The 490,068-nt window shown below is 35.3% G+C and overlaps 21 protein-coding genes, 2 long non-coding RNA genes and 1 other non-coding gene across 55 annotated transcripts; 14 read left to right on the top strand and 10 right to left on the bottom strand.

Annotated features, from left to right (window-relative positions):
• Positions 1 to 54,449: 54,449 nt before the first annotated feature.
• On the top strand, positions 54,450 to 277,902 carry PH4alphaEFB (prolyl 4-hydroxylase subunit alpha-1). 7 transcript variants are annotated; one of them, XM_069123709.1, is made up of 13 exons: positions 54,450 to 54,725; positions 92,914 to 92,972; positions 148,029 to 148,070; positions 181,517 to 181,585; positions 221,924 to 222,143; positions 265,736 to 266,058; positions 272,448 to 272,615; positions 274,250 to 274,422; positions 274,826 to 275,092; positions 275,298 to 275,522; positions 275,618 to 275,683; positions 275,820 to 275,985; positions 276,715 to 277,902. In XM_069123709.1, the coding sequence occupies exons 5-13, from the start codon at positions 221,953 to 221,955 to the stop codon at positions 276,807 to 276,809; spliced, it is 1,674 nt and encodes a 557-aa protein (XP_068979810.1). In that variant the 5' UTR covers positions 54,450 to 54,725; positions 92,914 to 92,972; positions 148,029 to 148,070; positions 181,517 to 181,585; positions 221,924 to 221,952; the 3' UTR covers positions 276,810 to 277,902. The 7 variants fall into 7 exon arrangements, with proteins under 7 accessions (XP_068979810.1, XP_068979809.1, XP_068979812.1 ...); XM_069123708.1 differs by lacking the exon at positions 181,517 to 181,585 and adding an exon at positions 98,022 to 98,157; XM_069123711.1 differs by lacking the exon at positions 92,914 to 92,972.
• On the bottom strand, positions 165,153 to 172,455 carry LOC138184976 (uncharacterized). Its single transcript, XR_011174486.1, has 3 exons — positions 172,106 to 172,455; positions 171,917 to 172,032; positions 165,153 to 165,245 (listed from the first exon to the last, which is right to left on the bottom strand). It is a non-coding gene; the product is annotated as an uncharacterized LOC138184976 (long non-coding RNA).
• On the bottom strand, positions 245,593 to 250,175 carry LOC138185071 (probable helicase with zinc finger domain). The gene is made up of 5 exons (XM_069123700.1): positions 249,760 to 250,175; positions 248,805 to 249,490; positions 247,941 to 248,612; positions 247,341 to 247,868; positions 245,593 to 246,841 (listed from the first exon to the last, which is right to left on the bottom strand). The coding sequence occupies exons 1-5, from the start codon at positions 249,980 to 249,982 to the stop codon at positions 246,209 to 246,211; spliced, it is 2,742 nt and encodes a 913-aa protein (XP_068979801.1). The 5' UTR covers positions 249,983 to 250,175; the 3' UTR covers positions 245,593 to 246,208.
• Positions 277,903 to 279,475: 1,573 nt separating the features above from the next.
• Positions 279,476 to 301,633, bottom strand: jdp (DnaJ domain-containing protein). 3 transcript variants are annotated; one of them, XM_069123739.1, is made up of 6 exons: positions 301,380 to 301,630; positions 299,631 to 300,256; positions 296,126 to 296,227; positions 295,530 to 295,646; positions 294,319 to 294,545; positions 279,476 to 281,161 (listed from the first exon to the last, which is right to left on the bottom strand). In XM_069123739.1, the coding sequence occupies exons 2-5, from the start codon at positions 299,712 to 299,714 to the stop codon at positions 294,321 to 294,323; spliced, it is 528 nt and encodes a 175-aa protein (XP_068979840.1). In that variant the 5' UTR covers positions 299,715 to 300,256; positions 301,380 to 301,630; the 3' UTR covers positions 279,476 to 281,161; positions 294,319 to 294,320. The 3 variants fall into 3 exon arrangements, with proteins under 3 accessions (XP_068979840.1, XP_068979841.1, XP_068979839.1); XM_069123740.1 differs by lacking the exon at positions 279,476 to 281,161 and having other exon boundaries at positions 289,450 to 294,500; positions 301,380 to 301,633; XM_069123738.1 differs by lacking the exon at positions 279,476 to 281,161 and having other exon boundaries at positions 289,450 to 294,545; positions 301,380 to 301,628.
• Positions 301,634 to 307,568: 5,935 nt separating this feature from the next.
• Positions 307,569 to 354,978, top strand: stumps (DBB domain-containing protein stumps). 4 transcript variants are annotated; one of them, XM_069123695.1, is made up of 20 exons: positions 308,777 to 310,369; positions 310,426 to 310,644; positions 320,114 to 320,164; positions 323,240 to 323,696; positions 324,120 to 324,320; positions 324,440 to 324,717; positions 347,610 to 347,769; positions 348,030 to 348,417; positions 348,699 to 348,995; positions 349,090 to 349,225; positions 349,329 to 349,340; positions 349,506 to 349,696; positions 350,210 to 350,282; positions 350,487 to 350,795; positions 351,004 to 351,429; positions 351,509 to 351,628; positions 351,697 to 351,791; positions 351,914 to 352,133; positions 352,365 to 352,952; positions 353,679 to 354,978. In XM_069123695.1, the coding sequence occupies exons 3-20, from the start codon at positions 320,155 to 320,157 to the stop codon at positions 353,693 to 353,695; spliced, it is 3,978 nt and encodes a 1,325-aa protein (XP_068979796.1). In that variant the 5' UTR covers positions 308,777 to 310,369; positions 310,426 to 310,644; positions 320,114 to 320,154; the 3' UTR covers positions 353,696 to 354,978. The 4 variants fall into 4 exon arrangements, with proteins under 4 accessions (XP_068979798.1, XP_068979796.1, XP_068979797.1 ...); XM_069123696.1 differs by adding an exon at positions 317,268 to 317,532 and having other exon boundaries at positions 308,777 to 310,644; XM_069123697.1 differs by lacking the exons at positions 308,777 to 310,369; positions 310,426 to 310,644 and adding an exon at positions 307,569 to 307,646.
• A 650-nt stretch (positions 354,979 to 355,628) lies between these two features.
• Positions 355,629 to 358,105, top strand: LOC138185094 (waprin-Phi1). 4 transcript variants are annotated; one of them, XM_069123743.1, is made up of 4 exons: positions 355,629 to 355,781; positions 356,945 to 357,044; positions 357,327 to 357,502; positions 357,671 to 358,105. In XM_069123743.1, exons 2-4 carry the CDS (start codon positions 356,980 to 356,982, stop codon positions 357,916 to 357,918), a joined length of 489 nt encoding a protein of 162 aa, XP_068979844.1. In that variant the 5' UTR covers positions 355,629 to 355,781; positions 356,945 to 356,979; the 3' UTR covers positions 357,919 to 358,105. The 4 variants fall into 4 exon arrangements, with proteins under 4 accessions (XP_068979844.1, XP_068979845.1, XP_068979846.1 ...); XM_069123744.1 differs by lacking the exon at positions 355,629 to 355,781 and adding an exon at positions 356,615 to 356,729; XM_069123745.1 differs by lacking the exon at positions 355,629 to 355,781 and adding an exon at positions 356,618 to 356,721.
• Positions 358,106 to 359,226: 1,121 nt separating this feature from the next.
• On the top strand, positions 359,227 to 360,699 carry LOC138185097 (waprin-Thr1). The gene is made up of 4 exons (XM_069123748.1): positions 359,227 to 359,361; positions 359,598 to 359,663; positions 360,298 to 360,471; positions 360,540 to 360,699. The coding sequence occupies exons 1-4, from the start codon at positions 359,355 to 359,357 to the stop codon at positions 360,629 to 360,631; spliced, it is 339 nt and encodes a 112-aa protein (XP_068979849.1). The 5' UTR covers positions 359,227 to 359,354; the 3' UTR covers positions 360,632 to 360,699.
• Positions 360,700 to 360,837: 138 nt separating this feature from the next.
• On the top strand, positions 360,838 to 362,764 carry LOC138185089 (receptor-binding cancer antigen expressed on SiSo cells). Its single transcript, XM_069123735.1, has 4 exons — positions 360,838 to 361,340; positions 361,470 to 361,618; positions 361,684 to 361,797; positions 361,872 to 362,764. Exons 1-4 carry the CDS (start codon positions 361,166 to 361,168, stop codon positions 362,061 to 362,063), a joined length of 630 nt encoding a protein of 209 aa, XP_068979836.1. The 5' UTR covers positions 360,838 to 361,165; the 3' UTR covers positions 362,064 to 362,764.
• Positions 362,765 to 364,038: 1,274 nt separating this feature from the next.
• LOC138185067 (protein DOP1 homolog) lies at positions 364,039 to 379,547 on the top strand. Of its 8 annotated transcripts, none has more exons than XM_069123687.1 (27): positions 364,039 to 364,397; positions 365,172 to 365,409; positions 365,604 to 365,881; positions 365,972 to 366,137; positions 366,219 to 366,408; positions 366,500 to 366,675; positions 366,759 to 367,031; positions 367,110 to 368,661; positions 368,751 to 369,013; positions 369,089 to 370,226; positions 370,306 to 370,731; positions 370,811 to 371,121; positions 371,191 to 371,392; positions 371,488 to 371,889; positions 371,971 to 372,107; positions 372,210 to 372,363; positions 372,452 to 372,823; positions 372,894 to 373,032; positions 373,193 to 373,364; positions 373,440 to 373,651; positions 373,730 to 373,882; positions 373,964 to 374,159; positions 374,613 to 374,624; positions 374,936 to 375,103; positions 375,182 to 375,293; positions 377,307 to 377,506; positions 378,748 to 379,546. In XM_069123687.1, exons 2-27 carry the CDS (start codon positions 365,354 to 365,356, stop codon positions 378,761 to 378,763), a joined length of 7,476 nt encoding a protein of 2,491 aa, XP_068979788.1. In that variant the 5' UTR covers positions 364,039 to 364,397; positions 365,172 to 365,353; the 3' UTR covers positions 378,764 to 379,546. The 8 variants fall into 8 exon arrangements, with proteins under 8 accessions (XP_068979788.1, XP_068979793.1, XP_068979794.1 ...); XM_069123692.1 differs by lacking the exon at positions 364,039 to 364,397 and adding an exon at positions 364,406 to 364,628 and having other exon boundaries at positions 371,971 to 372,089; positions 378,748 to 379,547; XM_069123693.1 differs by lacking the exon at positions 364,039 to 364,397 and adding an exon at positions 364,406 to 364,628 and having other exon boundaries at positions 372,894 to 373,008; positions 378,748 to 379,547.
• LOC138185090 (uncharacterized) lies at positions 375,311 to 376,982 on the bottom strand. Of its 2 annotated transcripts, none has more exons than XM_069123736.1 (2): positions 376,472 to 376,982; positions 375,311 to 375,970 (listed from the first exon to the last, which is right to left on the bottom strand). In XM_069123736.1, the coding sequence occupies exons 1-2, from the start codon at positions 376,557 to 376,559 to the stop codon at positions 375,441 to 375,443; spliced, it is 618 nt and encodes a 205-aa protein (XP_068979837.1). In that variant the 5' UTR covers positions 376,560 to 376,982; the 3' UTR covers positions 375,311 to 375,440. The 2 variants fall into 2 exon arrangements, with proteins under 2 accessions (XP_068979837.1, XP_068979838.1); XM_069123737.1 differs by having other exon boundaries at positions 376,493 to 376,982.
• Positions 379,548 to 380,157: 610 nt separating the features above from the next.
• On the top strand, positions 380,158 to 385,339 carry LOC138185073 (zinc finger protein 54). Its single transcript, XM_069123703.1, has 9 exons — positions 380,158 to 381,274; positions 381,360 to 381,823; positions 381,889 to 382,167; positions 382,251 to 382,446; positions 382,530 to 382,787; positions 382,874 to 383,113; positions 383,194 to 383,544; positions 383,628 to 383,797; positions 383,871 to 385,339. The coding sequence occupies exons 1-9, from the start codon at positions 380,948 to 380,950 to the stop codon at positions 384,046 to 384,048; spliced, it is 2,463 nt and encodes an 820-aa protein (XP_068979804.1). The 5' UTR covers positions 380,158 to 380,947; the 3' UTR covers positions 384,049 to 385,339.
• Positions 385,340 to 386,719: 1,380 nt separating this feature from the next.
• On the top strand, positions 386,720 to 395,867 carry LOC138185093 (UPAR/Ly6 domain-containing protein crok). Of its 2 annotated transcripts, XM_069123742.1 has the most exons (4): positions 386,720 to 386,859; positions 387,057 to 387,232; positions 391,673 to 391,834; positions 392,966 to 395,867. In XM_069123742.1, exons 2-4 carry the CDS (start codon positions 387,163 to 387,165, stop codon positions 393,235 to 393,237), a joined length of 504 nt encoding a protein of 167 aa, XP_068979843.1. In that variant the 5' UTR covers positions 386,720 to 386,859; positions 387,057 to 387,162; the 3' UTR covers positions 393,238 to 395,867. The 2 variants fall into 2 exon arrangements, with proteins under 2 accessions (XP_068979843.1, XP_068979842.1); XM_069123741.1 differs by lacking the exons at positions 386,720 to 386,859; positions 387,057 to 387,232 and adding an exon at positions 390,717 to 391,062.
• Positions 395,868 to 397,532: 1,665 nt separating this feature from the next.
• Positions 397,533 to 400,262, bottom strand: gcl (germ cell-less). The gene is made up of 8 exons (XM_069123721.1): positions 399,921 to 400,262; positions 399,566 to 399,689; positions 399,386 to 399,482; positions 398,928 to 399,297; positions 398,586 to 398,855; positions 398,097 to 398,315; positions 397,938 to 398,028; positions 397,533 to 397,852 (listed from the first exon to the last, which is right to left on the bottom strand). The coding sequence occupies exons 1-8, from the start codon at positions 400,064 to 400,066 to the stop codon at positions 397,721 to 397,723; spliced, it is 1,449 nt and encodes a 482-aa protein (XP_068979822.1). The 5' UTR covers positions 400,067 to 400,262; the 3' UTR covers positions 397,533 to 397,720.
• A 548-nt stretch (positions 400,263 to 400,810) lies between these two features.
• On the top strand, positions 400,811 to 409,176 carry LOC138185069 (serine-rich adhesin for platelets). The gene is made up of 4 exons (XM_069123694.1): positions 400,811 to 401,717; positions 401,787 to 402,236; positions 402,328 to 408,446; positions 408,815 to 409,176. The coding sequence occupies exons 3-4, from the start codon at positions 402,330 to 402,332 to the stop codon at positions 409,046 to 409,048; spliced, it is 6,351 nt and encodes a 2,116-aa protein (XP_068979795.1). The 5' UTR covers positions 400,811 to 401,717; positions 401,787 to 402,236; positions 402,328 to 402,329; the 3' UTR covers positions 409,049 to 409,176.
• Positions 409,177 to 415,127: 5,951 nt separating this feature from the next.
• Positions 415,128 to 435,495, bottom strand: LOC138185072 (high-affinity choline transporter 1). 2 transcript variants are annotated; one of them, XM_069123701.1, is made up of 14 exons: positions 435,079 to 435,495; positions 429,660 to 429,786; positions 427,491 to 427,715; positions 425,086 to 425,193; positions 422,339 to 422,567; positions 421,713 to 421,941; positions 421,098 to 421,332; positions 420,246 to 420,352; positions 419,817 to 419,920; positions 419,581 to 419,711; positions 418,926 to 419,203; positions 418,026 to 418,676; positions 416,948 to 417,144; positions 415,128 to 416,178 (listed from the first exon to the last, which is right to left on the bottom strand). In XM_069123701.1, exons 3-14 carry the CDS (start codon positions 427,660 to 427,662, stop codon positions 415,902 to 415,904), a joined length of 2,718 nt encoding a protein of 905 aa, XP_068979802.1. In that variant the 5' UTR covers positions 427,663 to 427,715; positions 429,660 to 429,786; positions 435,079 to 435,495; the 3' UTR covers positions 415,128 to 415,901. The 2 variants fall into 2 exon arrangements, with proteins under 2 accessions (XP_068979802.1, XP_068979803.1); XM_069123702.1 differs by lacking the exon at positions 415,128 to 416,178 and having other exon boundaries at positions 417,031 to 417,208; positions 435,079 to 435,493.
• Positions 435,496 to 443,087: 7,592 nt separating this feature from the next.
• On the bottom strand, positions 443,088 to 447,808 carry LOC138184650 (caspase-3). 2 transcript variants are annotated; one of them, XR_011174367.1, is made up of 6 exons: positions 447,342 to 447,808; positions 446,754 to 447,057; positions 445,890 to 446,068; positions 445,289 to 445,409; positions 444,146 to 444,955; positions 443,088 to 444,070 (listed from the first exon to the last, which is right to left on the bottom strand). XR_011174367.1 is itself a non-coding variant. In XM_069122772.1 (5 exons), the coding sequence occupies exons 1-5, from the start codon at positions 447,471 to 447,473 to the stop codon at positions 444,717 to 444,719; spliced, it is 975 nt and encodes a 324-aa protein (XP_068978873.1). In that variant the 5' UTR covers positions 447,474 to 447,808; the 3' UTR covers positions 443,088 to 444,716. The 2 variants fall into 2 exon arrangements, 1 of the variants encoding a protein (XP_068978873.1); XM_069122772.1 differs by having other exon boundaries at positions 443,088 to 444,955.
• Positions 446,029 to 453,338, top strand: LOC138184649 (WD repeat domain phosphoinositide-interacting protein 4). 3 transcript variants are annotated; one of them, XM_069122768.1, is made up of 9 exons: positions 446,029 to 446,253; positions 449,474 to 449,720; positions 449,912 to 450,820; positions 451,176 to 451,443; positions 451,524 to 451,764; positions 451,870 to 452,018; positions 452,112 to 452,213; positions 452,274 to 452,392; positions 452,467 to 452,950. In XM_069122768.1, the coding sequence occupies exons 3-9, from the start codon at positions 450,772 to 450,774 to the stop codon at positions 452,514 to 452,516; spliced, it is 978 nt and encodes a 325-aa protein (XP_068978869.1). In that variant the 5' UTR covers positions 446,029 to 446,253; positions 449,474 to 449,720; positions 449,912 to 450,771; the 3' UTR covers positions 452,517 to 452,950. The 3 variants fall into 3 exon arrangements, with proteins under 3 accessions (XP_068978869.1, XP_068978868.1, XP_068978872.1); XM_069122767.1 differs by lacking the exon at positions 452,467 to 452,950 and adding an exon at positions 452,963 to 453,338 and having other exon boundaries at positions 446,041 to 446,253; XM_069122771.1 differs by lacking the exons at positions 449,474 to 449,720; positions 449,912 to 450,820; positions 452,467 to 452,950 and adding an exon at positions 452,963 to 453,338 and having other exon boundaries at positions 446,043 to 446,253.
• LOC138184651 (uncharacterized) lies at positions 447,842 to 448,384 on the bottom strand. Its single transcript, XR_011174368.1, has 2 exons — positions 448,108 to 448,384; positions 447,842 to 448,063 (listed from the first exon to the last, which is right to left on the bottom strand). It is a non-coding gene; the product is annotated as an uncharacterized LOC138184651 (long non-coding RNA).
• A 1,581-nt stretch (positions 453,339 to 454,919) lies between the features above and the next one.
• On the top strand, positions 454,920 to 455,026 carry LOC138185332 (U6 spliceosomal RNA). The gene has a single exon (XR_011174583.1). It is a non-coding gene; the product is annotated as a U6 spliceosomal RNA (small nuclear RNA).
• A 5-nt stretch (positions 455,027 to 455,031) lies between these two features.
• PIG-U (phosphatidylinositol glycan anchor biosynthesis class U) lies at positions 455,032 to 457,292 on the top strand. 5 transcript variants are annotated; one of them, XM_069122765.1, is made up of 5 exons: positions 455,032 to 455,115; positions 455,687 to 455,782; positions 455,982 to 456,184; positions 456,258 to 456,960; positions 457,039 to 457,292. In XM_069122765.1, the coding sequence occupies exons 2-5, from the start codon at positions 455,710 to 455,712 to the stop codon at positions 457,290 to 457,292; spliced, it is 1,233 nt and encodes a 410-aa protein (XP_068978866.1). In that variant the 5' UTR covers positions 455,032 to 455,115; positions 455,687 to 455,709. The 5 variants fall into 5 exon arrangements, with proteins under 5 accessions (XP_068978866.1, XP_068978867.1, XP_068978865.1 ...); XM_069122766.1 differs by lacking the exon at positions 455,032 to 455,115 and adding an exon at positions 455,381 to 455,539 and having other exon boundaries at positions 456,030 to 456,184; XM_069122764.1 differs by lacking the exon at positions 455,032 to 455,115 and adding an exon at positions 455,382 to 455,539.
• An 85-nt stretch (positions 457,293 to 457,377) lies between these two features.
• LOC138184647 (putative helicase mov-10-B.1) lies at positions 457,378 to 460,628 on the bottom strand. Its single transcript, XM_069122761.1, has 10 exons — positions 460,416 to 460,628; positions 459,888 to 460,319; positions 459,650 to 459,814; positions 459,415 to 459,571; positions 459,194 to 459,330; positions 459,008 to 459,130; positions 458,729 to 458,937; positions 458,378 to 458,654; positions 457,978 to 458,272; positions 457,378 to 457,884 (listed from the first exon to the last, which is right to left on the bottom strand). Exons 1-10 carry the CDS (start codon positions 460,463 to 460,465, stop codon positions 457,735 to 457,737), a joined length of 1,995 nt encoding a protein of 664 aa, XP_068978862.1. The 5' UTR covers positions 460,466 to 460,628; the 3' UTR covers positions 457,378 to 457,734.
• Positions 460,629 to 462,611: 1,983 nt separating this feature from the next.
• LOC138185258 (LMBR1 domain-containing protein 2 homolog) lies at positions 462,612 to 467,372 on the top strand. Its single transcript, XM_069124095.1, has 10 exons — positions 462,612 to 462,918; positions 462,992 to 463,329; positions 463,396 to 463,606; positions 463,678 to 463,854; positions 464,788 to 464,965; positions 465,043 to 465,224; positions 465,323 to 465,562; positions 465,632 to 465,833; positions 465,936 to 466,055; positions 466,810 to 467,372. The coding sequence occupies exons 1-10, from the start codon at positions 462,745 to 462,747 to the stop codon at positions 467,052 to 467,054; spliced, it is 2,067 nt and encodes a 688-aa protein (XP_068980196.1). The 5' UTR covers positions 462,612 to 462,744; the 3' UTR covers positions 467,055 to 467,372.
• A 1,507-nt stretch (positions 467,373 to 468,879) lies between these two features.
• LOC138185257 (glycogen debranching enzyme) lies at positions 468,880 to 478,843 on the bottom strand. Its single transcript, XM_069124094.1, has 26 exons — positions 478,578 to 478,843; positions 477,727 to 477,976; positions 476,744 to 476,867; positions 476,484 to 476,673; positions 476,202 to 476,409; positions 475,998 to 476,132; positions 475,691 to 475,909; positions 475,378 to 475,613; positions 475,066 to 475,278; positions 474,796 to 474,990; positions 474,585 to 474,714; positions 474,380 to 474,503; positions 474,001 to 474,266; positions 473,732 to 473,890; positions 473,444 to 473,652; positions 473,166 to 473,369; positions 472,851 to 473,083; positions 472,683 to 472,772; positions 472,400 to 472,577; positions 471,972 to 472,328; positions 471,737 to 471,884; positions 471,289 to 471,652; positions 471,008 to 471,216; positions 470,743 to 470,928; positions 470,428 to 470,664; positions 468,880 to 470,345 (listed from the first exon to the last, which is right to left on the bottom strand). The coding sequence occupies exons 2-26, from the start codon at positions 477,847 to 477,849 to the stop codon at positions 470,280 to 470,282; spliced, it is 4,803 nt and encodes a 1,600-aa protein (XP_068980195.1). The 5' UTR covers positions 477,850 to 477,976; positions 478,578 to 478,843; the 3' UTR covers positions 468,880 to 470,279.
• Positions 478,844 to 479,432: 589 nt separating this feature from the next.
• Positions 479,433 to 488,300, top strand: LOC138185256 (proteasome adapter and scaffold protein ECM29). Its single transcript, XM_069124093.1, has 28 exons — positions 479,433 to 479,717; positions 480,386 to 480,633; positions 480,710 to 480,828; positions 480,895 to 481,044; positions 481,154 to 481,432; positions 481,516 to 481,711; positions 481,780 to 481,874; positions 481,982 to 482,174; positions 482,270 to 482,410; positions 482,488 to 482,799; positions 482,881 to 483,067; positions 483,158 to 483,514; positions 483,584 to 483,759; positions 483,830 to 483,931; positions 484,003 to 484,209; positions 484,282 to 484,396; positions 484,475 to 484,658; positions 484,739 to 485,027; positions 485,230 to 485,463; positions 485,568 to 485,912; positions 485,980 to 486,136; positions 486,223 to 486,378; positions 486,469 to 486,600; positions 486,666 to 486,975; positions 487,077 to 487,260; positions 487,332 to 487,461; positions 487,553 to 487,762; positions 487,853 to 488,300. The coding sequence occupies exons 1-28, from the start codon at positions 479,693 to 479,695 to the stop codon at positions 488,050 to 488,052; spliced, it is 5,433 nt and encodes a 1,810-aa protein (XP_068980194.1). The 5' UTR covers positions 479,433 to 479,692; the 3' UTR covers positions 488,053 to 488,300.
• The last annotated feature ends 1,768 nt before the right edge of the window (positions 488,301 to 490,068 follow it).

Raw genomic sequence — 490,068 nt, 5'->3', positions numbered from 1 at the left:
TTGTATTATGCCCACTATTTGAATATCGCCGCTTTTAAATTTGATCGATGATGGATCGTTTATCGTTTATACACGACATCAAACAAAAAGCTTTTTTCATCCTTTTCGAACTAATGAAATTTTTGGCAATAGAAGAGACCGCGATTAGATAGAAAATAATTCAACGAACGCAGTAGAGTTAAACGTAGAAAATATTAAAAACGTTGAAAATACAGTGTATCGCTGTTTGAGTTCTTTGACGTTTATCGTTTAATTCTTATCGTGCATTGTTATACACGTTGCACGTCGAAATTTCGTTTAACTCTGTTCGAAGCGCAAAGAAAATTAAAACATTCCACGTGATTTCTGATATAATCGATAAACTATCCGCTTCGGTAATTGTCTTCCTCTTTTCTTTTATTTCTCTTCGTTGATTACATTAATCAATAAACCGCAAGTAATTAAAGTCTGATAAATGTAATTCTGAATTAATTGCGAGATTAAAAACGATCTGCGTTTGGTAGATTAATTAAAAGTAGGCTCTCGGGGGAACAAATATTTTACTCGTTTCCTGCGCAACTCATTTTTATCAATTTTACAATTTGATAACAGTTTCATACATATAATTAGTCTACGGTCGAATGTTACTATTATAGTATCGATTAATCGTGGTTATTAGTAAGTTTAATTTAAGGTACATAAAGGAGCGAACTGTTGCTCCCGTAGAGATAGTCATTCATATTTTTCATATCCTATATTTTCGTAATGAAATCTCCTAAACATTCGCTGGTGTTCTATCGGTGGAAATGTTGCTACTTTTTAAGAGACTCCCTTGTGATAAGGGACATTGCGGTAATCTTTTATTAACTCGATGTAAATTACCTGACTTGTAAGTATTTTTATTCGTGAATACTTTTAAGGTGATTAAACGGCATGAGAAAAAATAGTGATTTATTGTTTCCTCGATGAACCTATCCATCGTTCTCTCCTTTCGTTTTTAAGCTTCATTTTCCCATTGGTTGCGGACCAGATGATTTACGATTATCAGGAAAATTGTCCGATAAAACGTAGATGTAGGGGAAATCACTTGGATAAAAAAACATTTAATTCTGTTTAAAAATCTTCGCCATTGGACAATTTATGTATTTCTATTCTGCTATCGTTTCAACGTCGATTCGACGGTTATGGGGTAAAACCGAACATCCAGGGCGAAGAAGAAACATCCACGATAAACGCTTCGAACGACGAATCCAAATGAACAATTAAAATATAGAATCTTCCGAAGTATGATTTTAATGAATGATTATTTTAAAGGAAGGGGTGTGTTTCATCGCCGAAATTTTGTAAATTTTATCTTGTATGGATGAAACAGCTACAAGATAAAATCAAGCATATCGGAGAAAAGCAAAGAGTGAAACTTTGAATGTGAAATATCGTTCTTCGATTTCTCTAAAAGCATAGTTAGTAGTCGTTTCTACCAGAAACTTAAAACCTAGATTTTCTGTCATTGAAAAAATTATTCCTTTGCCGTACCTGGAAAAAAGAGTTACCTTAATCCATGTAATAGTCACTTGGTCTCTAATTAATCCCACCGACAAACAGAGAGAGAGAGAGAGAGAGAGAGAGAGAGAGAGAGAGAGTAGAACATCGACAATCTCGGGTATCTATTCAATACCGAACTATCAGCATCATAAAAATTCCTGGTCTTCGATTTATCACTGTTTCGAACTTTTCTCGCTTCCTTCGATATAAAGGAACAAGGCGAAAATAGAAGAATGGGTTTGAAAAATATCCCAACTCCTCGAACAAAAGGAGAACGCTTCGTCTTCTTGTCCATCGATCGAGTTCGAGTTTCTCGAGCTTCCACTCTTTCGTAGAAAGTGTCGAAAATTTCCACGAACGAGGCGAGGCAGAAAAAGTGAGAGGGGAGAGAGGAAGGAAGAGAGAGAGAAGAAGAGAACGAGAGAGAGATAGACGATTTCTTCGTGAAAATCGCAGCCAAGCAGTTGGTAATCCGGCCTCGTTTCCGCAATTCGTAAGTAGAGTTACGAAGTTATTAAACCGGTTCCTCGTCCTCCGTCTGCCTGTAATCAAGCATACGATCCGCTCTGACTATCCCCGAGAACTTTCCTTCGGGATGTTTCCGTCTGCTGAAGTGCATACGTGCGTTGATTAACCATTAGCCGAGTTAAATATACCCTGGCTCGAAACACACCGCGATAATGCGCGCTCATTGCGGCGAATAATAGGAAGATCCGCGTCTCTATAGCTCGCGCCGATTATGTCGAAACCTCAAGACCGCTTCCCCCACTTGGAGTCAAGTTAACGGTAGTGGTGGGGGGTGGTTGTGACTAGGAAGTTACGCGAGGAAGTATGGTTGTTGAAGATGGCTCGCTTCGTCATGGAAAAGCTTTACTATGTATAGACGAAAGAAAGCTTGACGAAAGCTGAACAGTACAAAGAAGCAATTTTAGAAAACAACATTACAATTGGCATTAATGGCAAAACCAAGCTGTGTTCAAGCAGCGAAGTATTTTCATTTTCGCATTAAACAATACCGTAAACATTCTCTTACGATATCCTCGAATCTAATTGTGAATCAAATCTTCACTTCGAGAAAGCTTTCCTCGCGAAACAAAAGCAAAGAACAGGCTTTCAAGAATAAAGCACTCCTTCAAATTGACGGAACAACGGCGAGGTATGGTTTAAAGAATTTCCGAAGCGCAGACTGTCGTCTTGGTCTCGATCCTTTCGCCGTACATTGTACGGTCGACAATGGACCAGGAAGCGTCGCGAAGAGAATTGGTGATGATGATTCAGGCTGGTCTGCGGCCATTCGCAGGGACTACGGTCAATTAAATGCGCTGCAAATGGACTCTGGTTACTACCTCGTTAATCTGGCCCGATCCTAATGGATCTTAAACGCACCGCGAAATGTCACAGAGTGGCGGAAATCTAATGAGCCACCTGCCGGAAGTCTTACGACCGTGACGTTCGGACCACGCCGTGTTCAACTTCCTACCAATGGGATATTTCTTTCGGAATGGCCGCTGTTTTACGAGTGGAACGTTTTAAATTAAAATCTTGCTGAAAGAGTTTCTTTTCTTTTTATTAATGCTATTAGGTTGATGGCATTTAAGTTTCAGGCAGTTAAAGGAACACGGTACTTTCAGAGTCAACGGGCTTTCATTTTTCTGCGAGTTTCAAGAAACGTGGTTCTGTGCAAAAAATTAAATTCGCGTTGAAACATTGTCGACCGGCCACGAGCAAACTCGTGTTTTCATATGTAAGGTTACGTCGCCAGATTTTACGTAAAAGAGTAAAGGTGACGCACGTTAATTCCTGCATAAAATTAACGGTTAACAATATGTTAATAAGTACGATTCTTTATATGCTTAGGTGTAACGCGAATTGTCGAAGCATAACTCTTAGTTTCTTATTGTCGTATATAGTATGTTTCTTGATTTTAATTCATCTGAAGGATAAGGTAAAATTGCGTCCAATGCCTTTGGTTTTTAAATATCGAATAAGGCAGTGTTACGTCAAGGAATTATGGTAGGTACATACATAGAATAATATTATCAAAGTAGTATGAGTGGAGCGTGAAAAATTAATACATGTAAAGAATGTAAGATCAAGGACTTGAAACTTTGAAGAGTTAATAATACCATGTCGGTCACATGCTAAAGAATATTTTATGATCTGTAAACCTGGAAGGATCATTAAGAAATCTTCCACCTTGTCGCACGTTGAACAGATGGTTAAAACGAACCTTCGATAAGCTTTCGAATCTCAATGCAACCTTAACGAGCTTTTGAGTTAGTTCGTTCCCAATTTCTGCCAACTTGCGATTACTACTACTAAACCAGAAGTAATTTTCTCGGTACTATTTCACGAAATGCGCAAAACTTTTAACGGAGCAGTCATCCAAATTCATCGCAATTTTAATCCACTCCTCGTTTGAAATCATACCTCGATTCTAGCACACGAATAAAATACCAAAATGTATAAAAAGAGAAAACCTGGAAAATCCAATTTTCTTCAAGAAACACGAAACTCTTACCAGGCAGGCTATCAAAAGTAAAATCTATTCCCCACAATATTTCCAATCTTCGTTATCGTCGCTCATAACTGGATTGCGGCTGTTTACGTATTTCTGAGAAACTTAAAGATGTAGAAATCTACAGAATGTTGATAATATGCACAAATATGTGATATATTTAGGGTAACTATTGTTAGTAATGTTTGGTAGCTAAAGCTTTCTATATGAATTTCATTCTTTTTAGTTACGTTCATAGAGATATAAAATTACACAAACATCCGCAATCTACTAACAACCACCCATATATGTGCGGTTGATGCAACGTTAAGAACTTGTATAAAAATATAAAAACGGATAAGTAAAAATAGAAGAAGAGTGCGAAAGAAAATTTGCATTCCTGGTTACGTTGCTGGAAACAAGAGGATAAGGAAACGTCGCTGAAGAATTCCCTGTTTCCGTTATTCAAACACTCATCGGTTTCGCATTGGACCGGCGCATTGACTCGGTCTCAACGTTTATTTGCACGCGAAGATACGCTTCGTGACTGTTGTCTCTGCGTCGTGACTCGAAGTCGCGGCTACGGAGCAGAGGAGAAGAGAAAACGCGGAAAATCTGCGGAATCGGGGTCGAGCCGATGTAAATCTCGTTGCGATTCTTCTTCGACAAAAGAGAAGTCACGAGCCTCTAGAGACGAGTATTGCGAAACTAATTGCGAATATTACGAAACAATTTTGTCATTGACAGCATAGCCAATAAATTGAAAGTTTCTTTGTTTCTGTAAATCATTTAAATAAATATATATATATTTAATCTATATATATGATATTGGTAATCGCCAGAGAATTTCAATATTCGGAAGTTTGACCAGCTGATAGTTTAATATTCCACATCTTTTTCCTTCTCTCGTTTTGTCAATCATTTAAATATACGTACGTATAGAGTTGTTAGTAATTTCCAAGGAATTCTAAAGGGAGCTTTACACGTTGAAACATGTAGCGACGCGTGCATGCACATGTGAGTTTCATGATACATGTTACAATGTGTGTAGATGTATATCAGCGAATGAGTATTAAAACCAATTTGTATCGATGCAGGAATCATATCGAATATGATTTTGTAGAAAGTGAATCCCCTTCCGAAAGAAATCTTTTTTAGTTTTTTATTTTTTATAATCAACATACCTCCAAATAATAATAATAATAATAATAATAATACCGGAGTTGGGAAATAACCAGACACGTTGAAACACGTGTTTCAACGTCGGTATCACACTACAAGCAAAATGTTGCCTTGAAACTGATGCAAATTTCATGAAACCTAAGAGTCGACGTATACATCGTAGCATGTTTCAACCTGTAGAACGTGCTTGATACTTGGTAGTCTAGCGAGACAATAGCTTCGTGTTTCTTTATCTTTTACCATACAATAAAGGTCACTAAAACTTTTTTCCGTACGAACGTTTTCGCTCTTGAACCATAAGTCTGCATTTTCTTCCTCGTACAATGAATAAGAAGAAAAATATCCTATCTTTTTCGTGACCTAAGATTACCAGCGTGTAATTTAGTATACCAAGCCCTTTCCCTTACAAAACAACGATTAAATTAAACACCCGCCATCCACGTTCTCATAGAAAAGCCTCCGCGACCTACATTCCCTTTAATTTCCTTCTCCACCGGAAATACCACTATACTACGACCCTCTAAACGGTGCACAGCCTGAGAAAGCCATGCCTGAATTTCTGTTTTTCTTTCGAAGACGTGATCCTACTCTCTTATTAAAGGCCGCGTTTCAGAAAATGTATGTCACTGCGTTTTAACGCGAAGCAGACGATCTCGGCGACGAAAATGGCGATGATGTTCGAAAGCAAAATCATGGTTGCTCGTTATTCCTGTGTATCGACGCGCATTTTTAAATGAATTAGATTGCTCATTGGCATCGTCAACATTGGCAACGCGTTATTCGGACGTTCGAGACTTTTGCGCTCGTGCGAAGGAAACGTTAGATCGAGTTATAAGTTGGTTCGACTGTTGTTACAAGAGCACATGGACATGTTATTTATTATTTTCCTATGAAATTTACTTAATCAAGGAGTCATTTTTCTATAGATATATGTACTTCTATATTATGATCACATAGCTAAAATCTTAAACACACGTACTTACGAGTACAACATGATAATGCGTAACATTTGGATTAAACGAAGTTCTATTACAGTAACAAGCATATTATTGTAAAGGTGTGTACCTAATATAAACACAAATATAATGATATACAGTGTACATGATAGCATGTGATATAAATAACGTAGTATAACAAGAAAAACGTATAAAATGGTATAATACTACGTTCTTTGTTTTGAGCCATAATAAACTTTCAAGAATGTAACAATTACTGGGATTGGCGATTCGATTTCATTCGAGTCACACCACGCGGCAAATAAAATCGAGATTCGAAGGCCGTGCCAGGGAACGAACATTATCACCGTTGGCGATCCATTCCGCTCGCGACCATCTGTTACGAGCCTCGCATATTCGCCGCCATATCCCTATTTGCGTTTTCATGAATTCAATGGACGCTTAAAGACGCAACCACCTCCGTTATAACGGAAGTTTCGAGCGCTCGTCGACTTAAGCGCCGACTCTGCACCGCGGTCACGTTGCACTGCGAAATGCCTGCATCGAGAATCATCGAACCAGGTTAACACGCACTACTGTCGAGTTTGTTTCGTCGGATGTAATTTCACACGGCAATCGTTCGTGCAAATGAAAAACGTCTCCCTTTCGCTAAATTAAACCATTGTTAAAATGGGAAAATTTTTGGAAAAGATTACTCGGTAAATTTTCTATCAGATCTAGTTTGTGTTTTATAGCTGCTTCATGGCAGAGTTTCGTGAAGTCTTCTTTTTCATAGACGTGTAGGTATTGCAATCAAAATGAAAAAATTTCAGTACCATCGAATGCGTGTTTATATCTCGTTTGTGGAAATAAAAAGTGTATACATAATTCAGTGGTTTTATATATTTTTATTTCGTCACTGATATAGGTAAAATTGAGAAATACACAGAATTTGTAGTTGGAGATCGTTATTTATAAGATTATAATATGTATAGGACTGGAGAATTCTCTTTCTTTGAAGAGCATCGTTTGGTACGACTGATTCTATTGACACATTGTTACACGTGTTTTACGAAAGCAAAAGACGAATGTTCGTAGGTTGAAAATTTTATCGTCCGGCCTCCCACAGCGAGCATCCCACAACAAATTTTTAACCGGACTGATACTTCGGTATACTATATCACTTGTTAGTAGCATGTACTAACAAGGATATTAATAAGACGTATCTTTCAAGCAAACTTCTTAACGTACCAAGTTATTAAAGCCAAACCCGCAAGTTCAACCATTCTTGTCAAGTTCCCTAATCCAAACAGCATTACAAATTTCGTTATTCGAGTCCAACTAAACTTTTCCCTAGGATTTGTCTTCACTACACGAGTTCGTCTTTCAAAGTTGGCAGCAATTATCGCGCTTATTAATTCCGGCTTACTTTCAACGTATTATTAATTTCCACCGTAGTCAGCTGCCAACTACGTAACAGTCTAACATTTCCACCATCTATCCGCTATGGTTTATCGAACGTTTTACCAAATCACAGTCTTCTCCAGGAACTGTGAAGAAAAGACAAAAACACACAAAGACAAAAATAGGATGAATAAAGAAAATCAATGCTGGAGAAAATGGAAAAATTGGAAAGAGGGGCAGTAGGATTAAGGATGGGAATCGCATAATTGGTAATTAACGTTTATTAGGCGTCCCATTGAGAGCATACCGGCCGCGTAATTTACCTTTTGCTCCCGTGTGATTGCATTATTTATGCGGGAACACGCGATAACGGCTTGTACCCGCCGTGCAACTAATTACGATAGAACGTTCACGCTCGTTTTGCAACAATTTGGAACGGAAGCATCGGGGCGATCGTTGCGAGTAACGTGGTCGGGGGTCAAAAGGAAGATCCGTGGTCGATGTCGAAATATCGCGTCAAAGAGTGGAACCCATTGGCTTTTCGTTCTCTGCAATTATAGCGCGCATTAAAACGGATGCGCCGGATAAACAATGGCCGGGAGCGTTTTGCGAGCGGCATTTCCTGCGGTGCCACAGACCCATCTCTCTCTCTCTCTCTCTCTCTCTCTCTCTTCTCTCTTCCCTTTCTCGTTCTATTTTCCCTTGAATTTCTCCTCGTTCACCGATTCAAATCGATCCACCGTGTTTTCATTCATTCCGACTCTTTTCCTATTCAACCTCCCATCGTCCGCGTGTATCGAGTGTCGTTATGCAATTACCAGGCTGACGATAAAAAGAAAAGACCGAGAGATTGTTGTTTTACGATCGCGCTCTATTTACTCTATTTAGTTAGTCATTTTCATAGTATTTGCTAGTATATTTGTGTATCAGTTTTATTTTCGTCTCTGTTCGATTATAATTACGAGCGGGTTTACGACTGTTCGTTTATTTCTTTTTCGACAAAAGTAGCGTTTCGTCGAATATTTTTGTCGAATAAGGGACTCATCAAACCATTCGATGTTTAATTAAATGAAATTGTCAAAGAAGCTTCTTGCTTCAGCTGTTTCTCATTTTGTATTAATTACACGCGAATGGATGTGATCATCGCTGGATTTGCGTTCGCGTATTCGGTTCTCGCAGTTGTGAGCCGCGTGCCGAATTTCGGGACTTTTCATCGGTTCCTTGTCTTTCTTTTGTAAAATGAAATTATCAATTTCCGATACTGATTAAAACTGCAGAGGTACGTTTATGATTGTTGAACAACGTTGTAAACGAGGAATTTTGCGTTTCTTCGTATAAAAGGGTTGTAGAAAATTCTAGCAATAAAGGAAATATGTATAAGACTACTAGGGAAACAATTTTTGCGACGAAAGAAGATTATTTTGAGGACATTACAGACAATAGCTTAATGAAATTTAAAAAAAGATTCCAATGATTGCTTCGGAATATGAGAACGATAGTTATGGAATAAATCTACTCACATCTTGTTTATATTTATTTCTTCTAATTATAGTTTACAATCGTATCAACTATTGTAATAAGTTATTATCGATTCAGTTGAAATTATACGTTGAACTTTATTATTTTTTTAAATAATTGATCTCTTTTCAAGAATGTCATGTGAACGTGATATAAAAAGAGAAAAGACTCGGCTAGGAAGAAAAGAAGGCTGTTAATCTGCAATGAAATTTTGTATATTTTGTAACGATCGAAGGACAACTAAAGCGTAAGTGTGAGGTACAGCACTCGAGAGATATCCTTCCTCGAAGCATCGTTTAAATCATCCGCGTCGCATTCCTAGACAGCAGCGGATGCAATTTGCCAGAGAGCACGATTTATGCGCATAAATGTTTGTAAATACATTTACCTGTCGGTTTATTGAAAATTGATTGTCGTGGGCTTTGCGCGCACAGGTTGTTCCATTTCATCTCCTCCTCTTTGTCCTCCTCCATCATCTGATTCATTTCATTTAGGTCGGTTTACCCAGCGGGACACCTAATGTGATAAATAAACCGGGATAGATATCCCCGTCAAATTGTTAATCATTCTATGCCAACATTCATTTGTCCATCTCACAATTAGTTACTGGAATTCGAGTATATTTGTTGAAATTCAAATTTTGATAGAGTTGCAACTGGTGCGAAGTTTCATAGGTGCCAAAGGTTACCGTTCAAACAACTGATAAACTGATAAACAACTGATAAAACAACTGGTCAAGCTGTTAAAACAAGTGATATTTTAATATTGCGATAGGTAACATTTTTAAAGTTACACACAGTGTGTACTTGAAAGTTATGACGCTTCGATCGGTGCGTTGTTTGTTGCGTAAAATTCTAAAAATTTTACTATTACAAATTTAATATTACGAGTAATATTCTGAATATTAGAAATGTTAAATATTCTGTACTATTTCTATAAAAGACTACATCGACGAAAATGGAAAATCTTTGTGCAATCGAACAGCAACTATCGATACTACTTTCTCGCCACTTGCTAATAACGATTCTCTCCTGGCAAATAAATTATTAAATAACATCCTAGATTAACAGAGAATGATTTTAGAGCTTCCGTGTAGCAAATAGTTTGACAATTACGCGATACGAGTCTAGTAACAATCGTAGCTGCAATCAAGACACGCGTACACAAGGACCGATCTGCATCGGTGCTTGCAAGCGATACCGCGACACAAACGTTCTAGCCACGCTGCCCCAATTAGCGTGCCAATTAATTAGCAATCGGCAAGTAGTAGGGAGCATAGCTGAGCACAGAGGGATGTTGCATCGTCGGGAACGCGGTCGTCGAAATCTCATTAGAAGAACAATCGACAACTACCACACCACCGTTTTCTTCCAGTTACTTGTAATTAGCATCTATTTGCACTTGCTAATTGCCCTGCTTCATGGTCGTTCGGTCCCATTCCAACGACGAATTAGCCGCCCTTCGATTGTTCGTTGCAAATAACGTTCAGCAAATTAGGAGGTGAAATGACGTGGGAGTGAGAAAGTAGATTTATTCGACGAGAGAAATTACGTTCGTTTACCCAGCTCGCTTCGTACTCCGTTAGATGATACGATGATTCTGATACGGTACTTGTACACGCCAGAATGTTGTTCGTGAAGAATTTAATAAAATGTTATTATTGTAAATAGTAGAATTATTGCACGCTACCGTCTTTATAAAATATTGTAAGGGATAAAGAATCAAATGATAGAGATATCATTTGCGCTTGTACGCTTAGATTTGATATGTTTCTATCTATAGATCTACTTAAAGATAGACATATGCATGTTGTAAGTAACACGAAAGCCAACTGGGGATCAGCTTCGTTGAGATAGAGTTGTAGAATCATTTCTTTCTTCTTGAGAGGTTCATAATAAAATAACTAGAAAATAAAAGCTGTGACAATATTCAAGTTACACTAAACTTCAATGTCTTCGTATTTATGGTCGTCAGTGTATCTTAAATTTACGATCTGAAATCAATTTCTTGGAAAATTTTCTTTTTCTACTTGCGTTATTCTTTCAACAAATCCGATGATAACCGACTGCCTCAAATGCATTCGATATGAAGCGATAAATATCTATCAAAATTTCTAATTTGAAGAAACGTCCTACGGTCAACGTGAAATCACTTGAAAGTAGTAGCGTCAGATTTGATTCTCGATTCAGCCAAATTTCTAGGGCAAAAGTCGAGGAAACTGTTAGGCGAATTGTAGCTCGAATCTGTAAATCGATACGCGCGTTATCACAATAATATTATCGCAGTCAATATGGCACCGCGTATTTAATTGATCAGAGTGTTCGGTACGGCGCACGCGAAACGATACAAACACGGTAACTAAGTCGTTTCCATTAAAGCAGAGGTTAATTATCCGTGGCTGGATCTTGCTGCGGTTCCACTGTATGTCGAGAATCTCTGTTTCGAGTGTCCTGTTTTGTGCTCTGAACGAAGTCGAGGCATCGATGCACTACGCGTAATTCGTGAACGATACGCTGGTCCGATCATTCTCGAATAAAGTTTAATTAAATGGTTAATACGCGATAATGGGGACGTGCTAGGAACCGATGAAAATATATGCTGCGTAGCGTGTCAGTTTCCGCACGAAATGCATTTGATCACTCAAGAATTATTGATCGTCATCGAAAAGCCGAACAAATATCAATCGTCGCGACACGTAATCCTTGGAACTAATTCCATTCGGTCTAGTTCCATTTCGCGCATATTTTTCACGCCAATTAATCCAAATTCGAGAACAGTTGCTATCACTGAGTCGTCCTGTCTCTGTCATGTGGAGATTGCTGTCAAAAACGACGCTGCTGGAACAGCGTATCGTAATTAACGTATTAATTAATCACCAACCGTTAATTTGTAACGCGAGCTGTTGACCATTTATAATATTTCTGCACCGATAATAAAATTCCGTAACTATGAGAGAATTAACAACGTGCAATTAACGAGCTCGTGTTTTCATCTCTTCGCATCCTTCGACATTTTCTTCCGCTTTTAAACACGTATGAATTATGGCGGTATTGAATTTTGGCTACAATTTGGCGAAAAAAAGCTTTCTGAGTTTGTAACTGATATTTTAGAATTTAATAGAACGGTTTGACACGTTAGATGATGCGAATTTCGATACAATTAGAGCGTTATTCTGGTGTAGATGACGAAAATGTAGATGTAAAGGATCGTCGAATGTTAGAATATTTATTATATGCAAATGAGTATTGGAATAGTTGAAGTAAACAAGAAATTCCTATAATGTTAACTGTTTATAACATTACCTTATAATACAAAAAGATTAACTTGTAATATTATAAACAAATAACACGTTACTGTAACAATACTAATTTGATTAATATACACATAGTTGATAAAAAATATATATAATATAAAGTAGAAGAAAACTGATGAAATTATATTGCAAGTTATGCAAGTACATGAACACTTCCCAAAAATAAAAAAAAGTGAAGTTAATTATTACTTTGGCCTATGATCACCTATCATCTGAATATCTAGATTTCACTTTCGAGCCACGTATACATCGAATTTCGCTTTCCAGGCTGTTCCATCGCTTTTTTCCCTCCTTCTGATCGAGCTACGTTCGACTCTTAACCGGTAATTAATTAATCGCAGCATCCCTCTTCCAGGGATCGATTCTCGTTAGCGCGTCTAAAGCTGGAAGGAGCGGCCGCTTGCTAACTATCCGCCGCAAATTGCAACCTCTGATCTCTTTGCCCGTTGGAATTCCTCCCTCCACGAGTCGACGAGATTCCGCGGGGGAAGTTTTTCGGATTTCGAAGCTGTACGAAGTGTTTCGTAACGTGGCTGTTAGCGTAGCGTCGGAGTTCGAGTTGATTGAGAAGAGGAAACAAGCTGAAAGGAGACTCCGAGCCTCGTTTTAGAACTCGTTTGCGGAAATGCTTTACGACCCGGTTGTAAAATGAAGTTCTTTCTGAGACTTAAGTGCCTTTTGGTTTATGGTACGTACATGTATATATGTATATATGTATAGGATTGATCGGGTATATGACGTTTGCGTACGATGTAGGGACAACTGATATTCTTCTCTTCTAGTTCGATTTCCTTGTGAGTTTGATGTAATAGCCGAATTTGTAGCTTTGATCGCCAATCATTCAGGATCGGGCCTGAGGATATTTGTGGAAAAGGGGCGATTGTGTACGTATAGGATTGTCCATTAGACATTCTGTGTCGTATCGGATGATTATCCGATGCCTGATTAGGCCGTGATACAATTTCGTGTAGATAATACGCCCTGTACTAATATCGTTAGTCTCAAGAAACATACGTTCGTCGCGTTATCTGATTCCTATGAGGCTTACGCCACTTCTTTTGGAAATTAAATTTTTGCAACAGATATAAAATACCTTGAAGAATCTATTCAAGAACCTTACAAAAGGATTCCAACGAAAGTTTACACCGTTGACCAACGTAGCGAATCGGATTCATCCCTCTTTATATCACGCAGAAAAAGATCAAAGCGGACGATGTTGGCGGGTCTCGGCATAAAACTCCGCCGGTGAAACGTCTTCGAAACTGAATTTTTCAATTCTTGACCGTTGCTATAAAACATGTTGGAAAACTTGCTTCAACCCATCTTCACCCTCTCGAAACAACGAACCAACGAAACTTTAGCCCGTTGGCCAACGCAAAGAATCAAATTCTTCCTTCTTTACACTTTCTATCAAAAAATCGAGCGACGTGCGACCTCGGCATAAAATATCCAGGGCTTATTCGTCGCTTGGTACCGAAACCCTCGACACTGTTCGATGTGTGCACACGCGCTCGGCCCGTGGAATACTTTATCGCGCATGAATAATGTATCCAACGACGCTGATAGCGCGCACGGTCCAACATTTAGGCAACCTGGGCCAATATTGATACACGCTCTCGACGTGTTTCCTCTCCGTCGCGTTTTCTCTTCTACGTGGTCGCGTGCATACGCGTGTATACGCGCCACCCCGTCACAGGATTTTGGTCTACGCAATCGGCCAGTTTGTAACTGTTGACGGGTTACAAGCTGCTCCGCGATCGTATCCCGTCGGGAAACGGACAGCTCGCGTTTACATTGTCCGACTGAACACGCGGATGACGCGTGTTTCCCAGAGACATTCGCAGATTTGCGAATTTGTCGCAACCTGTGGATACCTCGACTCTCCGCACTGCATTCGAATAGTCAGACGCGTTCTAATTCTCTTTCAAGTGGAAGTTTCTGGATATACGTCGCTACAGTATCGAAATGGGAGTATTTACACTTGGTGACATTTCGTTACGGATAGTTCAGTCTTTTAGAAACAATTGATATCAGTGATTGATTGATATCACTTGTTACATACGACATACACTCAGATATGAGTTAATATATATCATTATGTTGCAAGTAGAAGTTTTTGGATGTGCGTCAGATGGGATTGAAAGGAAAGTGTGTGTGTTTGATATTGGAGAAATTTTGCTAGGGGCGAATTGATATTAAAGTTAAAGTTACTCCACAGATACGAACTAAATTTGTTTAAACAGTTAATTTTCGAATTCTTACTCTTCTTTATGTAGTAATTAAACGTAAAATTACGACGTTCAATCAAGATTACTATGATACGAGTGTTCTATTAAAATTATAATTCGTATAAATTAAAAATACCATTGGCTAGAGCTAAAATTGAGAAGCTAAAACAAAAGAAAAAATGTAAATGTAATAAAAATAATAAAAAGTGGATGCGGATAAAGATAAATAGTTGATAGTCTTTGTTTCGTTTAGTCTTTGACGAAGAAATTTCTAAAATTATTTTCGACCAGTAAAAGGACCGTGGAGGTACATGGTCGTCTAGTTAAATAATAAAGCACGATGACACGGAGCTTAAAGCTTCCAAAGCAACCAGCGGAAGACTCAAAGTAGTCGACTCCAGGCAGGGGTAAAATAATCCGGCGAATTACTTTCCCACCATTAAAAGTAACTGACCCTAATGAACATCAAGTGGATTGGATTCCGGCTTCCATTCACTTTGCTCTTGGCCCTCGGTGATTAACATTTCGTAATTTAATGTCCTTAACAGAGCTCTATCTGTGGACATGTCAATCCTAATCTTATAAACAATTATCCCTCCATCTTTTTTAACGTTACAATGTTTTCCAATGTTCACTTTCTAGCTTCATGGGAACTTTTGGTCAATGAAATTTGGGAATTAATCAAATCATTTATTTCGTATACATCTGGATGTTTTTTTACACGATGGATGTGTGCTGTGTAAAAAAAAAGTGAGTCGTGAAACAATTGATTTGTCAAAAAAAAAAAAAAATACAAACCCTGTGTTAAACTAAATCAAACAATAGAGAGAGAAAGCAATCTAAAATGTAGAACTGCGTTCGATAACAATATTTTATTGAATAAACGCAGGAAGGAGAAGGTAGTGTGAAAATGAAGAAAATATTTTTTTCAAAAATCCATATTTTACTCATCGTTTTCTTATTACTGGAGAAAAATCATTTTCGTCGCCGGAAATATCCTTCGTCTGGTCGTTTTGTATCATTTGTGACGACAAGTATTTTGTTTTCTCTTTTAATGATTCTTTATAACAAGTCGTACACGTTCTCAAATCTCTTCAGAATCATGTAAAACGTCGGAGACTGGTATCATTTACAAAGACACGATAAAACATGGTAAAAAAGTCGCGTAACCAGAACGTGTTAAATAAACCGTATAAAAATTAATAACACGTGTTAAAAGAACCGTGTAAAATTGAATAAACCGTGCACAAAACTATGTAATAGAGAATCCTGTAAAAAGTGTTCTGTGTAAAAAGAAGGTCAGATGTATTTATTTATATTTATATTATATTATATGTTACATATTACGCATTATACGTACTTTTTATATTATATATAACTGCATTTATAATTATAATATATTTTTATATTTATTACTAATTATAATTACAAAGTAACAAACGAATAACAAGAATAAACGAATGAAAAGAATTTTCAAAAAAATTATCTTCGAGGAGCCTTACGCTAATACCGAAGTATAATCTACTTATTTGAATTGGAAACAAGTTGCTATCTTTGACACGTGTTTTCCGCAGAAGTTATTGCCGGTAGTAAGTCGAAACGAGGGAGAACCTCGAGACCCGTGGAACTTCGATTCGACTTCTCGAAGCCGCGGAACACGCGTAATTAGCGCGTGTTTGATATGCAGGGCGTAATACGCGGCATGATTGACTGCGATGTTTATCGTGTCGTTTGTAACGACGCAATGGGTAAAGGGTGCACGAGGAACGCCTCCGCTTTCATGCGTTTCACCCTTTACACGGACTTCACAGGATTATTATTTAGTTTCGGACTACCGTTTCGTTTCGAGTTTGCGTGGAACTCTGTATCCGTGTGCGGAGTTATTTCAGTGAATTTTTCAACTCTTTCTACCTCCGCCAGGATGTTTAACTGTAACGAATCGTGCACGAGTTTTCTAATTTCTCTTTACGACACTCTGTACGTTTGCGCACGAAACCACAAAAGAAACAGTTGAAATAAAAATGCTGAAATGAAGAAGAACCAAACAACACAGATTTGAAAGAGCCAAAAGAAGCCTTCAAAGATCCTCGAGTGAAGCGAATAGGAAAAAAGGTGATAGAGCAGCGAAAGCGTTTAACATAGAAAATCAAAGAAACTTCCGAGCTGAGTGTTAAAGGAATCGGACGCTGAGAATAGTGGCGAACGAAAAAACCAAAAAGCGGGGAATAAATCTGTAAGACGAAAGCTGGAAAAGCGGTGTGCCAGCTAATGGGAGTCGAGAAGTCCCAGCGAGATTCGTATTTGACATTAAACAAACACACGCTGGCTCGCGTAAACGAAGAGCCGTAACTTTGACAGGCTAAGGGTAGAACGGAGTGAAAGAGGGGTGAAAGAGGGGAAGATAGCGCGCGAGAAAAGGAGAAAATATTCTGCGGGGATTACTTGGCTCCCCATTAAAAGTAACTGACCCTAATGAACGCTCGCAATCGAGCTTCACTCGTCTTCTCTCTTCTACCGTTTCGCCCCCTCCCTTCCTCCTTACTCTCAACGTTTACGCTTTACCCCCACCCTCTGTTATTTTTTTTTCTACCTTTTCATACCTACGTTCCACGTTCCCCTTTCCCATTTTCTTTTTTCCTTCAATTTCGTACGTTTTCCTTCTCTGCCGGGTTAATAAAACGTTTCACTATACGCGTCGAATCGTTTAACGTCACTCCGGCCGGTATTTGCATAAGTGACTCTCGACCATTTCCAACCACGCGAACACTTTCCCAGCCACGCGAACACTTTCCCAGCGCGCCCTTTTCCACGTACCGGGATCCGGTTAATTCGAGATCGTTCCACGAATGCCGTTTAATAGCCGATACACGAGCGGGAAATAAAGGTGGACCATTTAGCGGAATCTTTTAGGGCAACGCGTCACAGATTCTTGCCCCCATCCCGATGAACCGCGTGTATTTGTTTCTGGCCGGGCTGGTGTTTGGAGATAGGAGTCGAATGGTTCTTGTTTCAGAGCTTTCAGAGCCACGGTTTCACAGCTTTACAGCGGTTATAATGGAATCGAGGATTTATTTTCGAAGCACATTTGGAACAGGAATTCATATGGATTTTTATTTTATTTGATGCGAAAGCTGTGTAGAGTAAAGGTGTTAAGCGTGAGCTATGATAGGTGAAAGTGATTGATCCGAACGTGAATCGAGGATATCGAGATTTTGCATACAGCGATACGACAGAAAACGCAATCGTATTAAATTGCGGTGTGCTTATCGGAGATTAACTTTCATCGTAAATCTCTTATCCTAATTCATTGTCCGATATTTTAATCGTAATATAATCATTCTCCATTCGTCGAATTTAGTAAATTCTTCGAGTAATTCTTCGTTACTCTTTGTCAAGTTACGTACTACGCTGTATTTTATTCAGCTTTTTACAATGTATAGATTAACTGTAGAATCTAGTTGACACATTGATCGCGGATTATGCGAACAGTTCCCGATAGTTGCCTGTCTACTTATTATTCACGAACGATATTTGCTTCGTGAAAGGAGAAAGAGCAAGAAAATTCGTTTAGTCTTTTACATTATAAAACACTCGTAACGCGAACGAAATAATACGTTTGTACTAAAAATACCTAAAAAGTGAAGGCAGTGAACAGCATCCGGTATTAAATATTGAGAGTTTTTTTAGTTCTCATACCCGATAATCAGTTTCTGTCTATGTACAGTAGGAATATTGTCAAATGTATCTGTGCAGCAGTTAAAGTGTTGGGGGAGGGAGAGAGAGAGAGGGGGGGAGAATGGCACAGGAACGGAACAGGCTAAATTAATTTGTCGACTGTGACATATTGAAAAATGCACTGGTCGCTAAATATCTTTCGGTCTGCTCGCACGCGGCTGCAAAGGGGGTAGCGAAAGGGGTGGAAAAGTAGCCTTTGGGGACACGAGTTCCTCGTTTCATCGGAAGTAACTGACCGTAACAAATGCCCGGAGCAATCGAGCCTCGGACACACCAGCGGTCCCAAAGGAAATATATTGCTTTGCGGTTTCTTTATCGCCGTGAATGTTTCTCCTTTCTCCTGACACTTTGGAAAATGATGCACTCCCGCGGAAAATTTTCTCGATTGCTCTCCACGCCGGCGAAGTTTCAACACAATGATGAGTGGCTCGAGCGGCTGCGAACATGAAAGGATCACATAGATCGCTTCATAAACGTTGATCCAATGATTAATCGTGAATTTGGACCTTGAATCTGATTTGGGAAGATTATAGAAGTTTGATGAGAAAGAAGTCCCTTTGGGAAATAGCTTTTGGAAGGTTTAGTAATTTTATTGTCGTTTTAGTTCTTTCGAGGTTTCTCTTCGATAAGTGTTTTAGATTTGATATTTTATCTCGTAATTAGTATAATTTTTAAGCCTGTACAGCTGGATTTTTCTTTTGTCTCGTGAAAGGAGACTTCGTGGAATGGTTGATCGTGGATGAAACTACTAGCTAGTGCAAAAAGATGAAAATAAAATAGTACAAGATATGTAGATGGTAATAAGTAAACAATCGAATTAATTGCTGAAGACTAAACAATTAGACGCGTAGACGGAGCAATTACGTTTCAAGATCCCCTTCAATTGAGCGTTTCCGGATCTCGTTTCTTGGTATTGTTTTCACCAGGAATTGATGTTCGCCAAGTTTCCTTCTAGCAGTTCTCGAATCTCTGCCGAAAATGCTATTTCCTTCAACTCGCTGTTGTCGCTGCTTTATCCCGAAACAGGCGTACAGGATCCAGCTTTATTCGTGCGAAGTGATTCTCTCCTACAAATCCTTGGAGATTCTCTTCGCAAACACAGTCGAACGTATTTACTGTATTTAGTAATGACGTAGAAGAACCGATATAGAAGATATAAAAAGATCAAGCCATTGTCACCTAGATGCATTAATTATTTTTTCTGTCTATCATTGATGTATAATTACAACGATACTGCATTAGCAACTTTTAAATTTTTATCGTACAACAGCGAAAGATTTCTATTTTTAAAAGACGTCCATCTCCTTCAATTTACTTACAAAAGAAGATTCTTAAGAAAGACATAATCTGTGGATATGTCAATCCTAATCTTATAAACAATTACACCTCCATTTTCTTTAACGTTATAATGTTTTCCAATGTCCACTTTTTAGCTTCATGGGAACTTTTGGTCAATGAAATTTGGGAATACGTACACGAATAAGCTTCCACCGCTATTAGAAGTCTCGCGTGTATTTTTTCAATTCAATTCCATCACTACGATCGCAATTATTTCCCTCAATTTCTCCCCATCGTACAAACCAATCGTATTGCCTTTGCACGTTGTTCCTCTATCAACACCATTGAAATCTTCTATGTTCTCCAATTTCATTCTAATAAAATGTTATCGCTGACATCTACAACCATTCCATACGACTATTCTTGAAAAATACCTCAAGATCGGGAATCCACATTGCCAATCATCCTGCCCATTCCCAGGCTTTTTAATAAAATTCCTGAACCAACAATCGCGATCATTCCGTGTTCGTCAAGAACACGTCTTGAAGGTTGCTCCAGGGACAAACGACGCGTTGCTTGAGCGGCAGTCGCTTTCAGCCGTGTGTTGTCGTCCAGGTGAAGACGTCACGGCAACCGGTAAGAAGCTTTGCAAGACGTCACTGCTGGGTTTGCGTTGTCGCAAGAGCGGCGCGCACGCCTGCTCCAGAATCCGCGTCGTGTTCTTCCTGGCTGGGCGCACGCGAGCGTGCATTGTTCCTGCACGACCGCCATTGTCGTGCATAACAATAACGCGATGCGAAGGATCCCCTTGCGAACCCTGACGGGAATGTCGCATTCGTTAGCAGGCCGCAAATTGCAGTTTTCCCTCCCACTTCTCCTTGGCTGCTGTTGCGCGTTCTTCTTTAAGCCAACCGGAGATGCACGGCTGTGTCTCGGGAGAAATGTTGCTCGAATGCCGTAGTAGTTCTCAGTCGGCGAGCTGGGTTGTTTCTTCATCGGGATTCAGGATGATAAGGATTAACATCCTCCTTTATTTTCGCTTGCAATTTCATTCTTAGTCTTTCGACTCTTCCGTTTAGTATTCTGGGCTACTGTTTGCTTGGTATAAACGAGGCTTCGTTGGATTAAAGTTTGTGCTTTGGTTCGTTCCTTTTTGGAGGACGTACAGTGGCTGTAGAAAGTGTTCGTACACATTTGTTATTGGATTTATGTAGAAGTTAATTGCATGCGAATATAATAAAGTTCGTATTATTTAGTAGTACTTCCGTGTGATATTATGGGAATGGAACGTAGAATTTAATAAAAAAAGAACGCTTCACTGGAAAATTTTATGGAGTATTCTCGTGGCCACTGTTAAGATTTCTGTTAAGAAGGCCATCCGCTATTTTTCCATCTAAGTCTCAAATATCCGGTTCTTCTTTTCGCTGTTCGTAGATTTCGAACTGAAAATCTAATCTTATTTGCAACAAATAATCACGCCAAAACCTGTTTTTATAATATAACGAGTGAACGCTAACTTTCATTAAACGAGTATAAACGTTTCTTTTTCGCCTGCCATTTAATCAGTTCGCGTAGGCTGCAAGACGTTGAGAGAAAATATCAGCGCGTCGCACGATGTCCGCGAAAGAAACAAAGAAGACATACGTGTTACAGTGAGATTATCGCACATCGTTCTTTTCCGTAATAAATTTTTCAGTTAATCCAGTGAACGTTACGGTACCGTGCGTCAACCAGGAACCGAGATTTTCTCTTTCTGAAATGAAAAAGAAGTGGGAGAAAGATGGAACAAAAAGAAAGGTTGTGTTGTTCGTTTGCAGTTGATGAGGGAAATCCGCGAGCGAAATTCATGGAGGCGCGGCCAACTCGAGAATAATTTTTCAAGGAAACAGTACGCGCATAAATCCGTTTAATCCGCGCGTGCGTGAAGGGAAACACGCTAGGAAATTGCTTGTCTCTGTCGCTGGTCCCCGACGTTGCTGAATTTCCTCCTTTTATTTATTTTTTTTTTTTTTTTTTTACAAGAAACATTCACCAGACCAGCGGTATCCTCTTTTCACTTCATTTTTGTTAAATATTTCTCTTCCTTTTTCTTCAGATTCTTCTTGTTCCGAGTTTCATTTCCTTTTGCTCTGCGGAAGAAAAACTTGCAGAAGTACGAGCTTCTTTTTCTGTTTTGGCGCTCTCGCAGGCACGGGGATTCGATTACGGTTTCTTAGAAGACACGTCGGCCTCTTTGAACGTTCTGGACTTCGCAGCTTTTTAAAAGAGATTTCTTTGCCTTTCAGGCAATCGTTAATCCTGTGCTTCGGAGCTCTTTGCCACGCCCCCGTCGTAATTAACACGACTTTTGCTTTTTCATGCTTCGCGCCATCGCCATCAAGCAACGGTTCCTCTCGGCGCCTTGCTCCAGATCGATTTTCACTGAATTCCCGGTACCTCGTTTACGTAATTGATCGTGAAAAATGAGAATTGTTGCAAGGATTGGTACAGAGAAGTACTTTATGGCTGAAGCTCGTACAGTGCGATACTCGTATAATGCGGACAGAAAATTATTATCACACCCTCGTATAACACAAATTGCAGAATTGTTTAAAGGGAAACGAAATATACGGATAATTGAAATAAATAAGACACAAGACAATTTCAGAAATTCGCAATAGTATTTAAGTTGCCTAATCATGGAAATACCAGAATATTTTCGATGAAGTTCTTTGTTTCAATGACTGGTGATGGATTGGACTGTGTGACACGGTGCAGTAATATAGGTACGTTCGTGAAAATGTCGGTGAACTACACATACGTACGTTGTTACAATTTGCAACTTGACATATCTGTGGTTTCTCGAGCTTTTATCGCGTTTTTAATAGCGCGCTTCGCTTCTTCACGCAGCCTTGAAACTTTCAATCAACGCGCTATTAAAATCAGGACGGAAATTCGAAGAATCAGAAATCTTAGCAATCCTTGCGAAAGTTTAAAATCTGAAATCTGTAATTTGTTAATTCACTGATATTATTAGTCGATCACCGAGCAAGATATATCGCATATATTATTATTGTATGAGACGTCCATATTATTTCGTTACAACATCGCTATTCGATGACGAGTAAGCTAGAATTTGAAAAACATGGAAAATTCGTAATTTCTAAGTCAGTAGGAAATTTTGCAAGACTCGGTCCTTCGAAAGTTCTTCGGGCGATAAATTCCTCTTTGTTTCACCGCTTAGCCCATCTTGCTACAGACCGAGGCTACACGAATTTCGTTCTCCGCGCCATTCGTCCACCGGAACGCGATAGCGCCGGTGAATTTCCGCGAGGCACGGAAATTATGCGAGGAAACTGCGAGGTGCACTGGTTTCGATGTACTTTGCCACTTAGCGGCCACGAATAAACCACGAGGAACGAGTAACGACCAACGCAGCTGCTAACGCGACCGACATGAGCAACAGCCCGTGCTTTAGACCCGCTTTTGCCTCGCTCCGTTTCCAACCGGCACTTCCACGACGATTCTCGGCTGACTCTTTTTCCTCTTTTCCACTGAGAATTTTCTTCCAGGGTCTTGTTCTCTCGGTGCTCGTGAAAGATCCTTGCTTTTCCTTTCTGCGCGGTCGGATTCAGGATCTATATGGACCTCGTTTATTAACCTGTTAACGCTACAACTATCAGCGATTAGAGCGTAAGACTTCGACTTCGAGAAAATGGAAAGGTGAAATGTTACGTGGGAGAAATATTTAATGTAAGACAGAAAATCTGTAGATCTTTTTTAGTATAACTATTTGTGTACGAAGTATCGGAAGTTTAATTTGCACTTGAAAAATAGGAAATGTTTTACGATTCTGTCTTTGAGTGATTTATTGCAATTAGCAAGGTATCAATCGGGCGAGAAAGATTCCTCTAAAATGAGCGAATTATTAAATTATAAAGTACATTAACGAATCTGGTGTTTAATTCACCAGTGATGTTTAATTCACAGGTGGTGTTTATTGTTAATAGACAATATTAATAGCAGTTTTATAATAATACGATATTGAAGTTTCTAATAAATAATTCCAATTTGCTGTATTATTTATTATATTGTCTCCGTTGACTATAATCATTAATTTATTATTCATTTACATTTTTCGGCAACGCTACAGCGTCATATTGTATAGTGGCAGTACGAATCGATTAAACCGTCTGGTTATTTATAAGCTGTAACGTATAATAGAAATGTTACGGTACAGATCCCTGAGTAAATGAATTATTGTACCTAAGGTATTGACAAACCGACGAGTACCAGATGACGAGTTAACTCGATTTTCCCCGTTTACGAATGAAATTGTTTATCGTGTTGAGTTAGAATATAGCTAGGGATTTCGAGATAAGTTTGATAGTCTGGCGAATTGTTTAGTGTTACGTGATCCATATAATAGAAGTGCTGGAGTTGAAGATACGAGCGAATACGTCTGAATTTAGATGCATCCAAAATGTAACAGAAATTGCATCGTATTCTCTACGGAATCATTTTTCAGCTAAGTATAAAAAACGAGAAATATAATAAGCTTTCAAATCTTGATAAAAATTACTCTCCTTAGAGATAGATAAAATGGCTACATGAAGTTCAATCTTGTTAAGGATGAATTTCTTAGGACTGTGAGATAATTACTTCCTTTTCTTTTATTTACATTATTTTCCTGAAAAAATTCACTGAATCCATGCATATCCATTTATCGTTGGTACGTCTGATAGAATTACAAATGAATATACGTAATTGCAAAATGAAATTAATACTCGCTAACTGATCTTAATGTAATTTCTATAGGTCTCCATTTGTTGAAACGAAGCTTCAATTAGTATCTAATTAAATGGACTCCGTTGATCGATGGACTCCTGTTGATCGTTATCCGAACAAGAACTTCCATTAGGTATAGTATATAACGAAAAATCATATATATCATACACACAAAAATCATTCATAATATAGCACATAACGGAGAAAGATCACTGAACCTCTATCACATAAACTAGTCGTCCCTTGATGGGTCCAAACCAATGAACTTGTACCATATGTGTATTTTAAAAATTCTATTATAAAACGATTTTTAAACGTACGAGTAAATAAAAATTATGAATACAGCTATTACGTGGCATTTATGTATGTGTGTATGAGTGTATTAAAGTTAACTACATACTCATGAAATAATTTCATATAATCAGAAGAAACGATATTTCTTCGCAATAATATTCATTGTACCTTTTGAAAGATCATCAATCTCGAATCAAAGGAAAGAGGTTAATCGTCGTACTCCTATACGCTGTTTCTCGCGTGTCCTTTCTCCAACCATTTCCAACCCTCAGCTTAAACATCGTTATAAATCACACGTATAATACCTCTTGCATTAGGTACTATAATCGAATGCAGGACTATCTATACATCGTTGCATTCTATGTACTCCACACTCGAAACTTTCAGCAACACTGTACGATCCGTGGTTTATTATTAACCACGTTTATTATTAACGGCACAACAGTGCGCGTTCCTCGTTGAAATACCCGCTGAACTTTCTCTATTCCGCGGTTGTTGATTTACCGCAAAATAAAGAGAATGAGAGAGATAGAGGATATATACAAAGCGTTGCACTTACCATGGCACAATCGCCAAAGGGATGACTTTACGTTAAAAAGTAAATGGAAAATGTAGAATGGAATCTTTTTTTACGATGCTTTATATATTCGAAAGAAAATCCAATCGAAATTTCGTTAAAAATATCAGATAAAATCTCTTGGTTTAAGATCTCGTTTTCTGGAAAATGAAGTTTAGATATAACGGTACTTACATATCGTCAGTCAAAGATTAGATCACGCACGCTCGTAAAATTTTCAAATTTGTTCGGTCGAGTATTTGCCTAGCTGGACATTTTTCTAACAGCAACTTTGTTTAAATTTAGGAATTTGTCCAGTTGGAAGATTTTCCAAATTCAAGAAAATAAATTTTTATCTCACGTGTATTTGACAACTTTTTCAAACTTGTTCTCTTCGAAAGCAAAGCGTCGTACAAAAGGGTTGCATTCCATATTTTCTGTACACTACTTCTCTTGGCTTAGGATTACCGCTTTCCTAATTATACCCTTATTATTGAAACACTCTCTATATATAAATAAAGAGATAGCTGTAAATTGTTACTCAAGTTGTAGCGAAGATCGCCGCAACGGGCAAAGGGCAGCAATTTCGAAAGCTAGACGATTATTGACACGCCTGCGGCGATAGATCGTCTGTCTGGCACGCGTTCCTCTTCAGGAACAATCCCCTTCACCTGTGCTCTCCTGCTATAACTGTCTTCGAGTCCTCGTGACTACTCTCGTAAGATTGCTTCACGTAACACGCCTGTCGACGTCGTGTCTTGCATGCTTGCATGTGATATTATACGGAATCCGCAATATTATTGCAATGACGCGACGCGTGGAGCTATCAATTATTTGCAGGTCCGTGTGCGGATTACGCGACTCTTTGATGTCGAGTTCGCAGCTCTGCTTACGTGTTGCGTATGAATCGTGCGAGAAGAATATTTGTTACCGGAGGGTTTCGGTTTGAGTGTGCCACGAGGTGATGAAAGGTTCGTTGCAATTAGTGCCGCGGCTGGAACTGTGAAGGAGTTCGTTTTTGAAATTCTTTTACCTTTTTTCTTCAAAGAGAAGAAAACCTCTCCGTCTGAGTCTCTTTTTGCTCCTTGGAGAGACGTTTGACGAAGATAGTTGTGTTAGATCGCATGTGTGGTGTGTATGAAATATCGTTTCCCTTTTCATGATCCAAGTGAAACTCCACCTTTGAATTTGTTTACTTGGAATTTGTTATTTTTACTGAATATACTTTCGATTATTTAATTTAACGAACAGTTCACGTATTGATAAGTGTCTGGTGACTTTCTCAGATTTTTTAAGGAGTCGAAGCAGTATAAAATTTCAGGGATATTGGTTACGATGAAGATACTATTTGTAATTGATTATTCATACGTATATCGAATACATTTTATTTTTAGAATTATTACGTCAATAATTATTATGTCAATTATCGTATCATAATTATTACCAAAAGCACGTGTCTCGTCAATCAATTACATAAGTCAATTACATTGTTAATGGCTCTTCGAGAAACTCTTGTTTTATCTTCTTAATATCTTCCCTCGCCAAACATCACTCCTTGCTATTCTTATATTCGAGATCGATACCTATCTTTTACCTATAGCTATAGTATTATTTTAAATATTCCTCGGTGGAGATCGATTGGTATTAGAACTATTGTATAAGATTATTAATTAAGTTAGGAAAAGGGAATGAGAAAAAATAAATATTATTTCTCCAAATTCGTCCGCTATAAATTATTATTTCCTTTATTTGTTGGAGAGAAAAGAGGATGCAAGAGAAAATGGTGTTTGTTCGCATGTTCGAGAGATAGACGACGAAATCCGTAGTCGAGACGCGGGAAAGTCGTCGTATTTTCGTTGTGTCAGAGCGTCGGGTCGCGGTGTCGGCCTCGAAAAATCCGTCGTTGGAAATTTATGCCGCTGTGCATCCGCGGCTTACCGGGGTCGTCTGTCGCGGCGAGTGAATGGCAACACGTTTCGCAAACTAAGACGACCTCGCGCGGTCAGAAAAGGTCTGCCATTCCCCTCCGTGCGATACACGTTCCTCTCTGTCAAGTGAAGACGGAAGCCGATCGTTGGAACGTGCGCAAACTATTACCAAACCGTCTCATTTATTCTAAAGTTCTTACTTATTCTATCGCTATACAGCAATTAATCATGAATGATAACTAATTATGGAAGAATTACATTTCTTATCGGCGATTATACTTTTCTCATAAGGGAACAATGTTAAAAAGTTTTTATGGATGTTGTTCAAATTCAATTTTTTTGCTTCCGACGTGGATACTTTTCCTTGTAAGCAAGAAAGAATTTCGTCTCATAGAAATAAGTAGAATTTTGAAATTATTCATGATCATTGTCATTATTTAAAATTAATTATTAATTATTAATTAGTTCGTGATACCAATGAATTATAAATTATATTATTTTTGCAAATAGTAGAATTGTTCGTAGAAATTACGTTTCTATAATTAATTCTATTAATTGCTATTTTTTTGGTATTTTGTTTCGTCTAAAAATATTGTTACAGTCTCACAATATCTCTTGTTATTTTCATTCCTCTGTGTGTGTTTGCGGGTAAATTTATAATAGAATTTTCTATCAGCCTGTCTCGTAAATACGTTTCTTTCCTGATTTGTAATGGGAATAATGCTTGAGAGATGTCACGTTAGGTGATGCTCTCGCAATTTGCTGTCTCGCTTGTTTTTTACTCGGCTAAGGTAAAGGCCATTAGGGTATTAGGATTAGGTCTAGTTAGCTGAATTGGCTACGGTGATCTGGATAATGTAACGACTCTTGTTAAGTGAAGTTTCCTTTCCTACAGTCGCATGGCATTGTTGTTACAGGTGTGCTCTACTATTTCTTGTCATATAGAATAGTATTACATACATGCTTTACAGAAAATACCGAATAATCCCGTAATTAAATTCCTTTCAATTAATTAAATTCTATGAGATAGGAAAATTCATATTTTCCGAACCAACTACATATCCATATTTTACAAACTAATTACGATGACAAACCGACCATTGCACCAAACAAGCATGCATATTTTATAGAAATCCATGCGATTCTCTGCAATACATAATCCTAAGTCTTGGTTGTTTATGCAAATTCATACTTTCACAAATACGCTAAATTATTTTGTTTCGTCGCTTAAATATCATAACGACTACATAGTTGAATATTTTATATATTTTCGCATATCATGTGCATTCTGTCTACTTTTAATAATAAACTTATACAAATGCGCAAACATCCTACTGTCTGTCTACACGAGAGAAGGAAACTGTATAAAAGTATTAGTAATTTAAACCTTTACGATCGATCCAGCATTTGTCACTTAATTTCAACAAGTTCTCCACCGATGAGATATTTTCAAACGCTACTCGAAACTTCGATACATTTTTATATATACGCGACCAATTAGCCTGTGAAATTAACGCACGATACAAAAGAATATATCATAATCATTAAAACCGAAAATATACGAGTGAAATAAAATGTCGAGGCCAGGTTCGACTCGGACTGCAAAGGATTAATTACTAAGCCAGTCACACAGAACCTAAAATCGTTAAAAAAAAAAAAAAAAGGAAAAAGAGGAAAACGTTTCGTTCGTCGCGCAAAGAGGCCAGGGAATGGATCGTGAAATCCTATATATAAAGGTACAGATCGGTTATAATATCGTTACGCCATTTGTGATTCGTTGAATTCGTCCTACCTTGAAACGAACGACGTACTGTTCACGTAAATTCCGTCCAACGAACGTACATATATATTTTTTCGGCGAACGTAGCTGGAATAACAAAAGGATCGAAACAGAGCCATTGGAAATTGATTTGTATTTGATCGATCGTCCCCATCCCTCTTTCGCCCACGCAGAGACGATCCTTTTTGCCTTTGGCCGAGGTTCGGATGAAAGCTTCAATTAAATCGAAGCGGTAATTCAAAAAACGGAACGAGAACAATAAGTCAGTAATAAGAGCACTAGGAAGCCTGAAAGACGCGAGGTGAAAATGACGGAACCGTATGCGCGGCGGAACGCCTCTTAAGTAGCTCGTTAATAAAATTATAGGAGATCGATACACGAGTGCACTATCGACTGTGCTTTCTTCTTTGAACGAACCTATTTTATACCCCTACATCGACTTTTCTGTGATTCACATTTGTTCAATCGTTTGTTCGATCGTGGACTACAAGTAGACGAAATTATATTCTTGTTCTACGAAATGGAATTTTCTCTATTTATTCTGTATCATTGACCTTGAAGATTATATTTAAGGAAGAGGAATGGTTGTCATATCAACTTAGAAATTGTCCTTGGAATTCTTTTTACTCTTCGGCTACAAGATTCCCTCGCACACATTAAATTAATATTATTAGGGAAGTTTTACAAGAATTACTAATATTAATAAATATCTTCGTAGAATAATTACAAGTTTGATAATACATATAAATAATACAAATGAAACTTTATTCTTTTTTCACAAATTATCTGATCATTCTATTTAACAAGGAAATTATGAAGTTGTAAAAGAAACGTTTACAGCTTAGGACTTATAACTTGTCAATTTGCTTCAAGTCGTTGCTTAATTGATCGATCACGTGGATATTCGGTTAACCCTTTCGAGATGGATTTCTCAGAACATTGAGCGCAGTTGGAAAGAAAACGTTTATAACCTGAGACTTTTAACTTGTCAATTTGCTCGGTATCTATGTTTTGATCGATTAGCTATCTGAGTATTCAGTTAACCTTTCGAGATGAATTCTTTCAAACAGCGATCATAGTAATTCGATTATGCAAGAGAGTTCAGTTCGACAATCCTTAGCAACGATGAAACGAACGCGTTTGCTGTCTTGTTCGCGTAACAAGATATCCTCGTGGAATTTCACGGAATCGTCAGGGAGAAAGAAGAAGGAAAAGAGAAGGAAAGGAGAAAAATGGCTATGTGTTTGATTACAGCTGATTTTTAAATATCCAACGCGTTTGTCCAGTTTTTTCTCTGTCCCCGCTCGAAAATACTTCTCTCCATTTGTAATCATTATCGCGACCATAGAAAAATCGTGCCATTAGAGGTCACGTAAACTCAAGGACAGGGCCCTTAGGGTTAATGCTGTTTGTAGGTACGGCCCGTAGAGCGGTTCGTATTTTTCTTTCCTCAATGGCGGCGGCATTTGTCAGCGTCCCTGATAGACCTAGCCAGCGGGCCAAGAAAAAGTCCGCGAACGCGAATCACATATTTCTACTTTCCATCCGTTCTTGCGCTTTGTACTCGCAGTGAGCTGTTCCTTCAAGATCTACGGGCCCATGTTGCTCTTCTATTCTTCGCTAATGCGCTCAAAGAAAACGAAAATTAACCCTTTCTTTATGGCACTCGTGTCCGTGAGTATGGTTTCTTTGTTTTATAGGGAAGATGGCTCGTCGCGAATATTCATTTTGCGCTAAAAGAGCGTTGAATGAACGTGTGACATCAGACGATTAAGTACTTAACAAATATACCAATACCTGGATATCCTGTTTGCATAAAAAACGAGTTGAATAAAAATGTAACGAAGAAATTAACCAGACATGCCGATAATTAGGTACATCAATTAACAAGATATGCCAGTAGCTGATTTCTTCGAATTTCGATATATTTTGTTTATTATTTATGTATATCGTACTGAGTTGTTCAGTATAGTTTTTATGTATATGTAGGTATGGGTAAATCCTGGTCATTAAATCGCGACATGTAAAACATGAAATTGTTATTCTTTAATTAGAAAATAATAATAATAATGGCAAAAAATTGTCAAATATTGTAATTGAAACAAAATATACTAATTATATTTGTCGAGAAAAGTGAAGTTCGCGCTCAGCACATTAGCATCACCCAGAAGACCGATAAGGAGGTTTGGCCCAAAATTTTCGATACAATATAAACTGTATTTAAAAAGGTGGAATTCGCGCGTTCTGATGTGTGTAGATGAGATATAATTCACCTACGCGAAGTAAACTTGTCGAATTCGATCTACCTAAGGTAAGGAGAACAAACGAGGCTCGAGTTATTCAGAGGGCAGCTAGGTAAATGATCTTCGAATCGTTGAATGACAAATGTAACGAATTGCAGGAAAGATCAACGGAAAATGTAAGGAATGTCATTGACAAACGTGATAAAACATTCTGGTTAGCAGCCACAGGTTCGGTCCTTCTCAGATTGTTCTCTTACAATGCTAAATTAATATACCGATCACTATCTTAACGTACAAAAAATTGTGCAAAGAAACACAGTGGATTTGAGCGGATAGAGTCATGTAAGCCACTTTATGTCGTAATTCCACACATTCTACACGCGAGTCCTGGTACAGTGCCAGGAAGAAGAGACGCTCGCAAGAAGGAAACAAAGAACAAAACTGCCTGACAGAGAAGTTTCTCTCGTAAGCTAGCAAGAGTTTCTATAGCTAAATCAACATACCAGCCGGTAGCTTAATATACAAAAAGTTGCTCAAAGAAGCACAGTGCACGCTACATTTCACTCGAAAGATTCACGTAAGCCACCTCATTTCGTAATTCCACGCGTTCTACACACGAGTCCTGGCGCAGTGCCAACGATTGCCTCGCAAAGAAGAGATCAAGCAGGGAAACTCCGCCGCACAGATGTTCCTCTTAAAAGTTAGCAACTTTTCTATACGAGGAATCGTTCGTCGCGTCCAGGCATCCCTTGATTCTCTCGGATTATTATAATCTCCGTTGAAACGACGGTGGAGGCTTCGGGGAATGAAGGGTCTGTGTTAGAGCGGGTGCATGGCCTTCCATCTAATGGAAGATAACGCAAATCCCATCGTAATTTCGACGAGAATCCAACAATGAACCGAAGCGCCCTGAGGACCTGACGACGACCATCGTCCCTAACCGAGGATGTGGCTGAGTTGTACAACACTGTACACCAGCTAGTTGATATAGAGACTACAGGATAGATGGCGGACAGCTTGGCTATAGATGAAAAGCGAGATGGGTAAGCAATGGCCGACTTAAGCTCATCTACGTTTACAGGATCGAGGCGAGTGGCGGTCAGCTCGTTAACAGGCTACGTCGCTTTCGCTACAACTTTTCACTGGTGTACACCATGTAAATTTTATGTACCTAGTTGGCGAAAGGTTGACGAGCTTTGCCTTAGTTTGTAGAGGCTGTTGCTGGAGGCTTGGTCAATCAACGGACGACGGAGTTGGGCTAATGAAAGGAATATTTTTGAGCTAATCAACGTGTTCTTGATCCTGCTGTAGTTTTTAGTAGATTAATTTTTCCAAATTCATGTTTTACAGGCTTCATGAATAATACGTACGCATTAATCTTTGTTCCTGGATATTTGAACAGTTGGTGGTCTTTCGCGAAATTAAACGTTGGTGGCAGGTGTATTAAGGTGTGTATTGACCAAAGGAATATTTTCAACTTTAGAAACTCAAGGTTTAGATTTTTGACTGTAATTTGTATATACAGATCTGTTGATAAAAATTAGGAAACTTGATTTATGTTCCTATATAAAGTTAGACAATGATGACAAGGCTGTTAAGAGGTGATGAAAGGAATAATTAAATTCACGTAAACGTATTGCTGTATCTGTATCTCGTCCTCTAGGAAGAGAATAGAATTTTAGCTTTACAACCTGAAGTTTGTCGAGGTGGAACGTCGCGGGAGAAAACGTGCTTTTAAAAACGCGCCCGAAACCCAAAGAATCGCAAATATGTCAGAATAGAATCCGTTCAATTTGCAATCGATACTCACCTCGGACATGGATTCGTTGATCAGAGATCAGCAGAGTTTTTCCAGAGTTCCGTGAATACGGTTTGGTTCAGCTCGTTAACCAAGTTCGCTTCCTGGAATTCTCGGCTAAAACTGAAGGAATTTCATCCGGGATTTCCAGTCGTTCTTGCTCGAAGGATTTTAAACTAGTCCGGTTCCTACCCTTCCCTCTTGCCAACGAAAGAATTTTTTAGGAAATTCGTGGCCCGACGTGACGGTGAGTCTGTTGGGATTAATTTCGGCTCTTCGGGATTTTATCGTACCGAGCCAGAGTTTCCACTGGATACGAAAGCTTGGCTCAGTCAGATTGAAAACTCGGCTGGAGAGGAGTTTAGAACTTGAAAACACCGACGATGAGATCTCATTAAAATTTCACCTATCTTACATTAAATATTCACAACCATCTTGAAAATTATCTTTTGATTTTTGTACGCGAACAAGATGCTAAAAATTTAAGTAGAATGAATCAAGCATAGAATTTATCTTCTCCTATGTTCGACTACTTTGTCTCCTTACGCTCAGTTTTTTAAGCTGTTTTTTTAGCTATTAACTAATTAAATTATAAAACTTTATTTATCGTATCTACTTTTGATAATGCGCCCTGTGGAATTAGTTTTAGTGCGTTATATCTTCCTCACAAGAACATCGGACAGAATGAATCGTTGAATTTGAACAACATCGTTAATAATCTTTACTTTATATACCACATATTTATGTGATTACGTACGGTGAAAAGAAGTTTGACGATTTATAAATCTGTGAAATCTCACCTCGATATCTATCCGAGTGAAGCTGCGTTTAATTCAGCGCGAGAAGATAACGGGGTTGGAAAATCGCACTCTATTTTTTTTCAACTTTTTACGTGAAAAGGATCGCTTATTAAATTACCAATTGCTTCCAACAAAAAAGCTCTCGTAATTAAACAGCTCTGCCACCATCATGAACTGGCGATTACCTGGAATTTTACTCGTTTAAAATCTCTCCGATACCAAAAACAGGAAAAAAGAACTACTTATCCTCATTTACAGCGTTCTTGAACAGATTAAAAAGATCATTCGCGCTCTCGAACCTAATAACGAGATATTAAAAATCCACAATGTGCAACGAAGGCAAATCCCCCCCCCTTTTTTTTAAAGAAAAAAGAAAAGATGAAAAAAAGACACCGAGGAAAAACCAATTAGGGGGGAAAAGGGAGAGGGGAGAAAATAGGAGAAATAAAAAGGAAAGGTAAGTGAGTATGCTCGTCCATTACAGCGTCATTATTGCGACGGATTAATTAAAATCCGTGGAAATCCTCTTGAGGCTGATACGTCTGCCTTTCGCGGAATCTTCGTCTAATGAACTAACCATTATCGAGCGAGCAAGACGCGATTTTACCTGACCATTATCGTCCCACTGTTCCCAGCTATTTGCTATCTCGCACATGATTATTCATCGTTCCACGGATACCGCCATGCCACCCTCACCTTTGTCCACTTTGATTTATCTTTTATCGATTTTGCCGTTGGCTACAGAAGGATAATTTATCGCCAGCCCTTTCGCCACACATGTTCATACAGTGGCTTGCGGAAGTATAATATTTGAACAGCCGACATACAAAACTTTTATGTCTATATTATATATGCGTATTGTGTGCATATAATTTTGGAATTTTATTAACACTGTAACGAGATCGCGAACTGATGATGATGATTTTCAGAGATATGTGAATAGTTATTTACCTTTCTCTTTTCGTTGTCGGAGTTACATAAATCGTGAGTCGACGGTTGCATTTTGCGAAAGGGATGAAAGTTTCGTAATTTGTTTCCCTCATCAGCTGGTGGAAGACTCGCTTGCATCAAAAGCTCAACAACGAGAGTAAAAGTTACCAACATCGTGGCTTCGTTTATCGAACTTTCTTGGTTTTATTTTAAGGCTTTAGTCGACGTCCGAGTCCCGCCACGAAGTTCTTCATTTTATATCGACCAACCGTTCGCCGCGTTAACCAACAATTGAGATTACCGCAACTAAAAACCATTTCTACTAAAGCTGTGTTGTCTTTCGGTAAACGGCCATCAGAAACCGAAGAATTAACGCGTTAGGGGATTTTCCGGCGCTGTAATCCGTACGATAAAATATGATTTATCAGCATCAGAGAAACGTCGTTGGTTCGACCCGTAAAAAACGTAACGATCACAATTATTGCAAAAATTCGACCAAGCCGAACGACCGTGCTACGAAAAATCATTCCACCAGCCAATTAATTTTGAATTGTTACACGGCAAGGGAGCTGCGATTCTATGAAAATGTAATCTGCACGCTACTGCTCTGTTTCATTTTTACTTTATCCCTCGTCTCATCCCTTCAGACCTTTTTCTTTCCTTTTTTTCTGTTTCACAGCGACTAAGATAGTGAAAAAGCGAAGCGACGGTGTTTTAAACGAAGATTATCCCTCGTCTCGCTTTCGCGTTTATTGCTCGATGCGGCGCATTTCTCAAAAAAGGAAGGAAAAATGATCGTCTTGAAAGCAAGTATTTGTCTTTCCAACTAAAATATGAAGGTTAATTCTTTCTTCTCTTATTTCTCGATGACAATAGTATCCCTATTTCCTACGATTCTGCGTTCCACGTTTCAAGATTCGAAAGTTTATAAGCTTTTGATGTATCAAATATATCGACATGGTGTATCGTCGAAGATTTCGAAATTGTAGAATTTCCAGAATTTTTGTAATACGCGTAAGCTTCATAAATTCGTTATCATTGAAAAACGTAACAAAAGATTTATCGAAAGAACAGATGTTAAAATAAATATTTTTTTTCTATAGGAATAACGATCAGCAATGGCAAAAAAATTTGACAATTTTCTCCTCGCACGAATACTTTAATATTATAAATGTAAAACAGACGTAAATCTGATGTTTCCTTCCTATATTTCGTGTTTTACATTTTTAATAACTGCGAAAGTACGTTTATTACTTTTTTACACTGTCTGAACAGTTTTAATACCAACGTATAACTGTTGGGAAATAAGAATTTTACGAAAATTACTACTATTCTCGGGAAAGTTAAGCCATTAAACGGAACGTTGCGTTAATATGATGTTTCATTTGTAGTCCACTTTTAGTTAATTTCTATTACTACGTTTCAACAGAAAATTCCAAAGATCTGCTTAATTTCGGTTACTAATTTCTTTTTCTACTACAATCTATTTTCTACTACTTAAGGTCCGTTACATTTTATAAATCGTATAATCGTAACAAAAGATTTAAATTACTTTAGTCTCATTTTTCGATAACTTTGCGTTTACGGAAACTTTCATATGCAATTTCATTATCAAATGTTGAACTAAAATCCTGAAAATTCTAAAATCTCCGACGACACATTTCTCGGAAATGTTTGAAGTTTCAGAAATACAAAAAAATTCCTAATCTTGCAACGTGGAATAGTGGATCGTAGTAGATTCTAGAATTCCCTGGAATATTCCGTTCAACGTTACGAAACTTCAATCCATAATTTCATTATCAAACGTTGAACTAAAATTCAGAAAATTCCGCAATGTTCTAAAATCTTCGACGAAACATTTGTCGGAAATGTTTGAAGTTTCAAAAGTAGAAAAAATTCCTAATCTTGCAACGTGGAATAGTGGATCGTAGTATATTCTAGAATTCCCTAGAATATTCCGTTCATCGTTACGAAATTTCAATCCATAATTTCATTATCAAACGTTGAACTAAAATCTAGAAAATTCCGCAATGTTCTAAAATCTTCGACGAAACATTTGTCGGAAATGTTTGAAGTTTCAAAAGTAGAAAAAATTCCTAATCTTGCAACGTGGAATAGTGGATCGTAGTATATTCTAGAATTCCCTAGAATATTTTGTTCAACGTTACGAAATTTCAATCCAGGATTAAGTTCTCAGCTGTCGAATATTTCCCGCTTCATACTGATAATTTCCGTGGTGAAACGATGCTGTAATGCGATGGAAAACGGATTTTTCTTCCCTGCCCTCCTCCCTACGGTTGGATCTTGTTAACGTCGTGATCGACGGCCCATGAAAACTTGTTCATCCCCCGGGTGTCGAGGCGTTAAGTAGCAACCCGTAAAATTTAATGATCGCGCCTGCCTGGTCGGTGCGCGATTTCCATTTACTATGCACGATCGCGATACACACTCAATAAATAATAAGTTTGATGGTGTAACGGCCGTGCTGTAACCGTGTTTCTCAAATATTCATACGCATCGATGATTACAAAACGAATCGAATGATTCTCCGTTTGGTAATGTTCGTATATAAAACGATTAAAAAATTGTCGAAATCGAAATAACGATGGATGGAAATATGTTGTGCGTCCGTGAGAAAATCGAGACAAGTGGAGCATGTTACTTTCTTTATGAATTTCGTATTTTTACACGTAGCGTTGTATATCCTTCGAACTACTCTTTTTTCTTTTCCGAGAAATGTAGTCGTTAGTTGTTTGTGCAGGTGTTCTGAATAATTTAATGATTACTGTTTTCCTGAACTACGATTAACATCGTAATCGATATTCCAAGAAAAATTACCAATCATGCGACAGTCAACGAGGAAAAAAGATAATAACATGATTAGCGGATGTGATTAAATTTAGCGACGTCGAGGTGACTTTAAATTGATACAATTATATTCGCGAATGTTCTAGGAATATTCTGTATTTGTTGTTTAACATGTGAATTGTAAATTACAGATATCAATAGAGGTTCAGCGAATCTCTTTCCAAAGAAACTGAATCAACCAATTCCTTGTCGCAATCACGTTTGAATTTAATCATTATTTAATTATTAATCCATATTTACTTATGGAATAATTATTTGGAGATTTTAAGTATAACTGAGAAGTAGGAATACTGAGCTTAAGTGAATGGTTAAAGAATTGCGAGAATATCGAAGTTCAGAGTTCGAAGAATTGTATTGTATTGAACGAGAATTATTCTAGAATTTAATTATCGCTATTTTATTTCGCTATTTCGTTACATATCTCTTAACAATTCAGGAAATCCGTCCAAATATGTCTATTTGTTTTCTTTTTTTTTGTAAATTGGTTGCGTATCTCATTTTAAGATCAGAAAAGTAGATAAAAAGACGATCAAATAAAAATGACAGGAACCAGATGTAAATGCATAGTAGTACAAGGAATTTCGTAAACAGCTGTGAAAAATTTCTTTTTCCCTCATTATCCTCATTGGCTGTCACGTGATAGACAATTTTCGAACCTGTAGTCGAAATGTAAAAACGTGTTTCCCGCATAAAGTTCCACGATGAAAAGGTAATAGCTGGGAGCGATGAGAGAATTTTGTTTGCGGAATTCGAGCCGCGGTTGCGGTTGATTAAATTTCAAAGGGAACTTTTTTCCCACCCTCTTCAGCCTCTCGCGGCTGTGCGCGTTAAATGAAATTCCTGCTCGTTAAGGTCAAATAATTGCGACGAACGACGGAATCATTGCGTTGTTTCCTCGAAACATGAAAATTCATTCTCCGACGGAAACCTGGACAGAGTTTGCATCTAGTTCCTTTGCCCAGAGGAGATTTTCCTTTTCTCTACTCTTCTTCTTTTTCTTCTTCTTCCTTTTATTCTGTTGGATATCTCGATCTGCTTAAGGAAGAAGAAAACAATTCATCGAGAACCTCGACTGTAACGTAACTGTATTTCAAATTGTTAGACTTGCAATTTGCCAGCTAGTTGCTTCATTCTTCGATTATGGGAGCGACCTTCTCAACGATATTGTCTTCGGTTTTGTCTTTTGCTCTACCTGAATTCGAATTATTTCTTGTCTGGACAGATCGCCGATACGTTAATTGGGATGAATTGGACCGATACAGAAGACATTTATTCTTATTTAAGTAATTCGGAATGTTAATTATTTTCACGAAGAGAGAGCACAGACTTTACAACGTTATTCTCGTCTCTAATTGCTTCTCGTATTTTTAAACGCGACTGACGGTTGTAATAAAACACGAAATTACTTCAAAATTATTGTAGTTGTAAACAGGAAGGAGGAGAGCAGCGAAACTCACTTTAATATCATTTTACTCCTCCGTAGGTAAACATATTTTTCCACACTGCGCGTAGACAAGCTGCGTTGTTCGTGTCAAAGTCTAATTTCTTTACTGGTCTGGGCTTTTAAAAAACCCGAAAGAAATTCTGAAATTTCTTTCTACAATTCAGTGAATATACTTTTAGAAGAATTAACTTAATCTTTAGATTTTCCCCCCAATATATCTACATAAATTTTAATACGAAATTACTCGAATCGACCTATTCTCCACCAGAAGATTAATACCACACTGTCTTAACGTTATACTGCCCTTATAATAACATACGCTTGGTACACACCTTATAGTAATGCATATACTTTAACATTACACCACCTTGCTTCTATTATTTCAACGTCACCTACATTCCCCTTTAAATCCACCTCTTCTTCATCCCTCTAGCTACGCTCCCAATTTTCCACAGACTGTCGACTCATCCTTTTCCAAACATACTCCCCCAAAGCCTACACCATTTCATCCCTGCACTCCGGTCGTGTTCGTTAACGTTCCCGTAGGAGTATAATTTTTCTCGCGATCCACCTTTCCGTGATCGTGGCTCGATGTAAATCGACCACCTTCCTTACGCTGCCGAATGTACAGCCGAGGCCAGGGCTAATTGAATGCTCGTTGCTGCATCTGATTACCGTGGCCCGAGTGTGTATACCGTCGTCGAGAACGAAGAGGACGCGCGTATATATGTCACCGCAGCGACATGCATGCACGTCGTCGAATGGCCCGCAGCGAGATCCGTTTAGCCGTTCATTGTCCCGCACGAGAACGCTCGCGGAAATGAACCTCCCAACCTGATTGGAATGTAACGCAAATTTCTTGCGCCGATCGATGCACCCTGTGCATCGAAGAATTCGGTCGAGCTGATATACAGGGTGCGTCTGAAAGTTGCAGTGACGACGGAAAAGAAAGTTTAACATTTTGACTGTTACATTGGTTGTATAAGACAGGCCACAGTTTCTCCTGTGACGCTACTACGGTGGTCATTGGTGACCGGAGATCTTGAACTTCTTACAAAATTGACAGTTAGGGCATTTTGAATATAACCGATAAATAGCAGATATTTTGAAATAAAAAGTGCCCCATTGAATAATTAAACATTTTTATTAGAACATCAATAAATAACAAATTAGAACAAATCTTGCATCTAACAGTGGACTGTATGAAAACACTGTGGCGTCTTGAGCGAAACATGTGATTTCGGCGTGGCAGTCAAAGTGTGAAAGAATAAAATTGAGGAAGAAGTTGTGATTTTATCGAAATCGAATTATAGCTGACAGGAAAAATGAACTGTACGTGTGATATAACATGTTTCGTAATAGACGACGGATCGGTACGGGCAAAATGTTTGACGGAAAAGTCACTCACGCTCGTATACGGTGGTTTTTAATTAATTTTTAATTCGAAACACTTTTTCTATTTTCCTTATTGAGACGAGGAGGAGAGAATTGTTAAAACGCGGTGTAGTTTACGACGATACAACATCATTCGAAACATCTTGCTTTAGTATTTCAAAGAATCAAGATTTCCATCAGACTGATATCCTTCCGATCGTTTCCACTGTACGCACTCTAACAAGAAGGAATGTATTCAGGTAAACGTATGTGTCGCCCTTTGAAATAGTACGCTGTCAGCAAGAATTCCTTTTTCCATTGCGAATGGAGTAAAAATGCACACAAAGTCGGTCCCAATGCACGTTTCCTTAACAGTGTATTTCACACTGTCATACCTTTACAAGAAGGTTCTCATAAAGATTTCGGCAAATGAAATTAATCTAATTTTTTTTGTCGCTATAGCTTTATTTTTAATTGTGTATTTTAATCACGTAGAACTTTTCCTATAAAGATTCTAACGTGTAAAATATTACTAAAATATCTGCGCGAACTAGATCAATCTGTCTATCCGAATGATTTTCACGGTCTTTATCCTGTGGCGTTTCTTTTTTTTTTCTTCTCTTTTCTGTTTTTTTTTTTTTTTTTTCTATGTGTCGCTATAATTTCGTTCTCGTCGTAATTTGTTATACATATACAGGATGACCCATTTGAAGCGATACGCGCAATCTCTGAAACTTGCGAGCACTGGCTGTTCTGGCATCGTTGTAAATATCCTCACCGAGCACGAATTTCACACCTTCGAATCGCCACATTATTCGGCTGCCGACGGTCTGGAAATTTCTCGCGGCACAACCGTGCAGCGGCTTTATAATTCCCTCGACATTCTCGCAAAACCCAAATCATATCAGCAATTTCGTTGAGCGTATAATGAATCATCGTAAATTGAATTGATATCGAAACGAAGAACGCGTACTGCAGGGCAACGATATTATTGACCGATTCGAAGCGAATAAAGCGAAATCTAGAGAACGTTTAACGAAAATAGAATTTGCAGGGTATTTGATAAATGTCCTTGAACGCCAACGTATTGTAAGTCGACGAATTCATCGCGAAACGGACTACGCGTCTCTCTGGATAAAAACATACAGCTTCGTATAGAAAAGCAATGGTCAGCTTGAAATCTGAGAGGGACGACCACCTACGTGAGATTTGTGATCGTCGCAAGATGTCACACTTCGAAATGAAGTAAGTTTTTTTTTCTTACTATTTTTTTACATAACGAATTGCATAGGAGATAATTGCGCGTATCGCTTCAAATGGTCCACTCCGTATATTACAGTATTAAACGAAACAGACTTTGTTTTCAAAATCAAGACTTTTTCAAAAAATGTTACAATTGGGTGCCGCGCTAATGGACGCGGTTAACGCTAATATAATTTTAAATAGAACTTCTAGAATAGAATTTCTCATAAAACAATAACAAATAACGTCTGGTTGCGAAAGAACGAGAAGACTTGGCTGAAATGTTACAAGTACGAAAATATAGCATTCCCGTAAAACTGGAAAACTCGTTAACAGAAATGTATTCATTGCATCGGATCGGAATAGAGAAATGAGCGGGCGAGTTCACGTGAATCGCGAAATATCAACATTGAATAACAGTATCGGCGATTATTAATACGATAGCATTTACGGGACCAGCCACCCTCGATTCGTTGAAATATTCATCGTCGCATACATTACGGAACATTACGACGGAAACCCCCGTTCGCTAAATAATTCATTATCTTATAATATTCGTACCGAGCATGTAGGTACATACAGTCAGCCGTAAAAGTCTACGTACATCCCTCAGATAAGAAATATTATAATAAAAACGTCAGCTTTACGAACTTTGTCGATACATCAAGACACGTATTATTTAAATCTAACACAATTTATTCAGTTTCGCATTTATTAAGAAAGAAGAAATAAAACAATATAAAATAGGTTTGATATTATATTAATAGCTTGTTCATCTTCTTCAACGTAAGTATCAATTACGTTCTACTATCTTGTTGGCGTTGAAAAAATTACAAATTTTTGTAATTTTTGATGTACAATAATTCTATCCCAAGATATTTGTCAGTTAAATGCTTCAATTTTTCTACTTCAAAAATATATTGATAATAATTGCATTGATATGCAAGTATAAATAATTTTGTGATAAAGTGCGTTTTTTTTGTTTCTTTGACAAATCAGATACACAAAATACAATAGGCGTAGACTTTCGCGGCTGACTGTATATCGCATTAACCGTCGCGTTTACAGGCCAATGTTTATTCAAACCTCGTCCCGAATAGCGGCACGGATCCGCGTTCCCGCTTTCACGGGGAAGAAACAATCCGCCATTCTCTTTTGTGCGACGAACGCGCGCGTATTTCCGCGATATGGATCGATCGGAGTGCATCAATCCCATTGCGCGGCTTCGATAAATTTCACAGATATAGAACGCTTCAAAATTACAACGATGTTTAAAATCGCACAGCTTATGGATGATAAAAATCAGAGATGATAAGGAATACTAAGAGGAATATATTATGGGTTGGCAACTAAGTGATTGCGGATTTTGTCATTAGGTGGTATTGACAAAATCCGCAATCACTTAGTTGCCAACCCAATAATATCACAATAATTTCTTCGATATCACTAGACGTCTTAGAATTATAGCTCACTCGCACACGCAAGTTAAAAGATTTCGAAAGAAAAATTCTAGATATATTAGGTTGTCCGGAAAGTTTCTTTCTTTTCATAAGATGATAGTAGATGAACAAGAATTTCTGTTTTATATTATTTCATTGAATTAGGTAAAATCCATTTCGTTATATTTCTATTATTATGTTCGTGCATAATTCAATAAATTAATATAAAACAAAAAAGCATTGTGCGTCTATTATTTCCTTATAAAACGAAAGAAACATTTCAGACAACCTATATTGCAGCTATATTTCGCTGTACATTAAAAATGTGATGCTTCAAGAAGTTCAAGTTTATAACAGCTGACATGGATCAACCTATCTTGGATCGATATTTTATGATGGTTCTTTCTCATCAGGTTTCAAACTCAAAGATTGTGAAGATAAATACGGAACAAAGAAAGAAGAAAATCATATATGGCGCAATCTTGACAACAAGGTTAACTCGAAATTCTTTATAAAAATTTCACGGAAATGATTGGCGTATGTTACCAGAGTTTAAAACCTTTTATTATCGAAACACGAACATTTTTTACTTAAGCGGCCAGTATTTTTGTAACATCCTGTAGTTCTAGAATATTTTCCTTTTTGTCGACCGCGTCAAGGTGGATAAATGGAAGGTGGTGACGAGGAACGATCGGAGACGCAGCGTTTCCGTATTATTTACAGTGAAGGAGGGTTCGTTGCACCGCGCTTGAATCACGTATCCGTCGCGCAAGTGTTCGATGCATGATATTTACCGTGATCCGATGAGATTGTCTCCGGGAATATAACTCTCGTTAAAGATTCACCACGTCCCGCCGAAATCGCTATCTTTAATCAGTTTTGAAACGTTCTCGCGGTGCAACGATATCGATCGATCCAGAGACGAACGCTCAGCGTCCGCGAACAATATGAAATTAATGTCTGCGAAAATAATGCAGCAGTTGCTTGCTGTCGCCTCTCGTTCCCTCGATTTATGCGATTCCTCCCTGCATTCTTTATTTCGTGTCGTAGAATGAACAATGACATTTTTATTATTGTACGCGGTGGATTTATTCACTTTGAATGAATGTTGAATCACGAAGAAATTCATTTGTAACTGCTTTACTTTTTCATTACACGCATTTCCTCAATCATAGCCTGAATTATACGTACGATAAAGATTTATTAAAAATAATAGTTGAATAATCCTTTGTATACTTTATATATGTATATCGTATATACGATTTCAGAAATATACATATGTTATAAATAAAAAGTAACGATTGACGTGTAATAAAGCGAAAATAAATAATAAAACGTAATTACGAGTTCTTAAACGAATTTCCGAGGTCCATTAATTTTATACCAGCTAGGTCAAACTTTTTCTATTTAAAATTCAAGCAAACGAAAGCAAACGGATAAATATATAACGGTATTAATATTACAAACGCTATCTATATATATACATTAGCTTTGAAAATTATTCTTAAGAAAATAATTTCAAATTGATTGTTCCAAAGTTCCGTCTAGGAACGAGCGATTTACTTGCACGCAGTTGGATAATTGTAGAGTAATTGAGAGAGGTCAAACGTTGCTCACTCGAAAATTTCAGATTGCTCGCGTTTCGAGAACAAGTAAGAGACCGATGAAAATTGCTTCCAGAATCGATCCGCAAAGTATTTGTGTTTCCTGCCGGAACAAACGGTAACCTTCGCAGCCGAACCTTCAAATGGTCTAATTAAACGCCGCAAACGGTTCTCTTCGCCAGGAATTCCACGACTAAAAGGGAACGGAAATGAACAAACACCGATACAAACATCTGGGACCGAAGTAAACTACCATTATTTAAATAATGATCTTTGGCGTGCAACAAATACTTCAAATATCATATAATTCAGGATCTGATTCCTTTCTGGAAGAAATTATGTTTTACTCTACGTCTTCCTTTCGATTTATTCTGTCTTCATTGTAGATCCGACTTATTTCCTTTCGATTTATCTTGTACTGATGTTCGTGAAAGATCCGGGAGAGAATATAAAATGTCAAATTGAAAATTTCTCTCGGAAAGGAATTATATTTTATTCTACGTTCTCATTTCCATTTGTTCTTCGCTGATAAATGTCTGTGCAAGCTTTAAAAATAAAGTAGGTTTATTTAAACAATTATATTTTGATGCGTATATATCAAATACATTAGAATCACTTCTTTTCCCTTAAAATTATATTTTATTCCATGTACTACTTTTACTTTGTTTTACATCAATGTCAGAATGTAACGAAAATAATTCTTACCTCGAGATCATCATGATATTCGTCGAGACAAATGTGTTAAATCAACCATTCGATCTTATACGCATTCCACGTTTACCTATCAACGCTTTTAACTATGAATCTTCAACTTAAAATTTCCTCTGCCGCTTACAATTTCGTTTTATTCGTCTCTCTACTTCCTTTTTTCGTCGTATCGCGTAAATAAATGGCCCTTTGAAAAAACGGTGAGACTCGTTTCTTTTGTAAACGTGACGAAATAAAAGTCGCTTCCCATGGTCCCTGGCCGTTTGTTCCGAGCAAAATATTCGCGGCTACTCGTTGTTGCACCAACCTGGAGTGCATATGAAATTCAATGAAATATTTATGCGTTCGAGAAAACAGCCTCTGACCCGAGAATATGTTCACGGTGCTGGCATTCTAATTCAAAGGAGATACCCGACCATCTGAAAACGCGATAATTTAAGGAAATAGACTTGGAAACGTACCATCAAACATGAGCTAAACATCCCTAACCACACGTGTTACATATGTACAATATTAAGTTATAAAATATAAATTATTCTGATTGTAATTTCTCCATCTTCTCCTTACTTATATTCGTACTTACCTAAGCACGTGTATAGATAAAGAATTGTTTCATAATAAAATATTATAACATTGTACATCTTCTATACATATTTCTTTATAGTATATGGGTACTACAGGATGTTGTAGCAAATCATTGTGCACACATTTCTGCACTTTTCCACACATGTATATTATTTTCCACATTTTTTCCAGTCACAGTAATAATATCCTATTATTAATATAAATATTCTATAACAATTGAATTGTAATTAATCAGCATGAATGGAAGCATTTTTTAAATACTGGATATTCATTTAAATCAAATAACTAATCTACGTGAACGCAACGTCGATCGTTTCCGCTAAAAGTGTATCTGGATTTATCGACTAACAATAAGCTGATTGCTTACGCTGAACGCATATATGGGTTCATTGTTCGCAGAGTGTTAATATAGAAAACCCATTTAATCTCCGATTAATATTGTACACATACTACATGTTATACCATAAATGCGATCAATAATTTAGATTAGTATTGAATTAGATTATTGTTGGTTAATTTCCACTTTATCCTGTCTGAAAGTCGATGAAAATGCAAATAACGTATCGACGATTTCTATTTTTCTTCCTATTGTCTATTCGTTCCTATTACTTTAGTAGTAACTACTGCGCGAAACAGACGAAGAAAAACGAATCCATTAAGTCATAAGTATCTGCCTTGAAAGCTAGTACAAATGCAAATAACGTGTCACCGATTAGAAGATTATCAACTCGACGAGATCATTAGCGAAGGTGACGCGTATCAAGCCGCGTTCTTCGTTCCATCGCCCCACCCGCTGGTTCCTCATCGGTGCTCGCATAATTATCTCTAATTACACGTCTCGCCGACAATTTTCGCCAAAGCTGCTCGCTTTCCCTTTCTCCTTGCCCTCTGTTTAATAATCGTGAATTACAAGTAATAAATTAAAGCCCCGCTTAATTACGGGCTCGCGTGTCATAGCGCGACCATACCTGTAACCTGTGTATTCTGTATGCAACAATTTCCGCGCGTGTAGCTGCGGAAACGTGGAGCGTGCGAGCAAGACGGAAGGAGACCGCTGCTTGTGCAGACACAGAGAGCGGAAATAGAGAAAATGAAAGAGGACGAAGTAGGAGAAAGAAGATAGGGAAACCAGGCGAGTTCCGTGTAAAAGGGGGCGACGAAATAAAGCGTGCACGGGTTACGTTGAAACGTTGTTTGCGCGGGTTTTTTTTCATCCGGCAGGATTAATGCGTAAACCGAGTAGCTCGGAAAGAAAAGGTGGACCGTCCAGGTGACAAATCGCCGTTACCCTCGACGTTCATTCAACGGGACGCGCCTTTTTCCCTTTTGGGATTGCTCGAAGAAATCGTGTGCGTATATTAAGGAGAATGACGTAATGTTCGGTTTAAGTAGAAAAATTGGAGTGGACAAAAGCTGGGAGCGAGGGAATGTTATTCGCTGATAATAGGAAACGATAGTTCTAAATCTAAAGCGTTTCAGATTTTACGATGGCACAATGCATATAATTAGGTGCAAGGATTTTTGATGATTTAATTGAAATAGATTCTTGTTTCTATATTTCGGATCTATTTTTGTTTAACATGTTACGTATTTGTTGAATGTGTATTAAAATATTCCTATTTACAGTTACTATAAAGAGTATTTATACATCATCGTATTATTATAACGTTACGTACGTTAGTACAATTAAACTTTGTAACATGTAGTAGCGTTTTCGTACGGGTACAAAAATTTGATGTTGCGAAAATGAAATGTAGAAGCCGATAAACAGAACTCGTCGTTGTCATTGCTAAGAAGATCGTTACTACGGAACAGTTCTATTAATTTGCACCAATCGAGCGAAAAAGTGAAGAGATTCTATGGACTTGGTAGATTTGCATGCCATAGTTATATGATACTATAATAAAGAATAACCGTAAAACAATTGCCTTTTAAAATGTAATATATCTATTTATATCGTCTTTTTAGAATTTGTAATACACAGTTAGGAATGTAAGTATCGTAGAAAGGAGATTCTTGTCGGCGATATAAATAACTCGATTGATCTTAATCCTTTACGGTCCAAATCGCAATAAGCGTTTGGTCCATGTTATCAAAGGTGTATACAGAGAACGATCTATTTTAATCTATCAATCCTTCTACTTTGAGAATTACATGTTGTAATAGAGGATACTCGATCGTAATATCAGTGAATATCAATTGAAATATTTCTGTGAATAATTCGCTACAAATGTCAGAGACTCCGAGCGAAACCGACGTGCGTAATTCGATATATTACGAAGGCGAAAAATTAATAAGCCAATTCAGAGAGTTAATTTCATTTTCCTGCGATAATTCGCTGCGTTCGTATGCTTGCGTGTTCGTAACCATTGCAAATCGAATCATCATTCTTCTCATCGGTTGGTACGCTGTACCAACTATTTGTATTCCCAGTAGACGTAAACTACAACGTATCACGCCTTGCAGTTTCACAATCGTAATTCCACGTTTTTAATCTCGGCCTCCATGCCAGCCGGATCTTTATCATATCCTGCATTTGCTCGGCTCCGTTTCTACGCCGGCACGTTGCAATTATCGTAGCCGGCTGCTTGGTCAGGTACAACCATAATCTTCCGCTTTTTATCGGAGACGTCTCTACGGGCACGAGCAGGATAGGACGATTCTCAACTAGGTTTAGCTCATGCGCAGCTTATTTGATATATGTGCGTTTATGCATATTTATGCGCCTTTCTCACTCGTCGAATTTCGTGAGAAATAGTCCTTACGATGACGTTGTTACAAACATGCTTGCAAGCATTCGACTTTTTCTCTCCTCTATCGCGTGTACGGTGTACACTTTTTTCGCGTACTGTTTGTTCTTCGATTTTTACGGTTCAGCCTGTGACATAATTTTCATGCATAATTTTCCGATTGATTACGAATACGTAGTTTATTTTCCCTTTTTGTCGGGTAACATGTGAACAGAACAATTCATCATCTGGCGATCGTTCTTATTCGCTGATAGCGTTTTATCGGAATGAGCTGATTTTTTATTTCTGAAATGTCTCGAAAATAGTTTTCAAATATATCAGCTGCGACACTTTAACTGTGCAGAGTAGAAGAAAATATTTCGAGTAAATGTTAGTAGATTTGGATGATGATTATCCAAAGAACAGTAAAATTAATATATTTTATTTAAAAAGATATTTACAGATCTGTCACGAAAAAGACTAAGATCCCTAAAAGGAAAGGTTGCGTCTCTTTCTCCATTCTTCAGACACGCTTTCTCGCACAATTTCCGTTGCGTATATCGTTGCAATTGCCTGGATGCGGAAAAATGGAGATTTCTTCCTCGAAGGACGATGAAACGCACGAACGGGACCGAACTTTTTAAGCGAACGTAGAACAAAGGAAATATCGTTCAACTTTCAGTGACTTAGATCTCGATGCAGGTGCAATCATGTATTCACGAGATGTCTTTTATTGCGTGTGAATCGATTCTGTTGTTCAATCAGGTAAAGGCCTGTTCGTTCTACGTTTCCTCTCGACAGTAACCGTATTCTCCACTTTGTCTTACGACATCAAAGAGCAAGAAGGAGGAGCTAAGGAAATTACCGATGATTGTTCATTGGTAGTCTTTGGATAATTTGCGCAAGTTACTACTTTTTCGATAGACTGTTACGAGTGTTGTAAAGTTCCTTCATCAGTGAATAATATTCTGTTATTGAGCGTTTGACGATATCTTATGAAGTTTCTCCTTTTTAATTGTTATTATAATTAATCCTTTAAGACCGAATATTTTTTTAATGTATGAAGAAGATTGTTTTTTTTTTAATTATTAATAATAGAAACATGACAATACAACACAGATGGCTGTATAAAGAAGATAGAATGTACTAAAATTTGAGATTAACTTTACTGAAAATAAATATATTTATCATTTAGTTTATTAATAACTTAGTAAAAGTACGATGTCGTACATTAGATATAGTTATAGTAATTAAATAACAGCTATGGAAGCTAGTGATGAAAATGATAAGATTAATTTCCTCTCTTAAATGAACGCTCTTTAAACCGTACCGTTCCATTTGGTTATATCTACCATTCAACTACTTCGTCATTCATAAATTCTGCATCCATTCATGAATACATCTTCGTTCATAAAAGCTTCAATCTTGAATATTTTATTGCACAAAATTCGTTCATAAACACAGCCAGAGCTTCCGATTCCAATCAATTTTTCATACGCTCCTTCAAAAAATAGAGGTAACCTTAAAATCTTTCGAATCCCATCACTTTCGGACTGAATATGTGTATATTGAAGAATCCAATCCTGTTCTATCTTCTATCATCTCGGAGTTTGTCCCAGTCGCGCGGGACATCCTATACTCTATTCCAACTATACATTGTTTCGCCATTTCGAGCCTGAAAACATGCTTCGCCCTTATCTTCGAGTTCCATTTTTCACTACCTCATCGATCACCCGCGTAGGAAAGTAACCGAGTTTCGAATTTTCTATGGACAAAGTAGCAACGTTATTGGTTATGTTCTTTGAGCGGAAACTTGCAAAAATTCCGTTCATACGAAAAATCTGTTTTTTCCTATACATTTTATTTCCTTTCGCTCTTAATATGAAGCGATGGTCATCGTAGTGGCGTTGAAAAGAGAACATTCTAATACTGTCCATAAGAAAGTGGCTCACTAGCCACTAATAGCCGTCGGTTGACTGTAAATTGAACAGCGTCCACGTCTATTTACTCAATCAAAATGTATTCATTCTTGACAGAGTAGAGGGTTTCGCGGACATTTTATAATAGTAATAATCACAAAAATTGGTTTCTGAATATTCACGAAAAATCCACTGTCACTGATTTTTTCTATTACTACGTCAGTTTAATTCGCTGCATACATCGGTAGATCGGTCGATTTATTTTCTGACAATATCCCTTGCGTGGGGCTTGGACTTTCGGTAGCTAGATACAGCATAGCACATCGTGAAGTAAACGACCAAGACGACGACGCCGGCGACGACGATGCAGAAGGACTTGCGGTGGAGTTCCACGAAGAAACTTTAATTTCTTACAAGTTCGCAAAAGTCTTCCCAGCCACGGCGCCGTTCTTACCACCTGCCTGGGGAAAATGCAGACGAAACCGAAAAGTTTCAGCGAGCCCGCGCATATATATAAACGCACAGGACAGGATGTTTCATTATCCGAACACTGCTGGAAGTGGTTCATTGTTTTAAATATCGAAAGATTGATCAGGAACGATAGAGTTTTTAATTCATTAAAAAGTGCTTCAGGTGTGAAGTGCTATATTTTCAAGAAGTTGGTATCGTTATGACGTCTAAGGAGGTATCTACCTGTCATTCTTATGAAATAAATATGTTATTATAATTTCAACCTGTTTATAAAGATATTCTGTCTTTCAACAATCTTTCACATTCAAAAGACATAATCCACAAATTAGCGAATGCACAATATCCAGTCCAGTTTAACATACACAAATTTAAATTTGTATAAAAGAAGATTTATCTCAGCCGGAATTGTCCTTCCAACATTTATGTTACAAACACGATCATCGTAAACCTTGCTTATCGCATTCTGCTAAGTAGGAGATTCAGTTCAATTGCAGTATTCAACAAGAATGAAAGAACCTATACGTTGCGCGTGTATCGGGTCGGAACGAAGAAAGGGGTTGGACGAAGAATTAGCGAGGAGGGGGTGGAAAAAGCAAGATTGGAAAGAAACAGAACGGGGCAAGAAGGGAGGAAAGATGGTCGCTTAACGGGAAGTTCCTGACAAAGGGGTCTCTTTGTTGCTAATCTTTCGGAACGTGCTCCCCTTCTACCTGTTTTGTTAAATCCCGGCGCTTTCTCTGGCGCGGCCGTGAACGTGTATTTACGATTTTATCGAGCTGGATGAACAGAAGAGCATCGCGTAATCCCGTAAGCAACGCAGTATTTCCATGGAACCAACGTAGTTTTTCCGTGGAATACCACGCGACCGGTAATTGCGCGTGGATGTTCACTCCCGCCGTTCAGCTCTTCCGAATTGAATATATAATTGAATATATAATTGAATATATAATTGAATAACTGCGATTCGTACTTTCTGTTCAAATAATGTGTTTCAAATAATGTGATTCACGCTCCAAAGCAATCGATGAGATTTGTAAAAAAAAAAACGTATAAATTTATAAATTTGGGTATTTGGAAAATGTGGCATCGCATATACTTTTAAATAATGATAAATGTACTATATGTGTACAAAAAATCATTCAAGTATCCAAAAATTTATCCTGATATGCTTGTAAAATTTTTGCAAAGAATTATGAACTTTAAGGAACTGCCTGAAACATGGGCCCGTGGAATGTAGTACTTTCTCGTCGAAGAGTATACTTAAATAATGGTAAATATACGTATTGCATATACTTTATGTATGTATAATGTATGTACTAATATATGTACAAAAATCAATTGAAATATCCACACAAATACCGCGGTATATTTATAAAATTATGGAAAGTTATGACTTTTGAGGAATTTTCTAAAAAATGGGTCTATAGAATGTAGTATTTATAATGAAATGGTGGGACTATTTTATGAAATTTGTATTTATTTTGTAAATATAAAAAAACAAATTTCCTTCAGAAACATTACAATTACCAATCCAAGCGTAAGATGCACTAAGCAAATTATGCTTTTTTCCAAAGATTACTTTCAATCTCCTCAAGAAGAAGAAACAAGAAAGCTCCTCAACTTACGTTACTGGCAAGTATCGATCAAAAGTATCCAGACACTGCTTTATTATTAAAATCCTGTGTTTTAAATAATTTGTATAGTATTCTAGACTAATGAGCGTATGTATGGCTGGCCTATTTAATATTAACACGTCACTCACGGGTTTTTAGTTCATTAAAATTTGCAATTTGTGTGTGTGTATATTAATTTTATAGGAAAAAGACACGTACTGCTTTCAATCATGAATTTGCTATTAACTTATATAAATATCACAGTGACGATTAACATGTATTATTACGAATCAATCAAGCTGTTATCTCCTCTTAGTTTTTGTGCATCACGTATAATTCATCCAAACCTTTTCACACAAAATAAAAAAATGTAAAAAATTGCAATTCCAAAAAATAAACAAGACAAGAAAACAACCATTGTTACAAGGATCGTTAAACTGGAAATCGATTCGATACAGCGCGGAATGTTCAAATTTTCCTTTACTCTTTCGCTCTGAAAAAGAGAACAGTGATGAAACTGGCTAGACAACGAGTGTTACGTCTATAACTTTGTCGCCGTGTTTCCTGCGAAAGCGTCTACAAGCGGAATTTTTGATACTTAAAGGGCGTACGAAGGGCTTTATGCTAATGGAACGACGAGAACGTAACGTCCGGACGCGGGTGTAAATGCACGCTATCTTGTTGCCGACAAGACTGGCAAGAATAGGATGCTAACGCCATCAATGAGCGCGACAGAGACCAAGCAAGTCGAAAAAGGGTGATGATGGAACGAAAGGAGCGCGCTGGCGAAATGAAACGAATCGGTAAGAGAGACGTTTACGATGGTGCATGGAAAAGCAAACCGCGTAGGAGGCTATTATACGAGCAACCGGAAAAAGCGAAACGATTAAGAAGAAAATGAGGCGTCGCATCGTGAGAAACGCGGACGAAATGAGTCGAATGGCGAAAGAAGACGACGCGGAGCATGTCCACTGTTTACGAGAGAAAGAACATCGGAGCGAGAAAAATGGAACGACCACCGACCGAGGGGAGAAGGATAAAGAAGCGACAGGAACGCGCGATAGAGAAAGACACAATGACGAACGCGTGGTGTGATGTTACAAAACTCGAAGAAATAAAGGAAGCGACGACACCAGGTGAAGGCTCGAGCATAAAATACAGATTCAAAGAGAATTCGTGCGAACCGTCTAGAACTTCGATTGTTTGATTTGATTTTTCGAAGCGTGAATTCATGGTGGAATGATCTCGAAGGTAGACGCTTGGACTTGTAAGTAGATGTATCTTTTTTCGTGAATACTGTGTATGTTTTGAATCAAGTGGATTTTCCGTTATCGTCCCTTTTCTGTTTGAATATTTTCTGTGGAACGAATATTTCGCTCAGAGCTAAGGAAATACGGAGAATAGGTTAAGGTTAAGGGAACGTATATGCAATCTTATTTCCAAGATATCTCACTTTGAAATATTCCCATCCGATGTAGCCTGAAGTAAGAAATTCTACGTTTGTGAATGATCATGGAGCCAAATAATTGTTCGATATTCAGTTAAGATCCAATTCTTGTGTTTGATAAAATTCAAGCGACACGGAGACAAGTTGAATGCTGCTCGCACGTGCAGAAACGGGAACCCTAGAAAGAGAAAGAGCTAGGGAAGTTTGAGTGCGAGCGAGCGAGACGGAAAGTGCAGAGTGGTGGGGATGTGCGCGTCGTGTGGCAGGGGACGCGTGGCAACACGCTCGCCGCAGCATCCGCGTGAAGTCAGTCGGCTGTCGGATCTCGTGCCGTGCAGGTCGTCTAGGAAGTTTTTGTGGTTCATGTTCGGTCGCAAAAGAGCACGCTACGAACCGCGTGGTTATCAATCGAAGTTTCTCATGTGCTTTGTTCAGTGTTACTCAATGTTGCCACTCGTCACCGTTGCCTGAACGTTTCATCGAAGGTTTCAAGAAACGAAGAACGGTGAATTGGAATACTTGGATGAGCTGTGCAACGTGACAGACAGGAGTATCGTCGGATAAGAAGACTACCGGTGAGTCAGCATCTCAATTTCATATGCTGTCATTAAAGCGTATAACTAATTTCGATATGAAATACGATATCTATACTGAGTCTTTTCGCGCCAGATAATCAAATCCTCGGTTCATTTTACCTCTCGTCGTCGTGTCGTTTGTGCGAAATCGAATGCAAGGACATTTTGATCGTGCTCTTCAAGGGAAGCGTAAAGTGCAGTAGGAAGGATAGGTTAACCGTGCCTAGTTTCGACTTTCGAGTCGGTTGACGGACGAGCGAGTCACGAACGAGGGCATGAAGTCACGAGTTCTCCTCTGCCGGCTGAAAGAGGACCGAACGAGCGTAAAGCTGCGATCGAACGTAACATGTGTGTCACAGGCGTATATATACTACACTGAAACTTCAAGACAGGGAGACAGTAGACGATATGCAAGTAGGTGGAGATCTGACGAGAGTAGGATACACACTGCCAACCATAAGTACTAGAACACTTAATCGTTATATTTATTGAAAAATTTTAACAGACTTCGCTTTCTTCAATATTTTACGGTATAAGACACATATGTTTCCGGTGAATTAACAGGTTTGTAACAAAATAATTATAAAACAAATAGAAAGCATTCAATTTACATTAACATCGTAAAGTGTCTAAATATTACGGCAGCAGTATGTTGAAAAAATCGCAATATTTGTTTTCTCTATTAAGTACGAGCGAGATACGGATCTGTGCCACATTTGTTTACGTACTCCATATCAAACACTCGCCCCCATAAAGTCGATTCTAAGAACCAGTAACGATAACGTGTCAGTTATTTAAGAGGTCAGCGTCGCGTTGTTTTCGCTTGACATTCCACTCAAACCACATGTACTCCGATGATGCACTCGTTTCACGTGCTCTGAAAGCATCCGTGACTCACTAATATGGAGATATTAAGAGTAGTAAAACCATGTTCTTTGCACCTGGTATTTTGTTAAAATTCACATTGCAGACGTTTACCCCTGTGACACGCGCGCGTTTTGGGTTCAAAGAAATATCCGATGCTTCGTCGAATCCATGGCGAAGTATGACTTAATAAACGCGACAGTGACAGCCGGCATTGCAATTGCGTTGTGTCACTGGTCGCGTCATACCAGATACGTCCCACGTATTTCAACGTTCGTCGTCACTGGCTCCCTCGTTGCACAGTGATATAACGCGCAGCGTTCAACAGGGACCGAAACACGCCGTTGCACTTTGTCTCCTCTGTGTGCATGCTTGCGCCGTGTTTTTATGCAGTTCCGGTGACGCGTCTTAAAATATGGAGTTACAGCGCGTTACGGTAGGGCTGGATGATGTATTTTTGGAGTCGCCGGCTCGTTCGTCGTACGAAAACCTTCGTGTAAACACGTTTTTACTTGGAATTTTTCGGAACGTATTTATCGTACGTAACCGTGCTTCGTGAACACGCATAAATTCCTGGAGACCCCACGTCGTTTTAGATAAAACAGTCGACAGTTTAGATGTGCGTATTCTTGTTAGTATTTTAAGGGAATTAGGTCCAAATTTTGGTACTTCGACTTTTTAGTGTTTCAATTTTTCGATTACTAGAATCGTTCAAGTTTTTAAATAAAGATAATTAATAATAACTTAAACTGCGTGTATTTTTGGTTAGCATTGTAGTGGAGAAAATCGAGTCGCAACATTTAAGCTTTGACTTTTTAGTATTTCAACTTTTCGGTTATAAAATTATTCGATTTTTATTCGAACCATTTCCAATTATTTTTATTCTCCGATTTTTTATTTGCTATTCGTGTATTCCAGTTTCCAGTTGCTCGACTTTATCGTTGTTCGAGTTTATCCATTTATCGACGTTTCGATGCTTTCAATTACTTCGATTCGACGATCGCGCGATACGCCGAATTTTCTAATCTTTCGATCTCTTACTTCCTTTACCAATCAATTCCTCCGGTTCTCAGCCCCCTTCTTCGATTCTGTTCTTATTCAGCTCATCGAAGAACCTCCGAACTTCCCATCCACTTTTTCGAGTCCTCGAACGCCCCTCGAAACTTGTGAAATAGTTGGCGCGCGAAATTTATATCCATCCAGCTCGGTCGGTAATTAGATTCTTATATCACGAGAAGTTTTTGACCAGACGTCATCCTATTAAGTTCGTCGAAACGTTTCTCGTTTCTCGTGTCGTTGACACTCACGAATGATTGAAGAATCTACTACTTTTCTCTCCTTTTCCTTTCCTTCCTCTCTTTCTTCCTTTCTTCTCTTTTCTTTCCTCCCTTTTTCCTAGTCTCCAACTTTGACTGTACATGCATTGTTCGCTTTATTTTCACCTTCCTTATTTTTATAAGAACGATAACGTCTCGTGTTAGGTTTTTTTTCAAAATAGTTCCTAGTCACGGGACTTTCATGTTTCGTTATCCGGCATTTTTTGCCCCAGTTCGCTTTGATGTTGCATTACGATTGTTCCCTCGAGAAGTTAGAAACTCGCTACGCCAGAGAAAAGTGCGATTTCCGCGTGACGATTGTGAATGTTAGTCGCTTGAGTCGTTCACGTTTACGACACTTCCTAGCCCTGTTCACCCTCTTGAATGTTCTGAGCACGAACTTATTCTCTGTCGGTCATGTGTGATTCAGTTCATTATCAATCATTAGAGCGCGGACATTTATGGACATTTATATTTTCACGAATATAACTCAAAAAGTCAAACCAAGATTGGCATCCTGTGTATTCTTGGCCAGATTTGCCATAAATGTATAGAAATATGCAGTCTAACTATCATTAAGAACGTAAGATTTTGCATACTATGCACAATGGTTTTTTCTTCCTACTATTTCTTCCTATTTTTTTCTCTGAAAATAATTATTTCTAAACAGTTTGATCATTAACATCGAAACTACCCGTGACGCAGTACTGAGAATGATTCAATTTATGGCATTTGTTAAGCTGATATTAATGAAATAATTTGTTTGAACATTAGATTCTATATGAAGTGTTAATTTTGATGCTTTCGCGGAACAAACTGATAATAAAAGAGCGTTATTTTTGTAAATAAAAGAAGCGGAAGAGCTTTTGGTTGGTAAATGTAACACGTGTAGCTCGGTATACATATATATAGGAAAATCAAAGGTCTGCAGGTGGAGTTGTTTGGAGGAAACTGATACTTTGGGAAAAGTTGCGTTTTGGGGTAACGCGTTTAGCTAGTTTACGCGAGTCTACAGCGTAACTTGCACTGAAATCAAAGTTTTGCAACTGCAGAACCTGCGCAGCGATGGAAGATAATTCTAAAAGTCCTGGTAAAATGCAGTTGAACTGTACTTCAAAGGATAATGATAGAATATCGGATTTCTTTATCGTGAGATTGATTCGATGACCTCGATTCGAAGCTTCTTTGTGAAATTTTTAGATCCTCCTATCTTTGTCTCTTCCTTTGCTTCTCGAATTTCACTTCGTAACTTCCAAGCGTCGTTGTCTCGAGACGTTGCATTCTCAGATATTGTACTCAGCTCTGCCGATCTTTTTCTGAACGTTCCGAACTCTATTCTTCGAGATCTCTGTTCTTCGTTGTATAAAATTTGGATTTCTTCGTTTCTTCGATAACAAATTTTCAATTGCCGTCATGATCGACCCGAATCTAAGATTTTCTATTTCAGATCTACCATCTCATCCACGCGATATTCACCAAACTTCGTATCGATCGGCCACTGATAACGTATGGTGACACAGCCATGTTTTCCACCATTCTTCGATTCTTTAAATTCTTTTCGAAACGAAAATCAAACGATAAGCATTGGGGGCACTTTGAAAAAAGCTTGGCGAAAAGGCGAGTTGAACGTTCGAGCAATCTCGTCCGAGTTAGAATCTTTGAAACGATAAAGATAAATCGCGTCAGGGGGCAAAGGGGACACGGTGGCCATTGGACGGTCCGTTTCCAGGGCATCTCGCGATGCTTGCATACGGTTACGTCACTGCTCGGAGAAATGTCGACCCACGCGGGTCTGCTATCGCTGTCGCTTCGCCACGTTCATTGTATTTAAGCTGTGCGTCGGCTTTTACGGGGTCGAATTGCGCCATCGAACAGCGTCGTTGCTTCGCCAATTTATGACTCGTAAATTTCGTTAGATAGCGCTCGAAATCTTCGCACACAGCGATCCATGACTATGGGATTGGCAACTAAGTGATTGCGGATTTTATCAGTACTACCTATTGACAAAATCCGCAATCACTTAGTTGCCAACCCAATACTTCGCCGACTACTTTTTACTTCCTCTTTAAGGAGACTATAATGTTGACGATTCTGTTAATGTCGTAGCTGGAAAGCGCGGAATTTTATGCAAATTCGTACCTTTAATGGAACGAAACTTAAACATAAACCTGTTTTATACGCTAAGTACCGTAACGACCACTATAGTTTGGATATTTGATATATTTCTGTATATCATTCGCATTCTGTGTATTTCTTCGCCGTTAAGGGGTGACTGCAACGTAAACTTTATATGTTTTAGCTGCAATACATTGAAATATATTAGATTGTACGAAAAGTTTCTTTCATTTTATAAGGAAATAATAGACGCTTTAATGTGTTTCTGTATATCATTCGCATTCTGTGTATTTCTTCACCGTTAAGGGGTGACTGCAACGTAAACTTTATATGTTTTAGCTGCAATAGATTGAAATATGTTAGATTGTACGAAAAGTTTCTTTCGTTTTATAAGGAAATAATAGACGCATAATGTATTTTGTTTTATATTAGTTTATTGAATTATGCACGAACATAATTGTTTTATCGACCAGTGGCGGGGAGACGCAACGGGCGGAGTCAACGGGAGTCGTAAATTCCCGTTACGACTAGAATAATCGACGCCACGAACAGATCGATCCCCTATTTCGATTAGGATAATAGAGGTGGTTTTAATGAGTAGCACTTGAGTAACTGTTCAAAGATGTTATATACTTCCAACAACTTGTAGACACGATGATTACGCTCGTTGCGTATATATATGTTAATTAATATATGTTGATTGAGTTAAAGTAGTGAACCCAGTGCAGAGCTGTCGACTGATCTGTAGTCGTAGATCCAGTCTAGATATGTTGACTGATCTGTAGTCATAAATCGAGTCTAGAGATGATGACTGATCCATAGGCGGAGATGGAGTCTAGAGATGTGGTGACTGTTCTGTAGTCCATGAACCAGTAAAGTCCAGTGACGATTTTGTCGCTAAGGAAAACTCTTGTTCGGTGGAGATCGCCCCATCACTGATCGCTTGCGGGTGGAATCTCGGGAAACATGGGAAAACCCACGTTTCCCCAATTTTTACCTTATCGATAATTCAAGAAGCCTCGTTTTATGGCCGTTCCTTAGGATTATTGCGACCCGCTTAATTATATGTGCACAGCTCATGGACGCCTGGACCGCAGGGAGTCACCGGACGTAACAATAATAATAGAAATATAATGAAATGGATCATACCTAATTCAATGAAATAATAAAAAACAGAAATTGCTGTTCATCTATTATCATCTTATGAAACAAAAGAAACTTTTCGGACAACCTAATACTACGTCATAATTTATATTAGTATATAATATGTATTAATATGTATTAATTGGTATGTATATAATATATAATACGTATATAATATGTATTGGTTTAAAAAATGTCCGCGTTGTTGAAATTCTTTTCGTGCGTACAATTTGTCTTATTTGAATCGTTGTAAAAAATGTAATAGCGACGAGAAATGTATGGAAGAAACATTATGGGTGCTGAAATATTTCTTCGTTTTCTTGGAGAAGGATAAACGTGGACAACGTTTGCGTTTGTTACGAAATGGTCCAATGTGAATCGTTGTTGGTACTTTTGGTTGTATCGATGTTTGAAATTTGAATTAGATTTGCGAACTTCTGTTTCGCCTCGGTTTTTTCGAGAAATTTCCCTGAGGATTTGGGGAATAAGGTGGCATGAATTCAGAGATAGGATCGGTCTATCTATCATCCTTGCTTTTATCTTTGCCCCTATAACTTCGTCTTTCGCGACTATTGCTCCTTGGAGGGTATGTCCGTAGGAAGTGTAGTTGTCTGCTTTAGATTATTCCTAGCGTACGCGTTATGGGGATGCCTGCTATGAAGATAAACAAATGTGGCTTGACTTATGGCGACAATATCTGAAAAAGTATAATACACAAATCTTCTCGGTGTATCTGCAAAACGATATATTTTTCAGAATTTGTATGATGGTGAAAATTTTTCAGGATAGAAAGATCTATCTCAAGATTAAACAGATTTGCATCCAGTGTTGAATTTATAATTTTCAACTTTGTAGCTTCGGCAGCTCTAATTGCTTGGTGAGGTATTTCGATGAAAAACCGACGTTAACAATTTTACATAAAAACAGAGAGAATTGGGAAGTAGAACATCAAGCGTTTAAACACAAAATATCTTATGTAAAGCTTAAAAATCAAACGAGCAAAGGATAGCGATATAATGCGCTTGACATTTATAGTCGCCAATTTTATACAGCGTACGTTAATCATTAAAAATAAATTTTTTCGTCTCATAATATCTTATTACAGCTCTAACAAGAAAATAAGATCATCCTAGGTCTTTCCATTTGAAATTTTCCAGTTAAATTATATTTTATCAAAAGTAGCTGAGTTCATAAACTGCTAACTGTACACCCACTGCCTACATCGAAATCATGTCAAATAGATTTAAGCAACCTCCAGAGTACGCCACGCGTTCAATTATATCCCCGACCAATAGTCAACACAACGCTAAATCGTCGCCATATAACAATTACCCAACTCTCACCCTATTCACCCAGCTAAAGGCCAATTACCACAACTTCAATCCTCGCTGTATACGCCATAAGAGCGGCCTGCTACTTTTCCCGGGGAACGAAGATGTCGCTTAGCGTACGACAAACGAAACTTTGGCTCCTATCGTACGATAAAAAGAGAAACAGGGTAACTTCCATCCTCCGTAAGTATTCCGGCTTTTCGCGAGCGGCTGCCACGTTTCTCATAATCGTAAACACAGCCACGTTGGAAAGCGAACTTCTCCCGTAGCATCAGTCCTGATAACGCGTTTAAGCTCGGCTTAATCCGGATTGTTATTTCTTTCGCCGGTTATTGCGGAAGTGAGCCACGCCAGAAGTTACTCTGTTCTACGCCTCGACGTAACTGGCAAATGCCTGTAACGTTGGCTTCTGGTTTACCGTGCAGGTTTACGAAGACTCCGGTTGAAAATTGTAAAGGGTGCGTTTTTATTGTTCGCGTTACTTTGCTACGCCCGGGGGCAGAGTTTAACGACTTCGTTTAGGGAGCATTGGACGGTATGTAAGGATTGATAAGTTGTTGATCTTTGTTTCATAACTTGTATTAAAGGAAATGGCTGGTTGTTTTTGGAACGAAGCAAGCGATGGAAAGAGCTATAGTTGGTTTTAAGTACATTTTAGGATAGTATATAGATTAGAGGGCTGGTTCTAGAAACGCTTATTTTTTAAACAGATGTGATAGAGTTTTATTCTTTGAAAGTTGAATATTGTTTCGTATGAGAATTGCTATATATCTTTTTTAATTCTTAACGCTCCAAGTGTGCCTCTCAAGCACCACCGATATGCGGCGCTCTACTCCAAGTGTACCGCATATTATTCAATTATAATTAATATAAATATTGTAATCAAAATTATATTACTTCTGAGATGAATAAAGATTGTTTTGAATGACTTTAATATTATTATCATTATGTCATTGTAGCATTTAAAATCTGACACTTAAAAACTTGTAAGTCGAAGTATGATAAGAATAAGTTGGAATTGCCGGTTGATATTCACAATTAAAAGTCGGAGCGCTAAGGGTTAATCAATTTTCATAAGAATCATTCGTCTTAAGACGAGTATCCACGATATTTTTCTTCCTCTTAACTACATCTGCCTTGAAACATTTATACGAATATTAAGATGCTGGCCTTCGATGATCACTTTGTACAATATCCAAATTATTTACTTTTTCACTCCGTAGGCAGGTAACGTAACTTTTGAAACCGTGGCCACTAATTTCTGTAGTATCCTATATAGATCTTAAAACACTTCTGTTGAATCACCCTGTATAATATTCAAATTAACAATTCAAATCGATATAACTAACGTTTACTGTACCAACACTCACTTTTGTACCATTCTGTACTTACATATATTCCATTGTACAAATACCTCTTGTAGCCACTGTACACTATATATTTCAACTGCAAGCAGAATAGACTTCTCTATTTCGATCATTCATTTTTTGGCCACTCTGTATCCATATACATACATTCCACTATCACCATCTATCTTTCCGGAAAAATACTCCACGAGATTGCTACCATCGTTTCATCTACAATACTACCACGCATACTACAGTTTCATACAACATACCGACAGTTGGCAGAATTCCGGATTATCAGGGAGATGTTTAACCTTGAACGATATGCTAGCGCCGGAATTACGCGAACCACCATCTCCAGGTAATGGAGAAGATCGCAACGTCGACGCATCTTCTCCATTGTGGTCCACGCAATTCGAAGAAGCAAGTCTTCGCGTTACGGCGATTCTCGCGCTTTTAGATAAGGCGAAGCGCTCTTGCAGCTCTGAGAAACGTTTGTGCGCTGTTCTATAATATAACCTCTGGCGAAATTCTTGTCACTTCCCATTCAGAATTAATAGGATACTCGTGCAAAATCTCGCAGATTTCACATTTTGTTTCCGGCTATCTCGGATATTAGAAGCGTTTAAAAGTTGCAAATCGCGCGTTAAAGAATTCACGATACGAACGTCTGAACAACTATTTTACGTTTCGAGATTTTCGAATATCTTCGCCAGTTTGATCGTTCAGTTCGTTAAAATTTGTCGGAATTTTGTCTTTTCAACTACGTTGGATCTTAAAGGCCATTGAGAATTCGAAATCGTGTGTCAGAGGGAATGAAATACAGAAATGTAGAAATTGCTCGATATTTTCAGATTTTCAATTTACTTATGAATTTTGTTAATTTAGTTAAAATTCTGTTGAATTTATCACGCGTGCTACTTCGATATTCACGATTCCAGAGATCGATTCGTTCGAATAAACACACGATTCTCGCGTTGTTTACGAGTAGCGTGAGAATTTAATTTCGCCATGTGTTGTTTAAAAAGCAGAGCCGCAAGTTATTTTTGCAGCATAACTGGCCAATTATATACGTTCTTTGGCTGCGTGGTTCTAAAAACGACGTTCATTAATTCAATGAAATTGTAACATGAATTGCGATGGAAATTGTTGCCAGTTACGTGAATAGGACACGAAACTGTAACGAACCTTACGAACGCAATTGAAGCGAATGATATATCAGAACATTAATTCACCACGTTTGATCAACGATATTTCTCCTTTTTACTCTTCAGAATGTATTGTTCTTTCGCTGTAACCTTCTCAAGTCGATTCCTTAAGCGTTTAATAATTAGAACTTCTGTTAAAGCAAAAATGATGTGTGTATGTACGAACAGGCTGAACGGTTTCAATCTACGAATGCAAATTGATCGTACACTATGCGTTGTATAAGAAAAGTAATTTAGATAAGAAGCGAATGTAAGTTAAGCAGTTTCTTATAGATGGGCGCGTAATGGTCATACGAAGGTAACATACGTCTTCCTAAATAGAATTGTATATTTTTAAATGTAAAATGTAATTACCATACAGCTCTACGATGCAGCTCGTTATTCTCTACAAAACTGTATTAACCTATTTATATCGAAAAACCATTAGTTTGGCAGGTATTTTAACTTCAATCTGTCGAGCTTAGCGTATGAAGCGTAAGAAAAGGCGCGAAGCGGTATTCCTCTCTTTACATTGTCTTTGTTTTGACAAATTAATGTTAAAACCCAAACTAATTTTCGATAGAAATAAGTTAATACTTTTTTTTGTAGAAAATGCCCAGTTGTATCGATTAATGTTACAAAATATATAGAGTGTCACTTAAGGAACTTAAAGTCACTTTGACATTTCTGGAAATGTAAGATATAAAAGAACATAATTGCATCCATCCGACGAGTCCCTTGAAATGTAACGTAATTCGTTTAAAATCTTTTTCGATAAAAGAAAAGATCGGTAACGAATTATTTTAGATGGTACTTCTTGTTGGTCCATCCTGTATAAGAATATCACATTCTTCGGCATCAGAAGTTACAAAATAATAAAGCCGAGACAGTCAATTTGCGAGGGCATCGCCAATTAAACGGTCGTCGAATTATCGAGGCAAAGCGGCATCCTAACGCGTAACAGGCCAACACCGAATTAATTAACAACGTCGTGAAAATTCATTTGCGTGGAATTGCCCGATCGTAACGAGGCAGCCTTCATTCCGCTCTAATGATACTCGCGATCGAACCAACTTTCAAACCCCTTTCGCCCCCTTCGTTTTCTCTTTCATCGGGCGTCGTTAAGGGCCGCGCTGGTTCCGTTGAAACGAATTTCAAGACCGCGACAGAGAGAACGTTCCACGTGCCCACTAGACTCGATTCGTAACGCCATCATGGACGATTGTTTGCCAGCACGGCGAAACCCCTTCGTTCGAGAGATCGTCTGAAAATTACCATCGACCGAGACACCGGTCGTTCAACACGGTTCAGACCGTTTTCTTTTATGTTAAAGCCCGACGATACGGGCGGAAACGAGCCACTGAACTCTGCCACTTTGCTTCCCTTATCCCGTTCAAGAACTTGCTTACCCCCGTCATTTTATTCCTCTCGCTTCCTATGCTACTTTACGCACTTCTAATTTACCTCCGCTACATTTACATTCTTATTGCACTGCTGTTACATTTTCCCTAGTTTAATTTTAATTTTTTGCTCGCTACATTTTGATTATTCTCATGTTAAGTACCTGGTTAATCGATCTTCTTTATTCGACTGGATGCTTCTCTGTATATTACTCAAAATAATTAGAGCGTCGTTTTATGTTTCACTTTAATCCTTACATCTATTTCTTGCACCTGTACATTCTTTTTTAAAGCCAATTCGTACTTGTACATTATTCAACATGTTAATTATTTGCACGTATGTGTAATGTGTTCATATCTTCATGAGCACAGCTGGAGAAATTTCTTTCACTCCTTAAGTATTGTAATTTTGGGTACTTTTACCCATATTTTATCGATACTGACATTCGTACATATTATGTACATTCTCCGTGCATTTCTTTCAAACATTTAAATTGTCTGTAAATGCATAAATATTTAGGTTCGTACACGATACGATCAATCTATCAAGCCTGTAGGGTTACTTTGCTTCTGTTTGCGTCGTCAATGCGATTAAACTATTCAATAACTGTCATAATCCACATAACGATATGGCCACATGATAATAGCTCACAGGGTGGTATCTATCTCGTAACTGTTAAAAACAATGCATATTAAACTGTATCTGGCATTTTGTACATTCTTTCCCTTTCCTCTTCATGTACATTCTTTCCTCCATTTTTCCTTTTCTGTAATATCTTTTCGTTTCCTCCCTTTCCGTTTCACAACCTTAACTGTTTTCTCTCCCACCCTCTTCTACCCTTCCGCACTATCTTTTTCTCTTTTTCTATTTTTCCGCGGTACAATCACAATCAGTCCATTTCCCCTCTTCATCTCGCGCCGCTACGTTTCTCCGCTTTCTATCTTCCTCTCTTTCATTGCATATCACTTTTCTCCACCCTCGAGTCCCCCTTTTCACCCTGTTCGGATGCAGCCTGAACACTCGAGAGTCTGCCAAGTCCTCATTCGTCCAACAGGCAATCGTCGAGGCCACGTTCTCGCCCGCGTGTCGTCCTTGATTCCCCTCATTGCTCCTTGCTTCCCTTTAACCAAGGTGCCCGTGAATTTTGTCGAGCCTCGAGTGCGAAATAAAGGCACTCTCGTTAAAACGAACCTCCTTGTCGGAATTCAAATAGACCGTCCTTCGTTCCGGTGCCTCCTAGTTTCGTTTCTTCGGTTTCATTTAGCGCTTGTTCTCCACCTTTTCGAGCCGTAGCCTGCTGCTTCTCCTTTGAGCTGCTCTTTGTATTAGAATGTCTATATCAGAATGAGAGAGTTTAATTTCCGTTTTCGTGTCGTCTTTCAGTCGGACGCTACTGGGATTTTTGGCTCCTCTCTAATAAAAGTGAAAACGCTTTGTAACGTTGATCTATCTTGTTACTGTCTTCTCGTTAGTAAAAAATGTTCATCGTTATTTTATTCTGTTGCGAGGTAAAGGGTAATTAGCGTGAGAAGATCACGCTTAGAGTGATTTATAGGGAAGACATTGGGTTGCCAGTTTCTTGCGCGCCAAGCTATAAGTAAAAGCGCGCCGAGAGGAGACCGTTTTCGCCTCGATTTATCAACGTTCACACACCAGTTTCACCGCGAACATTAACCGAAATCAAGATCGCAGTCGACCTTGAAAGATCAAGTACGATAAGCCACGTTGAAATTTAGATGTACTTCTAAGAACATTCTTTCACTTTTAAATATCATAAAACCATTCGTAGTAGTTACTATTGGTTATGTTTTAGGTGGAAAAGCACACAGATCAAAGTAGTGAAATTTCTATTAATTTCTTATTATTTGTAATATGTAAATTATAATTATCACGGAATGTCGAATTGCGTGAAGAACTAATTTTTGGTCATTCTCTTTGAATCGAGAAAGAATTTCAAGACTATTAAGTGACTAATTAATTATTAGACTAATTAAGTATTTTCTTCGTTTTAAATATTTCCAGCTGGTTCCTCTTATCGCGAAGAATCATCCTTGCAGCTCTTTGTTCTTTCGCCATTGTGAGCATTGACCGTGCAATTACACGTGTTTCTAACGAACGTCGAGAGACGATCGAGATTACTTAATTTCCAAAATTGCTTGGCTGCTTCGTACGAACAAACACAATGCAACGAATGAAAATAAAAACCTTTTAGTACGTCGACGAGAGACGTTCGTCCTACTGAAACTACCCTTCTTATTAGTAACCCTACAAAAAATATTTTCCCAGACTATACTATACTTATCATGGCATTTTATATTAATTGATTTTTACTAATTAACTAATTGCAAGTTTATTAAATTTTATTTCGCTTAGTAATATTTTAAACTCTATATATAGACAAGAAAAGCGCTTCAGTAGAAAATGAGAATATTTGCCTCTAGCAGCACCTTTTGTACAGCCACTGTATGTATTTTCTCATGAAATTAACACGTTTCGATTTCATTATACATACGTAGCAATTAAGGACTAAAAAAACCAAAGAATTTTCGTTTTATTTAAACAATGAAATTTAGTCGTTTTTAGGAATAAAATACTCGTAATCTTTTCCGGCGCACGATTAATTTACCTTCAAATTTAAGTCGCTTTTTACTGGAATTTCCTCTGCTACACCTATTATTTGCGAATAATACCGGATGGACGTCGTTTGCTCAGATTGGTCCAGCCAGCAAACAATATTTCCTCGGCGTCGTTGAGACGAGTTCGCAAAAACGATGTAGAGCCAGATGTCGTAACTGGATCTCGGGGCTTGCTACTCGAAAACGCTTAAATTTCAACTGTAACCCTTGTATTTCGTTCGAGCTGGATTTCGATATATATCTAGCCGATAAAATGAGAAAACGCGATGCCTGGGAGAATTTAACCCGACGATTCCTAATGTGTTCTATGAAATATTACGAATCCGGGTTCTCGTATTTTTCTCAGAAACTAAATGAGAAGGTAAACTGGGTCGAGTAATAAATCCATTTTTCGACGGTGTATGCTTACCCTGGAATATTACAAAAATCTTACTTATTCTGACTTACGGTAAACGAACATAGAGGGAGATTGCTGGATTGTCGAATAAATCTTAAAAGTAAATTTCTTCTAAAAGACGAAGGATGTATGTGTAATCTTTAAAATTCCAGATTAATTTCAATGAAGGGAATTCCATGGATAAAATCTCCTTTTCTCAGGTGTATGAAAAATTAAAGAAAGCTTGTTGAATTTCCGGAGGGAAAAGATATTTTTTAATTTGTGATATTTGAGAATATTAAGATACATTCAATGAAACCAGTACTGTCTAACTTTCGTATTATTCGGTAGATCATCGATCAATTTAATGGGAAAAAGAAATTTTGTAGAGATAAAGTGCATGTGTAATTTAATAAACTTCTAGAAGATAATTGTACAAACTGATAAAATGAATAAGATTTTATGTCATAGTTATATAATATTAGATAAAAAGATGAAACTCAAGATATAGATATATCTATAATTCTCCTAGAAATTTTGATCAAGTAGACCTTATAATTATCTATGTTTAATATTTTGTATTTTTTGGAATTTTTTATGGCGACTCGGTAAAATAAAAAATGTAACACGATTGGCGATGACAGAATCGTGGCACTTCCACGGCATTTGCCGACCATTCTTTCTAAACGATCACTGTGGACACCCTTTTGAGGCTCTCTTGGACACGATATAATACTATACTCAGCTACCACAATGCAGTGATCGCACTTAAAGCCACTCCTGGGGCCGAGTACGCGAGTGCACACAGTTCAGTACATAGTTCACGTGATCTTGAAACTCGTACTTTTTCATGTTTCGATTATCCCTTTATCTTTCGTAGAATTATTTTCCACGTTACACGTCGTGTTAAATAAATTTGAATTGAAAGCAGAGATTTTTCTGCAAAGCTCGAATTATTAATGTGTATAAATAATGAAGTAAATTACTGAGTAAACAGCGAAGCAGAGGAAGACGACTTTGATCGATACTTGGTGTTTGGAGCATTTCGTACTTTCGTAACTGGTACAGCATTCTATTTCCATAATTTATTCCGCAGAGTCTATTTCTCCCTTGTAGAAATTCCGTAAAATATTTTTAACGCGGTAGAACTTCGATGTATTTTTGTTTCGATATCGTTTTCAGCTTTTTGTGCATAAGCTATTACAAAGCAGATTTTCCTTTAGGATATTATTAAATATTAGATTGAATAATATTAAATATTGAAATTTTCAAAATTCTCAAAATATACATTGGTCTGTAAAGGTTTCCCCTTAATCCCTTCATATTCAAAGTAAATTAATTAAATACATTTATAAGATAAATGTATTTATGTATATCGTTGAAATTGCTGAAATTTTTGTGCATTATTTTCTCTTCTATAAAATCATTAGGAAAAATGTATTCTTAGTATCTATTACGAATGAAGGTAATTTTTAGTATACGAACGAGTTTCTCACAGCTTAAAAAATTCAGTCCTAGCAGGGTATTCTTAAACATCTATTGCACAGTTTTTTGAGTAAATACATTTATAACGGTGGCATATTTTTATTTACTTATGTGCAAAATTGAAAGATGTATATAATATACAAATGTTTTATGCAAAATAAAAATAATCTCTAATATGTAGGAGGAATTTTCATTTAACTTTTATTTTTTTAAATATGCATATAAAAATACAAATTTGTATTAAAACACGCACAATCTGATAATTAGTATCTAATAATCTTTTTTCTTTTACAGAACATGCTTCTGTACTTAGAAGAATTAATCAAAACTCCTCTAACTCTATTTCTCGAATAAAAAGGTATAAAATCTGTGGCGTGTATAGTCGAATAAAATTCCGCTAATTAATTCTCGGTCGATAAGTTTTCGGCAGTCCACTAGTTAGTTTGTAGAAAACCTCGAATATCAGGGTGCATTAAAATATTTCCAATTTTTCGTCAGAAGTAACAGCGGTTCGTTAAATATTTCTCAAATTTAACGAAATTTTTTATGTGGAAATATCTCCGTGCTGAAGGCGTATCATAGACATACACAGACATTTTTATACGTATTTCCAGAATTCAGGTATATATATTGAAATTACGCATTATATATATATATATATATATATATATATATATATATATATATATATATATATATATATATATATATATAATTGAATGCGTAATTTCAATCAATGATTGTTAATTACACGCTGACGTGTAATATTTACTTCGGGAAACCATTAATTTGCGGTTTCCTTATTAATATTCATGGATTTTCAGAGTGTTAAAGTATTTATCCGTGATGACTGGATAATACACAGCGTCATATTATTTGGAATAGTCGGACGTCATCGAGAATGTATGTAATTTCGACTTAATAGCAGATAATTTGTATCTATGAATACGAAACGTGTAAACGTGCAAATGTTTTATTATTTATTTTATACGTGGATATATATTTCAGAAGTTTTGTTTTTAATAACTGTATCTAATCTAATGTAATATCGTGTGCGTTAAATTTTTTAAAAAGTTACCTTCCTTCAATGGTAAATAGTATCCTTTATCATATTTTTATTCAAAATTGTTTCATTTTTATTCCTAGATAATTTATTTTAGATACTTTTTCTAACGACTCTGCAATATTTAATCTAACATATTTTCACGTTTTAACTTAAATGAATTTAATTTCAATTTTTTATTTTTATGTATTAGAATTGTTGTATTCTTAAATGATTGCCTTCGTTAAAAGTGGATATGAAAAATATTTCCATATAGTATATTTATTCGGAATTCTTCTATTTTTGTCGAATTTTAGTGTGACATATTTTATTTAGACAATTTTATCTCTTGAGTACGAAATAGCGTTTCGTGTTCCATGTTGTGTAACCCATCTTGTACATGCAGGATACTAAACGACATTTCCTCGCAAAATGTCCGAGTACCATACCCTGACATCTTGTAAATTACTATCCACGGATGAGCACCTTCTATATGTACAATTAGTATAAAGTTATAATACTTATTCGAGTATCACGTAGTTTCTTAACGAAGTAACAACTTCATTGTTATCCAGCGAGCCGTACAGCAGATTATAGATCGCCGTTTTATACCGAAACTCAGGTAAGATGGGTAGCCAAAATATTACGCAACACGAGTCCACTATTTAAATTATAATTCCAAAATAAAATCACCTTTTTATAATTTCATCATTCTCATGCACACTACCTATTACTATCATAATTATTTGGATCGTATGAATAACCGCTGGTCACTTTGCAGATAGTTTAATAATTTAAGACGTACGAAACGAAGTTCATGATTGTCTGAATTGTGACTTATTTTTGCCCAAAGATTACCAGCACTAATGAAATATTCTATCGGAATTGTATTCCTCATTTCCAATGAAAATATCGTTCTAGGAAGGATATGACAATTCAGGCCGTATAGATCATTTTTACAATATCTATTCCACCGCACATCTTGTGAAAGTCTTGCTTCTGACTAGTAGAATGAATTATCCATTTGAGTAGTCGATGAGCCACGTAAATAAACTAGAGTCGCTACAATCGAAGATACTGAGAACAATAGTCAACGCCGTATGGTATGTCAGAAACGAGGATATACGTAAAGACTTAAAACCAACGTTCAAAGAAGAAATCAAGTACGCAGAAAAATACAAGGAAAGAACGGCAATACATTCAAACCAGCTGACTGCTGAAGCGAGCAAAACTCTCATAGAAAGAAGACTAAAAAGAAAACATCCCACTGACCTCGCTAAAGAAATAAAATATTCAAACTCGAAGATGGTATCCCGCTGGGAGTAGCCATCCACATGTTATTTAGCAATTAAGTTAGAAAAATTTTACCAAATGACCAGCTGGAAAAATTGTAAAGTACAAATTAAATAAAAAGAAAAAAAAGAAATGTGAGTAGTCGAAGAACGTAACGCACATAATACGTCGTTTTTGTCATTTGCCTCGCAATTTCTTTAAGAATAATCTCCCGAATCTCCATGCATTTCGCCCGTCCCACCTTTCACGACTCTATGATAAACTCCAGGAAGATAAAGAAAAATTCCAAACTGTCGCTTAAACTTGCCGGATTTCGGTTTGTTTCGCGGAAAAGTCAATTATCGGTTGGCAGACGGAAGCGTGTAGCCATCTAGACGAACGGACTCTCGATTCGATTTCGGTTTTTCATCTTGCCCTTGTTCGCTTTCTGTTCCGCATTTAAAGCAGGAAATTAAGCGCTCCCCCTCTCATTCTCTTTCTCTCATCGTCTCTTTCGGTTGAAGCCACCTTCTGCTCGCGAAGTTACGCGCCGGTTCGACGAATAGACTGTTGCTCGAAAACGTAATTCAACGGGGCTTTGTGCCGTAAAATGCCCGCCGTCGACGGCCCTCCGACGGTTAATATGGCGGCTGCATTGTTTCACGAAACACGCTATCGGGCTAGTAATACGCTCTCGTTTCGTGCTTTCGCCTGGGTTTTGACTTCTAGCTCTCCCTCTCTCCGTTTTCGAGAAAGAAAGGCAGAGAGAGAGAGAGAGAGATATCTTTCGTTCCGCTGCGTGTTCCTGATGAATGCAAACGGAACTTCTAGCATGCTCATAAACGTGAAACACGTGGTTTTAGTTTGATCACGATGGTTTTCAGTTACGACATTGTGGTTAGAGTGTTTATCGTGCTGGGAAGGATTGCCGGCTTTAAGTGAATGGGGATTTCAGTGGTAGCGTTCAACGAACCTCCTATTCGAAGGTGTTTGTTTAACCTTAATCCCTATCATCCTTTAACCGAAGGTGTTTCTACAATTGTGAAGTTCAATGTTTATAAAGAGAAATTAATGTTAGATGTGTACATTGATTTTAATGTTTTCTTCAACTACGAATATGATGTACGTTCATTGAAATTCCTGTCCGAAATATGTTTAAATATGTATAGCATAGAAGCAGGACGAAGATGATTAAAGGGTTTAAAATATGTTCCTATGAAAAATTCCAAAAATTCTTCTAGTAATTTGACGTGAGCTAAACGTTGTTCATTAAACGTGCCAATCTTTCTTATTCTAAAAATGATTAAAACGTGTAAAATATATTCCTAGAAAAGATGAGATAAAAATTCTTTTAGTAATTTGACGTGAACTGGACATTGTTCATTGAACGTTCCAATATTTTCTGTCCTAAGCACAGCTCGTTCCTCGATATTATATCATAACTTATTCTATCATTATATTGTCACTTAATCAATATAAAAATAAATACCAGAAAAGATACCATCCGTAGTTGTCCAATATAATCGATAAATTTTAATCGTCTCAATTATTTCATTCCTTTTTATTTAATTTAATGATAATAATAATTTCTATTTAATACTTACCTTTATCTTACTATCTCGATGTCAGTCTTTCAGTTTCGCAAAAATGCAGTCGGAATGTCATAAACCATCCTGTAGATCAGGAAATCACAGGATCAAACGTAGTTTCCGGATCCGCCCTCTGTAATGAACACAAAGGGACTACCCGTTCCATCGTCCATCGTTCTATCTCTCATTCGTTGCTCCGGCCACTCTGGATGCATAATCAGACTGGGAAATGCGTGTCAGAACACGGAACGCTCATTAAGTTTTCTCATTAAAATTTGGCCTAGAGCTGCGAGGCCAATATCTGATGATAGACTAGTCTGGAAGGAAGCGGCTTCCGCGAACAGAAAAGGGATTTTCGGAGGCTTGATTAAGAATCCCATTCCCCGTCTGTCCGAAATTAAACCTTACCGACCGTATGAATCGGAATTATAGATAACGTTCGCATAATCAAAATACTGCCGGTTAAGGGAACGTTTTATCGCTCAAACACGAGAAATCCTTGTTTGTTCCTGCGAATGCAAGCGGATAATTAATTCTCCTGAAAAATTTATGCTTTTAAGAATTAAAATTTTACCAGCAATTTACACAGTAAATTTTCTCTCGGATCATATTTCTGAAAAATTTCGTTCGAAATAATTACGTTTGAAATAATACAAGCTTCTAATCGTCGTATTTTCAAGAATTAATTCGATATAGGGAAAAATTGCTAGTACTTTCTTTTTACATTGTACATTTTTTCTTATACTATATTTGTAAAGTTTGATACAAAATATGGTTAAACTCAGACTTGTTTAAGCCTATAGCCTGAGATTCGAGCGAGCTATCAAACGTACAGGTTTTAAAATAAATCTCTCTGGAGATTCTAGATAGTCAGAGGAAAATAGCGATTATTATGCATTCTCTGGTCTGATAAGAATTTTTAACAAAACATAATCTGTTAATGGCAAAAATCCATGGACCATTTGTTATCGTAATTATCAGTAAATAATAATTTCAATTCTAATATTACGCAAATTACATCGGACACTGTTTCTATCAGAAATTAAATGAATTATTAGGTTCGTGTATCCAAAATTTTCACTGTCTTAACAAATTGTGGAACATTTTGAGAACATTTGAGATTACACAGCTACATTACAAGGAGTTGAAGCTACATTACAAGAAGTGGTGTACAGCAGGATTCGAAGCAGGGTGGTTGCGAATACAATTGCACAGGGTAGGTATGAATTCCTCTGGGTGTTTCGCTGGCGTCAAATTTACATCAAAGAGCAACCAGGCCAATTTAAACAACGGCCAGCGCACAATGGAATTGAAAATTCACGAGCGTGCGAAACGCAGCTGCAAGCTCGGTTGCTCGTCGGGAATATCGACTGTGCAAGTTTGTCGATATTTCAAGAAGCTGTGATTTTGAAAGAGACCCTGCAAATAATTATTTCGCAAATAAATAATTGTCACAATAATTTTGCCAAGATTTAAGATCTGTGATCTTTCTCATTAAAGAACGCATTAATCACAAATTATACGATTCTGCCAAAAATGTTCCGTAAAACTTCAGGAATGCATAACAATATCCACTCTTCGTTAATTATTTAAAAACAGTATTTTTAATATTTCGAGAGGATGATTTCATTGAAACGTGAGAATTCTGATTTCTTTTCCGCTAAAGAACGCGTAAATCGGAAATTATATTATTATACAAAATATACTTCCTAAAATCCAAGGAACGTACAGCAATCGCTATTCCTTTCCGAGTATCCAGAGAAAGAATTATTTTAGTATCTCGCGAAATCTGAGGATTCTAATTTCTCTGCCATTAAAAACCGCGTTAATCACATATTATATGATTAAAGGTATTAAAACCGGTCGTAAAAATTGGAACGCGTTATCTGTATCCTCCAAACCGAAACCTCCGAACAAGGATCTACGGTACCCGCGTTAATCGCCTGATCTACGACTCGAAGGGTGGAATCACGAAGGTTGTTCCCCCATTCCACGTTAATTGTTCTTAATTCCGAAAAGAAGAACGAACGCCAGGAATAAGTAGAAACTAGTACAGTGAAAGTAACACATCTACAAGAGGACATGGATGAAGCGAACTGGAGAAGGGATTACGAACAACGGTAAAACAGAAATTGTCAACGAATTCGTCTGGAATATCAGCGTTGTTGTTTAAAACGTTGGTTGTTAGGACGCGAAGCAGCAGTTCGGAACTAAAACTACATCCTTCCAGCAGCTAGTGCAACTTTCGCTAAGAAATCTCGAGATTTCGTTGGCATCATCTCTCCTTCTCTTTCTACGGCGAGACGTACCTGCTTCCTCGCAACTTAATGTTTAAAAGGTTGACTGGCTGCTAGGGGATGGTGCTAGTAGAGAGACCTTATAAGCGGAAGTTTGATTTCAAATATTAAGACCTTAATATCACTCGCGTGCATTCGATGGCTGCTCCAGGCTTACTTGATTAAGATTATCGAAGCTGAAATCCATTAGCCCGATCAGGGCGAAAGTGAGTATTACCGTGTTTCTCTGGAAGCACTAGGTTGCGTTTGGGAAAATTCTACGGAAAATCTTCTGTTTTTCGTTTGATGTTTGACAGCTGCGAGAGGGAGAAGTTTCAGCTAGATCCTTCTGATGATGAACATTATCCTCTTAGAGAGGAGATTAGTTGGAGCAGTAGTTCTGTGGTATTTGAATTAGTTAATTCTAAATTATATTATCTATTATAAATTATTAGACGACATACTTACAGTTCTTCGAGTTTCGATCTTGTCTCTACTAGTATATTTTGTTCAAAAATTCCAAGAACCACAAATATTGGGTATATGGAAACCATATACAGGGTGGTTGGTAACTGGTGGTACAAGCGGAAAGGGGGTGATTCTACGCGAAAAAAGAAGTCGAAAATATAGAATAAAAATTAAAAAAAAATTTTTTTTTTAATTTTTCCACCAAGACAACGATCTACAGTGAGATCCGTTATAACGTACCGCACGCGTACCGAGCGAAAATTCAAAGTCGATTTTCTCGAAAACAAAGCCTCAAACGAAAAATTTTTATTCTATATTTTCGCGTAGAATCACCCCCTTTCCGCTTGTACCACCAGTTACCAACCACTCTGTATATTCGAATTAAGTTTTGAATTGAATTGGTTTTAACGCGTCAATTAAAAGGAATATTTTAAAGTCTGCTACATGTGCTTCAGACCCGTATTTGACACTTCCACTCAATTATTTCTGCTTCTGCAAAATTAAACACACCACGAAACATGGCTGGGCCACTGTTACCAATTACCTGGTCCTTTATCCTAGTTCCTTATCCAGGACGCAATATCTAAATGGTTGAAGCCCGAGTCTCGGTGTACACTGGGGTTCGATTAAAATCAAGCTAACCGTAATCCATTAGCGTGATCATTGAACATTCCGCAATTCGTCTGAGAAGCACAAAGACAGAGACTGGATGTACGCGTGGATGTATAGGTCGGGATACACGTAGCACGTGTCTTCCCCTCAAAATTCCACGAGTTTTCCTCGTACGTTCGCCTAGAAGAGTCCTCGAAATTGTACGAGAGCAAAGGGGAGGCGTTCCACTCGCAACTCGTCGAGGAATTCGATCCTCGAAATCGCAACACACGCTTTTCATCCCATGCGCGAGCCGACATTCGTTCAAACGCTCTTCTTCCTCCCTTTTCCGAGATAAGAGGCAGAGAGACATTCTGGTTTCTGGAATCGAGAGATCGATCGTTAAAGAATGGGTTCTTTTGTTTACGCGTGTTCTTTTTTCGAGGGAAATCGATGGGCCATAGGATTCCTTTTATCTCCCGTTATTTTTCTCATATCTTCAGGTCGTAAAGTAGATTAGTGGTTTCGTGTTTTTGGATTTTGGGAGGAGGGGGAGATTGTTTTGTATGGAAAATTTTGTTTAAATGTTTAAAAGTGAGATATGAAATTTTATTTGGTGTTCGTTTCACTTGGAAATCTTGGGTTGCTTCTCGTGAAGATTTTTCTCGAACGTTGAAAGATTAGGTTTAAAGGTACGTTTGGATGTGGAAGAGTTAGGTAAGAAGTTATGTTCGAATGTTAAAAAATTGAGAATAAAGTAATCTTTGGAATTTTTCGAGGTCTCTTCGATTATCTTCTCTGACGAATTTTATTTAAACGTTAAATGTTAATTGTCTTTGGAATCTTTTTTAAAGTCCTTTAAATTGTCACCCAATAACTCGCGTAAAAAATTTCTGTTTGAATACCAAAATGTTGGATGTAAAGTTGTAATCAGCTCTTGTATCTCCGCAGTGGAAAAATTAAATTGACCGAAAGTTGTATAGTTAAAAAATGTTTTCTTTCGGTTTACATGGATTTCTAAATATTTTCCCGTTGCTTGGTTTCTCTCATATGGTAAGCTTTCATGTTTTCGCTTGTTTTCTACCTCTGGCTCTTTGCAGATTTCTGTAGCTTCAGAAAAGGCTCCATAAGGGAGCGTAATAACGTGACTATAAAAGACAATGTCTCGCGTTATTCGCAAAAGTTCCCTGTAGGAAAAGAACAGCTGCTATTACACGTTAATAGAGCGACTATGCCTTGAGAATTACGCACGTATAAAATTGTAGAAAATGTAAAAGTCTTTAAAAAAGAATACGTTAAGTATAACGACTAATGAGTAATAAATAATAAAATATCAACAGAAAAAGTATTATCTAAAAATATAGGAAATGAATAGTAACGCAAGAAGAAGTAGTGAAACCGCATGTAGAAGTACAGTCCTTAAATAGGTCCTCTCTCGCTAGTAGTAAAGTAGAAGACTACGAGTACCGAGGAACCAGTAGCGAGAATGGCTTAGATACTCGGACTTCCACCGCTATGGTCTACGTACAATTCTCTCCTGGTTCTTGGCACTTTCTCTCAATTTTCTGAATTCCACGTGCAACTAATAGACCAAATTAGTTAAACACATTGATACTAAAAATGGATAAAATGAGAACTGTAAATAAGTAATTCGATTGGAAAGTAAATCGATACCCGAAAGAGTCAATACAATATAGAAATGTAAAATTTCAGGATTTGGAAGAAATAAAAATAGAAAACGAAATGAGAAACGGAAGGAGAGATCTAAGCTGGAAGCAAATAGCAAATGAGTTTGATATTAATCGTCAAAAGGCTGAAATTGAATGAAAAATTTGTTCTATATAATTATAGTTAAAAACAAAGAAGTGTATGCCCATGAATGAAAAAGGAAAGGTCATAAGAAACATTAAAAAAGATGAAATATGAAAGAGTTACTCCGGAACAATCGCCGCTGTTCCCCCTTCAAAATCGAAAAGAGAACAAAAGTGGCCGAAAAAGAGAAACATCTAGCGCATAGATGAAAAAACAGAAGCAGAAGAAACGCATCAACCGTTCACAACTGCAGGCTCAACAAATCGATTTCCATTCAGACGACAATAACCCACATTCTGCTTTCCACTCACGCCCCAACACTCGAAACGCATCGCGAAAAACACACACCGGGTATACGATCTCTGCCTGTTGTTTCCCACGTTACGTAACGTCGCCGTCGCTGTATCGAGCGACGTATGCAATATTCAAACACGAGTGTATAGCCATCCCCGCGCGTGTAACACGCCTCGGAAACCACCATATCCATTCTATCTTTACGAGGTCAGGCGAAATTCTCAAAATCTCTGTTATACGTATACTATCATTCGCAAGTATCTAGACATTTCCGTAGATTTATAATGGCTACTAAATATCTAGTAATTTATGTACATGTAACAATGTGCCAAGCATCGTCACTGGGACAAGCTATAACTCTAAGACGGTAGAAGACAATTAAATCGAGTAATAAGTTTATTCGTCTTTTTGTTAAAAGAACCACATGAACGCGTTATTTCGTAAAATTTATTTAACGAAGGGATAATTTATTTATCTCGTTTTTCCATAATTATATGCGTATCATTTATTTAAAAAAAATTCAAATATATTTGTCTTTATATTTAATACAAGTATACGTTTCACAGAGATCACGGAAGTATTTAAACAGTCGATTATCTGTCTTTTCGAAATCATATAGCAAAATTGAACAACATACGTATGTGTATAATTCAGATTCGTTTGAAACTTTGCTGATATCGTAATTTGGATATTTGCCAATATCATAATCGGATCTCATCACAGCACCTCGACACTTTGAAATTTCAAAATGTTTCGTGTAACACGCGTAATACAATATATGCGTAGAGGAGAAAGTTTACAAGTGTTCCGAGTACCTTCGTGAACTGCTATGTCTCGGGCGTAATTCGCGGTGTTAAACGATGTTGAAAGAGAGGACGAACGCCGTGGATCCATAACGAATCTCCCGCAATAACCGCGTTTTAACAAGTTACAGAGGCACGTTATTTCATCGATCTCTGGGTAGTAGCGGTGCATCGAAATCTCGCGCATAGACGACGACCGCCGCGAGTTTGCGTGCGCGTAATCGTTTATGGTTTGTCGATAGCCGAGCGAAATAAAACCCCCGCGAGTCTCTTTCTCGTCGTGGAAAGTCGTTGCCCGGAAATTTCCTCGTTATCCGATTTTTCCTCCAATGAAATCGGGTTGTGCGCGTCAACGTGGGTCCAAAGCGTAGACGTGTGCAGTCGCGTTCGAGTTCCGTGCGCCTTCATCTAATTATCGAGTTACGCGCGTGTTTCCCGGATTCGATGGGGTTCGCTGTAATTATAGTCGTTTTCCGGCCGATTAGAATCATTAAGTTATGGGGCTGATTCGAGTCTCGCATGACAATGTACAGTTTACAGCGTGTAGTGTTGATCGAAAATTAGTTTCACATTTCATTCGCACGAATGTTTTTGCATATTTTTATGAAAGGGTGGCGTATATGGAATTTATTTAAAAACACTCTTTAATTTCATCTTTATCGTATCTTTGATCTTATCTTTGACAGTTATGTACAACTGTACATCTACTAATTAGTATAACAGATACTGATGGGGAAATAGATAATGTGTCAGTCATAAATAATTATTTGAAAATTGATTCTGCGTGAACAGGTGAGTTTAGTGACTTTAAGCGGACTAATTATCCGTCAGCTCTACGGTGGAGCCTTACAGAGATTGAAATACCTGTTGCCAAATGTCTTCGTCTTTATATGATATATGTAAGTTAATAAAGTAGATCTTTACAATGGAAATTCTCGACTTTTAAGAGTTAACAATTGTGTATTGATATTAGCAGACGTTTTAGGATTACATCACGTTATTTTAATTATTCTCTTTGGTGTCTTGTCTTCTTAATGCACATCACGAAATTGAATTTATAGCTGAAGCTAAAAGCATCGGGTACAAAGCCACGTCCTCAAAAGAGAATATTATATTGTATGTTTCCTCTATTTTATGAGACATAAAGACACAATGAACTATTTTTACCACTTGCTTTCAATTTTAATTGCCTTTCCTTGTATTTAATCCATGTATAATATAATAGATATTTTCGAGGAGAATATAAACTATTTATATTCCATGTAAATTCTAACGATAATTAAAAGGTACAAAGGACCGAGAAAAGAAGAAAATGAAGGAAATCAAAAGATACCTAGTTAACGTACATGACTGTGGCGTATACAGACATCCTTTGATTCTGGCGAATTTAAGCCACGTTTTATGAATTGATCTACGAATCTTACGAAAAATATATTACGCACACGTTCGCATTTCTAATCGTCTTTTATCGCAAAATAAAGTATATTTATCTCCATCAACGTATGAAGAAAAATTTAATTTAAGAGATGAAAATGCTCGAGTAAAATTGAAGAAATCGAAATACCTGAATAAAGATTTGGAAAATCCACAGAAAGGATGGAAAATGCCTCGTGGAGAAATTCGAACGGGTACAGAGGAGAATAGAGCCATTGGAATTAATATTTATCAGTGATCATACAACACTCATTTTCAATACCAAAATGGATTTTCAACGTTTCTCGTTTTTCTTGTTGTTGCTATACTACCGGCCTCGTGCTCCAGAACGTTCGCGGCCATTTGTCACGCCATTCGGGTTCTCCATCTGGGATAGTGTCGAACCCGACGCATTGCGGCCGTTTCGATACCACGCTGCAATATTTCGACACGTAACAAGCAACCCGTGAGGCGCATGATTTTTGCTTTAGGGAATTTACTCTGTGCTATCCTCTGGCCTCGAATGGGCAACTTCTGCAGCAACATATCCGTTGGTTCATCTTCTTTCTGTTTCTTTCTCTCGTTCTTCTAGTATCATGGGAGAGAATTTCTATTTTCTGAGATCAAGAGCATTTTTCTTTCACTTCGATGGCTTCCTGTTGGATATATTTACTTTACGAGGGTTCGTTGGAACTCGAGGAAGACTCGTTTAATTTAAATTTACTTGGTCGAGGTTCATTTCACTGCTTTCTATAATTAATGCATTATTCTGTCCGGTGGATAGAGGAAATTTTAAATTATTTTTAGTCGCAAGGTTTGCTCGTCAAGAGTTATGATAGACGAATAATTTAAGGTGGAGAATCTAATTATCGGTTTACATTATGGGTACAATTTTCCATAGTGCAAGCGGAAGTTTTGATTTATTTTAGGTGGCAGATATTGAAAGTTACGATAGGAATCTGGGGTAGAAAGTATAGAATATAGAAGAGAATCTATTGCGTTGGTTTTTGTTGTGGGTACAACTTTTTTTTATTTACGAGTATTTATTTTAAATCACGATTATGAAATATTATTGAAGATAGTATTATAACAATGCACTTATATGCTGCGGATTTTTATGAATATAATTAAACGAATTACATACGTGTGTAAAGAAATTAGGAGCTTGTTTTATTTATTAAATATTGTAAAGCGTATTTGTTTTTACAATTTTCATATTTTAACATTCGTTTATTCTTCGTTTCTCATTTTACGTATTTTTGAATATTACATATATGTTCTTTAAATACTTTTTATTTTTAATCTTTCCATAAATACGCAAATATTGGTAATTCGCAGTTAGTAAATTTGATTCCGTAAGAATTTTTAGTATTGTTCTGTATTTTACCTGAAGCGATAAAGTACAGGAAACGAAATGAAATTGGCCAAATAATCCTATTTAACGTTAATTTAGATACGGTTAAGGTTCAGTTGCAGAAGGGTTTTGAAAATTTCATTCGTTGGTCCGATAATTTATTTAGAGTATTGTAAACGTCCAATTTAATATCGATATTCCGTGTGTTTGCTTAATTGGTATTATTTTATTCAGGTAATTTAATTATTGATACTTTGGCAGCGAATCTCTTAACGAGATGGCCCAAATTGGGCTGCATTAAATAATCAATATTAAAATCGACGTTTACGAAACCGAATTAAATCGAATAATCCATTTACGTATTTTGCAAATATCATCGATAATATATTAGAATTCGTCACGAATGTTATCGAATTTCCCATAGAATGGAATGTTAAAAATATACAATGTTATAATTTATTCAAATCAAATATTTAATATCACATCGTACTTCTATGGTAAAAGTTTAATCGAATATATTTATTAACATATCAAACAGAAACCGAATTGAAATTGTGAAGAGATAATATTTAATTTCATAGATCATTTAATGTTGTTTTCCATGGAATTTAAATGACAATATGTATAACTATAAAACTCGGACGTCACAAAATTGAATTATCTTCACACTGTTTTGATGATTACATATTATTAAATGTTAATAATTTACGAGTTACTTGTAAATATTATTTCATATTTCTAAAATTGATTACAACCAATGTGAGAAGTACTAATTAATTTTCTATTCTCTGCTTTACCTTTAACATAAAATTCATTGGTACCAACTTTCCAATTATTTCAACTATTTTCTAATTAAATTCCATCGCATGTAGAATTAATTTCACGATGCAGACAAATAATTCCAAAACATATAAAGCTGCTACTCTCTTTTATATCTCGTGCTGCACATTTTATTATCACCACGACTAAAATAAATAAGAATATACCTGTCGCGCAACGTTGCTGGGACGCGAAACGTTGAAAGTAGCGCGTCGATAAAGACGAAACACGAAATGCCATTGGAAGGCGCGCCATAAATTCGTATTACCGCAAATGGTGGCCGAAAAGAAGCTTTCCTCCTGATGCCAGCTTTTAATTCACCGTGTCGCGTCGTTTCGTTTCGTTTCCTGCCCGGAGCAAGAAATTCGATCGCGTTTCCGTAGCTCTGGAAGTGACTGGCCACCAACGATATTCCTTGCTCCGGTTGGAACCTCTCGTTTCCGAGTCGTGAAACTTTCGATTCGCTGGTCATACGATGGTAGAACGAGGAACTTCAAACATTTCACTCGTTCATGAATGTAGGATTCGGATTAATTTGATCCGGTAGAAGCTGCTGGCGGTATCATACAGAATATTCTCAGAGAAGAAGGCTTTTTTCATATTTTTCCAGATTTTCAAACGTAATAGCGGATTTAAGTATAGAAGAATTATATAATGTACGTGACCGTTTTACGAAACAAAAATTCGTTCTATTGCATCTATCGATCGGAAATGCATTTATTTTGTCACCAATTTTCTCATTATACAACCATAACTATATATAAAAGAAATTTTTAAGTAGCGAAAAAGGGAATGCTAGAATATGTTCAATTGGTATCCGAATGAAATTCATTAAAACGTATTACGCCGTTCTGTGTCAAACTTTTATCTTTTAATATACATCGTGCATCTATGGAAAGTTGAAAAGCTCAAGAATATAGAAAATGCGCGTAATATATAAGACTGTAAGAAATATCGAAAGCGAAGTAGTTGTTACAATGTTTTATGGAATAGAATAGATATAAATGTTTGCGTAGTCTCGTTGTTTCGCTAATGTTCGTAAAAGTTGTATAAAAATCTTCGGTCTACTCTAATCGCAATTTTATTCCCACATAAACTTTACATCCCCTTCTTTCCAAGTTTGTCAGGTATAGTGCGATAAAAATTCCTATAAAATAATCAAACAGGCTACGTCCGCTTACTAAATCGAATCACCACTTTCAACCTTTGTAGCTGCATATTCTTGGCCCGGCCTATCTGGAGGGTTCACCTGGTTCCACAAGACACAGTCCAGACCTCGTGGTCGCGAGCCAGTGGAAGAGGTGAAGCAGGCCGGGTAAAAAAGCGCGTGGATAGGTCGGAGGGATGAAAAACGCGTTTGCGTAGGGGTTGGTTGGCGCGCGTTCTCTCATCGCATATTCAACGCGATGGCACGTAGGTACACGTGTGTACCTGACGCTGCAAATGTAGAAAAAGGGGCGCTCCTCCGGCTGATGTACGAGCTGGAAAATAGGGTGGTGGCTATATATATAGAGCTGGTGCGCACCACCGGAAGTGTGATTAAATGCCTACACGTGGTATGTATAAAGCGCTCGGTTCCCGATGCTTGCCTTGCCCCCTGCAACCGTTTTTTAAACCAACTGTTTGTTCGTTATCGTTCCTAGTTTTTATTATTGACCTCGTTCCGCCGCGTTAAATTATGCAATTTTAATTGGAGACCTGCCAACCGGAAGTTTCCATGCTGGTCGAACAAACCATTTCGATGAAATTTTAGCACCACTGTAATTCTTGAAATTGCATTTCACTTGTTTCTTGGTATTAATTGGACGTTTCGTACTTTAAGTTTAAGGGCTTCTTCCCTTATATTGTACGGGGTTAGTTAAGTGGCGAATGATCGTAAACGTTGCGTGATTGAAGCGCGTTCGAGTGCTCGGAATATTTTCCCCCTGACTCTTTGATGTAGTTTCTTTAAGAAACTAGAAATACGCGGGATTTTGGACAAGAGTAGCAAGCAACTGATTATTCGAATTTTTTTTTTTATTGGATTGTGCTTAGGTTGGGCTTAGGTATTAGATTATGCAATTTTAATTGGAGACCTGCCAACCGGAGGCTGGTCAAACAAACAATTTCGATGAAATTTTGGCACCATTGTAATTCTTGAAATTGCATTTCACTTGTTTCTTATTATTAAGTGGACGTTTCGTACTTTAAGTTTAAGGGCTTCTTCCCTTATATTGTACGGGGTTAGTTAAGTGGCGAATGATCGTAAACGTTGCGTGATTGAAGCGCGTTCGAGTGCTCGGAATATTTTCCCCCTGACTCTTTGATGTAGTTTCTTTAAGAAACTAGAAATACGTGGGATTTTGGACAAGAGTAGCAAGCAACTGATTATTCGAATTTTTTTTTTATTGGATTGTGCTTAGGTTGGGCTTAGGTATTAGATTGCAGGTAATATCTTTTCCATAGAATAGCACATATATTTCTTTTTAATAGAATTGTTATCGCTATTGGTATTGGAAGAAATTGTTTAGGTATTTTCAGATACAAGAAATGATTCGTATTTTCCTGGAACGAATAACGGAATGGTGGTACAACTCGTCGTATGCAAAGATTTACAACAACACAGACTTACGCACCTTTGGCGACAACTCTGCCACCAGACGCATTGCTCTTTTATATCGTTCGATAAATACTCGCAACGTACGCACGGCCAGTAAACTCGCCAGTGCAAGAAACACCAGGGTTGTAACCGGAATCGTGGTTGATATACGAGTTGGGTAAAAGTCGCCGCGAGGTTCGAGAGGGTTTGTCCGCGACACTGCATATGCAAACATCGGGTTAAACGGGATGGCGTGCGCTGCCAGAGGGGGCAGAATGTCGAGGGATGTCGACAAATTAAAAGTGATTCATTTTATTTTGCCGGAACTCGACATTAATCTTGCCGCGTACAGGTTGAAAGAAGTTGCCAACACACGGTAAGCAGATTTCCCTCCTGGCAGCTTTTATCGTTCGAATGGTATTAACTTAAAACCATGAAAAATTTCTATTTTCACTGGAATTTCGGCTGCAATTTTTGTTCGCCGCGCGCGTCACACAGTTATTATTTGTTCAATTAAATTTCCTTGCGTTCTCTTGCATTTGCGTGTTATTTTGCTTCGAATTTTGTACGCGAATTGATCTGCACGAATTACTTTTGGAAGCATTTCGGGTTTGTTGCAACAGATAAAGAAGTCGTGTTCATATTGTCGTGTTCGCGCGATAGTTGTTTCATAGGGGTATGAAATTGATTTATGAAAAAATAGCTATGTGTACGTGTATGTATGTATATTATGATTGATCAGATTGTATGATTCGATAAAAAAGTTCCAAGTTTTGTGGTTGAAGATTCTCAACGGTAGAACCTACAAACCCGTCAAAATGACGGACTTGAGATTTTATTTCTTGCAGGTATTTTCTCCAGAAGTAATATTGAATTATCTTCAAATACAATTTACATTTAAATTTATGTTTAGTTTATGTATATAATTAAGTTTTTTAAAGAAATGATATTAATAATTTATACAAATTTCCGGCTTTTTATCGTAGGGTATTTTTAAAACGAATTAATGCTTCGTGCATTGAAATAGGTTTCATTTTGCAGTCCCGTACAATCGAATTAAGTCACCGTATCGATTAATCGACAAATTACAGCCATTGTGAATATTTCAGAAAATACTCGGTCGCTGAAACCGTCGTTAAATAATTCGACTGACATATTTTTCGATTATAACATTGTTCTTTTCAAAATGAAGCAAATCGATCGGTCGGGCATTAAAAATCCAACTGATTCGACAAAAGCGTCCTTCAAAATTCTCCAACGCGCCAATTCTCCCGTTAAAAATGCACCGAACCGTTGTGTCAGTCGAGACAATGAACGAAGCTGAACGATCGGTCGGAGACAAAAACGAGGGGGCGTTTTCAATTAATTAAGCCCGTTCGTTTGAAAAATCCATCGTCAAGGGGGCGGAGCGGTGTCAAACGAGCGCGTTATGGGATCGTTTATTCGCGTTCGACAAAAAGAGAAAAAATAGAAAAAAGATTTTTTTAATTAGAAAGAGGAAAAAGAGTGACAGAACGGCGAAGCGAACAAAATCGAAATAAAGTTGGCTAATTTGTCGTCCGTCCGGCTCACGCACCACCCGTTAAGCGTCGCTTTTCTCGCGCGCCCGTGCACGATGCATCGCCAGCGTCCGCCATCTCCGTTTCGGCTCGTATATCAGCCAAGACAGCGGGTGAATTTAACACAACGGTAAATAGAACGATAAACAAAAATAAGAACGACATAGCGGCTACGTCGGCCGCTTAATTTTACTGCCTCCAATTTATTCTGACGACTTTTATTCCCCTCTTCTCCTCACCCTTCTCTTCCATCTACTATTTCGCTTCTTTTTTTTTTCCATGCTGGATTTTAACGCCTCGCCCGAAACGCGTGTCGCGATTTTCACGCTCCACACTAGCGATTTATTCGTTTTTATTATTCCGTTATTTATATTTTTTTCTCTTCCTCTCGATTTCCTAAATTGTTGTTTGTCACTTTTGTGGATTACGGTCTATGTGGCAGAATTTTTTAGATTTTTAAACCTGAAATGATATTACTCAGGTCTTTCGTGGGCGCAGGATATTAGTTATTGTATTGCAAAATAATTTTGCGAACAAAAGGATTCTTCTTTCTTTTATGACCAGTTGAATTTTATGAGCTGAAGCTACGTGCTTGAAAGTGCTTTAACGTGCTTTAACAAATTTTTGCAGAATTCCAAGTGTACGAAAATTTAGCCAGTGTGACGGGTGGTGGTCCAATGAAGCAACTGCCAATCCAGGATTAAGATTACTATGTGTTTTTAGAGGCTTATACGGTTTTAGAGTATCTTAGATGGTTCTGAAACTTTGAGAATTGATGGAATTATTTTTCCATTGTCGCAGTGCAATTGATGTCATACACGATATTGCATGACAGTATTATTCGCGATATAATAGATGCTACGATGTTGTAAACTGTGTAATATTACAGTAGCGTCATTATATGATGTTAAATTGCTGTATATGAAATGTTTCCAAAATCGTTTCTAAAGTTTCAATTTGACGAATAACGCGCAATAAATTTTCTTGTATGGATAATTGTTGTTAGTTACGTTCAAAAGGAAGAGTAATAAGGTTTATTAATACAAATATCAGAAGCTTAATTATCTATTACAAATAATCAGAATATTCTCGTGACTTTTTATACATATGTGTAAGTATGAAATCTCTCTCTTCTCTCTCTGTTTAATCATAAAGTAACATTAAAATCAGAAAATCAGCAAAAACGTATTAATCGAGGTTCCCAGCTGATTATAATATAATTTTATATATTATATATGAATATCTGATCTTTGGTCAATAAATCAATATATATATTTAATGATCAACGATCAAACATTATTTCTCTTGTTATAAATAAATACTTTCATCATATATATAGAGGAAAAGTTAAATAGAATAAAATAAAATCAAATAACGAGGGTTAAATAAAAATTACAGACATTTACTTCAAAAATATCGTCCAGAATTACATGTTCCATTTCCATCAAACGATACGAAAAACATTTTATCTCCCAAACCCTTGTAAACTTCTCGATTCTCCAGGCTCCTCGAGTCACAGGAGATTCCATCTTCGATAGAAACAGGCGGACAGAAACAGCGTTCAAAATACAAGCGAGATGAAAGTGTACCGAATCGCGAAGCAAACAATCGCGTTCGGTCAAGGTAAATAAACCGAACTCCCCAGAGGATTTCCTCTCGTCCCTCCCGCCCACCCTCTTTGTCAAAAAAGCAGTCAAAGAAAGGGAGCGAAGAAGAATGAAATATCAAAGGGAAGCAGGAAACAGAAGAGGAAACAGAAGAGGAAACAGCTCGAAGTAATTCAAGAATACGTTGCGACCAAAATCCTCCCTCGAAACTTTACGATCTTCTTTTCTCTTTTTTCTTTGCCGCGAACAAAACCACCGACTGGCTGGCATTCCTTGCACGTTGTTTCGCTAATTGTAACTCCGTCGCCGCCCTTTGTTTCCACCATATTTTCACAGAGAATGAGAATTTTTGCTCGGCCTCTACTTCTTCTTTTCCAGCCTCTTCTCCGTCAACCCTTTTCTCGTCCCTGTTCCTTTGCTTTCCCTGTTTCTTGCTTTGTCTTCGCGGAGGCGCGCGCGAAATTGGGGACATTTTCCGCGCCACCGTGAACACTCGCGAAATTAAAGTGGCCACACGCCTCCTTCCTTTCTCTTGTCCTTTCTTCCCTCCTGATGCTCTTCCTCTCTTTAGGAAACGTGGCCTCCGCGATAGCAACGTCCCCGCGTGACGGAAATTTATGACGGAAGATGCTCGGCGAAAATACGCGCGTACGACGTTCAGCGAGGTTTTCTTTTCTTTATTCTTGTCGGCCGTGCACCGAGCACCGCAGAGAAATAATTTTGGAATGCTAGGAGGTGTAGCGAGACCGTTCTTGACGATGTTGCACGTTGGAATTTATGTTAGGCTCGCGTCCTGCTTCCTTCTTTTTCTTGTTATTGCGTTTTACAATTTAACCAGAGGAACTTGTTCCAGCTTTGTTCGTGTCTCTCAGCCTGAAAGCTTCGCGTAATATGTTGTAATAAAATACAGGTGGTGGTACGATATGATGATGGAATGATCTGCTGCTATGTAAGCGAAGAATACGAGGAAAGCCTCCGTGGAGTGATCTTGAACCTTCTTCCTTCGATTTGCATTATACTAAACGAATAATACACTGGTGTACCGAATGCATCAAGTTTGGTATTACATTTTCTCTGAGCATGAGCTTGCTCTCTTACACGATATTCTGAGGTACTATGATGTACATCGAGGTATAATGCAATTAAAATGTAACGCTTGAAACCAATTCTAATATATTATACTATTTTCCAAAACTCTTAGGTGGATTTAATATAATTCAAATTTTGCGCGATCTTTAACAATTTCTTCTTTGTCGAACAATTTCTTAACAGATTCATTTAGTACTGGACAACTGCTCTGTTTATAATACTTTAGGAAACCTAATTTATGTTATTCATTTCTTTCTTATACTCTTTAAAGTAAAGTTTAGATTGAGAATTTTTTATTTTTACTTGCCTGGTCATTTCCAAAAATTAACGAACGAAGGAAAAACCACGGATGAGTAACGACGAGAGTATCATCTTTAAATATCGTCCATGAAATGACAGGTGAAAACATTGTCTACCAAACAAATTTCAATATTATCGCAAATACTAATAACGCAAATGGCCTGAAACCTTCGCGCACCACCGTATTTGATTACGCGAAAGCAAACGGAAAATATCATTGAGTTATCGTCGTTCCGTTAACAACAAACTCCCATTGTACAGGGATCGTTGGTGAAATTTATATATGGCTCTCCTGACGTTTGCGGAGCCGCAAGTTAGCCTCAGAAGGGACCAGATGCACTCGCGTTTCCAAGAGGAACTTGATTCTCTTTTTCGCGCTTCTGGAAATTAATAAAATTAGTTTCTCGAATACACGACACTCTCGAACAGCCTGAGTGGATAACGAGTTTCTCGTGTCGGATTCGGACACTATATAAATATATATGGAGTACATATTCAATGGAAATATTCATATGATTTTCAATGGAAATACAATTATTAAATAATAATTCAATTCAATTAATAAATATATTTTTTCGGGACCAGCCAATAAAACGTAACGAAGAAAACTGGAAGGAAAAAGGAGCGAGTCGTACAGGGAAGGAAGATATTCACGATGGTGAATTCGTAATTGTACTTCTATTGAATTTACCGACGATGAAGTAATTAAATGCCATTTCTTGCCAGCGGAAATGCGGTTAACACAGCTGACTCGCGAGAAGAGATATCAAGTTTCGGAATGATATGACGTTATTTCGAGGCTAATGTAGGTCGTGAAAAAGTTGCGGAAGTTCTCGACAGATTATTATGTTCTCTTATGGTATGCAGTTGATATAGATGAGCTTTGTATGAGTTGTATTTATGTTAGGTTTTGATCGATCGAGCTGATATTTATTTAGCGCTTCGTTGATTAGTAATATTTGTTAGGAGAATAAGTTTTCTTTGAAATAGATAGGTTTGGGAAGTTTCATCGAGGTTCGTCTGTAGAGAATTTGCGATACAAAATGAAGCACAGTGCGATGAGAATTAATTTGGAAAATATTCCCTTTGCTTCGGTGTTTTCGTTCTTTCGTTTCTTATTTTCCATTCTAATGTTTCTACGTATAAAATATGCACGTTAAGACTAAAATTGAAATCAGTATGCATTATTGGATGGATTTTATTTATCCCTTTCGAATTGACACTTTTGGGCGATTATAGGAGAAATTTCAATTGAAAACACATTTTCCTAGTGTTTTTATTTTTTATCTCATTGAAATGCAAGGGCTATTTTACTTTAAAATAAATATAGTTATTAATTATAACTACATACTAGCTGCTCTTACTCTTATTAATTCCGATAACAACAGCAAGTAATGTTTGGGTAGCTGAAATTGAACAACATTTTCGATCGAAATTCTGTTAAATTATATATCAATTTAGACAAAACACACGGCCCTGTGTAACTTCAGAAACGCGTTCGTATAACCGAAAGCACACCCTAACAACGTAATTCGGATAATGGAGGCTCACTTATGAGTTCATAGTGACTGACGCTAAACAAAATGTGGTTCGTATAAACGAGCCGAGGATAAGCGAAGTTCCGCTGTACTTACTCAATTTTATGAATTAAATTTTCTTAAAAGTGGCGCATGTGTGTGGAATAATGGTTGAATAATGGCATAAAGCGCGAAAGAAGCCATGAACCTAGAAAAGCGGCATCGAACTAATTCCTATCAGCGGAGCACGGCGTAGCCAAAGCAATTTCCTGAAACTTCCCTCTGGAGAAATGCCTCTAGAGCTTCTTAAGTTTCCCAAGAGGAAATACCTAGTAATTTTCACGTTGCCGGCAAATTTCGTTTCCCGTTTCTCGTTATCGTCTCGTTTAAGCTTTTCGTTTCGCGCGCCGTTCAATATCCTATAGCATCAATGATAACCGTCTTTCGTAGGTACAATGGAACGCGTATCTTACTGTTCCACGTTAGCATCCTTTTAGTCGAGAAGAAAGAAAAAAAAGGAAAGAGGAGACATAATTTTTACGGCTCGTTCTGATCGGAATTTGACAGGACACTAATTGACCTTGCGATAATTCTTTCTGTTACAGGTTCCCGACCTGCTCTGATATTATACCTAACTTTCATTACCAATCGTTGGACAGTACAGGTATGCTGTTTCGAAAATTATAATTAGTATTCTAGATAATGAAACGTGAAATAATGATAATAATTAAATGTATATAGAATTGGTGAATATTTAGCGAAATATTTGAAAAGGATATTATTCTTATATCGTACAAAATATGAACGTGCTGCTTTGCGTCTCTTCTTGTTCCTGATACGAAAAATATCTTTCAAATTAGTCGTCTTAAGACACAAATATTTTAATCCTTTGCACTCCTATGTCGAGTCGACATCAGTTTTTATCTCACGAGCTCCTTTGTCGAGTCCCACTCGACATTCCTTCAGTACCACCTTTTTTGTGAAACGTGCGAAAGAAAACCAGGATTGCATCCTGGAAATTGTTTCAAGATATATCAAACACTTAAAAATTACAAAATACAACAATAGTGTGAATAAAATTGGTATTTAAGTGAATTTGTTTCTTCCTTTATTTATTTAAACTGTCTTATTTTTTGATTAAAGTAAAGTTCAAATAAAACACTTAAAAGCGTTGGGAGTTGCTGCTAACGAAATTGAAATAAAATTCGGAGTACAAAGAGTTTTAAAGAGTGTACCTTACGAAGAAAGGTACGTGTACAACGTGTGAGAAAATATTTAATTTCATTTTAAAAAACCGTCAATCTTCGAAACTTGAAAAAAAGACCATCGGGGGAGAAAATTATAAATCACAATGTTGGCCATTACTTTGTCATAATTTTTTCCTACCGACAAGAGTAACTACGATATTTAGATTCATTAAAAATAGAAGAGATTATGTATGCAAGAAATTTCTAAGAAATTACCAAGAAGTCACTAGTAACATAGAAAAAATCCCTACACGCGAGAAATCAGGGAAAAGCAAAAAATTCTTTACCACAGTAAATCACTCGCTGCGTAGAAAATCCGTCGCGATAAAAAATTACAAAGAACAACCAACACCGCGGAAAGTCTCGATTTCTGTAAAGCACAATACATTTTATTGGATTTTTCAACGAAAGTCCTTTGATCGTTCACGCAGACTCCACATTTACTACTGTAGATATGGAAAATATTAATTCCACGTATAAAACAGCAACGAATCGTCGTGTCGGGACGAAACGATTCTTCGAACACACGATCGAATCTCATTTCTCGCGGCGACCGGGTAAAGAGGATTTATCGAATTTCACGTTTCACGAGAAATTTATTCGGAGCCAACGACCACGGTCGCGAGCTGCTGGAGTTACGGTGGTTGGCTGTCGTCGATTATTAAGTACAGCAAAAAGCTTTGTGCTCCCTTTTCCATCGCAAATCGTAGGAATACCAATGACACAGCCTCGTGGCTACGGGATTCTAAACGAAGAAAATCACCGTGGCACGCACAAAAAGCGTTGTTACGTTTGATTGTTTGTAGTGGAAAAAATGGGCGATACTTTATCTTTATGGCATTACCCATCATTAAAGAATATGTGATGTCATGAATATTATCTATCGAGTCGATTTTACATGTTAAACGGCGAAGAAGGTTCCTGTAGAAAAATATCGTTTGAGATTTATTTTCTAAATTATAAACAGTTTCATTTGACGCTGGAGATAATATCGATCAACTGAATTGAAATCAATGAATCTTTTTTTCTATTTTACTCATATTTCTCATTTTAATATGACAGTCGAAATCTCACGCATGTCACAAAAATTACAACACAAATAATACGAGACAATTCTTAATAAACGTAGAATAAGTTGTAGCCATTTTTATCGATTAATAATTTTTACCTATTTTTATAGATCACGATAGAATCGACTGTGAATAAGGTTACAAATTTTCCAAACCGTACAATACTCGTACTTTCAAAATATCCCGCGAAACAAAGGCTGAAACCAGCTGATGGCTGATAAAAGAGCTCGCCGGGTATGCAGGATAAAAGGATGGCTAGGGAAACTAGATCGATATTTCGAGACTCGATATTTCGACCGTCTGCCTCTGCGTGAAAAACTTTTCATATTGAGACGAATGATCGGTAACGTTTCTTTCCAAGCAGCAGACAAAGTTATCTGCGGAATGTGATGAATGTCTGAAATGTCATTTTTGCTAGTTTCTTTTCTGAAATGTGCCGGGTTGAATTGGTTGAATTTTTGAACCAGCCTTCAGATGAAACGTTTTTCTTACGTTCGATTTTCCTTACGATCGCGATCAGTAGATTTTTCAATATTCCGATGTAAAAGGCCGTGCTTTTACGTACCGCCGAGAGTTTTGACGCATCGTTTTGCGCTCCATTATAGTTCGTTCGATCAGCTGTTTATCTTCTTTACCCAGAAGAATGTGACGATACGTTTTAACAGCTTCTAGTTGTGAAACGTGATGCTATATCGATATTAATTTTGACCTCCTATAGTTTTTAACTTCCCATAGCGTGACGTATTTTATTCGGTCATCGATAAATTGCGAATTTTTATGCAAATTTATATTTTTTAGGATGCAATTTAAAAAGTAGTATTTAGATGAATATTCGTTTTACTGGTTAAAAATGATAAAGAGTATTTCATTTTAACGCTACATCGATACCTTTTTAATCTTCTATAATGTGACGTATTTTAATCGGTGATCGTTAGATTGCGAATTTTTATGCAAATTTATATTTTTCAGAATGTAATTTCAAAAGTAGTATTTAGATGGATATTCGTTTTACTGGTTAAAAATGATAAAGAGCACTTCATTTTGACGCTACAGCGATACCTTTTTAATCTTTTATTATGTGACGTATTTTAATCGGTGATCGTTAGATTGCGAGTTTTTATGCAAATCTATACTTTTCAGGATACAATTTAAAATATAGGATTTGGATGGTATATTCATTTTATTGATTAAATATGATAACGAATACGTTATTTTGGATACTTTATGCGCGTACATAATATATCATATACATTCTATGCATTTTTACATTTTTACATTTTTCACAAGTCCATAAAAATTCGCGGTCTGATTGTCAAATTCTATGCAAATCCAGCGAGTGTTCCATGTAATGTCGTTTCCGATGGTCGAGCAACCTGTAGACTATATGTCAAATTTTATAAGGCAAAACAGAATAAATCCGTATTTATCGTCTATCGCGAGATTAAAGCAACTTGTCAGAGTCGACGAAAGCCACGCTGATGTAATTTAGAAGGAGCACCATAACCGACGGTAATAAACAGAAGATGAAGTTGTTGGAAGAACAGATCAGCGTGGTGAACCACCTCTTTCGACCTAACGTTTTCAAAGATCCGGAAACCGAGCGGGTTAACCAGTGAAATTCGAGGATGATAAAGATAACGAGGAAAGAGAAGAAAGCAAGATGCTTCGACTAGTTGTAATTTGTTTCTTTGCGTCCCATAGCGCGGCAATTTGGCTTCGAATTAACGGAAATCCTCGGATCGAGAATGAAAGAAGGAACGCGCGGTTGGATGTCATAAAGGTAGGAGAGAAGAAAAAGAGCAGAGACGTGGAAAAAGTTGCCTTTGAAAGGAATAGATAGCTACTAGAAGACTTTTACTGGCTTTAATCCTTTGTCATTTTATATCGAATCGAATTCGATATCAATTTCGTTCCCTTTGTCGTTTGGAGTTGACGCGACCAGCTCGTTATTTCATTTTACGATTGCAATTTTCCAAATTGATTAATCCTTTGAGAATTGATCGTATTAATGTGTTATTAGTGCGTGTATACGTGTAGTTTCTTGCTTAAATTTGTCGATATTGTTCCCTGAGAATCGAGAGGTTTTCCAATATACGTGGCGAATACAACTTTCACGAATGTCAACTATTTTATTAAATATTAAGTTGTCCGAAAAGTTTCTTTCGTTTTATAAAGAAATAATAGACGCACAATGTTTTTTATCTTATATTAGTTTATTGAATTATGCACGAATATAATAATAGAAATAGAACGAAATGAATCATACCTAATTCAATAAAATAATATAAAACAGAAATTATTGTTCATCTATTATCACCTTATGAAATGAAAGAAATTTTTCGGACAACCTAATAGTTGGTCATGTGGTATAACACATAAAAATTGGAGATGAACGCGACTGTATATTGTAAAGAGCATATTTGCATGTTCTTAACATACGATCGCTCGGTATTTAAGGACGTATATCGTAACGTTCCTTACAATAATAACAAAATATTTCTTCCGTATTAATTTGTTGCTAATCCGTGACTAATCGAATCTGTCGTATGATTTTATATAATATATTACATGTTACATATATTATATACGAAATTTATATAGTGATTTAGTTAGATTAGAAGAATCGGACATTAAGAGACGATCGATTTCAAAAGCTAGTTAAGTCTAAAAAGTAAAGCGCACACTAATTAATCCTTTGTAACGTGTAACTTCAAAGTTACATACTGATATATCCTCCGGGATAGCACAGAATTGTACACGGAGCATATTACTGAAACGTCGAACACGGCCGTATGATATTTTAACATGGCGATCGATATTTCGCTGTTTTATACTTCGCTGAATAATGCACTATCATAGAAGCGCAGTATTTCTTAACTGTCGTACAACTCCTACCAATCAAGTATAACACTGCCATTTAACGTGTTAACTCAGTGGCTCTTTAGCCAGGGAACTTTTGACACGAAATGAAAAATGAATAAGGGGAATGAATCGTCGGTAGCAGATGGGATTTGCCGGGACGTAATGGGACGGATACATTGCAGTATGTGCGGTAGAATTAATAAAAGATTAATCGATAAAAAATTAAAATAGGACACACGCGATCGTTCGTATAAATTTTTCTCTTGTAGACTTTTTTCCCTATTTAACATTTATACAATTTCAACGAACTGTTTAAAACGTATGGGTAATTGCGACATTTAAAGAATAAAACACATGTAATGGAGCCTTTTAATATCGAACCTTTCTCCTTATTCAACCAACTTAATTTAAGAAAGAACGAGACTTTTGTAATGCATAGCAAATTTGAAAATCTCCTTTCCACCCAATATTTTATACATATAAAACAGAAAAAGGTCGAATTTTAAAAATCAACAGGCTATCGTGTTTGCTTAGGATGAAAACTGAACTCTCTGGATTTGGATTACGTAAGATTTCACGAGGATCGAGTGTAACTATGGAATGTATATTGAAATATGCGTGCAACAGCAATTCGAAGAGTCAGAAATCGTGAAATATGAAGGAGTGAGAGGTATGGAATAACTTGGAATTGGGAGACAAAAGCGGAATATGAAACGAGGACGGACGATATAGACGCGGAAAGGTGAAATCTATCGAGTTCCGGAGTTATTTCGTTATTTCCGTTGGTGGAGCTTTCGAAGTGGACCGGCAGGAAGTTTATGGGATTACTTTTTGAATGGCGCCATCGGGCACCGTGGAGTGGGGCGGTGAAAACGAGATTCACGTGACGACTGGATATGCGAGATTATTTCATTTCATCCTATAACAGTCCCATTCTGCCGTTTAAATCTATCGATGCTGCTTAAGGTCCATCTTGCTTTACGCTCTTATTCTGTTTTTCTTACAGCTCGCGGAACATCGAAATTTAAAATCCCTTTTCCAACTGTATCACGAATTAACTGTTTCTAATTTACTAAACTTTCTAACTTAACTGTTACGAAAATTAATAGACGACCAAAAAATTATAAAAAGTCTGGGATGTTGTATATACATTGGCCAATAAAATTCTTATTTCCGAATATTTTTAATATTTATATTCGACATTTTTTTTAATAGTTTCTAACTATATCTTTCAAAAATATGTAATTTTCCAATTCACATATGTCTCATTCATATCTACAATATGTCTCATATATATAAGAAAAAATACAGATTACGACGGGGTTTCTGTTTAGAGAGCAGCAAATATTCGTTTCTCGTAAATCCTAACTCCGCACGTTATTATTAAACTTCGTCAACTCAGTTTTGTCAGTTTACCGGTGGAGATGGAATAGTTAAGAATTAGGGCGACAATGTGTGGACTATGGGTGTTCATGCGTTTAATTGGAAAGCGCGAAACTGCATAGAATTCACATGATAAAGGAAAATTATAAAATATTCAAAACGAAGAGTACGGGAGAAGGACAGGATAGCTGACATTCCTCGTTTTTTTTACGGGAGAGCAATTGTATAGTTTTGTAGCGGCATATGCGTCTTAAGACGTTTCGATACGAAAATACCTCACATAGTTGTTGTGCCACAAAGGATTAACACTGTACGACGCACAAAATGTAATAAACAAACTCTGGACAAAGCAATTTCGCTACGTGCAACCTACAACCGACGACAAGTTCAAACCTTCCGGTACCCCCTCGAACAGTATAAATAGACGACCATGTCCTCCAAAAGTCAGTCAGTCGAGCCAATAAGTATAATAAATCAGTCTAGCGAATCAGCATAACAATTAGTATCAGTACCGTAGTATCGCGCAATCTTCTAACGAATATCATCAAGCGAGCAACGCTTGCGATTAACTTTGTATTCTACATTTTAAAATATCTGTAAACATAGTTAATTAAATTAACTCGTCTCGTTATTAATTTAACCAACAACACGTCTCACCTCCCACCACAGTTTGATATGTTGTCGCGTATTCGATATACGTGTTACCAGAATTACTTGTGCATTTAGTTTCGGAGTCCAACACGTATGGTTCGATCTTCTTCGTAATTTTAAAAATATTGAATTTTCAACAAATTTTAAATGTCACTTGTCTTAACACGTTGACTGCCACAACACCCGTATTCGGGTGGCGCTTATTTGACTACTTGCGAAGGATCGTCGTAGGTATTTGAAAAGATATTCTAGAGGAAATAATAAAACTATTGAATTGTTATAAAAATAATACGAAAATGGTCTATTAAAAAAATTATTTACTCGCATTACTAAAATATCGATGGGCGTACTTAGCAGAGAAGGATTGGTACTGCAGCACGCGTGGCCTGACGGAGATTTCAGTGAAAATACGCGTGGCAGTCAACGTGTTAACCCTTTGCATATGAAACGTGCGAAGGAAAACCAGGATTGCATCCTGGAAATTGTTTCAAGATATATCATACACTTAAGAATTACAAAATACTACAATATTGTGAATAAAACTGGTATTTAAATGAATTTGTTTCTTCCTTTATTTATTTAAATTGTCTTATTTTTTAGTTAAAGTAAAGTTCAAATAAAACACATACAAGCGTTGGGAGTTGCTGCTAACGAAATTGAAATAAAATTCGAAGTGCAAAGAGTTAATGATTGTACCTTTGATTTTTACGAAATAACGTCAACTTACAAGCCATCCTTAAACTTATATCTATAAAGGTTGTTCTCATTTCTCCTTCGTTATAGAAAAAGAAAACTATCAGTCAATAAATTAGTAAAACTGAAACAACAAATTAATAGACTATCAAAAAATTCTAAAAAGTCTGGGATGTTGTATATATATTGGTCAATAAAATTCTCATTTCCGAATATTTGTAATAATTATATTCGACATTTTTTGTAATAGCCCGTAATCAAGCAAAAGTCGTGCAGTTATCAGTTTCCTTGATCATTTATATTCTAACGATTGAAATGGACCGGCTAAAGGTAGATGAGAATTCGGCGAATAGAGTCGGTTTCGTGAAAGTTCGTTAGAATATTTTCACGATGGTTAACTGCATCTCCGCGGTATCGTTCGGACTCTATTCGACGTCCATTCTTATGTTAATTTATCGCCCGCCAACTAATACGCGGCATAATGGAACATGGATTTATTGCCCGCAATTTATCACGATGAAAAGGGAGATATTATTGGAGGAATTGCGGGGGTTAGCGTTGCGGAAGAACGGGATCGGGAATTTCAATGGAAATACCGAATTCGCGGGTTTACATAAAAATAGGGGACCAGTTCTTGGACAATTATGGGAGGATAATAGCGATGGAAAGAAATTTTCTAGAGAAAATCGTTGAATGAGAATACAAATTGAGGAGAATTTCGCGAAATCGAGATAACGAAGAAAAATGGTGAAGGAGGAAGTTGAAGGAGAAAAAGAGAGAAAGAAGGTTTAATAAAATTAGAAGAAATAAAGTTAGGGAAGTTAAATAAAGTTTGGAAAAAAAATTGCGTAAAATCATGACGGCCCGGTTTAAGAACTTTTCAGAAGTAGAAGAAGTTGAAGAAACACAAGACGAGAGAAAGCGGGGGGCCGACTCGATAAGGCTGCGAACATTTTGCGAAATCGAGAGTAGTAGTTTCAGAAAGCTTAGAAAACTCGGGAGAATTTCAGAAAAAAGAGGACCATGAATCTGATCAGAACCAGAAACCAAGCAAAGTCAGGGGAAACAGTTAACATAAGAAAGAAGTAAAGAACAGATCGATGAACCTAAGATATATTTATTGTTAGCAAATTTAAAAGCGTGTGGTTCCGAGCTTCTTGTGCGTGGCAAACGCGATCGAAAGGTGGGCTAGGAAAATTCGAAGATTCTGAGAAACTGAGGGAAGACAGTTTTGTCTTGTCATAGAATGTGCAGAAATACAATTGACAAATAGGAAATGATAAAATCTTTAGAAATACAAAATAGGAAATGTTAGTGAACTTAAAAAATAAAATGTAAAACTATGATATCGTAAAAGGAATTGCTTCAAGGAAAAAGAAATAACTACTCAGAAAATGAAAAGAGTCTGAAGAACTTGGTACTATAATTTACAGAATGTAATTAAATCTAATCCAAAACTTGGAAATCGAAAACTGTAATTTAAAACTATGCAATTACTTAGAATAATTTTTTTAGAAACTATACAAAACTATTCAACAACTTATGATTATAATTTACAAAAAAAAAGAAAAAGATAAATAAATTAAAGTCAGAATTATAAAATAAAAATGTTGAAGTATACGATAGATATACTTAACGTAGGAGGAAAATTGGACAGCAATTAGTATCTGGAACAAAGATTACTTTGAAATATTGGATGAACGATGATCAAGGCTGATTACTCGAGAGGTTGGTCACTTGTTAAGTAATCGCTGCGCGTGGAAGCAGTTTTCGCTGGTTTGAAATTTACAGGAAGGACCTCCTGGTGTTCTGGCTAATCGGTCGCGTTAAGATCTATTTACAAAATCACGGATATTTATAGTTGCACCGATTCTAATGCAAATGAAGAAACCGTCCAGGCCCGTGACTCGTCTTCTGATAAAGTCATTTGTCCCGTTTACCGTCTGTGTTCTACTTGAAATTATCTTGCACGCTCTTCCTGCGCCCGATAAGCCCACGTACAGAGAAAGAAAGATTGCTGTCTGACATTTCATTGGAATCTTCTTCGCGGAATCTTGGCAGAGAAATGGAACCTACGCATAATATTAGCGTTTATTTCTTTCTTGTGTCATGATGAACTTTGTAAAAAGTATTTGTGAATGTTTTGAACTATTTCGTATAACTTGTACAAATTAGTCGTATAATCTTAATTTTAATCTGTTTTTCTATCATTTGTAAACTTTAAAACATCTTTGCACGTGGAGATTGATGTCTTTAAATCGAAATACATATTATCAATTTTTATATATACTTCATTTACTATTTGTAATTTAGTATTTCTCTTCGTTTATTAAATATGTTATGCACGCGGAGAAAATCACAATTGAGTATTGGAAATAATTAAATGAACAAACAAAAAGTGGCTTTAAAGAAGGCAGATCTCCTCGTTGCTATACTTATTTACATATTTGTGAACGAAAAGCTATGTATATTCTATTTAATTATCGTGAAAGTTTGAGGCCTAAAATTTCAATTTAATAAACGGCTCGATAAAGATTTAAAATCGTCACCGAGGATAATTAGCGTGTTTATTCCCGATATCTGTTCGCGTAAATATCGTCCCCCTGTTTTTCGGATTGTCGTCGAAATCCTCGTCATTTATCAGCGTGCCGTTTTTTCGGTCGAGTAACGCGCGACGCTGGATAATTGTGCGGAATCGCGTAATCCGTTTAAGGGGCGCAATTTTGTCGCGTCGAATTCGAGCTTCTGATTGCGTTTACTCGTTCGGATACATCGCCGTGTCTGTTTATCGAACGATAGCGATGGCTCGCGCGTGCAAAATTACCACGATTCGTAACGCATCTGGACTCTGGTAACGACTACGAATAATTTTTCGTCTCTTCTATCTCTAGCTAACGGGATATCTCTGTTCGCGAACTGAACCAGAAGTTGGATGCAAGAAGAATCTTAGTACCAAAAGTAGGTTTCGAAAAAATTGTTTCTACTTGACTTAATTGAAATTAGGTACTTTTTATATGTAGCAATGTCTTTTTATTCTTCTTCTTTTTTTTTTTTTATTAATATTTAAGACTCAACTAGAGGTCTTCCTTTTAGAGGATTTCCTCTTTTTTAACTTATCTACAAATGTTTGGAAATTTAGTATTTCTCTTTTGTAGTTTCGTTGGTTTAATGACAATTGTGGATTGAGTTGACGAATAGAATTAATTTAAATTATTCCTACTCTTCTCAGGCATTTTTGGTGTAACAGAGACAACTATAAAAAACGAATTGAAAAAGATCGTTTTTTAATATCTACATTGTATGTGTATGTAATATTTGAGAAGAATATATATGTATCGGATTGGGTAATGCGGTTCGTTCGATTTTTATTGTATAGAGGAGTGTTGTAAAAATTGTTTAACCCCTTAACCTACAACTACGGGCATAGCCCGTAGTACGATGATCGGGCCAAATATAATATATAATAGCTTGTTTACGTTTTCGACCCAAAATTCTCGAACGTAAATCATAGGGTAAGGGGTTAAAGACAGTAGTATCTAGATACATGTATTTTTATCGAAAAATATAAAAGAGAAATAGGATTTTAGACCAAATAATAGTTTTAGACTAAAAACTGTTGGTGTGCTTTTTTGAAGAAAATCGTAGATGAACTTTTTGGTCAATTTAATAATGTAAATAAAATCTAGTTTATATATGAAGATGCAAATAAAATTTCGTCAATTAATCGTCGACTAAGAAAATTTCTCGTAACTTCGTCAATTTTAAAGACACGCGGATGAAATTTGTATAGAACGATGAAGAATCTATCTATATATTTTATGTAGAAGAAAAGTCAAATAACTCATACATCCAGCAGCACGATTATTAATAGCCATGATACGTGTAAAAATAAAAATAAAAAGATAACGAATCGGTAAACGAAAGTGGAAAAAACGTGTTGGCGTCGGACCAACGTTTTTCGCGCGTTTATCTCCAATATTTGTATTCCTGTTTATGGTACTTCGCGATGAAAACTGCTCCCCAACTCTATGGTACCAGTATACACATACACTTTCGTTCATTCGCACTCTCACCCTCGATAATTTCAACTCAATTTTCGCTAGCTCTCTCATTTCTACTCTTTCTCTCACTTTTGTCCGTGTGTTTGCTTATGAAAATTTCCTTCACACGCCATATTTTTTTATGAGCACGAGTGTGAAAGTTTTTCTCAGTTTTCTTTCTCCTTTCATTCGTCAGTATCTTTTTTCAGTTTTCTTCTTTTTAACGCAGACTTTCCAGACTTCTTCATCCTTTCCCTTTCTTTTTCTTTTTTTCATTTTTTTTTTTTTTTTTTATTCGTAGTAGTCAGAGATTTTCTGTCGTTTATTTCCTTTTTTCACCTCGACTATTTTCCTACTAGGCACATTTTTCTCTCCTCTGTTTGCTGCACGGTTAGCTTAAATCCGCTTCAATTTTCCCTTTCCGTTGAAGTTACCTTTTTTCCGCGCGTCTTTTCTGTCATTTTAGCCTTTGTTACTACATTTTATCAGATTTTATATGGAAACTTTTTATCATCCAATACAGTGCATAATCGTTGAAGAGTGTCGGAAAAGTCAATTTTCTTGGTTGTTACGCATTCTATTGGCGAACGATGTTTAACTTTGAATGAACGTTAACCCTGGTTTCTCAACTCCCACGTTTTCGACGTATGTCAATTTCTGCCTTCGGCATTTAACGTTTCACTTAAAATTAATTATATGTTCAGAAATTTATCTTCAATTTATCTTTCACTCTTCTCATTCTACTTAACGTTATATCATATTTCCTCTTTCATTTCTATCTGCGACATAATTATCATTAATATTCTACATCAATTCTATATTTCACGATATTATTTTTTAATTTCCTTTTCAAATTTTCCTTGCACTGTCTCTCCACCTCTTTTCCATTCTAATGGTACGTATATCACATTCGCTCTTGCATTTTTAATTCCAATGTATCATTAATATTTTACATTAATCCTACATCGCGCAATATTAATTTCTATGCAACTACATAAGTAAAAGTTTACAAATTCAACTCGTCACAACTTTCAAACGTTTAAGGGTTACAGCACACAAATTCAACTCTCTACAATTTTCCAACGTTTATCAGTTTACTCTCCGTTTCTCATCCTGTTTCCTCATGTTATTCTACATTTATTCTTTCACTCTTCGTACAATACGATGATTATTTCTACCCTTCTGCATTAATATTTATTCACCGTGTAATTTTTCTTTTTCGTAATGTTGCTTCCCAGTATTATTTTCCTCTACATTTTTCCATCGCTCCTATACTTGAACTTTTATTCCATTTATTTCAACGCGAAGGTGTATTCATTTTTCCCGCACGTTCTCTCGCCTTTTCCGGTATCATTTCTCACTTCCCCATTACCTCACATTCAAACTCGCGTTTCTCTTCTTTTTCTCTTTAATCAGTTGCGTTAACTTCTCTCCCTCTCTCTCTCTCTCTCTCTCCCTTCTCAGTGTCCACGACCGCTGTCGCTGCAAATTACGTGGACGGTATAATATAAAATGCTCGGCTTATCCTTCCGGAAGTTCGAGCCTCTCTTTGTACTTTCATATGATACAATTCTCTCGTTGTGCTCTCTATCTTCTTCTAGTTTCCTACCTTTTTGTACTTTCTATCTTTTTGTTGTTTTCACTCTCAGTTGCACGGCGATCCAATTATCGGATGAAACGTAGGAGCAAGAACGCGTCACAAGGGCTGAAAAGCATGACGACAATAATGTTATCAGTGCTAACTGAGATCGCTTCTGTTTCGATTACGATCGTTAATATCGGTTTATCGAGTTCTACGTAGGAGACAAATGTGATTTTTGTTTTCGATGTCCGTGCTGCTTGGTGTACAAAAAACAGTATATATTTTGATCCCATGTGATTAAAAAGAGAAGTGATTTTCAGATCGAAGGATATTTTAAACATACATAGTTGATAAACTTAATTGTACATGTTCACATTTTACAAGTTTTATGAAAGAATCGGTAGTATAATTAGTAGTAGTAAAGTAATTTAATTTGCACGTTTAATCCAAACTGAACTTAATAAATAACCTAATAAAAGACAACCTTATTGATTTCTGGCAACTCGAACGAAATTTCATCCTCGAACCTTTCTTTTCCAAATTTTTATTTTTATTAAGGAAAATTCGTAATACATTTGACTTAACAAACGATTGTATAATGTAAATTAATAATCATCCGGAATTTTTAATGATCTTAAAAGAAAAACATATTAACTTGTTATCACTGCCTTCGATTTAGTATTCGTTGTTTGTTGTTCAAAAAATATGTTTGCCTAATGAGAAGCTAAAAATGCGCCTTTAAATCACCAAACAGTAGCTTATTCAATTTTTCCTGTGATTTTTTTACTCTTTTCTCTGTTTTCATGTGGCATCGTGCTAGTTTACCTAAACGGTAAACGTGACGTGGGTGTGACGCGTGGGTGCGAGGTCGTTCGCACGAATGAATCGCGGAATTTCTTCTTAGCTGCTAGTTTTATTGCCGTTCAAAAGGGAATGCGTGATGTAAGGATGAATAACGAGTTATTTTTGAATCAAGAGATTTTTTCGAATTACGGTCAGTGTTAGGATTGACGTTCGCCTGAAAAATCCTTATTCTTTACGATTTGAGTACTGGATAAAGGATTGTAACATATTTTTATAGCGGAATATCTTTTAGTTTTTAAACCAGTGTTCGAAAAAGAAGCAGAAATATAGGCGTTAAAGACGTTAAATAATATATCTTGCTCTCAAGAAAGACACGTCGGTCTGTCTGTTAAAAAATGCAACAGACATTCGTATGAGCGAGCTCGTAACATTCGTAATATCTTTCTTGATATGTATTTCGCTGAGCTGCCCATCAGAATTCAATTCTCATGCTTTTCTATATAAAACGTGTTTTTTTTCCACATCGACTTCCCGTCATTCATATTACATCTATTTAGCGTACAGTGAATTGAACTATTCTTATCTACTGTTTCGTGCAAGAACATCATAATAAAATAATTTATATTGAAATTTTCTATATTTTTGCATACTATGTGTTTTCTCTGCATAATTTAATTTCTCCATAAATGCATAAATATCCATCATACAATTTATTAACACTCCACTGAACTCACTAAAGAAATAAAATAGTCAAACTCGAAGATGGTATCCCGCTGGGGGTAGCCATCCACATGTCATTTAACAATTAAGTTAAAAAAATTTACCAAATGTCCAGCTGTACAAATTGTAAAGTACAAATTAAATAATAAAAATATATATATATATTTATTTTATTAATTATATAATTAATTATTTATTTGTTATATATATAACTTATTATTGAATCATCCTTACCAATACATCTACCGAAGACAAATTTCTCTGTTGAAATATTAGAAATTCCATAATTATTTTTAATGTTATACGTAAGCCTCTATTATATCGAATCGATAACGTTGGAAACGACATAAAGATGATAAAAAATATCTAGATTCTCCGTGTTGTAGGACACAAGACTGCACTGCATAAATACATACTAAGTCTATACTGACTACTCTATTCTGCGCATAGTCTGTGGTTCTATTTTCAAAAGATTATGGCAGTTACATCACTGTCGTCGCGTCCCTCCTGAAGAGATCCTCTTCTGCTCCTTTTCTCAAACTTTCTTCGAATTCCAGATTCCTGGAGACATTTTCAGCCGCCGCCTGTTCCTTTTGTTTCTTTATTCTCGAGAACGTTCGTCGCGTAGCTCTCGAACAGCACACGTGGTATGCAGACTCGTGCGAACGCCAACGCATCCTGTTTCCTTGCACATTTTCCTTTCCAAGTATTTCCTCTACGTTTGTCCATTTCTATTCTCTTTCTAATCCCTATTTAAATTCAACAGTTTCCCAACCAAACTCCCAGGGGTCTTTTATGACCCCTATATCTTGGGATTTTTCTGAATATATTTCATCTGCTGTAAGTGAATTTTAACAAATTTCATTTTATTTAGTACATTCTTTTCGTATTTAAAATGTTCCTTTCTCGGGTAAAGATTCGGTCAAGTGTATAGTTAATTGATATAATTTACGGACGCGAGTCTGTGTTTATGCTTTTCCTAATGATCAAGTAAATTTTGTTGTTTCAGGTACGTAGAGAATTATAATTAAATTTTAGAAAACATAAGTTACTTGAATATTCGATATGTATAGTTCCCTCAATTACAATAATATTCGGTAACAACTGTTGGTGCATAGAAAAATGAAAATCCATGGCTGCAAGATGCAATGGATTCGCGATGGATCGGAGAAGGTGCGCGATGGAAATTTTACATCTTGACGAATAGTCTTCCAGAAACTCACTCACATTATCATGTTACAACGTATCTTTCCACGTATCCATCAAGACAGATTGTATAACCACGTCACAATTGACTTTTTCTGCAGTGTTATTAAACCATGGTTAAATTAAATTGGGAAAGCAAGAGAAACAAATAAAGAAATCCGGAGCTCCATTCCTGAGCACAGATCGTTTCCCTATTAATTCACAATCTTAATTAAGTAACTTTAGCGTGCAGCAACAAATTACGAAAAAAAAAAAAGAATTAAGTAGCACGCAAGAAATAGGAATATTTTCTGCGCCATTAAATACACCGTAAACCGTATCACAATTCAGTTCTTCTGCAGTATTATTAAATCAACGTTACATTAAATTGAGAAAACAGGAGGAAGAAATAAAGGAACACAGAACTTCATTCGCCGAAATTCTACAGAACAATCGAACGGACACGTGTCGTGGATAAAATTCAAACGACGTTTTCTTTTATCCTACCAGCGGCATCTGTCCCCCTTTTTCATCCGTTCTTTGTCGAGTTTTTCCTACCCTTTTTTTACTCGGAAAGCGCCGCTCTCCAACGACCAGTCATAATTCAAGCGGCGCAATTTCCTCGCGTACAAGCCAACCCTCTCGATCGCCAACTTTTTGACGCGCGACTGTTCCCAGCGATTCTTTTTAATTGAAGCGGCCTTCCGGCGTGGGGGACGGAGGCGGATTCAAGCAGAGTTGAACGCGGAAGCACCGGAATAACCGCAACTTCGTGGACGCGTCTACTTCCTCTTCCTCTTTTTCTATTTTGCCCTCTGTGCGCTCGTTATCGTGGCCGTTGATTCATCGGAAGCCGTTTCGAGATCGCTCTAAGGGCTGTTTGATTGCTGCAGAGTTGCCTACGTGTTGTTGATTGTTGGATGAGCCAAGGGGTGGTTTTAGATCGTTGCTTCTTTTGGAACATCCCTTGCGAGGATTTTTACGAGGAGAGGTTCATTGTTTTTGGATCGATTAGGCTTGTGAAACGTCGAAGATAGCGATTGTTAACGAAATCGTGGATCTTGTGATAGGCAAACGAAGGTCCTTGGATCAGCGACGAGGATGGTTTTTCGGTGTTTTTACTTCGGGAAGACTTGTAAGTAGGATTTATAGGTGAATAGCTGTAGCGTGTAAATTCATGAAAACAGCGATTGTTCATGAATTTTCGATCTTTGTAACAGGGGGATGAAGATATTACTCGGATGAGCGATGGGGGTGGATTTCGGGTGTTGCTTTTCTGGAGGCTGTTTTGCGAGGATTTATGGGCGTGGAGGACAGCTATTTTGGACTGATTAGGACGTGAAATGTTAAAAACCGTGATTCTTAATGAATTATAAATCTTGTAATAGGGAAAGCAGGATCGCAATATACAACGAGGGTGCTGGGTTTTTCACGTTTTTTCTTTTTTCTGCAAGACTTTCTCCAAAGATTTATGGTCGAACAGGTTTTTTTTTATTTAGTTGTTTACATTCACAATTTGTCCAATTTGGACATTTGGTAGAATTTTTTGGCTGTTTGATTATCATCGGACAGGTGATTGCTTTGGAATGGTTACGTAGTGAAATGTTGATTAAAATAGTGATTGTCAATGAATAATAGATTTCCGAATAATAGCGAAATAATGATCGTGAAAATAAAGGAAACAAGTGAGCCTACATTTTTTAAGAATACAAAAATATTCAGTAATTATAACATATCAAATAATTTGGAATATTTATTTACTCCTTATCATTTCTATAGTCGTTTCGCTATTACATACAAAAGAAAAGTAACGAGAAATCTCTGTACGACTCTATATTATCATTCAGAAGCGTAACCAGCGGCTCATGGACGAAACGAAGCGTATTTGTTAACGATATCGACATCACCGACACAATACGGCATTGTTCGAAATAGCGTAATAACTCGGGCCGGCATAATGACGTAATCGCAGCGCGATACAGTTCGCGGCCACGTCACGCGCATTATTCGCGATTAATTTACACGGCCGCGTATTACCACGGTTACGATAGTTTATACGCTCGTAGGGGCGAGAATATCGCGGAACCGTGATGTCCGCGATTCTCCTGTTCTCTGCCATCACATGACATATCATATGTGGACACAGTGGTATACATTCATGGTATCAAGGCGTGTGCTCGGTTCCGGAAAATTCTATCCCGGTGATAACGTTTTACCATATCTTTTTTTTTTTTTTTTTCGAAATGACACACGGCTTTGAATGGCAGAGATTTATTATTATTTCGATACTCTTTTTGCGTTTTATTCTGTCTGTGGTTATTTTGAAGATTTAATCCTTGTAGGATTATGAATTCACACGTGAGGATGGAACAGTCATATATTTTATTTGTTATTTTATTTATTCGTTTAGGATTACGAATATACATGCGAGGTTTTGAAATGTTGTGTTGCGCTATTGTTACGCTATGTTACGCTATGTTACGCTATGTGGACGGACCAGAACCGTATATTTTATTTGCTTATTAGCAATTCAGAAAATATTTCAATGATTTAAGCAGCGTGAAATACTTTGACTGCCGCGCCGAAATCACATGTTTTGCTCAGGACGCCACGGGAGTATGTTTATTATTCAAAGCATATAATGGCAAAATAATAATAAATTGATGATGTAAGACAACATTCTTCCTGAATGGGCCGTTTATCTTATTGGTGGTCACGGGTGACCACCGTGGCGCCTTGGTAACAGTCGATAGCGACATATTATAACAAGGCTTCGTTTATTTCAACAAACCACTCGCATTTATTATTTCGTCTAAGCAAAACGTGCAGAATATATTGTTGAAACGTGTAGAAGATATTAGTAAACAGTTTGCTGATTCTATATATAATAGTAAGGTATGTGCACATTCCTAACTTCAATTATATGATTATAAAGCAGCATTTACGATTATTTTCTAAGGTGTGTTTATAATAATATTCGTAGATTACCCCTCAAAGATGTGGATGCAAACACAGTGCACAGTTAAGTGCAAGATTTGTTCTCATTCTTTTTATTGTTGCTCTAATAAAAATGTTTAATTGTTCAATGGGGCACTTTTTATTTCAAAGTATCTTCTATTTATCGGTTATATTGAAAATGTCCTAACTGTCAATTTTCATACAATTTTTACAATTGTAAGAAGTTGAAGCGCTCCGGTCACCAATGACCCACCGTGGCAGTCAAAGTGTTAATAATCGCTCTTAGATCGTAATATCATTGTTTAAGAAATGCGTTAAAAATTCGTTAGGTATATAGCAAATTCTGAAAAGTGCAAATCTTGCTGAAAGACTTATCTGTCAGAGAATTAACGTTTGAAGACGTCGGCCTCGTAGGGACTGCTGAATCTCATTTTGATATGTTGATTTTACGATACTGTGTATGGATGTTGGAAGAAGTTGGGCGAAGGTAACTCTGAAAGCAAAGAGAAGAGCGGAGAAAAGTTGGAAAAAGTAAAGTATGGAGACGAAGGAACTTTTGTAACGTCATTAATCATTCGAAGGCTACGGCTGTCGTAAACCACCGATGTCCTCGTGGTTATTATAGCTTCGGATACTTGCATTTAATGAAACCAAATTATCCTCGACATCTAATAGAAAAGTGCATCTTTGAATCAGTCAACTTAGACACAGTACATCGTTGCTTAAGGCATCGTCTTCAATTGAATCGACCGACATCGCAAATTTTAGATTAGATTAATTTAATAGTTTAAATTATACGAATAAATAATTACCAATTGAAATTGTTACATTTGAAGAAAAGAGGGTACAATTTGCGCAATTACAAATAACATATTGTATTATCAATATTTAAATCAAATTGAAAGACTCTACCGTGTACGTATAATTATTAGAAAAATAACTATAAATTGATTAATCAAGCCTTCTGTTCTGTTTAAATCTACGTAGTCCAATGTGTATTCAAATTAACATAACATTTTTGTATGAAACTGAGATGAAATCTTTTAATTGCTTCTGTATTTTCATTTATAATTTGCGACATAGTAAGCCAGTTACGAAGTTTTTCTTTAAAAATGTACATCGTACATAGACCACGGACGTCTATGCAAATTCGTATTTTCATTAGAATGATTAAAAAACTGGAACCTAAAGAGAGATGTATTTCACCTGCTGAATATTATGATGTACGTTGTACACTTTGAACATGTTATACATTTCTTCGTATTACGTGCATTCTGTAGATTTTCGCGTTTAGAATTTTTCCATAAATGCACGAAAATCTACAGTCTAATCTCATAGATATTACAAACTGGTTAAAGGTACAGTCACGATGATTTAGGGAATTGAAATAAACCTTTACGAGCATAATCAGACGAAACGCTTACAGGAAATATCACGCGGAAAGTAGATAAAATAGAGGAACGAAAAAATAGAAAAATCAATATGAAAGTCATTTCGACAGGTTTAATAAGACTGAGAGGCGCGATGGTGGTCATCTGGTGTGTGGAATTTCGTTCGATCATGGATTATTAATTAAATTCTTAGGATCGTTATTCTCCTGGACGTTTGTTTCCAGTCCAATTACCAGATCTCCAGTTGGATCGATGCGGGCACCACATATCCATGAGATTCTCTGGGCAATCGTGGAAATCGCGGAGAAAATTACGAATAATTCATCAGGTCTATCCGGTTCTCCAAAATACCATCGTGAACTTCTCGTTCCTTTGTCATTCTGATAATAATTTCCGACTTTTTTTTAACCCTTCTTCAACTTACTTTTATGTATTTTACTATCGTAAGTACAAATTATTTTTATTTGGACTTCTTTTTTTCATAGTCGGCATTATTGGCGTGGCCATTAATTTACCTTTCCATCTTTTGAAGACCGCAATTTGTAATTTATTCCCTTTTAAGCTTCTTAAAATTCTTCTTTACTGGATTACTTCTACGGTATATCCTATTTTAACACTAACCTTACGGTCAAACGACCGATTGCGATATTTAATTTAAAATTGTACATTCGTCCTTATTTCTTTCGTTCATCTAACTTTTTTATGTAAATCCCTATTTCATCTGATTAATCAATTTCTCAATTTTTTTGTATATTAACGAAAATATAAGAATTTACAGAAAGTTGGATAAACGAAATAAATAACAATGAATGTACAATTTTTAGATTAAATTTTGTAACCGATCATTTCGCGGGGCCTGGTAAGGGTAGGTAGTGTTATTTAGAACTTTTTCTAGAAATTTCATTTAGAAATTATTATATTTAGAACATTTATCGATTTAAAAAATTTTAAACGTGCTACTTTTCTTCCTCCTATTATACAACAAACTGTCAATTTTCTTTTTCGATTTTTCTCTGTTCCTTTTTGTCAATTATTTCACCTACGTATCGTTGCTGGAAACGGTGGCGATCGTGGAGACGGTGGTAACGGTGATCCTTAATGGCCAATGGGAAGGCGATAATGGTTGAAATCGAGGAATGATAATGACAGACAGTAAAGAAGCAACGGCGAGTTGGAGCATCTCTTGATACAGAGACACTTTGGAGTTTCTCGGCAAAGTTTAATTAGAAACTCTTTTAATCCTTCAAACTTCGATTCTGTCGGTTTTACGAAGTTTACGAAGAAAATAGCTTATTACTCTTATGAAATTCCAAAGAGAATTCTCTTATGAAATTTGAGAGAACAGAACGATAAATAGGAAAAGTACTCGTCCTTGGTAGATGCCACGAAAATTTGAAACGTTTTGAGGGCGGTCGTCGGTCGGAAATGCGACAACAGACAAAATAATCATGAGGAGGGAAGCCGGTGGCGGAAACCCGAAAATGGGTGGAAACGAGGAAATCGGAATAACAGAGACACGGGACGACGAAAGGGTAAATAGCGGGAAATGTGGTGAAGTGGGAATAAGAGGGATGTATAAATAACAGATATAGCTAAATGTAGTCAAAGAAACGTGCCGACCAAAAGAATAACACGACGCGAGAAAATATGGACGTAAATTAAGCACGAAATTAGGAAATCGTGTAAAACGTTAACATTAAGCGACGAAATACTTTATCATAAATCGTTCAGAAGCAAAACGTACGATATATCTGTTTTCGCGATTTTCTACATATTTCTAATGATTTTTGTATCGCCAGAAAGATTAATTATTATCAAATACTATTTTATATTATCGAAAATAATTCTACGATAATATACGACAATTCTTCTGTTTAAGCGAAGCTTAAAGAATTGGATACAAGAATAAGACAAATCAAAGATACGTTAGATTTAAACATTAGATTCAACTAGAATCAAGCATACGATAAACACTTATTATTCAAGTTATAGTAGCACGCCAGAATAATTTACTTTTAATTCTCAATGAGAATTGATTGTAAAATTTTTCCAAATAAAAAAAAAAAAAAAAGAAAAGAAGATACGTAGCGATAAAACAGTACCAGAACTGTATAAGAAATTAAGTACATACTTCAAAAAGTATAAGAATCCCAAAGTGTAAGAATTCTGGAATTTAGGATAAAATGTAGACGTATGAATGTATTAGGTCGTCCGAAAAGTTTCTTTCGCTTTATAAGGAAATAATGGATGCACAACATTGTTTGTTTTACATTATTTTATCGAATTTTATATGATACACTTTGTTACATTACTACAAAATGAATTGTACATCATTGAATAAAATAATTGTTCTACTATTGTAAAATGGATCATACATAATTCAATGAAATAATATAAAACAAAAAGTGTTGTGTGTATTAGTTTGTTGCAAAAGTTCCTTTCGTTTTATAAGGAAAAAATGGATGCACAATATTTTCCGTTTTATATTAATTTATCGAATTACGTATGATCCATTTTGTTCTATCAAAATAAAGATCACAATGTTCGATAGATTAGGTTTCATGTTTGTATGAAGATGCGTCGTTGTAAAAGACGTGTCAGTAAAAGAAAGACACTTTTCGGATAACCTAATATTATTTCCTTATAAAACGAATGGAACTTTTAATTTATATAAAAGTTCCAAAAATTTATCATTTAACGCTCAACGTGTCAGGAAAAGAAGTTGATGAAAAAGTTCTAGAGTTTCTGAAAAATATTGATGTATACTATTTATTATAGATACGTTCTGTCCTACTGAGCATTCTCATCGGTCGCTATTAATCTTAGAAGCTGCATATAACCTTAAAGGCAATAAAAGAAAAAGAAGGTTTGCCCTAGAAATTAATCTTATTATAAGAAGAATATATAATACTAACAAATTGAAATTATAAATTTGTACAATTTAAGCTGTCGCTAATAATCTTGCAGTTGACGCGACTCTAAATAACAATTTCAACGACAATAACAATAATGTACAAATTTTAATAAAGCTCAATAAACAAATAGTACGATAACTTTAGAACAATGTGATAATTTCGACAAGGCAGAAGATTCTCGTAATCCACGATATCCGGATAATTCCACAGTAATATGCCAATTTTGACGAAGCGGTAAATTTTTATAATCCATAATAACTGTAAATCCACGACAGTTTCACAATAGTCTGTCAATTACGACAAAGAAGGACATTTGAAAAAATGGAAACGAAAATAGACGTACGTATCATGCGTGTATTAAATCGTAAAATTCAATTTATCATTCGATGTAATTCCTCCCTTAATCCGACGTGCAACGTTAAAAAACCAGATTAGCGACCTTTTTTCCTCGTATCGTGAAAGGGTTGAGCCGAAGAAAAGGGGTAGCAGGTTTGCAGAAATGTTTAATCCGTGGCAAGGGTTGCCAGATGGGGTTGGCGACCCATCCCGAAGGGAGGGTTAATCGATTTATCCTGGGGTCGATGAAGCATGGAAGAAGATACAGTAAAGGGTGGGCGGATTAAATCTAATTTCGAAGGTGGCTTGACATAGAAAAAAAGAAGAGAAAGGTTGGGAACCCCTGGTTTCGAGGGTACTAATGTAGTTAACAAGTTCTTGATACTTCTTGCGCTGAGAAACACGTTGGTAAATGTTTGAACAGCGTGTTAGAAACCCATTAAATTGATTCGGGATATCTTAAGTGTTATTTAAAAAGGAGAATTTTTACCACTTAACTTTGCTTTTAAGATTAGATATAAAGAATATTATACGAGATGAGATAAAAATCTGGGTCAGGCTGTAGATCTATTTCTAATCGCGCAAAGTTAGAAGAATGATCGTAGAGAAAATTTTTGCAGAATTGAAAACATGCAATGTTAATGATAAAATCCAAATGAACATTGAAGATTTGAGATTCGAGCATCTAGAAACTCAAAAGTTCAAAATAGAAATTAAATTTGAAAATTAAATTCCACAATTTACAGGTTCACACATTAAAGAATTCAGGATTGAAGGTTCCAAGATTTTACGATCTAGAAACTCAAAAGTTCAAAATAGAAATTAAATTTGAAAATTAAATTCCACAATTTACAGGTTCAAACATTAAAGAATTCAGGATTGAAAATTCTACGATACAAACACCTAAAACTCTAACGTTGAAAATATTCTAACTTGGCAACTCAAACGTCCGAAATTCAAGATCTACATGTTCAAAAGTTACTTTCTCAGTGATGTATTAATCGACACTGTTCACACTCGACACTACCCTTCTGCCTTCTTAAACGTGTCATAAATCTACTAATGAAAAAAAAAAGAAAAAAAAAAAAAGATGTTGAAAATGACAACGTGAGTTCGTGCTCGCCATCCATATGCAGATGCGTTAGTTATAAGAAATAGTAACTAGAGGATGATCCTAGTTACAATCCATAGATTTAATCGATAGGCTTAAGATGCCTTTTTGTTTTTATCCCTAGTTTTTTGTAAGCGCGTGCAATAAAAGCTTTTTTTTTGCTCAGAACGGTGTGATAGATTTATCCATTCAATAAAATAATAACTATTCCGATCATACCTCTGAGTATAGAAATAACAACAAAAGATCCGTACGTCATTGTAGCTACCTGCGGTATAACCGTAATTGAAAAAATAAAAGACCAACCATCAACAACGTAACGTATAAAGGAAAACCTTGAAACAGCAGGTTTGCATAGAAAAAAGGGCGACAAGTCGTTACAAACGAACACGAACAAGAGGAATAACAAGGCGACGTATAAAAGGATAACGATTACGAAACAGAAAGAAGCGATTCATCCTGACTAGCGGCCACGAGAGAACACGTGCTTCGTTTTCCTCTTTTTTTGTTTTGTCGCTTTTTTTTCTCCTTTTGCCATTTCGATAGGATGTTTTTCTCTCGTTAGTAATCGAACAACGACGTCGATCAAATTCGAATTAAATCGTGCAAGTGGCCGGACTGGGGATGGAAAACGTAATCAGCCGTGTCGAAACGCGAAAGATTCGGCGAATCGATCCCGTTGCGTGACACTGTGTCCATCCTGGTTGACGAAATTCGTATCTACGCCGTTCTCGTTGTTCGGCTGCGAACGAGTCCGCTGATCAGTGGTCGAGATCGATAGGAAACGAGAGAAAAATTGTCGGTAAATATTTTCCTGTATTTTTCTCGTTTCTTTTTTGCTCGTGTTATCCCGCTTTGTTTGGAATGGTTTCCTGTAACGGTAATATTGTTTTGCTGGTTTTGATGGAAAGAGTGTTTGTAATAGTGGATTTTTCACCGACGTTTTGAGACGTGATATGTTTTTGTAACATTTAGACAATAAATGTTTGATGTGAAACGATTTTGGGTCGTTTTATTAGATGTGAAATATTTTTTCCAAACACGGATCATTCGAATTTTTCTTTTCTGTTTTTTCTTTTTTCTTTTACAAGTAACGTACGAATGCTTGTTGCTAAGGTATTGTTCAACGAACACGAATATTTAAACATTATTTTAACGAAAAGCGTTTGTAAAACTGAAGAAGAATAGATTTGTACGAAATTAACTTTATTTTCCTATAGCTGATAATTTTCGAAAAAATCTCAATCGTCAAACAAATCGAACAATCACCTGAGAAATAACCAAACCACAAATCCCTTTGTTCAATTTACCTCAAAAACCAAATATCGGGAATCCTCTCACCTAGTTCGACCGCTAACCTCAAAACCGTTCACCAATCGACTGTAACTTAATCCGTGAACGCATGAAACCCGATGAAAACCTCCTGAACAATCATCGAAACGCAGAAAATCGGAACGAATGCCGTAAAAGTAGAGTAAAATTATACAAGAGCGAACTACCAACGAACGTCTAATTTAGAGACGGAGCAATCAATTGCTTCTCAGAGATAACGAAACCACGGTTTAATCACAATACAATTTTGTTCTTTTGAGCAGTAATTTACTAACTAATGATATTAATAAATTGACAAATTAGAGATCGTAGTTTGTGGACTTTTCTTTTATAATTCTAGAATTTTATATTATTAATCAACTGACTGGTAACCGGTAAAATTCGTTTGTGAAATTTAATTAATCTTATTATTAAATTTACGATTGCTGTAGATTTGTAAAAAAAAGCTCCACTAATAATTCCACAAATTTATATTATTCAGAATAATCAAGTGACTGACTGGTAACTCGTAAAATTCATTCATAAACTTTCGTTTCTTTTGTTAGTAAATTTAGTGTTTCTTTTCTTCTTTCCCTAATCTAATTTTGCAAGAAGATACAGGAATTCTTTCTCTCTCTCTTTCTAGTTCGATCATTATCCTCAACACCATTTATCAATCGACTGTAACTTAATCTATAAATACACGTAAACGTGGCGGACAATCATTGAAATACAAGACAAAGGAACAAATCAGTGGCTTGTAGTTAAAATAAAATAAAACAAAAGCGAGCCACGAATGAAGGTAACGCGAAAAAAAAAGGAAAAAGTGGTCTGATTTAGAGACGAAGCAATCAGTCGGTCCATTCAGAATGGCGCGGCACTGGCTCACGTGTGACGAACGAAACGAACCAACGACTCCTCCGCGTTACTTGCAGAGAGAGAGAGAGAGAAAGAGAGAGAGAGAGAGAGAGAGAGAGAGAGAAGAGAATCGATGCCAGCGGTCACAGCCGCATCAGGCGTTGCGCAATTTGATCATCTCTCATTAAACTTCGAAGGACCAGCGTCGCGTCGACACGGGGTATCCGTGCGGAAGATAGTCCGAGGATGACCAATCTGTTGAAACTTTCCAAGTCTGGCTCCCTACATGGACCCTGTGCTACGTATGCGTACACACATATATCTGTTAGCACGCACGAACAAATACGTACGTAGAACGTAGACTGAAAAAAATGAATTATGCGAATAAAGGGGTTAGGTCTGTATATTAATTTTGTCGTTAAAGTTTCATGTTGAGTGAAATTAGAAATTTTTGTCAATAGACCGGGTATATTGGTTGCGTATTAAGATGGAAAGTATATCGATTGATCGTTGTATTGAAATATTAGATGAAAACGGGATAAATTGTAATTGGATAAGTTTGATACCTGAAGCGTTAAACAGAATTGCAATAATGGTAATTGGATAGATTTGGTGTACAAAGCGTTATGATGTCTAAAGCATCTCTTTCATCGACGTAGGGTGGAGGAAAAGCGGAGGCAGATTCTGTCTGGTATTAGGTTGTCCGAAAAGTTTCTTTCGTTTCATAAGGTGATAATAGATGAACAATTTCTGTTTTATATTATTTTATTGAATTAGGTATGATCCATTTCGTTATATTTCTATTATTATGTTCATGCATAATTCAATAAACTAATATAAAACAAAAAACATTGTGCGTCTATTATTTGCTTATAAAACGAAAGAAACTTTTCGTACAATCTAATATATGGAAAACATGAGACATAGAACATAGAAAATAACATAATATCTACTTATAAAAGAGAACGTATATCTAAACCAAAGAATATTTATTCATAGTGTAAGTTAGAATTAAATTAGCACTATTTACGTATATAACGTGCCCTAGATCTGGACCAACAAACTTTCCTAACATGTTTCAGAGGTCATCTTGTGGAAAAAATATTATACACGCTATGAGTCGATTCGAGTTCGTTTTCCAGATATGAAAGGGAAAATAGCATAAATTATAAACCACTAATAATCAGCTGCATTCAAGCTACTTAATTTTTAACGATAATCATTTATTTCGCATTATCGATGAGGTCAGTGTTTTCCTCCTATCAATGAAACCTAACATCACAGAAACCTACAACTTGTTTCCGAACTCGGCAACTATCGGTGTTTCTGCCGATATCTGGAAAACGAAGACCAATCGATCCATGATGTATATAACATCTTTCGCTGAAAATCACCTGGCAAACGTGTTGGCAAAATTTCATATCAGGGGAACACCCTGTATATTTGTCGAATATATCTATGAACGACCCTATACAGGTATATTTGTACACAGAAGGCGGAATGTAACAAACAGAAAGTCTGCTGCGTGGCCTGCAAGCCAGTTTCATTTGTAACATATCCTGGCCGTTTGGGGAACGAGGTCGTTCCTCTGACGAGCTGCGTGATTTCGAGTCGAGTTTCGCTCTTTTCGATGGTCACGGATGTGTGTGTCCGTCGGTTGGTAATATCATGACTGACTGAGCTTGCCAAGTTGCACGTTATGTATCTTTTTCCTCCTTTCTTTTTTCTCTCTCTTTTTATGTTTCGTATTTTTTGTCCCTCTTTTTTTTTTTTTTTTTTAGGGAGTAGTTTGAAGTTTTTGGGGCCTTTGCTTTTGATGGTTCACGAATATAGAGATTCGCAGGACACGTGACTCTTGTCAGTGGTTTGGATTTTGCGGGGATTCCTATGTTTTACTGGCGAGTTTCTGTGGATGCTGGGAACGGAGTTGAAAGTTGCAATGACTACGGTTGTTAGGAACCGAGAGTTTCAAAGTATAATTACCTCTCAGGAATTGAACAACTTCATTTTTTATCTTAATTATATTACCTCGTTACACGATTAATATCCAGCATTTCAAAGAGTAAGTAACGCGCCTGTATAAATTTGTTTCTTGGGAGAGGATGGCGCAGAGATGGTTGTAAATTTCAAAGTAATAAGAAAAAGACGATTTTAATAAGAAAAGACGAAGGCCATTGCTCTTCTCTTCTTTTGGACCTATGCGTTGACGAATGTAATCTCTGTAATTTCTGATAAAATTCATATTTAGATGGACATAAATAGAGCAATGGAAACTAAGCAGAGTTTTTCTTCTCATCTAGTGAATATTACAACGAGTTATTGTATAATATAATATCGTATGATATTAGATATTACAATGAATTCTTCGCGTAATATGTGTATTTTGTACGTTTTCAAATTTCCATAAATGCATAAATATCCAAAGTCTACCTACTGTGTTTATCCTTTCCATTGGAAACTCGTAACTTACCGAGTTTTATGTCGATACGGTTTCGTATTAATCCCGAACGCAAGAAATCTATTTTTCTACGTTATTTGTTAGCTTCGTTAAATCCAAGTTAAAATACATATATTTCCTGGCGCGAGCAGCAGCGTCGAACGATTCGAGCAATTTATCGAAGGCGACAAATTAAACTCGTGTGTCGTCTGTCCGTTTCATTGTTGTTGTTCTGTCATTTTTTCAACATTACGTCCGCCCCGTTAACGAATGAAACTGAAGTTATCGACGTTTACGCGTTAATCGTCTAATCTATATGCAAGCGTCACACGTGTCCGTAAAACGTCCAAGCGTAGACAATAATAGCTAGAAAATAAATATAACCTGGTTGCTGGTAATTTATCAACGTATTTTCCCAGTGAAACAGCTTTCCCTCCCTCCCTTTGCCTGCTTATACATGAGATTAATGAAACGCGTAAATTTTTCAAAAATATTCCGTATCACAAAATCTTTTTTCACGGTTAAACGTACAAATTTATTTCATCTCCGTTAAAACGTGGACCCGGGCCCGTTTAAATTAGCGCATCCTGGTTATTAATAACTCTTTTGGTTTATTCAGAAGAAATATTCTTTTATATTCATAAACGGGGAAATTTATTTCGTTTTTGTTAAATGCAAGATGAAAATCTGTAGGTTAAAACAAGCGCTAGGGATATTCTTTCACGATTTTCTTCTGCAGTTCCTCGGAGATTCGTAGTAATTTAGATGAAATTACTTATTTCCTAAGCAATTCGCATTAATCCCGAAATACTATCCTCTTTGGACTCTTATTGCGAAAATGATATTTTTTCACGGCGTTTTATCTGTCCAAAGTAATATTTTCCACGACATAAATAAAATATAAATGGAAGTTTATATTAAAATAAGTTTATCAACGTTTGTCCTTTGCTCCCTCAATCGCAAAATATGTAATATAGTATTCTCATTAATATACGTAAAATAGTACTTCTTAATAGTATCTCATTTCGATCTCTTTAACACAATATTTCACATTATAAAAACTGATACCAGTGGCGTTCATTGCATTATAAAATTAAGATTTAAATTACATAAATACCCTGATTGAATAATTTCACTCATCACAAACTATCGCAGTTACCTGTGATACAACGATAATTAATACAAGTCTAACAAAATCTTTTGTTCCTTGTTAAAATTTCTAATATTTGTAATAGTCCAATAATAATAACATTTTCATCTTGGGATAATATCATAGAAATTTATTAATTTTGAACATTTTCCTTTCACTGTTCTGATATTACTCTTCGAATAAATCTACCAACCTTCGTCTTTTCCTCTCCATTTCATTCTCTCTATTTAGTAATCCTTGTTCCGTTCTGTTTGATCGTTTGCAATGCAAAATCATTTACATATATAAATGAAATTCGGTGTAAACGAAAGACAGAGAATTACACGGCCGAAAGAAAAATTATCTGACGGTGCGTTTCGAGTTTAATTACGTTTCGATCCCCGCGGAAGCTTGTTGCCACGTGCAACATTTTTTGAAAACTGATTTCGCTTGTTTCCATGGGAGACAAAGAGTGATAGAGAGAGAAACCATCAACGGTGTACGGACGTTGGTGTTCGATTTTAATTAGAGAATTCCGCGGTACGAGTCGAACCAGGCAAAATAAAACCATAAGCTGTACCTATATACAGTATAGTCGAAACGCGGACGCGAAATTCCATGGAAATTAAGGGGGGGAGGATCGAGCCATCGACCGTTCAATCTTGTTAAGTTAGAAATGTTTTCTCCTGTAAACGCACAAGGCTTTTAATTTTTCAAACAGTGAACTCGAATTGTGAACGTTCGAAAGATCTCGAAACGTGTCAGTGTAGAATATTTCAGATTTTGCAAGCATTTTGAGCCACTTCGATTTCAAAATATATCCAAAAAAGTAGAACGTTTTAAATTTGTGATTCGTCCTGGATTCGAAATATTCTACATTGCAGAATCATCACAAATTCATAATATTCCATATAGACGCGTACTCGAAATATTTCAAATTCCACGTTCTCTATGCAGAACGAAACTTAAATAATTCTACTTGACATTCTACGAATAGAATATTTCAGTTGTGAGAGCATCTTTGCGAATACTCGCTTTCTTTCCTTATTTCAAGTATAATCCTCGTACAAAAAAATGAACAATAAATAACTATTTTAATATGCAATGGGGAATCGTAGATATTTCATCCATGTGCTCACATTTGTCCTGGTTAATTAATAACGCGTTATCAGCGGCCCGCAAATGCTTCCAGCGAGATATTAATATCAGAAAAACAACAGAGGAAAGGACAAAGGGCCATAAAGAATGTTTAGAAATCGGGAGTAATAAATAAAGAAGAAAGCTTATCAAAAAGTTGCAATTAATGGGCGAACGAACGATGGCAATAAATATGACGTAGGAAAAGTTGCTGGTGGACGAAAAATGTCTTGTAGCAGCAAAGCGGCTATCGATTCCGCATAAATTACCAGGAACCAAAGCAGCCGACCGCCAGTTTTCCGTGGATTGTGCGTGAACAAACATAGATAAACGGCCCGATGATTTTCTGCGAGGAAAATCGGCTGGTTATTTATTACAGTACCGCAGCGTGTTACCGTTCGCGGTTATAATTCCGCTGAAAACGCTGAATTATTCGGTTGCGACCGATAACGAACCTGGATACTTGATCGTACTCAAAACAGAGCGAAATTTGGAAAAGTAATAACGGGGGCTTGGAATGTTGTCCTTTCCTTGAAATTTCATTAACTTTAAACAGGGCTCGTTAAATTTCAATTAGATCATATTAATTCGTACTATTTATTATTTCATGATTAAAGATTATAAATAATATTTATCGTGTAAAATGTGAAATTCAATTTAAATTAAACGTGAAATATTAAATTTAAATTATCTATTTTAATTTATGTGACCCAAGTGAAATCTAATCCAATAACGATACCTATCAATGATTAATGATTGTATAAAATATAGAATGTACGTTAAAATTCAGCACCTCAATTGGTAATTATAATGGATTATAAGATTAGTATGGTAAATTATTGTATAATTGATAAATAATGTAATAAAGTAGTTCAAAGCATCGTGATTTTTTGATCCAACGACACTACATCAAGATCATATTGATCTTTTTACTTAATATTAATCCTACATGTATAGAAGAGCGAAAGATCTCCGAAAAAAAGTAACGATCCGTGTTTGGAATACGAACTACTATATCTAGTAATACTAATTCAGCACCACAGTCGACGCCATCTTCTTTCATCTCATTCCATTCTTCCATCTAAGTTCATTGTTGTTCTCTCTCTCTCTCTCTTTCTCTCTCTGTCTGTCTTTCCGCTCTTACACTTGAACAAAAGGATTACAGGATTTAAAGCTTTCTTGAGTTAACCAGTTAGTTACAGAAGCTTTCAGAGTTAGGGATGGTCGAAAGGGTTTTTGAACGTGTTCGAAACATTTCCTAAGGATTATAAATCGCTTGACTAGAACTTGCTCCAATGTAATTTACATAACCTATTCCTACTTCACGAGCCACCTGACCAGCCATAAACCAAATTATCCCGTCCATTCTTAACGCAAGCTAACATTCCACCTGAATCCACCATTACCGCCCCCTCTAAACCATCTTACATCATTTCCATATCCACTCCACCTTCGACCCTATTAATCCGCTATTAAATACCCAACAAGCACATTTCAGGGTCCAATCCGACGAACATACTCTCAAACATAGACGCCTCGTCATTTCCCTACTCAATCCTCGTTCGCAAACATCCTTCCGGATATACATACATATGTACATACATATATGAATATGTGCTGTATAACCAGCTATTACGAGACCTGCTGTCAAACAAGCATCGACAACTTGAGAAAATAAAATGCACAGTCAAGTAAATACATCGAAATGTTCATATTGTAAGATCCTTACAATTGACTGATACGTGATCATCAAACAAATAGACTGTTTCTGTATTGGATTGGATTGGCAACTAAATGATTGCGGATTTTGTCATTAGGTGGTATTGACAAAATCCGCAATCACTTAGTTGTCAACCCAATAATACGTATTATGACCATTTTAATTCATTTCTGTCTATCCATTTCTCCTGTTATTGTATCGATTCTAAGGATTAAATTAGTTATCTATTACAGATATTCCTGGAGTAATTTCCGAAAAAACTATGGTCTAGATATTTAGAAGAAACGTAAATGAGCATGGAAAATGAACTTTGGCTAGTCAGATAGATGTATGGTGAAATCTATCTATCATCGTTTTAGATATCTACACGACATAAGCCTCTCCGTCGGGAAAGATTTAACTCAACATTCATTCTTATCATCTACCAAATTACCCTATATTAATCACTAACACAGTAACGTAGCTTAAAATTCATCATTCAAAGATTAAAATCGTCGCGATCGAAAATTTACAAATGTGTCTTGATTAATAATTCTGATACACCTGTCGAATCTTTACGTGCCAATCTCATTGTCAGTTTCAGCAGACTGAAAGACATAAAAATAGTTTAAGAAATTCTTGAGAAGTTTTGGGAGATTGAAACAAAAATTTATTCATATTTCCTGTAAATTTAAGGAATCTTTTAGTAATAGAAAAACGTGATTGACCAGGAGAAATAGCCAATACGCGAATTAAAGAAATTATGAAACTTTAGAGATATGAAAAGATGTGAAATTGAAAAGCCGGTTATTTTTCGGTTTTACGTGCTAACTCGCGAATGATAAAAGATATCTATAAAAATTTTCAGACAGAAGTTACTTCTTTCGATCAAGAACTATCATTTGGTAAAAAATTAACCAACGTTATAGCGGCTTCTAACGCAAAATCGCAAAATAGCTGAATTATCGGTGACCAATTTCACTCCCCTCCCCCTCTTCATTTGCAGTGAAATTTGCGCAGCAAAGTAAATTGCATAATTCTTCCCTATATGACCCTAAAAAGTTTCATAATTTCTTGAATTTCCCGGTTGAAGATCTTCCCTCGTGAGTTAAAAAAATGATTCGAAGAACGCAGCAAGTAAAATCTCATCGTGAGAAAATTCGATGTTTCCTTGGGTCTCCGCTAAACAACCGAAGGATAAATTCGTCCCGCAGGAAACACCATCGGAATAAAGGGTGGGGGCAGGAGATCTCGGGTATCGAGATCGGCTTTGAGAATAGATTTACGGTGCGAGAGAGATAGTTCGCGCAAACTCGAGGCGCGGAGTTCTCGAGGTTCGTCCGTGTGACGAAGAGCGGTCCGGAGCTCGATTCTGAGGATTACCTCGGGTCTGGCTAGCCCTTTCGAGCATCGGTAACGGGTTAGGATTACAGAAGAGCTCGGGGTTAAGCCTCGTCCATACGTTTGATTTTTCCGTCTCTTGTTTCCTTCTCGAAAAATCTTCTCGCAGTAGGAGTTTATTTGGAAACCGTTCGATTATCTGATTTCGGTGCAACCTCCTTCTCTGCGTGTTTGAACATCAGATTACTTGATAAAGGTGATAAAAAGAGGTAAAGAGTCGGTGATAATAAATTTGCTCTCCTAAAATGAAGTTCCCAGTTCGTAGATTCCGTACTATTTCTCGGAAAGAAGTTAAACTGGCGGAAAATTGTCGTCGAAGATGTAAATTATTCGTTTCGATCGATTGTTCTCGATGTTTTAACAGTACGCCACGACCGTGGATAAAAATAAGCGAACAGACAGCGGAAGTAGCTATCAATGGAGTTGAATTTTTAAACTAGCAATATCGTCGTGCATCTAAGTTCTCTCTGTTATGTCCTTACACTATAGAATATCCATTACGTGGTAAATAATTGAAATTGGTATTTTTATCATCGCGCAAACAAGTCGTGTTTAACGAAACTTCATCGATGCCTATTCCCTCTACCTGTCCACTTATTTCTGTCCCCGACGGTATACGCTACTAGTTTTTTCCAACTCCTACCTTGTGCCAACACGGAGCGTAGTACGTCGGTAGGGAAGAAAAGGGAGAAAACAAAAAGAAAATAAAAAAAAATAAAAAAAGCCAGGGGGACAGGTCGTTTCGGGCGATCGAAACGGTGGCTGCAGGGACATTTGTCAAGTTGCTGGCGGGCAAGGATGCCCTCACGGTCGCAGGGCCACCATCGGTACACGTAGTTCGCGCGTGCTCGTACACAGGCGCTTTTCAACAGGGTTTCTCTTCCCCGTTTGAAATATGGCAGTCGCTGGACAAAGCGACCCTCTCCCAAGGGAGCCGCTGATAACCCTCGAAAGTGAATGTAGTCTGGCGCGGGGGCTACGCGCAAAACACCGTTTCTAGAAACCCGTGGGGTACCAGTCGACCAAGGAACCACCGAGATACATATATCCTCGTGGCTTCTATACGTTCCTATACTTTATGCACGTAATACATTCGAACGAACGTGTCGCGATTTCTCACTGGCTACCACCTGGACCTCGCTCGCTATCTTTTGCGCTCGTTTCGTCCCGCGGGAGAATTCCTTTGTCGATGGTGGATCGACGACACGCGGATACACAACGTTAAGTGATAACGGCTATCAGTGCCAGCGGTGATAGCGAAGCGAGAGCGCGATGATCTTTGCGTTACTCTTGCGATAAGATTTTAAATCTTCGTAAATCCACTGCTTTTAGTTTGGAAAATGTAAACTGATCGAAATATTTTATATCAGAGCGGACGCGTTATTAGCTATGAAAGTTTGTTGGAATATAATTGGATATAACGACGTGAAATTTTAGGCTAGTGGAGTATTGTAAAGTCGACTTACGATCGGTACGAATAAAAATGTATCTTGTTGAACTTCGTGATGCTATTAGATTTACTGGGGAACGATGGAGTTTCTAGTAGAGATTATATGGTAATAAAAAATTACCGGGAAATGAATAATTCGCGAGGCATGAATAATTCTTGGTACAAAGCGAGGTTCAAAACACCAGTGACTTTTGTGTAGGAAAATTTACATACGTATTATTGAAATATCAAGAATTATGGAAGGAAATAAATTTGTTCCTTTTCAGAAAAGATACAGGTGTCTTTGTTGGAGGAATGTAGATCGATGAAATGAGTAAATCCGTGCAGTAAGCTACGTGTCTCTGACAAAAAGAAAGTCTTTGATATTGGAATCCTGGATGAATCCGCTGTATCAAGGATCGTTTTATTTCGTCCCAAGAGACAGATATTCGTAATTTTATTCGTCGACCCTTATTATACGCTCAAGCTCTTCTATTCACGTTCTTTTCACATTTAATTTAAAGAATATCTTTCATATGATTTTATTAAGCATTATCGAGCACTTACACGCATCGAATAATTACATAAATCAAATAATCCTAAGTTGAATAATTCTAGTTTCTACATTTTATTCACAATTGCAGATAATACTAATCGAACTCACATTTGCAAGTTAATATATTCTATTCAAATCCAGCTGAATATTTTTCTATTCAAAAATTATTCTCCGCGATCCTTCCTTACGATCTTTTCATTCATGACTTAAACAATCGCGTTTTTAAAAACCGCTCTTTGCTATAAATGGTTCCACTGAGCATCGTCAAATGCTCAAAATTTAGGCAAAACGTTAAACAAATTTAACATTTAAATTTAATTACGTAATGCTCAAATCAGACATGGAATTCCCAATTCCAAGTAATATCAATCGATTTTCAACTAATATGTTCAGCTTTCCCATTTTCCTCACAAATCCCTCCTTCTCCCTACGCTTATCACTGATGTCCTTCTTTCTTCGAATCTGTGATTCAAAGAATTATATTTTTCAAATTATTCTTGACTAATAGATAATTCCACTAAGCACTATTAAACATGCATTAGGTTGTCCGGAAAGTGTCTTTCTTTCACAAACGTGTTTTTTACAACAGTGCCCCTTCGTACAAAAGTGAAACTAGGTCTGTGAAATGTCGCGGTGTTTATCTCAACAGAACAAAATAGATGGTACGTAATTCGACAAAATAATATAAAACAAAAAACGTTGTGCATCTATTATTTCCTCGTAAAACGAAAGAAACTTTTCGAACAACTTTACACGTAAAGAACTTGAATAAAATTGAGATAACCGTAAAGTCAAATTCGCAAATCCACGTAACTAACGCCGATCGATTTCCAATTAACATTTCGATGTCTGCTATTCTTCTTGCAAATCATCTCGCTGAACACCTAGCGGCTATTTCAATTTCAAGAAGCTAAAGGAAGATAAAGGGGCTGCAGAGTTAAAAAAGAAATAGACGAAAAAAAGAAGCGGAGGGGAAACGTGGAAAAGTTCGGTCAGATTTTCGTCGTCGGTTTGGTTAGCGAGAGTTAATCCGAGATTACTGCGACTAATTGTCCGTAAGCCGATATCGGAGTTTACCGGTTTTCCAGCGCGTTGAAACAGCGCGAAAGACGCCGGAAATGAGGAGGTTGGAAAAAAGGGGAGACTGGAAAGAGTTTGCGAACTCTACGAGGGACGATTGAATCGTCGAAGGTCTCTCGTCTAATGATTCGCGTCCGATTTCTGGAAAATAATTTTCTCGCGTCTGAAGAGCTCGTTGTCGCTCCCCCAGGAAGGTTCCTACTCTCCTGTCGAGGGTAGCCACCAGTATTCAGCCTTCTTCCTGTGCGATCTCTCTCTCTCTCTCTCTCTCTCTCTCTTTATCTATCTACCTATCTCTTTCGATTCGTGAAGCAATCGATAGCTTCGCCGTGAAATTGAGCCTCGTCGAAAAATGAGCAGACGGTCTCGTTCTCTTCCTCCCTTTTTCATTTCGTTTCCTGGTTCGGTTTCGTTGCTTAAAAATTAACCGAGCAGATGCCCGGGGATTGGAATAATTCTTGAGAGACGGATGTTGGAAATTCTGTAGGGTGCCAGCGATATTTGCCGATGTGATGCCGATCGTTAGTGTACGTCTTGGTAGGTTTCCTTTTCGAGGCAAGAAAAAATTGGATTCTGGATCTTGTAATTAATTTTTGTCATATATGATTAATTAAATTTGTAGATGGAAGAGTTTACAACTATAGAGGAGAATATACGTTGTGAAATATTTTCAGGCTTAACTCTTTGCAATATGAATAATATTTGATACCGGATGTAGCCAGTGATTCATATTGAACCATATTCGACGTAGGTACTTTTGATATAAATAATAATTTCATAGGATTTTCATATTTTCGTAAACAATTATATTTTCATATATTTGTATCGATAATTAATTTTGAACAAAGTAGTATGTGGACTTTTCTTTGAGATTGCAGAGGGAGATGAAGACGTCAAGTACTCGGTTTTCTATCGTTCTAGGTGCTAGAAAAATCGAAAGAAATTTTCAAGTAGTTATTTATCAATACTCCATTATACAATATAATCAAGTAGTTAATATTCTATTCTAATATTTGGAACTTTTTCCGTTAAATATAAGAAACTCCGTTGGTTTCATTATTATTTTATTGGTTGGATTGTGTGGAAATATTTCCAATCGATTCTTTCAATCAAAATTTCAATGCTAGATTCTGGATAATAGTTTTACAATGCTCCGTTTCTCATTCCATATTTTCTTCTCTAACTCGCATTATAGTTCGTATAATTTTTCTTCACTCCAAGCGCAAGAATCGCTCGAATGCACGCAGAAGGGAGAGTCGAGTGGTTTTCTTCGCCATTTACGAGCCAGGAAAAAGCGGTCTCTCGATAGATCTGTGACTCTTTTATCTGACTAGTCGAATTTTTCTAAATCCTAGAACCCGTAAGCGAACGTATCCTCGTTTTCGAAGCCTGTGAACGCCGATTGTCGATAGTGGAAATTTCTATCTAAATGGCGAGACTCAGAAGACAGATTAGATTGAGACAGACTAATTCTAGCGTGGATTGAAAGAGTTTCAAACATATTAAAACGGTTCTATAATAAAATAATTAAGGTTTCGAATTATTTAACAACCAAGATTCCTGTTATTCTCTGAAATAATCACAGAAGAACCTAAGGAGCATAAGAAAAATTAAAAGCAATCGAAAGCGTAATGGCAGAAACAGTCAAACTAGAGGAAACAACGAAAATGACAACGAAGCTGTACGTAAAAAAAGAAGAGGTAAAGAAAATCAAAAGAGACGACAGCAAACATCAGCAACATACTTAACCAGAGGAACACATGGTACAGAATTTCTTACGGCGCGTTAAAAATTAACAACGGATAGTCTGGAGACCGTTGGAAAGGAGATAGCCAACAGCTGCAGCGACGCTCGTCGATGTCACCGACGATTTTCCAGCAATCCAGCCAGTAAACTCCTCGAGTTTTCACCACTCGTCTCTCACTCCCTTCTCATCCTCTCGTCTCTGTTTACCCTACAGTCGCCAATTCGCTCTCGAACGTCGTAAATCTTGCAACGAATCGCCTTTTCTCGTTTTTCATTCTCACTCTGTCCCTTTGTGCTTTTTCTACGTTCTTTCACATTCGCACCTTCTTCACGAAAAATAGAGAGAAAACTGGCGAAAAAAAGGAGGAAAAGAGGGAATAAAATTAGTGAAAATGCCTGGACAGTCCATAGATGACATCGAGTGCTTGATTCCTAGGATAAATGTTCCAGTGGCTGTTCAGTTTTACAGCATCATCTACGGTGAAATTTCCTTTTCAAAAAGATTAAATAAAAAATTGAAATTGAAATTCTCCGGAGAACCTGGTCTCTGCTAATAATTTTGTTCATCGCCTATTCTGTTAATTAAATGTTCTGCCGAAGATTCGATCCATTCTGTGCCGTGTTTAATCTGATTATTATCTATGGTGTTTCTGGTCGTTTTGGAACGCGACAAAGTTTGGTTTAATCGGTTGGTTAGAGAGAGTAAAGGGTTGATTCAGCGCAGTAAGAGTGCAACAGGTCCGTGTAGTGGAACTTGCGTAAGCGGCGAGCCAATTGTTTTATGACTTTTATTCTACGACCTTACTTCCGAAGAAACATCAGCAAAATCATCCTTTCGATAGTGAGAGGGCTAATTGGCTGTTGATTAAATCATAGCTTAATCTACTTGCTTCTTAACTTATGACATTTTACTGTACTCATAATTATTATTTTATCTTTTCACTATGTTGAATGCCTTCTTAGTAGACGATATTTTTATGTTAGAGATACAGTTCATCAAATAGATACCCGACATTTTCCCAAGGGCAAATTACCGGGGAAATGCTGTGGGATGGTTGGAGGGTTAAAAAAAAAGAAGAAAAAGAAAAAGGTTACTCTACGGGATGTAAAAGAATGTGGTACAAAGAAAAAGCGTGATTTTACGTTTGTGAAGTAGAATACAATAATTGTGTTACACGCGATGACACTTAAAATGTAAAATCTGTAGTAAATGTGACAACTTGCTCGAATCTCCTTTATGCTACAATATGAGCAAGTAAGTGCTCAATTACTCGCTGAAAAGTATTCCCCAAAAAATAAACCACTTATTTTACAAGAAATCTGTCTAAAGAAATAAATTGAAATTAATATAAAACAAATATTAAATCCAAATGAAAGTAAATAAAAATGAATATAATCCAAATGTAAATTTGGATGTAAACTGTTTATAAATCAAATTGAATATAAACTAAAATTTAAATCAAACATTTCTATCACCAAGGTCCGCAATCAGAGTCCAGGACTCCGAAAAGCAACATCCAAGGGAATTTGAAAATTACCCTAACAGCGATGGCAATGGCCGATCTATGCAGCGTCCGGAATATACTTTTTGCCGACAAGGCTGACGTGACTGGAAACTGGAGGAACGATTACTTTATGCCGTCGACAAGCGCCGTGGCGATACGTTCAGAAAGCAGATTACGATAACCCGAGTGCCGAGATATCCCTCTCTCTCTCTTTCTCTCTCTCTCTCTTTCCTCCTTTCCCTCTTTCTCTCGGTATTTCATGAAACGTCGTTCGCAACGAGGATGACGCGATACAACGACCAACATGAAGAGAAGGACAGCGATATAGAATGGGCGAAGCATCCGGAGACGAGAGTGACCCGAAAAGACAGCAGTTGAATTCGCAAGCGAGGCGTATTCGAGTCTGAAACCGGCCGAGAATCGAAATCGGTCGAGTAGCCTCGCTGTTGGCTGTTTCTTGAGCATTTTTGATAAGTCGCTGAATCAGCGATCCATCACTGAGCTTCGAGAATATTAATTCGATTATGACACCCTGTTATTGGGAATTTGTTCAATTCTCCGTAGATTTCTGCCAGTTCTCTTAGATTTGATTGTTCTAGGACTCTGAAATTGATCTTTGGAACACTCATTCGTAAGATAAAGAATTTTTAATTAGAATGTGGAGCCTTGTTATTGGAAGCGTTGAAATTGATGCTTGAAAGATTCATTTCTAAGATAGCGAATGTTAATTTGATCATGAACCTTCAGTTTGGAGGGTTTGTTGAACATTGTCAGAATTTTTCATAATTTTTATAGGCACTCAAAGAATTTTTCTGGTTATTATTATTACTGATATTCATTGACAATATAAACAAATTTAATTACAAAACTTTTATATTTTATTAAGCAAAAAACCGTGTGATAGTATATGAAACAAAGAATACGATAAAACATATTGTATTGCGTTATTTTTATTAATATTTGTATTAATATTGCACTACAATATCTTTAATCGTATTCTTTTCATACCGATCTTTTGCCAAATAAAGTATATAAAATTTATAGTCAAGATTTTTTATATTGTCAATGAATATGTACTGATTATAAGTAATGATAACAATAGTTAATAATAGCCGAATGTAATCATAAAGAATTTTTGCCGTTGATAATGGTTATCGGTAACCAAAATAAAATTCGGGTCATCGATAGTGGCTACTAGTAACCAAAAAAGATTCGGGCCATATATATTATAACTAAAATTGAATTTCCGTCATCAATAATGGTTACTGATAACCAAACGGAATTATAATCGGGATCATAACAAGTAAAAGTTAATATTTTGTAATTATTTTATTTTTTGAGAAATTTCTTCTGGATTTACTAATAACTGAGTTCTACATAAATAAAAGTAAATTTCTATTCAATAATCTGTTCGCAATTAAATATCTAAAACAAAATATTACTTTGGATCTCCGGTTATATTCAAATTTCATTGAATTGAACTAGATTTTTGTTAACTTGTAATCTATGTGTCTCTTCTGAAAGACAATACAAATTAATCGCTGTTTATTATCGTAGTAAAAGGTAACTAGTAACAGATTAAAATCAACTATTTGACGTTTGAGTTACAGCAATGAAATATTAAATCACATTTAGTATCCTAAAATGTATCTTGTCACGGATTTTGAGTTTTGTGTAAATAGCTTATGCAGTTGAATTTATTTCTGATCCGCTTAGAAAATATCAGTTGAATGAACGAATCAAGCAGTCATGTACAAATAAAATTTCCCTTGCTCGTTCATTTCGCTAAGTTCCGTGTTCTCTGATGGTTAGCTGCTCGTTATGCCCTTGCCTCTGAAGATTTCCTTCGTAACTGCTGCTTCAAGCACTGATGTTTAATCCTTGCACGTACATATCCTCGCACAATACATAAATCAACCGAATTTTCCTTGAATTCCCTCGACCACCCCAACGTTTCTTTAAAGTTTGTCGCATTTGCTCTTACTCTTGTCCTGAAATTTCCAGTATTTCCCAGTGTTATTAGGTACTAATATTCCGATATACTGTCGGAATGAGCAATAGATGGATTAGGTTAATAGAATATGATTGGGTAGAATATGAATAAATGCTGGTAACGAGGCGCATTTTCTTGAGTATAAAAATTATACGATTCGAAGAAAGAAGAGTGTGACGTAGACGCTGTTATATGATTAAATCTAATTTCTAACATAATTTATGTAACAAAATACCAATTTTTCCCAAATATATAATTTATTAAAGAACATAAGATTGATAGAAATATTTACGAAATAATATGAACCACCACGTTACACATTATTTCTTCAACTTTGTACAATAAATGTTATCTGATCGAACGATATTTTCTATCATATTTTTCCCAAAAATTCGTCACGCTTCAATCATCTCCTTTGCAAATAATTGTATAAATTTTGTTGTGTTATTTTTTACTCTATTGTATATTTTTCGGTCTGTTATATAGATTTATAATATATTGTATATATTTATTATTAATATTGTATAGATTTGAGTTCAAAGATTTTTGGGAGTTATGTAGGCGATTGAAGGAAGAAGGCGCGTGTCTAGAAACTTTCCGACTAAATGGAATCGCGTCGCGGCGTTTTCTCCGAGCGTGATTCGATTCGTAGGTGGATTATACGTAAAGTAACACTTGATATGTGGAGCAATGAAACAGTTAGAAACTGCGTCGCAGCAATTCAGTTCGAGGAAGAAGCCTCCGGATGACGTTTCCACACGATAAATTAATTCAATCGTCCATCCTACGCGTCACTCTCTTGCTGCAACTTCCGCTTCGCCTTCTTCACATGGCTCCCTTTCTATATGTATTTTCATCCTTTATCTTCGTGGAATTTATCTCTTTCGGTTCCGGATTCTTCTTCCAGTGTCTCTATCGTATCTTGCATTCTTTGTATTTTTGTGTATTGTCACAATTACGTAATGTTAAAAGCTTGAAATCAGATTCTTGCGCTTTGTCTTATAACGTAGCAGTGATTTTCAATCTTTTTCATCGCTCAGTACACATACACTGCACGAGGAAACGTAACTCAAGATTAATCCGCAAAATGTATACTGCAAATATACAATATCGTTGCGTTATAGTATTTCTCATCAATCAAGTTTCTTTTTCAATAAAAAAGCGTTTACATTTCAAGTTATTAAACTACATGCTACGAATATCGAATATTACTATAGCGATATTTTCAATCTGTCAAGTGCGATTCGTGATAATGACATATCGATAATTTGTATCTTTATCGTTTGCAAGAGATTCGATCTTTAAATAAACAACACTCTGTATTATTAATAATACGATATCGATAATACGTACAAACCTCCATACATCGCTCATATGCGCAGTTATTTGTCTAATTACAAATATGTACTAATTAATTGAAGCAGGAAACAAATTCTCTCGCAATCGACTCAGCACACGCAAAATTAAGAGTAGAATTAAAAATTCGGATTAAAACCTTTTTTCTCTACAATTAACGAGCATACAGAAAATGAACATTTTGCGAGAAACTCGACGAACGGAGGGCCAAATTATAAATTATAATTAATATCTCTCTCTCTCTCTCTTTCTTCCACAAAGTCAGGTCGATCCTCTGACCAAACTTACCGATCGGAAAAATACCTGAACCTCCAGAGAAGACCGAAAGAAGCGTTTATCCCTGGGTCGGGGAGGAAGCAGGAAACGGAAACATCGTACAAAGAAATTCTCCAAACTAGAAATAGGAAGCCCCGGCCCGGAAACGCCTTAAGAGAAGCGCGGGCCAAGTAACCAGAATAACGTACCAACAAAGTTGCCCGAATAAATCTAAACTTGCCGCAGAACCTGCCTTCCTAGAATCTTTCCAACAAAAGACTTTTTCATGAAATGCAGATCGTCGCCGTCGTTCCGCTTATTCCCGGCAAATTTCGAGCAGACCGGGCTGATTCATCGAGTCGTTTGGATCCGGCAAAGTGCCCGGATAATACCCGTTATGTTATTTCTTTGTGACGGTACATCCATAAGTTGGCAATTTCTAGAGACGCGAGAAGAAGAAAAAGCAAAGTCGCGTGAAGGGAAGTCCATTAACATTATACTTGTGCTATTACTTGTCGTTATTCGGTTCCACGTATGCTACAAGTAATTTTACAATTCAGATTTAGATTTTCCACGGACTTCTTGCAATTTCCCATTTGGTTTAATTTTTGAATAGGATTTTGTACAGCTTCAAAGATTGCGAGTGCCAACAAATGACTGTTTAATTTATTACGAGAGTTAATCGAACGTAAACCGGACTTGGTTCATGAAACTTTACATTTCAATAAAATGTTTCCAAAAAAAAAAAAAAAATTCCATTTATTATTTATTATTTTCCATTTTTCTCTATACACGTTCGTCAGCGGATTGCGTAATTTTTTTATTCCAGTTTCGTAGAAAGTACAGGGTTGGGTTAGAAGTCAATTGCACGCTATTTGCTCTGCTTCCTCGTTGCTGTTGAAACGTTGTCCTCTTTAAGTGATCATGATTTCTTTTAGAACTTTAACTTCTGCCGGATGATGGAAACCACATTTCGTAATCTATGTAAAATTTCTGTGGCTTTTGTGCCTCCAATGGTTACAAACTTAGTAATCAAGCGTTGTGCAATGGAAGATGGTAGAAGTTTCTTTAAATTCTTCTAAAATTCTTTCTACAGTTGCGTGTGTCCCTTAAAATAGTTTAACTTTGTCCTTTTTTATATAATCGTAAATAAGGTAGATATTTAGATAATCTCATCTGACTGAGACATCTTGCATAGTTTAGGGTTATAGGTTCCTCGAGAAAGGAAGAATAAAAAGTGAATATAGAAGAAAGTTGCGTCGAAAAAAGTCGATTAAGAGTGGACTACTGGAAGGAGGAGGATGGGGTTGAATATTTCGGGGCGCAATATTTCGATGGCAGAACATTCGGCAGCCGATATTCTGGAGTTGTCCAACGCAATTTCATTGGTATTCCGGACTCCTAGGAAACTTTGCGATAATTCGATGTCTCGACGGCTGCTGCGAGCAGCAACAGCAGTGTGGACTCCGTCATCATCGTCGGACCAAAGCGATCTACGTGACTTTTTCACTCGTCCTATCTCCCTCGTTCTTCAGAGGATCATTTAGCGTTTCTGTCTCTCCCACTCTCTGAATAGCTGCACCATCTTCGGGTCTTTTGATCCTTCTTTTCTCCGTTTTACGATCAGGCCTGGTTTGTGTACCCATTTTGACTTTCTTCTTTCTCGTTTTACTTCAGTCTATTACTTTTTATATTTTCATTTTATTTTATTTTATTCTGTTTTGTCTCATTTTTTTTTTATTTTGCTTTGCTTTGCGGTTGGTCTGATTTTAGCGGGATTCTTTAAGATTCTGTAGATTTCAAATATCTAAAGGATTCTCAGATCTCTAAATCCATTTACAGTTTCATATTATTTCCTCACATTTTTCTGCCATCGTCTAAATTCTTGTAATTTCACGCTAGCGACAATCAGCTACAACTTGTAAAAAAAGTGTAACAGATACCGAAGACTACGAACGTGTTAAAGTAACAAATGCGAGAAACGAGATAAAAAGACATATATGTACAATATTGTAAACGAATAATTACAATGTAACAGTTAATTATAGTAATAATAATTGGAAAGGGCGTTAGGAGGATGGAAAAAGTTCATTTTCACCGAGTAATGAATTAATACATTCCTTGATTAAATTAAGCTTTCCATTATGAAATAATCATCGTGATGGTTACGAAATTAAAAAAGAGGGACGAGAGACGTACACGCTGTTCTAGAATTTTTCGTTCAAACTTTGTTACACGATATTTGAAATCGCGAATCTCAGATGATTATACAATTAGTATAATGAAATTCATTATTATCTATTATACTACTCTCTATGATAAGCGAACTTATTTCAATAACTCATATTATTTTTTTTTTTCAAAAGTTCAACAATTATCACAAAATAGATTACATGGCGTTAATTATCGAGGACCTCGTATGTTCGATATCGCATAATACGTATTTGTATTGTTTCCCACGTAAAATTATTATACTCTAGAAAATTAATTTTTCACGTGTCTCGTTTATCCAATTAAAAAATGCTCTTCTATTCAAATAAGTCGTAAACACGGTAGATTACTTAGTTCTCATAAAACGAGATCATAATTTCAAACTCTTTGAAAAATACTGCTTTTACTGTTTCTCCTTGCCCGACCATTTTAACTCCCTTCTTATTTACCCTGTTTCCATCATCCTTATATTCCTTTGCTTTTAACTCCGCTGTATTCCCTTCTGCGTTAAATCACCAGCCAGTCCCAACTGCTTTTATCGTTCCATATTTCAGTAACTGTTCCTCCATCCCTGCTCCGCGGATTCATCACGCCGCCAGAAGCGATCGCAATTTGTCAGCGCGATATCGTCGATGCGTACTCCTTACTGCGTCCTACATTCCATATTTCTCCATCTCGATATACCCCTTCCAATGCAACCTAATTCTATCGTTCGTGCAACGTGTCAGCTTCATCGTTGCATCGCTTTTACTTACAACGTCGAAGATCGTAATCGATCAATTACATCGAATCGATTGTATCGGTGTGCGGTGACGCGCAGCGATCTATAAACGAAATTTAGTAGTCAATGATATAAAAAAATGATGGCTTACCCGGTTTATAGATTCTTTACGACTGATTTCCGATGAATTTATGTAATTTCAAGGGTGATACAGCTTTTAGAAGTCTTCAAGATTCAGAAAAGAAGATTCAGCAAAACTAGACAAGAAGTTTACAACATTCTCGGGAGTAAAATATTTTTAGGAAATACTTCCGTCGTTGCACGGAGACTCATAATGGTCCATAAACGAAATTTTGTAGCGCAGTAATATGAAAAATAAAGACTTGCTAGTTTATAGATCTTTTACGTTTATTTTATGGATGCATTTAAGAGTAGTTTCACGGGTGATATATCTTTAAAATCGTTAAAAATGTTTCGGAATTTAATTATTCCTGTTACGTTCTCGAAGTTAATTATTCCTAACGAAAAGAAATATTATTGTTGTTTTTGTTATTGAAATTTGTTGCTAAAATAATGTAGACACGGATAAGTATAGATTGAAATAATGAATTTGCTATTCCATGGTCTGGTTTCAACATTCCAAAATTTATCAGTAGTTCTTAGTAGTTAGCTAGTAGTTATCGGTAATTCTTAAATATTTCAGCTATTTAAAGTCCTCAGCCAATAAATCTTGACCCTCAATCGCATGTTACATCGCCTTCCTCCTATTTTTTCTCCCTTTATCTTTCTTGAAAACATTCTAGTCGTCTTCAAAGCGTTGATACACCACTAGAACCCTTCCAAGTGGAATTTTCAAGCGGAATTCGCCTGGTTCTTGACAAATTCTTTTTCGCGACACGAGTCGAAGCACAGTGTTGAAATTATCGGGTGTAAATTGAATCGCGCGTAATTTAATCTTCACCGTTTCCGGCCCCGGCGTCGTCGTTGACGTTCGAGCGCCTTTGGCGAAGCCAACACAGTAAAACGTTGAAAATACTAAATACGTTAAATCCACGTGATACGTAATTTTGTGATGCTCGGAACTCTCGCGAATTATATTCTGAGGACTCTCGATGTCTGGACTTTTTATTATATCTAGTGTTAGCGGATAGATGCCTTCACGAACTGTATGGTAACTTCAACGATTTTATGTTTGCTTGCTTTATGAATATTATCTAACATTAAAGAAGAAGCAAAATTTTTCAACAAAAGCGTGATAATTTCTCCCGTTTCGTTAATCCACGTTCCAGTAATCGGCTTTGATCGAGAATGTTCCGACAAATTCTTCTTGTACTTCGTTATCATCGCGATAGCGAAGGTCGCGACGGTGATTTTACAGTTGAAATTCATCTTCTCAGGAGTTTTCGTTGCCAAATGATCGTTGTGAATGGCAACTGCGATCTTTGCTCCGGTTTTATCGAGGTCAGTGATAGCGGCGAAATATAATTAGCCGAGTTGTTTCGCGGGTCGTGGAACTTTGGTTGTAACGAAATTAGACCAGAGGAATCGCCGGAGATTCAGATGCTGTTGGTAACTCGTTGGTTAAGTGGAAACCGTAGTATAACGTGATTCCCTCTCATGGTATGTTAGAATCTGGTGGAAAACGCGATGTTTCGTCGTGAAAACTGGACGATGTTATACGTCCATATGTAGATTTATGTAGAGTAGCTGTTCTAAGTGGAAATGTTGGCATATCTTACAAGTAGACAGAGAACGTTAATGTTGATTCATATTTTTAAAAATATTAATATCTTGACCAGAAGTATGTTAGTAACACTGATAACTGGAATAAAAGTATGTCTTATCTTGTAAACGTAACACGCTCTGTATTTTTCTATTGATATTTGATATATTTCTGCGTTTTCTTCATAGTTGTAGAATTTCACATATTCGTTTATAAATGAACTGCGAAGAATTTATTTATTTATTGACGACAGAAATCATAGTAAAAACCGGACGAAAGAGAATCATACGTGTATAAGATATAATGTATAGAATAAGACAGTGAGAGTGGACAAATAGGAAAAAGACAAATATTTAATGCCAGGTACGAGCTTGCAAGAATACAAAGTGGAAAGTGTCGATAAAATTGTGTAATGTAGAAAAATATTGTAATATTAATATTTTGCACGAAAATGTATTATTTTTACTTTTAACATTAGAACGTATATCGAGACGAATTTAACACTGTGCAACGTTAAATCAGTCTATTTTATGAATGGTCGATTTATGAAGTAAGAATAAATCATAAAAATCATAAAAAACAAGGCAGTTTGTTCGATACATGTCACATGAATCATACCAGATTTTCATCTAAACGAATAATTCTCTTTTCGTTTTCAAATAATAATTTACATATTACCTATATTACTAATTAACAAAAAGTATATCCTACATGTTTTATTCCTTTAAAAAAAAAACTCTTAAAACACCAATCTCATATTACACACGAATTTAAAAATTATTAACTACATTTTAATTAATTGTTGTTTACCAAAATCACTACTGTCGCATATTTTCCACATTCATCGTTGAAAATGAACTAAAAATAGAATTATCCTGTCTATCACAGCCAACTACTCGAGTAATGGAATAACCGATTTAACTATTGCTTTGCCATAAAATATACCGTGTGTTTTGAATATTACAGCACGATTCTCTTGTACAGGAAAAATCTCGCAATTCGGTTTTTTACGAGAAAATAAATGTCCGCTAACGCAGAACAAAATCGTATAAAACCGTAAATGGAACAAAGTGGTTCTCTATTCTACCGAACCAGTAGAATGTTCGGTAAACATTAACCGACAAAATTATACCTGTTGACAGTAGAATACTCGGCACTTTTACCAACGAGGTCCGCGTCATTTATCTCGATAATAACTAAACGGAATAACGAGGTTACGAGAACGTTGCTGTAACTTTGACTGAAAAAGTGTATGGTGTAAATTTATCGGGTGTCGTTTGATTCGTAACGCGATATCGTTACTACGTGTAATAAAGGCGATAGAACAATGAGGTCGTGTACAAAGTACCACAACGAAGCAATTTAATAACGCGATAGTTGTACCATGGTTGCATTTCGTTCGCCGCGAAACGTTCGTAAGTGAAATTTCACGAGCTCGTTCACCGTTGTAAGAGTTGGAAAAAACGAAGAGCAAAGACTTGTTAACCGAATAACGTTCTACGGTTGCATTTTATTTTCCACGGAACTTTTGTAAGCCGAACCATCTTCGAATTTCCTCAACTTGATCACAATCGTGCAAGTTTGCAAAAGAAATAAAAATTCGTCGACGATACTTTGTACGAAAAAAATTCCATCGAGTGGCGAACACTCAGTTTTCACCAAGTTCGTTAATTAAGAACACCGATTCGTTTATCCGGAATCGAGTTTCATGACACAGGGAACGAAAGAAAAATAGAGAGAGAATGATAGGAGAAGAGGGAATTCTGCGAATGAAGCGGTTCATTTATTCTCAGTCGAATTGCACGAATTTCCCATCGAACGAATCAAAGCTCTGCAGTAATTGTATATAATACAATTATCGATGAAATCTCGAGCTTTGATAAAGTCGAACGCCAATGATTTTTTCCATTCACTCCCCTTTCGATAATCGGATCATTCGCGACAAGAGGATTCATTTGTTTTTACACTGTGTACGATCGGTCGATTTTCCAGCTCGATCTTGTCCCATTTCACCGTGCGAATTTTTCGGGGCTGTAATTCGATTGCTGGCGATACTTCCAAAACAGAATGACACGAGCGAGCGTTTTTCAATGAAAAATGTCGAATTTTGAATCTAAATTCAATAGCGCGAACCGATCGTCTCGTTTCGTAGCCTGTTACACCGTGTAAACTGATATTTGCAAAACGAAGGAGAATTATTTAATAATGTAGAATCGAATTTCACGTCATGGCCAAGAATTCGATAGCCGCGTATTCCCAACTTGTAATTTAATGTTTCGACACGAATTTGTCGGTCAACCGTCGAACGCGGCCAGCCTTTAATATTAAAACTTGGTAAATATTTCTCGAACTGTCGGCAAACGGGTTTAATATCGAATTTTTTGAATATTACAACTCGAACACGTTTCATGCGACGAATCAATCAATAGCGTTAAGCATTAAAACCTTTACACGTATCTCATTGGAAATATAAATCTAAGAATACTCCTGCTCGAATAAAGACTATATATTTAATTTCTTCAGCAACATTGACACATGTATCTGTTTTGAAAAATAAAAATCACCGTGATTTCATTTATCCGTCTAATTCCTTAATTAAACTAACTCCTTAATTAATTGAAAACTAAACGAAGTCGAATTACAAGTTTTTCTTTAAAAATAGCTAAGTGTCCGCATACTTTCTTGCACATTCTTCGTCGATTTTTCAACACACCCCATAATCGATGTTTCCCTCCCTCGACGCTTTGACATTTCACGAGAAGATTCCTGAAACTTTGTTATTTCGAAAGTTTTAACGCTCGCCATTCTTTCTTCCACGACGACTATTCTTTTCTTTCTTCTCTTTTTCCTTCATTCGCTTTTTTTTTCTCGTTCGTAGACAGTGTCACTAGCCCGACGATAATACGTACAGCGGCATTCTTTGTCGAACAGGGAGGATCGTATGTTTGCCGACTTTTCCAGGTCGAATCGCGAATATCCAGTGGAACTTCCGGTAGCGTAGAAACTCATTTTCCGCATCGACGGCCGGCAAAATTGTCGCGATTTGCTTGCTGGAAAACGGCCCGTAAAAATCTATGGCCGGTGCTATTTTCCCTCTACGTTCGGTCGCCCCTTCGTGTGCCGATTCGAGAAATGTTTTAGAACCGAGTGGTCGATCGCACTTCTTGCCGGGAACCATTTTTAATCGTGAATTATGAACAAGACAACGGCCGATCTGTCTCGTTTTACCAAGGAAAGAAAATGCCTAACTATACACTGGATAGATGTTATTTAAATGTTTCGTAGTGATAAGAAAAATAAAAGAACAAAAGAAGAATAGATGTCTGGTCCAGTAATATTCATAAGCGTAGGTGAAATTTCTACGGTAATTTGTGATATTAATGAGTGAAAAAAATACTAAATGTTATTTAAGCGTTTTGTAGGAACGTTAAATGTCAGAGAAGAGAATAAATATCGTTTAATTCTTTTTAGCATGGCAATATATATTATTTATTTATTGCTATTATTTATTGCTGCTAATGATTTAGCTTAGAGCACTAAATTATTTGAGCTGTCCGGAGTTGATAGATGAATGTTGCACGTGTCTGTTTGGTAATATTTAGCGATACAATTTATCGATTAATGTTTTATCTTCCGTGTGTCAAAGCAAATATGCTTGGATTTCGTTTCTACGGTGCACTGCAAAATAATTTTCCAACTGTGGGAAATTCAAAGGTACACTTTTACTGTATTTAATCTCTATTTAGAGCTCAATCTTCTCTATCATTTTGCTAAATAAACACGAATTTGTGTAAACACTCTCAGTTTAACAGTAGAATTTTAATACGCTTGGTCATAAACTTTTGTTTGGTATCCAAACTATTTCACGCATCTACCTTCTCACCCTTCGTCAAATAAGTTAGAAACAGTATAGTAAAGAAATTCCTACAGCGGAAATCGCAAGAGGGAGCGAGGATCAACAATAACGAGAACAGTGTTCCACGTAACATGGACAAGAAGGTAGAAAATACAGAACTTTAGAAATAGGTTTTGGGAGATAGCGTGCGTTGTTTGGAATGGTCACGATGCTCCAGGTGCATAATAACAGTGCCGTACGATAATCAATCGATGCAAATTTCTGAATTGCACGGCGCATGGACGAAATGAATATCGGAGACCACCCGGCTTTGCATATCGATTCGATCCGACTGGGAACTCATCAAACGAAGATCGGTCGAGGAGAAGATGAAAAACCTCGGAGAACAATTGATAAAAGAGAAGGAAGATGGGGGTTGGAGGAGGGTTGAAGCTAACGCGGGATGGCCGAAGAAATGGGGAAGAACGGGATAATAAATTGGCCGTGTGAAATGTGCCGGTTCAGCGTTTTATAAGTTTCCAATGGGGAATAGAGAAGCCCTTCGGGCCACCCTTCGCGAGAAGGATCGTCCTTGATACGCGCTCCGCTCCTCCAACAGAGGTAATTTTCAAGTAATGCCTCTTCTTTGACTTTGCCGACATGTGTCGCTCATCTGCTACCTTCCAACTGGGCGATATTTCAAAAGGGCCATGTGATATTAGCTTGTTAACTTTTTTTGAAGATTTCCTGGTAAATTATATAGTCTCGTTGCATCGGTGACTTGTCTACATCGGCTCACGAAAGTATTTGAACACTTTCCATAGGAAGCTTTTATGTATACGTGTATCGTGCGTGTCATATGAAACATTTTGAAATTTCATAGCGTAATGAGACACCGTAATGGAGAAATATAACAAGACACGGGCTGTTATGATTATATTGGTAAAATTTGAAACCTCAAGTCTGGAAATGTATACACAGATTACAAGATATTTGTCGCACGTATGTATCTTGGTAAAGAATTAGCGTATAGCACGAGTTGCTATTTTAATTATATAATAAATGTTAAATATGGTCCTAAAAATATTAAGGTCTATTAACCTAATGAATAATTGAACTGTTTATGTAGGTATTTCCCTGATCTCTGCGAGATATACAGGGTGTCCCAGCTTTTCCCGCAAAACTTTGCCAGCATATTCTATAAAAAGATAAGAGAAAGATATTACATAAACGTGGGCTCTGAAATGTTTCATTGAAAAATTATAACAAAAATACGAAATGACTGGTTTCTTGCTCGACACCATATAGGAATAACTTGTCGAATCACAATATGATTCCATTTCAAAATATTAAATACGTAGGATTGGTATCTACGTAGAATAGAGAGATTTTCCATAATTGTGGCAAATACGTCACAAATCTTTTGCATTAACACCTGCCGCGTAATAATTTATATTTGATAAATTAATATTTCCACGGTTCCCCGCGATTAACAATCCATTGACGTGATATCTGATGATCTTGGAGGCCAAGGAATTGCTATTCATCGTTCAGGGTAATGATAATCTAACTATTGCCAGACTGATTGACCAGATCAGCGAACTCATAAAGTAAACATTAGGGTTTGTGTAAACATATCAAACAGATATTGGCAATGTGTTCTAATGCAGTGTTAACGAGACACCAGTTCCTTATCATCTTGTATTTTTGTCATAATTCTTTAATGTCGCATTTGCTTATGTAACATTTTTTTTCTTAATTTTTCTTACAGAATATACTGGTAAGGATTTGCAAGAAGAAGCTGGGACATCCTGTTGCATATTTATATTAAATGTCTCGAAATTTCTCGGTATGCTTTCAAATTAAACTTAGAACGTAGTATTACGCGACAAACAACATTGTTGAAGCTGAACAGAAAGCACAACATCGTTCAACTTGAACAATTAGAATCAACGAAATTCCGAAGTTACCAACGAGCAGAGAACAAAACGTTAGCATCTATATACCAGGTTGCGCCCGATTCCCGCGAGAATGAAACAAAAGTGAACTTGTCTGTTCGGATTTAAGTGGACACTGCCTCGAACGTTCCGCTGGCACAGTCCATCCGCTTTGATCCGATTTGTTTTGTCGTTAACTGTGCGTTTGTTGCAGGACAGAGCATTGAAATTCTATTAGTTGGAAATACTTTCAGTTGGGTCTTTTAAATCGAATGATTCCAGTTTCACGTTCTCTCTTTACTCGGACCATTCATCGCGATAATGCTAACAATTCCACCTTCGTATTTCCAAAATTCGCGTGGTTATATCACGTTTTGATCGCTTTATCCGATGTTAAATGGCATTCATCCGATAAACACCGATGATAAACTCTTCTTCTTTTTCTCTTTTCAGATTTATCGCCAGCGTTCGTTCGATTCTCGCCGTTTAATTTCGGTGAGTATTTAAATCAAGCCCGAAAATAACAGAAATATTAGTTTCATCTCGAAATCATATAGATTTATGCAAAGCTGTGTATGACTCGATGACATTGTCCAGATTAGTTGAATAATGTGAATTCAGGTGGATTCAAATAAGGTATAAAAGAGAGCACAAAATTTTAATTATAGCATGCAACACATTTATTTACACGCGCATAAATTAATCAGAAACAGATTCAAATTAATTGGAAATTGTTCGTGCGCAAGGACCACCTGTGTCGAAGCTCGTGTGTATCATAATCGATCAGTAGAATGAATAAACTTTCCTATCGTTAGCGAGAAACAGAAGTATCAAACTAAAAAAATATAACGAGGTAGTCTTTGTTAATATTATCAATAAGTTCGTATTACTAATAAAACTCTTATTATTGAAACTATTATGTTCGTACATTTTCTCCTGAAAATATTATCAGTATCATTCACGTTGTTGGGAACTTGTTCGTTCGCGAACTCTATCTTATTTGAAGCATTTTAAACGATTTAACGTGGGTCACCGATGACCACGATGCCAGTCAGCGTGTTAAAATGACTCGAATTCAAACAGCTGAAAGACAGATAATTGGAACGATCGGGACGAGGGTTTATCCGCGTCAATAACAAGTAAAGAGAACGACTTCTGGCGTGACAGAAATCGATTGGGTGTAACTCGCGGTTCTTGTTCCGCGGACCAGAAATTCCCCGGAAATGATTGTTCCTCGTGTATGTTCCGCCAGTCAGCCACGAGATTTATCGCGCATTTTCGTGCTTCGATCCCGAAACCTACCAACGAACCGGTCGCAAGCTTCTGGCGTGAGACCTCTCGTCGATGCAGTTCCGTGCGTCGCCGCTGCGATTCGATAGACTCGAACGATAAAGTCTAAACCTCGCTTCGAATAATTCATACGCGGTTTCGAACCGCGAGAACTTCCTTTACCACCGACGTATAAGAAACTCTTTCGTTTTCGTGGCACGAACTTTGCTCGTTTCGTCTATTTCTTTTTTCTTTTCTCTTGTCTGCGTTGCTATTTCCCTCGGTTCCTTCCAAAATACCGCTACTGCACTTTGCACCCGTAAACGGAGCATCGCTTATTTTAAAAATGCGTCAATTTATTTAACAATTAACCATGCTGCGTTCTTTCGGTTATTTTCGATCCAGTTAAGTTTTTTTAAAGCTAAACAATATCTTCGCGCTGTTTGGATAAAATACGAGAAGAGTGTCATTGGTGTGGATTGACGTCGTTTCAATTGGAAATTGAGACGAAGCGGACAAAAACGTTGTGGGTTTGTTTTTAGAAACGTTTGTCTTCTGAAACGGTAAAGAATAGATTCAGCGGTATTTTTCACGCGACTTAGCAATCCACAGGGTTTCTAAACTTTGCCCAATATCCTTCCTTTTAGTGTCTCGCGTGATTTATCGCCGATACAAGCATCGATGAAAATGGATATTCCGGAGCCAATAAAATCAACTCTGATCCAAAGTAACACTAGATAATGCCACTTTTTTAAAGTCTATGTTCGTGAACTCTGGTATTATTCATTCTCGTGTCAAGCATGATATACGAGGTATTTTTATTATTAAATTCATCCTGAGACCACCTTATCACGATAAACCAAGGAACAAGGAAGACAAGCAAGAAGAAGAAAAAAAACCAAGAGTGTAAAAGCGGAGAAAAAACTCGCGAAAATTGTGCTTAAACGTATCAGATTAAGAGTCTAACTGTAAAAAAGTTTCCTAAGAACGTAGCTCGTGGCACGTAAAGGAAATAAAACTGGCGCTCTGTTTCTGAAGTGGCCGATGAATTCTTGGCTTCTGTCGAAGGGTGCAGTTTACGACACATTTCTGTCTCGGCGTTTTATTATTTATTAGCGAGAGAGAAGCGAAGACGAGGGTCAAATCTCGTCGAAAATATCCAACGGGGTTGAAGAGCACTGCAGTAAACGCAAAGGGTGCGCGCCCCCTTCTTTTCCTTTCCTCCTTTCTTTCTCTATTCTTCGCTCTTCTTTCTCGTTTTCGCTCCTCCCTAACCAAAGCTACATTATCTTTCCTTCGTCCCTCTACCACCCTTTATCCAACGTCGTATTGTGCGTGTCCCATTGTGCCGAGTCCGCAAGGGTGGGATCCCTCCTTTCTTCGTCCTTTCTCCCTTCTTCCGGCTCTTTTCTCTTTTTCTCATTCTATTTTTTCATGACTCTTCGTTTTTCCGTCTTTCATTTTGCACGTTTTTTCTTTTAGCTTGTTACGATCACATTTTTTCTCTTCTTTCGTTTTCTTTCGAGATCGCCCTTTGTGCAACATCTTTCTGGTTGTCTTAGCTTGTCTCTGTACCGAGTTCCCGTTTATTTATCTTTCTACGCGAGGTTTTTCCAATTTTCTTCTCTTTTTTCTCGCAGGTTTTTCTTCACTCGTCTTCAGTCCATGAAGTTTCTCGCAGTTTTATCCGATTGCAAAGCGTTCCTTTTCCCGGTTTTCTCACGTCAACCGTATTTCGTTAATTAGTCGTGTTTTTATAGAATTTCATTTTACTTTTCGCGGCTAACTCTGTTCACGCTTTATCTCTTTATGTTTCTGTTTCTTTTTTTCCTACGTTCTTACATTCTTTCCTATGTTCTTTCCTTACGTTCAAGATTTCGTTGCACTTTTCTATTTCTTCTCGCATCTCCCTCCACTCATATTTTACATTACAACGTATCTAGCCTATACCAATGTTTGCTCTTTTCTTTCTTTCTCTCTCCGGTGTTTTGCTTGTTCCCATCCATTTTTCATTCCACAGGATCTCTTCTTTGCAGCTTTTCTTCTTCTTTCTTTCGTCTTTGTCTTTTTATTTCTCGTTATTCCATAGTTTGTTCATTGTTCAGCAGCATTTATCTTTCCCTGTTTTCCTTTTTGCTCTACGTCTTTCACACTTTTGATGTTCGGTATTTCGTTATCTTTTGCCGCATTCTCTTTTTCGCGTGATATATTCAGTCCTCTTCGTTCGTCATACATTTTTCGTCATTTCCTGTTTTACGATCTTTCGCAATCCTCCGGTATCCCTTTCTATGTGCCAAGAAACTGCTATTATCGTCTGTCTCCTCTAACATTGCTCGTTAATTTCTGAAAACCACTCTCTACCATATCTTCTCCTATCAAAATACAAAACCATCTCAAACCCTTTAAATCCCCTAGAACCACCAAGAACCGCGATTTCGATTTGTATTCTCTAGCAGCAATTTCAAATTACCCGAAAACCGAGTTCCAGTCTATCTTCTCTTACACCCTCCATTAAACAGAAAAATAGCAGTAGCTGTACAAAATAAAAAACCGTGCGAAACTTCTTCAAATCCATCAAGAATCGCGATTTTGATTTGCACCTACTCGCAGCAAGCTCGAATTATTTAAAAATTCAACCCAATCCATCTTCCCCTAATGTTCGTCATCGACTTCTGAAAACCACCCTCTATAGTATCCTCTCCTGTCAATACGTAAAATCAAGCCAAACCCTTAAAAACCCCCAAGAACCGCGACTTCGATTTTCCCCGAGCCCTGCTGCATGTTGATTTCCAAGCACGATGGTCCGCGGTGCATAAAGTATGACGCAATCACACGCGCGCCATGCTAATAATAATAAAAAGGGGTGGCTTGGCTAGCAACAGCCCAGACACAATGCAACTTGCTGCGGGAACGGCATCGGAGAAACAAAAGATTCAATTTTACAGACGCGCTGCGTGTTCTCGCGCAAGAGGGTAGCTCCGCTTGCTAACGAGCCACCCCCTTGGCGCTGCGTGAACGCGAAACACGGCCACCCCATTTTCAGTGCACAGTGGCACCCCATCGTCCTCGTTTTTCGGCGGTAACGCGCGTTTCCCCTCTTCTGTGCGCGCTGGGTCGAAGACGGAACTTGGGGGATGTTCCTGGGGTTAGACAGGGATTCAAGGGATGAACCGGCTGAAAGAAGGGGACTGTTAGGTCTGGCTGGCGTCGGGCGAGTGTGTGAGAAGAGCAGGGCTGCTGTGCGAGGTTTGGGAAGAGGATGCGAAGAAGACATAAAAGATTAAGTGAGGAAACAGACGGTTAAGCTGTAAGAACGAGGGGCGAGAATGGATGGAAATTTTTTAGTTAAAATATGCAAGGAATTATGCGCGTCAGGAGAAACAAGACGTAGCGAAAACTGATGCATTGACCGAGGATGTTTACTTATTTATAGAAAATTTGTAGGTGAATAAAAAGTGCACGAAATCCATGTGAGATGAATTCGTTCCAACATTTGAATACAGGCGGAATATTGTCGCAAAAGGAATGAAAATAAATCAATCGTCGAGATAATTTCCGAATCGAGCTGATTTCCAAACTTCTTTTAAGTTTCATCTGCGTTCTGGACCAGTAGTTGCTGTGATTTTTCGTCTTCACATTTCTAGAGACTATCAGAACATGGTTTTTAAATCGCTGGTATATTTTTTCCGAGATTAATCAGGAGTGATATAACAGTGTGGAATGTGTTGTTTACGCGGCGTCATTGTAAAGCATCGTATGTTTTAATTAATAGAGGAAATTGAGAAATTATAAGGAGTACCATTAGTGGTGGTACCTTCATATGACTAGAAAAATTCCATACTAGGAAAATGAAACGTAGAACCGTACAAAAAATACTTCATCGGAGACCGTGGATATGTAAAAGTACTTTCTGTAGCCACTGTAGATTCTTCCTGGCGCCATCAGATATTCCCCTCGGCCGTGTTTCCTGTCGAAATAATATCGTCCCCACGTTTCCCTGTTTCTGCTAAATAAATTTCGCTGTTGACATGCGTTCCTCCGTGGCTGACGTTCTCGATACAAAAGTCTCTTTGTCCGTACGACCCTTTTCGCGCACGTAACACGCAAGGGATGAAGCGCGAGGATAGTTTCCAGTAATTAAAATTTGAGACCAGACAACCGTTTGACCATCGCGAGCTCGACGAAATAAAACGGCAGGGAGATTATGCCGGGACGTTTACGTTAAACGCATTTATGAGGCGACGAAGAAATTCACTGAATGCCCGGCTGAATCCTCTGATGAAAAGGTAGAAAGAAATTTTACTTCGTGGACATACATAAATAGACTGTTAAAAAACAAGGACAGGACATACAGTATTCGCCGAGAGGAATAAAGAGTGTCTAATGGAAATAAATTCTAAAAAATTAATATATACATATATATACGTCTTATCTTTGATTGGTAATTTAATGCGTTATTTGGTGAATAATCGATAATAAAACATATTTCTGTCTATGGGTGTTTCCTCGGTCATTTAAATTTACGAACGTTTTCTTTGCTGGCTTAAGGAGATAACGAAGATACTTGTCAGGCACTTTTATCGTATTCGATATATTAGGTTGTCCGAAAAGTGTCTTTCTTTTACAGACACGTATTTTACATCGATGCATCTTTATACAAACATGAAACCTAATCTTTCAAACGTTTTGATCTTTATCTTGATAGAACAAAATGAATCATACGTAATTCGATAAAATAATATAAAACAAAAAATGTTGTGCATCCATTATTTCCTTATAAAACGAAAGAAACTTTTCCGACGACTTAATATGTACACGTAAAGCGAGAAAGAATAGATTCTAACGTTAATCCTGAATCGAATAAAGCATTGAATATTATTCATAATTTATTATCGTGTTGAATTTCGTCAAGAAACAGAAATAAATTAATATAAACGATCGATTTCTTATTAACTTAGAAAAGTATTTTGTTGTTCAACATTAATTTTTCAACTTTTTATCGAAAATCTGGTTGACCAAACTTTCAGAGTGCGGAATAATCGATTTTTTCGTAATCGTACATCGATCGTTAAAGCTGTTGTTTTGGGACGAACAGGCAAGTCATAGCCGGATCGTCTATCTCGTCGGATAAATGGAATTGGGTAGTTCGGCCAACTTCGTTCCAGTCGATGGCAACTTCGATGGCGACCTGTTCTTAGCGAAAACTCTCAAAAACGGAAGTTGAATTGCTCCCTGAGGGAATCTACACGGTCATCTCACTCTGGAACCAATGACTATAAACAGTCCGTTAAAGAATTTCGATCTTTCGTCGTCTCAGGTTCCGTTTCGTCGAATGGAACGAGTTGTTTCGATTATGGCTGGCATGGTCGCAGTCGTTATACGTTGATAATGGCACTTTGGTCTCTTCTATCGTTTGCTCCGGATGTACCTCGTTCGCTTTCTTCGTTTCGCAGTGATATCCTCGCAAGGACGAAAGGGTAGAGGTACAAAATCGTTTCAATTTCGGACGAAAGCTAGAATTCTGTAGGTTGTACGAAACATATCCAGAAAATGAATCCCTAGTTAAGCTATTAAAGAAAAGCAGAAATTGATTTCCATAACCTTTGACGTTCATTGTATTCTTCATAGCTTCAACTACTTTTCTACGTACCTTTTACCATTATCGAAGCAGTTGTCATATAACGGAGCACCCGTTTTTGTGTCCCGGTGTGAGTATAACTTCCGAAAACCCAGACGATGTGACACAATTTCGTGGAGCCACGACCGTGAAATTCGCGAGAAACGAATGAAAAACGACGAAGCTGCGAATCGTCTGTTGCTACGAACTTCTTTCCCGCCGCTTCGTTCATCGTCATGCGCATCCTCCCGGTCGTCATTCAAGTTTCTAACCCATCTTCTTGCCATTGAATCGCTTATGGCACGTTTTTCATACGTCTCGCAAAATCGACGATCAACGTCAGCCGGTTCCACATTTCTCCCATTCAAGAAACAGACAGCAGAGCGCATTTCGCAGACTGTCTTGAATGCGTTAAGAACGAACAAGTACTCCCAAAGACGATCAGCTTGTTTCGAATTGACATTTGTCAGTAAATAAAGGAAATTAGTATGCTTGCGCACAATAAAGCTTGAGCAGCGTCGCAGTAGTAATTTTCTTGAAGTAACTTAATTTATGGACACGTCTAGTACTGACCCTGTGCAAACGAATTTTTCATATTGTTGGCACATTATCTGTAGCAGAAGGTTCCAAGACCTTAACACTTTGACTGCCACGCCGAAATCACATGTTTCGCTCAGGACATCATGGGAGTATTTTTATTATTCGAAGCATATAATGGCAAAATAATAATAAATTGATGATGTAAGACAACATTCTTCCTGAATGGGCCGTTTATCTTATTGGTGGTCACGAGTGACCACCGTGGCGCCTTGGTAACAGTTGATAACGACATATTATAACAAGGCTTCGTTTATTTCAACAAACCACTCGCATTTATTATTTCGTCTAAGCAAAACGTGCAGAATATATTGTTGTAGCGTGTAGAAGATATTAGTAAACAGTTTGCTGTTTCTATATATAATAGTAAGGTATGTGCACATTCCTAACTTCAATTATATGATTATAAAGCAGCATTTACGATTATTTTCTGAGGTGTGTTTATAATAATATTCGTAGATTACCCCTCAAAGATGTGGATGCAAACACAGTGCACCGTTAGATGCAAGATTTGTTCTCATTCTTTTTATTGATGTTCTAATAAAAATGTTTAATTGTTCAATGGGGCACTTTTTATTTCAAAGTATCTTCTATTTATCGGTTATATTGAAAATGTCCTAACTGTCAATTTTCATACAATTTTTACAATTGTAAGAAGTTCAAGCGCTCCGGTCACCAATGACCAACGTGGCAGTCAAAGTGTTAAACTAGAAGAGGTGTAGGTAACATGTAGGTAATACATGTAGGTAGAAGGTGTTAATTTTCTACTATCATCGCTTGGATGTTTCTTGACGATTAAACAGGAACGCCAGAGGAATCTGGCCGTTTCCAATGGAAGTTGTAGAATTATGGGCCTACGATGGAACATGGAGGAAAATATGTGGATTATTTGCGGCACGATGGCCCGCCTATTAGGAAAAGTTTATCAGAGAGGTGTTGGGAATTCTGATTGCTTCGGAAATTTGGTGCTGGTGGTTCGAGGAACAATTTCGGTGCCGATAAAAGGCACGGTGACGATCGGGGTATTTCATTGAAATTGTTTGCTGGAACACATTGTCGCATTGTCTACCATTTTTAATTAACAATATTTCGTTCTTCATCTATGAACCAGACGATATTTCATTTTTGAATTTAGTCAAAAAGGGTCTGTTGTAATTTTTATTCAGATTCAAATTTTTCTATTTAATAGGAATATCTATTAGCAATTTTACTTCAGAGGTAAAAAAACAAAGGAGTTTAAAATATTTTGGAACATTCTAACATCTTCACGGCGAGTACGAGCAACTTTGGTTGTCAGAGATTATAACACTGCACAAGTTGTACAGAAATTATTGGGAAATAAAACAGGTAATCGTGGAATGCAGAGAAAAAGTAGGGGGCAAAAATGTATTGAAAATGTAAATTTATAGGGACACGTAACAGAATTCCGCAGAAAGAATAACAAACTTTTATAGAAAAATCGCGTGTCCGCTAATAACGAAACATATAAATAATTCCGTGAAAAATGGCCAACTAAATTATTTTTCATATAAAATCTACAGATGACATTAATCGGCCAGCTTGTTACGCAATTAACGTTAGAACACGTGCGAGTACTAATATTTGTGAAAAACAAGAGAAAATGTATGTAATTGGCTCAAGGAAAGCAAAGAAATCTAATATTCTCATCGCGTACCTATGAACATCTTCACCGATGATTTCGGGAAACATAGTCAATTCAAGGATTTAAAAAACGTATTGATATGTTATGTTTTCTTATTCATAAATCTAATTTTCGTTGACTATCTAGTGAGACAACAAGTAAGAGTGAGTGTTTAATAAACAAATTAATTTTGCTGTTTCAAACATTTTCCATTTAAATTCGTTCAAAAAAAAAAAAAAAAAAGAAAAAAACAAAACTAAGGCCGTCTATCCTGGAATTACCCTAATCCAAAACGTGCCGACGTAAAGGCGTTAGAAAAACGGAAAAAATGCCAGATAGGTCGTTTTATCTAAGTAGAGCAGAATAGACGAGTTGGAACGATGGAATTGGCTGCGAATAAGTTCGCCGAGAACCGAGCAAACAACTATTCTACCTTTCGCGTGGGGCTAAGAATCCAAAGGTTCCTGGGGATGGTGGAAAAAGGGTGATCTGATTTCCACCTGAACGGATCCGCGTGATCGCGTGCTCACGATTCCGTTACGTTTATGGAAAGGATAAAAGAAACAGAATGGTTTTGTATTCGATCGAGCTTTCCAAGCTTTATGTAGAGACGGTAAATCCATCGTGCTCTCTCCGATTCGCTGATCCCACGCTTGTTCTATGAGATAGTGCGCTAGACTGTATTGGCATTCAGGAGGTGGGATGGATGGGATATATTTGTTGCGGGGCAAGTGCGAGTTGTTTGGTTGATTCTTGGGGCTGAGACGATGGAGAGATTCGCATTCAATGGTTCTGTCGGCTGGATTTTACGTTTGGAGGTGTAAGGTGCCTGCTGTCGGAGATAATATTCTATGAGAACTACATATACGTTAGAAAATATTATTATATCGATATAAATTCTTCTAAGATATTCTTTTCAGACGATATAAACGATATTTACACGTACAGTCAGTCAGGAGAATCTACGTACATCTATTGAATTTTGAGAAACTGATTTACCGAAGGAACTAATAAACCACTTTGTCACGAAATTGAGTACATTTAGTATTAACATATTTTTCAAAGGAATTTTTAGAAGGAAAATCGAGGTTTATGACTTACAAAAGTCTTGGACAAAGTTACATAAACTACGAGACCTTGTTCTACGTTAAGGGAATAGCAAAATATTATTACAATATATTAATATTATATAATATCGAGCTCACTATTTTTATGATTTCACTTAAATATAATTGATGTTTGTAATACTGTGTTTTATATCTTTCTACTTCATTTTTCTAATTTTACCAGCTTCATGTTTTACCAATATGTGCCTTAGTACACCCAGAAAATGTACAGATATAATATTTTATATTCAAGGGACGTACGTAGGTGTGTAGAGGTTTTTACTATGTTTTATATTTAAGGAGTAGGCTTTTGTAATTGTATAGGTACCGTGACTGAATAAAATACAATTTTCGGTACACATTGCTCGTGGCAAACTAACGAAGAAATAACGGAGGCAAACAAGACCGTAACGTTCCTTGGACGACAATATCGTCTCTCTTTCTTTTCATCTCCTCCTTTCTCCCTCTGCTTGTCCCGCTTCATCAGCGCGATAAAGAGCCTACCAAGCGATTCAGCGTTTTACTCGCTGCAACGTAAGAAAACACCGCACGAGGGCAGACAGTGGAGGAGGAGAGCATCATCGATATCTCGAAGCGGGTAGCTTTATCCGATTGCCTGGTATCGCATCGGTGGAGAATTAAGCTTCGTAAGAGGTTCTTGTTCCCGGGACCAATTCGGCGAACGTAGGCAATATTTGTGGAAATGATTCGACCGATATTAGGCACCAATAGAAAAGTATGTCTGTCCATTCTTTGCTTTTGCCTTTTCCTCGTGTCCTCTGAATCCGTATTAATTTCTACGAACGTAGGCGATAAACCGGGAAGAATGACGCTCGACGATTCGAAGGAAACTCGAGAACCGAGGAAATAGCACGCTTTTGTGAGGAAACGATTGGAAAGAAATCTCCCGAGGGACGAAGAATTTGTTCCTAACTGGTCGGTTACGATCGCGTCTTTCGTCAATGGGTGAACATTGAAAGGTATCACAGAATAGACTATTGTTACTAGATGTGTTTCTATGTATTTCTCGCTTTGAATAATACGAATACTATTAGTATTCATATTGCTTGTTAGTGTGGTAGCTTGGTAGTATTAGGTACAATAGTTATCGTATGACCATTATATCGATCTCTATTATACGTTATCGCGTGAATCGTTCTGAAGCTATGTTGATCAACTTGACAAATTAACATTCATAAAACCGTGACAATTATTATCACAATCTTATTATCATCAGGAATTTATCAAATTTATCATGTATCGAGTTATACGATTTTCTAGCAAACCGTCATAAAGTGATCATATTACCGTCGCACGTATAAATTTATCTCTTAGTCAGGCAACCAACTCTGCTTAACTATCATCAAATTACAAACACCACAAACTGTACACATTCGTGTACTCCAAACTTCGAGCACCTTAAACCAAGCAGAAAACCTACTATACTGGTTTTACCATCGCGAAACTTGAACATTCTCCAGACGCGAACCGTAAACTCGTAGTATTTCCGACTTAGCACGAGCAAGCAAAGAACCAACGAAAGAAGAAAGGAAGAGAAAGAAAGCAAAAGTTCGCCGAAGCTCGTATCCGCGCATAAATCATGCGAATGTGTCCTACGCGGCGAATAATTCACGCGGGTGTCGCCGATCTTGGCCAAATCGGCGGTAATGCAAAGTGACACGCGACGAAGATCACGCGAGGATTGTGTATTAGCGAGAAAGAAGCCTGTGAAACATGAACATGCACTATCGGCCACGAATACTACGATACATATTGAACATATGATAAGTTACATTTATTAGGAAAGTCCAACGAATTTTATTTTATTAATTTTGTTACATATCATCGGTATTATCATACCACAGAATCGATTTGAATCTTCATTCCTTGCATATTCTTACACATTGAGTTTTATGCAAAAGTTTCAGGTATTGAGATTTAATGTTACACTTTTAATTAACATGTCAATTAACATGTATTTTAATGAGCAGAACCAAATTATATTAAGAAAATTAACGAATTGTATTAAATAAAATTTCTAACGCTAGAAAATGAAAGCAATAAAAAATATTAAATTTGTATTAAATATTATAAAACGTGCAAATACCTTGACCGACAGCGTACGTAAGAACACTGGTTCGCGAAAGTATTTGAATGTTTACCATAGAAAACTCTTCTGACCATATTTTACGTGTTGTATATAGAACTTTTTGACATCTGCTTAGCATCTCAATGAGACACGACTTTCTATTTAGCAACAACTGGGTATAAAGCGTAAATAGCCATCTTAAGCTGTAACTTTGCACAATAAGTGTCAAATATGATCTCACTGAATATCGAAGTGTATTGATACAATCGATAATTGACTATTTACATGCTTTTGAAATTTCTTTTTGCGAAATATATACTTGTACCGAATATCTCATGACTTCTGTTTCAAGCTCTATCAATATAATCACAATAACAGAGTGTTATTACAGTACTAGCGAAATTTCAAAATGTTTCAAACAATGCACGTAACGCATTGATAAAAAGAGTCTACAAATGTTCAAATACTTTGATAAGCAAATACACACAAGATATAATACACACACACACACACATTATTCTATTACTGCAAAATGGATCACACATGATTCAATAAAATAATATTAAACAAAAAATGTTGTGCATCTGTTATTTCCTAATAAACCAAAAGGAACTTTTGAGACAACCTAATATACAGATATATCTCCAGGAAAGTGTCTCCGTGGTGGAACGTTGTTTTCCGATTTTCCTCGAGGTTTCACGCTTATCCGAATCCGCTTTCAACGGCCGCGACGCTTTCTACAGGAAGAAAAGCCAGCCCGGAGCCATTCCCTGTTTTCCGCTCGAACGTCGCCGGCCAACGAGGACCAGCGGCAGTTTCTCCGTCGAGAGAACAGCCCGCATGTCCTCGCCTCTGCTTTTCCCTGTTTGCTCTTGCACGTTCCCTGATACGTCACCGTCCTTTTCCGTTCGCCTGCCGACAGAAGATTTTCCATCTTTCTTTCTCTCTCTCTCTCTCTTTGTCTTTCCGTATTTCGTGTGTCTATCTGGCTGTGCCTCTGCGATTCTCTGTCTCCGTTTAGGAGCACAAAGAGGAGGCCTGGCGAAGAGCGACCGGGAACGGGACTGTAGTAGGAGGAAAGGGAATAACTGTTGGGCGACAGCCGCCTGGCAACGTGTTCTCTGAATAGATTAGAACGTGGTAGGAAGTTTGAAAGTTTACGTTTGCTCGTGAACGGGATAAAAGTGGAAGGCTCGGGCTTTTTGACGTTTCAGGTCTTTCGGTTCAGTCGATTTTTGGTTTACATTCTCGTTTCGGATGTATTAGCGTTTCAGTTCTTTTGATTCGGTCGATTTCTAGTTTTAATTCTCATCTGGCAGATCGTTTTCTCAGTGTTTTTAAAATTCGCCCCAGAATCTTGAGACATTTATTTACTCTTAATGAAACTTTGCTATTCGATGTGAATTTCGTGAATTTCTAAATGCACCTATGTTTGAACAGAATCGCTGATATAATCGAATGTTCTCGATGTCTTTGTTACGTAAAACTCTATACATCGGAAAGCAGAGAAAGATGATGTTACGAACGCTATTTTCAAAATTCCACTCTTTATTCGCGTCATGTTCCTGCAATAAATGAACTTACAGAAATAGATCATGCAATAAAACTAACAAAATAATTAAAAAATAAAGTATTCCTATATAAATTTATATCTCGGTTTCCTAAAAATCTCTTCGTTCACATCCAGAAGAAAAAGAATTTTCGTAAACGTCCTCCATCTATTCATAATACAATCACGTGCTACCGTTAACAAATTTGCAATACGAAATCGACTTTATCCTTTTGCAAAATGTTTCGCCCCTTAACGTTTTATCTGTACATTTAATTTCCTAACTCCTCTTCGTGCTTATTCCAAGTCTCGTTCGCATGGTATGTACATCACGAAAGACTCTAATCGTTTCAATTTCCATTTCCGTGGATCTGAACGGTGGTGGCAGCGAAGAAACTCGAAGCACGTTTACGGGGCGAGCTAGCTACCCCATAGAAGCAAAGGGAAATTTTTTCCCCGGTCAGGCGGATGGTTAGGTGCAATTTCGACGGCCGACTTCCGCAACTCTCGTTCTCCTCGTACACACGTTTCGTTGGCAGCGTCGTTACTGCCGCGATATTTCTCCAGTCCGAATTCAAAGGAGCAGTCTCGTTCTGCCTCGATTACGAATAAACGAGGAATTTGTCGTAGCCGTGGTAACGAGCAGCAAACGGAAGGGATGAATAAACATGGCGAGAGGTAACAGAAGACGCACGGGACCGGGAGGAAATAAAGATTAAACCGGTGGGGTCACAGTGAAAAAAAAACAAAGGAAAAGAACACCGCGATTCACGATGAAACACTTCAGGGAACAAGAGGAGAGAAGTATTGTATAAGTTGATGGATATTGAATTGGAGCTATGTGCAGAAATTTCAGTCGTGTAAGTAGAATATGTTGCACAGTGGCTTACAATACTGTTGATAATACGGATATATTAGGCGTATTATGTGAAACTACTTGTTGTATCATTAGCACTGTAACGTGCCACGATTATCATATTATATTATATAGAATAGTGAAATTTAAAAAATATATATGAAAAATGTTTGTAATAAGCGTATTCGAAGAAAATTGATACAGTATGACCAGTTGTTTGAAAGTAAATATTGTCTCAGTAAATGTTGCGATTTACTTGCTAATAATATAACAAATGATCGAGTATTGAAATACGTTCATAGGCTTTCTGAACTATATTTCTGATACTTTTATATACATTTCCAAGTTTGTTTCAAATTTTACCGATATAATCGTGATGATCTGGTCTTGTCGCAGTGCTAATAGAATTTCCAAATGTTTCGTACGACACGTGCACTATATTTTTAAGAGTTTCCCAATGTCGAAAATTCAAATACCTTTGTGAATCATTCTTTGTATCAAAGCATCTTTGTAATTAATAGATTTCTTTATCAGAATTCGCTTTTTCTACTCTCAATTTTACTAGAAAAGTGACAAATACTGACAATTTTTAGTGGTTCTAATTAATTCGATGGCCATTATAGAAAAGGGAAAGGAAAGGAAAAGAGTAGAGAAACGTATTCGTTTCCGGTGTAATCGTAAAGGCTGACTCGTAGCACCGGACTAATGGAATATCCTTGTAGAACGTACGGGCTAGAAGCCGCTGGCAAAGTCACCGGAGGGATACCGTGAATTCGAGAATGCTAATACGCGAGAAAAACCCGATCAACTCCGATGTTTCGCGTTAATCCGGAATTTATGTGACGTCCTCTTCGCCCGATAAACTCGCGCTGAACGTGGATTACTTGAAAAATGAAGTAGATGGAATTAGGAAGTAAAGCGAAGGAGTTCTACTTCTCGTTTTGGAAGACTTTAAGAGAGAAAGTTTTAAATGGTGTTCCACAATGTGCGAAATTTTACGTCCTTACAATGTTTGAGCGATATATAACATATGAAATGTTTCGTAGTTGATGATAAAACGGTAAAACAATCAAAAGTAAAAATATCGAAAACCGATAAATCTTCCAACGATACTTCAATCTGAATTAGTCTCAAATATCAACTATTCCTGTCAAACAGAAATTCAAATATTTCCATCCAAAGACTCACGCATTTTTTTAAATGCTTTGCAAAAGCTAACAATACTCTTCATTCGTAAAGTCTGAACACATAGTTATCAATTATTCTTCTGAAATGGGTAGGAAAATATATAAACAGGATTTCCCTCTAGAAACTTACATGCTTTCCCTTAAATCCATTACAAAACCCCTCAAAATATGCGGTGTCTTCGCGGAAGCTAGAAATATCGAGGAAACCCGGAAATCCCGGGACGACTGTGAATATCTCTGTCGAATTTCCAGCGAATTCCTCGGCGTCTCATAACGGTAAGACGCGGTGAACCGGCTGTTATGGCGACGTACAGCTTCTATTCTCGTGTTCTCCGCGAGGAAGACGCACGGCAGGCCGTTCGAGAAATCCGGCAGACGCGTTTTTCGCCAACCGTTTATGCGCGATTGCTTTCGCATAAATTCGTCGAGACTAGGGAAGAAAGGCACGTGTGTATGTACGTATAAAGCCTAGAGAAGAGAAGAGAAAAGAAAGGGAGAGGAAAGAGATGGAACGAGAATAGAGGGTGGACTTTTTCCCTCGTGGCGCGCGCGCCACTTGCGGCTTTTCCCTTCGCCCCCTTTCCGAGCCAGTGGTTTCCGATATTCGAGGAGTTGCCAGCGGCGATAAGGGGAATCGTATTGTTTCGTTCGCGAAAGGAATCGACGGGTCCCTGTTTATTCGACTCGCTGCCGAAGCAACCGACTGCATCCTGTAAACGCATTATCGTCTCGTCGAGTGTAACGCCACCATGCTCCCGTAATTGAAAGGTTTTAATGCACGTAGGAATGTTACCGTAGGGGATGCTGCGCTCGAGGTGAAAGGGTGACGGAAATATTACCGATGCCGATGGTTTCGATTAAATTTATAACGCGAAGAATGCGCTTCACCGTGTATTCGTTCGCTTTACGTGTCTCATGATATCGATTTGTAAATTGTAGTGTAAATTGTAATGTAGAAAATGTACTTTTTACAATTTTTATAACTTTTAAGATCCTTCCACTGTAGATTAACAAGCGAAGGTGTGTGTTTGTCTGCGTGTGTGTGTGTGTGTGGCAGTAACATTAAAAAACAATCATTTCGAGTGGATTTTGGACATACTATAAATAGTTTCCTGATAGTTCTTGTACGGTACTTGATATTGCACTGTTAGATTCTATACTAGAAAATACGTAATGACCCTCGTAACAATTACTAATCTTAAGAATGCATTTTTCTTGGTGTGCTCGTACGGTGTTCAGGTGCCACATAGGTTGATAATACAAAGAGATTCGAAAACTTGTGTATATATTTTCGGATACACGTTAGAAATCGATGGTTTCACTGTTGAGTAATTCAAAACAGACAAAACACCCTGTATACACGTTATTTCAGACTTCACAGTGTATTCTGTAAGAACCTCTGTCTCTTCAAACTCTTTTTCTCTATTAGAGAAAAGGAGGAAAGTAAAAAAAAAAAGAAGAAGAGAACGGAGAGTAACAGGTTCGACTGTTTGCACGGATAATCAGATTACGATGGCCATGTGCTCATCGCGTTCCACCATGAAGACAACGGTTGGCCTTTAGAAATCATCACGGTCGTAATAGGATTGGACTAATTAAAAATCGATATTTACGCTGCGCCTTTTCGTATCACGCGGCTAGAACGACACCCTCGTTTATGGTCCACCGGTCTGTCAAAGTAACGATCCTAATAAACTCTTGCTCGTCGATGTTATCCCTCTGTTGTACCACCATCCAGGAATTTGTTGCTGCGCCACGCTGTAAATTGCAGTTAATTGCCACTATCATTTACCGACGTGAAATACGTTCAACAACCAGAAGAGTTTTTACTTTTTCATGTCCACGAATTTTTTTACTACGTATAATGCTTCGAGTAAATACCTCGTACCTTCTATAAAGACACAATTGATTATTTAAATATTTTTGTGGTTTGTGTAAAATACGTGTTTGTACTAAATATCTGATAATTTTTTGTATATTTTCTTTCCTTCAAGCTTTACCAATATGATCTAAATAGTCGATTCTCATAACAGCGTTAATGAAATTTTAAAATATCTTATATAACACACTCAATATATAACTAAAAATTTCCCACGGTCAGTTATCTAAATATAATACTTTCGTAAGCCAGTGTACACCAAATGTGCCACCTATGTGCCTTGCCTCCTATCTCTTCCACCGAATAGTATCAGAAGATCCCATTGTGAACTCACCAAGTACGCATTCTCGAACAAAATTGAAACCTATCGAACTTCGAATCTTTCCACGACGATTCCACTCGTGTGAACCAGGCCTAAAGCGTAATTTCCACATGTCATCGGCCTCTCTGACCAGTCCTCCGTTCTAGCACAGTCGCGTAGAAGAGAGAGAAGAAAATTAGAAAGAAAAAGAAGAAGAAGAAAAAAATAATCGAACGGAAACTCTGTCCTTTGCCCCTGTGAGAGGCTCGACTGTTCACAACGCTTCGTGATCCTCGACGGGGTCAAAGGTTATCCGGCGGGTTCGTATGCATCCCGCAGCGCGTGCAACGCCAGGGAACGTGACCTTCGATACCTTTCGAAAGATGATTGCATCCGACGAGGATCGTTGAATACACCGGACGACGAAAGTATCGAGCCGATACGATGACAGAGAGGGGAGGAGAAAAAAAAATGGAGAAGAGATGAGAGACTTGTCGTGGGATGACGACGGGGCCACCACGTTGATTGCTTCATCGCGGTCCACGGATCAAACGGATCGGGAATTGAAACGCAGCTTGGCGTTACTTAGATTAGCTTTGTGGGCGCGGAGAAACACAGCGACGCTCGGATAGCCGATGTGATTGGACTCGTTCGCCCGAATTTCGATGAAAATGAGATCTTCGGATTTATTGCGCTTTGCTGGATTTTTCGATAATTATCGGGTCTCCAGTAAACGCGGTCATATTGTTCCAGTTTGTTCGTATCCCTGCAGATATTTTACAAGTGACACTGAGATCTTGTTACTGAAGCAGCCGTGCACGCGTGGTTATCCAAAGCTAAACTAGAACGAAGGAAACATTCTCGAAAATAGAGGAGCAAGGAGAAACGGGAGATTGAAAATGTCTAGGGACATCTGAGTGAAGTGCAGTCTGATAAAGGAAAAATTTCTCAAGTGGAATGTGGCTGAATGTGGTGCGGCAACGTTGACATAACTGCAACGGTGTCAGGTTTTATTTCATTTGGGGTGTCTTGCTAAATGAGAGAGTAGTACAAGTGTATTTTTCTCGAACACGTACTTTCACATTGCAGTGACTATTATAATGAACAGAAGTATGCAAATCGTCACCATAGCTTTTTTTTTTAAGATCAACGATACCCATCGTTTATCGTATTCCATTTCCCCTGTGCTCTTCATTCATACGATAATAAAATTCGGGACATCGTGAATTTCACTGTTCATTTCTTCAGAAATGTTCTGTCTCGTTCATCCCTCGTTTATCCATAGTCTACGAATGTTTATGAAAATTTAAATGTGTTTTCTATGTCTATAAAAAATTTCAACGAACAAAAATAATCGCATAATGGATACATAAAATATCCAAGGTGACACGGACATATCAAAATCTAATATAAAAATCCCCAGTCTAGTCATCAAAGAGCTAAAATTATCAGTAACAACTACGTGTTTGGTCAAATTAGGAAAAAACTAAAAAATGTTACTTACAACTACTTGCAACTATCGCTCTTTAAAATCGCCAACCATTCTTCCTAACTCTTTGCTTCTTCAACACTCTCTGTATGTTTTCCCCCGTTTTACTGTGATACGAGGGTATAAAAGATTCCGATTCGATGTAACACTCCGTAGACACCATAACGTTATACCCTTGGAAGTTTTATTTCCGAAACGTTCTGTATCCTCCGGCATCGTGTTCTATACGTAGTATCTCAAGGCAATCCCGTATCTCCGGTCGTACTCTCTGACACTCCGCAGCACGTTTCTCTGCACTCCGTTACTCTTTGCCAGCCTCCCCGAAACTCCATGTGCTTGTCTGATACTCCGCAGCAGGCTACACTCGTGCAAACTTTCCCATTCCCTCTCTTTCTAACCGTATCGCTTTACACCCTCTTCCCTCATCCCCTTATCACTCGTCTGCAACACTTCGATTTCAACCATTCGCGCAACGTCTCTGTTCATCGATCGCAGCATTCCACGCGCTATTCCGATTCAGAGAACAGAAGGTCGAAAGTTTAGTTTTTATTCTGAGGGATGATGTAGATTTTGGTAGATTTTGATAGAAAGATTTTGATCGATAGCTGCTGTCTTAGGTTCAAAGATCCAAAGAATTGGACTTTTCTTCCCTCCAAGGAAGACTTTTATGCGATAAATAGAAATTTTCGTCCAGATAAGATATAGAGGAACAGTCGTCAAAGAGTACGTGATACAATTTTTTCCTATGCAATTGCTATTATATATGTTGAGAATTGTGGATCTTAGTCGCCGAAATAAATGTGTGGGAACACTAACATTACATGTAGAAATGATATTAAAATAGTTTCAGATTTATTTAATATGTGATTTACAAGATATTCGTAGATACACATTGCACGCGTCTCAGTAGTCTTTCCCATCATACGTACAGTTGCATTCTTCTGTTTTACGAGACGCTGCGCACGCACATACTCCCACACACGCTCATACTCATATATGTGTGCCACTACTACGCAGCTAATCCAGTGTAGCACACAAAATTACACATATCTCAATAACATATTACCCATTTTCAATAAAAAGTTGACATTAATTAATTAATAGATTGTAATTGATTAAAAAAATATCCAACATCAAAATTCCCCGTAATCTACTAAACAGAAAAGTTTAAATATCCCGAAAGACACTATATTCTTCATCTTATCATCGCGACGGTTAATCAAGTGCTAATAAAGATTTGTCATGGAGCAGTAAAAAGTCCAAAAACCAGAACCAAACCCGATTCGGACACATTGATGTCATCAGCAAATTATCTAAGTTACGTAACAAGTTCACCGATACTTTTAATATCTTTGGCCATTCAGTGTCTCGTTTTAACTGTAACGTCTATTTAACACTTCATGACGTTCTTAACCTCTAAAATAATATTACTTATGCAAGTCGTGTCCCACATAGAATTTCATCATCTACGTATATAAAAGTAGTCGACCCATTTACAATAAATAAATAATGAATTCATTGTCAATAAAAATTTCGATAATAAATAAACGTATTCGAAGAAGATTTGAGAAGCAAAAATTCCTAAATACTACTTGATGGAAGAGTTTTAAACAGCCAACTAGGAAATTAGGGTTGGTGCACGAGGTCGTGGAGCCAAGTGCGATTAACCGGCTTCACGCTTCTCCGCACTGCGGTTCAGGTCGTCTGAGAGTGACAAAGAGAGAAAGGATCCCTTTACGCCGTCTTCTTTCGTCTTCTCCACGCCTCCAGCTGCAGGGGTTGGAAGGTTATCTGAGAGAACGTGGTACATACAACACGTACGCCGACCCCTGAAATTGTCCCCAGGGACGCGTGACCTTCGACTTCCGGCGGAAATTAAGGAAAACTCCGTTGCAGTTTCTAAATGCCGCCTAATTGTCCGACATAAATTTCGCACGCGGTGCTCGCCACTGTTCGAACCAAAGGTAATGGCTCAAACTTGTTTCATGGTTGCTCGTTAAGGGAAATTAGAGTTCGAATATTTCTGCTCTTTTTTATTTTCTCGATTGTTAACAAGTTGAGCCGAATTTTTTAATATTTTTCCTCGATCGAAATATATAATAATTAATTTTAATGGAAATATAATAAGTATATTACAGCGAAAGATTTGATTTTTGCGAAATATATTCCATGTTTGAGTTGGTCTAATTAAAAATAAAACTGTTGAGAATCTCGACGTTGATTTTTTAAATTCTGCACTTGAGGCAACGTCATTATTATACGATTTTATATTCTGTAATTATCATATAATTTTAAAATAACGAGATAACGGGTTGGAGAAAAATCGAGTGAAATTACATCCTTCGCGAAGTTTAATCGCAGAAGGTGGATGAATAATTGCAATTAGAACTTCATTACGTGACCGTTTAAAATTGAAGGAATCTTCGAAACGGGCTACTCGTTAACAAAATATCCTAACCACGATGTACGAAATATTTCAAAGTTTCCCGCGCTTACCATTTATTAGGAGATCTCGTAATTTCGGTCGTTTCGTGAAACGTTTCTTTATGCTTGTCAGTAGGAAACGGCAAAAGTTTGTTACCAAGTTTTTAATGAAAGTATTACTATTAATATTACACGCGAATCAAATTAAATTTGTATTCATCTTTCTCGTTTTACGTTTCTTCTTCAACCGACTAACCAAAAGCGATGAAAAACAATTAGCTCGGAAATTTTACAATCGACCTATAGTTAAACCATCATTAAAAGAATAAAATATCGATATCACGCTGGAATAATAATCGGCGTATCTCGTGAGATTACAGTCGACATGGTTACGATCGCGAACAGGGATGCACAAGGTCTTATTTAACATGGTGAAGCAATTTCTCACGAGGCACAGTCGCAACGGAATAATAATTCGCAAAAATGAGCGACGTTTCTCGTTGACTCTGTGTTGATAGTCAGCTTCGAATTTCAATCTCTCTGTCACTTTTTCTCGTTTTAGCCGCTCTCTCGTCGTCTCGCGCGGTACATTCGTAATAACTTTCGCAAAATTACGTTTGACTCGAGATTTCGTCGTTTCCCGGAGCTTGTTCTCATCGCGAGCAAAGATTTGCCTCGTGGTAATTCCGACCTATCCTTTAAGTGGCTGGCATTAAGAAACGGAGACTCACTCGCTCTGAGAGATGGCTGCTATTTTAGGAATGGAGATTGAGGCATGAACGGACGGAGCAGAATTTTAGAAGCGAAAAGACCGTTTAGTTTCATAAATTTGGATCCTAGGATTTTACTTGATTTGAAAATTTTATGTTTCCGCCCTAGGTTCTGTTTCAAACTCTTAGCCGTAAGATCCAGTCTGAATTCCAATTTAAGATAATAAAAGTTCCAATTTAGAAACAACGTTCGCGACATTACCGTTTTTCTCTGCCTTTCGATTCGCGTTAATTATCGTGGCTTGTGGATGCAATTTAATTCAAAGTGGAGTTCGAGTTATGAAATTGTGTTGCTGGCGCGAACACGAGTTCCAAAATTGAGTTCTATTCTTGAAAGCAAATTGGAATTATAAGATTGAGTTCCAAAAACAACTTCGATTTCAAAATTAGATCCGAATTGAAAATATGAATTCCAGTTCGAAAACTGTACTCCGAGAACAACTTTAACTTCCACGAATCGATTGATCGCGTGGAAAACAAATTCAATGAATCAAAAAAAAAAAAAAAAAAAGAAAAGAGAGAGAGAGAAAAAAAGGGAAAGAGGGAGAAATAATGGAAAATGCATTCGAATGATTTTCGATGCGAGAGAAGATGAAACGTGCTTTCGAAAATGCGATTGCGATCGACGAGCTGAAACGATCCAGGCGCGATTGGAACAACGTATCGTTTTTTATACCGCTGCTGAATGGTTAATGTGACTAAATTGGGTCTGTTGCACCCGCGAAACGACTTTTATTGCTGTGCGTTAGCATATGGTCGGCAGCATTTCGATGTAACGGTGAAATGCAAATTACTTGATTTTTCTATGCAGCGTATTCGATCGGTGAACGATAGATGACTGCTATCCGATCGATAAAGTACCAAATAGCATGCGTTAAATGGGGAAAGGAAAATCCGTGCCAGTGGTGGGAATGATACGATTTTAGTCGACTCACAATCAATGTAAAAAATTTAGAACAAAAGGGGTGTCAATACTATGTAACAAGATACGAAATACATCGAAGGATTTACAGCGTAATTTTATTCCAGAAGAGAATTTTTATTAAATCAGGAACAATTTACCGAGAGAAATTTTAAAAACAAACAAAAATAGGTTTAGAAATAAATAAATATAATCCGGTGGCAAGACACGTGCTACTGTTAAAAATATGTAAGCACTTGTTTATTGTTTTATAAAATGTTGTTCAGTTATTGCTGTTATACCAATACCATAAATAGACGATTCGCGTTATGGAAATTCACAATTTAACGAAAAATTATCAGATAATTCTGGAGATATAAAAATAACAATAGCTAAGAAGAAGAAAAAGACGTTCAATCCATTTCTCAACGAAGAAGTGAAAATTTATCGTGTAATGTAATCGACCAAAGTACATTATCAAGATGTGACACTGAATGATATTCTCGGTGCATTGTATTCTGTTGAAAACAAAAGACTACGATTTATATGCAACGATGCTTTTACATATAATATATAATACGTAATATCACAACATAGCATAATATTCGTACATCACACAGATGACATTTAGTATATTATACTTGATATGTGCTAATTATATTTACCAATTTCATTCAACAATTCTACAGATTATTACACTCGATGGATAGTGATGCCACGCATCGAAATCCCTGTGTGACTGCGGAGTGACGGATTACCGTGTTTAATATCCTCCCTGATCCTGTTCAGCGGAATTCCTATTAAACTTTGAACCTATCAATAACAGTGTTCGGCAGATCTATGTAGGTACTTACAAATAGCGATATACGAAAATACTGTACTATAGATTAACATGATAAGTTACACGTATGTAGTTTAAGATCACGGAATCGGAAATACACTCGTATTACAGCAGGTTCGAGTAACGATAAATATATTTTGAAATATTACGATCATTTGCCACGGTACTTAACGCTTCCTGTGTCTTTCTCTATGTATTGTATCTGAGTATTTACACGCGGTTGATAACAATTGATAGTACATTGCTTACAAATTTACTAGATACAAGTATTTTTAGTGACTTAGCTAAAATTGTATTTTTCGTTTATATATTTCAAATGTATTTATCGAATCACTTTGGATATGAAGTAAAATCGATCGATGTTAAACGAAACGATTTAGATGAAATTACGGGAACGACGCGGAGTAAATAACGCGAGGAGAAAATGATAGATGAATAGAATGAACGTATGGCGAGGAACTATACAGAAGAGATCAAATGACACGGCTTAATAAATAGACAAACAAACAAACAGGAATCGCAATGAACGAACCGACTCATTCGTATTGGCGTATAGCGATCCGTGTTACGCAAACATAGAAAATTCGACCAGCCTTTTGATCGTACTCTCCTCTCTCTCTCTCTTTCGTCGTTCATGCAATTGATCGGAATCGTTTGTAAGTTTACAAGTCAATAGAACCGAGCATTACACGTGGGTTCGCATTGAAACGTATATAATAAGCAGAATTGGCGGCGGTTTGAGTGCGATGATCGTTAACGTCGAATTGCGATCATCGTTATATCAGAACCCTGTGCACATTCGCTGCATAAATATCACGATCTGTGTGTCGTTGATTCGATAAAACTGCCACTACGGCAGAAGCCTCGGTTAATGGGCATAATAACCTATGGATCCATAGTTCAATAAAACCACAGCTGTGTGAAAGCGCCATGGGTAATGTACACGGTTAATCTGTAGGCCCCATAGTTCAGCAGGATCGCTGTGTTACATGGACTCAACGCGTTGCAAGTCCGGCAATATACATATATGTATAGCTCCGCTGTGTAATAGACACGCTGACGTTCGCGTTTGCAGAAGAAACACTGTCACGTTCCCACGTATTTAATACATGGACCGCAGACCTGACCTGTTGGTCGACTGGTCAGCGTAGTTTGTTTCTGTGTACACAGTTTGCACCTACGTCATATGTACATAGTTGTGACTTGTATGTTTTAGTTCCTCAAAGTAAACAGTTTGAACGAGAAATAACGAGATCGCCGACGTATTCGTTCAAATGGTAATCATATTTGGAAAATCGTTCATTTTGTCCAAGATGAGTTTCCTTGATGCGAGTGTACCGCTGAGAATTGTTAATCGACGAATTAGTAGATTTTTGCAGATATACAGTGGCTGCAAAATGCATTTGTACTCCGCTGTATTTATCGTGTATCTAGCAGCTATATTCCAATGAATTACGTGCATTAAATTTCGTGTCATTTAATAAGAGTCTCGCATGGGTTAAAAGTTTTGCTGTGATTTCGCACGATTGATTTTCTCCATTCACGCTGAGACACGAACTTCTACGTTACTATATTCCCCTAGTACGAAGAAATCGCGTGGATCTTTGTTACGGTGTCGGATAAAGGAAAGTTGAGAAAGTAAGTAATACGAACAGAAGGCAACATAATTCTAGAAAATGGGATTACAACTGACGAGGACAGTGAATGGAGCAGGTGATTGTTACTAACGTGGTAAGGAAATAGCGAGACGAATTTTTTAGTAACTGCGTGTACCGAACAGTATCTCTATTGAAAATTTACATAAATAAAATGATACTGAAAATGACTTTGAAAATGACTGAAAATACGAACAATGTAACTTCGCTACAACACGTGTTAGCTCTTTGCGTCCCGATAATAATTCTTACGGTACGATCAACTTGATCTCGACAGAAAAAGCTATTCAGAAATATCTCGACGATTTCTCTTTGTTTTCGTCCAATCGAAGTTTCTCTTTGATTTCGTCCACTTGATTTCCTCCAATCTTCGCTGAATCGCAAACTTCTGAATTACTAAATTCCTCAGGTATAAAGGCGTCGCGTTGATCCGACAAAGAAACGAGCTCGTGAGTCAGGTGTCGCGATTCTTATCATTTAAGTCCGGGCGGTAATTCCTCATAATTAGAAGGTCGACGTGCACGGGTGGTTGTAGAAAATCAGGAAGGAAGCAAAGGAACCGACACGGCGGTGAGATAAGGCGTGGGACGACGAACGAGCGGAGGCAACTGCAATTTCGCGGTACACGTGCTCTCTACTCCATCGTGTTGGATCGATACACACCGGGTGAACCGAAGATACTGATCTCCACAGCTCGAGAAACTTTTTCTCCTCGTACGGGTTGATTCCTGACTAGCTTTTAGGCGATTACCGACCCGTGAACGATATTACGAGGTGACTATGCCTTACATTTTTCCATTTCATCTCGGAATTTTCTTCTGCTCCTTCCTAAATCTTTTGTTTTCTTACTCCGTTCTTTGTGTCTCTCGAATTCTCCTTATTAGAATTGAATGAAGCTAGATGTTATTGTTGTCTTTTAAATATCGTGGATATTCTGTAGTATAGATATTCTATACTTTGTGTCCTAAATATTTTAAGCATTCTGCTACCTGAATATTCCAGATGTCCTTGGTATTCTACGTTCTACATATTTTAAATTGTAGGTTAAGTGTATCCTAGATGTGCGTGTTTCGAGTATTTTATATCCAAAAATTTCTCTAAGAATTTTCGATGAAATTTCATGTCGTGGATACCCTAGATAATTCAAATTACCCTGAATATTTTAGAAATATTTTACCCATCACCGTATTCCAAGTATTTCTCAAATAAAACTGTATATTTTAAACGAGTGTACTCAAGATGAGTCTAATTGCAGTGAATACTTTATAAACGTTACATCTACATTCTACTGTATTTATAGATAAAAGTTTATATTCGTTGTAAATATTCAACAAATATTTTACCCACATTCTTCTTCAATTTTTTCTATACGCTTCGAATAAAATCTACAAATACCAAATACTACGAGTAATCTGAATCTTGAATATCAAGAATAATTTATATTTTCTTCCATCGCGTTTCTTCCACCCTGAAAACATTAGACTCTCAGTCTTGACTAATCTCAGAACATTTCAGCACCGTTTTCGAGTCTCCGAAGCTGTTTCGAAATTACCGAGACACTTAAAATACTCATTCTCATTCGCTCATTTCGAATATAATCCAGCTTAACGCGAGACGTGTCCGCGTCGGACCAGAAATTTCGAGAGAACAGAGGCCGAGGGCACCTCGATAAAACGAAAGAACCAGCGCGCTGGTTAAAACGCGAATTTTCTAATGAAACAACGTCGCCTTTGCGCGCCTTACGAGGCCGCACGGACTTAGCTAAGACAATACATACTCCACCGCAGGAAAAATTCATAGACATTTTCAGACGAACGCTCGTCCTTACTGCGTTTTAAACGCTGCTAGCTTACCTCAAGAGGCTGACTTTATCGTAAGCCAGGAAGCTTCTCTTCTCTCTCCTTCTCTTCTCCTCCTTTCCCATTTTTTCCTTTCTACCTTTTTTCTCTAGCTTTCTGTTTCTCTCGTTCTTCGCTCTGAATCGTGGCACGCGTGTCTGCTCGCCATAATATCGCGCAAAGAGATTCGTTAGACGGTTTTCGAGTGTCTTTATGATTGTACTTCTTATAGTTTTGCGGCTTGGATTAGGTGTTCCGTTCTCTGGTTGGAAGTTTCCGGCTCTACTCCCCCGCTGAGTTCTTCCGGCGCACGTTTTATCGATGATCGTTTGCGGGGTTGTTAATTGCGCAATATATCTGCACGATGTTTTCCAAGGGGTGGTTCTTGGAATAAGGCACTTTAGTGTAACCATCGTTTGTGATTATTCTCTCTTATTCTGTCATATTTCGAACATACTTCAACACGCACTTCACATACACGCATATATACAGGGAAAGGGGGTGATTCTACGCGAAAAAAGAAGTCGAAAATATAGAATAACAATTTTTTTTTATTTTTATTTCTTTTTTTAATTTTTCCATCGAGACAATGATCTACAGTGAGATCCGTTATAACGAGACGTGATAAAGTGTACGTGTACCGAGCGGAAATTCAAAGTCGATTTTCTCGAAAACAAAGCCTCAAACGAAAAATTTTTATTCTATATTTTCGACTTCCTTTTCGCGTAGAATCACTTCCTTTCCGCTTGTACCACCAGTTACCAACCACCCTGTATATAATAACGTAAATTCGTAGAGTAAATGAGACGATGGATTCTGGAAAATCGAGTTTCTTTTGGGAATAATTCAATTAAATACAATAACAGTTAATAACAAATCTACTACAAATTTTACCTGGAAAATCAAGAGTCGATTTTCTAAATCCTAAATTACCGTTCTTCTCTCGTGATCTATTCAGCAAATGACTGCTGGTAAAACAAAGGAAAAGTAAAAACGTCGGTTGGCGGGTAGTTTGAATTCTATAGAATTTACATAAATATACGAGTTCAGAGCAAGTATTCCACAAAATTAAAGGGTCACTAAGTTCTGATGGAAAAATCGTCTATTTACGAACTATCGTGTAGCTTGGCGAGGAAAAATCGCGAAGAAGCGGCGGTCTACCTGAATTCATTATAGAAGGTGAAGCCTGCCTATCTCGCATCCTTAAACTGGCTTTTACAATATTGATCGAAGTATAACACTAACACTAACTCTTTATACTGGGCGAAATTTCTCCTTTGATGCCAGCAGCAAAGTATCTTGATAAAAAATGCACCGGTACTTTTTCACGTATAGAAAATATTTGACAACGACAATATTTCTCATTTGAGAAATGAAAAAAAAAAAAAAAATTGCAAGTTATAGCGCGCATACAGAACGCGGCACGTTTTGTGTAATTGACAAAAATATGAATTATTCTGTCGGATGCATTTTTTATGACAGGCTCGTATGGACGCGTCGTTGTTAATTTTTCTGATTGTAGCAAGGTAAATAAAATATTTGAAAACGAGATACGCAAATATAGTAATTACTTTACGCAGAGTAGGCGGAGGGGGAGTTGCAAAAATTGCGACTGTATGTTGATAAGGGAATTTATCGTTCATCGCGCAAAACTGATATGTTTTTTTTTCGAGGATAAATGCGTTACTCTATCGAGTCCAGCATCGTCTATTATTTCTCCGGACGAATAATTAAAGCGCGTTTTTCAGTTACCAATGGTAATTAACGAAAACTTCAAACCGTGACAAAAACAGCGGAAAATAATGACGCGGTGTGCGTGCTCGTGTGCCCATAATCCCAGTGAGCCATGAAAAATACCTGCTATACGAGAAACGCGCATCATCGCGTTTTATTATCCTTCTTGTACGCACGAAGAATTGCGTAATATTACTCTTTTCTGCGATTATGAGTGCCTCTGGATTTTGTAGATTCGTACTTACGGCAATCTGAAATTGCGTAAGAATGTGGATAATTGTTCTATTAACAAATTTTCCAATTGCGCTATAAATTCATTGGATGGGAAACATCACAAAATTAATCACATCTATCTAATCGCAAAAGAAGAATCGAACAAGTGTAACACATTTACAACACATTTGCTAATTGAATGCCCAAAGTTTCAAAACGAAAGGCAACAGCGCAACATTCCAAGCAACCTCAAGACGATGCTACGTAAAAAGGAAGAAGTAAAACGGCTCTTACAGTTTTTAAAAGACACAAACTTCTTCCAACTAATCTAACCGCAGAGAAATAATGGTACTCGCGTATATAATCAAGTGTATAAATATACCTAATACAATCCGAATATCGTACATATTTATAGCCAAACAACACCGTACTAATGTAATATAATATTCTATAAGTTCATGGAATACAATTGTAGTCGCTAATAATCCTTGCAAGTGTAGGTACCGCTGTAAATAAATATATTGAAAACGAATATTTTGTTATTGTATCTACTGATAATTAGCGGGAAATTTTGAGAAATTGTAACTTATTTGTTCAGGTTGACTGATAGAGGAAGGAGAGGATGAATTTGTAATAGAAAAATATATTGAAATAAATATAGGTATAAGTACAGGTATAGTGTATGTTGATTCAGATCCTCACTTTTACAGTGTTACAATACAACAGAGGAAAGGGAGCACGTTCATATATTTATAGCAAAAAAACAGTACCAGAAAGTTAACCTTGGTGTGTAGCCCCAGCTGAAAGCTACAAGAAACAACAATGGAGATGTACTTGTAGCTCTTTTGTTTCTAGATCTTCTAATCCGAAGCAATATTTATATTCAAGGGCACAATAATATGGATCTCTCCTTATTTTGAATTTTTCACCAAATTCTATTCTCTTCGTAACAGCGGTTCCAGGTCAGGGATATACAAAAGGAAAGGTGTATAGCTTTTCTTGAAGTAATTACTTTAACATTATTAACCAGAAATATTTACGTAAAAATTTTGGACTACTAAGCAACAAAACATCGAGTATGAAAAAATTAATTTCATTCACTAAATATGTGTTCGCTCTACCTCGACTGTTAGAATCAAACGAATCGAGCTATGTATTTGAACTGTAATTTTTAACATTCGTGTTAATAATTTCGATTCGTTTTCAAATATTTACCTTCACTCTTCACTCCCGTTTATACTACGAGAAAAAGAAACGGAAGAGATTTAAGAAAAGACGAACGAACGGAGTAACATTATAGAATCCATATACAAATACGCGATTTGTCGAACGTATTTCACTCACGCGCGTGGAATCACTGCGTTTCCCTGTTCTCGATTCAATATTTCCCTCGCCTTCGTGCCGATTTCTCCTCCATACCTGCTCCAACCTTTTCCCTATCCCCTGTGTTTCTTCCGTACTGTCACCCTTTCCTCAGTTTCTCTCTCTCTCTCTCTCTCTCTCTTCTTTTACACTGCGTAGAACAGGATGCAGACGAGCTGGCCGAAGAATTCGTCGCACGTCGTGCCGCAGACAGGCTGCGAGGCTTTTCAGAAACGCATTTGCACATGACGAGCAGTCGGCGAGGCAACAGAGAGACGACAAGGGAACCGGCCAGGTGGTTTGATAGAGAAAACGAGACGACACGCGAGAGCAAGAACGAGGGCGAACAGATCAACGGTGTCTGTCATCGAACAGACGTCATGGAGATGGCGAAGAGGGTGGAGAACGTTTTCCTTACGCATCGCCGACAACCGAGCACTTTCAATCTGGGATTTTTTATTGGAGCCTTCGTTCTTGCATAGAAACGAGGACAAATTTTCATACGATATCCCTTCACATTTGTTTTGGTGTTTGTTAAATAGTAAAACTGTATTGCGTTCTTTTTTTTTTTTTATTAAAATCTCTTAACAAACAATTTTTCATGATATAAAGGGATTGCAGCAGTAAGGGAGACAGCATTCTATGTTTAGATTATAATACTTTTAAATTCGACGAGATATTTACAGAAAGAGAAACAAAGTTACTTAATTTTTCTAATTAATTAAAATTCCTAATCGAAATTCCGTTGTCAAAATTACAAATCAGTCTTAAAATCTCAAGAAATAGGTGAAACAGAAACAGGACAAAGATTCGCTTGCTATAATATGTTTACTTTTAATTGAACTGAACTCTAACTCTGCTGAACTGTAGTAAATCTGTTTCCCTAAATCTGAAAGCGGAGAACATTGTCCTGTCGTTCTGACTATTGCAGAAAATCTGTCACGAAGCAGATTGAATTATAACTTTTGCCGAAAAGTAGTACTTTTGTTGGCCTTAATTTTTATGAAATTTAGTTTTCTTTGGCGGAGAAGAAAATTAAGAATGGTTGGGGAAAAAAAGAAGCGAATTCATTAGGAATTATCTCATCTTTGTTCTCTTTTCATTTAATTAGAGCGGTAAAATGGAGAAGATTTTTGATTCTTTTTGGGAGTTGGGAACGAAGCCCGGGTAAATGAGAAACTACGACCAAAAGGGTAATGAGCACGACGAACGTGATAAAGCGCGGCAAATTCGGCGAATATCGAGTGCACACGCGATCTTAAACGACAAATGCAGGAAATTACGGGCAAGCAATGTGTGAACGCTGGGAAAAATAATGAGAACGCAAATACGATGCGTCGAATCGAACTAAATCATTAGAATTGGGAAAACACGGGCCATTGTAAATATTTAATTGGCAATTTATCTACCGGTGTCTCGTTTGTTATTTAGGTAATTACGTACAGACAATAAACACAGGAAATAGTAATATAAATGGATAAATGATTTTCAACAAACAACAATATTTAATGCCTTCTAGACTTTATTTATTCTTAATTATGTTACACGAATTCTGGAAAGCTAACATCAAGGGACATCGAGTTTGCAGAGAAATAAAGTCGAACTAAACGCAATTACGTTATCGAACGAACTCAATTATTCGATATCACAAAGAAACTTATATAGAGTGAGATTTCACTCATGGTAGTCTTTGAAGGTTACATTTAACCTAAACTTCGTAGTGAAAGATGTTAAAAACAGACGATTCTCGTTGCAACCAAGGAAATTACAAAAATCAGTACGACCATTAAATAAAAGAAAGGGGAAAACTCTCGAAAACAATACAAAATACATACAAGAGAGTCCTTACAGTGGAAGCGAAGCAATGTAACTCGTACAAAAATGAAAGAAATACCTGAGAAACAGAAAAAAAAAAGGATGCAGAAGGCAACCGTTGGAGGAAAGAAGGGAAATTGAACAGAAAATCAAAGGAAACGTAGCAGGGAAACTTCATAAAGCGAACGAGTTTAAAGGGAACGAAACTCGAAAGGATACATTATATGATTGAAAGGAAAAAAAAAATAGATAGAAAACAAAGTAAGAACTGCTGGGAAGCAACATGAACAAAAGTAGTCGGATGAACAACCAAGCGGAAAACAATGATCACTCGAAACGGAAGATAAAGGAGCAAGCCAAAGACGTCCGAGAAGATAATCGAAAAGTGAAGGGATGAAAGGATGGCGACGCTGTGGATTACGAGACAAAGAAAAATGAAGGATTCGCAAGATAGTTCCTGGGAATAATGGTAGAAAATTTTATGGAATCGCTAGGCGTAATTGCAGGCATGCGCAGCTGAGGAAGCTGGTGGAATTATTAAAAGGGAGAAAGATGGAGCGAAAGGAAGGAAAGAGCCGAGAGATTAATGCTGTCACGTGAAAAGCTGTCAGAAATCGCGATGGCGGACGTGAATCGAACTTTCCTTACTCGCTGTTCTCACAGGAACAGTATTATTCTGTGGAGAACGTAATTTTACTGTGAAAATCCTGCGTTTCTTCGTCGCTCTACCGTCTCGTTCTGTCATGAATTAATATGATTCTATGTGGTTCGCCAATGTTCTTAAAGATTCTTTTCTTTCCTTTGCAGATCCTCGACGAGTATCAAAGAACATTTATTCAAACTATCGTGGATTAATCAAGAACGGAAATTAAACAGGTAAGTGTGACGTTCATGTTGTGTTTTATTAGATCTAGGATTTGTTTAAGGATATTCAAAAGAAGAATCGTTATTATCGGTTCTTCTTCATATGGTTTATCTATTGATGAAGTACATTGCTTTGTCGATAACAAGTTCAATAATGATTTTGCTGTTTTACATAATCTTTTACTTAGAAGTGCTGGTTCTTTTGTTTTAAGGATTTTTCAATACGTAAAATAGATGTTGACGTGGGTTATTGTTAAATATACAAAATTCTCTGGAGCCAAAAATTACACGAAACAAAAGAAGAATCAGAGATTGACGTCATTAGGTGCATGCTTGCAACGATTTCAAATATTTCGTTAAAGAGGGAAAGACTATAACACATTTTCTACGTCGAGATATGTTATTCATTTTTCTCGAACACATCAAAAGCCAATAATGCAACAAGCAAATATCTGAAACCCGAATTTAGTCACATTATAATATAACATATAACAGTAGACAATTCCCTAAGAAATATTCAACAGGTATATCTTGCTACTAGCCGAAACGAAATTTATCGAATTTATCGAATTTATCGAAACGAAAAGGGATCTCAAAAATTGAGAAATGAAGTCATATTTTGAAAATTATATTTTAGAAAATAAAACACGTAGGAACAAATTTTTCTCTTGCTACTGTGACTCTTTTATCGTCCATTAAATCCGTTTTCATTTAAAGATCGAATGGCTATGTCTCGTTATTTGTTCGCGAATGATTCTACGAAAATACAGTAAATCCAATTTAATGAAGAGAGTGGCAAAGAGAGGACCGTGAAATCTCGATTCACCGGTTATTTGTTTGTTCATAAAAGCGCTCGATCTACGAATATCTCGATCAATCCATTCCCTCCATCGGCTTATTTGTCCCTTGAATCTGGAAGAACGTTGATTTGTTTGCCTCGCGATACCCAAGAGCTTTGGTCCCACGACGAAAAATAAATTTCTCCCATGGTCCGCCGATAATCAGATTAATTAGCTGAGGAACAATTTTGTGCGTTTGTACGACGAGGCTGATCGCATTGTTCTCGAAATCTTCTCGCTTTGGTACTTGAAATTATTACCATTTTATTTATCTTTAATATATCATCAACGAGATCCTATAATATAAATCAGACGTTTGATATCAGTATTGTTAATTATTATTTTAATTAAAAGGAATTATTTACATTGAACTTATAAAATATTTGAGAATTAAATGAATTAAAATTCTTTTAAACGTGGTTGTTTGAAGAAATTCTCTGTCGAATGTGAAAAAGGAAATAATCGAGATTTCCATTTCTTTGTTGAAACGGATTAATAACAGAGATAAAATGAAACGTTCTCGGAGCTTATTATACAGTTAAAATGTCCGATGGATTTAAAGAAAATTTATGGAACGTAAAACCAACCCTTCTATATATACGCATAGCCAGGAATGTATAGAAGTAATTTTTGCATTTCTATCAGAATCAAATTAATTTTTTTCCCTTTTATTTTCTGCAATTTTCTTAGCTCGCAAATATTTTCCCAAGTTGTGTATGCAATTTATTCGAGGAGTACCGAAAATAAGTGAAGTAAAAATTGAAAATAAACGAAATAAGGACGCAAAACGTAGACTGGAAACGAGGGATGGGCAAGCAATCATCTCTAAAGTCTTGCTACTTCGTTTTAGTTTCTTCGGAGCGGTTAAAACCACGATACGATTCCCAAAGGTCTTTACAGCAAAGTTGCAATCCCTTTTTGGACGCGAATTCGGCATGATGTATCGGCAAGACCTCCACAAGGATGTATTATTCATCGACGCAGCCATCTATCTCGTCATTTTATCTTCTTCCGTTTGATCCTTCCTTCTTATTTTTGCGATCGAACATGTTGGAACTTCGATAGCCCTGCTTTGCATTTATGAGTCCCGTTCCTGCCGGAGTTTCAGCGATTGATGCGATTTTAGCGACCTCGCGGAGGAACCAGGGGACGATTTTTCCTTACAAGTTATTCCGATCGTGTGTCTCGTTATTTTAGCCTCACGGATGACTTGATAAATCGAAGAATGTCAGTAAAATTCATATTTGTTAAAATTACTTGTTATTATAATAATTTGAAAATAATTTGAAGGAAGAAAGAGAGAGAGAGAGAGAGAGAGATGTGGGGAGGGATCAGATTTGGTTGTCGTTTTTTTCAAGAGAATTAAGATTAGGGAACTTACTAAACTGCAAATTTTGATTTCCTAATTTTTTTGGATTTTTGCTCGAGATATAGATGACGTTTTAACAATTTCAATTTTCCACCGATATAATAATTTTAATTCTCGAATAGTCATGCCAGGTTATTTGTTATTATAATTCGATATGCGCTCGTATGAACGTACTAGCAGTTTCAATTTTCCCCCACCCTTGGAATTTTTATTTTAGATTTTTTCATGCTTTGCATAAATCTGTTTCGTTTAAAATACAGAATGCATACGTATCATAACCTCCCAATTTTTAATTTTTTTAGCACCTAACCCTAACCTACCGCAACCTAACGAAACCTAATTTTTGCCTACCTACTTACAGAAAAACGATTCATTATACAAGATACACGATATACTCTCAAAATGCCAAGAGAAAAGCACGGAGATCGCCTGCAAATAACAATAATTACTTCATATTCCATCGAAACTATCCTAATTTCTATCTTGTGCGTGAATTTTTCGTATTGTCCCTCTCACCTCCAAACTGTTCTCTTTTAATCGACTAATATTCCGACCACAAAACGCCCATGAATATCCATCGTTCCGTAGAGCACAGATTGCGAATATTTTAATAAGAACTTCGAGGGTTGGAGAACGAAAAGGCCGCGTTATTAGAAAAAGAAATCGAGAAAGAAGAAGGAAAAGAGAGACTATGTGGCGAAAGATTATTTTGGATATTCTGTCGTGGCTTTATAAGCCGCTGCTGTGGGATAAGGGCAAAAGAGGCTGATATTAAAGCTTCCTATTCCGCGGATCTTCCTCGTGCAACATTAACCCTAGAAATACCGTGCTCTCTGTGTAGGAATGTTCTTAGCCTAGCTTATTAAATTTCCCCGAGTTTTATATACTGACGTCCGCTTCATTGCTGTTGTAATATCTCGGGTTTCCTTGATTCTTCCCTCGGAATCCATCCGGCCTTTGTAAATCTCGTGATAGATAATGGTAAAATAATAGATGATATAATTCCGAATTATATTTAATTCTTCAATTCTGCAAGTGTAATATAATAGTTTAGAAAATTGAAGAGTTAACATTCTGTCTTAATTATATTTACATTTGCAAACGATTCCTTTTTTTTTCGAAAAAAGAAAAAAGAAAAAAAAAGAAAGAAGAAAATACATGAACATCGTTTCTTTCGAAGAAGAAGAACCCTCTTCCACGACCCTCTTGTACGCATCGACAATTTCACCCTAAGGCAGGACCTTAAACTCCTCTTCTCTCTTTTTATCCATAGAAATCCTTCTTACGTTCTCCCCGTTTTCGTCGAAAATTGCCTCGCTCTCGTGACTTCTCACACAGCTTCTCCATCGAAATCGCAACATCCTGCAGCAAACTGTACGAACGAAGCGAACCAAATTAGATCTAAAGAACGAATGAGAAAAGAAACAAAAGGCAAAAGAAAAATTACCGACACACCGTGCGCTATGCAATTTTGATCTTATTATTCGGTAATATCATCAGTCTGTAAGATATGTAAATATAAACAAGAATTCTTCTGAAACTCGATGGAGGATCGATAAAAATCGTTTGTAGATCAAAGTACAATCGCTTGAAAATTAGCTCACTCAATCGTTATACGTTCTTGTTTGTTAATACTTGTCAAATATGTACCATCTTTCCAATTTAAAAATGTCTTTCTCTCCTTGAAGAGCAATTTTAAAGAAACAGTTTAGATCAGCCCGTAATTTTGATCGTTCGTGATTGGCGATCGCCAATCGATGGTTTACGACCAGATTTCTGATTACATATGTTCCGCGAAAATGTTAAAACTTGCACGTAATCTCTGCTTTCTTTATTGAATCAACAAAATATCTAACGAAACCGAAGGAAGGATAAATCATTTTTACACGACACTCACGAAAAAATGAGGAGATTGTTCTCAGCACCGGTATCATTTACTCAAACGTTACTATGTATGTGGTCAGACAAAGAAATAAATGTTCAAGATATTTTCACTCACCTCAGATCCCCTGATATCGAGTTTCAGGAAAACTGCACATTATGTGTATCTTTTTATCTTTGTCCCGAATCCACATTCAAACGCCGCACTCTGGAACGTGAGAACGTGGCCTACAAACGTGCGAACGTTGCCTGGGAACGTACGAACGTGGCAAACGTAGCCTGTGAATTTTGATTTTCGCCCCAAATCGCTGTTCGAATTCCGTACTTCGCGTCGGCTCAAATTCTGCCACGCGGGAGAAACAGCAAGCGCATAAAGCCAGACCGAGAAACCAGGAATAATCGTGGAAAAACCATAAGTCTCCGAGGGGGCTGCAATGGATTTGATGTAAAGAAAAGAAGGAGAGCAAGAGAGAGACAGACAGACAGACAGATAGATAGAAAATGTTTAAAAATCTCGAAGACGCACGGTTGTTTTTGCGAACGACCAACGTGCCATAAAAAAAGCCAACGTGACACAAAAAGCCATGGTTTTCGCGCAGCTTCCGCTTCGTTCTTTCCACTTATTTTCACCCCTTCATCTCTCGCTTCTTCTACCTTTCGCCTCGCCAAGGGGAAGAAGGAACGCCAGCCTGATAAAAGCGAGCGTCGACACGCGGGAAAACGCGATATGAATTATTATCGAGCGTTTGTGCATGCAGCGGCGAAAGGTTGTCGACTCACCCCTGTTTGTGAAGTATAATTTCGAAGGTTCGCTGACAGGTGGATCGCTGGATTTTTTGCGAGACGCTAGCTGTTTTGCGAGCTCGAGGATCGACTTCGCGAGGAGACTGTTCAACTTTCGAGTATAGTCGATGGGGGGCGAGGGTTGAGAAGTTGATGCTTGAGAGAGAGATGGAGGAAGATGTTTGCTCGAGAAGTTTTGGTTTCGATTGTTTTTTGAGGATATGGCTTTAGGATGAAGTGATTTTTTGTCCTTTGTAGTTTTCCTCCTTCCAAGGGCAGAAACGTTCGTATAATGCTGTTTGTATTTGTCGTATATACAGTGGTAATTGAATAAGATTTTGAATTTACTTTTGTCCCATTTCGTCAATCGTCGTTTGTCTTACGTGACTCGTAGAGACGGAGAAAGGAGAAGGCCAAAGAGGAAAAAAGGAAAGACGTCTGTGTATAAATTGTAATTACTGATGAAAATAAGATTTCGAATTTGCGCAGGACATTTTCACTCGAAATTCTATCAGAACTCGCACAAGTTACAGAAATGAAGAAGGTAAATGGAAGATAATAAAACACTGGAAGGTCCGTGCATAAATTACGGTTACTACTGATCGAAATTAGATCTTAGATTCTACTCGCTAGACTTGGATTTAAAACCCTATCAAACTTTTTATGATTCATGAAGAAACGTTAGACTAACAATTATTTCAGCAGTTCTTTCCTATTATTCTGTACATTCGACATTTACATTCAATGTGCGAGGAACTGAATATTAAAGAAATTCACGCGAGCTTTGAAGAGGAAGGCTGGTCATACTTGCAACTGAACGTGTGTGATAACCGACTGTAGCCATAACTGATACGTTTGACAGACCGATGCCTAATTACCTCAATGCTCGCAGTCCAATTACAAACAGACTACCGGCGGATGCCTGATTGCTTCCGGAGTACTTGATGCTTCACTGCTGTCTGACTGCTAACTGGTTGCAAGTTTGATCGTTCTAAAGGATTTCAAATGACCATTGATCCACCAACGAATCCTCATAACGTTCTTCCGTTTCTTATGTTTTGGTTGGACGAATGATTTCGTATCTCTAATTTCTGTTTCTATACTACAATATAAATAATATCCGGGTATCGTTATTTATTTAACTTTTACAGTGGAAATGAAGAAAAAAGCTGTAAAAGTATCTCAAAATAATTTCCAATATTATCTGTCTTGCTTAATACTCACAAATACATTTGAAAGAAATATAATTGAAATATAAAAATAATCTTTTTCTGGCCTTAAGATGGATTCAATCCCCGAAGAGATTGAGAAGTTTTCATGCGAGTTTTAGTTCAACCCAGACGTTTATACGAATTCAGACAGTCTGTGACTCAGCTGAAAAGTTCAGACTGAAGATGAGACGTGCGTGGCACTGAACGTGTTAATTCGTATCGAACCGTCTGCTACAAATTTAACTTGTCCACGAAAGTTTCGCGAAACGCTCGTACGCGCGCTACAATGCCCGCAAATTCGACTTATCCACAGCTCACGCTTCCGGTAAACGACCTATGCGCCCACCCACGCGTATTTGTTCTGCCGAAACAACAAATTTCACTCGTTTCCCGGAAACGCGTGAAAAAAATAAAGCAAAACAAGCGTAACAAAATTGAAACAACAATAAAAAAAAAATACATAGAAAAATAGAGGATTGGAAAACGAACTGCCGTGCAGATTACAACATAGTAGGTCTGTTAAAAAGCAACGAATTGCTGGCACGTGAAAACACAAATACGAACCCTCACGGAGTCGAATAAAATTAACAAAATAAAAAAAGGGACAACATGAAACGTTTGGATGTTTTCGTATTCACTCGTGAAAAACAAGAGATGAAAAGCAAGTGAATGAATAAAGGAGACTGTGAAACTAAAAACAAAATTTTTTTAAATAAACAGAGAGAGAGAGAGAGAGGATAGATAAACGCTTGAACATTTTCGCGTTGAATCGTGAGAAAAAAAGGCCAGTCGAATAGCGAAAAGATATGGAAACACGAAGTCAAACAAAATTTAGAGAAATAAAAGGGGAAGGATGAAACACGTTTGTAAAATTTTCGCGCTGATTTAATGCGCTTGTAGCCAGAAAGAAAAAAAGGAAAAGAAAGAAACAAAACCGAAGGAAAATAAGAAAAATAAGAAATACGAGGTCAGAAGTTACAATAGACGCGCGTGGCCGAGTGTGAATATCATCCAATAGAAACTGGTCGATTACAAATGGAAAACGACGCGTTACAAATCGCGAAATTAGCATTTCCCCCGGCGCGGCCGTTTCCGATTTTCACGCTGGCGTCCCGAAACGACAATCGGCCGTCGGTTTTGCAATTTCAGCGTGGCTGCAGACTCCGTTTGCGGTAATCCGCAATGGCAGTCCCCGTGATATCGCAATTATGACGCTTCTGAATAAATTAGTCGGCCGTCACGCACGGCTGTACACCGCGTTTAACTCGATACCCGTGGTCCACGTGTCACGCATCCGATACTACGTTAACTCACTTCCGTTTCACGTCCTATGAGAGCTCATCAATTTTTGACACGGTCGAAGAATCGTTCGATGGCTCTGGTCTACGCGGTTCTCTCACAAAGAAGAGTTTTCGTTGTGTGGGTAGAATTGTCCAAGTTTTGATGAAGTATCTGTATGAAATCTGTTGAACTGTCGAGGTCATTTGCCCCATCAGTACTGGCGTAAGATGTGTACTTACACTTTTAAAAGTTTTATTTCTATTTCTTTTCTCCATTTAAAAACATGTTTTTCTTATTCTTCGAAGCACCATAAATATAAATTTCCAATTATGATTTGTATTAAGTGGAATTTTAATGTTCTATAGGACTCAGCAGACTATAGGAGCTCGTAAATTTTTGACACGGTAAAAAAATCGTTCGAATTTTTGTGCAAAATTTTGCAGCCTAACGTTGAGGATAAGATTATTTCGAATAACGTAACAAGGTGACGAATAAATTCGACCTATTTATTATTCATGAATAACAACTTCGACGAACAACTTACGAATAATGAGTTAATTTATTCGTTGGCAAATAATTTGGTAAATAATTTTCTACCAACGCTGGTGTGTAACATTCAAGTCGCAGTATACAGGGTTAAAATATTAAATGCAGACTTTTCTACGGTCTCCTCGTTAATTGAATATGTAATGAATCGAACTGAATAATCCAATTGGTTGTTTTTTCGTGAACAAATTCGATTTATTTATTAATTAGAATATGTAACCTTTTTAACGAAATCGACTACACTTTTGTTTTCTTTTTTTCTTTCAAATGTCACATTAAAAATCTAACTGTAGCGATATAGATCATCCGTAATATCGTACAAGAAAAAACTTTCAACGAGAATTGAAGAGGATATCGATGTTTCCGCACTGGCTTTTAACAAATAAAATAAAATTTTATTTCGTTGTCCACTAAAAAATATGATTATAATTCTTCTCAATTTCTGTTTTTGCCATTGGAAAAAATTGTAATCGCTAGTCTTTCCTATAAATAAAACTACATAAATTTAATTATAGAAAGTTAAAAGTGAATAAAGGTCACGATATATGTCATGTAGAAAGTTCTAAATTTCCCGGAGAATTTATAGTCGATAAACCTGACACGGAAATAAATCGAACGTCAAACGTTGAGAAAAAGGACGTCAACTCTAATTCCGTTTCCATTAGTCTAAATCTAAAAGAGTGCACCATATTCGAGCTCAATCCCTTCTGTTTCAGGCCTTGTCGATATTTTAAATCCACTATTAACTGACACTTTCAACTATACAGAGCGTCCTATTTTAATACAGCGATGTACAGATAATTTGGATCGGAACAATTTAAAAAGTAGAGCAAGTAAAATTGACTGAAAGAAAATAGTTTTCAAAGGTCATTAGATCCAGGAAAGTGTCACAGATATTGTCAGAAATGTTAATTCACCTTATGCTTATTCAGTACACGAAGAGTTTTAACTCTTTCGGGAAGGGGTTTCTTCGTAATAAACGCAATAATGTAATAATACAAACTATGATACACTTAAGCTGGGAAAGTGTCGATTAATCATATTATTTTGACTGAGATGGATGGATTTTATAATTAGTGTTAAAAGCACATATAAGATCGCTCACCACTTTCTTCAACTACATACGTATATTTGGTTCTATAAAATGATACATGTCGGTGGATCAAAAAATTTCTAACACACTGTCAAAAAATACTGATCAAATTTATGGCAAAGCATTTTTCCAATAGTATTATCACTGTCTTATAATCGCATAATCTACGTTTATTTACCTGCGTTATATTAAAATGAGTATATATGTAGGATTTTTTTATTTATTTAGTAATTAGAGTTCCCAATGATTTCTATCCTATTTATATGCTAATTTTATTGATCGATAGATCTATTTAGAATGGATTAAACAGGAAACGATGGTTATTTAACGTGAACTAAATACAGTAATGTGCTATAACTAAGCAACTAAATAGTTAATTCACAACTCTCGTCACTAACGCTCTCTTTCACGCGGACCATTCTTCTCGATAACGTTGACAACACTGACTTATCAACTCACGACTGCCTGTTAATTCATCTTTCTCCCTTAAGTATCCCTTTCTCCTTTTTCATAGTCCCACCACGTACGTGTTCCGCAACCGCCCACGGCCATGGTCACGTAGACCTTTTTTTCCGCGTAACTATTCGATTGAAGGATCAATGACATATTGATGGGCCGCTCGGTCCATTGAAGTTCCCAGACCCATTTGGCCTATCGGCACTTAGGCTTTCTCGCAATATTGTTTATGGTTCACCCGATATTTCTTAGGCTATTTGTTCACGATACTACGTATTGGTCGTCCGAAAAGTTTCTTTCGTTTTATAAGGAAATAATGGATGCACAACAGTTTCCGTTTTATATTATTTTATCGAATTACGTATGCTCCATTTTGTTCTAACAAAATAGAGAGCATAACGTTCGACAGATTAGGTTTAATATTTGTATAAAGATGTGTTGTTGTAAAAGAAAGACACTTTTTGGACAACCTATATATGAACTGATTGTATTACAACTTTTGAGCTGTCACAGCTTTGAATCAGAATAATAAAGCGTGAACGAAAAGCGTTTATTTGGAGATTTGAAATAGAGCAGCGTGAAAAGAAAGTTCTCGAAACGTATTCCATTCCAAGTATAGATAGGATCCTGTGTATATTATTTGATAAATTGAAGAAACTTCATATCCTATATAACTTATCGATATGTTCACGATATTACCAGTATATCGAATTATCTATAACGTGTCGGTATTACCGATAACATGATCGATAGCGGTAGCTTTAATTTTATAAACAGAACCAGATTAAAATATCATATAATCAAGGAACGTACACTGAGAGATAATCCGAACATAAAAATGCATCGTACGTACGTAAAATAAATTTTCACATAGAATGAAACTGTAAACTAAATTTTCAAAAATAACGAAACTGTGAAATAACAAATTTCCAATATCCTGTATCGTTTCTCCTTGAGATAATTCCTTGCTTCGAATTCATGAAAGTAAAAAGAAATACGTAGCACAGTTCCACTTAAAAGAGAAGCGAAATTGCAATTTGCAAGTGCATAGCACACTCTGCACCCTTTTTCCGAACACACGAACAGAAATTCCAGTTGTGCGTGATAGTAGAGGTTCGCGAGCACGCTATTCTGTCGCGACGTAAAGCAAAGAGGAAAGAAACAACGTGGAAAGAGCGTGAAGCCCTGGTGAATATCAATTTGAAACCACTTTTCGGCACATCCCTTGAATTGCTTACGTGTATGACGGTTGTTTGTAATCCAGCAGCCGTTCGAGGCCACGTTGTTGCTTTATCATTTCCTTCCTGCGTGCATCGCTGCACCAGCGCCGTTGCTCCCCCTTGTCGTCGTCCAATTTGTCTCTGTGCACTTCTGGTATTATGCGTGATGCATAATACACTGGTACGCAACGAACCTATGCGCGCACGCGCCTAATCCAGTTCGTTGAAGATGCACCGGGGGTGGCACGTGTTTGTCACCGATGTCAGTATAAAGGCCTCTCGTTCAAATCGCTACGGTTTTGGAGTAATCGTGCTGTACGATTTGGCAAATTTGTTTATCTTTAATTTTGATACTAGCATTATGTAAATAAGTAAAACGTGGAGCTTGTAGTAAAGAAGCGAAATATATGAAAAAATATTCTGTAACATTTGTTCATGCCATTTGCGAAGGAATAATAATTCGCATTTGGCAGGTGTTTCTTTTTATTTTTATTTTTAATACTGGAATCATCTATGACTAAAGTATAAAACTACCAAAGAAGTCAAAATGAAAGATACGATATACGAGGAAGAAAACGAACCTTTATACGTAGAATTTATAAAAGATTAGTGAAATACTCAAGAATTCATCGTGGTATGACAGTAAAATTTCTCTGAGAAATTATGGATTGGTCATTATAACCATTCTCAGAGTTCTCGGTGGAGCAGACAGATCGTGCGAATTAACTGTTGGAAATTCAACGTGGTAATAGTAATAATACTAAAAACCTGCATTTGATTATGGATCGATCCTGATTCTGCAGAGTTAATTAATATTTGCACTTGTTATTAGATATACTTGACCTAATTAAATCTCTATTCCCCAATTTCAGTGTTTGCCAACCTGTTTTGCGCTGCTATTCCCTTTTAACCTACGACCTTCGCCCTATATGCATAAGAAACATTCTTAATAAAACGTGACAAGTTATTTCCATCTAATGCGACAATGTAGCCATATTACAATAAACAAAAGCATAACATAAACGAATGTCTGTAATTAAAAATGAATTCGACGACTTTTTAGAAAACGTTGCACGATATCCAGGCAGAAAACTCGACCTCTGATTCCTCTCTCTTCTTTCTTTCCTTGTTCGTCCTCTCTTTATTTCCTTCTTTCGCCATCGCTTTTCTTCCATTTGGTACTATAACATTATACAACAAAGTTTTTCTGGTTTTAACTGCAACAAATAACACGATACAAATTTTCCACTAGTAACGGAGAATCACTTTCAAAGAGAGCAACAGCATCGTACCCAGTCGTTTGTTACTTTTGCCCGGGTAATTGTGCGGCAAAGTGACATCGGCATGGTCTAGATTCCAACACCGACGAACAAAGGGCTGTCACGAAAATATGACGCTCGTGGGGGTGCGTTATTATTCGGAAAATTATTAATGCTGACCTCTTCTCCCTATCTCTATTCCTCTCTATCTCTATTCCTCTCTCTCTCGCTTACTCTCTCTCCTCCATTCTGTTCCCCAGCGCTAGCTGGGGTTGTTATTACCGGAACAATTACTTGCTACGCGGCTTGTTTAATGTAATAAGCCGCGATACGCCCTGGAACGTATATACAGTTCGGTAATTGCGAACCGGAGCCGATATCCGAGATATCGAATCTTTCCACAGCTTCCGCCGGAACAACTGACAACAATTTTCCAACGCCAAATGTTGCGAATTTGTTAATTACTCCGCGCGAGAAGCTTCATCTTCCATTAGATTAGTTCCTCGAGAACTTTGATAAAAAGTCGTTTAAAATACAGTACGTACGCTTTGGAATATTTGACCGATGAAAAGGCTGCGGATATTTATACAAATTCGTATTTCTATGAATAATCAGAAAATTGTACCTATGTGTAGGCGATAAAACGTTGTAACCTGTCTCGAGGATCCGTGTGGACCGAGCGCCGATAATTTAAATATTCTCTGACATCGAACCGTTGATGATCGGTTTCGATCAGTCGCCGAGCAAATGTCAAAACGTTCAGACTTCGGTCGCCTTTGCGGCATTTTCGCTTCGGCAGTCCAGTCCGCCGAAGTACTGTCACTGAGCGGAAGTGCGCGCCAGAAATGCACACAGTGTGCGTGGTTGCTGTATATACGTTTTCCTAAGTCTTAAATAACAATAATTCTTGTAAGAACCGTATATGAGTTATCGTTTCACTGTTAATGGATTTAACAGATTTTTTAGCTCGAAACAGTATACGATCGTTTGGATGTTTGAAATATATTGTTCTTTCAACAATGAGTAACTTTTAAGAAGTGATATCCAATATATCAATAAAATCAACAGAAAATCTTCTGCCGATAACGAAATAATATATTATTGACTACAGATGACACTGGTGTATGCCCGATATATGGGGTGTCGAACCCAGGATTCGTCGCGTGATCGCCGCCTATAAGTGGCACTCGAAGCGAAAGGTTTAAATAGCCAAGTAAATGAACGTGACTGGTTTTTCTTTTTTAAACCATTGAAGCATCTCCTTACGTATGTTTTAATCATACAGATAATGATTTTTATAAATATAATCACACAATTTACACTTACATATCCGATTACGAAGTTGTATAATCGTCGAAAAGAGGCATAAAATTAAATCAAAATATGCACATTGAAATTATACTTAATAAGATTACACGTCATATCACAACGTTCAAAAGGGAAACTTTATGAAACTCCAAGATTCTATAACCCGACTAGAATATCAATTAAAACTACCACTAGGGTACCTTCTTCTCAACTCTATCCATTAATTCCACCCATTCCATAAATATCCTCGAAATGAATGAAAAGATAGGAAGCTCCGAAAGAAGCTCCAAAACTACCCCTTCCTTATTCGAATTTCATCCGATAAGACCGCGGCGCAGCGTAAACCACGGGCTCGTTAACCAGTCTACGGAGTTATCACAATTTTCTAACACCTGCCTGCCTCCCTGCAAATAGGGTTGATTTACAATCGCGAGAATCGATCGCGAAAACACGGGGAATAGCAGACGTAGACAGATAGATAGATAGATAGAGGAAGAAAGAGAACGAAAACCGCTAGGCGGTTCGAGTTCTCGCGAATAGGATCGTAAATTGCAGCCCGGTCTGGGATTCAAGCGTCGGAATCAGCGGATAAATTCCCGCAAGCCTGGCCTACGTTATTTATTCATTTATTTGCTTATTTATTTACTTGTACCGGCCAGTTATACTGAAGCCGGAATTACGAGCCGCACGCAGTTGTGGATACGCGGCACTGCCAGCAATCTAAAATTCATTTTCGGGATGAATCCGGAATGAACGCCACACGATACGCCGACTAGTTCGCCGAAGTTCCATCGTTCTCCGATCCTCGTGGATCCTCCACGGACGGGACCCCGTTGTCTCAAATGCTGCACGCGACTTCCCCTCGAATCGAGGGCCATTTCCCCTTTTTTACTTTCTCTCGTTTCCCTTTATTCGAATATGCACAGTTGCACACGCCACACCAGGGGGAAGTTTCCTGTTTTCTTGCTTCTTTTCTTCCCTATATCGCAATCTCGAATAACTACCCGGCCAGACATTGATTTATTTTACCGAATTTGCTGGACTTTTGTATTCCTTCCAGGAATTCGGAACGAAAGACGAAGGGGTTGTTTGTCGCTGCTGCTTTGCATTCTTCATCCACGATCGTGTCATTTTGCCGGCGAATTCGTAAGCAGGATTTGCGGTAGCTTTCGGTATTCATTTCCTTCTTTATTTTTATATTCTCTAGTTTATTTTTCTCTTGTTTGGCATTCTTCTGTGAATTTTCTTTTACTCGGAATTTTAGCGTCACCCTCCTACATTTTTCTCCAATCTTAACGACTACCGTGCAGTTACAAGGAAAGGGAAGCTTTCGTTTCTCGTCGATACGATTTTTATTTTCTCCGTGAACTTTTCTGCAATTTTACGCTTTTGTTCTCTTTTATATATTTCCTCGTCGCTGTCGAAAATTGTATATCTTTCGCTGCTTTTGCTTGCCAAGTTCCAAAGCGAGAGTATTCAAAATTCTACACATTTTCATTTCATTCATTCTCCTCTTTTCGTTTGTTTTCCAATCATAGGGTTATCGTTTCTTAGTTCGACAAATATCACGAGTCGCAGCCGGGCAAAGTTCATTTGTAGCAAATCCCAAACGTTTCCTCCGACAGAAAACATTTTCTGCAGCGGGGGATTCGAACTCCGACCCATTTCGCGGAAGTCGAGAGTTCTACACTCTCGAACAAGACTCCTCCTACGTTCTCTTCTTTTCGGTTCGGGATATGTTCCTTTTACACAAATTCGTAGGACTACGAAATACCTTTTCATGATCGTACTCCCGGTATGTATATATAGCACTACACGACATGAATATCTCCAAACGCGAGGCAAGAACGTGTACAGCTATCATTTTCGTTGGTAAAGGGGAAATTACAAGGGTCGAGTTCTAAGCAAATATCTTCCTGCACCGAGAAATCTTTTTCAATTTTTCACGGTAAGTGGGGGTCCTTTTTAGTACAACTTTCTGAAAGGTATAATATATGTACAGCGTCGTTACTCGGATTTATTTATGAGACATCTTCGCGTAATATGGACTATTTTGCGAGACCTTCTGGCATTCCAAGTTTATAAGGAACATCAGGTATATTTCTGAAGTAAAAGCAAAGTGTAAGATCACAAGAGAAAACGTGACAGGTACATCTCTGTCGATTTTCATATTTTAATGTCGCTTTATGAAACGCACAGGGATATTTTGATATAAAGCAAAGATGAGAAGAAATCGTTAGGTTCAGGAATACGGTTGCAGTTTTGTAGAAATTAGTAGTATAATTGCTAAGACACAGAACAATTGAATATCTTTTAGTACTTTTAATACGATGACGAGCAATATGTTGAAAATTATGAAGAGGATGGAGAAATAGACGTTTGGCGCCAAAATAAAATAAAATGACACTTTTGGTAATAAGCAGTTTATAGACAGTGTATACCAAAAATAATAGTTGGATTAAAACTGTTATCATACAGAAGATGGAGAACATAGTAAAGCAGCATTTTAATTAATAAAATAGTTTCTGAAATATTAAAGTATAATATAAAATAATAGAATAGTGGAATAGAATTCGATGATCGTCATAACGATATTTTTTATTATAAGAATATGTCAAAGTATTATGCCTAAAATATTCTATGAACTTTCTATTCTTACCATCAGATCTTTAACAATATAGAAATATCTCTGTACTTCGTACCTCTGACAATTATAAGAAAAGAGAAGAGCAGAAACTTCGTTCCAACTTCGAACGCAAGTTTCTCGACTTCGTTATATCCACGGAAACTACCTTCGAACAAAAACATTGTCTAACTAAATTCTTCCATTGTACTCATTTTCAACCAAACCTCCGCAAACTCGATGAATCTGATTTGAAAAGAATTCAAGGAATAAAAAGCATTATCTAATTATACCGCGCAGTAAAACGTATAAATCCGTGCACAATAGGAGGCTTAATCACTCGCGAAATTGCGCGATCGTCAAAAAGAACGCAACGTATCAACAAACTGGCACAAACCAGCCGTTTGAACGATGTTCGTGATTTCATTTCCTCTTACTTCGGTGGTAATGCACGACGTGTACGTGCGATTTAATTCGATGTTCGTTTCCTTTCAAAGCAAGAATCCAGCCAGAACAGAAACAAAACAAAACAGAAGGAGGAAGAATAGAAAAAAAAAGAAGTAGAAGAGAAAAAGACAACAGGACGCAACGTCGACGAGCGGAGAACAAAAGGGAGTGGGCGGAACAAAGGAGGTGGAAAGCGAAGCCACAGAGAAACAAACCAGCGGTGCGATTGTTCGTTCGTTGCGTGGGCGGTTGAAGGCACGATTCGCATTGTCGTTCCAAGTTTTCGACGATTGTTTCAGCGAACGAAGGTAGCAGCCGATACACGGGATCGGGAAAACGTCGGCTCCGTTTCAAACCTCCTCTCTGTCTCTCTCTCTTTCTCTCTGTGTTCCAGCCAGTACCCCCTTTTTCCCCTCTATCCTCTCTTGCGTAGGCTTTTTCCCTACGTCTCGCGACCCTTCCACCGCGGAACGGGAAATATGGATTGAAAAAAGGAAACGGCGATGCTCCCGGGAGCGGCTTACTGAACGCAAAAATCGCCGCCATCCCCTTTGTCCCGTGATTTTTATTGCAACCGTCGTGCAGACGTCGACTCGAGGTCTAGCCTCCTCTCTTCCTGTCGAGGATTCGACGACTATTGGGAATTTCCTTTGTCGGTTTAGACTGTATGGACTTTTCACGGTGGAATTCCTGAGGATTAGACTTTTGGTTTCTGTTACAATCCTCGCGCAGACATCGATTCGAGGGATAGTTTATGTCTGCGGGGAATTGCAGTGTTATTAGGAGTATTCCTCGTGGTTTCGATTCTTTGCGTTCGATTTACACTCTAAGACTTTTTAATGCTAGAACTCTTGCTGGAAATTAGACTTTTTATTTGAACTGTGATATTCGCAACAGATATTATTCGACGGATAATTTCTCTCTATAAACAATTGGACTATTTTCAGATTTTCAGAGACGTTCCTTTCGTTCTTCTTGCTGGTTTTAAATTACGTGGTTTTTTAATGGTAGAATTCTGATTGAAGGGAGATTAAACTTTAAATTTCTTCGTGTACAAGAACTGAAAGTTTCTTCCTGTACAAGATCCAACGTCTATCGGAAATATTCTTTGTGGCTTTATCTGCTCTTGCTTATTTTATAGCGGCTTTTTAATGTTGGGATTTTTGTCGAGGATTAGATTTCTGATTTTTATTACGATTGTCCCGCAAATATCTACTTTAAGGGCGGATTCTCCCTCAGGAGTACAACCAGGGTTGTTTTTATGGCTTTTGCTTCTCTTGTTGATTTTAGATCGTACAATTTTTTCATTATACAATTCTTATCGCGTACAAGACTCGTATGATTGTATTGATTTTACTTTGTTAATCCGAATCTATCTGGCAATTATATCTTGTACGAAGAGTTTAAAAATCTCTGGATCCTTTGCTTTACTTGTTCTTAAGTATCATTCAATAAAATAAATGAAAGATAAATTTTGAAATATTTCACTACATTAAAAAATTTCGGATAGCACCTAACTAAAACAGTCTTCGCCGAAAGTGGGAAATCCAGCTCAAGCGAAACTTCCCAACATCTGCAACTAGTCTAGAGTCTAGAGATTACGAGATCAGAGGAGCGACGTACCAGTTCAAGGATGTCCCGTTAATTGCAAGACAAATTTCTAGGAAACGCAAGAACAAGTGGAAACTTTCCAACCAGTTTAACTCTATTGCTCTACTTGAACCATTTCCGATCCAATCGTGTTTTCTTTTCATTGAATTCTCTAATTTTCGTCTAATTTCAAGACTGATATAATCAAATCGTTAACACGCGAAAGGAATCTCTTTTAAAAATTTGGTTGTCTCGAAAAGGACAATTTTCAATAGAACACGTTGCATTAGAATAAAAACAGTTTGATTCATTTACGTTCACGCGTATAATAATTATTCTATTGCAGTACCGGTGTTCTCTCTGTTTATTTTATTTTCTATTTTATATAGATTCATTATATTCTTAATAAATATTCTACTGCGAAATCAACGCCCTCCCTTTTTCTTTTTCTTCCCTTTTCATCTCGTTTCATTACGCATCTAATAGTATAGCCCTTAATGAACGAGATAAATAAATAAGTAAGTTTCTCTTCGTTATCGATGCTAAACGAACCGAAACCAACGGCTAAACAGGCAAAAACTTTCAGAGGTGATACACACTGATACGTCTAGTATCTAAAACACACACAGCCGCGTACATTAGTGCATAGACAGGAGTACAGGCCGCTATCACTTTGCAAGAAGTTTAAGTTTAATTACTGGCTGATATGCGGCTCCGGTTGGGAACTGTTTACGGGAAACTCGCGAATGACCGCGGACACCGCAGCTTTCGGGAGCCCACGGAATGTATTAAAAGCTCGACGAACTTGACGAAACTTTCGCTACCAGTTAATGATGCCAGTTAAAGGGGGAATCGTGTTACGATGTACCACCACGATGGCACTCGATGGAATTGTTCTTTCGTGGAATTTCACGAAGGGGGCTTTGGAAATGTTGCAAAGGATTTTCCTTTAATTCACGAATAATTTGATAGTTGATACCAACTTCCCTGTTTTTAATTATTCGTTTGATTTTTAATAATTCCTTCCATTGCGGATAATTTAGACAAACTTCGAATGTAATTCTCCGAATGTAACATTTGACAAAAGTATTTTCATCCTTGCTCCTCTTTTCTTCTTTCTTTGCGAACACAGTAAAACTCTATTCGTAATCAAGTTCGATCGTATCAAGTTGTTTAAATTGATATTATCGAACACCAAGAATATGTATATTATTATTTACATGGTATTATTCGAGACGATTTCTGATACACAAGAACGATGACGCGCTACATTCTTTCAATTTTCGTCAAAAGTCGAATGTTTCTTCTAATACGAAAATAATTAGGCAGAATCAACTGCTACTAAAACACACTGTGTTTCAATCCATCGTCTGTCTATTCTTCTTCTTATTTTCAAGCAAATCCAGTGCAAACAAAAATTTGTCAAATCCTTGCCACTGTATACTACTCAGATTTTCGAAAATTTACGAAAACTCTAGCGAACGACGTTTCTACGGAAAAGATCTCACAATTTCGTTACGAAACAACGCCATTTCCACACTTATCCTTCCTCCGACTTTATTTCCCATTTTTAATTACTCTCTCTCTTCCAACCACTTCATTTCGTCGCCCTTTTCTCTCTTCGCTTTCACAATCATCCATTCCACTTCCATTTCCAAGCTTGGTTCCCCCGATGGTTCCTTCTTTTTTGTCATTCCTCGTTCACCTCCCCACCTCTTTCGCTTGCATTTTCCAGACACTGCGTTTCGAGCACATGATTTACTCAGACTGCACGCGCTACCCAAACGGAAAGGGAACCGGAAATAATGATTTAAGCGGGCAACGCGACCACCGATTCGGCGCGAAAATATTTGCGAATGTTTTTTTCGATCGCAATTCTCTATCCTTTTTTCGCATCTTCGAAAAATATCCGCATTTATGCGGCCTTTTCAATTCTTTTCCTTTTTTGTCGCCTTTTTTTTTTATCAGAAGTATTTTTGATAGCAAAATATTAATTCTTTCTTCGATAAGTTGATTCTTCTCGAATTTTATACACACGTTTTACCTTGGCTGACTCTACGAATTAAAATATTTCGATATAGAATAGTACAGTATAAACTATTGAATTTTTCTAAAATATCATATCGAAAAATATTAGTCACTGATTAGCGCGTTTTTCGTATCACTACGTAATTTGTCTGCGTTAGAATTTTTTTAGTCGACAGCATCTATCGACTAGAAAAGAATTTGCGATCATTCAACGTGTTAATATTCACCGCTGCAATTTTAATCCCTTCATAGCGTAGCATGAGAAAGAAAGAGAGAGAGAGAGAGACTCGCGAAAACTGTCAAATATAGGAAAATGCAGGAGTATTTAGAATTCTGCACCAATGACATTTGCGGACGAACTGTAATTTTGACATTTCCGACTCAATCTGCAGAGTAAAAGAACGTCCATTTGTAGAAGTTTGCCAGCGAATATTCAGTCGTTGCAATCATGGTTAAAATATGTGAAAACTCTAGAGTAAATCGTTTAATCCACACATTTGCATACTGGTTTCGTGTCAATTTTGCGAACATTTCGAGAATATAAAACGTGACGTGATATTTCATGTTTTAATGCTATGGTGCTAATTGGGAAATACCAAAGGAAAACCTACTGAGAAGGATGATACAATAGTGAATTATCTCTTCCGCAATCGTGAATTAGAGCGAAGACAAAAGAGGAGAACAGTGGATGCAGTGTTTCGTGTGTGAAATTTGGATACACCGTGAATTAGTTGATTATGATCGTGGAAGTCCCACCTGTAGCTACTGCAAGTAAATTTTAAGGTATAGAATTGATATTTACCTGGTACGGTTGCTCCTAATGCTGTCACTTTTGTGTCTGATTAGAGATCGCAAGAGAACATAATTTTATTATCTACATGCTATATACTTTTATATTGTAGTATCGTGGACGAGGGGCCTAGGGGGGTGTCGTGCGAATTATAAACAAGCGGTTACTGAGCGTGTGCATGATGGGGCTTAAACAAAAGATACGAGGCTAAGACAAAAGACAAAAGGTTGCTAAGGGACATAAACGAATTAACAGCAGTATGAGTTGAGAAGCCAGAGAGTGCGGATTGCGTTGTCAAGATAGTGTTGTTAGCGTTGTAGAGAGAGAGTTGAATCTGTGTTGACGAGAGTTGTTAATTAATTATAATACGTTGTTACGATTAGTTCATGTTAAATAACCATTGTTTTCTGTTTAATCCATTTATTATTACTAAACTAATTTTTATTATATTTACGATACTACAATATGGCGAAGGTAAATTGGAATACCGCTGCTCAAAATTACCTGCACCGTAAAAATATGTGCTTTACGTCATTTTGTACTTGGACCAAAGTTTCAGATATATTTTGTAGCCCACTATTACCGAGAGCTTGAAATAGAAAAGTTTATTAGTTTCCTCATGATACTATGCAGTTTTATTCGTTCCCATTCTCTGCCGTAACTTTTTATTCGCTTTAAAGAAGCTGGTACAACGATGATTATTAAAATTTGTTACGTCACGTTGAAGTTATGTATTTTCTGTATCTGGTATCACAAAATGAGGAAATCTTGCGACGATAAAAAAATAATTATTTTCTACGCTATTTGTTCCGAATCCTCGCTAAAAATTCTACGAAGACACACGCAGTTGTAGGAAAGCCGAAAATGATCAAAGATTTATAATTCTGGCGGAAAATAAATAGGAAAATTCGAGGCATAGAAGATTACAAATTTTGATAGGTGTAGAATTTTTCCGAGTAAATTTTCAGTTGTGCGAGATGATTAAGTAGAAATTTGCAAGAATCTAGAAACGTTCGGTGTTTCTGCGGGAATAAAAACAAGTTGGCCCGGTGAAATTCGCTTCTGCGCGACGGATTACACGAGCTGGCCGCAAAATGAGAAATTCCTGTTTGCCTTTGGCCCCGCTGTCGGTCTCCCTTCACGCAAATTCTATTAACCAACGGAAATATTTAACGTATCTCCGTTTCGAGCGCAGCGGACTGCTCGGAGCAAAAAGTGCGGACGCTCGTAATGTCGCTCTTAACTCCGTCGACGTTTTCAAATGAATCGTTCTACCGTTTTCGGATAAGTAATAAGTCACTGTTTGAAGGAACGTTTAAACAGATTAATAAGACTTGTTTTACTTGCGGGCTGTGTCGTCAAATTCTACGCAAACAAGCGTACGTAATATTCTGAAGACAGACGAACGTGTGAGGAAATTAATGGAAGAATTCAAAGAATTACAATAATTTTGTTTTAAATATTTTATCAAACTAGAAGATTTTCTAGAATTGTTGAGTTTACAGATCGTTAGGAAGACAGAAGAAAGATACTTCTTGTACTTATCCGTTGAATTATGAAATGAAATAAATAAAAGAAAATGATAAGTAAAGAATTACAAGAAAAGGCATATCATAAGAAAATCGTTTAACGTGATTTCAATATTTTATGCAAATTTGAATTTCTAAAAATTTTTAGAAGTCTCTTCGAGTAATGTTTCCATATATCTTACGATTGAATTAAATAAAATCAAATAAGTTAAGAAGCTTGAAAATACTCGTAAAACGTAATACGATTATTTTATTTAACTGAAAGACTATATAGAAATCTCGAATTTTGTAAAATTTCTGATAACTATACGAGACGAAATCTTTGGAATTTTGAAAAAGCTTGTAAATTTTGCGAACCCAGGGAAAAATGACGGTAGTCAGAAAGGCGAAACAGAGCCGTTCCAAGCGGTCAGATTTACGATTCGCGAAACCGACAGAGTTATTTATTTTACAACCAGCTATTTTTTCCTTTTCTTTTCTCCCTCTGTTTCGTAAAATCCTGTGAATGGTACGTAGAAAAATCTTGGTCAATCGATCGATTCGTTCGGTTTCACCGTCCATAAACCACCGAAGCCAAATTTTCCAATCATGAAAATTGGAATTTCTCCTAGCTTTAATCAGAAACCAGAACTACCCATACTGATTTCATTTCGTCTGTTACTTCGTTGGTAATTTAGTAATTTAGTTAATTTAGAAAGAAAAGTTTCATGCTTGCAAATTATCGACGCAAGGTATCAAAATTATCGAAAGAAAAAAAAAAGAATCCCGTCTTTTAAACAATTGGAATTTTAATCTTTTAGACATGGCGATTTTTTTTATTTGCTTTATCTACGTTCTAATGCGTCATTTTTATTCAAAATAAATTCTATTGCACTTTATTCGAAAAAATCCGCGTGCTTCAAATCGATTTGTCTTTATTAACTTTTAATTTTAAGATTACAAATGTTTTCGGTCAATTTCCGTTAACAGATTCTTTGGTTTAACTTTATTGATTTTTTAATTTACAAAAGATATTGAGCCGTCACTGGTGATAACTTTTAAAAGTGAAAATTCAATGAAAAAGAAACAATAAAATTTTGTTAAACTGTAAAAAGGACATTTTAAGATTACAAATGTTTTTGGTCAATTTCCGTTAACAGATTCTTTGGTTTAACTTTATTGATTTTTTAATTTACAAAAGATATTGAGCCGTCACTGATGATAACTTTTAAAGGCGAAAATTCAATGAAAAAGAAAGAATCAAATTTTGTTAAACTGTAAAAAGGAAATGATAAAAAGTGACTCGAGTTTTCTTTTTTTACGAACTATTCTTCCCTATTTGTATAATATACTTTGTTCGTAGAAGGGATCCACGTTAGAATGAACCTTCGATCTCTGGAAATTGCGACTTGTGAAAAGTCAACGTCGCTCGACGATGAAGTTTTTTATGACGACGCGTAAACCACGGAATATAGAGTAGGGTTTTAGCCAAGCTGTTGAACTCTTCTTCCTCGAGGAAGGGCCACAGCTTGTTTCATTGCGTTCGAACAACTCGAGGCAAGTGGCTCGGCTCGAACTTCTATATTGACTCTATCAATGTCCGATAATTTGTTCGTCGAGTTTCATCGTAATTTATACGCAAACGATGGAACGAAAAAAGGGCAAAATGAAATTCTCAGGGCCATGGAAATAATTGCGAAAAATTTGGTTTTTCCTCCCTCCTTACTTAACACGCTTTTCAATAATGAATAATTCTGACAGATTTGCACAAGATAATCATAACGAATGTTTCTTAATATTTCGTGGCTCGTGAAAATACTTCAATGTTTGACAGAAACTTTTTATGAATATATTACGCAAGTCATAGAATATGTTATACAAGTTATTTCTCAATTTTATTATCACTGTAACGAGACACGACTAACGTAATTATATCGGTGAAAATTTAAACGAATCTAAAAACGTATATGGAAGTTATATACTTACATTTGAAAGGTAATTCGTAATATTCCAGGCGAAGTTTAGTTACAATATTAATACAATACTAACTCAATACAATATTGCAATAATAATTTACAATAACAATTTAATTTTATCTGATATAAATTTGAGAATGCTTTAGCACTCGTCATCTTGTTATGTATCACGTATTAAAGATTAAATGGTTTCTGAAATAAATAAATGAAATATAAAACAGTCCAAAGTTTACCATTCTCCTACAAAATGTAAAAGTTCAAAACAGGAAATAAGCACATGTTATAAATAGACAAATAAATACGTCAATGAAATAGAATTATATAAAACGTTTTAAAGTTTATCCCTTTCGAGCAAAATGAGAAAATCGTAAAATTGATTGTCATGAATTTAGAATAATAATAAGTGACGCGAACAGTTAATTCTGAAAAATTGAGCAAATCTTTGATAATACAGTGATACAGTAGGCTCGAGTTGTAAATAGCTGATACGAACAAAATGGAAAGACCATAAGTTACGTTAACAATGACAAATTGAAAGAATGCCAGCACGTTTGCTTAAGCTGTGAACTGGAAATCCAGTCATATTGCAATACCCCTCGTTCGGATGGTAATTGTAAGGCAAATGATTAATATTCAAAGGTACAGGGAACTGAAATTGTCTTTTGAGGAATTACACGATAAAGTATAGAAGATCGATTCGTGGACACAAAGCCTTTGATCTAAACACTTCGCTATGGCATAGGATCGAATGCTCTTAGGCACGATTACGATTCATATCGTTTGAGGGTGTGTGACGTTTCATCGGTATTATATCTAACTTCGTCAGAGAGCACAGCGATACTGGTATTACAGGATATTACCGATATTCCTTCGAAAGAGCACCATGACATTTAAGAGGCATCCTGCCTCTGGCTGCCCCAAAATTTAATGCGATATCGAAATTGTATGGTATCTTGCGATATTTTCTACATGAGGAACTGCAAGGTTTCTCGAGTTTCAACTTGTAAAAAAAATCCTAAAACCTTGTAGCATCAAGAATATTTGAAAACTGTTAATAAAGAAAATAGAATGTTTCTTCGGTTCCTTATTACGAAAAGAAGAGCCTGGAGCTCTTAAATGTCAGACATATTTGAACATTGTTGATAAAGAAAATTTGAAAATCTATACATATGACAAACAGTTAAAGAGTTGCGTCTACACATTGAATAAAAAAGAATGAAACTGTCATGCAGGAGCAGCTCGTGCGCTATGGAGTTGAAAAAACTAATTTTTCGAATTTTTGTCAGTCTATTTGTACTCGCGTCACGTAGAAACTACTGAACTGATTTTGATGAGGTTTTCTCTGTTGTATGGCTTAGTTTCCGGAAAAAATAGCGTATGCTCGTTTTGTAGAAACCGAGAAACAGCCTTGCATCTGAATTGTACGCGCTCTTCCCATGTTTGGTGGAGATCAAGCAACGATGGTTATCGTTTACGTCGTATTTGTTCCGAGACCGAACGTTTTTATAATCCAATATTTTTCGCTGCAGAGAATAACCTAATTGTTAGTATAAAAAATACGTAGGTTTTTCGTTCATAAAAATTCATCTGCTTAAAGATGGTTCCGTATATTTGTAGTTCAGGTGAAAAACATTCCGAATCTTTTATTCCAATATTATAGAACTGTTCTATCGAACAAATGTTGAGTACGTGTATGAATATTGAAATTGATTTAGAAATAAGGAAACGCTGTTCACAAAGTGGAACGTTTATAAAATGCATAAAAGTTTTCGAAATTAAAAGGCGGGAAATAAGTATCGTACGATGAAAATTAGAGCACGTGGTGTTTAACAAGAGGACATTAACGAAAGGCTAGAGGAGAATCTCCTCCGCTCGTTCATTTTCTTTTTTTCTTTCTCGTCACGAGTCCTACTCGATACTTCGAGCACCCGTATTATTCTCGCTCACCGTCGAAACCTCTCTCCACTAATTAAATCGATTCTACACTTCGTCGCGGATTAAAGAGTCTTTCAAAGAGATTGCATTTCGTACATGACGCTCTATTGCGCAATGTACGCAAAGAGTGCCTTAATTGTTCGAACAGCTAGAAATTATTTCAAGTTGGGAAAGCCCTAAAAAGACTGGAATTTTCGAGAATAGTTCAAATCAATTCCTATCTTCTTAATTTACGTACCTCAATACGATTTGCTAACTTGGCGGAGTATTTTCGTTGAAATCAGAGTAAATTAGTCGAAAATAACTATCACCGACGAATACAATTGATTTAAATATAAAGTTACGATGTTTAATCTTACAAATATTTTCTAAACTTTGTGTACATTCTTTTATATATTTTTATCTGTTATTATTGTATTATATATTATTATATTATTTCTGGTTCTATTATTATACATTATTATATTATATTGTATAGCGTCTATAAAAAGCGTAGTATGCACGGAAATATTCCAAGAGTATAGAAAAAAAAGATATAAGATAGAGTATAGATAAAAAAAGAATTTCCAAATAATAAAACAGAGTTGTGGAGCGAGAAAGAAAGAATCAGGATAGGAGAGAGGAAATTAAATCGCGAGCCGAAGAAACATTAGATTCAAATTGACTGTGAGCTAAGCGTCCGTGCACTTAATCTCTTTGTCGCTTTAACAATTCAACGAGACTAGTAGTTTGAAGGAAAAAGCGAGCAAGGAGGAGTAGAGGATGGAGCTTCTTGCATTGAAAGTTCCACGCGAAATTTTAAGCGGGGACGGTAGTTTGTTAAAAGTCCTGCTTCCTCTTGTTCCTTCTTTATTCCTTCTACGTGATGCCTAGTTGTATCCTGTATTTTCTCTCAAACACGATAAAAGTAATTTCTCTTTCCAATTTGAGAACTATTCTTTTTTTAATATATCTATATACGTACATAGTATTATGTACGTATTCATTGAGACATGAAACTATTTGAAAATACGTCGTGTATGTAATACAAAACGTTTTGAAATTTCGTTGACACTGTAACGATGCATGGTAACCATAATTATATTGGTTAAATTTGAAACGAGTCTGAAAAAATATGCAATATGCATAGAAGCTGCATGATACAGTAGCTCGCAAGAATAATCGAACATATACGCGATAGAAAATTTGAAACACGATAGATCGACGTGTTATTCGTATGATACTACAATAGAGACTGAATGAGTTATTGTAACTTTGTATTCGCGTGACAAAGTCAGTTTTCTTTGTGTCTAAACCCCAGTCCATTAATCTTCGCACACCTCTTCAAACTCATTTTCAAACATTTTCACGTGTCAATCGTTTTCGAAAGCAACGTGAGATTATTTGAGCTTGTCGATCAGCTGAAAAGGCAAGAACTTAATAATTCTAGGCACATCGTTGACACGATGTTCGAGGAGTTGACGGCGATAATAGAAAAGACACGAACGTCATCGATACGTTGGAATGGATTTGGGATGGTTCGTTGTCAGATCGTGCGAAAAGATGGCTTTGAAGCTGGGCGCGAGCCTCAAAATGGTAATTTCACGGTTTCACGAGCATTTTTCCCGCGGCCAATTTAATTCAGGACGGATGATCCATTCGTCTCTCTTTCTCACCCCTTGGTTCTCTCTTTTCGCCTGTGGCCTCTGTGTTTTCCTCCGGCTTTCTTCGTCCATCGTTTGCCCGTGTCATCCAATTCCGCTTGTTCGAACTCGTTAACCTCGACTTTCCAAACTTTTTACCGTCGTCACTCCCATTTTCTACCCGCGGCTACCCCATTTTCTTCCTCCTTCCGCTTCCGACCCTTCGCGATCTTCAGCCACCTAACGCCAACTCACTGAAAATAATTACCAAGAGTCCCGATGGAAATGTGCTTCTTCCTCGCCAATTTTCCTTTTCTTCTTTTTCGAAGGAAATTATTGAAATCCACGCTATTTATATCTCTGTATTCTTAGAAACAGAATTCCCTTGTGTGATCGATCGTTTCTCTATTTTGTGAATCGATTCGCTGACTTATTTATTGTAGTAATTTTGATAAACTTCTTGATGTCATTCGTCGCCTCTTTTACAAACTCGAAAATTTTGCAATCAACAATACGAACATTTAAAATCTTTTATCATTATATTATTTATTATTATATTCAAAAATCTTTACGATGCGTATCATCTTCCGAATTAATAGGTTATCCGGAAAGTGTTCTTCTTTCGCAAACGTGTTTTTTACAACAGTGCACCTTCATACAAACGTGAAACCAAATCTGTGAAATGTCACGGTGCTTATCTCAGCAGAAGAAAATGGATCGTATGTAATTTGACAAAATAACATAAAACAAAAAACGTTGTACGTCTATTATTTTCTGATAAAACGAAAGAAACTTTTCGGACAACCTAATAATTGTCGCGTATTCTCATAGAATGTAACGTACCTGGTCGGCATATCACAAAGTAAATGAAAATAGTACATCGTCCATTTTAGAAATATCGATACATCAGCTTTAAAGCTTAACCGTAGTCAAAATGGCACGGTCACCAAGCAACCTGCAAACTTTGAGCTGATAGGTGATGCAAAGTCGATCGTCTCCTTCGTCGAGGGAAAATTAGAGAAGGTGGAGAGTTTCCGGGCGGTAGTTCGGTCTTTTAACCCGGTGTAACCAGCGTCGGGGCTCTTTCATCCATTTTTCCCATCCCCAACGACACTAATTACGCGTGACCGCAAATTAGCTTCCGGCCGTTTCGTAATCGAGGCGCACCACGCCAGGTTCGAGGTAAATTGAACGTGACCACGTGCATACGCGACGAAAGTTACTGGACTCGTTGAAATCCAGCCTTGATCGACTTTCCTCTCCTTCTGTTTCTCTATTCTCGTCTCTTCTGTCTCTCTAGCTATTCTCTTTTTCTCGACGCAAATACACTGCCTTTGAGCTACGATTTTTGAACGCGTTGCTATTTCTACTGATTTTTTCCTCTTGTTTCCTTTGCTATTCCTTTTTGAGACGCACATATTCGACGAAATAGAAAAATGTCGAATAAAAGACCGTTATATGGTGTTCTTTTACCTCTTTTTCTTCTTTTATTCTTTTTTTTTTTTTTTAGTTGTGCTCGCGCCATGGCATTTGCTGTTTCTCTTTTCCATCGTTCCTGGGGAACGAGGAATGGTCGGAAACAATGCTCGTTCACGGTTCGACGAGTGGTCCCTTTGAGAGGGCCAACGACAATTTGTTGCTGGAAACTTTCTACTCGATATTTCGGCCGTCGGAGGACCGGCTACCGTCAATTTTGAATTTTTCGGTTCAATCGTCAAAGGGCCAGTCTTTTCTGATTTTTGTCATGGGAGACGTATGGTGGTTTACGATCTTATCAGAGTTTCGAATCGCTACGTATCTGATCCAAACGTTCTAATACCAAATAATACTTTAATCTCTTATATCACGTCTGAGACAATTCAAAATAACAATGAAACAATCTCATATACCGTCCAGTTGCGATTAAATCTACAATCGGAATAATAACCAAACAGCGATCAATAGTATATCAATTATAACTCCAGCAAATCCTTCGATTTCTTTCATTACCCTCGTCTACAAAATTAGACCCAGAACAACGATAAAAACGCTCCACCTCGTACCCATTCAAACTCCAAAATACTGTCGTTCACTCTCTTCGTCAGTCACGTCGCAAATCAAATAATCGATAATCGAAAACCAAATAACAGATAAGAATTATTTATATATCAGTATCAACCCCAAGAGATCCATCTAATTCGTCGCCGTCAATTTCAATAAAACTGAAAACCAAAGCCAAAATAACAAGCAAGCGACGATCTGCCAGATACCAAGTCAAACTCTCTAACATTCTTTTCTGTCATCCTCGATTACACTGAAAATCAGGTTCAGAATCTTCGCCCAACTAAAGCACAAGCGCTGGGAACGCGGAAGAATCACGATGCATTCCGTGTACCAGCGCGTCGAAGGAAGAGGAAGCGGAGGCTGAGAGAAGTGGCCTGCAAAGGCGAAGGTTGGCTGCTCTTTTTCTACCTCGTGGCAAATGTTGTACGCTGTACACTACACACTTTAACGATATAGTGGCTGCTGTGGTGGTGGTGGTGGTCCTTCCGCTTTTTCTTCCAGTCTCTTTCCCGCGGCCAGTCTTCTCTTTTCTACCTTAGTTCTCCGTTGCGCCAGTGGTTTCAACTCTCTCTCTCTCTCTCTCTTTTTTCATTCCTCGAGCGTCTATTCTTCCGGGGTGGCGCTTAATTAACGCCGTCCTTTCAGCAAGATTTCCGGATGCCACCTTTCAACCCTTATACCAACCTGTCCTTCACCTTCTGTAGCCCTTTGAATGTCACCAGAAGATCGGAGAATTTCGGAAAATGAATTTAATCTGTAGCTGCAACGGTGGCTATGAAAGTGAATGGACAGTGGAACTCAATTACGGGGATGATAAACAGGCTCAGGAAAGTATTCAAATACTTGTAGATATTTTTTATATGTTATGTACGTTGTACGAAAGATTTCGAAATTTCATTGGCGCTATTGTGAGACTTGATCGCGATTGTACCGGTTAAATTAGAAACAAATCCGAAGATATTTAATCCGGGTAATTACCAAAGTATTTAAACGGAGAATTTCCATCGTATTAACAAGGGTCAGTGTTCGATGGAACTATCTTTAACATTTATTATATGCCTCAGACGGTTCAGGATGCATTCATGCTGTATAATAATTTTGTATTAAGATATGTGTGCAATAAATATCTTGAAACTTCCATATATATTCTTTTTTTTATTGATTTCGAATTTTACGAGTACGATCCTGCGAAACAATGAAATTTCAAGTTTCATATAGCACACGCATGGAACATGTATATGAGATTTTTCTCTAATAAATGTTCAAACACTTTCACAAGACACAATAATCCGTATAATCCTGTAACCAATTTAATAAAATTCTAGCACCTATTAAAGCGAGTGCAACAACTTGGTAGTTTTATCGGTAAAATAATTCCTAATATGGATAAAGTAATACAAGGTTTTCTTCCGGTGAATTGGTCTGTCTCGAAAATTACCGAATGGCCGATATACCAAGAAACTCGGAACAATGGACGAAATAAACGATTCCATTCGCGAATGAGTAGACTGTACGGCTGCAGTTGATAGCCGGTGATCCGCAGAAACTCTGTTTCGATTGGCGGGAGTTTTCAGAAATGGCCGGTTTCGAAACAGGGGAAACTGTTAATTTATGCTCACGAGTTTCTACGAGTGTATTACTGGATCCATTAGTTCCGGCCGTCCCGCGTGAATTTCTATGAATTTCGCCGGGCGAATTTGTGCAAATTGCCGGCCGATACGAGAAATTCAACTTCCCACGGCTAATCGAGCGCCGATCGAGGCAAATTAGACCACGTTAAAATGAACACGGTGGTCTCCACGGACGAAATTCGCGCAGCAGGGAAGAATCGGAGAATTTTCAAAATAGCCGAGCAACTTTTAAGGCACATTTTGTTGAAGAAGACAGTACTGGAATTTGATGAAATTATTAGATATCGTTATATCGTAAATGTGGAAATCGAATCACTAGATCAACAATTTTTGTAATCAGGTTTATCAGTAAATCGATATTGTTTCATTGTTTGAAGGGTAGGAACGTATTGTGGACGGTGAATAACTTGATCTGAGAATACCTTTTCCACCATAATGTGCCAAATTATTAGTAGATTACGGATTTTTATGTATTTTTCAGATATTTGAAGGATGAAATCAGATATTTGATATATGAAATGGGCACGCGATGCAAAAATGATGTATTCAAAGTACAAATCCTTTATAATTACGTTCATAAAGGCATGAATTCCCATAAATATCTGCTCTATGGTATACGACTATTAATCCCAATTTATAATTATTAAAGTCTCGATGTTCGTGCGTTCATTTCATTTGAATTTTATTCAAATGCGCCAACATACAAAATGCATGTAATACACAAAAATATTCAACGTAATATAATATAATCATGATTGCGAATATTCATTTACATTCCATTCTTCTAGTCGCGTGAAAATAAATACGAGTTTGTATAAATATTCGCTGTTTAATTATTATATATCATCGATAGAATTATTTAAATTTATTATTATCTTAATTAGAATACAAATTGCGGCAATGTAATGGAATTTTAATGTGGAAATTAAATTGAAAAAAAAAACGGAAGATTTATTAAAATATCAGCTTAAGAGTCCTCTTTGGCTGTTCACCGAGCGAATTCCAAATGATATAACAAGCGTCCCCCCAAGCTGTCGTTAGTTCAACTTGCAATTAACTTGCTAACAATTATTCAAGTTTTAATTAGAGGAAAAAGGCAGGCTATAAAACAGGAACTATGAAATGCTCTGTCACTGTCTATTCATATTAAGTACACCATTGTATATGACGATCAAATAATTATATATAACCATATAAAACGAGATCACTCAAATACAGCTAATGATTCTTGCGAATGTATGCATTCGTCATCACGGCGAATAATTAGAAAATGCGTTCACAGTAACCACAGACAAGCTCGCGTAATTGATACAATACGCTGCTTACAATTCCTCTGAATTCATAAAAATCCACTTTCATCTACACCAAAATGCACCAGAATGATTCGCAACTAGAAAATCACCAACATTCTCAAAAAATCGATTTTTTTCCGAACCCCCGCAAAAAAAGGACATCCAAAAGAAAGGACACATTTTCTATAAATTCCTAGACATTTAATCTACATCAAGTCTACTGATAAAGTTGTTTTATCAGTACGTCAAGTCTACTGATAAAGCAACCTCTTCCATCTACTTCAAAGTACATCACAAAGATTCGCAACTGTGTGCAAACTCACCAGCCTTCGGCAAAACTCTACCTTTCTTTCGAAACTAACAAGAAGTCGCCGAGATGGCACGACTATAAAAGACAACACAAGTCGAAAGGATCGAGCTTCCGGTAATCAGATTTCGACAACAGTTCGGGAAGAAGATTAGATTCGGTTTTGAGTCGACCGCGACAGAGTCACCGATGGTCACAGGAATAAATGGAAGTGCTGGTCAAAGCGCGGTCTGCCACGCTGAATTACGCTGGAACAATTAGATTTCCGGTCGTTGGCGCGCGTTCGTTCGCGAATCTCGTTTTTCTCTTTTCTGCCGTTCCATCAGCCAAGGCGAAAACGCGTTTCTCGCGAACGAGTCGGCCCTTTGTTCCGCACAATCGTTTTCCTCGTTTTTCCCTGGATAAAAAAAGAAAAAGATCCGAGGGAAGGAGAAAAAGAGAAAAGAGAGGCGAGAAGGGCCATTGAAACCGAAGAAGAGCCGTTTCCAAAAGTTTGTAAAACGTTAAGGGGGTCCCTCGCGCCGCCACTTTCTCCGCCAACCACCTTCCTTCTTTCGCGTCGCACAATGGAGGGGAGAATTCCGATTTTTCTTTCATTTTATTTTCGTGTCTTTCTTGTTTTTCGTGTCCTACGGACTTTCTTTTTTACCAATTTTTTTCTCCGTTTACGTTAAGAACGAAAACTAAGGTTTGTAAGCAGACAATTGCGTTCCGATAATTCGATTCGAACGATACCGATTGTTTCTTACTTTTTGAATGTAAAAGATGTTTAAGCTTCCAAATTTGCGAAATGCTGCTTCATTTACAGTGGCTTATTTTGTGATATTTTTAATTTTCCACTTTAATGTACAAATATAATTTCGTTCTATACAAGTAGAAATTACATTTTCAAATATGAAGGACGATTGATTGAAATAGAACGTGTCACACGTAGAAAATTCATTGTCCAATTTTGAACAATGAAACGAGCCAGCCCGTATCAACGGTACTCTACGTAATTCCAAGCACAATAAAGGGTGCTACATCCACTTTTACAATATTAAATATTAATATCGAAAATCAGCCGTAATTGATACCATTGTTTATCAGATTTTATTGTACAATAATATTCTCAACGAAATCACCGACACTACTTTCCAACTAATCATTTTGAAATCATCGACGAAAGGAGAAAAGCACGAGCGAGAACAACCTCTTCCCTTCGAACTTTAAAGATCAGTCGAATATCACAGGTAAGACACTTGAGAATTTCTTCCAACTCCCAACTAAAAGTCAACATACAAAATGTTTCAAAATGAAAGTCCTCGAAAGATCGTTAAAACTCTTTAAAACGTCCAAACAACCTTTCACTGCCCTTTTACGCTGCTACCAACTCGCTTAAAACCCTTTGACTGCCGATTTCATTTGAACAAATTATCTATATAGTCGGTATTTACTTCAATGCTTCATCAAAAACACTTGACTTATCTTATTTATTCTATTTATCTAATTTAATTATTTAATCGTTGCATACTAAATATGGAGAACAATTACGGAAACGTTTTAGTTCTAAACGACTAAAGAAACGAGATATTACTTAAAGATGATCAATTGAAATTCAGTAAAATTCAGTTTTAAATATTCTTGGACATTTCTTGAAATTCATTCTTCTCGTGGAAGCTCGTTAAAAGATGAGATCTGTATTTTCATTTGTTGGAACGATGTTAGTTTTCCCATCTGTGTTACTATGATTCTTTGTAAATAATAAGAAATATTCTATCCATAAAAAAATATCAACCTTCAGTGTATACCTAAATGTATTACCAGGTATGTAAATATGAAACCGGAATTTGTGTATAGAAAATACACGTTTATTGTATGAAAATGATTAAAAATATTTTATTCGAAGTATTGCCCATCGCTAGCTATACATTTTTCCCACCTGTCTGGTAATTGGTGGATGCCACGCCAAAAAAACTGTCGCTCTTTTGAGGCAAACCAGTCATCGAGCCATTTTCGTACATTTTCGTAAGAAGTGAAGTGCTGGTCAGAAAGTGCGTGTCCCATCGATGCAAATAAATAGTAATCGGACGGAGCCAAGTCTGGTGAGTAAGCCGCGTGCGAAAGTATTTCCCAACTGAACGCTTCGATCGTTTCCTTGACCGGTTTTGCTGTATGCGATGGTGCATTATCATGAAGCAAAATTACTTTGTGTTGCCTTTTTTGATATTCTGGTCGTTTTTCACGCAAAGCTTAATTCAAATCGATCATTTGTTGTCGGTAGCGCTCAGTATTAACGGTTTCGCCAGGTTTTAACAGCTCGGTGGTCTTTTTCGGTGGTCTTCCACGTTCTTCGTTCCTCGTGTCAAAATTGCCACTTCTGAATTTTTTAAACCACTCAAAGCACTGTGATTTACCAAGAGCATGCTCACCGTAAGCTTCGACAAGCATTCGATGCGATTCTGCAGCAGTTTTCTTCAAATGGTAACAGAAAATCAATGCTGTCCGCAAATCGTAGTTTCCAGGCACAAAATTTGACATGTTCAACGCTATTACAAACTATGCTGTTGTATGAAACTTGTATTGTTCTGAGTCAAAAATGTTTGTGAGATGTCAACAAAGACTTTTGGTATCAATGACGCAGTTTAGTGATAACTACATTATCAGCTAGGGCCATTTATAGGCAAATTCCGGTTTCATACTTACAGACCTGGTACATGTAAATGATTATACCTTAAACGATATAGTAAATACAATAAACGAAAAAAATAAATAAATATACATATAGCAATATTTCAATTTTAAAGCCTACAGTAATATTACAAAAACAAAAAATCGCGCACATATTTCTAATAATTACAAAAACATCTGAAACATCTATCCAAATATTGTACTTTACTCTAATGATATACTTTTTATTTACACAAATACTGTAAGCAGCTAAAGTAAATCTCGCGCGAGGTTTCAGAAAGAAACTTGTCGAAAATGCTTAATATACAAACAACTAAAAAATGAACATACAAGAAGTATGAATATATAAAAAAAAAAACAAATGCAATTCCATGAAGGATGAGTAGAGTTGACATTTTTATTTATAATTTGTCTGCCGCTGAGTTTTTGGAAGCCACTCGATCCGCGTGCTCGAGCAACCGCTTTTGAACTTTCGAGTGGCCGTGAACTAGGAACAAAAGGGGTGGCTGACGAACGACCGGGTAAAAAGGGCGGAAAGACGAAGAAGGAAGTTTGTGGAAGCGTGACGGAATAAATCGGCGATCGGGCAGGTGTAAGTCGCTCGGTTCCCTAACTTTAATCCTCAGTCCGGAGAAGTTGGAGTGTCGGGATGAAGCACACGAACGCGCTGGGGGAAACTCGATTAGAGAATTTTTCTTTAATTTGCGATCGGCCTGACGACCCTCTGGACCGAGAAAAAAAAGTGAAACGTCGGTCGATAGCTTAAGAAGCGGCCGACAAGTTTTCCAGAATTTACGCTCCGCGAAAGACGAATATTTTCTAAATATCTGCATTATTGTACAGTTCTGTAATTATTTATTACTTCTATGTGTTTTCAAAAAGATATAAAGAGATATACAAATATGACAAAAATCATATTTTGTTAATTTTTGGAATGAAAATTACGCCCGGAATTAGCTGCCTTTCATAGTGTCACTGGAAGGAAGGAACAATTTTTCAAAGAAGGTGAAGCCACAACGAAAGAAACTGTGTATGTGCGTCTTATTTGGTAAAGTACGATAGAAACCAAATAATAATTCCATAAAGGAAGTGTCAATACGTTCGAATATTTAAAGGATGAAAGAGTAGAATTAATTAATAAAATCTTCAATTCCCCATCAACTTTATCAAAAACTTTGGAACGCTTCGGATAAAAAATATCGAATATTTATGAAACTACGCGTACTGTCACTTTTAATTAAAATAGCTTCCGGCGTCCCCCGCAAATTTCGGTGTGGGTCTTTTAGCAAATTAATAAAGCATCGAATGATTCACAGCGAACGAGTTTGTGGTTAGGGAGGAGCTAACAATAAGTCTCGAGTAAGTCGTTTTTATCTCGGACGTTTTTGTTAAGGAACGCATGGAACGTGGCGAGAAGTTAGGAATCGCCGTCGAAGGAATTCCTGATGCGGTATTCCCAGTGAATTTTAAAGCTTACGAAATACCTTGCATATTAACGCGTTACCTACGAGCAAAAGTGAACCTGAAGAAACACTCGTGACGAACCTCCGCCACGTTATATTCCTAGCTTCCACATACACTTACAATGTTCGATACTAAACGCGATACTATTCACGAGAATGAATAAAATCGCTTTTCTTATGTTTCTTTTTGTGAAAGGTTTCGATAGCTTCGAATATTTGAAGAACAAAAGGAGTAATAAATACAGATAATTCTCACTTTACGAATTCCCATTTGCATTTGTCTCCCCATTTGTCTCGAAACGACATTGTACCAAAACTTATCGCGTTCTACGATCCTATTAGATTCACCGATGCTTCAGCACAAAGATCTTTCGATATAGCAAATAATTTCCCGATTTTGTAACATTTTTCTTGAAAAGAAAACCTATATTAATTATATTGCCGAAAAAATGACTGAACTCTTCGTTTTACAATTATTGAGAAGAAAAAAACGTGCAAACTGTACGCCTACTTTTATCGATATCCAATTTGCCAGACGATCCATCACATAGCGAAAAAACATGCAGAGTCCCCGAAGAAAACAAAACAGACCAATAAACGTCCATCGAATCCGTTAAAACTCTATCTCGACTAACGCGATTACATTCGTGTTCGGACAAATGCAAGAGGTTTATAGTCGCGCCTAGAGCACAAATGGCAATATCAATTTCAATCACGGCGGATGCTTTATCAAAAGTCGTCGAGTGCGTTTCGCTCGCTCGTCCACGCGCACCTGTTTGTATCGCGCGTTTGATTCGAGGCACGTCGACGAACAAGCATCACCGTTCAACCAAGACGTTTGCATATTCAGTTCAATTAAACGGCACTCGCTTAATCGACAAACAGCGGACGAGATGCGCCCGGCCAGAAATGGAAGACTTCTCCTCTCTCATGGTAAAGTTCCATGGCGAAAGAGAGGATCTGCTGGCAGCCTCGCTCGAACAGCGACGAATAGGCGTGCGGAGGGGGTGGATTCTCGTTCGAAAACTTCGAATGCTAATGCAATCACGAGAGTTTCGTCTAACTTTTTTCGAGACATCGTGGAAACTGGATACTCTACTAACGAACGACTTGGAAACGAGCGGCAGAGGAAACGAAACCAGTTGGAAAGAAATGGAACAGAAGGAAAGTTTGAAACATCACGGGGCAACCGTGATGAATCGCGATTACGCAGTCAAACTCTCCACCGAGCTGATATCACCGTGTGATTTTTAGTTAAATCTCTGGGATTGGAGTTTTGGTTGCCTACGAGTGGACTGGATTTATGTAAATTTATAATTTCACGAACGTAATTTCAAAAATGTTACGAGTATCGTACTTTTAGCGTTTTATATATTTTTACGTACAATGCTTAAGAAATATCGAGTGGCATTACATTATGCTATCGGTCTGTTGCGAGAATCATTTTTATCAATTAATTAACGATTGAATAAAAGGAATTTGACAAGAGTAATTGACACCAAAATGTTTTTACGTGACGAAAAGGTGCGAACCAATTTTCATTGTTAAATATCATTTAGTAATAACCCAATGCCAATTTTCAGCAAATACAATAACAAGATAATACGATGAATAAAACAAAATTGAAAAATATTCTCATCCATCTGCAAAAGGTATATGGCTGCAAGTGGCTACAAAAAGTATTTGCACATCACTGTACCTATTTACGTGTAAGTTAATTACCCAAGTATGTTAAATTTCAATTTTAAATACAAGTATATTTACTCTATATATATAGTAGTACTTTCATACAACTACAAAAATGAAATGCAGAACCTGACAGTAAAGAAACGCTTCAGTGGCACACGTGCAAATAATTTTTATAGCCGCTAATCTATGACTATCAGAAAACGTTATAGAGACTTAATCAAACTAAAAATTCGTGAATAAATCATTTCAAAGACTTAAGATGTGCCGGCTTCGTCAAATGCTAAATATTATACAGACCTGCGTTACCCAAATGAAGCGTTAGACAAACAGCGTGAGAAAGGTGCGCGCGTTAAGCATACGGAAATACGAAGGTTCGAATCAATCTGCGAAAAAAATTCTTTTTTCTCGGCACGCGTGATTAATTGATAGCCATCTATCTTCATTTGGTGCTCGTTAGTGTCGCTTTTTTTCATCCGAAAAAGTGAGCCGCTCTATCGACAGCGTTAGGGGATGAAAGTGGTGAACGCGGGGTAAGAATTGGAGAGCGGAGACAAAATAGGGCGAAAACGAAAACGGGACGAGAGAGAACGAGAGTCGATCGAGTATCCGCGACGATTAATCGGCCAAACGAATCGCCGATGCTGCTTCGATTACACGCTTCTCCCTTCGCGTCGCCATCCTTCTAGTGTCCCACTCTACTGTGCGTGGTGGAAAAGCTGGCAGGCAGCGCAGGGGCGAGAGTAATCCGCTTCCGATTTGTAGACAAAGATTACCGATTTGTAGATATAGTGGCTCACGAAAATATTCCAACACTACAAACTTTTTACGTATACGTTATAGACAACATTTGGAACTTTTCGTATTTTTGGGAAATTAAATGGTGAAAAAATCCATGAGATGCACATAATATGCAAGAAAATAAAAAAACTATTAGAAACGAAGTACTTGTTATGATATAAGATTTAATGAGTGAAATAAACCTTTACGTAACTCCCATTTCTATAGTTATGTTAATAAAAATATGAAGTTGAATAAAAATTTGCAATCTAGTGATTATATTGGCAACGTTTCAATTGAATGTGAAAATGTGCATACATTAAAGTTGGAAGGTATTTGTTCTTAAGCATACACATCGAAGATGTCACCAAAAGGTTTCAGGAATCAATCATTTACTATATTTAATAAGTCGCAATTAAGACGATTAAGACTTCTGTTCACCATATATATCAATTTTTCACTGAATATACCGTTTGCAATAAGTGTCTTCTAACTTCTAAATATTTTTCCAGGCTGGTTTCAAATTTTACTATCAAAATCATCATAATCTCGTTACAAAGCTAACGACATATCACAAAATTTCGTATAACGCGCATAACAATTTATAAAAGAAATTCGACGAAAGTAAGCAATATACTTTTCGCAAGTCACTGTATATCCTTTTTATTTTTATTCATTTTATCTTTATGTTTGTTGTTGTTTTATGATTGCAGAATACCAAAAGGGAATAAGAAACGGAAGGATGTCGTCGAATATAATCGCTGTGGTCGTTCTAATTTCGATTACGGGCACGTGGTTGCAAAATGGCTGCGTCGCAGAGCTTTACACCGCGTTAGCGGATATGGAAGAGCTGCTTGAGACGGAGGCGGTACTCATCGACACGCTAAACGGCTACATTAAAGCACAGGAAGAACGTCTGGCCACTCTGAGAAAGTGAGTTTTACAACTGTGATTAGCCCACGGGTTTGGTTATGCTCGAGGATGTTTAACGAGCTCGTTACACGCCGGTTATGCCACACGAAACGACGACGATCGTCTCTTCGCGAAACATACACTTTTAGAACATCGTTAGACGACCATACGAGCAACTATATGGTATATCATGTCGGTGATTAACTTCCTTATTGGTCATGCGTCTCGAGCTTTGAACTCGATACTATTGTACTTCCGCCTACTGTCAATTGTTGAGAATATTTTATTTATTTTACTTGAAGATTCTGTCTTGCAATGTAGACTTCGAAAATGACTTCGCGCACTGAAATTCGCGTAGCGTAAAGAAATTGGTGTATTTCGAAATTTGAAATTTTATGTTTCTTAGAATTGGTCCACGAGTTCCAACAACTTTCAATACCGAAAGTTTCACTCAACTTCTTGTATTGTAGGTGTGTTTCAAAAGTTACAAACGAAATTTTCAGAAAGTTTACGCAAGAATTATTTAATAAACACGTGATGTTGGCGAAGACTCTAGGAAACGATAGTCCAATATGCTTCTTCTTTTTCTTTCTTTTTCTTTGTTAGCCCATAATGTTTAATTTGTAGACAATGAAGCCGCGAAATCGCTAACGACTGTCTATTCGACATTACTAATCGTGGATAATTCCGTTGCTTGATAAAAAAAAGTCGTTCATTAGCGAGGCAAACACGCGTCACTATACTAACTGGACTGTAAAATCTTTGATCAGCGTGGTGCGTGATAACTAGACTGGTATAATCGGAAGATTTAATAGCAGGTTATTAAGCAGCATCGAGAGGGACGTTAAATGGTGAATGCGTATCCGTAAATTTTCGTTGAATCCGGGCCGGGCAATTATACAGTGGTAAGCTCGGTACGGGATTCGACCCAAGGATTATCGGTTATTCCCCTCTATTGGACGATACTCTTAGAAATAGCCCGATATAATTTTACGCCCTGCAATCGTCTACCGTGAAAAGAGCTCGTTCCGCTAACCTTCTATATTTTCTACGACTCGTTCGAAGCCTCGTAATCTTGTCTTTGAAAACTTATCCTGTATTCTTGTTGGTACTCTTATCTTCTTGCTCGCTACTTGCCGTATAGTGTATTTAGCCATGAGAAAAGCATTGAAAGCTATCTGCGATTAAAAGTGGAATTTTGCTGGAAGAACAGGGCTTGTTCGTTATTTCGAAATTGAAGGAAACTGAAATTTTCTCATGCTCTTTGTTCCATTCAAAGTATTTAGTCGTCGTTTCGTAACAGTCTGTGTAATATAACTTTACTTAAATGGTAAAAAAACACAGGCAATTTCAACGATATCTTCTACAACGAGTTCTTCGATTTATATCACGCTGTATCAATTACACAATGAAAGAAGTCAAAGCAGAACATAGCGAAAGAAAGAACATCGTCTTAACCCCCGTCGTTACCTAATTACCATCTCATTATCCCCTAATTACCATTTGGAAGGTATTTCGAAATCCTCGTTCTGTAATCACAATGCAATACAAAAGATCGAAATAGAAGGAAATCACGTGGTTTCAACAAGCCCTATCGATCAATTATCATATAATTAGTTATCAAACCCTGTTGCCACCCCATTGCCTGATCACCATATTCCATACCTTCCAACCAATCTTCTAATTATATCTTCCTCCGTTAATTATGTGCAACGAAAAGACATTAAAACGAAAGGAAGAAAAAAGACAATAAAAAAAGAGACGACGGAAAAAGGTTTGCTCGAAATTCGAATGGCCGCCGGATACGATAATCGAATGGTGGATACCGTATTCGCGGCACGTCCCGGTCGATTTTTTTCGGGGCTTCGCCCAGACAAAAGCCCGAGCAAGAATATAAAAAAGATTCCCCCTTTCGCGCCTTCTCCACCGAGCCTCCGGCACTCCCAATAATTCCCAAACCCTTCTTCTCTCGTCGCTCGTTTTTATCTTCCCCGGGGTGTGATTTGGCGCGTTGCCCGACTCGATACCGATGCCTTGGCCATTTCGAGGGCAACGGCGAAATAAGAGAACCCGTGGACCCGGACGAAAAACGTTACGAACGTGGCTGTTGGACCGCAGCTTTCTTCCACTCTACCTTTTTCTTTCACCTTCCTCATTTCCTCTCTTACCTTCTTTCTATTTCTTCCTTTCACTTTCGTTTGCTTCTTCCTTTCACTTTCTTCGTTCATTTCTCGAGGCGGACCGGAGGGATTCGTCCTAGAAACGCGCGACGATTTCGTTCGCACGGCCGCAATATTTCCGAGGCTAGAGCTGTCCCTTTCATTTTTAATCCGGCCACCGTGTAATTACTTTTCGGCAAAATGGATGACGTTATTTTCATCCTCTTCTTCCAGCATGCTGTTTCTTCTCCTCGCGGTCTATCGCCAGGTGGAAGAAAGAGAAGGAGGATATTGGTTGTTTTATAAATTTGAAACCGTTGGGAGCGATTAAACTTCTTTCAAGTTACGTTCAATTCTTCTCTACTCTTTTATCGCGCTTCTTTGTGCAAGATAGTGTATCTTCCGCAGTTAAAGAAAAGATATTGTGATCGTTGGATTTGATAACTTCGAGAACGCCAGTTCTTGGCTTTTTAGTTTAGTTTTTAGTCTTTTTGTATTTTAACAGCGTTCTATTTGTCATATTTGGATGGATTAGCGGGCAAGAAGATGCTCGGATTTTTAAGTTACGGAAACGTGAGAAATAGTGGAAAGTTTTTGAATTTTTGTTTCGCTTCTGTCTTTATTTCATGATATTTCGTTGTATTGCCTCGTATCTTGAAAAATATTTACGCGTAGGGAGCTATAGTAGAAAATATCAAAGGGTTTGCAATTTGAAAACGTTGAAAGCAATCGAAATTTTCGAATTTTTGTTTTGTTTCTGTTTCATTTCTTTGTGTTCTTCGATATGTTTTCGATTGGAAAATCGTGAAAGAAGATATGGGCGCTTTTAAAGTTGAAAGTGTTGAAATTTGCAATTGTTTGAAACGAACGTATTTGTAACAGAAATAACCAAATTATAGGAAAAGAATTTTAAGACCAAGTCAGGATATCTGGCTGCAATTTTATCGAAATATTTCATCCTTAAAGAACATAAAATTGAAAGATGAAGATTTGCTTTTATTTAAAAAGATAGAAAATCAGTTTTCTATCTTTAAATCTAGAGTTGAAATAGTCTTCGTAAAAATGTGAAATATATTCATCGTAAAATTAGATCAAATTTTCTATCTGAAAAATAGTATAACAGATCGTTGACGATAAAATGGTGGAAAAATTTCGTTTCTAAAAAAGGAAGGAAAATCGCAAACGGTGGCTGGATTCACGAAGCTTTTACGGTCTCGCAGTCGTATACGCGTGCGTTCGACAGTCATTCAAACTCTCTAATCGCAATCGAGTCACGTGCCAACCATTCGACTAACATTCGCCAAAATTTCCTTCGAATAACGATTGTTGCTGTCAGTTACATCCCACGAAGGCGAGGCCGAGGGAATCGAAATGCCCGCATTAATAACTAGTTATCACAATGGACTTTACGAAACTCCATTCTAATGGAGTGAACGTTCCTCCTAATTATCCTGAAAACGACGAATTATTGATTTTCCGGAGAAATTCATTATCGTGACGTTTTAGTAGCTCCGGGATGTATTATTCGCGAATTAATTAACCTTCAAATAGAAAAATGATCAGAACAGAAAGATCATTATATTCGTTACGGGTATTATTTTTAACAACAGAGAATAATAGAAATTGCGATACGGGCATTTAAACAATCATATTTAATACTACGATTATTACAATGTAATCCAAACACGAAACACACTACGACCATTTAAATCGTCACATTGAATACCATGATTACTACAATTTAATCCAAACATGAAATATACTACGAGCGTTTAAACAATCTGATTCAATACTATTATTACTGCAATTTAATCCAAACATTGAAATACGCGGAAATTAATCTGAAATCCATTATGAACACGAAAGTTTGCCAGCTGTGTCTGACGTTAAAGGAACGAGCCAAGTTACACGAACCCTTTCTTTCACCACATACGCTTTAATGTTTACATTTCTCGCGTGGCAGCTTCGCGTAACACGCAAATTTTCTGGACGTTCACGCTGACTCTCCGACAGATTCGGAGAACGCGCGTGCAGCCGCGTGTTTGGAGTGGCTTCAGGCAGATTCCGTGCGAGTGGGATGCCCGCCATGTGACTCCATTGCAACCGATCTTCCCTGCATAACCGCTAAGAACACCACGAAGAACGCGATGCCGCGTCGCTCCTTTCAGTAAACCAACGCGAAAATTTACGTTTTTGCGTCCTTTCGTACGTTTCCAAAGTTGGAAGTTCGAATTAACTGAAGTTTTTCACGCCTCTATTCTAGTTTTGATACATTTCTATTATTATTTAATTACTTGACAATTACTTATTGTTGCTGTAACTATAATATAATATAACTATAAACTAACGAATGAAAAATCTTCGAACATAGAAAACGGTGGTTTTATTTACGTCGGTAGCTTTGTGACATTTCAGCCACACCGAAAAATTGAAACGCACGAACAACCTATTTCCAAAAAGCAGAACGATCGACCGCGATCCGATTCGGAATCATCCAGGGAATAATTTCGAAAAAAAAAAAAAAAGAATTGCCCGGAGAACTTGCGCGTTTTTTGGCATGGAGCCAACCGAATAAAAAATATTTAGTCAAGCCTCGAGCAACTTTGCAAATACTATGCATATTTGCGAAACCGCGTGTAGCTATCAAACGTATTTCCATTTGACTGATCGAAAATATCTGAAACTCTACATAACATTTATAAGAGGGACAATTCGATAAAAAGCGTGACATTTCGAAAAGCCAGAAAATGGCAAACGGATTTCACATTTGATAGGAATTGCACGATGTTTTGTAAATTCGATCGAACATATTATTGCGGCTTGTAAACGAATCTGCACAGTTTGTAGTGTTTTTTCCCGGGGGACCTGGGAAGCGTTCCGGTAGAAATTTAATCAGGCATAGATCTATTTACAAGGGAACTTCATTTGCACCCGAATCAATAGCCACACTTCATCCTCGGTTCCATCGAATTTCCTGTTTCTCTTTCATTTCTTTAATTATGTTAATAAAAAATATGGTAACGATTGAATTGAACGTGAACGAATTGAGAATGAATCGAATGATAAAAAGCATGACGTTTCGCAAAGCCAGAAAATGGCAAACAGAGCTCGCATTTGATACGAATTGCACGATGTTTTGTAAATTCGATCGAACATGTTTTTACGCATTGTAAAGGAATCTGCACAGCTTTCAACGTTTTTTCCCAGGAAAACCGGGTAAGCTTCCCAGTAAAAATTTAATCAGGCGTACATCTATTTACAACGGAACTTTATTTACAGCCGAATCAAAAATCACATTTCATTCTCGATTCCATCGAATTTTCTGTTGTTATTCTTGTCTGGTTGGCAAAAGTTATGGCAAGTCGTTCGACGTTTATTGAAAAGGAATAAAGAAAGAACTACGCTATTTCTGTTAGTACGTTCGTGAAACTTGCTCGAACTTGTGTAAAATCATGTTGAGACGAGTTTTTGCAATTATTTTCAAAAATATATTCGTAATGAACGTTGTATAAAAATCATAAAAACATTTTGCAAAAATATTTTATCTTCTGTTAATGCAATATTTACGAAGAAATATCTTGAAAATGTCGTGGATACAACGATATATTTCATCAAACGGTTTTACTTTTCCTCGGAAAATATCCGCAAAAATATACTATTCAAAAATATTTAGAAGGATATATTAGATCCGATTATTTGTTACGCAATTATCATTCTATTCAAGAAATCATTTAAAGGAATATTCTTCGTAGAAAGATTCTACTCTTTTATCAATAAAAATAAAAAGACACATATTCAAAATATGTCCTAAATAAACGAACGAAGCTTAACAAAACAAGTTCCATCATCCTCTAAAAACAAAAAACGACCTATGTAGAACGAAAAACGACGCTTTATAGGAAAAGGTTTTATCATTCTCCAAAAATAGACACCAAAAGCATTGTTCAAAAAATCTCGTGAAAAAAGAGGAAGCTTCACGGAAAAAGTTTCGTTTTCTAAGAACAAATACAAAATAGAGCAGACAGAATCTTCGCGAAACAAAGCTACAATTTTCTAAACGCAAAAAATGAAACTCTACGGAGGAAAAAGCTCCGTCGTTCTCCAAAAGTAAACATAGGTACATCGTTAAAAAAATAAGCTTAAAAACGAAAAAACCTCCACAAAAGAAAAATTTGAAAAATAGCCTAAATGGGAAAGCAAAACTTCACGGACAAAGATCTCGTGATGCTGCAAAAAAAAAAAAAAAAGAAAAATAGAAAAAGGGCTATTCAAATCGTGTAAAAAGAAGGCTTCGCAAGGAGACGTCCACAAAGAATGCTATTTAAATATTGCCTATTTCCGCGTCATCTGCTTGACTCAACGAGATATCCTTTCGACGATCTGTTATCGAGCGTTTAACCTCCTAAAACCTCGGGAAGAATTCCCGAGAAAAGACCTTTCTCCTTTCCGCAACGATCTTCGAATTTCGTCAAGAATTCTCCGAATCCCTTTATCAAAGGATCTGTTCGGCGAATTCTCGTTGACAGTTCGATCGTAAGAAGATCGATAGACGAAGAAGGAGGCGGATCGTTTGATATCCAGAAGGAAATTTCACAGAACGATCAAAAGATAAGTTGAAGGTATATGGCGGTCGGTATTAGCGTGCAAAGTCGAACGCTTCCGATCGTTTCGCGAAGTCACGCGTGAAACTTTCCGACACGAAATTCCGATCGGAACTCGGACGGTTTGCTGGATATTAAACGGGAACGCGTCGTTGCCCGCAACTTTCCAAGGAATCTGTTCTACGTGGCTCGTACCGGAGTCCGCAACTCGAACGCCTTCCAAGCTTCTCGTTGTTTCCGGTCGACTCTAAACTGTTCTTGGCGGATGGTATAAGTATGTTTATGTACGTTCGTATTACATTATGAGTAGACTATAGATTTTTATGCATTTATGGAAAGTTTAAATGTAAAATGATGTACATGGATGATCGATAGATATAGATAGATAGATGATTGATATATACATAGTATGCATAAAATATCCAAAATATAGTAATTGTTATTAATATTTGGACGCCACTGTATTCGAGAAACTATGGCTCTTAGGTATAACATGTATTTGTTTTTGTTGCGAGATCGTATCTTCCTTTGGACTAATCGCATTTTAGTCAGTGTCAATGCACATTATGCTGCCTATTACGTCCGAGAAAGCATTGGTTTCTCTATGGTTAGTTTACCTGCGACAATCGTATATTTTTAATGTCAATAAATTCTACGAATCTGTGAATTCTTTTTTTTTCGCGTGCTAGTTTCAAAAGGAACGTACTTGTATTTTTATTATCCTACAACAACTCTGTACGATTGTATCTTTTCGTCTGTGCGGTAAAGGGTTTTTACCGCTAAATCTTGATGCAATAGAAAAATGAATATTATTGAGAATAAATTTTTCTTTTTATAAATTACCTCACAAAATTGATAAAAGATTCAGCTACTAGATTTTTCCAAAAATTACCGCCGAAGTACCTCCGTGTGCAAACTCGAACCTCTTCGGAGCAACGGCGTTCTGACACCCAGAGCGATTGCGTATCGCGATTTTTATTCCATTTCCATCGCTTATATCAAAAACGTTCGAGCGTGACACGATGTAGTGTCCTCCAAAGAGCTTCGGAGGACCTTTCAGAAACAATCTGCACATTTTCATCTCGATATTGGAAAAAAGGAAGAAGAGAGAGAAAAACAATAATGAAACGTAACGCGAGATCTCTTCCATCGAATGTCACGGTGAAAATTCACGGTAAAAGACGATAATTATAAACAATCGAAACCAACGTCCAACTATGTCTACGCAAGGTATCATAATAATCATAGTACAGTCAACAAGATCGCCATTCGATGTAGAGAAATATGTTGAAAATACAAGATAAAACCTTCCCATGGGACTCTTTGTTTTCAAAAAAATTGTATCTAATATACGTTTACCAAGTCAATTCTTAACAAAACATGTTCGAAGTCTATTTTCTTAAAAAAATTTATTCTACATTTTTAACTTATTTTCGCACACACATACATTTCAACTAGCCAAATTCACACGCGCTAAACAAATTTTCAATCGAAATTTTATCGAAAACAAAGCTCCATATGAAAAAATCTTACTCTTTATTTTCCACTTATATTTTCACATAGAATCGTTGCCTGACTGATTATACCATGATTACATCCTTTAAACATTTTCTAATACGCGTCAATTCGCTCGAATTGATATTGTTGAAGGCACGCGAGCTACGAAACGGGACGATTAATACTCGCTTCGAACGAGTTTCGTTGGGTTCGTGTGAAACGAGTCGTTTACCGTTCGGTCAGAGCTCTGAACATTTTCCCGAAACTCTGTTTCAACGATATCCTTATCAGAAGCAACGATCGAGCTGCCGACATTCCTCCGTTAAAAAGCTGCAATTAAACGCGACACGATTCCCACGGGGGCCTTAAATCGGGCGCCCTCGTCGAAATTTGCCTGGGACGTCTCTGTTCAGGCGAGATTTCCCTGGTACGATGACCTAATTCGCCTATGATTATCGATTATTATGGCTGGAAAGTGGGAGGGAACATTGGAGAGGCGATTGGATCTTTATCTTCGAAACGATGTCAGCATTGGAACGAAACAGTTTTCATCTGAATAATACGACGATCGGGGTAACGATACGAGAATTATTGGAATAGGATTTTTATCGCTTATAGCTCGTAGCGAATTAGTGATCGTTCAGTGATACTTCGCCCAGTTCGAATCTTGTTATTGAACTTTATCATTTTAGACGGAAATAGAGTTTTTATAGTTGGGAGATATTTTAGATAGAATTTTTTGCGCCATCGTATCTTCTATAGCAGAGCTTCTTTTGTCTGATCTCCATTTATTCAAATGAAATTTCAGTTAACCACTAGCGTAGCAAAGACGAGATATTTTCGTTTCGAATTCGCCAACTCGTGTCCAACACGTTGATAGATATTTGTCGAGGTACAGTTTCAGATTGCACCTGGTTCCCTGGAGTCATCGATATAGTTGCAATATATTTTTTTATAACGCAAGCAAATCAAATAATAAATTTATTTTATTTTAATAATTTCAACCTATATCGTAGAATAGAAAGCGACAGCGAACTTAGTGATATTATTTCGACAAGTATCAAAAGAAAACGACTACTTGCAATAGATAGCGAAGATAACGATAGCGATTGCAATGAAATTGTTTTTCCATTACGGAAACGGTGTAGAATGATGTTTGACGATGAGGAAGAAAGTGGCAATGAGGATTGTGAAATTAATCTGACGTTTAAAGAATAGATATGGGGACATAGAAAATGAAAGCAACATATGACAATATTCGCAAATTTTTGGAATAAAAATAAAAATAAAGTGTTAATAAGTTAAATAAAGTGCTAACAGAAGACTTTCGGAAAATCGTTCTGATTCCGAGATGAAACTTACAAATTAAAAAAGTTTGAAGACAATTGCAGGGATACGAATATAGGTAAGATAAATTCTCCTTTTGCTTTATGAATTTTAACGTCCTAATTGAAAGAATCAAGTGTTTAATAAATTAGTGTTCACGTCTGTGTAAAATTCTTTGCGTAAGTTTCTTGCGAGCCTTCTCGTTTCGAGTGACGCTAGTCAAAGTTACCAGCGCGAGTGATTAATACCTAATTAGACGAACTTTTAAAATACACATAATAATATCTACAATAAAATTACATACATACTGAAATTCCAATCGTAAAGTATTTAATATAGAATAAGGAAGAAATATGCGAATAAACAAATATAAATATGAAGATTATTCTTTCGAATCCGTAATGAAAAACCAATACGACTGAAAGTATAAATGACACGTAGCAAATGACAAATACACGTAACAACATATTGAAATTGTAACCAAAATTTAATAGGATTCGAATTATAGCATTACAAATACACAAGACGATATAGTGAAGCTTCAATCGAGAATCAATTACGCGTAACAATATAAAAGAAACGTATACGACACATATTCTTCTGAAAGCGTAAGCAACAGTAAATACGAGTGAAATGGAAAAAGAAATTACAGACAGAGATAATGTCATTCTGAAATTCCAATCGAAAGGCAATTTACAACGGTACAAAAGAAGCAAACACGGAATCAGTTATCGTTTCACTAAACAAAGGCCGATCGATCATCGGGATCGTGTAATTACATTAAGGAATTACCGTTTGAATTAAAATAACGTGCAGCATTCATTTAATTCGGCCGATCGACGATGATCGATTCGAAACACGTCGCGAGATCGCGTGCACATTTATACCGAACCGGCTCGACAAATTTTGCATCGACGAAATTTTCCGGATGTGTCCCGTGGCGGAAGTGGCAGCGGCGGCGGCGACCTGGCTCCCTCGAATTTAATTGAATTGTTACCCGATCGCAAAATTGCGGTCGCTCCGTTTCACTAGATCGCTTACAAACTATCCGACGGGACTTGATTTCATTCAATTTTCGATATGGACCGTTGAATCAACGAATTTTTCAAAAACACTCTCATCGCGTGTCGTCTCTCGCGGTTGCAAGAATTTGTTAAATGCGGGAAAATCGTATGAACAAATTGAACAGTCCACCGAGAAAATTTGCGATTATTTTACTAGATGTACGTGGGTATACTGAATTTTTTAATTATACATTCGTTTTTTATCGTTAATAAAGTCAATAATGATTTTCTTCAGTTTGACAGACTTTAATTAGAAAATTTTCCTAGATAAGAGAATCTTAAATTGATTTCCTTTGACAAACTCTATACATACATATAGCTATTCTAATAAAAAGTAGATTTCTTCCTACATTTACTTTTATTCTACCTGCTTTGTGATATTCGTGCAAATTATGATCAACGTGAGTTTATAAGTTATGGAAATTCAAATTTTCTTGAAAACGCGACGCGCTCCTAATTGGATTTTAAGATTATTCCATCTGTAATTGAGCAAAGTGGCGAATTTATACATTTCCAAGACAACGTATACGTTCGAGGTCCTGTAAGATAATGAAATAGTGTTTGTACCCCAAGCTGATTTTCTCCGTTCTTCGGCACGACGTTTCAGAAATAATTGTAGAACTTGAGATGGAATCATCATTACATATACTTATGCGTTTTCTTCATATTGTTTAATTAAGTATGCAAAGAATATTTAGGTACATATCAAAAAATATAACCTTCCAGTGTTGCATCTATATCTAACAATATAAACTGCAAAAAGATGCAGAAAAAATCACGATCTATTGATAATAAAAGCAATCAAATTCTACAAACGATAAAATAACCTGATCTTCGATCTTCACGAAACGACGCTTTCAAATTCGAACGAAAGCCTGACCTAAGAAAATCAACAATAGAAATATTGGGTTGGCAACTAAGTGACTGTGATTTCGTCATTAGGTGGTTTGACAAAATCCGCAATCACTTAGTTGCCAGCCCAATATAAAACCGTATCGTCTCAAGTCGCTCGATAACTAGAAACATGAGTCACAAAAATGAAGAAGAAATTTGCGCAAACGCCCTCAAATGATCTCAAAATCATGAGAAGACAATCGGTGTTACACATCGGTCGCTAAAAATTTACGTATATTTCAGGCGCCAAAATCGCAACCGTCAAAGACTAATTGAAACGATAGTACAATCACGAGTGCGAAAACCGTGGTGGAAAATCGAAATTCTTTCGGCTTGCGATCGTGCCGGTCGTAGGAAACGCCGCGGGACCGATCGCCTGAACGGAAATCGACGCGTCGCCGTTTATGCATTCCGCGAATTTCGCGTGAACTAACCCCCGGAGAGGCCAGCAGCCAGCGCAGCGGGAGCGTTCGAGCGCGTTTAATTGGAAATTTCGAGCGGCGGGAAAAATTTGACGAGGTAGCTCCGTTCGTTTCGCCCCGTAGATCGATCGCGAATTATTCGCCGATACCGAAACGCCAAGTCAATCCCCCGGCAGGTCAGTTGAAAATTTCCCGAAGCTTGCAAGCTATATCGAAGCCGGAAACCCTATACACGCGTTCGATTAAACTCGAACACCGATTCAAATCGCGATAGGGTAACGCGTAACGCACCAACGTGGTCGTCGTTCGATGGAAAAAAGAAAGAATCGAACAAGTTGTTTCTCGTATACAGCGAATTGAGATCTTGTATTCTGTTCCAGTTTTCTGTTTTCCGAATTTTCTTTTTTTTTTTTTTATTGCTTTTACTTTTTTTCTTCGTTACAGTTCTCTATTTTTTTTTTTGTCTTTTTTTTTTGGTGGAAGTTGGACATGGTTTGTTTTAACGATGCCCGTTTGTTTTCCAACGATCGAAATGGCGCGTGAAATTAGTTTAACCCATTAACGCTTTTTCGACTGCACCGGAATCAGTTCATCGAGTTCCTCTTCCTTGATTTTTTTAACCTTTTGTTTCACAGGAAATTTCGATCAATGCGATGTGGATTTTGCATTGTTTCGATGCTTCGATCGTTTGTTTCTTTTTCGGGTTTGGCGAATAGGAGATTGGTTGGCGAAACGAGGAGAGTATAGGGAGAGATTAATTCACCATCGAATTTTTTACGTTCCGACGTGCTTCCTACGTTTCCCGATTGCTGATGAAAGAATCGCTTGGATTTACGTGAATCCTGATCTTTGAGAGAACATAATTTTCAGCAGGATTCGCATAGAATCTTCTTAACAGAAATTTCATTAGTAAATGATATTAATATTTCGCCACCTAAGCGGTTCCCGTTAAATAAAAAAAATATTGTCAGAGAACGAGAAAATTTAGAAATTATTTGAAAAATCATTTCAACAAAAACAAACTTATAGGAATGAGCCTTAGTAACCTTTAGAGATATTCGACGTTAATTAAACGATATAGTTGATCACTTTGACTTCTGAAAGACTCAATTGCGAGAGTCAGTCGACGAGTTAACATGCCACGTCGATCAATATGCCGTTTTTCGTCTTTCACACTTAACGAGTCGTTGGCGATCGAACGAGCAAAAAGAGAGTACGGTGAATACGAAAGCAGGTCCTGGAATTTTTTCTCCATTTTCAATTTCTAATGGACGAACAGCTGCAATGAGGTCTTCCAAGCTTTGTGATACTTCTTTGATGCGACTGATCGAACGAATCGACAGCAATTTTCATATTTCCCTAACGATTCGATGGCAATGAAGATGATTTTCTCTTTTACGTGGAATTTAATGCTATAATACTTTGATGTCAATTTTTTAAAGGGGATCCCACTCTTCATTATTCTCTCAAGTATGCATGAAATTTTAATTTAGAACGAACGTTCGCAATGTAATTATAATATTCTTCTACTTGTGTTATTGTACTTTTATTTGTTGTATCCGTTGTCAGAAACACAAGAAATCTTGACGATAAAGATATAACGCGCGTAAGTACTTCAGAAGAAATATTATATTTAACTGGTGTCCTGTTAATGAAGCTTTTGAAACAGCTCTCAGTTTGAACTTATCAGCTGTGAAAATTATATATTATATTATCCTGCTTTTTTTTGTAATAACTAAACCAGACATGAATGCACGACTGCCTATTACAATATTCCAGATTTAGTTCAATCGTATATACATCTCAAAGAATTAATGAGAATATTAATCAACAAATATATATAAATAGAATAATAACACTAAAACTACCGGTAGTTAATACGAAGCTATTTCTACCAAAACCAGTCAAAATAATTGGTCTTTAAAAAATACTTAATAATAGAATATTTTTATATTTATTGATTTATTACTTTCTTACAGAAGGAATTCCATGTTATGTAGTATATTTTTGGTATTATTAATCCATCTGCGACCATGATCCCTAAACGAGGATTGGCACGTTTATAAAATTGTAGAAGCCGTCATTTTGACTGGTGTGGTATTTCTAGTGTTAGCATCTAGCGATCTAGCGATCGATCCGGAATTTTCCTGATAACTGATATCGTTATATTGAATGATACACAGTAAAAATTTAAAAAACGTATGATAAGTTGTAGAAAACGAGGAAGCTGGTTAATTGGGGTTCGATAAACAGATTGCAGGACCCTTTTACACTTTGATAAGTATCAGTCATTTTGCCTGGTATTGGTATAAGTAGCCTCGATACAAAGCTATTTTCAGTTTGAATACATAAAAAAGCAAAATAAAATTCGTTATATTATTCTTTTAGTTATCGTTACGAAAGTCATTAATTACATCATTGCGGGGAAAAAATATAACATGAAGTAGGAATTTTAAGATAAAATTGTAAAATCAGTCAATTTGACTGGCGTGATAGTTCTAGTGTTAAACAACAAATCGGAAACTACCTGAACCCCAGAAGGTATTTCTAAAACTAACAGCTCTGAGCAATTATCTCGTCTTGCCGACTATCACCTTAACTTTAACCCGTAATCGTGTTCTTAGCCCTAAACACGCCAAAAACCAGCCCACAGGCGTCACCTTAAACCGACGCCAGTCTGAAGCAGCCCTAACGTCTCGCCGAATTACCGCCATCCACGGTATCGCGTCTCGCTCGTTAACGTAACTCGTCAACGGGATAATTTTATCGAGTCACAGCGAGGCGTGGGTAGGCAACGACACGCTGACACACGTCGCGAGACAATATCTCCTAGCAAGTGGAATCCAGAGACGCGGTAGTTCGCGACAGAGTTCAACCACGGTCAAACCGGTGTTCACACAGTAACGTGAGCGTGCATTAACATCACGTACAACATATATACACGGTGGTCCATAATTTGTAGTACAAACGGGGTCAATGAGATTCTATGGTTCGAAATAAGACGAAAATCAGAAATAACAAAGTTACTTTGGAAGCTTCATTCTCGAGAAAATTCAGATTCGAAATATCGTGTCATCTCATAAGTAACGGGTTTGCACTGTGAGATAAGTTTCAAATAATCGATGATATCGTTACTATCGAAATTTTATAAAATTCGATTAGAAAACTCAAAAGAAAAGGACAAAGAATTATAAAAATACAGAAAATTTTGTCATTGATCAATCCTTAACAAGATATTATTTTTTTTACTTTTATTTAGTAATTTTTATTTGTAGGAATATCAATAAGTTAATTTTCTTGAAAATGAGGCTTTAAACGAAAAAATTGTGTTCTCCATTTTCGATCTACTTTCGCTGTGAAATAACTTGTTATCAATTATCTACTCCTATCTACTTGGAAATTACACAAATCTACGTATACTTGGCAAGTTTTCAAACTCGATTTTCTCCAAAATTTTCTTCAAACCTCCAACGCAACTCTTATTTTTTATCTTCGTCTCCATTGTATGTCCGTCACTATTTCCTTGCACTATACACTATACATGAATTACGGAACACCTTGTATAGATATATACGCGTGTGCGCGCGCGTGTTACACGCGGAAGGGCGTCTGGCGTCTCTCCGCGACAATGCCAGGGATGTATATCAGGCTGCGGCTGTCATCGGCGTATCTAGCTCGGCCAATATCACCGTAGCATTAACCCTGGCAATAGCTAGCTGCCTGATAAAATTATCCTTGCCTCCAACGTGTCTTAATTAACCGGCGATTAATCTCAGTCTTAGGGGTTTCTTCGTGGTGTGGAATTTATCGTAGCTGATACACCGCGGGTGTAAAATCAGCGAGAAACTAAACTTTACACATTTTCAGTACCAAAACGTATAATAAAATGCGCAGCGCTGATTATCTGCTTTTTCACTTTTAATTTCATTAAAATCGGCAACATTCCAATTTTAAAGAAAATAATTTGTAATATGAATAAAACTTGAGTCATTGATTTTTAAATGCTACCCATTGGTGAAGAATTTAAGAATTAACAACCGATATTCCATTGATGCAACGTTTCATTTATAATATTTGTTCGGTTCGTTTACTTTATTAAATTCTTTTATTTCTAACATTTTGATTGTCAAGGGAAATTTAATATTTTGAACAACTGCGGGGAACGAACACTTTCTCTTTCCTGTTCCCTAAAATAAGAATTCTAGGAAATTAACACGTGAGTCGAACTGTGAATCGAATGTTAGACGGTCCAAGGCACTAAAGGCTCCTTTGATGTCTAAAAGAGTTCTTCTTTAAGGTCAGACAAGAGAAAGATTTTTCCTTAACCCCTTAAGCGAGAAAAGCGGATCTATCTACCGAAGCAAGTCGATTGTGTGGTAGCTCGAGCAAATCCGTCCGCTATCGTTGAATACAAAATGTTTAGGGATTCAATTCAAACATGCGCACTTATGTCCACGTTACACACCTGTTCTCGATATATTGCGCCATACATTCTGCATATAATCCTTATACCGGAAGCCATAATATTTCAGGGAATTTTAGATATAAAATCTGCTGTTTCATCGAGTTCATAACTATTGCTTGAAATAATAGAGATACTCGAGCCAAGCAGAATTATTGGGTCAACAATAGTCAAAAACTACTTTCAAAATCTAAAGTAAATAAGAAAATGTAAGCTATCGAATAATTAAAATACTGTTGGAGAATACCGAAACAAAGAATTTCCGATATAATACGTACCACAATATCGTAAAATATCACTATCCACCGTGACATAACGAACGACATATGAAAATTCTTTCCCCTCGTAAGAAATTGTAAGAATCCAGCAAGAATTCTTAAAATTCAGCGCAAGAGAATTCTTCGAAATTTTAAACCCGCTTTAATTAGAATAAAATCCACCTTGAGAACCATCTAAGCTCCCCGAAGCTCTCTCACCAAATATTTATAACATTCTTCTTCCTTCTCTTTTTTTCTCGCTGCGTCTCGATGAAAAGTTCACGAAAAGACGTTATCCAATTTTTGCAGGCCGTCTATTGGGGCGCTGGCGCTGGTAAAAATTTCAATTAGCGACGAAATTGCCCTAGGCACCGCTCGCGAACCGGTCCTCGTCTCTGTATCGCGATAAGCACGATGCAATTAGGAAAAAGTTGCTTGGACAAGCCGGGAAGTTGATCTTGTTCGACGCTACACCCCGAGACCAGATTAGGGTGGGACGTTTTCGAAAGAAACACCGACTAATTGGCTTTAGTCGTGGAAGGGTAGATAGGATTTCTTGGTCCCGGAAAATGTTAAGTCATTTACGCGAATTAGCGGACGCTCCCTTCGTATCTTCTTCGTACGACATCTATTAATTGCTGTATGATATAACTTATGATCGAGTTGAAAAAAAAATAAAAGAGGAAATTACTCTTCGTGGCTATAACGATGTACGTTATAATAAATGTAATAACAAGAAACAATTCTGTCGGAGAAAATACAGAAGAATCAATTGGAAGAATATAAAAGAGATATTGAGAATTAACGGAAGAGAAATTGAAAATTATTACTGCATTTGTAGGAAAAATAAAGTATTATGAAACATTGAATAAAGAAATCAATCAAAGATTCATTAGATGTTTGGTATTGTTTTAGAATTATTAATCGAAAGAATTAAAAAAAAAAGGAACTATCGCTAGCTAATTTCTAGTGAAAAGAACTACGCGATAAAGAACATTGATCGAAGAAACATTGAAGGAGCATTCCATGTCAACAATTTATTATCTAAAGCAATTAGAAGAAGAAATATTTTAAAAATAAAGATCGCTACCTTCGTAAGAAGAACAAGGTAATAAACATTAATTAGAGAAACCAAGAGACACATTTCACGCTAATTACTCGACACATCCAGCCCAGGATTACCAAAAAAAAAAAAATGCCACTTAACACGGTCCCTCCAACCGCGCGTCCTATTTCACTCGGCGAACAATTCGAATCGAAAACCATCAAACGGCACTTCATCAGAATGCACCCGCCGATCGTTTAAACGGTAGCGACGAAAAAGCTGGAAACAATACTCGTGATCGTTAATGGCGAAAGTTCATCGTCCCAGCCGCTACCCTCTCGAAAATTTGTTAGCCGACTGCAGCGTCGGCCCCGGCTAAATTGTTACGTTATAATCGACTTCCGGCGGCGACGATCCATCGCGTGGTTGGTTAAACGCTCGGAAAACCAACGGCCAACGAGCCACGAAAATTATCGTGCCGATCTTGCGCGACAACATCGGAAATGGGGCCATATATTGACCATGGCAAGACGACCTCGATGCGAATTGCACATGCTATTAACGCGATACATTTAGAATTTGGAGGAACAAAGCAGTCATGTTCGAATCGAATTCGTATTTATACGGCGACCAACCATCCATGAAAATTAAAGATCTTGCTACATGGAACTGACTGGCAGAAATGTATGGTTATGGTCTTTGGATTTTTACGTCGATCGAAAAATTGTATGTTGCATGGTACCATTGCGACGATAACTATGGCGACCCAGTTTCATGGGTATAAATATGGATGGGAGAGGAGTAGAGTCGCAGATCTGTATACACGGTGTCTTTGGAGAAATTCATACTCAGTATCAGTATATCGTGTTTACAGTAGCGGTACTCTGTTGTTACGATATATTTTACGTTTTATTTGAATTTTGAAATATAAAATTGGCAAATGATATTATACATACAAGTATAAAATTTGTAGCAACGATATTGGATGTTTAAGATTTTTTAGCTGCAATATTTATACTCGTATTAATTAAAAATAATCGTTTATATTGCAAGAATTTATACGGTGAAAACTTCGTGTTACAGTAGCCTGTTATTTTTACGAAATGATGGGATAAGAAAAGTGGAATAAAAAATGTGTAAATAATCAAAAATGTCACAAAATACAAAAAGAAGAGTCTTTAATTATTAATTGCAGCTATCGATATTATTATCCGTTCTTGGAATTAAACAATAGTAAACAGTTTTATCAACATATAAAGCAAGAAATGTATGGAAAAATTTCATGCAACGAATGTCGTGAAAGAAATAATTAAAAAACGACGATATTTGGCGTTTATGTTGTTATCCATTCTTTCAATTAAATAAATACGAAATATTGCCGTTCTTAACAATTTCCTCCATAACGTTCATCACATTAAACTTCTCCATTAATTTCTTGCGTTACATTGATAAAATACCTGTCCACTAAAAAGCGATACAAGAAGTTTATCTTCTTCGTAGAGATCCTGTGTAATACTCGAGGCATGGCGCAATAAGAACGACGACACACCGTTGGAGAACGATATTAATACTACGCTATAATATTTCATCGTTTTACCTCAGAGTTCAACACTGAGTAGTATCGTATTGGCTGAGAACCACGAGACCTATTGGCTCCTTCGAACGATGAGCTGAAACACGTGATAGTACTCGCGTCTTTTGTGCAAAGTGTACATAACGCGTGGATCTACACGATGTTCATGGCACAAGTATTAGCATGCAAGGAGAGATCGCGTAGTAATACGTCTTCGCCGTATTGATCGTCGCATAATTCCGGATATCGCTGGGACGTTGTGATAATATGTGATTATAGGCAAGTTAATGTCGGTGAATCTGTTAATGTAGTGGTACATTGTTTGCTCAATAATGGATTTCACGTTGATTATAGTAACTTGTTTGGCGCATGTCGAGTTCCATGTACTCAGATAATAATATATTGTATAATCTATTAACAGCATTCTGGAATTTTAAATGTTTAAGAAATCATTTATAAAAAAGCAATCTTTATACTCAATATGTCGTTAATCAATTCCACACCAAGAAGTATATCTTTGCATTTGATTTTGTAATGAAATATTTTTTCCTTATGATATTTCTCCTATAGGACCTTCAATAGCTTTTATATTAATATTGAAGCGCTCGAGTTATAGAAAGAAAAATACTGTTTTAGTGGATCGTTAGTAAGTTGATATTATTGAGGATGTTAATGTAATGGTATGTTTTATAGACAGTCTGGTCTCAAATTAAAAGCTCAAGTGGTGACATCCATTAGTGCAGTGACACTCAGAATGTATAATATACTACAGAGAAAGAACTGAGTCAAAAATATGAATAGATGACGCGATCCTAATTAAGCTTCCGAAGGTTTCTTGAATTTATATCAATTCATACATCGGCAGGATAATACGTATAAACATTAACCTCTGACCTGTTTGTTTATTTATCTGTTAATCTACTTCTTATCAGGGAAATCAAGTGATGCATCAACTGCATAATTAGTATACAACACGCGTATATAAATTAAGATCGATGAAATCCATGAAGGGAACAAAATAAATAAATAAAAATTAACTGGACAGTTATAATATAACATAAATGAACAAACAAGATGAATATGTAACACAAATTCAGGAAAAAATAATATGTAATAAGAAGGAATATATTCATCTCATTAAAGAAAAGTTGACTCTAGTGTCACTACGATGCACTTGCTAGCAACCAGGTACTTTTCCAGGTTAAGTATCACTCGTCGTTTTACAAGTGCATGGTGTCCAAAGTTGGACCAACTATCTCTTACCCGAATACTTGACAAGGATGACGTTCATCCAGTGGTCAATCAATAGATAGCAGTGGTCTGTTTTCATATGTAAATAATGATCTATTATCTCCAAATTTTTTCTACAATTATTTTTAACGACTACCTAACCAGCCTGGTCGTTTCTGAAGATACTCATTCTACTCCAATTATCGACTTTCGTAGATAGCATCCGTCTTGGTTACGGGCTCTTTTCTAGGAAACTCGAATCTATTTCTACGTCTTTGATTTCTACAGATCTACAGTGATCTATATATAGAGTAGTGCCTGATGTGAAGAGTGTTCTCCTGATCATTTTTCTTTTTTTTTTTTTTTCAAAATGACGATCTTACTATTGTGGATGTTCCTAGGAGTACAGTTCCCATTTTTAGATTCTATAGAACTGTTTTCATGGACAGTAACCACTTCGAATTTTATGGTGAGAAAAAATATATCACTCTCACTACCTTACCTTCAACAGTGTTTCCCTGGAATATACTTTATTGTGATGGAAAGTTTCCACATTTAAGGAAACAATCTCTTTGCAAGGAGGGGTTCTATGAAAAATCTTATGATAACAAGAGAATCCAGATGTTCTCAGGAGTGAAAAATTCCAAGCATAAGAGAAAGTGCAATGACATAAAAAAAAGAAAACAAAGGCAGCGTAGCAACGACAAAGCAGTGTATGAACACCAAAACAAAACAACAAACGGAAAAAAAGACAAGTTACATAAAGGATTTAAGAACGGAATTAGTATAATAGAAAAAACCAGTGTAAGAGCGATTAAAAAGAAAGCTACAAAAATAGCGCAGAGAAAATAATACTTATACATCAGAAATAAGAGAGTATCATAAAAATATCAGAAGAAGAACGTTATGTTAAAGTATGAAGTAATATGTTTTTCATAAAGGAATATCAACAGAGCTTCAGAGAATTCAAAAAAAGCAATATGATAGAAAGAAGAAAAAAAATAACAGCCAGACAAAGAACAGTTTTCAAGTGTCATGTTTTTAACTACCTGGAGTAGCCCAAGATACTTGGCCAACCCAAAAAAAATGTTTCTGCAATGTAATCAAAAGTAATGAGTAAACTGTAGGCAAAATATGTGTGCGATACACTCCAGCGAATGAAATTAAAAAATTACTATGTACCCAAGGGAAAGAACGAGGAAAGATAAATTCTACGCGCTCGGTCGACTTGTCGTCCCACCGCGGTCGAGAGAGTAAGAATATCGCTGGAATTCCGCCGATGCCCTCGGCGATACACCACCTTGTTAGAGGGAAATTGAGTTTAACTACGAGTGCTCATTCGCTTGCTCCCTTCTTGTCTCATTTGTCCTCACCCTCTCTTTTCCTTCACTCTTTATCGCGCATAAGTCATCGCACGTGTTATATCAGAAACAACTTATTCCGACGCTAACAGAACTTAATAACAATTAAACTGTGGATTTTTGTGCAAAATGTAGTAGATAGGTCTTTATAACATTTAATAGATAAAACAAATTTTTATTCAAGTCCTATTCTTTCAATTCTACTCATGAAAATATAAATTTGGACAAAAATCCAAAGTCTAATAACAATAATAAATAATAAACAGTATTAATAACAGCGGGTATAGACGATTTATTTTCCAAGCTTTTTCTTTCTCATAGTAATCGATTGGAAGACAAATTGTAATAAAAATGTTTCAAATCGCTCTATATGATAATAAATATACTATTATTAGGGTAGACATGGAAAAACATATTACGCAAGTATCGCTCTAGTTTTTAATTCTATCACGTTTTTGTTGTTTTCTTGTCTTTTATTTGTATTTAATTACGAGAAGGTTCGAAAAATATATATTTCAAAATTAAATCAGTATTTTAATACACTGGATAAAAAAAAATCGGAAAACATTCGTATGGAGGGATATTTTATAAAATTCCACGATACGAGCCAATTATCACTCCAAAAAAAAAAAAAAACAAAAATCTGTACAATACCAACAGATAATACTACAAAAATAATTGTATCAAAAAACATCCTCTCAAAAACGAGACATGTAACCAATTAGCAGCAACCGAACAGATTCGACATTTCTATCTATCGAACACTCCAGTTGCAATAATTATTGACTGCGACTGAAATTAAAATCCGCGAGTTTAGGTTTTCGCAAACAATACGTCGTTAGAAAAGGATCGGGATAGCAATTACGATAGAAATTGGTTTTAAGAGAATTTATCCTTTTTTCTTTTTTATTTATAGGACTATCTAGCCGATATGGCTATCGGAGTAGTCCTTAATTACGGAAATAAAAGCAAACGAAACGGCTTTGTTTGGTCCCGTATTCATGCGACGCGCGAAACGGAAGCGACGAGCTTTTCAAAAGAATCCACGAACCGCTTTTCGCTCTTTCGCCTCCCTTTTCAGCCATTCGAGGGTCGTCGGTGACCATTTGGCTCTTGCAGCCCGCGAATATGAATCGCCCAGACAAACTAGTGTCACTTGTCTAGAAACTGGTTTGCTTTATACCCAGGCATTCGCACGAATATACACTACCATTCCGTAAGTCAAACACCTGCTGGTTCCGGAGGAAATGTTTATTCAGGCAAGCTTTCGGTAAGATCTCGAAAATATAGCATGATATAATTTCCTTTCATGATGAAAATAAAAATTAAGTATTAAATATAGCACACATTTCTATGAAATGTCAGCATTTAACAAAAAAGAAAAAAGAATATTTTGTTGATGAAAGTCGTGGTTCTACTTCTATTATTTAATAATACAAGTGATTAATTTTTCATTATTCGACCGGTAATGATGATTATTACTTCTTATGAGATATATTTACGAAAAAAATTTTTTCCAATATTGAATAGGATCGCCTTAGTACTACATGAAAAGGGAATTGAAAGGTTCATCCAAGGCTACGTGGAACTAATAAAAAATATATTTCTATAATATATCGGTACTTGTAGTGTCGTAACATAAGTTGCACAGTCTCCACACAGATGCATCTCTGACAAACAGATAAGATGAAATGATAAAGAAACGATACAATCTATAATAGACAGATTTTCAAAGACACATCGTAAAATTAAGAACAGAATCTAATCTATTAGTAACAGTTAGTTAATTTCTTAAATCTATTCACAGAAAGAGAGACACTCTAAGGATTAGTAATCCCAAAAACCGACACAGTGATATAGATATATGTATGTACATTCAAAACATCGTAGCTAATCAATCAATTAACCCTTTTAATCCAACATTGGTACATTGCACCGATCCACAAATTCTCAACATCTCCTCATTCATTGTCACAACGTTATACCATGAATAATAAAACCATCATCGTCTAAAAAAATCACTTATATAAATCAACAATGCACCGCAGAGTCAATTCTTCTCTTCCAATGCAATAAGATTACGAGGGGAGGGAGGAAAAGATAATCTAAAACATTTAAAGTCAGGTCGGTACTTTTAAGAACGACGACGCACAACGACCAGATCGTTCGACTTCAACACAGCATTCCCGCCAACCTTACGCAGAGTAAAAGGGATAATGGAACACCGGATACAGCATTGGAACCGGCACATACTCCACCAGATAAAAGCTATTTCTGGGTACAAACTCCCTCGCTAATGGATTCAGCGGTGTAATCAACGGAAGCTCGGGTACCAGACTCAAAAGATACTTCAGAGTTTCCCTGTCGATGCCGCGTAAATCAGCTATCTCCAGGTATCTCTGCCAGAGCTTCCTGCAGGAACCAATGGTGAACAGAGCAACAGGATCGCCCACCACTGCTACCAGACATTTAGCCCGTGTCATAGCAGTGTTCAGAAGTCTGGGATTGGTCAAGAAGCCATAGTCCTTCACGTTCCTCTCCGCGGAGTATCGACAGCAGTGCCTGGTACGCACCGTGCTGATAAACACAGCGGTGAACTGCTTCCCCTGAACGTTTAACACCCTCTCCACCGACACGTCCGTCATCCTGCGTTCCCTCAGTTCCGCACGAATCCTCTGCACCTGCTCCGCGTAATAGACGAGCACACCGATTGACTTCTCACCATAGATACCCCAACGATCCGTTGGCCAATTGTCACGCAGATCCTGCACGCGGTTAACGAGCTCGAATACCTCGTTCATGTTCGCGTAGCCTGTCGAGTGGATGTCCTGATAGGAAAGAAAAACAGAGTTACGTTGAGCGAAGAGTTCCATCGGTGTGAATTCTTGGTAGGATCGTTGATTTAAAGTGATGAGACCGAGGTTGGAGTGATGGAGAGCAGTGATGGTTCTATGGGTGCGTTGTGTCATATGACGCTGACCGAGAGGTGTTACAAGCAACAGTGGGTGTCCGGTACAATGGTGAAGATGAAGCAACAGGTATCTGTGGTTGGATCAGGAAATACATGGTTTGTTACGGATTTGATGTATTATATCTAAACGCTTAAGATACGTGTTGCAATGAAATTTGATGTGTAAACAGAAAACAAATTCTTCCAATGAAGATAATAGTTTGAAGCAACAATAGGTGCAGGTGTTAATTATAGGTACAGTGCAAGCGTAAATTATCACATTCATTCCATTATGTAACACTCATTCTTGCAAACAGAAAATGTACTATATTCCAACGATTATTCTATCTTCAAGATTCTCCTGATGGTAAACGTACCTGCACTTCTACGCCTTGAACAGCATAAAAGGTTAAAGGCTTTAACGTGGGGTGCTGTATTATGTCTATGTGGTGTGTTTGGCTAGCAGACTTGACGATTCCGTCGTAGAACATCTCCGAAGTAAATTTAATGATGTCCTCGTGAGCACGATAATTCTCATGCAGGTGAATCCTGCATGGATGAGTTTGTGGGTACATTCCATAGATCCTTTCCAATAAACTTATACCCAGACCCCGTTCGCTAGCCAGGTCACTATATATTTCTGGCGCAAGTTGCATCTGATCGCCGGCCAGAACTAAGCGAGTTTGTGGGGTAGCTAAGGCTAAAGGTATGAGGACTTCGCACTCTAATGCTTGAGCAGCCTCATCGATCACTATATGCGTGAACAATAGATCTAAGCTGGTTAGAGAGCTAGACGTGGCCAAAGTGGTCACGATCAAACCACAGTCTCTAAGGTCTTCTTCGGTCGGATTGCGGAAGGTACCGTTCGGTTTCATCAAACTGTACTCCTGAACCACTGGATGTACCTGAAATGGGGGAATGAGAGCAGAAGGGGAACTCTTCGATCAAGGAAATTTGTTTCTTCTGAGCAGACGTACCGTGTTCCTGGATCTACCTTGGTAATAGATTCTGACTGGTTTCAATCGTGGATTATTTTCACATTTATACCAAACGTCGAAGAATTCTTTGACATAAAGATCTGCCGCGCTGTTGCTGTGTGTGCAGAGCAGGATTTTATGTTCTGAGCTCGTTGTCAGCAAAAATCGTAGTGCCTGAGCAATAGTAAACGTTTTCCCGGTTCCAAATGGTCCTAGTAGCAAGATCGGTGGCATGGAGATATTAGTAGAGGCTGTTATTACCGCCAATGCCTTTTCCTGTTCTGCGTTCAACAAGGAAAATCCGAAACTGCTCCCGTGTGTGCCTAACAAATTTAGAAAACTACTTTCTTCCATATTTTTGTGAGCTTTGTTTAGAAATACTAGGCCAATGTCGGGCAAACTATCCACGCTCCTGTGCCACTCGCAGAAAGGCAACCGATTCAATAGGAATTGAACTTGCACGTGTACATCCGTATTGGCTGTCAAGTTTAACGCGTGCACACACTCTTTCGACAATCTAACGTACACTGTGTGCGTGCACTTATCTTCTATGTACGCTTCGTATATTACGTTCGACGATTGTGATAAGCTCTTCAAGAGTACTTTATTGCAACCTCTCAGGAACAGCCTGCCGCTTTTCGTATCTTCTGAGATACTGCGGCTTAGCGGCAGCTGTGGTAAAAAATTCATCATATATTCAATTTTTTGTATGCACACAAAATCGAGAAAGTGCGGGACAACTGTACTAAACAAAATGCAAATTTATATATACTTGTAAAACTAGGAGTAATTGTAGATTACTGTTTAAAGTAGCAGAAGATTATAGAAAGAGAAAAAAGGTACAATTGTTAGAAGGAACCGCACCTGAGCAAAGAGTTCACCCGGTGGTGCATATTTGGCAATGGTGGATCCATCACCTGCAGAAGTCAAAATGTAGTAACTATGAAGACGCATGTAGGAGGTTTCATTATATCTAGCTATCTGCTCATGTCGAGCTAGCTCCTCCACCGTAATTAACTCGTGAAGACGACCTCTATAATTTTCTGGAGTTAAACGATCGTCCGTGAGAGATTCTTGAGTCAAGAAAAAATTGCTTCTATTTGGATATGGATACATCATGGACAGTTTGTCCTCCTTTGGGTCTTTCGTTGATACAAAAGGTGAATCAAACCAACAAATCTGGCACGTTCCATTATTCCATGTCTTTGGATTCTGTGAGAATTGATAATTGGTCGCTTCGTGAATCCTGGTAAAGTCTTCGGTTGGTACAGAATCCATGCAAATCTTTTGAATTATCACTGGATACTCTCCAAAGTAAAAAAGGACATTCTGGCGATACGTGCCATATTTATTAGCAACAAAACAAATTTTGACTAAATAATGCTCTTCCTTTACTGAATCTTCGTTTACATTTGAATTGTCCAATTCTGAATTGTACCATTCCTGGCCATTTGTAATTCCAATATTAAGAGCATCACGCATAACAGATTTCAATGCAAAATTTCTGCGATTCTGATCCAAGGTTAGTGCTATTCTTTGTAACTGTTTACCTAAATGAACGCAACAAACCCTTTGACAATTACTACACCAGAAAGAAATCCCAATGCTACATCTCACTCCATAAACTATCAACGCAATTACTCCATAATGATGTTTAATGATCCTTTGATAATTACTATTTAATATCATCAATATTATTTTATTACCAATATTATCAATAGTTTGTCAATCAAGTTTTCACATTAATGCAATCAATTGACCAACGACAACCAATTTTTAAAAAATATGAATGTAAACACTACTAGAAAACAACACTTACCGTTCGTCACGATCTCAAAGTCCCAACAGAAAATTATATTGTTAACGGTCGAACGGCAACAGAGACTCTTATTCGGGAAAATTAACACATTGTTCGTATCCTTGCACGTCATTATCGTCTCAGGATTCTCCGATTTCACCCAGTCGTGCTGCACCTTCTCGGCGAAGCCGGAAGGAAAGTGGGTTCTAACCTCTCCGTCCATTCGATACGAGTGATCGACCATGTTCGCGGATAGAAATTCCGCATAATTTCCACTAAATTCGAATACCGGTAACTACATCGTATCGCGATGCACGATTTTTCGCATTTTCGAAGCAACAGATACACTTATTTCACCACGCATTCCCGCTATAATTCTCTCCGTACAACACACAACGCTTTTCACTGATGGACGATGGATTACTTACGCGTATTGCGCATGCGTAAGCTGTGTAATACCGCGGCGTAATCATCGCCATCTGGCGACCGTTAACGCACTCGCAAGCTTGAATAAGTGACATTACCGACAACGGAGTAAACGAGTTCAGTAATCTCAATTTTATTTACTACATATTTAAATCTACTGTATTATTAATTTTTGTCGTGTTATTATTAATATTTGCAATAGTTATTATTCAAATCAATTATAGCGAAGAAAATTATGTTGAAGAATGAAATAAAGAACCAAAATAATTCTGATATATATAGAAAGTTGTTAGCTATCACAATTTGCATTACAACGATGCATTTAATTCAATATTTCTATCTCCAAACTCGCTGTTTCTTATTCTTCCATAGAATACATAAATCAAAAGATATCCTATTACACGAAAATTAAAACACAAAAAGAAAACTTTTTTTAATCTCTGCCCTATAACTTTTACCTTTCGCTCGTCTTCCATCGTGTTGACCGCGGGATTAAACTAGAAATCCGTGAGAGTCACGATCCCAGAGGGCAGTCGGGACAAATAAACAACCCGATGAAGAACGGTCAAACTCCAACCGAGGGGAACAGTCAGTCTCTCTCTCCCTTCGCCTCTCCACGCAATCTCGTGGAAATTCCAGAGAAGGTTCTCATGTAAATCGTGCAACGCTATCGAACCACCGGAAGTGGCTAAATGACGATCGCCATTATCCAGCGGCCTGGCGAAGGCTTTCGAGAGATAGAGAGCCAAGGAAGGAAAAGGACGAATATAGAACGAGAGAGAGAGGAATAGGGATGGCTGAAGAGTCTCCACGAGAGGAGTGAAATGCCAGAACCAGAGGAGTGGGATCGCGGTTAGCCCCAACTGGCTTGAAAGCTTTCGAATCGTCGACCATTTCGTGCGTTGCTCCAGGTATTCCCTTGATACCAAGCTATTCCATTTACCTCGACGCCTGAACCATGGCGTGGAGGTGGATGAAAAAATGTTATTGGAATCTGACAGACACGGTAGCTGACCAGTTTGCAACGCGAGATAAACTATTTGTCTGTTTTCGAACTTTCCCCGAGGGAAATCTAATGCGATGTTCGATGGCACTATATCCTCCATAGAGTACTATAGACGGTGCGTATGGGTGTGGGTGGCCGTGGACGGCTGCTTTTAATGGTGTCCGAGAGGCTCCTGCAAAACTAGGGTTATTTTTTTCCACCACATGAATATACCGATACGGGATGGTTCTTGTTAGGGGAGATCTGTAGTCGACGTTCCGCTCCAGGAATGTCGAGTAGATCCTTTAAACGTCTATTGTGGGGTAGGTTATTGTCATTAGTTTCCTAGTTCGGTCTGGGGTTTGATAATGTTATGATGAAGAGTTTTTAGCAAGAGAATGAATATGGTATTTGCGGATATTTAAATTGGAAATATTTTTACCGTTGCTGTTGATTTAATATAGATAATTTATTGTTATTAGACTGTTGATTCAATTTAGGCTTGATAATAACGCAGTAGAGAATTTTTAGCAAATCAAAAAATGTAATATTTACAGTTTTCGTTTTAATAAAGATAATTTATGACACTATACACAATTATGACATTTTTATTCATTGTAAAGGAGCAGGAGTTTTTATGACAAAAAAGACAATGTTTCATGGAGATTTGATTTTTTTTAACGATAAAAAAACACGATAGGTTTGAAGATGATCGATATGACGTAGCATTAAAAATATTGTGTCGAAACATACATTCATCCCATTTGCCTTGTTTGTGAATAAAGATAAAAACAGGACGAATATATATTTATATTAGAATTCAAAATGATCCTGTTTAGAAAGAACGAATTTATATATGTTTCTTGTAACACAACGTAATGAATGCTTTGAGCAAAGAAGCGCGACAAGTGACACGCCTAAAGAAGTGGACAGCCAAAGAAATTAATACGCGAAGTAAATTGCACGGTAATGAAACCTATTTACGTTTCCGCTAATGAAACTCTCGTTAACTAAGGTGATTGTGAAAGGTACCTTTTGAAAGAAAAAAAAGGTTTCGTTCGGCCATAACAGGTCATCCTCGGTCAAAGGAAATTTCCACAGGAATAGAGGAAAGAAACGAGAGGAAAAACAGACAATGAACATTTACCGGGACTTCAGTTCATCAGGAAATATTTTCATTCACCGCGCTTCCGTTAACGAACCTCAAGATTATTAAGCTCAACGCGGCCCTCAAACGTGGCAGGACAAAAGCGCTTAAGCTTGTGTCGCTTTCATCAACTACCCTCCGTTCTAGTAGTCGCAATACGAAAAAGAAGAGAGAGAAGTGTAAACAGAAAGCATCTACTGGAGAATACCTCTTCAAGTTCTTTCACTAAATTAGAAAAGAAAGAACCGGAAATAGAATAAACTAAAAAAGAAAAAAGAAATCTAAAGAAATAAAAGAAAAGGGTTATCTAGATAGAACAATATAACGAGCCCAGTATTATGCAAGTCGATGACAAACTGGGGTGACAAAACCTTCGGTTCGCAGCAGGAACAAAAACTCCTTATCTCGAGAATGTCGCGTATACCTGGTTGCTTTATATCACCCGAATCGCCATGACATTTGTAGTAAGAGCGATAGGAAGATTAAAACAGAAGAAGAAGTAGAGGAACCTGTCCTTTTCTCAACGATGAATTCATCCGCGGTTCGCGATTAAAATGACGAACGCGACGAGATAACGGGAGACCTCGATAAAAAGGAACTAGCAAGCTTCTCGTCGTGGATCTGACATTTTTCACAAGAGCAGAAAAAAAGTAGGGGCAGGGGACAAACTCGAAAAGACGAATAAAAAGGAGAAAAGCATTCAGGCGGCAAGAATACAGTGCTGAAAGAGCGGGTTCGTTGTAACAGGGTAGAAAACAAGATAAAGGTTGTCGAGGGTGTGAGAACGCGAAAGAAACGCACAAGCTGCGGGGACGAGGTTCGATCGCACGCATATATCGCTAATTAAAATCTGTCGCCTAGTCCATGACCGTCCTAGGGTGAAAAGAAATGGAGAAAGGCAAAAAAATTGAGTGGGTTGGATGGTCCAGCGTCATTGGATACGAGGGAATCGTGGATATAACGGGGTGTAGGGGGAGAAAAGGGTGCAAGTAACGGGCGAAAACGTCGAAATCGCGCTAACGAGAGGATTCGTTATATCGGACGTAGGCGGAATATAAAGAACTGTCGTTATCGCGCCTCCGACGTGTCCCTCGAATACGGTGCGAACGAATATGTGCTCGCCAGGACTTGGTCAGTTTTTTAATCGAGTTCCTGCACTCTTTCCCGGCTTATCTCGAGAGATATTATGCAAACGCCTGGGTTTCAGTTATTAGAAAACGTTTTTTGCGTTTCCGTCTGCGCTGACGCGTATGAGGAGAAATGCACAATTGTTGATGCGTAGCATTGTTTGGCAAGAAAATTCAATTTTGAAGATCGCGGATGAAAAAAGAGAAGCTTGGGTGTAAATAGAATTAAGTATGGTAACAGGAAGATGTTGCCGTATGTGACTCTATTGACGTTGATTGTTTAATTTTTTTTTTTTTTTTTTAATTAAACGCTAATCGTGTATTCTGATATTAACAAGATTAAGAAGTGTTTGGAAAATGGAGTGAATCAGTTTGTCTTTTGGATGGCTGGAATAATTATGTATAGTGTGTTAACCGAATGAATTTAAAATAACAATACCAAGTAATCGAAAACTGAGTTCTCGAAGGACGTACGAAACTTTTATGAGTAGCTGGTACGGTAACTCACAAAAATATTTGGATATTTACAACAGAATACACTTATCTATATATTGTGTGTACTATATAGAGTATTTTGAAATTTCTTTTGCACTGTAATGAGATACGACTTTCACGATTATATTGGTAAAATTTGGGACCAATCTGAGAATGTTATAAAAACATAGATTTATTAAAAATTAATACACAACATATAATAAGCGTTAAAGTTGGTCCCAATGAATATATAATATAACCATAATATCTCGGCACTAAATATCTTATAGCTTCGATGTACTTTCAGATTTACTTCACACTGAGCTACCATAATCATGAATATCGTTACAGCGCTAATTAAATTTACAAATGTTTCGTACAACACGCATAGTACATTTATAACCGTTTCCTACAAATGTTGGAATACCTTCGTGCGAATATATCGTACGAATACATAAATTCATGTACACAAATTTAAACGTAACGCGACTTCTGATACCAACTTGTCGTTTCATTTTCATCGAAAAGGATACGACTGAACGCAGATGCAATGCTGACATGTAACGTTCATATGCAGTAATCCTAATCGGCACACAGCTGTACGCTGGCACGTTGAATCGAAATCGGCTGGAGAAACGAGAAGGGCGGAAACCTGGCAGATAGCAATCGCGAAAGCTCATTAGGGCCCATCGTGGGCGAAGCAACGACAGTCGAACGATGCTCAGGAGTTGTCCAGGCCCGATTGGTTTCTCTCTCCTCCTCTCTCCATCTGGCAACGAGTGGACCAATTCCGCGTGCAGAATGTCGACCTGTCACAGCTGTGGATGTCAGGTGAACGGTGTCGCGCGAACGGCCAAAGTCAAGCACACCTGGCTCGTTTATTCCGGTAATTTATACGACACCTCGTCACTTACGCCGACTAACACTGGTCCACCAGTGAAATCGATACATCCTTTCGACCCTATACAACCTGACCCACAGTGTCGACTACGATATACCAGCACCTGTTCTGTTTCGAGGCCGAGGAAAGCTCCAGTGGAAAGCTGGTGAGCAAGAATCTCTGTTGGGTTAAATTTACGAAAAGTTTGTCGATAATCTATTTTTATAGAAGAAGCTCTCCCTATTTGTTTGGAAGTTCGTTACAAAATTGAAGGAATGTCTGACGATAATCTATTCTTATGGAATTACGATATAATCAGATTGTTTGTGACTTTATTTAGTTTGATCGGTAGTTTGAAACTAGACTTTGTAGTTTCATTTTGAACGGTCACAGGCTTGGATATGTGTTTTGTTAAAGATCCAATCTTGTATCTCGAATATTTGAAGATTAAGGTTTGTACTTTTGAGATTTGGAAACGAGCGTTTCTGATATTTGGAATTCAGATTGCGTGGAACCGAAGGAAACAGTGCGCTTAGACGTGACGAATTAATCGAATTCCATTGTTACGTCGCCATGTAGAATACAGATGGACAACTCGATTATCTCGAGTTCGACCTATCCTTAGAGCTTGTTCGCGACTCAGAAATTAATTTCGCTATCGATCGATCGTTCGTTTGGAAACCTGTTTAGTGAATTCTCTTTAGTGAAATTAGATTTCAGTGTTATCTATAGAATTTTTCGACGAATATTTAGATAGAATTGAAAATTCCTTCAATTTTAGCTGCGATTGGTGTATCGTTAACTCACGAGAATACGAGATTTCAGATAGTAGTTGAAATTGCATCTAGTCCCCCAAATTAGGGACATGTTGAACAACCCTACATTACATCTTCAACATTCCCTGCGCTGCGAAATATGCTCGACCTGCAGAAAACTTAGGGACACCCCTCATTGCTATTCCCCAGCTTACATTCCAACGTGTGACCTACTCTGTTCATTTAGAAAAATAAATTCTCCGAATTTTAGAATGGTGTTTAAAGATTAAAATTCCAACCACTTGAGTCTCGCAATATATTGACTACTAAAATCCAAAACTAATTAATTAATTAATCTCATTCTATGCAAATCTTTACAGCAAATTTCACATCTTTTTATATATACCTGTAATGCCTAAAGCTGAAACTACCCTATTTTTTAACGAACGCACAAATTTAAAACTACTTTAATTTCTTCCAATTTTTACTATTTCAATTCTTTCTTTGGTTCTTTTAATTCTTCCATTATTTCAACTTTTGATAGCAAAAAATTACATATATTTAATATTGATATAAATTTCTAAACTATACCATCATAGAAAAAACCAGAAGCTGCAACTGTTTCAATTGATTTCCATTTTTCATTTTTCATTCAATTTATCTTATCTTTATCGTCAAACGTTCAACCACAAATTTCCAAAAAATTTAAGCCGAATATCCCGCCAACGAAACATTTCGTGCTTGCCAACTGCTCAAACTTCCTTAGTCGACCGTTCGAACTGCAAACTGACTTAACTTTTCAACTCGATGAACTAGAAAATGCAAGCTACAAACATTTCATAACTGGAAACAGTGGACGATCTAGCTTGACAAAAGGGTGAAATCAACGTCGAAAGGGGAGAAAGTCGTGGAGATTCCCGCGGACGCAAGATAACGCAGCGCGAAAGACGTTCGCGTCGACGACCATTGTGTCGCGTCGAGGACAATAGCGTCGGGGATGTCCCTATCTTCCGCTTTCGAGTTGATATCGTGATTGGATCGCGGTCCACTTGTAATTGGATACTCCACCAGACACCGACGTTGTCTATAGAACAAAAAGAAATCGCCGACAGTGGAAACGGTGACTTTCGTCGCCGACTTATCGATTCCAATTTCCCGACATAATTGAGACTTGCTCGATTTCCGTGTCGAACAAACGATCGTGGGCTTCTTTTTATGATATTATCGGGCATTTTATGAGAATTTAGAATTGGCGAATGAATTAACGTGTCGCCACGCAGTTCTCGTTGTTTTCGCGTATATTTTTATGCGCAATTTAAAGTACCATTTTGTATACGAATTTCTCTGTTCAAAATTGTGTCGGTGAAAAACCATCCTGATTAACTTTGTAAATTTAAAAATAGAAGAGATCGATGACGTTACAAATATCTTTTAATATCGATCTTGGATTATTACAAGTCTTGGATTATTAACGTCGAATTTAATCGTTTTCCTGTTTTTCCATAAGTTCCTTGGGAATCGAGCCGATTCGTTAATGGAACAATAACCCAACGTTTGTTTCACATTCCTATATGGAATGTTTTCGTTCGATCGCAGACGGTGTTTTTAAAGCCCTTTGACACATGTTTCGATAACTGCTACCGTTTTCGAAAAATACACATCAGTATGTTGGTAGAGAAATGAAAGACCCATCCTCGATCTTCGAAAAGGGTGGAAGATGAAGAACGTTGCAGATTGAATGTAAATAGTGCTATCTGATCGATGGACAGGAAAAAGGGCAGCAATGATTTTCAAAAATAAGAATCACTCTGATAGAATAATTAAAGCGATAAATTGGAAATAAGCAAGCAGATATAGTTGCAAATTCTCTTTAAAAAGGTCGACGTTAATTTTACCACAAGCACCTGCATGCTTTCGACAATTACAGAAACAAACAAATTTTTATTCTACGAATGTAATAATTCTCTTATTGAAGTGTGTCATATGCGACAATGGTAGCGAGGGGCGCGTTAACTAAAAATATTACCAACGATTAAAATCCCCGTTGCATTTGCAGACACCATGATCGACCGCAGAGCCGACGAAAGCGCGTAGTCGTCAAAATTCATCCCCTAAGCCCGGTTGAAAAACGGCTGACGCTCGTTTCACTCTTGTCCCTCGACTCGGTCAATTATTCCGTGACATTTGTGAGTACGGCTGATTAACAAGCAAGGGAGAGAGGATAGGTGTCAAGATGGAGAATATCGCGAATCAAGATTTAATTTAATAACTCTGTTGGGATCTAATGGCGGGGAATAATTTATCTGGCTCGGCCGAGCGGCAGCTTCCTTGCATTATTAAGCCAGCCTCGATGGTCTCTTGGCTCATGCTAGAATTGCTCGCGACAATGCCAATTTTGCTAGAGGCACGGACATCGTCGACTATTTAACCGCTTGATGCGTTCGTCATCCATTGGCATGGATCATCGATAATTTATCGTATTCAGGAAACAGGAGAGCCGTATAATCGAATCTCAAATATCAATTCAGTTAGTAATGGGATTGACAAATGGCTTCTTTAAATAGACTTAACACTTTGGCTGTCACGCCGAAATCACATGTTTCGCTCAGGACGCCACGGGAGTATTTTTATTATTCAAAGCATATAATGGCAAAATAATAATATATTGATAATGTAAGACAACATTCTGCCCCAATGGACCGTTTATCTTATTAGTGGTCACGGGTGACCACCGTGGCGCCTTGGTAACAGTCGATAGCGACATATTATAACAAGGCTTCGTTTATTTCAACAAACCATTCGCATTTGTTATTTCGTCGTAAGCAAAACGTGAAGAATATATTGTTGAAACGTGTAGAAGATATTAGTAAACAGTTTGCTGATTCTATATATAATAGTAAGGTATGTGCACATACCTAACTTCAATTATATGATTATAAAGCAGCATTTACGATCATTTTCTAAGGTGTGTTTATAATAATATTCGTAGACTACCCCTCAAAGATGTGGATGCAAACACAGTGCACCGTTAGATGCAAGATTTGTTCTAATTTTTGTTTATTGATGTTCTAATAAAAATGTTTAATTGTTCAATGGGGCACTTTTTATTTCAAAGTATCTTCTATTTATCGGTTATATTGAAAATGCCCTAATTGCATTTTCATACAATTTTTACAATTGTAAGGAGTTCAAGCGCTCCGGTCACCAATGACCCACCGTGGCGGTACAAGAGAAACCGTGGCAGTCAAAGTGTTAAAAGATGGATAACATTTGAAGACGATAGATGAGAAACGTAAAAAGTTACATTTCTTTCGTAGAAAATTAATTTTAGAGGTGAACAAATTTACTGTATACCAATATTACTTTATTAGTACACACTTACCATACTTCAATTATGAAAGCTAAGTTGAAACTCCTTGCTATCGTTAACGCATATTGTGTGATTCATTATTGGAACAACGAACGCTGTTTCGATTGTGTTGTTGATTAGAAATTAATTAAATTTAAAGTATTCAGTAGCAACTATCGAATTTTAAAGACGTTCACGTAATTATAAGCGATAATGGACTTGGAAAAATGACCGATCAACTAACTTGGAGGGATCGATACGTTGAATAACTTTTATAATGCAATTTGACAGATAGTAAATTATAGATGTGCAGTGTAGAATGTAGAGTGTTAGGATGCAACAGATAATAGCGCGATATTTTGGAACTTTCAACTATTTTGGAGAAGAGCCAAACAAATAGAAATTGTGAACATTAAATACTGTTTATCTTGAATTTTGTTATTTAATTTGAAACAGGAACAAATATCCGGATATTTTGCGCTGTTGTTCCATTTCGTCTTTTTCTGGGGATGATAGTGTATTGTACCAAGATAATGGAAGTACAAATGAGGTACTTGGGCCGACGAGAACTGAGCTGAAAGTTTCGCGGCGCGATACTCTAAGATGTTAAATACAACTACGACCGCCTAACTTAATCACCTTCTGCACACTTATAGTCGAGATATTCGAACGACTTACTTCATTCGTCCCCTATCGTTGTTTCAGCCGCTTCATGCTTCATTGAACGATATTGAATATTAGTCTTGCCTGAAACAAAAGAAATATAAATCTGTAAATTCATTTACCTTCATTGCACTAAATAACAAGAGAAGAGATAAAAGTAAGAGAAGCGAAAAAATTAGAAACCAAAAAATTATACGAATCTAATTGCAACTTATTTTCCACACTTACCAAAAAAAAATATACTTCGATGAAATATTTTCATTTTAATCGCGCGTGATGTATATATATATAGACATAGATTGTTTCTAGTTTGACTGTTTATCTTAACGCGAAATTTATTATGCAGCAATCTAATGCAATCGCGGTGAAGGATCTAAATCGAGTCGTTCAAACTGACGTTTGCTATACGTTACGATCTAATATATCGAGAAAGCGATGCAATATGAACTACTAGCCTATAATACAACCTATAATACTTCAGGCTTTATTCAAAAAGCACGAACGCGCCTTAAACACGCGAGCAGCATGACGCGATGCGCAATTTCGTTGGCAAATATACCAAATAACCATATTTCAAATCTAATCAGTTTCACATAGAGCAGTTGGAAAATCACGTAAATTTGTAGCCGGAAATGTATTTCATTTCTTGTTTCAATTTTTCTCTTAAGAAAAAAGACACTCCTTAACACGCGACTCAACTTACATAATTTGCTACTTTTTGCGCATCTATGCGAAAATCGCGTTCATTTATCAACGTAAGAGCGTTCGGTTTTTGTTTTAGAGAGACCTCGTTCTAAAATGTACATGAAAAATGTGACTAGACACGCGACGTGTCCGAGACTGTAATTAAGCGAAAATTAAAGATATCGCGTTGTTGTTAGTTGCGGGTCATTTTCTAACGGAATTACGTTAATGATCCTTGATAGGGGTTATCTTTTGATCGATACATTCAAACCTGTATCATGGACACGTTTTTTCCGTATAAAAATATCTATAAAATGGAAATATGTATAGATGCATAATGTTAAAAGTATCTGTAAAAATGAACAATTCTTTATTTTTACCACTCGGGTAATTTTGATATTAAACGTATCAGGTTAAATATATTCTTTGAGCGGTTGCAGTCTGATGTTTAGGATTTCAGCTTCATTTTTACATTTATTATTTCAAGAAGGATGGAGTTGCTTTTTCAATTCAAATTTTCTATTTTAACTCGGTTAAAATGTATAGGACGGTTTCGCCAAGCAACAGAGTCTTCGTTCCCACGAAATATTTTCTTAGGAACTAATCGCGAGTTTCCTGCGAAACCCCGTCGAGTGAGAGAATTCTAACGAGCAGTATTTTAATGTTTGACACGCTCCATTTGCATCGTGTACACCGGCTGATAGAATTATTCATTGGTTTTAACGCGTCTACAGGCAATTGAAAATTTCACTGTGCATTTTAATGGCGAGCTGTTACTATTAAGATCGACTAACATGCAACTCCGCACGACGATAGAATATAATTATTTCTTAAAACTAATTTAAGAATAGAAATCTGTCTCGATGCAATAGTCAAACGACTATTAAAGACTGGATATATAAATAGATATTATTCAATTAAAAAACGAATCTAAGCTATTCTGTTGCAAAAATAAAATTTCATCGAACGTCGAGATTATACGGGAATCGTATTTAAGAATATTTTAATCCGCGATACTGTACTGTATACATATTTAAGATGCAAAAGTACAAAATTAATTACATATTCCACTATTCCTTCGAATTCCGAATAATACGAAAATTGGCGTCTCACTTGTTAAAATTGACCTTAGACATGTTAAAATCACAGTAACTCGAGTAACAGCCCATAAAAGCGAACATTCGCAACGTCACTATCATTCATAACACGTACATCATAATGATCTTTATACACTTCCGTCGTCGCGTCAGTGGCATGCTCACCTTCCCTGCAATTTCCGGTAGGAATCGTCGCGACGAAAATCGTGGCTGTCTCCTTTTCTCCGGTAAAATGGAGCCATATTGTCCACGGAACATTGCACACGTACGTACGTATATGGTTACACTACTTTGTGATTTAATATACTCGTTCGTGTAGCTGAAAAGAGCCACAGATACGTTGCAATAGAAACAAAGAAGGTTTAAAAAGAGCGAAGCCAAAGTCAGGGAAGTTAGTGAACGAAATCTCTAGAGACGAAAGTTGGAGGATAAAACAACAATAACATAATCTTTTCGTCGTTAAAAAATAACGCCATTATCCAAATACGCTAGAGATCAACACCGAAATAAGAAGAACAGACAAAATACAACGATTAAAGGAATCTGCAAGTTTAGGCGGCGGAGGAGTAGTACGCCTGGTGAGAGAATAAAGTCGTTGAAAACGGACTTTAAGACAGAGGAAGAAGAACGAGTCAGATGGAAGATAGGAATAGGACAATTTCATTTCGAGAGGCACAATGTATTCCCCGGATCGGAGATCCCTGGCGGCGATGGGGAAGCGGTTCCACGCGTTTTCTTTTGGCTCTCGTTTTATCCGGTCGTTCAACCGACGAGATTGAGAACGCCGGAACGACGGCGAAGAGCCATTTGCGTGATCGGTTCAGCCGAGATAACGAGGGGAACGCTCATGCAAATGCGATCGAAATGGAAACTCGGCCGAAACAGCGCCGCTTTATCGCGACTTTAATTCGGCGTAATTCGTGCACGGTGCACGATCATCGGCCACCGTTACACCTACTCTCGATTGATCGACTGGAACGCCATGTACTCTCGAATTCTACGGTCTCGAGTTATCAAGAGAATTCTTCATCTTGTCACGTGTTATCGATGGAAACATCGATCGAAGCTTTCGGGTTTTCACTTAGGAACTTAGACGCACACATTTCAGTTTGAAATTTATATTGCGCAGATGAAATCCATGTCTTGTAACGTTAAGGTAAAAGGGAACGAAATTTTTGTATCGCTAGACTGTTTAGTACTGTAATTATGGGAAAGTTCTGGAGGATAAGTATTTAAAACTGTAAAAGGAAAGGCAGCGAAACTATTTGTATAGATAAAGAATATTCGTATGGAAATATGTATTATACATTTGAATGAAAATATAATACAAGGAAGATAGCTAAAATTTGGCATATCGTACGTAAGAACACGAATATTTAATCTCAGACTCGCTATACTTTACCTAAACCTTCAATACTTAATCTATTTCTGCACATTTCTTCGTTTCATAAAATTCATCAAAATCGATTTACGTCCTGAAAAACCCGTGAAATTCACATTAACCATATTAAACAACGCAAGCGAAAAATTTCAAACGCGAAATTAAACACAGTTCGAAGTCATCCTTGAAGAAACTGCAGGAAGCAACGAAACGAATCCCATTTGAACGCACATGAGTTCGAACGGCCGTGTGACGAAGCAAAAAGGAAAGAGGGTGTAAAGGAATCGTGTGGGAATTAATCGAGAGCCGTGGAATCTGCATGCGAGCCACGCGTCTCTCCCATCGAATGACGTATTATTACGTCGGGTCGGGATAGTCGGTTTCCCGGTCGATTCCCCACGTTCCAAAACGGTCTTCGCGAATTATCCCTGTCCCCTTGAGGGGTGGAAGGGACGAAGGAAGGGTAAAGTTCGGTCGTTATCTACGGCAGGCAGTTATTGCCTATTGCACGGTGCCCGGCAAAATACAGGACTAGACTGAATAATTCCCTCGTCATCTTGCCAAGTCCTTTGTATTTCTCTTTAAACCCCCGGAAACAAGAGGATGGATAGGTGGGCGAGGGTGAGAAGAAGGGGTCGTGGATGCAGGGATCACATCAGGCTTTGTTGGAAAACGCGATCGCGAGACCGAGAGAAAATGGAACAGCAGGAAGCTGCGAGGATTGCTAAATTGTTTCATAAAAGGACGTCGCTATGTTGGTGATACATCGATGGGCTTCTGGAAAGTATCTCAGATTGTTGGTTTAGTAGGACATGCTAAAATTGTTCTTCCGTATTGTTATCTCGTTTCTGGCGGGCAAAGGTGAAGGAATGTGGTGAAAATGTAGAGGAAGGTAAAATGCTATTGGATGGTTCTGTAGGAGATATCGATTTAAGAGCAGTTAACGATAGGCAAAAGATATAAATGCGAGGACCGCTAAATACGAAAGAGGTTTGTAAGAGATTGTAAACTTGTGGAAAAATATATGAAGAATCGTAAGTCCTTTAGTGTTTAGAGTTTGAGATCTGCTATTTAAAGTTCAATTTTTAAATGGCTTGAGGTACGAGATCCATAGCAATTTCAAATATATATTTTTATAACATTGTATAAAATCTTCTGCGAAAGGTGTGTGTTCAGGCGAAAGGTTGTCCAAAAAGTTTCTTTCGTTTCATAAGGTGATAATAGATGAACAACAATTTCCGTTTTACATTATTTTATTGAATTAGGTGTGGTCCATTTCGTTCTATTTCTATTATTATGTTCGTGCATAATTCAATAAACTGATATAAAACAAAAAACATTGTGCGTCTATTATTTCCTTATGAAACGAAAGAAACTTTTTCGACAACCTAATACATAGAGTGAAATTTTATAGTGAGTAGCAGGCGAAAGCATTTGAAATATTCTTCTCCTGGGTTTTAAGGTACCAAAGATATTCTTATGACTAAAATAATGCACTCTGATCACATTTCACAGTCGATTGCAGTTCGAAAAAGTTCTATATTCTTTAACCGCAAACTTCCGTGGTGGATGGTCGAGGAGGAAAGTTATCATTGCTTTCAAGGATTCCGCAATCCGGGAACTTCAAGTTTTCCGGGTTCAAGTTTTGAAGTTAAATTACTGGAAAAGCTAGAAGTCTATCTTCTTAACAATGCTTTGTGTACCACTACACGTCGAATGCTGCTGTTTCAGGTGTTTAACTTTCAACCTCTGGCAGCGGAAATTTTCACGCATTATATGTACTTTCCTTTTATCTTGTCTTGTATGTGCTGCTTATTTACTGTATCTGTACTTTTTCTTTTTATTCTGTCTTTTATCCGCTCCATATATCTTTCCTCGTTTTCTTCGTTATATCCATTTCCAAAAAAAAAAAAAGAAAATGACGAACGTACCCCTTGAATCACGGGAAACATCTGCTGAATCACGATAAAACAGCGTCTGGTATAGCAGAGAAAAAATAAAGGAACATAGCAACCCCTTTGCTATGAGAGATTAAATTAAAAAGCGTCCACGACGCCGTTTCGCTGGATTCCTTGCGGTGCAGATTGAATTTCCTAAATTCATTAAAGGGTAATCACCGGAAACCGGCAGAAATCAGCGTTTCCTCGTTTGTACAGTTGCGGGTGCGTTAACTAAGTATCGCAGCGGAACCTCGACTTTATTACCCTTCTATCGTTATGGAAGACTGTAAAAGATTTCAAGTATTTCGTATGAGTGGAGAAGCGAATAAAATTGTTTCTTATGGAAACTAAATGAGACCAGTTAAATACTGAAAATTGAAGTATTTGCAAGAATAAGAAGGTGATTTGAATATTTAAACCGTATTGATTGAAAGAGAAAGCAGTCTCTCAGAAAGCAAATCGATCGACTCCATTTTTAGAAATCTTTATAACATAATCATGTGAATACATGATTAGAGCCAGAATTCTCGAAGAAGCAAATTATTTAATTTCATATTATTATGTTCATTTTGTGATAGGAAAAAGGAAACAAATAATCGTAAATTCCACAATTTACACAATTATGTAAACAGAATTCTTTCCGCTTCTTCATTTATAGGATTAATTATTATAACCTTTCAGCAGTTCATATATCTGTTTTACACGCTGAGTATAAAATTCTCATTACTTAGATCCAGATGAAAACCATGAAAACATCTATCGAGATACAAAGCTCTTTCCTCTATCCGAAAGAAGTATACCAAGGGTGTATTAAGTTAAAAAACAATCAAAGCAAGTTTTAACAAACCTACCTAACACTGTGTCAAAAAAAAAAAGAAGAGAATAAAAGACAAACTTCTATATTCCTAACTAAATCCAAGAAACTCCATAAAACTAAAAGAAACCTTCTGCAAAGACTATACCATAGAGTATAAAGAATCGTGGTAACTTTTACCAATCTATTCACGTTTCGAGACTTTTCGTTCAAAGTATGAAAACGAAAACGAAACAGAACGTTCTACGAGGTGAAATATTTGATCGTTGTTGCAGAAACGTGGAGGATTACGCGAAAGAACACGAGGAGGCTTCAAGGAACATTCAGCAGTACCTGTCGAATCCGATCAACGCTTATTTGCTGGTGAAAAGACTGACCACCGATTGGAAGCGGGTCGAGGAGCTGATTACCCAGGACGTGGGCAAGTCGTTTGTCGCGAATATCACCAACTCACGGAGCGACCTTAAATTCCCAACTGACGAGGACCTTAATGGCGCCGCTGTCGCTTTGATGAGGCTACAGGACACGTATAAACTGGAGACTGCACAGGTCGCCAGGGGCGTGTTGAATGGAGTCCAGTACAGCACCGGATTAAGTGGTTCGTATATACGTGCCTCTTCTTTCGTTTTTTGTTTGCCTTTGCTGATCATTTCCTGTTTACTTTTACCACTTAGATGAGAATTTTACTTCCTGGTTCTTTTTTAATGAAGATTTACCCTCTTTGGTTTTTCCTTGATAGGGAGAGCTTTTAGTTATTGTTCTTTTTGGGAGAAAAATTTTCTTGTTCGAGTTACGTTGACAGAAAGATATGGTTTTTCATATTATCTCGATTAACAGGTTCAAACTCAAGTGACACAATCTGCGCTTCTATCTGACGGCGTGGGTCATCGACGGGTCACATCTTGTTTTTATCATCAAACACCCATCGATGATCCACGCCATTTGTGTTTCAAATTTTAACTCAAAAAAACGTAATTTGAATTTAAAAAGCGTATGAAAAAGCGCGTTAAAAGTTTCACTTTTGATTTCATTTTGTAGCTTCCGTTCATTGAAAAGTTCTTTGCTTTTTTTCCATGAAGTGCAAGGTTGATCAGCTTCTCTTCCATAAAGAGCTTTCTCTTTTGCGTTCTTCCTCGACAAAGATTTGCTATTTATGACTTTCCTTTGATTCAGACCTCTTATATATTTGGTTCTTCATCGCTAAAGAATTTATTTTTGGATTTGCATCGATAGTAGCAAGATTCTATTCTTTGGGTGAATTTTATTCTTCGCGTTTTTGCCAATAAAAAGTTCCTCTTTCTGGCCTTCCTTCGACGAACAGCTTTTATGTTTAATTTTACTTCAGCAAAGAATTCTGTTTCTGAATTCCTACTGATAAGGAATCTTTCTTGTTGCTCCTACGTGAACTAAAAGTTTTTCTTCTACACAGAACAACGTTTAATTTGACGAACGAAGAATTTTCCCTTTGCGTTTACGATTATACAAAGTCAAATTTTCTTAGTATTAATATTAAAAAAAATTTAATTGCCTTCAAAGAATCTCATAATACAGAGACATCTGTTCTGCCACATATTTCGTAAAACTTTTTATCGCTCCCATACTGCAAGTCGATAAAGCTTTCAGAGAATGTTGCCTAGGTTAACTTAGTCCAGTGTTTTCTCAAAACACGCGTACAGGTAAACACATTTGCGAGGCCTAATTTCGCCGGTAAGCTTCTGTTCGCGAGAGCTAACATCCAGGGAAACAAGACTTTAATGAATAACCAGCAACCGACGTACTTTTTATTTCTCTTCTTTTTTCTTTTCGCGAATTTAGGTTCGCGTTTCGGAACGAACCGAGTTTTCACGACGACGCTACTTTTATTGCTTTCACCGGCGGAATTTCACGTTGTAAACAAAGATTCCCTCTCCCTTGGTACGTACCTCGGCTAAAACGTTCCCTCGTTTATTTCAAATCACGCTTCTAAGCAACCGCTTTTTCAAAAACTTTTCCTATATTCTATGCAAGGCGGGAAAACTTCAACCGATCTTCCATTCGCTTCCGTGAAAGCAAATGGTTTCCTCCGCTGAGCCGAGAGGAAGCATCGAATTTTTTTGCCACGTTCCTCCGAATGGATTTTTCGAACAATAAGGTACGATTTCGCGATGAAAATGTTGTGATAATAAGGAAAAGATAGAAAAGAAAGAAGCTTGGGAAACGAAGCGTCAAGGCGAGAGCTTTTTCGGCCAACTAATAACGTTAAACTTGAAATGTTCGGTATTTTTGAGAAAAGATATTTCTGAGATATCGAGAGGAAACGTTTTAAAGATGATAGTTATTCAAAGATGGATATATAGAGGGATGAACGTGTAAGTAGAAACACTTTGTTTCCAGAACTCACGTGAAATATGTAGTGTTTATTTCTAAATCGATATCATTAATATCAATGGACTAAAATATTCGCAAAGATATATCTTAAAACATATCAAAACATAATTCCCATTATTACAAAATCTCTGGACAAAATTTTACGGTGAAAGAATTAAAAGAATTGAAAAAATATATACTGCTACTCAAAAAGTACAAATTAACTACTGTATTTTTATGAAAAAAATCTCTACTAAATGTTTACTTTTAAAAAGTCTTTTTTACGTCAGTGCGTTCTACGTTCGATACCGACGAACTTTTGTTGGAAATGTTTTTGTCTTAAATTATCCGAATTACGTATGCTATATTACATTCAAATACATTAAAAGCTAATACGTGGTACTTCCACCGCCACAAATCAAAAAACTTCCACTCCGATAAAAACCAGTCTATTCCACGACAATAAAATCCACGAAAGATTAGGCATTACGAGGTAAATGATTCATTAGGAGGTACCACTCCTCGTTATCGCATTAGCCAGCGGACAGAAGAGGGACGAAAGAAAAAGGGAGGAAAGAAAAAGGAGAACGCGATAGAGAACTTGCTCTCCCTTCTTTTCACAGTGAATTATTTATTCGGATCGGACAGCAGAGCAAAACGTAGCGAATCGAGGTGAATATTGGCGCACGATGTTACCTGTACTTAGCGATCCCCGACATGAATAATTTACGCGATTTCTTTCATCAACGCCGTGTCCCTTTTTCCAAAGCGGCACCATCCCTACGATTTCGCCTCGATGGTGCCACGATAATTCGCAGTTTCTGTTGTCGCCGCCATTTTTCTCTCTTTTTTTCCTTTTCTCTACCCTGTTCTATTTTTTTCTTTCTTTTGCCTTACTCTTTCTTTTGGCCGGTAGAAGCTAGCGCTTTTTACCGCGACAGGGAAACGATTTTTCCACCGACACGAACCACGGATCGTTTCCGTGCATCATTTAAACGCTACCATGGGGAATTCGATGAATATTGAATGGCTAATGGGGAATGATCTACTCCCTGTAGATTTGGAATATTTTTTTTTTTTTTACCTTTCTTCGTCGACAATCTTCTTCCTTCTTCTCTCTTTTTCGGAGAATGCGAGTTAAAAAGAGTTGGAAAGTAAAAGAATACCGTTTCGTGAAGGGAGAGAATAACTGTGAGTGGAAAAATTAATCTCCTCAAGAAAATGGAAAATCTTTTTTTTATCAATTATTCCGATGTTTTGCTAAAGAAAGCGCCGTAATATATTAAAGTTTAAGATCAGTTTTATCGAAGACAAATACATTTATTGTTTGATTAGTTAATGTTATGTTAAAGTACAACATGGATGGTGGCAAAGTTAATTAACTCCAAAGTGTTCTGTAGGTTATCTTCAATTTAATTGTGTTTTCCATCGTCAAAAGTTTCTTAAGATTCATACTAAAGCTACTTTTAAAGCAGTAAAAGTCTTTTTGTTTATCAAAACTGAAGCGACGTTGAGATAGAAAACAAAGAGGGACCAGTAGGGTCATCAATGAAATGTCGCCCAAAAATGTTTATACCGCTGTATGTAAATATCAATGTTTTAAGAACCTATAAAGTTCAAAATTATATTCACAAATCCGCATACACGAGATCCGAAATATGGTCCAAAAATATTTATTAACCCAGACGATGCTAAACCAACACAATTAGCCGCTGTTAACAAACCACGATGAATTAACAACAACATTACCAACGGAATACGGTTTACAAAGCCACGTTATTAAAATATTGTTCAATTTAATCAAGTATCGCGCGGATCTAAGCTTCATCGCCTTCGTAGCTAATTGAAATTCCATTTAATTAGCTGTACACAGCGGACTAAATTAAATTAAGATAAATTTAATCCGAATAACCCGGTGAAAGCTCATACGGGCGAGAAACAACGCGAGACTTCTGCGTTCCACCCACCAATCGTTCCAAGCTTCTGATTAAATTATAAAACGAATAATCTCTCTCTTCCTCCATTGTTTTACGCGATCGCGTAAACGATTGCAGGAAAAGCTATTCGTGATCTACCGCGTTCACGATACCATTTCGAACCTCGTTATAGCCGCGTAAAACTCCGCGTATCTCTTTTATTTTCATCACAGAGCTTGCACCAGCTGAATAAACCGTTTTATTTACCAATCCACTGGAACTTCCCGCGGATAAATTCGCGATGTAACCGCGAGAAACTTCGCAATCTGCACCGACTATCGAGAAATTAATTAACGAAGCAAGTTCTTCGGGGTGAAGGTGGTAAAGAAAGGGAGAAGAACGAGTTTTCCGCTGTTTGGAAGCGTTTGGAATACGTAATGGAGAAAGTTTGTCAGATCGTTCGACTCGAAAAATGTCAAAGTTAGAAAGAAGATTCGTTTTCTCAGCTTCAACTTCCAGATTTTTCATAGGCGATAATCGTACGCTATTATTAGGAATGTGATATGAATCAATCGGTATTTTTCTACCTATATAGTTCCAAATTAATCTTCTGTTATTGATTTCAATGCCATACATCAATTCAAATGTTCATTTCTAATTTGAAAAGGAATATCGTTCCTTAATTCTTTTATTTTTAATCGTTTTTATCGTATTTAAAAGTGTCTTTCTTTTACAGACACGTCTTTTACAACGATGCATCTTTGTACAAACATGAAACCTAATCTGTCGAACTTTATGATCTTTATTTCGATAGAACAAAATGGATCATACGTAATTCGATAAAACAACATAAAAAGAAAAATGTTGCGCATCCATTATTTCCTTATAAAACGAAAGAAACTTTTCGGACGACCTAATATTTCAGTTTTGTCAAACCTGATTTCATTTGTCATTTAGTCTACAATATGCATAGTTTCTGGTCTTTACCGGTTGTCTCATTTAATAAATTTGGCGACGTCTGGTGTTTAATAATCTCTTTCTTTCTTTCTTTTTTTTGGGGGGGGGGGCGACATTCTACACCAGCTATCGAGAAATTAATTAACGAAGCAAGTTTTTTGTGGAGAAGATAACAAAGAAAAGAACAGAATCGGACGAAAGGCGAAGTTTTTTTTACTGTTTGGCGCCGTTTGGAATACATAAACGGGACGACAGAGAATTCGACGAAGGAAGTTCGCGAGGTCGTTCGATTCAAAAAATGTTAAAGTTAAAGGAAAGATTGTTTTTTTCAGCTTTAACTTTCAGATTTTTCATCGCGCGCTGTTATTACGAATGTAATTATGATAATAGAGTCATGAATTATACAGGGTTGGGCTTTAGAGTCCTCAAGACAATCAGGAAACGGAATGATTCTGGATCTGCAGTAGAAATAAGTCGAAATCGTGGAAATAAATTCTCTTTCTTCGTTCGCCGGTGTTTTGTTTTTTGGAACAGTGCCACTTGGAAATTCTGTCGACCTCGTGAATTTTCCGCGACGGTGAAATTGAAAAACGTAGATGGACGAGGAACGGATATATTTTTGGTCGTACAGACGGTGTCCCGAGTTTTTTCATACAAATTTTTCATACGGATAGAAGAAAATTCTATGTACATATGAAAGTGAAGCTAAAATGTCGTATGACGAAAAACCGTAAACACTTTATTTTAAAAAGTTATATTAAATATACACAACGGATCGATATACACAACCGCGATATTGGTTCAATATGGATTTTATTCTAGGTTAGCATCTCTTAACCAGTTATTTGTTTCTGACGAGTATACTCGTCATGAAGAAATGGCAATATTTTGTGTTACGACGAGCTCTGCTAGTAATAAAATTAACAAATAAAACGGTCATTTCATTACAACTTCATTCTATATTGTAACAGCCACACATACGCTGTGCTTGACGAGTATACTCGTCGTCGCTTACTTTTTGCGACACATTTTAGGTGCACACTTTTCAAATAGATCGCAACAGCTAACTGGTTAATTTTTGACACTCCGGAGACAGCGAATTCTTCACAGTGTGACGCTCACATACATAAATTATTATTTTATTATTGGAATAAAAAATCTTTAATAGGAATGTATTTATTTATTTATATTAAATCTCGTCCCTCCAAATTTGAAGATTATCGATGAACAATTGATGAGTGTTTTAAATATACATATTTGAAGTACATCAGGGATTTAAATTTTCAACCACGTGTTAGGGGTCCGCGACAACAAAAAAACTATTTAAAGGAATCTGTAATAAATAAAATATAAAGATCTGCTGTTCCAGGTTGAAGTTTTAAGAGCAATAATATATTTCGCTTACAAGTTTTTAACAAAGCATTTACGGAATTTAACAATTTTGTTACAGAGCATATTAATTTTATTTTTAACTATAAAAGATTGGCAAAGTTTGTAGAGAAAAATCTGAGACACTCTGTATAAAAAGTTTCATTCTTTAAGGGTTTTACTTTTACCTTTTATTACTTTAAGAGAAGTTTATACTGTTTCATAGGTTAGTAGAGATTTCTCTTCTTCTTTGACAATAATTTTTCAATCGTCAGAACAGAAAAAATGAAATCTTCCTTCTTCAAGATCTTCATTGTTTTAAACATAAAAAGTGTTAAGATTCAGAGAGGGAAGTTTAATAAATTAATTAATTTGTTTTAATCCTTTTCCCTTCTTGCAGCCAGCGACTGTTTCGAACTTGGGAGACAATCTTATCACAATCGTGATTACTATCACACCGTACTTTGGATGCAAGAAGCCATGAATCGTCTTCAAGAGGAACAAAACGCTACCACAACTTCGAAACCAGACATATTAGAATATTTGGCATTCTCAACTTACATGCAAGGTATGTACACCAACAAAAACAACTTCATTATCGTAGTTATTAATCATGATTACAACTACAACTACCAACAACTAGAGTATATTTCTTGTACGAAAGAGATGAAATTAAAGATACATGAAAAAATACATAATGCAAGGAGAAATGTAAATTCCGAATCAATATATTTTTCAGAAAAATGATTCCAAAAATTTATCGTAAAATTCCTGCGAAAAATTATGAATTGATCGTGTTAATTACTGTAGTACTTCTAACGTTAAACTTTAGCGAAAGATACGTCAGAGAAATTTTGTCATAATTTCACATTTTTAATCTTCGTAATAATATAATTAGTATTACGCAACGAAAGAAAAAATTACACAGCCGGCTTGAAACAACATTTGAAGAATGGCATGCTTATTTTATTATTCATCCAACAAATTAAAGCAACAATTACACGCGGTTTTCAGTCCACGCGTGACGAAAGATTTGCGAGCAGGAAACTGAGAGAAAAATTGTTGTGACCTCATAAAAGTCGCGCGATATAAATTAGGAACTAAATTACACGTGTATCCGCCACATTATTCCACAGTTACAAACTTTGCAAACCGTCCGCCGTTTTATTCGTACAATTTTGTTCAACTTATAGATTCGAATCGCATTTCAAAACCTAACATTAAAAACTACCAAGAATAACATGCAATAATAATGAAGGAAAATTAGATGATAAATGTAATTGTGTCAAGTCGCTCATGACTGTAGTAATCAATGTAACTATGAATCTTAAATAAAAAGGAAGAGATCAAATGATTTAATTATATATTTTTTATTAGTCTATTCTTTTATCATTTTATTATTTTTTATCTAATTACGTTTTCATTCCTACGAATTTTCAATAATATATTTTGCAACGCAATTTTGTTCGTGTGGCGCTAAGATGGAATTTACATAAAATTCGACTAATCAAATAATTTCAGAATTGAAACTTAAAAATTAAAAATTCCAACGACAGAGTTAAACGAACCGTGGAATTATCACAGTTGTTCGAAATATCGGGAAGGGTCTGTAACGAAGGAACGAAGAGGCCAATAAGCCCGTGTCAATAAGCGTGCTCGTTTGCGTTCGAAGTTCCCAGGGTGAATTTAATGCCCGTGAAATCAATTTCAAACAGCGACCGCGGGAAAAGGTATTTGAAAGAAGCCTGAGGAGGAATTTAATTGACGTTAAAATTTTCCATCGTGAATGGCCAACTTTCAGCCGGTTAGTTTGTTTAAAGCTTCGTTAAAACTTCGTCGGATGTATCATGCCAGGTATTTGAAATGCCGACATTAACCCTTTCTACCGTGAAATCGTTGAATTAACTTAACGTCGGCCTTACGGAAGAATTTAACACTCAGTTAATCATAGATGACGATAAGAGTTTTACTTGATTCTGAAGTAGTACATATTTAATTTTAATTTATATTTTTACGTGCACACATAAGCTTTATAACATAGGTATACTTAAAAACTTTTACATCTTTTTATTCATCTACGTTATTCGCTATTCTGTTTTTATATTTTCTCTATAAACGGAGAAGCGGGACGAATATATATGTTACCAATACACAGCGTACAATTTTATTTACGAATCATTATTATGAGTTCACTGTGCGTAGGAAACGTGGCACGAGCTTTAAGTATGACGAACGAGCTCCTGGAGTTGGTGCCGACTCACGAACGTGCTCTAGGTAATCGAGCTTACTATCAAAAGGAAATCCAGAGCAAAGCTAACCAGTCGAAGAAGAAACGTGGCGAGGATGGCCAAGATGACACTGCCGTCCCTGCTCAGGTAAGATAATGACACTGTATGAATTACAATAGATTAGAACTTCAGAGTATATTCTATTTAGGACAATTTCGTTGTAAAAGTTCTGCCCGTGATGATTTCTATAGTACTCCTGTTTTATGTCTATTGATAAGAAGACATGTTGAGAAAAAATGATAAAACTTAAGGGAGGAATGTAAAAATAAATTGATAGTAAGTGAAATGATGTTCGCGGTGAAGATATTTAGGATACTCACATGAAACACCGTGTATAACGAAATCATATTCAAGAACTACCATCAGTTTATTTTTAATTTATTTCAATAATCGATATTTCTAGTCAACTATGCTATGTCAAATTTCTAATTATGCGTATACTTATGCCTATTACAAATGTGAAATATAATTGCTCGTTCCTACATTCCAGCACTTTACAGTCGCGGAGGAAAAAATGAAAACCTGGGAAGAAATGACAGAAAGGGAACGCTACGAAATGCTATGCCGTGGAGAGGTGTCGATCCCTCCGGAAATACAGAAGAACCTCGTGTGTCGTTACGTCGATCGCGGAATTCCGTTTTTGAAAATTGCGCCATTCAAGGAAGAGGAGGCCTATCTGGACCCGAGGATAGTCGTTTATCATAACGTGATATACGATGAGGAAATCGAGACGATTAAAAGAATGGCGCAACCTAGGGTAACGTATAGTATAACAAACATTGTGAACTCCTATGAATTTTTCTAAAAATGTGATCTGAGGATATCTTCAACGTAAATTTAAGGCGATTTTAAGATGATTCTTAGAGTTTCTTATATTTCTCATCGATCAATGCTATATTGTGTTATAAATCTTTTTACTGAGGACGTATAATGTTCATTTGTCTTTTTATTTTACATTACAGTTCAAACGTGCTACGGTGCAGAACTATAAAACTGGTGCCTTAGAGATAGCGAATTATAGGATTAGTAAGAGTGCATGGCTTCAGGAGCACGAGCATGAACATGTGGCTGCTGTCAGCAGACGCGTCGAGCATATGACGAGTATGACTGTCGACACGGCAGAGGAATTGCAAGTGGTTAATTACGGTATCGGTGGCCACTACGAACCACACTTTGATTTTGCGCGAGTGAGTAGAAACTTTAAGCTAATTTAATTTATTTAATAAACTGAATTAGCGACCACGGAAAATAACCAATTCTAATTTAAATTACTTGTATTTAGAAAGAGGAAACAAATGCGTTCAAAAGTCTGGGAACAGGAAATCGCATTGCTACAGTTTTATATTACGTATGTATTTCATTCCTCAGATACTATCAGATGTTTAGTTGTATTAAATAAGCCTTGTTCTAATATACCAATAATAATACATTTTTAGAATATAATAAAATATACTAATATACTAATTTATTATTAACTATTTCAGATGAGCGATGTGGAGCAAGGTGGTGGTACAGTTTTTACAGCAATCAACATTTCCCTATGGCCAAAAAAAGGTAGTGCAGCCTTCTGGTATAATCTTAAACCAAATGGCGAGGGAGATTTCAAAACAAGACATGCTGCTTGTCCTGTTCTTACTGGTTCTAAATGGGGTATGTCAAGTATCAATGCTAATTACTGTTCATCTATGAAGAAAATCAGTAACAGCAAGAAAGTGTGAAACAAGTTGCTTTGTAACTTTGAATAGTTGTAAACATGTGAATATGTAACTCTTTGATTTAATACAATATTACAGTAAGATATAATATTCTGCTACAAAAGTCAGTGATACATACATTTGCTGCTTTTAGACAGAATATAGTAAACACAAAAAATAGAAGCAATTTTCAGATAGCTGAATCTGCAAAAAGTTATATCTATTTACCACAAATTTTAATCTATCTTTCCAATAGTTTGACAATAATTGACACGTTTTTGGTTCTTTAAATCATTTAAACCTTTTATCTGTATACGCATCTTATAGTTCTATTGATAGACTGTGGATTTTTATATCTTCATAGGAAATTTAAAGATGTAAAAATGTACAGGATACATGCAACGTACAAAAATATATAAAATGTCCAAAGTATAATATTTGTTGGTGAAACAAATCTTCAATTGTATTTCATTTCTTCAATTGTTTTCACAGTATGTACCTGCAATCTATTTATGTCAATACGATACTTCAAAAATTGCATACAGAATCTTATTCGATCTAAGATTATTTAAATTGTCAAATCTTGAAAGTATATTTTATATAACTCTTAATTAAGTGAATGACAATATCATGAACGTGTTAAAATCCCACAAATTAAATAGTGTTACCAATATAATATTTTTAGTGGCAAACAAATGGCTTCACGAAAGAGGTCAAGAATTCCTGAGGCCGTGCACCCTTGAAAACCAAACAGCCGATGAAGCTGATGTCAGGCACTGAATCATCAACCTAACTCTGGATCACCACTATTGAAAATGAGCAAAAAGAAAAATAGACACGTGTCTAAATCTCCAGTTGACCGCTCAAATGCAAGGGACTTGAAGAACATCTGTGGCGTTGTAAACAGTGTGTTTAATATCGAACAAAAAACAAAAGACATTGTTTTATTTGTCGCGAAATTAATCTGCTAAATATGAACGGCGATTTTTTTCAAGGACAAAAGACGAAACATGCTTTTAAATGATTAGAATCTCAACAAGGAAACTGTCAGCGTTAAATGACCTGCATTTAAAGTAATTAAGAAGATGTCTCTGATTTTGTTTTTTTTTATCAGTCTTATTAGAAATATTTAAAAAATTGTACAGATTAAAATAACCAGAACATTTTTTTCCAAGCAAAAAATTCGTTCGTTGCAACCTAGAATTAATATTTTATCTCTAGACCCTAGAATTTTTACAGAAACATACAGCATTTAGGCGGTAGAGTACATTAGAATAACAAGCAATAACGAGTTGCACGTTAGAGCCAGTTATTAGGTTTTTCCCTTAAAGAAAAGAAGAAATAAGGATTCTTGTGATCATGTACAGAAGAATATACATTGAATATATATTGTGTGTACAGAGCACAAGACTTCGAAACATTCTCATCGCATTTATTAATATAACTAAAGTGTAAGAATGTAAAATGTGGAATCGAGTATTCCTGTGTTCATCAGAGTATTCTAATGAAATCTTTAATCGCATCGTTCCTTCTACAACACGTTTCACCCTCTTAATTGGGTCTTTCTTGTAAATAGTAGTAATATAATCGAGAAACACGTCGGCAATTTCTTAGATCCATTCGTCTTGTATACGAATCACTTGTAAAAAAAAAAGAGAATGATGAGAATAAAAGGAGAAAGAGAAAATGACAAACGAAGAAAGAATATTAGTTTATCGACGGAGAAACATATCTGAAGAGATATGATTACACCGTGATATCGACCTTAACAGTTAAGACGTTATTCTGCGACCTTTGGTGTACGGTATCGTCGAACGAAACGTAATTTATCGAAATTATCAAAGTATAATAGACATGTCTATAAATTAAGTAATCGTACCGTATCTTACCTTGCATACAACCACCGTCTTCTACATCTCTCCTCTCATCTGCGATCGTAATCCTTGTCCGTGTAAAACCTAACATTAAGTTCTTCGATTTGGCATTAATTTTCAATTTTTTACACAATAATCACTCGTAAGTGCGCAGGCGAACCATTGGAATTATTTCACGTATAACATTATATAGACAACACAAAATTCCCGATTTATACGAACAAAACCGTCGACAATTAATCTCTTGCGCACTTTTTTCTTAACTTAAACCTATATATTTTAACGTTTTGTAACTCTAACACAAAAGAAATTTTGAAATCGAAATCTGTATGCAAAAAATGCGCCATGATCACCATTGAACATTCGTCTTATGGAAATTTAATGAATATTTGAAAAGAAAGAATCATTCTTCACGTAGAATCACTAATAATGCTATATACAAACACTGTATATGGAACTAATGTTTGCAAATATAAATTTTCGCCGATTTCTTAATTTTACGCAGCACGAAAGTTTAGACGCAGCGCGGCGAAAATTCAAACTGTAATAACAAGGATATTTCGTGTAGAAGCAAGCTAGATAACATGGCTGACAGAATACGAATGCTGATTGGTCCGTTCATTACCTGCAATAGCTATGAGCCAACCAGATTAATACATTCGCTGAAGCTTGATGCGCGATTGGTTCAATGTTTAAAATATCTCAAAGTAATTCGAACTACGATCCTCGTCGCAGTGTAAAATTGTTATTGCGTAAAATTATTATTGTATGTAATAATATTAGCATCAGTTATTTTATTATTTTATTTTATTATTGATTAATGCATTGTGAAATTACCAAATAAGAAGATAGGGAGTGGAATTCGATGCAACCGCGGCATATTCATCATTGGTTAGGAAGAAAGGAATATTGGCGTAAATTATGAACACGTGAGTTATTATACCATGTAAATAATCCGTTTTAAATGAATTGTTTCGATTTCGATTTTCGGATTGAAATAACACCATCATTTTACGTTTGGATCAAGCGAAGTTGTTACGATTCATTGTTATCGCACTTAGTATATATTGTTAGATCGAACGAGCTGATGCAGCTCATTTCATATAGCGATTATATACAGTGTAACGCAATCACTGTATTTCCTAAGTAACAACGTATACAGTTTGTAAGTTCGTTTATAACGTTCGTTACTTCATTCTAATGATAAGCTATAAAATTATGTCACGCAATAAACATTTGCAAACCCCGAATTCGTGATACAGAATGATTACTCTAAATCCCCGATATATAAGATTTCAATAACTAAATAATTTTCTGATTTTACGTTTCATAATTTCATTTCATAATTAAGTTACATTGTTTACGTAAAAATTGTGCAGGATATTTACATATATATAAATTTTCCCTATAGGATATATATCTTTTACTAACAATACATATTTTATTTTAATTGATGGTTTATATTGAAGTATAGTATCATATAAAAACCTTATTTTCTTATCAAACAGTACATATAATCTCTTAAAATCTACAATATACATACAAATCATTATATCTTTCCATCAATTATCAATTAAAAGAACCTATAAATGAATGAACTATAACAAGTCCATAATATAAACTATAAAAAATGTAAAATATAACAAGCCCATCCTAAGAATCTTTAGACCCTAAAGCTGGTACTTCTTACAAAACTGGGATAATGAAATTAAATAGTTATTGAAAGACTGTATTGAATAATATAGAAGTTACTTGGATCGAAAATACGAAATTTTGAATAAACTACATGTAGGTAAAGTTTCATTTGAAAAAAGCATTTCATATGCACTAATCTCGGAATATAACAATACACTTTCATTTGGCGAAAATCTCAATAAATCTCAAATCTGTACCCATACTCACAAAACAAGTCCATAATATTATCACCAAGATTTTTAATCTCATATAACAATCTTTTCCCTTTATCAACCTTTATCCCTTTTCCGAGCACGACGTAAGTAAGAACAAGATCTCGTTATTTCGACCTGTTATCCAGCGCGCCGCTCATCAACCGGAAACGCTCGTTGCCGAATCGAGCGCGAGAGTGCTCTTGCTCATTTAGGTCGTTCGGTGTTTAGTTGATCGGTAAATTCACAGCGCGAACTCTGACATTCACTATCCGGTAGCACGATCACGGCCGATTGTTCGCGAAATTGACGCCACTTTCTAAAGGAAATGACGGGATAAATGGCGTTCCTAATCGGTGATCTCCGTCATCTGTTGGTAGACTCGCGAGGTCATCCTTTTCAGTCCATCCGCCATAGTATTCTAATTCATATGTAGATCGCAATTTCCCACCGAAATCGTGTTACGTACACTACCACACTACCGTGTATAAGTATTCCGACAGCTAACGCAATTCAACCTTGTTTGATATTTTTATTATATTTTCAACGTTACAACGAAAGAACAATTCTCTATCGATAAGTTTCTACGTTAATCTTACCATAAAACTGGGACCAAATGCTTCTAGGCAGACACATGGAATATACCTGCATCATTCAAGTTCCTTGTTTATCCATAATAGATAGTCGACTCTTGATAAAATCTATATAAACTTTTAAAACTTGATTAAAAACACGTACATATTTAAATCATTTCAAGAGCCTAACGTTGATCGTAAACGTTAAAGTTACTTAAGTTATATGTCTTTGCAGGACCAGTTTTTATCCTTCAATCGCGTCTTTTTTTTCTTTATTCCGATTAATGTTAACATTATTTTTACTAACATCAAACAACTGTATAATATGGTTGTCTGAGATACGATCAAAGGCTAAAATTAGACTGAAAAGGTTCATTCGAAAAACTTTTTATACTATACATTATATACGTATATTTAAATTAGTTTGTAAGTGTGGGAATACTTATGAACGATGGTGTAAGCCAATGTCCCTCTTTCTCCTACTGGGCCAAATCCTATCGGTTGGAGAGAGACGAAACTCGACACCCACGGAATAGTGCTCTGCATCGATCCGGTGTATATGTGTCTCTTTCCCTCCAATGGACACTAACTTCGTCGTTCTCGAGCAATCTATATTTTCTTGCCCTCCTACGCTGTCCTCCCTTTATCTCAACGCCGTTCCTCGCTTTATCAGACCAGCTACCGCTCTTTCCTGTCCCGATGCTTCTTGCTTCTCTAGCCTTTGCCCCGTATCGCCCCTTATCCATCTTTTCAAGTTGCCATAGGGGCTTCGATCGGGGTTTCTTTTTCTGATTAATCTGCGGCCAAATGAAAAAAGATGTTTGAATGGAGAGATTAAAAGAAATTCTTATTAGAAGATATCCATACTTTATTATATCAGATGTAAGTTGGTAGCCAACAGTAATTGCGAACTAAAAGAATTACATATTATAGTTTCACTTATTTCTTTTTTGAATTAAATCTCTATAATGTTGCCGAATTTAAGTAGAAATTGCGTAACTCTGAGTTATCCCTTTAATATCCTATTGTACAACGTGCAACATGTTATCAATATCGCAGATGTTTAATGATTAGGTTATACGAAGAAAAATTAATCTTGACCCAGACATTCAAACTAAATTTTCTTGTTTGCATCGCATTCTACTAGTCAAGAGGACTATTTGTCAAAGAAATCATGTGTTGCAATTGAATCACCTTGTGTTTCCTATTCTCAAATATTCCTCAAATTCTTACTCTTCCCAACCAGGTCGTAACAAACTGCAATTTTATTTTTATAACCATAAGGAAATTCAGTTACAGAAAGTTAAGAAAATGTTTTTTCATCTTGCAATAACTGCAAGTGTTGGTCGAAACTTGCAAACCATTGTGCCACACGATTACATTTCCTACACTCCGTAAGAAATTTCCCGAGTTTCAAACTTACCTATTCGCTTTCTTACTGCGCCTCTTTTATTTACATCCGCCAACGCGTTTCTTCGAGCATTCTTTTTCCACCCTACCTTTTTCTCCCATTCTCGACTTGTGCGAGCTAAAATTGCAACACACGTTCGAGTCGACTCGATCAAGAGCATCGAATAAAAACTTCTATAAAGTAGATGTTTCTTTCTGAAAACTTTATGCTGGAAGTTTATGCCTACCATCATGGGCATCTCTGTTCCTGGAAAGGCAGCAACAAAGACAAAAATGGATAAAGGTTTTATCTCGATAAAAAATGTAATTATTTTTATGAATGTGCGATATTAAATATCAAATGAAAAGTGTATTGCGTAACAGGTTACGCGATCGATGTTATGAAACATTTTCAGCTTATTTGATATCAAATATACGCGTTAATTCTCAGTATAATTGACCAATGTGGGCGTAGAACAAAGCTGGATTCCTGAAACTAACTAGCTTTCGTAACATGTATGTAACTAGGATTTCGAACACTAATCTCTTTTTTATCTTTTAAATATGTTTGATGCCTTTTGATATAGAGAAAATATAATTGTTAATTATTATTTATAATTCTTATAAACTGCCCAAGGAATTTGGATTCAATTAAATGGTTCGTTCTTTTGTGACAAATTTTGTTTAAACAGTTATTTATCTTGCCTAGATTAAATTTCAGTTACTAACTGATAGTAAATGATAGATAGATAGATAGATTTATTATAGAAAATACAAAAAATTCAAAATTCTAAGAAAATCTTTAACATAGAGTTGGAGGAAGAAATCATACATTGTAATAACAATTGTTCTATATTTTACTGGAATTTAGATATTTTTTAATGTAAGAAAAGTAAGATTAGGTTGAAAATGACTTCTTATAATGAATAATCAGCAGGATTAAATTCTCAAAAAATGAAACCGAAAACAAAATTAATAAAGAAACTGGCAAACGTGAAGTTATACTAAACTTTCGAACTATAAATATTTGTATGTCGTAAACAATCGTTCTTCGGCTCTCTCAACTCAAACTTGTTCAAAATAGCACTTGAAACAACATCGTTTTATGGAAATTCCACTCTGAAGATTTAAACACCGTTATATAGTTAGTGATGCATAGAGTTCGTCGAAGTAAATGGGATGGAAGATACATTGTAAATGGGGTCAGATGCGACCTGGGAGTTACTTGTTAAATTTTTAATTATTCGTTTGCGATTCCGGCATAATTTTCGCTAATATAATTACGGAGAACAAGTATACTACCTGTAAACACCAGCTGCGTTTCTAAAGTTTCTATATTTAAATTTTCTCGCAAATTCTTTCGAACCTTACAGATATTATTATCATATACATATATTATCCTATAGAATCAGACATCAAATATCTTCATAGTATTCTTTATTAGAAACTTATGGCGATGTCTCGACATTCAATACCACTTTTGTTTCAATGAATATTATTGTACACGAGCTGTTTCTCAACTGCCAAATCAATTCACACTAATCACATTCACATGTTCCGCTCTTAAATACGTTCGTTAAATATAATTTCATACATTGCTTCTGTAATTTCACATTTCTGTATACCAGGGCCCAACTGATCCGTCTTTCTTCCGTATTTTTCAATACATAAATGTACGATAATCATATAAAAGACTTAACGTGACAAAAGAATAATAGTCGCACATTTCTTGGATAAAAATGTATTAATTTTATCATTAAAATGTTATACTTATATTACGCGATATATTAGAAAGCTACAGGGGAAAGCACGATAAAATATATTTTCTACCAAGCCCAGTCATTTCAAATTGAAATATAATCCTTTTAATCGACCTTTAATCATCAACAAAACCTGTACATGTCAAGCAACACGGTGATCGATTCATCGGTGCAAGCTGACGCTGAACTTGATCTCGTTTCGATCTGGTAGGTCAAAGTTTAAAGCTAGGTTCGAAAAGCTGGGAGTCTCGCGTTATCTGACAAACGCAGACCAATGCTCACCCCGTATTAAGGGATCGAACTGAGGCGAGTGCATCCGCGATAATGGTTGCCTGAAGGGCCTCCACCTTCTCCAATTGCATCGTGGCACGCCGTCGAAAACGCTGCTCAATATTTCGGGTTAATGGGCGGAGGAACACGGAGGAACGATCCGTTCATTGTTCCTGCTATCGTTTAACGAGAGAACGGCGGAAGAGGAAACAGCTTTATGGAAAATACATTAATACCGTTTCGCGTTTGATACTTGGATAACGTAATACTGAGAAATACGACTTCATGAAGCGAGAGAATTGTTAGGTGTATTTGATTTGGAGAAGTATTTCATCGTATTTGCGAATAAAATGTCATGGAAAAACTGTGTGAATTAAGGAAACGTGTAATTTGGAAAATTATGCAATTGTGTGAATTCTGTATTTCGAAGTATTACTGTTTACTGGAAAAAGAAATGCAAAAAAGGTATCGTGATTAAACGTCTGAAAATAGCTTAAAAGATTATTTATCACGATGCTATAAATACTTCTAATTTTTTTCATTGAGGCAATTCGAATTATTGCAGATTATTTTGTAATAAATACTTCGACTTTTCGAAATTTTGAAGAGATTGTAGAATCTAGGTGCAAGAAGGAAATGATATGAAATTAATTTTTAGAACTTCCTTTGATATTCTGACTAAATGAAAATGTCAAGGGATTTAATGGATAAATTCTAAGAAATATAAACTTTTGATCTCTCGGGAATCTGTCGAATTTAATCGTCTTACTATATATTATACATTAATTATCCCTTTCAAGATTACTCACCTCCGGTGTCTCATCCACTTTATTGACTTTCACATAAATCTGACGTTCTCTTAAGTTATATAGAAATACGATTCCCAATTGAACAAGACGTCCTGAAGTTTCACAAGACTATAATAATATCACAGACTGAAAACTATTTACAGCAGATTGATTAAAGTTCACTCTTCAACAACCTCAAAGGAAATACAAACTATAAAACTTGTTTAAAGAGAACATCCTCATAAATAAATCCAGAAAAATGAAATTCTAAATATAGAATATTTACGTGAACTAGCTTCTCCACATCTGTTCAAACCAAAACCAACATCCTTCAAGTTTCCCTCAATCTCGTTATAAATCTATAAAATTTTTGTTAAGATTATGAATTGGTTATTCTGATCACCTTGGCAATTCTACCATTAAAGTTTAACTTTACTCGCAAATTTTCTCAACTAAAAAATTCTATCAATTGCACCATCTTTCCGAGCTCCTTCAGTGAAATATCATTACACTGCGAATATTTATACAAATTCATATTCTTATGAGTATAATTAAAAACATGGAACCCAAGTAAGAAATTATGTTACCTACTAAATGTTACTCTATCTTATACATTTTTCTATATTATATGTATCCTACCCTGCTCCTTTTCATCTTCAAATTTCCTACGAATGCATAAAACTCTGCAATCTAATATTAATCGTAAGTCGCCATTACGTTTGTTCTGCAGAACTCTAAAATAGAATGCAATGTGCAATCCTTAGATACCAGACGGCGCCAATACTCGATTGTTTAATTTATGACTTACGCTATTTCTTACCCTGGCACAACAAACGATCAGGCAAGAATCGATCGAATTTACCGCTCCGCCCAAAATAATGAAAGTAACGAAGTAACGAAGTCGTATCAATCTGGTAAATGAATCTGGTCAATAAAACTGATCGAGTCTGGGGATGGGAATGGAATTTGAAAAAGAAAGCTCATGGCTAATTGCTATTTTATTCCGCGAACCGTGTCCTCATCTGATTCGACACGTTCTACCATCCGCAGAGCTTACGACGGAGAATTTTGTTACCCAATAGAGAATGCTATTCAACCGGTGGATGATTGGGAATTGGGGCGAGACATTCGTTTTGCGCTTCAAGGAATTCCCAGCAATTTCGATCGTTTATCTGATGAGTGCTTGCTGTTTGTGATCCTTTTGTTCGCGAAGACGCGCCACATGCGAATAAAACGGACGTCTAGAAAAATGTACTTCGTTTGAAACGCGTGCTTATAATTAGATCGTGTTGCTGAGCTTTCAACGGCGCATTGATTAGATACAAGGTGAATGGCGATGAGAAGGATCGTTGAGGTTGGAAATCGAGGAATTCTGGAATTTGTAAGAACCTTTAGAATAGGAATTTATAGAGCCAGAATTCTATATGGAGCTTTGGGAATTTTGATAATCTGAAAAATTGCACAGGCATTGAAAATTCGATGAATTCTTAGAAGTCTCTGGGGAAATAAAAGAAAATTAAAGTTTCAGAGTTTATGGGATGCTTTTAGTTCCTAGAGTTTTCAAGGTGTTTAAGGCTTTTGGATTCTTGTACCCTTTGGGATTCTCAGAATTCTTGAAGTTTATGGAATTCTTGGAATTCATAGAGCTTGGAATGTCTCGAAATATCGTTAATCTAAACAGCCACAATTTTTCAAGTTTCCATGAAACTGTTCGAAATTTCCAAAACACTAATCAGTTGTGGTAAGACATAAAAAATGCGATAAATAATTTATATTCGTGGTAACTGCGATTTTGTAAAATTACGGTCTTTAAATTCATGTAACAGAGCCGGACGTTACCTACCCTTTAATATCTACACATTACCCATGTGTACTCAACCTCTGCCAAATCCAATTAAACTTTGCAACGACTCATTAAATTCTGAATCTCCTTACACGCGATAATCAATCTATTCCTAATAGCTCACAACTCGTATACACCATTCATATTAACCTCCTCAAGATCCGCAAAAACTTAATGTTTTTGACATGTTATCATTTTACGATCATATTATAAATATTATATTATAGATAGATAATTATATTATAATTATCAAATCATGGAAAGTATAATAAGAGAAAATTGATTAAACAATCAACATCACACACACCCCATTGACTCCAATCCGTTTTCATTTCACTTAGACTTCTTTTCACACATTACACCTACGCGTCTTCAAACCTGTAATGCTACGCTAATATACAATCTCCAACACTAACAATAGTTAAACTATTCTAGGAAACTTCATACAGCACTCGAAATTTTATTAACTGTGCTATTATTGAATAAATCTAACTGTTCAAGACACTAGGCTCGAGAGATGTAGCAGGAAAGATCATTTGCCACCGAAATGATAAGTTAACAAGTATTTATTTGCCAGTAAAATAAAATGATTGACAAAGATTATTTGTCAGCAAGTAAAGGGCTACTAAGTAATTAGCCCGTAAAGTAAGTAATGGCAAGGATCACTTGCTAGTATAGGAATTATAGTGTTTATTAGAGAACGGACTGTATTACAAAACTGAGTGTGGGTGGTGTGAATTATTGAAAAAGCTATTGACGCACATTAACTCTAAACTACTCGAGATGATGCTATTATAGTTGCTCATACGAGAGTTGTTCACGAGGAGAAACACGCGGACTGGTTTTTTACACATTTGAGTTTGCATGAATGATGATTAGTTATATGATCGGTAAACTTTTGCAAGTGATCAACCCCACGTTACGGGCCCTCGAGGGTACAAAGCGACCAGCGAGGGTCCGCACAGGAGTTCCGTAGGTTTTTCCCAATGACCATAGCACGCAATCAACCCTTATGAACTACGTATGCTGATACAGAATGTAAAGGGATGGAAAACTCCTGAGTCAAACTAGGAAAGTCAGAATTTCTTAAACTTGCAGGATATCTGTGTGTAACACTAGTGTTTCAGTGCCGACAAAATATAGGAAACGATAAACAACAAAGAGCTACCATTTCTTAGAAATAATTGTAACGAACGAAAAATATAGTAATAATAGTAATAACAGCGTATATAATAGTCCAGAATTAAATATTACTCCCTATGAAAATTAGAGAATAATCCACTCTTACAGAAACTGCTCGTCCTTCTGATTCACTTCCAACTAGATTCAGACCTGCCGCTGAACAGTTTTATCCTTTCCAAATGAATAAATTACCAGAAATGATTAAAAACGAAGAGTTACCATCCTCTAGAAATAAACACAATAAATAACAAATCAATGTGTACGAAAAATGCAGTAGTCCATATGCTATGAACGTCTCTAATATCATTGAATATCACTCGCTGTCTAACTTAGAAAATAGTCCATCCCCGCAGAAACATATTCTTATTCTTCGACACGCCGTTCCTTTTTCTTCCTCCCTGTGTTCTCAATGCCGTCTGATTAAAACGTGACAACGATGTGGCGAGTTTTCTATCAGAACTGGACAAAGAAGCTAATGTTAATTGTCGACAAAGGCGAGTTTACGTGGCCGTTTCCATCCGAGTTCACCGGTGAAAAGAGGCGACACGAGTGAATGAAAGGTGCTTCTGTATCCCATCGTCCGCAGTGGATAACACGGAATGAATGCTCGTTCGACGAACAAACGACATTAAGTTTCGCATGGCTGTGAATTAGGCCACGGTTCCGCACGCGTTCTCTTTCTCTATTTCTCTCTGTGTGGGTGGCACGTTTTGTACGAACGCGTTTGTGAATGTGCCCTAAGAGATAGGGAAAGTTTTCCATCGCTGACAAAGGATTGCGGTAGTCTATTGTTCCCCGCGTTACACACAGCTAACTCAATTCCATTTTTTCCAAACGGTCGCGATCGGTTTTTCCATTCGATTCGAATTTATTCTCCTGTTACTTTGCTGGAAAATTGCATTCACACTCTGATCTCTTTGGACTTAGAATAGTTTGGGACATCACTCGTGATTCGTCTGGAATTACTGCGTTGTTTGGAAAGTTTGGACAGTTCCCGACAGTCGAAATTCAGTTCCTATCCTCCTGTTACTTTGCTGGAAAGCTGCATTCACCGTCTGATTTCTTTGGATTTCGAAGCATTTGTGAAATCATTCTCCACTCGTTTGGAATTATTGTGCTGTTTGGAAAGTTTAGAGGGTTCCCGATTGTCGTAATTAAATTCCAGTTCTCCTGTTACTTTCCTGGAAAATTACATTTACACTCTGATTTCTTTGGATTTCGAGGAGAAAAAAATCACTCATGACTCATTTGCAAGTGCATATTAGGTTGTGTGGAAAGTTTGAGGAGTTTCTAACAATCAGAATTAAGCTCCTATATTTTGAATAGTGATTGAAAGAGAATTATTTGTCAGGAACTAGTGGCAAGTGAAAAGACACTGAATTGGAACAAATGGTGTTTCTAATTATGAATAGTAAAAATTAAAGAGGAAGATCCGAAATTGAATGTGAATGTTTCTTAACAAAAGAATATTATTCCTCGTGTATCGATGAGGAGCAATTAAAAATTCGTATTGACGTTCCGAACGAACAAATAAACAATAGATTAATTCAGGATTAATTTTGCAACTTTGTTTCAGTTAGGAATATGGATTTTTTATTTGAAATAATTTGGGAGAATATTTTTAATTATTAAGAAATAGTATAATTTTAATGTGAAAATACTTATGAAGTTTGATGATATTAGAATATTAAAATTAAAATTTTCTAATTTTTTAATCTTTTAACGAAATATGAAACGTCACTTTGAGTATTTAATAAAATACCTCATAAATGATATATTTTGTTGGAATAGCGGAATTTACAAAAAGGAGGAGTGTTCATATTGTGGGTTAACGAATGTACGAAACAAACTGATCTTAATTAAACACATTTATTGAACCTTTAATCGCATAGATACATATCGTCGCGTCGTCCAGCGCGTGACGATTATAATATATTTATATAGCTTATACGTTATATATATGTGTATGTATATTTATTTGTATATTTATACGTACATAACAGAGATTCGCGCGTTTACGAGGAGAGAAGAAACCATCGTTTTATACCTTCATCTTTAATTACATTTTATTAATATCTTATATTAATCATATTTTCAAAGAGAGGCATACATAATTGTAATATTTTTCCTAGAAACGTATAAAATTTAATCGTATTACAATTTTAAAAGATCGTAAATATACCTTCGTGAAAGTCTCAAAGGAAAAAGAAGGACTAAAGACTAGAGTGAATTACAAAAAAATTCCATTAAGCATTCTATTTAAGACAAAAAAAAAGTAACCCTAAAAAGGCAAGCAATTTTTTATCGAATACTCCGTAAAAACTGTAGTAACGTTTAGCACGAAAAAAATTCCACGGTATCTTCTTTTTTTTTTCTTTTCATCGAACGACAGGTTTCTCCCAGCCCTCGGCCGGATGCACGATACCATCGATAAGTCGATCGCGTGGAAATAATAAATCGATAGAAGGTACAGTGTTCCACGAGGCGGAATCGCGGAGACGCGTCTAGAAAAATATAGATGTGGGAACAACACACGTACAGAATATTTTCGAAACTTGCTTTATCGTTCCTTTTTCTTTTTTTTTTCTTTTTCTCTCATTCTTTGAAGACAGATACACGGGTAGTGTGATGAGATCTCGGAGATCGATCTCTCGTTCTCGATTTTGGACGACCATATATATATATATATATTTTTTTTTTTTACTTCCTTTCTTTTTCTCTATTTTCATGTTATATTTAATATTTGGTTCCCTTTTACGATTCCACGTTACTTTTACCTTACGAATAATTACACGTGTTTTACGTCATAGAAACTCGAGAACGAAGCCGATTCTGATCTTTAAACTTCAACACGTACACGCACTATCGATTTTTCTTTTAACCTTCCCATTCTTTCGGACAATCCTTGTTTTCTTGTTTTATAAAATAGATCAGCGACTCCTACCTTACCACTTTTTCTTCGTTTTATTTTTTCCTCGTCCGTGATCGATAGCGCGTGGCGTCATTCGACTCAAATACTCTCGACAACGGTACACTCGCTACATTTCCGGTTTTTCATCGCAAAAATTTCGCAGCATTGCCATCGATATACGTTGTCTCTACTTTTGATTCCTCGTTTATCCCCCTCTCCCCCGCTTTCCGACCGATCTACGTTCCCGAATCCTCGGTCCGGTTTTGAAAATCCACACAGACGAAACGATCGATCGAACGATTCTATGGAAAGTTCGAGTGAGCTAAGGATAAAATAAAAAAGAAGAAAAGAAACGATGTCTGGACACGGGTGAAAATAAATTCGAGGAGACAGGATCGTTTTAAGCCGTACCTCGGAGCCTTACATACTAATATCGAAAGGTCACATCGATACGTACGAGTCGACTGCTGCTATTTTCGGCCACCAATCATTAGCTTCTACGTCTACGTGCCTTAATTACGCGGAACGCAACGACGACGTTCGAGTGCATTAGAAAAATTCCTCGTCGACTAGCTATCGATATATTCGTATTCGTGGTGATTGAAACGAAAAACCAAACTTGATCTATGAATCGAGAAATTATCACGAGACCGGTTGCTCTTGAGACAGGGTGATGCCGAACGAATGATGTAACTCGCTGTAGTGAGATGGGATTCTATCGACGATGAGAGAATGATAACTAGACTGTGGATTTTTATACAAATTTTTGAGAATATAGGCGAAGAAATGGATCTTAAGTAGTGACTTGTCTCACCTAAATATTATAATAAATTTTGGATATTTTGTCAGCCAATGTAAATATTATAGAAAATATATATGGTCTTGCTAAAAGTTTCTTCAAAATAATAAATAATTTTCAATAAAAAATGCGATTCGGGGATGTTGAGTATACGAGTAAAAAGTATATTGTTTTCGTTAACTAATATAGTAACTGTATGGTCTTGAATATAACTGCTGTAACAAATTAAAAGAAACTTCATGAAGATTATGAAGCGTGAAGCGTAAAATCTCTTGTCAAGAACTATATTTCTCCGTATTATATTCCTTTTTATACATTTTTTCACGTTTAAATTTCTCATAAATGCATAATCATCCGCAGTCTGCTGATAATAAATCAAAAATGCTGTTAAATCCTTTCGCTGATGAATGAACGTAAAATAACGTGGATATAAAGCGTAACTTTTTAAAACTACTGACATTTTTAGAAATTGCCTGAGGGAAAATTGATAAATCGAAGCTCTAGCGTTTTAATTCCATCGAGTTTCCTCTCGAAAATTTAGATTGTTCGTCGCAAAGTTGATCCTCCGTGCTTTGGTACGTTGTTCCCGTTTTCAGTCTGCGTCGAAGTGGATTAATCGGAAGCAAAGGACAATATTTGACGATGAATTCTTTTCGGTATCGTCCCGGTGATATTTTAAAATTTAATTGGAAAATACTTTACGTAAAAAAAGAAGGGTGGGGGACCGACAAAAATGAATATGATCGAGATGAATAAGACTCGTTCGCAATTTTATTAACGAACATTTATATATTAAAAGTTCACATAATAATAAATTAGTGTCTATTCGATATATTTTCTTTCAGCGAAAGGATTGATTTAAGTACAGAAAAATATGACGTGAGATCTATGGGATCGTGAAGGTTTCGAACATTCAAGTGTGGTCGAGAAAAAACGATATATACTTTGCGTTTGACACAGGTACAAGTGCGCCGTCATCGATTTGCTCAACAATGGAATAACTATGCTTAATCAGTTTATTCGACGATCTTATCTTCAACGACACAAAAGTTAACAATATTTCGCTTGGAAAAAATCGAGAATATATTTCGATATTCGCGCGTACGAAGCTTTTGTGATTCGACGTCTAAACTGTTCAAGCGTTCCATTGAAGAATACTCAATGTAGAAACAACGAGTTACTTTTTTTCTTCTAGCTACTCGACGATGGAAGTACTACTTAAGTGGTACAAATCACTCACTTGGAAATCGTACATACTTTACAAAGGGTGATACGAAGGAATGTCAATTGAATTGAATTATCTTCGCAACTTGAGATTAGGAACGTTTCTCGACTAATTTTGTTCGAATTTTTGTATCTCTCGTCGCTGATTTTCCTTAAAACTTGTGAATAAATACCTTAAAACAAAGTATAATACTTTTTATCAGGATGATATTTTTTCACAGAATATATGAGATTCTGATTTATAAACCAACTGTGTATTTTAATTCTAATTCATTTTAGATAAATGAGATACGTGAATGTTAAAAATTGTTAATAAAAATCAGGACAATCTATCATCAATTAATTTCACCAAAATAAGACAACATTATTCTCTTATTATTCCCAATTCAATAAGTAAAAAAATTCAAAAACATATGAATGTTATAATGCAACAAAATTTCTACATTATTCCTCGGGATTGTTTAAAAACTGAAATACATTCAGCTCGAACTGGACCACTTAAGCAAATTCTATCGCGAGTAACGTTATAGTAGAAACAACTAGTTATTTTCTTACGTTTGAATCCCTTCGTGGAATCGTGGATTTTAGCTTCTCTCTTGATACGACATTAAAGCACCGTCTAGCCGATCTTTCGATTTTTCTCGCCCTGATTTCTTCTTTTTGATTTCTTCAATATTCTTCTCTTCCTTGTCGCTCTGTTTCGTGACACTTAAACAAAACTTTAAGGAAGAAATGGAAATAAGAAAAATGTGACACTTCTTTCGAGAAACCTCGAGAGCGTCCTCTTTTCTCGTCTGGAACTTTAAACGAGTTTCTCTCTGGTTTCCCTCTTTCTTCTCCCATAAAAAGATCTCTAAAGCAGGATCGATATGTTATATCGTATACTCTGTCGCCGACTTTTGCTGTTCAATTTATTCCTGCTCGGTTAGTCGCATTTCACCGTTGTGAATATTAAGAATTCCAATTAAATATTGTGAAATCTTTCAAACCTAGGCAATAGAAATTAATTATCGAAATTTTTTAAATTTCGATAATCATAAGAATTGCAAGAGAAGATTTGCAGCGTATTTCCTTCGGCCTTTGCAAATTCATATACTGTATGATCGATCAAATTACAAAGTATCCACTTGGATGATCGCACAGTTTTCATATCGAGTATGTTCTCCATCTTGGCACGTTCCCTGCCACTCTCGCATAATATTCCATTCAATCTGCGTCTGCCGTCGATAGCTCGTGCCGTTATTTATTTTATATTCGCAGAAAGCGTTACCGACTTGAACAGAAACTGCTCTCGACCATGGATAATCTGCATCGTACATATTTAACATATTAAAAGACGAACTAGAATCTTCAAATATCTTCCTCCGAACACTTGCAACAAATACAGTCTTTATCCACTTCAAAATCAACAAAACTCACCCAATGGTAAAATTAGTATTCTTCTTTCTTAATAACGATACTAGTCGAATAATAACAATGATAAAAAGAAAAAAAAGGACCAAACGTTTTGTAAAGTTAATGATAATAGAAACATGATCTTCGCTCAAAATCTCAATTTAAACTCAACAACATTCTTCCTTGAGGTTTTCTCGGTTGGACAACAACGAGCGGTAAATTCACGACGAGACGGTGTATCCGTAATTCATTACGTTTGCTTATGATGCTTCATCCGTTTGTTCCGTTCGATATACTTCGCAAAAAAAAAAAAAAAAAAGAAAAAAGGTAGACACACAGAGCGAGCGATCGTTGGTCCAGACGACGACCAGAAATTGGAGAACGACGTCGCACCTTTAGATCTCGTAGTTGCGGAACTTGTTCACCACCTCGTTAGACGCCTCCGAGTCCCAGCCAAGGTCACGACGTGCGCCGTAGTAGATGTTCGCGCCACCCTCCGAAGCTCTTCTGTGAGCGTTCGCCGGTTGCACCTTGCTAGTGTGGCCAGGGGAACCAGCAGATTCGGCGGCCGCGTCCTGCAGCATGCGATCCTTCGTCTTCGGTATGCTCCAGTGCATCGACTATAGCGCATTCGAGTGCTCTTTCTTTATTCTTTTTGCTTTTTTCTTTTGTTTTATATATATATGTATATTTCTTTTTTATTTTGTTAAGAAGATTAGAAATGAGTGAGCAGAATAGGTCACTTGTGAATGGGTCACAGTTTGGATTAAGTTTGATATTTTATAGAAAGCATCGAACAACGATTTGGAAAACTTACATAGTGAAAGTAAGTTTAAAATCTGATTGGAAAAATTTTGTTTGGCTATAATATGTGATTTCTATCGCAAATGACCCATTGTTGTCATAGTTGGATTATTTTGTGTGTTATATGGGTTATGGGTAATTGTGCGTTATAGTTAGTTTTGAGTTAGTTGAGCTTGAAGGATCGATAGAACGGAAAATCAGAAAATGATGTCAGGTGTATTAGTTGGAAAAGTAATAACGTCGTGCGAGAAATTTCTAATAAAAACTTTCTGCTACTAAAGTCCTGAATCACTGACAAACTGTTTCCATATAATTGAAAAACGTGACTAAAAGTCAAATGTAAAATATCAAGGATTATATTACGTATCAAACAGATTTAATAAAAGTTCATTTTTCAAACACTCTTCTTCGAAGCACGAAAGTAAATTCGACAAAATTTTCCTTTATACAAAACTCTTCAAATTCGAAGAAATAAATATACGTAGATACATTTTTCAATGCAAATGTAAGAATCCCAAACTCTACGAAAAAACGAATCTACTCGTTTACTTCTCCGCTTGCAAACTCCGACTTAAATTTCAAATTCGGAGATTTCTGCTAACCCAATATGATTTTCCCTAGCCTGCAATAGTCAGTTCCAATACCAATTTTCTATCTATGGAAGTTACAATGTCGAAAGAACATCGTCCCAGTTTCTTTTCTTTCTACGAGATACGAAATTTCTCGCACGATTTTCCAAGCATTGTTCGCCACCGAGCAACAAAAATTTCGCCGAAGAACTCCCATCGAATTCTCCTCACCTGATGCACGTGATCCTTCATTCCAAGCCATTGCTTGTAGCTGATGGCGATCCCGCTACGCCTCCATTTGTCATAGTTGCTCCTTTGCTCAGGGTCACAGAGAACCTCTTTCGCGTGCTGCGACAAAAAGAAATCGCGTTACCTTGGTCGCAATCAAACGGAAGTGTAGTCAGATAAATGAAACAGATATAGCATGGTTGTAAAATAAAACATAAATTATTATTATTAGGCTACGTATGTTTATACAAAATTCATATTTTTAAATTTAAATGATTGTTAGGCTACGGATGTTTATGCAGAATTCATATTTTTATGGGTACAATTAAAGAAATGAAACCTTCGTGAAAACGAAGTAAAAGATGCTAAACGAAGAAAACTTTGCTTACAGAATTTGAATTTTAGTTGTCGATCAATCTCTTACAACCGTGCTATTTAAATTTCACGGACTATACAATCACACGATTATACATCGGTTAGATCGTATCGTCAAGACGAGACAGATTAACGTAAATGGAGCAATCGTGCAACAACTTCCTCATGAGTCACGTTGCGACCATATGCGAGTAAAGAAACGAGAATAGACTGCGGAAACAAACCTGTAATTGCTGAAATTTCCGTTCAGCTTCCTTATCACCTTCGTTCTTGTCCGGATGATATTGAAGAGCCAGCACCTTATATTCTGCCGTGATTTGTTCCACCTGGAATATAGATTTTTAAGAATCTTTTAGATGAAAAAAATTCGAATAAGTTGAAAGTTACCATATGGTTAATTGACCTTAAAAAGGACGTACAGGATGTGTGGGATGGCTTTGAAGGAAGCAGTAAGGGGGACGGTTCATTACACATCCTTTATTTAAACTTCACGCTCCTGATCACGTGGATTATTAACTTCGCGATTTTCACTGATAATCTAGATAATTTTATTTTCTAATCATTCTTTAGAATCCCCCAAATGATCTTTTAATGACTTTTCTTTCTGTTATTATAACCTTGTGAATTTTTTAGTTTTAATATTACTTGGAGTATTTCAGTATAACGTAATTAAAAACCTGTTCGAGCAAAGAAGTCTTATAAAAAATATCAAAGTCACAACTGAAACACTCAGAAGGATGGTAAAAACACGTGCATATTTAATCTCAAAACCAGCCAGACAGACAATTTACAGAATATTAATCAATGAATAGAATTATTTTAAAATGCGTTGAATTCTAAAAAATGGAAAACACGACTTATCGCCGAATTGTATATTTTTAAATTTAAAAATATGTCCAAGATGTATACAATATATAAAAATATATAAAATACTTAAAGTAGAAATTCAATAGAAAAATCAGCAGTCTACTTAACAAATTTGTTCCTTATAATTAAAGAGGATTTAAAAAAGAACAGAAAAAATATTCTTCGAGAGGAGAGATGCGCACTGTATCTAACAAATTGAACGTTCTTCAAAATTCACCAACAGATAAAACAAATATCTATTTATATAATAATATAAATTTACGTGAAAATCCGCCATCTACGTATTCAATTTTTTCCTTATACTTTTCAATTAAGAAGCCTTAAAAAAAGAAAGAAGAACACCAAGTCTATAAAATTGTGCATTCTTCCAAGTTACGCCAATGAATATTTCCAGGCACCTCCCCAGGTGTTTTACATCATGATAGTAATCGAAAGAGACACGGGAAGGGCTGTTTACCCTCCGTTCGTCGATTTCCTGGCGAATGAAGACGACTGATATTTGCCAGGCAATTTAACGAATTCGCTTAATGGGCGTAGAGTTCCTTAATGGATCCGCCGGACCGTTGGCAAACAGACGAACACGATCACTCATTATTAACCCTCGGGTTTTATTTAAAGCAACGTCGTTTATTTTTAGTAGATCGCAAGAAACGCGCGAACAGAAAGAAAACAAGCGTAGAACGCTGACATAATTCCTTAGAAAGGGTCTACGATGACTTTTACATGATATTCACCGATGGAACGAGACGTGGATCGAAGGCTGATCGACTCTTTGCGACGTGGAAATGGCTTGTTTACTTGGACAACTTCTCTGGGAATTATAATCGAACAAGCTTTCACGTTTAGTCGATATTCCAACGACGCGAAAAGATCGTCTTCCTAGGGGTTGTTGCATGGGGTTGAGTTACTTCTTCCTCTCTTGCAGGATTTTAACTTTTAAAGACCATGGTTTATCGCAATGTTGCAATGTAAATGTTATGAATACACTGGCCCGTGTAAATATTTCAGCAGTTACTTCAGGAGACCTTTATGCGCATATTATGTGTGTTATATAAAACATAATTGTTGAAACTGCACTAGCAACTATTATCATCTATTGAATTTTTAGAAAAGAGGAAATTTACTATAGACCAATGATAATAGAATAATAGAAAAATAATTTATAATAAGAATATTACTTAGATAGGATATCGGCTAAATTTGTTTATATAAAGCAAAATGTCATGATGCATGTTGATAACATAGATTTATCATTTTGGAGAGGTCAAACATATTCTCTACTCCATCTAAACAATTTTTGGTACACAAATTAGTTTAAAAAAATCTGCAACAATTTTATTCCAAGAATTTATTAATTCTACAATCGATAATCCTTATAAACCTAATAAATAAATTATTTTGATTAAATACATGATGCCGTAAAGAAACTACATACTACTAAAGTTCCATTTGATCACGCTGTCAACCAGATATTTGAAAACGCAATAATTATTTTATAGCTACAACTATTGGCCTATGAATCTACTATCGACGCTCTCAATTTCTCGTCCATTAAAAATCCTTAAATTCGTTGAAAACATCAGACATTTTCATTTTCATCTTAACTTATCGTGAACTTCACATAGTCAAAGTTATCAATCGCGAAACGAATTGAATCGTAATCGTATTGTCAACTTCCATTGAGCCGCGGTGTGATATATTTTTGTCAAACGAAGTGGCAATCGACAGACGATCGATACTAATCGAGAAGTTGAACCAAAGCGCTAATTAAAGTTGTTCCCGATGATGATGCAATTATCCTGCAGTGACGAGCTCCCGACAGCGAAACTAATTAATTCCGCATAACTTCTGAAAGTATATTAAATACGTATGTATCCCATTAGATAAATGTGCAGTAATCTGAAACTTTAAGCCGCGATATGCCCAGAGATAACTCACATTGGAAATTGTTTAATTGTCGGGACATCGGATCCGTACGAGTCGTGTCGTTTTTGAATTCTACTTTTCAAGGTGCTATCTAATTGGATCTGACAAATAACGCGGATGACGAAACATTCATAGTTTATGCAGATTGGATCTTAGGTTACGAAGCAGCTAGTATGCGGACAAGACATTGTTTTGGATATTTTGTCGAAAACTTTAAGAGTGAAAGAGATCGGTTAAATGGAATTCTTCTTAAAGCGGAAAATTCACGTATAACAAAATATAGATACGCTAGGAATTAAAATGTTCTATAGAATGGAAAACCTCGTTTGACTAATAAATTACTGTATCATATTTTTCATATTACTATTAACTAGATACCGAATGACACAATTCAACAACAATTCAAAAACCAGTCTTCAAAGATAGAAACAAAGAACACGTGAAAATCTTACATCTCAACCATTTTTCAAAGAAAATCGTTACAAAGAGTCTATTAGCTGGAAAAACTGAACGAAACAATCAGAAAAACCATTAAATATGAAAAAAACTTTTGTAACTTAATTCTTTATAAAGAAATTCACGAAAATTGGTTTGCAGGCTCAGGCTTATCACACGAAAGAAAACAGCGATCACTTCTTAAGAAACTTCAGCCTCAACCCTTTCTCAAAAAGCGACCACAGATATCCCTATTACTAAGAATAATAAAAACATCTACCAAGTGTCAAAGTCTTCGCGAAGAGCCCAACAAGGCCTTACCGTCGCGTTGCAGACTCGTCACACGAAAGAGAAACATAGCAATCCTGTCCTTCGCAAAGAATTTCAATCTCAATTCCATAAATAACCCTGTCACTAGTAATAATCAAAGGAAACGAAGAAAACCACCGAAATCTCTGGAAATCAACCTCTTGCGAAAGTAATTCAGAAAATTTGCCTTACCGTCGAGGACTCGTCGCACGAGAGCAGAGCATAGTAATCCTCCTCCTCGCTGGGCTTATAATTGATGGCGTCTTCGACGCTCATTTTCCCTCACTGGTTCTTCCGTTTCCTTTTTCACGATCCCCAATCTTCCTTTCGAAGATTCTTCGATGTCCAACGACAACAATATCCGGTCAAAATTGTCCAGTTAAAAATTTCGTGTCAACGAATCGAAAGATCGAGAAATTTCTGAAGGGAATCGTTTTTTCTTTTACGCGCGTATTTGATTCGAACGCGACGCGTGTGGACGCTTGAGAAAGCGTGATGACACTTAGCCCGTAGATGCTGTCGCTGCTTTGGTAGATTCTGATAATCGGCCTCCGGTCGTCACCTGTTGCCGTGTCGCGCGTCGGACGCTCGAGTGAGCCGAACGAGGGAGAACCGTGTTAGAGACCCGGAAAAACCCGATTCCCGGGAAATTCCGCGCGTGTGCGCAATTCAGCAGTGGCTCACAAAGCCTCCCGTCGATCGTGGGCCGCCCCCTCTCCGGAAGGAGCTCCTGCGCACTCTGGTTACGTCTTCCCTGTAGGGGGAACCGAGGATGATTTTCGTCTCGAGATTTCTCGTTTACCGGCTGAGGCTACCACCTGGACAAATTGGTTTTCGGATAAAAGGATTGGATCCTCTTATACAATAATTTATTTATTATGTAATAATATTAGCGAATTGACAATTAACCACCCGGACAGATTGGATTTCGGATAAAAGGACTAGATCCTCTTATACTATAATTTATTAATTATGTAACAATATCAACGAATCAACAGTTGACCACTTGGACAGATTGATTTTCTGATAAAAGGACCAGATCCTCTTATACGTTATATATCATCTTATATATTACATATCATATACATATCATATAAACAGTATAATAATTTATAAATTATGTAATAATATTAGCAAATTGACAAGTGAGCAGCTAGAAGAAGTGAGAACCTGTTCTTTCCCACAATAATTTATTTTAATGATATAATGATATAATGATATAATGATAAGGTGTACATTGTAGACTTTTTTACACAATTTTTTAATTTTTATTAAATAACTTTAATTTAAAAAACTTCAAATTTAAAATATTTCAGAGATTATAGTGCTATATCCACTAAATGTGCAGAAAGAAAAAAGTCCAAGGATTTCATAAAGATTGACTTTAAGACAATCATCTTAAAAAGCACAATGAACGGGTATAAAAATCAAAGTCACAAAATACGATCGTCTAAGTATTTCGACCAACGTAAATGTATATTATTGATTATACATGTAACTTGAATTAAAAATCGTAAAACGATAACGTGAATAGTAACCAAACCTTTAAGTAATATTCTTCTTGAAAATTGTTTTAACTCCAGATTCAAATACACAATTGCAATGAAACGAACAACTCTGAAGTAACAGGAAATCTTAGCGTTTCCTAAATACTTGTTAATCCATTATCAAAGTTAATTAATTAACCCGTTTCTATGCAATACTAGTAATTCTTTTTAAACCGTTAACACGAACGATTTATGGCGATCAATTAATATTCTCGGGCCAAATTCGATAATCTGTGTTACGTTTTCATCGTAGTCGTGGCACGTTACGTCACATTCCACTGTACAAAATCGAGAATTTGATTACATACACTAATACAGACAAATCTATCAAAATCATTAATAGATACTTTGTTAGTAGAATAGATGTTAGTTGTCACTGTTAGTCGTGATCTACCTCTTATAAACTATTTTATCGATGTTCCAAAACCTTGAGCACTCTTATTTTGCTTTTTTCAAGATTTTTACACACATAAAAATGGTTTAATATAACACATAATAATGGTTTAATGTATTGTCTCTTTCTTTCTCTTTGTATTTTGTATTTTATATTAGGCTCGTCGTATATATATATGAATTTGTAAGACGATCACGTGAAACGTTCACGATTATAATCGACGTACACTCATACTGCGCCTTGATTGTCAGAGATTCCAGAGACTTGTGGCTTTCACTTGCGGCTACGTAACCTCGAACCTCACCTCGCAACGTTACCGACCGAGTGATCCAGATCCCGATCTCGGTCACGTGCCAACAGCTGATCGATCAACGCTGACTCTATTGATCGTTACAACATGGAAAAAAAGAAACAGAGAACGAAAGATATGCTCTTTAATGATGGAAAATGTATTTTTGGTAATGACGTTTAATATGTTCGGTGAGCGATAGGAAACTTTTTTTTTATTAATTTATACACGATTACAATATGTGGATTACGTTCATTTGGATGTAGCAAGTTGAAAATAACGAAATTTTGAGAAAAGGGATCTTTAGTAACTATCAGCAGCAATGTATTGATAAATTGTGAAGGAAGTGTTAACAAATACAAATAAAGAAGTATACATTTTACTAAGAAGAATAATTTTATCTCTGTTAAAATTCCCTTATTCTGCTTATTCTTGGATAAAAAAGATTGTGAAGAAAAGGAAACTGTAGAAAGATTCTCAAGTAAGAGGGATTCTGTCTTTGAATAGTTCTCAAGGAATAAAGACAAGAAAATGATCCGCTTGTTTTTAATTTAAATTTTATTAGAGTTGAAAAGATCATTTTTGTAATATAAAAGCAAGAATGTGAAAAAGTTTAAAATTCTTCGGATTAGCTACGGCAAAAAGTTTATTTCCTTTTGTAATACCTCGGAGATACAACCCAGCACCTATCTATTTGAGAAGTTTGGAAACAGTGAAACTCCAACCCAGATTTCGGCATCACAGCGGAGATACGCATATAATAAGAAGTAGAAAAAATTGGAACGTAAATTGGAACTCTACATTAAAAACTAGCATTAAAAACGTTACTCGATTTATCTTTCTCTAACAAAATAAATTTTATTCTCCCGATAGAAAATAAATTTTCGCAATATTTATACAAAAATTGAAGATGTCAAAATGTATAAAACGCACATACTATATGAAATATCCAAGCTATGATACTTGTTATATAATAATATTTAAGTAGAACAATCCTCTGCCTGGATTCCACTTCTTTAAATTATATTTATAAAAATATGAATTTGCATAAGTATCCACTGTCTTGTAATATTATTTAAAAATGTATAACTGAGGAAAAGTCAGAGACCTACCACCCACCGCTCAAACATCGTGGCATACTTTCGCGTAAAGCGGGTTGCATGCTATTGAGAGACCCATCTATGCACCGACATATTTTTCATTCTCAATTTTCCATTCAACATCCAACTCCTATGAACTCACCGGAATATTCACCCTTTGCAGATGCGCGGTTATACTTTTACCCTCGAACCCTCGGTCGAAAATTAATTTTCCCTGCTTTATAGTGGTCCACGCGGTAGAACGACTCTTATTTCGCTACTTGTTCATCATTCGGCTGCCTTAATTGCGCGTCAGCGTTTCAAAAGGTGAATCTGTTATAGGGTTTTTGCCGCACATGGTCTGCATTACACGGTCCATTTCCAGTACCGCAGTATTCTATTCGATAACCTGATATACCGTAACGACGTGTAAGTGCAAATATTGTACACACATGGTTGTACACACGAAAGTGTGAGTAACGAAGAATATTTGTTGTTTGTTTGAAATTCTATATTAGAGAAAACTTAAGAAATATTTTATATTTAAATTTCGTTGGAATTTTTCAATCAATTTAATGTTGCATCAAATATTTTACACAATATGTGTAGAAATGAAAATGCCACAGTACGTACACGTATAATTTTATCATCGGACGCACACTTGAAATGGAAGGCAAGAAAGATTTTATATACAGGTTTTGCTCGAATTTTTCTAGCAATTCTACGTTGTATTATATATTTTGTATAGGATGTATAAAAATAAAAGCGTCAAAGAATACCCACATATTTTACACATGCACGTTTCTTGGAATTTAGTGCAAATACACTGCTCAAAACAATCAGAGGATCGCTAATATGAACAGTCAGTGGTAAATTTCGAAACAGAAGAAATTAAATACATTGCATGATAAAGGTTTAGAACATGTAACAGGAAATATATATTGAGACTATAATTGGGATGGATAGAACGCTATGCTATTCGCACGAGTGTTGACTCCTGACTGCCGGAATTAGCTGCTCCCCCTCATACTAATTCCTATACCCTAAGCAAGTATGGATAATTTTATTGTCAATCGATGATTCGTTTCTCCACCGGTGGCGCTCAATCAGTGTCCCTAATTGATTTAATTTAGGACTTAGGACATCGCAATATAGTCGCCCTATAGGCGACTGAAACTGGGCGACAGAGATGTCTTCTTTATAATAATACAGTGTTTTAATTAATTCCATTACTACGTCAGAAATAGCGCAAATTTATCTCGTTAATTAAATCGTTATCATGGTTCTGTTAAAAAAAACAAATAAATAAAAAATACTCTAACATCGCAATTATCGAAATTTGTCCACTTTTATTTCTACAACGCACCCGAACCGGCTGGCAGCGGAAACGATCAACATATCAAGCGTAGAAAGAAGACTAAAAAGGAAACACCCAACAGATCTCATAAAGGATATAACCTAACAAACACGAAGATGATACTCCGCTGGGGGTAGCCACCCACATGATAATCAAACAGCCAAAAAATTCTACCAAATGTCCAAATCAGACAAATTGTGAATGTAAACAACTAAATAAAAAAAAAACTTTTATTTCTTGATCAGATACTGGATAGATTGCTGAAAATTCTCAATGCGAGAATTGATTGTAAATTTTAATAAATAAATAAAAAAAAAGAAGATGCTGGATATTTACCTTCACAAGAGTCAAATATTCTATCTTATAGCAATTGACCGTAGAATTAATTGAAAATTAACTAAATTAGCTTAAAAAGTAAGATCATTCATACAGAACAATAATACGTAAATGCAACTTAAAAAGTGATAAAATGTGAAATATCCAGACAGAAATCAGAATTGATACAGCTTCTATCGTCCAAGGATGAATCAGTTAAAAAAATTTAACTCCTCTTACGCAAAGGGCTTTCTTTCCAAAATATCAACCTGAACATTTAGAAATCACTTAGAAATCATCATTATTCTCTCCAGGAAAAAGAATTTCAGCCAAGACAATAGAAGATTCTATCGTATAGGATATCTCATCAGAGAAAATATTTACCTTTATCCAGTTTAATTCATTGGTAGTACAAAACGTATACGTTCGCAGAACCAAAGAAGGCGACGAACGTTCGCAGATAATCCTCTCCAAGCTCGTACATCATTAGAAATTCAAATTCCCTTGGTTTGATGATGGTGTGAGAGTGGAAGAAGCAGAAGAAGAAGAGGAGAACACTAAAACGTGACTGAATGCGTGAGCTCATTATGCATTCGTCTTGCTTCCGTCGAAGACGCCGCTGATTATCGGTACCTTCGCTTACAGCTGTTAAGACCATTGTCTCAGGAAGAGGCTTTCAACGAGGAAAGCTCGAAAGAGCTTCCTTCGGCCTTCCTACGACCTCGACGAACGCTTTGTTTTTTCGTCTTCGTCCACTGAATTTCTCTCTGGTAACTTCCGTTCTTTGATTTCTAGGAAAATTAGGACGAACGCTAATAAGAAACGAATATTTCTGAATCGAAATGGAAGGTCAGAGAACAACGATGACAGGTTTTGTTTACGATGCTTGAATTCTGTTCCGTGGACCTTGTCGCGTGATACGATGCTTTGAAGAGGGCACGTGGATGGAGAAAAGTTCAGGGAATTTCTTAGATCTGTTTTCTGTTCCCGTGCTTCGAAGCTGAATTATGAAAGATAGGTAGAAAAGGAAGAAAAAGGGAGTAGAAAATCTACATAGTAATAAAAATAGAGTAAAAGAAATAGAAAATATGTATGAAATTTCCAGAATATTCTTTGGTATGGAAAATATGAAGTATCCAGTGCGCTCTTTGAAATAAAAAGTACAAGATCGAAGACATGAAACTCCCAGATACCAGATAAAAATTATTTTTCCAGAGCAAATTTTTTCGAGTAATTGAATAATTTCTATCGTTAATTTTTCAACGATTTACAACAATAAACAAGCATTCGTATAACAATGTGATATATAACTAGTGATACAATAGCGCATAAGAAAATGAAAAGACGGGTTTAGGAGGCAGAAAGTGCCGGAACCCCGGTGACTAGTCAACGTGCGTAACACGTGTCAGCCAAATGCTTTTCTTCCTTCCATTCTGCTCTGGCAAATCGACGAGCTGAATGAAAAGCGGTCACATTTTTCAACGTTTGAACGTGTGGCACGAGATAGCACGAGCCACGGACAGACCAGATTGTTTCTTCGAATTTGAAAGAGCAACTGTACAGCCGTTTCTCATTCACGTGTTTTACTTGCTGAAGAAGAACACGATGTTAGGCGAAAGAATACAAACGCCCGATAAATCATAAATCATTGACACACCTTTAGATTATTGTATTTTTAATTCCTTCTCAGGACGATTATCTAATAACTTACTAGCATAACGATTTTCCTCTTACTTTGATAATTTCATTAATGTATGAATATAAAATTTTAGAAATTTTTATTTCACGAATTTCTATCACCATTGTTTCTTTAAATAACGAATTATTTTATTGCGTTTTACTTATATTGTTCTTACTTTGTCAACGAATTAGTAGATTTTATTATGGAAAAAGTAATATCTTGTCGTAAAGTTTGACAACTTACTTTCAGAGATTTCGTATATTTGTAAGATAAGCTTATTGAAATAATCTGTAGTAGGTATGCTCTACGATATGAGTTTCCAAGTGGCACGTAACAAACCTAATCCGTAGTTCGACATCCCCACAGTATTGAGGTGTATGCCAAGTCCATAAATAATTCAAGCAACAGTTACCACAGCAAACAATATAATTCTCCGTTAAAACTCGAGCACCGTTCCCTTTCGCAATTAAACACATCTGCCTATCCTTTTCTCGCTCGCTCTCTATGAGCCTTCTTTTTTTTTTTTTTTTTTGTTTTGTATATACAACGTACTACTTTAACTTATACTGCCGTCGATTAAATGCGTTTCTGTTAAATTTGTATTTCCATTAAACGAAAAATCATCAATTCTTGTTACATGTATGAGCTTCAATTATAGCAACTGATTCTCCCCCATTTGTATTAATAAATGGACTTCTATTGTCTATACAGAATTTATTCTAGAAGTTTGTGCTATTCTCCCACTAGCAATCATCCTGTATCTTCTACGTAACTGCGTTTTCTTGCCTTGTATAAAACGTAAGCAGAGATTATTTACAATAGAATTTTATTTATCTAAGAATCTTATTTATTGGAAATTTTAATTAGTGTGCAATTAAATGAACTTCTACCAATTAAATTGTGCGAACGAAAAATCATAGATAAGAGAAGAAACCAGCGAACGCCAGTTATACGAGCAATTTGCGCCCCATTTATATTCATTTAACATTTATTTCGAAATTTTATCTTATTCCTCGATTAAGTATCACGCTGTATCTTCCGCACAGACAATTTTTGTAGCGTTGCACGAAACGTAGGCAAAATTACTTATACTTGCGAAGCGGCACAGCAGCCCGGCGATGATCAAACACGATAAACGGTTCTTCGTCCGTGCAATCTTGTTGCGTCGTGTGTTATTAAGAATCTGGATTATTTCGCCGATTACGCGCAACACCGTGATACGGAGGGGAATACCGTGTGTAAAGGGGTCACAGTGCTCTACACCGAAAGGAAACGTGGCCATCCGCGGCAGAGCGGTGCGGCACCGAAGGAGGAAACACACGCTCCGCTCTGTTTCCGTACGCACATGCGTGACAGACACGCTAGCGTGCACGCGCGCGGCACTAACCTTACCCCATCTGAAATTCTTTGTGACCGCTAGTGTACGCGCGCACGCTCATCGCGTACCCTTCCTCGAGATCGACGAGAACATCTTGGAGAAGAAGAAAACGCGTCAATTGAATTTTCCGATAAATAGAACTCGTAGACAAATGGAATTCTTGTAATCGTAAGTACACAGAATCATGAAAGTATTCGAACACTTACGATATAAAAGTTCAAAGACGGTAACAGGGTTAAATTGTAGTAACAGGGATGGGGATGTATGTTGCTTAAGTTGTGCTTTGTTTGAGCGTGAAGAGAGCGTAGCTTTAAACGACCTTTTCTTGTGTTTTTATATGTCTCACTCTGTTTTGTAGTTTTTGGCAAGAGTAGAAAGGAATATCTTTGTGCTTCGTTTTGTTCTATGAAGAATGAGGTTCTAAGATCTCTCTTTTTCTTCTCTCTCTCTATGTTTTGTAGTAACGGAAAAGTTCTTGACATTGCGTTTATCCCACGGGAAATTTACATTTCCACTGCTGTGCTTGAAATATTTTTAGAGTTTCTAAACGCTTGGATTGTGAAGTATCGAGGAAATGCCTCACATTTTGTGGATTCTATTGGTACAAAAACATAAATTGTGTTTCTAATAGCTGCGGACTATTGCTTACCGACAAAATTGTCAACCTCGACGATTAAAATTGAACTTTACGAACTACGGAAATCCGAATTTAACTAAAGTTACTCGCGCTTCTATCACAGATACCTTCAACAAACGGAAGTATAATTACCTATAAAAACACATATTACCTAACGACAATGTGAATTATGGACGAACCATTTTCCTTTCAATCAACAAACTGATCCAAACTTCCTCAAGTTCTCCCAAATACCCCCAAATCGTTCTTAGCCATCCATTCGCCCTGAAAATCCTTTCTCCGCCATCAGAGGATCTCGAAATTTTCCATGAAGCTTCCTCAATGTCATCCCAATCGTCCTGCAGCTCGAAACCGATTCACGCGGGCAATTATATTTAGTCGAGGCGCGTATACCTCACGCCTTTCGAGGAATATACCCTCAGTTTCCCTTTTACACTCTTCGTGCACACATGTACGTACACAGAGCGAAACATAAACGTGCGCTCGTCGATTTCGCTTCTTCGACCGTACTCCTTGTTTATCTCGAAATAACGCTGCTTTGGTCGCACATGGGCGTTTCTTCTAGCCACTGCCAGATGCGTGGGTGGTGGCAGTGAAGAGAAGAGAAGGAGAGCACAAATGACGGTCACATGGCATCGTCGCGGACTCCTCTTCTGCTCTGACTTGTCAGTATTCCGTGAAGTGTTGTGCCGTGACTGCGTGCGGCCTTCTTTCGTCCGCAACCCCACGCACCACCAGTCCAGAATAATACCAGAAGCCTCAATTTTCCACCGTTTTCCATCGCTCGACCGCTCTGTATTTCTTCTTTGCCTCGAGCATAGAGAAAGAAGTTTCACGTTTCGCACCCTATGCTCAAAGAAGAAGTATTACGAAAAGAAGAGACTTAAATTCAACGAATCGATTTTCATAAATCAAAGAGGAATCAAATCACTGACGGTGATGCAGGGTTGACTCGTGCGAAGATACAGTTTCAAAGTATTTCTTCGAACATATTCCGTTCGAAGAAGAGGTTCGTTATTTCAAGAGGAGATTTTGTGCATGATCACGTGGAAATTGATGAATTTGTAGATAAAATTGTAATTGCTATATGATGGTAAAAGATGCTATATGATCGTTAAGACTGGAGGTAGAGTTCTGAAGACACTTTAAGCAGTGTTCGTTTCAAGAAGCCATGTTGAAGGAAGAAGTTGCTTGTTTGAGGAAGAGACTCTTGAAATAGATGGTTCGAAGCGTGGAGATGTCAACACAAAAGAAACTTCAAACCCGGATAAAATTGGCATTTCCCTGATAATATTACTTGAACTTGAACGAAGATAAGATTCCGGAATATCTCGAGGAGCGTTTCTTCGGAGGTTTCTGGCCCAGGGAAAAAGAAGAGAGACTTCGAGTGACTGGGAACAAATTTTCGATGATAACCGAACAGAATTCCCAACGAAAGATTCAATAGAGGTTAAACATTGATTCGAAGGTTCTTTATGGTTTGTTTTCTTCGATCGTTCACTGGTCGTACTCGAGACAAAAGCTCGATGATAGTTTTAACTCCAATCAGATCGAAAATTTCATTTTAAAATTCTACGAGCGACATCGAAGACAAGTATTCCGGTTCGATTTGGTGTAGGTATAGTTTGAATAGAAGTTTGGAGGACGATTCGTCTAAAGATAGAAGTTCGAAGGTCTTCACGAGGAATTTGGGAGCCGTTTTGGGAAGTTAAACGAGAGAAGAATTAGAAAATAGACGTAAAGGCTTGAGAAACGGTCGGTTACGAAAGAAGACAAAATTTGTAAGGAGAGAAAAATAGAACATTCTACGTCAAACATCTACAGTTATCACACATAAATACATAAATACATCCATGGTACAACACACAGAAGAGAATAATTTTGGAATTTAATTATGTATCGTTCCAGAAACGAATGAAAAATTACCGAAGATGGTAAGAAACGAGAAATGTAACGCAAGAATCGAAGAGGATACAAAGTAGATGGAAAATATAAAATAAGAAACGTTGAAAGGAATATTCTAATTGATCTCGGCCACTTTTGGAGAAGTGTATCGAAGTGGAACGCGAACAAAAAGCCGGCAGGAGCATCGTTTAACGTTTTCTAAACGCGCGCCGCTGAAGTGTACTTTGATGCGCTGCCTCGAGAGCACAGAATAAAAAGGAAGTTATCGAAACGTTCGAAGGGTCTCGTTACGAACGAATAATGCCACCTTTCATGCACTGCTTTCGTCCATTTGCACACGCAAAAAATCGTATGGCTACGAGTGCCTTTTCTTCGAACAGTTAATTAATTACATCCACTTTTCAGATCCGGACTATTCGCTTCGAAATAAAATATTACAATCACTTGAGATTATTAAAATATTAACCGAATCTTAGAAAATATTCTTAAAAAGGAAAAGAAAGACATTAAAAATATATGTATTTGAAGAAACCATCGTCAAATGATAAAAGAAGAAAATAAGGCACAAAGAAGAATGGACTTTTTAAGAAGCAATTTCGATCAGTTATTTAGGAAAAATTAAAGGTAAGATGATTATGGTTGTTATACTTTTATTACAAATTTTCACGTTTTGTCTTAATTGTTTATGAAACATCTCGACTCATCGATACGTTATTGCTTTGACGTTACACGAAGGCTGGTTTATTTACATAATTTTCCCTCGAAAACAGATTCTATCGAGTCTAATCACAGTTTCCCTCTATCGAGGAAGATTATTGTTCGCGTACGCGGAGCACGTGGACGATCAGCTGATCGAACGTCCTCGTGTCGTTTTCCACGAAACCAAAACTTTCTTCCTTAAACATGGCTCGACTCTTCAGTCTACTTCTATTATAAAACAATATGAATCGTTTTCTCTACTATTCTCAAATAATATTTTAAAAAGTATAATCTCATAACATCTTTTTTAACACGTTTATCTTCGTCGCAAAATAAAATCTATTTCTTTATTTACAATGTTTCCATGATCATATGCAGAAATTATATAGAACATTTGTAGAATCTTCTTTTCTTGAATTTATATGTGTATCGACTCACTTATTGAAATATTTAAACGAACCCAAAGCGAAAAATAACTTATGGTCGAACGTGCTCCAGCAACGAATACTTTTAAGGCATCCACGTCGAGAAATCTGTACGAATATTCCATTAGGAATTAGGCAGGCGGCTCGCAGTGTATATTAATAGATCGAACCTGACAGCCGAACCTAACCAGACGCTCGAACGTTACACGCGAATTCGTTTCGTTGGTAACTACCAATCCGACCTCGATGTAAGTTGTATTTCTGTACCTTTATATAATTCTTTCTTCGTTTACCTTTCCCTTGTGTTTCGATCTTTTATATTTCGAGTGGAAAGGAAATAGAAAATTATACTACCGGAGATTTTATACACGTTAGGGTTTCGAAAGAAATTACCACTTCGTTATGTAAATAAGTATCTTATTCGTAGTATTATCATCTTATAATATTGAAACCGTAATTAATTATACTTAAAAATGAAAATTATAGTTATTATATTATTTTTCAATAAATGAAGTGTATATATGCGAGAAAAAATTCATTAGGCAAAAAATTTCATTCACTAGAGATTTAGTAATTCTGATTAGGATAGGTAGATAGAATATCTAAAAAAGTTAGTTGCAAAAATAGTTTGTAATCTTTTTTTATCTAGGTAGATGACGTTCATCGGTATTTTAATTGGGCATCTGTTTTTGGACTATGAACTGTAAAATAGATTTGTATAGTCGTTGTACGTCAATGTTTCATAAGATAATTTGAAAGATAATACAAACGAATGAAAGAAAAGGTCGTGTAAGGTGTATCGATCAGGCCTCTTTCTCGAGACGTATCGAATTTCCTTATCCCTCTTATTTTAAATATGATCATTCCACAAAATTGATAACTATCTTTCAGTATTATTATAGAAGTATCTAGATACACTAAGTTTCCTAAACTAATTTTGCCAAATTAATACCGAGTCATATAAAATTTTATAGTACAATTATTCTTTGTTACTTTTCCTCGCTAACACCATGCATCATTTTATTAAATTGTAACGTATTAATTACGTTGAATTTCTGGTCTCGTGTGCCACTGCTAATAAATTCGGATATCGTTCTAAGAGAAAGTACACGAGATCCAAAAAAAGAAACTAAAACGTGCTTGCACCGAATTCGATCGTGAGACCTTGAACCATGAGAAACAACGTAGAGTAGATGATGCGAGGATGGAACGTGCATGTGCAGTGCGTGCGTTGGTCCAAGATGGGAGTCATAAACGCGGTGTATTGTGTAATCAGCAAACGACGTGCGTGAAAATGCGTGTCACGTACGAAACACTTGACTTTCAGTCCATCGCGGAAGTTGTAATAAGAATTTTTGTCGAACGATGCAACGATTTTTCTAACATCGTTTAACTTCGTTTTTAAATATGGCCATCGAAATACGATTGTTGGAAATTAGAATAAGGAAGTTTAAAAGAAGATCCTTAAAGTTTATGGGAAGATAAAATACCAATCTAAACTTTAACAATTTCAGACATTCGAGTAATTTATATTTAAGAAATACATGCGTTTTCCTTCGTTAGAGAGAGATCTTTCAAATATAAAGGAGAATGAATATGGAAATATAGAATAGAAAAATATAGCGCAAGGCTATGAAGAGTTAGATACTACCACGTGGAGGGGAAAAGCGAAGGAGGGTAGGATAAATGATCAGGTGGTGGATTGGTTAAAGGACATAGAAAAAAGAGGAATAGAGTGCAAATTTCAAACCAAAGTGTAGTACTTTAGCAAAAGATTAAGATTAAATGCCACTTAGCGTGTAGATATGTATTGTATATGGATAGGTATAGGATAGGGAACGTGTGCAATGAATGCATGTGGCGAAATCTGAATCAGATATTTTAGACTTGTGTAAAACCGAGCCCATTTCTTGTCTGCTAGAACCGAAAATAAAGATAATATACGTGTACTAAATAGGAAACTATTTAATACAAAACTTAAAACTTGAAGAACGATCTAAAAATTTATGAAATTCCAAATTTGTTAATCGCGTTTTCATACAATTTATATACAGGGTAAGTCAATAAGAAGTACTGTCTAGAATAACTCGTGATCTATTGATTTTGTCGAAAAACGTTTTAAATTACACTGCATTTCAAGGAATTCATCGGATGAATGGAATTTTATTTTCAAGATAATTTTGAGCGTTTTAAATGGTACCGTATATTCTTTGTACCATTAGTCGATCCATCTGGACGTTCTTTATAAAAAGGTATTAACTTATTTATACCGAAAATCCGTTGGTTTTTGCACATATTTTAACTTTGATTTAACAAATGTAACATACATTAAATTTGACCACCTAAGGTAAAAATATCTGCCAAACTAACGGTTTTCCGATATAAGTAGGTTAATACTCTTTTGTAAAGAATGTTTAGCTGGATCGACTAATGTTATAGAAAATATACGACATCGTTTGAAAAAGCTCAAGATCATCCTCAGAAAATATAAAATATAATTTTCTCTCTCTCTCTCTTTCTCTGTGTATTTACAAAGCACATATTGTTAATAATAACAAATATATAACGAGAACAATTTATCAAAATTAAATATAAGAATAATCGCCTTGTGAAATGGTCGTCCTTTCATTTTTTATTTTCATTCTTAAAGGAACTAAAAAAACTTCTTCATAAAGAGTTTCCAATTCTACTTCCAATTCTGAATCATAAGATAGAAATTTGAGCTTAACCATGAAACTTCCATCCCAATTTCTTAATCTGTTTCCCAAAAGAGGACAGAGTAGTTGGGAAAAGTTGAAAATCTCACGCAAACCGGACGAAACGCCAAACACGCCGCTATTTTTGCCTCAAGGTAAAAAAGAAGTTCGTCGATCGCTGCCGGGTCAAGCTGAACTGCACTTAATTTATTGTACGTAGCTGGTGCACCACAGTGCAGCACCTGCCGACGATGAAAAAAGCAGCGCATCCAAGCAACGATGCACGTGCCTCCATAAGAGGGACGTACGCGCATTAACTTTTACGCGAGGTTGTTCTCTTACATGTGACGCGCCATTAATTAACAAGTACGTAAATTACGTTGATACGTAAATCTCAGAGCTGCGCGTGTTTTGCACGTTGCTCTTTCGAAAAAGAGCAACCGAGTACCCTTTTTTTTGCTGTTGTATATGTCTCAAGTCACGGGTTCGTAAATTTCAGAATACTAAGATTCAGGAAATTTAGTATATTAGATCTTAGAATTCCGGAATGCGTTTTAATCTTCATAGCTCAGATCCTATGAACATTAGAACTTATAAATTCTAAGTATCATATACTAATTCTAAGTTTGATAAATTCTAGATTTGATCGACTCCATACCAATTCACATATTCCAGGATTCATGCGTTTCTAGGTTCGTGACATTTAGGACTCTAGAATTCACCAATTCTTATATTTATGTACTTGACCAGAATTATCAGATTCTGGGATTCATGGATTATAGGTCTTCGTTCACGGGTTCTAGAATTTATAGATTTCGTGTATCGATTCATGAATTTTTATGGTCGTGACCTCGTTTCTTTTTAGCAACATTTGCCTCGTTCTTAAGATCCTCGCACGTAGATTCTTAGGCAACAAACAAGACTCTTCTAATCTTCAAATCTTGAAATCTTCAAATTTTGGCATTTGTATTCTTCTTCAAGCTAAGAACTATTTTTTGGCATCGTCGTGTTTCTAACAAAAGCTGAACGAAGATTCACAAAATCGTTTCACGGAATTCCGAACACGTTCGAAAATTCTTGGTGCGCTACGAATCGTTTGGCAGTCACTCGCCATGCGTTCGTGGTGCTCGTGGGAACTAATGACTGTAGTGAATTAATCATCGATATTCTCAAATAATTTTCAGAAGCGGTTTCTCGTTATTCTCTTAAATACGTTGCATGAAAATTTCTAGTTTTATAAGAAAGAAAGAATATCGACTAAATTGTTTTTGGTGCACCCTATGTAACAGTAGAAATTACAGTAGAATACAAAGCGATACGGAGTATATACGATAAGGGACGTGAATTAAATGAAACAACTAGCTACACAGTTAGCGAGGACAATTCAAAGATAATGGCGGTAACTACGTGCATATATGGTGAAAAATAGCGGCAATCCAAACAACGTGACGACGTAACAAGCACAATAAAAACATTAGAGTTATTACCTACAAAAAAGATTATATTCGTATTAACAAAAATCGATCGAACGAAGGTGAAATTATTAAAAAAGGCAAATTATCATGATATTCTCTGAAAAGGAATATTTTGTGAAGAGGTTTTAGAAAAACTGCTTTAGCCGACAATATAGAAAAGGCACCGTGCTAATCGTCATCTTTACAAAAAGAGAGAAAAAGAATCAAACGTGTTTCTTCGTACCTAACAAAAAGAATTAATAAACAAAACGTAGCAAATAATGCAAAAGCAGCACTGTGACCACAGCAACGACGATAACAAGATCAGATCAAGTATAAAGACACGAAAGCCCATTCGCCCCTCAGATTGTGTTTCACCAACGAAACTCCAGTTCATCGTCGCGTTTCCGACAAAACGTGAAAACGAGGTGAAAACGAGTAAACGAATCGTTCTGGCTCGCGGCATTGCAACGAATTCGAGGCAATTTATACAACGGAGTGACGATGATTCGTCCTATCAGCTGATCCATTTGGACAGCAGAGTAAATCAGAGCTTGTACGAGCTTTCATGGGAACGATAACCCTAACGTCGTGTCTTTCCTTCTTCTTCTCCCTCTTTCTCTCTTCTCTGGCACGTTCCGTCGTTTCTTTTCTCTTTCTCTCTCTCTCTCTGCTTCTCTTTCTTCTTCCTTTTTATTGCTCGTCGACGGAAGCCGCACGAAAATAGTTCGCCGCGAGTCTGCCCGCTTCGAGAACGACGGAACAACCAACTCTCGGTCACGGTATTCCTCGAACGAGTTCCGTGGAAACGAATTTCCATGGATCTGCCGGCGATTAGATGGGGAACATGGTGAACGACGTAAATTTTCGAGTAACCGAGGGATAGAATGTAATGGGAGCATAGAGAGTTATCGTTGGAGAAGTTCGGTAATTGCGGTGAGTTTCGCAATGATGTAGGGGATTGGGACGTGGACGTTGCGTGAAACTGGCGGAGTCTGCGAGGGTGTGCTATCCGGGCTACGGGACGTGTTTTATGCGACACTTGGGCAAAGTCGAACGTAGATTAACTTTATATATCAAATTTATAGATTTAGATGTAATTGTGGACTATATATTGTTATAATGTATTACGTTGTAAAACGAACTATATATTATGCGCAGAATTTAAATACATTAAAAGTTGGAGGGAATTATAGAAAAATAAAGAGAAACCATTTGTCGACACTGTTGATAAAGTAATAACAATAGTGATGTTAGTATAGAATTACGTTTAATCCATATAGGTAAGATATATACAGGGTGGTTGGTAACTGGTGGTACAAGCGGGAAGGGGGTGATTCTACGCGAAGAAAAAAGTCGAAAATATAGAATAAAAATTCTTTTTCTTAAATTTTTTTTTTTTTAATTTTTCCATCGAGACAACGATCTACAGTGAGATCCGTTATAACGAGACGTGATAAAGTGCACGCGTACCGAGCGAAAATTCAAAGTCGATTTTCTCGAAAACAAAGCCTCAAATGAAAAATTTTTATTCTATATTTTCGACTTCTTTTTTCGCGTAGAATCACCCCCTTTCCGCTTGTACCACCAGTTACCAACCACCCTATATATTTAATTCATACACTGGTCCAAATGGTTCTAGGTAAGTTTGTAGGCCAGGAGGGACGAATAAGACGCACATGCAGAAACATGTAGTATATGAGTGGTGAAATATTATAATAAATAAAATAAATAAAATAGCAAGCAGAAGTGATCGATATAATTCATGACATACACGATCCCTTAAATTTCTTAGGCATTTTCTAAAAATTTTCAATTTCATAAAAATGAACAATTTTAAAAAGTATAATTTCCATAAGCGTACATCTTTTATTCATAATTATTAGAATGCTTGCTATGGTAACGGTTAATTTTCTAGTAATTAGTAATGCTATTAATATTCTAACGAAATTAGTAATTATTCTTCGTTATAGCTAGCACTTAAGCGAACGAAGTTAATGGAAGTAGCAAGTAACGGGACTACGAATTAACTTCGGTAACTTAAACTTCGTCCGTCCAACTTCAAGTTGAGTCGCTTCTGAGGTAACTTTGAACGAAGTGTTTCTACCGTGTTCCACGGTAAAGCCTACGAGGTAGGCGTGCGTGTATCGAGTTGCGACTACATACTAGAGCCTTCTACCTTACGTAATTAATGTTGGTTGGCTGCTTGACAGCTCATCAACCTGACAGGACGAGGAGGTAAATAAAAAATAACGCAACAATAGTTTGTAGAATCAGAATTTTTCACGCTTTAAATACGAATAACAAGATGGAAAATATTATTCTCATATATACGCGCATACGCGAATACACGCAAGACACAGACATAAACTTCTTGTTTAACGATCGATCGAAATATCGCTCTATGGATGCAAATGAAGTGGATGAAAGCGCGGTTGTACAAGAATTTAATAGCAGCACGCTAGTGAAACTATCGTTGCATGTCTGTGAATAAAATTACACTTTGTAACACCTTCGGTTAACGATATGAGGCCTGAGACAAGGAGAACCACCGTCAGAAAATCACGGGAATTGTAATGAGCTCGGCCAGGATGGACTCCTAAACGAAAAAATAATAAAAAGAGAAAACAAAATGAATTCGTGAAATGATTTACAATTCCGATAAACTCATAATTTGTTTCTCTCTTGTTCATATTTTACACTTTGCTCGTTTAAATGTGCAATCATTATAATTCAGACTTCGGTATGATTATCGGTTGAGCGAGAAACTTAAAGATTATACTTGCACTTTGCACTTTTAATATTCGTAGATTCTATACGATCTTAATCCTTAAGGAGGTGGTACGATTAGATTAGCTTGCTAAAGCTGCAGTGCAGAAATGTGCAGACTGTTAATTTCCAATCACGGTCATTGTATTTATTCTATACAAGTATAGTAAATGGGTAATCCTAACATTGGATATATATGCTATTTATAGTGATGTAAGTGAAATCGTATGGTATTTGCACAAGTATACGTATTTTAAATCAAATTTAAAGTTTATTAAATAAAAAGGAATGAATTCTTATCGAAGAGATTTTCAACCCCTTGGATTTGTTGTTTCTCCTTCACTCTCGCTCGATTCTTATTCACTTTTCTAAAAACTCTGTAAATTATACTACGTCTTAATGAGAGCAACAAAGTGCACTATCTAAACAAATACGCGTATTTCGAACGAAATTTAGAACCTGTTCAATTAAAGACCGTTCACAGTAAACCACCCTACATAATGATGTTAGTGCGTAATGTCGACAAAACGAAGACGCAAAAGACCTTAGAAAAAATAAAAGATGTAAAAAACACGGAGGAATTTCCTAGCTATCCGAAAGAAACTTTTCATCTTGCTTCATAGGTGTTTTGATTCAGAGGTCGCATGTCGTTTCATTCATCGCTGAAAATACGCGGGAATATTATATTTAGCGCGATCGCGGGGAAGAGAGTGTCGGCGACAACTACGACAGGTTTATGGTGTATGAACGGGGTAGAACAGTGAGAAACTGGGATCAGGCCACGGGCCGTCCCATTCACGTTTTATCCAAGCGACGTAACAGTGCACTGACTGGCAATCTTCAAACTCGTTCCACTTTCCTCTCCTTTTCCTTTCTTCGACGCTAGAACGAACAACGATTAAGATATAAGATTTGTACGAAAAAAATCGGAATAGAAAGTACATGAAAATATTATTTGATATAAGCGGAGATACAAGTATAACGATATTCAAATTCTCAGAAATGCACCCTTATAAATCTACTTTTATTATAAAACCTCTATGAAAACTTGCAGATTTTAAACAACGAATTATTTTGACTCTAGTGATTCTATTATTAAATAGCGATAAAGATGTCAATTACAGACAATCTTTTCCCACGAATAATAATCTTCATACTTTGTAAGAATCAATGCATACAAATTCCAAAAAGTAATAAATTCGTCATTTATAATAATTCTATTAGATAGGCTATATATATGTCGGAGAAGGATTGGAATTATGGGCGTTCGATGAACCTTTATTTACTTTACCATCGCGGATGTAGCTAAGGTTTATTGGTACAAATGTGGACACTACAAGAGACTATGAGTAATAGCGGCGATAGGATGGTCGAGATGATAGTAACCACGGATTCAGGTTCGATAACGAATCCACGGTCCATGGGAGGACGAGTATCAACGTAATACACGATTCGAGTAACTCGATCAGTAATTCGTACAATGACTAACTAACTCTCTACTTCTCTAGCTTTCGATCCAAATGAAACTGCCCTTATATACTCCTGTCCCCACTTCTCGGGTCAATCTTTGTTCTTAATGAGGGCCATATAATCTTTCCATACCTTTGTCAGGTACACGTCCCTCCCGTGACCGTGGCTACGTCTAGTGACCCGCTATGTCACTTCGAGCCCGAACCCATCGTCATAAAGACCAAATTGAAACATTAGAACTATTTCTTATTTTTATTACTTAAGTGTAGCTATAGTAAAAGTCTGGACTAGGGTATTGGGGTTTTTCCCAACATTCCAGTCGGGAAATCCTGATGTTCTTTCATCTCCGACATATAATTATGTTATTAATTATGTTATGCATTATGTTATTATTATATTATATTATATTATTAAGATACATAAGACTATTCGAATAATTCTTTAATAGCGTTAAAATAGCGATAAAATACAGTGATTCTTCCCACGTATAACAATCTTTGTATTTGACATTCTCTCTTACCTTTTCTTAATTTCTTTTCCATCTGAACGATCGAAATGCATCGTGTTGTTCCTGTTGCAGAAGACGGGAGCAGCGAAGGTTCCTGGTGGCAAGGGGTCAGCATGGCAGTCGGTAAGCATCGCCTGTTGTTGGACCAATCTGCGGTCACGTATATCTCGAGGACGTTTTCGCAGCCTAGTCACGCGTTTCACGCATAATCACGCGTATCGCGGGACGACTACCGCGTATTCCACCCTCACGATGCACTTTTCTTCTCTCCTTCTCTCCTTTCGCGTATCGTCAGTGACGTGAGCTAATGTCTTTGCCGACGAATCCTCGATCAGCCGCTTCAAATCGACTATGTATACCTGAAAGAGCCGGGAACGTTATTTCAGACAGCCGCCAAGAATTTCTAATTCGTTCTTATTTATAGCTTCGTCGATCGTTTTACAGGTCTCTCCTATTGTTCTTCATTTGACAATTTGTTTTCTTTCCTTTTTCTTAAATTCTTGGTCTTTTAAGTTAGAAGCATAAACCTAGGAAATCAGAGATTGCTTTTAATCGTTCTGTTTGATGTTCTTTTCACGTCCAGCTTGAATCTTTTAACTCAGTCTAGTTTCGTCGTTGAAAGATCATTGAAGATTCCTTTTACTCGAGGATCTTTAGAAAGTTTGAAATCTTATAAGAATTATTGTATTATTCTGATAGTTTGAATTTATTCTCCTGCAATTTTCTTTTACATCCATTTTGTATTCTTTGTATACTTTGTATTCATTGAATTCTTTCGTTTGCCTGGTTTGCACGTTTAAGAAGCTTCACGTTGAAGTTGAGGGCTTTAATTATTTCACGTCGCTCGTTCTGTACACGCTCAAAGCTTCTGTATTCGCGTACTCTTTCTTCACGGAAACACAGCAAAAATGTTTTACAAAACAGTAGAGTATAATTAAATTTCGCGTCGTTGATTCTTAATTTGATACAGAGCTAACGATATTTCAAAAAAATTCATGTAACACGTGTAATGCATTTAAAAAAGATTTTTACGAATCCTCGGACACTTTCGCGAGTTATTCCATTCTTTTTCTCTTGTCTTTTAAGGTTTTATTTATAAGCTATACATAATAAATGGTAAACCTTTATTTTTTACCATAGACTAAATATTCAAATGGGCATAAATTCGAATAAAAAGTCAAAGCTCGCAACGAGTATAAGATCAGATATTTAGGATACTTCTTAAATTTTCGAACACGTTCGAAAAGTGCACGAAGAGAAGTAGAATTCTGGTGAAAGATTTCGATCAGTAAATTCGTAAGCGACAAACGTATTTGGAAACCGTTCTCCTTTCCCGTATTCGTCTTACGTAGTCCCTACTGATCATGCAAATTCCAAAAACCGTCTACAATTCTCTTATATCTCGTTCTTAATTATCTTTTTCTTCGCTACAAAACAACATTTCGTGAAATTATTAGTTAGTTAATTTATCGAAGGAAAAAAAACGTAAAAATAAAAACGAACGATTGAAAAAGTAAATAAAAATGCAAAAAAGAATCGAATTGCAACATAAAAAAAGGAAGAACTAACAATGAAGCTGGAGAAACTCATTAATTATATTGAAGCTCGAATTTCATTTCATGAGATTTCAAATTCTTACTGAGTTAATCGTAGCGAATTGAAGCTTCTTAAGATTGTACAATACTATTACCCCATTTTCTTAGAAATCATTTCCACTGTGGTTTTGCGACGAGAAACGACGATTACAATAACGTGACCATTGTGCGTGCATATAACAAACAACAGGAGATAACTAATTTGAGCTTTACCATGAAACAAGCGTTTTTATTTTACTTTACAAGCCTTCAGTCGGAAAGATTGCAAGAGTATAAAGGAAAATTACAACAGAATGATTTTATACGACGCAATCGAGGTTCCAAAAAGGTAATTTCACGATTATTAAATATTAAAGGACACCATACTACAATCACAAGTTTTAAAAAAACGTAATAATCTCATTAACCTAGACAGTCGACGTTTCGCAAATTAAAAAAAGAGATACATATATATATCTTTTTATATATATATCACAGGATCCTCCACCGACACAGTCGACGTTTAAATCAAGATCGAAAGATCGTCTGGAAAATATTTTCACAAACACGAAACCATCTCGTTTTCGCAGGAAGCTCGCCTCGTGAATCCTTCCCCTTTCGTTCCTCCTCCTCCTCTTTTTTTTTCTTTCGTCACAGTACGAGGTCAATTCATCTTCGGAGAGTAATAACGCGCGGATCGTTCACAACGTTACGGCGGACTTCCGGTGCCGCGTACGGCTGTCTCGTTCTTCGCTTCTGGTTTACAGGGTGGGGGACAATACCACGTCCGGTCCATCCCCCCACTTTCAAGTACCATTCGAATCGTTCATGGCGTCCTATAGGCATGGTGTATCTCTCTGAAACCGAACAGTCTCAGGTGGACCTCGTGTTCGTCTAGTCGCGAATACTTTTTCACTTTTTTACTCCAACGCGTGCTCTATCCTACCTGTCCTCGTAGAAAAATATTGTGAAAAATTCAGATCTATGATAACGTGAATATTCAACCGATATTAATGACATTTTACATTATTGAAATTCTTGGTGGCCATTCAAAGTGTCGATAATTCTATTCAAGAATTGTTCTTCCGAATAAAAGTGTATTCAGATGAAAAAATCGATGATCTACCCTTGTGATCGATGAAAAGAGACATTCAACGAGTCGTCGTTCAACTTTGTGTTTAATAAAAATTGACCTAAAGAACCGGACCATTTATTAACAGAAAATTGTCACTCTCTAAATCAAACTAATATAACGCGTCGAGACTTCGAACCTTCTACCTTTCAATCTAAATCATTTAAATTATCTCAAGTGTGACGGGGCAACAACAAATCACTTATCCTCGTGATTGACAGAACGAACAAAACGTTGCTGACCTAAAATCACCTAGACCCTCGTCAACAGAGAAAATGTCATTCTCTAAATCGAACTAGCTTAACCCACACAATCTTCAAACTTCAAACCTTCTAGCTTCCAATCTAACTCATCTTCGTTATTACAACTGTATTTGCAATATCAAATCGTGAAATGACACCAAAAAGAGATTAAGCTGAACAACAAGGCAGAAAGCGTCCTCGTACGAGTTTGCGGAGGAGGTTCTATGACCTTGAATCCGCATGTTCACAGACAATCCTTCATACTTCTCGTTGTCGAGCGGGACGGCGACGTCGTCGGTATCGACGACGCCTGCGTCGACAACGAGCGTCGCCTTCTCGCCACCCTCCAAAGGACCAACGGGGCTGACGGCCCTGTTCCGGCGACGTCCTTGCAAAATGGGCACCACTTCGTCGGCCAGCGTCCTCTCCACGTCTACCACGAGTACTCTGATACCGCAGGAGAATAACAGAGGCAGTACCTCAGGCGCCTCCACGCCCACAGAAGAGAAGATGCCAATGTTGCCCAGAAATGGAACTGGTCAATGCGGAAACGGCGCTCATGGTGGTCCTGGTAATCAGAGAAGGAGTTTCAGAAATTTGTTCAGATCTGTTAGCGCCAATGCAGATCACGAAAGAACACAGCAGTTCCTGAAGGGTGATCCAAGACCTTCGGATGTTGCGCCACCCTCGCCGTATCTACCTCATAGGTTGGTGACTTTTTCTTCCTCTTTTTTTTTTTTTGATGATATCAAACGGAAGTTTGAACTGTGCGTATTTAAATTCTTAACAGTTTAATGAGAATATAAAATGAACGAACCGGAAGATAATTATTCCTACATTTCTGATATCAGATATAAAAATATATACTTTCTCGACTTTTTATAGCGATAATTACGTTATATCTGTGTGATGAAATTTAAGATGTGAAAATAAATAGTATTGTTTATTTGACAGCTTACCTGAGTCTTTCTCGTGATGCACTGTAAGAGGGTTAGAATTTCGAGTTTATGGAACTTTTGTGAATTTTAAATTAGCTGGAAGTTCTTATTCTCGTTGAAGACAAGAAATAAAATAAAATTTTTACAAGGAATAAGAATACAAAATGCTACTTAACGTACTGTTCTCCACAGGTCACACTCGCATTCTGAGAACGACAGAAGGCGTCCAGGCCGAAGCAGAGCTGTGTTGAAGTCCGCTAGCGAACTGCTGTCTAATGATATGGTGTACTGTGGATTGGCCAGGGATAATCACAATCATGATGATGACGACGACGATGACGATGACGATGATCAAGATTCGAACGAAGTTTTCGTTGGTGTGGATGACGCTAGGTCAGTAGTAAAATTAAGTGAGAATAATATAAATACAATAGAAATGTACATAAACACCCATAGTCTATTAATTAATATTAATGTAACGAACTGTCACTAAGTTGTTGAAATTATTTCAGGTACTACAATCTTTCATCCACGCTGCCAGCAACAGGATCAGCGGCAGCAGGTCGTAGAAGACATTCGATCAGCACCTTCATAGGCAAAGATCGAGGTTCCTCGAGCAAAGACCACATCTCCAGAAAGCAACCACAAAGCCCCACAGTTCTCGTAGAACCTGACACAATGGCACCGCCAGCGCCTGTAGATACTGTAGATGGTGTCCACGTAGAGGACCGGAAGGCGAGATCTTGCAGCAGGTCCAGGCGCAGAAGACATCGCAGTTCTTCGAGCAGGGGTGAGTAGAAGTAAAACTAGCCAACAGCGATTGAGATTTTAACATTTTACTTAATGGAATTATATTAATACAGATGGGTTATCGATTACGAAAGACTATGAAACTATATCCAGATTACAAATAGATTTTGAAAGTGACTTCTCGAGTATGAATCATTTGGAATGAAAATGTCGAATGTAACCGGAACCACAAAGGGCTAATGTGTCAAGCAACGAAGACGAATTAACTCGTTCGAAATGTATGAAATTGATTGACATGCTGAATTTTAAAACCTTTCTTCTGTAAAAGGAAAAAGAAAAGAACAATGGGGAGTATAATGTATTGTATTTTTCCCCTGTAATCTTCAAATATTAAGACTGCGAGTAGAATGAGTTAATTCGTCCTTTATCTTCCAATAATACTCAGCGAGGGAGCGACTTCGAAGAAGAATCGAGTCTATAAAAGCATCTCGAGAACTACATACCATACATACCATAATACCGTAGGATATTATTTCATGTCAAAAGTCCCGTCTACTTATTACTATTTCGATTTGACCACATTGATATATTAATGAATGGGTCAACGAGACTCAATTGGCCGATCAAGAGATCTTAGAATCGCGTGGACAGATCGAAACGAAGGGATGAATGTCGCGTTTGATTCTCATAGGCGAATATTCGCCGATTTCATTCTTTCCTCCTTGTCGATCAATCGCGGCGTGGCGATTATGGTCGGCACTCGAACGAAAAAGACCCGTAGTTCGTTCCCACGGGCCAGATTTCGCTTTGCACGCGCCCGCATGCTCGTTCGAATCACGTACAAAAGCCTCGTTACGAATTCGAACCGGTCCCGATCGTTCAACGACGATTCGCGCGGTGAAACCCATTGGTGGTCCTTGTGGAATCGATTTTTTTAATCGAGTTTACCAGTTAAGTCCATATAGTTTGGGAAGAAATGCTGTAGGTGTGCGATAAAGAAATTATTTGGATCTCGATTAGTCTTTGTTAGAGAAGGGTTGTTGCATGTTAAAATTGTATTATATTATTGTATTATAGTATTTAAGCTAGGTTTGCATTAATATGGTAGGTAATTACACAATGATATATTATCGTTAGATTCTTCTGATCGGATAGAAACATTTGTAATAGTTTGTACAAGTTTTAAAACTCTCATCATAAAATATTGTTAAAAAGTAATACTTTGTGAATCAAAAAGGGTTTCATTTAAAATACATTTTCTTTTATGCTCTTGTTCAAACTTCAAATAAGTTGAAATTTCAGTGTGATCGTTATCAGGAATAATTCAGTGTTTGATTATTTCTTTTTCGAGAAGAAAAGTTGATGTATCTAAGAAGTGTCTTTTTATATTATAGCACGCCATGATTAGGTAATACATAGGTGTATAGACAATTTAGGTTTGAAACGAAATTTTCATTCTATTATTTTCCTCCAGTGAAAGTAAGTAACGGTACTAGATGATTAGGAAGTAGATAATACTGACATGAATCGACTGGAAAGAAATATTAAATATCGCTGGGATCGAAAAACTATCCCTTTCGTGATTATACGCTTTTCTTTAAAGTTCCATACTTTATGATATGTATACTTATTTTCAGTTGTAATCACTGAAACATCCAAAAGTATCCCGAAAATCAATCAATCGAAATTTTTGCGAACAACAAGCCCGAAAAGTGCAATTCTCATGGAAGCCAGGTTCCTCTTGGAATTCCAATTAGGAATCGCGGTCTTAAAGGAAATCCGGTGATCTTTGATCGGCTCGAAGAGATAATCTTCGGCTGTGGATGGACGTGTGTAGACGACACCCGGTCCCCGGAAGCCCAGTACTCTTAGTATTCGTCGAACGAGTCGCGTTTTCCGATCTGTGCCCGATCGAGACACCCGAACCCAAAACGCGGCAGATAGATTGTAAAATTTACGGCCATACGTGATCCATCGATCGTGGCGATTCCACATGATCCGACCGCGAGTCTCAGAACTTATGTCGTCCACGTGTCTCACGTGTTCCATTGTTATTGCTTAATTAGCTACGGGACTTTCCGGTTCAGGCAATGCACATGGATTGGAAGCGTGTATGAGCTCCAAGGGGAATGCTGATTATATAAATATCTGTTCGAATGCAGAGATTGATAGGAAATCGTTATGTGATTTGATTACGAGACGTAGAAAGTAAAAATTATTTCACGCTTAAATGCTATCATGAGCAGAATTTCACTCCACGTGAATTTTGTTTCAGTATTAACATTCTGTGACAATACCTATCATGCTAATATTATGTAATAATGCATTAACCACTGCATACAATGATTTAATCTACTATAATCTATATCTTCTATAAATTCTATATCTTCTAATATTAAATAATAATGAAGCATTTAGTTCTTATAATAATAACTTTCACTCGTGATCGTCTTTCTGATTTAATTTTGTAGAATTAGGTATCGATTGTAGTCTCAGTTGTAGAACATTGAACGCAGAGAGGTTTTTATGGATGTATAGAAAAGTAATGGAGGATTTTGTAGATCTAGGATTAGTTGGGAAATTTAATTTCAAAATTACAAGAATTTTCTTAGATACGTAGAATAATTAAAGATTTTACAAAATTGAATTATTACAATTTTGTATTTATATTTGGTGTTAAAAGGATCTTGGTTACGAGTGACTTTTAACATGTAAAATAGGTTTCTTTTGATACTCTTTATTGGAACAAAAGTATTTCAGATTTACTGAAGTCTAAATAACAAGCTTCAGACAAAAAGATTCGAGGAGGCTTCCAAACGAACTCGTGGCTCTCCCCCGTTTCTGTTTTCAATTAAAGCCGGAAATGAAGCGTGGATATCCGCGCAGGCCAGGCTTCGAGAATCCTCGATTCCACCAACTGCGTTTGCAAACGCAGACATCGAAGAAACACGGGAAAAAATTCAGGTTTCAGATCGTAGAAAATAAAGAACCGGCTTGTTGATTATTCTCGTATTTTCAACATTTATTACGCGATCAAAAAATATATTATTAGAATGTATCAAACTTAAAGGGAATGAACCCAATTCAACAAACAAGTAGCTACGAGTAAAAATTCAACAAAATTCCAACATTCGAAAAACTGTATTTCTTAAACAAATTCGAAAGCATGATTTGCACATCACATTGAAATTATTATTTACGAGAAACCTCTGAATAATTACGTGAAAAAGCGCTCCATCTGTCATGGAATGTCCAATACCACGCATTATTTCGCTTAATCCTTTTAAGCTCGTGTTACGTGTACGCAAAATGGTTCTCTTACGAGTTCTTAACAAAACAATAGAGACATTCGTTTTCGACGAAACCAGTTATCACCATTTGTAATTAATCTAGATCGTTGACGATTTGACAAGACTTCGCTCTTTAATTCCTTTTCTTGGAATTTTTTCTTTCGCTGAGGAAATTGCCAAACGCAATCAAGACAAATATCAAATTTGAACATTCGAGCAACTCAGACAAATATCAAATTCGAAATAACATCTCTGCTTTAACATCGACGATAACGAGATCGTCGTTCGCTTTAACCGGAAGTTTTCGTTCACTTGTTGACATTGTCACGTCGTTCCCGTCAGTACGACCCGTCGAAAGGATACACTCTGCTTTATACTATATTTTCCATGGTGTGTACGGGGCCACACGTAGCTAGCAGGATAAACTGTGTGTACGGGCACGACGAAAGAACCGGTGCATCCGGCTCTGCGGAATCGCGCCATGTTGCATCCGGACGAGACGTTGTCGTGACACTCTGTCCCCGGGTGTCGTTAAAACAAACCGTGTCGACAAGCCACGCTGATTCGTATTCCAGCTCTACGACAACGCGACCTGTCGCGCTTCCGTTTCGACATCGGTCTTTCAGTCTTCTAGAGGGTGATAAATTACTAACCACCAAGAACATGTATACTTGATATTGATATCGATGTTGTTTAACGAATCGTGGCTTGTGAACAATGTTTTCGTAAGCTTGTTACAATATATATGGTGTTTAACACGTATTACGTGTTACTTGAATGCTCAACGATGCTTGGTAGTATTTTTTCTATAAATGAATTTTGCTTTATTCGCGAGAATAATTAGAATTTTGGAATGTGATGGGAAATTAGTGAGAAACTAATAATTTGCAATACCATTTTAACACTTTTATAGACAGTTATTATTGATAACAGAAAATGTCACATTAATAGGTGCGTTTTAAATGAAATAGTGTCATAGAGGGTTTCCTTCCTATTTTTTTATCTTGTTTATATGTTTTATATTTTGACAGATTTGACAACTCTGACATCCTAATCTTACAGTCTTCGACAAGAAATTGTATACTATTTTAATATCTAATCTTGAAAACATCTTTACACGTTTATTTATCTAACATTCACTTTATCTAATCATTGGTAGAGCTGACAATTGTAATACTCTTAAAGTGTGGGAAGCTTCAATACCTCAAAATTGTTCACTCTAACGTTACGAATTTAATTTAAATTCATCTTTTCGTTAAATTTCAGTCAGAAGATCATTAAAAATATAATATTTATCGTGTTTCTGCCGTGTCAACTCAAATATCTGTAACTGTAACTTAACTACCGTATCTGTAACTTTCGCTTAAATCGAGTCATTGCTAGCACAAAAGTAATTCATTTATATGTTTATTAAATAAGAAATTTATATCTCGGGCGTGTATGATATCGATGTCTGATTGTTAAATACTGAAAGTAATTTTTTTCAAATCTACCTTTCGACCAGATACGCCTATTTCAATTAACACGCGAGATATCCTCCAATGGTCTTCAATTTTAATAGTTCGATATTCCGAATGCCAAAAAAGCATATATTTCATATAGTAAAATATATATCTTTTCTACATGCTGTTCGATTTTAACAAATCGATATTCCGTGTACGAAAATAAAAACACACCTATCATATCGAAAACGATTTCCATAACAGTCGAGAGTAAAATATTGCTATCGTGTGAAATATTTTTTAGAACTCGTCCGCGTTGTTCGATATCAGTTGTATACACCAGGAAATATGCAGTTAATTGTTCCCTCGACGCAGAGATGCAGAATAATAATTAATGATTCTGTTTCGCGTAACGAAGCTCGTCCGATGGCATGTTAAGCAGACAATAGAGCAGGTCGCGATAGATCTGTCTGCAAGATGCCGGTCAATAACCGTGAAATTAAGCATTCCACCGGCACATGCCTCTTTCCATCCGCGTATATATTTACCGGTTATACTTCCTGGTGTCGGTCGAGCACGATTTCCGGTCCCACCTTTGCTCGAACTTCGTTTCCGGAACGCGACGACTCGATTTCCTTCCCTCTCGATTGCCCTCTTCGATTTTCATTTAACGTCCTCCGTTCACGTGTTACACGTTGTTATTGTTCGAAATTAAAAACGTGATCTACCTACCAATCTCTTTTCTTTTCTTACCTTTTTAAGTAAGAAACAGCTTTTCATTATTTCTAAATATAAATCAATACTTTAGAAGGTATATCCGGAATGTTGTAAATAAAACAATTTTACAATAATTATACACAAGTATAGAACATTGAAAATAGTTCGATAGAAGTTGCGTATATAAAAAATTAGAAACGTAAAAAAAGTTAAAAATAAATTAGGAATATAAAGCGTAGTATAATAAGAGTATAAAATATGTAAGAAATTGAACGTAGAAAAAAATTGGGAATGTGAAAAATTACAAAATTACGACAAATTAGCTATGTAATAAAGTGGAAATATGAAATGTTAGAACGGTAAAAAGTTCAAGGATATTCGACTGAGATATGCTTAAATGCTTCCCTGCGTTACTTAATTTTCCATGCTTCAGTTAACACAAAACACGGACATATATTTTACTTCACTATACACGTCACCAAGGACGAATAGAAATCCACCATATCTACCATGGTAAAACACCGGCCACTGAGCATATTAATTAATTGAAAGTAATTACTATTTGATCGTTAACTCCAGGTATACCTGGGAAGCTAAAAATTAAAGGTTCCGTTCGCCAGGACGGAAGCCATCTTCCGTCTTTTTGCACCATCCGATCCTGGAAAAGAAGGAAATGAAATAGAGAGAGAGAGAGCTCTTCCCTTGGGGCGTAATTATTCTTAATTATCCCTCGGTCGTCCTTCGACATCATTAATCGCGCTAATTTGACCGGTTAACGAGCCAACCACTGGATTCAGCGAAGCAAAATTGCAAATTGCTCTCGTACTCCGTGGCTTGACCCGTTTCCACGAATTATTTCGATCTGATTTGTTTCTCTACAAGGAAATTTATTGATGTATAGACCAAAGACTAGCCAAACATCCGAAAACAAACAACATGGATCCTCTTATTGAGTGATCGACGCCATGTATCGGATGAATCATGTGTTTCTAACATTTTTCAAGGATATATGTATTTTAAATTGGCGCTAAATCGTAGAATTTATAAGCTGGTAATGGGATATCTTTTTTTTTTTTTTTTGCTAGTAGGAAATTTTGGATTCAGCGGAATGTTTGTTTTCGAAATAAAATCCTTTCAAAATCTACATATTTTCCACTGCTACGAGCTTCTTCTCTTTGAGTTTCGTTTCATAGGTTCTTCGGATATATTACACGAACGAAATTATCCCAGCAAAGTAGAATTCTTATTGAACAACCATGAACGGCCAGTACCTAATCCAGAATATACGAAAAATCTCCGATTCATTCATCCCTTTCATCCGAACAATTGGTGCAAGATCCCTTCAAGAACATCCTCCTCTTTCTTCAACAGAAATCTTCATCCTCGAAAGAGTCACAATTACGAGGAGTAATCGCGTGAAAATGAAAAAGAATCTTTTCTTAATTTAACTTTTAATGCAGTAGCTGCGCGTTAAAGCTCGTTCCAGCCCTCTGCTAAGAGCGAAAATGGATAAAATAAAGTTGTAAGGTTTAATGTCCCTCTGAAACGCGTCTCATCGTCTTTGCCCACGTAGCAGTAATTATTTTCGTCAGCAGTCGCAGATCGAATTATAAAATCCCTATTGTGGCCTAATAGAGGCGCACAAACCTTTTAAACGAGGGTTAATTGCGACCAAGTGAAAAAAAGAAGGAGAAGAAGAAGGAGGGACCACGATGGAGACTGCTAGGGGAAAGAAACGATTTCGAGACCCGATTTTGATTCGCGCCCTGGAAAGGGCTTCGTGATCGGAGCCGGAATGATCATCAAGTACCTAAACGAACTCTGATTGGTCAATACGCTATGTCCGGCAACTGCGATTTATTCGGTGAACCGGAAGTCCACTGTTGCTGCTCTGTCGATAACTCTCGTACGAATGTCACGTCCGTGCGGCAGTGCGTAAATCATTTGCATAATGTTTCAAACAATGCTCAGTTATCAAAAGGGATCGCGTCGATGATTGATTTGTCGAAACATTTGTTGACAAACGAGATTCTTTCATCCATCACGGTGGCCAAGCAGTGAAATAATGCGCAAAAGTTGTGTAAATTACAGGTTACGGAAATTAATAAATAAATAAGAATTTAATAAATAAAGAGCCGAAGTAAGAAATAAATTTCTCCGCGAGAGATAACGTTCTTGACAAACAAGGTATGGACAAATTTTATTTGAAACATAGATGAAATTTGTTAATTCGAAACAACCATCTCAATTATTTTAGTTACTTTTATCTGAGAAATAACATAGATGGAGTATTTAACAATTTTTAAATAATTTCGACTCTAATATAAATGCAAATTTTAAATATCGTGTTTGGTACATATTTGAGTAAGGAACGCAGTAAAATTATTTTGTAACGTAACTCTTACCGGCACATGAACGGAAGCGTTTACTCGAGAAATGTCTACGAATCGACGCGAATAAATTATGCAACGGAAGCCGGCGAAGCTTGTTTCCGTGGCGGTGCAGAGCGATTTAGCGACAATCGCCGGTAAATACCGCGTGAAATGTCGCTGGCTGCAGGGACCAGTCGTCCCTTGTGCACCGACGTATAGTCGTGCCTATTTCTGTTTTTACAGCCGCCCCTTTATTATTTTTATCTGGCCGGCAGCCGCTTATTTTTGTGTTCATATGCATTTTCCATGGTGCGTCGACATTCAGCACCCATTCCCCCATAGCGTAGCGGCTCTTCTCTATTTTTACGTCATCCGTGAAAAAGCGTCCGGGGAACGGTACCGTGAATTTTACGCGAATTCGACGTCCCTCAGCCATTTACGTCCCCTATCTCGTCCCTGGGAAACTGTGCTTTGAAGTTTCATAAAATTATATTTCCCAAGCTTAATGATCTCCCTTCAATTTTACTGCGACAGTCACTGGCGTTAATTGTCGAATGTTTGAGCACGAGGAGTTCCTCCAGTATTAATCCTTGCAATCCTTTGATAATATTTCTGTACTTTTATTGATATTTATGTAGAAATATTGCAATAAATCTCGCTTCAATTTCACTGCAAGATTCGCTGGTGTTGATTGTCGAATGTTTCAAGACGAGAAGCTGTTTGAGTTTTAATTTTTGCAATGCTTTAATAATATTCCTAGCAATTTTGCTGATATTTATGTGGAAATATTGAAATTACCCTCGCTTTAATCCTACTGCAGGCTACCACTCGTGTTTTTATCTCAGTGGTGGAATTTTACTCGCCACGAAATACAAGTTATCGACGTTAATAATTTCTTGTGCATAATAACGACTTATCGTTTGATCTAGATACTTTACATTTTCAACAATACACTTCTCAGTCAAAAGCTTTTTATCGAGTTTCCAAGGGCTCAAATTTGGGATTGAAATTAGTATCCGGTGATTCAGTGAATTTCCAATGAATTTATTAGGCTTCCTAGTTACCTTCGCCCCTGTAGCGATTCTGTGAAAGTGTAGGAAGATCTCACCTTTAGATACGGTAAATCCGTACCATCTTGTTTGCTCTTTCAGGCACAGAAAAAGATATAGGTCTGCCACGATAGGAAAAGGCTATTTATTTTGAGGGACGTTCTCGTATCTCCTGATATATCTCTTCTCCTTGCATACACCTACGCTCTCCTCAGTTGTGTCTCGTAAAAACCGAAAAACCGATATTACTATCCATGAAATTTTTCTTCTGTAAATTTATTAATTTTATATCATTATCTTTTCTTATTTCAATGAATCAACTTTCGTTTACTTTTCATAATAATTCGCCAATTCTTGTATGCTCGATAAATATACTTATTCCAGTAAAACTGCTCCTAAATTTTAATAATTATTTTTATGATTTCTTTCTCTATAAATCGTTTCTATCATCAATAATTTATAAAAGTTTCTCACAATTAAAAACAAAATTCCTTGTTCTTTACACATTTTTAGTGCTCCAAATTAAAACACAAGATATTCCAACTACGAAAAAAGCGATAAAATAAAAATGTGTTCTTCCAAAATATGGGTTTCTCTCTCTTATAGATACTTTTTTCTTTTCACTAAAATTACCGGATCACCAGGATGTGAAATAACTTCTTCTGCGTAAAAGGAAGGACGAAATCAACATTCAAGTAAAGTTCAGAAGAGCTTGACCGAATTTAACTCGACAGAGCGTAAGCTGGTGTAAAATTTGCATGTTTAACGAATTGACATAATCGAATGATCCCGGTCGCTCCTTTGTTTCCGTAAAGAGTCGACCGCCTACGAAGATCATGACTCGGAAAGTTTCGAGTTCGTTAAGCGTCTATCTTAAAAGTTCAAGAGTAACCAGACACACCTCTTTGACTCCATAAGCCTCATAAATTTATGCCACAATTTTCCGCTAGTGTTTCCCCACGTAGAAAAGTTTGTTTGAGTTGTAGAATAATAAATCACGGATGATGATAAAGAAGCCTGTTTCATTAAATAATTATAGCTTCTCGTTCGATCCATCTCAAATTACTTAATAATTGCTCATATGTATTAGTAATTATGAAGTTATTATTACACATTACATTAACGTTTTATGCTTCGTTATTATTTCCTTTTATATCCAATTCTTTGCGTTTATTGCTCGATTATTTTGTTGTTAAATCTTTCACAAGATAGCTATTTTATATTTAATATTTTACAGTTTTTTTACTGCTCTGTATAGAAAGGAAATTGAGTTCAAATCGATGCCTGGTGATAAAAAAATTGAAATAAGAACAATAGGGTGTCGTCTGGAACGACCAGATAATTATTGATTGATTGCTGTCAATTAAGTCAATCACAGAATATTAATTATTTTTGTCGCTCTAGATCTACCAGTCGAGACGGAAATAAATTTTATATAATTATAAAACTTTTTTTTTTAGAGAGGAAATATCTCTAACACACATCCTACTTCTGTTTTATTAGAATTATGTATTTAATTTTTGAGACATGAAATTGTTTTTTACTGAAACTTCCTATACAATGATGGATCTTGCTATTATTTTTAAGTAGATAAATCTACAAAATTTATTTTAGATAATAAAAAATGTAAAAAAAATAAAATGTCTAGAGAGAAACCCCTATAGGAAGTAAAGTGTTTCTACAACGATGTCCTACGGCTTGCCTATTTTCAGGAGCGATTCCAAGCTTGTAACTCGATACTCTTGTGCTCGAAACTGTCCAGTAAAAGGAGCCACTTTCTACCCGTGGATGTAAATATTCCTTCCGCATTTTTACGTTAAATTAATCTTTCCGTCATAACTTCCTATTTTCGAGAATAAGAGGACTTATTGAAGAAAATATAAAACGATCAAACTCTTGTACAGGAAAATATATCTATATCAAGCAGATCTTCATAAATACAATTTATAGTAAAATGACGCACATACTCCCATCTTTTAATAAATTCCCTCTAATATATTACACTTCCATTTAAGCTTAAATTAAATAAGACTTTTCAATGTTTCTAATATTTCTAACATTTTTTACAAATATCAAGCAACGATACATAAACAAAATATAGTTACTTCTTATTTTGAATTATCGTATAAATCGAAATAATTCTTCTTTTTGCACATAATTTACTATCCATCTATTTTCTTTTATAACAGGGAAAAATTATCTTCGATGTACCTTAGGGAATTTTTGTAAGAAATATTTGCGATTACTTGAAATTTACGGAACTTACACGAATTATTACCTATAATATTACTCCCGTATTTTGATGCACCACAGGGTGTTTTTCGATCTCGTGAGTATACGCGAGTTATATCATTCGATGGTGCCACGTGCAAGGGTCAAAATATCGAGAGGAGAAATTTCGGTGAAGGATTGGTTTCTTTATTATCTCCGTGAAAATTTATGAGTAACATAGATAAATTATATCTGTGAGAACTCCCGGCATCCTGTATACGAGATAGTTCTAACGAATAAGGGCCACGGTGATTTTTTGGTTCAATCAGTGCCAACCAGATAATCCTAATTTACAGTCACTGCTAACACCGCTGTCTCGTTCGTCTTCAATTTCCTCTCGTTTCTTTGGAGGAATCGTGTCATTAAAATCTTGGAAATTCGTAATATCGCTTCTAAGGAGATATTTAAAAGAAGAACGAGCTTTTTACTGGGACAGTGAGGAAGAAAGAAGTAGAAAGAATAAAACGCATCGTTTCATTCCTGCCGAAGAAAAAGTTAGTCGTGAGAGACAATATTACAACAATTTGCGCTTGAAGATATATTTCACGTACAGTACTTTTTCTCTATCCCTGACTCAAAATAGATAAATTTTTTATCGAAAAAAAATTCTTAAAGATTCTTCTTGATTCTTCTTCTTCTTCTTTCTAAAAAATTCTTGTTCGATTAAATATTCTGTCATTATTGGCGAAACAAATTTTATTCCTTGTTTTTATTCGTTACCAGTTATCCAAGCACAATTTTGCTCAACTCTGCGACGCAACGACATCACCACAAAGAATGTCATAGGAAACGCGTCGGCAGACGCGTTGTCGTAGCTGTGTACTGCAATTCGTTCGTTCGCGCCGCCAGAAACCCTTTTTCTTGTCAGGCCTTCGTTCGCTGGTTCCACGAATTCGCGATTTATATCTCTCGACGCTGCTAAATATGACTAATTACAAGACGTCGAGTGGCATTCAGCACCACGCGGCTCTCTTTGTGTACGTAATAGTCTGATCTTTTCTTTTAATTCAGACCAGGTAATAAAATTCAATTATCATCTAGAGGATTTCTGCCAACAAATTTTGCACAATTTCTTCTGATTTATCTTTCTATATAGAAATTTCGAGCTGTTTGTTTCGTCGAATATGTTCTGATCATGAATGATCGGATTGAGATTTTTGAAGGATTTCTTGAAAAAATGAGAGTAGTTGGTGTAGTGATATTAAATCGTTAGTTTTTAAATACTATGTTTACTTTTTCGTTATATAGCTATATTTGCTTTACGATATTGTTATGAATTATGATTTAGGAGTCTACTATAAAACAATTGAGATTTCTCCTTATCTGGAACTTTGTCAAAGTCCAATGCATTCAATGATTATTCATGTATCTTTTGTGTCTATTACAATTCTATGGAAACGCCTATAGAAAGACATGGATTTCGATGTGACTGATATTGCATCGTCTGTAACCCATATTTGTAATTAGTCATTTGTGCCAGACAAACGCGTGGATTTGAGATATACATCAAAATGGTCATAACACGTAAACACGTGTTACTTAATTATTCGTGACATATAAATATATGTCATTCAATTATGCGAAATAATTTGCGGAAAGGGATATACAATAGTTTGGAATATAAAATATAATATGTGAACACACGAGTGCAAACAATTCTCATTTCTTAATGAAATAATATTTTTCTCTATAAATAATCTTTGTCTTTTTAATTAAATAATCATTGCAATACTCGACGTTGCAGGTCCAGCAGGACTTGGACAATAATTTAGCAACTACATAGTAATATCAGTAAATCGATAAGCTGCAAGTTATAAATCATGAGATTTCTTCTTTATAATTCTAAAACATTTCGTCGAATAAATCCTTAAATAATCCTTAAAATAAATGTATTAGTATTGGTAACTTGTAACTTGTACAGTTTTCTCTAATAACAATTCAATTGCGCGAAACGAAGAGAAGAACGATGATGTTTACGAATTCGTCCGAGACAGAGACTGATAAAGCGTCGCCAGTTTGCCTGATTTCGTGGAAATTCTCGCCTAGAAGTATATAATGGCAGATAAATTTTCACGTTCCACAACGTTTCGCGCCCGTCTCGTCTCGCTGCGTTACGCGAAACGAACGATTAATGAACCGTTTGCGGTAAGCGATTAATTATCGAGGAAAAGTGGGAGAAAGAAAGAGAGGAGAAGTCGCTAATTTCATATCCATCGCGATATCCCATAGTTGTGTTGTTGCATGAGACCGGTGATGTAGAGCACTGCATGTTTTTTAATGCGCGTTTCTGAATGACGATAATGACCACGCTAAAATACGAGTTCCCGTTAGCTAATTGGCGGTTAGCTAAAGATTAAGAGCTGAATTAGGTTGAAATAAAAATCCAAAATGAATCGTCGGTGTTTTGAATTTTCTTCTTTTCATACAGTAAGCAAGGGTGTAAAGAAAATACTGCGATAGAAAGTAATTCAGTTTTCAAAACATGCTGAAATTTTTCAAGTCTTACATGCTTTTTCACTCTCTCGCTGCATTATCTTACTTTCGCGTTACATTCTTTCTATTCCTTTCACTCGAAATTTCTCCAACCCAACAGAAATAAGGGACGAAAATCTTCTCTATGCTTCTTCAAAATACCACCCGTTTAATACAATACCCGATGTAACATTAAATTCCCGGTTACCAGCTCAACAAACAAATTATCTTTCCCATAAACATCGAATGTTTTCCACCAACTTTGCTATCAATCTCAATCCAAACCATTAATCCTGCGTACCTCAACATTGAAGCCTAACATAGTCTTGACATACTAGTAACGTGGTACACAATTTGTTATGCGCGACACGCGCAATAAGACGCCGCGACGCCGTGCTCCGAGACCTTAAGACTCGTATTCTCAGCTCGGTCACTCGGACGGCGGCCGCACGCCGCTCATACTCTCTCTCTCCCCGACCGTTTCCTTAATTGGAGAGGCCCAATTTCTCAGTTAGGGGGTTACGCGAGGGTCGAGCATCGACCGTAAACGAATTACTATCGCGTTTAGACTGTCAAATAAAATATTCGTCGGACAGCCGCCGTTGTTCAACGCACGTTAAACGCTCGTCAAATTATAATCGAGCCCAAGGGGCGCTTATCTAAGTTCAAGGTAACAAGTAAAGACTTGTCCTAGATGTTCCTTGCGTTGAACGAGGGAAAAAAAGCTGACGTACCGACTTTCAGAAAGACTCTCTCTCTCTCTCTTTCTCTCCCTTTCCCCTCGAGGGACTAACTTCTTGTTGTACTAAGTAGTTGACGATAAATGGATTAGATTAGAGAAATTGGAGTATCTTTTTTTCTTCGATTAAAAATTTGTAGTCGAAGAAATATTTGGGGGAGGGGGTTCTTGTTTCTTACGTTGAATGAATGTAATGAAGTTTCTTACATGAATAGAAAAAGGAGTAACTTTCTATCTCTGAGAAAGATTCATTTGTAGAAATTGCTTCTTGACGATAGGATTTTTGTTTCTTTGATGATATCAATATTTTCTTTTTCTTGAATAAAAAATTTGTTTGGTGAAATGTTTATATTATGTTTTGTTATACATTTGATATTTAGATTTTATTTTCTGATGTTTAAAACCATGCATGCGTAGTTGATAGAGATGAATCGTGTTTTAATGGGGTAGTCTTCGTCGTTTCCGCCGCCAAGTAATACCTGGAAGCAATTATTTTCCCGTTCCTTGTTATTCCACGGGCACACATCAGACGACCTCTTCGCTCGTTTTCTATGGGAGGAAACGCTATCCAACGGAAGCGATATACTGTAATTGGTGTCCTTTAAAAACCTGCCGGAATCCTTCTAAAACGAAACCCTTGCCTTTATGATGATTTTATTGCATCTTCCTTTGTAGATGTTTCTTTGAAACAAATCTATCCGCTTTTACTACTTCTCCTTGTCGGAACTTGTATTTCCAAATAGAATAAATTCTCTTTCTAAATTTTCATAAAGATGTTGGAACAGTTCCTCATAAAAAGTTTTTTAAAAGTGTTTTTACGTAATAAATAGCACAAAATTCAAATACATAGCTTTTATACAAATTTTCATTCGTCTTTTTTTGTTAACATGCATATAATGTTACCAAATAGAGTAAGCTTTATTTTCAAATTTATACAAAGATTTTTAATCCAATTCTCTAGCTTTTTTTTTAATCTTTTTTTCTTGCAAAAAATTTCTAGTTAAACTATTTCAACAATTCTCGTTAAAATTATACGTAAGACGGTTGGCTATTGCGTCAGTGGAGAACAAGCATCGCGTACGAAACGCCTTTGCGCGAAGAAAAAACGTAGTAGCACGTCGTGCAACCTCCTAGCAGACGGTTTGCAGCGGCAACGGAAATAGGAGCGTGTAAAAGGGAGCCGCCTAAACGCGACTCGCTGGAATTTCGATTTCGCTGTGAATGGACGTCCTGTTTAAGTTTTTTCGTCGAGAAAATCGCCGGCAAGCGTGGTTCAACTCTCCACATGTGAGCACTCTTTGTATCTCGGTGTCAAGTGCTCCGTGGAGAACTTAATTTGTGGAAAAAGAAGGAAATTAAAGGGAGAGGAAAAAGAAAAAAATGGGCACTTGGGCGATATCGTTAAAAGTAGTATGATTCAGTGGTAAAAGAGTTTTCATGAATTTAGTATTTTTTGTATCATACTAACAAAAAGTAAAAATCTTTGTAGTATAATACAAGTACTTATTATAAAATACTGTACTCAGTCTAGTCGATTTATACTAACGATAATAGAACTATATACATACTTCATAAAAAATATAATAAATTGGTACTAATGAATGGACATTAATTAGACAAGAAGACCATCATTTGTATATGTAGGCGAGTATTTCTACTTGCTTTTGTATCAAAAAATTTTCCTAGTATCTTCTCGATTTTCATAATTCTACATTTAACGTATCATACAAAATGAATACGTATAAAAAATTCAGCAATAATTGGGAAGGATGTTTGCATCGCGATTACCATGTTCCTGTTTAGAGTCACAGACTATTTATTTAGGATGTGTGAGCTTGCGCGTCTTTCCTTATCTCCAGAGATTGCGAAGTCCGCGAAAAGAATGCACCAATTGCAGGCTAAAGAGTACACGAGTTTCATTCGAAGACGAATCGTCTTGTAAAGCGATCCTGGAATACCCGCGCGGTTCTTTCTTAATTAACTCAATTAATGACTAATTAAGCCAGCCCGAGTAGACAAAGCGCGATCGTTATCAGATCTTATTTTCGAAACGAAGCGCCGATCTTTCTACTCATATAACGACTCGTTCTTTGTAACTTTAACTTAATTGCACGATAATAATCGCTTTTAAAATGAAGAACAAACAAAAATATCATACTTAATACCAAATATGTAATCTCGTGTAAGAACATGGTTAAAAGATAGGTTAGGAAACTGATCATTATTCTAGTTTCTTATCACGACGTGTATCGTACTCGTTTAACTCCGTAATACGGAATAATTAATTTCACTCTAGCGCAAAATGTAAATTGTATTACACGTTTGAAATTACTTCTGCTTTGTAATTCTAAAATTGATGAGAACGTTAAAGTTTCGCGTCGCGTGCCGCGATTCTCACGCGAGGCAACCACGTGGATTCCCAAAATATTTGAACGTGGCGTCTGCGCAGATCTAGGCGCAGCTGGTCACGCATGCGCGCGATTCACGAAGTTCCCCGAACGCATCTCCCGAATCAACCCTAGAGATGATGTTCAGTGACGAGGCGCGCCGCGCTGCAGCAGGACGTTGTTTTTTCTTCTATTACCATTTTTCGTCCGTTCCATCGACATCTTCGTTCTCCCTTTTTCTCCTTCAATTTATTACTTTTCCCCGTACCAAAAATCATTGGTATTCCGCATCGAATGGAACGTGTCGAGCAAACTCTTCACGGTGACGTACAAAATTCGTGCATATCCGAAGGCGACGTGTTTATATGGGGTGTAAAATGATTGGTACGATGTGTTCGTGTTGAAAATTCATAGACTCGACGATTAACAATTGTGAAAGAGATATTACATCGGGAAAATGAAGATCAAAGAAGAGAATCATTATGCGAAACGAAGCATGGAGTACTTTGGTAATATTATTTTCTCTCTATTTAATTATTAATTGTATAATTTTAGATTATTATATATAGAGGTATATTAACAATACGAAATTTTGTTGAAGGAAAATTCCTCGACCATAACCGATCCATTGTATTGTTTACAAATGTGCTCCAGTGTTCCATATATCGTTATAAGGGTGCGTTTAAAAGCGTCCAAAATCATCATGCGCAACAATAGCTGAATTAAAAATTCTAATGAACCGTTGTGACGCTATTGCCGCGCCAGTGCGACGCCAATAAAAAATGTATAGACTGTCTCGATCGCTAATCGATCTCATCGTTAATCGAAAGAACGTATATAGGGTGTTCAGAAAGGTCTAGGTTAATCTTCGTTTTACAGTAGAAAATATATTTTATAAAGCCTATTATACTTTCTAGCATTACTCGACGAATTAAATGTAAATATACCGGTTTTCATCAGACGGACCGTAAACTTTAATTGAGTACTGTATTAAAAATCCAAAATATTTAATTTAGCTATGGAGGCGATCGATTGATCGTCTTTCTGCGGTCAGTCTGTTAGTTTGTATATTGAAAAACTAAAATCAAATAATAAGTAACTCAAATACAACTCACGATCTCTAACAACAATTCTAAATAGTTGAGTAAAATAGTTCAGTTTAATATTTAAAAATTACTACGAGGCGAAAACGGCTAAGAAAGGAGATCATGTTTGATATAGTTAATAACATCAAACAATATTTATGTGAATAATAATTTATTTCCATTTTCAAGGGATGAATCAAATAATTTTCTTCCTCTTTTGTGTCCTAAAATTACTCTCATATTATTAGGTCCGCGTGTTTCGAAACACCCTATATAGATATAATTCTGAAAAGGAATCACTCGTAAACAGGACACGCGTATTCCTCGTTTTATCCAGCGAAAACCGCAGAATTGTTTTTAGTTATGAGGGACGTAGATAAGTGTGTTGACGAAGGACAAACGACGAGCGAACGGGGGATGAAATCTGAGAATTCGTAGAAATTATTTATAAAGCGTCCTTCGAGAATTCCCCGACGGAGACAATTTCGTGCATTCGAAAGCGTGTTGTCGTCCTGATGCACCCGATGCGCAGGATATGCAGTATATGCTAATCGTATGCAGGGACCCGTGTGCCGCGCCGAATACAAATGCCAGCCACCATCTTTGCAACGTTCTAGCCTTTTCTTCTTTACACGATCGCTTATTCCTACCATCTATCGTGCTATGTGACGAGCTTCAACGAATTTTTCGATTAAACTATCAACGATAAATTTCATTTCAAATATCCTATTAATATTTATGTAATATTAATATTTATACTTTTATTGCCACTAATATTTATATACATATATTATTTTAGTGTTTAATTCTGTTACATTATTCGAAATTTTATATTTCAATTTTAATTGTAATTCGCTCTTGTAAGCTATTAAAGGATTTTCAAACGAATGTATGCATTTTTGAATTTCTTAAATCGTTACACGCTAGATGCGTCAAAGGCTTCGTTTATCTTTCGATGAACGATAATTCTTTCTTTCAATATTCTAATCACCGAATTACATTTCGAAACAACTTCCAATTTGCGAATACAGCCTCGGTTTTCCGATATATTTGTAATAAAATTAGCGCAAATATTCTTCTCGAATTCCTCTTTCTTTTACAGTCTTCCTAAAAAAAAGAAGTACATTTATATACGAATAAAGAAGAGAAAAGAAAAGAGAGCAAAGAGAAAAAGCCACATCCCCAGATGTGACAGAACTTTGTCTCCATCCCTTGGCAACCGTTCAGATCCAAAACAAACGAAGACACTCGTATACTTAATATTCCACGTTCGTCCATCATAATTATAGGCATCGTCTAATTTCTGAGTCCGTACGTGAAAACAATGACGCGAACGTCGATCATTGGTGGGGGAAACGATTCGAATTCGACGATGGTCATTCCACGTATCGAATCGATCCTTTCGAACCGGTCAGTCGTCGACGATAAATCGAAGGTGTTCGTTCAATCCGATCCTCCGTGTCCTTTGAGTGAAATTCTTCTCGAGAACAGTTCATTTTATTTCTTTCTCCCTTTCCATTTCATCATCGACGATGAAAGAAAACACGAATCGGTGGTAAATACGCGAATAATTCGTGTTGGTGAATATTTGGAGGGTGAAACGGCACGCGCGAGAAAGAAACCGAATGAAGGAAATGGCCGAGAAGTTTGTCCCGCAGAAAAATATGGCGAACACGTGCGAAACGCCACGGTCCCGGCGACGAAACCGGCCGACTTTCTTGGATTTGTCCAACATCACGCGTAAGTGTCTCGTTTTGCTCGTAATTTATGTACGCCCGTGTCTTTCGACTTATTTCTCCTATTTCGCATCTCGCAGCAAAAAGTTTCGTGACTTAGGAGATAATTCAGAGTCCTGGTTTTTGTCAAAATGATTTATACATTATGCTTTCTTTTTACTCTTTCGTGGAAGCTTCAAATATTTCCGTTTGTCTCTTATTACGTGAAAAATTACGTACACTTGAAGTATAAACATGGATCTTTCGTATCTTCAGTGGATATAATAGTTTTTGAAGAAATCTGAAAAAATTCACATAATATCTTCAAACGTTCTAAATTAACATTATCGCACAATGTTTGACAAATAATTCGTTCGTATTTGTTGCACACATTGTATAATAGATAGTAAATTAAAAAGTAAGAGTATGAGATACATCGAATATTTTTGCCTTAAATCCGAGAAATAGGATTCAGCAGGAACGGAGAGTAGTTGTAGAGACTGCAGTAAATATTAAATATAGGTAGATGTGGTAAATTAAAGATCTCGAGGTACGCGAATAGCCAGTCTGTTTGGACGAAAGTATATTAAGAAATGCATTAAAGGGTGTGCTGCAAGGGAAGTTTCTTTCTGCCTGATATTCACTCGAGTACCACGATATCGTTGCACAGTTGCAATAATTATGATATTGATATCTCATCAAGTTCTACTTCCTACGCGTCCTTATAAAGAATTTGTAAAGCTGTAAAAGTAAACAGCAACGTAATTGAGTAGAAAGTGCATAGAAAGAAGAATTTCAACAGAATTCAACAATTTTTTAATTCGTGAAGTAAAATAAAAGGAGTAGAAAGCCGATCGACGTCGATTCGAGAGTTCAATAGCGGAATTATATTTTTCGAAAACATCCGTTATAATGCTTCCTGTCGTGCAGGCCAGGATCGTGTTACGAAGAGCGCACATAACGGCTTGCGACTTTAATCGTTTGCGACTATTAATTCGGTGGAAGACCGGATACGCCGAAAACGGAAGCCACGCGCGTCACGTAGCAAACGCAAGAACCGCCAACATGGCGACTAGAGAAGCCAAGTACGGGAAGGAAGATCTTTCAATCATCAATCCCCTCTAATACGTTTATAATTGAAAAGGAATATTATTGCCACGAAAATATATTTTTTCTTTTACGTTTCCATTATTATATAACATATTCGAAGCAGAATACTCGTTTAGTAATTGAAGGAAATTTCTGCTATTTTAATATGTTCATTTAAAAAATTAACAATAATAATCGAGTATTAATGAAATAATAATAAATGTTAACAGTAATATGAATAATCCATCTATGATAACTGAAAAGAATTCTCAAGAACATGAGAAGATAGAGACAAGAAGTTAGGAATATTATTTTTATCTAAGCCTTTTCTCTTTTAACGGGAGTGCGAAGTTTAGGCCAGTTCGACTCGATGAAAAGGTTGACGTTCGCATCACATTATGTGTTCAGGATGGAAACCACGTGTTACGAACACGGAAACGAACCCTTTGCACCGGCTATGGTGTTCTTCTATTCTTAACAGTGCGTTTATTTGTCCGCGGTTTTCACGGAAAACTGTGCGCGTACAGAGGAATAGGGGAGAAAATGAAAGTTTACCCCGTGCCCGGTTATTTTCAGAGTCTTCGTACCCCAGCAAGGCTATGAAGCTTTCCATTCTCCCATAACTCCATCATCGTTTCGATTCCGATGCATCTTTAAATCCTTACTCATTATACAACTATGTGCTTTGAAAATAATTCTCCTCAGTTTTTCCTCTTATATTTATTTGTTTCGCACTATGATAACTTTACTGTTGAATACAGTTATACAATTAAAGGCTATTAGCGAAACTATTTTGTTAACTTCGTTATTTTTCTTCAATTTAAAGGATATACCAAATTTATAAAAAATAATTGATTGTTATAGGTCCAAATCTTTTTCTTTTTTCTTTCTTCAGACTGCACAGTAGACACGAATAAAGTTTTACTATTTTTCTATACAGAAGCAAAAGGGAAATAATTTTTCTATTGAAAGGAAAATAGAGAAGGAGAAAGTTGTATTATTCTTTATGCCTAATTTATGTAAAGACTTGAATAAATATGTTTTTAAGTCATCAAAATTCTTCACTCACAAATGAAATGAAACTTCTTCCATTTTTCTCGAAATTTTGACATTCATAAAAAAACTTTTGTTTTATTTAGGAGACTAATGTACTATTTACATTACTTTTACTTTATTTAAAAACTAACTAAATTACATTAGTTAGTAAATGTACCTTATACGTCCCATCTTTTAACATTTATGAGCTTAGTTCAATTATTTTATGAAACCTGTCGAACGACAATCGATAATAGACAGGGTGTTATAATCGAAATTGATGGAAAAGAAGAAAAAAAAGAGGAAGAAGAAGAAAGAGAACGAAAGTGAACTCTTTCTAGTTATTTCGGGATGCAGGGATCATAAGCCCTGGTGCATTTCCAGTCGGTTTCTGTCAGATATCGATATCAACCGGCACAAAAGCCCCGTTGTACAAGAAACGATCGTGGTTATGGAAAATGGACGACCCCATTAATTATACCATTGTACGCTCGATAAACTCACGAGCTGCTCTTTCTGCTGACCGCTGTGAAACGTTTAGATAAGCCATGAGCCTCAGTTTCGCGCGTTCACTGTTCCACGACATATTTCAAGGTTACCGACTCAAGTATCAATCACATACTTTGTAATTCACGAATTTTTGGAAAACGAAATTAATCAGCTTACCTTGTGAGTGGGTCACAAGATTAATAATAATTTTTACGTTCTTGTCAAATCAAACACTGACGTGGAAAAGATTCAATAAAATTGAAAGATACTATCTCTACTCATATCATTAACGAGTCATACGAAATTAAGCGGAGTAAAGTATATTATTATTTTATCACGATGATCATCACTGATGATTCATCAAGATTTTCGCGTGACGGCGTTCGCCCGCGTTAATCAGACATCTCCGTGATGTCGTTTTCTCGAATAATGCGGAACAAACGCATTAGAAGGGTATTATTTCATTAACGTCGCGTGTCGCGAGCCGCATTAAGCGAAATTGAACGCGACTCCGCCGGGGGAGAAAACTAAAGCAAGGTGTGCCTTCCCGCTAATGGCTTGTACAAATTAACCTGATCGTTGATTAAGACCAGGTGTAAATAGCAGGAGTTATCGATTTATTTTACGCTGTTATTTTACCATTTTTTCTTTCTCTTTTCTGTATAATTACTCTACTCGAATTTAGTTTTTATAAATTAGTAACCTGTTTTGTCTTTACAATATTAAAATGAATAGGCGAACGTACGACAAAGTTTGAGGAATTAAAATAAATTCTTGCAGGATCTCGTTCAGCGACCGGGCTGTCGAAGATCGATTCACATCCCGAAGATGATGTACTGTTCGTGTCGAGCAAGGACAGCGAAATTTCGAGTCTGTGGGTCAATTACCTCACTGCCTGTTTCGAGCAGATCAGCAGGCAACAAGGCCGGCCGCCTTTTAAGTAAGCAGATCTTAGTTTCATGAATTTATTGACAAACGATTCATATCATACAGAGTTTCTTCATTATGATTTTTCGTCCATACAATAAGAATTCACATTCGAATAAATGGATTTCTATTGTATCGTAGCGAAGTATAACCATTCTATATAATTTCTAACATAATTTCATACTTCATAATTTCTAACTACGTTCCCATCATCGTTGATAATTTTTTAATCACATCTCTTTAACTATTTCTCCATCAAATCGGAAATTACAGAGTTCGTCACGTGACAATCGAAGAATCGATGCAACCTGGCACCGAGGAGAGGATTCGATCGGCTCGCTTGCAGATCGTCGTCGTGTGTCCAATATTGTTGGAACGAGTGCAAACTCGGCCAGAACACGCGACGAATCTCTCCAGACAGCTAATCACCGACAAAGTACTAGCGATGATGTTGGGTGTCCACGATAGCCACATCAGCGACGTTCACAAGTCGATTCTGGTCTCATACAATCAGTGGAGAAAATTCTTCGTGAAAGACCAGGACGAAACATTCGTTGGTGAACTTCTGGGTGCCGCGGTTGGAATTCTTGGCACAATGCCGCCTCCTGCGTTGAGGAGCGACAAAACCGCCTTTTCGGTTCATCCGAAAAAAGTGAAGCTGGTAGGTAAATCACTGCAGACAATTTCGTTGAATTAAAGCAAAAAGCTAAATGGCCGCGAACGATTTCATTAACTTCGAATAAAATTTTATCAACTTAAAGAACAAAAATACTTCTATTGCTTGTATGATACTTTCAATCCTGCATCTTGTATACATGTAATCGCTACAGATATACATATATATTTAAACAAGCTTGATTATGGAAGTTCCTGGGTCTAAGTGTGTTTCCAAGAAGAAGAAAAAATGTAAATTTAATATAAAAAGAAAATAAACACTTTCAGGGTCACAATAGGATAATCGCGTTGTTAAACGACCCATTACGACCTGAGGACAACGTATCAGTGATCGTGGATCGCTGCGGCGAAGCGATTGACATCGCCCACGTTAAACGAAGAAATCCCTATGCCCTGCAATTCTCCATTCCCGACAGATGTTTAGAGGTATCGATGTTGGTCGGTGTTCGTATAGCGAAGAATGGTTGTCCGCTTGGTGTGAGGCAAGTAAAATGCGAGAGCAGGCTCAGGGAACTCGATCAAATCCTCAGGGCCCATGACAATCCCCTAGAATTTATGTGCCAGGTAAATGCGAATAATAGTTTGATAGATTGAATTCGAAATTCTTATGATTATCCAAATAGATTCAAATCTGGTAAAAATTGAATTTCATTCGTAGACTTTTGGCTTTAATCCTGGTGATCGCGAAAAATTGGACAACTGGATGGTCCACGCGTTTCAACGAAACGTTCCACCGCACTTCAATCTCCTGTCTACGCCCAGTGGGGTAGTGTCTACCCAAAAAGTTCACTCAAGTGAGTATTTGTTGATTTGAAATAGTTTAATCATTGACAAATGATTAAACTATTATCTGTTGAAAATATTAAATATTGTTTGTTTCGCTTGCTGGACTAATAGAAAGGCTGGTTGGTAAGAACTTACGAATCTTATTGTTAGGAGATATTCTACGATTCGGAATTTGAATTTAAACATTTAGATTTAGATTAAAATTTCATTTCATAGTTTTTAAGTTAAGTTCTGAATTCTTATACAGATATAATAGATTAAGAAGTAAAGTAAACTTAATTGTTCTAGGTCCCGAAGAGAATCCGACGTTGTTACACTTTGCCGCACGTTTCGGCCTGGAGAGATTAGCTTGGCAACTGTTGGAGTGTCCAGGCGGTGATATAGCATGCGACCTGAGGAACGTGTCGGAACTGACCCCTGCGGATCTTGCAGAGCAGGCAGGACATACGAGATTGGCGCATCAGCTTCGTGGCTACATGGTACAAAAACATCGCCTTTAAAGCGACATCACAGTTAGTCCAATGGAACCGGTACTTTCGTGATATTTCTCTATACCTAATTGCAAATTGTCGCTTGGACGATCCACCTTCTATTTTTCTCTAAACTCTGCGTCTAGCTGTCCGTAGAATCCCAATTGAAAACGTGATCAGTTAAAATCAGTTAAAATTAATTAACATCAGTTGGATTTAGTCGGAATCGGTTAGAGTTAATTACGACTCGTTAAATAATTAATTAATTATATTCCATGAAAATCAGTTATGGTCAATTGGAATTAGTTTGGCGACTCTAACTAGTTTCGTCCGGATTCTAATTACAATTAGAAACTTTAATATTCATAGAATTTTGAGATATTGTTAATGAAGAATGATAGTAGGCTTGATTTATAGAATTTCTTACTGATCTTTTGGTATGTTTCGGTGAATTAACTGGTATCTTACTTTTGAATTGCATGTTTCGGGCTTCCCCTTGAATTCTCGCGCACGGTGCCGCAGCAAATGAACGAGTTCACCAACATGTACAGCTATTTGAAAGTGATCAGCGAGACCACTACAGACCAAGCGGCAAGTGAGTAGACCCTCTTTTATTAAAATTTGTATTTTATATTTTTTGAAATTTGTACGCACTTATATTTGAATCTGTGGTCACAAATATACAATTATACAGATAAACAATTGCGATATACACAAATATTTAAACATAAATAAGAATTCTAAATGATTGTGAAATGGTACCAAGATGGCCCAATATTAAGATCGAAACATTTTTCAGGCGCGGACCCATCGACAGCTAACACATCAAGCGACACCAATAACGACAAGGAGGATTATTGTCGTCCACGACCCTTGAGCGAAGCCTATTCGGTGCCACCAGCCGCAAGACCAATAACGTCCTTGATCTTGCCAGGTCAATTATCAGTAACCCCTAGCCCGACCACCAGTAACCCCATTGAGGCAAATTATTCAATCGTACCAGCACCGACTCCCGTCATCGCCAGTCCATCAACACCAACGCCTGTGATGACCTCCTCGAACGGCTTTGAACTCCCTCTTCAAGGTTATATGAAAATGCATCCAGCTGGTAGGTAACTCTATAAAGAGATAAACGTAGGATATTTAAATTTGAATTATTGCATTTGTATATTTAAATTTCTCAAGTTGAATATTGAAATATTTGAGTATTTAAATTTTTTAATTTTGAAATGTACAAATAATTTTTGAAATATTCCAACCTGAAACATTTCCAAACACTTTCGAAAAATTGATGTTTCCAAATTTAATTCTTTAAGGACCAAAAACACCAACGTCAAACGCAGTGAGCCAGCAGCCATCTCGAACAGCGACGCCCACCCAGAGTCGTTCAGATTCTCATCCCATGCCTGCTCGAGAAGAAAATAGTCAATCCTCCTTCTCTTATGGCAGAACCGCCTCCAATTCCAGCAGCACAAAGTCGAGAGAACCGTCTGGGCCTCAGGACGAGTTACTGGAAATCATAAACGACTTCAAGAACAACGTGTTCACGATAACCGAAGTGGAAAGATTGGTCGAGAACTGGAGGAATCGCAACGATGTTCAACAGAGCTTCAAAGACAAACAGAGACAACTCACTGCGATGAGAGAAGAGTATGAAAGAATACAGAAAAGAATGAAAGAGGAAATGAAGGCTCCTACACCTTTTGACAGAATCAGAAAGTTCTTCTCCAAAGGAAAGAAAGGTTCGTTAGAGCAAAATACATATAATAGATAATCCTCTGTTTCATAAGGTTCTAATTTATTTTTACTTTTAAATTGTAGATACGAAGGACTCTACGACCGGAAGTGACGATTCTTCTTCGACCAGTAAAGTGGAGAATGTTAATGGTGCTCTAACCGACCGTAGGCCAGTTAGCAGTCTAAGTCTCCGCAGTGTTTCAAGTACATATTTCGATAGTAAAGTTTATTCTTTGGAGAGAAAATATTCTAATTAATTTCTATTTTCTTAGGCTCGTCTTCGTCTGGTAGAATGAGCACTGCCAGCGGATGCAGTGGGACCAGTTTAGGTGACAGTGGAACTCATTCTGATACTGAGGATCGACGAGTTAGTATTTAGAAAAATATATAATCGATATCTCAATAAAGAACTTTGAAAACCTTCCTACAGCTACAAATATTTTTATTTGATTGCATAACTCGAAATTTTTGAATGAAAAATTGTTTCAGTTACAAAATGCCAGAGAGGATAAAGCGGGCGTGATGTCGTACGAAATACCACCAGCTCCAAAGCCATTCGCAGGAAGGTATTCCCCGGCGCTTAGGTATTCCCCATCTCCTCGTTCCTCGACTGGAAATGATTTAGACTTGAGACCATCACAGCCACAATTACGAGGCGAGGATACCGAATACTACATCGCTTTTCCACCATCGGGATTACCCATTCACTGTTAGTAATCAAATAGTAAAATTTTAAGAGCCTATAATAAAACAGTCCGAATAGAAAATAAATAATTTCGATTAATACATACTACAATACTTAAAGATATACGCTAGAAACAGTTTCGATTTTAGATAATTCCAAAACGATCAATTGCATTCTGATTAATCATAGATTTGTAATTTAAATTTTGTTCCAAATAAAAGATTCTAAATAACACTTTTCAATAATGATCAACAGCTTTCAAGACAGAGGCTCCTCTGAAGGAACCAAAAACTCCAAGCTCCCCGTGTGATCACCCTAAGTACCTGGACTTGATTCAAAATTCATCGCCAGTCACTAATGACGCTTCAGAACCAGAGTCCTCCAGACATTCTGGCAACAGTTACGCAAACATTGACCCGTCTACGTTGAACCCAGCACCAGTACCGCCTGCTGGCATGTGCATTCCAACAAATTACGTGAACGTGACACCAGCGTGCGTCACCTCGTCTCAGGACACTACACAAGGTCAGCAAACCGAGCAGAGACACTCACTTGACTTAAATCATGTATCTGAAATCTCGAAGAATTCAACCAAGGCCGAGACTCCCGGTCAGGCGGGGGAAAATAAGGTCACTGATGACGTACAAGGTCAAGACAATGTTTTGACTGAAGTTCAAGGTAAAAATAACGAGGAATATGTGGAAACGAATCTGGCGAATAGTTTAGAAGGCGTGGACGTACCGGATACTGGTAAACTGCCGGAATATATGAACGTCGACGTTCCTCAGGATCAGAAAACTGGTGTCACGAAGAAAGTGCCTGCTCCTCCTGTTCCACCAAGAGGTAAAGTTACTTTTATCTCTTTTTATTTAAGTTATTCTGTTATTATATTATGAATACAATTGGTACGTATTAGGTTGGATAACTCATGCTTATACATGCTTCCCTATTTCCTTTGCATGTATTTCTGTGCATTTTTTTCTGGTATCAGATACTTTCTGTTTCAAGCATTTTCAAATGTACTACTTACATAGTATTTTAGTTTAATTTAGTAGCAGTTTAATGACGTAACTTCCCTTAGATGAATGAGAATCATATCTCGTCATAACAAGCTATTTCAAGATAAAAGAATATACGTGACTAAATATAGTCACAGTATTTCTTAGTATTTACTCAGTCACTCTTCCATGAATTCTCTACTTGTAAATTTCAGTGAACCGTGTCATAAATATATCAAATATCTCAATTATTCTAACTCAAGGTTTATCCGTCCATCATATACTCAGAAATAGTTGAGAAAGAACTATTTAAGGTGCTTAAATTACATCTATAACCAAATGACCAAATGAAATTTTAATTTCATTGAAATCTACTCCACGAATTCCTTACCAGTTTAGTCACTGGCCATTCCCTTTTACTTAGCGGGGAATCACGAAGGTTGTCGATTACTTAAGACACTTTAGTGAACTTTCATCATCATTTGCTACTTTTAACGCTATATATGTGTGTGCAAATCATTTCGCTCCTACAATCGATTCATCAAAATTTTGTTTCTATTTTCTGTTACAGTTACCACGAAGAAGTAAAATAAGAACGATTACCACGAATAGAAGTACTTGAAAAGAAGTCGTTCCTCCGACTGGAGACTTTAATGGGCGGGTCGTTCAAAAATAGTGCTCTCGGCGGTCGTTTTTCATTGAAGAAATACTCGAGTATGATTTCAAGTACTCGACGTCAGTGTTCTTCGTAATCCTTAGTATTAATAGCGTATTTAACTGTAAATTGTTTGGTTCAAGATAGTCGCTATGGCTCATGTCTTCTATGTACATTACCTTCGTTCTTTTATCTTTCTTTCTCTTTATTCTAATACTCAGTGAGGCGCGACTTAATCTGCAGTTTTTGTTTATGGTATTGTACTGCAATTAAGTGCGTTTATTGGTCGTTATTAGTCTAAAACTGCCTCGAATGCGTTACGAAAATAAAACCAATGTTATAATTAATAATTAATTATTAATTTGTTACTATTATCGATAAGCGAAATATACTATTGTTCATAGTATCGAAGATATTTTTAAAGTGTCTTAAGTATGTTATAAAATATTTTAATCGTTTCGATATTTCCACAAATTTTATTAGATTAAGAACGAATTTGGAGATCTCAAATCATTAAGATCAATAAATTTGAGATCTTCAAAGATTTTAAGTTTAAGTTTCGGAACCCGAATCGTTGAGGCAATTATTTTACTACGTTTTTTTAGGAAATTTAGAATATTATTGATCAACAAGCATTCGAGGCTTTCTGATTACGCCACTAAGTTGTATATTATGTTAATTAACCGATGCTCGGATCTCGGTCCAAGAACGAATACAATGCTAGCGAGCGCCAAATCAAATTTTCATCTTTTGGCGGGAAGCCAAAATCGCAATCTGTACATACTGTCCTCTTCTCTATATTCTATTATTATTGTAACCAGTTTTCTATATCGTCAGTCCTTAGGATTAAGTTAGAACAATGTATACAACAATTGTTTAAAAAAAAAATGTCGATGACGCCAAAGACTGCGTTAAGAATACATGGCGTCGCGTAATCATTATGTTATTAATCATACAATTCATGCACCATACGTTGTAATCATTCTCTAGCGTAAATAATACTTTGTACAGGTGTCGAAATTCCTTTTGTCTTACATCTTTATAAGAATGACGACGAAATGCGTTTCAAGTACCAAGGATGCATTTATCGTTTTGATTGTAATATCATAGTGTAGAATATTTCACAAAACCATTCTTTTTTATGTCTACCAGTAGAGATACTACTATGTCTTTTTTATATTTATGTTTATACCAATAAAACTAAAGATAATAGAAATTGCAAAATTATTTCAATCGGATCTTCGTGTTACTTCAATGATAATCAATTGATTATGAATTGATCATGAATGAATTACGTAGCATACCATAAACATAGTGAAATATGGAGTATTGATAATATCGAGTATAATTTATGCATTGTCAGAAAGTCATAATTTTTATCAGGTGCATCTGCTGTGAGGAAGCCGCGGAAGTTTCTAGGAAGCCGCGTTATTCTCGGAAATTACACGTTAAATATGCATTATGTAATTTAGCGTGTCCGTGTATGTAAATTTCAATAGTAAGGGGGAAAAAGCATGAGTAAATATTCTTGCCAAATCTGTCGTTAATCGGAGGTAAAAACCATATTTGTTAACACAAAGTTTGCAAAGTTTTGCTTCTCTTACGCATCATCAAACTTCTTAGATAATATTCTATAAATGTTATTAAACCTAATAACAAAATATCGATTAAATTGTTAGTATGAATAAAAATTGACAAATATTCATATTGAGAATTATTTTTTAAAAGATGCCAGAACCTAACACACTGTTACAAAATATGTAGATACTTTAGATGCTGCAAGCAAAATATCGTTGAAGTACAAATGATGTCACGCTTATGTGCATACAGACAAATGTGTTTTTTTGAATAAAACATGCGATTGAGTATTCATCGACAGTATCAAACGACCTGTTGTGGTATCAACATCACGGCCAAGAATAACCAAGTGTTCTAAAATTCTCGAAAAGTACCTATTCAATTATTGACGGCGAGACGTGTCCTTTCTTTCACGAAGAACGATTATCTTTGGACATAAAGGTATTTTTACTCTGATTAAAAAAAAGCATTTGAAATGAAAAATACATGAAATAAATGCAACGCAGATTTTTTATATTTGTTTAAAGAGATATCTATGAATAGAAAGTTGTAATTCAATTATCTTTTGCTGCAAATTCTGCTCAATCAATCTGACTTCTTATCTTTTTCAATGTTTACAGTAAATCTAAATTCTACAAATTCTATGTTAAAATATATCAGAATACACAAAATCGGTAATCATCCAATGCTACTAATAGAAATTAATATTTATTCAAATATCCCACCAAAGAAATTCATATTCATTTATGTAGATATTCTTCGAAATCTAATTAACAAATTAACAAATTTTCATCGCAATATTTATATATATATTATACTACTGTATTGACGTTAATTTCTTGTAATGATAGCTTTCATGGATTAGCAAACCAAAAAATTTGATTCGTCTCTCGTGCGAATGAAATAAAGAAAAAATATAAGGAAGAATCTATAAATTTATATTACTAATATCTATAAATCTCTGATCCATAAATTTAAATTTCTAATTATTATTAAAATAAAAATAAAGAAAAAACTATGCTTCCCCCAGATCAACGATCAGGAAATGATCTAAACTACAGCCTATTCATTTCGTCAACCCTGGGGCTCGCAGAAACCACTATCTTCCTTCCGCTCGATTTAGATTTCTCGTTAATTTGCCAGGCTAATTACCGTTGCGGTTCGACATCCGAGGTAGGTCCAACGATCCCCGATTTCTATTAAGGAGTTGCAACGTGCTCGTTACGTTTATCATTGAGTGGGGATCGATCTTATATAGGAGAGAAATTCTTCTCTCTTCAGCAAAAGTCTCGATCACCCGTTTCTTCGTTTGTCAACCCACGACTGAGAGTCAACGGTGCCATAATCGATCATATTTCAGTTTTGAAAGCATTAACACAAAGTAATTCAGTATATCTGTGCGATTTTTTAAACAATTTATAAAATACGGTAATTATTATTAACAAAAAAATAATAGTTGTGTTTATCGAATATGTGAAATAGTGGAATTCCTGTTAGAAAAAATAAATATTTAAAATAGATATTCTTTAAACGAAAATTTCACGAACAAAGTTTTTATCAAAATAATCGAAGTTTTTACAAACACATACGTTTTTCGTTTTTAGTTTCGAGTAAGCTAAGTGAGTAAACTAATTGAAAAATGAAATTGCTTATGATGGTCTTGGTGTCTACGTTGTCTTTGGCCACAACGCTTGCTCAATCCAGGTTTGTTTCTATCTTGTTTAATTAATTAATTGATTGCTCATGATGAACAGATTACGGATTTTTATGCATTTATGGAAATTTAAAGACGGGAAAATATATAAGAGTAGACACAGAATATTCAAAGTATAGTAACTCTTTATAATATCTAATGAGTTTGTGGTGAATCAAATCTCTCATTAAATCCTACTGTTTTAGTTACGTTTTTAAAAAAAACATGAATTTAAATAAATACTCTCAGTCTGCTAATGAATCTTCCTCACGCAATTGAAATAATGTCTTCAGGTACAAACCTTTTGCTGAGAAACCAGGTTCCTGTCCACCACCTTTACCAGTGCAGATTTGTAGTCAATCTTGTTTCTCTGACTCACAGTGCTTAGGAATTGGCAAATGTTGTCCAACCAATTGTGGAGGCTCTGTTTGCACAAAACCTGTTACCATGAGGCAAACAATTCCTACTGGTAAAGTGACACTGTAATGCAATTAATAACAAAGTTGATAACTAAATTTTATGTTAATTAATTGGCAGAAACGGTATAAAGTTATTCAAATTCTTAATAGCTGAAAACCTTTTAAAAATGCCTAACTTTGATTTAAATTATAAAATTTGATTTAATCTATATATTTAGAGAAACCAGGTTCGTGTCCAGCGAAACCAAAAGGAAGATGGGTGTGCTCACCAACCTGCAGTGTTGACAATGATTGTAGAGGAACAATGAAATGTTGCAAAAATAGGTGTGGAGCATTGGCATGTCAAAAACCAGATGTTGAGGTGGCTGAATTTGCAGACGAATCGGAAGACTTTTATAATAATCCCAGGAATCCTTACATCAATTCCAGAGATCCAAACAATTATCTACGTTATTTCAATAATTAGTTAAAATAATTGCAGATCGCCATAAAATATTAACAGGAAAATATGATTCTCTTTTTATTTAATCTTTTGTAACTAAATATATCCTTGTGCCATATCTTGTAATTGTTACAAAATTTGTGATAATTGTGAATTAAAAATCTTGCTCTTAACTAGATGTAGTAATTAATATATATCAGATTTTATGGTACTCTTTTCATACCCCTTTTTAAACCACCTAATTCTTAAATTTCTAGATTTAAAAATTGATCGATATCTTAAATAATAGATAACAATGCTTGTTATACATATATGCGCGTTTGTAATTGAAATAAAATGTTCTATGATAAACCTTCTAATTTCTTAAATGATTTCTCAGAAACAAATTCATTGGTAAGCGGCTTTATGTAAATGACGCGTCACCTTATTAGCCTATTGACCTGAATTTGCATAGATCCTTGAAGAATACATTCACGAAATCCAAGTAGAGAAGGTCATTAGCAAGACAGGCTAAATGGAGGATCGTTTCTAGTTTCTTAAAATCCTAGGAAATAATCGTTAATATAAGACCGTATTTTATTTTACTATTTTATTTGTTTTATTTTATTGTTGTATTTATTTTACTGTTAGAAACTATTTTATTGTTAGAAAATAAATAAAAAGAAATAAAAAACAAAAAATAAACTGCTAGAAAGATTAGATAAGAAACAGAAAAAGGATGACATCTTCTCCTGGGGCCATTTCAGAAAAATCCAGAAAATCCTACTTACTGTATAAAAATTTCTCTTATATATATTATAAAAAGTTCAAAAATTTTTTCAATATTAATTTAAAACCAAAAGAAACATCAAATGCTTTATTCAAAAAATCGAATTATTTTGAATATATTATTTTAATCACAAATCGTGAAATTTTCCAGTATTCATTTAAAAATAAAAAATATTCAAATAGATACAATGTAAACGTGTTTATTGTTGTCGCTTAATACATCTAAAATGGCTTGTAATAAAATACATAAAAATACGTAATTTGTATCAATGAAAGAATGATCTACGAACCTGAAGTCTGTATTAGTTTTACGTAAATTCACGTATTCAATTGAAATATCCAACTACATTATTCGTCGAACAGTTGAGTCACAAACGTAAAAACATATCAATAATAGTCATAAATGCGTCCATAAACTGCAATGATGTCGGGAAATATCAAGAAGTTGAATCAGCTGGTTCCCTACGTACCGCCGTTTCACGACATGTTCCTTTCGCTGACCGCAGAGTAGAGGTGGAAACGAATGAGATAATGACATAAAGATTGTTATGTAGATAGATAAGGAAAGAAAATGACAGAGAAAGATTTAAGAATCTGAGCTCTTATCACGCACCAATTAGACGTTGTTCATCTTGCAGTTGAATAGATCTGGTGATTTTAAAATTGTGAAAGAGGATCTTCGACAAAGAACAATGCATAGTATGTGTGTTTAGGAAAATTGAGACTTTTATATAAGGTGTTTCAAGTTAACAAAAAGTTAATGTGAGTTAAAGAGACAATTTCATCGAAGAGATAACTTTGTCGTTTCTGAAAATGAAAAAGGCTATCAAAAAAAAATAAATTTTTCTACTTTTTGTTTATATTGAGACATCTTGTGCAGTAATACATTATTTTATTTTTCGAACTATTAAATAACCAAGTGTATATCATTATAGAGAAAGGAATAATTATGATACTGGCTGTGTGCTTATTAATTGCTGTGGCAGACGCTCAGCTGTCTCGTAAGTTAATTAATCACCTGTATGTAGATATATTATTTACTGACATTTCGTATAAAACTAATAGAACTTTTCTTGCTATTGAATTATGAATTTATTTCGAACGAATGCGATAATGTTGTAAATATAATTCTATTATCTATAATTAGTATCGACATATTGACACTTTAATTGAGTATTAACTAATAATTTGTCATATTTTATATCTCTCACGTATATCTTGATTATGCCTATTGCCAATAAATGTTTTACTTTGAGAAATATATACAGATACGTTCAGATATAATCGTCGATATAACGACTGAGAAAAATCGATATGACTGTTTATAAAAAATGATTTCCTACAAATTCTGTAATATATTTTGGTTCATCCTATATCTCATCTATGATCACGTATTCTGTCTTTTGTCAATCATAAAATATAAAGATAATACTACATTATTACTATATTACCACGCGAGTATTTCAATATAGCCTACCTAACAAGTATTTATTGATCTATTTGATAATCTTGATGTCGTATAATTTGTTTAATATTAGAATTAATCGAAATGAGTTTCTATTTTCAAAAATGGCGCATTAAAATTATCTTTACGCAAAAGGAAAATTCATCATTTACAATTTAATCATTTTTTAGATAAAGAAGGACATTGTCCATTAAGAAACAGTATTTCAAAATGCACTCCTAAATGTGTTTCGGATTTTCAATGCTCTTTTAATGAGAAATGCTGTCCAAATAAATGCGGAAGTGAGTCATGTGTTTCAGCAAGTCCCGTTAGTACCGGCAATGGATATAAAGGATCATCGAATGGTAAAAGAGTTTACATAATTTTTTAAGATTTCTATCTTCTAAGATCCATAAGAAAATTTATTTTTCAGACGACGTTTATTGTGGCGGAGTAAAATGCGGTCCGTACCAAAAGTGTAAATTCGATCTTAGAACGAAACGCGAAAAATGCGTTCGTACATAAACGATTCTTTGAAATATAACAATATTATTTTTTTATAAAATAAATAAACATTTGTTCTAATTACTTTACTTTGTACATATATATTTTACTCCTCTCGTGAATATAATTTAAAGTTTTGTGAAGAAATAATGAAAGATTATACATAAGTTGTTAATAAACATAATTCCTAAAGGTTTATAAAAATTAAAATTTAAATTGCAAGATGGTCGAATTACGATTAATTCTGATAGCAACTAGCAACCTGTTGAAAGTTTGAAAACGAGTCGACAGTCGACGCATAGATTTTAATCGATATTTCTCGATAACCTCTTTATTGTTTTACGAGAAGCTGCGTGCCGGATGGAGAATATACTTATTATTAGCAGTTATTAGTGTTTATAAAGTATGTACAAAGTGACACGACAGTAAAATCACTTAATTCTAGATATTTTTCAGCAAAATGGCATTTGATCAGTCTTGATTCTTTGTAATAAAAACATATACAATTTATTATTATATCATTGTAAAAGAGGTTAGATCTATGCCGATATTACGATGGCAGTAGAATTTTTAGTAAATCGTTTGAAAGCCCTCATCGTATTACTTCTGGGAGTATTTAGACGTGCGATGTGCTGTCTTCGACGTCGAAGAAGGTCGTCTTGTGATTCTATACCTCTCTCCACGATCGGCGTAGTACCAAACACCGTAAACAACACAACACAACCAGTGAGTTCCGAACATTGTCATTCACCTTTTTTTAAGTTCATCTCTTTTGCAACGATTCAGAAATTATGAAAATCCTGTTGTACCATTGACTCCGATAATAGTAATCACTGAAGATGCTTGCTCAAGGAATTAGAGCATCAATGGGATCAATGGGAAGAAAATCCTGTCGTGGTCGTGCCAGATAGACCAGTTAACACGGTACAAGCAAAAATCGAACAATACAGACAACAAGTTTCTAAAGTGCCAGAATCTACAGAGGAGCAGCAACCAAATTTTTTCGAGGTAATTATCTCTATTGCTTTAACAACTGGGAAATATCTATATCTAACTTCTTATATCTATCATAGAATATGACACCAAAGATTACAACACAGACAAAGATTTTAGTAAAAGATAAGGCTTCGGAAAATACATCCTGGAATGCATCAAAATTTGCCATGGCGAATGATCTCATGCCATCTGTATGTGTATATTTCTTACATGACTATTTTTAATGAGAAGGAACTATATAATTTCTGAAATTATATTTACATAGAACGAGCTAGGAGAATGGGAAGACAATGCTGTTGGCTGGGAAGAAGAAACGACAAAGGAATTTGGAGACCCCACAAAAACATTAAGAGAACAGAAGCGAAGAGAAAGGGAGCAACGGCTGTTCGAGCAGCAGCAGAAGAGAATTGAACGCAATTCAAGACCTCAACCATTAGGTGCAAAACTAAATTCTTGATGAGGAAGGATATAAAAACAAAGATTTACGTCATAAATGATAATTTTTCATTCGATGATGTTCATGCACAAATGTGATCTTTTTACAACTGCATGGAACGTCAATTAAAATTAAGAAAAATCAAAAGTCATTGCTTGTGCTATGAGTTATATGTTCTTTTGTAAAATTTACCGAATCGTACTCTGTATAGGAAAACATCGCAATAATATTATTTGAAACGTCCAAATTTATATTTTAATGCATTTACTAGTTAATTGATACATCGCATCTTACGCATTTAATTCCTTGTTGAAAATTATCTGAAAATCACTGAATGGTATTTAATGACACGTGAAATATCGAACTTTTTAATAGAAAACAAAAGAACTGACTTATTTACATAACATATTTACGTTACAGAAACTACAAATGTTGCATTGGTGAACGATAATATTGTTACTTTTGTTATTTAAATTGTTTTATTGTTAAAATGTTTATAACGTCTAGGGACATTCCATGTAAATAATCTTGTAATACCAGGTAGAAACTGATTTTTTATAATGAAATCGGACTATTTTTTAGGAGGTGAAAAATAGAATAACTAATCTCTTCGCAAGTATGAATTCCTCTATTTGATTATTTTCTTAATCATACCGATATAAAACTGAGAGCATGTTCATTGAATTTGTAGCGGTATGAAATAAATCATTACTACACATACTGTTATTAAAAGACTTTATGAAAACCTCCAACAAATGCAAACAAACATTTTGTGATATATTGTAAGTATGTCTAATAAGCATTTGATACTTGCACTGCTTTTAAAATGCCTTTTGTATGGGATTGTAAGAGGAAGTAGCTAATATAGGAAACAAGGGAAATATTCGATATCGATAAATGAGTATGTATTTGATACATATAACTTTTCGTGCTTCGTATGACGTATATACGATAAAATGTATCAAACAAACTTCCCCCTATGTACAGGGGATAAGGGGCTTGTGTCCAATCAGAGATAAGTCCAAAGTGAAAAAGATAAGGACGGGCGAAAATCACAGGATAGAGTAATATCGTTCGTTTATACAGCCGTTCGTTTTACTCCACTTATTGAACTGTTACCAATTATTTAGAAACTATACATATATTTTATAACACGCTAAACATATTGTATTATCTATATCGGTTAATAAAATAAACTGGTAAGTATGTATAAAAGAATATTTATACTAAAAGCTTATAATTCGGAATTCCTTCATTTGAGGTATTCTGACAGAAAAAAGACATCATAAATAACTATATAACTATTTACATAAAATATTGTATTGCAATTTTAGAATTAAATGGTGATGCATAGGACATACGCGAACCGTGTAAAAAATTACGTTGACAATACAATAAATAAGAATTCAATAATCATAATTACCACGGCATTGAATAAAAACTAGTGAAAGCGAGTTATTATCTGTGAAGTCTATACCAAAAAAACCGGCAAGATGAACAAGATAATGAAATAGTAATACCTGACTTCAGATACTTAGATTTTAAGGGTTTTGAGAAAAGCTGGAATTCCACTTCGCAGAGATACTTCGAAAAAATGTGGGGATAATAACAGCCAGTTAAAAAGGCAGAATTCCGGCCAATTAGCAAAGTATTGCTATGCATCACGTCGATCACGCGCGATACAATCTTGTTGTGTACGTGGCCAGCGACGTACACAAACAAAAGAATATTAATTAATAAGAAAAAGACTATACTAAAAATTCTGCCTGCATGTATAAAGAGATAGTAAAACAATGATATTTGATTTCAGATATCAAGCTTTTAAAGTCTGAAAAGCTGAAATTCTACTTCATAGATGTTACTTCGAAAAAATGTGGGGATAGCAACGGTCAGTTAAGAAGACAGAATTCCGGTCAATTAGCAAGGTACATACTGTTACTGTGTACGCATGGCACAGGTTATACATCACGCACGTTACAATCTTGTTTGTGTACGTGGCCAGCGACGTACACAAACGAAAAAATGCAATAAGTGGCATCGATACACGCGGTGACGTACGCTTGAATTCTTTGTGCTTCGTTATATGTATAGTTCAGTACAACCAACTTCACACAGTCTACATCGTACGTGTACACGAAATGATGGAAAAGCTCGTTTGACGGAAGCCTATCACAAAAACTGCGGTGATCCATTTTCAGGATTTTCCAACTGAATTTCCTACATCTTCCTTGATTTCTCTTTTAATATCGTCTCTTGATGATCGCATTCGTGATCAACAAAACGTGCGCGATTATTCGATACTTTTCACCTTCACCCTTAACGACATATGCAAATTCAAAATGTCAACATCAGAAGGTGAGCTGTTCGTCAGACCTATCTACAAATGATACGATGGACGTTACTAACTTTTTGAATCTCATTTTGTACCCGTTTACGTAAACAGTATCAAATTAACTTCAAATTAACGGGACGATTGTTAATCGTTCCTTTAAAATATTTTCGAACGAAAACTAAATACGTACATAGATGGTATGAAATTATGGCGCACGAGTAATTTCAGAAGTACATATTAAGTGACAATAACAAGTGTGTTTACATTGTATCTTTTCAATCCTTCATTTATTTTTAAATCAATATTGAAAAGTATTTTTCAATTTTAACTATATACATATGTTGGACGGATAGGATCATCGATACGGGCAATCGTAAGCAAACAAAGCATGAACATGAAAGAAACAATGTTATGTCGTTCCTGTTCAAATTTTTTCTTCTGCGTACAATTTCCCTCTACACTCGCGTAGTATACATATTTCTCGGAACGTTAAGAAAGAAATATTATTTTATATCATTTTTGTCGAAAATAATATAACACTTGTCGATCATATGTTACACGGAACGATTAATACAGTTACTCTTGGTAATACTGATAAAACAATCTGTTTTTAACAAAACCACAAAGCCACGACAAATCGTTGAACCAGTCGATAACCACACGTTGCGATTTATTTTTATCAGAGTAAAAACGCAACTGTGTCTGAGAGAACTTAGTTATTCTAAGAAACGCGCGGGGTTGATATTGTAGGTTGTGATCAACATATTTGTCTAGAGGTTACCTGATTTCTTTTTTAGGCAGAGGGATACACTCTTATCTAAACACAATGTGCTGCATGATAAGAGCATTTTTTAATGGCAATTGCCTCTTATGAATCACTTGTGATACCAATCAGTACTGGAATAATGTAAGAAGGATCAAGTATATGTGATACATAGTCGTCTATTTTTATTGTAAATTACAATAAAACATTGTAACAATGGGTTCTATAGCCTTGGAGGAGTTTGAACTCATGAAAGACTCTAAATATAGAGTGTAAGTAAAGTGTTTCACCTGATTGTTTATGTATATTCCAGTCTATTAATATAAAACTATACAAAAAAGCAAATATAATGACATTTTTCTAATTATGTTAATATTTACTAAAAGAATATTTGTTCATATGTAATTAAATATAGCATTGAATTTTAATCTTCTATGCAAATTAAAGAATGTTATATTTTATACAGCTATGTGTCAGCTGTTGATAAAGCTCTAAAGAGCTTTGAATATACGAGCGAATGGGCAGATTTAATTTCTGCACTTGGAAAATTAAACAAAGTGTTATTAAGTCATATGAAGTTTCCAGTTATTCCTAGAAGAATTAAGATATCTAAAAGATTAGCACAATGTATGCATCCTGCTTTGCCATCCGGTGTTCATTTAAAAGCTCTAGAAACCTATGACATTATTTTCAAGTGTATGGGCACTAATAGACTGAGTCATGAACTATTTATATATAGTGCTGGTAAGATTGATATTAAACAATTAATCCTTCCAATTGCATAATTTAAATTTATTTATTAATTTGTGTTCATTAATTTGAACTTCATTATAGGTCTATTTCCTTTGTTGGGTCATGCTGCTATGAATGTAAGACCATCTTTGTTGACAGTATATGAAACTCATTTTGTACCTCTTGGAGAGAGATTAAGGCCTGGGTTAAGTGGATTTTTAAGTGGTGTTTTACTTGGTTTAGAAGATGGGTCTGATCACTTTGATAGGTAATAATAAAATAAAAACAATGTGAATCATAAGATAAGAACTAAAATATTCTCTTAAACTTTATAAATTTGTTTCTTTAGAACCAACTCCTTGCTTGAGAAAGTGTGTGAGGGAGTAGGTCCAGAACATTTTTATGCATGTTTGTGGGATTGTTTAGCTTCAAATTCTGGAATCCGATTACCTGCTATATCTTTTGTATTAGCTCACTTCAACAAAAAACTGCCAATGGAAGAACAAAAGTACATCATGGGCACAGATACTAATATTATGGTAAAAATAACAATTATTACAAGAGATCGAATATCGTTTGTATTTTAATGACTGATTTATACACGAATATTTATTAATATTAATGAATTAGGTTACTGCTCTTTGCGCTGGAGTACAAGACAGTTCTGTGTTAGTACAAAGGAGTGCTTTGGATTTGTTGTTAGTTGGTTTTCCTGTACATAATAGTCAATTAACACATGAGCACATGGTATCACTAGTCACAGCTGCTCTGGTCACTATATTGAGGAGAGACATGAGTTTGAATAGGTAAAGTAAAAAGATAAAAGAATGTACATAAAATATATTTAATGGGACATTTTATAAAATTAATTTATGTGTATATATCACAGACGATTGTTTGCATGGCTTTTGGGTACTGAAGTAAGCACATCTATTTTGAAGAGAAGAATGGAAACTAAAGTTTTAGAAAACACGGAAAATACACCTACTTATTTTGATATGTACTCGAAGGAAATGCTAATTGAAGCAATAAAATCATTGTTAAAAGTTGTTTGTGAGGAAAGTCCACAAGATTTAAAGCCATATAGAATACTGGTTTCTTTATTAGAAAAGGCAGATATTGGTCCAGTAATTTTGGATGATATTTTATTTGAAGTTTTTAGGTAAAACAACATATTCAAAACTAATATAGCAAAATAATCTCTTCAATAATATAAAAACTTTCATTTTTTTATTCATAGGACATTTTATAACGCTTGCGGTCAATCAAACAGAGTACCAAAAACGAACGAAGTAGTAAAATCAGCAAACTTGTTATTTTCAACATTAGAACCATCTTACGTATGGATACATTGTGGCCATCTGTTTGAAAAGGCTTGTCAAGGTCGAGCAAAAAGTAAACAAGAAACAGAAGACATTGCCGTGAGGTCTGTAGGTTGTGGAATGCCGAATTTCTTGGAAGTGTGTATATTGACTGAATTCCTGCTCGATACTGTGTCATTGGATGCATTTATAGACACTCCTTCTGAGCATCTGCCTGGCTTATTCTACGAGATCATTAGTAAACTTTTGTACCACATCGATCTTTTATCTCCTATGGAGATCTCGAGAAGTCTTCGATTGTGCGCGAAAATTCTGACAAAAGTACAACCAACGGTGGTTTCAAATCACACGGAGAAGAACGAATTGGATACGAAATTGGATACAACTACGAGTACTACCACAACAGTCAATGATAACTCCTTAACCGCAATTCCTTTGGAAAAGAGCCAATCCGATAGTAAATTGAATAAACCGGACACAACTAGCGGTTCATTTTCCGAGAAAAGTCCCAGCCCTAGAAGAAGAGCAAACTCGGGAGGTGCCACCAAACGATCCGATAAAAAGTCGAAAAAGAAATCTAGTAAAAGTACCTCAAAATTAAGCGACTCTTTACCAGAACCAAGTACCAATATTTCGGTAGTCGTGGATGCAGAATCCAAAGGTTTGCCAAGAAATAAAAGTATGGACGATATAAAGACCGAATACATAGAAACGGGTACCATTAATTCTCCATCTAAGGATCAGTTGACTACTTTGAAACAGTCAAGTAAAAGTAGTCCTATGGGCTCCACAGGATCCTTGGGTAGAGGACCGTCTCCTGCGTTTCAAGCGCAACATTCGATGTTAGAAAAATGTTTAAGACAGTATGAGACTTTTTACGTGAAATTAGTTAGTAATAGAGTATTAACTAAAGAGAGAACGGTTCAAAATATGTTCGATAATTTGATGATACCGTGTCCAAGGGAGAGTTTCGACGAGAGAATGCGATATCTAGAACTTTTATTAAATTCTAGATTAAATATGGAGGATTCTGGTTTCTTCAGCCAAGATATTTCTGTAATGGAAGATACCAAACAGTTAGACATTCTTCATCTGTATATTGATTCTATTTCACAAGCAGAATGGGATGACGCTATGAAAATGGCCTCCAGCTTGTTTGTTGAACTATCTACATTTCCTAAGTATTTTCTTCCTGGTGATGGACTACTTGTAGAGGAAGAACCGAAAGGAAATATTATTCTTCCAGATTGGTTGAAAGTTTTAGTAGTTTGTACTTGTTGGTTGGGAAAACAACCTGCTTTACAGTTAACCAGTATTGCTACTTTGTTAGATTTAGTAGCTTTGTTAAAAGCACATAACGACATTGAGACCTATCCAAAAAGCGGGGAGGGAGTTACAGCTGTAATTATGGTGCCATTATTGAAACAATGGCATATAACTTACTTGATGCAATATACTAACGTATTTCAGGTATTCATATACTTCTTTAAATAATTTTTATATCTATTTAAACTTAGGATAAGGACTGCTTGAGATCTAAAATAAGTATATTTATTAAGGTACTAGCACAATCCTTATGGCATCATCTTGGCGAATTACCTGCACATAAATACAGAATGCGATGTGTTGAATTGTTGCACGAACTGCATCATGCTTTACACAATTCCTGTGATGCTGTAGAGGATGTAATTGGACTAGCACTCACGTCAGAAAATATAGAGAAAAGAATAGAAGCGTTCAATAGGTTTGCCACATTATGGCATCTCGGACGTGAAATTGAAACGAACCCTAGATTGCGTGGTTGCATGAAATCTTTCGATCGGTACGTTATATTATTTTTAATACATTTTTTAATAATCTTCTATCTCACGTATTATTAATGTAAATTGTTCTACAGATCATTGTTAAAAATACTGGATAATCTACAGCTCGCAGACAACTCTCCTCTAAAGCTTCATGCTCAATCATGGCTTCTGCACTCCTTAATGCGAGGTGATGTTTCACGGGTAGTAGACCCGTTATTGATAATACTCTTAGATCCATCTACCTGTCGTATGAGCGTGCTGCATGTTAGTATACAGCATAGCAATACTGTTTTGACGAAAAACGATCCCATAGAAGAAAAGTCTGAGATACAAGATGACACAGAAGGTGCAGCAAAAATTTACGCGATCAGTTCAGTAGACGGTAATGTGATATACCACGTTAGTGATAGCGTAGATGAAGATAAGAAATGGCGTAAAGGTAAAAAGAAGAAAAAGGCCATAAACCCTGTGAAAGTGAAAAGAATATTTGCCGTAACGACATTGGCCGCCGGTGATAATTGTAATCAGTACGTAACCGAAAAAAATCAATATATGAAAGAACTAGAAGTACCTCCTAGCATATCTGGTAATAGAAAGATCTCTGTTTTTGTGAATCCTTTGTCGCTCAACTGCAATGAGAATTCTAATGACTCTCTGACAGAGGACGATTTGTTGCCTAGTGTGAAAAAGGTAAACTTAACAACAGAGTTGTTAAAGAATGCAACAAGATTCAAAAAGATAGATTTCGACAAAGGTTCGACCGCTAGCTTAGACGAAAGTTTCTATGAATCAGCAAATTCCAGCTTAAAGGCGAAAGAAAAAAATGGGTTTAAGAAACTGAATGGAGAGGTTGGCTCATCTTTGGATTCCATTACTAATAGTTTCGATTCTAGCAGCCCTGAAATCACCAATAAGCAAACAAAGCAGAAGAAAGAGTCCATAATAATGCCAGGTAGTTCTAGGGAAGTAGCAGGGACTATCATTAAGGGCAAATATCATAGCACAAACGAATTTGCGACGAATTATGATGTTCACGATGTTGGAAGTTTTGAAGCAAGCGTCGAAGTACCTAGTTGGACGATGGATGACGAAGAAGCAGACTTGGATATTAGTACAACTGCAGAAGAATATTTTAGTAACTCTAGTGGGAATAGTATAGTTGAAGAAATCTTAAATGAAGTGCTTGATAAAGTAATGCATATTTGCGATGTTGTTGAACCATCTAAAAGTGTAAGTGGTCCATCTTCTTTTTATATTAAAGAGTTAAGTTATATATCATGTTTGTAGCAGCTCAACAATATATTTACAGACTGATGAGACCTCATATCAAAACTCGAAAACGGGTCGCAATTTTGGAATCGGAGTACACAATCTTCATTCACATATGCTGCTTTACTGTGGGGTCTACGATTCGACTAGAACGCTTTACGCATTACGTACACTTCGCAACGAGCTGTTAACGAACACTAGAATGTTTCTATGTTGTGCTGCAACAACTGGCGTAACCAATGCGACAAAAAACACAACATTGTTAAATTTACTAGCTAGACACAGGAAAAGTGTATTTGGGAGGAATTTTCATGGAGACATAGCAAATACAGAATTCATAGCAGCTTATAGAAGTAGCATGTATTTAGAAGTTTTAATTAGTGTGTGCCTTTATTTTGCTAGGAGCTATTATCCTAATTTAGGACAGATGAGACTTACGCACGAAGAAATTTCAGGAAATCGGCAGGTAATAGTATTCATGAAATATGGTTTAAATTTTTATTATGGTTTAAATTAAGTATTGATTAAAATTTTTTTGTCATTAGGTACAACTTGCAAGTGCAGAACTATTGACACTTATATTCTCTGAATTAATTCCTATCGTTCGTGATTCAGGGAAAGGTTTTAGTTGTTATATAATCGATTTACTTACTAAATGTAAAGTACAAAAAGTTGCATTACATTGTCTTGTATCTAGCGTGATGAATATGAAAAATGCTCATAAGGAAAATGAGGAGGTATTTACGTTTACAGAAGAAATCATTTCATTCAATGATCCAGTCATAGACAATGATACAAGTAAATGCAAATACAGAGCAAGCGATCATACAGAGGCTTTTCAAATACAACTATTAAGGTACATATTTAAAAATACAAAGAATCGTACGTTTCGCGTTATATTAATAAATATTTTTTGTAATTGAAGGTTATTATTAGCTTTAATCATGTTAGAACATCAATGTGGTAATCAGAAAGGTGAAGAAATATGCCCACCAACTACACCAACACCGAGTACTCCAACAAAGACTGTTCCTAACATTATGGGAAGTAGCTTAAAGTATTTAGTTGGTACATCAATTCCACAACAACCAATGTTCCTTGCTAGCATATTAAGTGCTTTACAATTGGTAAATGTGAACTTTTAATACTCTCACACTTACAAAATATTATTTCAATGGTTTTCTTCATTTATTTTTTCTATAAAATCTAATTTTTTTTATAGGATCACATGAGACATTTACACCAACACTGGACAACTCTCGTTACTTCCAGTCTTCCCTTCATGGGATCTTCGTTAACATCTATAGTTACGTCAGTTATCCACCAATTATGTTGCAACATCGAAAACTTAGCGTCGTATTATATCAACGAAGAAACAACAACGGCGACAAAGTTACAAGATATAAGCACACTGGAGTGTTGTCTTCCTGCGGATTATACAGTGACACATCTAGAAGCTTTAACGTTTTTACTTCATTATTGTTTATTGGATACGTCGCAACAAATAGGCTTCTCATTTAATCAGCCTTTGAGTGGCACTATTCAGACGGGAATACCTGGAGCAAATCCAAGCCAAATATTCAATAATCTTATTCACGTGTTTATGCCGAGCCCACTTTCTCCAGTAAGATTATAAAGAATATACGTTTTCAAAAATATTATAATAAAAAATATATGTATGTATGTATATATTTCTATTTTATAGGAGCTTACTACATCAAAAGATAAAAATGGAGTTAGTGAATTACAGCAGCATGCTCGAAGAACTGCTTTAAGTCACCTGCCAAGAATAATTGCATCTCTCTCCACTCTTTGGCAAGCAGTGTTAGCAACCAAGGACAAGTTTGTCTTATCCTTAACTTTTTTTTGTTTCTTTTTTCTTTTTATTTGAAGTGTCTAAAAGTATATATTATACTAATGAATCTTTTTTAAACCAAAATATAGTGATCAAGCCAGTTGCGTAGTAGGAAGTCCAAGAATAGTGAAGCATCAACTACTAGAACTCTTGTCTCCCATATCTTTTCATCATGGTGTAAACTTTTTGGCCGCCATTGCTGTTGCCTGGCACGAGAGGCGGCAGCCTTCTGGTTCTAAGAAGGTAATTATATTACCAGGCTTATATAATATAACTTTTCATATCATATAACATGTATAATATACATATGTCTCTTTATTTACTTAATTAGGTGCTTCCAGAAGCTTGTTCAAATCAACAAGTTATGGTTGATTTAGTAAGCGCAATCCGTGTGATGCCTATCGATACTTTGGTTCAGACTGTTCATCAAGTTGTAAAGAATCAGCCACCGATTCACGGTGTGAAGCAAGATTTTTCGTTAGAAGTTTCTGTATTGGAACTGCTCTATGTTTATATGCAAAGTAATACGTCTCAATCTCTAATTGAATCTTGGGCATCTTTACTTGGTCTACTCAAAGACGGCCTATCTTTAACGGCACCTGCTCAATTTCTATTATTGGCGATCTTAAATGAATATGTACAGAAATGTCCCCCTATGCAAGAAAAGAAGGATATTAGAGATCTGCAAGATGTGTCTGCAAAGGTACTTTCTTTAGATTTTCTTTTAATTAACAAATTTTTATCTCTACATTTTTGATTTAACCATATTTTAGTTGGTTGAGTCATGTTCGCAAATAGCTGGAGCATGTTTAGAACAAACAACCTGGTTAAGAAGAAATTTAGCAGTAAGGGAAGACGCATTTGAAGTTGCTGAAGGATCATCGGAAGGTAAAGAAGGCAAAAGTGGTGCTGGTGCGTAATATGCTTTTCTTTTAGAAAAACTTTATTTTCCATTTTATATTAGTAACCGTAATCCTTATTGTTTGTTTGTTATTTTTTCCATATTAGAGCAATATGCCTCAGCATTCTAATCCTGACTTGACAGAGAAACTAACAAAAATGTTTTTTGCAGTAACACCCGGCACACCACCTAATGCAGCATATAGTATCCAAGCTCAAGCAGTATTAGCAGAAATAGTAGCACCCTTGTTGGATGTTAGTTATGGTTCCCAAGAAAAAGAACGTGTAGTGACGCTGTTAACCAATCTCATGTATAATATTACGCCATATCTTAAAAATCATTCGTAAGATTCTATCCTATCTAATTGATTAATATCGTTTTAGGACATATTGTGTTCTACTAATTACTAAACTTTTAGGACAAAGAATATTGCCTCGTTTACGGCTTGTTCTCAATTACTGAGCTCCTTATCAGGTTATCAATATACAAGGAAAGCATGGCGCAAAGATGTGCTGGATCTTCTACTAGATTCTGCTTTCTTCCAAATGACACCAGCATGTTTACCATATTGGAGGACTATCATAGATAATTTAATGACGCATGACAATACAACATTCCGAGATTTAATGAGTAGTTATCTTTCTGAACAGAATGACAAATAAATAGATTATTAATGCGTTTATTTTAAATAAATTTACTTCGTTGTAGATCGTGTTTCAATGGCTCAAAGTAGCAGTATCAGTATATTCTCTTCGAAAGAGCAAGAATATGAGCAGAAAGCCCAGCTTTTAAAAAGGTTAGCATATGTGATACTATGCAGCGAAATGGATCAATATCACAAATACATGCCTGAAATTCAAGGTGAGTTACCTCTGAAACGTTAATAAATTTCATATAATATTGACTTTATTATTATTATTTATTATTGTTATTTATTACCAGAACGACTTGCGGACAGTTTGCGACTACCACAAGTAATTCCATCTATTCAAGCACAAGTGTTTCTTTGTTTCCGGGTGCTACTTCTTAGAATGTCTCCACAACACGCAACTTCCTTATGGCCGGTAATAGTTAGCGAACTTGTTCAAGTTTTCCTATACATTGAACAAGAACTGAACACAGATAGTGAAGAATTCAGGTAAAATAACATTTTATATTCTTAATTATGGGAGTTATTTTGCTTTTGGGACTTTGGTGCTTTCAGTGCATGATACTTCAATGGATTTCGTTCAAGAATTATCAAAAGGAGGAAAAATATGTACATATAATAATATTTTATTCGGAATTCATTTTATTAATACATTTAAGATACATAAATATATATATATATATTATCAATTGTTATTTATTTGATATTAAAATCGTATTCAATTTCTTTTTAAATTAAATTTAAATTCTGAGAATTTTGTGTAATCTGATAATCTTGCGCTAAGCTTAATATAATACTATGTCCTACTTAAACTGTTTGGTTCTATTCCTTACTAACATTAATAATACCTCTAATGTCATATTGTTTTTGACTCTGTTTCGGTATCCGTGATTTGGTGGAATTTATGATGCCTCCGTAAATTGATTGGTGTTGGGACATCAGTCGTCATGGCAGGTAATTTTGAATGCTTCTTGCATATTAACGTACGAAACGAAATGTAATTTCTAAACATATCTATATTTTAGATATTTCGTACCTATTGGAAGAAGTGTAATATTTTCATAAAATCGTTAAAAGATAATATTACAGTTCTTCAAGAAACATTTCGTAGTATTGGGAGATAGTTGATAATCAATGGGAAATGTGTTTGTTTTGTTTTTCTGCTTCTGATTGCAATATGCTAGAACCAGTAAAGAAAATTAATTGAAAGTTTATTAATTAAATTAATCTTTTCTAAAGATATTATATTTTCAATTTTTATACAGTTCACATATAAAACTACTCTCAGCTTTGGATTCATCTTGGGCTGTGAATGCTAGTAATGGACTTCAAGCACATGGCCATCCCCATTGGTTGCAATTGCAACTTGCAGCTGCTAAATTATTAGATTTAGCACTGCTTTTACCTGCACACAGGCTTCCTCAATTTCAAATGTAAGTTAAAAGTACAAACAATATTTATAAGAATAATTCTTATAAAGGAAATTACATAAAATTGGAAATTTTGTACAGGTATAGATGGGCATTTGTAGGGGATTCAGCAGTAGGATCCATGGAAAACAATAATCTATCTTCTGATTTTGTACCACACATTACGAGAATAGCAAAACTGATGGACAGTAAGGTATGTTTAAAAAACAATTTATGTTCGATTTTACAAACCTTTCCATCACTTTATTCAAATTAGTATATATTCAGTATTCCATTGTGTCACATAAAGTGTATTGAAGGTACAGCAAAGTATTACACTTTTTCTGTATTGTAACACAAATTATGTGATATAAAAATTGTCTTCTTTTGGAAGACACTGTTCCGGTAATAGACATTGTTGCGTTCTTTCGTCAAATACGTATTCTTCCTTACATTCGCATCCACTTTTACATGGCGTGTAACAATCTACCATATCCGGTTCGGTACAAGTAAATTGACAAAGGCAATGGGTCCAAACGGATCTTTCATCACATTGTTGAAAATTTTTAGTGATCATATAATCGAGTTCTTCATAGTCATATCCAGGAATCCGATGTTTCGTGTATCGATACACTTTCTCTGGTTTATACCACTCCAATTGTGCGACTGATGATCTTTTTTTGAGAGAATCGCCACTATTTTCAAACGGAATCTGAAGATCATTTTTGTGGGGGTAAACATTGTTTTGTATATTTGCGTCTTCGAAATTGCTCAAAATGTAAAAGTCATCCTGAATCATATCCAGATGATCTTTGTCAAAGTTTCCAATGTAATTGGCTGGCATATTTTCGTAAAATTCTAAATCTTTGTAATCGGAATCATCCGTATATTCTACAAAATACAGTGTAATTATAATACATTGCAAATAAATACGATAAAAAGTTTAATTCGGTTTTCATAGTAAAATATTATTCAAGTAAGCTTACTGTGTGATTTATATCATTTAATTTCTATTAATTGCAGTCAATTAACTTTAACGAAGTCTATTGAAAGCGGAAAAAATATAATGGACCATTAAGCATATCGTCATTTTTCCCCGTTTATTTATGTAATTCAAAATAAATATTGTATTAAAAAATTTTTAACTCATCAAAAGAATGATTCTTTATATTTTAGATAGGGTAATAAATTAAAAAACCAGTCTTAAATTATAGTAGTATATATAAACTACCAAAATATAAGTAAAAGATACATTTAAATAGAACTTTTTTAAAGATTTTGTATGTTATTATAACAATAATTTATAAATCAATGAAGTTCATCACATTGATCAATTAAACAAAATTTTTTGGACATATATCTATTTATTTTAAATATTTAAAAAACACTTACGTGATTGTGTATAACACTTACGGGCATTTATCACTACTATAAAATAAAAAATGAAACAAGTAACTGTTCTTAGTCCAGTCACTGCCATGGTCACTTTCAAACTGATTGACAGTAAACTGAGTACAGTCTTTTATTACAAATGTACTTAATGAACACTGTATGTAACTTCACTCACATATTTCTCTTAATTATAAAATCTATTTTAATTGTTACTAAAGAAAATATTATATATTTAATATTATATATTTATAATTTCCTAATTTTATTTATACCAAATAAAATTTGTCTTATCTAAGTACTTATGAATCTTCTTTTATTTAGTTATTATTAGTCTCTGACTTTTTTTATTATTTTTATATCTTAATATTTTAAAAGTATGGTTTAACTAAATAGAATGCACACTACTTTGGTCTGCTTTCATCAATTCTGATGAAATACTTATTTTAGTATCATGCAAATTATATATAGATATATGTATTTTATTTTTGTAACTATGCCAATCACTCTCTATTTCAATAGTTCAGTGCTTACATTATGTTTGATATTATAAACTACATACTAGTAAATTATTTTTTAACAATTTCATAGGTAATATTTATTTGTACTTTTAATCCAAGTTTAATTTAGAGGTTTCCATTTCCATTTCTATGAAGCAAGAAGAAATAAAAGATAAGATTAGGATATATTTATAAAAATATGTATAATATATATGCTGGCATTATATTATACTTCTTATTTTACAGTTATAAATAACAGAACAAATTACTGAACGGGTGTTTCTTGCATTGTTCGAAAATCATTCATGATTTTATGTGAAATATCTGCTTTATTTCAGTATAAACAGGAAGCAAACACTGTGAAAGCTATACCCGGTGAACTACTTCTAACGTCGAATAACATTCGTTCATTGCAAGATCTGCATTATTTTTTTACGACACTGAGTCGCAGATCGAGTGATACACAGGCACCGTTGAATGTTACACAACTGGAAGCAGTGATTGAACAAGATTTTCTTGAAAAAATGCCAGCTGCAAGGTAGTAGTAATATACGCATTAAATAATGTAATGAGACAACTTTTTAAAGAAGAAAGATGGAAAAATATCTGAACATCTTTATTCTTTGTTATTTTTTTAAATACAATAAATTGGGAGACCATGATTCTCTTAAAAGGAGTGATCTAATTCTATAAAATCAATTCTATACAATCTTATCGTTACAAGCTGTACATCAAGAATTAAGTAACGTAGGACATGTATTATATAGTGATATTCGAATGAATATTTGATTTTTATTAATTAAGCTTCTAACTTGTCTCCTCATTCGGTTGTGAATAGTTATCAAAAGATACGCCAGGCTGGTGCCTAGCTGAATATTAATATCTGTAGAAAAATATGTACAGTGTAACATAATATTTTATTGAAACATTATTTTTTCAACGGTTTCGAAAAAGAGTTGTTTGTTCTTTGTTTATCATGTATACTAATGTATGCCCACTATCCTAACATTAATGAAATTTTAGAGGATGATCGATATAGTGATATATCTTATATATATATATACACAAGCAAAAATTTCTTATTTTCTTTAAATTTACACATCAGTTTATGAAAAGTACAATATACATAATATATCCGATGAAGCTTTTAGTTGATTGTACATATTCATGTCAATAAATCTTCCTTTTCTTATAATTTTGAGAACTAAAAATAAACGTCTATAAGTAAACTGTGGTGATTTTTAAACTGCAAACATCAGGAAATATTAACTACTAGTATATTTGAAAACGTTAATTATTATATTTAAAAATTTAATATATACGAACGAGAGAATGAAAACACAGAGTGCATTTGTACATGTATCATGTGTGTGAATATTATTGCCATATCTTTCTTAAGACTTAATATTGCTGTATTGATTATTAAGTGTACACTATTTAGGTTTGTAATAAAAATCGAACTTCACTATCTCTTAAATTTTATTTTACTAATGGAGTTATAATTTTCACGCATGTGATTCATTGATTCATATGTAATTAAACTGACAAGAAAACTTCCTGTAAAATTATTTTTCTATATGTAAACACAAAAATTTCAAGAAGATGTAAGTCTTTAAACAGTTTGTGAAACACACAATTCATTTATGAGACATTTATTAGAGTTGCCATTTTTATTTTATAATGTATTTCTATACATATATTAGATATATATATATATATTTGCTATGTAATTGCTACCGCATTGTCACCGCCTCCTTATGCTATTTTACTTCTATTTAGATGCGAAACAAATTAACTAAATAAACATATACGAAATATTGTACACTATTATTGATCTACTGATTAAAGAAATAAGCAACAAGAAACCAAGTATATCTATACAAACGAGAATTTTATAATCAATGCTCGTTGTGTGATGAAATGACATTTGTTATTCCCTTTTAAAAGGCATCTATGTATTATTTAATTATTTAATATGCATACATAATGTGAATATTCCATAATTTAAATGACACGCATTTGTTATTTATATAATGTAAGAATGAAAAAATAATTTTTCAATTGAAAACATTTCATTCTAATTATATAAGGAGAAATGTTTATACTTTAATTTTCGTAATATTCACATATTATTATTAATATAAATGTTTTAGAATAGTATATTGAAAGATTGTATATTTTATAGAGATGTAATGCATTTCTTTGAACAGAATTTTTTATTTAAGCAATTGTACAATCAAATTAATATTTGATAGCGTGTACATTATCTTCTACAAAAATATTTTCAATTGTTCAATGGAACAACTTATTAAGCATTATTACATTTTGTAAATATTTTAAGATATAATTTTAGTTACACAATTTTTTAAATCGTGCAATACTTTCATAAGAAAGTCTATACTTATTATGTTCCTTGCTTTCCAACTTCTTTTTGTTTCATATTTTTGTAAACAGATCAAAAAAATTCAAGAAATTCAATTATAAAATCTGTTATATTGTAAAACATATTGGCAAAGCCAGATATGAGTGATATTCATATATATTTATGTTGAAATATGTAAATTTATACAATAAATTAATGTTCAACAAAATATTGCATAATTCACCTACTCATTTAACTACAATTTCCCACCCCAAATTCTCAGGAAATACCGTTATCTTAGTCAAATATAGAATTGCAATTATTTTGCGATATAGTAATGAAAATAAGTAGCCTGCAAGAAAAATTTATAAACGAATTTTATGTATGATTTTATCTAATTTAGTTGTATGTTATTTTTCAGATTTTTAAATATTTAAAATTTATGCTATGTTTTTCTTTGATTCTCGAATAATTGTTGAGAATAATCGATTATTCATATATAATATTACTAAATACAAAGCCAACATTCTTCCCATCGAAGTATTCAGAATTCAACTCATATTCTTTTACCATATTTATCTAACAATAAGTTATATCATTAACACTAAACTTAAAGATACTTTAGAACGTAGAGACGACCATATAAAATAAACGATTATTTATTTATTTATTTATTTATTCATATAAAAATCATTTCGTGGTCATGAAAAATTCTAAATGTGCCATTGTAGAATTAAAAATAGGTTTCCAGAAAAGGAATGAACAACCGTAAATTTAAATTGACCGCGTTTTTTGTTACCTGTCTATGATTCTTACTCGACGATCAATGATCTTCTCCACGCCATTAAAATCGAATATATTCATCAAATCTACGATTTATTATTTTTATTTACAATTTTATTACAATCGTTTAAGTTCCAACGATACTGTTTTTTGGAATCGATCACGATGAATATAAATAAAATAAAAATAATCACCAATGCAACAACGAATCGTATCATGAAGCGATAATGCCTAAAATTCTGAGAGATGGCTTTTGGAGCAGCAGTTATCAAAACACAGTGACTAGTGACTACATAAAACTACATAAGGTGTTGTCGTACGGGGGTAAGAAAAATGCCAGAGAACCGGAGATACTTAGTTGGAAGGTGCATATGATAGACGACGGTATTAAGCAATATCCATGCACATAAGCGGTTACGCATGAGAACCGGTTCTCTTGAATCTTTACACTTGAAAGGCTAAGTTTCCGAACGGTCAAAACGGCACAAGGTGAAAGTAGAATGATAAAAGAAAAATTTCGAGTTCCCAGAACGAGTATCACCCGTTGAAGCATCTGGGTGGCATGTACAACGTGACTGAGAAAAAGATGCATGCTTTGTTTGATCACAATTTCGTGGCTGGACTCCTGCGTTCGGTATGGGCTGTTGGCTAACCTAAATCGTGAAGCTGATCGTATTTTGCGATCACATATACTAACGTGAATATAACTACGGAAAATAAACACATACGTATCGTGGTGTGATTATCGTCACGTTAACGTTAATCATATCATCGTGGAGATTAAGATTAAGAGATCGTCGTAGAGTGCAACGGTTCACTACCAAATTGTTTACAATGGCTGTGCCTAACAAGTGGGAGAATGCTTGTAGATTATGCTCAGAGGAGAAAAACGAAATGCTGTCGATTTTTGGTAACGAAGGTGTACAGCGTAAAGTGGCACAAAAGTTACGTGCTTGCCTGCCAGTTCTAGTGTACAAAACCGATCCACTGCCAAAGCAAATATGTCAGTTCTGTGCCGCCAGGTTGGACGACGTTTATGAGTTTAGAGAATACTGTCTGAGCGTTTACAAAAGCATGCACTTGAAGCTGTTAGCTTATAAGAACATTGAATCTGTTCAGATTTATTTAGAAGCAATGAAAAATTCTCCTGATCCCTGTCAGGTATATTTCATTTTCTTTTCAGATTAATTCATATTGTGTAATTGTTTGTATTTTTTTTTTAAATAAACAACATCGTGATTCTTAGGCCCAACTATGGAGAGAAAAGGCTAGAGCACCACCACCATTAGTACCTTTGCCAGTTTCACTGCCAGTTGAAAGTCCATCAATGCCAATAGATATTAGTCAAGACCATCAAAATAGTTGCATTGAATCATTACCTGAATTGCCATGTGAAGTAGAGATCAAAGAAATGACTACAGAACCAATATTGGGAATAGGTGTTAATGTATATGAACCATCACATAAAAACAACATGGAAAGTGAAATATATAATATGTTAGATATAATAGTGGAACAAAATACAAGCTTATTAAAAGAGGAAAGCAATGACTCAAAACAAGGAATACAGGTAAAAGAAGAAGAAAAGAGGACGAGTATTTTAGAACAAGTACTAATGGGTAGTTTAACAATGAATGATAGGAAGGACTTAAATTCAGAAACAAAGCTATCCTCTAAGTGGTGGTGTGCTCCTTGCAATAGTTATTATAAGTAAGTTTTTACTAATTACAATGTATTTTGTGTATAGTTTTGTAATTAGTAATTATTCATTGCAGAACAAAGGAAAGTTTAATGAAACATATGCAGTTACACTGTCCAAGAAAGTATAATTGCAGGAAATGTTCTGCTTGTTTTGAGTTGGTAGAAGATTTAGCTAAACATGAAGCTACTAATCATTTAAAAGTAACATTAGACTTTGATAGAAGTGTTCTAGATTGCGACCAATGTGATAGACAATTTGTTAGTTGGGAGATGCTGAAGAAACATAGATTAAGTGATCACTTAACTCAAATAAATGAAATTGGGTCTAATACATGGTGCTCTTTATGCAATAGGTTGTGTATATTTTCCATTCATTGCAATTCTGATTTTTTTAATTCCTCTGGCTTTCGTTATACCTAACTTCTTCACTTCATAGATTTTTCCCAAGTATGGAAACTTATCAAAGTCATATTCAATTACATGAGGTCAGTAATTACACACCAACAAAAATATTACACCTAACGAATCAACAATCGGCGAAGGTTCTCAAAAGTGAAGAACCTTCAAAAGAAGTGAAGAGGGAACATTTTGCAGACGCTACTAAATCACTTACATGTCCTACTTGCGGAAAAGTAAATAGTCTTATGTATGCTTTACACAAAATATTAATTATACATTAACAATTACATTTTCTAAATCCTCATTCTTTTTACAGGTTTGTACTCAACAAAGTGCGTTATCAAATCACATGCGTACTCATGAACCAAAAAGACATAAATGTGATATATGCGGACGATCATTTGGACTTTTCATACGTCTAGCAGCACATAGAATGAGTGAACACAGTCAGCAACCTACAATGTCGCCTGTAATGGCTAGCGTTGAACAAGAAGAAGCATTAAATGCCGAAAGGGAAGCTAAGGAGGCAAGAGAAGCTAGAACTCGTGCATCAAGAACTAGAACATATTCAGAGGTTTTATTACATATATTTATATGTATATTATTCGAAAAGGTCATTATGAAAATATAAAAATAAAATTACAATATTATAAACTGCAGATGATAGAAAGAGAAGATATTCCTAATCATGAAGAACCACCTTTAAAAAGAAACGTTCCATTAAATACCAATGCATTTAAAAATGTGGCAAGATGTGGTATCTGTTTACAGTGGTTCAGCGATCACACTACAATGTTAACGCATTTACAGACACATTCGGATAATTTCACTTGTAAAAATTTCATGTGTCATATATGTAAAAAATCTTTCAAGGAAAAGTGGCAATTATTTAGACACGAGGTATGTAATTATTATTCTTGAAATATATTTTTCTCTGTTTTGTGCATCTTTTAATGTGTTTTTTTTAATTTTAATAATAGGTATCTCATAAACGAAATGAATCTGCATCAGTATATATATGCACAGTATGTAACAAATCATTCGTAGATAAAAATGCATATAAAGTACATCAGAAAACGCACATTGTTGACAAAACATATCACTGTCCTAAGTGTAATAAAATATTTTTTAAAGAAGTATCTCTGCTAACTCATCAATGCACGGCAGAAATTGTGCTTGGTAAAAAAGGAGTATCCTCAAAGTCTTCGCAAAAGTCTGCATCGTTGAGTAACAGTAAAAGATATAAATGTTCCAAATGCAATGCGTCTTTCAGTAGTTTTCAATCGAAAAACTCTCATATGAGAGTACATATGGAAAGTTCACATACAACGGTAAGTAACTGATACAAAATTCTTTTTACTAATTTTTAGGCTATCACCATATTTGAAAATTCATCTTTCTATTATTCATATAGGTGCGAAAACAAGATTTAAAGGAGGAATCAGAAGAAGAAAAAACTATGCCAAAATTAACACCTGAAACATCATTGGAATATTCGGTTCCTCCTATTGAACCAAAAGTAGAAATAAACGAGGAAAGCACACCACCTCCTGTTAAACGAACTCTAATCAGGACAACTGGCGGGTAAGATTTAAATTTATATTAAAATTTAGAAAGATTTATAAAGTATTAATATCTGTAATATTTATAATACTAGGTATCGGTGCGGAGTATGTCAGTCTCCATTTGTTTTACGGGAACTAGCTGTTGCACATTTAAGATCTGCACATCCTCTGATGCCATATCAGTGCCCTTATTGTAAGAAACGATTCACCACGCAATATACATTCACGCATCATATTAAGACAGACCATCCTGATGAGCACGAGAATTGAATTGTATAAGTCAACATGCCAAACGATTATTATACCATAAAATAATGCCTTTGAGAATGGGGTAACTTTTGTTTATACAGAGTGGTAACAACTAATACGATGCTCAAGTTTTAAACTATTTGCAGCTATGTAAAGGAGGAAAATTTTGAACCAAAATTTGTTTTCGTAAAGTTAAAATTGAAATTGAAATTAATTCTTTTCAATTTATTACAAAATTTCTTAATAAAACATAATATAATATGTTTTTTTAATTCATTCTAAGGTCCCCTATAATGTAATGATCTTAATTTCACTATGAAAATAAACTATTTTTAAAATTGATTATGGTTATTTGTAGTATACTGGATACTGATAAATTTTGGTTCATAATTTCTTTTGTTACGTGACAGCAAGTGGCCGAAGAGTTGTTGATGTCGCGTTAGACAAAACACCCTGTGTATGAGAGATTTATATAATTACATATATACTTACATACTGTGCACTGTTAGAAAGAAATCCCGCTGAAGGATAGATTCAACACAATCATAAAGAATGCATATTGGTGGAAAGTGTCACATGAATAAATAAAACAATATAGCAACGCGTGACAGTGAGCGATAGAGAACAGTATGTACCCTCTCTTGACTCTGTGCCGTGCCGCAGGACTTCTTTCCAACAGCGCACTATATATGTATTAACAGTGATCGGTTTTATGCTGAAGCTGTTTTATTTAATAATCTGGCACTCTAGTTCCTGAACAAAATAATTGGCCTTAAATAAAAATTTTGTAGTTTTCTTTGGTGAAAAAATGGAAAAAAATATATATTATATATATTCATAAATAAATATAGATTGTGTTGAACGAAATATAGTTTTTAATAATGAATAAGTATCGTTTATTAATAGGAGACTGGAATAGAACTAGTACTTATACTGAACGTGCCTATTTAAGTACTGTATCATAGTGCTATACGAGTTTTTAGTCAAGTTGATTTATAAATGCCGAAGAGACGTATTATCATATTAGATATTATATTAGGTTGATCCAAAAGTTTTTTTCGTTTTATAAGGAAATAATAGATCTACAACATTTTTTGTTTTATATTATTTTTTTGAATTATATATGATTCATTTTGTTTCAATAGAATTTTGTTCTATGAATAGAATAGCATTTTGTTCTCAATAAAATAATATAAAACAAAAAATGTCATGCATACTGTATTATTGCGTATTATTTCTTTATAAAAGGAAAGAAACTTTAGGTCAACCTAATACATATATGTCGTTCATTAGCGATAGTTCTACAGAGTTGTATAAAAGTGTTATATATATATAATATATATATATATATATACATTCATTTATATCATCCATTAGCATTGACAGACATTCCTCTTTTTTTCATAAGGAAATTTTGGAAATCCTAAAAAGCTGTTTTTATTTTTTCCTTCTTTCCTAATAATTAATCTTGAATTAATTGTAGGAAAACTAGATAATAAAAATAAACCTAGCAAATAAAAGCAGATAGGTAAACTTACCGTTACTGTAAATTATTATTATTGTTTTATTTTATATATAGAATATTTACAATAAAAGGTCACTACCAAGAGAAAGCTTTGTACGCTTATTAAATAAACTTTTATTACAGAAAACAATTCTCTGTGTAAAGTTAAGCGATCAACCTTTTTGGTATTTAAAATAGAATCATTCTATTTGAATAAATAACGCTATTAAAATTACACTAAATATTAGTTTATCACATATTATTTACTGTTCATAAACATAACTTTACATATATATCTAAAGAAGGTAAGTAAATATGCAATATTGTCGATAAATGGTGAAGTTAGTGCTTTGCAATTACCATACGTATAATATCTGAAATGAATAATTGAGATTTTTAATGAATCATTCATAAGTTTATGAAAGGTTAATAAAAAATTTCTATTAGAAATATGTGCATATGTGCTTTTTGTTAAAGAATAGAAGCTAAAATCTTCATTTCTTAAGCGTCTTCAATGTCTGATTATATTGTCCATATACTACTGCAGGCTGTGTATGATTATAAGTGGTCTTCACTACTTGCTGAACTACAATTTGTAGTCTGTACATAGATAGAGTTTACCAGGTTAGTATTTTACATGCGAACACAATTTCAGGAATAGTTTTACATGATCTGCATATAAAAAACTACATTCGCTAGTACTGGAATTTGTTGTTACATAATTTTAGAGTTTAATAAAAATAACTAGAATACTATAATATAAATTATTCATATTGTAAAAAATTAATGATTCAAAATGCGATACAACTTTTTCTCAATTCAAAATTTTCAACAAAGTAAAATTTTTTCCTCTTGAAAGATAAACGATAAATTTCACCCTTAAACACACAATCTTAACCCAGATACGCTTATTATCTTCTCAAAATGATTAAAAGATCATGATTAATTTTACTGTACTTTTACTCTATCTCACATACTTCGAAATTTTCTTTTTAAGAATCGATTAAATATTAAATTTTAATTAATATGAATTCTATGTAAATTTCAAATATAAAGAGAAAATATTTTGTAATATTTTTAAAAATATCTAAAAAAAAATATTTAGGCATATTTTAAGAAAAACAGTAATGAGAAAGTTATTATTACCTTGATAAGAAAAATTGGTTCCAGTACTGGTGGGGTACGGTGGTGAACGGTGAGTGGACGTAAAGCGCATGGAAAAACCAGAGGGGGCAGATCTGCCGCATAGCCGACGGAAACTCGTCCGACCCTCATCAGACGCGACGCGTCCGCGATCACGTACGGTGCACCACGCAAGAAATCAGAAGGTTCGTACACGTTTGTTCAGTCATTTCGGACGTGAGAACGGAGAAAGAGACATCACAGACAAGACCTGTCTATCGAACACTGCCATCATATAAATTCTTCTCACTCGTTCTCGATATCTTTCAAACACTGTTAATTTTTCGAGAAGGCTCTGCAAGTTACAGAAAATTTATATAAATATTAACACAATTATAATCAGACCTGCCGCGTGCGAACTTTCCATGCAGCGAGGGTGGAGGCAACACGTCCGAAGTGACTGACTGCAACGTGATTAGCCTGAAACACATGGTCCGGTGATCGTGATCATGATTGCAAACCGTCTCGCGCCGATCGTCACCCTCGTCCTCGTGGTTCTGCTGTCGACTATTCATCACGGTGAGTCCAATTTTTCGCGCCCCCTTTCAATCACCACTGATCTCATCTCAATATTCGTTTATCCTGAAACGATTGTCGATGATCAATCTATTGAACGCATAGAATTTCGTATATACGAAGCTACGTTTGTGCAACTATTAAGAAATTATAGTAATATATAAGATGACAAAACACATGCTACTTTAATGACCAAGTTTCTTATCGAACCAGTAGATTTACGATCGATCTATGAAAATTCTTTACTTCTTACCGTAAGTTCTCCTTCTGAATCGGCGCACGCGAACTGCATGCCTGAAAGATATATGTTCTTATTAGTCCCAATCAGCGATTATTTTTTTGTCTATTTTCACGCAACATAATATTTCGTTGGAACAAAATTAAGCAAGTCTTTCAACAGAAAATTCAAGCTTCTTTTACGTAATGTTTCGTAACTCATATATGGAAAGACGGAAGTCAGTTAAAAAGAAAACTTCTCATTATCTTATAAATTCGTAGAGCAATTGAACAAGATCGAGTTTTTTAAAAGAGTCACGTACGTTGCTGCGCAATGCAGTGATCAACGGAAAGAGCAGCTACATACATAATAGGAGGACATATCACAGTGCATCATTAGTTCTGCACGCGTTTCACGTGACGATGGCAAATCCTTCCAAGCGGAGAATCGTTACAAATCGGCTAAAGTTTCTTCTTGGAAGCAGAAGTCGTTTGAGCTATGAAAAGAAAGACGCCGGAACAAACGAGATATTGATTTCGATGTTACATAAAAGGTACGATCGAGCTTTTATCGCCCGCAGTCCTTGCAACTTTTCAGTCACGTCTTTTTTATCAGCTCGATAGCTATCTTCTTTCCAATCGTATCGATGTAAACTGTCGGCAGTTTTCAAAAACTTTGTCCTTGATATTATAGATGGATACTTCGATGGATTATGTCATAGCTGTGGATACATATAACTAACGCAAATGAGGGCAATTAGTATGAAGTAAGATAACTTTGTAGAGGACATTCCCGTTCTGTAGAGGATTATGGTGTTCTAGATGTTTGTCAGAGAACTCGTACAATGGTAGCACTTGTGGTACTTCCCCGATGCTCGTCTGGAACCGATCGTACTCAATTTCTAAATTGAATCTCGTTATAAAAGTAAATCGCGCGGTAAGGAAACAACTTACCGGAAGTCGAGGATACAATTCTGTATCACGCACACAAGAAGAAAATATAAGATTGTAGGACGATGTATTTTTAATAGAAAAAATGATTAAAATCGGACAGAAACTTCGGGAACGTATACTGAATGATTAGAAATAATCATTTTCTCGGAAAAGTATAATTTTTCGCTTTTCACATAGATTTTATGGTAACTGCAAAAAGACAAAATAAGAAGTCGATTTACATACTTAGTAAACTGGGTGTATTTCTCGGAACAATAGAAATAACTGGTCTGGAGGTCGGCTCATTAAAGAGAGCGACTTTTGCAAAAATTTAAAGCGCTGCGGCAGTGCGATACAAATGTATCGACTTTTCGGAATAAGTGATTATTCCTATAATGTTTAATGCATAATTAACGTTTGTGGAATAATTACTACAATACATTCGTGTTGATAGAAACGACGAAGAAAATCGGTGACAGAATAGGAAATTTTAAGAATGAAAACTCTTCGATACAAACAGCTTAACATGGATAGAACGTTCGCATCACATCAATTATATGAAGTAAAAATACTCTTAAAAATTATAATACGTCTTTGTATAAGCCTGAATCGGATGCAACGTTGAAAATATAAAATTGTGATGTGACGTAAGCGAAGCGTTGTTGCGTGTAATTCGCTTCAATCGTTAGACACTAACCTTAAAGGTACAATTTCGTAACTGGTCAAACTTAAAGTTACTAATTAAATCGGGTTGTTTCTGTATCGCAGACAGAGCCAAATTGGAGAAAGTACCGGCGAGACTCCACTTATCTCTAAGTTATTTCTTGATTGTTCACTCGGTCATTTTCTTTCCAAGAAAAATGATTATCATCTGTTAGCTGATGCAATTTGTTGAAATTTAGAATTTTGGTTCATAGAACCTGGCCCCCGCGAGGGTTATCGAGCGACCCACTTTCTCCCCTCCCTCCCGCTGCATTCTCTCGCACTCTCCTTCAAATTCTATTCTCCCTGCACCGCGTGGTGCCGTGACCAAGGGGACGTTCCTCGCGTTAACCTTGCCTTATTGATAAATTTTTTATAAAATTTGGATTGTCTCGTTATGCTTATACAAACTGTACATCAGTAAGTGTTGTTCGCATCTTCGAATGAATCTGACGACCTACTTAAATAAATCCTAATGGTCAGCAGAGTAACGTCATATCTTCCAAATGTTCACGTAGATTAACTAAATATTCAGTTATTTTGGTGCCTAAAATTATTGAAAAACACGAATACACATTTACTTCAAACAATATACAAAAAAAAAACAGATTTTACTGACTTAAAAATAATCTTTACAGATAGCTTTAAGTTTTCTAATTTAAAGTATCAAATGCTAAATCAGTAAATCCTATAGTTGTAAGCGAACCATCATTTCAGTCAATGTTCTTCCCTGTTTCTTCTTATTATGCATGTTTTTATGTCAACGAGAGAGAGGCATCTGGCCGATCCCTTCGTTTCAATTCCTGTCGATTACATAAGGACCTGCAATGTCACGCAGCGCTTGTTGGTTCCTCACGCGACTTACCCCTACCGTTTACCCCAGCTGTCCTGTCCTATTTACTGCTGATCGAACGTCTCGTGTGGTTTCAAATGTCATTGAAGAATCTTCTGTGCACACACAATTCTGATCAATGTTTTCACGCCTTGTACTTGCAGGTCAAAGTTATTACTTTGTTAATACGGAGGCTTCTTTAGCTTGACAATAACATGATACATCAGCTTGTCCTCTTTAATCGAACCGCCGAGGGATTTTGTCTTCTTGTGACTATGGTGCAACCTACCGTACCTGTAATGCCTATTTCATGCTTGAATGACTTTTAGTAGTTGTACAAAAATTTACAAAAAAAATTGGGTTTTTTTGTTAAAATAACGTTAAAAATTATTTGATAGTCACAGGCAATATTGATGCATTATTAATTAAATGAGTCTTTTATAGAGCATTCTCCATTATTAGTGAATCAAATAGCAAAAGAATTTGGTATTTTAACAGTGCGGAACTTGCCATTGAAAGCTAGAACGGCGCGAGTCAGTAAAACGCCCTGCAGAACTTACTCAAGGTCAGGGTACCGAGCCACCTCATCTATATTTTCCTGCGCTCTCGGGGTGAATTCGGCTAATCAAAAGGGAATGTAAAATCTCGTTTACACAATTTTATTTTTTAATTAGTAACGAAACATTTTCTTTTACTAAATTACGCATGATCCATTAAACCATAATCGATACTCTTCTCTTTAACAGATTCTGTTAACAAAGTAAGAAATATGTATAGAAAACCTTTCAGACAATTATAAAAGTAAGAGTGTTTTTTAATTTTTCTGCTAAACAATTCATTAAAATGTAACGTTTCAATTTTGCAAAAGTGAAAGTTTAAAAAGTTATAACCGTCAAATATACCGTTTCCAAATAAATTTCTATTGCTAAAATTTGCAACATTTATTCTTCTATCGTTAGACCTATTTTCCTATGTGTGTATCAGTAGGTCATCGCGCGCATTGGTCGGGGTCTTCCTGCTCGATATCAGCTGGTGCTGTAACCAGACTTGGGAGGGTGAATGGGGTTGCGTGGTGACGTCACAACGCGGCAGGGCCGTAGCGAATCACCAGAACTTCGTAAACGAAGCGTCTTGAATTCCAAGCAAAATGGTCATTTCTAGAAGAAATTAAATTTCCATTAACCGATCAACGAAATTACCTTACAATGTGGAATCATTATGAAACATTAGATACCATCAAAAATACTCATCAACGTTTATCCTGAATCTTAATCTTCAGGATAATTCATAATTCTTAATAAAGAATAGATAACTTTTTTCAGTTTATTGCACCTGTTCATTGTTTTACGATGATCTATTTCAATTGAAAACAATTATCGACAGTCCTTTCGCATGTTTATCTACATTCTAAAGCTTTTAATAGTCACTAACAGATTAATTGCATACATGTATCGTAACAAGCACCTACACATTAGTGGCCTAGTTTTGAGTAAGTTGCAGCATATGATAAGAATAGTGCGAAAGGGAGCATTATTTTAGCATATAATTGCGAAACAAAAATCCAGTTTATTGTGATTTATAAAAGAATTCTTTCCTCTTAATTTCTTTCTTCCATTATTTTTTTCAATTATTCTAAAATTCAATCAATATCTATATAATTGTTCATAAAAAATTCTTATGGTATAAGTTGGATTTGAATATTAATATTAGATAGAATATCTCCATTTTTCTTGGTATTTGATATAAAATTCATTTTTCAGGAGAAGCAATAATATGCTACAAATGCAACAGCGCATACGATCCAAGGTGCGGCGATCCATTCAATCCGTACAGTCTTGGAACGGTGAACTGCAGCTTTCGACCCCGCTTAAACCATCTGAGCAGCCTGGCGCCGACTCTTTGTCGAAAGATCAGTCAAAAAGGTACATGTGATAGTAATTAGTGAATTAGTAATTGCCTGTTACATGCATAATACTGTTTACTTTGGTAAAATTACTGTATAAGTTTTCGTGCCTGAAAATACAACAAAATATTCATACATTCCGTGACAGACCATTAAAATTCAAATTACTATGCATTGATATTTGTTATCGGATAAGGGCAAATAGCTGACTGCATTGCGGCAACCGAACCCCAAAAGTTAGATCTCTAGCATCAAAGTAGAAAAGATACACGTGTAGCATCCCCTTCAGATTTACAATACCAGTTAAGCAGAATATTCACGAGGCTGCTCGTGATTTTTTCAAATAGCACTTACATAATCCTCTCACAAGATCCACATTTTTCGCGAATGTGCGCACGTGTATGATATTAAAAGATGTCACCTGTATCCTCAACGTAGAACTTTGCTGAAGTTGTTCTCATTCTCTGTGAAATATGTAGATCTGATAATCATATACATAAATAAAGATACATACAATTACCAAAGAAATCAAGCTTCCAAAGAATTTCAGTAGCTACATGTTAAAGTTCACTTGGGAGCATGAATAATATAGATATCTTTGGCAATTTTTGAAGGATTTTCCTACATATTAAAAACTTGCTTTGTTATCGACATTATCACACAATACTTTCGTAATTAGAAACCAGTTTTTTTAAATATTCACCATTCCTAAAAAAATAAATATTTCTAAAGATCCAGATGTATTTCTTTAATGCTTATAGATGTCGAACTGTAATTATGCGCACCGTAATGTACCGAATATACTGTAATTAACCATATATGCTCGTAATTATGCACATCGGTTAGATGATTACCTCAAAAATTCTTATCGTTGCAGTGCAATTATTTTATTGCAAAAATACGATTGTATTCCTCAAGGTATTTACAATAAATAAATTTCAACAATTTTTCGATTTATTTTATGATTTTCCCTTTAAAAATTGCCAAATATAGTTATGATCTTCACGGATCTGCAGTGGCTAGCCTCTTAAATAAATGATTTATCTTTGTGGCTGTTTAATTTCCTAGCGAGTTAATCATTTGACATTTAGCTGTCTATTGACAAATTATGAACGCTCATTGTAATGTTCTGACTTTGATGAATTTCCAGTGTACGGCAAGATCAGGGTTGTCAGAGATTGCGGATACATAACGGATGCGAGAGACAATGGCGATTGCTTAGTAAGATCAGGCACTCACGACGTTCACGCAGTCTACTGCGCTTGCACCGGTGATCTCTGTAACTCGGCCGAAAGCCACACACCGTCCTTCTTACTGCCGTTGACATCCTTGTTGATGGTTATTCTGGCGATGCCGAGTTTCCTCCTTTCGTACTCGTTTGCAATACCTGTCTTAACCTCGCCGCACTTCTCCATAGCCTAAACTATTCACCCACCAGCGGATAACACTTAACGCCTAAAAACTGAATCAACGATTCAATAGAAAAGACCGTTCGGATCCGGAACAACACGTTCTTTGCCTGCTCGTTCATAATTGAAGCGCGTACAGGTTAGATTGCGATCGATTTTAGATTTTATTAAGGAAAGAGAGATTGAGAATAATTGATGGAATTCAAACAGAAGTTTCAGTTTCGGAAACCAAATGTTTCGTTAGTTTCGTCAAAATTGTAAAGTTGAATTTTTTTTACGTTTATAACAAGTCCTAATGAGGCATGGGAACCGGAGGTTGTTAACGAGGTGAAATGTAATTACAGCTCCTCTGTTGTTAATATTTTTAAAAAGATTCGCTCAATCGAAGCATGGTACATATAGATATATATTATATATGTACTGTCCCAGGATTCGAACGAATTTCGCAAAAGTAGACAAATTACAAGAGAGTAGTTCTAACGGTGATACAAACTGCCAGATACGCGAGAGCGTATTTCAGTAGTACACTTCAGTAAGATTTCAATGGGAAAAAATAAAAACATACACACGGCCTCCGCACGTGAAACCACCCAAGATATCTCGCGTAAGCGTAGTAAATAAGAGATGGGAAAAAACTAATTACAATACCTGGAAAAGGATTCCTCAAAGAATATATATAATATATATATACATATATATACAAATATGTATTATATTTTATTGGAAGAGAAACAGAAATGGAATTGCACGCAAGAAGGATATTACAGCTTATTTTTAGAGAAGTAACATCGGGTTGCTTTCATGAATGCCTGGCACCGTACGCAAATTTGTAAGATACGACATGAGTATGCGGGAATAATTTAAAAAATAAGAAACAAACAAAATAGAAAGACATATCTTCGACGAATAATTTATTTTACACTTCGTTTAAACGAAGATAAAATAAATAGAATCCGGCATTATGATTGCGACCCGTATTCCGCTGATTTTTGCAATAAAATGCTGTGTAAAACGATAGACGGTAGCGGAGGCTCCCGAAACGAAGAAAAAGAGATATATATTGATGTGCGTATGTGTGCGTGTATGGTAAGTGCATGTTCGTTGTGTGTGCACGCGACTGCGTGCATGTGTGCGTATACGTATGTGTGTGTATACGTATACAATTCGCGTCAAAGAAACGCTAAAAAATTATTAAAAGATATATTATAGTTCGATTAAGAAGTGAAACATTGCTACTTCTTCAACCGTAGTCAACTAATAAGAAATCAGTAAATTAAAACAAAAAAAGAGCATGGACAGAAAACCAAAAAATAACACAAGAAAAATACAAAAGTCGTAAACGAAAACTGTAATGAAGATGTAGAAACTATCATCTATGGAGAAAGTAGAGGGTAAAGTAGAACGCTTATTGAAAGAAACAAACGAAAAAAAATAATAAAAATATAATAAAAACGAACACACATATGTCTCACCGCAGTACGTATGTAATTAATCCCCGCTACCGTTGTTGTCATTGTGTCATATCATCACCATCGTTACATTATTAGTACGGTTGCTAATTACTACCAGCACCATCAGTACTACAGCTATTAACTGCTACTACTAACTAATGTTACTAAACTAATCAATATCATCACCATCGTTATTAATATTATCGTATTATTGCTATTATTAATTCATGTTTTTCTTGTTATTATTGAGTACTGGTCAAAATAAAATACGGATGACCTCAGTAGAAAGGACATGAAGAAACGATGGCGAACGTTTTGACACCTTAAGAGACGGAAAAGTATTCGAAAATAGTAACAAATATGGACATCAGATACAAATAGGCTTGATAATCATGGTTTCGATTTCGTTTCATTGTGGACTGCGGTTGACGACAGATAAAAAAGCACGAAAACATTGTTTTACTATATATTTGCTTGAAAGTACTTATATGTACTTTGTAGTATCTTCATACAAATCGCAATTGTCTCAAAAGAATTGCCAGAAGAATTTCCACTGGAAAATTTAATTCTGTACTCCACGACGATTCTATTTCTTTTTCTTACATCCGATATACATAATCCATGACGAATGCATGTCTTTTCAAATGATAGACCTGGAGCAATAGATAAAAACAAGACAGACAGCCACAGATAAAGGACAGAATAAATGATAAGGACAGTTAGAAATACATACATATGTATTTCGTTATGTTCCGCTCAATTACATAGACTAGTCGATTGATTGGTTCTTTTAGAAGATTAAAAGTTGAACATTATATCTTAAAAATGCCTAGTGATGCAGTAAGCTTTTTTATTTTTACTTAAGATTCGAATCTAGATGTGATACAAAAGATAATAAAATCACATAGTTGTTTAGACAATTTCAGAGTCTGATTCGAAAGATTAGAAGTTTGTCGCGAATTGCTCTAACTTAGTGCATGTAAAATTGATACAGTCTATCACAGAAAAAAAAAATAATAGCGGTACCCATAATAAACAAAGAAATGCGCGAGTATATATGTATTTTGTGATGTGTCTATAGGCAAAACGTGAATGAAATCTTTTCTCGCTATACTTCTCTAAATGTATCGTGATCAACGATGACCATAGGAAACTGTCATGTTCTACAATGAATAAAAATAAACATTAATAACATTTTTTCTTAGTGTCCTTTTTCCTTCTATTGTGCCTGTGGTACATCGTAGAAATTTCATCGAGCGGAATGTAACGAAACTGTTTTTCCGAGTAACTACTTGCATAATACGTTTTAATTAATTTTCATACATATCATTCGCCGATAATCATTCATCATACTTCACAATGAAATAAAACTACTGGCGACACTGCCTCCCTTATACAAGCATATCGAAAAAAGCAAACAAAAGAGAAAAGAACAGAAAAATACATCGTTTAAATGGTATCACCGATTTGAATATTTTATGTTAATATTATGAATACATTTAATTAATAAAACGTACTAGGTCAAGACAATGTTAATTGTACTATTTCGGTTTTATTGCAATATTCATAATCATATTCTATTAATGTTGCATTATACACATCCTTCACTATGTACAGAGAATATTCTGCCAATAAAGTGTTGAATGGTTACAAAAAAAAAACCAAAGAGACGGAATCAAAACTATACTTCATATATCGGAAACCTTGCAAGTTAATTAATTTATTATTTGACGATTCCAATGTTAATATACAGAAATAAATGATATTTTCTTTCGTGATGTATCATTGACTTATATGACCTTCGTTTATAATTAATTAATAAGACAAAGAAACTGCCTTATCGCGCAATACGATTTTGTATAAATTGTTGTACATTCATATACTTTCAAAATTTATCGTTGCTATAACAAAGTAATTAACCAGTCACAAAATTATATGTGTGATTCGCTAAAAAAGGTAAGTAATAAATTATAATATTTGATGATGCTATATAGAACACATCATATTTTCCCATATCGAGAAGTTAACCTAAAGCAAATAATGCATATTAAATGTAGAAAAATCTTGAATGCTAAACTAAGTAGTTCTTATGTAATAATCTCTGTAATATATTATAAGGGATAATAATAATAAGTAAAAAGTAAAATTTCGCGCATATTAGATAATAGCACCATACACATATAGATTATTTGCAAAACTGAAGGAACATTATTTACCTATCGTTTAGATCGGAAATGTTCTTAAGACTGCAGTAATAGCTTTCAAATAGTAAAAAATTTTGTATAAAAACTTCTGTTAGTTAGCAATAAAAGCAATATTTTTCATTTGTTTATAGTAATATCCACTTTTACTTTTAAATTGGCATTCATAAGGCACGAAGGTCGATGTTTCGATAACTGTCCGGAAGACACAGAGGTACTCTATCAGCGTGTTTATGAATTAATTTACACAATTACATCTTTATTTTTACTATGAATGTATAAAATTATCAATTGGAAAATTAGCCTATTTTGTTATTAGTGTCATCATGGCATATAAATATATAAATGCGTAAGTGCCAGTGTGAAAGCAAATATCTAATACTGTGGTATTTCATATGACAATTTTCTTTTCAGAAAATTTAACACTTAATTACTTGAAATTAATAAAAATAAAATTCTTATGATTGACATCACCTGAAAATTAGCTACATTTTTTAATAGTCTTAATATTTTTTTATAAGTAATAAGTGCAATTTCACATAAGAAAAGATAAGTATCTGAATTATAATATATCTGGAAAGTACAAAACAGAAGAATGAAACTTTCTTCGTATACATATACTAACATCGTAATTCCATTTAGTCGACTAGAAGCACTTGAATTTATAAAAATTTTAATCAGAAATTAGCATATCCATAATATAAAAGTCACGTGGGTGAGTAACAAAATTTATAGCACTTAATCATACTCAAGTATTATAAATTGGAACAGCCGGTTTGTTATTTGAGGTAAGCGTACGTCGGATTCAGTTCGAATGTTTCGAAAACGTTGAATGTTCAGTATGCTAAGTATTCGACAAGATAATTATATCAGCTGATTTTTCCTTTTCCGTTGATACAAATGGAGTAACTACTTGCATGTTGACTGATATATATAAAGGATAAGTAAGTTGTTTATCCAGAGACATCACTTGTTTCTAAAACGTAAACTCAACGTAAGCTCAAACTTTTTAGCAACTTGAATAGTTTCTTAAGATTAAAAAATTCATAAGTGTTACTTACTTCTTCGTTCTTATGGAGTGACAACCTAAGCATACCCGAACTCTGAATGTGTTTTACTTGACGTTGTTCGTCCAATGAAATTAGACTTACTCTGGAAAGTAAATATTTTTAAAAAATTCTAATCTAAATTTGAAAAGTTATAATTAAAAAAATACTAACTTTAAAATTATTTTGTGCTTGCTATGGTTAGCTTTTATATGATCTGTATCTAATCTATGATTTCTCTTAATCCTCAAAGTAGTACTATCCAAGCACACCACCAAATCTAATCCAAAATGAAACGCTGTCCATCTCCAAATATGCTCGCCAGCTTTTTCAATGCACCTTCCGCAACGGAAACATTCACGAGCAAACTCTTCTTCACTCATTTGTTTTGGTCTAAAATAGTTAAATAGAAAGTTTTTACAGCTGTTTCTACTCGTTAAATATTTCAGTATTATACTATGCAAATAAAATAATTGTCACAGATACCTAAAGTAGAATAAACATGGGAGTAGGTTTTTTAGAGTGAAAGTTCTGCCCACAAAGCTGGTTGTAAAAAAGGAGGGAAGGAAAAAGGAGGCACATATTTGAGACTCTTTACTATGTCCACCTTCCTAAGCATAGATCAAGGATACATTTAGAAAAAGTAAAACTTTTGTAACTTACCCTCGATCTTTATTCGCATCTATTCTTAGTAAATGTAACCATTGTTCTTTATATGCATTATGTAACCACTCATGTGGTATTAAGTTGTCACTATATAAAATCTTTACATCTTGATCGTGCAATAAAAGATATTTCATTCTTAGGGCTTTAAAAGGTGCTGCAAATTCTTTGCCTTCTTCTGTTGTAAGGAATGGTTTTGTCCATTTATGATTTCTAAAATATTCATCAATTTGAAGTGTTTCCTCTTTATTATGTACATGAACAAATAGCCTGAAATATAGTTTATAATTATATAACAGTTCTGTTTAAATGCATTTCTTATCTTAGTGTTTCACTACTCACCATACACGTAACATCATGTATATGCAAAATTCTGTTTGCATAGCAATTAAATCAGGACTAGCAATCAATTCAACCATCAAATCAGGTGTAATTTCTTTTAAAAAAGTAGGATGTAACCATCCATATCCTAAGAGATTTACTTCTAACCACCGTTTTGCTGCAGTTTTTACTACTGGCACACCATAAGATACAGCAGCATTATAATACGGAACAACTGTTTTTATATTCGTTGTCTCTACCATAATATCTGTACATTGGTCAATTAATCCTTGTAATTGAAATAATGTAGAGGTAGCCAAAATTGGTATGACCTCTTTTGGTTCTAAACTGACTTCATCTTGGTAAAAGGAACCAAAGACTGTCAAAAGAGCTGAAAATATATAAAATTAAGAAATACAAATCTTACTTTTAATTATTAGAATAAAAGAAATTTGAATAAAAAATAAAGAATTATTTACAGTCCAATGTAATGTTAGGATCAGCAATTTCTACACTTATAACTGTCTCATTTGCTTCTCTCCAAGATCCTGAAAACATACTTGCAAAATACGGACTCTGTAAAAGCAAGTAATATATAAAATTTTAACATAAAAATTAAATATATGTACTTATACGATACATTAAAATAATGACATTACCTGACTAATATAAACTTTATGCAACCTCCAAGCTTTGCCCAACATGAGCACAGTTATATCACTTCCTTTTTCTTCTTGGAACAAGGTTTTGTAAATGTATTGTGCTGTTGTCAGCAATTTCCTTCTGTAAGAATTAAAAATATTGCGTTGATTACAATATACATATATCAAACCATTTAAATGAAAGACAGCTTAGTAATCAGTTGACAATATAATATTGTTAGATACAATATTAAGAAGCTTCTTTTATCGATGATGCAAATACTGTTTAATAGCATTGACAATCGAATCTTATAATAGCCATGGTTAATTAATCAATATAAAGTTAAGATTATTTACTACAAGATTCTCGTACTTTTTCGGTGTTTGAAGCGTCCGATCGATGTAATCCGATTCAGAATCAAAATCATCTTCCTCGATGCACTTTCGTTTGCGACCACGGTATACGGAGTGCACTGCATTATTTGACATCGATGCAATTTTTCTCACGTAATTTCCCATTTTTCGTTATGTATTTCAATGAGCAAAAGAAATTTCTAGTTCAATCACCGTCAAATTCATCAGAATTCTCAACATTGTTTTTTTTACTGCAGAGAACTGTAGGTCTGCTGCGTGTTCAGTGTTCAGAAGAAAGGTCTGTATAAGTGTCCCTCTTGAAATCTGTAAGCCTGTAACGGCTGTAACCTATCTACTTATGTGCATGTGCACATGGAGATATATGTATATACAACATGTAAACATGTGACGTAACAAAAGATATGAGACATTCTGTCCAACAAGTCGAGTCAAGAGAAGTGGAGGAGTAAATATAACTAATCATGTGACACTTCAACCATTGGCTAGTAGTCGCATCGCTAGTGAATTATGATTATCAAGGTTGACTTCGTAGAAAATACGTAGCAAAGAGGAAATTTCCTCTCCGATTTAAATAAAGCTTCTCAGTAGTGACTTACGCTAAATTTTCCATCTGTGTTGACACAACCGTGTTAATTGGTAACAAATATATTTGTACAATCTAGCAACATATATATCTCAGATTTTTCAATTTTCGGAATAGTATTTTCTACTTTGTAGTATCTCAGAATTTCCTAGATTTAATATAAGCCGATCTCGATACTGGCTAGGGGAAACCGTTCGAAAATTGAGTCATGAAAAATCAATATGGAAGATAACAAAGTTCCTGTGAGATATGAGTTGAGTGTCTCTGTCTGAGCATTCATAGTATGTCACGCACGCAGAATTTGAACCTTTTTATCTTCTATGTTGATTTTTGTGACGCAACTTTTGGACGGTCTTTTCTATGCTTTCGACGAGTGTCAAGACCTGTTTGTATTAATGATCGTGTTTGTGACCACTTCATAATTTTCCTTGACTTGATTTCTATTAGCCAGAATACTACACATGTCCCGAAACTCGAAATTTCCTGTATTACCCACCACACAGAGGGCGTTGATGTCGAATAGTCGAAATAATTTCAACAAAGTACAGAAATAATCCAGTAAATTTTTTATAATTTTTATAATGCTTTATAAGTAGGTATACTTTATCTATGCATAAACAATCCTATCTATGGTTAAATATCACTTTAGGGGACACAAAATTATAGCATGTGGCACCTATTGTTTTCATTAAATACAAATATTTACATGCTATATAATCGTGATATCCCTCACCATAAAAGTTTCAGGGCCTGTATATGCATATGACCGTGGTATAGTTTGTCCAATGAAACGAGTGACACTAGTCAGCAACCAATACTTGCAGCTACAGTAATTAAGTTTTATTTACATTTACTACCTCGTCCCATTGAACAGACTATACATATCATTTTTTTTTAATGCTTATACATCATTTGTATAATAGATGGAATATATGTATGTTTTGCTTAAGTCTGTTCGAATTGAATGTTTCTTTCGCGAGGGGGCTAGTATCTAATAAGCAACAATAAAACACATTATTTACATTATTGGTCACCTTGTTATTAGTGATGTATTAAATGAAAACGCTTGATATGGAATAAAAAATTGCATTACGTAATTAAAAATGTGGGAAAATTTCAAATTCAGGTGTTTGAATATCTCTATGTGAGGCTAATCAAAACACGGATATAAAACTGTTGTTGAAAATGAAATTAATGACAATTTTGGATCAGGTAAGATTCATTTATAACTAACGTTTTATAATTAGTTAAAATCATGTAAAAAGCATTTTTTCGTTGTAGTCAGTTTGAATTCTCTGTATTTTCTGATTGAATTGTTGTGGGCAAACATTTATATTATATAAATTCATGTATCAAATTTTATGCATTTTTATATGCGTTGTGGATGCAAGTGCGGAGTTATATACGTGTATCCGCGCGACCGATTTCCCATTGTCACGCCGACTGCTCAGAGGCCAATTCCTTTCTGAACTAAACTTTCTTTTCTGAAGTTAAAATAAACTGATTTTTATACACAGCATTTTGTCTACTGTGTGCCTGATTCATAGACGAAGGTCAAGAATTTCATTTTTACAAATAAAAAATGTGTATAAAACAAGTTGTTTTAAGAAGATTATTATTATAACCTTGTACGAAAGAAGATACTTCCTATTGTTATAGCAAAAATAATTTATCTATAAATTATGTAGTAAAATATATTAAAAGCAAGGTTTCTATCTTAAGTGTATAAAGGTATGTTAATAATTTTCAATTCGTGTAATATTATAACTTATTTCTTAAGCACTCTAATCAAGTTTTACATTAAATTGGTTATGTTTGACAGCAATGGAAATTTCTAATGAAGAATTGTTTTCATCACATCATTCGGTTGATAATTACTCAGAGCAAGTAATTAACATGTCATTAACATTACCAAAGCCAAAACCTAAAGGTTCTAATGCAAAATACAAAAAAATCCAAGATACTAGTCGTTATATATTCAGGAAAAGATCAAGAAGTAATAGGTTGAAACAATTGTTAAGAAGAGGAGATACATTAGAGGATTTGTGTAAATTATTGTGTAAGCCAGTTATTGTGAATGTTACAAAATTATCAGAATCAGAGATAAAACAATGGTGTAAAAAAGACTTGCATCAATCTCAAGCAAAAAATATATTAACACAGAAAAAGAAATTTAAACGAAGGATACCACGAACAAGATTCAGTAAAAGAAAGAAAAAGTCCAAACAGAAGCATTTATCTTGCTTATGTAATTCTGAAAATGAAGTTAAACCTCAAAATATGTTATTTTCCAAGAAAGCAGAGATTGGAAACAAGAATTTTACAAAAAATTTATTAGAAGATGTTAAACAACCACATATAAAATTACAAAGAATAGATGAAGTAATCAATAAAATAGCACAGTCATTTGCAAGAGTAACTCCGATTAAAGAATGTGAAACAATTATTCAAACAGAATGTGGAACAAATATTCAATCTGAATGTGAAACAAATATTCAAACAAGATGTGAAACAAGTGTTCAAACAAGATGTGAGACAAGTATTCAAACAGAAGAAACTCAAACTGAATTAAGTACATCTGCACCAGAACAACTAAAAGTATCATCTGTAAATATCGATACAGATAAATATCAACGAAATCTTAAAACTGAGACAATAGCAATTAGGTCTCATGCAAATGAGACTCTACAATTGAATAAATGTGCAGATTCAGATTCAGATTCAGATTCAGATTCAGATTCAGATTCAGATTCAGATTCAGATTCTAATGCTAATTCTGATTTTAAATCTAATTCTGATTTTGATTCTAATACTGAAAATTCTAGAAATACTAATGAAAGGAGACATAGAATTATATATAATTCTCATACAGATGATAACAATCATTACAATAAAAGCAATGAAAATAATGCAAGAATAATTTCCAATAAATTAAAGAGGTTAAGGAGAAATTCATCAAAAAAAATAAGCAAAATTAACCTAGTAAATGAAAAATACAATATTATTAAGAAAAGATGTACAGATAAAAATTCATTGTTTCAAGCACCACAAAGACCAAGTATATTAGACCGTATATTAGCGCTATGTGATCCTGATGATGATGATGATGATGATGATGATGATGATGATGTTGATGATTGTGATGATGATAATAATGATGATGATGATGAAAGTACTAAAGAAGATAATACTCCCAGTTGTGTGCCTTCAAAATTAAATCTTGAATGTAATATAGAAAATAGTACTTCTGTAAAAGGAAAGAATGAAGATGCTATGACTATAGAGAAACCAATTGTAGAAAACAAAAAGATTGAAGAACAAATACAAGAATCATTTCCTTCCGATAGAAATTTTATACAAAGATATAAATTGTTTAAAGAATTAAAAGTTTTTTTAATAAAATTGGATGCTCTGAAAGACTCCAATACTACATATTCAGCAAATGAAATTGAGAAAATGACAGAAAGTTTTACGAATTCTTACGTGAATTTAAATTCTTCAAAACTTCAAAATAGTAATGAAAAATCTATAAATAATGCATCATTTACTTCAATCTTTTCAAAAGATTCTAATGTTAACATTGAGAAATCTACAAATGCTACAAAACATGTTTCAAGCTCAAGTATTGATAGCATTCCAAATAAAGATGTTTATACAACTACCAAAAGAACACAAAGCACAATTAAATTATTACCAAATTCTTCAGAAAAATTATCTTCAAATTTAATCAGAAACGCAAAGATACAACAAGAGAGGAGTTCACAAATTCAAAAAGCTTGTCATAATTTAACAAAAATTTTTGAAGACAGTTCTAAAAAAAGGTTTTCACAGAATACTATTAGTAATACAAAGCAGAAATTGATTGTTCCAACTCCTACTATCAAATCTACATTATTATATTCTTCACAAGAATCTACCAATAAAACTTCTGAATTATCAAATGTGGTAGAAAACATTGATAATATAGACAAATCTACTGGTAAAACAATCTCCTTAAAGAAAAAGATACCAAAGATTTCTTCACGTAAGGAGAATTCTATGAAATTGGTTATTGATGCAAGATCTCAAGAACAAGTGGGAGTTGATACATCTGGTGTTACTAATTTCAAATTGCATCTTTCAAAGAAAAATAAAAAACATGAGTCGGAGAAACATACATTTGCACCTAAAACATGTGGAAAAACTATAAATGTTACAACTACTAAAATAGCTACAAAGAAAAGTGCTTCAACTTCTTATTCTTCCATAGTATCTCCTAAAAAACATAAGAGACTTAGAGATAATCTTGGTTATAAATGTATTGTTTGTGATCTTTGTTTTGAAGATTATTCTGATTTACAACAACACCTAATTACACATACACAAAAGCAAAATAATAGTTTAGCAAATTCATTGAGAACTTCCAATATGTCACCTGAAAAATCTCAGGACATGATATCTCAATCCTCAAAAGCAAGGATATCAGAACCATCACAAGTGTCAAGTGAGCACAGGAGTGGAGAACATACAGCATCACAATATGTCATCAAGAAAGATAATGGACAACAAAAGAAAAAAGATGCTATAACAAAAAGCTTACTGAGTAAAGAAAAGAGGAAAAGGAGGATTAAGCATATTAGTAATTCAAATAAGTGTAGTATTTGTTCAAAACCTTTTGAAACAATGGCTGATTTGGCAGCTCATATCTTCTTACATACAGAGAGAGAATTGCAACAAGCATATAAATTCGCAAAACAAAATTTGAATGGAACAGAAAAATATAAACGAGCTAGAACTGAACAAACAGCTAACAGTATTAAAAATGTAAATAGCACTGTAAATACTGCAGATAATATAATTGAAAGGACTCAGAAAGTTAATGATAAGGAAGAAACGTTGAATATACAGAAACCAAATAAATCATTAATTACAGAAGATTTAGAAATTAGAGACACAGAATCTATTATTATGAAAGAAAACTATTCGCAAGATATAGAATTATGTCTGCCAGCAAAATCGAAAAAAGATGGTAATAAAAAATCGTTCACAGTATGCGAATGTCATAATAAACCAGGAACTAATGAAAATTGTTTGCAAATCGAAATAGTTCTTCTTTGTCACACTTGCAGGGTGCTATTTAGAAGTATGAAATGTTTCGAAACCCATTATCGTCTTCCTGAATATGTAAAATGTAATCAAAACCACTTAACTAGTGGTCGTTCTCCAAATTTATTTTGTGCTACCTGTGGTATGATATTTAGTTCAGTTCAAGATGTGCGTCATCATTTAGAAATACATGCTCGTTTTAAAAAAGACTGTACAATGGATTTTCGATGTAACATTTGCAAGGTTATATTCCTGGGAATAGGAAGTCTTTTTTATATTCATTGGTCAAAGCATTCCAGAGATTCTTTTTGGATGGCTAGTGAGAAATCATTTCCACAAGATTCCATAATAAACTCGAAGCTGAGAAAGGCAGAGAATTCTTCTACACAAAATGCAATGACTTTGAGTACGTGTGTAGAAAAATACATTGAAGTAGCAGAACATGTCTGTTATAATTGTAAACTGCCTTTTATTACTCAAGATGATTTAAAGAATCATATTTCAGAATGTAGAAAATTTAAGTCAGTTCAAGATGCATCTTTTGCAGAAAACTCTAATACATATCTCGCAATAAGGATAACTTGTAGTTTATGTGATGATACTTTCATTAACAAAAAAACAGAATTTTATAAACATATAAAAGATAAACATAATTTGAGTACCAAACCTCTATTTATTCGTACATCATTCACGGCTGGAAATATGGTATTTATTTGCAGTGTCTGCACGGCAATGACTAAAAGTTTAGATGACTTTGAGGATCATTGGTTGAAACATAATACAACTCATGTATATTTTACTTGTTCGCATTGTAGTAAAATATATCACAACAGCTTAAATTCCTTGCTAGACCATGCTAAAAGACACGGTATTGATGCTAATGATGTAGTGTCCTGTGTAGTAAATTATGAACAAACAAAATTCAGTTGTAAATTTTGTAATATTGGTTTTGATTCTCCTCAAAGTATGCAAGAGCATGCTATTATTCATAACACAAAGAGCCAACAGATAGGTCCCAAGATTAGTCAAGTTACAAATCAAGACAGCTCTGTAACAGTATCAGAGACAGATCGTGCTTCCAATTTTGCAAAGCTGGTTGAATCGACTATTGAAAAGCGGATGGATGGATCATTACAAATGGAGACTCAAACAATGGAAAAGGCAAGCGAAAATTGTCCAATAGAATCTAGTATAGACAAAAGTAGGGACGAATTAATCAAGATATTAGAAGGAAATGAAGATGATTCTGAACATGAATTAATAATAGACTTGACCAAACAATCAGAAGAATGTAATGAAGGATTAAAAGAAGAAGAAAGTAAGGAAAGACAGACTACATCTAATCTTACATTAGATGAATCTTCTATCAATCAAACTTGTGTCATGTCGGAGAATAATAAAGCTAATGCATTGGTAACAAATGTAAATGTCCAAGTATCTTCACAAAATGTTGCAAAATCTAAAACTCAAAATGTTACAGATTCTCTTTTTACTGCTAAAAACATAAATCCTCAAATATCTAATTCAAACATTAAGTCTACAAATATTTTGCAAACAATATCGGTTTCAAATAATGTTAGTAATCATAATAATCTACTAGATATAGAAAAAAAAACAAGTGACCAATCAATCACAAAAGATATAGAAAGTACACAAAATGTTGAAGTTCATGACAAAGTATCAATTATAAATCAAGAAGAATCAACGATTTTAACAAAAGAAACATCAGAGAAACAAAGTCCACCAAGACCAAAACAAGGGTTCTTAAGAGTGAAAACTCTTGCAGAGCTTACAGGTTCTGCAAATTTATGTGAACTTAGCAATTCTGCCGTTGAAAACACTAATGAATTAGCCAAACACTTCAAAAGTCACCATGCTTCGAACAAAGATAATAACGAACACAAAACTACAGAAAAAGAATTAGTGCCAAAACAATCTGAAATAAACAAATTTATTGCTAATAAAAAATTAAAAATTGCTCCCAAAACAAATTCAAATACATTACTATTATCTTCATCTAATTCAGGCAATATAAAATTAGTGATTCAGAATCCAGTTATGAAATCTAATACTACAGTAATAAATAATCAACAACCACGGCAATTCCAAATAAATACAAATCAAAACGGACACTCATCTTCTCTAGAAAATGTAACATCAGCATATCATAAAAACTTACCAGCTTGCAATTTTGTTCGAACAACCACAGCTATGCCACGTTTTACTATTTTGAAACCTACCAAAGTAATAGCACATACTGCTAATATACCGAATGTACAGAGAACACATGTAGCATCCTGTTCTACCAATGAAAATAAACAAAAGTCTTCTACTGTAAAAAAGAATTCAAGTCATACTATACATAAGTGTGATCATTGTAATTTTGTTTCAAGTAATTCTGCAGAATTCTTAATGCACAATTTACCAGGAAATCATTCAACTTGTAAGAAGCAATATTCGCAAAATGGTACCCAGGCGCAAAAACTTAACAAATTTGATAATTCACAAACAATACCCACAATTAATACTATTCAAAACAATCCAAATCCCAAACGATGTCAACAAACTACTATGAAGCAACCAGGGATTAACTATGCGTCTTCATCTGTCTGTGATCAATATTCTTATCTTGCTGCAGGCACTTCGAATAATAGTAATCAAATGCTTAAACAAAATCAACCAATAATAACTAATCATCCAATAACAGGAAATACCACCCCTATTTATTATACAAAATCAAATCTTAGCAGTGGTGCAATGTCAATAGTGATCAATCAAACTACACCTACTGTTCAGAATATACCCACAATAGGAATCCTGCAACAACCAGCGCAGCAACAAATATATCAACAACAGGTATACAATGAACCAGTGACAATTATAAATACACCATACTTGTATCAACCACAAGTATATTGATAATTATAGTTAATATTTGCAATTAATTCTTTAAATAGGAAATTTGTATAGATTCCGCTCGCTTTGAGATAGTATTTAATGATTTTACCAATATTCTCTAGACACAAAAATATATATAAGAACATAGAAATACATATAATGTACAATTATTTTTATCTCCTATAAAAAAACTTTAATCTAGACCCCAGTGAACCCAATATTATTTGACTTATTATAAGTGGCAGATGTATTTCCTGCTTAAGGAAAAGATCCAAGTTAAATCATTAATACATCACACAATATATCTTCTAATTTTGTTTTTACAGGATTTAGTTCAATTTTCCGAATCGAATGCTGTTTTCCAACTGACAAATCAACCAAGTGTTACAACTTATCAAGTTAGATATGTATGTCCTTATTGTTCAAAAAATTTTGTTTCTGAAGACTATATGCAAATACATATAAATAAGCACCACAATTTTATATGTAATATTTGTAATTTGCGTTTATATAATTTCAACGATTTAAATCTTCATAAAATTCAGCATAGTTTGTTGTAAATTGAAGGAGTTAATATGTCACGCAATATATATTTAATCCTTTATTTGCAGAATTAAGTTGAATCAAATGCTATATATCAACTGGCAAACAATATGACATATTAAATAAAGAACCAAATATTACAAATTTTGAACGATAAATATATCTTGTCGGTGTTCTGCGTTTTCCTAGTTAATAATTCGAGTAACATTTTACACTTCATACTCATCTTAAAATTCACACATTCTTCAAATTAAATTGTGCTTGATTTTATAAAGATTTAAAATTGTATAAACACAAGCGTATATACAACACAAATACGTATATACTTTAATTGTCTCTCACGCTAAAAAATGTACGTCTTTTCATTTTTATAATTATTTATTATTACTTTTTTTTTTAAGTAACATATAATTATTATATTTTTTCATCGAATTCATTGATATTAATATTTTATTATCACGTATTATACTTAAGTATTATATTAATCTCAATTGTATCTTATATTCAAAGTATATAATGTAAGCAAAAAGAGTACATATTGTCTAATGTACGCGAACATACAATAGAACTCTATTTATTAGAATGAAATATTAGTTAGTGTTTCATTAACTAGGATTCTTGCCGATTTAATGTACTTCTTTAATGATGAACATTATCTGCTTCAATGAAACGAACGTTTTCATTTATATTATTGTTTCTAAGTCAGTTATAAATAGAGTTCTACTGTAATTAGACGAGTATTGCCGTTTGACGTGTACGAAGTACAAGATATTTTTATATTCCATTGCAATCATAATTGTTACATGAACGATGTTAATTAATAATAATCAATTTAAACGGATAAACATAATGGATAAAGGAAATTAAATGGATGATCTTCGATTATATACATATATGCATGTCTCCTTTATTCGGCACTTTGAGCTTTTAATTTTTTTACAACAATCATCACGTCAATCTCTGTAATCGGTAGAAATACATTTAATAGAGCAATAGTTACGAGCAACGAGAAAGAAATCATGTTTGAATTTCACCATCCTTGCTTATAACTATTGCACGGGGGGACGAAATGACACTGGCGTGAATTACTATTCCCAAGATTAATTAGAATCTCATATTACGTGTTTTCATGAGTTGCTACCAATAAATCGAAAGATTAATTCACAATACAAAAAATCAGACAAAAATCACGCGATTTCAAGTTGCATTGAAAAAAGAAACAGAGCTTTTCATCGCGTGATTGTCCTCATTTTCGCGTATTAAAAAGCGGAAGTATTCGAATCCTCCGCTTTGCGCGTGGTATGCATTAACGTTTTAAGTTCCTTGTTAATTTTGATTATTGGTATTGAAAAATAAAAATTATACTATAAAATAATTCCGAAACAATTTTTTTTTAATTTAATAGCGGGTTAAGAATGGCGTGCAAAATCCAAAAATGAAAATACACCAGTAATGTATACGACATATTACGATATTCGATGATTACAAATTCGTTAGTTTAGCAATAACAAATATTAATGGCGACAAATATCATTTTCAGATATTTAAACGATTAAACTTGAAGTGTAAACTTCACATGAACTCTATAATTTTATTTGAGCGAATAAACATGACAAAAAATTAGTTTTAAAACATGCAAATGACTGTTAAAACCTCTATATATATATATCGATTGTATATCAAAAATAAATGAATATATTCGAAAGGAGAAAAGTTGAAATTTTGTCTCATATAAAGATATATAGAAATTTATTCTTTTCCATAGAGATGGAATTAAATGTTTAAGTTAAATAACTGTTTAATTATGCCCAATAAGGCTTGGAATCGGGATGATCGTATCGTAATAAACGGTCCTTAAATTAAGGTAAGCCTATATAATCGCTCGTGTATCGATATCACGAGCGTTGTGTGTAATACACCTTCATTTATCCTACAATTTGGCACGTGATTCACGTTTCAACACAAACATCTGTTGTGTCCTCAACTCGAAAGAAATGTTTCTCGTACTCGTTTTACAGTTCAGTACGTGACGATACATGATATAAAGCTAAATGTTAATAGAAAATGTACTTGAACCTTAAACAAGAAAGGAGGAAGGCTACTCACTATGTCTTAACTATGTATTTGAAAATCTTATAAAAGAAAAGAACTTATTATAGCAGATTTGAATTGCAGATTATTAATCTTCAATTGAACTACATGTACGAAAAATTTTTTATAAAAATTTTAATAATGTTACTGATTATAGAACATTTTTAATAATAAGAGCTAATTAAAGAGCATAAATTAATAATAAAAACTAAAGAAAATTTTAATAATATTAAGATTGATAAAATGATCGTTGAAATTTACTAAATATTATTTGATCTAATTTGATATTAATAACTTAAATTAAAGAGATTAATATTTAAACGATGAAACTGGAAAAATAAAGCGAAATCGTAATAATACCCTATGTATCTTGGAAGATCACAAATACATAGCGTGAATAGTGTACTATAAATAATTCTGCCTTAACCATTAAGTTCACTATGAAAGACCGCAGTGGCCTTTCACGAGGCTATCCTCCAGGAATCGATCGTTAACTTTCGAATCCTCTTTCGTACGTTTTAATAATACTGATATAGGTCTTCGACGTTTATCTCGCGCTTGTAAGCTTCTAATCATCGATTTTACAAAAGTATGGAAATTGACGTTCTAAGCGAAGAAAGAAATAATCGACGTAAGGAAAAACAAATAAGGATAAGTAAAAAATACGTTAAAATAAAGAATTATATTAAAATTTTCAATGAAAAGGATGAAGATTTTGGAAAAGAAATTAGGAAATAAAAAGGTATATTATGAAATATTATAGAAATAAATTACATACTAGGAGAATTCAATTGAGATTCTGTTGCAGACTAGTATATAAGTATCAAGAAGAGGAAAGTTATCGTTCGATATCTGTTTAATTTTTGACTTGAAATTTGAAATTTTTTAAAATTTTGGATATGAGAAAATTATATTCAATTCTTATAGTTTTCGATAGTTCAGTTTCAATCGTCTGATCCATTTCTTGCTTATAATATGTAAGTATGTACTACTATTTGGTCTGACCAATAATCTACTTAACTACTTCTTCCATTTACATTTTTCTCTGCATTAGAACCTCAATTAAGACCAATCTGTACGAAATCAGTGAATGAAATTAATCACATAATAAGTATTTCCTTCCTGTAAATAATATAATAATTGATATAAAATAGCAGAATCTGTATAGAAGTTAGTTATGGAACCGCTTTAGTCATCGCTTCGCTCCCCAAGCGATACGATAATTAAACAGGCTTCTACGTCTTACAATTTCTTAAGAAAAATAGCATGATATTACACGGTACCGTGCAAAGGACTGGAAGCGTGTTGGGTGATTGTTTATTCTACGAAAAATTGTTTGTTTGTCGCATATGGTATTGAGCCAACAGAGGTCCTGTATCATTGTAATTCTCACTATCGTTACATTGGTTATAATATAGAGAGAAACCTCCATGTGTATGTATATATATATATAATATATATACATATATAATATATATTATATATATATATATATATATATATATATATATATATATAATATATATTATATATAATTGTACAACTACAGTTTACGGTTTATTAATCCTACAAGACTAGACGTATAATCGGTGGAAAAATATCGTTATTCTTCGTCGTCGGAATATCATAAATTTGCACGTAATACATTGGACGTTCTATATCCAGCAGCTTAACCTTCCCTCGCGAGTACGAAAAAGTAGGTTGAGCAACGGAAACCCTTGACATACCCCTTTCCCCTCTCCCTACCCAATCCCTGACCCGTTTCCGGCTAAGAGAAAAATAACGTTTCCTTTTCTCTTTCTTTTTGAGTAGACGATTAATTCGAAATACAGCTTTTCAGTAATGTGAAGATAAATTAAGGAATTTAAGAATTCGTATGTCTATATAGTGATACAAATATACAGAAATCGCAAAAAATTCTAAAATTTAGTAAAAATTCAGGACAGATTTATACAGATGCAGAACTGTAGAATTGCAGAAAATTTAAGGGTGTACCTATATACATATGTATGTATATTTAGACATTAAAGTAGAAATTTAATTGACATATAATGTTGGAATTTCAAATTAAACTATTTAGATGTTCATGAATTTCCGCGAATCATCATGCGAATTTTGTTTTAATAAATATTATCGTCCTCCAATAATACCATCCAATAGCAATATTATTTGTAACCGCTGCAAATAATAACTTTCCTACCTTTCATTTAATACCGAATAGGAATAAAACATCTAATTGCATTTATTCGACTTCAGTGATTTTTAAAATAACGATATATTCTACTATAAAATTTCATTTGTGATAATGATTTCCTTCGATGATAACTTTTGGCGGTTCAGAAAGAGATGTATATACAGTGGCTACCGAAAGTATTAGTACGCATCCTCATTTCCCAATGCTTTTTTTTTATCAGGTCCTACATTTCATTTTCATAGTATCAAATTTTTATAATCATACGCAAGTACTACTAAATGATACGAAATTTAATATACATGGATCTAATTAATTAGTGCGTAAACGCTATAAGTACAATGGTATACGTATACTTGTTGTAGCCCTTGTATATCGAAACATGAAATTTTTCTTTACGCTGGAAACGAAACCGAAATGGCTTCGAGTAGCGAAGCTCATGCTGCTGCCTCTATTTCTCACAGTTATACTGCTCCTCACGTTCCTCCTCTTTCCTCCTTTTCGAACTGGACATCAGAAGTGATGGAGCTGCGTGCCCCAATTCTCACCGTATTATCAGCTAAATCGTCTATTATCTACCTCTTACTGTAATTATCTAAATGCATAATCGTGTTTCTCGAAGGTTCCCCTCTTTCCTTTCCCTTCATACACGAACTGGCCAAAGGTCCTCAACGTATCAATCGCTCTATCTATACAAAGTCACGCAAAAAAGATGATGTTCGCAGGTGTTCTTTTGTACAAAAATTAATCGCTTCATAAACAGGTTACTTGGTTCCTTTGGTTGAATCAGTCTGAAAAGGGGATTTTTAACGACTAGTAAACACCTGGGTGACTAGAACTGTATTTTTTCGAGAATAATCTTTTTGAACTTTTTCTCCATCTGACACTAATGCATGTTGTATTTCAACATTCAGTAATTATTTTAAATTATCGCTCGTATACCAAAAATACTCGAAACCGTCGAAAATTCGTTTCGGATCAAATTCGTTTAGATACTTTGACTCCAAGTAGGGAGAGTGTTGTGAATCACATAAGGCGTTTTCGAATTTCAAAAAGGTATATAAATAGCTCGACGGAAAGATACAGTTTTAGTCTTTCATTGGATTACAGAAACAAATGATACACGTCAGAAATGCACTGTGCGATTAGAAGTCTTCGTGTTTTCTTATTTATCAGTCGTACGTAGAGAGATCCGTGAAAAGGTGAGAGGAGATCCCTGGTGAGTAAGGATGAGATATAAAGGTTACAAGTTTTATGGGATGTTCCCTATAGTGTAAATATAAAATCGAAGAGTATGGTTGTTTTCACGTTCGTCTGATAAATCTGATAAAATCAACGATAAAAGGTAAGCTATATTCCTGAGTGATAGATTAAGTACAGCAATGACGAAAGGCAAGATCATAGTCATCTTTTGAAACGCGTTTGTGATGAATTGAAATGTTCGTTCACGAAGTTCGTGAAGTGCAATGCCGACGTGAATTAACTAAATTATTTTACAAGAGGGGCAGCGTCGTTTGAAACGCATTTCGCTTTTATCTAAGGTCTACGAATTTCTGATCGATCGCTGGCTGAAATCTTACCGCTAACTTGACGTTTTTAGTCAATTTTAGTGGACGAATCGTCTGCGGTCTCGACTACAATCTTGTTTTGTCCGTCGTCAAACAATTGAAGCGATGTGATTTTTATATGTTAAATAATTTTAATTTTAATATGTTAAAAATACTGTCAGCGAAAAATATATAGTTTAAAGTTTCAAATATTTCTTGCAACTCTTTCGAAACTTACTATAAAGTCTTGAAAGTCATTGCAAATTATTGCAAGACATAATCTTCGCAAACAGCATTTTTCACCACGACTAATTTCTTTATTACCACAAACGACGTTATATCAAAATTGGACGATCTGTTCGATGAAGCGAATGAATGGGACCAGAGATCTATCTACGTGCTAAGGAAAGCATCTCCTTACTCTTTCCATAAAAAACGGGTATTTCCTAAAAAAAGTCATAAAAGTCGGGCAGTGGTAGTTGTACAATGGTTCGAGAGAAAAAAAAGATAGGATCGTAAAAAGACGCGATCGGCCTTGTGACTTGATCAGGCGAAATTCGATTGTCCTCTCGTTTTGGCTCGTGGTTCTTATTGTATACCTAAAAGAAGCGATATAACAAAGTCGGTAAATCATTTCAAAATTATATCTTAAAAGCACCAATTTTTTGATTCATTACTGAATTGCTACCAATGATAAAAATTAGTGTACGACCCTAGCTGCGGCTAGATCAATTAGCGAGGTGAAAATCATAGCGGCGTAAGTTTTGAGAATTTGAATTTAGTTACGTATTCCAGTTCTTATTATACCTTTAAGTCAGGTTCTAACTTTACTCTTTGTCACATGGTATTTTTTCATGACTTGAAAAAACATAATCATTTCCTTACAATAATAAACGTAGAACACTAGCTTATGAAAAATAACAGTGGACTAAGTTATAGCATCATGATTCTTAGCCAGTTTGGGCGTGGTGATCCTATTTCACGTTTTTACTTTACAAGCTCGTTATATCGCTTCCTTCGAATATACGTCTTTCTTCAAATTTAAAACCTGCTGACCGCTTCGTCGTCAGTCACGAAGTAGTTGGAGTTCTTCACAGCCGAGCTGTACATGTTGTAAGTAGGACTACAAACGACGAGTCCGGTCGTGCAACCGCTCAGCTCCTTTTCAGTCGTCACGGAACCGTGTCGCGCGATTGTCGACGTCCTTCTATCTTTCTTCGCCAGAGTCATGCGACAGTCTTCAGGACGCAATGGCATCGATGGATACGTTGGCTGTCTGGCCAACGTCGTCAATGCTCGGTCTCCAGTGTCATTGAAGCTGCGCAAACGTTTGAACGTACGATCGGAGAGGATGTTCAAAGATCGAGGAATCATGTGAAAATTTTCATTCGTTCTTTATGAGATGCTACGCGAAGTTTCATATAGTTTTGTAATAGATATTGCAAATAAATTTTTATCTTCTGTAAGATTATATAATGAATTTGTTTGCCTTTTTGTATTACACTGGCTACAGAAAGTATTTGCAGATCATTGTATTTAATGTAGTGCTTAGGTAGTAACTAATTTAGTCTAAGTATATTAAATTTGTTATCATTTACTATAAAAATTAAATGTAGAACCTGATAAAAAAACTGCTTCACTGGAAAATAAGAGTATGTGCAAATACGTTTTGCAGTCACTGTATATTTTGAGAAATATAAAAATACCAATGTTAGCAGCAGTGAACAAACATAAGATAGATAGTATAAAAAAATATAAATGCTTATAATTGCATCATTTAATACCAGCATTGCAAAACCACGTTTTTATTAAATTTTTTATGGAAATTAAAATTTTATATAGAAAAGAATTTGGATCAAATAAATGAACGAACTTTCCAAAGCTGTGAAAACTTATTCACATAAGCATCAAATAATGCGCACCAACCAATTCTCTATATAACAATAAACTATTCGCTACTAGAAAATGATATTATAGATATTAAAGATATTATAGAATATTGACAAATAAAATAAATCAAAGCTGTTCGCTATTAATGAGCATTAATGAAATATCGATGAATATAATAATTTGTCAATTATAGATACCTATGATGCCTGACGATGCCCCTTTTGATCCTGCAATGTTCATTTCCACCCTGTCCCTCTAACGCTGTCCCATGGGTTTTGCACGCCTCTACTCCCATAGGAACGGGAGAAAGTGATCCAGGTCCGTACGAACTACTGCTCTGTCTCCTATCCAAGATGTGGACAAGCTCCACCGACGGTGTCGGTGAAAAAGTGCCCTAAAGACACCTCACGTCAAACCTTACCCTCCCATTATTTAGCGTAATCTACCAAATTCAAACGCTACCAAATAAAAACCGCAGAAAAGTCAGGAAGGGTTTCGCAAAACTCAGAAATCGTTCTTCTCTGGCATCCAGCGGATAGGGACGGGAACAGCTACAGGTAAACTACTTAAAATAAATTTCATTTTAATGAAACGTTTAATTAAACAACAACACAAAATCAATATAGCTCTGTTATAGACACAAAACCAAGGATTTAAATATAGTAGAATCTCGTCTATTCGTACAGGTCGAGGAATAAGATAATTTAGGTAACTGAAAAGTTTCGAGTGGAAGTTCGCTAGCTATTATCTTCATCTCTTCTTATTAGCTTAGATAATAGTAGCTAATGTTCCAAATTAACAAAATTAACTCAAAATTAATCAAAACCAAATTACTTTTTCAATCGTGCTATGAATTCATAGTCAACCAATATTACTGCAAATCCTTCAATTAGACTACTATTATTAATATTTTACAAACAACAAATTGTCAGCACCGATTCCCTTGCATAATAACGACAAGTTTGGAACAAATCAAATGAAGCTTTATATGTGTACAAATTTTACAAATTACAAGCCAACTAGTCATCCTATTTGTCATAAAACTCTAAAATTATAAAAAGGAAGTTTACGACCTTAAACTTGTTAAACTTACCAATTCACTAATATTATTATCTAGTACATCATTATGCAAGACGACTCAAGTGTAAGTTCATATACCTGAAACTGAACATTAACCTTTTCGTATAAACAAAGTGCGAATAAAACGAGGTTCTACTATGATGAAAAAAAAAGAAATTATTAAATTCACAAGGAGGTGACGCCGAGCTCGCTCACCTGTAACGATGGTCTCCTCAAGGTGCCACCCTCCATACCAACCAGCTTCACACCCTTCACGTTCTTCTTAACGTTGATGGTAGTCAACATATTATCTGGGACACTGAATTCCGTGTTTCCTCTGTCCACGATACTGATTCTCTCGTTTTCTCTCGCTTTATCGTTTAACAAAGATCCATCGTTAGGTTTGGTGTAATGAGGTCCCGGAGTCATAGGGGTAGCTACAGTGGGATTCGTTGGCACGTTCATTATGCTTGCATTGTTATTTGGAGGTATAGTTGGTCGATCAGTTGGTAAGAGCATTTGACCCATGGAACCCCTTAGGTTTCGTACACCTAATATTTGGCCTCTGGACACTTCGTTGCTCTGTATAGGGGCGTACTGATTGGGGGTTGGAGTATGTCTACCGCTGATCGAGCTCGTATGGATAGTGTTTCTTAAGGTTTGAAGATGTTGGAGGCTTTGGTTCGCTTTTTGAACGGCTGATCCGACGCTGTTGACCTTGATAGTGTCTTTTTCGTAAGAATCGGCGGCTATGGTCCCGCTGTCTCCCCGATCAGTCATGTCTTCCACTGAATTGGAAGTAGTGCGGTCGTCGTCGTAGCTGCCGGGACCGATCCCATCGCACGAGTCCATTCCAGAGGTGGATTTCTGGTCAGACGAAGGTTTTAGAGTAATTTGTATTCTTTTAAGACATATAGGATATCACAAAATATGTGAGATATATTTATAGGGTCGATTCTAGATATTAAAACGATAAGAAACGTGCATGTACAAAAATGTCGTTTGGGGTTTATTTTTCAAGTTAATTGTTAGACATTTAGTAACTGTTGCATTTTCGTGCCTAAAATGTATATGTAAAATATCGTTGTAATGATACTGAGGATTTGAAAGACTCACATTGACAGAGGAAGTATCCATTAGAGCGGCACCAGAGCTGCTTTGTACAACTCCAGATTGGTCTTTCGATTTCCCAGGCGAATATACACTCAGAACATCGCAACATCGGGGAAAGTAACCTTTACCAAGAAGATTTCTTGTAAAGAAACTGGTGATGAGCTGGGTAAATAGAGCCACGATCATGGCACCGGTGCGAAATGGGAATTTTTGTGATTGTGTTTCCGTGTCGTAGAAAGGGTATTCGATGAGAGCTGGCACGCCCAATCCTCTTTCTCCGCCTGAAACATAATTATAAAATCTTTTCAAAATGAATATTAAGATAAAAAAATACTTTATGGGCTAATAATATACTTTACTTTATTTTATAATTTACAATGTTGTTTCTTTAGAGAAACATTCTTCCCATCAAATTTGTAATGTACGTTTATAAGAATTGTTTTATGATTATTCTGTGATCTATTGTCTTAGCAATCAAACATAAACCTTTGACTAAACCCAATAGATTCTTTTCATTTTTATTTTATACTACTAAAATGTTTCTGTCTAGTCACGGAGTGGCAAATTAACATGCCAGATTTATCATGTCTTTTCTCCTGTGTTTTGTGTTTTTTTAAATAATAAATATCCTTTATGATTAAATTTTTATGATTGTTACCACAAAGACGTAAAACAACGGCCACGAAGTAACCCGCGAGACATCCATAAGTGTCGACCAGAGAGGGCCAATGGATAACGGTTAATAATTGCGGGAAGAGCACCACATAAACAAGATCAGAGCTCAAGTACCTTTAAAACAGAGGAGGCAACAGAATTAATTAGTTGGTCTGCTTAGTTGTCGACGGTGAGCGAGTCAACAAAGCAATTAATTCGAGCGTTTCTGTTACTACTCACGATAGATAATAAACGCTGTCCACCGTGAGCGCTATTAAAGTCGACAGTACTGTGATCATGACAACAGATATCCGGAGTATCCAATTCAGTTCCCTCTCGGTTGCCTGTAATGGAATAAAAATAATTAGAAATTTTCTTCTTCTTCTATCTCTTCTTTTTCTTCTTCGATTCTTCCAGTAGAAACACAAGAAGCATTTAAATCTTCACATTTTGTAAAGTTAAAAAGTTGAAATCTGTTAGATTTTTCCTTCTTTGATTCTTTTTCTAAAAAATGCTATAAATGTAAAAGAGATATAAAAAACAGCTCAATGTTCGCTTTTTACAAAACAAAGAAATATTTTAAAGAATCATGAAAATGATTGAATAAAAAAAGATTCATAAAAATTGTAGAATTATGAAATTCGCCAACAGAGATTTGTTGATATCTACCTTTGGCCTTAATGTGAGTCTGTAGACGTTCCTGGAGAACATGGAACTGCTGGCTAATATACTTGAATCTGCTGACGACATAACTGCTGCAGAAATGGCGCCCAAACCTGGAAATCAATCGTGAATAATGTGTTATTTGATACGTTATAAAAGATTTAGTTTAATAGATTTTGTAATTTTTCTACCATAAAATAGAATTAAAACAGTAACATTCTCTTTCTTTTTGCTAGAATTCAATTTTCTAGCCTGGGGTAGATAAGATTTAACGTTGTAGTCAGATGATAAGAATTTGCAGAGTCTTCGAGCGCTTCTGTACAGTTCTTCAATTTTGTTCTTTACAGACACTCGACCTGTTTCGCGGTTTCTTAAGCGACTAATGTACAGGGTGTGCCTGGAACGGGGAGTGTGCTTATCTTGAGGGTAAAAGAGGGTCAAATGGTTGTAGGCACAGAAACGCTTTCTTCACGAGTTCTACAGAAAAATTATGAAAAAATGCTTGTTAGTTATTAAATGACTATATTACTCAGGAAAAGGACCTTTTCCATTTTACGCGTATCTCACAATATTGATCATTTTTTATTTTCGACAGAAAGTAGGCAAGAACAAAGAAATAACGCGATGCGCAAATAAAGCTTTAGACTTGATTGTTGTTTATCAGATCACTATTCTTTTCTTACTTCACTATTGTTCTTACAATTAATACTTTCAACTTCTTTTTAATGGAATGAACAGAAAGCGTACAATAGCTCACGAAAATATATCGATGCCTATAACACTTGATAGCAGTCTCTAATTCTCGTTATTGAAGCGAAGTTATACGAGATATTAGGTCGCCACAGTGATACAACTCACCGACAAAGGAGACCCACTGCGGCGTTAGGTATCGAAGAACAATCGGTAACACATTCCCATCATGTGCTATTATACTCTTGTTAAATCCTTCTACGGATGACCAATCAGTGGCTCGTGCCACCACACCAATTAAAGCTGATGGAAACGCGAGGATCATGCAGCCAAACATTGATGCTATCGATAGAGCCGTTGCCATTGATGTGCTTCGCATACTTAGGATCCTTTGGAAATAGCCCTAAATAAATGTTCATTAAAATTGGTTGGTACGATCATTAAATCGATAGATCGATTCAGAAGTTAGAATGATTGAATAAATAAATACGACTTGCACAATAATATAATAGTACTAATAATCTTTCTCTAATGCTGTAAGGGATGTCTTTTAAACATCGTAAACTTTCATATATGTAACTAGATCAATGATTAAAATTTTCTAGATACTTCTAAACATATTTTTACTATTGATTCTTTTTCTTCCGATCATAAACAATTTTAAATTTACATGCTTGGTATACGTGAAGCTTTTCTTTCAAAAGATTTCATTAAAGCCGGAAGTGCTTTGCATATTGAGTACCACGGTATACGATATTAGAATTATCGATGAATATTCAATACCTGCCAAGGTATACCGCCAAATACCAACAACAGCATACAATCTACCCACTCGCCCAGGTCCTCGTTCTTAATTTCCCCCAGCCATTCGTGCGGTGCTAGGTTCTTCTCGAAAGAAACAGCAGGGTGAAGAGCGGAAAATGGAGCAGACACTCCCAAGCCGATTACAATGCACGCTAACTGCAATACATCGGTGCATGCGACGGAATACAGTCCGCCGAATACGGTATACCTGTAATTCGCATGACATCGATATGTTTACCTTCGAATTTCATCGAACTCGACTTCTCAGACTATGCTACTTCAAACGGGGCAACGAATGCTTATTATCGCTTAAAAGTATCGGGATATTTATTTATTTTTGGCAAGATGTATTCCAATTATTATTCAAGTAAAATATAAAAATAATAAAAAAGGGGATATTTGTTAATCTATAAATCATGTAAAGAATTTTATGTAATTATATTATTTTATTAACAAGTTGTGATTACAAGAAGTGATATCCAAAAATGAAACGACTTTCAATGGCGATATTATATTCAAAAGGTGGTGGCTTAATGACTTCCCATAATATTTCTTTTCTGGATGAGATATTTTGAATTTACTATATTTACTTCTTTTTTACTCACACGGCTGCCAAGAGCGCAGAGGCGACAATGCTGATCTCCGGATCCACGCCAGCCACTACAGCCAACGAGCTTCCCAATGCTCTCAGCACCGCAGCACACCAGAACAAATCACCACACAGAGCAGGAAGGAACAACAGTCCTCCGACCCCGGCGCCATATCTCTCTTGAAAAGGATCCAGCATAGTCACATGCTCCGCTTTCCTCATTGGTCGTACAAATAACACCGCACCTGTCACATTTCTTCGTCATGTTAACAATCCTCGATTCTGAGATTAACCCTTTAACTGCCTTGGTTTCAAAATTGAAAGGTCCGATTAAAATTTCCTCAAATTGTTGGAAACTCCAAAAGCAATCTCTCCAATCGAGAAACTTTCAAATTCCAAAATCAAGATATTCAATCAAAATGCTCTAAAATTGAGGAAAACTTCAAAATCCGGACAACCAATAAAAAAAACTCATATTTTTGAAATATTCAGGACCAAAATACCTAATCAAAAAACTCTCAAATCGTTGAAAATTTTAAAATCAAATTGAACCATTTGTCCGAGGATTGAAGATGTCTAAAAAATCACAAACTTCGAATGAAGTGTAGCACGATATTAAATTAAAGAACAGTGGCTACAAGAAGTATTTACACATATTCTTATTTTCATGGTATCAAAACTTTGTAATCATATAAAGTACATGCTAAATGATACGAAATTTAATACACTTGAACCTAATTAATTACTATATAAATACTATAATAAATACTATCGTGTGCAAATATTTTTATATAGAACTGATTAAAATTAAATTTTAATCAGAACACTGATAGAACTGATTAAAATTAGTTTTTTGTGAAAGAGATAAAAGTGAATGGCTAAAAGATGGGTTTAATGGATTCGCACTTTTAATTAGGTAGCAGAGGCATCGGTTAAGTGAAACGCAAACCTCGTTGCGAATGTATAGCTTCGATTAATTGAAGTTCAATCAAATTCGGGATCTGTGGTCATGGGATGAGTAGCAGGGTGTGGGAAAACATCGTTAGCAAAAAGGGATATCCATTACTCTGGAGTACCAGCAAAAAATTGGTGATAAAGTGGCTAGCGCATCCGTCGACGTGCAAATAAATTGGGCTTATGTGAGCCGGTCTGATTGGACTTGCGATTGCTCGTCAGGGTCATCGAAAAAATATTTGCTAGAGAATTTCCTATACGCATTTCCGTGAATGAAAAATTTCTGTCTAATTACACGTATATTTTAATATCTGATATTAAAATATTTTTGATAATTCTTATTCACGATCTTTCTATTATTTTTCCGCTTTGATAAATTTTTTGATCATACTTGTTCAAATTATGTTCAACGAATTATTTCAAATAATTTCAAATATTTCCTAGCAAATAAGGAATTTGTAACTCGAAGTTTGCTGTAATAGCTTTAAGGGAATATTATCAATCCGTCTTTGAATATATTATGTGTATTGTATGAAACATTTTGAAATTCCATAAACAGTGTAATGAGATTCGATTATAAAGGTCGATATAAAAGTTTTCTAATGGTCAGTGTCCAAATACTTTCGTAAGCCACTGTATATCAAAAAAGTTCTACTAATACTTAATAATCGTTAAAAATACAATCTACCCCAAACTAAAAAGATCTTGCTTCAAATCATGAAACTATACTCATTAAAACTATATTCACCCCTTCTACCATACTCATCAACACTACCCTCTTAAAGCACACCTCAAACGTTCAACCGAATCGACAATAATGACTCCCTCACATTGAATACAATATAACCTTCACGGAACAGTAGTCATTCTCAGCCGGAATTGTTCGAAAAAAGATATAAAAATAAATAAAAAATAAAAAATAAAATAAAAGGAAGAACTTAGAGTAAATTGAAGGAGAGAAGGAGCGATAAATATATCAAGTGCCTCGACCTTGACAATTTCATCACCTTCCCATCGATCTACTTCCACCCCCTTTATTATGATGCTCCCTTCGATGCGTGGCAGTTAAATGGTTAAGGTTACACCTAGTGTTGGGACTGATACTGCGTCGGTACCTATCGATACTAGTTTATAAATTTCAATCCTATAGACATCGTATGAAGATTATAGAAGGAAAATGCAATAAGTGTACATTTTCTGTCTTTTATAAAAAAGAAATTTTGAAGTCCAATATGTTATCAATTAATTCCTTTCAAAAAAGTTAAGAAGAACTTTCAAAGAAGCGAGAAAGCTAACCATGGATCTAATAATATATCTAGGTAATAAAGTTGTGGAATAAACAAAAAGAGTAGAATTGATCAGTTTGACTTGTGGAAGACTCATGTACCATGTCAGTCTCATCACTAGTTACATTTAGTTAGAACTCTTTCACTTGGCGATTCGTGTATCCTGAATGAGATACTATTAGGATATCTGAGTGACGATCGTTTATTTCTTAGTTAGGAAACGGAAGGAATCTAGCAAATTGACACGAGAGAGAATGGAGCAAATTGAACGATACTGCAGTTTCTAAATTTATCACCATACGAAAAGATTCATCTACAGCTCGAAAGTTCTAAAAAAAAAAGGCGGTTAATCGACTAAAGATACCGATGATCGGTATCACAATATCGTATCTGACGAGAACTTCCGTAGACGATAATGTACTATCCGTATCCATCATACATGTATCGTTGTGTGAAAGAGCTCTTAGTCAGTGTACAACATGCGTGCGTATCACCGGCAGAAAATGTCCGGAGATTGGCGTACCGAACAGTAGACTGAGGCTGTAACCGAAGGGCACTTGACACCAGGCCAATCCTCTGGTAAACATCAATTCAGCGGTCCCGTTCACGTAGGCGCCGCCAACCCACGTGGCTGTGGAAAAAAAGCAAAGAACGCGGTTTCTCTCGATTAGTTGGCTTCGATTAAGCGGGAAATCGCTCTTTCGAGGGAAAATGTTAGGGGGTGAGTCCGGTGATCTGTGAAAGCTCGGCAAATAGATCACTAGAGGCTTCCTTGTATTATACTAGGCGGAAGTGACATTTCTTTTGCTATTGATGAAATTAGTGAAGGTTACGAGTGGATGTTGGAATATATGTACATATACAGTTTGAACATTGTTTCTTCAGTGAAAATGGCTATATACTGTATAAGGATTTGTGTAAGTATATGGTATGTGTTTATTATTATCTGCGTTATTTATGTAAATATTCGTTTGTCGGGATCGAAAGCTCGATATTGTGGCTATTTTCTCAATCAGGTCAAACTAATCTTATTCTGTGTTACGTAATTATTACATAAGAATTGTTTTAATATAACATTAAGGGAGAAGGTAGTTAACTCCCTCATTTATCAATATTTATTGCATGTGAAGAAATGCAGGTTATTTCATAATTCGCAAACTAAGATGTATCTATTGGTTCACAAGAGATAGTACAATAAACAGGATATTTAATTTAATTTGCTGATTGAATTAAATTTATAAATCACAATGTGTACATTTAAAATTTCCATAAGCAAAAGGTAGTTAATTTTTTATTTACTGCATCCGAACAGCTACAAGGTATTTCATAATGCGCGAACAAAAATATATCCACTAATTCACAACGTCTAGGACAACGAACTTGATATTTGCTTTAATTTAGTAATTGAATTAAATTTGAAATTTCGACGTGTAAATTTCAATTCCTATAGAATCGAAACCATTCTACCGGGTATCAAACAACTCAATCTTTATCAATTCAACCATAAAACATACATAAAGCTATTCCCGGTGTAAAATGAATTTTGCCCGACCCAAATCCTAGTGTAGCTGACCGAACGTCGCTAGAACAATCGGAACGACCGACCGCAGAAATGCGTGCAAATCCCCTCCACCGTTGCTCTTACCATTCTCTCGTTGAGTCAAGAGAGGGAGGGGGTTGGCAGCGCGAAGAGAAAGAACATAATACGGACAGTTATAGCCGAGCGGAGCATTTTCCGTGGCATATTTTCCCGCATAGCGTTCATTAAGCTAATGGAGGGATGCAAAAATGATTTCTACCGCGGATATAGAGTATGGTTGAATATGTATGTATAAATGAAACGCGGGTTCTCGTAACGTTAGAACGGATTCAAGGCAATCTGATAATACAGGTGGGGGTAACTTAACGAGAAATGGGGGGCGCTTGTAGAGACGGTGATGGGAAGTACATGTACAGAGAATGGAATAAAAACGCGTGAACAAGAGAAAATAAACTGGAGGAACAAAAAAGGGAAGTAGGAATAAACGAGAAATGCGATTGACGCGATGACAAAAGCCGGGATTTCCCGATGTTCTACACTGCTCGATAAAACATCGCGTGTACGCGTTCAAATGATAGAAGGTAAGTAAGGATGGACGATTCCTTCCGGAAGTGAAAGCGATCCTTGAGACTGTGATTGTTCATATTTCGCGATTAATTGTATGATCTTTGGTTCAATACGTTTAGCAACCCGCAAAAGAAATTCGTGTTATTGCCATATACAATGTATATAGTATAACATGTATATAATATAATAATCATATATTATATTATTATATATATTTATTTTCATGATTAATTGTTTAAATATTTTCGTGAGCCACTGTATGCATAATGTATGTTATATAGACATAGAATGGTTTGATATCATTCTGTTTATATTATTTTGGAAATTAAGTTGGATAAAGATGAAACTTCATTGCGAGTTTCAATAATGTTTAAGTTTTCTAAACTTTGTTTAAGATACGCGAGAAATGGAGTGATTTTGTACTTCAGATTTTGAATGGTAGATTATATTATTCCATATAATCCTGATCAGATAGATCTACGGTTAAGATACTTAAAGTTTCAATGGGAATAGGTAGAGTATGGAAGCAGAGTTTAATGATCTCAACTAGAAATTTTCACGTCGGATTGAATTCCGCGGAACAAATTAATAATAATAGATTTCGATAATCCAAATTATGGAGGTAAACCAACCAAATTTTAATTGAATTTTTGATGGAAATGGCTGAATTATACAAATTACTTTACGACATTTGTAATAGCTTCTATATATATGTAATAGTTCTTTTAAAAAGAAACATTCTTATCAAATTAATTTAATGAAAATCTATTTCATCATGGATTTATATTTAAAAAAATGTTTAAACAGTTCTTAAAACTCACCGATCAAAGTGAAGATACCGAGGATCGGGCCTAAACCACGATCCGCCAATATCATTACGTCTTGGCCATGGCGTGACTTTTTCTTCTTCACAGTGCCTGCCCAAATACCAACACCCAACACCAACACATAAAACACGATCACGCCGATCAAACCTATCACGTATACCCCCATCGTTGCAGCTTCACTTCTGTCTTCTTCCGGGATTATTGTGCGATCCCCTGTGACTGAATTATCACGAAATTAAAATATTTTCCTTAACTTTCTTTCAAGTTTTATTAAAAACTATTGGTAACGTGAACGATTTTGGATATTCAAGGTCGATTTCTTTACTAGGAATAATATTAATAATATTAATTAATTAAGATTTGTTTAGTGAAAATATTATTTTTCTACTATTTAGTTTTACATCAGATTGTTCGGTAAGATCATAATGTTTTTATTATGAATGACTATCAGATAATGAAATGTTCATTAAGATAAAATACTAAAGACTCCTTAATAAAACAGGTTTCCTGCTTGAAGGAATTCATTGTTGAAAATAATAAACAAATTTTAAGGGAAGGTTCGAGGAGTTAAAGAATTACAGCCAGATATTTCTTAATCTTCGCTCTTAATTTCCCGAATATAATAAATGTAACGAAAAAACTCGTATAGTGAGAAAGTGGCTTTGAATCATCCGACTGGATCAAACAAAAAGGAGAAATATGCTGTTGTACATAATTGACCATAGCAATTCTAAGTATTTAATTACGTATTTTAATTACGTAATGCAAGTAATAATCTAATATTTAAAAAGATAAAGTTTATAGTTTTCGATAATGAATTTCCTAAACTCTAAACACCAAGCAATTATCATTTCCGAGTTTACATTTGGTCTACACTTTGACCAGGAATAGTAATTAATTAAAGGAGCGGCGAGAACGTAGGTATACTAATTGCAAGTCAAAGCAATGTTGGGCTTATTTCCGTTCGCAACAAAGACGCATTCGAGACTGGAATCTGTTCGACACTAATTTTCTAGTGTTCGTGATCAGTATCGACGATCGACAGAACAATCGTAATACTCTAAATTGTTCTTCCATTCCCGATCCTTTGTAGAACAGAAACGGCTCAACCTCCCTTGGTGATTTGTAAATGAACAAATCGACGCTGTCGAGATACTCATTGACATCTATTTCAGGGAAACTTGGTGAAGATTGATGAGACAATTTCCACTGGGATACGAGGATTGTAAGCCGACAAATTATAGAATAATTCTCAATTAAATTTGTCTTCATTCCAATCTCAATGCTTGTTTCGATAAAATCTCGGTAAATTCGATCAAATTTACAAAGTCTAATTCTATGAAAATACATTGCCTTTAAATCTCTATAAATCTTTGCTACGAATTTTCCAAATAACGTAATATAATAATAAATTAATATCATTTTTGGTGTCCGAATTTTTTAATCGTAAATATTATCTTCTTTGTACCAAATGCTTCTTAGCACTGATCACAAAACATTTCAACAGTCAATTATACATTATAGAATACATAAATTTCAATAACCAATAGAATTCACTTTAACACTTATTATATGTAAGATAACTGTTTGTACTGTACATTTTTACTAAATATATATGCATATATGCATCCTGTACCTTCTATAAACATTTTTTATTCCTTTCAAATTTTACCAGCATAATTGCCTCGTTACAGTGCCAATGAAATTTCGAAATCTCTTATATAACACGCACAATATATGGACAAAATTTTCTACGGTAAGTTGAGTCAATGTAGTGTATTCCGGAAAACTTCCAAGGAAAAGCATAAGTTTTAAAATTATTTTGATGAGCTACTGTAAATTCCTCTGCTATTTTCATTCCATCCAATCTTTGGCATCCTGAACAAACATCGTTCCTCGTATTGATCGCGTGCCGAGTTATCCAATAAAATTCGGACACCAAGTTATCGTTTTCAGCGTTAAGCAGCCAGCTAGGCAGACAGACAGGCATGCAGGCAGGCAGGTCCGAAGCAAAAGTTAAAGCTCGGTAAACTCGTCGGGCAAACGGTGGAAGAGCTAATCGACCGCGGCGGCAATTGCAGCGTGGATTAAAATTCAAGTGTGGCCTAGATATCGGACATGGATGGGTCGTCGGGTCATGACCTGGCTCGCCGCTTTACTCACGTAAAGTTCAGCCGATCCTCCGCGCTCCTCTCGCGCGGCATTATTAATTCGTCCGCGAGTCGCCCCCTCTATATTTTTTTTGCTTTTTCGTCCCTTCCTCGGATTCCTTTTTTCTCTCGTGGACCACCTGAAAATAGAGATGAAAATAAAAAAAATAAAAGAATCGCACGCCTCGATTGGAACAGCAAAGCGCGCCGTTCGGAAGGGGTGACACGCGATTCGAGTTTTTGTTCCCTCGTTCCCGGACCGTTCTTTCAACGATTTCCGATCGTACAATAGTGCATTCGAGAATTCTTTGCACTCGCCGTGTCAAGTATTTAATTTGGCTTTGCTTTCATTTCTTAATCTCGTATTTTATTGTTTCACGCTTTAATATTTTCGTGTTTAACGCATTTTAAATTTTAATAATGGTGCAGGTTTAGTATCGTTATACCAAGCAGTATTTTGTGTAATTGTGACTATAAAGGACGCGAAAATTTTGAGGCAACAATTTAGATAAAAAAATCCTTATCTATGTTCGCTTTATCATACAATATAATATTATATTCTTGAAAAAACACGACGTTTGATTCTTGCTGGAAAGTTTGTTCAACAGAATGATGTGCTATTATGTTCAAAGAGGCAATTCTTTGTATTTTTTTAAAACTAATATTCTTTGATTGTGTTTTTCCCGATATGCGTATTACATCACTCATTAGCCTGTTTCTGCTGTAATTATCAGAATTTTCCACTGGTTATTATGCTTCGTGTGTTTTTCTTTACGTTTGCTGTCTAACTTTGCTGTTTGATTTTGTGGAGAATTTACCGTGTTGACAGGTCAAGTGCGTGTTAACAGCTTGGTAGGGGGGGAAAAAGCGACGAAAAGATTGCAAGAGAGGGTGTTACTTTTATAAGATTAAATATGATACTAGGTAAATTAAAACCCTATTAGGATAATATCTGGATTCTTATATTCAATATTATTCAAATGTAATGTCCTGACAAGCGTTTACTCTTGTCCTGAAACGAAATGAAATTAGTTAAAGTATTTTAATACATATTTTCTCAATAAAATGGTAATAAGAATAGATCTTCATATATTATTCTCTTTATCGTATTATTACAATAAAATTAAAGAAAATATTTTGCTTTAACTTTACACAATCAATAAAAAAAATGTATGACAATCCTTTTTATGTTAAATACCTTCATTATACATGAAACTCGTTTGATTACAAAAATCCGCCTTCAAAGTCTCGTTTCATGTCTTCCATCGTCCGTTTCCAGGGTAAAAACATGTATCCGAGGCTTTTCAGCGACTTTCCTCGCGGAAATCGTAATAAGAGACTTAAGAGCGTTCAGAACGCATCTTCACGGTTTCACGATGGTTTCGCGGCGAATTCGTTAAACTGCTGACATCGCGGCCTTTTTCTCATGAAAGAAGAAATACGCGCTTTTCACTCGGAAACTAGTAAAAAAGCGGTTTCGCTTCAAAATTTGAAGAAATTTTCATAATTACGAACATTTCTTAATTGCTTATGCGTTCGAAAGCTTTTACTGTCTGAAATTTTGAAACGCGCTGATATTACCAGTGAATTTCTATTTTAAGTTCGTCAAACGAATTTTTTCACTCGCAACGTTAAAATATTCTATAATTATAAATTTCATCGAATATATAAGGCATATTTTTAATCACCTGATAATAGATAAAAGTAGATTTAACAGAAACTCGATATAATTAGTTATTTTGAGATATAAGTTTGTAACAATAGAACTCGTTACGATAAAGATTTCATAAAAGAAGAATAGGAAGATTGGTAGGAAAATGAGAAACAATTGTATAGATAATAAAGGAAAATATACTGCTAATTAATAATCGATAAACAATTGCTTACTTATATCTATACTTTATCTATGGGATTCTTATTCAAATGTATAAAATATAAGATTACTAAAAATATAGAAATTTAACTAAATAATATTAATATAAATAATAATATAAATAATACTAAATAATAATGAATATTGAATATGAATAAACAAATAAAATACAGTATCAAACGATGATTGAAACAAAATTACATAAATTAACTCAATATTTATCATAGTTTTAGTGAAGTATAAGGTTTGGATAAATATCGAATTAAATTTAGAGGAAAATCAAGTTGGTGCTCGATGGGTTAATTGGCGTAAAATTAAAGTTCTTAATAGCCGTTTCTATTAGGAAAGAAACATTAAGCAGTCGTTTCATTAAGCGGGTTATCAAGATTCGTTTCTTGTTTCTTTCCTTTTTGCGTCATCTTTCTTACTTTTCCACCTCTTTCCATAGTATTTGTTGGTGAAACCAATTAAAACGAGCACATCTGGTATTTATATGTTCTGACCAATCAGAAACATCACATTAAGCTGGGTAAATACCTTAACCGAGAATCGATAAATTTACGCGTTGGTTGCGACCAATTGGTTTCTACCGAGTGTTCATAAACATTTTTTTTCGATCCATCATCATAGCCAGACGAAAGCAATACAAAGAATAAATAAACAGAATTACTTTTTTTGTCAGTATTTTTTCAAAATTTTGTCCTATTTCATTTTCATGCCTTTTTAAGTTTTCTGTATTATGCTATTTTAGTAAGATGATAATATATTTGATGATAATATTTATTTGGTATACATTCATCATTTAGATTGCATTAATTTTTGTTCTAAATAATTTTACGTTCGTAACATAAACTAGCGTTTTTGATATTATTCTGGTAAAATAGTGCGGTATTAACATATTTCCTGTTATATGGATTATCGATATTTTCTATGTTACAAAATTTATTTATCAGAATGAAATATCTGAAGTAGATCACTAAAATTATATATATAAAAAGAAAGGGGAGCAGAACAAAACAAAGATCAATTTCAAGATAAAACGGCAATTGGAACTATAAACCTAAATAACCAAAGTATCGAAAAATTCCAAGCAAACGATGGAGATAAGGGAAAAGACGAAATAAGTGGAAAACTTTCCATGAAACAGTCATTTGAATGTATCAGGATTCGGACAGAAGAATAGGCTACAACCTGTGAACTAATTTTACTTAGTAAATTAGTACACGGGAATATTAATCAAAATTCAAATAAATACTTCAGTTAAAAATAAATCCAAATATATATATAACCTAAATATTCAAAGTATGGAAAAATTGCAAGAGGGAAGAAGGAATAAGAGAAAAATTGAAATAAGCGGAAAAGGGAAGCACACGATGAAGCGCGCGATACCGCGTGAAACGGAACGCGAGTAATTGTCCCGCGGCCCACAAAGGCTGGTTCGTTACTGAAATTGCTTACTAATTAAGTGTAACGAAAGGAGGGGGAGGTAAGGATGAAACAAGTAAAAAAAGAGAGTAAGAAAGAGGAAGATGGAACGGGGGGGAAGAGAAAAATTAACGAGCAGAACGTTGCCGGGCTGAGACAAGAATAAATAGCGCGCGCGGCTCGTTATAAATTTGTAGAAAACTACGTCGGGTGAATTGAAATGGATGAAAGGACATTTTAGAGACTCTGTAGACCGCGAATCGTTTCTGAAGAGATTTAAAAAAAAAGAGAGGAGGCATATGGAAAAGACGAAGAAAATAAATATGTATAAAAAAGAGAATAATAAACGTAGAAGAAAGAGAAGAGGAAGAGGTGGAAAAAACGCAAGAACCAAGGGTTAAATGGCTCAGAGACTCAGGGGGGAAACGAGTTTAAGAAGTTGCTCGGTTTGTTCTTCTATTCGAAGAAGAAATTTTCTCGATAGGCTGACTCGATCGCTTTAACATTTTCACCGCAGGATATCCTCAATTGAAGCCACCTTTCAATCGAAGGAATAAAGAAGAGAACAGGGAGGAGAGAAGAGTAGAAATTGTTTATCGTATCGCATCGTAGAATGTGACTTGGTACATAAATTTGTACAATTATTCGTTATAGGAGAAAATTTTGTTATAAAAATAGTAGAACAAAATAATATTTTGAAATAAATTTTGGACGAATACTGTGAATTTTAATTGAGCGATGGTTCTTCGAAAGATTGTGGAAGATCATTGAGGGTAAGAAAAAAAAGTAGAAGATACACTGTAATTTGTTTACGATATACTAAATCGAGACTAGTTCATAGAAAGATCTACATCGGAGCATCTGAGAACAAACAGAAAAAACAAAATCTTCAATTAAAATAAATTGCGGATTAAGTTAACTATTATAGGAATCTAAATTCTTGCAAGCATTAGAATACATTACCGGATGACATTAAAATACATTACGCACTAGCTGTAATATATTCATAAGAAAGTTTATAAAAGATTTGTACTAATTTTCTTCTCCAGTATTTATCTCGTACTTATATCTTATACATTTTAAATTCCACACTGAATATAAGAAAATTCCGTTTTAATTAAAATTTCCGTTTACTAATTTAGTAAGTAGAATTAATCTCTCAGCTTGCATTCTATTCTACTGTCCGCGTCCTGATATGTTTTCATTACAATGCCATTTCATATATGACAGAGGAGGACAATAACAAAGGACGATTATAGCACTCCTCGGTGAAGCGACGTGACAAAGGACGAAGCGCCTCATTTGCAGCGCTGTTTGTTTTCCCAAAGAAAACTGTTTAACCGTTCAACCAACACCGATGGAAGTGTCAAACGGAAAGTCAATCAAAGCAACGAATTTTTGCTCCAAGCTTACAGGATGATTAAACAATACTTAATAAATAGTTAGGTTTCATTCTTAGGTCCAAATAAGTCAAATAGCTATTGTTTACTTTTAAAGAATTGTTCCTGAGTTACCCTGTACATCTATCTATTCTGATCCATTCAAAACACGTTTACTACCGTACTTAATTTTTGAATCACATATACTTTTGCATTTTCTCTTTTACGAAAACCAATAGTCTCAAAACTCTTCTACGAAACATTTAATCAAGAAACGAAAAGAAAGAAAACTTATCCTAAAAGCCTGTAGATCTTTAGATCTTTCTTCTTTCAAAAAGCCAAACACGTAGGTAAAGGACATGCCTACCAATTTTTCTGTTGAAAAGAGAAAGAAAGAATAGATCAAAGATTACGTTTTTCTTCCCTGAAGCAGCTTATAAGAAACCGAAGATACAACAAATAAATAACGTTCGACAAGAGACATAAAAGAAAAAATGATTTAGAAATTACGTTTCCTTTTCCTGAGATAAACCACAAGGAAAGAAGTGTGCATTTTCTTCCCACAGGCAATTCTTAAGAAACAGCAAAATACATTAAACGAATAACAAATTCGAATTTCCCCAGCTTCGACAGAGGAAAAAGATACACGAAAAATCAATTTTTCTCCCCAGGAAAACAAACGCGAATGAAACAGAGCGAAGGAGAAACGTGGCTGGTTTCTCGAACGAAAGGAGGAAGATGTTATGGCGACTTACCCCGGAACACGCCTCTCACGTGAGAATCCCCATACTGCTGACTCCGCTTCGATTTCCAGCTGGATACTAGGAATCGGATCTCCTTGGACGGAGATCGACGTCGTGTCTCGTTTTTTCGTTTACGTGAAACGGCGACCAAAAAGGTCACCGGTTCGGAAAGAGGTCGACGAACAGAGAAAACGTAGACGCGTGGAAAGCACACAGGCGAGACGCGGGGGTAGACGTGGAGAAGGGACGAAGACGTGAAGACGCGTGACGGATGGGTCGGTGGAAGATTGGCTGGTGGTCGCGACACGCGGACGCTTTTAACGAGGATCGTGCGCGAGAAGAGCGTACGCGAACACAACGGCGGCGACAGGAGGGAGCCAAGCGTACGACTGAATCTAGTACTCCGGACTCGCAGCATCCCGTACGGCTGATAGGCCGTGCGCGCTGGACCGCCACCTTGCCAGGGAGTCGTGCCGCAGACGGAGAGGGAGAAGGATGGAAGCTGTTGCCACGCAAGGGGGCGAGGGATGGTGTCTACGAAGGAGGGGAATGACATTTACCTCGCTCCCTCTCTGTTTGTCCATCTTCCTCTGTTTAATTTGGCCTCCGTCTTTCTCGCTTGTAATTCTCTCTCTCTCTCTCTCTCTCTCTCTTTCTATTCTCCGTAGAAAGCAGGATCTGAAAAGAGAAAGAGAAATGTTAACTACGAAGGATGAAAAGAGGAGCGAAAGGGGAAATACAGGGGTGATATGAAAGGGAGGAAGAGAAAGGTATGTTGAAAGGTATGTGGGGGTGCGAGGGAAAAAGAGGATGTTGAAAGGGGTACAGGGAGAGTGAAACGAGGATAGAAGGGTGAAACAAGGGAAAGAGACGAAGATAAAGTTTGCCGGGGGGAGGGGAGGAAGAAGCGAGATGGAACAGGGAGAAAGAGAAAGATAGATATCGTAGAGGGGAGAAAGATGACTGAAACTGGAGAGGAGGAGAGGCGGAAAGAAAGAAACACGGATACTCTCTAAGGGAGGAAGAGGGATGAAATTAAAAACGGAAAGAGATGGGAGCTTCTGAGTGGCGTAGGAGGAATGAACGAGAGATGAAGATAGGAATTGTCGAAGGGCAGGGATGATCCGTGGAAGCGAAACAGGCTGTTGAAGGGGAATGATGGAGCAGAACGCGAAGAGGAGATAAAAATGAAGTAGATCTGAAAAGAGAAGCGAAACTGAAAAAACAAACATGGAAGTTATCGAAAGGCAATAAACGCGAGAGAGACGCAAAAAGGTGAACTAAAGGAGAAAACGGTAGGAAATGGAAATGTAGGAAATCCACGGGGTGAAAGTGGGTTGAGGGTAGATAAGCTTATGATCCGGGGGATACAACACGGAGAAGTGAGGGGAAGACTGGAGCACGAGAAGGAATTCAAATGCAAAGCAAGATGTTGATACAAAGTGTAAGAGCTTGTAAAATAGAATTTCCTGCTAAAACGATGATGGAAAGCTTCGAGCTATATGATTTAGTTGTTTGTAAACATTCAACGGAAAGGAGGAGATAAAAAGAATCCAGCAAATACAAGCAGGGGCAAACAGTTGGAGGAAAGAAACGGAAGAAATGAAAAAAATGATCTGAAAAACCAAAAAAGTTCGAAGTGGTAACAGAAGATGAAAACACACTAGACGATTTATTACAGCGAATCAGCAGTAAAAATTGGAAGCAAGGATCTGAAGAAAAAATGAATTTAAAAAAGAATGTGTGTTAAAAAAGGGATATAAAAAGAAAAAGATGTATAAAAAAAACAGCGCCCATAGAGAAGATACAAGATAGAAAATTGGAGATGATAAAGCATCGTTTACAGTAGCGAAAGAGGAAAAAGGGGTGAAAATAGGAAAGAGAAGAAGGGCGCCGAGAAGAATTGCGAATTAAGAGGAAACGTGACAAAGTTGCTGTTACGACAGGAATAGAGAGATATCGGGGGCAAAACGCAAAGGAACGCGACACGGGAGATAGAAAAGTGACAGAAAACCTATGACGAGGTAGACGGCCGGGAGAAACGCGAAAGAGAATGGCAGCTAGGTAAAGGAAGAATAAACGAAAAGTATAGACAGTGATGCTGATGGAAACGGACCGACCGCGACGTACAGGTAGAAAAAGGTTGCAACTTGAAATGGAAATGGCAGCGCAAGTATCGCGAGTTGAGGAAACAATGTTACCTCAAATAATACAGGCTAATTTAGTAATAGAAATTGAAAATTCAACACTCCTTCCAAAGTTGATAATTCAGGCTAATTGAAAACTAATTACAGCGATAAAATTAGAATAGAATTTTTTAAGTAATTAGTAATTTTTATGCTGCTAAAATCTTGCAAGAAAGTACGTAGTAATACCATACAGATGAAACAGTTTAAAAAGAATACTCTTTTCGATATAAAAATTAGCAAATTATCAATTCTTAAAAGTTCCTTAAAAATTTTAAAGGTTCCTTCGATTTCTACCTTCTCTATAAATTCTGAAGATAAAAGTAAAAAACGAAATTTTCCTACAAGTTTTATGATTATTAAATTCCTTAACAGCGATTTAAAAAATCTCGAGAACCTTAAAACGCATATAAATTGTACAAGATTTCTAAATAATCTCTAATACCTACCACGAACACTTCCAGTAAATAAAGCAGGGGATAGAAAAGTATAGCCAAAGCAGAACAGCATAGAACGGATGAAAGAACGAAGAACCGAGAAGTGGATGAAACATTAGATACCTACAGCCGCAAAAAACGCGCACATATCCATACACGTGTGCACGTATAGGTACCAAGAGGAGGATGGGAGAGCAAACGCGGAGGAACGCGACACAAAGGGAGAGATCAAGGGAAACAGCGGCAGTACTGAAAACTGCGTTCAAACAGCGAGAAGCGACGAAGGTGAAAACGAGGATCTAAAAACGACGAAGCATGTTGTGTGCTGAATGAACGGACGAGAGAAACTGCGTGACAGAGACAACGTACATATATATGATCCTCAAAACGAGGACAGAAATATCGCATATACCGGTGTATGCAGAAACAGGAAGAGGCTACGAAACGTCGACTAGAAACGATAGTCGAAGAGCTCCAGGCGAGGATAGAGGCTAGCTAACGCGATGAACAAAGAGGAATAAAGATGAGAAGAGAGGGTTGGAAACTAGCAAAGAGTAAAAGAGATAGAACGAGGGATAAAAGTAGGAAAATGGGGGAGGAAAGAGAAGGTACGCGGAAACAGAGACACTAGGCTAGGGGCTCACAAAGAGGGTAGCGAAAAAAAGGGATAAAGCATGGAGGAAGATAAAAGGAAGGTCGAGGGAGGTTACGATACAAATAGAGAAGGGTCGTACGTTGCGGGAAGAAAGCGTGTATAGTCGGTAGAAGCGATACAGTGAGCTCGTAAAATCGGCCAGGCGTTATACAGCCATTATTAGTTGAAATGTCCTACCTTCCATTGTGAAATATCGGATTAGTAACGTAGCAATTAATTCAGATAAAAGTGGCAAGGATTTAGTGTCAGTAATTTACTGTAATACTCACGAAAGTATTCGTACATTTGAAGCAACATTCAAAGCAGTTGATTAGAAATCCGAAACAATATCTATATATGAATTCATTGAAAAAAATTGCTTTGGAAAAGAATTTGATCGCGATGCCAACGTGGCCCCACCCGTTTCTGGGAGCAATCAGGTCATGTCGGGGCGTTATCAGCAGTCAACACGTTAATTTATAACCTCACTGGTATATCTTGCACTAACTATACGTGCGTCAATGAACACACGGTAAGATGAAAGCGGCTGTATAATCCTGCCTAGAAGTAGAACTTACTTGTTGGAAGGGTAGGACCGAATTTCTGGCTGAAGTCTGAAGAACAGAATAAACAGATACGGGAATAAAGGAAGATAAAAGAAGGAAGTTCTATATTGAATAGAAACGAGATGAGAATCGATGAACTGGGCTCATTCTCCTTTCTGCACTTTATTACGTGTGACAGAGCTGAAGATCGTTTAATAATTATAAAGCAAAGGGGTGACACTTTTATTCACGTTTCATTCACAGTATGGAAATGAAAACATTGCGCGTGACTATTGCGATAAGCAGCTCTGAGAGATTTCAATATTTATGATTAAAACATTTCATACACTTTTAATCAAAATATTTTTCTTACTATTTATTTTACGTACAAACGTTTAAATGAAGTGAAAGGATAAAATGCGAAAGATATAAGATTTTAGTCATCGTGTAGACATGGTCGAAACACAGGTATAATATAACCAGTCAAAAAGGAAGATTCATAAACACGTGAAGAAGGGACGAAAAATAAGGAAAGGATTCTAAGAGAGAGGAAAGAAAGAAACTTAACAACGAAGAGCAGCGTTCCTGAAAAGGGGAACATGTACACGATTACTCTAACTCAGAAGGTGTAGTGATGAGAAGATCCGGTGGTAGGCCGAAGAAATCCAGACTCGAGCGAGAACTTGCTACGAGTGAGAAGAGAGAAATTAAGCAGCATGTTAGCGAAGAGAAGTAAACGGACGAAAAGTAGAGGAAAATCGTGCAGGACGAGAGTCAGAGAAACAAGATTAAAAGCGTAACAAAAGACGCGCGTATATATCTCAGGCCTCATTGAGGGTGGAACAAAACAAAATTGAAGAAAGATTGAAGAGGAAAAATAAACAAATAGACACAGTACTAGAGAAACCCGAGCAATAGATAAAATAGTTTTAAATGATAAATAGATAATAAAATAGATCAAATTTTTCAAGTTTCCTTAAACTGTAAATTCGCAGTGTAGATTCTTAAGATAAAAGTACGAGAAAATTTGTCTCGCAAGAAAATTTATAATTACTAAATTTTCTAACCACAATTTCAAAAATCTCGAAGATCCTAGAAATACATAAATCTTTTCAGATCCCTAAATAATCCCTAATAAACACCACGAATTCCTTCTCAGACAGACAATAAAACGGAGAATAGAAAGAATGCGAACGAACGAGAAGGACGAAGAAAATCGTGCGGGGTGAAAGTTAGAGGAATGAGATTAAAGAGGTAGAAAGAGACGCGTGAATGTACCTCAGACTGTATGGAGGCTGGAACAAAACGGAAGAAGAAAAGATTGAAAAGGAAAAATAGGGAAATAGAGGCACGGTGCTAGAGGAACCGGAGCAATAGCGAGGAAAAGGAAGTGGAAAAGCGAGCAGAGATGAAAGAGGACAGGATAGGCCAGCGAGATTTTTACGCTAGACAGGCTGAGAGAGAAAGGCGTGTAAGGAAAGAGACGAATCCACGTGCGGGGGCAGTATTGATCTGTTCGCGCAAACTCCTGACTCTTACGTTTGCTCCACGGCCAGAATCGTGTCTCCCCTCTTCCTCTTTCGCTCCATTCCGCCCCTGGTCGCAACACACGAATGCCTGTCGACGCCGAAACTGCTCCACTGGCATCGAGTATGACCCTGGTCATCGTCCTCCACGGGTTGCCTAGTCCAGGACTTACTATAAACGTACATATCATTGAACGATGCGATCCATGAGTGATCTACGTCAAAGGAAGTCGTTAGTTGAATTATTTTTTACGATCCAGTCAAGCGGAGGCAAAAGTGTTCGGAGGGTTGTAGACTACTGTTCGACCTTCTGTTGATAATTGCGCTGATTGCTCCGTCCAGAGAGTTGGAACTACTAGCTTTTTCCCCTTTTTTTTTAGTTGGTGTTAAATGGAAATTGGTTCGGAGATAGAACAGTTGATGTTTGGATTAGATGTGATATTTTGTGTAGGGAGATTAGATTAAATTAGACATATCCAAACGATTTATATTTGTATAGTCGTTCAAATTTGGAAGATGAAATGATCAAATGATGAAAAGATTGCTTTGAATAATTTCTCTGTAGACTATTGTTATTATTATTATCATATCGCTATTGTTATAGCATTTTTACAGATAGATAGAAGTGAAATTTTTCTGGCAAAAAAATATAAAGATGATTTGCTGTTGAAATGGTAAAAATGAATAATGTTCCTTGTTCCCCATTATCAGATATTTATTATTAAGGAATTATTATTAAATTATTAGATATTATCGTGGCATTATTATTACAATATCGTGTGAAACGTAAGATCGTTTCTAAATGAAAACTGAGCTTTCAGTGTACAGTTTTCATTTATTAAAACAATCGGAACGAAAACGATATGTTTAAATAACGAAATCGTACCTTAGTTAATCACTGTTAATTCACGCGATAACGATTTTTCGGACACTGAACAACGCCCGGGTGATTTATGGATCGGGCACGTTGATAATATCGTGATGCAGTTTATTAGCCGCTGAACGGAGAAACGCAGAGCCACACTGGGGATAAGTCTGCGGGGATATGTTTGTCAAGCAGATCTGGAAACAGGCAACTGAATGCTTGATTTAATAGGACGTGTAAATTTCATACAGAATATTCCATTTCCTTGCGTACTAATCCATAACATTCATACCTGTACAGTTTGTTATCGTTCTCCTTTATCTTAGAAAAGATACAATTTTCTATGACATTTCAGTAGCATTTTCTATTTTTATTAATCCACAAGATTCGACTTTCTCAACAATTTCTTTTCCATCAATTTACATTATGAATTCTATTTTTTAACATTGCTGTTATGAGAGAGAATTCCAAAATTTGTATACTTATTTGCTATTTCTTTTAGATTCTATGATTTTTTAACCTTACGAAGAAATTGGAGTATTTGTAGCATTACGATAAACAATTTGTTTTTCTTAAATCATAGAAATTCTTTTTACTTCCGCAAAGTATATATTATTCTTTCTAACAATCGAATTCTTGCTACGCGTCGAAACACACGTGAAGCACGAAAGTAACGACGCGACACTCTAATCATAGCGATTACAGTGTTATCGAATTGAACCAATTTTCATCGCCTACGAGGGGAACGATTTAAATCAGATTCGTTAGCAAAGATCATTTGCCTATTAGAAGAATTGCTGGATATACGAGACAGAAACTCTTAAATATATTCACTCCAGTTCCCCGAGTAAGGCTATCGCAAGCTTTTAGCGATTTTAAAATTCTAGTATAATAAAATAATAGCATAATTAGTCATCAATATCTCGTATTATTATTACATCTTCTTTAAAAAGGCTTGAAATGACCTTTTACTAGATTATCTTTGTACAATATACTAATCAAATTTGAGTGTTAAACCGTGAAGCATCCTGTATGTAAAATATCCAAAACATAATTTTCTTAATGCATGAAACAGATCTATGCTTAGCTTTGACATTTTTTACTTATTCATAAAAATATGAATTCGTATAAACATCCGCTGATCGAAAATGCTCTTTATCCCTGAAATAGAAAAAAATATGTTCAAACGTCATCGTCGTACAGTTTCCAGCAGAATTTCACCCCCAATGGGCAATCCGCAAAGCGGATTTTTTTCAGCGGCCGGTAATTGGTGGCATGGCGGTATCGCTTGTTTAAAGTTAACGAGCTTTTTTCATTTCGAAGAGCAGACAGCAGTTCGAATAGGAGAGCCAATTAAATACTGATGGGAGATCGAGCAGGAACAAGTGCTCGAGAAAAATCCGCGGAAAATGTTGCACCGAAGAGCGATGATCGAAAAGAAAGATAAAATGGAAGAAAAAGAAAGAAAAAAAGGGGAGAGAGAATGGATCAGGAACGCGAAACTGTGGATCAAGAAGTAGTTGCACGATCAAGAAATTGAAGAGGAACGATGTATGATCTTCCGTTGAAGAACTGTAGAGGAAAGGAAGCGAAGGTATGCTTTTCGATAAATAATTATTCTGTACGTATTTCAATAGAAATTAATTCTGATAAACTTTAAACTTTATAATATTGTATAAAAACTGCATTTCTATTTCTAATTCATATCGAATTATTTCATCCATTTCTCTTTTTTCCTAACACTATTTACATGGGAGAAAAAACTTGTTTTAGTTTTGTAAGTATTATTTTTTCTTTCCTTAATACATTTATCAATTAATACATTAAGCCTTAATACATTTATCAATTAGTACATTAAGCCTTAATACATTATCAATACCGGTCAAAATAACTGGTGCTTGTCAAAGTGTAAAAGGGTCCTACAATCTATTTACCGAACCTGAATTAAACAGTTTCCCCGTTTTGTGCAACTTTCCACACGTTTTTGGAATTTTTCCTGCGTATCATTCTATATAATGGTGTCAATTATCAGGAAAATTCTGGATCGATCTTGATGCTAAAAAAAATCGTATGTTCATACTACATTCGTTGAATTAAATTTATTTTTCAAACCTTTTGGCTCTTTTCTAATCACTTTAAGCTTTGAAATGTATGAAATTCAAATTGCCCTTTTACTGTTTGCAAAATGAGTAATATATCAATTTTTCTACTATATGTATACAGTAACTCATGAAAATATTTGTACAATGATTATATAAAATTTTTGTAAATATATTCTATCTACAGCACAAAATTTTTCATACGACTGTAATACGACACGATTATCATGATTATGGTAATAAAATATGAAACCACTCTAGGAATACATACAAAAATTACAATATAAATAGTTACTTTAAATATGTCTATAATTATATATGATAAAAAGGCATGTATACGTACTGAACTACCATGAGACGTTCGGCAACTCTTACTGCTACTCGTATTTTTATGTTACCCTTTGAAAATATCAAATTTGTAACACGTCTCTGGCTATCGAGTGCGAAAGAAACTGAAATTCTAAGAAACATGCAATTCATTACTCCTTTAATATCGTAAGATTTCAACTCAAAAATAACCATTCTTTGCGATCGTGCTACAACCTCTGCCAACGAAGACCTTGTGCCTTCTATTCTGACTGGAATACTATGATTCAATTTATAACTTCGTTATATCATAGCCCATACTATACTGACTTCACAAAATTTTATCTATCCTTACATCTATCCTCTCATTTATAACAAACTCGAGTCACGTAAAACGATGAATATCCTTAACATAAATTGGCAGATTACTAGAAGGAAATGAAGCAGTTAATAAAATTGTAAATCGCGAAAGAGGACTTACATTATCCTCGAACATTCACGTGCTAATCACAATACAACAATTCAGGACTGAAATCTGTTCAAAATCAGTTAATCGCTCAAGGCCAACGTGATCTAACGCCGCATCCACTTCCGTACTATATAGAATATATGTTCACAGCGCACTCGTTGGAAACACAAAAGGCTGCAAATTAAACGCATACTTCTATACATCCTCGTTCATAATTACTTATTAGGAAATTTGGTGGTTTCCTTAAAATTGTTAAGAAAGTCATCGATCAGAGAAAATTTTGAATTTGCATAGGGATGACAAGACGAAAAATGTTGGGAACAATTTACAAGAATTTTGAAGAAACATTCCTAGTAGCTAAGTTTAAAATAAAATTTTTAACAAGATTTAATAACTTTCTAACGGTTTGTCGGATTCACCTTGTCTTTTTGTAAGTGTCCTAATAGTATATAAACGGGGGTGTAAGGACTTCTTCCTTTCTTGAATTTTTACCACATTTGTTGTATATATTAATTACAATAACGATGAAAGACTGTTTCACAACTTTTAAGAGATCATTCGTTAAAAAAATATTGTTACTGTCCTATGACGTATTTTTCGGTAAAAAATATAGATCTCTGGTCAATGTTGAGCTAAAGGTAGGCATTTGTTTTGTCTCATTTAGGAATGAACTATTGTGTGCAACTTCGAATTCGAAAGCGACCTTGCGCGATATTATCGTTAACATTTTCAGTAGATCCATATTCCTCCAATGTTCGTTGATCACCTCGCATAGAGTCTGAATGTAGCAGCTACCTTCTAAACCTCGAAACGAGTAGTGACCTGCGAACGAAGTAAAACTCTTTAGAAGACTGACAAAATTAAAAAATATGAAACAATGCTTGCCTCGATTGAGAAACAATCTCAGACTTAACGATTGCAAATACCATTTACAGTACAAATTTCGTCTTAACATTTGAAAACGTAAGTATGGCACGAAAGTAAGAAGATCCAAATTTTATAGTCTTAAATAAAATATATATAATACTTGGATTAAATTACGTACGATCTTCATCGTTTCTAAGAACTTTAAATGTCGAAAATTAAAGTTCGATGCGTTTGTATCGTTATATATATATGTAAACAATGACATTTTTTTGTTTAAACTATATTTACCTTCTACACAACTGTAGCCGTACAGGAAATCTGCATGAGTAGGAATTGTGTAACTCTTTTGGACCGAATCATTTGCACTCTTTACACGAATACCTTGCATGGGATTCTTTCCTTTACAAGCCTATAAGAAGTAACAATTGTTAAATACTGTATTATTAATAACATATATATTTGTAATATATGGATACTTAAACGTAATATATTATACATATATCTTTACATTTATACTATATGTACATACTACGAATATACAAATATATGTATAATATACTAATAATAGATAGAGTAAAAAAACTGTTAAGTCTTAAGTGACCGAATTTTTAAAGCTGGTGCATAAGTTTGAAATATGTGACCCACAGATATCTCAAATTTAACGTTATCGACTTCTTAAAAGTAGAAGATTAAAAACTTAAATAAAAGAAAATGGAATCGTAATGTACTGATAGTGAAGAAAAAATAGTATCTAGAAGAAATATTAAGCAAATCTTTGGGACTTGGATTATTTTTATAATCGCAGCGTTAAAACACAAAATTTGATAACATAAATTAATTGAACAAAATTAAAAATGAAGTGTTGCAAAAAATCGTAGGAGACACTGACCTGTATGAAAAATAGCTTTGGTTTACCAGTTAACGATGGACAATTATCTGCGGTGAATCTTCCCCAAATATCAGATATCCGATATGGATAATCCTTCGCGTATACATATTCACCACTAGTGCCATGGCTTAATATAAAAATACAGATACAGTCATAATCTTCGTAATTGTTCGCAGACACTACAAAACAATCAACATCAACGATCAATGCATAGTATATAATTAAAGAACTCGCACACGATCAATAATAATATTAATATCACCAAATATGGACAATTTTATTGCTCATGTGCGATCGATATCAGAGGACTGAGGCAGAATATTGACGAAAATTTGAATATTATGCCACGTAAACATCAATACTGGTGAGTGATGTCAATACTAACAATAATATTAGCCGTGTGCTAAGATTAACAGTAACTTATTGAAACATATTTCAGTTCATTATAGAGTATGTAATTTGAATAAGTAGTTTCATTATTTAAAGTAATTTCTCTCAATAAATTCATATGTGAATATTGCTTTATATAGCGTTTTATATAGCGTTTCGAAGAACAAAAATCATTGTAACTAAGAACGCCCTTTTTCTAACTTGCATACTATTCAAAATATTGCAAAAACTAGACAATAACTGAAATGTGCTCTAAACGCAGTATAACACAATATACATAATACATTTTTTAAAAGCACCTTCCAACTTATTATTTTCAATAATATTGTCAATAATACTGATGGTGTGTGGTCTCAAAAAAATTAAAGTGTATTAACAATATTATTATCAAAGTGCATTGTCAAGATTACTGTCAATATCAGTGATAACGTGCGGACCTTTTGAAATCAAACAATGAACATACTGAAGACATACAGTTTGCAGCAATCTCCATGATGCCAACGTAGTCAAGATCCGAATGAGGTATCACTTCGAAACCCAGATTAGTGAAGGTGTACTTTATCGCTTCCTCATCATTTTTAGTTCCATCTCGCTTTTCCATTTCATTAAAGGTCTCATTATTGAATATCACGCATTTACCACGTCTATTGTTCATCGGATAGAATTCTGCGTCTTTATGTATAGGGAAATTCTGTACGATTTCCTTCCTGTATGATATACCATGTACTACTTTAGCGTCAATTAAATCTAAATTTTCCTTGGAGTCCATGGAGCAATTCTGAAAATAACGAATTACAAAGATCTTCCTATTTCCGGTTTTCCAAAAGAAACTCGTCATTTTCTACGTCTTTCGCGTAATTATAGCCTTTGATCTCATCTCAGGCAAATATATAGTAAACAGCAACGTTATTTGACATCATATACAATTTTTATCTACTCATCGGTTAATTACAACGTAATCACCGTGAACAACAATCGGATATACAATTTGTTCCAAAGGCGAATAACAGTTTCCACAAAACGAAATAAAAGATGTTTGTAAAAAAGACGTGTCTCTCTTACTTCCTTTATTGGATCCTGCGAGATCGGTTGATCTCGAAAAGAATGCGCTAGGCTTTTCATCTTCGTGATGTTCGAAATATAATTGATAGCAGCGCGACTCAAACTGACGAAACAAAATATAAGGACGAACATGATTTAAACATGTGTACCGGATTTCGTGGTTCGTTTCTTACTGACAAGTCCTCACTTATCTTATCGTTATTAACGATAAAGTCGTTATAAAACGCTGGCCATTCACTGTACATATGTATGTATATATATGAGTGACACTGATATCGATATTTCCTTAAAATGTCAAATATTCTTTCTAAGAACCAGTTGTATTCATATCAATCATATTCACTTTCACTCAAAAGTCTTCTTATTCCATTGTTTTATAATATTTGAAAAAGTATTAATGTTTCTAATCTTACTACAAAAGTAAAAATTAATCTCGATACATGTTAAGCTGTGTACCTTTATGTAAAAGTTGTGTTTTTATTTCCAATTTGTGCAGTGACTCACGAAAATATTTGAAAAGTAACATAGAACATATTGGTGAATAGAATTCTTCGATTGTAGAAAAGCTCAAAAGGTTCAAAGTTGTATAACTTTTCATCGGTGTCGTAATGAGATACAATCATGGTGATTATAACAATAAAATGTAAAATCATTCGAGGAATATAAAAGTTAATTTAAATATATAATTAATGATAAAAGAGGGGAACTAATTGATGCGTCTGCTGCGGTGAGGCGTTACGTAAGCTACCATGAGATGTTCGGCAACTCTTACTATTACACGTATTTCGATGTTACCCTTTGAAAATATCATGTTCGTAACACGTGTCTGACTATTAAATGCGAAAGAAACTGAAATTGTGTTTAATAATACCTTAATATTTTAAGATATCAACTAAAAAAATAGCCTTCCTTTACAATCGTGCTACAACCTCTAGCGACGTGAAGCTCGTCAGTATAAGTTTGATCATTTCTTTCTTTCCTTTAATTTCTTTCTTTTTCATTGAGCAAACATCTAAGGTATGAGTTTGTTCACATTTCTAGCATATATTAATTATAATAACAGTGGAAGACTATTTCAGTTATTTTTGAAGAAGTATTCGTTAAAAACAAACTGTTATTGTTGTTAACATTATTATTTGTTACTACTTTTCGACTTATTTTTAGAAAAGAAATATAGGTCTTTGATCAATGTTAAGATAAAGCTAAGCTGAGCCATTTATAGATTTATCATAGTCTTGAATGTCGAGATTTAAGTGTAATGTTGAGTGGCTCATTGGCTGATCTGGTACGTTGTTACCTCCTTAGGGTGAGACCTGGTAATTGGCATCATTTTCCAACCATTAATGTTTACATCAATCAATTAACTTTTGGATAACGACGTCAAGCCAAAAACTACACTCTCTTTAATCCAGTTTAGGTTTTGCTAAATTCTCTTCTTTCATTCATTTAAACTGGACTACAGAAGCTACTTATTAATAAGTAAACTATTAGCACCTGTCGTGGGTCACCGTGGAATATTGCATAGTCATTGTGGGATAGCCAAACAAACGTACGCGTTTTAGTCTTAACTAATTATAAGATAGATATACATATACATATACATAAATTCATTATGCGTACTTTTCGTACAAAGTTATGCTATATAACTTGGATATTTCTTACTTCTTCTTGTTTAGTAAATAAGACAATTGATTTATCAAAGTATCTATATTTTTTTTTAATATAGCGTAATGAAATAATCCTTTTTGCAGTATTATAAAAGTATACAATTCTGTTTCGTTATAAGATATGTTATTCCATTATTTGGAAGTTTATAGAAAATTTTAGTTTTAAAATTCAAACCATTACTATACTGAATCGATAACGTTGCATGAGACACGAAAATGGTAAGAGATCCAGGTGACCATCAAAACGTGAGATACGAAAAAGAATATAGGTTTAGTCTACACTTCGTGTATGATAACTTATCTCATTAAAAAGTGAATAATCATCATGAAGTATATAAAAAAATGCATGTACGCTTTGAATGTACGATAATTAATTGATTTCATATGATCTTTTAAGTAAATTATTTAATGGACAGTGGGAATGGAGAAGGAGAAAGAAGTTAATATTAAAAATGCCCGTTATAGATACTTGTATCAGAGAGAAATTTCCTCTCTGGTGAAGATAAGACTTTTAACTGCTCTTAGTAACCAGACGACGTTGGTTAATTTAGACGCAGAGAGGCGCTTCAATCAAGAACTTAGTATTCCTTGTGTAACACCATCGTGTAAAAATGGGGCGTACCCGGTTATCTCTGTCTCTTTCTTTCTCTCCTTAATGCGACCGTGTACTCGACTCAGTGGACCGCAAGTAAGGGAATGGTAGAAAACAGCGGTACCATGATAATGTATTTGTGTTACATATATGATTATTATGATTATATTATTATTATTATTTTGTATCTAACTAGTACCTAACAAATGTTATGCAATATAAATATTTTTTCGTTATTGGAAATCTTCGTAAATTTTAAAATTATACTATAATTTTTCTTTTTTTTTTCTATATCCTAGCATGGAATCAAGCAGGGCAAACTCCTAACTTCATAGATTCTTGCATATGCTAGCGTAAAACACCTTCAGTGTTTGGCCGCGTGGTGCAGCACGTATCGTGGAACAACTAGACAATGAGCATGAGTGTTCTCATTTCCTCTCAGATATAATCGTTATTCAATGCTCATTTCCACGATGGTATATGACTGTGCTCATCTCTGATATCAGTGCAGCCAATGTTGTAAACATAAAACTGGGCGTAAATCTATAAATCATTTAGTACATTTTGTATTAAAGATTTTATTTATTCATAGAAATAGCGTCATTTTATTTTCTATCTTTGAAATAATTTTTCATTATTATTATTATTATTACTAGTTTTCTCAAATAATATGATAAAAATAATTATTATTCTATACAATATTTTTAATTATTTAAATTACAGTTGATACATGAAAAAAATATTACCAAATTTATTTCGAGTTTATATTTTTAATTTCTTAATTTATTAAATGTAACTCAGTAATATATATACATATATATACATACATACATGCATACGTATATATATATATATAAAAATTATTATGATTTTCATTAGTTATATACGAAAGATATTTGTTAAAAATAACTGTTGTACCACCCAGAGAAAACAATAAACCTGTTAAAAGATATTTGCTTGCGCTATTCATAAAGTGAAAATCAGCCTTACGATGCTATCTTACGTACCACATAAAGAATGAAATACTGTGCCAAACATTGTATCGTAGTCACAGCTGATTGTGAAAGGAGAATGTAAACAAAAACACGTAGTATAGTTATTAAAAAAAATTCATATATCGATAGAAGAAATACTCATTCATTAAATTTAATGTAACACCAGATAATACCAAATGGCTGGAGAAAGAAATATTCTTAATTTACGATTTAATCAAGATCAAGGTAACTATTGTTTATAACTTTAATTACCTGAATCCTTAAGAATCACGGTGTGAATTTATTTTCAATAATTTAGAATCTAATATCCCTGTTACATTGCTTTAAAAGTAGAAAGTTAAAAATATTTAACTTTGTTTAATGAAAAATAAATATATATAGTGTTATAAGAGAATAAAGAATAAAATATAATGTTAAAACAAATCTGGTTTATTTATAACAGTATTGTCACTATATATTCTCATGTGCCAATGTTCAATTTAGTTATTAAGATTTCAGATAATTAATGTCAGTAACTTTTTATTATTTACTAAACTAGTTTTGTTGTTTGATATTTTGTTTCTAATTTGTATTCTTTTAGGATGTTTTACATGTTGCATGGAATCTGGTCTTAGAGTATACAATGTAGAACCATTAGTTGAAAAAGCACATTTAGAAAATGACATAATGGGAAGTATAGCTATTGCAGAGATGCTTTGGAGAACAAATATCATTGCCATAGTAGGTGGTGGTACAAAACCAAAGTTTGCAGAAAATACAGTACTTATTTATGATGATTTATCGAAAAAGTTTGTAATGGAAGTTACATTTACCAGTCCTATAAAAGCTATACGATTACGTAGGGACAAGTAAGTTCATTAATAAAATTGACTTTTATTTTTAATCAGTATAAATGTTGCATTTACTTAGGAATAATTTTACAAAACAGAATGATAGTGGCACTTCAGCGAGAAATACATGTTTTCTCATTTCCTATGCCAACACGAAGATTGTTAACTTTAGAAACCAGAGATAATCCAAAAGGATTAGTTGAAGTTGCTACATTAGCTGCTGCACAAAAACAACTTCTTGCTTTTCCTGGTCATAAACAGGGTAGTGTACAATTGATTGACCTTGGTGCTACAGAAGCTGGAAGTTCTAGTGCTCCTGCAACTCTAGCAGCACACCAGGTACATGTGTATTTTATATACAGATTTAAATGAAGGTAATGTTTCTATATCCTTCTTCCGCATCTTCTCCTAGTATTTCTTTATATTTATAAACAATACTATTAGGGAGCACTGGCTTGTCTCGCAGTTAACAATAGTGGAACAATGATAGCAACTGCTTCCACTCAAGGTACTTTAGTTAGAGTATGGGATAGTATACGTAGACACTTATTAGTGGAATTGAGAAGAGGTGCTGACCCTGCAACACTTTATTGGTAAATACGTCTACAGACAAATTAATTATAAAACAACATTTTACTTTTAAAGATTTTATTATAATGAATTATAATGTATAATTTATATTTCAGCATTACATTTAGTAGAGATTCGGAATTTCTATGTGCTTCCAGTGATAAGGGAACTGTACATATATTTGCATTAAAAGACACACAATTAAATCGTAGATCGACGTACGTAAATATAGTTCAAACATTCATAAATTTTAAAGTTAATAATTGATTTATTTACAGTTTCTCAAAAATGGGATTTTTGGGAAATTATGTTGAAAGTCAATGGGCATTGGCTACATTTACAGTACCACCAGAATGTGCTTGTGTATGTGCATTTGGTACAAGGAGTTCTGTTATAGGTATGTATTGTATGAAAAGCATATTGAATATAGTGACTTAGAATATTTATAAAACTATTTATTATATTATATAGGATGTCCCACAGCATCGGAGAACCACTTTGGCAGTAGATTCTTCATATGAAAGCAATAAAAGAGTTCATATAAAGAAATGTCCTATTTAACCTTGCTTATGAATTATAGCGAATTTTATATTGGAATACTTCTATTGAAAGACAGAAATAGTTAAGCTAGTTCACTTACCTATTTACAAACAGAACACAATATCTAGCCAGCAATACCTGGTGGAATGGAGAGAGTTAGACAATCAATGGTAAAATGTCTCCAATCTTATGTTCTGATGCAGCAAGGTCATTTTCGACACATCTTGTGGAGTTTTGTAAATAGAGTATGTTCAAGAAGAAACTTGCTATAATTTGAGTTTATATATATACGAGGCCATATCAAATAAATATAAGTCAAATAGGGCATATGTGTATGTGAATTCCTTTTATTGTACTTCTGTGTAGAATTCACAGCCAAAGCAGTTCTCTGTTGCCTGTATAATATATAATTTTAAATTGTTTCTAGCCATTTGTATGGATGGAACATTTCATAAATATGTTTTTACTGCCGACGGAAACTGTAACCGTGAAGCATTTGATGTCTTCCTAGATGTTTGTGATCATGATGACTTTTAACACAAACTTTATATTGTATTTATAAGATGACATGTCTCTAGAGAAGTTTCTAGTCATTTCAAATAAGAAACTTCTTGCAGCTGATGTCTGTACAGTAACATAATTATATTAATAATTATAGGAAGAGTACAAATCATTACATTTATTGATTTTTTAACATAATACACTAAATGTTCTTCAATCTATTTTATATACACCAACATCTTAGTGACATTTGTCCAACTACATAATAAAAATTAATTTTGTACAACAAATATCCTCTCTAATCTGTTTTTTTTTATTCATATTATATTTCCTTAAATATTTGTGTCTTTTCTTATATTTCTTTTATTTGCACTTTCAGTTGCCACACGTTCTCGAATTTGTTCTGAAATTTTTATGTCACATAATATAAAAAAATAATTTTATTTAATAACTATAAATGTTATAGACATACTATATGGTTCTGGATTGATCATGGGGCTAATCATTGTAAGATAACAAAACGTTCCTATGAATCCTACTATTGTTCCTATAAATGTTACATATCGCCACCCTGTCAAGCGCTAAAATATGAAACATATTAAAATTATCTTTTATATATTTACGAATTATAATTTGTACACATTACACAACACATAGAACATTTTATACAGAATGAAATTGGTAATGAGTACGATTTACAAATAAATTATACATTATTTTATGTGGTTTAAGATACAAAAGTTAACCTAAAGTGGTTTTACTGTTTCGTTCCATTTTTAGTAGGATAATATATTATTTTTGTAATATTATATCTTTCAAATCAAAGTATAAAGACAACAAATTTAAAATTGTCGCAGGAAGATTTAATAAATAAATAAATACCATCGTCTCTTTAACGTAATATGTATCTTAATTAACACATTGACCGCCACGCGTGTTTTCAAAGAAATCTCCGTCAGGCCATGCGTACAGCAGTACCAAGTGTTCTCTACTAGGTGCTCCCATCGATATTTTAGTAATGCGAATCGCTCAAGTGGTGGTCTTAAGAATGATCTTTCGTTTCATTTGTTCGCAACATTAAAACCACTAGCTGTTGTTGAATATAATGAAGGAAAGTGTGGTATAGATTATTCCGACCAAATGGTTCCTTATGCCACCACAATTAGAAAAGGAATCAAATGGTACAGAAAACTTGGCATTCAATTCTTTCTGGGAATTTCTGTTGTAAACGCTTTGACGGTTTACAAAATTACAACAAGAAAAAATATAAATATTAGAATATTTAGACAATTATTAGTTGCAAAATTATTAGGGTTGTCTGAAAATACAAAAAATCCTTGTCTTCGACGGAGTTAGCATAATATCGCCGATCGGAAAAATGATTCCGGAAGAAGCATTAGACGCGCATGCAAACTATGTTATGCGAATAAAAGACGAATGGACCGAACAAAGGCACAAAAGAATTTGAAGAAAACAACAACTTATTCTCCAAATTGTCCCGACCAACCTCAGCTATATATAGAATGCTTTACATTTTAAATAATTTTTTTGATAAACCATTTTCGTATCTTTATTTTATAACAATTCAACTATTATTACAATTAATTATTAATTAACAATTTATTATTATGGAATATCTTTTCAAATACCTACGACGATCCTTTGCGAGTAGTCAAATAAACGACACCCGAATACGGGTTTCGTGGCCTGTCCAGAAACTTTGCTGACACCCGAATACGGGTGTCGTGGCAGTCAACGTGTTAAACTTCATGTTTCACGCTACATTAATACGCCACCAGATGGCTACCATGAGTATTCTCTTCTCGCTAGTGGTAGAAATATGAATTCGTTTCTATATATACGAGAAATTAAGATATACCAATGTACTTGCTTCGGCAGTACATATACTAAAATTGGAACGATACAGAGAAGATTAGCATGGCCCCTGCGCAAGGATGACACGCAAAATCGTGAAGCGTTCCACATTTTTTTGTTACACACAATTAAACATTATTTAAACCATCTGTAATATTTTGAAAACAAAACTTCTGCCGCAGGGTGATTAAAATAAGAAAAATAGTACAGTAAACTAGTAATTACAATGTAATAAAATAAAAGAAATAAGATTTTTTACAAATAGAATACAAACACCTTTTGTTTAAATTTTCAATTTGTTTATTTATATTTTTAAATTGATGAGGATGCTTACCATGTACTACTATTAATGATTTTTAAATATAAACTATGTGTTAAAATATTTCGAATAAGAAGAAGATAGGTTTTATTATAAATTAATCTCTAGTATATTTACAGTTATTTTATTGAATTATAATAAATAAATTAGATTCATTAAGGAAAGATAAAAGCGCTCCAATAGTATGTTTTGATTATAACTCTCCTTAGCAGCAATCAAATGCAAAATAATACCGTGGTTATTGTTATTAAAGATTATATTTTTAAAAAGCCGTAAAGATAAATTCAATTGCTTAAATAAACAAACAAGGTATATAATACGTAATATATAACATGGTGTGTCTGTTCAGATACCGGCTGCATGTCACAAGTAGATCGTAAAACGCGCGCAAATACATAAATGATTTATAGCTTAATTAAAAAATGAAGAAACAATGGTTATCAAATTTTATTTTAGCTGGTACTATTCGATTTTTATTAATGAATTCTGAGTACCAAAAAGTCATTAGCGATCGTGTGGAAATTTCTACTGCATTGAATTCTTGGAAGAGAGGTTAGGATAAATGTCATTTTGCTGCATTTAAATTTTACATAATAATAACCTAAATAAAATTCTCGTTATTGTTCTCTATTATAAGTAATGTAAGCTATATATACATGTATATATTTGTATCGTTAGTAGCATTATTACTATAATACTACAAACAATAATTAGATTGACAATTGTTATGATTCCCCTGATTAATTTTTAGTAACTGAAGGAGTGTATTTGTATAACTGTGGCATTGATCCTTATACAGGAGATTTGTTTCATGAAACACCTATTGGATTATATATTTTCAATTTTATACAAAAGCATTTATCACAATGGGTATTATTTTGCTTATTTGTGTCCATTGATTTGTTAACAGCAGTATTTCTTGGACTTACAGCAAAGCAATATACGACTGAATTGGTCAGTTAAATCTCACATATTTAAAATGTTGCTGTAATATAATTCAATTATAATGAAATAATTTAAATTTTAGGTTTCTAAACAAAAAGAAGAGGAAAAATTATGCAATGAAAATAAAGAAATTCATAATGACGCTTCTGTAGTATATACTGCAATGATGTATGTCTCAGCAGGATATTTATTTAATCCATACATAATACTTAATTGTGTTGGACATACAACAACAGTATTTACAAATTTGTTGTATTCCATAGCATTGGTTTCCATGACAAGATCTATATTTTGGAATTGCTTATCAATTTCTTTATTAACATTACAAGGACTTTATCCTGTTTCACTCATAGTGCCAACAATTATCTATATTGCTCGTTCTAATAGTACAAAACAAAGAAGCAATATTGCGAACTATCTTATAATATTTGCAAGCATGTTAACCATTCTATTTTGTATTTCCTATTACATTATGGGAAGTTGGTCATTTATTTCGAACACACTTGGCTTTATTTTAACAGTTCCTGATTTACGTCCAAATGTTGGACTTTATTGGTACTTTTTTACAGAAGTATTTGAGCACTTTAGATGGCTTTTCATTGCTTCTTTTCAAATAAATGTCAGTTTATTATATATAGTACCATTGGCATTGAGGTTACGACATGATCCAATGCTATTAGCATTTTCTTATTTAGCAATTACTGCAATATTTAAATCTTACCCTTGTATAGGAGATGTTGGATTTTATATGTCTCTTTTACCATTATGGAAGCATTTATTCCAATGTAAGTTTTCATATTAACTAGTTGTTTATCTATTAAGTAGACAATATGATGTTATCAAAATTTTATATTCTTTTACAGATACACAACAGGGATTTATTGTAGTCTGTTTTATGCTATTCTGTACAGTGTTTGCACCTACTGTTTGGTATCAGTGGATATATTCCAGATCAGCTAATGCAAACTTTTATTTTGGAGTTACATTAGCATTTGCCATAGCACAAATTTTTTTACTAACAGATATCCTTTTCGCGAGTGTGAAACATGAGTTTGCTGTACGTCATGGTATTAATAATGATGTTAGTGGAAATACTGCTAAACTTCTTTTAGAGTAAAGTTGTATCTTACAAAGTTTAAGATTAAAATCATTAACTAAAGTTTGAAATATAAAAGAAGTGGTTCTTAAATATTTATAAACTATTCGATTTCGGAAAAAATTTACTGTTTGTTAATCACAAGTCATAACAATACATAATTTTATAAAGTCTCCAGGTAGTAGAATATTTTAAAATAAATTCATATTAAACGAAAATGCAAATTTTTATTTTTTATATGTATTTATCTATTTATTTATATCCAAGTTAGTATCTAACAAACTTATTTAAATATTAAAATCTTAATATGAATATATACATAATAAATGCATAAATAATGAAAACATAAACACACAGAAAGAAGTTTCTATAACATATTAACAGATTATTCATCTCATAAAAAAATAGTTTGTGTTCTACCAATTAATAATTCATTATTACATATCAAAAACGTCAATAATTTTTAGACAAGGTTTTCGTCAATAGCAACATATGCATTATTTTTTTGACAGTATTTCCACAAAGTATTCCAATATTTGTCTTCACAAAGAATAGATGGATTTCCTACTATTATTAATAAATCTTTTGCTCTTGTTAAGGCAACATTAAACCTCTGAAAAAACAAATAAATATAATTATTAAGTCTTATTATTATATTTAGAATACCAAAAAAGATTTGCTCTTTAAATATTATGTAAAATTATACCTTTGGATTAGCTAAGAAACCAATATGTTGTTTACCATTGTGGTTAAAAGTTTGTGAACGTACTGTGCTTAGGACTATAATTTCTTTTTCTTGTCCTTGAAATATCTCTACTGTCCCAACAGCTATGTTGTTTAATTTATTCAAGCTTAAACTTCTTTTAATCATAATTTTTTGTTGCTTGAATGGAGTTACAATTCCAATATCTTCTTCTTCAATTTTTCGATTACCAAATTTGGAACGCATTAATATTTTTGTAATGTTTGTTACGGCCGTAATTTCTGTCTTGTTGTAAACACTAAAAAGATAATGTGTTTAATCTTCATCAAACTAGAAAATAATGTTTTTAAATTTCACTAATTACGTAAGAACTTTGCTTTTAATATAGAAATGTTATAATTACCTTCCATTTGGTGTTCTTACTTCTTCACCTTTAAGTACAAGAAATAAGATAGGGAATGTTTTCCTTGATAATACTGTCCAATTTGAAATTATGCTGTGTTTGTTTTCTTTTTTATCACATAACAAGTCCTTTTCATAAAATAAATTATTGGATGTATGTATAATAGCTTCTTGACTACGGTAATTATGAATTAACTTTGTTATATAACGCGAATTATATTTATTGTTTACTTTTTGATATGGTTCACATTCCATTAATCTTTCCAATAAAGACTTTCCTAGAAACATAATGTAACTCGATATCAGTTAATAAAATACGTAAATTTAACTTTAATAATATGAAACTACATACCAAGCAAATGTTGAATTTTTGTACATCTAATTAGAGGACTAAGTTGATAGGGATCACCAGCAATAACAATTTGTGCATATAATGCTTCAGTATCATTTTTCGAATTCATGACTATAAGTGGAATTAATGATTCTAATTCTATACTTTGACTGGCTTCATCAATAAATATATATGAAAAGTGGTCATTTCGTAATTTAAGGCTCGCCAATCTGCAATTAATAAATTATAAATACCATTCTAAATGTAATTATTACTGAAAAAAATAAAAAGAAAACATACCTCATACATGTTACTAATGTTGTAATAACAATCTTCTTCAAAATAAAAATTTCTTTTGGTAAATAAAGGACCATATCATCAATAAAATTTGAATTTGGATAAATTTTCTCATCTACATTGTTACTATAAATGCGAAAATAAATAAAACTAATAAAGTATCAAGTATTCAGGAGAATAATAACTTACCAACATTTACTTGCTGCATACATCCGAAATACATCTTTATGAGGAAGTAAACATAATAATCTATTTGCAATTTCATCAGCTGCTGCATTTGAAGGTGTACATACTAAAATATTTTTTGATTTGCACTGTTTCCTAATCTATAAGATAATATAATCAAGATCTTAGAATGAAAAACATATTTTTTTAATATTACACTATAAATTAGAGTAGTAGATCTATACTTGGTAAATGGTTTCAACTAATGTTGTTGTTTTGCCAGTACCAGGAGGACCAAATAAAATGTATGGTGCAGGGTACGCCGAATAATTCAAAATATTATTCACTGCTATTTTCTGTTCTTTATTTTTTGCTATATTTTTATCAGCCCAATCCAACTCACTGTATCATATAAGTATATATTAGTAAGTATATGAAAAAGTAACATATATATTAAGAATAATTACTAAAAATACTTACAATTCTGGTAAAGTATAAAGATTTGTATTTATTTTGGGATATACTGTGTTTATCAAATTATGCTTGAACATAATGTGTAAGACATAATGAAAACATCTTATTTGCCAATTCATAGGAAGGAAATAAATATTAACTTCTTCTTCAAGAAGTTGAGATACAAGAGATCTAAACATTTTGTAAGTAACTATGATTTGTACTCTATTGTTTAATTCTTACAAATTAATGCAAACGTACTTACGATTTACGTATTGTTGTATATACTTTCTTCCCTATAATATCTGTTATGTTACAGGTATATTTAGATTTTGATCCTTTCACCTCAATTTTTAATGTATCACCAACAGTAATAAATGGATCATCTTCATCTAAAGTAGGCACTGTGATTTCAAATGTGTCAGAAACATATTTAAGCTTTTGATTTTCCAAATTATGTTTTGCAGCAATTAAACAAAGCTCATGCTCTTCTAAATATAATAAAATTTTGAATAATATTAAATAATACTCATATTCTATTTTTTTTATATTTGGAAGATTGTTAATAAGTTTCATATAATCATTGTATAATTTATTATTTTTGGGTTTTGTCTTATTTAATACTGCACATAAATCAGCTGGAAATTCAATTTTTGCTAACGGCAATCGATTACATACTCCAAAACTGGTACAATGTCTAACACAGAAATAAATGTTTGGCCTTATTAATTTTGTACAATAAATAAAATTATTTGATACGGTTATTTGGTTTGGTAATATAGAAGTTTCTTACGTGCTTTTTCCAACAATAGATCTTTTGTTTTTATTTCTTTCATTTGCCATATTTAGAAGATCATTTAAACAAATAATAAAATATTTTTTTGGTTAAGTAAAATAGCTTTTTAACGTACAAATATAATAAACACGTAATTTCAAAGGCGGGGTTTCCTAGTTAGTAATAAATCTTAATAGATTATATTGTTTTATAGTAATGCACGTTATCAAGAAAAAAAAATTTCTAGAAGTGATATATTATCGTTAGATAATATTATTATAGATAAAGAATATTATCGTTAGATAACATCGTTTAAAGTGACATTTAATAATATTAAAACTATTAAGTAAGGCTGGTATTAAATGTATAAAGTATAATTATTAATAATATATAAAGTAAAATATATATTATATATAAATATATATTTATATAAAAAATAAATTATTTTCTTAATTAATATTAAATATATAAACTGTATAGTGCAGGGTATCCTGAATATAAAAGAATATAAAATAAGACAAAATATGTTGTATCATTTTACATTAGATTATTTTAACAATAAAATAGGGTTTTGCACATATTTGCGTTGGTATACTTCATTAGATGTTTATTTTTCATTTCCTCTTCATTTCACAATTACATATATCTTTTATCAATCGTCGTAGTAAATGTCAGAGGATAATCATGTCTTGATCACATTTTGAATTTCGCATATTTGAAGTATGTACAACATTTGCGCAGATTCATCACTAGTATGTGGAAATCTGGGGTCTACTACGGAGCAGATATAGATAGATTTAGCAGCAATAGTTTTCATTCTTCTAAATTAATTTTATAAAAATCGGTGATATATCGGATATACGATTTTACAGAGATGACCAGATGATGCTAATGCTAGGAAAACGTGATTTATCTATGCCGAAAAAAAAGATCGTGAAACAAAAGTCACGCGGTTAGTTTACTAGATTTACTGTTGTAGCACAATATGCTATTATATTGCTATTTCAATAAATACAAGAATTTTGCATTTATTTTGGGAATATCGCAACATCTAATTATTAATTTATTAATTTAAAAAGAATTATGAAATATTACCATATTATATCATCTTAAAAATATTTTAATAAAAGTAGAGATAAACTTTACACATAAAAGGTACAAAATAAGTATTTGAGAATTTTGTCTTTAAGTTGTATATTAAGCAGGTAAAATTGGGACAAACAGCATATCGAATAAAGTTACTATTATTACACGTCCTAGTGTACTGTTACCATTGTTTCACTAGAACATTATTAGTATCATCTATAATAACAAAACGTTACCATACGTAAACATTTCATAAAATCGCGGGAGACCTATGGAGGGCACCGTGGAAGGGGCCATAGTCATTAGGTTATGTTTATATCGAGACGAGAATTCTGAATCCTGACATTGTTGCCAGATTTACCCTCTGTACAGCCTATACCCTGTATCTATCTGATCTAAAGTAGAATCTGGACGTGTAGTATTATTCGTAAATGACAATTTGGCGGTGTGCATGTGACGTCGATATTTTTGACTGTATCGTGCAATGTATGCCTAACGATTTTACTGTAGAGAAGAAATGGATAAAGTGTATTTTTCAATGATAAAAGTACGTTATAATATAAATACCGATAATTTAAAGTGTAGATGACTTTGGTAGCCATCGAAGTAAATATGTGGAACGTGATTAACAAATAACCTTCTCTTAATTTTTACACTCAAATTTTTTATTATCTTTATAATTGTTTAATATTTTATGCGTCCCTCGAAAGCGTTTATAAAAGTTACATTTTGTATCTATCAGCAAATGTTCAAGTGATTAATTTTGAGAACGATAATTCTTGTATATAATCTATTTGTATTTTTTATTTAAAGTTATATAAAGTAAATTAAAAAATATAAAATGTATTTATATATACTATGAGAAATTATGTACTACATCTATTTGGAAAAAATTTAGAAATACTTATTTAAAATTAAATATAACCTGCATATATATAAACATAAATATCCGTTTTGATTCCAGGAAAAATGTCAGAGTTGATGGATAATTCTTCAGAAAAGATTGACATAATCCTTCCTAGGCAAAGCTTGCTATACCAGGAAGAAAATTTGGATTATATACTTTGTAAACCTAAATTAATTCCTTTAAAATCAGTTACATTAGAGAAGTTAGAGAAGATGCAAAAGGATGCTGAATTAAAGATCCGAGAAGCAGTAGAATATAATAATGCAAATGATAATGAATAAGTCATAAAACTAAAGGCAAAAAGTATCAAAATAATTATAAAGTTATGGTGAGATAAAATTAGAAATCACCAAAATGGTTCTTGGAATATTCTTGACAGAAATTGTGGTAGCATTTTGCCTTGCTGCCACTTTATTATATAAATATGGTAATATTTTTCGGCAACATATTATTGTTACAATCTCTGTACTCATAGCATGGTATTTTTCACTGCTGATAATATTTATCTTACCCTTAGATGTTTCATCTGTAAGTAATAATATTTACTAATTTAAGTAATATTAAAATAATTAATACATTTAAGTTTAATATTTTTTTATAGACTGTTTATAGACAATGTAATGAACAAAATATTTATAATAGCACAAAAATAAACTCTGATAGTACAACAGTCCCATTTCATACTTGTAAAGAACCTTGGCCTAATGTACCAGAACATATATTTCCAAATTTATGGAGGATTGTGTATTGGACTTCACAATGTTTAACATGGTTGATATTACCACTTATGCAATCTTATATAAAAGCAGGAGATTTCACAGTTCAAGGAAAGCTAAAGTCTGCTTTAATAGATAATGCTATATATTATGGAAGTTATTTGTTCATATGTGGTATCCTTCTAATATATATAGCATTAAAACCTGGTTTTGATCTTGATGGGTAAGATACATTAGTATGATAAATGTAAAAATATATATTATGGATTTATGTATGTATATGTTTTAGTCAAAAATTAAAAGCTATAGCATCATCTGCATCAAATACCTGGGGTTTATTCTTACTGGTATTACTACTTGGATACGCACTTGTAGAAGTTCCTCGGGGATTATGGAATGCTAGTAAACCTGGATACACTTTGAATTATAGCTATTTTAAAGTTGCTAAATTAAGTTTGGATAAATGTGAAGCAGAGGAAACAGTAGATGACATACTTGAGGTAATTAAATATTTTATCTAATTCTCATTTATTTATATTTATCATTATGTTGTATTTATTTTATTTTTTAGTCTTTACAAGCTGCTACAGTATCTATTGGACCAGGACATCCTTTTCATTGTAATTTAGAAACGATTTTTCAAAAAATTCCTGCAGAATTAAAAGACAGAATGAATAGAAGACAACTACCAGATGATACACCAACAGATACACCATCCGAAAAAGCATTAATACGTTTACATAGACAAGTTTGTTATTAATCATATATATCTAAATATATCTAATGTGTAAATATACTGTGCATTCAGATCATCCCAGGACTAATGTTGTTAAAAATACGATTTTTAAGGTACATGAAATTTTATTATCTAGTATTCAATATATCCTTTTCCTCTCTATACAAATTTTAGATCATTCATACAACCATTGAAAAGCATGTGCGTAGTCCTCTTTTGAAATTATATTCAAAGCGACTCACATTTTTTTAAATTGTTTCTATATCTTCAAAATGCTGCCCTTTTAGTGCCACCTTCAGCTTAGGGAACAGGAAGAAGTCAGCAGGAGTCAAATTTGAGAAGTAGAGTGGTTATTAATCACTATGACTGATTTTCTAGCAAAAAATTGCAAGGTAATCAAGTGTGATTAGTACACGTCCCGTCTGACCCTACAAATTCTTTTCAAAAGGCGATCAAGAAATTCTGAAATGATCTAGTTACAGTTTGGCTAGGGGACATGAATTCGCAGTGAATCCTCTTGAATTAAAAAATGCGATCAACATTGTTTTTATTTTTGATTTTGTGGCCTTCATTTTCGTCAGTCATACATCTTCTGGATTGCACCATTCAGCTGTTTGATACTTGGTTGATAGATTGCCTGGGACCAGCCTATTTTCCAGATTTTGCTCCTGTTGAGTTCTTTCTGTTTCCTAAGCTAAAGGTGTCACTAAAAGAGCAACTAAAATGTGGCAGTTCTAAATACAATTTCAAAAGAGGGCTACACATACGCCTTTCAACAGTTGTATGAGCGATCTAAAATTTATATAGAGGGAAAAAGAATGTATGTTAAATAATAGATAACAAAATTTCATTTACCTTAAAAGATCTTAATAATAGAGTCGTGGAACATTTTGAATGCACTGTTTATGTAAGCATAATAATTTATTCATTTTTATTTTTTGTTAGACAATAAAAGCATTGCAAACTTTACAACGTATAGAAACTCAATGGGGAATTTTGGTTGATAAAATAATTGATTTAGAGGATATAGCAAAAAACCAAGTAAGTGATGATAAAAGGTTTAAGACAACTTTCCCTACACATCGTTCATTTCCACTTCGTGTTGTTTACAGTCCAGTTATTGGTAAGCTTTAAACAGTAAACAATTGTAGAAACACATGGTCTTTTCTTTAGCTTTTATAAATATATTAAAATTTTTAGAGTGGTACTGGAAATGTGTCATAAGGAGTTATGTACAAAAAATTATAGCTGTTTGTACTGGATGTCTTTCAATAGCTGTAGTATGGTCAGAAGTAACATTTTTTAATAAAACTCCAGTGTTATCATTATTTGCCCAATTTTTGAATCTAGCTAAAGAAAATTACGATTATTTTACCATTGAGGTAAGAATATATATTTAGATTTGATATTAACAAATAAGACTTTTGTTTTAAAAATTAATGCAAAAGGAAGGAAGAGATAACTAAAATGCTTTTTGTAGATATTATCAATGATGATAATTGCTTATCTTTGTTACTGCGCTTATTCAACTGTTTTAAAAATTCGTGTATTGAATTTATATTACTTGGCACCCCATCATCAGACTAATGAGTATAGTTTAATATTTAGTGGAATGATGTTATGCCGTCTTACACCACCGATGTGTTTAAACTTTCTGGGTCTTATACACATGGATTCACATATTATTAAAACTCACATTTTGGAAACTCATTACACTCAAGTAAATATATGAGTAATTATAAGATTTTCATAATAAATTTGAAATTCATTCTGTAATTTATTTATTTAGGTAATGGGGCATATGGATGTTATTTCCATTATATCTGATGGATTTAATGTATACTTTCCAATGGCTATTCTAGCATTTTGTCTAGCAACATACTTTAGTCTAGGAAGTAGATTGCTTTCTATGTTAGGTTTTCAACAATTTCTTGATGATGATGAGTTTACAACAGACCTTGTTGAGGAAGGTCAAGAGTTAATAAAACGAGGTAAAACTATTTTATTTGAGTAATAATGAGTATCATAATTAAATTTTATAAAATGAAAATAACATTATTTTCATATAACTACGTCTATGTTCTCGTTTTTAGAGAGACGTAAGAGACAAAGAACAGAAGATTTGATGTATAGAAGGCGCGAATTTCAAGAAAGATTTAGTAGCGCTACCAGTTCATCTCGCTACAGAACTTCACGGCAAAGTACCGATACAGGTATTTGTAATTTATTTAAAAGAAGTGATAATATACAATGTACGTTACGCAATTAAGCCGGTTTATATCTCAAAGTTAGTAAGATATAGATAAAAATATAAAGAGAGAGTTAAAAATATAGAAAGAAAAGTTGAATGGCATGATAAGATCTTAGGTATTCACTTTTTTAATATGCAACGACGCACGGGGAAAGTGCAATTATACTCTTTTCTTTTAATGGAACTTTATAATTATTTATTGTCTAATTGATGCATTATTTATTTCTCTACAAAAAAGTATTAAGATACTTGTGTTAGAATGTGCTTGGTTTAAAGGATATTTCGATTTTAATTTTATGAAACTTTACATATGAGGAAGAAGGAAAAACATAAGGCAGATGCTTATGTTTATGTTTTCTTATTATTCATAGACTAAGTTCAACATTGGAATTCAAATATCTTTCAAACTAAGCATTTTTCAATTCAAATACCTTAATACTTTTTTGTGGAGAATTAAAAAATACATCAAGTGATTAATAAAAAATGATAGAGTTCCACTTAAAAAGAGAATGCAATTGCACTTTTCCAGGGCACCACTACATACTAAAAAAGTGAATACCTAAGATCTAATCATACCATTCAACTTTCACCTTTACAGCTTTTTCTTACCTCTTTCTGATTTTGAGATATAACTCGATCCAATTGCATAACACACTCTGTATAGTGCAAATAGCTATATCTATGTCATTAAATTTTTGTAATTAATTAAATTATAGTTCGGCCTTTGAAACGAGATGAGTCGGTAGAATCCGCAAGAGCTGGATTATTACGTGATTTTGACCCTGCAGAATATTATATTGGTATGGCAACTGGAGTTGATAGTTATGGTGCAAATAATAGTTACGATACAGGCTACCAAGCCGATGATTTTTATGAAGGACGTATGGACAATGCAAGAGCATTTATTGCAAATACTAATCGCATAGGACCTCCACAAAGAGGTTTATTCGATGACATTTAAATAGAAGCTAATAGTGTTTAAGTTTTGCTCAGTAACAAATTATAGAACAGGTACATTCGTATTTAAAAAATATTCGATCTGTTCTTGATATGTAATAGAATTTTTTAAATATTGGATCTAAAATTGTGAATATAATTAAGTCCTACATCTAACAAGTAACAAATCATATAACATATAATTATATTACAAATAATATAGTTAAAAAATGAATTAAACAATGTGGTTAAGAAATTTGTTTTTTGTATTTTTATTGCTTATTACTAAATTTCAAGAAGACAAATAAAAACGCATTCTGGGGAGTTATGATTTACTATTTTATTTCAGTTTATATAATTTTTTTACAAACTTATACAATGTTAATATAATAACATTAGTAGTTCTATTAATATATAAAAATTGAATTTTTTCATACAGTATTTGATATATTTTTAACAATATATGCACTGCATATTTAAGTAAGCATAAAATAGCAATGTAAAATAAAATAAAGAATAAAATAAAAAATAACACATTTAGATTATAAAAGTTTCAGCAATTAAGTGAACTATAAATACTAATGGGTAAATTTATTTTTTATTATTTGTTATCTCGATTTTTTATCTGTAGTTATTATTAAATCATATTGATTTAAGTGTAATAAATTTAATATAATTTTTATAAACTTCATTCATAGAGATAACGTAACTAGATATAAATTTGTTTTTTTTTAGTATGATATAATCATTTTTTATTTAAAATATAGTAAAGTTTAGGAGAAGAATGATATTAAATATTTATCTATTCTTCTTTTATAAATCATTAAGATACGAGTAATTTACTATGCTTAATGATTCACTATATTTAAAATAATATAATATACATATAAATTACATAATATGTATTTAGAATTGTTATCATAAAAGTTTTTGTCAGAAACAGCTATTCATGTTGTGTGATAAGAAAGATTATTTTAAGAAACTTTTGATAAAACCTTCAAACAAATATTATGCAGTTTTATATATTTTTTAATATTTCAGGTTGACATTAAGTTTTAATTAATTTTGAAAATGATTAAATTTGTAAATAATAGATATTTATATTACATATAAATATGTAATTTTGTAATTTAATTTATCGTTGAAAGTTCTATATAACATTATATGTATTATATTATACTGTAATATAACTTTATTTACATTTTAAAATAGAGAAAGTAGACGTGTGAATTTTGGAAGGGAAAAAAACATTTTCTCCATTATACAAAATTGAATATATATATCAATTTTATTGCAAATATTTCATACAGATATAGGAACGGATAAGAAAATATCATGTATTTAAAATATACGTGCAATAATAATAGTATTTGTTAATAAATATTTCATTTAATCATTAATAAAAAATAATAAATTTTAATAACCTTACTTGAGCATTCGATTAATCGCATTTTACCATCTTAAAAATACCGAAATCTTTTGAAGTTGAAATTTTTATTTTTTGTTAAATATATTTTTTGTACATTTTGGTATGGTTATGATTTTAGCAGAATCATATATAAATCATTTTCTAAAACGGTATAAGAATACTCTACATAATTATATAAAAATTAATAAATTTTTAATTACGGTAACAAATGTTAATGATTTGCAGAACAATTATGATAAACATAACAATTCCAGTTTATATTAAATTTATTATATGAAAGTTTCATGCAAAAGAATACACGAAAAAAAGACAAAATTGGTATTTAAGTAGCAAAAACTTGAAACAAAAAATTTAATAGTTTTAAATACTAAATAAAATTAGATTCTGAAAATGTTCCATGCAAAAAATACAAGAATGAGTATAAAAGAATATTATATTTTATTAAGTGAAGTAAACTATATAAAATGTGATTGTTGCTAAAATGAAGAAAGAAAGAGTATAGGCAATTACTATTTTTGCTATTTTTATGTGCTCTGATTGTGAAATACGATTTTTTCTATGCCTATACCTAGAGTTTCCTAATTCTGGCATTAACAGTAGTGGCTCTAATAATAACAAACTAGATCTGTTCGCGCGATGATCAACTACATCATCTTGTTTGAGATTGTGTGATCGAAATACATCGTTACGATAATTCATCCAGTTTTGCAAATCAGTATCGTATTCAATGTGTTTTATAGAGCGTATAATACTACCATGATCCATACGAAACGCTGTAGGTGCAATACCATTATTTGATATCCTTGTATAAAAATTACTTGTACAACGATGATATAACTCTGTATTTACTATTCCTTTCGTATTGCTATTTATAACAAGGATACTTGTTTTTAATGTTGTTTTTAAATCAAAAATATCCTGTGGTGAGCCATAAAAATAGAATATACTAGAAGCATTAGTTTTTAAGTAATTATGAAGTAGTAAACAGTGCTGAACGTTATTGTACTGTAAATATAATGTATTGTCATGTTTACCACCTTCTGAACAATACCTAAACTGTAAAGTTTCGTTTTGTTGAAGTAAATAGACTTCCTTCGCATATAAAGGTTTCTTTGCATATATCAAAAGATCAGAATATACTGGACTGCTTTGTAAATTGGCGCATTTCTTACAAATTTTATGTAGAGGAAGAAAAAGTGTATTTATCAAAGTTTTCGCCGTTGTAGGGCTATATTTTTCATAATAATCCATGATATCACATTCAAGAGCATTGACTTCCTCATAAACGTGATCCACTTTTGATGGGTATTTCGTCAATGCATTACTTTTCTCTATGTTTTGTTTTGTTAATGTATCAACTTGGTTAATTACATCACTTTGAAATTTATTTGGAGATTTATTCTCGTATTTTAAAGGTTCATTTCCATATATAAGTTGTCCTGATTTATGAAATTCACCTTCTGATACCATTGACAATTCTGTTATATTTGACATAGTTTCAATTACTTCCAAATTGCTAACAGTAGAAGATACATAATCATGTTTAATGTCTTTTTTACTTTCATTTTTCTTAAGTTCTTGCATTAAGAAAACGTCATCAATTGTACATCTGGTGTCAACATTTATAAATTTGCACGGTAGCATACTGATTTTGTCTATGTGCGGAATACCAAATGCGTGTGTCTCCGTGCTTGGTGTTTCTATAGTTGTGTTAAATATGTGCCATTTATTATCGTGATCTTTACTTCTAACGCTACGTTCTTTTTCTAGTCGTAAATATTCTAAGTGTAATTGGCGGTGGTGAACACACGCAAAATTATATCAATTCGTTCTTTCATTCTCCTCGGATCGTAATTCCCGTTTAATTTTATCTAAGTCGTAAAGAACCTAAAATGAAATATATAGTACAGTGATAGTCAATGACATAACGGAACTATTTCTAAATACCATTAACAGCATATATACAAACTTCTAATATAGAAGCAGCACTCCAAGCTTGTGTTCTGCAACTATCCTTGCAATATTCCCCATCTTTATTGGTAAGTTCAGGGAGACCTCTCCAATGGTTTGTAGATGCCTCTATGAAATGTCGAGAAATAATAATTTCAGTTGATTCGACTGTACGACGTAATTCTTCCTTTCCTCCAACTAATGGAGCGAAATATAGTCGGGCACGAAGAAAATAGCCTATGGGCCAAACCCATTCCTATTAGATGTCATGAAATTATTAGTTTTATATCAGAGCAGTTTATACTAAAGTAATATATTAAGGAACATTGCTTACAGGCCCCTGATGATAATTCCAACCATGAGCTATTTTAGTATCTCCACTATCATTAGAATTATCATAATATCCATTGTACGCCCAATCAGCAGGATCTAATGTTTTCATTCCAAGTGGCCCTAGTAAAATTTCTTCTGCCTTTTTTAATGCTATCCATGCATGTTCCGGATTAAACAATTCTGGAGCCTTTTAAAATAATGATATTTGAATATTATCCAAATTGCACATACATTTTAAGAATAAAAAGCTATAAAAATGTACTTACAGCAACCATTGCAACTGGAAAATTACATCGTAATTGGTAATCGGCCCATGCTTGTGTTGCTCCATGACTATCTTTGAAAATTCCACGACGATGAATAAGTTCTGATTTAAGTTCTCCTTCTAATTGCACTTCATTGACGTAAAAATATTTCTCAAAATTTAATGAAATCTTATCTGCCCATTGTTTATAGCTCCATGTTACAGTAGAGCCTGCAATAAACATTAACTGTAGTGAGAAAAGCTAGAAATAAGTGAAAAACGTAAACAAAATTTATTTCTTACCATCCCGATTTTTTCTTTGCACACTACCATAAGGAAAAAGATTTTGCTTATACAATTCAGCCAAAAAGCTGAGAATACTTTTGCTTAGACCCACTATTTCTACTGCTGAACCATCCCTTGGAGTAGCTGGTTTTCCTTTATTACCAGCTTTTTCAGAAGATCCCATTTTGTCCATCCATGTACCACAATTTGCATCATTTCCACCAAATACGAATCCTGTTTCTGGGTGCACTCCAATTTGGTTATTAAAACCACGATCTGTCATATGTTCATCAATCTGTCTTCCAGCATTTCTTTCTCTAAAACAGAGTCCTTGGAAATGTATCAAAAGAGCTTCTTGAATAACATCATGTAGTGGCTGATCCTGAAATTTTATTTCCAATATATATCATGTGTAAAACAAATGTTAATATATATAATTTATTTACAAAGAATATTTTCTACGTACTACTTGTCCTGCAGGTAGTGGGGGAGAATCATCAGTTGGAAACAGCCTCGAAACCTTGTCTGTTAAAATTTTTAAACCATTTGGTACTTCCTGTATATAACATTGAATTGTATATAACCACCACCACAAAGCATCTCGACAGTTATATCTAAAAAACATAAAAAAGTTATTTAAAAGGTGCAACAATAATTAGAAATTGTATTCATATAACAATAATTAAAAATTTATTTGTCACCTAGCATTCTTTCCTTTATCAAGTAAATTTGGTATAAGACCATGTCGCATAGTTCCAGCATAGCCGAGGATAATAAATCGTGCTTCTGCATGTCTGCCTGTTAATATCAGTAGTCCCCTTAAGGCAATGAAAGTGTCTCTTCCCCAATTTCTCATATATCCTGTGGTAAAATGTGGTAAGCCAGCGGACAATGTCATACATATTTGTTCACTTTCGCCATTATATTGTTTGATCTTTGGTTTGGGAGGATCTATATTTGGAGACAAATCTGGTAACGGAGCTGATTTTACTATTCCTCCCATTTGAATAGAAATTAAAGATAGAATTTTAACGAAAGTGGAACCTTCTTTCACAAAGCTAATAAGAGGCAATGAATTAGTAAATGTTTACAAAAAATTAAAAACAAAGATATATTTAGTGTAAAGTACCTTGACATTAGATTATAGCATTGCTCAAGAAGTATCATATAAACGTTTACAATTATAACATCGAAGTAACTAGGAACTAAATAGCGAGGTATTAATTTAAATGGTTCAGTAGCTTCTTCGAGCCATTCTCCAAGAGTTCTAGTTCCTTCATCTTCTTTCAATCGTTGCCAAGTATAATCTGTATATATTTGTTTAAACGTATTAACAATCGTTAATTATATAATGAAACATAGTGATGTTAATAATAGAATGGATTTGTTTTAATATTTGTTCTAGCACATACCTATTAGCCAATTACCCTGTCTGAGGTTAATACACATTGGGTGACCCAAATCATTATTAGGACGAATATCTGCTAACAAGGAAATTATACCTAAAAATAAATGTAATGTGTATTACATTAATAGGTATGGAAAATATAGATATGAAGTAGCTCAAATTGTTAACTTACCTTGTAAACCTGCATAAACAAGGGGTCCATAACCAGGAATATCGTATACATCAAATCTATTCGAAGTTTCATCGCGTTCTTCCTGATCGCACCGATATAGGGCCTTATTTAAATCTACTAAGTTCATACGAGAGACAATAACACGTATATCGGAACTTCTCTGTGATGTTACAATTGAAATAGTATTATGAAGTTTTGCAAGAGCAGGTTTTATATTAGCATGAAGAGATACTCTGAAATTAAATATATCAATATTTGTTATATATGTTATAAAATTTATGAAAAATTTATACAAAAAGAGTCATTAAATATTACCGAATAGCAACGACAGAACCTGGTTGAAAGTTTACAAAATTAAGCTGAGTTATTTTAGGATCACCAGAATCAACTTTCTCCAGGATTTCTGAGTCACAAATTTGTATGTGTTCTTTAAGTCTTAGTACATATTCCGAGAGACCATTTATGTAATTTTCATCTTGTACATATTTTTCAGGATAATGGAAAGGTGAAGTACCATTTCTGGAAACAATATATCGTCAAAATGTCAATACGTAATAACGAACATGAAAAATTATTGATTTCACATTTCTTACTTAGCTTCTATATGAGATAAGGATGCTTCCAGAATAATTTCTTCCATTACACCCTCCACTCGTAATGGTTTCACATATCTTCTCAAATCATTGGCATTAGGATCGGGGTGTTTGAACGCTGTAAAAGCGACTAAAATTACACTATCATGAGTTGTTGGAGAGTGTCTTGTTACAGCTACTATATCACTATCCATCTGGTCAACAAATACCTGTAAATTTAGTAAATAATATTTTAAAAATTTATACGGAAACAGCACTTCTTATGCGTTATGTATTATGAGAATATACTTGAGAAAACTTCTGTTGCCCGAGAGTATAATGCAAATCATTTAATGCTCTCTTCGCCGCAATTATACCAGTCTTTAAACCTATAAATTTGATACCATCTATCAAAGATTCATCATCTGCCCAGCATGAATATTGTCTTGCTTCATCTACAACATGTATCTGTAAGGATTTATTAGGATTAGAGGACGTAGATTATTTCTTTTTTCAAATATTATTATAATTGAAATCTTCTAAATATAACTATAAATATTACAATAAAACCAACTTACATGGTGAGGAACTAATTCATCGTATCCACGATTGCTGCCGCTAGCGCACGCAGCCATTGATACAAGAGCAGCACTTGGAAGTAAATCAAACACACTACGTTTTTCCACAGAACTGGGATTATCATGAGTTAAATCTAGAAATAGTGCATGTGCTATGCCTGGTACTAGAGGCCGTTTACGTGGTTGCAAAAATGCACCTACTGGTTCGCCTCCATATCGGTATACCAAACGACCTTCTTCGTGACTATCCCACGCAGACATAGCTTCTATTTTGAGAGAATGAAAAAGATTTCATAAGATTTAATAAAAATTTATAAATACATGTATTATATATTGGTATCTTATAAAGCTTCACAGCTTATAAAATAAATTTGTGAACCTCGAATTAAGGAAGTGAGACCAAGTCGATTAACAAATATATTGTCTTTCTGATCGGAATTTGTAAATAATTCGGCAACAACATACAAATCTGGACGAATTCGACGAGCAACATCAAGCATGTACTGGAATGATTAAGAATTCACTAATATAGACATAAATTTACATTAGATATATATTTTAATATTTTAATAAATTAAATATACCTCTGCAACTGGGATAGGGGTCGAATGGCAATTATCTAAGCGAATACCGTCAAAAATTTTAGCTGTTTGTGCAACATAAGCAGTAATATGCTGCCATAGAAAAGGACAATCTTCTGGTTTATCTCCATACCTGTAACAAATGTAGTATATTATTGATTTTAATTATTTTATATCTTTTTATTATTTTATACTTCAAAGGTAGTAGCATTACCTTAATTTTACACTGTCACCCCAAGCAATAAGTTCTCTTCTTATATAAACATTAGAATCAGGATCAGCAAAATTTTTTAGAGGATCACCATTCATTACCCATCCATTATGAGCCATAAGATAACAGCCTTCATCAGAATACATTGTTGCTTCTCTTTCAGTTAATGTTTGTGGTGCCCCATAATCAGTAAAATATCTGAAGATAATATGTTTTAGCACAAATTAAATAAATGAAATATCAAAATAGCAATATTTTAGCACAGTTATGTACCTAGGAACAAGTGGATTTCTTTCGCTTATTTCTTTAAGTTTAGGCCCATCACCTTGCACTCTAAAATATCTTATACCAGCAATAGTATTTTCAACTGCAGCATTTAGATGATTTTGTATTTCATTAGTGATCATGTTATTAAGTTCTTGTAATTTCTTTCTTAAGTCTTCGGCACAGCGTTTCAAACGAGTCTCTTCATCAAAACAATCAGTTCTGCAATAAGAATATAAAGCTTTAAGTTTAGAACATTAACTAAATTGAAACCTTTCTGAATTGATAGTTGGTATTCTGACCATTATTGGTATAATTTACCTATATATATTATATTTTTTTAAAGCAAGTTGCATATTTATAGTTGCTTTCAATCTACGAAATTTCGGATCTTTTATTATTTTGATATCTTCCGATATAGGTTCAATAGTATCTTGGGGCATCTGATTTCGTGCTAAATTCAAAAACTCCGCGATGGTTTCATTGATGTCCAATATATACAATTCATGTATTTTCACAAGCGGTAAAAAATATGTATGAAGTGCATGACGGATTGACTGAAAATAGAGAAGTAACAAGCATACATAATATATTGTACTGGTTAGTAATTATTAAAATAATACATTTATCCTACGTTTAAATGTTCTTCAGTTTCAACTACTGAAGGAATGCCTTTAAACTCCCATTCTCCAGCTGCAACTTGTATTGTCAATTCAAACAGTGCAGCATCCAAAAGATATGCAGGACGTAAATGAGGACTATTCAAACAATTGTATGTACATTCTGGATGAGATACCAAAAAAGGACTTTCATTTGCTGTATGATTCAAAACAATATCACATATACTCAACATCTGAAACACACAACATTTACAGGCTGATATTATAGAATATTATAACAGATTAAGCTATAAAATATAGTAAATTATATATTACACTAACATTCCATTCATTGCGTATTTTATTTACTAGTCTTTCAACATCATCATATGTAACTGATTTATCATCATCATTGAAAGAAGGATTTAATTTCAACTGGTCACTAAGGCTGTAAGATGACTTAGAATATCCCAGTTCCTAAAACATAAATTATGTAAGTTAGATGTATTAGTTCAATATATTATCCAAAAAAAATGGAATATATACCTGAATTGGTGTAAAATGAATCACATTATATCCAGAGTTTTTAGCTACTAATAGTTTATCTTCCCAGGTAGAAAATGGTCCTAGACATTTTGCAAGAACAGTTTGACACTGAATACAATCCAATGGTAAATCATCTCCATGTTCTCCTACTTTAAGTTCTGGATCCACTAGTAAATATCCAGAAGCAATAGGTTTCATATCTTCAGAACTAAAAAATTTGATATATTAAAAATTGTGAACAATATATTATGTCAATAATCTTTTCTTATATTTAATACTTACTTAGGATCTATAAGATAATAGTGAAATGAACCAGCCAAAAATAAAGATATATTAGCTGTTTCACTAACCCATTCTAATGGATAATACGTATGCCTTTCAAATTTTTTATTTTCCCTTAAAGGATAATTTATAAAAAGATCAAGTGACTTCCCAAGAAGAGAAGCACCTAAACGAAATTCTACTCTCCATCCTGTTAAAAATTGTTCTAATTTATAAAACTCATTTTCCTCAAAATTATAAGTAACATAGAATTTACATACCTTTTTTTAATCTATATAATATACCATCCAGATGTTCCCCATTATTTAGAGTTAAGACTCTTATTTGTTCACACTCGTGATTTTCAGTTGTTGACATGTGTTCCGTCATATCTTCTACCATTGCCTAAAGACACAAGCACCTATTTTGTAATACAATATCACATAATTTTTTATACTACTCTTTAATTATTTGTAATATACTCTTATTTTTATACAAATTCTTATCCTTCTAAAATTATTGTAAATATTTTATCTAGTTTTTAGAATAAGAAATTAAACAATAAAAAGTGTGCATATAACAAATACTTATAAACATTTAGATATGAGAATAATTATTCAATAAGAAAATATGATATAATAAATTAATAAAATATATATAATTTTGACGAGCCTATAGTACTTTTAGGAGTAGTACTTACACGTGAACTGTGGTAAATGAATAAATACTTAGTCTACAAGTCCCTTAATATAAGTTATCAACACAAAGCAGCTAGCAAGCGTGCAAAAAGCATAGTATTAGATTACAAAGTTATGCTGCATGAACATACATAAAGTCCAGAGATATTCTCACTCTACATGCTTGGATTACCTCTTTGTAATAATATAAACATGGGATAGACTTTGTACTATATAACATCAATTGTCTATTTATATTACTATTTTTTATCTATCTACTACTACTACATTTCTAGTAAATTTAATAGAGATGTTATTATTTCCAATAATTCAGCACTATTTTAACATTGAAATATTAGCCTGAAATATAAATCATTTCATATATAATAAAGACAGTATATTTAACACTGTGTGCAAGATACCTCCTTTGGTTAGATCATTATATAGTTATATTAGATAAATGTTACAAAGACATTACAATGATATGCTATCAATTCCAATTAAATTCAGCAATAATATCCTTATCATTCTAAAGATATAAGTGCAGAGGGTATTAAGATATATATCATGATTATATCCGAACTTACATAATAATAAAGGCATTTTAAATAGCGGCATTTGCAAAGATGTTGAAGAATGCTCCTAAGTTTCCTTATTAATGTCCTTGTTGCATCACAAAAAAAATAACTTATTGTAAGTATAAAACCCATTCTCAAAATAAATCATATAGCTGAAATTGTTATCGAAGACAATGACTTTTCAACTAGTTCTATGTTATCATAGCATTTATGTTATGTACTGTTGCTTTTATTTAAGCAAATACCATTTTTGTATTACCTATAACAAATATAAAGGAAAACTTTAATTATAAGAAGCTGCTTATTAACTGCTTTTAATCTAATCAAAATTGAAATTAATTTTTTGTACATTAAAAATGAATGAAAATATTTTTATTATATTAATTACAAAATTATTGCTCTATATATTATATTAAAACAAGATGATGTAATTAAAAAACTATTTTATTTAATTTTTCAAAAGTACATAATATATATAGTTAAAGATACATATAAAATGAATACATACATATATGTCTTTTTACAATATTAAAAAATTTGTATAAGAAAGATTTACATTGAATCATCAATTATTTCAACTCTGTTATACAACTATAAAATTACAGAACCAGAAAAATTATATACATGAAAGCACATTAAAAACTATTACATATGACAGGATTATAACTATTAGAATTTAAATGTATGTATATCAATATACATATACAATTCTTCACATGTATTTTGTGGGTTAATAAAGATAAAGTCACAATTAATAGTTTACTCTAAACAATTAGCACATGCAGTATAACAATTTGCAAGATTTTAGGAAACAGTATTACTATTTTCCCTTAAAGTTACCATTTCTCTTTTTCTCATACCTGACAACTCTGCTAACGCGTTCTAAAGACTAAAAATATTATACTTTCATTAAAAAATAACAAGAAAATATAATATACGCGAAACAATATAGCATAAATTGACAGAACGAAAAACAGATTGTAAGTTTCTTACAAAGATAATTTAATATAATTCACTATATAATTCACTATATAATACATTAATATTAATAAAGAATAATGTGTTTCTTTCGAATTTGACCTCTATTTTATAAAGACAACTTTGAAGGTCACAAAAACGAGAGCATGGTTCAAGTTAAACTGTTAAAGGAACGGAAGAAGCAGACGACAGGTTGCAGAAATTCGAACACGTTGATTGGGTAGTCATCCACGGCAACTTCATGTTAAAACTTCAAATGTTTTCCCTTCCAAAAAGTTAATTTTTTAAATTCATAATTTTCTTGCATTTGGATTCGTTACTATAAATTTACTTATATAATTACATATAATTAACATGTAATTAAATTTATTTGTAGAATTAGTTTTATGTATATGTAGTTAGATTTCCAAGCTAACATTTACAATATTCTTGTTATTCGTAAATTAGCATACATATAATATCAGAATTATATAATTGCATTGTAAATTGAGTGATAAACTAATTAAAATTGTAAATTAAAGGCTGTTGCGTATCATAGAATTTTAATAGAAATATTTGAAGGAATAAAAGGCGAAATGTTGAAAGATATCCATATCTTTCTTTTTTATTAAATAGGTTGATATGATCACATGAGCATGATTAGTTTATATGACCATGCACATGAAAGATGGTAGATAACTATATAGTACTAGAAAAAATTTCTAACTATTTTTATTATTAATATGTGAATCATTTTATAGTGATATAAAAATAAAGTAGGAAACTTTTCTCCTCTAAAAAATTGTACGAAATTTGACCCTCAATATTATAGATGTTATACAAAAGGAGAAAATTTTTAAAGACATCAAAAAGATATGCAATTCGGAGGAAAATGTATTATTTTTACTTAAATATGCTTAAATAATGTTTTCATAATAAGATTAATTACAGACCGGTAATATTTCTTGTCACTTGTCACTGACTATCATTCGCTTTCTCTTTTACACATTACTTCAAAATGGCAGCCCCTACGGATGAGCTGAGTAAGTAATTCGGAAAAAAAATCAATTTATTTTACATGAAGACAGTTTATTTTGATGATGACACAAATTATATTATTAATTACATTGTTCCTCCTTTAATAAAAACATTATTTTTAATGATAAAAACATTTTTATATATATCATGGCTTGCAGAAAATTCCATTATCATGCAGTTTTATAGAAAACAACTTCAAATGTATAATTTTACATCATTTTTTTCAATTTATATTCAAATTTATCTTAAAAGACAATCTTTTCGATTCTTTTGTATATTTTTACTTTATTTTTAGTATATGTCCACATCTGTTAATTAAATGAGTGATGATAAATAATGTACATATAATTATTTTCCTCTTATCACCTAAATTTCTATGTGCAGTATATAAGATGTTATTTATACAACTACTTTTTTTATTATAAAATTTTAGATATTGCATGTTGTTTTTGAATGATTTGGAATTTATGAATACAAAATATTGTTTCTTTGCAATTAAGTATTATTTTTGAATCGTGTAATAAACAATTATTATTTTGAACAAAATATATTCTGAACAAAATATATTTTGTTTAATATTATGAAAAACAATATATATTAGTTATAATTAGTTGTATATAATTTCATATTTATAAATTAATTATTTTATGTATAATTTATTGTTTCATGGAAGTTTTACTTGAACGAGTATTTTTCCGTTTGGGATCTGCAGATACTGATGAACAACTGCAAGCATCAGTATGTAAATTTTTGCCTCCAGTTTTGTTGAAGCTTTCTAGTGGTCAAGAAGGTGTTAGGAAGAAAGTAATGGAATTATTAATTCATATAAATAAAAGGATAAAGAGTAGACCTCAAGTCCAATTGCCAGTTGAAACACTTTTGTTACAATATCAAGATCCAGCTGCCAGCTCATTTGTAATTGTATGTTATTGATACAGAGAATCAATTAAAAATATTTCTGGTTGAATAAGAATTTATTGTCTTTGTTTGTTTACAGAATTTTACAATTATATATATAAAATTAGGCTATCCTAGAATGGAAATGCAAAAACAAGCAGAATTAATCCCAAGTGTATTAAATGCTATTGAAGGAAAACCTTTATCTCATCAAGACAGGTTTGTAAATATTTAACATAATTTAAATAATGAAAATTAGGTAAATAAATATGTAAAATATTTCAGTTTATTACTTATAATTATGCCTGCATTGGGTCATGTTAATATTCCTGTGGATCCAGAGAAACGAGCATCCTTTCTTGGTCTACAAGACAAACTATATGTAGCAAAACAATTACTCAATTTTATGCTTGATGTTTTATTGTTACCTTATGGGTAAGATTATTCACTATTCATATAATTTATATTTTAATAATTTCATTAATACAATAAGAAAATTTCTTAATGATTATTTATATTAATTAATTGTACAAAATTATTCTAGAGCTGTAGGACAAATGCAAAATCAACAGTCAGATCAGGCTATTGATTGGTCACGGTTTTGTGTACCACTAGGATTAAGTGAATATGCATTTAAACGGGTAATTGGTGAAAATCCTCCAACAGCAGAACAACTTGAACAAACAAAATTAGGAATTGTAAAATTCGTAGCTGGAGGGTTTTTCCATGATTCAGATATTCTTATACATTTGATAGTAGCTGCAGCAGATACCAGATTTAGTGTTGCTAATCTAGCAGACTTGGAATTAAAGAAAATTGTTAAGTATGTTTAAAAAGATTTTTCTATTATTTTTATAAATATTCTATTAGAATATGCTAAATATCAAATTGTTTTAAAATATTCAGCACGTTAGATTGGTCTTCAATGCATTTAGCAGCACCACTTTATACATTATTTTTGGGTACTGATACTTTAGGTATCCATAAAGATGTTAAACCAGAAATGAAACGATTGCCTGCAGGCATACGAATTCGTCTAAAATTATTACATTATCTTTGCCGTGTTACTACAGGTGGTTTTATTGTACCACCATGTATTCAGGTATATTTTATTATAAAATAAGGTATAATTTTTATACTACTTGGTGGCTAATTGTAATTAATATACAGGTAGTTTTTCATTCCCTACAAGAAGGAGATGGAAAAACTACAAATGCAAAATTAAAGTCAATGGCATTGCAATTTACATCAAACATAGTGCAACAGTAAGTAAAAAGTATTACAAATTATTCATGAATTTGAATTTGAATAAAAAAAAATATATATATATATATATATATATATATGTTGTGATATGTTTAAATGTTTTAAGGTGTAGTCTTGCGCCATTATCTCGTATAGCAGGAATTATCTTAAATGGCATGATAAAATTAATTTTTGAGGGTGAAGATGTTCATCATAAAATGATGGCATACACTGTTATTGGACAACTAGGACAAAGAATTCCATCAGTGATAGATAAAAATTCAAACTTGTTATGTCATTTATTTGATACACTTGTATCGGTATGTAGTTAGCAATAGAAAAAGTATTAAGTTCAGATGTATGTTACATTACTAGAATGTTTCTAGTTTGAGCTGAACTTTTCTTGATGTTTAAGACTGAAGGTGATTTACGAAGAACAGTAAGAGATACACTGATTTCAATAACATCTGCATTTGTACTTAATAAAGATGACGAAGTTAATATATCTCTGATGAATGGATTATTATCTACATATATTGAGTCACCGGAATCCAATGTTAGGCATGTATATATTAATTAGATACATTATATGTATAGAATAATATCGCTTATATGTCAGTAATATTTTTTGAGAACAGATTTGTGGCTATGCATTATGCTGCTAATGTATTTCCCCCTGACGATATACCTTCTCGTTATCTTTTACTATTGGCATCTGGAGATGAGAAACATGAAATAAGAACAGAAGCTACAAAAGTTTTATATGGTATTACACATAAAAATGAATGTGATAAACAAGAGGGTAATCAAATTTCATTACCAGATTTTCCAAAACTTGTTAATTATATTTATTCAAAGATGCAAGCAAGAGTGTCAACTACTGGTAATGAAAAAATGAACATAGAAAATAAAGTACTTCCTTACAGTGTTACTGTATTTATGGAGGTAATTAATTCAATGGGAAAATAATTTATTGTTATTGGCAATTTTTTTATGATTGGAGAAAATAATTAATATTTTTTACAGATAATTACTTATCTCCGTATTTGTTTAGCAAAAAGTGCTAATGTTACTAAATACAACGAACCATTGCAGCATCCTTGTGAATATACGCCATTAATTACACATTATTTAAGAAATTTATCTAAAGATAAACTAGAGACATTAGATCAGTATCTTGATATGATTTTAATTTTTAGTCATGCTTCTGCAGGTAAAATTGTATATAATATTTTTAATAAACTTAAAAATGTATTAAGAATTGTATTGAAAGATATAATGTATAAACAATTATATAACGCAGATCAAACTACACTACAAGCTTTATTGGAAGTGACTGGTTCTGTTCCACAGTTTGCAACAAGAATTTATGAGAATGAGTTATCATGGCTTCGTACTTTGCTTATATCTACTAAGTTAGATGTAAGACAACTGGTTGCTAAAATTTATGGCATAATAACTACTCAACTTTCCAATAATGAGTTTGGAACTCAAATTTCTGAGATTATGAACATCATGGATAAAAATTCTTTAGAAGCTCAACATGGCTCATTACTAACTTTAACGTGTATGATGGAAAGGAGACTAGTTTTTAAAAGAAATAACATGGACAATGATTTCTTTAACTGGGATCTGTACATTAATGTTGTGAAAATGATATGTATGTACATATTTAGTTATATAAATTAATATTAATTTATTTTTCAATCCTCTTTCAAAAATATTATAGGCAATTTTCTTCACAATAATACAATTTTGTTAATGGATGCTGCAATTCAGAGTATTGGTATTTTGGGGAAAATATGTGGGTTACCATTACCTGATGAAGGCGAGGGAGAAACAAATAAAAAGGCAATTGTAGAAATATTATTTTCAGCATTGAATAATGTAAAATTAAATACTAAGGTTCGTATTTTAATAGTTACTAAATTTATTGAGTTCGTGGAATATAATACTGATTTAATTATATTTCTAGATTAAAGAAAAAGCTGCACTTTCATTAGGTTATTTGTGCGTAGGGGAAAATTTTCCTCATACACCATATATAGTAAATAAAATAATTACAACTGTCAAAGAGGTAAATGTACATTGGTAATTATAATTAAAAATTTTAGGAGTACGTTTTAAATTTGCTTTTATATTTATTAGACAAAAGACATTGAAATCCATTTGATCATGGGAGAAGCATTGGTTTGTTGTGTTCAAAGTGAAGCATCTCCAGAAAAACGAGATGCTTGGACAACATTACCAACTGAACATAAAGTACCTTACAGCAATATCAGTACTAAATTATTAATACAAACATTGGATGAATTACTTCGAATGTATAAAGATCCGCATCCTAATTTGAGACAGGTATCTATTTTTATTTTTTTTATTTAAATTTACAATTCTTCCATTTTCTTTACCATAAATATTTGTTATAAGGCCGTCTGTGTGTGGTTATTAGCACTTTTAAAATATAATATCCAAAGGGAGTGTATTAAAGAAAAATTTTCATCATTGCATCATGCATTCATGGATTTTCTTTCAGATGATAGTGGTAAGTTATGCAATATATTTCTTATTTAAAAAAAAGAAAATAGAAATATATTATTAAAGTGCATTATTTTAATTACAGATATAGTGCAAGATATGGCAGCAAAAGGACTTAGTTTGATACATATTAATAGTAACAAGGAACAAAAGGAACTTCTAGTTTCTAGCATACTAGATCAATTTACACAAGGACGTAAAAGTGTACAACAAGTTACATCAGATACAAAATTATTTGAAGAAGGTCAATTAGGAAAATCTCCAACAAAGTAAGATAAATTTATAAATTTACATATTATATTTTCAATCTAATAGGTTCAGTTTAATTTTATAAATATTTTATTTATAGTGGTAATTTATCAACGTACAGAGAAATTTGTTCCTTGGCTACAGAATTACAAAAACCTGATTTAGTATACTACTTCATGCATCTAGCAAACCATAATGCAGTATGGACATCTAAAAAAGGTGCTGCATTTGGATTTGCAGCAATTGCTAAAGTTGCAAACGAAGAGTTAAATAAATATTTACCCAATATAATTCCACGCTTATACAGATATCAATTCGATCCTACTCCCAAGATTCAGCATAGTATGTCTAGTATTTGGCGTGCGATTGTTCCATCAACAAGTAAAGCTGTACGTGGAAGTGCTTAGAATGCTTAAAATTAGAAGTGTGCGCATAGTCGAAATTACGGATATTTTTCTCTTTTTATCCTGATGTAATCTCTTCCTCGACCCAATCTGAAGCTTAGATACTTGTACTTTCGAATATCCACACATCAATGCCTAAAATATATTTTTATTCTTTGTAACTGTTATTTAAAATTATGTTTGATAGGTTGAACAATATCATAAAGAAATTTTGAATGATATAACTGAAAATTTAACAAATCATGAATGGCGAGTACGAATGAGTTGTTGCAATGCACTTGCAGATTTATTAAGAATAAATGTTCGTTTAAATTTGGCGAAATGTGCTCCAGAACTATTGAAGAAACTGTTTCGAGTAATGGATGATATTCATGAGGGTACTCGATTAGCTGCTACAAATACGACTAAAGCATTAAGTAGAGTAAGTTTTGTATTGAAACAATTCGTTTATTATATGCATAACACACGTATTATATTTGTATGTACAGTTATATTGTTTATATCTTATATCAATTATTAATATAGGTTTGCGTTCGATATTGTGATTCTTCCTATGGTAAAGAAGGAGAAGAAGTTCTACAAGCAATTTTACCTGTGTTATTAGATATCGGAGCTGTGAATGTTGTAAGCAGCGTAAGAACGGTATCTTTACAAACTGTATCTCAGTTAGTTTCAAGAGCAGGTACCCTGCTTAAGCCATCTTTAGTTACACTAATTCCTGCTCTCTTAAGTACAATTGGCGAATCAGAAAATCCAAATTTATCATATTTGAGTAATGTATGTGGAACAATGTCAGAGGCACGAGATGCTATTGATACTATCAGAGCTAGTGCTGCTAAGGAGCATTATGCTACTGAAACGATGACAAAAGTGAGTGATTTAAGACAAAAAGACAACTTCGAAAAAATCATATTTTATTAATCATCAATGTTTGCAGTGTATACAGTACATTGATACAGAAATTTTAAAGGAATTAATGCCAAAAGTGATAGACTTAATAAAATCTAGTGTTGGTTTTGGAACAAAAATTACATGTTTGCACTTTATTATTCTTTTGAGTACTCACTTCAAACAAGAGTTACAACCTTATAGTGGTTAGTAAAAAAGTTTTGCTCTATAACTGCTATTTAGTTTAAGAAACAATGTTTAAAAATTATTGTGATTTAATATTTATATACAGGTAAAGTCCTAAACGCGCTAATGAATGGATTATTGGATCGTAATTCTGTCGTTCGGAAAAATAATGCAACAGCTATTGGACATATAGTCGGGTCAGCAAAAGAATCAAGTCTTGAAAAATTATTTAAAACACTTAATACATGGTATATGGAACGAGGTGTGCATTATATAATAAATCTTTTTAAAGATTGTAAAGTTATAGAACTTATAGAGGAAAGATAAAACTTTACAAAATTCTGAATTTCAGATGATTCGACTAAGTTAGTAATTGGACAAACGTTCCAAGCTATAAATAATTATAATCAGGAGGTATTAAAGAATTATTCGAGTATTGTTATACCTCTTACTTTCTTTGCAATGCATGCACAAAAAACACAAGGTTTGTATTTAACTTTGAAATTAAGTTTGTAAATATCGTGATATTTATTTACAGTATTTTCATAGAAAATGAAAGTATGATGGATTTATGGACCGAACTATGGAATGAAATTACTCCAGGAACCGAAGCAGGAATTAAACAAAACATAGAACCAATAACAAATATTTTACGCACGTCATTAGAATCGTCATCGTGGAATACGAAAGCGCAAGCGGCTAATGCAGTTCATACGTTAGCACAAAAGTTAGGGAACGATATTGATGCGACTGTAAGAAATACTTTGTTAAAGGTTTTAACGGATGGATTACGCGGAAGAACTTGGGATGGAAAAGATCGTTTGTTAAATGCCCTTGCTACGTTGGCATGTAATAGCAAGTATGCATGTAACAATATTAACATTTTTCTTATTAAATGTATGCAAATACAATGTTACATTTGTGATATTCATTTTTAAAAATTTAATAATCTAAATATAGGACAGCTCTCAAAGAGAACAGTGGAATATCTGCGGATATAGTACAAATATTACATCGGGAAAGTAAAAAGGAAGCTTTGGACTATCGCCGACACGCATTACATGCTTTTGGTACAGTTTTGCATGAACTAAATATCGATAAGTTTAAAGAGGTATACGAAATTGTTCAAGAAATTTTATCGACGGTATGTACTATCAATAAAAAGCAAGAAGTGATCAACCTTATACATTGATATATAAATATTGTATAATCTAGCTATCAAGGAAAGATGGAGATGAATCATTACCTTCTGAAGAAAGAATAAAAAGAGATGAGATCATAAAATTATATGAAACTGTTTACGAAATACTTGGAAAAGCTTGGCCATCTTATAAAGACACTCAGGGTAATTTATTATTGCATTTGAAAACTATTAAATATAAAAATATGAATTACTAATTAACCCTTTAATTATCTTGTAATCTTTTTTTGTTTAGACAAATATTGTATAGAATTTATAACTCATTACGGTAAGATGTTTCCTGTTCAATCTACAACAATACAAATATCCATGCTATCAGCACTTAATTTATTTGTGGATAAACTTGCTTTACTTAAAATAAATATTTCGGAATTGTCGATTGAAGAAAGAGAAAAGTTAAATTTGATTTGTGACACGTTTAATAAAATTTTAAAACATAGTATAGGTAAGCATATTGTATGTCTATAACTAAAAATGTATTGTATTATTATCTTGTAAAACTACAATTATATAATATGAAATTTATATTTTTTAGGTATTTCGTATACCAGAATAAGAAAGGAAGCCTTAAATATAGCTCTATCTCTTGGCAGAAAATTACGGTCTACAAACAATAATGAACAATTTGATAAAATGATCTTAATAATTCAAGAGGCATTACCAGAGTTATCGAAGGATAATGAGCCAGAAATTCGAACTAGAATCATCGATATTAAAGAAATGCTGAAGATATGAAGATAATAATTAATTTTAGTACTTTTTAATCAATGTCACATATGCGGAAGTTAATAACTTCGTGTTCAAACGTTTTAAAACAATGATGAAGTGTATAATGTCTACTAATACATGTTTATTTAATGATACTTATTATGTAGTTAAAAACAAGTGCATAGTAATACACAATTTAGAGTCAATACTTTTTATTGTTTCTAATTTTTCATATTGTATTATAAAAAGATAAGAAAAGTATGTTTATATCTATATATAAAGTAAAAATCTCTAGTAAAACTCTAAAGTAAAAATATGTATGTATGTTCTGAAAAGGGTTCTATACTGTTCAACGTATCCACATCAAATTTAGCGTGAATGTTCTTCAACACTATCAAAAAAATTTGTAGGGGTTCCAACCCCCAATCGCCCCTAAAGTCAACCCTTTCCAGCCATGATCATATAAACAAGTCTCAGATATTACAAGAACACCGCACAAGCTGCATTGAGCACGTTCAACTCGTGTGCTATTGGTATGAAAAAGAGAAAGAGAGAATGAGATTTGAGAATTTGAAAAAAAATAAACGAAAATAAGAAGAGAAAGCGTGGAAAGCCGAAGGAACGTTTTTCGTTGAGTAATACAGGGACAGTTAGTCCTTACGAATGGCACTGTTGACCTAAAGGGAAAACCTAAAACAAATAGGTGACAACCACTTATATACCGAAGCCAGCTGAAACCTAGAAAAAAACCATCCGAAAATTAAGTAATGAAAAAATAACACAGAAGATAAGAAGGTTGTATTCTACGCATTCGTGAATGCTATGAATGTCTCAGATAAAGCAAAGATACTCTAATCGTTTCTGTTTGTGTCGCACGAACGCGGACCTTGTTGTCTTCCATATTTCTCACGATTATTAATGACTCAGTTTTCGGACGGTTCTTTCTAACAAGTGTCGAGACATGGTTATATGATCATCACGCAACAAAACTGGTGAAATTATGTGGGGATTTTCTCCTCTCTGCTACCAGAAGTCTACAACATGTGAGATTTTCTCGCTAGTGTTCCTACTCCAAGCACGTTCTACAAATATGATTTCCGCACAACCTCTTCTATCCCTATGTCTAAGGCAGGGTTTGCTAGATAAACCTTGTTGATGAGTAACGAATTTAGCTATAGCAGGTTCACGAAACATTCTTTTCCTGTTCTCCTTCCTTTATCCTTCTCTCCGTCTACTTTTTAGTCTTCATAGTCATTTTAAGTAAGCGCCACATAACGTTAATTTTAAGAATGTAAGTATATATATTATCTTGTGGCACTCCATAGTGTGAATATTGGTGCGACAAAAATGAATTATTCAGTTGTGTAGCCAAGGTCATCGAACAGAAGAATTTTAATGTCTCATATTAATTGATTAAATGCCAAAATTATTTATCAGTAAAAATATACGATTGTGTACATATAGGTCTGGAAACTTGCGTAATGGGAACGTAATAAAGGCTTCTTAGTGACCAGACGATGTTAGTCAATTTAGCCGCAGTAAGGCGCTTCAATCAAGAAGTTAAAATTCGTTGTGCAACGCCATCGTGTAAAAATAGGTCGTACTCGGTTATTTCTTTCTTTTTCTCTCTCCCTTTAATGCAATCGCGTACTCAATTCATGGTAGGTCACGTAGCAAGGGGAATGAAAGGAAAAGACGGTAGTATGATAATGTGTTTGAGTTATATATATGATTATTATGATTATAATATTATTATTATTTTGTATCTAACTAATGTTTAATGAATGTTATATAATATAAATATTTTTTTATTATTAGATACATTTGTAAACTAAAATTATACTATAATATTCTTTTTTTAATAAAAAATTTAATAACGTTGAAATTTTTTGAAATAGTGTTAATAGTTACACAACTTTTTAATGAATTAAAAAGAAAACTAAAAACAAATTTACTTTCCAATATACGTGTCAAATATAAAAGTATAAGTTGTTGCAGTTTAGTTGTTCCACAGTACAGATACCGCACCCGTGGCCAAGTGCT

Source organism: Bombus flavifrons, chromosome 11 (assembly GCF_040668555.2).
Source record: "Bombus flavifrons isolate JBK064 chromosome 11, iyBomFlav1_principal, whole genome shotgun sequence".
In the NCBI taxonomy this organism is placed as follows: domain Eukaryota; kingdom Metazoa; phylum Arthropoda; class Insecta; order Hymenoptera; family Apidae; genus Bombus; species Bombus flavifrons.
Note: the sequence above shows the minus strand (reverse complement) of the source record. Positions and strands in the feature narration are given on the sequence as shown.

Coding starts and splice junctions, on each gene's coding strand:
- LOC138185256 (XM_069124093.1), top strand. CDS start 479,693: ATGGCAGCCCCTACGGATGAGCTGA. Junction 482,411..482,487: donor TTGAGTCACCGGAATCCAAT/GTTAGGCATGTA, acceptor ATATTTTTTGAG/AACAGATTTGTGGCTATGCA. Junction 484,210..484,281: donor CGCATCCTAATTTGAGACAG/GTATCTATTTTT, acceptor ATTTGTTATAAG/GCCGTCTGTGTGTGGTTATT.
- LOC138184649 (XM_069122767.1), top strand. CDS start 450,772: ATGGCTGGAGAAAGAAATATTCTTAATTTACGATTTAATCAAGATCAA. Junction 452,214..452,273: donor CAATTAAATCGTAGATCGAC/GTACGTAAATAT, acceptor ATTTATTTACAG/TTTCTCAAAAATGGGATTTT. Junction 452,393..452,962: donor TACAAGGAGTTCTGTTATAG/GTATGTATTGTA, acceptor AATTGTTTCTAG/CCATTTGTATGGATGGAACA.
- LOC138185097 (XM_069123748.1), top strand. Junction 359,664..360,297: donor GGCAGACGCTCAGCTGTCTC/GTAAGTTAATTA, acceptor ATCATTTTTTAG/ATAAAGAAGGACATTGTCCA. Junction 360,472..360,539: donor ATATAAAGGATCATCGAATG/GTAAAAGAGTTT, acceptor TTTATTTTTCAG/ACGACGTTTATTGTGGCGGA.
- jdp (XM_069123739.1), bottom strand. CDS start 299,714: ATGAGCGTCGAAGACGCCATCAATTATAAGCCCAGCGAGGAGGAGGAT. Junction 296,228..299,630: donor CGTGCGACGAGTCCTCGACG/GTAAGGCAAATT, acceptor TCTATATTCCAG/GTGGAACAAATCACGGCAGA. Junction 294,546..295,529: donor TGAAGGATCACGTGCATCAG/GTGAGGAGAATT, acceptor AATGCGCTATAG/TCGATGCACTGGAGCATACC.
- gcl (XM_069123721.1), bottom strand. CDS start 400,066: ATGGGAAATTACGTGAGAAAAATTGCATCGATGTCAAATAATGCAGTG. Junction 399,690..399,920: donor ACGCTTCAAACACCGAAAAA/GTACGAGAATCT, acceptor TAATTCTTACAG/AAGGAAATTGCTGACAACAG. Junction 398,856..398,927: donor TACATGATGTTACGTGTATG/GTGAGTAGTGAA, acceptor ACTATATTTCAG/GCTATTTGTTCATGTACATA.
- LOC138185090 (XM_069123736.1), bottom strand. CDS start 376,559: ATGGCAGTGACTGGACTAAGAACAGTTACTTGTTTCATTTTTTATTTT. Junction 375,971..376,471: donor TAAGTGTTATACACAATCAC/GTAAGTGTTTTT, acceptor TGTATTTTGTAG/AATATACGGATGATTCCGAT.
- PH4alphaEFB (XM_069123708.1), top strand. CDS start 98,088: ATGTATATTGAAATATGCGTGCAACAGCAATTCGAAGAGTCAGAAATC. Junction 275,523..275,617: donor CACACTTTGATTTTGCGCGA/GTGAGTAGAAAC, acceptor ACTTGTATTTAG/AAAGAGGAAACAAATGCGTT. Junction 275,986..276,714: donor TCTTACTGGTTCTAAATGGG/GTATGTCAAGTA, acceptor TAATATTTTTAG/TGGCAAACAAATGGCTTCAC.
- LOC138185072 (XM_069123701.1), bottom strand. CDS start 427,662: ATGGGGGTATACGTGATAGGTTTGATCGGCGTGATCGTGTTTTATGTG. Junction 421,942..422,338: donor TCTGCGCTCTTGGCAGCCGT/GTGAGTAAAAAA, acceptor TGCGAATTACAG/GTATACCGTATTCGGCGGAC. Junction 421,333..421,712: donor TTGGCGGTATACCTTGGCAG/GTATTGAATATT, acceptor ACATTTATTTAG/GGCTATTTCCAAAGGATCCT.
- LOC138185093 (XM_069123741.1), top strand. CDS start 390,972: ATGGGGTTGCGTGGTGACGTCACAACGCGGCAGGGCCGTAGCGAATCA. Junction 391,063..391,672: donor CTTGAATTCCAAGCAAAATG/GTCATTTCTAGA, acceptor TTCATTTTTCAG/GAGAAGCAATAATATGCTAC. Junction 391,835..392,965: donor TCGAAAGATCAGTCAAAAAG/GTACATGTGATA, acceptor ATGAATTTCCAG/TGTACGGCAAGATCAGGGTT.
- LOC138185258 (XM_069124095.1), top strand. CDS start 462,745: ATGGTTCTTGGAATATTCTTGACAGAAATTGTGGTAGCATTTTGCCTT. Junction 463,607..463,677: donor CAGTAGATGACATACTTGAG/GTAATTAAATAT, acceptor TTTATTTTTTAG/TCTTTACAAGCTGCTACAGT. Junction 465,834..465,935: donor TCAAGAGTTAATAAAACGAG/GTAAAACTATTT, acceptor TCTCGTTTTTAG/AGAGACGTAAGAGACAAAGA.
- LOC138185067 (XM_069123687.1), top strand. CDS start 365,354: ATGGGTTCTATAGCCTTGGAGGAGTTTGAACTCATGAAAGACTCTAAA. Junction 372,824..372,893: donor TGCAAGATGTGTCTGCAAAG/GTACTTTCTTTA, acceptor ACCATATTTTAG/TTGGTTGAGTCATGTTCGCA. Junction 375,104..375,181: donor AGGCTTCCTCAATTTCAAAT/GTAAGTTAAAAG, acceptor AATTTTGTACAG/GTATAGATGGGCATTTGTAG.
- LOC138185069 (XM_069123694.1), top strand. CDS start 402,330: ATGGAAATTTCTAATGAAGAATTGTTTTCATCACATCATTCGGTTGAT. Junction 408,447..408,814: donor AACAAATATATCAACAACAG/GTATACAATGAA, acceptor TTGTTTTTACAG/GATTTAGTTCAATTTTCCGA.
- stumps (XM_069123697.1), top strand. Junction 323,697..324,119: donor TCGCCGTATCTACCTCATAG/GTTGGTGACTTT, acceptor TGTTCTCCACAG/GTCACACTCGCATTCTGAGA. Junction 348,996..349,089: donor CCCTAGAATTTATGTGCCAG/GTAAATGCGAAT, acceptor TTTCATTCGTAG/ACTTTTGGCTTTAATCCTGG.
- LOC138184647 (XM_069122761.1), bottom strand. CDS start 460,465: ATGGCAAATGAAAGAAATAAAAACAAAAGATCTATTGTTGGAAAAAGC. Junction 459,331..459,414: donor TAGTTGAAACCATTTACCAA/GTATAGATCTAC, acceptor ATTATCTTATAG/ATTAGGAAACAGTGCAAATC. Junction 459,131..459,193: donor TATGCAGCAAGTAAATGTTG/GTAAGTTATTAT, acceptor TCGCATTTATAG/TAACAATGTAGATGAGAAAA.
- LOC138185071 (XM_069123700.1), bottom strand. CDS start 249,982: ATGGTCGATCACTCGTATCGAATGGACGGAGAGGTTAGAACCCACTTT. Junction 249,491..249,759: donor CTTTGAGATCGTGACGAACG/GTAAGTGTTGTT, acceptor GCGTTCATTTAG/GTAAACAGTTACAAAGAATA. Junction 246,842..247,340: donor TTCAAGGCGTAGAAGTGCAG/GTACGTTTACCA, acceptor CTTTCCTATCAG/GACATCCACTCGACAGGCTA.
- LOC138184650 (XM_069122772.1), bottom strand. CDS start 447,473: ATGTTCGTCCTTATATTTTGTTTCGTCAGTTTGAGTCGCGCTGCTATC. Junction 447,058..447,341: donor CGCAGGATCCAATAAAGGAA/GTAAGAGAGACA, acceptor CGTTATTTTCAG/AATTGCTCCATGGACTCCAA. Junction 445,410..445,889: donor CAAAGCTATTTTTCATACAG/GTCAGTGTCTCC, acceptor TACTTCTTATAG/GCTTGTAAAGGAAAGAATCC.
- LOC138185257 (XM_069124094.1), bottom strand. CDS start 477,849: ATGGGTTTTATACTTACAATAAGTTATTTTTTTTGTGATGCAACAAGG. Junction 472,773..472,850: donor TGTTTATGCAGGTTTACAAG/GTAAGTTAACAA, acceptor ATTTATTTTTAG/GTATAATTTCCTTGTTAGCA. Junction 470,929..471,007: donor TTCCAGTTGCAATGGTTGCT/GTAAGTACATTT, acceptor TTATTTTAAAAG/GCTCCAGAATTGTTTAATCC.
- LOC138185094 (XM_069123743.1), top strand. CDS start 356,980: ATGAAATTGCTTATGATGGTCTTGGTGTCTACGTTGTCTTTGGCCACA. Junction 357,045..357,326: donor ACAACGCTTGCTCAATCCAG/GTTTGTTTCTAT, acceptor TAATGTCTTCAG/GTACAAACCTTTTGCTGAGA. Junction 357,503..357,670: donor GAGGCAAACAATTCCTACTG/GTAAAGTGACAC, acceptor CTATATATTTAG/AGAAACCAGGTTCGTGTCCA.
- LOC138185073 (XM_069123703.1), top strand. CDS start 380,948: ATGGCTGTGCCTAACAAGTGGGAGAATGCTTGTAGATTATGCTCAGAG. Junction 381,275..381,359: donor ATTCTCCTGATCCCTGTCAG/GTATATTTCATT, acceptor CGTGATTCTTAG/GCCCAACTATGGAGAGAAAA. Junction 383,545..383,627: donor TGGAAAGTTCACATACAACG/GTAAGTAACTGA, acceptor TTATTCATATAG/GTGCGAAAACAAGATTTAAA.
- LOC138185089 (XM_069123735.1), top strand. CDS start 361,166: ATGGCAGTAGAATTTTTAGTAAATCGTTTGAAAGCCCTCATCGTATTA. Junction 361,341..361,469: donor CAACACAACACAACCAGTGA/GTTCCGAACATT, acceptor TCAAGGAATTAG/AGCATCAATGGGATCAATGG. Junction 361,798..361,871: donor CGAATGATCTCATGCCATCT/GTATGTGTATAT, acceptor ATATTTACATAG/AACGAGCTAGGAGAATGGGA.
- PIG-U (XM_069122762.1), top strand. CDS start 455,653: ATGAAGAAACAATGGTTATCAAATTTTATTTTAGCTGGTACTATTCGA. Junction 456,185..456,257: donor AGCAATATACGACTGAATTG/GTCAGTTAAATC, acceptor TTTAAATTTTAG/GTTTCTAAACAAAAAGAAGA. Junction 456,961..457,038: donor ATGGAAGCATTTATTCCAAT/GTAAGTTTTCAT, acceptor ATTCTTTTACAG/ATACACAACAGGGATTTATT.